The sequence below is a fragment of the Phocoena sinus genome, chromosome 4 (assembly GCF_008692025.1).
Source record: "Phocoena sinus isolate mPhoSin1 chromosome 4, mPhoSin1.pri, whole genome shotgun sequence".
Classification (NCBI taxonomy): Eukaryota; Metazoa; Chordata; class Mammalia; order Artiodactyla; family Phocoenidae; genus Phocoena; species Phocoena sinus.
This window is the reverse complement of record NC_045766.1, coordinates 75,270,675-75,678,998: the sequence shown is the minus strand read 5'-3', so window position 1 is coordinate 75,678,998 and position 408,324 is coordinate 75,270,675. Positions and strand designations below refer to the sequence as shown.

Genomic DNA, 408,324 nt, shown 5'->3' with positions numbered 1-408,324 from the left:
CAGTGACAGATTGTGAAATCCTGGGGCTGGGCTTTCTAGAATTACTTGAAAAGAGAAAATTGTAACAATACCTTGCGTTTGTGTAGTTCTTTTAAAAAGAAAGAAAACCGTTTTTTAAAGCTGTTCAAGGAGAAGGCAGCTTTGGAATTTTCTGGTAGAGAGCAAACCAGATGGGTAAGAAATGTATTGTCTTATTCTTACCGATGCAGTAACAATTTGAGAGTGTTAGGAGAAATCTCTCCTCTCCCCCCACCCCCTGCCCCCCACACACAGGTGGGGATACAGAGGAAGAGAGAAGTAGAGTGACTTGATCAATATTACACAGCATGAGGGGCAGAATTTGACCTAAACTTCTTGACTTTTATTGTCAACCCAAAGCAGACAGAGGATGAAGAAGCTGAATGACCTAACAGTTTGTTATGTCCACCTGAGATTCTGGCATGTAGACAGCTCTTCCTGAGTCAGACTTTGCACTTGGTTCTCTGGGGCATACAAGAATATGCTTCTCTGCTTGTAGGTCTGAAAGCAATGAAGAAATGTAGGGGTGGTACATGAGAAAAATTGCCGTCCTCTTGCAAGATACCTACCAAGGATCTTTAAGCAAGGCAGGAGCAGACTCAACAGGCAGGGATGGATGGGGCTGCTTGTGTTGCCTGGGGAGTTTCAGTGCTGTGTGAAGATTTAAAGAAGGTATCAGCAAACTCTGACCACTGGGCCAGACATGGCCACTGCCTGTTCTTAGACATAAAGTTTTGTTGAAACACAGCCACACTCATTTATTTTTGTCTCAGCCTGCTTTTGCACTACATGCAGAGTTGAGTACTTATGACAGATTGGATGGCCCGCAAAGCCGAGAATCCGTACTGTCTGATCCTTTAAGAAAAAGTTTGCCCACCCGTGCCTCACACATACACATAAAAATTAACTCAAAATTTATTATAGGGACTTCCCTGGTGGCGCAGTGGTTAAGAATCTGCCTGCTGATCGAACACGGGTTCGATCCCTGATCTGGGAAGATCCCACATGCCACGGAGCACCTAAGCCCTTGTGCCACAACTACTGAGCCTGTGCTCTAGAGCCCGCAAGCCACAACTACTGAGCCTGCGTGCCACAACTACTGAAGCCCGTGCACTCTACGGCCCGCATGCCACAACTACTGAGCCCGCGTGCTGAAAACTGCTGAAGCCTTTGCACCTAGAGCCCGTGCTTCACAACAAGAGAAGCCACCACAATGAGAAGCCCGTGCACAGCAGCAAAGACCCAACACAGCCCCCCACCCGCCAAAAGAAAAATTTATTACAGACCTAAACGTAAAACTTCAAACTGTAAGAAGAGTACACAGGAGAAAATCTTTGTGACCTTGGGTTACAAAGATTTCTTTACCACAACACCAAAAGTACAATTCATTATTTTTCAAATTATTCAAAAAATTTTTTGGTAAATTGGACTTAGGCAAAATTAAGAACTTTTCAAAAGACATTGTGAAATGAATGAAAAGACAAGCCACAGACTGGGAAAAATTATTTGCAGATAAACATATCTGATAAAGGATTTGTAGGCAGCATCTAAAAAGAACTCTAAGTGTGATAATGAGTAAAGATCCCAATAAAAATGAGCAAAAGATTTGAACAGACACTTCACCAAAAAAGGGTGAAAATATACAGATAACACATAAGGACATGAAAAGATGCTCAACATCATTAGCCATCAGGGAAAAGCAAATTAAAAATCACAGTGAGATACCACCACAAGCCATAAGAATGGCTAAAATTAAAGAGTGATCAGACCAAGTGTTGGACAGGATATGGAGCAACTGGAACTCTCATATGCTGCTGGTAGAAATGTAAAATGGTGCGACCCCTGTGAAATAGCGTGACAGTTTTTTTTAAAGTTAAGCATTCACGTACCACCTGTTCCATCAATTTCACTGCTAGGTATTTACCCAAGAAAAATGAAAGCATATAGGAATATGTTCACACAAAGACCTGTACACTAATATTCATAGCAACTTTATTCATAACTAAAAACAACGCAAATATCCATTAACAAGTGATTAGACAAACACGTTTGGTATATACCCATGTAATGGAATACTACTCAGCAATGAAAAGGGATGAACTATCGATACATTCAACAACATGTATAACCCTCAAAATGATTATAATAATTATCCTGACTGGAAGAAGCCCAACAAAAGAGAGTATATACTGTATGATTCCATTTATAAAAAATTCTAGAAAATGCAAACTAATCTATAGTGATAGAAAGCAGCTCAGGGGTTGCCTGGGAATGGCAGGGAGGCAAAGAAGGGCAGGAGAGATTGACTGAAAGGGAAACTTGGGCCAGGGGTGTGTGGGGGGGTGGAAATTGACGTTCATTGTCTTGATTGCGGTGATGGTTTCTCAGGTAGGAGTGTGTGTGTGTGTGTGTACATATATATGTCAAAACGTCAAATTGTACACTTTAAATACATGCAGACAGTAAAGCTACTTTTTAAATTGAGGTAAAATTGACATGTAACATTATATATAAAGCTAATTTTTAAAAGGAAGAAAAAACCCTGAGCTTGTTATTTCTTTCTTTAAACACTGTGCAGTTTGAAGCAGCTGGCCCCCTCCCCAGGTTTTATATTCCTTATTCTCACTATAATGATTTATCTCATCAGCAACCCTGTCCTCCAAAGCCTTACCTTCCTCCTAGGTGACCACAGGTGATAACTATACTGCCATGGCGTGCTATGGACTACCAGAATTCTATCTCCTCATGTTAATAGGATCATTGTTGCCTTTGGATCCAACTAGGTCAGATATCCAACCTCAGATTCTCATTTCTTTGAGAGTCTGTTGCTGGCCACCATCCTGGTATCAATCAGTCTATCCATGAAGGTTAATTACAGAGAACTGAATTCATAATTAACTGAAGCAGAAAGGAATGTGTTAAAAGTTGCTGGGGACAAGTTCAAGGAGGAAGGTCTCAGTCATTTCTGAATATGGGAATTACCTCAGTATGCGGGGAATGATTTGATTGTAGAATAATTAAATCTACATATAGAAGTACCTTTTTAATGGTGTTTCCTGCCCCCCACAACACATAATAATTTCCCAAACCCTCGTCTTGTGAAATTTCTAGAAAAACTCCAGGGATAGAGAACTGGGAATCAATGGCTTATTCCAGGGATAATTCCCTGGGGTAGGGAAAGAACAAGGTAAACCTGGAACACCTTGTTGGGCTAGAAAGCAAAGAAGCCCTCAAAGATTAATGAGGACATGTCAAAAGAACACAGGGCACTGCACATCTATAAGAATGGCTAAAACGAAACAACAACAAAAACTTGACAAGTTCACAAGAAGAGATTCCGGCCGACTGCAGGGTGGCTCAGGGACCCAGCCATCTGCCGTGCAGGGAGACACCTCACCAGATAGCACCTGGATATGGATAGAAGATACAGCATCAGCCTCCCTGGAAATCTTTGAAGAACCTGAGGAAAGTGTCCTGGTAGAAATCAGGAGCCCTGGGTTCTGCTGCTAACCTGCCTTGTACCTGCCCTTGGGCAGGTCTTTTCCTCTTCTGAGCCTCTGTGTCCTGTGTGTTCAATAAGGGGAGGGGGCACCCTAAGTGTTTTCAAATTGACTTTTCTGCAGCCCTAGGAGGCCTTGGATTGCCTTGGGACACTGCAAGGAGAGCCAGGGTTAGGCGTGAGCTCCACCTAGAACAGTCCTGCTTTCATCTGTTTTATGTTTGGCAGATATAGCTCTCAGTTGACAAACTCGGAAGGCACAGAAAATATCAATTCCTCTAGTTTCTGAATTTCTAAATTAATTTCTGACTCCCATGACCTATTCCCAGAAGCTGGATGAAATATTCACCCCAAATATTCTTGGATTTCTCCTCTCAGATTGTGCCTCACTTCCAGGACACGGCTGTCCACTAAAAAGCCGTGTCTCTGTCCAGTGGTCTCTGTGAGTCCAGCTGTCTCTGCTGATTCTGTGCCACTCCTGGGACATGGGTGCCTTTTGGAAGCTGACCAATGTCCCCTCTGCCTTACTCTTCCTCATCCCACAGACCCCTTTCTCTAGCCCACCCTTCACCCTGGGAAAACTCTCCCTAGCCTGGGGGGATTCCCTTTTGTGTTTCTTTAAGACATTCATTCAGTCAATGCCAGTGAGTCCCCGTCATGGGTTGAACTGTGTTCCCCCCAAAAAGATATGTTGGAGTCCTGACCTCCAATAACTCAGAATGTGACCGGATTTGGAGAAAAGGCCTTTAAAGAGGTGATTAAGTTATAATAAGTCTATAATCCAATATGACTGCTGTCCTTATAAGAAGAGGAAATCTGGACACAGGTAGGCACGGAGGGAAGATGATGTGATGAGACAGAGATGACGACCATCTACAAGCCAAGGAGAGAGGCCTGGAATGAAGAGTTCCCGCACAGGCCTCAGAAGGAACCAGTACTGCTGACAGCTTGATCTCAGACTTCCAGCCTCCAGCACGGTGACAATACGTTTCTGGTGTTTAAGCCACTCAGGGTTTTGTGGTATTTGTTTGCAGCCTCGGGCTTCAGGAAACTCGATTTGAAAACACTTAGGGTGCCCCCCCCTTACTGAATGCAGATTCCTTCTGCCTCTCTTACTTCCCTTGCAAACCCTTTAAGTCCTCCTGAGCACTGTTAGCTCTCCTAACATCTGGTTGAATGGGAGAAAGGGATAGGGGAAAACATAAGAAATATTTCATAGTTTCATTCAGCTACACATACACAGGCAAGCAGAGAATCAGAGGCTTAACTGCTTAAAAAATCACTAGGCTGATGAGTTGATGATTGCTGTCATTGGGTGATGGGTCCATGGGGGTCATTGGACTATACTCTCTACTTTTGTGAATATTTGAAATTTTCCATTATAAACCATTAGAGAGAAAAAAGGAGAGAAAGAGAAGGGAAGCGTCACCGCACATCACTGGGCCAAAAGATGATGCAGGCGCTTCCATCTCTAGAGCTCCTCACGGTAGCATCTGCCCCTCTCCTTGTCCCTACCAGCCAGACTCTGCTGACAGCATCAAGAATTACCCCTCGCCCCATCCCCAGCTGAGGCCACTGTCACCAGAGCCCGCGCCCAATTTTCAGCCTGGAGACTTCCTTCTCCAGCCAGGCTTCAGCACTGAGGCCTTTGCAGCCATGGAGCAGCTGTAGCTGCACAGAGCAAGGATGGCAGACAGACCCTCCTGGATCTCAAATACACAGCAAACCTCACCACCACCTGGGCTGCCTCGCTGGGTCCTCTTGGATGGCTCCTCGCTCCAGCTCCTCTCTCGCCTTTTAGGAGTTGTTTCCCCTGCATCCTCTTATTATCACTTATCATACCAAATAACTACCCCAATATTACTAATGATCACTCAAATTACATCCTGAGACACAGCTACAGTGCCTCATGCCCATGACTCCCCATCATCAAAAGCTCTCCCCTGACCCTCAACTCTGGGGCAGGGTGAAAGAACCCATAAAAACAGTATTACTAGGGCTTCCCTCGTGGCGCAGTGGTTAAGAATCCGCCTGCCAATGCAGGGGACACGGGTTTGATCCCTGGTCAGGGAAGATCCCACATGCTGCGGAGCAACTGAGCCCGTGTGCCACACCTACTGAACCTGTGCTCTAGAGCCAGCGAGCCACAACTACTGAAGACCGCGTGCCTAGAGCCCGTGCTCTGCAGCAAGAGAAGCCACCGCAATGAGAAGCCCGCGCACCGCAACGAAGAGTAGCCCCTGCCCGCCGCAACTAGAGAAAGCCCGCTCACAGCAACAAAGACCCAACACAGCCAAAAATAAAAAACAAATAAATAAATAAATTTAAAAAACAAACAAACAAAACAGTATTACTCGTGGCATTTTAAATGAGTTCAGGATACTGCTGGGACCAGGGTCACATTACCCCTGGCACTATGGTTAAGTAGTCAATAAGCAGCAGCCCAACAGTTCTCAGCTTCCTTGTGCCCCTTTCAGGGGCCACTCTTTATGTTTTCCCTTTTAATTCCTCTTCTAAACTCACTTCTTCCTTTAGAGCCCACCAGTGCTGAAATTTCCATTGGCAAAATGAGAAAAGGAAAATGAGCTTTTCATGGGATTGATTTAATGAAATTTAAGAAAACTGTCCTTTTATTTTAGGATTATGTTCTTCTTATTTGCTGGTCTTAAAATATCTTTTCTTCCATGAAGCAGTGATATCAGTGTACCGCAATATATAAGTTGGGGTTTAATTGCAGGTATAGCAGTCACTCTAGCTATTTTAAGAAGGAAATAATTTAATACAGGGATTTAGGACTTTACAAGATCGTTGGAAGGGCTGGTGGAGCTGAGGTAGGCTGGGCTTCTCGGAGAAACACCCAGAAGAATCGGCCTGCCAGGAGCTCTGCCATCTCTGCCATGATCAGGACTCTGGGGAATCAGGGAGCCGTCTGCCGGCTCCAGGACCACATCACCCCCGGCAGTGATCCACATGATCCACATCAGCAAAAGGGATGCCACATGTTGGCCCCGTGACACATCAAACTAGAGCCTGGGCCTGGAATCTCTGCTACCGCCACCCCCGGGAAAACCAGATGTTTTTGTCTCCCCGCTAGTCAGGAGAAACAGCAGCAGCGCAGAAGCACGCGGTTGGCCGCGCACTGCCTTCTCAATCTCAGGCCAGCGCATCTGCCTGGCAGAGGGTGGGTCACGTGTGCACCTGGAGCTGTAAGGCCTGCTGCACAAAGGATGGAGCTGCTTCAGGCAGTCTGCAATTCTGTTGCTCAACTCCCACATTTTACTCAGGTGTGAAATCCAAAATTTCCAGTGGGCACGGGGTGGGGGTGGGGGTGGGATCAGTGCTCTAGAGCGTCCCCATCAAGGACAGAAATTAAACTACTTAGATACGTTATCTAATAAACATAGGAAGAGGTGCTCCTTCTCAGGAGTCACCAAGAGGATATGAATTAAAATCACGATTAAAATCATTACTGTAGGGCTTCCCTGGTGGTGCAGTGGTTGAGAGTCCGCCTGCCGATGCAGGGGACACGGGTTCGTGCCCCGGTCCGGGAAGATCCCGCATGCCGTGGAGCGGCTGGGCCCGTGAGCCATGGCCGCTGAGCCTGCGCGTCCGGAGCCTGTGCTCCGCAACGGGAGAGGCCACAACAGTGAGAGGCCCACGTACCGCAAAAAAAAAAAAAAAAAATCCCTACCGCACACCCAGTAGCATGACTGAAAAGAAAAAGAGTGACAACACCAAGTGAGCGCAAGTATGCAGAGCAAGGAGAGCTCCCGTTCACTGCTGGTGGGAGCGCAAGCTGGTACAAACACTTTGGAAAATTGTGTGGCGGTACCTACTAAAGCTATAAGTACAGATGACTTCTGACCCACTAATTCCACCCTAATTCCATCAAATAAAAACAGGCATGAGAATGTTCATGGCACCACTATTCTTAAGAGCCCAAAACTGAAGACAGACCAAATGTCCATCGACAGGAGAATTAATAAATAAGCTGGAGTATATTCACATAATGAAACACGACAGAGCAATGAGAACCAACAAACCACAATTGCATGCAGCTGCATCAGTGGATATTAAGCCAAAAAAGACAGACACAAAAGAGTGCATTCCATGTGTTTCCAATTAAACAAAGTGCAGAAGCAGGGTCTTGGGAGTTAGCATAGTGGGTCTCCTTGCAGGTAGATAGGAACTGGTAGGGAACACGAAGCAGGTTTCTGGGGTGTTGGTCATGGTTTTTTTCTTGACCGGGATGCTGGTTACACACTGGGAATTTCTGTCTTGCTGCACACATGATACATGCACCTTTTAATGTATATATATATATACGTCAATTAAATTTACAAAATGAAACAGACAACTTAGCTTTCAATCTTTCCCTAAGCACCTTCCCACCCCCCACCCTGATAATAGTGATGGTTCCATTTACGGAACACCTATCGTGAGCCAGGCACTGCAGGTCACACTGCTGATTCTCACTATCTCTGGGCGAGGCGAAAGGTCATTTTGTGGATGAGGCACCAGAAATGAAGAGTAATTACGCAGCTTGTCCAAAGCCATCCAGTGGACAAGCGGTTGAGCCATGAGTCAAACCCACAACCCTACAGCTTGTGCCTTTCCCCTTCAGAAGCCCATTGCTTCTCCAGTATGCTTGGTCTCTTCTCCTGGTCTGCAGCCTGGCTGGGTAGGTGGTTCTTTGCCAAAGATTTGGCTGTCTCCCTGTCCCCTCCCCTCCGTCCCCTCCCCTCTGCCCCATTTCCCCTCTGCAGGAAATGCCAGCAGCTGCCACCATCGCCAAACACCCTAGAGGGCAACACGCTGTTCCTTGATGACAAGCCCCAGGGAGCCACCGGTGCTTACTGTCACCACAGGAGGGTGGTCTAGCATTCCAGAACTTGTCCTTGCCCTTGTGCCAGCCTCTCCTGGGAGCGTCTGGGCAGTGTTTGGGAGCTGTGTCAAGCCAGGGCCTACAGGAGCAGGACTGGCAGATTTGCACCCATGACTAGTCCCCTGTGACCAGGTCTGGGTAGAGTAGGCTGAGGCCAGCAGCAGCCAGAGGCCCTGGATCCTCTCAACCCTCACACCCTGACTGGCTCTTAGAGGAAGTTCCTGATGCCCTGGGGAGGCCCCTCCCACAGGCCTCGGGAGTGGCCTGGAGGGCGAGCTCCTCCTCCTTCCCCCCTCCCGCACTGGAGATGTCAGTGCCTGGCGTCTCTGCGGTGAAAGGAAGTGCTGGGTGCTGAGCTAGGCATGGAACTGTAGGGTCAGATGTGATAGAAAAAGATGGCGGTGTCCCTGCCCGCAAGTAGCTAACAGCCTTGGTGGTGACAGCACCTAACATTTGTCGAGCACTCACTGTTTGCTGGCACTGTTTCTATCTCTTTATAGGCATTATCTCATTGAGGACTTAAAAGAACTCTTTGAGACAGATACTCTGATTTCCGTTTTACAGATGAGGGAACCCAGGCTCAGAAGTTGAGTGACTTGCATGGCAGGCCCTCTAAGCTGGTCCAGTCTTCCCCTCCCCCTCACGTTCACTCTCCTTGTGTAAGCTCCCACAGTTTGAGCGCAGGCTGGACTTACCGCCTCACTTCTAATGACTAGAATAGGGTAGAAGTAATGAACGTTGCTTCTGAGACTGAGTTATTAGAAGGCCGTGGCTTCCATCTTGGGCACACTCTCATTTTCTGGGATCACTCGCCCTGGGGGAAGCCAGCTGCCTGGTGGTGAGGCAGCCTAGTGGAGGGGTCCCTGTGAGTACATTTGGAAGCTGCTCCTCCCCCAGGTGAGCCTGAAGATGACTGCAGCCTCAGATGACGTCTTGACTGCAGCCTCATAAGAGACCCCAAACCAGAACCATGCAGGAAGCTGCTCTCACGTCCCTGACCCACAGAACCATGAGATAGTAAATGTTTGTGGTTTTAAGCAGCCGAACTTAAACAGATCCCGGGGGGATCTGTTATGTAGCAATAGCTGGCTAACCCATTTGCCTGCACTCATGCAGAGAGAGCTGGAATTGGGACCCAGGTGTGTCTGACTCCAAAGTCCCCACTCTTAACCACTCCTGGTACTGTTTCCCCTGAGTCGTGGAAGGACCACATCAATGCCTGAAGTGAACTGAGACTGCCTAGAACTAATGATGAGTCTGGGAGCCGAGGAACTTAAGCATTCTGTGCCTCAGTTTTCTCATATATAAAATGAGGATGATAATAGTACCCAATTTCATAGGGTTGTCACAATGATTAAACAAGTTTATACATGTAAAGCTCTTAGAATGTAGTGAACATTCAAAAAGAGATAATATTAGTATTAGAGGAAATAATGTGTGCAAATATTGAATGAAATAAGATTCGGCTCAGTTCAAGCTCCTCTTAAAAATCAGTGTTCTTGGGGCTTCCCTGGTGGCACAGTGGTTGAGAGTCCGCCTGCCGATGCAGGGGACACGGGTTCGTGCCCCGGTGCGGGAAGATCCCACATGCCGTGGAGCGGCTGGGCCCGTGAGCCATGGCCGCTGAGCCTGCGCGTCCGGAGCCTGTGCTCCGCAACGGGAGAGGCCACAACAGTGAGAGGCCCGCGTACCGCAAAAAAAAAAAAAGTAAAAATCAGTGTTCTTGTTTGCAAAATGGAGATAACAATATTGTCAGTCCTTGTCGTCAGGATTAGGTGAATTAGCAGTGTCTGGAATGTACTAGAAGCTTCATAAATGGCACCTGAAGCGTGATGATCATGACTAATGTTCTAAGGGTGGCACGTGGAGGATAAATGACTAGTGAGTACTGTTGCAGTCCAGCCCCTGTTGACCCCACTCTCCTGAGACACCTCACATTCCCCTGCGCTGGGGTCTGGGAGCCGGCTGAAGGTGGAGGGCGGGATGAGGGTGTGGGCAGAGAGCCTGTGGTTCATGGGAAATCCATGAAGACGCCTAGACCTTTCTTCTGGTCCTTGGGAATGTGCTCCCTTAGAGCACTGGGCTGGCAGCTAATAGGTCCCTCAATCCTCCAATTATGGGATTATGTTAACAATCCCAAGAAGGAAATTGGTTCCATGAAAATCCCCAAGTCCCTGGGGCTGAAAGGCTTAATGAGTTCCCAGCACCAAGGATGCCACCATTTCTCATTCCAATTGATCTTTCTTGCGATCCCATGGTTTGTGTACAAAATATACTCCAAAAGAAATAAATAAGTAAATAATATAAAAAAAGATGGGCCTTGGGCTTTCCTGGTGGCGCAGTGGTTGAGAGTCTGCCTGCTGATGCAGGGGACGCGGGTTCGTGCCCCGGTCCGGGAGGATCCCACATGCCGCAGAGCGGCTGGGCCCGTGAGCCATGGCCGCTGAGCCTGCGCGTCCGGAGCCTGTGCTCCGCAACGGGAGAGGCCACGGCAGTGGGAGGCCCACGTACCACAAAAAAAAAAAAAAAAAAAAAAAAAATTTGGGCCTTACTCTGCAGCCCTATGTGGAAATGTTTGAGAAAATGTGATGACCATCTTTGTTCAAAGATTTGGAGATTTGGGAAACATGTTTGTATAACTTTCCCAATTTGTCATTGAGTTTTTTAGCATAGTGAAGAACCAGATACCATAAAGAAAACACAAAACACGTAGTCCCCAAAATGATACCAGAACATACTTTTTAAAAAGTACAGGAACTTCCCTGGTGGCGCAGTGGTTAAGAATACGCCTGCTAATGCAGGGGACACGGGTGTGAGCCCCTGTCCGGGAAGATCCCACATGCCATGGAGCAATTAAGCCTGTGAGCCACAACTACCGAGCCCATGTGCCACAGCTACTGAAGCCCGTGCGCCTAGAGTCCATACTCTGCAACAAGAGAAGCCACCACAATGAAAAGCCCGCGCACCGCAATGAACAGTAGCCCCCACTCACCACAACTAGAGAAAGCCCGCGTGGAGCAATGAAGACCCAACGCTGCCAAAAGCAAATAAATAAGATAAATAAATTTATTTTTTTAAAAAAAGTACAACTGCAGAGCAAGCCAAATGTTGCCTTTTTCACCAAGGTCCAACAACGCTGGCTATGAACTTCAAGCAGGAAAGACTTGGATTGTGATCCTGAGGCAGATCACTTCCCGTCTCTGGATTTTCTCATCCATAAAGTGTGAGGCTTAGATCTATCACTGGTTTTCAAGTTGGGTACCTTGGAGCTCCTGGGGGTTCCCTGGGAGGGGTTCCACCCCCTAAAAAACCAGAGCTTCTCCCCTTTTGTCGGCCTCATATTTTAGGACTCAGATTCTGATTTTTTTGGAAAAGAGCTTTTCCTGCTTAGGAAAAAAAAAAAAAAAGACTTGAAAGCTACTTTCTTTGGTCATCTCTAAGGTCCTATCTAGTTCTGGTAACGTTAGAGTCTGTGTTCAAGAGGAGGGAAAGGGTGGTACAAATGGCATAGGAAACACAGGAGTCAGACTCAAAGGAGAACTTCCCTAATAGCAAAGAGCATGGAAGGAATAACATGGAAGGAGAGCTGAGGAACTTTCATTTGCAGGGATCTTTGAGAAGAACAGCAGAAGGGCTTAGATGCAAGGAGGTAGGTGAGCTGATTCCATGGCAGGAGGATTCCACTGCCCTGTGAAATTCCTACATGGGCTCAGCAATTCCTGGATGGGGAAAGGCCCTGCAGACCAGAAGGCACAGTCCCTCTTCTACATTTCTTTCCTTCTACCTGAACTTACGTCTCCCAGCTTTGCAACCTGAGTCACACATTCAACAAACATCCAGGAGTGCCTACTACGTGCCAAACCCAGTGCGAGTTCTGGGGATGCAGCCGTGAACAAGGCAAAAATCCCTGCCCTCTCGGAGCCTACGTTCTAGAGGGCAGCACAGAACTTGACCTACAAACGGCAGTCATTTAGTGCCACCCATACTAGGGCTCCAAGAAAGAAATACAGAACAACAAGAACGACCGCAGGGAGCTGGGACCCAGGGGTTACTGGGGTGGGTCTTCCTTGAGGAGTGATATTTGAGAGAAAGGTGAGAATTAACCAGGTGGAGAGGGAAGAGGACCCCATCCCACAGAGGGAGCCACAGGGAGGGTCTTCCAGCCTTTCCCTATGATGCACAGACATGCTTCCAATTTCTACATTAACCAATTTGCGCCCTGGGTGGTCTCACTGTCTGCATTAGCTTCCCCACCTGTCCCCTGGTGCATGCTTCTCAAACCTGAGTGTGCATCAGAATCAGCCGGGCGCTTGTGAAAACCACGTCCCTGGGCCCCGCCCCCAAGTCCTGAATCAGTGTTGATGAGGTGGAAAGGGATGAGGCTGGGGGCACAGCACAGAGCACCCTGTGGCCCTGGGGCAACAGTAAAAGCGATATAATTAGTGTAGTCACGGAGCGTGCGGGTTCTGGAACACCCTCTGGCTTTATGTGCAGGCTCTGCCACTCACCTGCCAGGTCACCATGGCCCAGTTACTTAACCTTTCTGTGCCTCAGTTTCATCATCTGTAAAATGGGAGTCCCGCAGTATTGACTTCGTAGAACTGTTGGGAGAAATACACAAGTTAATATACATGAAAAAATATGAACAGTGCCTGGCACATTGTACGTGTTAAATATTAGCTACTGTTATTCTCCATGGGTCGCCCTTGCATTAGGGGCCAGCACATGGGTGAGTCACTCTGCATTTGGAGGAAGTGCCTCTGGGTTTTCATATTCCTGGGTCCCCTGGCAACATTGTCATCAAAGAAATACCAAAAGAAACCTACCCTGAGGTAATGCTGCCTGAGGGTAGGGGACATCCTGGGGAGACTTGGGGGTGCTGAGCGTGGACCAAACCCCTTCTGCTCCAGGCCTTTTTCTCTCACCCTAAAGCCTCAGATCAGCTGCCTTGATTTATATTTATTCCATATTGTCAGCTTTTACTCCTGCACCTGTGGATCTGATATCACCCGAGCACCTCTCCAACATATGGTCCCTCCCCTGTGCTTGACTAAATCACATGGTGTCAGGGGCTGCCTGAGAGTTCCCAGAACTCACCCCCTCATTGTTCAGAGGAGGACACTGGGACCCATGGCAGGGAGGGAGAGAGTGACACAGCAGGGACTCTGCGATGTGGTCCTTTACAGAGTCCAGTGTACTTTCACCAAGCTGGCGCCTCCCAGTAGGAGGAGAGGCGGTTACCTTCACCCCTGGCCTTGGTCACGCCTCCACTGATGGTTTCCTCCATGACTGGGCTCCAGCTGGAAGACCCCGGGCAGATACGGGGTCTGGGCAGGCATTGGAGCTTGTCATTCAGAGGAAGGAGGGGAACACATGGTCTGAGGCCCTGGCTTGTCCTACTGGCCTGGCTTCCTCGGATGGAGCCCAGCCTGGGCCTGAACAATGTCCTCCAACCAGATGAGACCTGTCATTTAAGGGAGTTCTTGCCCTCAAGGGCCAGAGGCACTGCCACCTCTGGGGCCCCTGGAGAGCAGCCTGTGCACTTGGACTACTTACTTCCTGGGACCACGAGGTGAGGAAGAGGCTGAGGTTCCTGCAGTGCCTGGCAAGGCGGCCACAGCCTCTGCTCTGCCCTCCACTGAAGCAAACTCAAGTCCCTTCAGCCATTTAACAAGCAGGGAAGGGGCCCCTTTAATCCTCCCAGAAACCCTGTAAACTAGGTATTATTTTGTCCCTATCTTATATGTCGAAGAGGCTCGGGGAAGTGGTGAGGGCAGAAAGTGGAGCAGGAATCAAACTCAGGCCTGACTCTGAAGCTCCGTGTTGCTCTGTCTCCAAGTAACCAGGCAGAGGTTGGGGAGGTTGGTTCTGGGCAAAAATAGAACCACACAAACCAATAATATAGGGCACTAGAGAGCGGTGGAGAGAAAAACTGAGATAAATTAGGGGGACTGAGGATCAAAAGAATGAGAAATTAAAGAGGAGAGGGAGAAATGACATCTTCTTTGTGTCCCCAACAGCAGGGGCTATACAGCTGCTTTACACCTGCTATATGCAGGTACATCCGGGTATAGTAGGAGAGAGACCCTAGATGCTTGAGCTACACATCCAAAACACAAATGAATGCACGGCCTGGTGGGGTAGCCTGGAGAACCTGCCCATCCAGAGGGAGAGCCTCCACCCTGACCCTGCCATGTGCCCTGTAGGACTGGGGCCCAGGGTTGCCAGAACTCCAGGGCATTTTTTCAAGAGAAGCAGGAAATTAATTTTTAAAAATGTGAACCCTCTTAATTTAAAAATGTTAGTAACCAAAACAGTTTAGCATATCATTTTAGAAAAGGAAAAAAAAAGCCATGTTCAGCTCACAGACTGCAGGGGTGCAACCTCAGCTTTACTGCACTTGTTTCCATGAGGATCTCACCACCAAACTGTGAGCCTTTCCAAGGCTTCAGACCGCAGGAGGAGCAGTGTGGGCTGGGGGGATCGAGAATTGAGGGCTATGAGACTGTGAGGAAGAAGCATCCAGATTTTCTAGAAGGGAATCAGACTAAATGAGACCAATGCATTGCCAAAAAGATGCAAAAGAGCCATTCTGCCTTTGACCCTGGAGGTGCCTTCCACCTGTTCTCCGCGGCCACAGCATTGCCGGAGCCCTCAGCTCCAGGCGGAGAACATGAAGCTATGGGCGCAGGAGGGCTGAGTGGGGCAGAGAGGGAGGGTTGTTTGGAGGCGGTGGGAAGCAGCTCAGCCTGGTTGCTGAGAAGTGAATCACATTTCCATGTGATGGGTGCAGTTCACACTTTGTAAGGGAACAGGGAGCAACCGGAGTCTGACTTTTCTAAATATACCAGGGAAGCCAACTTGCCTGGCTCTGAATCGAGATTCCTGACAGGAGGCTCGGTGAGCCCTGGGATCCCACATTTGCAGGCAGCATCCCAGGCTGTGCTTCTCCAATGAGGGGAGAGGGGCTGATGCCGGGAGCTGGGACTTCCGGAAGAAGCCCACAAACTCCATTCTTGGGTTAATACCTGTAGGAACTCTGGGAAACCCTCACAGGCCTGGGTTAAGCTGTACCACCTCGGGGCTTCTGCGGTCAGAGGGGCCACTGGAACCCTACAGCAGGCCTCCTCCTCCTGTCGCCCTCAGCCTTCCCAGGGCTGCCTGGCACAGACCCCCCGTTTGTGTCCTCCAAGCTTCCGGGTACAGGCAGTGTCCCTGACATCTTTTCCAGGGTCTGGGAGGGTCCATCTCCCCCGATTCTCCAATCTTCTTGTAAGTCTGCACCTGAAATCACAGTGTGGACAGCTGAGGCTCTGCCTCCCTTCACAGGAAGCTCAAGTCCCTGGAGGAGCATGAAATCCCCTCACCGTACACCCAGAAGTAGCCTGCAGGGCCGTGCTGTGGGCTGGGAATGCGGGGTCCAGCTCTGCCACGGACCACCTGTGTTCCTGTCTCTCCTTGGACTCAGTTTCTGGACAAGTGGAGGCTGCAGGTGACGCTGCTCTTCTGAGGCCCCTTCCAGTTCTGACATGTCATGGTTCCCTCGTGTACAACATGGGCTGGAGGTTTGGGAAGGTACGAGGTGGGTGGTGTTCAGTGACAGTTCTCCATGGAGCAGGTGGGGCTGCTCATCTTCTCCTGACTGAATATGAAATGAAGCAGCCTCAAGCCGCTGGCAGGCTATAAGCGCCTGGAGCTTTCAGTTTGATCAGCTGTCTTAATGCAGGGGAGAAGAGGCAGAGATAATCAAACAAATGTAGGCTTTAGCCTGTGGACGGAGATGCCCATGGCATGTGGGCACACATCTGGGCACCCCGGGCACTGGAGGCCGGGCCCAGCCCAGCTCTGGTCCTGAGCTGCTGTGGATAAGCAGCCACCAGGCTGTGAGAATTCCTTGTAACCAAACTCTCAGCTGTCTTCAGCTTGGCTAATGAGGAGCGCCTGAGGAAAAGGCCGAGTCTGGTGGGGAGGTAGGGTTTTAAGCTCAGACCCCCAGGGCTCCGACTGGAGGTGTCAAGCAGAGTGCTGTAGCCTGGAACCCAGGAGGTGGAGCCCTTCCTGGACCTCCACCTCCCATTGCATCCACTGGGCTTCTCAGGGAGCCTGGTTCAAAGGGTTGCCAGGGGACCCAAGGGCACCAAGAGGACTAAAAGTCTCCAAGGAGCCGGCAGCTGTATGCTTTGAGAGATTATCTGGGTGGGGTAGCCCCCGAAAGTCATCCTAAATGAACCCCCTGCCCCCTGCCAATGCCCCTGTGCTCCAGGGAGCAGGGAGACAGCATGGTGGAGGGAAACCACTGTGCGCTTTGGGATCTGTGGAATTTGGATCAAATCCTGCATCCATCCCTGTTCAGAGGCCAAGCCTGAGCACATGAGCCAAAGCTGCAGGCCCAGCCCCTTCTTAACACATTGACTTCCTAAGTTTCTTTAAAGAACTTACTGGTGTCTGAAACGACCCTATTTAATCATTTGTTTATGTTTCCTGCCAGCCCCCCAGACCCTAGTAGAAGCCTGGGGACTGAGAATACAGTGGTCCACAAGCCTGGAGGAGTTCCCACCCTTGTGGAGTCTGCAGTCTTGACAGGCAAACAGGTGAGAAAAGATGGCAGTGAGAAATGGGAAGGAAATATAAGCGCTGTCACAGTGGCCTCAGAAATTACAATATTGCATGAGACATACTTCACTGTTGCCTGAAATTCTCACTTAACGGCGCTCCTGGTTTTTTCTGGCTCCCTGGCACTGTGGGAACACCCAGGAAGTACACCAGCGCCGGTCCTAGGACCTCGGACAGGCACTTCCTGGAGGCCAGGCCACAGCCACTCCTGAAGGACAGGAAGGAATTCACCAGGTGGAGAGGGAGAACCTCCCAGCAGAGGGAATGTGCTGGACAAAGACCAGGAGGTGAGAGCCAGGCGCCCCAAGGGCCTGATAGGCCTTCATGAACATGGGGTGCAGAAGGGTGGAGACAAAGCAGACACAGGTTACAGAAAGTCACTGGGTCAGGTTCAGGGGTCTGGACGTTGCACCAAGAACAATAGAGTTACTGCAGGCTGAGACAGAGAACGACGTGGTAATACTTGCATTTTAAAAGGCTGTTTGGGCTGCTGTATGGAGAATGGATTTGGGGGGAGGGCAAGGGTGGGAGCTGACAGCCGGTTGGAAGGCCACTGCTGCCGTCCAGCTGAGATGGTGGTGGCCCAGATAAGAGAAGAGGCAGCGGAGGAGGGAAGTTGATAAATGCTTTTGATCCTCTGGACATAGAATCAATAGGATTTAGCGACTGATTAAAAACTAAGTGAGGGCCAGTGAGGGAGCAGAAGAGGGAAGATGACTCCCAGGTTCTTGGCTTGACCAGCTGGTGGATGGGATGCCATCCAGTGAGGTGGGAAAGACTAGGACGGGGGAGGAGGAAGGGATTGTGGCAGGGGGAGGCGGGGAATTTCATTTTGGATAGGCTGAGCTCTGGGCGCTTATGGGATGCCCAAGTGAAGGGGTCTAGTAGAGCTCTGAGATGGATGCAGGCTTGAGTCAGAGGCCTGCAGTCATCAGCACAGAGAGGAAACGTGAAGCCGTAGCAGCCCTGCTCCTCCTCTCCAGCTCCTGCGTCAGACTCCAGAGGGGCCTGGCTGGGCGGTGACAGGGGGCACCGTGGCCTGAGCCTGATCCCTTCCTGAGCACCCAGTCCCATGGGCAGCCCTCCTTGGTTCTCACTGATGCCCAACACATGGGAAAGTGACTTGCTGCCTTACCTTCTGAGTTCTCTTAGATGGTTACATAACATGTCTCAACTTTAAAGTGTTCTCAACCGATTCAATTAAAAAAAGTAATGTGGGGGCTTCCCTGGTGGCGCAGTGGTTGAGAGTCCGCCTGCCGATGCAGGGGACATGGGTTCGTGCCCCGGTCCGGGAGGATCCCGCATGCCGCGGAGCGGCTGGGCCCGTGAGCCATGGCCGCTGGGCCTGCGCGTCCAGAGCCTGTGCTCCGCAACGGGAGAGGCCACAACAGTGAGAGGCCCACGTACCGCAAAAAAAAAAAAAAAAGTAATGTGGGCCAAAGAGAACATGTTCAAGGGCCAAATCTGCTCCGGGGGCTGGTGATCAGGGGCCTCAGATTTGAAGTAAGGAGTTAGGATGGAACCTTCAGGGTCAGGAGCCCTGAAGGCAACGTTCTTCAGAGTAAGCCCCTGGACCAGAATCCCTCGGGGAGCTTGGGTGAAAATACAGCCCCAGTCTCTATCTCCAGTGATTCAGATTCAGTAGCTCTGAGGGAGCCAGGAATCTGATTTTGTCAAGTACCCTGGGCGATTCTTGATGCACTCAACCTGTGAGTCAGGGGGTTGGCAGAGACTTGAGCAAGTTTGGTCAAGGAGGCAGGAGGAAACCAGAGGAGCGGGCTGTCCAGAGAAAAGATCATTTCAAGAACCATGTTGGCTTCCTGGGAGGGATTCCAAGATCCCTCTTCATTCTCCCCAGCATGTCTTGGCTTCTTCCCAAGGAAGAGGAATGCTAATCTTTGTGCTCAGTTTCGAGATTCTGATGGAGCTCCATCTGCTAGTGAGAGGGAGTGGAGTCAATGGGCACCATTAGGAGGTTGGTGTACAGGGGTGTGGGTCTCTCTTCTGGCTCTTCTAGCCATTAGGTGGTGAGCAGAGCCAAATCTGCTCTTTCTCCCTGGATGCTTTCCTGTCCTTCCCAGCCTAGGCCAGCCTGGAGCCAAGCATGGTGGCACATGCACTCAATCTTTGAGTATTTCTTCCCTGGAGATGGTGGGTCAGCCTTTCTATCACAGTGGTAGGACCTATGAACAACAGGGTGAGAGGTAAGCTGAGCAGGTCTCACGATTGCCTTTAGTCTGAGCTACTTCCTCTTACTGGTTTAGGAAGCATGAGTGTTCTATGAGGAGCTTACCAGAATGCTCCCCTGGGGCTCAAGCCACAGTTAACCATTACACATTCTGTTGGCTGGTTCCCCCTTGTTTCTTTTGCATACACCTTCATTAGAGATGCATGGAGAAAAAATGAGAGTTCTGGGCCAGGACTGGGTATTGCTGGGGCCCCCAGTCTACTCCAAAACCATACCAGTATTTCTAACATCCAGCAGGTAGTACCCCAATTTCAACCGTACGACAAGGACCACAAAGCATACACTGGATTTCATAACAAGGAGGTCACTAGTGACCTGGAACAGAGCTGTGTCGGTGGCATGATAGGAAGAGCCAGGTTGGGTGCGACGGGAAGAGTGGGAGGTGAGAAGCAGAGGAGAGAACAGGAGGAGAGAAGGTGGAGGGCTGGGGTCAAAGCCAAGATGCGGAGGCACTCCATGGGAAGAGACGGCAAAGAGGAAGTACAGAGAGGATGGGATGGCTGGAGTGAGATCCCTAAGTGTGTGTGTGTGTGTGTGTGTGTGTGTGTGTGTGTGGTGGTGGAAACATCTAGAACACAAGGAGGGGATTAACTTTGGACAGAAGGTCACCCCTTCCATTCTAACAGGAGGAAAAGAAAAGGGTATGCTCAGTATAAGTAAGTCTATAGATGTGGTGATAGAAAGTTGAAGGAATTGCTACCTGATGGCACATTTCTCTGAAATTGGGGGTGTTATCCTGGGCTGGGAGTGAGTCAGAGGTTTAAGGAGGATGGAGTCTAAAGGGAATCATGGGCAGTGCCAGCCAGGCAGCTCCAAGGGTGAGGCACAGCGAAGGGTAGCAGCTGGATGATCCCAGCTCAGGGTTTTGCCAAGAGGGTGCAGTGGGAGGGCAGAGGGGCACGGGGGTTCTGATAACAGTGAGAAGAATGGTGGAGTCTGGCAGGAGAGTCTGATGGGAAGCCTGAGGGGTCATGGGCAAGAGAGATTGGGGAACAGGGAGAGTTGGGGAACAGTGAGAGAGCTGGAAGCTTCAGAAAGCCATGGATGGGTGTTAGCAGCAGAGGGCAGGGCATAGCCCCGGAGCTGCCCTGGCGGAGGGGGGGGGGGGCAGAGAACTGGTCCCAGCTGTCTCACTATGTGGCCCTGGAGAAGTCACGTGCCCTCTCAGAGCCTCAGTTTCCTCTGCACAGAGAGTGATGGCTTCTCTGGCTCCCAAGCATCTAGGTGGTGAGCTGATGTGGGGAGGATGCCACCCAGAGCGAAAGGAACTCTAAGTAAGGTCTTGTCAGATAACAGGGCACACCAGGACAAAGCAGCCATCACCTGGTGACGTTCAGGGATGAGGGTAAAGTCAGGGAGACGATTTCCTGACACCAGGAGCCTCAAAGAGGACATGAGCCCGAGTAACAGGCTGACAGCGGGCACTTAAACTGGGGTGTAGGCACAGGGGGAGTGGCAGTTGGCTGATCCAATTTGGGGCTGTTGGTCCCAGATGGGTCTTCTCAGACAGATAAGTTCACATCCACTGGTAGGCTCCCTTTAGACGCACCAGAAAGTAGCAAATGGTAGACTCCATCCAGGGTTGCTGACACCTGGGTTCTCAATCTCATGTGTAATTCATTACCTATTTGAGATGGTGGTTTATTAAATACAAAAGACAAGGAAAATCTTCCCAGATCCCAGGCTAAGCCCTCGTGCATCTCTTTTTCTGTTCCCCCCAGGACATGTTAACATCCTCTGATGGGGAAAGCTGCTAACAGATTAGTATTTTTCATGGTGTTCAAGGAGCTCTAGCCCTGAAGATGTTTCAAGGATAAAGACTGAAAATAGCTTCCGAAAAGCCTGCAGTAGCACCCCATCTCTTGGAGATTCACAAACTGCATTCAGGTGCAAAAAGGTCTGAATAGCACAGCAGGAGAGAAAACTTTGTTTCAACTTAAACTACAGAACCGCTCCTCCCACCCCCAGCATATCCGTACTCCCATGCCCTCATAACTAATATTCTGTGGCTTTCACTTTGACATAACATTGGCTAAATAAACCACCTGCTGTAAGACTATCACTGTCTGCCCTGGCACAGTCAACTAGTGTGGTTGTAGAGGCATTACGTATGCCCTTGGTTATCTATTTGGTATGTCCCAAATCGGTGTCATTTAAACAGCTCTTGAGGAAGACTTTAAGCCTGTTAAAGAGGCAATAATCCATGGCATGAATAGAAGTATTTTAAATCTATGAGAAAACTCACAGTCCAAGAGTCAAGTTAACTCACACCCACAGAGTGTACTGGACATGCTGCAGACAAGCATTCTCTGGGCCAGACACGGCCTTATAAGGTGGCCTGACATTTTTTCATGGCCCCGGCCACCCTCCAAAAATATCCAGAGCCAGAAGAGTGGGAACTGACTTTCCTGAACGTTTCAAAGATTAACAAGCAGGCTCTCCATTAAACAGGAGCACTAACACCTGCTTTACGACCAGCTCCAAAATCTCTCATTTCAAAGTCAGGCAGCCTGCAGGGTCCTAGCCGGGGAGGTCTCCCGAGGCGGAAGAGAATAGCTGGAGCCTCAAAGCACGCATCCAAGCTGGGTTTTTTTGCTCTAAAAAGTGTTATTTCCTGTACCCCTCCAGAATATGCTTTAAGACCGGGCTGCCATTAATTTATACGGACAAGAGAAATCTGTGACTAATTTGCTACAGTGCGCCTTCCTGCCCCTTCCGCGCCCTTGGACCGAAGCTGTGTTCCAAACGCCTTTGACTCCCAAGGCCCCGGATCGCTTGTGAGGTGCTGCCCCCCAGCGGGACAGCCCAGCTACGACAACACGGAGGCGGAAATCGCCTTTGGGTTTTAACCAAGTCCAGCATCTGGAAATGCATCTGGATTGCATCCACGAAAGTCAAAGATAGATGTGGAAGCACTGCCGTTGTAATAAGTCCATGTTCTGGAATTAGTGAACAGAAAACACAATTTCCAAACATAAGCAGATTTATGAAATGGGTACTAGGTGCTTAAGTACACCGCCTCTCACATTTTATTTTTGCTCAAGTGACTTTTAAGGTAAATTGCCTTTTTGTGGGAAAAAAAGATTATTTTTGGTAATGAGACCTACCCCTATAACAATAAGGGGTATCGGGGTATCTCTCTAAATTTGAAAAAAAAAAAGATTAGTTTCTCACGTTTAAAATAAGTGTTGGTCAACCCCCCCCCCCCCCCCCCCCCCCCGCCCCCACAGCTCTCCCTTCTAACTCTGGTTCCCAGCTGCCGGCAGGTTCAATGTTAATAGGTATGGCTATTTTTGCTAATAGCTGTTTAGAACAGTTTCTTCACCACTAAATAACAACGAACCAGTCTATTTGTAATGCTGGGATTAAAAAAAAAAATGAGGAATTGCAAAGCTAAGTCTTCATTCTTGTTAAAGGGAACAGAACAACACAGCAGTATTTTCGGAATGATGTGTGTAACAGGTCTCTTAATTATACCAATGGTAATTCCTCAGGCTGGGGTTTATGTTAACATAGTACACATAATTGCCATAAAATATGACAATGACAAATTACAAAGCCCTGGCTGGTTTCCCATTACCACCCTAAGATTGAAAGGTTGTGTTTTCTGTGTAGCCTCTACTATTAACTTTACCTCCGTTCTTCAATTTTAGTTGAAATAATTTTCTTTCTTTTCATAAATGAAAGCCTGTCTCCGAAGCAGATTAAACTCTATGTGAGGAGAGAGGCGGTCCTAACCACTGTGCTGGTAATGTCTGTGAACAGACAGCGTTCAGAAAGGAAATGTTCCTCTTTGGAACAAAGACCACGGTCCGGGACAACGGTGACAACTCTGAGAAAAACCTGGCAGACTCAGGAGGGGGCATGTCCCTGCTGGAGGCACCCTGAGATCATCCAGAGAAATAACTAGAAAGCGACCGGCACAGGGACGCATCAGCACTTTGATTTTGAGGTGAGGAAATCTAGGGTCTAGTACTAGCAGGTCAGAAGTGGCTGAGCTGAGTGCCCTTCTCAGTGTCTTTCTGCCCACTTGTTACTGTGGACGTCAGTGTGTAAAGTAGTGCCCAGGATTGCTCTGTATTTGGAGTTGTTTTTAGGAGGAGGTACTCAACCACTTGACCAAGTACTGGCTTTATTATAAGATGAACACTGCTGGGCAACAGTATTTCCCCTCTCAACTTACATTAGAAAAGTTAGATTAAAACACACACACGCTGTAAGAAAAGGGCCCTCAATCTTTTACTGATTAATTTTTTATTTTTCTTGGTCACCTATATGAGGAATCTGTCTTGTCCTTCTGCAGCCAGGTTGGAGACTGGCTTGGTAAGCTTGAAGACTGACTGGTAGGAAGAATGACTTTTTGGAAACCTCTTAATAGAATCTGTTTATTTTTCCTGTAAGTGTAGAACCATTAGTGAATAGCAGAAATAGATTTTAAAACTGTAAAGAAAGAGCTGGATTCCGTTAACAGAACTGAAACTCTTCCGTAATCCTACAACACCATTCTCAGGCCAGTTCAGTGTGAAAAATCACTGGACTCACTGGTCAGTATTTCAAATCCAGGCAGAGCACACACCAGTTTATTTTGAAATGCAACACAGATCAGTATTTTATGAATACAACTTATTATTACATTAACATTATCAGGTAAAAACAGCTTCCAAATACATGCATAGAAAGTTAAGCATAGTCTTTGAACTCCTTATTTCTAAATATACAAAAAATACATTTAAATTATATAATTTTAGTGAATCAAAGACTTATAAAATTACAGTTTTGGTTTTCCCAACATAGAAAAAATATAAAAATGACTATATATACGGTTGTATAATTTTTTACCCAAATTTCAAAGGAGCAGTATGTACTGATATTATCTTATAACGTTTTATCTGAAACTCAGAATTGAAAATAATTTGCAGGTTGTACCACATCAATGCCAACCTTTTATTATAAACGAATAACCAGAAACATGACTGGAAGTGAGGGCACAATCTCTTCACATGCCTTAACGCTACATTGTCTAAACCCTTCCTGTCGAAAGCTTGCTCCAGAGGAACGTTTTCATCAGGGAGGATGTGCTTTATTCCATGACTAACTCTCCACGGTGCCTTTGATAACAGTCAGTACGTGTTAAATGAATGAACCCAACCTTAGCAAATAGAACACAGCAAGATGCGGATTAGCAGCTTGTGTCTACAAAGTACTACTGCGTACCTCAAAGAATTTTCTGCCAGAAGGTGGTACCTGAAGTGGGGGATCTGAAACACCCAATCAGGTGGGGGGCTGGGCAGTTGATGCCTTTGACTGTGCCCTGAAATGAAAACGGTAAGTCTGACAAAATACCCACCAAAACACCACCTTCCTCATTCACACTTTATAGGAAGATGTGACATCTGGTGGGGTTAGATGTTCTCAATTCATAAGAGAACACCACCACTTCCAAAGAGAAATGAATTCATGTTAGAGGTAAAGAAACCAGTTACTGAGAGAGGTGACCGAAGGACACGGTGGCATGGCTTACTTATCTTCAACGAGCATTTCAAATGTTGATGGACAAAAATGCACACTGGGGTTGAGACCCTTTTTGAGAAGGGAGTTGTTCGCTGCGTTCTTGTTGCCGAAGTTCAATTTGATGCATAACCACTATTTGTGACAGGCTGTTTTTCATAGTGACAAATTATAATAGAGAGGCCCGAATAAAACCCCCAAGCCAGCAATCCTGGAAAACCTGCATTTCTCATCCCATCTTCTACAACTATTCCAAAAACAAGTGAAAAAAATCTTACTCAAATTAATAATAAGGCTAATATAACCCCAATTGATTCTATTTTATAGTAGAAATACATTTTTGGAAAAATAGAAAGAAAAAGCATGAAAAATAATCTTTCCCTCATATTTTGTTTACCAAATACAAGAATAGATTCTAATCTCAACACGCCCAAGTTAAGAGTGCTAACTTTAAGAAGCAGAATTTTAATGTTTAATTCAAAAATAATTTATTACACATCTACCTGCATTAAATTATAGGCTGCATATTGTCTTCTCATTTTCATCTTAATTTTCAAGCTTCTATGAAAATAAGCATTTAAAAATTAGTTTTCCATTACGACACTTCTAATATTAGCAATTATATTTTAATTGATAATCAGTCAGTAAGCTAGACTTTTACAGATCAACCAATTAAAAAAAACGGGGGTGAAGTCTGCACAAAGAACATTCTGTGTTTAAACTCTAATGCACATCTAAACTTGGGCTTTACATTTTTATCCAACCCTTTCTTGAAGAGCCTTAAATGCAGTTTAGCAATTAAAGTATGGCGACATGATGTTAATTAGACAATGTCCATATGTCCAAAGTATTTCTTGGCTGATCCAAAATGTGGGGACAATACTACTTTTAGCTCATGACTGCCCAACTGGAACATTTCACTGCCTCTGGACTTACAACTTGGTGGGAATTACACAGGACGATAATTAGGAAAAGTATCCAAACAGAAGAGATGAATGAAAATGTGAAGGTAAAATAATAAGGGCAGATGAACCCATTCCTGACTGTTCTTCCAGACTCCATTTTTAGAGTAACGCCTTCCATGTGCTTTCGTTAATGGATTCTTTACTCCTGTGCGACTAGACTGGTGTCAGGTCCCTAAGTAAGAATTGCTCTTGGCAAACACCTTGCTCAAGGGTGTTCTGAGAATGGTACTGTGAAAGGTACTTGTCGCTGACTAGTGACTGAGCTTTCCCTTTCTGAGAACTGTCATTTTGTTAAAATGTGATTGAGGCTGCGCCCCAGATAAAGTAGCTTCTCTACAATACACACATACTTATCAAATTCAGGCACACTTCGTAGGGGCAGGCAGTAACGACTCGACTGAAAACAAACAAAAGGGTTCTAGCTGTTTTCTGATTATAGGCACTACTCCAAAGTTTCACAGACATATATACATTGTATAAGTCATTCACTAGATAGGGGGGAAGGTCCCAGCCATAACTTCAGAGCATTCCAGAGGACAAATGGCTTCCAGCATGCAGTCAAGCACTTTGAGAGGGAATGCTAAACACACTGCAGACTGAAACATAGCTGCTGCAAGCTGGGCACTGAGCGGGCACAACTTCCTTACTCAGACTGTAACGCTCAAGTGTTAGTGTTACAGATCTTTATTTATCAGACACATGAGGGAAACAGGAGGATAAAAAACGCCAAATCCCTTTCCAGCGCCATCATAAATATTGGGAACTTCTGGCTGAAAGAACATGCTGAAATGGACCAGCAAGGATGTTTTATGTAACGGCTTTTGTTTTGTTTTTTTTATAAAATCCCAGGCCTATGTGACACTGGATTTGGGGTTTTGTTTTGTTTTGGGTTTTTTTTAGTATTTTAAAAAAAGTTCTTACTTATTTTCTATGAAACGTACTGGGAACAGAAAAAGTCTGCAGCATCTTTTGTCATTGGAAAGTTTGTTTCTGGGGGTGTGCAGGAAGCAGGAATTATTCAAATTTCTTGTGTTCTTCAGTATGAGAAAGGACCTTTCTTCTCTGGTGTATCATGTGGAAGTATAACTGGGGAAAAACTGGAAAGAAAAGAAAGAATTCATTAAGGAGATGACTTAAAATCACATGTTCTATGTAAAGCACATGGACTTGAGGTCCTCTCTGACTCTCTGGCCACTTTCTCTTTCAGCAACTAAGGAAGGTAACAAAGTGGGCTTGGAGAGAGAGGAAAAACACAGAGGGACTGACTTTCCCGCTTTAGCCGAGGGGGAAGGGTAGTGTGGACTGGAATGACAGACACTACTGACATTACCATTACCAATCAAGATGTCACAGAGCCGCCAAATAATACTCTTTACACTCTCTCATATTATCTTCACATTTATTCTCTGATTCCCCAACAACTAGGGGAAGAATTCTAGTGATGGAGTTATTATTCCTGTTCACAGAGGAGGAACTCAAGCCCCAGAGAGGGTGGGCGCGTGCCTGGGGTCTCACAGCAAATCACTGACAGAGTCAGGACCAGGCTCGGGGCTCCTGACTCTTAGTCTCGGCCTCTCTGTTACTGCACTGTCATCAGGGAGGATCTCCTGAAAGTACTTCCAGAGAAAGGCTGTTCTTTGAGTAGGAAGACTGAAGAGGGGGAGGAACGCTGTGACATTTGATCTGAACACCACTAAGCCAGGTTTGGATGAGGAAAAAGTCCATAAGAAAAGCAAGCCCTCAGGCACCAGAGATTCTATTCTGGGTCATTTAATAGATTACTTTAAAAAGGACTGGTTATCAAATGAAAAGGGTGGTCCTGCCTCCCTAGGGAGTCTTTAGAAATGCGGGTGGGGGGAGAGTATTGAAGGGGGTAGATTACTGGCATTCAGCACAAGGGGCCAGGAATGCCAAAATCCACAACGTATGACAGTCCCCCATGACTAAGAACTGTGTCATCCCAAATGCTTATAGTGTCCCTGCTGGGAAATGCCAGTTTAAACTACCTGACCTTCACAAGGTTACTGTAAACTGGGGGTTCAAAAACCATGTGAAAAACTCCAGTGAGATGGTCTTGGATGTACACTATCCCTCCTTCCCTTCCCAACCGCTCCAATCTCTATTTTTTAGACAGTAACCTGTGTTTTGGGGGAGGTAATTTCTACTACTGCCAACTCTCCTCTCACAGTTTCTTCCTTTTTAAATGGATTCCAAGTTGGCCAAATGTCAAATGATCCTCCCAAAGTACTCCAAGACATCAGTGGGTGTGTGCACACAGATCTGACAAACTGCAGAGGAGGCCCCAGTGCCGAACTGGGCTGCCATCCACTCCACTCACTATTTGCAGGCAGGAAGTTATTCACAGAAAAGACCCAGCTTGTGCATAAAATTCAGCAGTGAGAGAACTATTTTGGTATGAAAGCCAGAAAATTTGACAAGCTCCATAATCTAAAAACTGGAAGTAAAGATATAATTAAACCATAAGGAATGCTAATTGTAATCATTTGAAAATGTGTGGCCAGTCACATTTCTACAGACCTACTTTAGTAAAGGGAAACTTTGAGGCAAAGTACACCAAGGACTTTTCCACTGGCTGCATTTGTTATTACGCCACTCATAAGGTGGCTGTAGCCCCACAGGCTCTGAGGGAGGACAACGATCCAGAAGCCATTCGTTAGGCCCTTAGTGGCAGCAAGACGGCCAAGTACACCTTCTTCATTCCCCAGGCAAGGGCCTGCTGGCTACAGAGGGTCAGGGGTTAGAACTGGAGAGCGGACATGGCCCCTTCATTTTTTTACATCTTCCAGAGGTTTCTCAGCGCCCAAGAGAAAGGAATGGGGAGAATGGGGGTACTTGGGTTGGAAATTCTCTACTGCTCTGTGACTCCCTGGTGACCAGAACTTGGGTGACACCGTCTCCATCTCAATTACCCACAAGTTCACACTGAATCCAACTACAGTGGCTGAAACAATTCCAGATGCATGGCTACTGCTTTTAACTACACCGAATATCTCAACCTGCCAACGGGCCATTTAGAATTCTACCCTCTGCTCTTACAGCTCAGGACATGGAGGGTGGAGATGGCGGCTGTGCACGTTATGTGTGTCTGGCTTGGTGTGTCGGAGTCGGGGTAGGGAGCTGTGCGTGTCACTGGACCCACCTTCCTGTAAGGAAATGGGCTCTCTTAAGACTTGAAGGCTGAGAGCAACTGGAAATGCTCTGCTTGGGGCAAGTTTCTTCTGTTCCTCTAAAAATCAGAGGTGTGGTTATGGTTACTGACAACGTGGAGAGTGCCCTGCTTCTTGGTGCCCTCACCCTACTCATTGTTTCTCATTTCTCTCAGCCTTTTTTTTTAAGGCTGTAGCTAACTTTCTGCAGCCTTTTGAAGGCTATAGCTAACACCCCTATAGCTAACTTTCACCAGTTTGCACAAGGATGGGGGGAGGTGATGTCTACTGAGTCCTGTGGATACTGTACATCCTCACACTGCATCTGCAGCAGAGGAGGAAAAGAGCATCTTGCAAGGGACTCCAAAGCACCTCGATATGAGAAAACTCCCATGGCTGCGGCTCATGGGCCACACACAATATGGGCTATGTGTGCACCAATGCAACAGCAGGTCAGGACCATAACGAAGAGGTGCTGCTTTATGTAAGATCTGTGTATCATTAACTCCCCATTAAAGAGGGTTAAAAGGAACGTAAGTTGTAGAAAGGAAACCAAATTTGGTAAAGAAAGCTGCATTATCAAGAGCAACCTCTCCTAACTCTGCATTTTCTTCTCATAAACACCAAGTTTTGGAAAGCTGGAAATGTGCAGCTGGCTGGAATGAACTGTACAAACTGGTCTCAGTATTAACAACCTAAACAACTGAAAACATTCAGGGCCACTGGCTCAGGCCAGAAGCACAGTGAGTGCCAGCAGACACAAATACGGTCTGCATGACCATCCTGAGCTGGGGTGGGGAGTTAGGGATTTGGAGGGAACCTTTTAATCCCTGTCCTTGTTCTACAAGAGTTAAGCTGCCTTAGAAATGAAAGAATACAGCTTTGAACCAAGCCAAGTTCTCTTATCAAAAAGAGGCTGAGAATGGAAGAAGGGGGAAGGATTGAGGTAAAAGCAGACGTCTGTTGAGAGGAAAGCGCTGCCCTACTCCCTGTAAGACAGCTGGCTCTAAGGTCTGTGTTTTCTCTCTTTTCTCTTTTCAGGCCAAGAAGGACAATTCCAGAGAACTGGGCTTGTTCTCCTTCAGGAACCCTATCATCCTACCCTCCTGCTTGACCAGGCTCCTTCGCTACGCTGAGAGGTCAGCAGGCAGAAGCAAAAGGCCGGGCAGCACTGCTTGCCCACCAGAGCACAAAGACGACTCCGAGGTGCAGACAGACACGGGCTGCCCTGGAGAACTGCTCCTAGAACAGAGCCCCTCCTCCTCTTCCACAGACAGAAAACGTTGCAGCAACTCTGAGGTAGGGGCCCCAGATTTCTGACGATGACGCAGCACCTTGTTATTGGTTTGATTTCATGATATTCTCCTTGCCCCTCTCCCAGTTACCCAATACAGCATCTATCGCCATTCAAAGACTTATGCTGAATTTAAATAAATCCTGTGGTGCTCGTTGGGATATGTGTTAGCCTGGGTGTGACAAAACTGCAATTAGGAACTGTTGCTCTAGAGACTGGAAATGAAACTCTAGGGGAACAAAATGAGAAAGCTGAAAAGCTCTAAGTTAATTTTCATTACTTAAATTTTTACACTCTTCCATATTTATCTTTTGTTTGAAAATCAACTACCTTTTACATTGGAAGAGAGATGGCCTTTAGCCACCATGGTTCTAGCACCAGAGAGGAGGACTTGAGCATTAATAAAGAGTAGAAAATGAATCATGTAGCAGAACTGCATCCAAGAACTTCTCCAAGATAAATGTTCACATGAAATCGGGGTGGGCTTTTTCTCTCACAACGCGTGAAATGCAATTTTCCACAGGGGGACACAAACCTGTCACCTACAATTGTTAGGAGGATTCATTCGGTTAATGCTGCGGGCTGAAGAAAAAGCCAACCCTCTAGTCTGAATTTAACCTGAGGTTTAGGGGAGAACATAGCATCTCTCTCACAGACTAAAATAAGACTCAGAGTCACAATGCCTATGGAAGTAGGTAAATGAGAAGAAACATTAACTTTACGTGTCCTTGGGTAAAACAAGATCCTTTTGGATATGTGGAAATCAATCATAGGATTGCAACTGAACATCAGAATTTGAGAAAGGGAGTAAACAACTCTTCCTCAGCAAACGTGACTCATTTCAGAGAAGCCTCAAACATGGCTTTTTCTCTCTGTTCATGTGCTGATAGGCATGTTTGATTATCCATATATTTAAACCTTCAGAATTATTAAAATAATTGGAAACCATCCTGAAGATAACACTATGTCCTATTCAGATGGCTTTGTTTATTTCCAAACAAGAAAATAAATTAATCTATTTTTATTTTGTTTCTAGTTAACTATCAATTCCTTAAAAGTGAAGTAACTGTCTACTTTGATACAGTAAAAATCTCTTTACAGTGTTTTTCAAATACCACAGCAAGCAGTTCTCAAGAGACAGAAAACCTCAAGGTAAGGTCTTTAATGGCTTTTTTTTTTTTTTTTTTTTGCTTTCCACTCAGTATTCTCCTGCAATAGACAGTTAACCTATCCTGGAATTCACTGTTTAAAACACATACTGAGAAGGACTGCATTTTGGCAGCTGTATTGAGAAGGGTTCATCTTTATTCAATTACTCCCAGAGAAAATTCCCTCTGACAGTCGGCATTCGACAAAAACCAAAGCGTTCCCAATAAATTAGATTTACGGTGTAAAAACAACCAAAGGCATTTCACTCTAGTTATTCTTGAGCCAATTTCTGAAACATAAATAAATATATGCATAAACATCTACTTACTTGGAATGTAGGAGATCATTATCAGAATTAGGAACGCGTAATAGTCAAAAGAGAAATTGTATTTGTTAGGTAAACTGATGGAGTACAGGCCAGACTGTCTGACAAAGGGCAAAGCAGCATATATTGTGAGCAATTCTCCTGACACTCCCATTGGGTACAGCACAATGAAAAGCGTGTACCTAAAACAAAACAAAATATTCATTACTGAGGTTCGAAGCCAGCTTTAGTAGAAAGATGCATCCCCACCAATACTGATTACTTGGTAGAAAGCTATCGTTTATACATTTCCCTGTTTACCCACTGCTTAAGTTCAGGTTTTACAAGCCAGTTTTTGAAAAGGGCCAAAGCAAGTATGCTTCTGAATGTTCTAAAAGAAATGTGTTTGGTCAGCCTCAAAATTTGGCCTAAATAAACAACTCTTCAAAACAACTCCCTAAAATAATTGAGATGATGCCAAATATTGATGAAGTAGGGGCACTGAGTCATGGTTTATACTGAAGGGTCCTGCCTCGTGGGGTGGGGGTGAGTTTGGGGGGGAAGGTGTTGGAGCATGGTGTCCAGGAATCCCTACAATGTACACCAAAGTCTGGTCTGTGGACTGAAAAACCCAGCACATCCAACGTGTGTATACTGCTACAACTTTTCAAATGTCTGTACGTGCTACTGTGAAAAATAAAATATATCCTAATTTTAAAAGACATTAAAAATTTTTATGATAAGCCTTTAGTCATTACATAATTTTCTAGTCAAAAAAACTACAATTACTATCACATGGGTGACTCCACACAATTTTTTTCACTTTAAAAAAAGGAGTTCCTCAGGTTTCAAAAACAATTCAGAGAGGTTCATCCTATGGAACTAACTGGAAGCCATTCTGAGGTGTAAGTATTGCTAAAGAAGTCATCAGCTCAGATTCTAAAAAGCCTTTGGCTGTTTGCGGCTGACAATAAATACTGGGCTCTCAATGTCCAGGTACAGGAATCGTGCTGAGAAATCTGTGACAAAAGAAAGACATGTTCTCCATTGCTACCTTCAGCCACGCTGAGGAGGATGGTGGAAAAGGAAGACTCTTCCAAGGGCCACAGAAGACAATGGACAAAAGAATCTTTCTCTAATTGTAAAATCAGGGTTTGGTCAATGAACTTTCCCTATAACCAGGATAGACAGCTTTCACAAGTCTGCCCAGCTTGGTTAGAAACTGTTATTTTTCCCATTTTCCTAATACAAATGTTTTTTGAAAAAAAAGAAAAGAAAAAGGAGAAGTTCACATGCTTGAAATGTTGGAGACATTTGGTTTGTGTCTCTGTTTAATCACTAGACTCATAAATTGTCTAGGAACCGTCGTTGCGGAGCACAGGCTCCGGACGCGCAGGCTCAGCGGCCATGGCTCACGGGCCCAGCCGCTCTGTGGCATGTGGGATCTTCCCGGACCGGGGCACGAACCCGTGTCCCCTGCATCGGCAGGTGGACTCTCAGCCACTGCGCCACCAGGGAAGCCCCCCAAGGACAATTTTGATCCTTTGGCTTTGTCACTCCTTCCTGTAGTCATTTCTAACTCAGAAAACTGCTCACAACTGTGTCACACATTAGTTCAGATAATTAGATGAACTATCAGCCTTTTACACAATTCATAACAAATATTACAGCTAAAAATAATCAGAGCAAAGTAAACTGACAATATGCTAAAACTGCCATGTAACATTTGTTATTAATTAAAAAGTAATTTAAGAGTTCTCTTGTTGGCAAAATTGAGACAAGAATTGGACTTGGTCCAAAATCCATCAAAATGGCAGAAGCTCATCAGTAAAATTTTCTACGGACAAAAAATGGATGGTATCTCAAATCTCTTTTGAATAATTTAACTGAAAAGAATTGATCCCAAGGAAATAAGTAGAGATAAAAAATTTTAAAGTGTTTCTATTAAGCAAAGTTATGTACAGTCACTTATTCTGATGAAATCTACAGACCAGATTTCTACCTAACCCGTCTCACACAATTTCATAGTTATTTACTTATTTATTTATTGGCCACGCCGCACAGGTTGCAGGATCCTAGTTCCCCGACCAGGGATCAAACCCAGGCCCACAGCAGTGAAAGTACCAAGTCCTAACCACTGAACCACCAGGGAATTCTCACAATTTTATTTTTAGAAATAAAAAATAGTATTTAGGCAATAAAGGAAAAATACAGTGATAGATCACTTCAAAAGTTAGTCTTCATTCCCTGTACTTCTTTACCTGGCCCATTTGATGAGGTACGGCAGATGGTTTAATAGACTGAATGTATAAAAGGAGTAACGGATAATTTCTGTGATTGTCCAGGCAATAACAAACAGGAGGACACTGTCTTCACTCTGTACCTGTAGGAAAAGGAAGACAAAAGCAAAAGCAAACACATAAAACATCTTAACAAAGAAGCACTCACCATGTGGGGAGCCGAGTCCCTCACCCCCCTTACAGAGCTGGTGGGTTGAAGAAGTCGACACAGCCCCTGGTCTTTATTCTCAATGGCCATAGCACAGCACAGAAAGAGCTTACCACATAAAGGAACACATGCATGCCTATGACAACAATTGTGTAGAGCCAAGTGAGAAGGAATGCGGGCTTACTGATGAGTAAGAGAGACAGGGAGGGGAAATTATATGAGCTGTAGCCCACAGGGAGAAACAAACACGATGAGTGAGTTTCTGCATGTTCGTTTGCTGACCTGATGTGGAGAATGTGAACTGGCGTTAGTGGGAGCCAAGAATGGTTAGGTAAGATGGCAGAAGGGTGAATTGGTGGAAACCTTGGGTTCCATTAACAAGAATTCTAATTTGATTTACATGACAACTTGGAATCCAAGGAAGTTTCAAAGAAGGGCAATATAATGATTAAAACACAACTGAAGCTAATTCCCTGGGCAGGATGAATTCACATGAGGGAGGCTGGAGACCAGCTACGAGGCAGGGCCCATTTATTCTCTCCCACTGGTGACTTCTGCCCCCCCCCCCCACCATGAGGCCTGGTTTAACTCAAGGATTACAGAAGCTTCCATGCTGATCACAGGAGGTGGCTAAAGCCAGAAGAGCTTTGGAATACTTAGCCTCCTCTGAAGTTGTTTTCATGCTGAAAAAAATATATACTTTCTTTTTAATTTTAAAAAAATTAATTAATTAATCAATTAATTTATTTTGGCACGCTGGGTCTTCGCTGTGGCTTCTCTAGTTGTGGTGCACGGGCTGTAGAGTGCATGGGCTCAGTAGTTGCGGCATGTGGGCTCTCTAGTTGCGGCATGTGGCATCTTAGTTCCCCGACCAGGGATCGAGCCCGGGCCCCCTGCATTGGGAGTGTGGAGTCTTAACCACGGGACCACCAGGGAAGTCCCCAAAACGATATACTTTAAACAGAGCTCCTTATGTATGTTTTTTAGGGGATGTATTCACTAGATGCCATATACTGCAAATCTTGCATGAAAATTTATTACCGTGGTATTAACTTTCAGCTCCCCCTCTTCCCACCCCAGCTAGGTTATGATGATCCTTGGCACTTGGAAACCGATAATAAGAAACAACCGTGCACACCAATTCACTTATATTTTCTTACATCCGAAAAGAGCAGTTAGAGAGTTGAATGTGAATAAGAAATTCCACTGAGGAAATCAAACAAATTTCAGTTACAAGATGGATCGTCTCTGTCTTACTCCTAACATCTAGTACAACAAAGGTATGGCATTCCAACCTTAACTTTTGCTTCTCTGCATTTGCAATGTTAATTTAGCACTTACATTCTTCCTCAGAAAGTGTACATGGAGCGATCCACCTACACAATGAAATAAGTAGTCATTTACATACCTATTAACTAAATTGCTCTCACAAAGAATTTCATAAATCCATAGTTACTACCCTCTAAAAATAATAAGAATTTTATACTGTCAAGAGCAAGGGTACTTTTTGTTTTCCTGGCACTCTTATATTAGCCAAAGTAAAGCAAAAGCTAAACCCCTCTAAAGCTTACATGTTTCATTTTTCAGTCTGTCCCCAAATCTTTGCTTAAAACCCATCTATACTAAAATATAATTTCAGAGCACACTTTGCTTTTTGATAGACTTTGTAATCCTCCTCATCTTAAGGAGATATGTTTTTACAGCTATGGGCTGAAGCCTTCCTTAAAGACCTTTGGGTTAAACAAGAAGTTCTTCTAATATTTTGCATTGTAATCGTCTTGAAAGCAGGGAGCGTGTTTTATTCATTTTTGATTCCCAAAAGCACTTTGTGATTTTCATAAGTAGGAGCTCAACAGATATTGGTAAAGCAAAACAATTCAATCATAATCAGTGGCCTGCTTTTTGATACCTGATATTAGTTTCTACGTTGTCTTAGAGGCCTTCAAATAAGAGAAAAGCAAACAAAGAAGCCCCCCGGCCTCCCACTCTGATCCAGCCTGCAGGTTATTTGATTCACTGTCCCACCGCCCCATTAGACTATAAACAAAAGAACTGTAACAAACTCAGACTCGGGATGAACGTGAAAACAGTCTGTTCCCAGAATCCAGCTGTGAAGACCATGTCACAATTTTAAAAAGACTAAGGATGGGGAAAATGATCATTCTGTACAAATGATATCTTCAGATCAATAGGAAGTACAACGTGTTATTAGGGAGGGGCTCACATAAAGTCAGAGATCAAGCTTATCTAATTTGCAGATAACTATCCAATAACACAAAATAGGGGTAGAATGGAATGAGTTAAAACCAGTAAGATCTGGGGCTTCCCTGGTGGCGCAGTGGTTGAGAGTCTGCCTGCCGATGCAGGGGACGCGGGTTCGTGCCCCGGTCCGGGAAGATCCCACATGCTGTGGAGCGGCTGGGCCTGTGAGCCGTGGCCGCTGAGCCTGCGCGTCCGGAGCCTGTGCTCCACAACGGGAGAGGTCACGGCAGTGACAGGCCCGCGTATCGCAAAAAAAAAAAAAAAAAAAAAAAAAAAAACCAGTAAGATCAATGAGCAGGTTTGGGCTAGGTTGACCAAAAATGTCTTGAAGCCATGTTTCAAAGCTGCATGTTCACAATCATGGCACACACGGGGGAATAGGCCGGGGGCAACCTGGCTGGCCAGGACACCTTCCTTTGCCTGGTGCGGTGAGCTGCGTGTTGGACCCTCCACACCATAGACAGCAGGTTTCAGCCCCCTGCTCTACAAAGGGAGAGGAGGCGTGGGGAGTGGGTGGCTTGTGTAATTTAGCCAAGGGAGTTTACAAAGAAATTCAAGCTGGAGAAACAAATGTGTGCAAGAGAAAAACCTTTACAAACAAATAGCATCATCTGTTTGCTTTAAAAGGCTCAGGGAGCATCAGTATATGAAAAGCTGTCATTTTTATTACATTCAAAGAAAAACAAATGGTGCCACATAAGAAAATCGCTATCGTAGAAACCCTCTTCTTAGCATTCTGGAAACTACTGCTTACCACTCTGGTTATTTCAAAGAAATCCCCTGATCGTGCTTTCTCTGGTAGGTGTTCTTTCCTCTTCTTGATATACCCTTTTCATTTGTGAAGAGAAGAGATTCTGGTAAAATCTCGGAGGTGAGAACTAGAGTCTGTTCTTGGCAGAACTGTGAACAGTATGTTTATCTCAGTCTCCTCTGGTTGCCATAATAAAATACCATAGTCTAGGTAGCTCAAACAGCAGAAATGTATTTTCTCGCAGTTTTAGAAGTCCGAGCTCAGGGTGCCAGCATGTTTGCTTCCTTGTGAGGAACGTGAGAGAGAGAGGGAAGTTCTCCCTAAAAATATGTAAAAGGTATCATGTGCAAGGATATTAGTGCCTTAGAGGCATGAATCTCATCGCGAAGATCCCACCCTCACGACCTCATCTAAACCTAACCACCTACCAAACGCCCCCACTCCAAATACTTAGGGTTTCCACGTATGAATTTTGGGGGACACAATTCAGTCCAAAGCGTCGTTTCAGACCAGGTGTTGGCAAACTTTTCCTGAAAAGGGCTAAACAGCAAATATTTTAGGCTCTGTGCCATGTGCGGCCTTAGTCAGGTATTCTTTTTTGTTGTTCTTTCACACCCTTTTAAAAATGTAAAAACCATCACAAATTGCAGGCTACATGTAGCCCACAAGTCAACCCTGTTTTAGATTCATTTGACACCAACTTTCCCTGTCTGTTAACCTCTACAAATATCATTCTTCAGCCTTCCTTTGGCAGACTCTGTGTGTGTGTGTGTGTGTGTGTGTGTGTGTGTGTGTGTGTGTGTGTATGTGTTGTGTTTTGCTGGGGGGTGGGGGAGACAATGTATCTATAACCAAAGGACGCTATGGAAAAAGGAAGTAGTCTTAAAAGAATACATATAGGCAAGTTTTTCATGTTATGTCATCTTAAAATCTTAGTAATCTCCTTATGTTTGTGATAAAATATATATAACTTAAAATTTACCATTTTAATCATTTTTAAGTGTATATTTCAGTGGCATTAAGTACATTCACCATGCTGTGCAACTATCACCACCATCCATTTCCAAACTTTTTCATCATCCCAAACAGACTCTGTACCCATTAAATAATATCTCTCCATTTCTCCCTCCCTCTAGCCCTTGGTAACCACTACTCTACTTTTAGTCTTTAAGGACTTGCTCATTTCACAACACTGTAAATCAACTATACTTCAATTAAAAAAAAAAAAAAGAACTTGCTCATTCTAGGTATCTCAATTAAATGGAATCATGCAATGTGTCCTTCTCTGTGTGGCTTCTTTTATTTAGCATAATGTTTTCAAGGTTTAGCCGTGTTGTAGCATGTATCAGAATTTCCCTCCTGTTAAAGATTGAATATTATATTGTACGTAAATACCACGTTTTGTTTACTGATTCAACTATTGATGAACATTTGCATTGCTTCCACCTTCTGGCTATTGGAATAACGCTGCTGTGAACATGGATGTACAAATATCTATTTGAGTACCTGTTTTCAATTCTTTTGGGTATACCTAGGAGTGGAATTGTTAGATCATATGGTAATCCAATGTTTAGCTTTTTGAGGAACTACCAAACTGTTTTCCACATTGGCTGCACCATTTTACATTCCTACCAACTGTGCAAAAAGGTTCCAATTTCTTCACATCTTCACCAACACTTGTTATTTTCCTTTTTTCTTCCTGACAGTAGCATCCTAATGAGTATGAAGTGGCATCTCGTCGTGGTTTTGATATGCATTTCCCTAAAGACTAGAGATGTTGAGCATTTTTTCATGTGCTTGTTGGTCATATGTGTATCTTCTTTAGACTGATGGGTCTAAAGAGATCTGACAACTCACTGTATATATGGCAACAACCATGTTTCTCCTTTCCCTGTGTATCCTAGTGCTTAGCACAATACCTGGAGCATAGAAGATACTTAGTAAATATGTGCCATCCAGAAAGGGAAAAAAAAGGACACTTAGTTTAGACAGTTAGTGAAATCTGAATGAGGCCTGCGGATGGGACCATAGTATTGTATCAGTTTTGGCTTCCAGATTGGAGGGTTGTTATGCAGGTGATGTAGGAGAGTGTATGAAACATGTACTTGGGTGACAGGACGTCATGTACAGCTTGCTCTCAAGGTTCAGAAAAAAACGAATGATAACGGGTAGATAAATATAGAGGAACAGGTGACAGGAACAGGAACAAATGTAGTAAAATGTCAGTAGTCGGGGAATCTGAATGAAGGAAACATGAGAGTTCTCTGTACTGCTCTAGTTCAAATTTTCTGTAAATTTGAAATTACTTCTAAAGAAATTATTTTAAAATATCACCTGAGAACTAAGCAACCACTTTGGGGACATAATTAGAAGCAAACAATATCATCTGGTTTCTATAAATTGCTTTTGATATGAAGCCTCTAAATCTGCTGGAAGAGGCGGGCTACATAACCATAAAAGAAGATATAAGAACATTTATAACAAAAACTACCAATAAGAGCACACTTGAGAAGGAACAACAGGTTTAATGCTGATCCTAAATCTATATTGACATTACTATTGTCTTACACTGTAAGTACCCCAAGGGCAGGTCCAAAAACTTGCTTTGAAAAGGGGTTAGCTTACTTAAAAAGCAAAATCAGACTTTCAATAAATGCTTTAGATTAGGATAATAATGATGATTAAGATAATGATAACTCCCATTTAGCAGGGCTAATTATTCCTTAAGTATGGTAAAAGTAATTATGTCTAAATTTTCACCAGCTAACTGTGAAACCATTTTAATAAGTATAAAAGAATTCATTCCTATGTGAAGTCAATTATATCTCTTTTAAAAGTCAATTATATCTCTGCTTCAGGACATAGAATTCAACACGGTTGTGTAGAAATTTGTCACTAAAATTTTGGGAAAAGATTAGGTTACATTATAGCTAATATGTTACCTAACTTTTATTGAGCATTTACTAAGTGCCAGGCACTGTTCTAAATGCTTTATATGTATTAACATATTGCACCCCCAAGACCACCCCATCAGGAGGAACAACAGGGCCTGGGAGACTAGAACAGCTCCTCAGGAGCTAAAACAGCTGGGCAGCGGAAGCGTGACATGGTGCCAGCACCCTGTCTTTCCCGCCTTGTCAGTTATCCCACTCTACCGTACTGCTCAGTTCTGCTCCTGAGCAAGCCCTGTAAGGGCAGCACCTGTGATTTCTCCTTCCCATGCTTCCTAGTGCTTAGCACAATACTGGAGCAGAGAAGGTACTGAATGAGTATTCTGACCCATCTGCAGCCTGGCCTGCATGTTCTCTGCTTCTCTGCCTTGGTTGGAACAGCCTTGGGTGAGGAGGGCAGCTCCCCAGGGAGGGTGAGGCCACAGGGCTGCTGCCTGGATGGTGACGCCAGCAGAAGGTTTGGGCTGGGGCACTGGACAATTCTGACGACAATCCTGGTCCTTTCCATAACTTTCTGAAGCTTTTTTGAATAAAAATGAAACTCAATTATCTGCTTAAAAGGAATGTCATCCTTGACAAGAAGTTGAAATGTAATAAATATTGACATGTGGTGGTTTAAAAAAAAAAGATGTCTGGATTAGCATCTTTTCCCATGGCAGTTTCACGTGTAAAGTGTCCTTCATGATTTAGTGTTTATTAAAAATCCATGATAGGGTACATGGTAAACAAACCAGAAAATAATATTCCTTTTCTATGGAAAATGCAAGTTATATATTAATATTCTTCCCCTTTAAAGGAGAAAAAAATGTGCATCTACACAGATTTTTCTTAACCTACAATGACAAAGGGAACTGGTTAAAAAATTATTTCAATTACAACACAATAACTAAGGACTAATTTTTGACATGGATGATGGCCTAGTTAAACGTTTTGGTCTACGAAAACAAGTCTTGGTCATGAAATTAACTTTTCTGAACATGCAATGAGAAAAATGTATAAGCATGCGGTGAACAAGCAACGCATGACCAATTCTATATTTATGACAGACACGCAGGTCTGAATGCTAATATGTTCCCATTAGTCCAACTTTAATGCTATTATCTGCTCAGCCCATTTCCTGGGAAACATGAAGGAAGAGTGGCAGGTTCCTACCACTAGCCTCTTCTCCAATCACTGCAACTCTTGAATTAAACAGACCTCCAGGCTTCCAGGCTGCATATCCTTCTCTCTCCCAGCCTCAGCTTCCTCATATGGAAACTGAGGCAATATTTGCCTTTGCATGGTTGACGTGAGGTCAGAAAAACCTATCAAATGCTTAGTAAAATGCTAGCCATTTAATATACAGCAGTTATTACTATTATTCCATGAAAGAAAAATTCAATTCAACAAATCTGTATTAAGTTTCTACTATCTATGCTAGCCTCTGCTGGGACCCAGTACAGGTTGGTGGCTGCCTCTTAGGCTTAATTAATTACCAAGATGATATTTTGTTTGTTGTTGTTTTGCTTCCTGTTGGTAAGTGTTAAAGGCATTAGCCTGTACCAACTCTGGGATGTCTAAGGATCTCACCAGCTGCTAGCCTTTCCCAATGATCTTCCTGAGTTCTGTTTCATTTTCTCACCTCCAAAGAGCACATTATTAACTGAAAAGTTTTCATGCAACTATTTCCTTCAACCAAACTCAAACACGAGGACTGCATCAGAATGGGGTCATAATTAGTCCCACCTTGATCATATATACCCAATACAGTCTGAGTATTCTACGAAGCAACAGTCCTTAAACTACAGTAAGACAGCCCGAGAACAGTATTCCCAGCAGTAGGTTACTGTGGCCGCATAGGGAGAGCTGGGGCATACTCACCCCACTGTCCCCCCAGACCTCTAAATGTATCATCCTAGCGTGCCTACCCAACACTCTAGAGGGGACAGGATTGATCATTGTCAGAAATGTAACTGACATGGTCAAAAGAACAGGAAATTGGCAATATACACTGTGAAATGTCAAGGTTCTTTTGTTCTATGATGGTTTAAGAATTGCAAAAATGTCAGCAAGACAGAATATAAAAACAAAGGCCCCAATGAAAACAAACAAACAAAGAAAAAAAACCCCAAAGGCTATGAATACCATCTCCTGGAGCATAAATATTAAAACAATGTCCCATGATCCTGGTCCACAGATATTTTGAGTTTGTACAGTGCTTTAAAAAATAGTTGAGCCAGTTTTTTAAGTTAGAGATTTTACATTAAAAAAAAAAATCTGTATTTCTGCTTTTTCTTAAAAGAGCGACTGCATAACACTCGATCGATTTGCCAATCACTAGCTGAGGGGAGTATGGCCTTTCTTCTGAGATGATGTACACCCTCTAGTCATCATATTCTCCTTGAACTTTCCTTTAACACCCACCTGTGGGACAGACATCTAGTGCCAACTGATAAGCTCTGCTACAGATGGCAAAGTGCTACACAAATGTAACATGACTATTTGAAAAACTCTGAAGTTTTAAAAACTATTAAGTAGTATATAAAAACTTGGTTAATTTGATTAGTTTTTACACTTGAAGCTCTCAACATACACTTCTTTGAAGCAGTAACCTCAATAAAAGATTCCCTAAACTTGACCTAAAAAGACAGCACCAATGCAGAAGGCAAAAAAGATGCATGATTATCGACTTTTTGGTTATCCTGGTAATTTTTTTTGCCAGAGAAAAATATAGTAAAGGGGAGAAGATGCAATAGAAACGATTATGGCGGCAATTTAGAGAAAAGACAAGTTAAAAGCCTTTAATGCATCAAGCCTAATAATTAGCCTCCTCCCTCCCTTCCAAATGCAAGCACACCCTCAGCATGCTTCCACACACAACCACACATGTGTATCAAGTCACGTCTTACAAGTTCCCAAAGCGCACCAGGGTCACTTCAGACTGGAAAAGGGTCCTCTCTCTGGAAAATGCAGACGACTTAGTAATATGCTTTATTTTATCCATGATGCATCACAGCTTTTAAATGAGAGCTTCTTGACTATATAGGGCTTCTTGATATGGGTAGGTAAAAAAGGTTATTGAACCCTCTTCCCAGAAGCAATAGAAATACACTTCATATATATTTCACAGGAGCAGGGGGATAGGGATGATTTTTTCAGGTTCCCCTGTCATCTGCAAGATTCCCACTGAGACCAGTTACCTGCTGCATTCACTGTGCAGGTCAACTGTCAGGAGACTGAACGTACTGGTATTCTTGTCAAGTTATATATTTTTAATTAAGTTACCTGATTCTCCATATTTATGCTGAAAATACACTTATACTGAAAAAAGCTACAGCATATAAAGGACCGATTTGGCAAAGGAGCAGATAATTTAAGAGACAGTTCCTCCTCCTACATATTAAAAAAGTTTTCCAATGAATATTTATCAATGCTTTAAAAATGCCACTCATTGTACCGTGGAGCACAGCTGTTTAAAAGCAGTTTATAGCTAATAATTTTTAACTTTCCTTGACTTTGCTGACATATGTTAGCAATGCTCACGATGTATGCCACCAGCTCACTTTTACAGTGTGAAATGAGAATCTCTGAGCTCACTGGGATAATAATGTTGACTATATTTCTATGGTATCTTTGAACTCAAATGGGAGAGAAAAGGCCTGTGAAATGGTTTTCAACAAAGGCAAATGTGGGACATGTTATCATGGTGAACCCACTGCAAAGGCCAAACTGCAGGTCTCTCAAAGGTAGGATCTATATGGCCTCCTGCCTCACCAGTTAATCAACTGCTACCTCTGCAAAAGATAAGAATACCATCCACACTGTTTCCCACACCTGCAATCAGGATTTTTATGACAATTTAATCTAGAGTACCAAACAAAAAGTCCCCAGATTTAAAGAACACAGCATACCAAGTATACCACATAAATTTCCTTTGGCTACTTTTTTTTTTTTTTTTTTAATTCGGGCCTCTCACTGTCGTGGCCTCTCCCGTTGCGGAGCACAGGCTCCGGATGCGCAGGCTCAGCAGCCATGGCCCACGGGCCCAGCCGCTCCACGGCATGTGGGATCTTCCTGGACCGGGGCACGAACCCGTGTCCCCTGCATCGGCAGGCGGACTCCCAACCACTGTGCCACCAGGAAAGCCCTACTTTTTTTTTTTTTTAAATCACACAGTCATGCACATATGAGATAAAATATATGGACTGAAAATAAAGAGAATGGTAAATAATATTACACTGAACAACTACAGCTACACTGTCCGATACAGTAAACTCCAGTCACATGTGGCTATTTAAAATTAAATTACATTAAAATTCAGTTCCTCATTCACTCTAACTTCATTTCAAGGGTTCAGTATGTGTTCACATACAACTAGTAGTTACTATATCGAACAGCACAGACACAGTACATTTCTGCCATTACCAAAAGTTCCTTTGTACAGTCCTGGGATAGAGGAAATATCCAAAAGAAAAATGCTGGTAACCAACACGTTTCTATCACTACATGGGACCAGAAAGTTACCCTTTTTGGCTTGAAATAAACATCTGAATTCACTTCACTTTCAAACCACGGATGAAAACTGGTTTGAGTGTCAAATTCACTTATTGGTAACTCTCCACTGACAGTACAACTTGACAGCACACTTCTATGACACAGGCTTACTTCCCTGCATTATTTATTCTTCAACTCAAGCTGATGACATATAACCAAAGCTGAAACCACTTAGGTTCCCAGCCTGTAAATCTCATTTCAGGTGCTTCTTTGGGAAACTACTATTTTACATGCAAGGTAACCTTTTTTTTTCTTTCATCATTCTCATTCCTATTCCATGACAGTTTCCTAGTGCCAAAAGTCAAACATCTTTGTTAATCTCAGGACTCCAAGTATCCAGATTTGGCTCTAAACAGGCTTCCTACTATTTCTAAGTAGCAGCAATTACATATATTAAGATACTACCCAATAGTATGAAAATGTCTTATGCTTGAAGAGGATTCATTCCAACAATGAGCTTCTGTGTCAGAAATTCCATTATCAGAAATAGAAGTAAAAAAAATTAGGAGGAAAGTAGGAGACACCACTGATACATCCAGAACGTCAATTAAATGGGGGAGAAGCGTTTTAGCATAATATTTTAAAAGACTAACTGAACTGTAAATGCACTGGGAAACCCAAGATCTGGAAGTTCTGGGGCAGAGGGAAAGGAAGAAGCCAATAGTGCTCAGGCCTGAAAGGCCTGGCCACCTGCAGGGCAGTCTGGACTGGGCAGGCTGGGGGGCAGGTCTGGCTTTGAGTCCCGGAGGAACCTCATAGAGTGGGGCACTTTCCTTTGGAGCTGAGAGGTCAGGGTCTGGCCCTTCCTGCCCTGAATGACATTCCCCCAAATGAAGATAACCGTGCAATCTTCCAGGGAGTTTGTCTGGTTTAACTGCTCCCTCTCGTGCCAGAATTGAGGAATGGGAATGGATGATGTCAGATTTAGCCCTTGGGGTAAGAAAGCAAAAGAAAAGGTCCAGAGAAACTTCAAGTGTGAGGGTGTTTGTGGGGCAGGGTCACCGATGGAGGAGGGTGCAGTGGAGGAGAGCCGAGAGGAGAAAAAGATTAACATTAAACACAAATGAAACTGATTTCCTGATTTTGCTGGGCCTGGAACCTATTCAACTATTAACTGACAAAGGGAGGCTATGTTCTTGTAGGATGTAGTGGTAACACTCACTTGTATGGTTTAAGATGTTTTATTTTACTTTAAACACAACTGACTTAATTATCAAAGAACAGAGTATAATACATTTTGAACAAAGGAATGCCACTGAAGTTTTCCAAGGACTACAAAAGAACTAAGACAATGGGAGAAAGATGCAACATGGAACATCAGAAGTGAGCCTACACTGAACCCAAAAGGATCTAAATATTTTGCAATAAAATTTTTATACATGGTTCAAGAAAATGTTGAAAAGGGACAGAAAAACACTGAGAGAAAAACAGACAACCTGATTTTGCCAAAATCACCTACGCTAAATATATTCAATGTCAAAGTGAACCATCCAGCCTTGGGAAAAGTAACACTATCTTTAAGTGTCCATTATTAACAGATGGCGGAAGTGGCATTAAAGTACTGCTACAACTGTCTTGGAGTTCTCTAAAGTCTGACAGTGTCTGACTAGCAATCAAATAATGAGGTTTCCCACCTTTAGGAGAGGTGCTAATTTTAAAAGTGAAGGTGATGCAAATCCACCTACAGAAATATTTAAAATAGAAAGTAAGGGAACAGATGGAGTAGGGTGGAGAACTTTAGACATTTAGCACTCAAGGGGCCAAAAGATACTGAATGTCTCCCAATGTCCTTTGCTAACTGAGATGGAACGTCACTGTGGAAATGGCCTGGGCTAGAAGACAGTGGCGTGGCTTCTGGTCCAAGCACAGTACCCAAGGAGGGAACAACGTGCCCCAGATGCAGCCTCTCAGCTCCTCATCTGAATGATATGGATAAGAAGGTGCCCTTCTTGCCTAACCGAAAGCCCATGTTCACGGATGGCCGTTAGGGACAAGGAGCACGTGCAGCCACAGGAAACATGCTAACAAGAGAAGCAACCTCAAGAGGCAGCGAGAGCATGAGCGCACCACGAGCCCAGCTGGAGGACCGAGCGGAGAAGGAGAACCTATAATGCAGCACAACAGGAAAAGGATCACGGAGTATCCTCCAGGAAAACAATCGTGGAGTATCGGGGATACCACTGTACTCAGTCCTTTAGCTTCCACAAGAGTGAAAAAGCAGAGGAAAAGAGGAAGAAAAAAAAAACCTGTGTGGCATCTATGAAGGAAGTAGCAATCCTTCTGAAGTGAAACTGCTTTATAAGGAGTTTCAGAAGCTGCTCAGCAAAAAACTGCATGCTAGAGACCTTGATTTCTAAACACTGCTGCCTTGTTTTCATGTATTCCCCTCAGTTAATCTCCACAAAAACTCTGTGAAATGAGCAGGACAGATACCAGTATTACCATGTCACAGATGAGAAAAACAAGGCTCAGAAAGTTGAAGTGCTTTGTCCTAAGCCACAGGGTAAGTGTCGAAGTGCACACTCACCCACTCCTTATGAAAATTATGGCTGTTAAGCCTCCATGTTCTAGAATACTGAATTTGACTTACCTAGAAAATAACAAAAGTGTCCAAGGAAGATGACATTTCTTGAGAAAACCGAAGAAGAGAGATGTTTGTGCAGTATTTCCTTGGGTGGAAACGATAACAATCTACCTGGAATAATATATGATCTACTTGGTGGCGTTGGCCAGGCAACAAGAAGCACCTGCCCAGGATGGAGCCCTTCCCTCCAACTCGCCCCCCAAACAAATGATGCTTTAGCTTCTTTAATGCCATGGTTTCAAATCTGCCTCTGACTTCAAGGTGGGCCCCTCAAGCTTCCTCTTACATGCAAGTGAGCCTCAGCTCCACAGACACTAGATTTTGGAGAAGGCACCAGAAACTCCACAGTCCCTCCACTTAGCTAGGTAAGGGAACTCCAGGCTTTCATTCTCTAAGAATGAGACTATGGCTCTCAGATTTGGGACAGAGATGGTGAAATCTGGTTAGGTCTCGAGGAAACTAAGCAGAAGTGGGAAGTAAAATCAAGAAAAAAGAAGGGCAAATAAAATTACAGCACAACACTACAGTTTCTTAGAGCATTTCTCAAACCTTAGAATTCATCAAATTATCCAAGGAGCTTAATAACAGTGATGACTCTCTATCTCCACTCCCCAAAATTCTTTATCAAATGTGGGGCGGGACCTGGAAAGTGCATTTTTAAGAAGCTTTCTGGTAATTCTGTTCCAAACAGTCCATAAACCCCAGTATGAAAAATAGTCTTGGAACTTTCATGGAGAAAGGCCAATTAATTGGAGAGATTTAATCAGAGTGTCCTAAAATGAGCACTAAAAAACCAGAGAAGCACATGGGCAAAGCATTGCAGACAAGCACCCAGGGCCTACAATTGATTTGTACATTTCACATGTAACCGATCTGAGTGGAGAATCACATGCACGTGGTATGACAGAACCGCTGAAGAGGAAAAGTGCTTCTGGGTCTGAGATGGGGGTTTTCAACTCCACACGGGATAAAGAAAGTATGGTTAGCACACAAAAATAAGGATGTGTTTACATCACATTTCTAACCGGTGAGAGCAAGTTCTGATGCAGTGGGAAGACTGTGAATTCAGAAGTCTGCTTTTCAACTCTGCCATTTGACAGACAGTCATTTGCCTCTCTAGCTTCCAAACTTTAAATGGAGACTACAACCTACCTCAAGAGAGCTGTCAAGAGTGGATAATTATAACATATTTTAATAAAGCCCTCTGTAAACTGTAATGCATCAAACAACAACAAACAGCATAATGATATCTTTATCACAACTGGAGGTTACTAACTTTCTTAAACACTGATGGCAAGCTTTTTGTAGGCATCTTGCTGAGAAGTTAGCAGAGACGGCAGATTAAGTGTTACAGAGCCCAGTGGCATGCCAGAAAGAAGTGGGAAACAGCTGACTGGTGAAATCACGAGAATTTACGGAGCATTCCAAAGGAATGTGGGCAAACATCCTTTTCTCCAATGGTGGCAAAGGGTGAGGAAGAAAGGAGAGAAGGCTCAGCACTCCAGAGTATAGTCTATTTTACACAAATACCGCTGGTAAGGTGTTGAAGGTGTTTGTTGCACTTAGGCTAAAGTCACAGCGAGAGCCCAGCAACTTCTTACTCAACCGCTGCCCATGCCCTGGGACTTCTGCTCCAAGAACATGGCGATCTTACACTAAGAACTCCGGAGAGGATGTGTGTGGGCTTCTCCAAAGAGGGCTGGGCCAGGAAAAGGGACAGTGGCCTACCTGTGTATCCAGGAATCTGGGGCTTGGCTTAGCTACTTTTGGACAAGGAAGAATATGTGCCCTGTGGACTTGTCTGTTTCTGAAGGGGGGTCATAGTGAGGGAAGGAAGGTGGCATCTCCCACTGCAATTCACTCTGAAAAATGTCAATCTTTTTTCAGTTCAATGAGGAGACAAAGACACAGACCCAAACAGAGGGTGAGGGGAACAAATGCCCATAGAGGCCTGATGTGGCAGTAGCAGTGGGCAGCCTGGCTAAGGAATGGGAAAGAAGCCAGTTCAGTTCTGGAGGTCAGGTGGGAAAACTGGAAAGGAAACAGGTTAGCTTGAATTTCTGATTCCCTCCTGTATCCCTCAAACCCTATGTCCCACCCTGAGCTTGTCTGTTTTATCAGAAGTTTTACTTTGCTTATATAAAAAGTCCTTTTAAAAGGAAAGAAGTGGCAAGGTTATTTGCTCTGTTAGGTCAAGAAAAAGCTTTTGAGCATAGAGACATTTTTTCTTTAATATCCTGCTCATCAAGGTGTCCTGCTAGTGATGGTGGGTCCTTATACATCATAAAAGAAAACCATCTGATCACCTTTTAGTCCTATGATATACCTGGTGACATCTACGTGACTAGCATTCCATGCAGTAAAGAATTATAATGACAAGTAAGGATGCAGGTCCTAAAGGGCGTCTTAAAAGAAAATATACCTCAAATATGAAAAAAGTAATATCTAGTCTTAAAAGGTATACAGGCTATACCTTAGTACATCATGTACAATTACAGAAAACAGGGGAATGAGCATAGAAAATACAAGCAGGCCAGAGAGGGTGGAACAAGAGTCCAAATCCAAACGTAATGCTATGAAAATGAAGAACCTGTGTCCACTTTAGAGGGAAATATGATGTAAAAACAAACTGAGAATGAAAGTAGAGTACTGTGAAAAGAAGCTGAACATCACTATGAGAAAATGATATATATTTTATGAAGCAGTTATTTCTGAGGTCAATTTCCCTATGCATTGGTTATGTGATTCCCACCATTAAAATAAACAAAGCTGGATATAAAGAAAATACAGATATTTTAAAGATGTTTCGGTAAAACAGAAGAATGGAAGTTTAACAGGGAAGCCATATGTAATGTTGTATAGAACAAACTGAATTATAGCTAACACTAAACTCTACGGCAGGAAAAACAGCCTTTGGCCAAGACAAGGGGGTGAGGAACAGGTCACAGACAGCAGACTGGCCTCTGAAACGCCACAGCAACAGCTATTAGCTATTAGCAACTTGGGGTGGGCCAGGAGGGAATCTACTGCCATAAACAAAACGATGAATGGGTTCTTTTCAAAGAAAAGGGGAATGAGGAGAAAAGAAGTGTGATCTTGGAACAGCAAATACTATTTACGTGAGAAAGGAGTAAGTCAATTAATCAATAGGGTATATGTGAAAAGAAGAGGACCCAAGAGGTGACAGAAAGACAATAAAATTTACTACATTCCTAAGAAAATGATATGTTAACAATAGTAGAAATTGGGTAAGTTTGGTTGCAGAGAAACAATTATGAATATGCAAATCTAACAAGCATATAACTTAAATTACTGTAAGGCTCAAATATGACACTACCTGTGAAACCATCTGTTAAATGTCAAGTCTGCATCTGTCAGGCAGGAGGTTACTGAGGGCAATGGCCAGGTCAACAGAGCTGTAATCCACAGAGACATTTAATAGCTTTCTAATCCAAGCTGTCTTCCTGCTCTGCCCAGGAAATCCTGGCAAATGTCGGTAATAGCAATATGGTAACAACTGCTTAACTTGAACTGTAGTCATTTTTGATTTACCTGTCTACCACCCCGCTTGCCAGAAGTGCTAATAAGCAGAGGAGTGGTGTTTTTTTTTTTTTTTTTTTTTTTTTGCGGTAGGCGGGCCTCTCACTGTGGTGGCCTCTCCCATTGCAGAGCACAGGCTCCGGACGCGCAGGCTCAGTGGCCATGGCTCACGGGCCCAGCCGCTCTGCGGCATATGGGATCCTCCCGGACCAGGGCACGAACCCGCGTCCCCTGCATCGGCAGGCGGACTCCCAACCACTGCGTCACCAGGGAAGCCCGAAGAGTGGTTACTGAAGCAGAGGAGAGGAGAAGCAGAGGTCATGAACAACCCATCACCTGGAGCATTAGCTCCTGGACACCTAGGGTCTGACTCTACTGGCAAACTGATTAAACACTCCAGAGTTGAAAACACTCTATCTTCATTTAATTATCGAAAGTACATAATTACCTGTTTAAGAATATAAATGAGTTACTATTAGGAAGAAAGTTTAAGTCACTTAAGACTATTGGGAAATGAAAAATTCGGGTTGCTGGTTAAAATGGAAAGGACACAGTGTATACACAAAAGTAAAGGAGGAAGAAATACAGGTTAAAAATGATTTATAGAAAGAACTTTGAAACCAATGTAAACAATAACTTTTCCTTACTCCAGAAACAAGAATGAGGTCAAGGGGCAATATGCTACATTAGGATTTACTTGCCTGTTTTTGACTTTTTTTTTTTTGTTTTAAGAAATGTGATTACTCTAAAAAGTGATCATGTAAAAGTATGAGATTGTTTTACATTCTTCCTACACAGAAAGTGTAGACAGACATCTTCAAGGAGTGAAAGAGCTTAAAAGAAAAAGTCTGTGAATCTATAACAGAAACAATAACTTAGCTTAGTCAATTTTGCTTAAAAACTCATTATCTATGTGCATTTTTCTGTATGTATATCATACACCAATAACAAGTTAAAAAAAACATTAGTTAAAATACAAATGAAACTGTCTAAGTAAATTCCGAAAAACAAAATGTTTTGACAGGGATTTCAGAGTAATAGAAGACAAAGAAAAAACCAGAATAATGCTAACGGATTAGCACATTTCATGAGGCTAAAGAACCCAATAATGCTGGTGATAAGTTACTGAGACTGGAAAACTGAAAACTGAATCTTCCTGGTGGCTACAGGTACTCTTCCTCACAATGACATTAGCAAGTAATAATTGACTTTTAAAAAGCCAAAAACATACTAGAAAACAATTCTCTTCCCTGATACCAGAAAATGAAAGCTTAGTTGTGGATTTACACCCATGGTAAATCCCTCCAGTTCTTACAAGAAGCATCCCTGGGCCTGCCTGGGTATCCACACCCCCAGACCCCCAGCAGAGGGTATCCACCACCCCAGATCCCCAGCAGAGGGTATCCACCACCCCAGACCCCCAGCAGAGGGTATCCACAGATCCCTGGGCCTGCCCAGGTATCCACCGCCCCAGACCTCCCAGAACCACTAGACTCAGCACACTTGGGAATTCCATTAACCTTGGTGGGCTGGGTGGAAACAAGTTTGTTTCTCCTGGTCCTACAAAGATTGGACTGTTCTGGGAATGCATTAATGTCTCTCACTTCCACAACGGTCCCACTACAAGGATGACGATGTCCAGAGTTTATGGTGCTGGATCCAAACAAGAAAGCAGAAAGATATAACTGAGGTGCAGACCACATCCATACCAGCCAAATCTCCAAGGGAACTGAGATTTCAGGACTTTGTGTAATAAGCCTTCTCTTTACAACACTGCATATTTGGGGTATGTTTCCCACTAGTAACCCAATTCCTACAGTACAAGGGATTTTTATCTGGGCTATACTGATATGACCTGGAGTTCCATCTTTAGCCATAACACACATGTGAGAAAGAAAAGTTGACTAACGTTTGTTAAAGCTGATAGTATTTTATTTTTGTCAATTTAAACACTTACCTCTTTGACGCTATGTGTTACTGCCCATATTAAAAAAACTCTTGACATCACCTGGAAAGAAGTCAGGACAACAGAAGATGGAACAATTCCTGAAAGAAATTTTAGGATGGGTAAATAAATGTACTGTACTAGTTTCAAAATGTAATAGATTTTCTAAAACATCCAAATTTTAATGTTTAAAGCCAAAACTATCATGAGCAACTGAAACTTATCTACATTGCTATATAGACTATGTTTTTCTATGTAGTCAATATTAAAACTTTTTTCCTCCCTCAAAACAATAAAATTGTTAATGGCAATAGCAAACCACAGAATCTAGGTACCTTTCGTAGGTCTTTCAAAACCACTTATACAGGTAGAGAAAATAAAACCACTGCTTAACCTTTAAAATTAGACATTGAAAGTTCCTTTTACAATACGCGTTTCAAAAATGAACAGGCAACTATGGAAGGAAAATCAATGGTATTTGTGTCACTGGAATATTGGAAGCTCCTGGATATCAGACTTGATATGATATACTATCTAATGGTTAAATTGGCATCTTTTATAACCCACTTGAAGAGTCTGCCAACAAGTGGACAAAATCAAAGTTTATATACCATTTCTTCTTACCTTGTTCTTAACAGTAAGCATTGGTACAATTATCTTCACAATGTTCTCAAGTTATAACACTGGAATCATGTTTAGTTATTTCAGATAATCATCAAGTTCTGCTAAGTTTACGTTTCTTTGGCTTCTCCCTTCAGTTCCTACAACCACAATCTAGAGACCAGCCACCACCATTATATAAAATTCTTCCCTCCTTTAATTCATCTTAAACCCAGCAATAAGTCATTATCTGAAAACATTCTCCTATCTTTGTTAAATTTACACTGGCAAGGAACTGCTACAAAAATAAAATCTGGAAGCAGAATTATGGGTATGCAGTCCAGTAGCCTCTCCACCATTTCTCACTGGTCTTACTGCTACCAGCAACTAGACTTAACAACTTTCTGGACCTGTCAAGTTGCACGTGGGCAACTCCACACCTGCCAGGAACCCCTCATCACGGGTTGTAAATTCTTCTTCCGCTTTAAAACTAACCTCATCTACAATACATTCAGTGGACTATCCCTGATCAATTTTCATTCTTCTAAGCCCTCTAAAATACACTCAGACTTCTAGACATTTATATAGTTGGACAAACTACAACTTGCCAAAAGACCACGTGCAAATCATATAAAGTTCTATAGGTTTGGCTATGAAAGAAAATTATATCTTAGAATGAGTTTTAAAGAAGATCTGGGCTTTGAAGAGGTAGGATTTGGTTCTCAAAAGCAAGTAAAATGGACATGTCAAGCACAATGCTTGGCATATAAAGATGCTCAATAAACCTTTGTAGAATGAATAAAAGAAAAATATAAATGTATGGACATATAAATCAATGGAATAGAACTGAGAGTCCAGAAATAAACCCTCACATTTACAGTCACTTGATTTTCAACAAGGGTGCCAAGACAAGTCAATGGAAAAATATTTATTTTTCAACAAATGGTGCTGGGACAACTGGATATCTACATGCCAAAGAATGGAGCTGGGATACTTTCTTACACCATATATAAAAAGTTACTCAAGATGGATCAAAGACCTAAATGTAAGAGGTAAAATTATAAACTCTTGGAATAGAGTTATTTACATAGATGTAAATTTTGTGACCTTGGATTAGGCAATGGTTTATTAGATATGATACCGAAAGCACAAGGAAAAAAAAAGGGCTTTATCAAAATTAAAAACTTATGTGCTTCAAAGGACACCATCAAGAAAGTGAAAAGAAAACCCCCAGGTAGGAGAAAATATCTACAAATATATATAATAAGGAAATATATAAAGAACTCATAATTCAACAATAAAAAAAACTACCCCATCTAAAAATGGCAAAGAATTTGAATAGACATTTTTCCAAAGAAAATATGCAAATGGTCAATAAGCACATGAAAAGGTGCTCAGCATCATTAGGGAAATGCAAATTCAAATCATAATGAGATACACTTCACGCCCACTATCATTAAAAAGACAGATGATAACAAGTAGAGATGTGGAGAAGCTGGAATCCTCATGCATTGCTGATTGGATTAGAAAATGGTGCAGACACTCTAGAAAACAGTCTGCCTCAAAATGTTAAATACAGAATTACCCTATGACCCAGCAATTCCACTCCTAGGAATATATATACCCAAGAGAAATGAAAACATATGCCCACAGAAAAACTTGTACATGAATGTTTGTGGTGGTATTCATATTAGCCAAAAAGTGGAAATATTAAAAATTTCCATCAACAGATGAATGGATAAATAAAATGTGGCAAAGCCATATAATGGGACATTAGAAATAAAATAAATAAAAAGTAATAAATAATAAATAAAAGGAAATGAAGTAATGATACATGCTACAATATTAATGAACCTTAAAGCATTATGCTGAACGAGGAAGCCACTTACAAAAGATTACATGTTGTATGATTCAATTTACATGAAATGTCCAGAGTAGGCAAAATTATAGAGACAGAAAGTAGATTAGTGGTGACCTGGGGCTGGAAAGTTAGGAAGAAAATGGAGAGTGACTGCCAATAGGTACAGGGTTTCTTTTCGGGGTGATGAAAATGTTCTAAAATTGATTATTGTGATGGTTGCATAACTGTAAATACTGAACTGTACATTCTAAATGAATGAATTGAATGATATGTGAATAAACCTTTTATTTAAAAATATGTACGAATGAAGTACAGAGCCTGATGATATAATACGTAATACTGCCAAAGAGGCTAATTAGTGAGTCAAACATTAAGTGTATATACTTAGCCAGATCGCATTTCAAATAAGAAGAACTAAAAAAGATTGACAAACAAAAAGTTTCCCTAAATGAGTTATTAAGCACTTGCCACTCAAGGAAAGATCACCACTCTTTCTAGCTTTTTTTTTTTTAACTCAAAGGCCAGTTCATCACATAAAAACATGATTTTTTTTTCCTTTTATTTCTGCTCTTTCTTTTTTACCACTGAAACAATGGGCTAGACTGCTAATGGTCTGAGCAGTGCTCCAGGGTTGCTGCTATATTTGGGTAGGGATCAAAAAAGTCGAGGATCTGGACCTCAGATTTCCAAGTTCAAAAATCTAATTTTATGCCACTCACGAGCAAGAACTAGGCTTTTGGGAGACTGACTCATTAGTCAAATCCTAGTTATTAAACCAAAATGTCAATTTATTCACTTGTAATAAAGGCACAGCCTTTGTAATTACTAAATGTCTGGGATTTTAGAGACCCTCATCTAGGGGTGCTTTTTTCTGCTGTCAAAATCAGAATGCTTTGTAAGTGTGACTTTGAACAGAGGCATTTGGGAGATCTGAAGAAGAATATCACAATTCAGTTATATACAGCTTTATTAATTATCCCTTCTCTACTATAAAGCTCCCTTTTCTAGGAAACATGAATATTTATATACGTTTCCCTTTCAAAAGTGCTAAACAAAAATTACCTGATTGTTTTCCTTAAAAGTAAGTTTTGGTAACCAAAAACAAAGACTTGCTTTTCTGGTAAATTTCCCACCAGTCTTTTCTTCTAAGTATATTTTTAAATACAGTTCAACTTCTATTGTTTATACTCTTTGTGGTTTGCTTTTCTCATTTAACATTTTAAGAAATTTTCTATCTTACAACAAATATGTTCTTCAAAATTTTTAACTTGATTCATAATATTCCTTTGAGTTGAATATGTTTGCTTACCTATTCTCCTTCTGTGAGACATTTAAATTGCTCCAATTTCTTGACACTATAAATGAAGTAATGCAGTATTACAAATAACACTTAAAATTTTTTGAGGCTTAGACCCCTTTTTTTTTTTTTTTTTTCTTGTGGTACGCGGGCCTCTCACTGTTGTGGCCTCTCCCGTTGCGGAGCACAGGCTCCGGACGCGCAGGCTCAGCGGCCATGGCTCACGGGCCCAGCCGCTCCGCGGCATGTGGGATCTTCCCGGACCGGGGCACGAACCTGTGTCCCCTGCATCAGCAGGCGGCCTCTCAACCACTGCGCCACCAGGGAAGCCCCTTTAGACCCTTTTGTTAAAAAAGGATTATTTCCTTGGGACAGTTCCCAGAGGTATAACTGCTAGGTCAAATGGCATGAATGCCTTTAAAGCTCTTGAAATATACCGCCAAATTGCTTTCCAAAAAGTTCATATCAATATACACTCCCACCAGCAGCATAAAAGAGTGCCTGCTTTAGCACAGCCCCAGAAGTAAATTTAAATCTTAGAAAGTTAGGGAATAAAAAGCCGACCGATGCTTTCTAATTTGATGCAGATGCAGAGATGTTTCTGGCTTTGCCTGCAGGTGCTTCTGCATTCCCCATCCAGGGAATCTGCCTAGTTAGGCACCTGAATTTTTTCCAAGTGATGCCATCCATACCAACTCTCACTTAGCTTCTATAGCATATGAACCTACCTCAACCAGTCACCCAGCAAACAGCACTGCTGGCCCTCACCTGACAGCCCAATCTCAAAATGCCTCCTCTAAGGGATCAGTAAAAAGGTCAGTGGGAGGAACGAACCCTTTCATAGGGAAGACCATCTGAAGTCCAGGAGCTCCAAGTTTATCCTTGGATTCAAGCCAGACAAACAACAAAGGGCCACACAGATGAAACATATTATTTTAGCTCTGAAAAGAACTGACATCACTGAGTTGGGTTTATTGTTATCATCAGGTCGGTTTCATAAGAACTGGTTAAAAAATTATTACCTTATCTGCTGTAGGAATGGTATGCAGTGTAATATCCACCCTATCACTCAATGCCCCTTCTATAAAGCCTCAAGTGGGAAGTTTGTTTAAAAACTTAACGTTAAGAAGTGTTTGCTCCTCTCCTCTCCTCTCATCATTCCTCTCCAATGATAAGAATTATATAACTCAGTTGCCCTTTTCAACTTGGTAGTCAGAAAGTTTCAAGCCAAATATGAATCATACTACAGTACTATATTTTGTGTTTAAGGTACCACAGATCCTTGTGGAATGAGGAATATAGATAGATAAGACAGACCAGATCCTCTTTCTTTTCTAGACTTCTTACAGTCAATCCCACTGTGTTAACATTTGTTATACCATTACCCTTTATTTGAATACAATGTTCATTAACAGCATGTTTAAACTACCCAAACCGCACATTTTTTTTTTTATTGTTGACTGCTTCAATTGGTTGTTTCCAAATGACGGAGAGATTCTGCAATCCTATCAGTAAGCTATTACTAGATCAAAATTCATTCAAAATGATTACTAGATATCTATTATTTGTTAATTTAATTCAACAAACATTTTTGGAGTACCTGCTCTGTGCCAGGTACTGTTCTTCATGCTAGGGTTACAACAGTGAAGGAAATGCCCCTGCCCTTGTGAACTTACACTCTCAGGCTATAACTGATTTACTTTGGGATAGCTTTTATTTTTAGCACGTTTTCCCTGAAGTTGATGTGAGGCTACTAAACATTTATAAACTGGAAAATGGCATGAGTGCTTCTTGGTTTCAGAAAGATATCTCTGTCAGCAGTGTGAATCTTTGGCAAGGCAAGGTTATAAATTGAGAAACAATTATGAGAATTTATGTTGAAAAGGCAGTGAACTTTTGAAGCAAAACACTGGCAGATAAAAGAAGCACAGGCACTTGTGTGAGTGCACATAACAAGCAAAAGCTGTATAAAGGGGATTCGGCAATCAGGTTCTTGTTTCTCCAGAACCAGGGTGCTCTGAGGACTCTCCAAACAGTTGAGCCCTGCAAAGCTGAGTAGCGCTAGAAATCCTCCCTGCCTGGTGCAGCCCTCACATGGGCCAGGGTAGTGGGATTGGGAGACTGGCTACATATGACCAAGACCAGGTTGAAAGTTAAGTACAGGAAAGGCAACACAGGCTGGAAGCAGAGTAGCATAGTGTTCAGACGGAGCCCACTACCAAAGCAAGAAAGGAGACACAAAGTTGGTGCCAGCAATTCAACTAAATGATGGAAATTGAAATCAGAATCTCCCTACCGAAATCCCAAATCCACTGAACTAAAAGTAATAAACATTAAATAACAACAACAACAATCACTAGCAGCAACCAGAAAGGAATGGGGTACAACTTTATACCATGTATTTTAAAAAGTGCTAGCCAAGAAAGGATTATTGTACACCTCCTGCTTTGTTCCCAACTCCCAAAAAGTGATATTGGTGAATCAACAAAATCACAAGAATTTTCACTAACAGGTCTAGATTGGGAGAGAAACATAAATTTCTGACTGGAGTGTAACAGACGTGGAGGCTGAAAAGTGATGGAGAAGTAACTAACTGGGAGCCACCTCACAGATGCTAACTAAGCCTTTCAGACCCCACAGAGTTGGAAGACTGGTACAAAGTTCCCTATGAGGACAGGATATACTTTCTAAAGGGTTGAGGAATCCCATGATGAAGCGATTAAATCTCAGAAGAGAAGGAAGAGCTCACCTGTTTTTAAATAAGTAATTCGTTCACACTGTTCAAAGCTTTTAAAGTATAAAAAGATACACAGAGAAAAGTCTCCCTCCCAGTCCCATCCTACTACCACTCAGGTGCCTTTCCTACAGGCAACCAATTAATTTTTTGTCTATCATTCCAGAGATATATTTTAGGTATACAACAGCAAATATGTAAGTCAATGTATAAAGATACATTTATACACACCCTTTTTCCAATTTTTTCCATAATGACAGTCTTTTCTTCTTTTAAAAATATCCTGATGATCTTTTTATATCAATACATGCATACACTTTTAATTACTGAGGCTTTATGTTTCAATATCTGTGTACTCTCCTAAGCCCTACCACCATGCCCTCAGCATGTAGAAAAATACATAAACCAGGAAAACCTTCATCCTTAAACTGTAGCTTAGAGGGGAAGACAACTGAATCTTAAATACTGTGGAAATGCAGTCAGGGAGGATTCAGTAACACAGCAAATAAAATGGCTGGACAGGGCTGCTTGCCCTTTAGCAAGACAAAAAGACATGGCAACCATATGAACATAATGCAAGAAAAAAACAAAAATAAAGCATGCATTGACGGCAGGAGGAGAATTCAGATAGATTCGAAGCACAAGAAGGATCTGAGGCACCACTGCTGGCTTTTAAGCTGGAGAGGCCATGTGCAAAGACTGGAGAGCAGCATTCAATTGCTGAGAGCAACCTCAGGCCAATAATCAGCAAGGAAATGGGACCTCAGCACTATAACCACAAGGAACTGAAATCTGCCAACAGCTTAGAAGCAGATTTTTCCCTAGAGTCTCCAGATAAGAACCCAGCCCAGCTGATACCTTGATTTTGGCTTCGTGAAATCCTAAGCAGAAAACACAGCTGAGCCCACTCAGACTTCTGACCTACAGAACTATGAGCTAATAAAGAGGTGCTGTTTTAAGCCAAAAAGAAAAAAAAAAATTAAATCAAGAATAAATAAAATAAAGCTTGCACTGCATTTAAGGGAAAAGTCAAAGGTTAAAGCAACTGGAAGGAAGATAATCATTACAGAAGACAAAGACAATCCAACACAAGAATAATTGTTATCCCCAAAGTAGAAAACCCAATATATGGAACAGAAAATGTATTTAATGTATTTAAATACATTAATGTTTTAATGTATTTGGGTGTAATCCAAGAAATGAAAGAACTAAATTTGTACTGAAAGAATACACTGTATCTCAGAAAACAACTGACAGTGAATGAGTAAAACCAAGAACTTTCTTAGTTAAAAAAATAATACTTTGGGATCCAGGAAAAAAAGCAAGTTACCTTCAAAGTGGCAAGAAAATCATCCTGGCTTCAGACTTCTCCACAGCAACATTCAATGTCAAAAGACAATGAAGCAACACTACAAAGGTCTGAGGGAAAGAAAGTATGTTCAAGAATATTGCACCCAGACAAGATGTCATTCTAGTGTAATGGCAAAAGTTAGACATCACTAAATGTGAATGAACTTGTCACATAATGCCTATGTGACTGACCCCGAGAAACACATGCTGTCAGAAATTCAGCCAAACAAGATACAAATCAAAATAAAGAACTCAGGAATGGAGAAGTCATGACAAAAGGGCCCACAGTAGGCAATGAATCCATTCATATATAACACTAAGACAAAACAATTATGGTAATTATGGTTATAGAACAGAATGTAAATGCTTATAATTTATAATATTATTAAATTAGTAACAATTTAAAAATGGAGTCAGGGAAGAAGAGATGGAAGAATTAAGAGATATTGCCTAAAATATTGCTAAATGTAATTCTAATCTAAATTTTTCATAATCTTTTTGTTAAACTTTAAGGGGCCTTTTAGTAAATAATACATCTCTCATGGTTAAAGGTTTTACACCATATTCTTTTTTATAAACTCAATAATTTAAATGAAAACTAGCATGTATAGCATGAGCTATATAACTTGATTTTTCTATCCATCTACTTTTTCTTCCCTATATTAATATATATGTGAGAAGAATGCTCCCTGGGATGATGTTTATCTAATATAGATGACGACTAGCACTACTGGTACAGTTTTTTTAAAACTTTATGTACTTTTACACATTGTTTGAACTCATAAAAAACATGAGTTAAAAATTTAAATTAATAAAATCATCGTTCTTAACAAGAAATGAAACATTTGGCATCAGCAAAAGATAATTCTGGAACTGAACTAATTCCAATCTTAAATAGGAATTTTCTTAAATATTTTCTCTTAGAGTACAAGCTATTCTTAGGGAAACAAAATATTTCTGGCCAAAATGAAGAGAAGGGTGGGAGTATGAAATTCAAGGAAGAAGATTACTGGCTTCTTCTGTTTTTGTTTTTTAAAGGACTGACAGAAGATAATTTTTTCTTTTTTTCCAGAACATAGAAAGGCCATGCCTCTTGGGCTTGCAGCACCTGACCCCCCCAGAAAGCAATTTTCAATATATTTATCATAACCACACTTACTTTATTGAGCTCTGACAAAAGAAATTTGTGTCTTACACTGAAATCAACAGCAAAATTATGGTATTTATATGATAACCTCTGGATTTATTTGAGATTGGCATTTTGAAAAGATACACTAAACTGTAAGATGGCATTACATTTTGTGTTAAAAGGATAATGTTACTAAGTGCTTATTTTTTACCAAATTGAAATGGATATAAAGGAGAAGCACAAGAAATCAGGTACAATGATACTTCACGTGTCTAGCATTGGGAAAAACCGTGTAGTTAGAATGAAATCTTTTCCCTTTATGTGACAAAACTTTAAACACAGAGGTGCTTCTCACACTGGGGCATGTATACCCCAAATATGTGCTTTAGGGTCCAATCCAGTGACATGCTACTAGCAGTCAACTTACTCAAACTCAACAGTATGAACTCAACCAAAAGAAAATAAGATAGAAAAATACATTCATGCGGGCAACTTTACCCAGCATTTCACAGTGTGAATGTGTGCACCGGAGTGAGCAGCGGTCTCGGGTCTCCTGGCCATGTTGATTGTGATTTTACTGTCAAAGATAATAAAATATTCATCTAATGAGGCCCTAAATGCGAGCCAATTATTTTATCCGGCATTCAAATGAAGGAAAAGTAAACACTTTCAACACTGGAGGGAAAAGTGCCTGTGCTGGACTCACTGAGAGTCGATACTAAGTTGTACTGTTGTATGAACAATTTCAGGTGTTTTTCATTGGAATTTTACCTCTACATAAGCAATTCCACTTTAGAAGACAAAGCCACAGGATATATATAATGCATCTTCATGGTCCATTAATTTTCCCTGAAATTCCGGGGCGGGGGGAAATCCATTTTTACATTAAAACATAAAGAAGGGGACTTCAAGTGTTTCATATTTATGGCAAGTTATCTGGTCTTTACTCTCAAACCCCTGGAGAGGAAGTATACTCCTCACAGATATTAGGCAGACTTGAGAAAAGCTGGAAAAGCACTATGATACATAATAAAAATATAAGGTAGCGGGCTTCCCTGGTGGCGCAGTGGTTGAGAGTCCGCCTGCCGATGCAGGGGACGCGGGTTCGTGCCCCGGTCCGGGAGGATCCCACATGCCGCGGAGCGGCCGGGCCCGTGAGCCATGGCCGCTGAGCCTGCGCGTCCGGAGCCTGTGCTCCGCGGCGGGAGAGGCCACAACAGTGAGAGGCCCGCGTCCCGCAAAAAAAAAAAAAAAAAAAAAAAAAAAAAATATAAGGTAGGAAGTTGAGTGCATGGAAAAAGGGGTAGAAAAAATCTCTTGAAACCATGGGAGAAATCAATACCTAAATGGATGTGGTGAAGGCCTGTACACCTGCTTGGGGCAGAACACAAACTTGGCTTAGAGCTCCTTTATGACTAATGTAACGAGAGAAAACAATCCACGTGTAATTTCAGTGTACATGAAAAAAACAGAACCAAGGGGCTCATTTTTGTTTTGTGTTTTTTTTTTGGCCGCCTCACCGGGCCTGCGGATCTTAGTTTCCCGACCAGGGATCAAACCCACGCCCCCTGCGTTGGAAGCGTGCAGTCTTAACCCCTCGATTACCAGGGAAGTCCAGGGGCTCGGTTTGAGCATGTACTTATACGTAAAATGGCTTTGACTACAGTAGTAGTTTCAAGTTTACTGGATGTCCTCTATACACTTTTCTGTTTGTTTTCACTGTTTCCTGTTTCAGATAGTCGGCTCTCAGAGTGTCTGCCACTAGCTTGCTCTTCCACTTAACTGAGGTTCTTACATGTAAAAAGTAACAATAAACTGGCTTTAAGAGATCCAGAGGCCTCTGAAGGAAATGAGCTCTGGAGGGTTTTATCAAATATCCAGAGGCTTTTTTTCATTTGTTTGTTTACTTTTGGGGTCTCCATTTTTTAACAAAGTTACTGGAAGTCTAATCTCTGAATGAGAGCAAAATATAAACATTAAAAAAATGACACATTTCCAACCATTCTGAAGATAACATATTATAAAAGGGTGACACATTTTGAAAAAGATGAAAACATAAAAATATCAGAAGCCATTCTCAAAGAGGACACAACAAGTCAATTATAAGTCATGGAACCTCACTCAAACCTCTATATTATAGTTAGCATTCCAATAGCAAATTGTCACCTGATTAGTTTTACTGTTCATAGAGCTGTAGGTGTTTTAGATCAGACTGTTAAGTGCAGCCTTGAAATAGGGATAGTTCATATATATTTCACCAGCAAAACTACATCATAAGCTTTTCTTAAAAAAAGATTTATTAGTATCTCTATTTTTACACTTATCAAGTTTTGTCTTAATATACTTATGAAAATTCTATTATGTAAAGCTTTTTCAAAAGGCTGAACCCAATCTGATTGTCACTTACTGGAAATAACAGAAGATCTAATGTCAAGTTTGAGAGTATAATCATTTCCTTACTACTTGAAAAAAACAACAATCACAGGATTTCACTTAAGCAAACCAAGAAATACACTTCTGCTAAACCATGTTTTTTCTCAGTGAGTAGGGAAGGAAGATTGAAGATGAAGTTTAACTTTACTAGAAGGTTGTGAAAGAAGGCTTTCTTGGGAAAGATTCTTTATTTAAAAGAGCAAGTAACCACAAGGGTTATTTAAGTATGGTGATGTTTAGCTAAGAAAATCTTGGCTGTCAGAGTTGGACAGGGTCTAAGAGATCAATTCGACTCAGTTCTTGATAGATGAGGAAACTGAGGTGTGAAGAGGTAAAGTGACTTGCCAAGCTTACATGATAGTTGAATACAACAAATTAATATTAAACAAACTTATGTTTAAAATTTGGTGGTTATTCACAAAGAAGGTTAATTATTGGTCAATATATAGCTATAAGAGAATTAAAGTATTAGCAACCAATATGACAAAAGGTTAACATTCGAAGCATATAAAGACACAATTGTTTTTGTCTTTTAAAAAATCAAGACCCTAATGGACAAATAAGCAAAGGGCATAGTAGATAATTCACATAATAGAAAACATAATAAACAAACATGGAAGTATATACAATTTCATAATTAGCAAAAAAGTAAGAAACGAGTAACCTATGATTTTATATGATTAACTTAGTGAATATTAAAAATAATCCTTTGCAATTCAATTTGGCTTTTTTTTTTGGCCCTGCCCTGCAGCATGTGGGATCTTAGTTCCCAGACCAGGGATCAAACCAGCGCCCCCTGCAGTGGAAGCACAGTGTCCTAACCACTGGGCCACCAGTGAAGTCCCAATTTTGCAATATTTTTGTTAAAAGAATCTTCATACTCTTTGAATTAGTAACTACATGTGAAAATGTATGCAAAAGGCATAATCCAAAGACTAAAAAGTTCACATATCAACAGATATTGGTTGAAAAATTAATATTTAAAAATGGGGGCAATCTAAACATTTTCCACTGGGAGGCATGACAATACATCTAATTCAATGAGATATTTTGTAATTTAAAAATATCAGTGAATACAAGATAAGCGTGAAACACCCTGTCATATCAGAAAGTAAGGACACTAAAAAGGTGACTGAGGTTCTATCATAAAGGACTCGGAAGACAATCTGAAGATGTTCCCAACTGGCCAAAGATGGCCAATTTGAGCATTAAAAAGAAGAAATACAATGGACTGAATCACACCGGATATGTTAAAATTCATGAGTTCATGATGATAAAATAAGAAGCAAAGACCTTCACTGTCCCTTTGACATGCTCTGATTTGTGTTGTATGGAGGAAGGAGTGTGTGTGTGCGCGTGTATATGAACATGCATGCGCGCGTCCATTAGTATCAGTGCCTGCCTGAGTCAGGAAAATGACATCTCTGGTTCTGTATGAGGACAACGGTGTATATAAAGCAACATGAAATGCCAGCCCTCATTTTGTTTTAACTTACAGACTAATGTCAATTGTTCTCAGAACGGGATTTTTCCCTCAAAATTGAAACTGCTTTTCCTTTTGGGTTTAATGAAGTATTGCTAGTTGAAGCCAGTCTGACATGGTGACAGAGCTGTTAGACTGATGAGAAGTGTTGCTGCCTGATTTAAAGCCAAACCCTGAACCCTTTTAAAGAACAAAAAATATTGTATATGGGGAAAAAACCCACAAACTTTTACTGGTTTTCTTTAGAGGATTCTGGGAAACCAACACATTATTCTGAAAACTGGTAAAGGGAAAAAAATCAAGCTTGAAAAAAAAAGAATATATATATCTTGTTATGTCACAAGAAACTAAGGAAAGCAGTTTGGGAAAGGGGGAAGGGAACTGGATAAGTGGAGAGCCAGGGTGGGACAGGGGCTCACTTTTCACTGTATATACCCTTGAATGAATTACCTATTTGAAAAATAAACTCATTTAAGTATCACTATAGAGATTATTTTAAAAAATGGAAAAATGGTTACATTAAAGGAAAAAACTCAGCAATCAAACGGTAGCCACTCTGATTTTAATAATGTAAAAACCGTATATGCACGTAGACCAGGCCTGGAAGGAAACACAGAAAAACAAAATTGCTGACTAGACTTGCAGAATTTAGGGCATTTTTTCCTTTACATTAAAATGAAGTCCCTTGTTATATTTATAATGTTATTTGTCCAATAAATAATGTTAAGGTGGCATTTAAATGGGAAACATCGTGTTTTCACTCTGTTACCCATACTTGTAGGAAAGCCCAGATATTTGAACCTTGAGCCCATAATCAAGGCACTAAGAACCATTTGCAGGCAACTTGACTCTTACTGTAAGCAAGAGATCTAAGAAGGATAAAAGAAAGGGTATACTGAGGGTTGTTCATACAGTAGATGTTAAAAGGACAATGACTCTGCCCAGCTCTATTTCCCATTCCTGCACTAATGCGGGGGTGGAGGCGGTGGTGGCATTCACTGAGTAGGAGGCCAGCAGAACATGGAAAGAGCCTGTTGACAGCGCATAAAAGACACACACTGAAAACGCTACTTGCAGGAGGAGTGAAGCTTGTCAAAGTACTGCAGAGGCTGGGAAAGTGAAGAGAAGAGAAAGAGCAATTATAACCTGAACCTAACAATTCCTCAGCTAAATTTAACTAGAGAGGTGGAATATATCTGCAGCTTGAAAACGATAGGCAAATGAATGTTCAGGTACAAAAAGGCCCAACCTACACAGAACTTTAAAGGGTCATTGTAAAAAAAATTTCTATTTTCATATCAATCATCTGCTATTATTCTGAATATATTTCAATTGTGAACCCCTCAAATAAATAAATGGACTTAAGGAGGTATAAGGAAATCCTAGGCTCAGAGCAAAACCTTTTAGTTCTTGTTATAAGTCAAAATTAGTAAGGATTTATTAATGTCAAGCTTTTCCAGAAACATTACTTTAAAAACTTTTAGCTATGAATAATGAAAATTAAACAGTCACTTCCATTTACCTTTTCAAGTTTGAAATGAAATTATTTATTCGAAGCCTTCCAAATTTTTGTCATGAGATATCTCAGTTAATATACTTATTTACACTGAACTGTGTTCACAAATAATTCCTAAATATATTACTTAGACACCTAAAATACATTATCCTAAAAAACAAATACTTTATATGCATTAAAATGTATATCTAAAAGGTAATGATAACTACTTCTGGGTAGTTAAGATTAAATTGATTTCTACTTTCCTCTTTATGTCTTTCAGTATTAGCTGATTTTAAAAATAATGTGCATGTTTCACTTTTATATAGAAATAAGGTTATTTTAGAAATAAGGCCTTTTCACTTAAAAAAAAAATCACCACAACATGATTTAATAGCCACCACATTACAAATTCTGTTAAGAATAAAAATGGATAGACGTTCAATCAAAACAATGTATAATTGTTTTCACACACAACTGATTTACAATTATTTTAGCAAACAAAAAAATCACATGTAATCAAAAATCTAAGTTGCAAACAGCTTTTGGAAGAGTTTATTTATTCAGGTACCCCCTATTCTAATAAAGACTTTGCTGGGAGGAGTTGATCATATATAAAGTCCTTACTGAGATTTATGATCATGTGTATTACTTAGGGGTACTGAGATTTATGACCATACATATTGTCTAGAGGTAAACCAATCTATGTTTTTGCTTTTCAAATCCAACTTTAAAAATATAAGGCAGATTAATTATTCACATCAAGTACTCTAATATCACTATATTCTGTTGCCAAGTGGATGGACTCATGGATTGCTCTACTGGCTCAAGACTTGAGCAACCATTCAAATCCTTTGTGGCGACCACTACTGGTTGATTATTCAGTGTGCATTTTCCTCTCTTCCTTACTAACAGAGTACTGATCTTATATGGAATAGCAGTGTATCCTGCTAAAACACTAGCTTCTTTGGAATCCCCTGCAGTTGGAAGAAGCCATGTGGCACAGTTCTGACCAATGAAAAATAAACAGTTTCTGGAAAGCCTTGCTGTGCAGCCACTTTCTGCCTGTAATGTGACATGACACCACATAACTCATCACAGCCACATTATAACTACAGGACCACATGCACCAAGACAAAAGTGACACACTTCCGTGAATGGTAGAGCAGAAAGACAGATTACTTGTTATACGTGAAAAAGAAACTCCCATTTGGCTAACGCACAGTAGTCAGAATTCTGGCACGTATAGCCAAATGCAATCCTACTTATATACTCTTTCTTTTGCAGTTGAGAAAATGAACCAAAAATCTGAAGGGAATTTGAGTAGACTTAAGAAGTCAAAGTACATCAGAGTGCAGGACAAGGTAACACTTTTTTTTTTTTTTTTTTTTTTGCGGTACATGGGCCTCTCCCGTTGTGGAGCACAGGCTCCGGACGCGCAGGCTCAGCGGCGCCATGGCTCACGGGCCCAGCCGCTCCGCGGCATATGGGATCCTCCCGGACCGGGGCACGAACCCGCGTCCCCTGCATCGGCAGGCGGACTCTCAACCACTGCGCCACCAGGGAAGCCCAAGGTAACACTTTTAAAAAGAAGCTATTCCAATTACACTTTCCAGTCATGAAGACTAATGGCATCTGTAAGAAAGATGGTGAAAGTCTGGTGTAATATTTTCTTCTGGTTAACAATTTCCTAAATCATCTATAAACCAGATTTCATATCTCAAAACAAAATCACTAATATTTTATGTCCAGAAACAACAGCAAAAAATCTGCTCTCTTTTGCAATTATGACATGTGGTATTCATGAGCATCTTTTAAAAACATTTTCCTGGAGCCAAGAATGTGGCTTGCCAGGTCAAGATCTACCAGATATAACTGCAGTATTTACTGCACATTTAACTATCATAAATAGTTCGTTGCCCTTAAATGAATCATTTTTCTTTAACAGTGTTGGAAATGTGATTACCCTATTCCCCCTGCACAGATTATTTTATGGAAAAACTCTACCCATAAGCACCATACTCTATCTAAGCAAATCACCCACAGATCTAAGAGGAAAATGTTATATGAAAGGAGATAAACTCTAGAGAGCTAGAATATATGTATTTTACTTGATTCTTCACAGTAAACAAAGTACTATGAAGAATCACTTTGTTTTGAATTCCAAAGAAGTTTAATAAATAGTTATGGGCTGAATGTGTGAATGAACCCTAAGAATAATGAACACAGATCACATATCCCAGAGCAGGTTCCTGTAAAGTTTAGGAGAAACCCCTTTTGAGGTTAGAGTTTCAGAGTGGAGAGGGATACCATTTCCTCATGGTGTGCCATTATGAAGCTAAATCTCTCACAGGCTATTCTACTACAGGTGGAATCTACACCGAGTGTCACCAGCTTATTTTGCTCCTACCATGTATCCCTGAAGTACTTGCCAAGATGACCAGAAACTCTGTATTAGGTGCTATCTGTTAGACCATGATTTACTTTAAATTATATAGAAGTAAAGGGAGAAACAATTAGGCTATGTTGTTGCTCAACCTACAACAATAATACAAAAATCTACTATTAATTGAGAGTACTCTATGCATCAACCATGGTTCTACATCCTTTACTTATATTAACTAATTTACTTCTCACAACTCCTATGAGATAGGTGCTATTATTTTTCTTTTTCTTTTTTTTTTTGGCCGCCGTGTACAGCATGCAGGATCTTAGCTCCCCGATCAGGGATTGAACCAGGCCCTCAGCAGTGAAAGTGTGGAGTCTTAACCACTGGACCACCAGAAAAGTCCCTATTTTTCTCATTGTATAGATGAAGGGAACTGAGGTCCAGAGAAGGTAGGTAACTTGTGCTAAATCACACAATGAATAAGTGATAGAAGCAGAACCAAACCCAGGCAGTCTGGCTTCGGAGTCCATGCTCTTAACCACTATAGGAAGGAGAAAATCAAGCAAAACAAGCCCGTGGATGGTTTTAAAATATGCCCACAAATTCTTTGATACTCCTCCCTTTAAGAGGTAGCCTACTTTTCCTCCCCTTGAGTGTGGGATGGACTTAGTGCCTTGCTTTGAACAAAAAGAAAAAGGTAGGAGTAATAGTGTGTGATGTTAGGGACTAGATCATAAAAAGCACTGTGGTTTCCTCTTTGCCCTCTCTCTTAGATCATCCACTCTGGGGGACACTAGCTGCTGTTTCACAAGGGACTTTCCAGCAGCCCTATGTAGAGAGGACCAAGTGGTGAGGAACTGAGGTCCCCTGCCAATAACCATGAGAGTGAGTTATCTCAGAAGCACATCCTTCTGCTCCAGTCCAGTCTTCAGCTGACTGCCGTCCTGGCTGGCATCTGACTACAACCACGAGAGGCTGAGCCAGGACCTCCCGGCTAAGCTGCTTCTGAATTCCAGTTGCACAGAGACTATGAGAGAGGAAATGTTTGTGATTTTAAGTCACTCAGTTTGGGGGTAATTTTAATGTATCAATAAACACAGAACCTTTCATCAGAACCATATTTTCAATATAAAATTATATTTTAATACATTTTGTGTAAAATATATAAAAACTTGTGTAATTAATATGTGTAATTACACAAATTGTATAATTACATAACTATCTGTAATTATATATAACTATATGTATAAGCACATATAATGTACATGTTATATATAAAAAATATATACCCACATATATGTAACTACAGGTAATATGTAATTATATAATTATATAAGTATAAATTAAGTAAAAAATGATTTTGAGTGTCTGCTCATTCCGTGGAAGCAGTAACCATTTTAATCACTGCAGAAGGGTAGAACAATATATCCCCAATGTCCCTTCAAAAGCTACTCTATTTACTTAATAAAAAATTAAACAACATATATTAAACATATATACACGTAGAAAGATTATTCCTGCCTTATATCGTCACATACTCTTTACTCTTCCTCTTTTCTTATAAGTCAATAAAGAAATAATACATTCCAGCTCCAAAAATCTATCATAAGAACAAACTGTCTATTTGATTCCTAACAGTCTATTTAAGGTGCTAATTTGCCATTATTTATAGACTTGATTCCTTTCTGAGCAGCTGTCATTAACAGAATAACTTAGGAGTTCAAAACATTCTTTATTCAACTCAACTGCCTCCTGGAATTGTTAGTCATACATCTCAAGGTTACAACTATGATAAAAGCTAAAGATGAACTGAGTCTCAAGAAGGCTATGAAAAAGAGCCACCATTACATACAGCAAGATTAGTTGACGCTCACTGATTGATATTCCGTTAAAGCCCTCATTCCTAATCATTTAGGTCTCTTTTATCAGATTGGAGTCTTTCTGAAGGTGTTTCCTGCACCAATGTTTTAACTGTCTGTGGCTTTCAAAGCACTCCAGAGCTGTCATTTGGAAACCCATGTATGCCCAGAAGACAAACACTAGTGTACCTCTTGGTGTAGAAGGGAAAGAGAGAAAACAGTGAGCTGGCTTCTAGTCTAGAAGTATTTGATACTTTGTCCACACCATTCTCTCTGCTTCAGGCTTTAGAAATGGTACTCTGGCCTCAAGCTGTCTCATCCTAACTCAAATTCTCTCAAGGAAGAAGAGTAGAGGCATGACCATACCTGGGCAATGAGGGCTGAGGAGAGTCTGAGAACAGGAAATGCAGGGGGAACAGATGAGGATGAAAGTCAAAAAAGAAATGGAGAAAATGAGCAAAACTGAAGAGGCAGGAAAAATAGAGGGGAGGAAGAAAAGGCAAGGAGGAAAAGAAGGAGGAGTAGAGAGATTTCAGAGGAAGACATGAGAGCACAGAGAGAATAAAAACATGGAAAGGCAAAGAAACAATGTTCCTTCAAGGAAAAGAGAGCAAGTGTGAGAGAGAGAAGGGTGTGGGGGGGATAAATGGTGAAAAAGGCAAAGAAGCAGGGGAGTCATAGCTTACCTCTAGGTCTCTCATTAGGCAACTAGTAGAAACTGGGAATGCCACTAACAGATCCAGAGAATAAGAGAAAAAGCAGGTCTGAGATAAAATGATGACTTAAACTTTATGCATCTTGAGTTTGTTGTGTGCATAAAGGAGCCAAGTGGCAATGTTCATCTGGGCAGCTGAGCTGGAAACTCAGAAGGCTGGTGTGGCCCAGAAGAGAATATGTGGGAGCCAATGAAGCTATGGGGAAGGTGTGGTGAGGTCGAAGAGGGAAACTGCACAGGGAAGAAGAAGAAGGCTAAGGACCAAAGCCCAAGTACACCAGTATTTGAGGGACACAGAGAGAAAGAAGAGCTCATGAGAGAATCTAAGGACAGGTGCAGGTGACCTAAGCCACAGGAAGAGAGCTAGGAGAGGGAATGGGCAGGTGGAAGAGTGAACAGAAGCAGCAAGGGAAGTGCTGTCCTTACGGAGAATGAGGTTTCCACTAAGGTAAGAAAGTTGAGGAATTATTCTGTGAAAACAGAGGTGAATTTGCTTCCAGTGGAAAAGGGTTCCAAAAAGCACTGTCATCTCTCCTTCTGTGCTCCCATACCCCTTGGGCAGAACTTTTGTCACACTCGGCTTCATGTTTGTGTCCTTGGCTTGAGAACAGGGTGCGGTCTGCTGATATTTGTATTCTCGGTGCTTAGCACAGTGCTTGTCACCCGGCACAAACTCAGTAAATGCTTGGAGGTTTTCTGAAGGGCAATGGGAAGTATGCATTAGTAAAAGTCTTAAAATATGGTATGACCTTTGACATATTTCTATAAATTTATCTATAGAGACTAGTCACAACTGTGTATAGATTTAGATATAGATGCAGTTATTTGCAAACTTTATTCAACAAATACAGCATTGATTAAAAATCACAATGTCTACATAATGAATACTATACAAGCTCCAAAAATTTTTATTGACCATCAATAACAAATAAACCTATACAAAACCTAAACCCTCAGCACAACTAAAAGATACAGACAACTACAGACTCAAAAATCACATGTAAGTAGAACTATAAACACCAAATTCCAGCAGAGCCATGTCTTGAGCCTCTACTGCAAACCTTTATGGAAAGTGAGTCTGGAAAAATGGCATGTTAGCAAGAAGAGAGGAACAGAGGGCTGAAATTTGAGGTAAAAATTCCCCCAGGAAGAGGCAGTCCACCCTAGGTACAAAAGCACTGAGAAAAACACTTTGTTGATTAGACTAACAACAGAGAAGGGAATTACTTAAGCCTGTGGGACCCAAGTGGCAATCTCAAAAAGGCATCACTTCTAGAGAAGAAATGGGTGAAAGGGAACGGAGAGATGTCTTTTAGTGAATGGATGGTGAAGGAGGAAAGAGACAGGAGGAAATCTGCACTCCTGTAACACAAATGAGAGCTCAAAACAATTGACAGGCATACAAATCCTATTCCTACTGACCTCCTCAAACAAAAAGGCATCCTTTGAAGAGACTACACTTCACTATGTTTACAGATAAAAGTGTCCTCAAGCTAGTAATCTTATAAATCAAACCAAACTTCCAACACTAGCCACACAATGAATACATAAAAGCAACTTACAATTGTACAAAACTACTATCAGAAGAAAACAAAAAAAGAGGATCAAACATTTTAGCTAATGAAAATGCACTCAAAAAAAATCACAAAGGAAACTTTAACACAACACTCCAAACTGAATATTATTAAATAAGCATTTGAGTATATGAAAAATTATTTTTAATCAGAAGTTCAAAAACTAAGAACAGAAATGGACCAAACCAGGCAGAAATGAAACAAAAGCTGAACTCAGGACAGAAATGGAAGAGAAAGACAAAATGATATCTGACCTAAGGACTACTTAAATTTCAGGTGATCAAAAGAGAATACATTCAAATGAAAATTTAACAAAGGGCACTGAAGAAAGGAAGCAAAACAGCCAAGAGAATAAAAATGAAGTTAAAGTAAAAGGGATCAGAGAGAAAATGGCTGAAAAAGAAGGGAGGCAAACAAGGTCTAACATACAGATATTTGGAGCCCCTGAAAAAAAAAAGCGTAATGAAACAGAACTAAAATTTAAAGCTATAATCCAATAAAACTTTCCAGAAATAAAAGAAGGCCTGAATTACATATCAAAAGAGGCTACTAGGTACCTGGGAAATTGCCCTGCAACAGTCAACTCTAAGGCATATCCTAGTAAAACTATTAGACTTTAAATATAAAGAAAAAAATCCTCAGTGATATCAGCAGGTTGGCAGAATAGGATTTTTCAGCATGAAACATCAATTTGAAAAACTATCCACACATAAAAGTACTTTCACAATAGCTAAGGATTCCAGGAGAGAGATTACAGCACCTGGGTGAAGCACAGAAATAAGAAAAGACTCACTGAAGACCAGAATAGGAAGGATGACCTGCATCACCCTTCACCATCAAGCCTGGGTAGCATAGTACAGAGGGAAATACCCTCCGATGGGGGAAGGAGAGTGAAGTAAACACCCAATTTCACCACAAACTCCAGCACTAAACCTATCCCTGCAGCCCCTGGCTCCAGTCCAGCCCTCAGGGCCCCAGGCTCCAAGCTGGCCCTAGTGCCAGGCAAACCTCCATGGCCACCAGCTCCAGACTGGCTTGCATGGACCTAGGACCCAGGCCTATGATCACAGACCCAGGCTCACTCCAGTGCCAGACTGGCCCCTATGGACCCAGGATTCAGACACACCCCAGCGGACTCAGGCACCAGGCCCACTAATCTGCTGACCCAGGCACAAAGCCAGCTTGCCTGAGGACTCCAGCAGCAAGCTGACCCACAGACCTCATCAGATAGCCTGCCCAGAATTTCTGGCCAGGTGGACTGGTGAAAAGCTTTCCAAGCTGAAGCCAGTTTATAAAAACAGACGGCAATGCAAGGCTAAGGGCATGAATAAACAGGGAAACATGACACCATCAAAGGAACGAATAAAGTACTTGTAACTGATACTAGAGAAATGGAGATCTACAAACTGCCTGACAAAGAATTCAAAATAATCACAGAAGAAGTGCAGTGAGCTACAAGAAATGCAATTAGATAACAAAATGAAACAAGAAAAACAACACATGAACAAAATGAGAAGTTCAACAGAGAAACAGACATCATAAAAAAGAACTAAATAGAAATTCTGAAGCTGAAGAACACAATGACTGAACTGAAAAATTCCACAGAGAACTTCAAGATCAGACTTGATCAAGCAGAAGAAAGAATCACTGAGCTTGAAGACAGGTCATTTGAAATGTGTCAGTGGAACGAAAAGAGAAAAGAATGAAGAAGCGTGATGAAAGCCAATGGGAAACCATAAACTAACCAATACATACATTATGGGAGTCCCAGAGGAGAAATGGGCAGGAAGAGAAAGAAATTATGGCATTATTTATTTAAGGAAATGATGATAGAAAACTTCCCTAATCTGGAGAAGCAAACAACATCCAGATCCATGAAACCCAAAGAACCCCAAAGAAATTATATATACAGAGATCTTCACTGAGATACAATATAATCAAATTATCAAAAGTCAAAGACAAAGAGAATTCTGAAAGCAGCAAGAGAAAAGCAACTCATCACAGTCAAGGGAATCCCTATAAGACTAACAGCAGATTTCTGTTAGGCCAAGAGACGATGATATATTCAAAGTGCTGAAAGGAAAAAAACCCCTGCCAACCAAGAATACTATATCCAGAAAGAGTTTCCCCTTCAGAAATGAAGGAGAAATAAAGACTTTCCCAGACAAACGAAAGCTGTGGGAGTTCAATATACTAGACATGCCTTAGAAGAAATGCTAAAAAGAGTTCTTCAAGTTGAAATGAAAGAACACTAACAACACGAAAACATATGAAAGTAAAAATCTTACTGTAAAGGTAAGAATATTGTCAAATTCAGAATATTCTAATACTGGAATGGTGGTATGTAAATCACTTTTAACTCTGATATGTAACTTAAAAGACAAAAGTATTAAAAATAACTATGGCTACAATAATGTGTTAAAGGATACCCAACACATAAAAGATGTAAATTGTGATACCAATAACAAAAAAACATGGGTGAAGTAAAAGTTAGAGTGTAGTTTTTATATGTGGTCAATGTTAAGTGGTTATCAGCTTAAAAGAGACTATTTTACTACAAGATGTTTGATGTAAGTCTTATGGTAACAACGAAGAAAAAAACTATAGTAAATACACAAAAGATAAAGAAATCAAAGATACCACTATAAAAAAAAATCAAATCACAAAGAAAGACAGCGAGAGAGGAAGAAAGGAACAACAGAACTACAAAATGGTCAGAAGGCAATTAACAAAATGGCAATAGAGATAGCACCAATAATTACTTTAAATGTAAATGGATTAAATTCTCCAATCAAAAGACAGAGAGTGGGCTTCCCTGGTGGCGCAGTGGTTGAGAGTCTGCCTGCTGATGCAGGAGACATGGGTTCGTGCCCTGGTCCGGGAAGATCCCACATGCTGCGGAGCGGCTGGGCCCGTGAGCCATGGCCGCTGGGCCTGCGTGTCCAGAGCCTGTGCTCTGCAACGTTAGAGGCCACAGCAGTGAGAGGCCCACATACCGCAAAAAAAAAAAAAAAAAGACAGAGAGTTACTGAACAGCTTAAAAAACAAGATCCAACAATATGCTGCCTACGAGAGAAATACTTTAGCTTCAAGGACACATAGGCTGAAAGTGCAGTGATGGAAAAAGATAGTCCAAGCAAATGGTAACCAAAAGAGATCAGGGGTGGCTGAAGTACATCACACAAAATAGACCTTAAGTAAAAAACTGTCACAAGAGACAAAGAAGATCATTACATAATGATAAAGGAGTCAAATCAAAAAGGATATATTAATTTTGATTATATACACACCCAACATTGGAGCACCTAAACATATAAAGCTGATAACAAAACTGAGGAAAGAAATAGCCAGCGGTACAAAATCAGCAGGGCACTTCAATACCCCACTTCCAACAATGGACAGATCATCCAAGACAGATCATCAATATGGAAACAGCAGACTTGAACAACACTACAGATCCAAAGGACCTAACAGACACACAGAGAACTTTCCATCCAACAGCAGCAGAATACACATTCTTTTTCAAATGCATGTGGAACATTCTCTAGGATAGATCATGTTAGGCCACAAGACAAGTCTTAACAAATTTAAGAAGAATAAAATCATATCAAGTATCTTTTCCAACCACAACAGTATCAAGCTAAAAACCAATAACAGGAATAAAATTGGAAAATTAGATTCAAAAGGAAAATAAAAAAATATCTTGAGACAAATGAAAATGAAAACACAACATACCAAAACTTACAGGATGCAGCAAAAGTAGTTCTAAGAGGGAAGTTTCAGCAACAATGCTTACATTAAGAAAGATCTCAGCTTCCCTGGTGGCGCAGTGGTTAAGAATCTGCCTGCCAATGCAGGGGCACAGGTTCAAACCCTGGTCTGGGAAGATCCCACATGCCGCGAAGCAACAAAGCCTGAGTGCCACAACTACTGAGCCTGCACTCTACAGACTGCAAGCCACAACTACTGAAGCCCACGCTCCACAACAAGAGAAGCCACCGCAATAAGAAGTCTGCTCACTGCAACGAAGAGTAGCCCCCGCTCGCCGCAACTAGAGAAAGCCTGTGTGCAGCAACAAAGACCCAATGCAGCCCAAAATAAATAATAAGTAAATAAGTAAATCAAAAAAAAAAAAAGATCTAAAACAACCTAACTTTATACCTCAAGGAACTAGGAAAAGAAGAACAAACTAAGCCCAAAGTTAGCAGAAGGAAGGAAATAATAAAGATCAAAGCAGAAATAAACAGAGACTAGAAAAACAATAGAAAAGATGAATGAAACTAAGAGCTGGGTTTTTTTTAAAAGATAAAATTGACAAATATTTAGCTAGACTAAGAAAAAAAGAAAGAAGACTTAAATAAATAAAATTATAAATGAAAAAAGAGGCATTATAACTGATATCACAGAAATACAAAGGATCATAAGAGACTACTATAAACATTTATATGCCAACTAGATATCCTAGAAGAAATGGATAAATTCCTAGAAATACAACCTATCAAGACTTAATCAAGAAGAAAGAGAAAATCTGAGCAGACCAATAATGAGTAAAGAGAGTGAATCAATAATCAGAAACTTCCCAATGAGAAAAGCCCAAGACCTGATGGCTTTACCAGTGAATTCTACCAAACATTTAAGGAAGAATTAATATGAATCTTTCTCAAATTCCTCCAAAAAACAGAAGAGAATACTTCTAAACTCAGAAAATAAAATAACAGGCCAACACCTCTGATGAACACAGATGAAAAAAATCATCAATAAATACTAGTAAACCAAATTCAGCAGCACTTTAAAAGGGTCATACATCATGATCAAGTGGGATTCATCCCTGGAATGCAAGAATGGTTCAACATATGCAAATCAATAAATGCGATACACCACATTAACAAAATGAAAGATAAAAGTCATATGTCATCTCAATAGATGCAAAACAGCATTTGACAAAATCCTGAACCTTCTCAAAAACTCTCAACAAATTAGGTATAAAAGGAATGTATCTTAACATAATAAAGGTCATATATGACAAACTAACATCATAGTCCATGGTAAAAAGTTGAAAGCTTTTCCTCTAAGGAACAAGACAAAAATGCCAACTTTCACCACTTCTATTTAACATAGTACTGGAAATCCTAGCCAGACTAATTATGAAAGAAAAGAAATAAAAGGCATCCAAATCAGAAAGGAAGAAGGAAAATTGTTTTTGTTTGCCAATGACATGATCTTATATATAGAAAACTCTAAACTTCACCCCCCCCCAAAAAAACAACTATTCAGTAAAGTTGCAGGACAGGAAATCAACAGAGAAAAATCAGTTGTGTGTCTACACATTAACAATGAACTATCCAAAAAAGAAATTAAAGTCAATTCCATTTACAATATCATCAAAAAATATATAAATATTTCAGAATAAATTTAACCAAGGGGATAAAAGATCTGTACACTAAAAATTATAAAACACTGATAAAAGAAATTGAAGACACAAATAAATGGAAAGATATCCTGTGTTCATGGATTGGAAGAATTAATATTGTTAAAATGTCCATTATATACCCAAATATACCCAAAGTGAACTATAGATTCAATGCAATTCCTTTCAGTATTCCAATGGTGTTTTTTATAGAAATAGAAAAAAAAATCCTAAAATTCACAAACACAAAGGACCCTGAAAAGCCAAAGTAATCTTGAGCCAAAAAAACCCCCCAAACAAACAAAATACAATGCTAGAGGCAGTATACTACCTGATTTCAAAATATACCATAAAGCTTCAGTAATCAAAACAACATGGTACTGGCATAAAAACAAACATATAAACCGGTGGAACAGAATAGAGAACCCAGAAATAAATCCACACATTTATGGTCAAAAGATCTTTGAAAAAGTGGCCAACAACACATAATGGGGAAAGGATAGTCTCTGCAATGATGGTGCTGGGAAAACTGTATATTCACATGTTGAAGAATGAAACTGGACCCTTATTTCATGCCATGTAAAAAAAATCAACTCAAGGTGGATTAAAGACTTAAAATATAAAATCTGAAACTGCAAAGCTACTAGAAGAAAGCATAGGGAAAAAGCTTCTTGACATTGGTCTGGGCAAATTTTTTTGGATATAACCCTCAATGAACAGGCAACAAAATAAAAAACTGACAAATGGGATTGCATCAAACTAAAAAGTTTCTGTGCAGCAAAAGAAACAATCAACAGAATGAAAAGACAACCTACCTAGATATCTGCAAATAATATATTTGATAAGGAGTTAATATCCAAAATATTGATATATGAGGAACTCAACTCAATAGCAAGAAAACAAATACCAAAACAGAAAATGGACAAAGGACCTGAAAGGGCACTTCTCAAAGGAAGACATACAAAATGACCAATAGGTATATGAAGAAAGCTCATCACTAATCATCAGGGAAATGTGAATCAAAAACCACAATGAGATACCACCTCACACCCATCAGAATAACTATTACAAAAAGCCAAAAGATACCAAGCGCTGGCAAAGATGTGGAGAAAAGGGAACTCTTATACACTGTTGTTAGGAATATAAATTGGTATAGCCATTAGAGAAGACAGTATGGAGGTTCCTCAAAAAATTTAAAATAGAATTACCATATGTTCTAGTAATGCCACTTCTGGGTATACATCCAAAGGAAATGAAGTCAGTATCTTGAAGAAGTGTCTTTACTCCCTTGTTCATTGTAGTATCATTCACAACAGCTAAGATACTTAATCAACCTAAGTGTTTACTGATGGATAAATGGATAAAGAGAACATGATACACACACATATATTATCCAGCCTTAAAAAAGAAGGCTGTCATTGCAACAATGTGGGTATACCTGAAGGACATTATGCTAAGTGAAATAAGCTAGGCAAGAAAGAGAAATACTCCATGATCTCACTCATAGGTGGAATCTAAAAGAAGTCACACTCATAGAAGCAAAGAACAGAATGGTGGCTGCTTAGAGCTGTGGGATGGGGAAAAAGGGGAGATGTTGGTCAAAGAATACAAAGATTCAGTTGTGCAGGATGAATAAGCTCTGGAGGACTAATGTACAGTATGGTGACTGTAATTAATATTATATTGTATACATGAAATTTTCTAAGAGAATAATCTTAAATGTCCTCACTACAAAAAAAAATGATAACTGTGAGGTAATAGATATGTTAATTAGCTTGAGTGTGGCAATCATTTAACAATGTATATTTATATTGAAGCATCACACTGTGTACTGTAAATACATATAATTTTTATATCTCAATAAAGGTGGAAAAACAGAAAAATTTTTATGATTTTCAGGTAAAAAGAAAAAATATCTTTTTTTTCCTTTTGGCTGCGTTGCATCTTCATTGCTGTGCATGGGCTTTCTCTATTTGTGGCGAGCGGGGGCTACTCTTGGTTGCGGTGCATAGGTTTCTCATTGTGGTGGCTTCTCTTGTTGCAGCGCACGGGCTCTAGGCACACGGGCTACAGTAGTTGCAGCACACGGGCTCAGTAGTTGCAACACACAGGCTCTAGAGCACAGGCTCAGCAGTTGTGGCGCACGGGCTTAGCTGCCCTGCGGCATGTGGGATCTTCCCAGACCAGGGATCGAACCCATGTCCCCTGCATTGGCAGGCAGATTCTTAACCACTGCACCACCAGGAAAGTCCCCAAAAGACAAAATATCTTAAAAGGGCAAGATATTAGGTTGGTATCAGACCTCCCAGGAGAAACACACAAGCAAGGCCGAGTAAAGAACATAATGAATGTCAAACTGGAAGTTCTGGCTAGTGCAGTAAGACAAGAAAAAGAAATAAAGTATACAAATTGGAAAGGAAGAAACAGAACTATCTTTATTCATAGATGGCATGATTATCTATACAGATCTACCCAAAGAATCTACCAAAAAACCTCCTGGAACTAATAAGCAAGTAGAGCAAGGTTGCAGGATACAAGGCCACTACATACAAAGCCAATTGCTGTCTTATATGCCAGCAATGAACAACCAGAATTTGAAAAAAAAAAAAAAATTGTAATAACATCAAAAAAAGGAAATACTTAGGTACAAATCTAACAAAATAGGTACAGGATTTTTACATGGAAAACGTCAAAACAATGATGAAAGAAATCAAGTAAGATCTAAATATATGGAGAGCTAGTCCATGTCTGTGGACTAAAAGACTCAATATTGTTAAGAGGTCAATTCTTCCCAACATGATTTATAGATTCAACACAGTATCAGTCAAAAATCCTAGGAAGCTACTTTGTAGATATTAACAAACTGATCCTAAAGTTTATATGGAAAGTCAAAAGACCCATATAATACTGAAGAAAAAGAAGAAAGTTGGAGGCCTTATATCTATTATAACCAAGACAGTATGGTATTGGAAAAATAACTGACATTTAGATCAACAGAACAGAATAGAGAGCCCAGAAATAAACCCATGCAAATATCTGATCTTCAACAAAGGCACAAAGACAATTCAATGGAGAAAGGATAGTCTTTCTAATAAATGGTGCTGGGACAACCGATGTCCATATGTGAAAAAGTGAATCTAGAAACAGACTAGACATTTTTCACAAAAATTAACTTGAAACAGATCACAGACCTATTTGTAAAGTGTAAAGCTATAAAACTTCTGGAAGAAAACAGGAGAAAATCTATGTCACCTTGGGTTTGGTAATGAGTTTTTAGATACAACACCAAAAGCATAATCCATGAAAGAAAAAAATTCCTTCATAAAAGCACAATTTTTTGGTTTTAAGCTGGTTAAGTGTAAAGTTGGTTGGTTTTAAGTTAAACTTTGGTTAAGTTGGACTTCATTAAAATTAAAAACTTCTGCTTTGTGAAAGAGACTATTAAAAGAATGAAAAGACAAGTCACAGACTGGGAGAAGATACTTGCTAAACATACGTCTGATAAAGGATTTACATCCAAAATATAGTAAGAATTTTAAAATCTCAACAGGAAAACAACTCAATTAAAAAGTGGGCAAAAGATGTGAACAGAAATCTCATCAAAGAAGGTATACAAATGGCATATAAAAATATAAAAAAATGTGCACATCATTTGTCATTTGAGAAATGAAAATTAAAATAAAGGAAACTCGGACTTCTCTGGTGGTGCAGTGGTTAAGACTTCAAGCTCCCAATGCAGGGGGCCTAGGTTAGATCCCTGGCCAGGGAACTACATCCTACATGCATGCTGCAACTAACAGTTCACAAGCCACAACTAAGGAGCTCGCATGCCGCAACTAAAGGAACCCACGCGACGCAACTAAGGAGCAGACGAGCTGCAACTAAGGAGCCTGCCTGCCATGACCAGCACAATCAAATAAATGAATATTAAAAGAAAAAAAATAAAGGAAACCACTGCATATATACTATGATGGCTAAAACCCAAGGTAGCAACTGCTGGTGAGGATGCAGAGCAACAGGAACTCTCATTCATTGCTGACAGGAATGCAAAATGGTGCAGCTACTTGGAACAGTCTGGCAGTTTCTTACAAAAGTAAACAGTCTTGCTATATGATCCAATAATTGTGCTACTAGGTACATAATCAACTGATCTGAAAAGGCAAAAAAAATTTTTTTCCCACACAAAACCAGCACACAAATATTTACAGCACCTTTATCCATAACCATCCCAAACTGGAAGCAAACTAGATATCCTTCGATAGGTGAATGGATAAACAAACTGTACATCCATACAGTGGAATATTATTCAGAAATAAAAAAGAATGAACTTTCAAACCATGTGAAGATATGGATGAATCTCAAAAGCAGATTGCTAATTGAAAGAACGCTGTGAGGTAGGAACTGTTATTAAAATACTAGTGGAAAGATGTTCACTATGAATGAAGAGGAAAAAATTCCTTTCCTAGGAAAGCTGTACAAAACTGTAAAAGACATACTACGTCATACAGATATTCCAGATATTCCAAAGTGTTCTTGCTTCCTTCATTAATACACTATTTAGCATTCAACTCCTGCTGTGGAATCACACATCAAAGAATTCTTTTGCTAAACTTTCACTTTTTGGCTCAATGCAATTAACTCGGTCACTAGATGGTGTTTCCAGCGTTGCTGGACTAACCTTGCTTTTGAAGCTAAGAACATAAGTGGAAGGTTTACTGACTTCAGACTGTCACAAACCATCTGACCAGAGATCTTCTGAAATACTTTCTTTGTCTCTAGCTTTTTAATTAAGCAAATTAAGGTAATTTTTAATTTTAGAGATACCTTGTGCCTATAATTAAGAAATATTTATGAGATAATCTCCAGGGCAATGCAGGAAGTTTCAGCTTTTTGTTACCTAAAATATTAATGATCAAGGCATGAGAGAGAGATGGAAAAACATCCACTTCTCTTTCCTCTCTCTCTTTTCAGTTTCAGCTATTGATTCATTACTATTTTTATTAGACGTCCTCCAGAAGTCTTTACCTTCAGAGTGTCTCCTTACTAATACAAGGGTGCCATCTAGTGATGGTCATGGGTAAATGTATGCCATAGAAAGTGTGTGTGTCCATCTCCCACCCCAATTCAGTTTTCTGCTGGGGCTTTCAAGATGCATTGAGAAAGCAAAATAAACAAATGGGACCTAATTAAACTTAAAACCTTTTGCACAGCAAAGGAAACCATTGACAAAACGAAAAGAGAACCTACTGAATGGGAGAAAATATTTGCAAATGATATGACTGATAGGGGTTAATCAAAATTATAAACAGCTCATACAACTCAACATCAAAAAAACCAAACAACCTGATTAAAAAATGGGCAGAAGAACTCAAGAGACATTTTTCCATAGAGGACATGCAAATGGCCAACAGACACATGAAAAGATGCTCAACACTGCTAATCATCAGGAAAATGCAAATCAAAACCACAATGAGGTATCACCTCAAATCTGTCAGATGGCTATCATCAAAAAGAACACAAATAACAAATGTTGGCAAGGATGCGGAGAAAAGGGCACCCTTGCACACTGTTGGTGGGAATGTAAATTGGTGCAGCCACTGTGGAAAACAGAAGAGGTTTCTCAAAAAACTAATAGACCTACCATATGATCCAGCAATTCCACTTCTGGGTATATATCCAAAAAAACCCCAAAACACTAATTTGAAAAGATACGTGCACCCCAGTGTTCATAGCACCATTATATATAACTGCCAAGATATTGAAGCAACCTAAGTGTCCCTTGACAGATGAATGGGTAAAGATATGGTATACATATACAATGGAATACTACTCAGCCATAAAAAAGAATGAAATCTTGCCATTTGCAGCATCATGTATGGACCTGAAGGGCATTATGTTAAGTGAAATAAGTCAGACAGAGAAAGACAAATACTGTATGATATCACTTATATGTGGAATCCAAAAAATGCAGTAAACTAATGAATTTAACAAAAAAGAAACAGACTCACAGATATAGAGAACAAACTATCGGTTACCAGTGGGGAGAGAGAAACAGGGAGGGGCAGGATCAGGGTAGGGAATTAAGAGGTACAAACTATTGATACCATGTATAAAATAAATAAGCTATATGGATATATTGTATAGCACAGGGAATATAGCCAATATTTTATAATAACTATAAATGGAGATAACCTTTAAATTGTGAATCACTATATTGTACACCTGTAACATATAATATTGTACATCAACTATACTTCAATAAAAAATGCATTGAGAGGGAAAATGTACTAAATCTATCAATACTATACTTAAAACAAGTTTCCTAATACTCATACATAGGTATATTTAAACATCTAGCGCATCCTCCTTTTCTATTATTGCCCAGATAACTGACCACCTCTGAAGCTACTTCATAGTTAGTTTCATGGAATTTCAGATCATCCAGCTGAAAGGAATGTTAGAGATTATCTATTATCTAGTCAAACTCCTACTTCTTCAGATGTGAAAACTAATGCCCAGAGGGAGGATGCCTGACTTGCTACACAGCTAGTAGTGTTTCCAATGGGGTTGGTTTGCCTTAGCTTGGTTCCTGATGGACTGGAAAACAAGATAATATTACCTTACCGAGAAGATATTTTAAAATATCTCAGTAACAGGCTTCCATTCAAACCAAACCCCTAGCTGTTCCTGCAAGGATGGCAAAGGGTAAAATTCCCTGATCTAGGCTCTATTCATGGCTTTCACTTTTCCAACTGGGCTCAGAAACCCTCAGGGATTATGTTTTGCCCACTAATAATCAATGGAAGAGCTGCTACGGCTTACTGAGTGCTTGCCAGGTGCCAGGCAGTGTGCGTGAGCTCTGGGTAAGCCCCTCACCTTCCCTGCTCAGGCACGTTGGGCTCCTGATGAGCATACGCCCTATTTGTCCCTTCCCTTCATCTCAGTACATTCACTCACAGCCGGGAACAACTTACGGAGCTGGATGTTCCAGGCAAAGGGACATTTTATGTACAAAGTCATGGAGTGTGAAAATGCAAAGTTTATTCAGAGAAAGTGGCTGAAACTTTGGGTATGAGGAGCAGAAGACGCAGGTGCTAAAACTATCTTTCTTTCCTCTTCTCTCTCTGTCTAGAGGGGAGAAGGCAAAATGTGATCAGGAGGCAACAGAATAATCAAAGCTCCAAAGTAGAGGGAGACTAAGCTAGACTAGTCTGAAGGGCTTGGCTGATTTGGGAAAGATTATGAACATGGTCTTGGTAGAGTTCTGGTGTCGGGATGCTGGGAAATGACTGTACTTAATAAATGACAAAGACAGAAGAGCAAGCAGGCCTCTAACCTCTCCACTGCACCCAGACAGCCCACTGCACCCAGAGAGCCCTCTAGGCAGCAGACACAGGCCGGCCTGCTGGGAAAGGTTAAGTCCATTTCCCCACCTCAAAGGGCTTCTCCTTCCCCTGTCAGTACTACCACTAAACATGCCCCCAGGCAGAAAGCAACTTCTGAATCTAAATCTGCACCATTTTGTATTCTGTAAGCCAGGAAAACTGGCTTGGGGAAATGGGTCCCAGGGTTGAACACACTAAGAACAGAGTGGAAGAGAGCCAGCAAGGTCCATGTGACCCTGTGTCAGTTCCCACTAACAAAAGGGGACATAGATCTCAGGATCAGAAATTTGTACTTTGGGAATATGGCTATTTCTATACTGTTTGTATTTTTGATACTCATTCCCTTTTTGTTCTTCCTCACTTTTGGTAAAGTTCATTTAAAAAATGTCAACTAAGCTAAGAGGCACCAAAGAAGGTAGTTTTGTTTCTGTGCCCAGCCATACCCATGAGGGCTGGGTGCAGGGGTGAAAGCAGAATTCCAGGTGAGCAAATCTGGGGGAATAACCCCTTTCCTCCACAATGCTTTCCTTCCAGAGTTCTCTTCTGCTGCAACACGGAAGGTTCTGGATCTGGCTTTAGTAATACGTGAGGGCGTGTCCTTCACAATACTGCACTGTAAATGAGTAATAAAAGCTTGAACCTCTGGGGGGCCGGGCGGGGGGCGGATGGGAGGAGGCTTTGCAGTTTGGAGAGGATTTAGTTCATTCTCACTGGTGGGAGGGATAAGATTTCTGGTAGGAGACTGGGTCTTCTGGTGCTTGTCTCTCCGGCAGCTGCCCCTTTCCTCCCTGGCACCATTTGTTACTTAATAAAATCAGTCTGAAGCCATATGCTACCTATTAATATTAGGGTGATTACAAATTTCTTAAAATTAATTTTTAAGAAATAATTAAGTAAAAGGTATCATCAGTTTACGAGGGGAGTGCAAGCTGGAATGTACAGCAAATATTTGAAACCACAAATCTAGGATACCTACGCGAAAGGGCTTCTGTCCTTGTCTGTTGATGATATCAGAGTGCTAATACTCAACTTCAGACATAATACCCTCTGGGCTATGACTGAGCTCCTGTTCTACAGTTTTCAATCAAGAGAACTTCCAAAGTTATTTATATTGACAGTATAATTTCCAACACAAAGGTTCACCAAACACACAATGTTACATCTTATTAAGAGTATCATCAGGGGCTTCCCTGGTGGCGCAGTGGTTGAGAGTCCACCTGCCGATGCAGGGGACACGGGTTCGAGCCCCGGTCCAGGAAGATCCTACATGCCGCGGAGCGGCTGGGCCCATGAGCCATGGCCGCTGAGCCTGCGCATCCGGAGCCTGTGCTCTGCAACGGGAGAGGCCACAACAGTGAGAAGCTCGTGTACCGCAAAAAAAAAAAAAAAAAAAAAAAAAGATTATCATCAGTTCTAGTCTCTCTACCTCTAATTTCTATCCCAACAAAGCAGGGTAACCATACTCTGGAGTTAGCTGAGAACCACCCACATCCAATATGCCTCTTCCACAATCTAATCTTGAGCACAACACAGAAAAACAGGTAATACTTCTTTCAGTACAAACTGTACCATGTGGTTAAAGAAAACCACAACTCTTCTTTGCAGTCTTGTAAAAGACATGTCTCACCTGGGTTTTTAAATTCTCATTTCCAAAAAGAAAAACACTGCGTAAATAAAAGCATTATGAATTTTGGTCTGAGGGCTGCGACCACAGTATTTAAGAAATCTTATCCCAGAAAAAGACAAATACTGTTTGATTTCACTTGTATGTGAAATCTAGGAAACCAAAACAAAAACAAAAAACAAAACTCATAGATACAGAGAACAGACTGGTGGTTGCCAAAAGCAAGGGGTGGAGGTGCGGGGAAAGGGTGAGGGTTGTCAAAGGTACAAACTTCTAGTTATAACATAAACAAGTCCTGGGGATGTAATGCAGAGCATGGCGACTACAGTTAATAATACTGGATTGCATATTTAAAGTTGCTAAGAGAGTAGACCTTAAATGTCCTTATCACAAGAAAAAAAATTATAACTATATGAGGTGATGGACATTAAACTTATTTTGGTGATCATTTAACAATATATACATATACCAAAGCCTTATGTTGTACACCTGAAACTAATACAATGCTATATGTCAATTATACCTTAATTAAAAAAAATATGTCCCCAACATGTGCTCAAAAGGGCTATCACTTGTCCCCTTTCCCTCCCCGCAAAAGAAATCTTGTTCCTGCATTATCAGTGGAGAGCAAACAACCCACTTTAAAGAAGTTGGGGCATGGAAACCCATTTGGAAGGACAGAGGCCTGACTTTCTTACAGAAATGAATCCCTCACGTGGAATTTTAGTTTACTATTTCTGGAGGTTATTTTTGCCAAGTTGCATTGTCACAACCATGGACAAGAAGCAACTCCAACCCATACTAAGAACAGGTGGCCCTGAAGCACTCACTTACACAGAAATTACAATTTAGGAAAAATAAGAATATGGAAGAGTTACACTTATATAAATCTAAATATGGAACATTACATTAGGGACAGAATAAAACTTTTAACATTCTATGACATTATTATTGTTAATAATAAGAACTATCATTGTATTGGGCAATTTTCAACATTGCTATATCTTAGACATTAAGCTAAGTGTTTCTCATGTGTGTCCTCTCGTGTTTTCACAACAACCCTAGAGGTAGGTATTATTATCCTCCTTTCATTGAGGAAGAAATGAAGGCACACAAAAGTTGAGTTACATCCTGAAAGTAACAGCTAGTAACTAACCCAGGTCTGACTGAGGTCTAGACTTCTCATCAACAATATGTAAACTAAAGACATCTCAAGGCATTAAAACAAGTTTCTAAAAGACCAAGCTATCACAGTGAAAAGTTTCAGAAAGCCACAGGAAAATAAACCGTCATTCCAAAAGTAAACTTAAGTCGTACGAGTAAAAAAAATAAAGGGTTGCCTTTAGGCTAATGCTAGAAATAGCCTGTTTATTAGTATTCTTATTGATTTTTTTAAGAAACTGAAAACATTTTGAAACAAGTTTCAGAAAATTTCACCAGAATTTAGTAAGATTATGATCAAATGTTCACTGAGCTCCCACTAGGAGCCATGAACTGTTAGGTGCTGGGATACAGAAATCAATAGGAGAGAGTTCTCATTCTTGGAAAAATTCAGTGATCTTGGTGGGAGATATAGGTATAGTGACAGACCATAATACATTGTGGAAAGTGTGATAACAGAGTGAGTTGCAGGGTATTACAGAAAAGTGAGGAATGGTATGTAATCTAGCCAGAGGGTGGCAGGAGAGTTTACTGGGGGAAGCTGCCGGCTGCAGGGGATGGGCTACCACTCCGGCAGAGCACAAAGCCTGGGCACAGACCAGAGGCAGGAAGTAGTGCAGTAGTATGGGGGGCCGGGGGGATACAAGAAGGTTAGGGTTGCTGAAGCACAGAGTGGGAGGCAGGGAATGGACATAGGTAAGGCTAGGGAGGTGGGCAGGGTTCAAATCATGAAGATGTTTAAACCAGCGAAGGGTTTTAAGCACGGAAGTGACATGCTCAGAATCATCCTTTAACTAAATCCCTCGAGGACTGTAAGCATGGATTTGGAGCCACACAGCCACAGGTTCAACTTCTAGCTCTAGGGCTTATTAGCTAAGTGAACTCTGGCAAGATATAAAACCTTCTAAGCCTCAGTTCTGTCAACCGTACAATGAGAAGTAAGTAGATTATGAATGTAAAGCACTGAAACATAGTAAATACTCTTATTATAATGATCGCTCTTATTATTACTAATATTAATATTATAAACCTACAAGTTCAGGGAGTGTGATATGGGAGTCCAGATGAGACATACTCAGACTCTGAACAGGGCTGGAAAAAACAGGACAATCTGAGAACTATTTAGGAAACAGAATTGAGAAAACCTGATGACCACCTGGCTATGGGAGTATGGGGAAAGGAGAGGAGACATCATGGATGAGCACTAGGTCTAGAATGGGTGACTGAATGGATAGTGGTTGGAAGCTGGTGGAGCACCTGACAAGAAGAAGGAGGCTGCTGAGGAGAAGGAGGTGTACATCCAGGAGTGGACATCCAGGAGCTCATGGGGTGAGTCTGGAGTCTGGGGTGCAGGTGTGGCTTGGAGTTAAAGAACTGAGGGTCTTAAGTACCTCAACCCATGAGAAGGGAAGAGATCACCCAGAGGGCCTGTTCAGGCAGAAGAGCAGTGCGCTGGGCCAGATACTGGGAACACCCACAATTAAGGGGCAAGGGGAGAAAGAAAAGGCCCCAAAGAAAGAAAAGAACCACAGAGGACCAGAAAAGCCAGGAGGGCTCAGTATGATGTAAGATAAAAGAACAGGATGTCACAGAGGGGGTTATCAGTGGTACCCAACGTAGTTGAGAAGTTCAGTAAATTCCAAACATTAAATTCCTCAGAATTTAACAGAAACTCGTGCTGATTTTAGACCAGAGGGCAATTTTAGTAGGGCAAGGGGTACAGAAGCACAACTGCTGGGTTAAGGTATAAATGGGAGCGCGGAAGTGGAAAGAGTATACCAGAAATCTGGTAAAAGGGATGAAGAGGACTTATGTAGTAATAAGGGAGGAAGGCAGGGTCAAAGGTTAGGTTAAAAATTATTTTTAGGATGGAGCATTCTGAGCATTTTGTGAGCTGAGAAGGAAAAGGCAGATGACAAAGGGTGATGATGCAAGAGAGAGAATCACTGATGGAACAAGGTTCTTGAGAAAATAAGAAGGAATTTTAAAGTATCTCCTGTGTGTCAGGCACCAAACCAAGACCTAGGGACACCTGTCAACAAACCATCAGAGAGGAGTGTGACATAGATACTACTCCTCGGAGTGCATCCTGCCAGAGGCGCTCAGAGGGGCACCCATCTGAGTGTGGCTTTCCTGAGCCTAAGCCTGTGCCTGTTCACCTCTCTGCTCCCAGTACCCACCAGTGTCTGGCCCCACCTGGTAGGCATTCAATCATGTTCTTGGTATGAATGAATAAATATACTTGTCAGAAACTTTATTTCCAGGGGTAGAAATTTTATAGAGGCATGAGAATATATTCTAAGACAGATAAAAGGAATTTGTATATTAAAATACAAGGCAAGGGCTTCCCTGGTGGCGCAGTGGTTGAGAGTCTGCCTGCCAATGCAGGGGACACGGGTTCAAGCCCTGGTCTGGGAAGATCCCGCGTGCCACGGAGCAGCTGGGCCCGTGAGCTACAAATACTGAGCTCTGCGCGTCTGGAGCCTGTGCTCCGCAGCAGGAGAGGCCGCGACAGTGAGAGGCCCGCGCACCGCGATGAAGAGTGGCCCCCGCTTGCCACAACTAGAGAAAGCCCTCGCACAGAAACGAAGACCCAACACAGCCAAAAATAAATAAATGAATAAATAAATTAAAAAAAAAAAAAAAAAAAAAAAAAACCAGATAAGTTTCAAAAAAAAAAAAAAAAAAAAAAAATAAAATACAAGGCAATATTAATTAAAATAATAATATACATGCTTGGAAAACATGCATCTAAGAGCTTTGTACAGAGGCAGCTGAAGGTTAAGAGAGGGGGGCAGACTGGGGGCACAGGGTTCAGTCATATGGAGAAGGCCTGAACTGGTTCCAGAACGCTCTCTCTGGCTGAACATATCCCCCAATCTACAAATTTAAGCACTTAAGAAGGGACAACTTTTTCACCTCAAAACTCTAGATAAAGGACTAAAAAGGGAATGTATGTAAGATTATTCACTAGCTGAAACCCATTCACCGTAAAATAAAGTCAGTCAGGTGGGCTCTGGCTCAGACTGGCCAGGTCCCAAGTGAGGCTGTGCCATTTACTGGCTATGGGACCAGGTTCCTTAACCTTCTCTGGGAAAGCAGACCACATGACAAATGAGTCTCCAAGCTCCTTTCAGATCTCTTGCTTAAAGGTGCTAAAGCAGTTTCCTAACCTTCTGAATCATGTTCCTCTGAGAATCTATGAAAGCTATGAATTCTACCCACCTTCCCAAGCGAACACAGACAGATCCATACAAAATTTTGCAAATCATTTGAGAAATCTCTGATTGTACACCTCCTCCTAGTGAGAAAATAGCCGAGGTGCAATTCTTTATAAGGAAGATGTGTGTCTTCCTTAAAAGTAATAGAGCCCTGGTATCATAGCGATCCCTTTAAGGCCCATGGTGGAGAGTTTGCTGTGCGTCCACCTGAACCGTAAGTCTCCTCATCTCTGAATTCCCCAGTGCCCCGAATATAGTAAGTACCCACTTAATTTATCCATTATGTTGATCAGGGCCATAATGGTTTGAATGCATAGTTCTGGAGTTTTCAGACTTTTGGTGCTTCTCAGTGAGTAGCAACTTCAAATCCTCCCTTGGAGAGACAAGTCCACATGCACAGCAACCGCTATGGGTTTACTCCACAGGGTCTATCAACTTTCCAAAATTGATTTCTGCTTAGAGGAGTCTAGCCGTCCCAGACTAGAAGCTATGCCTTAGTTCCAGAGCAGAATTTGATGGCCCTCCGTATTCCCCAAAGAGGAATCACATTGTATCTGCTTTTAGCAGAAATCTCTCACATTGGTATAACGCTTTGTACTTGTACTTTCCAATCCCTCTCACATACATTAAATATTCATCTGAGAGGTAGGCAATATACGCAGTACTCCATTTTAAAAAATAAGGAAAGAGAGTATAACATTTAAGTAATCAGAGAGGGCTTTCAACAGAGCCCAGCACTCCAAGTCACATTTTTATAAATATGCTAGGTGTTTCTCTATTTACCCTTGTACTGAGAAGGTAGGAGAGGCCTCTTTAAATTGACAGAGAAAAATAGCCATGGCATTTAATAAAGTGTTCAGTGATAACATCTAAATAGTACCCATGATTTTAGAAACCAAAAGCCTAAGCAATTTTATATATAATGATAAAATAGGTTAGTTTTTTCAATGTTCAGTAAGAATCTAATCAACCTATCATTCATGACTTAAAAAAAGAAAGCAGAATCCACTCTACATAAGTTGGAGGGGAATTCCATACTCACCTACTGCACAATGTAAAATCTAGAGAGAAAAAGGGGGGAAAAGAGAATTAGTAAAGATCAATAATATTATAGTTTTATTTCATACAAACTAGCCTTTCAGAAGAATAGAGCAGTGTCTGCCAGCATACTGAATTTGAAAAATGAACATTCAATTTTTAAACTTGGCTACAGACTATTTAACAAAATGTAAATTCTTGTTCAGTTTTTTGTTTATTCATTTTTAGTTTGTGTATCTATGGAAGATTTCCTAAGGAATAAATCTTACCCAGTAGTTTAGCAAATGTCAAGGACCTCTTCTATAATACATAAAATGGTAAGAGCAGCCAGTGTACAACTCCCATGTCCCATTTGTACAGAACAGAACTATCACAGACTATGGAACACAAGATCAGAAGAGCCTTTTCCTACCCGGCAGGCCCTTCAATGCAGACATTTATTCTACAAAGCTCTACCCTTGGACCCCATCTTATCTCATTCTGTGATCTCATTACAGGGGTATTCCCAGTCTAATCTCTAACCCCAGATTTCTTTGAACTCCAGGCCCACATTCCTTTGGACATCTCCATCTAGGTGTACCAGCAGCAACTCAAAGATAGCATGCAGGCTTCCCTGGTGGCGCAGTGGTTGAGAGTCCGCCTGCCGATGCAGGGGACACGGGTTCGTGCCCCGGTCCGGGAAGATCCCACATGCCGCAGAGCAGCTGGGCCCGTGAGCCATGGCCGCTGAGCCTGCGCGTCCGGAGCCTGTGCTCCGCAACGGGAGAGGCCACAACAGTGAGAGGCCCGCGTACCACACACACACAAAAAAAAAACAAAAAAAAAAACAAAAAAAAAAAGATGGCATGCTTCAGCAGGAAGCTCACCCCTCCTTTCCTTCATACCTACCATGCCTCTTGATCACCAACCCCCCCTCAACTCTCAGATTCAACTGCTCTTTCCTTTCCTTCACTCCCAAGTCAAACAGGTTTCCAAGTCCTGCCAATGCTTTTGGCATGTATTCCCCAGTTTTTTATTTCCAGTGCATGGGTGAGACTGCTATCTCCTCTCCATCTCAATGGCCATCTAACCAGCCAATTAGGTTCTTCCAAATCCCCTTCCAATTCATCCTGTATCTGGCACTGCTTTAACCTGGGTGGTGGTAGTAAAGAAGTAATTTGAAGCCATCTACAAGGTTGATTTAATGACCAAAGCTTTTCTGGATGATAAGACCTAACAACCATTGCAGTGCATTTTGGAATACATTTCTCAAGCCGTCATTGTGTTGTTTGAAACTAACAATAACCCTGGCAGATGGGCAGGACAGATATCTCTACTTGCAGATGAGAAAACGAAGGCTTAGAAACACTGCTCAGCTTCACCAAGGTAGTAAGTGATGTAGCAGATCAAGAACCTAGATTTTATTCCTACTATACTGCTTTTTCTATCATTTCACTGTATATTAGTTATACCTGAAAAAGCTATAACTTGACAAGACTTAGCTCTATCTAAAACATGCCTAGCGACTTCCCTGGTGGCTCAGTGGTTAAGAATCTGCCTGCCGGGCTTCCCTGGTGGCACAGTGGTTGAGAGTCCACCTGCTGATGCAGGGGACACGGGTTCGTGACCTGATCCGGGAAGATCCCATGTGCCGCAGAGCGGCTAGGCCCGTGAGCCATGGCCACTGAGCCTGTGTGTCTGGAGTCTGTGCTCCACAACGGGAGAGGCCACAGCAGTGAGAGGCCCATGTACCGCAAAAAAAAAAAAAAAAAAAAGGAATTTGCCTGCCAACACAGGGGACATGAGTGTCAGTCCTGGTCTGGGAAGATCCCACATGTCGCGGAGCAACTAAGCCCGTGCGCCACAACTACTGAGCCTACACTCTAGAGCCCGTGTGCCACAACTACTGAGCCCATGTGCCACATCTACTGAAGCCTGTGCACCTAGAGCCTGTGCTCCACAACAAGAGAAGCCACCACAGTGAGAAGACCGCACACCGCAATGAAGAGAAAAGCCCACACGCAGCAATGAGGACCCAATGCAGCCAAAAATAAACTAAAAATTAAAAAAAATTTTAATTAAAAAAAAAAGAATCCACCTGCCAATGCAGGGGACACAGGTTTGATCCCTGATCCAGAAAGATCCCACATGCTGCAGAGCAACGAAGCCTGTGTGCCATAACTAATGAGCCTGTGCTCTAGAGCCTGCGAGCCACGACTACTGAGCCTGCGTGCCACAACTACTGAAGCCCGTGTGCCTAGAGCCTGTGCTCTGCAACAAGAGAAGCCACTGCAGTGAGAAGCCCGCGCAATGCAACTAGAGAAAGCCTGTGTGCAGCAACAAAGACCCAACGCAACCAAAAATAAACAAAAAACCAACAAAAAAAACCATGCCTAATAAGACTCTGTGCTCAAGTCTATGATTTCACTAAGTTTTTTCTGAAGGGAGGAGGATGGGGGTGGCTTGGATTAAAAAAAAAAATCAAGCTGCACAAATATGTCGATAACTGATAAAAGAATTACCAGACTGCAAATCTTATATTTTTCAAAAGAAAACACTGCTAAGAATCTCAAATGTGTGAATATTACAAGATAAGCCAAACCTCCTGCTGCAAAGTTGAGGAAAACTAAGATACGTGCTGATTGAAATGAAATGGAATGAAAGATGAGTGATGAGCATCCTTTGAGACAAGACAGATGATAGTGCCTAGACAGAAAACCTATTCTATTCATGTATGTGGCAAGACATCCAGGCTGCTGATTTACAATAGGACACTGCAGGAAAGGATGGATAACCTTAAGGCCTATCATGTCTTCTTTGTGTGACAGAACAATTCTTGGTCCTATGAGACCCAATCTCCCCTTTTTAATCACATATTTTATAATGCCTCCTTTACTAAATATAAAATTCATAGATGATATAACTTACCTGCAGAAAAATTAAAACAAATAAAGTGTCCTAACCAATATATAAAGAAGAAATAAAAAGATAGTAGTTTATTTAAAAAAATATATATTTCCACAGATAAATGCTTGGGGACACAATGACATAATGAAGCAGTCAGATATATATATCAACTTATGATGAATAAGTTTGGATTTAAAAGTAAGAATACCAGAAAGCACTTTGGATAAGAATAGGAAAATAAAAGAACAGAGGTACAGACCAACCCTAGAATAAAAACAGTATTAAGATAATAATGGACATAGGGGAGTAATCTTAACTGAAGTTAAAACAACACGGCAAGTAAATAACAAAGTAGAGAAAATGAGGAAGTACAACATTATCACAAATGAAGCTAGGTCTTATTTATTTGTAAGCGTGGTGTCAAAATAATCCCCTAGATTATGTCATGGGATAGGGTAGGAAGAAAGTATCACAGAAAACATCCTTCTGCTTTTGAAATCCCACTGGGACATACAATCTGTGCCTGGTCTGTAAAAAGAACTTGGAAACAATATTCTTTGAATGGTGTGACAAGGAAAAGAAGATGGGTTAGACAAAAAAACAGTAATGCAAGATGTGATAAAGTAGTTGTGTAACTGTGGATAGTTTTAGGATAAAACTGAACTGTAGTGATTCAAAAAAAGGCAGTATAAAATATTATTAAAATAGTTATATTAAAGAAATCGAGGGGGCTTCCCTGGTGGGGCAGTGGTTAAGAATCTGCCTGCCAGATTCTTGGGACACGGGTGCCAGCTCTGGTCCGGGAAGATCCCACATGTCGCGGAGCAATTAAGCCCGTGTGCCACAACTACTGAGCGTACGCTCTAGAGCCTGTGAACCACAACTACTGAAGCCTGTGCACCTAGAGCCTGTGCTCCACAACAAAAGAAGCCACCACAATGAGAAGCCCATGCACCGCAACAAAGAGAAAAGCCCACACGCAGCAATGAAGACCCAGTGCAGCCAAAAAATAAATAAAAATTTTTTTTAAATTTAATTAAAAAATAAATCTGCCTGCCAATGCAGGGGACACGGGTTCGATCCCTGGTCCAGGAAGATCCCACATGCTGCGGAGTGACTAAGCCCATAGGCCGCAACTAGTGAGCCTGTACTCTAGAGCCCATGGGCCCAACTACTGAGCCCACATGCCACGACTACTGAAGCTCATGCACCTAGAGCCCATGCTCCCCAACAAGAGAAGCCACTGCAATGAGAAGCTCACACACCACAACGAAGAGTAGCCCCCACTTGCCGCAACTAGAGAAAGCCCGCACGCAGCAACGAAGACCCAATGCAGCCAAAAATAAATAAATAAAATAAATGAATTCATTAAAAAAAAAAAGAAATTGAATGAGATCCCTGCATTTCACGAGTCTCCATTAACTTAAAGTCTGAACAGGAATCTCAATCTGTTCCATATTTTCAATCAAAAATTTCATTGCTTTTGCAGTTATAACACTGTTGCACTGAAATCCTTTTCAACTAAATATGCAAGCTGGAAATGCTATGTTTACAGAACAGAATGTGCAGAGTGAACAAATTACTCAATTATTTTGAGATGATACCTTTATTTCACTTAAGCTCCCTACTCATACCAACTGTGCTAGGTAGAATCCTAAAGATGATTCCCTAAGATTCTTGTACCTTGGTTATCCAATCAAACACTAAACAAGGTACCACAGGGCGGGAATTTTGCAAATGTAATTAAAGTCCAAGTCCGAAGTCAACTGATTTTAAGGCACAGAGATTATGTGGGTAGGCCTGATCCAACCAGGCCAGCCTTTTAAAAGCAGAGTTTTCTCCAGCTGGTGGCAGAAGAGGAACTCAAAGATATTCAAGGAACAAAAGATATTCAATATGCCATTTCTTACTTAGAAGATGGAGGAGGCCATGCATGTGCAGGGACTGGAAAGCAGCCTCTAGGAGCTAGGAGTGACCTCCAGCTGATAGCTAGTAAGGAAATGGGACCTCAGACCTACAACCACAGGTTAAGTGGATTCTGTCAACAAGCTGAATAAGCTTAGAAGCACTCTTTCCCAGAGCCCCCAGATAGAAGCCAACCCAACTGACACCTTGATTTCAGTCTTGTGAGACCCTGAGCAGAGAACCCAGCCAAGCCCAGTTTCTGACTTATAGAACTGTGAGCTAATAAATGAGTGTGGTTTTAAGCCACTAAGTTTGTGGTATTTTGTCATGCAGCAAGAGAAAACTAAGACAATGACCTTCTTCTAACTTAATAAGCTTTTTGTTTAATTTCTCGTGAAGATTTTTTAGTATGAATATGTACTACAAAACTATCAATTTATATTTGGAGAGGGATCAGCCCATGGTATATACAAAAGTCAGGGGGAATACAGACCTCCACTGAGTTGGACTGTCTCAGACAGCACAGGACATCTACTTATAGCACCCCCATTCATTGTGGCAATCAAAATACCCTCTCAGTTTTCTAAATCGCACTCTAGAGGGGTCACACTGCTCTTGCTGAGATCTAATGAGAATTACTGAACTAAAATAAGCATACCTCATTCAGAAGACTTGCCATAGTCAAAATCTCCCTTGAAAATATGTCATAGTGCTAATGATCCAATGTCAGCTGCTAGGAGTGTTCACGCGGTTGAATGCTCCCCAATGTGTCTGCCACCAGTGTCTGTGTTCCCTGGGTGAGCCCCCCTTCCCCAGCCTCTCCAGGAGACTCCCCAAAGCCAGCAGGAGACTGGGGCATGAATGGAACTGGTAGAATTTGTACACAGGCAGCCACGCTCCAGAGCTGGTGCTCTTAACCACTACATGTATTATTGATTTTGAGATCTGTGCCTTACAAACCATAAATATTCAGAACTTTGAGCAGTACATTTGCTTCTCTCCTGTGTCTGGAATGAGAGATAACCAGAAGTACAGATTTAGACTCATTCATGAGCAGTTTCTAATGGTCTAGCTGGATGGTCAGGGACTTGGAAGGAACAGGATTGGAAGATAGTGACAAGGAAAGTTGGGGAAGAAGTATGTGGATGGATCTCTTAGAATGGGCATAGACATTGAAAATATTTGTCTCACGTGAATGCTCACCAAATGGCATCTACTGTAAAGGAGACTCTTAATGATGGTGGACAAAATGATGGACACTATTAACGTCAGCTAGACTCCTCCCACCCATCCCAGTGCTTCCTCAATAGACCCATGAACAAATTGGCCACGTTAACAAGAATGGAGGCTACGCATGGGATCAACAACATGAACTTCTTCTTAGCAAGGCAGACCTGGTTAACCCTACCGCTGAGCGCCTAATCTGCCAATAGCCGAGATCAGAATTAAGTGCCCTATAAAGCATCATTTCCCAGGTGGACAGCACACAACCTGATGGTAGGTCGATTACATTGGATTTCTTCCACCAAGGAGGGAGCAGACATTTGCCCTCACTGGAATAAACACATACTCTAGATATGGATTTGCCTTCCTTGCCCACAAATGCCTCTGCCAGTGTCGCCATCTATGAACTCACAGGGTGCCTGATCTGCCATCATAGCATTCTACAAAGTATTGTGTCTGATCAAAGAACTCACTTCACAGCAAAAGAAATACATACATCAATGGGCTCAGGCCCACTGAATCATTTGCTCTTAACCACATATGCCATCACCCAGAAATGCCTGGCTTAGTTGAAAGGTAGAATGATTTACCGAAGACTCAGTTATGATGCCAACTGGGAGACAGCACCTTGAAAGAATAGGGTTCTGCCTTACAGGACGCAGTTTATACTTTGAATCACAGATGCTGTATTCCTCATCACCGGATTACAAAGGTCCAAGAATCAAGGGGAGGAAGTAGGAGTGGCTACTCTCACTATTATACCTATTAACCCACCTAAAGAATTTCTGCCTTCCATCCTGGCAACTTTGAGCTCTACTTGTTTGGAGAGCTTAGTCTCCACAAGGTTACTGGTTGCACCAGGTGACAACAATGGTTCTACTGAATTGGAAGATTAGACTGCCATCTGGCCATTTTGGGCTCCTTATTCATGCTACTGCACCAACAGGCAAAAAAAGGGGGTTTATCTATGGATGGAGTGGTCAATCCTGATTGCCAAGGGGATATCATGTTGCCATACACAATCGAGGCAAAGCGGACTATGTATGGAAGCCAGGGGGTTCTGAGGCACCTCTTAGCATTTCCAGTAGTAAACGTTAATGGAAAACTACAGCAACCAAAAAGAGGCAGAATGACTAAGGACTCAGACCCCTTGGGAATGAAGGTTTGGGTCACTGCTGTGGGTAAGGGAAATATGGAATAGGTAGTAGAAGAAGGAAGCCACAGGTATCAACTATAACCTCATGACCAATTACAGAAAGAAAAACTGAAAAAAAAAAAAAAAATAAGCAGTAAACATCTCTCTCCTCCTGAACCCTTTCCATTTCCACCCAGTGGCAATAAGCTCATTTTAGTTTCAAAATTCAACCTCAATGTTGAATGTCATCTTTCACAATAGGTTACTTTGAAACATCTTTTTTGTAAAAGTTTCTAAGATTTGCACTAAGGAAATTAATTTTGTAAGCTACCAACAAGTTTGTTCAGTTTCATTTTTTAAAAAGACTTCCATTTTTTAACGAGTAGTTTTAGGTTCACAGCAAAACTGAGAGGAAGGTACAGAGCTCTCCCATTTACCCCCTGCCCCCCACTCAAGCACAGCCTCCCCACTATCAAAATCCCCAACCAGCGTGGTATGTTTGTTACAACTGATGGACCTGAACTGACACATCACTGTCACTCAAAGTCTGTAGCTGAGGGTTCAATGTTGCTGTTATACCTTCTATGGGCTTGGACAAATGTATAATGACATGTACCCACCACTACAGTATCATACAGAGTAGTTTCACTGCCGTAAAAATCCTCTGTGCTGTGTCTATTCGCCCTTCAGTTTCATTTTTAATCCAAGGTAAAATAACAACAACAAAGTCCAAAAAAGAGTAACAAGTCTCAAGAGGAATACGAACCCAAGCAGCTTTAGTTCATGGATTTAACATCATTCAGCTATAGTAAGTCCCAATTTCTGTCTTTCAATTCAAAATTCCACATTCTTGGAGAAAAGTCTGACCAGCCCAGTTTGGGCCAGGTGTGCAACCCTGGATCAGCGAGCTATGGCCTGAGAGGCAGAGTCAGGGGTAGAGATGCAGCTGGTATGGGTCTAGTGGTAGAACTGCGAAAATTTCCAGAGAATAAAACCCCCTGAGCTGGGCAGCTCCACAAAGCATGTCTACTACACTCATGTTATGGAGAGGTCTAGAACTAATTTGGGTTATGTTTACCAGTATTTGGTTAGTTTTGAAAATTATATGTATTTATGATTTCATCTTTTTTTCTTAAAACTTACCTATATAATAACATGTAGTCTTGAAAGACATCGATATGTTATCAGCAGTTATCATTAGCTTATGACTGACATGTTTTTTCTTCTTTATGTATATCTGGGTTTTGCTACAATGAATATATAGCACTTATGTTATAGATGATTATGATTACAGGCAAACACCTTTCCCCTCTCCTCTGGCTTCATGAGAAGGCTTTTCTTCCAGATATTTCTGGTCTCTCTCCACCCATTAATCACTTTACTTGGGAAAGGAAGGATGACGCATCTGATCAGTAAACTGTCAAGAATGGGGCACGCGTACCTCAGCTCCACCCTAGGTTTCCCACAGAGAAGCCCGAGCTGTCTGGTTTTCTCCATGCTGCCCTGGCCCCTGCTGCCTGGGGGAGGCAGAGTCTACCTCTGGAGTTCAGCTAGCAAACCTGCTTGACTTGCACACTAACACGCAGCCTCCCGCTAGGCCTTTATCACGAATAAAGGTGATATTTAGGGTCCTTATACAATGAGTTATTTCCCAACGTTCAGAACATAAGCAAGAAAAAGAGGGTATTTAGTGCGCTCTCTCAAAGGTTTCAATCCAAACATGTTTTCAAAATCCTTTTATATCCGTTTTTGAAGGAGGAAATAGGTGAAATTTCCTTAATCACTGTTACTTTTTCTGTCACTTAATCTGACCTTTTTTGCTGTATTTGGCTCTATAATTTATTAATTCATTATCTGCTTTATTTTCGTATTCTGACTGAAATGTTGAAGCCCCACAGCACTTAGAACTGGAAAAAAAGTGTTAAGGTCATCTAATCCAGAATATTCATTACAGAGGTTGAGACCAAGTGGCACAACCAAGTCTTAGTACCCAAATTTCTTGTCTCCGGTGTTCTTTTACATATACGGTGACACTTCTCAAGTACAATTCTATTTTTACTTCTTTAGCCATTTCTGCCAGCTTTTCTATGATAATCATTCAGCCATTAATAAATTCCACCAACATGTGTCTACCATGTTCCTTCTGCGTGACAAATTGTAAATGCAGCAAGTTTCTCTTTGGCTTCTGCTCTGAAATCAACTTTATCTTAAGCAGGATGGTCCTGTTTTTCTTGTATGCTTGGTCGTGGAAGGCTGGTTTGTCCTTAAGTAAGCTTACATCAGTCTTTTACAGGCAACAGATTGTTGAATTTTGCTTTTTAAACGAGTAACCACCATCCTACTTTTTTACTTTGATAAAATTAATGAGTCTACTTGCAAAGACATCAGAAACAATGCATTTGTGTGTAGTCAATCATCCTATAATTTTATTGTTACTGCTACTGTCTTTTTAACAGATGTAAAATTCTGTACTTCATTTTAAATCAAAAGATAACTTATCTAAGCTGCCTATTTTCTTCTTTTTTCAAAGAACTTTTTTTAAAAATAAATTTATTTATTTATTGTATTTTTGGCTGCATTGGGTCTTTGCTGTGTGTGGGCTTTCTTTAGTTGCAGTGAGCGGGGGCTACTCTTCGTTGCGGTGTGTGGGCTTCTTATTGCCGTGGCTTCCCTTGTTGCGGAGCACCTGCTCCAGGTGTGTGGGCTTCAGTAATTGTGGCACGCGGGCTCAGCGGCTGTGACTTGTGGGCTCCAGAGTGCAGGCTCAGCAGTTGTGGCCCATGGGGCTCAGTTGCTCTGCAGCATGTGGGATCTTCCCAGACCAGGGCTTGAACCCGTGTCCCCTGCCTTAGCAGGTGGATTCTTTTTTTTTTTTTTTGTGGTACGTGGGCCTCTCACTGTTGTGGCCTCTCCCGTTGCGGAGCACAGGCTCCGGACGCACAGGCTCAGCGGCCATGGCTCACGGGCCCAGCCGCTCTGCAGCATGTGGGATCTTCCCGGACCAGGGCATGAACCCGTGTCCCCTGCATCGGCACGTGGACCTCCAACCACTGCGCCACCAGGGAAGCCCAGCAGATGGATTCTTAACCACTGTGCCTCAAGGGAAGCCCTCAAAGAACTTTTAAATCTTATTTTCCTAATTCATTTTTGTTTTCTATTATACTTTATTACATATTTATTACATATTATATCTTTCCTTTTTAATTTAAAGATTCACAAAGTGATATGTAAATGCACACTAAAGTATATAGAATAAAAAGCAGAAATTCCCTTGTATTCCCCCTAAATACCACATCCGTCCTCAGAGGTAAGCACTAGTAACAGTTTGATATGCACCCTTCGGTACCTTTTCCAGTATCTGCAATTTGCTTTTTCTTCTTTTGATTTTCCTAACCTGAAAACATCACCATATTTTAATAATTATTCTCATTACTTTTGTCTTATGAATTAAAAAGTTTATAAACTCTGTTGTGACCTAAAATTTACATCACAAGGTTTGTCTTCCTTTGCTTTCCCTCCTTCCCACTTCGTTCTACCCTGGGAGAATCTGATATATTTTATGAAATTACATGTGGATACCTTGCAATCTGTATGATGGTCTAAAGCTATGCTGTCAATGCAGTAGTCACTAGCTACATGTGCCTATTTAAATTTCAGTTAAAAGTAAATAAAACTAAAAACTGAAGATTTTCAGTCTCACCTGCCCCATGGGCTCAACAGCGGCTAGTATATCAGACAGCACAGATTTGGAATATTATCGTTGCAGAAAGTTCTTCTGCACAGTGCTAGTCTAAAGAATTGGTTAATTTTATTGGACTTCCCTGGCGGCACAGTGGTTAACAAAATCCGTCTGCCAAGGTCGGGGACACGGGTTTAAGCCCTGGTCCAGGAAGATCCCACATGCTGCAGAGCAACTAGGCCCGTGCGCCACAACTACTGAAGCCTGCACGCCTAGAGCCCATGCTCCACAAGAGAAGCCACTGCAATGAGAAGCCCGTGCATCGCAACGAAGAGTAGCCCCTGCTCGCCACAACTAGAGAAAGCCTGCATGCAGCAGTGAAGACCCAACGCAGCCAAAAATAAATAAATAAATAATAAATTTATTTAAAAAAAAGAATTGGTTAATTTTATTTACTTATATATCAGTTAAAAACCCTTTGATAAGGTTCTTTCAAAGTTCTATTATTTTGGTAGGTGTTTTCAAAATGTCTCCATCTGTAGGAAATTGCATGGTCTGTTATTCAGGAACCTAATGCTGTCTCCTAGCTTCATATGAATCTTTTTATTTTTCAAAGTCTAACGTCCCAAGTTGTTTTACTATTACACTTTAAGATCTCTTCTCTGCTAGAAATCACTTATCTTTCTTTTAAGTTTAAAAATTTAACAAATAGGTGCCCAGGAAGGGAAGGGATTTTTTTCCTTGAAAAACAGTGCCTATGTACAACTCCATATACTCTCAATAACCACACTGAGAGGGGCTTTCCATTCTGAATAGTTTTCTAGAATTTTTCCTGATTGTCTTTGAGTTATACTTTCCAATCTTTTCTACTTCTGGTAGCCGTACTTTTTGACAGGTTGTATACCCTCATTCTGTTTTCTAGATAGCTTGGTTCTACTATACTATTCATCTGTTAAGTTTCACTGCTTTCCTGTATATTTTGTTTTTCTGTTTTACTGATAATCATTCATGCATTAGCTAGTCCACCAACACATAATAACTCTGATATGCCTGGCACTATGTATTTTGTAATATTCTTTTTGACATTCAAATAGTACACTCTAAACAGTCCCAATGGTTTCTGCTCTGTAATCTGTTTTATCTGAGACTATAACTAGGAACTCCTGCCTTTCTTGAATCTTCAGTATCACTTATTTCTCTGCACTGTGGCCTGCTTCCTGCCCTGAACCACCACCATTGACATTTTTAGTTCTCTTTAAAAAAAAAATTTTAGCACACTCTTTTCTATAGCCAATACCTATCTTCTCTGAATACCGTATCAATTTGCTTCTATTTGCTTGAGTTGTTAAGCAGTGAGGCCTGTGTGGGTGGACTCCTGTTTCCCACAGTCTCCCTCTTCCCTTCTAATGTTGTGACACTTATTAATTATACCCAAGTTCTATTTCTCTCTGGTTTTCACACTGTTTCTGAAGCTGGTTTGTCTGGGTTTGCTGTCATTCCTGTTTGTGTCAGACAGCTCTACTATGACTTGCTCTGCTAGCTTTTCAGAAGTCTCTTTTAGAGGGCTGGTTTCTCAAAACAAGTCCTCAGAATAAAGTTAGTCTAAAATGTGCATATAGCTGTGTTTCAGAAGTTCCTTTTTAAAATTACTGAGAAATTAGCATGTTTCCAAAAGGAAGAAAAATATTACAGATGATGGTTATGTCCCCAGGTGAGTTCAGAAAAGCAAAGTTAATATATAATGTGCCTAAAGTATTAGTAATATCACAGAACCCAACCACCTAGTATCTCTGTGGGAAAAAATCATCCAGTAGTTGAGGCAAAAAGACAAAAACTGGCAGGGAGACAAGATGGAAGCCCTCTTCCTACAAATTCTTAAGATTTTGCTATATTTTAGAGAAATATCCAAAATCAGTTTCCTATTATTTCATTAAAGGATCTGAGGAGAGTTGTGACGTGAGGCATGAGAATTAGACCAGAATACAGAGATGGGGCTTAGAAAACAACAAAAGCTATCTTCTCTCGTTCACTGCTTCTCCAGAATCAGTTCTGCCATTTCAGACCCAGTCCTAAATCAACTCTAGGAAAAGATAACAAATGACACTATTTTTCTTTATTTTATTTTATTTTTCGGTAGATAAGAGGGTTCCAAGCATTAGAAGGAGATGGAAGAGAATAAGGAAAGGAGGTGCCTGTGGTCCATTAGATATTCCAAGATGGATGGTGGCAGGTAAATGATATTGAATATATGTACTGATGTACATGTGTTGAAGATGGTCTGTATTAGTCTCAACAATTAATGTCTCTGCAGAGCAGTCCTTAACCTACTGGAATCCTCACTGTCAATCACAGAGGCACACCCAATTACGAGTATTTGAAAATGTCTTTGCTGTAATTACATTCTTATGTTAACTAAATATATTTAGAAATCCAAATTCTCTTAGAAATAATTTTAAAGCGCCATAATGTAGGATCTTTAATTTCTAAACTTTAACTCAGTTCTTAACAAAGCTGGAAAGATAGTCTGTCCTTATCCATGAACATCATGGACCCGAAAAAAAGAAAAAAGTAAAAAGAAAATTTATCCGGCTCATTATAGATGAACGGCATTTTTTTTTTTTTTGTGGCATGTGGGCCTCTCACTGTTGTGGCCTCTCCCATCGCGGAGCACAGGCTCCGGACGCGCAGGCTCAGCGGCCATGGCTCATGGGCCCAGCCGCTCCGCGGCATGTGGGATCTTCCCGGACCGGGGCACGAACCTGCGTCCCCTGCATCAGCAGGCGGACTCTCAACCACTGCGCCACCAGTGAAGCCCCTGAACGGCATTTTTAAAAAATTGAGATATAATTCACATATCACAAAATTCACTTATTTAAAGTGTACATTCAGTGATTTTTAGTTATGTTCCCAAGGTTGTGCAACCATACCACCATCTAATTCAAGAATATTTTCATCACCTTAAAAGGAAATCCTGTACCCATTAGCAGTCCCTCCCCATTCTCTCCTCCCCACAGCCCCTGGCAACCATTAATATACTTTCTGTCTCTATGATTTGCCTATTCTGGACATTTTGTATAAATGGAATCAAACAACACATGGCTTTTTGTTTCTGGCTTCTTTCACGAAGCATGTTTTCAAGATTCATCCATGTTATAACAAGTACCAGTAATTCACTCATTTTACGGTATGAAGATATATTTTATTTATCTATGAATGGCATTTTAAAAATATACTTTTGCTACCTATGTTAATTAGCTCTCAGATTCAACTCAAGACACATTGTAGTTATTCACACACTGATCCCTTGGCCCACAAAGTTATCAGTATTTTACTTTCTACCAATTTATATATCACCTCATACCTTATCATCTTCACTGTATTGCGTCTCATTAACTTTGGTAAATACTTCTTGGACTTAATGCCTAGCACCACTTTTCTATAAATTGTCCCTTCCCTCCAACTTCTGTATGGTTAGTGTGACCCTACTCTCGTCTACAGGTGATTGGTCCAGGAACAAGCACCTGATTCAAGCTGGACATATTAGGCCCTTCGCTAGGAATACGGAAATGGAAATAATATTGTTTTTAATTAGCTGCTCTCGATTGCAGAAACTACAATCTCAGGAGTTTTCTGTTACCATTGTCTGCCACACAGACTAAGAAACCAAAAAAAACCCCAGTCTGCAAGAAGAGAAGAATCAGAGAAAAAGAGAGAGAGACAATAGTAGAGATAAGAGACAGAGCAAGACCTCCTGGGTTCCCTGTGGTGCTCCAGTCCCAGATTCCAGGCCATTCCTAAAGGCCAGCTGCATCCCCACCCTTGGATTCCATGGGACATACTATACACTTATAATAAATTCCCCTTACAGTTTAAGTCAGTTAAGGCGGTTTCTATAATCTCCAGCCACGGGTCCTAACATAGTCATCTACCCAGTAAGATTTTAATGTCTTTACTAGCAAGGGCTCAACCTCCATGGCACCCATTACAGTGACTCAAACACATACTTATTTAACTGTCACCTGTGGAATATTTTGAAAAACTATCTATAAAAATTACTCAAGACATTCTTGGATACGTATGTGGAAAAAAATTAGGATTTCTGTCTACTTTATTAAAAAGCTATATTATTGGGACTTCCCTGGTGGTCCAGTGGCTAAGCCTCCATGCTCCCAATGTAGGGGGCCCAGGATCAATCCCTGGTCAAGGAACTAGATCCCGCATGCTGCAACTAAAGGTCCCACATGCCGCAACTAAAGGTCCCGCATACCGCAACTAAAGGTCCTGAATGCTGCAACAACAACAGAAAGATTCTGCATGCCACAATGAAGATCCCGCACACGGCAATGGAGATCCTGTCTGCCGCCGCAACTAAGACCTGGTGCAGCCAAAGAAATAATTTTTTTTTTTTTTGCAGTATGCAGGCCTCTCACTGCTGTGGCCTCTCCCGTCGCGGAGCATAGGCTCTGGACGCACAAGCTCAGCGGCCATGGCTCACGGGCCCAGCCGCTCTGTGGCATGTGGGATCTTCCTGGACCGGGGCATGAACCCGCGTCTCCTGCATCGGCAGGCGGACTCTCAACCACTGCGCCACCAGGGAAGCCCCAGAAATAAATATTCTTTTAAAAAGCTATATTATTGTATCACAAACTCAATATATCTTTGTACCCATTTTGCAAAAAATCATTTAATTTTCTCAGAAAGTCTTTCTGTATTACACTACTACATGCCCATTTACACTTGCTTAGTAAATGTTTTATATATATATATATTTTTTTAACATGTTGGGGGTAGGAGTTTATTAATTAATTAATTTATTTATTTTGCTGTATTGGGTCTTCGTTTCTGTGCGAGGGCTTTCTCTAGTTGTGGCAAGTGGGGGCTACTCTTCATCGCATTGCGCGGGCCTCTCACTATCGCGGCCTCTCTTTTTGCGGGGCACAGGCTCCAGACGCACAGGCTCAGTAGTTGTGGCTCACGGGCCTAGTTGCTCCACGGCATGTGGGATCTTCCCAGACCAGGGCTCAAACCCGTGTCCCTGCATTAGCAGGCAGGCTCTCAACCACTGCGCCACCAGGGAAGCCCCAGAAATAAATATTCTTTTAAAAAGCTATATTATTGTATCACAAACTCAATATATCTTTGTACCCATTTTGCAAAAAATCATTTAATTTTCTCAGAAAGTCTTTCTGTATTACACTACTACATGCCCATTTACACTTGCTTAGTAAATGTTTTATATTTTTAAAAAGCAAAGTGTTATATTTTCCTAAGAAGATTTGAAGTTTCTTGAGAACAAGTAATCTCTATTTCCTCTTAAAGCAAATTCCCACAGAACCTACTAAAGAATAATCACACAGATTACTATTCAGAATATTCATGCAGAGATATAAGTGAGTAGCTGACCTCCCTGGGACTCATTTTTTCCTCCTATAAACACGGTTTATTGTCAAGCACTAATAATTCCCATAAGGACAACTTATCTGTAATTAAACAACACTAAGCACATTATTATACTATGTAGGTTAGGTAGGCAATAAAACATTCCTTAATGGACGGCTCAGGAGACGCAGCTCTAGCAAGACTGCTCTCTTGTCCCAGGTTGAGGGGTCTACTGCCATCACTGCCATCTACAAAGCTAATTCTCTGCACATCCCAGGGAGTCTTCATTCATTTTGCAGAGTTCTTTTCCCAAAATCAAATCCAGGGTTTGTCACCTAATTGGTTCTTAGTGGGGATAACAGAGATAAAACCAGAACTCCAAAATATTTTCTTAAATCCCTATTAAAAGTTTTATAGGGATAAATGCGCTAATCCCTCCAAGTCTAAGATTTGGTTCCTGAGTAGATTTTACATCACACTATTTAATGTCACAACCTTCCCTAAGATATCCTTAAATTTTAAAAATTATACCTCTAATATTACCAAGTCTTACAGAGACAGAACCCCCTTTAAATTAGTAAATTATTGAAGTATTCCAGTTGGATACAACTTCTTACTATATCAAGCACTCAGGCAGTTTCTGATGGTCTTGACTCCAAACTTGGTTCTCTGTAGCTTGAGAACTGTGCTGGCCAAAGCTCTGACAGACAAGTGATACTTATTTACTACTGCCCCTTTCCCCCCAAAATTTAAGCCTCTAAGTTTACAATATGGCCCACACAAGGATTTGCTACTCTCCTCAAACTCAAACTGTTAGGGCAGAAAGGAACTTTACAAATCTACTTCAAACTAATTATTTTACAAATGAGAAAACAAGGTGGACAAGAGATAAATGACTCGCCCAAATTCACAAAGTAAGTTGGTAAAACCAGCATGCTTAGAATAAGGGCACTCAGCCTCCAGCTGTACGTTCATTTCATCATACCATCTAACTTAAACATATAAGTATGGACAGTATTGAAATCTCTCTGCTTTCTGGGAGAAAAAACCCCAAAAACTACAACTTTCTGCTTTCAGAAATGAGGGTGAGGGCTTCCCTGGTGGCGCAGTGGTTAAGAATCTACCTGCCAATGCAGGGGACATGGGTTCGAGCCCTGGTCCTGGAAGATCCCACATGCCATGGAGCAACTAAGCTTGTGTGCCACAACTACAGAGCCCGCGCTCTAGAGTCTGTGAGCCACAACTACTGAGCCCGCATGCTGCAAATACTGAAGCCCACATGCTGCAACTACTGAAGCCCATGCATCCTAGAGCCCGTGCTCCTCAACAAGAGAAGCCACTGCAATGATAAGGCCACACATCACAACGAAGAGTAGCCCCCAGCCTGCGCGCAGCAACGAAGACCCAACGCAGCCAAGTATAAGTAAATAAACTAATTAAAAAAAAAAAAGAGGGTGAGAGGTTGAGGTAACATCTCATTTCATGGAGATAAATGGTCTAAGAGCCTTCCAAATGTCATGATGGGCTTGGCCTAAAGGCTAGGTAAAATGAAACTGAATATCAGATCTTCTCTGCAACCTGAAAATTTTTCACCATAATGAACTATGGCAGCTATGGTGTGTGCCCAAAGCTACCTCATTCTCCCTTTTCCATTAACGAAGTCTACAGTCCCTTGGCCAAAAGTATGGGCATGTGTCCTAGATCTGACTAATCAAGTATTTCACATCACTGGCAAGAGTGATTGGTCTAGGTAAGACCAACCAGAATCCTTCCCTAATGCTGAAAAAATAAGCTCTCTCCCACCAGGCAGAGAAGGCAATCTGCAGTAGGAGAGCCTAAGACTAATATTCAAAGAGAAATAGAGAGAAGCAGCGATGAGAGATGGAAAGAGAGTGCTGCAACATCAAATCCTTCGTTCTCATTCCCAAGCTGGTTCCTTTGATTTTTTAAGTTAACCCTATTATCTTTATCAACTACAGAAGCCAATAAATTTCCTTTTGCTTAAAATAATTTGAATTGCAAGTCAAAAATCCTATCATATACTTACCCCAGAAGACAGGACTGGATATACATATTACCCTTAATACAGGGAAATTAATAAACTATTGTTTAAAAAGGTTTTTGGAGGCTTTTAAACAGGCTCTACTATTTCTTATATCTATCACTCCTGACATCCTACACTCACCAACTTCACTGTTCCCATTATATGCCCGGTCCCTGTAAGTATCTGAGTTTGCTAACACTTCCCTAGGAAGTCCCTAGAATTTTTAAAAATCCTAATATAAGCTTGTTTCATTTGATTGCCAATAAAAGTTAAATGTAAAATATATTCCAGGTAATACAAGTTAAATGAGATCTTATTTATGTAGAATGTCAGAAAGATAAACCAGGTATCAACATTATACATGGCGTTCTACGAGGCAAGTTTTCAACATTTAAAGCAAATCCAGCAGAAATATGGCTACTTCAATATAATTTAGTAGCTTGTTTTTAATTTTAAAACAACAGAAATCAACAACAACAAATCTCAGGACCCACCTCCAATAAGGCTCCAGTTTGGAAGAATTTCAAAGGCTTTTCAATGGAATAATAAAGGCTATGATAGCTACCCTTAGCCAGGTATGCTCTGACCAGACCAACAGCTATAACGAGCCACCTAAGAAAAAGAGCAATCAGAAGAAAAAAAAAAAGTAAGTAGGATTATAATAGAAAGATGTGGCAATCATAGATATTACTAAAGGTGACCTCAAGATCTGTGTCCTAGGTTTATTGATTATCACTCTCAAACGCTAAGCTGTATGTAATGCACAGAAATGTTGCACCTCCAGCAGCACCCTACGAAGAGTGCTTTTTGCAAAAGCACAGTGGCACCTCACCCATCTGGAGCTCGGCTTTTTGGCAACCTTGCCCGTTGAGAACAAGACCAAAAGGAGGGAAATAAGCTAAATTGGTCCTTGAGCAGCTAAATTAGGTGCCAGGAAGTCCAAGACAAGAGAAAAAAGCTATTAAAGGAAAATTTTAAATGCCCTGTGCAGTTAAAGGGTCTGTAATAACAACAGGGTGGAGAGATGTTTTAAACTATTTATAGAAGTATCTCATTGAACATACCCCTCCCTTAAAATCTATTCTTTTAAAAGACTGCAAATGACATATGAATAAATGGTTTGTTTTTTAAAAAGAATAAAAGGTTTTTAACCTGAGATTCCCAAAATCAATTTAGTAAAGAAAGCCAGATCAATACAAAACAGGGACGCACTTAGGCATATGGCTCTGAACTCTATATTTCTGTTCTACTGTCCTCCAAAATAAATTTCTCAGGCCCTGTAGTTTTTTATTTGTTAAGTTCCATAATGAAATGAGGTATATCATTATTAAGGTGTGTCTCCTTGAAGGTGCTAACAGATTTATTTATGTGTAAAATCTTAACTAGGCAGTGGGGTATGTGGTCTATGTTATTTCTAGAAACTATCATACAAATACATCGAACAAGAGTTTGTAAAAAAAAAAAAAAAGAAATGAATTCCTTAATGGTGTAACTGGTTCAGCATTTTCAGTAGCCTAGAAAAAAAGCTTACTTTACTCTCATATCCCCAACTTTTCTTCTGGTTTAAGATACCACTCCTTACCCTCCACCCCATTCTCCATGTTCATGGTTCAGGAATAAAGGCTTCTTTTCGTCTTCCCCAATGTATCTTAAAATCCCTCTTCAGCACAATGCTCTCATCAAAGCCCTTGCTAAGATGACAAGAATTTTTATATATAAATACACACATATGCACTGATGAATATTCTTTTAAAATCATTCTGTGACCATTTATGTGATAAAGAAAACGTGCGTCTGTAATATGGCTTCTAAACCCAGAACTACTACTAACAAGTTCTGTGACCTCAAGTCAAGCAAGTCACAATTTCTCTGAGCCTAGGTTTCAATACTGGCTATTTCTAATACTAGCCATAAAGCCTATGATCTTCTCAAGATGTGTTTGTGTGTGTGTGTGTGTGTGTGTGTGTGTGTGTGTGTGTGTGAAAAAAGCAAGGTGCTGAAATGCTAATCATTAGCATTCATATTTTTAAAATACCCATGTACACATATTTGCTTGTATCAGTATCTGAAACATAAACAAAATTATCTGCCTTCCAGGGACGAAATCTGGGTGAAAGGGAAGGTAGAGGGAAGATCTTCACTGTATGCCCGTGCATACATTTTCAATTTTGCACCTGGCCAATGTATTATCTATTTTAAAAATAAATAAAACTGGATGTTCATTATACAGTGCTTTCATCTTTTCTATATGTTTGAAAATTTTCATAATAAAATGTTAAGAATTTTTTTTTTACAAATTTATAAAATTTAAAAATATATAACAGTCTGATCCTGTGATCCTTGTCATCAAAAATCATGGGGTCAGAGAATTAGAGGAATCTTGGAGATCACCTAGCTCAACACTTTAGTTTTTACAGATGAAAAAACGGAGGTCTAGAGAAATAAAATGATTTATCCAAGGTCACACAGTTAGTGTCATAACTAGAACTAAAAACTTGCTGCGACAAGGGATGGACTGAAATAAAGGAGAAACAAGAGGGGGTAAAATCTGTTTCCAGGGTCTATTCCGCTTCTCCCCAGTAACTCTGCCTTCCATCTCTCTAGTGTCTTCCCCACCTCAATCCATCCTACAAAGTCTAAACTCACCTAAAGCACAGGACTGCTCATGTCACTGGGCAAAAACTTTGAACGCTGCTCCACTACCTTTCCCATTAAAGCTCATCCTGGATTTTGAAAAGAGCCGCCGAAATAAATGGTCAACTCTGCAGACACAGCTCCCTCCACTCCCTTTGGGGAGAACAGCTCGCCATTCGTGCCTTGCCGCCTGGGCTCTCAGCGCTGCAGGATCGCCCGGCACAACGCCCCCCAGACATGGACGTGTGGCCAGCCCATACATCCTCCCAAGGCCCTCCGGACCAGCGCCTGGGCAGCCTCCCCCGAGCCCCTTGGAGCACTGGAACTCCAGCTCGGTACCTGGGAACTTGCTCGGCCCCCAGCAAGCACCCAGGCGGATTCAGCCTCGACTGCCCCCGGAGCCCAGGTGCCGGGGCCCGGACTCCCGCCACCGGGGCTGCGCTGCGCGCGGCGGGCCAGCCGGGCCGCTCCTCCTGCCGCAGAGCCCCCTCCCCGGCCAGACTCTCTCCCCGCCTTCCCGAGCCCCAGCCTCACCCCGCGGTCATCACCACATTGTAGATGACCAGGTACGCCGTGGCCAGAGGCCCCGGGCCCTTTTTCTTTCGTGAGCCGCTGGCTTCGCCGGCCCCGGCCCGGGCCCCGCCGCCCCCATTCCCTTTCGTCACTGCAGTCGCCGCGGCTGCCGCCATATCAAACGCCGGGAGCACGCTCTCCTCGCGCGAACACCTCCGCCCAGACTGGCCACTGCGAGCGGGGTGGAGGGAAGGACAAGGGAGAGGCGGGGCCGAGGCCGCGGGGCGGAGCCAGGGACAGCGCCCACGGCTGCCGCCATCTTGGAGGAGGGCAAAGACGCTCCCGGCCCTCCCGCCCCTCCACTCGCCTCAGTCGCCACCGCCATCGTGGAACAGGGTAATCACCGCCGCTTTTGCGCTCCCGGTAATAACCTCCGGCGCCATCTTGGATTAGGTCAATGTTGTGTTTGGCCTTATTCGACAGGCCACTTGTTTCTGCCGTCTGGATGTTTTGTCGTCCCTGGTTATTCTCTCTCCTATAATTTCCGCCTCTGTGTGGGATTAATAAAATGATGCTTTCATTTTCCCTTCTCATCTTGACTTCTCCCAGTGGTCGTATCTTCACCCCTATACACGCGGTTCGAGTAACCTGCCATTTTGGGTCAGGGCAATTGACGCTGATTTCGCTTCCCATCATCCCTAGAGGCCGGCGGGAACTGCCCTTTATCTTAACTGCTAGCCGGGTTGAAGATTCTGTCTCTGAAGGTTTATTCCCTGCCTTTTGATTTTAAGTTACTTGTACAGTGGAGAACGTCAACAAGAAGTATGTCCCTTTTCCTATCCGATTAAAGTTGCCCGTGTGGCCTAGGATCCAGTGTCATTCTTGAGGGCCAGGAGGATGCCCAAATGCGTCTTCCAGCCCGAAGCCGCGTGGGCTCGCCCGTCGCCGAAGCCCGTCGTCGAAGCAGGACGAGGATGAGACGATTAGGCTGCCGGCTAAGGGTGAGGTGTCGAGTGGAGCGAGAAGCTTTCCACCCACAGTATTCCAAGGTAGAGGGATGTTGGCTTATATGGAAAACATGTCTGCTTAAGGAAAGCAGGACAGCTTGTGGAACCTGCTTCAACCAGCTGACCTCACTTTCCAATCACTGCTTGTTCTAGCGGTTTTTGGTTTGTACTAGAAGTCTCCTAACCGTCAATTTTCTCATGCCCAAATCTCTTTTTAAATTAATTACTGTACATGTAGTGATATACAATACTTATTTATTCTTTCCAGTAAGTATTTATTTTATGGAGCATCTGCGAGATTGCACTGGGGTTCATGGCACTAAGTGAAAGACAAGTCCTCGGTCTCCCAGACGTTATAGAGGGAGCCAGGTGAAAATAACTGTGTTAGTTGGTGAAGAGTGTTATCAGTTAGGAAGTTGTTTCAGTAATCCAGGCCGCAGCGAGTAGTGGTTTGGGCCAGAGTGGTTGCAATTGAGGTGATGAAAACTGAATTGAATTCTGGACATATTTTAGAAGTAGCGCTGATAAGATTTGTTGATATGTTAGCTGTGGCGTGTGAGGTAAAAGACGTTATGAGTAGCTTGGAATAATTGAGTTGTAGAAGAAGCTATTTTGAAGGCAGAAATCTGAGATTTTATCTTTTACTTGCTGAGCTTGACGTCTATTAGACATTCAAGTGGAGAGGTTGAGTAGACAGATAAAGACACTGAGGTTCCAGGAAGAAGTGTGGACTAGAGGTATAAATTTAACAGCCATCAGGGCGGTGATGGTATTTAGAGCCATGAGACATCTAAAGATTGAGAGGTAACAACTAAACGGTTGTCAGTGTCCCATCCTTACAGCCCCACAGATTGTGTAGAGATCCTGTTGCCTGGTTTTCCTGACTTCTTTAAAGAGCAAGTTGGTGTACTCACATTGCAGACTGTGATCAGAGGGAAAAATTTTTGCAAAGGAAATAAAGAAGTGAGTCATTTTGCAGAGCAGATAATCACTATCTAAAAGCTTCTTTCATTCATTTAACTGACATCTTTCCCAATATAACCTGCTTAGTGGGAAAGTAGGAGGCAGGAATGCATAAAGCTCTGTCGGAAATCAATTTAAAAGTCAACGTATCTTCTTACAGTCACTTAGACTCCAGTTTGTTCTCTCCAGTATAGTCACAGTGATCTTTTCCAAATCCAAACTTGTTCATGTCTACTACCTTCCCCACCACTCTCTTATGACATTTAAATGGCTTTTAATGGCACTTATGATAAAGTATAAAATATTTAATGTGACCCACAATAATGTGCATGGTCTTAACTCCTACCTGCTTCTTCAGTCTCACGTCACACCATGCTCTCCCTAGACATACTACCTTTATCTTAGTTCTTCCAATGAGTGATGAGCCTTTCTGCCACAGGGGCTTTGAGCCTGTTGTTCTCTCTGCCTAGAATCTCCATCCCTACCTTCCTCCTTCTGATCTAAGTTTGCCATCACTTTCCCTAAAGTTCTGGAATGAGTCATTCACCTTGTCTCCACGTACTTCCTCTCATGACACAGGCCACAGTAATTTTATATTTACAGTAATTTTATATTTACTCGTGACTTCTCTCCCCAATAGACCACAAGTTTCATAAGAATAGTGGTATTTTCTTGTAGTAGTGGTTTGAGTTGTTTGTGTTTGTGTTTTTCCCCTTCATTGCCTGACACATTGCCAGCAACATGATTCTGTCTGGATCAAGCATGATTTCTCTAGCAAAAGTAATTATTTCAGGCCTTAGGACTATCCTGACACAAGCAGAGCTCATTAGAGTTCTTCTGTGAAATTGATGTGAGGATGCTGGGGTGTAGTGTTCATCTTTTTGTCAGGATTATTAAATATAGCAGGTTGCGCTCCTGGCTCCAGACATTCACCTTCCCTTCCATGTGGGGAGAGGAGAAACCAAGCAAACACGAGGGACTCTGTGTTTTGAGGGCTTTGGGTCTTGATTCTAGTCCCTGAGGTCTGGTACTTGATGCTTTTCCTTCAATTTTGTGGGTTTTCTCATTACTCTCCCCAGCAAGGGAGTCACTATATTTCTTTTGCTTAATCTAGCAGTCCCAGAACAACAACAACAAACCACAGCTCTATCCCATTTGTTCCAATAAAAGCCCTGGAAAGTAATCTCTTTAGTTTGAGTCACATGCCCGTCACTGAGCCAATCATTGCAGCCAAAGGGGATAGAATATGCTGACCAGCCAGGTCTTTGTCATATACACATTAGCAGGAGGAGGGAGGCTTCACCCAAACTATATAAATTGAGTTTATACATCCCCCGCATTTGGGGAATATAGTGCCCCCAGAAGTAATAAGGGAGTTGTTATCAGAAGAAGAGAATAGATGTTGGGCAGGTATGGTAGGCTGAAAAATGCCCCCCCTCATTGATGTCAAATATCTGTGAATGTTACCGTATTTGGAAAATACATTTAAATTAAAGATCTTAAGATGAGAAGATAACCTTGGATTATCCAGTGGGCCCTAAATGCAATCACTTATCCTTGTAGAATAGACACACAGAGAAAAAGAGTCACACAGGAAGAGGAGGAGGCAGTGTGACCACGGAGGCAGTGTGACCACAGAGGCAGTGTGACCACAGAGGCAGAGATTGGAGTGATGAACCACAAATCAAGGTATGTTGACAGCCACCAGAATCTGAAAGGTGCAAAGAATGGATTCTCCTTTAGAGCCTCCAGAGGCAGTACAGACTTGCCTTGCAATACCTTGATCTCAGACTTAGAGAATTGTGAGAGAACAAATTTGTCTTAAGCCACCCAATTTGTGGTAATTTGTTACTGCAGCAACAGAAAACTAACACAGCAGATAAAAACAACAGATACTGAATGCATATTATATGCCTCCAAGTATCTTACTCCAATCTGAGTATTGGGAGAATTGCTACATTCAAAGAATAATTGAGAATGTTAAGCAGGTTAGAGTTGTCTAAATAAACATTATTTCTGAGGACTACAAAGCAGTATTGTTGTGAGGAGAGAAGTCAGGAAAAGCTTCTCGAAGGCATGTCTCAAACATAATCATAGGGATGTGTTATGAAAAGGTTGAAAGTCATTAAAGTGAGAGAAGATAAAAGGTAAAAAATGTAAGAGGACACAGCCATGTGTCTACAGAAGGCTAACAAGGGTGAAGGGATAAAAATAAGTCTAAATAAATAGTTGGGACTTGATTGCTGGACTGAGGAATTTAAATTTGAACTAAGACGTGGTAATGAATCAGGTTCTTAAATAGTTACAGGTTGAAAGTATTATCCGAAAAGAAAAATCAACTCCCATTTATTAGTTTCCTATTGCTGCTGTAAAAAATTATCACGAGTTAGTGGCTTGAAACATTATGGAATTTATTCTCTTAAAGTTCCGTAGATCAGAAGTCCAAAATGATTCTTTCAGGGATAAAGTCAAGGTGTTGGCAGGGCTGGTTCCTTCTGGAAGCTCCAAGGGGGAATCCATTCTTTACCTCTTCCAGCTTCTAGAAGTTGCTGGCATTCCTTGGCTCACAGTCACATCTCTCCAGTCTCTCCAGTCTCTGATTCTGTTGTTGGAATACCTTCTCTGATTTTAATTCTCCTGCTTCTCTCTTATAACAACTTTTGCGATTACGTTGGGCCCAGCCTGATGGTCAGGGATACTCTCCCCATCTTAAAATCCTTGACTTAATCTCATCTGCCAGTCCCCTTTACCTTATAAGTAACAGTCTGGGGATTAGAGCATGGACATATTTGGGGGCTATTATTCAGCCTACCACATTCCATTACCAAAAGAAAGGGAGGGAGGGAGGGAAAACCCCAAAGACTTGAAAAATGATAAACATTCTTTTTAAACCATTGCTGACTTTGCAGGAAAGTAAAGGGTATCTCCAAAGTGGGGATCAGAAGTGGAGTGAGGGCTTGTGTTGGGGATGGTAAAGAATAGTAAATTGAAACCAGAACAGTGATCAGTTAGTAAAAGCAAAAGCTAGGATTTCTCTGAAGGTAAATGCTAATGCCAGTCCTAGGGCTGAGACTAATCAAGTGAGTTTTCTAGGGCTTTTTCTATTTGGGCACTACCCATTGATTTCAACATATGAATTTTGAGGGGGTCATAAACATTCAGACCATAGAAGTTGCCTTCCTTGACAAAAGGGATTTTGTAGGTGTGATTAAATCAGGGACCCTGAGGTGAAGAGATCATCTTGGATTATCTGGGTGGGTCCTCTGTAATCATAAAAAGGAGGTGGAGGAAGAATCAGTCAGCCAGAAGGCAGTGTGACTACAGAAGAAAGTCAGAGTGAGATGCAGTGTTTTTGGCTTTGAAGATGGAGGAAGGGGGCTTCCAGAATCAGGAAAACACAAGGAAATAGGTTCTTCCCTAGAGCCTTCAGAAAGGAATGCAGCCCTGCCAACATCTTGATTTTAGCCCAGTGAGTCCTGTACTGGACTGCTGATCTACAGAACTATAAGATAATAAATTTGTATTGCTTTTTAAGCCACTAAGTTTGTGGTAATTTGTTACATCAGTAATTGAAAACTAATACAGTAATACGTCTGTATCGATAGCAGCCAAAAAGCATTACTAGAGGTAAAATCTTTCATAATAATGAACTGTTCTGTTCACCAGGAAAACAACAATTTTAAACAGGTATGCATAAGTTAAGAGGTATGGCCTCTGTGCTACTGTTCAAATTCTATGTAAGTAATTATAAAACATTATTGGATGACGTTAAGGAAGACCTAAGTAAGTGGAGAGATACTGAGTTCATAGATTGGAAGACTCAATACAGTAGAGATGATAAAATTAATTTATAAATTGCATGCAATCTCAATCAGAATTTCACCAACTAGTTTTTGTTGTTTATTTTGATTTTTGTGGAATTTGAGAAGCAGATTGAGATTTTATATGGAAATTTTAATGGTCCAAAAATTACCAGGATATTGGGAGAACTTGCTCTACAAGATAACAACATTTATTGTAAACTATAGTTTTACAATTAAGACAGTATAGTATTAGCATAAGGATGGCAAATAGACTGATAGAACAGGATAGAGAGTTCAGGAACAGACCCACACATATATAGTCACTTTATGTATGACAGAGATACAGTAGGGAAAAGATGAACATTCCGGTAAATGATTCTGGGACAAGTGGATATTCGTATGGGAAAAAAAAATTTCCTACCTCACACTATATACAAAAATCATTTCTAGACTTAAAATGTGAAAGTCAACATTTAAAGCTTTTAGAATTAGTATAGGAGAATATCTTTATGACCTCAAAGGTAAGGAAAGAATTTTAAAACAAGATATAAAAAGTACCAACTATAAATGAAAAGGTTGCTACTTTGACTATATTAAAGTAAAGGATTTTTGTTCATAAAAGGATAGCATAAAACAAACAAAAAAAAGCAAGGTACAGAGTGGGAGAGGATATTTGCCACACGTAATTAATAAACGACTAGTCTCCACAACATATGAAAACTCCTTCAAATCTGTAAGAGATAATTACATTGAAAAAGTGGGCAAAAGACTTGAATAGGGACTTTACCAAAGAAAAAATATAAATGACCAGTAAACATATGCAAATATGTTCAACCTCTTATTAATCAGGGAAATGAAAATTATAGGCACAGTGTGATACCATTAGCCATTCTCCAGAGTGGGTAAAATGAAACTGTTTGATTAACACCAGTTGTTGGTGAGGGGACTGCAAGTGGTGGGTTGGCGCATTCACTTTGGAAAGCAGTTTGGCATTATCTAGGAAAGTCAAAGATACATATATCCCATGACTGTTTTTCTAATGCCAGGTTGATGGCCTTAAAGATTCCCTAGGGTACATATATCAGAATATTCAAAGCAGTATTTTTCGTTATATTCCCACACTGAATGCAACACATCTATCTACAGTAGAATAAATAAATAAATTGTAGATCTTACGATGGGATACTTTACAGCGATGCAAGTGAACAAATTGCAGCTCTATTCAGCTATAATAGAGGAATCTCAAACAATATTGAGTGAAAGAAGTAAGGCATAGAAGAATACATACAGTATGATTCATTTATCTAAAGTTAAAAATCAGGCTAAATGAAAAATTATATTGTTTAAGGGATTCATACACAGGTGGTAAAACTAAAGAAAAGTAAAGAAATTATCACAAACGTCAGGATAGTGGATACTTACCCAGGATAGGTAAGATAGGTGGATAGTGGGGAGGGAGGAATTTATGACCAAGTGGGGACAAGTAGCAAGGATTGGGAGAGTGGTGGGGAGAGGAGTTCTGGGAGTGATGGAAGTGCTTTATTTCTTGACCTGGGTGGTGGTAATCTAGGTTTTCCCTTAGTGATAATTCATTGAGATGTATATTTATGTCTTGGGTGCTTTTTGCTTATACTTTATATGTTAGATATACTTTATATGCTTGATATACATAAATGATATATAATAAAAATAAAGAGGAGTCCTGATAGTAGGAAATACTGCATCAGGATGATCATGTAAGAAGCTATTGTAGTTAATCTGGGTATAATGAAGATGTTAAGGGGGGACATCCCTGGTGGCGCAGTGGTTAAGAATCCGCCTGCCAATGCAGGGGACACGGGTTCGAGCCCTGGTCCGGGAAGATCCCACATGCCGTGGAGCAACTAAGCCCATGCACCACAACTTCTGAGCCTGCACTCTAGAGCCCGGGAGCCACAACTACTGAGCCCACACGCCTAGAGCCTGTGCTCCGCAACGAAAGAAGCCACTGCAATGAGAAGCCCGTGCACTGCAACGAAGAGTACCCACTGCTCGCCACAGCTAGAGAAAGCCCAGGCGCAGCAACGAGGACCCAACGCAGCCAAAAATAAATAAATAAATATATATTTTTTAAAAAAGATGTTAAGGGGACAGCATCGCTGGCACCTCTTTTTTAAAAATAATAATTAATTTTGGCTGCTCTGGGTCTTAGTTGCGGCATGCGGGATCTAGGTCCCCAACTAAGGATTGAACCCAGGCCCCCTGCATTGGGAGCACGGAGTCTTACCTGCTAGACCACCAGGGAAGTCCCTGGCACCTCTTTTTAAGAGAAGCTGCTGAGGCAAAACCCTGGTGACAGATAGTGGCCATGTTTTGTACCCTATTATCTTCATCCCTTTGACTACAGATAGGAATACATATACAGATGGTAAGACTATACAACAAAGCAGTGAAATGTTTATCACATATTCAGGATAATGGATACTTCTAGGCTTGAGCTGGGCACCTGATCCAGGAGTTATTGATAGGGAGGCACCCCTCTTCCTTGTCTTTTCATCTCCATAAAAAAGGCAACTTCTGTACAAAAGGGGTTATGTACTAATCAGATTTCCAGCTTCCTGAACAATGGAGACCAAAACTGGTTAGTTAGAGAGGAGTGTATTGAAAGGACATTGGATAGCTCACAAAATTGATGGAAAAGCTGAAGAATAAGGTTTGGAACATCGACAGGAGCCAAGGGAAATTAGACATCTAAAATTAGAGACCAAATCAATACACAGGAAGAATCTGGTTAGTATCTAACAACTTCTGTCATTGGCACAGCCACCATTGGGCATTGGATGCTGCCATTATTGTTTCCTCTGTCACCTCTGGAAAGATTCTAAACTGCCATTTACTTCTCTGTGTTATTCACTCCAGAGTCAAGGTTGTAGGTAGGAGCATATTGTTGGAAGTTGACATGCCCAAATTCTAGAGACAAGGCAGATGGGAAAGGGGCTATTTGCCCACACTTGAGCTTCTTTATTGGAATTACCTCCAAATAGGAAGTGTGTTTAGATACTGGGTGGCCAAAAATGAAAGACACCCATCACAGGAAATATCAGAAATAAACATATCTGGCCCCGCAGGGAGGAGGAAAGAGTAATATGATTAAGACCTGTGAAATTTATTGGGCCATGTTTTAACCGGGGGACGAGAGATTCTGCACAGTCAGGAAAGGCAGCCAGGCTGACTCTTACTTCTGCCCTGCAGTGTACCATTCTCTCTCTTTTCTAGTTTCTCTGCCTGTGATTGGGAATAGGGAGTAGGGTGTAATTCTGATCAGCCCTGTGCTACTGGCCAGGCTATCTTCAATTCAGGAAGCTGGAAGTCCAGATGTCAGCAATCTTCATGGTTGGTCACATACCCCAAAACATACCCTTATAGGGCTCTCTCTTTTTCTTTTATTATTTTTTTTGAAGTGTAGTTGATTTACAATGTTGTGCCAGTCTGCTGTACAGCAAAGTGACTCAGTTATACACATATAGACATTCCTTTTTCATATTCTTTTCCATTTTGGTTTATCACAGGATATTTAATATAGTTCCCTGTGCTATACCGTAGGCCCTTGTTGTTTATCCATCCTATATATAATAGTTTACATAAACTCCCAGTCCTTCCCCCACCCCCTTCCCCCCTGGCAACCACAAGTCTGTTCTCTGTGTCTGTGAGTCTGTTTCTGTTTTGTAGGTAGGTTCCTTTGTGCCATATTTTAGATTCCACATATAAGTGATACCATGTGGTATTTTTCTGACTTCACTTAGTATGATAATCTCTAGTTGCATCCACGTTGCTGCAAATGGCATTATTTCATTCTTTTTATGGCTGAGTAGTATTCCATTGTATATATGTACCACATCTTCTTTATCCATTCATATGTCCATAGACATTTAGGTTGTTTCCATGTTTTGGCTATTGTGAATAGTGCTGCTATGAACATAGGGGTACATGTATCTTTTTGAATTATAGTTTTGTCCAGGTATATGCCCAGGAGTGGAATTGCTGGATCCTATGGTAATTCTATTTTTAGTTTTTTGAGGAACCTCCATACTGTTCTCCATAGTGGCTGTATCAATCTACATTCCCACCAACAGTGCAAGAGGGTTCCCTTTTCTCCACACCCTCTCCAGCATTTGTTATTTGTAGACTTTTTGATGATGGCCATTTTGACCGGTGTGAAGTGGTATCTCACTGTAGTTTTGATTTGCATTTCTCTAATAGTTAATGATGTTGAGCATCTTTTCATGTGGAGGGCTCTCTGTTAATGGCCAGATGGGAGATGGTGCTGAGGTCATTCCCCACTTTCCTGAATTGTTATAGTTTCATTATCATACAAAACCCTGCAGAAAGGGAGGGGTGAGTGATAGGATTCAAACTCTAAATTCCACTCTAAACTTCCAGTTAGCCCATAGAATGGCCAGTGATATGACTAATATGAAAAGGTTATATCACATTATTCTTTTGAGAATTTGAGCTTGGGGAAACTGACACCTGAGCAGATGTGGAGAGAGGAGACCCTTTATGAGAGACTGTGAGATAGCTGCCTTAGTACTTGATGACTTTCTATGATCAGCTTCAGACCATAGGTCTCCTTATAAATGGTTAATAAACACACCAATGACGATAAATAACATTTATGAACAAATGATGATTAAAATGATGAGATAGACGCCCTCTACTTTTTTCTTCTTCAGAATGTCAAAGATAAAAATAATACTGTTAGCAGGGATATAAGGACATGGGTATTCTTAAACTTTGCTACTGAATGTACAGACTGATAGATACACTGTCTGGAAGGCAGCTTGACAATACATAGCAAAACCTTCAAACCATGAATGTCCTTTGACCCAATAAGTACACTTCTTGGAATTTATCTCAACTTTTTTTTTTAATTTTATTGAAGTATGGTTGATTTATAGTGTTGTGTTAATTTCTGCTGTACAGCAAAGTGATTCAGTTATATATATTCATTTCATATTCTTTTCCATTATGGTTTATCACAGAATATTGAATACAGTTCCCTGTACTATACAGTAGGACCTTGATTTTTTTTTTTTTTGCAGTATGCGGGCCTCTCACTGTTGTGGCCTCTCCCGTTGCGGAGCACAGGCTCCGGACGCGCAGGCTCAGCGGCCATGGCTCACGGGCCCAGCCGCTCCGCGGCATGTGGGATCTTCCCAGACCGGGGCACGAACCCGTGTCCCCTGCATCAGCAGACAGACTCTCAACCACTGCGCCACCAGGGAAGCCCCTAGGACCTTGATTTTTAAAAAAAAATTTTTATTGGAGTATAGTTGATTTACAACGTTGTGTTAGTTTCTGCCGTACAGCAAAGTAAATCTGTTATATATGTGTGTGTGTGTGTGTGTGTGTGTGTGTGTGTGTGTGTGTGTGTGTGTGTATGTGTATGTGTATATCTTCACTCTTTTTTAGATTCTATTCCCATGTAGAGGACCTTGTTGTTTATCCATCCTATATATAATAGTTTGCATTTGCTAATCCCAAACTCCCAGTCTTTCCCTCCCCCACTCCCCTTCCCCTTGGCAACGACAAGTCTGTTCTCTGTCTGTGAGTCTGTTTATCTTAAGAAATTTAGGGTGTGAAAAAAGATTTAGTTAGTTATAAATGCTCATCACAATACTATTTACAGTATCAAACTGTTGTAAATAATCTAAATGTCCAGCAGTACAGACTGGTTAAATTATGATAGAGGTTTAAAATAGTATAATATTCAGACATTAAAAATGATTTTGCAGAAACTTACTTTCAAATGATTCAGCAAAAATAAAGTGTGTGTGTGTGTGTAACAGAGCACAAGTGTGAGAGAAATTGTGAGCAAAGGGCAAATGTGGAAAATGATCTGATTAAGACAAAAACTATAGCAGGTCAGAAATGTCTACTCTGCCTGCAAGCTAACAAGGTGGCCGGGCCCCCACCCCACACACTCTCGTATTTTCATGTATATTTTTCTTTCAGGGCCCAGCCGCAGCAAGGGGCTCCAGATTTTTGTCCCTGGAGTCCATTACTGCCAATTCTTGGGGTCTTCCTCCCAAAGGACAGCCTCAAGGCATTGTTCTCTCTTTGTGACCCAGCCCAAGTTCCAGTACCCTGTGCTGAGGAAGCTGGCCTCTTCACCCAGGTCCCTCAATGAGGAAATGTTCTCTTCTTTTGAATACCATGGAGGACACACATGGTCTAGGGCCTGGTCCAGGTGGATGGAGTGTGGGGTTTCACAGGAAGAGGAGCAGGGCAGAGCTTGATCTCAGGGTGCACTTTGTGGCTTAAGGTATGTGTGTGGGGGTTAGTCTGGGTCCAGATAGAGGGGCAGGAAGAGGATGTATGTATATGTTTATATATTTAAAATAAAATCTACATGTTATTTTTATATATATATTATACCGTTACATACACACACACACACACACACACACACACACACACACACGCACACAAATAATGAGCCCTCTGAGCCACAAAACAAAAACAGTTTATCATTTATGGCAAAAGCAGCAGCCAGAGCAACATCTTATGTTGGTTACCAAGCCCCATCCACACAGGGCAACATAGTAAGGGCCAGATGGTACCTGCATATGCAGTGGGGTGCATTACAGGAGAGGAACCCTGTAATGGCATATTGGGGGTGGTACATTCTGATCCCCTTCAGCTCCTTATACAAATATTAGGAAACTCTGATCTTATATATGGCTGCTGGTGACCTGTCTCTCCTGCCCTCCAAAGAGAGAGAAACCTTGTCTTTATTCTAGAATGTAAGCCAGTCTTCTCCAAGACGGGAAGGAGAGGTCTTTATCTTTACTATTCTGAACATCTCTGGGAAGAGAAACATATCTAATCCTTACCCTACTGGAATGTCTCTGTAGGGGAGGAAAAAAAAAAACCCTTTATCCTCTACCCTCTTAGGTTCAGTGTCTGGGACCCTGCGAATTGAATGGATAAAACATTAACAGGAGAAAAAGGTTTACTTCATATACATGTGGGGGGCCTCACAGAAATGAAGTGAAAACCCCAAAGAGGTGGTCAGTCCCAGAGGGTTATATACCATTTTAACAAAGAGCAATAAATTTGTGGAGAAGTGACAAGACAAAGGAATGTGGGTTTAGGTTTTTATGGGCAGTAAATTGTGGGAAGGTAAACTTGTGGGGAAAATTAATGGAAGATAAGGGTTGTTTTTAGTAAAGTTTGTTATGTAGCTGCCATCTCTGGGCTGAGATGAGTTTAGAGTCAACTCGTGTCTGGTGATTAATTGTTATCCTGCTCTTCCTGATATATGAGAGAGGATGGGGACACATTCACAAAGGGAAATTTATGCCCTGCTTTTAGGCAAATAGGGGGAGGACAGAGAGCTTTTTCCGTATCTGCTGTTTCTCACTTGCCTTCAGCTCAAAATAGTCCTTATGCCAAAGTGGCATATTTGGGGGTGGTACATTTTGATCCCCTTCAGCTCCTTATGCAAATACTGGAATTGATTGTAAATGCTTTTGATCAGAAGACCTGAATTGTCCAGAAAAGTGAGATGTTCAGAGTGGATCATCTCCGAACAATATGGAGTGGATCATCTCCCAACAGTATTCTATTGAAAGGTTTAAGAGTGTTTATCAAACTATTCTATCAGTCTTTCTCCAAGTTTGAAAAAATTTTAAATAAAAAGTTGGGGAAATAATGCAGAGATGCATTTGATATGGAAATTGTTTAGAATATATTAAGTAGAAAAGTGGACTATACATGATGTGTACTAAGATCTTATTTTTAAAACAGTTAGGTATATCTGTCTATAGAGAGAAAAAATCTATAAGGGGATATACCAATATATTATTAGTGTTTATCTTTGGCTGAGTAAGGGCATTAGGTTTTTTGTTTTGTTTTTTCTTGCGGTACGCGGGCCTCTCACTGTTGTGGCCTCTCCCACTGCGGAGCACAGGCTCCGGACGCGCAGGCTCAGCGGCCATGGCTCACGGGCCCAACCACTCTGCGGCATGTGGGATCTTCCCGGACCTGGGCACGAACCCGTCTCCCCTGCATCGGCAGGCGGACTCTCAAGCACTGCGCCACCAGGGAAGCCCTAGGTTTTTTTTTTTTTAATGTTCTTTCTGTTTATATGTATTCTGCTTTTTTTTTTCCCCAATGAGTGGTTTTGTGAGTAAATTTTTTTCTTTTTTTTAAAATTTTTTTCTTTAAGTTTATCAAAAACGAATCCCTTTATGTCTTCTAATGAGGGTAGATAGCAGTGACATGTTGGTTTTTTCTCCCCCCATCTTGGATGTACTTAAATTGCCCTGCAAAGTGGGGAGGGAAGAGAGTGAAAGATAAAGAGAAGAGGAGAGAAACCTAGGAGAAGAGACAGGTCTGGGAGGATTTTTCAAATGAAATGCTGATCAATATGAATTCCCTTATTTACCTTACCTACCTTACAAAATCAGTAAATTATATTTTTGTGTGAGTTGAATTTTTTGGTGGCAAACTCAAAAGGAAGAGGAGACAACAGTAGTATGGGTTACATTTTGGGTGCTGCCTGGGATTTTCAGAGTAAAGTGCACTGCCTAGCTATATTTAGGTTAAATCATCGCCTAGAATAGTGGTTTTCAAACTGTTAAAGATTATTGAGGCCCCTAAAGAACTTTTATTTATGTGGTTTATAACTACTTTATATTATCCATATTAGAAATCAAAACTAAGAAAAATTTAAAGCACAAGAATATGTAAGCTGTCAGAGTGATGACATTATCACACATCATGACACCAAAAGTAAAAGCAACAAAAGCAAAAATAAACAAATGGGACTATATCATACTAAAAATCTTCTGTTACAGCAAAGGAAACCATCAACAAAATAAAAAGGCAACCTACTGAATGGGAGAAAATGTTTGCAAATCCTATATCTGATGAGGAATTAATATCCAAAATATATAAAGAACTCATACAACTCTATAGCAAAAAAACAATCCAATTAAAAAATGGGGGCTTCCCTGGTGGCACAGTGGTTGAGAGTCCGCCTGCCGATGCAGGGGACATGGGTTCGTGCCCCGGTCCGGGAAGATCCCACATGCCGCGGAGCAGCTAGGCCCATGAGCCATGGCCGCTGAGCCTGCGCGTCCAGAGCCTGTGCGTCCAGAGCCTGTGCTCTGCAACGGGAGAGGCCACAACAGTGAGAGGCACGCATACCGCAAAAAAAAAAATAAAATGAAAAATGGGCAGAAGATCTGAATAGACATTTTTTTTCCAAAGAAGACATACGGATGACCAACAGGTACCTGAAAAGATGCTCAGCATCGTTAATCATCAGGGAAATGAAAATCAAAACCACAATGAAGCATCACCTCCCGCCTGTTAGAATGACTTTATCAAAAAGACAAGAAAGAACAATTGTTGGCAAGGACGTGGAGAAAAGGGAACCCTCGTGCACTGTTGGTGGAAATGTAAATTGGTGCAGCCACTATGGAAAAACGTATTGAGTTTCCTCAAAAAGTTAAAAATATAACTATATGATCATATAACTATATGATCCAGCAATTCCATTTCTGTGCATTTATCTGAAGAAAATGAAAACACTAACTAGAAAAGATATATGCACCCCCAGGTTCATTGCAGCATAATTTACAATAGCCAGGATATGGAAACAACCTCAGTGTCCATCAACAGATAATGGATAAAGATGTGTTTATATATATATATAAAATCTCCATAAAAAAGAATGAAATCTTGCCATTTGTGACATGGATGGACTTCGAGGGCGTTATGCTAAGTGAAATAAGACAAAGATGGCCAAATACTGTGTGACATCTCTTGTATGTGGAATATAAAACAACAACAACAAGAACAACAAAAACCCAACCAACATCATAGATACAGAGAACACGTTGATGTTCTCTGTGTTGGGATTGTTGCCCGATCCCTGTGTTTTCTGAGTTGCTCCTTCTCACTCTCAGTTGTGCCTGTTGTCCACCAATCTACAGCTTCTCTAGTCTAACTTTATTTATTTATTTTTTTCCCTCTGGTCTAACTTTAAAAGACCCCTTTTCCTGCCAGCGTTCGAGGAGAGACTGTCAGAGGGCCTGTGGGCTAAAGGAGGAGATGGAGGGGGGACAGTCAGTCTAATTCCTCTGTTTTTTGCCTTGTTCTGTGGTAGGACTCAGCTTGCTTTTTGACGCTTTCTTGCCTGAAGATGCTTGCAGAGTGGAAAAAGTTGAAACGAAATTACTTACCAGTCTATCCCAAAATTTTGTCAACAACTCAAGTCTAATATATCACCTCTCTTATTCTTTGCCCTGTGGGTTTAATGCCTTTACTTTCATTTTAGTGAGGTTTTGGGAGGCAGGAGATAAATTCAGGTGTCTGATCCGCCACGTATGACCACTAGCCTCAATTTAGTTTCCATAGAAACAGCTTCTCTTCCCTTTAGCACCCCATTTTTATTGATTTATGTAATAATTAAATTATGTAATTACAGTTGTACAACTGGCATAAAGAAGTTTAAGAACAAATCCAATTGACTCTTGGTAAATACTACTACTCAGTGGCCATCAGTTAGTAGAACAGAAGTGTGTGGGCTCCAGTTCATTTATTTTACAGAAAGAATGAAAATTGTGGTTAAGTCGGGCAAGTTGGATTAAATGGAAATTAGTTAACTGAGCTTCTACATTAAATAAATGAATATAAGACATTCATTAACAGGGTGCATTTTATTTCTGTTTTATTTTTTTAACATCTTTATTGGAGTATAATTGCTTTACAATGGTGTGTTAGTTTCTGCTGTATAACAAAGTGAATCAGCTATACATATACATACACCCCCATATCTCCTCCCTGTTGTGTCTCCCTCCCACCCTCCCTATCCCACTCCTCTAGGTGGACACAAAGCACCGAGCTGATCTCCCTCATTAACTGGGTGCATTATTAAACGTCTAAATGATTTGGCTTCTTGGACAACCAATTTAACTTTAAATGACTTTATCTGTCTTTAAAAACTCCTTGAGCAAGCAGATGCCTTTCCAGGATCAGGCTCTTTTCTGTACTTTGAACATGGGTACTATTGATGTGTTCAGACTGACTTCCTGGACTCTGGACCCTTGTCTGTCCTAACTCCTATGTATCCCATCCTACTTCTGCATTGATTTCCTGGTTGGACTTTTGACCTGCATTGACCTCAATGCATCAGTGAGTTGATACCTTACATTCCTTTTGAGGCTCCCCTTCATAGGTACATGGTTCCCTCAGTCTCTAACCTTTTAGGCTTCTTCAGAGTAAAACTGACTTGCCTTCCTATTGGCCTTCTTCTCTGCAGGAAGTCAGGTTTCAGCTTCTGTGCTCTAAGTAAGTTACCCGCTCATCTGTTTGCTTTCCATCTTCCAAAATTCTGGTATTTTTCATCTTTCTTCTCCCATATTTGTCTTTGAGGGGTTTATAGCTTTAAAAAAAAGTATTCCTTCACTCTCGGTTTAATGGGGTTCTGAAGAGAATGGTTACTGCTTGTCTTCTGGAGTTCATGTTTGGTCTTCTCTCGACTATGGTAGCTTCCCATTTTCTAAACCTTTAATCTCTTGATTCTCCAGAAAATAGGAGCATTTTGAGCTTTCTAGACAACTTAAAAAAGGTGTCTACCTAGTCTTTTCCTGGAACTGCCTAGCAGAGCCCTATTTGTTCTGTGGTTAATATACTGCCAGAAACAAGTCAATGTGAATTAGCTTTTGTAAATATAAATTAAAAATTAGAGAACTTTTGGGGATTAAAGGTTAAGTGTGAGTTTAAAGTCAAGCCAACTTTGAGAAATTTCCTCTTGATTGGAAAATAAGGCTCATAAGGTCAGATGAGCTTTTCTCTTTTGACTATGAAGAAGAGAGTATTTAGAGACTGGAAGTTAAAACTTTTCCGGAGACCAAGAAGGCAGTTGTAGCATTTCCTAAACTCAGAGCAATTGTGTTTCATGCAGCTGTATGTGCACTTTCAGTTACAAAGATGTTTCTCCGGAGGTGGGTGGAATTTCAATAATTCTTCACTTTTCCACTTATTTGTTTTGTTTCTACAGAAGTATTATCAGTTCCTTGCGGGTAGAGGATGTTCCTGACACATCTTAGCATCTCCGAGTGCTAAAAGAATAGAGCTGACCGTAAGGATCAGGTACTGTGCATGAGCTCTTTTAATTTTTATAATGATCTGTGAAGGAGGAAATATAATTTCTCTAATTTTATAGGTGAGGAAACTGAAGCACAAGCTACACAACTCCAGTGAGAAGCAGAGCTGGAACTGATTCCACTTGGCTGATTTCCCAGGTCAGCTAGATCCTACCCCTTGTATCCTGCAGTGCTTGCTTTCAGTGAACAGGTGAGATGCTTTCTGGAGAGACAGATCTGGGACTTCATGGAGCTTACAGAATAGGCTGTATGACTGCTTGCTAATAAATGTCTGTTGAATCTGACCAGAGGCTATTGGTCATTGTAACATACCATCTGGAGCAAGACTGTGGAGAAGCCCTATAGCTTAACCTGTCTCTTAACTGTTGGAAGCTACTGATGTCTGCCCAAAAGAAGCTAATAATAATGAATTGACTTTTAGGTTAATTTGTAACCTTCTTCTTCCTTAGTTATCTCCAGCTGGAAGAAATCTAGTCCCAGAGAGTCAAATAATGATGTCTTGTGAAGATTTATCATGTACTTCTGTGTGGTCACTACTGGGGCTGTGGTCTCTGACATGAAGCCCTCCTTGCAATGTACAAGCATTTGGAACACCGGCAAGGCCTATGAGCTAAAATTTCAAACAACCAGCAGTTAGAAACTGTTGTCTCCAAGTGCTGTAGATCTCCTGGGTATTTCCAGTTCCAATGGGAAGGGAGTTATGATCAAAGCCACTAAGGTTAAAATGACTGTAGCTATCAGGATGGCCCCTCCCCCTTCCTTTTGGTTCACTGTTGGGGAAATCTTGCCCCAGGGATGCTGTCTCTTTCTCTGCTATCTCAGTTGTCCCTGTTGGATGCTCCCCTGTCTCAAGTAGCTACAAGTGCCAAAAACACCAGAGATTTTTTTTGCCTAACTGGTTGCTTCATATCACAAGTAATCTGGTAATTGCTTGTGAATTGCAGGTCTCTATTTCGATTTTGTGGTGAGAAGCACAGAACTGGTACTTTTAAAATATCTTAAAAAGTGAAAAAATATATGAATGTAAATAATCAAACACAATAACGTAAGTATTGAGTTTGTGTTATCCAATATGATTGATGAAACTATAGACCATACTTTCCAGACTGATTTCACGTAAACTTTTATGTTTTAATTTCACAATTTGAAAAGTGATATGCATAGTTAAGGTAAAATTTGGAGTTTCTCTTTTCCTCCTAGTCCATCTAAAACAGTGCTAATAGAACTTTATAGACCGTTTTAATCTGTGCTGTCCAATAAGATAGCCAGCCACTAGTCACATGTGATTATTGAGCACTTAATGTGGCTAGTGCAGCTGAGGAACTGAATTTTAAATTTTATTTATTTTCATTAATTTAAATCTAAAGTCACTGGTGAGTCATGGCTACCATATTGGTCAGAATAGATCTAGAATACAGTGATGACCGTATAACAGGATAGTCTAGGCTATGTTACAGCCACAAAGAATGCTAAAATCTTGGGGATTTATAAGAACAAAGATTTATTTCTTGCTTGTGTTATGTACTCATTTGGGATTGGCTTGGGACCTAGGTGGATAAAGTAGCCACCATCTGACATGTTGCCAGTCACTATGGAGAGTCTTGCACCAGTACTTAAATTCTCTGGACCAGAGGGGATGAACATCACTTCTGCTTCTACCTCGCTGACTGGAATTAGTCACACAGCCCCATCTCCCATCTCACACAGGGAGTCAGGAATGTGGTCCTAGTCATGTGCCAGGGGGCAAAGAGCCTCAGTAATGACTGTCACAGACATTAGCTTCCCTTTTGAAATACAGAGGCATTCCCAAGGGTTAAAGAAAGTAGTATTACCTGTGTTTTCTTGAAAAGTGGAGAGTTGAGTTTCTTTAGAATTCAGTTATTCTTTAGCTCATTGATACTCATTAGCACAGATGTATTAAAAGCACAGATTTTATTAAAATGTGTAGAACTCAAACATCTTGATAAAAAGAGACTTTAAGTTAGAGCTGACAACAGTCAGCATGTCTTTTTAGTTATACATAGAAATTCATTTAATATGAAGCTCTGCGATGTAAGGAATAATCAGTGGATTGTTTTTTATATGTTTGGGAAGAGAATGGAATAGAAGGAAATTATTTGTTTTCTTTCAGAATATAAGGTACATTTTTCACTAGCGAGGAATAAAAAGTCCTTTAAAAATAATAATTTCCTCACTAGGAACATTTGTGGATTGTGGTTGCCTTAAAAAAATGAAACAATTTACATATTATCTGGACAATGGATTCTTTCAATCAAAAGTGGAATCATAGAATCATCTAGTCTAACATTTAATAGTATGTCTTGATTCTTTCTAGAATATCTACAGTATTGTTTGAATACTCGAGACCTGGGGGGCCCCACCATCTGATATCTGAAAACAGACTTCCTGTGAAGCAGGAGTGATGGTTTCCTGAGAACAAATGCTTCACTATCAAGACATGGAAAGATAGCACTCGGCTGCTAGTAACAAATTGCACCAAAGTTACAAATGCAGACCAAGCCTTGGTAAATATTAATGATGATGATGATTTTGTTACCTACTAAAAATGTCAGATTTTAGCATTATGAGCGTACTGTAGCTACTAGAATGTAATTGAACCAAAATGATGCTCGAGAGAAATTTTGAAGTAAATGTGCAAATTAGGCTACCTAGTAGAAACTAGAAGTGCCTAAGTCATTCTGTTCCTTAGTAAAGCACAACCAAGTAAGCCTTTTTTTTTTTTTTTTTTTTTGGCTGCTCTGCGAGGCATGTGGAATCTTAGTTCCCTGACCAGGTATCGAACCCATGCCCCCTGCAGTGGAAGCCCATGCCCCCTGCAGTGGAAGCGTGGATTCTTAACCACTGGACCACCAGGGAAGTCTCTCCCAGCATGTAAGCCATTTATGCAGCAGAGCATTTGTTTTTAGTTTCTGACATCTGTTTGGGTCGTCTACAACTGGTGGCATGGAAGGGAAAAGAAGGCGGCAAAGACTGAACAAACAGCATGCACTGTGGTAGCCTTTATTTAAAAATTGTGAGCTAACTACAGTTGTAGTGTTCTCATTTACCATTCTGATGGCATAATAAACTGGGAGAACATAAACACAACTTCAAGAAGGCATCAAAAAACCTGTAAACAAACATACACACCACGCATGCGCGCACATATACAGCATACATGCACACAAAGATTATAGTCTAAACACAATCAAAAGTGATGAAGAAAAGCTTTGAATGCTCTAAATCAAATTTTAAAACACTTTAATTATAATAAACTGTGGCAATACTGTGGCTATATGAAAAATGTTGTAACTGCTTAAAAAGCAAAAAGAAAAATACTGGCAATTTGAAACTAGCAGCAAGAAGCAGATAAAAATAGAATGGAAGATAACATAAGACTAAGTAACATCAAAATTCTAATGTTGATACTGTGTAGGATTGCACTGAAGTAATTTAAAATTAGTTCTTAAGGAACTCGCAAAAAGTCCCTTGAAATATTAAACTGCTGCGCTTTACAAACAGTGGAAAAGATAAAAGTATTTGGAATGTTACACACAGAGGAAATGTATTAAGCATATCAGTTTATGGTCTTTGTTTATGCCCTTCAAAAAGTTTTATAAAGAAAAATTTAAGTGCCAATGTAGTGAAAGAAAGTTAAAAATTCCTAAAGATGCAAGTCTGAGTGCATTTATCAGGTTAAGAATATATTTCAAGCTCGGGGGGCAAGGCATGATTGATGCACATTCAAGAAGGAAAGTCTCGTGGAATCCATAAGGTAAGTAGAGTTCTCTGGAGCACTTTTAAAAATGAAGGTATATTAAACTCAGACTATCCTGAATGAGATTCCAAAGTATGTGGAGTTCTATAGCTGAAATCTATTTCATAGTGGCCAATAAATAATTAAGACTAACTTTTCAGCAAACTGTTTTTTCATACATTCAAACACAAAAATCTTTACCACACATGCAGAGCTGATATTCTAAAACAGCGCAGGTATGAATCCTGGTTTCAGAAAAACACATTAACAAGGATTTTTTTTCCATAGGTACCTGTAGAAATCTTCAAAGAGGGGATAAGTTTAGATTTCCTACTGATTTTGGAAGAAAGGAGATTCTGTTTTTCCTAAGGAAGCCAGTCATCCATGAGCAGGAGACGTGTCTTCAGAATCTAAGAAGTGTAATGTCCCTAATGCTTAAACTCATGGCAAGTCCAGATCCAGAAAAACTGGCAGGTAGAACAGGGGATGGAAATGAAAAGTTCAAATGTCTATAGTATACTTTGGAAATATTGTGCCTCGTAAGTTAAAATGGCTCAACTGCCTGCAGAATGAAGTGCTACAGGACTGGAGGAGACCTGGTTCTCTGGAGTAGGAGCTCGGAGAGACCCCCATCTCCAGGGACCCTCTGGGCAGGGCTGTGACCTTGTTTTTTCATGAGTACTTTCAGTTGGAGAATTTATATGACTTTGTCCAGATAAAGCTTCCTTATGTTACTTTTTCTCTAAAATTGGTTGGTCAGGCAGTTACTGGTGATTTCCCAAAATGAAATCTAGCTGTACTAGAATCTTAAGGTGCCAGCTAATTTAAATTAATGCCCCTCAGTAATGCTGCTGGGTATCAACCACTATTGCTGAAGAATCAACCCCCAAATGACCTAACTAAGTAATCTATCACACTAGGTGCTTTTACTGTCTTGGGTTTTTTGAGCTTTAGAGAGATAGTCTTTGTAATATGACTTAGAAACTGCTTCTCTCTGGCTTTGTTTCATTCTTCCTCCTCCTCTTCTTCCCCTTCTCCTTCTCCTTCTTCCATGGTTTCCACAATGAGCTCTGCTGTGCAGGTGGCTTCTCCAAGACTGTTGACAGCCTTGCAAGTGTACTTGGCATCATCATCCCCGCAAACATCACTGATGATTAAAGAGCAGTTCCCATCCTCATCATAGTCTATCTGGAAGTGGCGGGACTCCCTGATTGACTGGTCATCTTTGAACCAGACGACCTCAGGGTCTGGGTATCCTGTATCACAGGGAGGGAACACAAGTTGCAGAAACTATTATTTAAAACTTCTTATCAGTTCATGCAAACTCTTGAGCTACCTCTATTGATTAAGGGGGTAAAGGGGAAAAAAATTATGATGTTGGCTTTTACCATCTATTTTGATATTTACATTTGAATAGGGGCATGTATTGTAAACACTAATATCTGAAACGCCACATAAGGTATTGTACAGGCATCCCGTTCCCCACCCATGTAGGGCTTGTACCACCTCCCACCTTAACACAGATAATAGATAACTCCCCGGAACACTGTCCCAGTTCCAACCACATGCCTGGAGCTAAATATCTTCTTGGATTAAAAGAAAACTTTTTTTTATCTTGTATAAAAGAACTTAAATAAATTTAAATTAAAAAATAAGAGTTAGAAAAAATGGGCACAAGGGATCTTTTGAGGGTGATGGAAATGTTTAAAAATTGGATTGTGGTAATGACTGCACAACTCTGTGAATTTCTAAAAATAATTGAATTGTATACTTAAAATGGGTGAATTTTATGGTGTATAAATTATAATTCAAAGATGATAACAGACCTGTAAAACATAAATTAGAGGAACTGGCGATACTGCTAGGAAAAAGAAAGCAGTATTTGTCTTAGTTTGGTCCAAAGACAGACTCATTCGTCTCATTTATGCATTAGTCATGTTGCTGCAAAGTTCAGCATTAAAATATATATGTTTTATGCCTTTAAAAACATAATAATACTAACTGACTTGTTTTTAAACTTTGGAGAAGTAGTTTTACAGGACAAAATTGTAGCCCCAGCTAGAATACAAATTACACATAAGAATTCTAACATTCTTTTCAAGTAGAATTTTGTTTTTAACAAACAGCATCCATATGCTTTAATTTCTCCTCAGCACTCCAAAGTAATGCAAATACCAAGAAAAGAATCCCAAAGAGAAAAGTAAGCAAAAAGATAATTATTATGAAATAATATTTTCTAAAAAATAAAGGAAAAAGTAAAGAACTTAAGACCCAAAGACAGTGGTGATGGTGAGAGCTACAAGCAGTGGCCCAGAACTCTCAGCAGAACCCCCAGTCTGAGCACTTCCACACTAGCAAAGGCAGCACATCCACTTTTTTAAAAAAATTGAATGAAAAAAGAGAAAGATTATGGTAGGCGAGGCATTTGTAAGGCATCTTGGTAATATAGTGATGCAGGAGAAAAATTGTTTTTTCATTCCTTCCTTTGGGTTACTTTACCCAAAAGGCATTATCTAGCCATACTGCTGGAGAATCTTAAAAAGTGGGAGGCATGGTTCGTTATCACTGCTGTCCTGTGCTATGCTGCCTTGGGGAAGTTGGTCTGACCGAAATGGGAGATAGCCCTCCACTCTGGTTGGCACACAACAGTCACAGACCTGAAGCAAAGAGGCCTGTCTTGTCTTGCCACTTATCTTTCTAGAATGTTGCAGTCTGTTGAGACTGAAATGCTATGTGTCACCAACACTGCTAACTTCTAAGGTGCTATGCTAAGATCCCTTAGGGTCCCTTGAGCTCTAACAACTCACTCTGGCCACGTTATTTCTAGCAGGCAGAGAAACATGGGGAAGACAGCACAGGGGCCTGGATCCCAACTTCCCTCAGTTTAAAGTCACACCGCAGGCTGTCTCTGCACTTACCAGTTCCACAACTTTTCCCTTGACTCCATGACATCTTTAAAAGACTTGAAAGGTTTCCCCTTTCCACATGTTATCTCACAGTCTCCAGAGCCACTCAAGGCATTAGACACTGTCTTACAGATGAGGACTAGAGGCTCAGAAGAGCTAAATCACCGCCCAAGGTCACAAAGCCCAGTGATTAACAGCAGAGCTGCCTTCTCTGCATCCTATGCTCTGTGCCAGCCTTCCTTTGAGAGCCTTTGGTGGGCAGTTCACATGCTTCCCATAAGCTTGCAAAGCTCATTTCATTAAGCACGTTCCATAGCCAAATAGGTCCATGATAAACCACTTTTAACTTGGGTCTAGTGGCTGATGTAAGTAGGTGAAATATCCGATGTGCCCTCAGTGAGTCACTGAATGGCCCTAATCTTAAGCAGGTAGAGTGGGGCAGTGGGCCAACTCCTCCTGACCCATTTTCCCTCACAGCCTGGCTGCCCCAGAACTGACATTCTGCCAAGGGCACACAGTAGGGGCCCACCAGCCAACCATACCCCTTTTGTAGGTAAGGGAAGAACAGCTACAAACTTACCTTCGATCTTGCAGTCAAATCTAGCAGCACTTCCCTCCACAACTTCTAAATCACGAATGGTCTTAGAAAAGTAGGGTTTTACATGGGGCTTTTCCTCAGCGACAGCCTCAAGGAAAGCTTGGGAGACATCTTCTAGAAGACAGGGAAGAGGACGTGGTAATTTCTTTATTCCTTGTTCTCTCCTCTTCCCTGGTTTAAAAAAGCTGACTTTTTTTTTTCTTTTTTAAGTTGTTATAATTTAGCAAATAATGGCGCTTAGAGGACTGAATCATAAGCACACCTTTCTCCTGGGGACTGGCTGGCCTGCTGCCAAATGATTTTGGCAGAAGAGAGGACTGTGACCAAACTGGGGAAATGTTTGGACTCCCTCCCTTATGCTGACACACTGAAAAAGGAAATAATCTTTTAAAAAGTTATCTGGCTGCATTTCATGCTGCTTCAGGATTCAGTTGAGGGTATCGAAGAAGGACGGAAGCACGCCAGCCCACCTGATCTCTGTACCCCCTCTGCCCTCCTCTGGAAGCAGCAGGCCCTTTATCTGCTCCTTGGAAGGGAAGGGCCAGGTCCTAGAGGCATCTTCGATTTGCCAATAGCTCTATTCTCCACACAGATACTGCCTTCACAGTGTATGACTAGGGACCAGGGTTTGGGATTGGTCCAGGGAAAAGCTGTAACTTTGAGTGGCTCCTGATCCTCTCCTTCCCCTTCAGGCTATTTCTGGGTCACCTGGAGAGTGGCAGGGCTGGAGCAGGAGGGACCAGGCCCACGTGCAGCAGGCTCGGTCCCCGGCTGCATCAGAGCAGCTCAGCAAGCAGCCTCACCGATTACCCTGTCTTACGCACAAAGGGAGCTAGACTCAGCTTCTCACCTTTGGATACCAAAAGCATCAGGCAGTGGGAGGTGGAGGAGTGTCTCAGGCCAAATGTGGCACCTCAGGATAAGGGCCAGACCCTACATGCATCTGAAGCAGGAAGAGGCCAAGGCCTTCACTGAGGAGATGGATGGGGCAGCACCTCAAAGACGGTGGGCAAGTAACTAACCCTGTTGGTCTCTAGGAGGGGCCCTGCCAGTCACTGTCTACCCAGTTCAAACGACATATTTCAGCATCATGAAAAATAGCAAACAAATATGGACTATATGAGTCAATTTTTGTTTAAAAGGAAAACGCAAAGACACGTTAAAAATGGATATTTTTAAAAAGTACACTGCTATATGTGATTTTTATTTTATGTTTGCCTATTATACAAGCATCGCTTTTGTAATGAGAAAAACGAGACTTTTAATAAAGCCTTTGCTAATTCTTATGTAAAATATAGGGAAAAGATTAGCGGAGATCATCTAGTTCTATTAGACAAATAATAACTTTCCTTCTGAAAATAGTTAAACCTAAGGTGAAACAATTAAAGAATAATTACTACATTTAATAATTATTGTCAGGGCAGTGTAAAAGTAGTTTCAAATTTTTCCTTGTAGGTTGTATTATTTAAAAACCCAACCCCCCCACCTTAAGAAAAAAAAACCTCTAAATGCCTCTCCATCCCCCAACCCTTCCTTTGTCACCATCTGGCTGCAGAAAATCTTCCTGGAGCTCCTTACCTTCAGACTCTAGTTTTTCTGCATTGAGTGGGCTGGTTGGTGACCCTGTTGAAGATTTCCTGCCACTGAGCCCTGAGATCATTGCCATAGAGGAGAGTCTTCCAATGGCTCTCACAGCATTGCCCGTTTTCTGGAAAACAGACACTGGCGTTGGACTCAGGCGGTTGTCACTGGTTCCAGCTGAGCAGCGGGGCTCAGGGAGAAGAGCCCAGCGCAGGAGAAGCAGCTGTCCTTGAAACAAGGGCCTCCTGAGTGCCGAGGCTCTGCAGAGGAGTGAGCCCAGCCTTGCTCTGCTCAGCACTATCAGCGTGTCAGAAGATGTTCGGAGAATGGAATGGGGCCTGCAGCCGATGTGTGCGTTAATGTGACTAAACAAGGTCAACATGAGACAAAAACCCTTTTCATACTGTGCTTCAACTCCCATAAAAGGGATAGTTTATATAAAGCAACTGCAGGCTGAGACGGCTCCAAAGACTTAACTGCTGACAGGGCCCAGTGGAGGCTGTTTCTCATAAAACAATGCTAGTGATAGGATTTTAATTGGCCGAGAGAACAGTTACTACGGATCCCACAGGTCCCATTGGGAAAAGAAAAAAAAAAAAAAAGGCCTTCTCTTGACCATAGGCAAGTCACTTAACCTCCCTGGGCTTCAGTTTCCTTCTCTGTATAAGGAGGGGGTTGGACAGGATGATCTCCAAGGTCTCATTTAGTTCTGTTTATGATTCAGATACCTAAGAGATTTCGAGAAATACTCTGGCTGGCCCCAGCACAAGTCTACAGTGAAGTTCTGGAGGGGTGTTCTTCCCTGATGTACACCCAGCATCAAAAAGCAGCACCCAAAGAAATGAAAAGCACAGCACTTTGCTTTTCTTAGTCAAGGCACCTTGGGAGAGGACAGAATTTTTACTGAAAAAGATGCCAGGACTTGAAAATTTTCTTTGCATTGTGAAAATTCTACCAAGCATAGGATTTAGGTCAAGAAGTCCCCAATAATACACATGGTGTCTGTGTTTCTCACCTTTAAGTAAAGATTCTCCCCCCTTTCCTAAGGTCAATGGAATGACTAAGATAAGAAACAGGCATAACCACTGCTTTCCAGCCCTGCACCCAAAGCGTCTTTTGAGGCATCCAGATGCTGTGCATCCAGGGAGCAAACGTCACCACAGACTAGCTGCTGAGAGAGGAAGGAAACAGCCTGACAAGGGACAGGTTAGTTCTCTAACCACTCATTACTCTGTTAACGTGTGCAAATCACTTCCCCTCTCTGGGCCTCACTGTTGGACCTGAAGATTCAAATCTCCCTGCAGCTCTAGTCTTCTACAGAAAGACTGTGATTCAGACACGCAAATGTGTAGCAGGGAACGCTCCCCTTGAGCCCATGGGCTCCCTAATTCCAAACACCTGGATGCAGGGCTGTCTTCACTTGTATGGTGTGGAAGAATGAAGTCTTTCCTCTTCTGTTAACAAAATGACTAATAGGAAGCTATGAGAACAAGGCAAATCAAAGCGTTAACAATATTTCAGAGAAGGTGGCAAATAACAAATGAATAGACCACACATTGGGGGAAATTTTCCATTAGATGGAGCAATAGACCATATAATTTCTAAAACAGGAAGAAATGTAAGTGCTTAATAGGGAAAATCTTAATAACCCACACATTAGAGGTCAATCTTTGGAAGCTGCTTCATGGGAAAAACTAGTTGGTGGGGAAGTTATTTGTCAGAACTATATGTTCTAGCCTTCCAGTTTCATGCCTTTGAGCTGAAAATTAGTTGCTGGTTTACTAACTGAGACCTTTGGAAATTTTTAAAACATCAAAAAAGAAAGATTCAATTCTTGGGAAGTTCCATTCTTGTCTTGAGGAGGCCTTTTTCTTGTTGGAGGGCAATTTGCCAAGGCTGGGTTCCTGTGTTCCAGGCGGGCAGGGTCTGTAACGGCTTCCCTAACAGAGCACAGACTCCCTCCCCTGGGAGAGCCAGCGAGGGTGACTAAGCAGCCTGGTTTCCCAGGACTGAGGGATTGCCCAGGATGAGGGGCTTTCAGGGATAAAGCTGAGACAGGCCCTGGAAAACCTCGGCAAGGTGGTCACCCTAGAGCCAGCCAGCCATCATGGGCCCTACATAAACACCAACAGCCCCAAGACTACAATTTCCCCTGAGAATGCGTATTATCTAAATGTGATGGCCAAGAGTACTCCATGCTATACTGAGTCAAAAGCTTTCTTCCTCAAGGCCCTTTGGTCCATACTGCTTAAGTCTTTGTGGTTCTCAGAGAATAAAGATGGCTGCCCACAAGCCTCCAATTCCTAGTCCTTTGCTTCCATTTTGCATGCAGAGGCCCTGTTATCCTGCTCAACTTACCCACCCTCAGTGCTATTACTCACAACCACGTCTCTTCAACATTCTTTTGATATAAATAAAAAACCTACCCTCTTTCAGAATAACTTCATTCTAAGATCAATAATACAATGAGTCATCATCTATCTATTGCTTGCTTGTTGGGGCTTGTTCCCATGTTACTTCCTTCCCCTTTTATGAAAACCACACCAGGGGCTTCCCTAGTGGCACAGTGGTTAAGAATCTGCCTGCCAATGCAGGGGACATGGGTTCGAGCCCTGGTCCGGGAAGATCCCACGTGCCACACAGCAACTAAGCCCATGCACCACAACTACTGAGCCTGTGCTCTAGAGCCCGTGAGCCACAACTACTGAGGCCACGTGCCACAACTACTGAAGCCCCCGCGCCTAGAGCCCCCGTTCTGCAACAAGGGAAGCCACCGCAATGAGAAGCCCACGCACTGCAACAGAATAGCCCCTGCTCACTGCAACTAGAGAAAGCCCGCGTGCAGCAACAAAGACCCAACACAGCCAAAACTAAATTTTAAAAATCCTTAAGAATGTCATAAGCTTTAAAAAAAAAAACCACACCGGAATGATAGCAAGGAAGCTTTTCTTACACAGCTGTAGAGCACTGTGGGCCCCCTGTGCTTGCCCTGGCCCTCTCCCTCCACAGCACACCCCATTCTATCCCCCTCCACTCTGCCTCAGCACACAGAACCTCAGCTGCTCTCAGAGGGAACCCCCTATTCCAGGGGTGCTAAGGTCCTGGTATCCAGAGTTTAAAATGTGGAAAACATTTTCCTAGGGAGGAGATGTAACACAAGGTGGTCAGATGCAGCTGAACTATTACCAGTGACAGTATGCTTCAGGGACATTATGTGTTGAATGGGATTTTGCAGACTACTTTCTATGTAATTTTGTGAAACCTCACCCCTGTTTCTGTGGAAAAGCCATTTCCAAATGCTGCTACCTATATTAAAATAGGAAATTAATGGTCCTTCTCTGAATTCTGTCCTTTCCCTTCTCACTTTCAGAAAACCTTATGGCTAATAACACTGTAAACAACAAGAAAAAAATGTGATTCAGATATCACCACAAATTATGGTTTCCGGACCCGTCTGACTGAAAAATTCCATTTATTTCCTCTCCCATTTCCTTATCTCTTCTCTGCGCCTATCCCCTGGGTTTAGGCTCTTCCTGGCTTTGGTTCATCAGCAGATGTGTGGATGCCTCCAGAAGCCTGAAGTAATAAGGCTGCCCTTTAGCCCACGGCCTCATCCAACCAAAACCCAGTGCAATTCCCTCCTCTGAGAACTGCCCCACCCCCATACCAGTCACCGTATCTGCTCCAGGAATACCGCTATTTCTTTGAGATCTACTGGCCACAGGATCATTAATAAAGCCAACCTTTGATTTTGTGGCCCCCTTGTGGCTTTGTTTTTTTAAAAGAATGTTTGCTCCTCTGATTTCACTGGACCCTAATGGCACCAGAGGGTAAGGTAAGCGGCACAGGTGTTCCAACTCACCAGGTACTTGACAGAGGCCAGGAGATCCACCCAACCCTTCAGGCGGGGCTAACCAAGAACTGACTCCACTTCGGGGAGGCCGGTGAGATGTGCAGGGGGTGAAGTCTCTCAGACCCACACACCCGAAGCCCCCCTCTCACCTTTGCTCCTCTCAGCCTTTGTGTGAACTTGGACTTTTCAGTGGACTGCGGCTTAGTCATTCTGTGTGGCAAATCACCAGTGTCCCAGTTGCCCCCTAAAATGGTGGTTTCCTTTTTCTCTGCCACAAAGGCAAGGTCTAAATGCCCCAGTCCCCTGAATGCCCAGCTAAAAGACTGCTCCTGTCAGGCCAGCATGATCAGGGTGAGGTCCAGTTCCCACCTCTGCGCCTTTGCCTCCGTCTGTGCTGTTATCCCTTCCTCTCTGTGTTCTACTCATGTTCCATGGCCAACTTCAGACTCCTGCCCTTGGCAGCCTTTCTTCACAACCACATCCACCTCTGGTGTGACTGGTTCCATTCTCTGTCCGCACTCACATATATGGGAATGGAGAGCTATAGTGAACATTTATAATTCTTGGTGTGTGTTATGTCCTTTTATGTCTGTTTGCTTCAGGTCCCTGTTACACTGTACATTCCTTGAGTATAGAAACCATGCACCCTCCAGGAGCCCAGGAATTTTATAATACTAGTAGTGATAACAGAAATAAAATAGATCATGATAAGTTCTCTACGGTTTTGGATGATCATTTTCTCCATCTGCTAACAATCAGAGGCGATTTGTGTCATTAAACTGTGTGCTGTTAAGACTGTGTACGCTGGAGCCAGTCTCTGGGTTTGAATCCTGGCTTTCCCACTTATTAGCTGTGACCCTGGGTGACCTTCCTAACCTTTCTCTGCTTTGTTTGTCTAAGAACTGGAGATAACTATAGTACCTGCCTCCCAGGATTAAAAAACAATGCATAGAGAGTGCTTTGAATGTTCCCTGATACGTGGCCAGCCCTCCATACATATTGGCTACCCATCTCATTTGTGAACACTTACTATGTGCCAGGCAATGTGCTAAAGGCCAGATGAATATTATCTCATATAATTCTCACAACAGTGAGAATCTCACAAAGATTTGGTACCACTAATATCCCCATTTTATAGATGAGAAAACGAAGGCACAGCAAGGTTAAGTAACTTGGCTAAGGACATGTAGCTAGTAACATGCAACCTCTCTATGTCTCTCCCATGTCTCTCTTTGTGGAACATGTGTCCACCTCCTTCACTGTAAAGAAATGCAAGACCATCATGCTACCTATAAGGAGATCACATTCTCCAGGGCTGCCAAATAGTCCTAAAGGTGACATTGCTCGTCCCTAGTCACGAAGACATGGAATGTCAGTCTTGGTCCCAGACTATTTCAGAAACAAATGTAAACATTTTTGGAGTGAGGCCAGGGCAAGTTGGGAATGAGGGTAGCTTGAATAAAGCAATTATGAGGGGCGACATCCCAGTCCAAAGTGACCCCTCATTACCTGCCATTTTCTTCTTGCCATGTACTTCTTCATTCGGTCCTTGGAGAGTTTCTTGGCCTCCATGTTCTTGGTGTCTTTCATTAGCCATGTATGCTGAAGGCACTGGGTGCAGTCCAAGCGGTTTCTAATAGAGGCAGAGATCAGAGGGTTTCTGAGCAGAAGGGGACCACAGAGACTGCTGGTCAGGTCAGAAACGGGAGGTCACCTGTCCCTAGTTACACAGGGCAGAGCCCAGGGCTCTCTGCTCCCAGTCCATCCACCATGGTGAGAATCACTGTGCTCTTGGCCTTTTTCCTTTCTTGGTCTGGGTTACACTGACTAGACCCAGAATACATTAGTGTTGAGAAGCCCTAAACACCAGTAAGCAACTGGAGTCTCATGACCTGCCCTTGGGGTCTAGGGAGGCTAAGTGCTGGAGGGCAGACATGTCTGGGAATGACTGGCACCCTATTCCAGGGTGGGGTCATTCTGCTGGTCACGTGGGGGCTGGGAACTGTGGAGGCCCGATCCTTCTGCCTCCTTGTCTGATGGAGAGAAGAGTGAAACCTTAGGCCCAAACCTTCGAGAATCAGTGAACTCTCAAATCTTATGGTGTGGTTGAGTATCAGGTTTTTCCCATTAAAACTCAGAGGTATGTCCTTTGTACAACCTATGAATTATGACAACCTTAGAACTGTACTGAAACTCATTTAATCTTCTGAAAGCTCTGGGAATCTAGAAATATTTCAGGGCCATCACCTTAATTGTCATAGGACTAATGAAGTCCAAAGTACCAAGTGCTAACATATGTAGAAAAATGAGTAAAAGTAAATTTGCTAACTATAGCAAATGTAGTGGTCTTTAGATAAGGGGATATGGATTATTTTAATTTTCTTATATTCAAAGTTTGTACAACTTACATGTATTAATTTATAATAGAAAAACATTTTTTAAAGTGCTGATAGATGGAGATTTCTGGTTGAAGAGATGCTGAGTTTGAGTTTATGGGAATCTAGAGTCTATCTATATGAAATCAATTCTTTGGTGAGTCCATTTTACGAGCACAGAGAACCCAACACGTTTCTGAATAAACTCAAGGTCAGGTAAGAAAATAGGGTATATACACAATACCTCATTTACCACATCTTGGGTGAATGAAGCCTGGTTGACAGAAGCCATCCTTGGACCAGAGTTGTTAGGAAGGAGGTCCGCACCTCCCTGAGGCACCTGGGGAGCGGGGACCCATCACACGGGAGGGGCATCTCGGCCCCCCGCAACATCTAGATCCTCCTTGGGTCACGCCTGCGTCTGAGGTGGAGACTGGGGCAGCAAAGTGCTAAAAAGACCTCGCTGTCAAGGAGTGTGGAATGTCTCCTCTGGAGGAGTTTGGCCCTGAGCTGGCTAAAAAGGACTGAGAGGTGGGTGCGTAACCAGAAAACCAGACCGAACCACTTAAGAGACCCTCTAGCCTCGCTCCTTTAGCAACTGTGCTCTCATGTCCCAGACAGGATTTCCCCCAGAGGGAGCAAGACGACCGACAGCCTCACAGGGGTCTGCGGGCCAGGCAGACAGGGCAGAACGTAGGCCACAAAGTCCCCTTGGTGCACATGCAGAGCCTCTGGGCTGACTCCTCCCACCTTCCTCCAGCACACCACCCATTTCAACACCACCTTCTGGGGAAAAGCTTACAGCTGCTCATGTTGCCAAATACGACTCCCCGGGGCCCCTGGAGCCAGGCCTTGCCTCATCTGGCCACCTGTTCACAGAGTGGGTGAGGCGCCCGACAGCCCGTGGCCCCCCCGCCGACACCTCACCACTCCCTTGTCCTGGTGCAGGCCGGCCCTCCCGGCATGTGCACGGCCCCTCTCCACTTCCTACCGTAACGGTAGCTGCTTCCCCTCGCCAGTGAATTCTCTCCAGCCACACCAAGACCCCCTCAACCTCCCCTCCTCTGCTCTAGCCTCCTCTACTGCTCCCACCTCCATCCTCTTCCCCCTGAAATACTGACTGAGCACCTTGGGCGTCTGACCTTTCCTCACAGCCTTAGGCCGTCTATATGCCTGAACGCTCAGGCCTCCTGACGTTCACAGATGTTCTTTATAGTCATCTGCCGACCACCTGGGCAGCTCCAGGCAGCCCCAGAAGGTGGAGGAGAGAACCTCACAGTCTGCAGGGTTGCAGGGGACAGAGATGGAGCTGGGCCCAGTGGCCTGGGGTCACAGCCTAACTGGCCAGTGGTGGAAGGTACCTGGCCACACTCAGGCAGGCAGCTCCTACATGATTTAGATACAAAATAAGCATCCAGCCAGAATAGCTAGGAGTATGGTCAGGACCGGCAAATAGGGTATCTCCCCTGCAAGCCCCAGAAGGGGGGCTGAGGTTTCAGCAGGGCGGTTGCAGGCCACAGCTGTACACGGAAAATAAAAGGGGCTGTCGTTATTCACACGCAAGCTGCCTCATTCCATCAACACTCAGTCAAGCGTTGCTTTTCAGGTGAGGTTTCTGTGCTTCGAAAGACAGGAGAGTGTCGGGCACCAGGGAGCAGGACCCTCGCGCACGCAGTGCCCATCCTCCCCTCCTCGGGTGCGGAGGGGCCCACGACAGGGAAAGAGAGTCCCTGCCTCTGGACCCCAGTCCGGGGAGTGGGGAGGCCGAAAAGACTGAAATCTCGACTCATTACTTCATATCTTTCTTCAGCAAGCTGCTGATAAAATCCTTGGCGTCATCAGAGATCTCATCGAAGGCCTCGTCGTCAAAGTCCCAGGTGGCTGAGGTGACGTTGGCTAAGGTTTCGTTATCGTTGTCACCCATGAAGGGGGACAGTCCACTGACCCTGGGGGATGAGAGAGGAGAGCAGTGAGTGGGGGAGGCCAGCAGGGAGGGCGGTCCCACCAGGGGAGCGCTCCCTGAGGTCAGAGGTGAGAGCGCCCCAAACGCCCCCGCGCCTGCCTCTCCTCCCACCCAGGAGAGAAGGGGGCGTGGCTCTCAGCCTCTTCCCGCTGGCTCACTCACTGTACTTCTGGGGTGTCGCCCGCCTGTTGACACCACCTGCCTGTGAAGCTGAGGCGGAGGGACTTTTCTTCAGTTCACCACTTCCACACAGCACTGCAGGGCCTTCCTCCCTGCCTTCTGTTCTTCCCCAACACCCTGGCGAGAACTGCGCCCCGCAGAACCTTCTCCAAGGTCCTGGGGGGAGGAATGGCCTCCTTCGCAGGGCTCCAGGTGCGCGCGCGCGCACACACACACCCTCCCCCCCCCCCCCCCCCCCCCGTGGACTGGTCACGTGGTACAGCACTCATCACCGCGCCCTGTCCCGCCCTCCCACCTCTCACCATCAGCATCAAGAATAGGGCCAGCCCGAGTGGGGCTCGGCAAGGGTGTGTCCACGAAGGGTGGACCTGCAATGCGGGTCGGTGATCCATCTATACTTGACGACAATGCGCCTGGGGCATTTAGGCCAAACCAGAAAACTTCCCTCAGAGGACCCATGGCCTGTTCATTCGCTGGGTGACCTTGGACAATTCCCCTCATCTCTCTGTGTCAGCTTCCTCCTCTGTTAGATGGACAACCTGCTACTTGGAGTGGTCACCACTGCCACCTCTCCCTGTTCTCCTTCTCCTGCGTTCTCATTCTCATAACAGCAGACATCTATCAAATGTTCACTATGTGCCATGCACTGGGCAGAGAGCTAAAACAGATGGACTCATTCAGTCTTAACACCACCCTTTAAGGCAGGTAACTCATTACTTCGTTTAACAGATAAGGAAACTAAAGCACCAAGTGGGGGTAAGTAACTTGCCCAAGGATTTGCAGTCAATGAGCCTATTTCTTTCTTTTTCTTTTTCTTTTTTTTTTTTTTTGAGGTACGCGGGCCTCTCACTGTCGCGGTCTCCCCTTTGCGGAGCACAGGCTCCAGACGCGCAGGCTCAGTGGCCATGGCTCACGGGCCCAGCCGCTCTGCGGCATGTGGGATCCTCCCGGACCGGGGCACGAACCCGTGACCCCTGCATCGGCAGGCAGACTCTCAACCACTGCGCCACCAGGGAAGCCCAATGAGCCTGTTTCTTAACCGCTAATTTGTACAGTCATTTCTAGGAAGATGAAGTAAATCACAGCGTACAGCACTGGCAGGAGGCCTGGTCCGCAGTAAGGAGCTTGGTCTGTGACCATAGCTATTATGCAGTTCTTCTGTACACAGTTCACCCCCACTGCCCCATCAATCTGTGATCTCTGGAATGACTCACTTACCAATAGCTTAAGCCAAATAAAATTTGGAAGGTAAAGTATCTCAAAGCTGAATGGAGCAGACATCTGGCTTACTGGCCTCGCATCTCACCTCTGGCGGGCACTTCACCTTCCCCCCAGCCATGCAGCCCGCCACTCACCCGGACCTAGGGCCAGCTTCATGGGCCTTGGAAGAGCCCCACTCTTGGCTTAATGCTCTGCTGCCATCATTTTGAAATTCTTAATGTTTACACAAGTCACCCCCCCTTTTTATGCTGCACTGGGCCCCATGATTTATGTAGCTGGTCCTGCCCTGGCCCCACCTGAGCCCCATGAGATGGATCTAGGGCCCTCATGCCATCAACCTTCCAAGTTAAGGCTTCACTAACATCCCTTTCCCCAGATCCCTCATCATAAACAATAATGCAAAGCCCTCGGGAGCTGTTTTGGCATCCAAGAGGCATCAGCTTATGAAATACACTCGGCCCTGAAAACTAAGTTTTGTAAAACAAAATCTATTGAAATATTGCAAGGAAAGCTTGCATGGGCGGAACCCTCTGGTGAAAATCTTCATTAAAAAGAAGAAAAAGAGCTTTTTCAGTGTGAATTATCTCACCCGAATCAACATATTTGTGCTTTTGAATAAAAGAGTTTTATAGATGGCATTAAAATGTCTTAAAGCAAGACACCCATTTATGTTCCGAGAAGGCATGGAGATAATCATTCTCGATCATATCACAATGAGGGAAGGGTGGGATCTCACCAGGCCCGAGTCTGTGCTGTTATATGCTATTCCTTTCCCCTCTCTGGGCCTCAGCTTCCCCCCTTATACACCAAGGGTACTGGACTAGAATTCCTAGGGGCTCCCAGGAAGCCCATAGGCTTAACTAGTCCCGTCAAGAAGCAGCCTGACTCTTGCTTGCCAGCTACATGCTTCATTCTGTCTCTGCACTTTCCATTTGAAACAAAGAGGGGAAGTCCTACAGCACTCCAAGAGATTGCCGGGAGCGGGGTGGGGGGGGTGGGGGGTGGGGCAGGGAAGTAAACAGCCCTGCTGTGGAATGCTGAAAGGCCGCCTTCTGTAAACCTCCTTTCCTAATTAGGAACTGTCATCCTGCAAAGATAGGGCTTAATCTCTGTGATGTTCATAGTTGGGGAGAGTCTCCTCTGGCCTCTGGCACTCCTCCTTCCTGGCAGCCCATCCATCTGAAATCCCTCCCAAGCCTTGGCTGGCTCCTCACCTGCCCCAGCTCCCCCAGCATTCCCCCTGATAAACAGTACGTCTCTAAAATAAAAAATATGCAGAGCCTGATGATGAAGACAGTATTCGAATTTTAGTAATGCCTTTCCGTGGTGGTGGGATTTTGCAGAATTTTTAAACTTCCTTTCTTGTACTTTTTCTTTATTGCTAGAATTTGCATAGGATCATATATGGTTGGGTTGTTCAACCCAATCAACAAACATAGTAACCCTAGCATTAAAAACACAGCTACTCACCTCTTTTCCTAGTCTCACCTAGGTTTTAACTGAAGGGGATCAGAGTATACCACCCCAAAATATGAACTTGGGCATAAAAATTGCCTTGAGCTGAAGGCAATTAGCCCTTTGTCCTCCCTCTTTCTGTCTAAAAGCAGGACATAAATTTCTCTTCGTTAAGGTGACATAAATTTCCATTTGTTCTATTTGTCCATTTCTTCTCTTCCCAGAAAGAGAAAGACAGTCATCTGCATATTAGATATCGCTGAACAGTCCCTATACATTTCCTAGTCACCTTGTCACAATTTACTCCCTCCAGAAGCTCCAAACCCTTTTTCCTTCGTCTAGTTATTTCTGTATAATTTATCACTCTTTGTTAAAGTAGTATATAAGCCCCAAATTTTAAAGGTACCTTGAGTCACATTTCTTTATGAACACCTGTGCATATGTACATAATTAAATCTGTTTTCTTTTTGTTAATCTGTCCCTTTTAAAGAAAAAAAAATTATTTATTTATTAGGTTGTGCCGGGTCTTAGTTGCTGCATGTGGGCTCCTTAGTTGTGGCATGTGAAGTGTTAGTTGCAGCACGCATATGGGATCTAGTTCCCTGGCCAGGGATCGAACCCGGCCCCCCTGCATTGGGAGCATGGAGTCTTAGCCACTGTGCCATCAGGGAAGTCCCGTTAATCTGTCTTTTGTCAGTTTGACTTGCAGACCCCCAAGAACTGAACCAAAGAGGTAAAGTGTTTTTCTCCCCAACATAACCAGTGAATTTGTCTGGTTTTCACAAAATTGTCATCAGTGTGGGCAAGTTCTTGGACGCTCTACTTTTTCCTCACTTGACATTGTCTTTCACAAGTGTATACAGAGTCTTAATGTTCATTTTTAATGGTTAAATATTAGTCTTTGTGCTAATGAGTCAACTAAGGACATGGCTGCAGGGTGTTCTAACTTCTTAATTCTTCATCTCTTACTGCAGCCCAACGTCACCAGGGAATCTGACGCGGGGGCCTGCTCTGCTTGGAGGACAGAGCATGAGGAGGCAGAAGGCAGGAAGGCCTCTTGAATGACACTTTCTCTAGGGTGCGTTTTAAGCAGATGACCCCACTGCATGAATGGCCAGCAAAGGAGGCCATACATCTTCCAGTAGAACTACCGAGCGCTCAGGAAGGAGTTAGTATTTTATCCCATTTTACCCTTGGGATGCTCACTCCCTGGTGCGGTGGGAAGATTTGAGAGGGCTGCTCAGGCCCCACAGGAAGAGCTGGGCATCGTTTTGTGCAGTAGCCTAGGAAAGACAGACCCAGGGTTTAGTCATGTTAACCACAGCCCAAGTCCCTGGAGAGCAAAACCTGCAGGTGGTGTCTGGGCCTGGTGTGGATGTGGGGTGCCCGGAGGTCTCAGGACCTGCAACAGAGAGCATGTCTGGACTCAGCAGCTAAGAGGGAAGAAGCAGCCCTGGGTGGAGCTACTGGATCCCTCTGAAGAGCCCTGCCTCCGAATCTGAGTCTGAGTAGGTACCTGATGCTTGGGCACTGGGACTTCTCGCCAGCTCACTAGGCTGCCGTCCCCAGCAGTTAGATTCCAGGCGGGGATGGACCTGGCTCTCTGGACCACGGTGTGTGCTCACGGATGAGCTGAGACGGGAAGGTCTGCTGCTGAGCACGGCAGGAGGCTGGCAGGGAGGAGAAAGCTGGGCCGCAGTTTGGGGGAGGGGAGGAGGAGAAGGAATTCTGGGGTAGGGGTGAGGGCAGGGCACAGAGAAGGGTTTTGGTGTCTCCACAGGCAGTAAGGGAACAGCAAGTCCTAAGGAAATGGGGGGAGGGAGATAAGAGAGGGAAGGAGGTCTTAGAAAAGGAGGCGGGGCTTAGAATTTCTTCACCGTTGAAGTGTGGCCTAGAGAGCCTGGTCCTCTCTCTTCCTGCCAGAAACCAATGGGTGTTGGTAATAGCAGAAGTCTCCAGCAGATCCACGAAATCTGCTTCTCCCTTCAGAATCAGGGGTGAGAGGGTAAGGGGCCCCGAACCCCACCTGCTACATCTCTACCCTGCCTGGGGACCCTGGGCAGGCAGTGGAGCCAGGTCTCCTGTACCGTGACAGGATCTGCCCTGATCTCTCTGAGGGTGTGAGAAGGAGTTCCCTCAGCAAAGTCAAAACAACCTATGGGACACAGCTGCTCACTTAGGAGGTGCTCACCAAATCTGCACTGAGGGATACACCTGTTATCACCTGTCCCCCAGCTCCCCATATCTCACTGGCCCCAGAAAGGAGATGGTGGGGAGGGGGGCGGGGCATCCTCTGGCACAAACAAGGAAGGTGACCCTAACAAGGACTCCAAGCTCCAAAGAGAGGGATGGAAGGTGCACGAGGGCCGCCAGAGAACCTCTTCTGGGGGCTTCCGGCAGTGGCTCCAGAATCCTGCAGAGCGAGGGCTGAGAGGAAGCAGTCTGGCTGGCTCCACCTTCTGTTCTCACACCACGTGCCCTGCTGACAGCCCTAGCTGAGGAGAGAGACTCCCAGACCTCAATCCCCACTGTGAGAGCCAGCAGGAAAAGTCCCGCAGGGCAGAGCAGCCCACAGAGGTGCTGGCTCCCCAGCAGCCAGGATGCTGAGGAGGCTACAGGAGGCTGTGTAGGGCTGGCCTGTGTCCGTCACCCCCACTGCTCACTTGCCCCCCTTCCACAGGCACCTCTCCACCCTCCTCTCGCCTCCGTCCAGATGCCTTCAGGCTGGTGCCCCATTCATCAAAATTATTTTCCCCCCAGTTCAAAAAGCCCTTCCCTATTCCTAGGTCTCAGCTTTAAAAGTAATCTAGCAAACCATGTAACATGTTAACCAAATTACTTCTTCCACCTCAAAGAATTTTCATTTTAAAATAAAGTGCTCGGGCTTCCCTGGTGGCGCAGTGGTTGAGAGTCCGCCTGCCGATGCAGGGGACACGGGTTCGTGCCCTGGTCCGGGAAGATCCCATATGCTGCGGAGCGGCTGGGCCCGTGAGCCATGGCCGCTGAGCCTGCGCATCCGGAGCCCGTGCTCCGCAACGGGAGAGGCCACAACAGTGAGAGGCCCGTGTACCGCAAAAAAATAAATAAATAAAATAAAATAAAATAAAGTGCTCTTATGACCCAGTAATTCTAGTTCTAGATTATATATCCAACAGAAATGCATAAAGATATTCACTAAAGCACGTGTACTGGAATACTCACAATAACCCAAACTGGAATCTAGTCCATCAGCACAGAATGGATAAGTAAACTGGATGAAGTTCACAGAGTGAAACACTATACAGCACCAAGAATGAACAGCCTACAGCTACACACCATAACATGAATGGGGGTCACAAACAAGGTGGGGCAGAAGCCAGACACATCTTTCTGTATGATTTCGTTTATATAAAGTTCAAAAGCAGGTGAACATGGTGCGTGATGTTAGAATGGGGATCAGGTTACCCCTGAGGGAGTAACCAGAGCCTGGGCACTGGGAGGGCTGCGGGCCTGGTATTGTGTAGTTTCCGGGTCTGGGTATAGGTGTGTTTACTGTGCAAATTCACTGAGCGTCTAGTCACCGGTCTGGCCCCGACCCGTAGGGAGACCAATCGTCCTAGTTTGCCCAGGATGGTCCTCACTTCATCACTGAAAGTCCCGTATCCTGGGAAACCCATCAGTGCTGGGTGAACTGGGACAGCTGGCCATGCTCTAGGACTGTGGGAAGTGGGCAGCCATGTGGGCTTCCCTGGCTCCTGTGACCTCAATGCCAATTGAAGACCGAATCTCTGCCATGCCCCACTCCCAGGTTTATTCTGAGGACCAAACAGATGGTCCTGATTCTACAGCAGTGGGAAAACCAATGGAGAGAGTAAGGCAAGTCTCCTTGATGGCTGCAGGGGGACCCAGGACCAAGCCAAGCCACAGGGCAGCTGGGTCTGAACAGAGGGAGCTGACAAAAGACCGTTTCCCAAGAGCCTCTCCTGGGCAAAGATCCGGCGTGAGCCCCATCCAGCCTGGGGCAGTCCCCACTGCCCTGCTCTCCTTTATTTACCAAGGGGCCAGCACTACAGAATCTGACACAGTTTTCTTCACTCCTCAGCTCCCTTTCTCCTGGAGGGGACTGGGTAGGGAGAGGCAGGGAGATGCTCTCCTGGCCAGAGTTTCTTCTCTGCTGCTCTGGGGGAGGCTGTGTTGGTGGGGGTGACCCCAAGCAGGGAAGAAGATGACTCTAGGGTACAGAACCTGTGACACAGGTTCAACTGAGGTAGGCTGTCCTAATAGCCCACAGGGAGAGTAAGACTCCTGAGCACGTGAAAAAGCCACATTGGTGGACACACACACACACACACACACACACACACACACACACACAATCACTCTGCTTCTGCTAAAGCTTTTGTAACAGTTGTTCCTAAACCTGGCTGTGCAGTAGAATGACCTAAAGCCATTTCTCACACTGGGGTCTGAAGACCCCATGGATCTAAGAAAGTATTCTTAGAGGTCAATATTCAAGTTTTTTGTGAAAATGTTTAATTTGTCCTTTTGCTTTAACAACAAAAACTTTTTTACAAAATGACTACACGCATATCTGCATTTTCAGGGAGACCATCCCATAACTGTGTGATGTCACACAAACTCAGGGGCTGCCACTAAGGCTAGTGCCTGCTTGCGGCCTCAGGCTTCAGAGGCCAAATCAGCCAAATCCCAACAGGAGGGTGTGCTCTAGGGCCTGGTACTCAAAGTGCTGTCTTCAGACCAGCACCACCAGCAACCAGCGCCTGTTAGGAATGTGGATTCTCAGGTCCCCTGGAGCTTCTGAATCAGAACTTGTAATCTAGGCAGCCCAGGTGATCCCCTCATGTTACTGTCTGTGAAGCACTGGTCTAGATTACTGGCCTTCCCTCTTTTCTCCAGCATTTTTTAACGGAATGGCTTCCTATTTTCCACCTAATTTCCCAATTCTAATTACTACACAGTAGCTTTCTGTTGTCTATGGGTCCCACTAAAAGCTCTATCATCAAAAGTGCTTATTAATTAGTCCGTATACTGGATGCAGAGATGAGGCTGGAATCTGGGGTCCCTCTGCTGTGAGGATGGGGTGTGGTCCTCTGAAGATGACAATGACACCCACAGCTGATGTACACCTGGGTTCTCTCCCTGCTTCTCTATGGACCCATGTACACACATGAAGGTAAATTCCACGGCACCAGCCACGTTCCTGTCCTCCTGACCAAAGGCCCCTAGGTGGCTAGCATCAAGGATGGTGAGGTCCCCAGAACGGGGCTCTTGCTGTGTAGAGCTAGACGCTCCTGCAGAAGTGTGACGTGGGCTGTGGACATCACCAGGAGCACAGAAGCCAGGCAGGCCAGCGAGGAGGGGGTTGGGAGCCTACCGCCCTCCTGACTCTAGGCGGGCTCCCCATCAGGACCCGCCCTGGTCCCTTCAACATCAGGGCAGCCTGGGGACCCTCCCGCCGTGTGCCCCAGGACTCACAGGATGTAGCAGATGACCCCGATGCTCCACATGTCTGTGGCGTAGCCAATGGGCTCATAGTTGATCACTTCAGGTGCGACGAACTCTGGGGTGCCAAAGAGGACCTTCAGAGACCCCGCGTTCTCTGCAACCAGGATGGAGAGGGATCAATCGCCAGAACGTCCCTAAGCCAACCCGAGGTCAGCAGGTGCCTGGGAGGCTCTCCCCCTGCAGGACGGCACAGGGACAACAGCCTCCTCGTGGAAAGAGTGCATCGACACACCAGTGAAACCGCCCTGCCCCGGATGGAATGGCTTTCCATGTGTCTGTCTCTCCCATGAGTTCCCTGAGACAGGGGTGGTGACTTGTGCTTGAAAATAATCTCTACCATTCAGTCTGTCATTTGTACCCTGCTGCCTGCTTTATGAGGACTTTCCTATTTAATGCTCTGGCCAAGGAGGATGACCCCATCTCCCAAGGAGAAAAGGGAGGCCCAGGGAGTGACTCCCCACCCCGACCCTGCCTCCCAGTAAATGGTGGTCAGGACCTAACCCAGGGGGTCTGACTCCTGAGCCATGTTCCTCCCCTCCCCCACCCACCTCTCCACACGTAGTGTCACATCTCTCTTCCCAGGAGCTGCTGGGAGGTTAGTTGGGAAAAACTGTAACCCTGAGGTAGTGCCTCTGAGCCACAGAGGACCATCACCCACCAAAATGACTCTTGGGTTGGGTACTCAGGCCCTGAGCGCCTTCCCCTAACGCGCCCTGCCTCCTGAAAGGGCAGGAACAGCAGTGATGCTTCAGAGAGCCCTGGACTAGGCCCCAGGTCCTCATTCCACCCCAGCTCATCATGGGACTTGCTGGGCAAAGCTACTGTGAACCTCGGTTTCCTGGTCTACAAATTGAGGCTCATAAAATCTGCCCTGCCTGCCTCAAAGCGTTGCTGTGAGAATCAGATGAGAGAAAGTAGGTGAAAGTGCTCTGGAAACTGTACGGTAGGGTGCAAATGTGAGGGAGCGCCAGCAGCAGAATGTTCTGCCGCTGAAGGCACCAGAGTGAAAAAAATAATCATGATAAAATAAATGAAAACACCTACAAAGTGCTTACTGTGTGCGAGGCACTGCTCTTATCCCTCTACCTATCTTAACTCAGCGATCCCCTAACAACTCTATGAGGTGAGTCCTACTGTTACCCCAATTTACAGATAAGAAATTTGAGACATAGGCTCCCACAGCTAGTAAGTGGGAGGGGCGGTCTCCACGGTCTGTGATCTCAGCTCCGATCCGGGGCATCCCCTCTAATACTGCTGTGTCTAATACAGTGCCTGGAACACAAACAGCCACGGCCACTGCCGTGACGCGTTGGTGACAACGGGAGAGGTGGCTCGGCCTTACCCAACCTCCTGGCCAGACCGAAGTCGATGAGCTTGATCCTGGTGCCTGTCTTGTTGACACACATGATGTTCTCGGGCTTGAGGTCCAGGTGGACAATGCCCTGCTTGTGGATGTACTCCACCCCCTCCGAGATCTGCCTCATGTACTTGATGCACTCCCGCTCGGTCAGCTCAAAGTCCTCATCGATGATGCGCTCGAACAGCTCACCCCCGGACACGCTGTGGGGACAGAGGGGGTGCTCAGACCACAGGAGCGGGGAGCCTGGCTGGCAGGGAGCCCGGCCAGGGCAGCCTGGGGGAAGGGGTCACGGCCAGGAAAGCCCAGTGTATGGGGGTGCCAGGCATTTTCTGCAGCTTCCTGAGTCCCAGACCACTGCCCCGTTATGTCGGTCCCAGTCTTCCACTGTGTGAGGATGGCCCGGTCCTCCTGGTTTCCTGCTTGGGGGACCCTGCCTGTGCCCACTAAGCTTTGGAGGGGTTCAGGGAAGCATCTACTAGGCAGTCTCAGAGGTGGCCATGAACTGAGAGATCTAGAATGATCTCCTAAGCAAAAAGGGTAACTTCCAGACAAACTCTTTCCCCCAAACGACTATAGATGTAAGGGATTACCCTGTTCTCCAGCCATGTCTTTTAGTCATAAAGAACTGAAGTTGAAAAACTCACAGTACCCGTAAGCATTTGCTTTGCATAGCCAGAAACAGAAAAATATCTTCAATAATACGGAGCATCAGCACATTTTGTAAAAGGCATTGGCTGTAACCTATTATACTTACAGTTGTAATTGATTTGCTTCCTCTGGCTAGGCCTATAACAGCAGTTTACTCCTTCCAGCCATAACTAGCTTGCCTCCCCTGCTCCCTGGCCCAGGCTGGGAGTGTAGTACATCCTTCCTGCCCGGATAGACTTTGGATCCTGGCCATGGTGGCTCTGGGGCCTGCAGTGGGCGTCTTTTCTAAGGATTGGCCAGCCAGCATATTTCCCTTCAGTGCAAATGCTGAGTCACATGGGGCCTCTCTGTTACCCTCTCCCAGCCTTCCAAACCCACCTCCCTTGCTCGCTGCTCAGAAACCTTAAAGCATCCCCTTGGTAACTTATGCAGCATCTAGACATCAGTAAGTTCTTTTTTTACAATGGCCTGTGGATCTACCAGCTGAACAAGGTTGAGTGGGCTTCCTTCTGAGCCTGTCCTCTTCCAAGGGGCTTCCCTCTTCTAAGCGAGTCATCACAAAGATGGGAAAGAGCTGAGTTTGAATCCTGTCTCTGTGGCTTGGGCAAGTTACTTAACGTTTCTGAGCCCCAGTTTCCTCATCTGTCCCTACATCACAGTAGTTAGGAATGAAGGAACTTTTGTAAAGCATCATGCCTGACACACAGTGGGTGCTCAGCACATATTAATTATCATCTGACAACCTGCTGCGGGCCAAGTGGATCTTGTTACTGACCCCTGAGGGAGAGACAGACAAGGACACACCATGGGGCCCAGCACACGGAAGCCTCTGTGGGTCTCCATCACCACAGGACAAAGACTTCTGGGAGGGCTGAGCGGGTAAAGGTCAGTCTGTGCCAGTGGCCGCTGGGGGGGCGCTGGAACCAATGCTTTAGAACCAACCGAGAAGGACGTCCTTGTGTGGCCAGCAGGTGGCGCCTCTGTCCTCAAGCCCTTCATTTCTGTTGCCCTCCACCCAGGCTCTAGGTCAAACTCTAATCTCCGTTCTTAGGTTCCTAGGTTTCAGGCCATTCTTAACATCTCTGAGCCCCAATTTCCTCATCTGTAAGATGCAGATAAAAACAGCACTATCTCACAGGGTTGCTGTGAAGATTGAGTGAATTAATACAGGTAAAGTGCTTAGAAAAGTGCCTGGCACATAGTAAGTGCTCAATAAAGTTAATTATCTTTTTTTTTTTTTCCTTTTTAAAGAACCAGTGGGGGCTCTTGTTGAAAATACAGACTCCCAAGCTTCTCCCCTGAAGATTCTGATTTAGAAAATCTTGGAAGGGTTGTGATCCATATTTTTAATGAGTACCCCAGGTCATTGTTAAAATCAGACAAGTTTGAGAAATATTGGCTTACTCAGTTACCACCCCTGGGAAGCCAGCTGAAATTCATGTCCTCCGAGAAATCACTCCCAATTTCATCATATGATCTTTCCCTCCCTGGGTTCCCACACTCTCATCTCTGCACTTTCCCCATCAAGTCTGCCTTGTCTTAAAGTTGTTTGTGAACATGTCTGGAAAAGGTACGGCTCATCTCTAGACCCTTGTTTTTACCTGGCAATATCTGGCACAGACAAGGTACCCCAAAATGTTTGGTTTTAAATTTAAAATATTCTGAAAAAGCAAGAAACCATTTTTTGCAGTGTCCTTGGGAACGTCTGAGGCAATGAGTGGTAGAAATCTCAGCCGTGGAGATAATTACTGCTGCATTTCTAGAGGTAACCTATTCAGTAGAGGTGCAAATATAGGTTCAAACCTATTCAAATTTAGTTGATGTATTTTGAAAACTGTCCTTGTGGTCCATTTTCAAGGATGGAAGGGGTTACATAAACAGTTCTATATAGGTTTCTTTTCAAAACGCTCAAGACTGTGGGTGGAAAGAAGCTGCCACCCACAGAGATGGGATAAAGCCTTGGGCCAAGATTGGGCAGAGGAAATGTGTGCTTAATAAATTAACAGTGATGAGTGAGTGAATGAATGAAAGAAAACCTACCTTATTCCAAGGGATCAAATTTATCGCCCAACTGTAGACATTGGCCAGCGCTCACTGGCAGCCAGAAGGATGACACTTCATGGGGCTCCAAACCCAGACCCTCTCCTCCTTGTCTCATGGCAGCTAGCTGCTTATTCTTTGATCAGTTTTGCCAATGGCAGCATGAAGGTGAGATGGGCAATGGATGGATGACTCAGCCTAAGCTGCACATCTGCTTCAGTGCTCAGGGGCCCACCAGCCCTTGGAATGTCCCAAAAGGACCAGCCCTGACTCCAGGCCCGGAGCCTGAAGGAACTCCTGTATCAGAGCAACACTGCTACAACGATAGGGGCTTGTCTCATAATCGGAGGTCAGAAAGGCTGAAGACACATTAATTCTGGTCTCTCACTGTATCTGAGGCGGCTGATCTGAAGGCTGGGGCCCTGCAATACATTTTCATTTTTCTGTATCACCAGGGATCGTCCTTCTCTTAATCTCAGTTTCTCCACCGAACAAGGAGAAGAGCAAATCGTACTGCTGAAAGCCAACCTTTGCCTTCTCAGTGGCCCGGTCTGTTTAAGCTGGAAGGGAAGTACAGACTGAGTATGAATCTGCTCCTTCTTCTTTGGTCGAGTTCCTATCAAGGGGCAAGCTCCTTACCCCAAGTGCAGGAGAATCATCTGGCATCTGTGAATGTAAGACTCACTCCTGTCCACGGGGGAGGCGTGGGGTGGAGGGATGAAAGCCAGACCAGCTGAAGCCCTCGTACGTTTTCTCCCAACATTTTCCATCCAGCTTGCCAACTCCCAATTCCAAGCTAAGTATGGTATTCTGCCCACTGGTTCTGCTGCCCAGCCTCACCCAGGCTTGGCTGCCTCCTACCCGCTCCTGCACCTTCTCACGAGCTTGCTCAAGGTTTAACTTCCAAAGATAAGACATTTCTTCACATGTCCCCACACGCCCACGCTGCCTGGACCAAGCAACCTGTTCTACAATAAATGTGAAAGGCTGTAGCCCACAGGGCTATTGTGAGGGTGTAATGAGTGAGGCCATGGACATGGGCTAAATCTTTTCTAGAAGTGGGGAGGGAAGTTTGAATTCGGGGCTGAAAACTGATTCTAGGAGACGAAGGAAGATTTTCTTTGAATCTGTGTAAAAGTTCCACAGAACTGCAGAATTTTAGAACCAAAAGGGAGTCTAATCCAAATATCTCTCCTCGCTGAAAGGATTTAATAATTACAAAATCACAGCTCGACAGTAATAGAAGCTGACCCCAGGTTTCCTGAATAGTAGGACTTGTTCCACACAACCAGTTGGGTGTTAAAGTGCTCACAGAATAATTTTAAGTGGAAAAAAGACCAGGATACAGAAAAAGTCAATGCATCATACTCTAAGAATAACTCGCAATTATACAGTCTGTGCCTAACACATGGTATTCCATCTAATCCCCACATTGTACACGAGATGGTTTATAGCCTCCTTTTACAGATAATAAAACTAATGATCGGCACAGCTGGGCAACTTATTCAAGGTCGTCAGCAAGAGGCAGAGCAGGGACTGAAGTGAGGTTTCTCAGACTCAAGTCTGTCTCTTAACCACGACTGCCTTTCCTGAGGAACACAAACTGAAAGGAAACACAGCAAAGGTTCACGGAGTGAGGGGAGTCACTTCTCAAACTGGGGATGCCTCACTGGCTTCACCTTTCCCGGGAAAGAACACCGAGATGTTGACAGAGTCCTCTCCGAAGGACTGAGATCCCTGAAGCTCGGGATGAGCAGTTCAAGGATGCTGCAGGCACTTTCAGAGTATTGCTAAAGCTTTCAAATCCCCTTTGATCCAGCACTCCCACACTTCTGGGAGTTTACCCTACAGATGTACACAGGCATGAGTGTAAAGCTGTATGTACAAGGTTATAAACACTGCCTTTTTGCAAAAGCCAAAGCCTGGAAACCATCCAAAACCCTATCAAAAGAAGACGAATAGCCTGTGGTCTATGCGTGCACTGAGATCCCAGGGAGCAGGGAGAGTGAGGAAGCCCCCTGGCTACTGATGTGGGCCTCTCTCCAAGATACACTGTTGAATGGAAAGGAGCCAAGTATAGAATATTGAGTGAAACTTGTCTTTGGGTTAAAAGGTGGGAAGTATGTGTATATATACATACATACATACATTATATATATATATATTCATATATGAATATGAATAATATATAAAAATAATATATGCTTGCATTTTCATAAAGAAACTTTGGAAGGACACAGACAAAACCAACAAAATTGGTTACCAGTGGTGCTGAGGCAGGGTAGGAACAGGGTAGACGGGAGACAGGGGTAGGAATGGGACTTCTCATTGTGCATTCTCTTATATTTTTTGATATGATTATATCATATACTTTTAAAATTCAGATTAAAAAAGGAAAAGAGATGACTAAAAAATACATATTGGGCTTCCCTGGTGGGGCAGCGGTTGAGAGTCCGCCTGCCGATGGAGGGGACGCGGGTTTGTGCCCCGGTCCGGGAAGATCCCACATGCCGCGGAGCGGCTGGGCCCGTGAGCCATGGCCGCTGAGCCTGCGCGTCCGGCGCCTGTGCTCCGCAACGGGAGAGGCCACAACAGTGAGAGGCCCGTGTATCGTAAAACAAAAAAAAACAAAAAAAAACACACTACGGAGCATGTCTGGCTTACTGACTCCAGTATGTTTGTATGTGTGTGTGTGTGTGTGTTTGTGTGTGTATGTATGTGTGTATGTGTGTGTGTGTGTGTGTGTGTGTGTGTGTTTGTGCACATGCAGACCAGCACTCAGAGGGGAGAGAGGTGGAGGACTGGGACTCGAAGAAACAATGGAGTCCAGGAAAGCCTTGGCTGGACGTCATCTGGTCCTCCCCCCGCCTCTGTACAGCCCAGCTCAGAAAGCACTACTCTTTGGTGAGTGAGAGGTCAAGAGAGAACAAACCAGCGTGGACCAGGGGCACACAGAGCAGAGCAGGAGGACGGGAGCGAGGCTTACACTCCTGAATTCTGAGCTCCCAGCCCTGGGCCCCCTTCTCTCTCACAGGCCGGTTGGGAAGCTGCCCTGTCCCCCTTCTTCTGCTCTAAAGCCACCTCTAGGTCAGAATGCCCTGAATGAAACCAAGGAACCGAGGGATAGCCCTGAGCCTTTCACAGGGAGGTGAGGGTGAGAAGGGGGCAGGGGTCCTCAAAGACCTGCCGGTGTGTTCTGGAGATGAGCAGAGGGGGCTGGTGGGCAGTGGGTCAGGGCCAGCACCATGCACAGACGGACTGTCCCCAGTGGTCAGCACCCGGCCATACGGGCTGCCGAGTGCCGTGCACATCACACCCTGGCCCACAGTGCTCTCCATCTTGGGGCGGAGGGTGGTGGTGGGACACTCACATTTCCAGGACCATGACGATGTTGGCCTTCTCTTCGAAGGCGTCCACACACTGGACGAGCTTGGGGTGGTGGAGGCAGTTCATGATGCTGATCTCCTGCCGGATGTTCTCCTTCTCTTTTGCTGAATATGCCTTGAAGAATTTCCCTGCCCAGATTTTTCCAGTTTTCTTTTCTACAAGTCGAAACACCTGTCCAAATTTCCCACTGTGAATGAAAGGAGGAGAGAAAAAGCAATTTAGCCCAGCTTTCCACTGACCTGGGACTGGCAAGTGATGGACCGTGGGACCCATCTGGCCTCCCTCTTTTTCTAAATAAAGTTTTACTGGAAAACAGCCATGCCCATTTGTGCCCAGATTGTCTGTGGCTGCTTCTGGGTTTCAGTAGCAGAGCAGTCATTACAGCATAAGCCAAATGGCCCACAAACCCTAAATATCCATCATCTGGCCCTTTACAAAAAAAGTTTGCCAGTCCCTGCTCTAGGTCAGTGAAGCGCACTGCTGATGCTGACAAACCTACTCTCCATCACTTGTCGATGTCAGCCCGGGCCTGGCCCCCAACCCTGCCCTAACCCTGTCCAGTCTTGCTGTTCTTTTAGGACTGTCATCTCCTTGGGCTGAGGCCTCAATCTTGGCGACAGACTTCTTTCCCTTTCCCCTGCGAAAGGACCCGTGACGTCAGGTGGGGGAAGTCCTCCCCAGGTACCGAGAATTTCTGAGTGGCTGCCTTCCTTCCACGCCTTTCCAGTACCGGGGCCCTGGAGACAGCCTAGCAAGGCCCCTGCTTCCCACTGTAGGGATGGCAGTGGTGGCATTCCGCTGACACCACTCCCGCCCCGGAGCAGGGTCCTCGTTCTTCAGGACTGCGATGAGGTTGGTGTCACTCCTTTACTGGACAGAAACCCTCCGGAAATAAAGAGCTGAGCCCCATCCCTCTCTCTTCCACCTCTCCTCCTCCTCCAGGGATAGTCAGTGGGCGACAGGCAGCCCTGGGTGCCGCTGCTGGTGGGCACAGCCTGGCTGTGCGGAGGGCCCAGGGTTGTGGTCTGAGTCCACTGGTGTCTCCGCAGCCCAGGGCAGAGCCTGAGCAGAGACTGTGGCCTGAGTTCACAAAGCGAGGGGTGATGACAGGAGGTGCATGTCAAGGGGGCGCGTTCTCCTGAAGCACTAGAGCTAGAACTGCTGAACGGCGAGCGCGGATCAAAGGGAAGGGATCCTAAGGACGGGCCGGGCCAGACCCGCTGCCCTGGGTTATGTCCTATGTGAGGGGTGGACTGCAGAGGAGGACGGGCCTGCTCAAGCTTGCGGAGGGATCCCGGGGCACAGCAGCTCCTAAGAGAGCCCTGGCCGGGTGATGCTTTCACGGGTGCCAACAGGTCAAGCCCTCCCGGTTCTGCAGGAACCTCAGTCTGGGGAGTTGGCAGAACCCAGGGAAGGACAGGAAGAGGAAGCAGGGAACTTAACCTCGGGGCCTGCGCCACCCTCACCCTGGGCTCCGGAAGGGTGCTTCCCACTCCACTTACGATCCTAGTCTCTCTTCGATGTCGTAGAAGTCAGACACTTTCTGGTCAGTATTGACCACGACGGTCCGATAATCGACCTCGGGCTCCTTTTCATCTGCAGGGTGGGCGTCGGGGTGAGTGTGAGCCATCAGACCCCTCACCCACCCCCCTCCACCCCTCGAGTCTTCCCGAGGACGGAGGCCAGCACTCACCATCATCTGACACCTCCACTTCATCCTTCGGCTCTAGGGGGAGAGAGGGCGTGGGCGATTAGTAACGAAGGCCCACCGAGAGCAAAGCATGCCGGGGGCCCTGTCAGACTTCAGCCTTCTCAGGCACAAGACCACCAAGCCCAGAGCTCTGGGCACCACCACGGGGTCAGTGGGTCCATGCTGCAACAGGGCCACGTATACACCGGCAGGCGCTGGCCCCCACCCAGCCCCTCCTCTGCCAGCTCTCCCCTCCATCCACTCCCCACTAGCCTTGAGGTCCCCTAGACATGCCCTTCTTCATATCTTTTCTAGTCTCTCTGACTTTCAGAACCTACACACAACTACGACAGTCCCTTTCTGCTCTGGCTCAAAAGTCGGCAACTTATAATTGCTACTAGTGTCAAATCCATTTATCCATTTGCTGAGAACTTTTTCTGGAATTCCAGCTAGGTACCAGTTATTTTGCCAGTGATCATGGGTGTACAAAACAAAATACAGATGGCACGATCTCTCCTCCTTTCTTGGAGCTTATATATAATTTCGTTGGAGAGGCAAAAACACATATCCTTGAAATATCCATTACGAGTGTTATATAATCAAGCACGTGATATCGCAGTACAAACTGAGTAGACAATGGAGGAAGGTGACAAAAGTGGGGCAAGTATAAAGTCAGAGCAATTAGTCTAGGAAGAAGGAGCCCTTGAGTTGTGTCTTAACGGAAATGATGGAACACAGCGAGGAGGTGGGTGACGTCATGCAGGAAGCCAGCGGGTGTTTATGGGTATGGCAAGGAGGGACATGAGCACCCCACCCTGGCCGTTCACACAGATGTTTCAGTCGTGGATGGGGGGTCGTGAGGGGACAGGCTGGTGGCCAGAGGAATACACCCACTTCTGAAGTCCAGGCTTTCCTTTGCTTTGGTATAATTAGTCCCTAAAGAGCCACTGCGGCCTCTTGACCTTAGCCAAGTGCCCTTCCCTTCCTGGACCTCAGTTTCCTCATCTGTAAAAGGAAAGCACCGTATTTCTCGGTGGTTTCTTGGGTCCTTGGCTAGCCCTGGATGCCATGCTTTGTGATGTGCTAGGTGCTGCTTAGCCATGATGTGGGCTGTGTCCCGTCTGACAGCGGGAACCAAGGGAGGCTTCCTGAAGAGGTAGAAAGACCTGAGGAAGCCAGAGAGGGAGGCCAAGGATTTCTAAAGTGTGTGTGGGGGAAAGGGTGTGATTTGCTGAAGCTCCCAGCAGAGCAAGGCTGAGGACAGGAAAGGGACGGCAGATGGAAGGAAGGCCAGAGCAGACGGGGCCGAGGGGTTGGTCGGACACTGCCCAGAAAGGAGGGCTTGTGTGGGAGCGGGCCCAGCTCTGTGTGCTTCGCAAGTGGCATGCTGGAGGTGAAGGTGTGGGTCGGGGACCAGGTTCAGCTTGAAGCTGTGGACAGTGAGCCTCTCTGTTAGGCTGAGGGCAGAACAAATTACTGAAACCTAAGCAGGCAACCTGAGAGAAGTCACACAGTTCCCATGCAAGATAAGTACCCCTTGCTGGAAAAGAGTTTTGACAGAGTTTATAAGCATGTGACCGGGAACAAGAGAGGCTATGATTTGTTTAGAGTCCTTAAAATGCTGTTGATGAAGTTTAATTTTAAAAAACCAACACAAGTGGGATTGGGAGGAATATTTGTCACAGAAAGGAAAATGCCATGGAAAAATAAAAAAAGGATAAGGTGGATGGGGACTCTCAGATTAGTGGTGGGGTTCACAGATACTGTCGGGATGTGAGTATAACTGATCAAGCCTTCTAAACCACAGATTTGAGAGTTGACAGTGACCCTGTCAAATTCACACATGACCAAAATGTACTTGAGAGCAACACACCTGGAAGGTAGTAATGGAGTCATGTGTTCAGGGAGAACTGAATCATTCAGACTTCCAGCATGACAAGCCCTAGGGTATCTAGTTAGAACCAAAAGTGGGAGCCCCATTCCTCAACCAACTGCTGTGGCCAACAGAATGCTGTCATTGGGGACGTGTGCACCGGCTGCAAACAGGTATTATTACTCTGCCCTTGGTAGAGCCTGGGGTCATGTGATCCTAGAACCCTGGCTGTCGGCACTGAGAAAGTCTCAGTGGAGCTGGAGGAGGCGTGGGCCATTGAAAGGAAGAGCTGCCATGTGAAGACGATCAGAAAAGGTTAGGCCTCTCCGGCTGGGAAAGAAGCCTAAAGCAGACATGATAAAAAACAAAAAAATCACAATAGCCAAGGGTGAGATTAGGGTTACGAACTTTCACCAACTAATGAACACTATAACGTGGGAGAACAATTTAGCGTTATACCTCACATAGGAGGGAGGCTGCAGGCATCTGGAAGTCACATCTCAAGAGCCACCATAAGAACGATGAATAGGTTCAAGAGATGTTTAGGTTAGTTCAACAATGGTATTTCAGACGGGGATTTAAGGAAAGCAAGAGATTCAAGTCAATTCAACAATCACTAACTGAGCACTTGTGGATGCCAGTGACTGGATGGGGCCTTAGAGACAAAACATTAATGATAATACCCACATTTAGTGGCAGGGAGGCCCCATCGTCCTGATCCGTGGTGCCCTAGCTGAGACAGCGGTTTGACCTCTCCTGACCTTTTTGTCCCCATGCCACATATCCTGGTGTAGAATGAGCAACAGGATGAGAGAGTACAGAGAGACAGGCTCTCCTGGCCCGGAATCTCTAGGAGGAACCGTCTGTCCTCTCCTCGTGAAGGAACAGAAGCAGCGCTGTGAGCCCATGAGGGGCTTTCCAATGACCTGTTTCCCGGAGGCATCTTCTAGGTGGCCCTGAAAGGGCATGCAGTTCTAGAACTGGCCCCTCCCCATCTCTCTGACACCAGTTAGAGATGGAGCTAGGCTTCTTGCCCTCCTCTCAAATACCACACCTACCCTCAACTCCTGCCTCTCTCCTTAGCAGTCAAGATGCAGCGTGCTTTCCCGGTACCAAGGCTGTGGGGTCCAGCTCAATCTCAGGGAACCCAGGCCCCGGCCTCTGGCTCACTGTTACACAGCAACCCTTCCTCTGTGTGGAACTCGGACCAAGGCTCCAGGCTGAGACATTTCCCTTCCTCCTTTTCCTTCTCATCCTGTCTCCACTCTATTTGGAAGGGAAATGGCCATGAGAGGAGGAACCCCAGAGGCGTGGGGGAAAGACCACAATTCAATTAGCCAAGCTCTCTGAGCATAAAGGGGTAGTAATGAGAGAGGTGGCCACGTGATGTCCATCTTTCCGTTCAGGAAGGAGCTAAACTGCAGTAGAAGGGACTTCAACGAGATACTTTTTTAAAAATCCACTCAGAAAGAGCTGTGAGATCCAAGAGCTAAGTGGAAGAACTATTTGGAAGATGGCTCCAAGATATTTCTGCAGGCAGATGACACCATCCCCCTGGAGTGGTGTTTCGGGGAGGGCCGGCTGAGCGCTCTGGCCCTCACGTGGCACGTGTCTAGCCGGCTCCCTGGACAGAGCGGTCCCTTTGCACGGCGGAGGGCTGCTGGGCGCCCAGCGGGCACTAGAGGGCGCCCGCGCCCCAGGGAGGGCAGCCGCGGCAGCTCAGGGTGAGCGGTTGATTTCCGCTGCTTCTCTGGGGGCTCTGCATCTCTACCCTACTCTGCAAGCAGCCTCTATCACAGCTGTTTGCTAACAACTATACAGACTAGAACAAATTAGGATTAGGAGCAAGGACGGAGCGGATTTCAGATTTAGAGTTGAGTATGGTGGGAGTGGAGATCCAGACCTGGTTGGGATGGGAGAGAGCTGCTGCGTTGGGTGGGAGGGGGAAGGAGAGGTGCTCGTTTACTCAGGTTTGGGAAGACGAGGAGGGGAGCTGTCAGGTTACGGGTCCTAGTCTGAGGCGGGTGGGGGGCTCTGGCATAGGAGGCCACAGAGCTGGGTGGAGACCTACATGCTATGCTGTGTCTTCCACCGTATCCCTAGCGTCCCTGCAGCACCTGGAACACAGGAGGGCCACCGGACCCACTGAGTGAATGCAGAGTGAGGGCGGGGATGGAACTGAGAGGTCCGGATGAAGCCCAAAACTGAAGTCGCTGAGGCAGAGGCTGGAGGGGCCGTGGTAGCGGTGGGAAGGTGAGAGCCAACATTAGCTGTGCTTAGAGGGGGGAGGGTTAATTGGCACTGCCTTTTTATGACCACCAGACCCCACGGGCTCACAGAAATGATCTACTATAATCACATCCCTCTTCCACACATGTGCACACACACACACACCCTCCACTTCTCTGAGAGCCATTGCACTTTTAAAGAGGAGAGAGATGATCAACCCAGGCTATAACTGACAGGCTTCTGAGCCGTCCACAGAGAGCTTCACTTGGAAGCCACACCTGCTTACCCTCACCCTCCCATCCCCCCCTTCATCCTCTGCCCCTCAGAGCATGTTCTGTGCTGTTCTGCCCCTTCCCCCTCCCATCAGGGACAAGCCAGCTGGACCTGGGGGTGGGAGCATCTTCCAGCCTGGAAGCCCTGGGTGGCCTGGACCCCTCCTCTGGATTACAGGCAATTTCAACATTTCCCTTTGTCTGCTCCCAGTCAGGATGGGCCCCAGGAAGAGAATCTGAGGACCACAGAAGGGGGTTCAGCTGGCCTCAGGCAAGAAGGGAGAGGCCACCTGCCTGGACCCAAGTGGTCCCAGCCCCTCCTCCCCACAGACCGTCCTCACAGCCCTGGAAGCTGCTGTCCTGGCCTCCTAAGAGCCACACGCGCAGCTCCTGTGGCCTCTGGTCCTCTGTGTGGGGCTCAACAGGTATTCTACAGTCTCTCCTGGTACATGCCCTGAAAGACCTGCAAGTTTTCCCTTCCAGCTAATGCACATCTCACTGCCACGTTACCCCTTTTCTATCACTTTTCTAAGGAGCTGGGAGTCATCTTCCTGGACAAAGTAATATGCTAAAAACGTGCAGACTGGAACCTGGCTGCCTCTCCTGGCACGCCCACTCTAACCAGTCTGCTTCCCGTTCTGCTCATGTCAAAGGGGGATGTCAAAGGGCGGCCGATGGCAGTTTTGTTACTGTTTCTCCCAGAAGACATCTGTGAGCGGCTAGTGAGCAGGAGCCCCATGACACTGCAAAGAGGTCTGGCAGGGCTCTCTCGGGCCGGGCTCCACGATCCACGCCGCCACAGCACACTGTGGCTGTCAGAGCGACCTGCTCTCTGGGGATCTCTAGGGCTCACTGCGCAAAGGCCCCCAAGACAGGGCTGCACAGGCAAAATTAGAAATTTGGTGTGTTTTCCACTGGCAACCTCCAAACTTTCTTTCTGGAGCCCTCATTTAATTTGAAAGTAAAGTTTAGTATCTGTTTTATGCCTAAATTTTGAAACTAAAGAGGGGTATCAAACTGTAATGACAGTTTCCATACGTATGATGCCTCTGGCTATATGGTAATTTCAAGACCTGTGCCCTGTCCAGCTCCTGGTCCTTTAGTCTTCTCTTTACCTCACATCTTACAGCTCTCTCTTCTCCTAGAAGTCTTTCACTTGTTTTCCCTCCACCTTCCTTCCTGCCCCCAACTTTGCCTCCATCTTAAATTCACAGCACTCGTTTTCTTCTCTTCACATGAAACTTCTTGAAGTAACATTCTATACTCCTGGCCTCTCCTTCTTCCATTTATTCCTTAGCCCCAGGCCAACCATTTTCCACCCTGTGGAAACACTATGGACTTTGCTCTCAAAGATCACGGCTTATCAAAGGGCTGAATCCAAAGATCTTGCATCCTCATCTCTTTCCTCTTTGCCACTCGCTGCTTCCATGTTTCTGCAACACAGCTCCAGCCTCCCCTTGGTTCTCTCCCCTCTCAGTCCTTTCTCCCGGTCGTGCAGGCTCCTTCATTCCTGTATCAGTGTAGACTTTCTTTACCCCCCTCTCCGTGAACTTACTGATGCCCATGGCTTCAATTATCAATTAAATAGTGAAGACCCCACCCGCCCCAAACCTGTAGCTCGAGCTTAAACCTTTCTCCTGAGCTCTGGATTCAACCATCCAGCAGTCTGAAGACACCTCCCCATGGATATCCCTCAGACACCTCAACTCAACAGGACTGAAACCAGAACTTCCACCTTCTCTCAGAGCCTCAACCGGTATTTCACTGACTCAATCTCAACCCCCTAGTCCACTTCATTGCTTCTCGAACTTTCAAGTGTATATGAATCCATGGGGGGTGAGGGTGGATAATGTTAAAATGAAGGTTCAGAAGGGACTAGGGAAGTGGGGGCCAGACAGTCTGCATTTCTAACAGGCTCCCAGGATCCCAAGACTAGTGGTCCAGACCACCCCTTGAGTTCCAAAGGTCTATTCTTCCTCTAACTCTCTTTCTAAAAAAACAGATCTAATTGCGTCAAGCCCCTGCCTGAAAACCTTTGATGAACTCACAATTTTACCCACACTGTCCTTTTTGTGTTGCTTCCTCCTGTTCTATCTCACACAGCATATGCCCTGGCCACACACAAGAGTCTCAAAATGCCATGCATTTCTACCACTTTGTTGTACCTTTGCTCTCGCTGTTTCCTCTGCGAGGAATGCCTCTCCCAATCTGCCCTACCTCTTGGAATCCTATTCCTTTTCCCAAGACTCAGCATAAGTATTACGTCTAGGAAGTCTTTCCCAACCTTCATGGCAAAATTATTCATGCTTTCTGCTATGTCTCCGCAATTTGTTTATACTGGTCTAATAGGATGCAGCCCATCTCATTATAGTTAGCTGTCCTCCTTGTCAGATTTTATGCTCCCAATCTTATCGGTCTTCCCTGACACTGAGTTCACCCTCAAATATGAGTGCAAGAGAGGAGGGAGCTGGATGAGTGGGTAGGGCAAGACGTTGAAACTGTAGGTCTACCTGAGCTCCCGCTTCCCAGGACTGTACTTCTGATTAACACACCGTCACCCCTGCTGGGAATGTACCAAAACCGGTGGTTCAATATTTTTTGAAGGATCATAGGTACCTCTTTTAGAGTATGGAACAGCATCACAACATTGGAAATCAAGATCCCAAAAGACTCTGCCAGCCATCAGTGATGTCTTGTCAGTTCCCTTGTACCCATCTCAGTTCAGCCTTCTATGCACACAAGGTAAGTCATGCACATTTATCGCAAGCCCGTGATGAAAGGAAGGCAGCCTACCCTCAGGTTTCTCTCCCACCACTGTGAGCTCAGACTCCTGGCTCGGCTCGCTGGTTCCGTAGACGTTGATTGCGCGCACACGGAATTTATACTCTCGGTCAGGCAGTAAGTCGTGGATGTTAAAAGAGGTGCTGCGGCATGTGGCTAGTTCCTTCCACTTCTTGTCCGCCGAGTCCCAGATCTCGACGCTGTAGGACTGTACGGCGCTGCCCCCATCGTACGAGGAGCCGTACCAGGACAGGGTCAGCGAGGAGCTGCGAATGTCAGAGGCACAAGGCGTGCCGGCCGGGGGGTCCGGCTTGTCTGGGGAGAGAGAAGCACACATCACCCAACTCTGCAGGACTGCAGGGAGAGAAGTTCTTTAATTGGCTCTGTCATGAGGGAGAAGCCTGGAGAACAGGAGCTGCGATCCCTGGTCCTGGCTCTCCTTCCCTCATCCATACGGCCACACCTAGGTACACACCTGCCTATATGGAAAACCCTACAAATACCGACTTGCTCAGAAAAAACCTCTTTTTTGGCTAGTTTCCAGTCTACATGTCATGGTTTCCTGTGCTTTGCCCAAGTCAAAAACATATTACTCAGTGTAAACAGACCTAGGAAGCTGCCCAGGAGGCATGGACTGCTTCCCATCAAAAATATGCTTTGAGAGAGAGTTCAGTGTGTGTGTGTCTCCTTCAGGCCTGAGGTCAGTGACCTGTGACATAACCAGGGGTCAGTCTCCACTTTCTCTGGGACCTGGGAAACACCTGCCCCGCTGAGAGTCAGTACAGCACAGTGAGCTCTGAAGTCACACACTGGGTTTGAATACAGCTCTGTTTTCATTCATTACTTGTTAACCCCTCTGTGCCACAGTCTCCCCGTCTGTAAAATGTGCATAATAGCACTGCATCACAAGGTTGTTGTGAGATGTTCTTAGAAAGCGTCTTGTTTGAGTAGCCTTTGCTGTCATCATTATTGCAGGAGTTTATTTCTAACTTTATAATATATAAAAAATTACTCCTACTCGCTCTCTGTCATCCTCCTAGGACTGGTATAAAATGAGATAGAGAATTTCAAGGCGAACCACAGTAGCAAATCACAATCATCCCTGACTGAGGGCCAGAAAATGAGCTGAGGACACAAACTAGGAGCGGCCCTTTGTCTGGCCGCCTTCCCATTCAGACCAGTAATGCTAAGAACCAGTAACACTGCCAACTTCAAGGCAAATCACGGTAGTCAGTGTGTTCATTAATGAGGTTCTTTAGTTTTGCTGATTTTTGGCAGGTGTTCATCTGAACAGAATTCTATTCTTCAGATTTAGTCTCTGCAGGTGGTTGGTTTAGTTACAGATACCAGTGTTCACTAAGCCTTCATCTCCTCCAAGACAATCTGAGTCCTAGAGCTCCCCAAACTAGCAATTAAAAGCCATGTTTTATACGCTGTGAATTTATAAGCTATGTGAATTCCAGCTAATTCCTTAACTTCTGGGACAAGTTTGTCTTTTTCATTTGGAAAATGGGGTTAATATATATCTACCTCTTAGGGGTTTTGCAAGCATCAAATAAGCAAACCCAGGTAAAAGTACTTGATTTCTACTCTCCTCCCCCTCAGCAAGGTAGGAAGGCCAAAGAAAATCCCTGCAAATGACTTAAGCATATTGAAAAGAAAAAGAACATTCTGCCTGTGTATGTGTCTATGTATACATATACATAAACACATACACATGCATACACATACACCTATACATACATACACATACACACACACATACATATATACCTATACACACATCCACATCCACATATACATATACACATACATATTCATTTTCCCCTCTCCCCCAGCCCTGCTGCTTCTACATCCAGCCAAGAACGCACTGCCCGGAAGCCATCCATACCCAGCAACCCCAGCCTGGGTTGACTCGCCCTGGAATGACTCTGGGACTGTGACAGCCACTCCCCACTGGTGGCAGTCACTCTGGAGGCCTCCTATGATGGAACCACTTTCACTGGTTGTTCAATATGTTCTCTTAGAAAAACTGTTTGTTCTGAAAGATATATTGGTCTTTTTAGAAATACCTCTGGTGTTGGCTAAGATGTTTATTACTCTAAACTCTCTTACAGGCAAGTGGTTCAAGTCCTCTCAAGACCCAGCTAAGGAAGTAAAAAGGCCTAAAGAAAGATGAACGACAGACTCCCTGCCTCCCTCCCTCAAAGGAAATGCCTGGAAAACTTCTGACTGGACACGTTTAATGTCCTGTAGTTTGAGATGACGAATACAGATACACTGCACTGACTGATATTCTCCCCTCCTGCTTTGGTCAAGAAAAGGAAACTTGGAGAAATGGGTATTTTGGAAAAGGTACTATTAATCCCCTACCCTGTTCCGAATTTAGTCTCTTGGCTAAAAGAGAGAGAACTGACACAGGACATATGTCACTGCCTGCAGCATGAGAGAAGATGCAAAGTTTGGGGAGGGTGGCTTTAATTCAAAGTGAAACCTCAATGCTTTCAAGGAATTTGATGGCATATTAAGGAGTTCAGAACAGACGCAAGTCTGAAGTCAGAGGAGATTAGGAGGCCCCACCCGCATGCCTGCCCCGGGAGCCACGGGCTGAGCCCGATGCTTTCTGTTCTTTCCAACCTACAGAGCTCCACATGGAGGCCAGATGAGCTGGGGACGAAAACCCTCAGGACGGAATAGACGTCCTCAGAACAGCCTGCTCTCAGGGCCAAAGAAACAGACGCACTCAGTCTGGGAGGGAGGCCTGGGCATGGCCTGGCAAAGGCCAGGCGGGCTCAGTGTCCAGGGCCCCGAGCTCCATGCTTCTTTGGAATTCTTTCATGGCTCCCTGGAGACTTGACTAGCAGAATGGGAAATGCTGAGTCTAAAGGAAGGGGCTCCGATGGCACCAGTTCCAGGATTTTCTCTTCAGCAAATGTTCTCACTCCTGGGAAAACGGAGGATCTCATCCCTGCTGCTTCTCTGGAGTAACTGCGCTGGCAGTCCCTGCGTGCCCGTGTGTTTGAAGATGGTCTGTGACTGGGCCCAACCCCACCTGGGCCTCCCTCCACTGGCACCTCAGGAACCACCTGCAGCTTTTAGAGAATGGCAGGGCTGCAAGGGCCCCCAGGTTATCTATCTGGGTAATCCTGGCCCTTCGGGATTAGGCAAGGCACTTTGCTTACCGAGAATACCCAGCTGGCCAGTGACGGAGCCAAATGGAGATTCTAAAAGGTCTCTGAACCCTCACTCCAGGGGCCTGTTACTTTCCCAGCTATCAGGATGAATAAGATGAAGAATGCATCTTGCTTAAGCCCAAGCCAAGCATTATGCTGAGAAATCTCCTGCCCTTAAAAATCATGCAAGTTCCAAGCTCAGAGAGTACTGGGGGATTACTGGGTATCTGGGATCCTCTCTGCTTTGTTTTTCTCCTTTAAAGATACGCAGAGTGGCCTGTTTTCTTGTGTTGGACAAGTCGCATGAAGGGCTTCATCTGGGTCCAGCTGTTCTCTCCTGCCTGAGAGGCCCCTCCCTCACCCTTCCGAGGCTGAGGCTGGAGGCCCACTCGTGGGCAGAGGTCCTCTGCGCATCAAAAATCCCTGCACTATCTCTTAACATATAATAATAATTAGCTTTCAAAATAGCTAAACATCACTCATTTAAAGTAACTGAAGGAAAGGCTAATTTTTTGGAATGAATTTATGTATTTATTTTTTTATTTTTGGCTGTGTTGGGTCTTCGCTGCTGTGCGCGGGCTTTTCTCTAGCTGTGGCGAGGAGGGGCTACTCTTACTTGCGGTGCGCGGACTTCCCGTTGAGGTAGCTTCTCTTGTGGTGGAGCACGGGCTCTAGGCACGTGGGCTTCAGTAGTTGTGGCGTGCAGGCTCAGTAGTTGTGGCTCGCGGGCTCTAGAGCACAGGCTCAGTAGTTGTGGCACATGGGCTTAGTTGCTCCGCGGCATGTGGGATCTTCCCGGACCAGGGCTCGAACCTGTGTTCCCTGTGTTGGCAGGTGGGTTCTTAACCACTGCGCCACCAGGGAAGCCCAGGGAAAGGCTAATTTTTATCATCATTTAAAAAAATAGGAGTCAGAGACTATCTGAAAAGAAAGGGGTACTTTAAAAAACATACAAGAAGAGAAGTTTACCGCTAATTAGTAGAAGTTGTGCTAAACTGGCCTTATTTAGCTGGCTCACAAGTGGGTGCTTCCAAAGTGCTTGTAACTGTCTGGAGTAGGCCAAACAACTCCTGTTTCATCTCATTTACATTTTACATCTACTTAATCAACCCTGATCAGATAATACACAGATGTCGCTAGAGACATGCAGGTAAACCTGGGCTTCATCCAGATTTACTTTGGACTGATTCTAAATCCACAGGCTCTGAATGAATGTGGATTTGCTGTACCCATCAACGTGAGTCCTCATTTTATTGAGCAATTCTATTCTTAGCTCTCCAAGGGGGAAGCAGACAGAAAGCCCTTCCCCTCCATTCCATTCCCCTCCCAGGACGGCATTTAACATGCCGCTCCTGCCAGCTGGCGGACAGCCACGCCAATGGCCCTGTCAGCACCGGCCGAGGAGAATGAGAAACTCAACCATAAAAGGCCACAAATGCAGCCCGTATGGTGGTGATGGCGGAGGGGAGCGGGTGGCGCCGTGGGGAGCATGGGGGCAGGGGGCGCTGGTCACAGAAAAGCAGTTCCAGGGACTTGACCCTAACGTTCCCCCCGCAGGAGCGGGTGAGAGAGAACACCAAGGAAAACTGGATACTGCTGCGAGCTGACGGGTGGGGCGTGGCACCAAATCAATACTTCAGGTTCCGGTCTAAGTGGCGCCGATCCCCCGCCCCCAAAGGGTTCCTGACTCCAGGAGGAGACAATTAAAATAAGCATCCGGAGTCACCACAGAGAGAGCGAGGGCGTCCTGTCTTTTATAGATGAGAAGCCTATTCCCTGAGCCTCTGGTCCGCCGGCCTTCCCAGAGATAAAACTCCTGACCTAAGGAAACTAAAGAAAGGGGATCAGATCAAAGAACACCAGGTGAAATCCAAAACTGGGCAGAAGGCCTAAATAGACATTTCTCCAAAGAAGACATACAGATCGCCAACAAACACATGAAAGGATGCTCAACATCATTAATCATTAGAGAAACGCAAATCAAAACTACAATGAGATATCATCTCACACCAGTCAGAATGGCCATCATCAAAAATTCTAGAAACAATAAATGCTGGAGAGGGTGTGGAGAAAAGGGAACACTCTTGCACTGTTGGTGGGAATGTAAATTGATACAGCCACTATGGAGAACAGGATGGAGGTTCCTTAAAAAACTAAAAATAGAACTACCATACAACCCAGCAATCCCACTACTGGGCATATACCCTGAGAAAACCATAATTCAAAATGAGTCATGGGGCTTCCCTGGTGGCGCAGTGGTTGAGAGTTCGCCTGCCGATGCAGGGGACGTGGGTTCGTGCCCCGGTCCGGGAAGATCCCACATGCCGCGGAGCGGCTGGGCCCGTGAGCCATGGCCACTGAGCCTGTGTGTCCGGAGCCTGTGCTCCGCGGCGGGAGAGGTCACAACAGTGAGAGGCCCGCGTACCGCAAAATGAGTCATGTACCACAATGTTCACTGCAGCTCTATTTACAATAGCCAGGACATGGAAGCAACCTAAGTGTCCATAGACAGATGAATGGATAAAGAAGATGAGGCACATATATACAATGGAATATTCCTCAGCCATAAAAAGAAATGAAATTGAGTTATTTGTAGTGAGGTGGATGGACCTAGAGTCTGTCATACAGAGTGAAGTAAGTCAGAAAGAGAAAAACAAATACCGTATGCTAACACGTATATATGGAATCTAAAAAAAAAAAAATGGTCATGAAGAACCTAGGGGCAGGACAGGAATAAAGACACAGATCTACTAGAGAATGGACTTGAGGACACGGGGAGGGGGAAGGGTAAGCTGGGACAAAGTGAGAGAGTGGCATAGACATATATACACTCCCAAACGTAAAGTAGATAGCTAGTGGGAAGCAGCCGCATAGCACAGGGAGATCAGCTCGGTGGTTTGTGACCACCTAGAGGGGTGGGATAGGGAGGGTGGGAGGGAGGGAGACGCAAGAGGGAAGAGATATGGGGATATATGTATATGTATAGCTGATTCACTTTGTTATACAGCAGAAACTAACACACCATTGTAAAGCAATTATACTCCAATAAAGATGTTAAAAAAAAAAAAAAAGAACACCAGGTGAAAGGCTTTCGTGTGCACCACGTATGAAGGCCCGAAAGTGCTCTAGGACCAGCCTGTTATGCATCTGCTGCTCCTTCGCTGTCCTGAACGCCTGCCACGTGTCTGTGGGGGGCAGTGGGCTGAGCATGACGGACAGTGGGAGGCCAGTTAGGAAGCTAGTTTGATATTTCAAGAGAGAGTTGAGCAGGGCATGAAAAACACAGTGACTGAGATGGAGAGGAAAAAGTGACCTTGACAATCAGTCTGAAGACAGACTCTGAACCCAATCCTGGGATATAGGAGATAAGAAAAAGGGAGTGGATTGGGGATTAGGAGGGCAAGGTGACCTCAGAAGAGCAGTCCCTGAAGACTAATGGGGCCTGGGGGTGAGGCTACAGGGAGTTGAAGATTGTTGCCAGGGAGGTGAAGAAGGAGACTCAGAGGAGAGACTGGCTCTTTCAGAGGGTTTGGCCGTGAAGAGAGAGCAGGAGAAAGATGCTAGGGTGGCCAGAGTGAGACGAGATACTACAGGAGTTATGCGTGCCTGTGCGCATGGCGACGATGGGAGAGTCCTGGCAACATTTATGGGAGAAACTGGGGAGAAGTTGAAGAGAATGGGGGTGGCGGGGGTTGGAGCCCTCAAGAGCCTGGGGTCCGGAGCACAGGAGAAAGGTGGGCAACACCCAGAGCCTGGAGGGTGGAGTCAGCACGGGCACAGATAGAGAGACGCCTGCAGGTGTGGGACCACCAAGCTAAGCAGGTTCATGCCTGATGCCTCCTATTTCTCAGAGAGGCCAGTGGCCAAGGCCTGCAGGGTAGGGGGGTCTTGAGGAATGGCTGTCTCGGGGTGTGGGAGAGGGCACTGACCAGCGCTGTCACCTTGGCTGAGCCTGGACACTGACAGAGCCCAGCACTGAGTCTGCAGATCGATGTGGTCTCTCTGCCATGCCCCAGACTCAGGCAGAGCGGCAGTGAAGTTGAAAGGCAGCACTGATTCAAGGTGAGGGTTTGTGAGGGGACTGGGGTTGGGGGCAGGGAGTGGACCAGGGGGAGAAGGGGTCACAGGGGCTAGCTGGAGAGAGCTGGAATGGTAGAGCTCAGAGTCTGGCTAGAAAGGGAAACCGGGAGGGGATTCATAGGAAGAGGAAAACGCTGTGTGTGCAAGGTCTGGGATTCTCAATAAGCACGAAGGGCAGCAACAGTGTGAGAGCAGGGAGTGAGAGAGCAGGGAGAAAGGGAGCCTGTGGGCAGAGGGAACGCGTGCTGAAGCAGTGGCCCCGGGAGATGAGGCCTGGAAGTCCATCATCCCGCCTTCCCTACGCCCCGTCCCCAGACTCACCCACAACGGTGAGGTTGACCTGGGCCTGCCTGCTGCCCAGCCTGTTCTCCACCAGCAGAGTGTAGCAGCCACAGTGCTCCTGGCGTGCAGCCCGGATGGTGAGCTTGCTGACATTCTCACTGTTCTCCACCTTGATGTGCTCACTCTCCTGGATCTGGGACAGAGAGTGGGGCAGGCACTAGAGACTTTGAGCCAGAAAGGAAGGGGGCTCCGACCCACACTCCTCACCCCTGGGGATGTGGATGCAGCTGCCCGAGCTGTGTGGGGCTGGTCTTGTCTGGGCTCTGAGCTTCCCCCTAAGCGGGGAAGACCCCCTAAGGTCTATACTCTGAGCTTCCCCCTCTCCTGCATCTAGAGCCAAGCTGCCCTGACAGGGTCGAGATCTGGGACAAGCAGGGAGGGTGCTGCAGGGTCTGGTGGCCGGGAGTGAGCTGTCACTCTCTGCTCCAGACCGGAAACGGGGCACATTCCAGCCCCCTCCGCTGCTCTGGGATGGGATGGTGGGAGAACAGATTTGATCAAAGTCACTTACAAAGCCCACCCAGTGGGTTCTGACCTCTTCTGTGCCGTCAAATACCACAGTCACCAGCCAGATGTGGCTATTCAAATTTTAGTTGAGTGGCAAATCATCCAGATGTCCATCAACAGATGGACAGGTAAACAAAATGTGGAACATCCAGAAAACGGAATATTATTTGGCCATAAAAAAGGAATAAAATATTGGTTCATGTTACATCATGGATGTGCCCTGAAAACGTAACGCTAAGTGAAAAAACCCAGACACAAAAGAACACATATTGTATGATTCCATTTATATGAAATGCCCAGAATAGGCAAATCCAAAGAGACAGAAAGCAGGTGAGAGATTGCCAGGGTCTGGGGGAAGGGGAGAAATGACTACAAATGGGTCTGGGGTTTCTTTTCGAGGTGATAAAAACGTTCTGGAATTAGAAAATGGTTGTGGTTGCCCAACCTTGTGAATATATGTACACTTTAAAAGGATGAATTTTATGGTGTGTGAATTATATCTCAACAAAGCTGTTATAACAATTTTTAATTAACTGAAGTATAAAATCCAGTTGCTCCGTTGCACTAGTCACACTTCACGTGTCCAATAGCCACATATGGTTAGTGGCTACTCTACTGGATAACAGACATAGTACGATTACATCACTACAGAAAGTTCTGTTGGATGGAGCTGGGACTTGGCTCAATGTCTCTGAAGAGGGTTGAGATTTCATCTTACTTCAGACACCACTAGCCCAGACAAAACCCAAGCAAACATGCTTTGGGATAAGGCCAGCTTCTCTTCTTCATCTTTTGAGTCCAACTCTTCTTTCTTCCCCAGTACTAGCCTCCCACCTCCGGGCCTCAGGACAATTTGAATGGGTTGGAAATAGAGCAACAGAGGGCTCAGAAGAAGTCGTCACACCTCCTGTAGAGGTCCTGATCCAGGGCCAGCCTGCCGGTCTGGGGCCCCTGTTGAACAGGTACATGGGCACACACTACCAACGTGGGATCAGAAAAATGGCCAGGCTCCCCAAGTTTCTCTAAAAGGAACTGGTTGTTTGGAAATTCAAACATTTTCCTGTAGGACTGTTGTTATAAATGGAAGTTCGATTTCTGGGTCAGTAAGCCAAAATTCTGTTTAACGTACAATTGATCTACTCAGATACTCAGGTGCACTTTTCTCTCTCCAGCATGTGGTAAGTTTAAGTGGTTGCCACAGATAGGGTTCAGTGAGCTGGCACAGAATCACAGAAAGCTCTAGAGTCTGAGAGGTCATTTAGGTCACTGGTTCGATTTTCCTGACTCCAAGTAGAATTCTAGACAGAGATACCCAAATCAGGTGGGGGCCATAGGTGGTTTCTGTTTTTTCCTTCATATTCTTCTCTATCACACAAATTGTCTATAAAACAGGCATCCTTGCTAGATGTAGAAGAAAAGGTTATTAAGAGCTCAGATTTGGTGGGTGGGTGACAGGGGTGTGAGGGGCTCTCCCATTTCTCAGGCCCCTGTGATGAGCAGCGATGCTGCCCTTCATCACAGCATTTCTCATCCCTTTCGGTCCAGGACGGCTCTGGAACTTGTGTGGGTTGTTCTCGGGCCACTGCCCTCTGTTACTGACCTGCTTTCGGAACTTCATCCAGGTGCAGGTGATGGGCTGGGTGCCGGCCACTTTACCAAACAGCTCCACGGGCTCTCCTGCACGCACCTTTTGGTCCTCAGGAAACTGGATGATCTGAGGGGGCACGGCTGGGGGAGCACAAGGGAGAGAGTGAGCTCCGAGGAGGAGGGAGCCTCAGACATTCTAATCTCATTCGACGCTGCCAGCCACATTGGTCTGTTGCTTCTCTCTCACTTTCCGGAACCTTCAGGGTAAGACTGAGCAATGACCACTGCTTCAGACACCTGGGCTGACGGATCTGCTAGGTTTGTTGGTCTCTTGATCCTGATTCCCTCAGAAGTGACCCACACAATTTTACAAGGCATGATTCTCCGTTCGTTGGTTGTTGTGGAATTTGTGCCTTACCCTAATTTTTTGAGTCTGTGACCTTACTCCTTTATTAGTTACAAAGCATCTTGCCTTCTAACCTCCAGGTCACCCTGGCTGACAGGCTCAATATGGTTCACATCCTCAAATGTCTTTCCATGGAAAACAGACAGGGCTTCCTATCACAGGGACATACAGAGCAGAGCATGAAAACAGCACAAAGTGGATTATCTCGGTAAGGGGCAGACTGGAGGACAGAGAGGTAAGCAGGATTTCACAGCAGGGATGGGAAAGTCACCAGTATCGTGTGATGCTGTCCATACCAGAGAAGCAGGAGAAAAGGCAAGTAGTGGAAGAGGGTGGGGGACCAAGGTGTACAGAGACTCTTGGGGAAATTTCAGCCTGAATAATGCAGAGCTTGAATCGGGGAGCGGGGTGGGACCACATCCCCAGTGGGCAGTCTAGCAGAGCAAAGGGTAAACCCCTCACGGCAGATGACTCCCTCGCCCGCATATGTTGCTGTGACCAATTACCTGCCTTCGGAGGTGTCTTGGGGGCAGGTTTCTTTTTCACAGTTGCATCACCTGAAACAAAGAAGTTCACAAGTTATTTTCTGTTATTTATTTATTTTTTTACAAGGCTCCTGAATCCTAGGAGGGCACAGTCTGATCCACTGGCCCCTCATCCAGATGGAGCCCTCCCTTGAATATGTGTTTCTGGAGACCTTGCAGTCGCACATGGACAACCTCATGAGCGACTGAATACCACTTCTCAACAGGGCCTCTGGAGGGGTCCCCGGAGCCTCCAGGGAGATAAAAACTCTGAAAAATGCTTGAGCTTCCATTGTCCATTTCAATGATGATAACCCCAAACTCACTAACTCTTCTCTTACCCTTTCAGGAAACTCATAAGGGAAATTATGTCAGATAAACTGACCAAATTTAGTCCTTGGTGTGGATCCGAGGGTCTCAGGCTTCCTTTGGGTCACAGACTGTGGACTGTGGCTTTTATGTTTTAAATGTTTGTTGAATGGATCAATGAATGAACAAACAAATGAATGAACAAACCAATGGTCTCCTTCATTCTTACCCCCCCCCCCCATTCTCCAAATAACTCACATGGGAAAACTGACCCAGACAGACCAGTTTTGCCACACAAACCTATTCATTTGTCTAAATAGCAATATGGTGAATACGTAAAAATATCCTCAGCTACCTTCATAGCTTATCTTCATATTTCTTTCAGGTCTTTGTTCAAAAGTCATCTAACATACTTATCCAAGTGAAATGAAAACCTACATGCACGCAGACACCTGTATATGAATGTTTGTAGTGGGTTTATCTGTGATTGCCAAAAACTAGAAGTTATCCAAATGTCCTTCAACTGGAGAATGAATGGACTGTGGTACATTCATACAAGGAAATACCACTCATCAATAAAAAGGAACAAACTTCTGATATACACAACATGAATGAATCTCAATGATTCATTTTTCTCTTCTGCTAAAAGAAGTCAGACTCAAAGGCTGTGTACTGTATAATTCTATTTGTAGGACATTTTAGAAAAGGCACAACTGTAGGGACAGAGAAAAGGTGGGTGGGGAGGGGTTGACTACTAAGGGGCATAGGACATATTTTAAGGTGTAGAAACCATATCTTGGTCGTGGTGGTAGTTACAGGACTATACGCATTTGTCAAGAACTGTGCAACAGAATGGGTGAATTTTACTGTATGTAAATTATAATATGAAAAATGGGAAAGAGTTGCTTAACCAGTGAGATCCTCCCTAACCACACTATATCAAATAGCTGTGGTTTTATAATAGATTGTCCTTGTTTTTAGGAAATATATACTGAAGTACTGAGGTATAGAGGACACCACATGTGCAACTTACTTTCAAACCGTTCATAAACAATGTGTACGTATGTATGTATACGTGTATATGTGTTTGTGAAGAGGTAGAAGGAAAGAGAGGTTGAAAAAGAGAGGAAGAGAAGGAGAGAGAACATATAATAAAGCAAAAATGATAAAACAATATTTGAAGAATGTGAATGAAGGGTATACAAGAAATATTTGTACTATTTTTGCAACTTTTCCATAGTTCTGAAATTATTTCAAACTAAAAGTTAAACAGAAAGCTAAACAATGTTTTATCCAGCCAAGATGATGTAGTTGTTCAAATGAGGGAGAAAGAGAAAGCAGTGTCTGTTGAGGAGATGGCTGGGAGGTGCGACACAGGGTGGACCTGAGGACTCGAGATGATCTGACCTGGAGAGAAGAGCCCCATTGATCAGGAACAGAGTGACTCAGAGTAGAGAGTCAGGGTGATGTTTGGTGGAGGGTGGCTGGAGCACAGGGCTGGTTTCAGAGAGCAGTGGCACGAAGATGGCGTGACAATTTAAAGAAGATAAAAAATTCAGTTCCTCGGTCACACTAGTCACATTTCAAGTGCTCATAGCCATGCATGCTTAGTGGCTTCCATATTGTGTAGACAGAGAGCACTGCTATCATCACAGAAAGTTCTATTGGACAGTGCTGGTCTAGAATGTCAAGTTTGAGAGTTAGGTCTCTGTCCTGAGTAACAGGAAGTCCTGACACAAACGGCAGTCCAACTGGGCTAGAGGACCCCTGGAGGTCTTTCTAGTTCCAGGGCACAAGAATATCCAACTAGGAGGCTATTGCCATACTCTTAGGAGAAACACATCAAGGTCCAGCCTTGGCAAAGGCAGCAGAAAAGAAAATACAAATGAGAGATGGAAGAAAAGTTAAAAGAATTCCGGGGCTAAACAAGAGGGAGGAACAAAGATTTCTCAGGGACATCTTCCTTGAATAAATGGGAAAAATTTTATCGATGGAACGTGGAATCTAGGAGTGAAAGATGAGGAGTTTGGCTTGGCTCAAGAGAATGTGGTCGATGAAAGAGTTTAATCTGTGTATTGGCTAGAAGCCCAGGATCAGAATTCTAGAGATAGCTGGTGGAAGCTGAACGAGAAAGATTTTAGGATCCAACATGCAATCATTAATGGAAACTGTGAGGATGGGTCAGTTCTTTGGGGAAAAGAGTACAGTGAAAGATGAGAAAGGGCCAGGGTCTGATCTGAGCTGATACTCTCAGGGAGGAGCTGGGCTGAAGGAGAGAGGCTGTGGAAGGACTGTCCCTGAAACCCAGGGTGGAGGAGGATGGGTACTGGGAGGATACGACCAGCATCAGGTGATGGGTGGTATTTGAGAGGGCAGGTTCTGTGGGATGGCGGGGTCAGAAGTTGCTCTAGAGTAGATTCTCAAGGACACAGCTAGGGAGTCAACTAATCCATCAAGAATTCTGGAGGTGAAAGGGACAAAGAGAAGCAGGGTGAAGAAGAGGAAATGTCAAGCTAACGTTTCTTCCAAGGTGAGAGAGAAGAGAACAGGTGTGAAAGCAGAAGGCTAGGACTAGGTGGAGAGGGAGAGGCCAGAGACGCTGGCAGGGAAGAGCCTGGGAAAGCCAGGTCCCTCGGGAGCGGGTACTGGATAGGATACGGAACCCTCAGAATTGGCCGAGCCGCAAAGCCCCTGCTCCCCTGCATCCAGGGCAGCTGGAAGGGAGACAGCACAGCTGGAAGAGAGCAGCCCTCAAGGGAAGGAAAGAGGGGCTCCTACCAGAGCCGGGATCTGACCTCCTGGGAGAGGGAAAGCCATCTCTTCAGAGGAACTGTGTGGAGGGCTGTTGTTATGGGCTGAGTGGTGTCCCCCGCAGTCCATATGTTGAAGCCCTAGCCCCCAATACCTCAGAATATGACTATATTTGGAGACAGGAACTTTAAAGAGGTGATCAAATTAAAAGGAGGCTGTTAGGGTGGACCCTCATCCAAACCGACTGGTGTCCTTATAAGAACAGGAAATTTGGGCACACGGAGAGACACCAGGGATGCACACCCAGAAAAAGGGCCGTGTGAGGCAAGAAGCCCGCCACCTGCAGGCCAAGGAGAGAGGCCTCAGGAGAAAACAAACCTGCCGACACCTGATCTCGGACTTCCAGCTTCCAGAACCGTGAGACAATACACTTCTGATGTTTAGGTCATCCAGTCTGCGGTACTTTGTTATGGCAGCCCTAGCACACTGTAGCTGCAGATGAGCTCTGGGGGCAGGGAAGGAGGGTGCCAGCCCCTGGAGTGGTGGGCTAGGAGTTAATCAGAAGGCAAGGAAGGGCACAAAATGAAAGCAGATGACTCCAAAGTGCCCCCCTATACTATTCTTGGGGGCTCTGGGTAAACCTACCTGGCCAGAAGTAGAGCCTGAACTAATAGCAATATTTCTATGTTACGGTTAAATAAGATTGAAGGCCAAAGTTTTATGGTAGTTCTACAAATTTCGAGTACCTCCTGTTTGAATTGGTTAGCATTTGAAACTGGTTTGGTTCCTATCAGTAACAACTATTTGAAACATTAACAATGTTCTGTATCCTCTTCTATACATATTTTATAGGACCATCTGCTGAAATCCATTAATTGCGTTCTGGGCTTAGAAAAACATATTTAATGGATTAGGAAGCAGAGTCACTGGATTATAATCCTGGTTTCTCGTAGAGAGCTAGACTCAGCAAGTTGAGTTTCTAACCCATGATGTCATCATCCTTTTTCTCATTGGGTTCTTACCCCAACCAAACACAAGCAGGGCACTTCACGCTGTTTCCATTTCATGAAAAAGGAGATGGATTTGAATAAAAGTTAGATGACTTGCTGGCTTTATAAAACGACATGTGGCCAAGTTAGAAATAGGACTTAACCCTCTTGCTGCCCAGTGTATGGCTGCTTTCCTCCTGTTTCCTCTCGACTCCAGCTGACACTCTGCCCCGTCCTCAAACCAGGTCATTGAAACCTTTCTCTGTCCCTGTGCAGAAATGCAGTGGGTGTAGGCTCTGGCACTGGACTTGGGTTTGAATACTGCCCTGTTACTTCCTAAGCTGTGTGACTTATAGCCTGTTATTTAACCTCTTGGAGCTTTAGTTTCCTCATTCAAAGAATGTGGGAAGAATAAATAAAATTTGTGGTAAAGAATTAAGCTACATTGTAAAGAAGGTATAGCAATAAAGTGCAAGCTCTTAACACCAGCCCTACCACCCATTCACCTTTCTTCCCCAAACACTTCCCCAGAGGACTGCTCTGTACTTTCCTTCACCTGTTTAGTCTCCACACTGTTGGTCAGGTCAGCTTTATACCTACACGAGGTCGCTCATGCTGCACCTGAAGCTCCTTCCCCAGTTCAGGTCCTCAGTAGAGGGAAAATTCTTGCTGGTCCAGATGCCCAAACTCTCAGTACTTCTTGGGTCACTAACTAGTTTCTTTTCCTCTGGATGCACCCTTCTTATTATCTTATTATTGCTGTCAGCCCTTTGTCCCTCATTCCCTTCTCCAGCACCCCAAACTTTCTGTGCTAGCCATTGCCAGAGAGGAGTATCAAAGAAGGAAAATAAAAATAAAATCCAACCATCTTTGCTAACCTCAGACACAGGGTGAGGCAAGGAGGGCAGAGTGTCCTTTTTTTTTTTTTTGGCGGTACACGGGCCTCTCACTGTCGTGGCCTCTCCCGTTGCGGAGCACAGGCTCCGGACGCGCAGGCTCAGCGGCCATGGCTCACGGGCCCAGCCGCTCTGCGGCACGTGGGATCTTCCTGGACCAGGGCACGAACCCGTGTCTCTTGCATCGGCAGGCAGACTCTCAACCACTGCGCCACCAGGGAAGCCCTCTGAGTTCCTTTTTTTTTATCCCTCTTTCTGCTGCCCTCATTTTCCCTGGAGCCCAGACCTCTCTCCTGGGCCCACCCATACATCCCACTACCTGACACCATTTCCCTAGGCACATACCGCAAACCCAACACATCCAAAACCAAATCCAGGTTCTTCTCCCCATACTGCTTCTCATCCCCATTTCTCCCAAGGCCCCCTCCCTGCCCATATCCGGTCACGAGCTGACATCTTTCAATTCCATCAACGAGATAACCTCCTTGGTCCCACTTCCACATCCCCGCTGTCACCATTCTAGTCCTAACTGTACCACCTCCTAGACCTCTGGTCCCCTGTCCCCACACTAATACATCCATCACTCGGTGGCCAAAATGGTCTTTCTCAAACGCAAGTCTGATGTCACTCCACTGTTGAAACCTCTCCAGTGGCTGCCCACTGCCTCCTAGGATCAAGTCCAACTCACCAGACAAGGGCCTTCAAGATTTGTCCCCGACTTTCAGACCCAGCCTTCTTTCTAACTCTTGGGGAACACCTTCACCCATGCCCTGTATGCTCAATGTCAGTGGTTCTCAAAATCTAGCGTGCACGATGATCACCCGGGAGACTTGCTGAAAACACAGATTCCTGACCTTCCTGGGGTGTGGATGTTGCCGGTTCCTGTGCCAGCTTCTGGGGGGCACTGCTCTGTACTCTACACTGAAGGCCTTTCAGTTTCTGCAATGCCAGGATTTTGTTGTCAACTCTTCGCTGACTCTTGCACATTCTGGGACAGGTCTCAGCTCACGCATCACTGCTGCCAGGCTGGGTTCCATGCCCCTCCAAGGCAGTTCAATCAGTAGTCATCACAAGGCACTGCAACTGCAGAAACCTGCCCCCAACACGCATACACCCCAGCAAGCTCCCTGGGGACAGGAACGGGGCCCATCCTGTTCATTTTCTGTATCCCCAGTGCGTAGCTCAGTACCTGGCACAGGCTTGAAAACAGGTCTTAAAGGAATAAATGGAACCCCCGAGGATCTCTGTTAACATGGGAATTCCCGAGAACACTCCAACGCACCCCTGGGCTCTGGGCTCTGATGCTCAGAGATAAAGCCCATTGGCTTGAATCCTTGTGCAACTTTCCACAAAAAGGAGAAGGTCCCTTGCTCTGTTACCAGTTAGATCAAAGCTGCCAGGTGCTGGGCCTTCTACCCCAGACAGGGGACTGAGGCTGGAAGAAGTGAAGCAACCCAATAAGAACATCACAAATCAAAGCACTGAATTTAGAAGGTTCCTGGGAAACATGGGGCTGGGCTGGGAAGGCTGGCCTCCAATTATCTGGGTAATCCATCTTCTGCTTTTGCCCCAGCCTGCCCCCACCCACCTAGTCCTGGCCTCATGAACCTTCCTCTGCCCTGGGAGGGCAGAGGTCAGCACCCCACAGAAGTTTCCAGACTGCTCAATCTGAAGACACATGAGTCCCTCTCTCCAGTGATCTCCAGAAAGATCAGAGCCAGCAATTGGGAGATATTTACAGAGCCTGAAGGCGGGTCTTACAGCTTCAAGAGGGTCTGAGATAATGGAAAGCCAAAGGGAATTGGGGAGGTGGCATGAACAGCTTAGGGTACAGGGAGGTCCCTGGATCTCTGCCTCTCCGGGGACATTTCCTTTTTTAGGTAGCTAGCTAAAAATAGACATCAAACCCTTCACAATTCCCAAAATCAGCATTAACTTTCTGCCACGAGCTCCTGAAGGGGACTCGGGTTGGGTGACGTGTGGAGGGACAGCACCCACCCTGCAGGGCTGTGTCAGAACAGGACGGTGGAGGTGAGGACCTGGGGATGGAAGGCTGAATCTCACTGTCCTGCACTGGCGGGGAGGCTCAGGGCCCCAGGGGACTTGAAAACCCCCCCCAGCAATGTCCCTCTCCCCCCCCACACACACATTAGGCCCTTTCCAACCCGTCCTTACAAACCTGTGGAAAAATATTAGTCATTTTCCCAGAATGAACATCTCTGGGCAAATTTCCTATACACATCCCCTCATAGCAAAGGCTGTCACGTAAGAAGATTCCAGAGGAACACTGCTCCTCTTGTTACCGCAAACACCCAGCCCTGAGCCCCCAGGGCACGGAACGTCAGGACAGTTGTGAAAGAGGCAGCCCAGCATGGCCAGGACAGCAGTGTCAGTGTTGTTTGATGGGCATCCTCCAGGCCCTTCCCTGGGAGGACCCTCCTGCCATTAAACTGGCTTGTGGGAGACAATGGAAGAGCTGGGAAGGATCTGGAGGTGGCAGCCCGGGAGTGGAAGCACAGGTCCACATGCATGGTGTGGTGGAGGGTGGCATGACCACCATCACTCCTCAGAGACCAGTATTTTGGTTGGGAGTAACCGGGAGTTGGTGCCAGCTTTCAAAGACATTCATGGAAATAGCCCCACTTCTCTCCCAGGGTCCCATATCTTTCCCTGTCAAGCAAGTCTTGATGCCAAGTCTTAACCCCTCCAGCATTTCCTTCCAGCCCCCTGAATCCTGGAGAGAGTTTGATCAAAAGAAAGATTTGATCCTGGAGAAAATCTTCTGGATAACTGGACACTGTTTTTGATATCCACAGATGCTTTCAAAGATGACTTTTGGGTTCAGAGAGAGACACACACAGGAGACCAAGGCAAAGATATCTAAGAGCATCGTAATCTGGGATAGTAGTCAGTGAGGTCAAAGTGACCGGTATGAGAGGTGAAGCTCAAGGTCAAGGCCAGGCATGGAACATAAAGTGGTGCTCCACCTGCATCCTCCCCAGATCCCAGAAGCAGGGGAACTCATAAATACATTGGAAAAGTGAAATACCTATTATATCCCTACTTCACACCAGGCACTGAAATTTCAGAGATGGACAGGCACTGGTTCCCATCCCCTAGTTGTAAAAGCATCTTGTGGATGTTCCTCTATCTCTTTCCTCAAAGACCGTCAGCTTTACGGACTGATAGGAGGAACCCCTGAGCCTGTTATCGCACTGGCAGTGCCTCTCTGTATTTTCTCAAACCATCCTTCAGCCCCATCAATGCCTCTCTCACACAAAATTCCAGTCAGATCCCCTCCAGCTGGACACACTAAGCCTGGACTCTATGCATATGGCCTCCTTCCCATCAGGATATCTCTGCTGCTGTGTGTTCATGCTTGCCGGAGCTTCCACCCTTCATGTACCAGATGATACAAAGGGTGTTGGCCAACCCCACCTGCGCTGTATCACTCCAAAGAAAAGCATTCTATTGAATGTCTTGATGTCACAGCTGGAAAAGGCCTGGGGGGTTAGTTGGAGAAAGTCTGCATTTGACAGGTGCAGAGGGAGGAAGGGCTTTGACTAAGGCCACATGTTCAATTACAGGCAGAACCAAGACGTTCATTTCCTGCTCTCCAGTCCAGGGGCTTGTTTGGCTGTGCCCTGTGCCTGAGCACTGCCCCACCGGGCACAGTAAATGGGCATCTGGAGGTCCAACAAGGAAGGGTATTGCTGTCTACCCATGCCCCCCATCCCCGTCACAGGTGGGGATACTTCTCCCCCAGGCCCACGCACGTCTCTCTTGTTCTCTCTCCAAAGGTGGGAGATGACCCACTCTGGGCTGGAGGAGTGCATAAAGTTTTCCAGGAGTGCTGAGACTGAATTCCCATCAAGATGGGGGAAAGCAGCCATAAAGGATAGTGGGACAATCGACAAAAACTGAATATGGGACCGTGGGTTAAACAGTATCGGTTCAATGTTAAATGTCCTGATTTTAATAATTGCATTGTGGTTATGTTCTTAGGAGATACACAGTAGATATTTAGAGGTCAAGGGCATGATGTCTCTATTTGTAAATGGTATATATATATGTCTATATGATGAATGGTGAATATATATGAACAGATATAGTGTATATATAGTATACAGTGTATATAGATACATAGATATGAATATTTGATGAATGATATATATATATATATATGAGTTTATATACAGAGAATGACAAAACAATGGAACAAAATGCAAATAATTGATGAATCTAAGTAAAGGGTATACAAGAGTTTCTTGTACTATTCTTGCACCTTTTCTGTAAATTTGAAATTATATCAAAATAAAGTTAGAAAAAAATTCCCATTGAGAGGTATGCAGCAAAGACCCTGACAGGTCTCAAGATGCAGGGAAGCAGGGAAGCATGCCGGCTGTCACACTCTTTTCCCCCAGCTCTGATGGCAGTCAGACCTCTGTCCCCGCTGGTGGACAGTGTCCACTGTGTGGACAGCACAAGGGATGGCCCTGAGACTATGGCAGGCACAGGGTGGCGTGGGAGGAACGGAGATCAGGGTTGCCCTCACGGTGCCCACATGTAACTAGCTGTGAGCTGTGAGACCCTGGGCAAGACAGTTTAGTTCTCTAAGACTCAGATTTGCTCATCTGTAAAATGGGAACAACTGTTTGTAGCTCAGTTGAATAAGACTTGCCTGAAGTGACGTAGATTGAGTGGCTAAGATGATGCCTGTTGCGTGGGTGCTCAAAAAACTCTTGTTTTGTGTGACAGGCAGGTGACTGAATCGGAGGCCCTCACGATAGTACTGGTGCATTCCTCCCTCCAGCTCACAAGAGGAGTGCTACAGCTCCTCCTCAACCAAACCACATTCCTCTCCTCTTTCATAACCTTGCCTAGCGTTTCCCTCATCCCAAAACCTTCCCAGATGACCCCCTCCTCACTTCTGTACCTGTGAGTTGGTGTCTGTCAGGTTAACTTGTACTCTCGTCAGTTTTCTCTCATCCGGCCCCTTGGGTTTGGGCAAACCAGCTTGGCTTTTCCCTCATGCTCCCCAGAGCTAGGCAGCAGCGGTGCCCCCAGGGGCTCTCAGGCCAGTGTAGACAAGCACCATCTACTTTCACACCTGACAGCTCCCTCACAGGACCAAACATCCGAGCTGGGGAGGGGAGGGCATGCAGACAGGCATCTGGCCACCATCTATTTGACTAGGAAACCACTCAGCCTTCCCTCGGTCACTGGAGGAAAGATGGATTTCCTGGTTAGATTAGGTACTTCCCAGCCCTCGATGAAAATGAACACACATACACAGCCAGACCACTCAGCAACGTGAGAATCTGGGCTTTCTCATGCAAACAGAGATGGCTGGGACTGGGGACGGCAACGCTAAGAGAAAAAGGCAAGTTGCAGAGGTGTACAGGCTGCATAATTCCATTTCTGTGAGAAAAAAATCCAACTGAAATATTTGCATGTGTATATGTGAATATTCAGAAAACAGTAATTGTGAATTAATTTGAGGAGGTGAGTGAAATTAGGGGTAGGATGAAAGAGGGCTTTCACACTGTACTTGGTAAACTTCTGTACTAGTTAAAATGTTGAAACAAGAAGGCATGCATATTTAACTTACGTAATTGATAAATCATATAAATTATCCCCCAAAGTGAGAAAAGAACTGGGGGTGCAGGCCTAAAAGACACTCCCTTCATTCCCTATCTCTGGGCAGCTGCCTTCTCAGGAGCCTCCTGGGAAGGAAGCCCCACAGTGGTACACAGGCACCCAGGAAACTCTGCAGGTTTCGAAGGAAAAATGCTGCTAAAGCTCTCAGTGCCCCAGGGAGTGACAGGCTGGGATGATGGGGGCCAGGAGGCGTGGGCCGGCAGAGGGATTCAACACGGCCATTACTATACATAGAGACACATACTTCCATTCTTTTGGGAGTAAGACATCTGTCTGTAACTCCACCGTGAAGGCTTTCTACACAGAGTGAAATTCCCCTTCAGCAGACAAGCAGTGTCAGCTGGAGCTGATGCAGTCACGAATGTGTTTGTTTGCCACGGAGATGAAGCACTTGCAGTTGCCCCTTCCTCTGAACAGCACTGCCCACTGAGCCCCCTTCTCTGCACCCTTCGGAGGGGAAAGACCCATGGCGCACAGACTCCACCAGAGCATCCTGCTCTCTCCCTAAAGGCAGGTGATGGAAATGCCCTGAGGACCTGGGCCGGGGGCCCGCGGTGGTTCCACATTTAATGGAGTTAGAAGAGTTAGACCCAGTTCTGCTTCTCAAGACCGGCGGTGCCAGGGCACCGGGCTGCCCTCTGGACAGCTTGTTTCCAGCTTGGCTGACAGCACCTTGGAATGGCCCAGGAGCATAAACATACACTGAAGCCGGGATCCCACTGCCAGAGATTCTGATCTAATTAGTCTGGGGTGCAGCAGGGAGCAGTGGTTTTAAATGCTCCCCAGGTGAATCTAACATGCAGCCAGGGTCGAGAGCCCCTGCCCTGGAACTGCACGATGACAGCTTGGCTGGGGTTTTCCACAGCCTTCTCTTCTCCAGGGTAAAGAGCCCAGGTCCCGGGTCTGCTCACTGTCTCCAGTTTGTTTTTCTCTTTCACGGCTCTCCTCTGACCCCACCTCACTTCCCTCGGGATCTCACCGGAATAGATGTGCCAGAGCTAAGGACAGGAGGCTGCTGACCTTCCCGCTCGAACTCCAGGCACTCCTGCTTCTGCCCCCAGGAGAGGAGAACAATCACATCAGACCCAGTTCACCATTACTTGGCGCTCTCATGAGAACCCATGTCTCTCCCGAGGACTCTTTCCCATAACTAAATAGAACACAGGCCCAAGAAATCCTTTCGGAAGATAAAATCATTAACCCATTCTCACTAGGTTTTTCTTAGAATTGTTTATGCATTGTCAACAACTTATTATTAAACGTCCACTTTTGATAATCGGAGGCTCCCAGTGGTTAAATATCCATGAGAGGGCTTCCCTGGTGGCGCAGTGGTTGGGAATCTGCCTGCCAATGCAAGGGATACAGGTTCGAGCCCTGGTCTGGGAAGATCCCACATGCCGCGGAGCAACTAGGCCCGTGAGCCACAACTACTGAGCCTGCGCGTCTGGAGCCTGTGCTCCGCAACGGGAGAGGCCACAACAGTGAGAGGCCCGCGCGCCGCGATGAGGAGTGGCCCCTGCTCACCGCAACTAGAGAAAGCCCTTGCACAGAAACGAAGACCCAACGCAGACAAAAATAAATAAATATCCATGAGAAATTATCATTCCAATTTGGCTGCCCTGGCATACTGAAGGCTGAGCGTGCTCCCCGCCCCCCAAAAGCTTGGCTGGTATGTGCATGAGGAACCCAAGCTCCTCACTGGGAAGGTAAATAGGTTGCTTTGAAGAGATGAGAACAAAACTAAGTTACAGAACACTGCCTTGTAACGGAAAAAGAGAGGCAGCCTTTGAATTAATCTAGCTCACTTCCCTTTATTAGTATCGGTAATTAAGAGTTTGTCTTGTCTTTTGCTCTTTTAAAACACAGAGTGTGTTGGGGATGCCCAAGCAACTCCATATCTTTTGTTAAAATTGGAGGTTTCGAAGCATACTTCTAGCAAAATTAGACCGATAATTAATCAGTAGTGGAAGCCAGGGCTGCATTATGACCTTTGTGGAGTCTAAGCACTTTTGCCTCTGAAGGCTCCTTCCCTTCACTAAAGAAAAAAAAAATGTATATACTTACATACATACATACATAAATTATATTTTACAGCTGCACTGGTATAAAGATGAATATATTCATGTTATGAATTAAAACATTTTCTTTGACCTGAAAGTTAAATTTTTCCCGAATTTTATAAGATATTGAAATATTTTTGTGGGCCTGTAAAAGCACCGTGGACCCTAGGCACAGTGCCTAAAAGCTTATAATGGGTTCTGGGGGAAGCCAAGATGCAAAATGAGGGAGAGAGCCAGGCAGAGTCATAGGAGAAGCCCCTTCCCTGCTTGGCTATTTAGACCACAGCTGCAAGCTTGTTCTAAGAGATGGTGGTAAGGCCTTTCTGTGAGCAGGTCACGGCACCGGCATCCTGAAAGGTGCACCCCTAAGTTGGCCCAGCTGGAGGCCCACGGAACTTAAAAAGGAGAAAGGAGGATGAGACACAGACACGTCACCGTGACCCTGGGAAGAGGACAGCCAATGGCAGAAGGGGGATGCTGAGTGCTATGGGGGCTCACGGGAGGGAAGAGTTCCTTTCAGCTGGAGCAAAGACAAGCTCAGGGATGAGATGACTTTTCAGTGGGAGCCTGTCCCACAAGAGAGGTGCCAGAGCAAAGGCACAAAGGGAGGAACACAGGGATGTCCGGTGCACACAGAGGAGCTCAGTTTGGCTTGAAGATGAAACAGGAGTAAGGAGCTGGGGGGCAGCGCTTGGAAAGAAAGGCTGAGGCTGGATGTCAGAATGTGTGCTTACACGTGGCAGGTGTGCCAGGATGGCAACGTGTGAGGGGTTCACTTCCACGGGACTGGTGGGCTCTGGGGACCGCTGGGCACTCCAACCAGGAGTGATCTGATCAGAGCCACTGTGTAAGAAGGTCTATGTGGCAGGAAAGACTCAACTGGGAGAGATTAGGGGAAGGTCTCCCAGGGTTCTTGGTGGGAAGCAGAAGAGGCCTGAGTGACGCTGCCAGAGGATGTGGATGTGCAACACCACTCAGGCCTTGGAGAGGTGGGAGGGGTGAGAAAAGGCCAGTGGTTCGGTCACCGGGAGCTCACAGGGCACCAGGGTGGTGGCAGGGTCCAGGCTCCGAGGAGCACAGGCAGGGAAGCGGCCGGCCCTCAGTCCCGGGTTTGCCTGGAAGAGCTGAACGAGTACTTACTCTCTGTTCCTAGCACGGAAGGAAGAGAGCTCTTTGGCCTCCGGGCTTTCATCTCCAGGGCCTTGGCGTTCTCACTGGTGGGGGCATCTGGAACAAAACAGGTTAACGACAAACATGAGTAGGCAGCTGCCCAGGGGAAGAAGCAGAAGAGGCATCGCAATAAACATCCTACCTCAACCCCAACAGGTCCTCCCCGTCCCGCTCCACTCTGAGGGCCCTCAGCGCCTGCTGGGCTGGCCAGGCACCTTCCTCTCAAGAGAACCAAAGAAGGAGTGTCCTCGCCACCCGGCCTTATAAATCAGGTGCAGAGCACAGCTGCCCTGAAGATGGATTGACAGGCTACCCTGGGAGCTGGGTAGCGCTTTCGCCTCTGCTGCAGGCACGGGCCGCCAGAATCGCATCACTGGCAGGGCTGGGGGACAGTCAGAGCCCCTCTGCTCACCAGTGCCTATCTTCTCCCTTCACTGGGTCTTAACGCACTTGGGCTAAACATTCTGGATTTCCAAAAGCCCGCTCTGTGTAGAGAGGTCTCTTGAACAGGGGAAGCATGGGTTGCTGCCCTGGCCTCGTGGTCTGGAGGGGGCTTGCAGCCTGTTGTCTCTGACTCTTGTACCGAGGGACACTGACAGACCTCCAGACCAGATGAAGGCCTCTGAGCAGGCAGCCGGCATGCCTCATGGGCTCTGGACTGAGCCCTGGAGCCCTTGTGGGGGCTTCTGCACCCTCCCCAAAGCAGAGCCACTGGAACCCTGCAGCAGCAGCCTCTGGGCAGAGCTGAAATGCTGCCCGGGTGAGCGCACAACTCCACGGGGCTGTCCTCCGCTCCCCCTCTTCCCATTCATGCCCAGTGTGGAAGATGCCGGGGGAAACCCTCCTTTGTCAGGGCAGCAGGGTGACATAGCACTGGGCTGGGTGGAAAAGGCCCTCACTGGGCCGAGAAGAGCCTGGACTCTAGCAAGCTGCTGGGACCGGGATAAGAAGGGGCTGGCTGTACCGCTATCACTGGGCTCCAGCATTTTCCCCACAAGGAACGCTCTTCAGGGACTAAGCTGGGAGGGAGCCTTCCCCTCCCAGCCCCTTCCTGTGCATCTTTTTCCTGCTCCTGAAGAGGAAGCGCAGAGGGAGAAAGGAGGGGGTGGGACTTTCCAGCTGCCGCTTGGCCACATTCCTGTGGCCTGTCTGGGGAGGAAGGGCCATCTCTCTGTCCCCGCCTCCACGGTGGGGCAATTCCAGACTCTAACACGTGCTCTCACCTAGACTGGGCTTCTGGGGCTTTGCGGGGTGGGCTCGGAAGCACAGAACTAGGGGCTGGGCGGGTACGCTTCGCTTGACATTTGCAGATCAGGCTGCCATAAACCAAGGTCATGGGGTGAGTCTATGGTTCCCTGTCTGGGGCCCTCCCTTCTTCCCTTCCTTCAAGACCAGCACTTCTGACAGCACCAATGACAATTTAAAGAAAGGCGCGCCCACAAATGTCTTTGTTTTCCCCCCTTTTAAGGAAAAGGAGGCGAGGCCAGAGTGTGCACAGACAGTCCTCTCTTCCTTGGCATGAGTACTCGCTTTGCCGTCTTTTTCCCGGTGAGTTCCGGGGCATCAGAGGAGGGAGACAAGGAAGGAGCAAGATTTTTTTTTTAATTGATGGGGAAACTGAGGCATAAGCAAGCAAAGGAGGAGAGGCCCAGTCTTCCTGGGCTCCTGAGAGAAAGGAGATGGGGACTGAGATTCCTTCTCTCCTCATGGGGTCATGATGGGCTTTGCTTCCAAGCGTCATTAGAGTAGGGATGGAGAGAAGAGGGCTCTGGTTGCAGCTCTGTCATCAGCAATCCTGGGATCGTGGGCAAATCATTTCAGCTGCCCCGGGTCTCTGTTTCCACATTTGTACAAGGGAAACTACACTTATTTTCTCTGCCTCACGCACTACAAGGCTCTAGGGAGAGAATGCGTGCGACGGTTCATTCATTTCTCCTGTTCGCCACATTTCCTCGCCTCCTTTCCCAAATCCGCTTTAGAATCCTCCACCTTCACAAAGCCCTCCTGGATGGGCCCCTGCTGTATGTTTCCTGCCTCCTCATCTGTCCTCAGCTCTTGGGTGCCTGCTTTACACTGACTTGTGCGTACACCACCCCGTCATGTGCTTTGAGCCTTGTTTGTAAATGTTCCTTATCTTTCCGTCTGGCCGTGAGGAAAGGGGCTCATGTTTCCCTGGCTGACCAGGCACACCCCCAGACTTGGAGCCCCACAGGGGTGCAACAAGCCCCCTCTTCCCTCTGCAGCACCCCCGCCCCCTGTGGGCTGTGCCTGCACCACGAGCCACTAGCCATCAGTCTGTCCGTGAGAACCACAGCAAGGAGTGCGCTGAGAGGACCACGTGCTTAATCAGAACCAGCTTTGTGCTCACACGGCTGCCCAGGGGATAAAAATAATAGTAATAAAAGTTTAAGAGCAGCATGTATTTTCTGTCTATTTTAATCGGTTTGTGATGAAACTGAACTCCATTTCTAGATCTGGGCCCCAGGGCTGGAGTCCTTTGCTGGTCTGCTGGTGCCCCCAAAGAAGCAGTGGGGAGGAAGGTGGTGGTGTGAGGACGGGGGGTGGCCTCAACATAGAGAGGAAAACGTGTCCTTATATGGACAATGCCTCACCCCTTCCACTCCTGGGCTAGCTCTGGGCTCAGCCTTCCAACGCAGCATTTCTTCTTCTGTCTCCCCCGAGAGAGGCCATTCCCAGAGCTGCAACCCTAGGTAGGGGGAGTGAGGTCTTGGGAGGCTTCTGGTGGGTGGTCTGAGCTTCCAGGAGCCCCAGGAGGGGGCAGGGCAGAGGGGCTGGCCTCTCTCTCTCTCTCTCTCTCTCTCTCTCTCTCTCTCTCTCGCTCTCGCTCTCGCTCTCGCGCTCTCTCTCTCTCTCTCTCTCTCTCTCTCTCTCTCGCTCTCGCTCTCGCTCTCGCTCTCGCTCGCTCTGCCCAGGAGCGAGCAGCATGCTGGCAAAATCAGGAGGGAGAGAGCTGTGGTCAGGATGAGTGCCTTCCTGGCTCTGCAGGCTGGTGACTGTGAGTCCTTGGGCAAGTTCCTGACCTCCTTCACCAGGAAACAGGGAATAACAACACCCCAGCAGAGGAGCGAATGAGATGCCGCGCCTGGCACCATGCTAAGTGCTTTACACCCCTGTTTCGGGTTGAACCACACCATTCACCAATATTCAAGTGTTTTTGACCTACTAAAATAGCAATTTTATTTAGTTCAACCTAATACATTTTAGCTGCCTGAGACAATATGAAGAACAAATGGGAGTGGGAGGAGACTGAGGCCAACAAAAGAAGTGGGGGTTGGCTCAGCCACAGTCACAAGGGCTCCCTGGCCATGGAGGCAGTGGACCACAGTGGCTAGGAGCCAAGGTGTGGGTTTAAATCCCTACCCAGCTAGTTATTAGCTACATACACCTCAAATTAGGCTTTAAACTCCCTTCTTACAGTTGCAAATCACCCCGAGTTGCCAAATCCAATGGCTAATGCTCAGGCTTAACTTATTTTACTTGGCAGAGCCTTTTGACACAATGATCTCCATCATTCCTTTCTTATTGAAATGATCACCCTTTGGCCTCTGGGACACCCCTCTCTGCTTGATTTCTTCCTGTCTCACCATGGCCAGTCCTTCTCCGTCTCCTTCGCAGACCTCTGTCCTGCCTTACTTGTCAGTGTTGGACTCTCTCCTTCCCTCCTCCATCCACATCCACCCCTGGGGACCTCATCTACTCCCAGGGCATTCAGTGGCCTCATGAAGATGGCTCCTCAAGTCCTGCCTCTAACCCCGACCTCCCTCCTCAACTCCAGATTCATCTAAAGGTCAACCTACGTGACAGGCCCACTTGGATGTCTAATGGACACCTGAAACTTCACATACACGGAAGTCTTGACTGTCCCCCACCCCTACCCATCCTGATCTTAGTAGGTGGGACCACCATTGACCTGTGCTCCCTCATGAAAACTAAGGGTCATCTTTGACTTCCCTTTCTCTCTATTTCCAATTCATCAGCAAATCTTATCAGCGGTACTGTCAAAACATTATAAATCTGGTCATTTCCCACCTCTTCCGCAGAGTCTAAGCTGCCATCATCTCATGCCTGGGCTATTGTGGTAACCTCGACTCTGCTCTCCCTCTTACCCCTCCTGGGTCTGGTCACAGCCTGAGTGATCCTTTACAACGGCCAGGGCTGTCCCACCGCACTTATAATAGAATCCAGCGTCCTGGTCACAGCCTACATGGCCTTGCAGATCTGGTCCTCCTCAGTCTCATTTCCCACCACTCTGCCCCTGGCCCCGGGGCTCGGCCACCCTGGCCTCCTTACCTCTCCTTCTGGGAGCGTCTCCCGTACAGTCTCAGCTCAGGGTTTTGCTCCTGTTCCTTAACCTGTGCCGTGCTACTGCTGGGACGCCTTCCCAGATGCCTTCAGGCCTCTGTTCAAATGCCTCTTCCTCAGAGAGGCCTCACTCTCTCCGACAACAGCACGCTCCCCCATCACCCTGCTTTGCTTTCTTCACAGCATGTGTTGTTGCCTGAGATCGTATGACATATCTGTTCATCCTTATTTTTGTCTCTCCCTCACTCGAATGTAAAGGCTCTGAGAACAGGAACTTGTTTCATTCACTGTTTTTAACCCCAGCCCCAGGAGCAGAGCGGGCACTGACATACGGGTTGAGAGAAGGCCCATGGGGACGCCACCCCCTACCAAATTCACACACCAGCCTCCATGGTTACAAGGCCCCTGATCTCACTGGTAGCTGAGGCCCGATGCCCTTGGCAAGGTGGTTGGGAAGGGCGGCCTGATCTGCCCGGTCTTGGGATTTGGGCCTACAAAGGGCTTTGCTTCCTTACCTCTCACCTGGGTCTGAATGAGAGGGAGTGGGCCACTCTGGCCAGAGGTGCAGAAGGACTTCCCAGCAAGAAGGGCTGTTAGTAAGGAAGACGTGGATCTCTCGGAAAGTGGACACTGCCATGTTACTCACTAGACAGGGAGGCCATGCAGGTGGTGGAAAGGTGCAGACTTTGGAACCAGACACACCTGGGTTGGAGTCCTGCCAGGGTAACTCATGCCAGGGAGTCATGTGACTCCCTGTGCAGGGTGGCTCGAAGGGCCTGGGCTTTTGGATCAGAGACACCCAGGGAAACAGCATCTCCTGCTTACTGTCTGAGTGACTGGGGAAGGCTGCTGACCCTCGCTGAGCCTGGGTTTTCCCACTGAGAAAGATACCCTGCCCAACCGCTGCATAAACTAAAAATGCACAAGAGTTTCTGGCCACGGCAGGCCATGGCAGGTCTTGAAGGTCAGCTTTTTCTCCTCCTGGGTGAGTTTTCTGACAAGTCCTTACCCACCCCAGGCTTCAGCTGCCTTCTGTGGTACAAGTTGACATGTCTGCTGCTAACCTGGAAGGAACGGCGGTATGACCATAATCAAGTGCACAGGGCTTCCCTGGTAGCGCAGTGGTTGAGAGTCCACCTGCCGATGCAGGGGACAATGGGTTCGTGCCCGGGTTCGGGAAGATCCCACATGCTGCAGAGCGGCTCGGCCCGTGAGCCATGGCCGCTGAGCCTGTGCGTCTGGAGCCTGTGCTCCGCAACGGGAGAGGCCACAACAGTAAGAGGCCCACGTACCACAAAAAAAAAAAAAAAAAAAAAAAAAAAAAAAAAAAATGCACAGAGCACGCTTTTTCTTATGGAAACAACCCAAATGGCAGGATTAAAAGAGCCAGGTGTGCTGCATTATGAAGGCTACCTCCCTCTGTCTTTCCTATAAGAGGGAAGTAGTAGTGTGGCTAATATGGAACAGCCAGTGAGCCAAAGTCATCTTCATGAGGTCTTGAAATATATCATTCTATTAGCCACAGATATATAGTCTAAATGGTGTCCAGCACAGGCTACGTGAGTGATAGTGAGTGACTGTCGGGGGCAGGGCCAGCCTGACATCAGCATTAGCTGTGGTCCTCACCCCGAGATGAGAAGGACCTTGCAGCCCCTTAGGAGGGAAGCAAGACTGGTCTTATCCAGAGGTTTAGCAGGGCAGCTGCAGGTGGAGAGCAATGGAAGACCCTGCCCAACAGCTAGGCTTCAAAGTTCAGGCAAGGTTACTTCTTAGGGCAAGTGGTTCTTCACTGTCTTTTAATTCATGACTTCTTTTAAGAATTTGTTTGAAACCTGTGGACCCTTTCTTCAGAAAAATGCTCTAACCCACAAACACATAAAAGTTTGCCTATAATATCAAAGGGTGCATGGGCCCACTGGGACCTCTAAGCCAGGTATTCTCGCCTAAGGGTGCGGGGAGAGCTGAGAGGATCGGGGACATTATGATGGCTAAGATTAGAAGGAGACTAACTTAGGGGCAAAGAAAGCCCTTTAAGTTGCAGAATGAATTCCCAAACCTTAAAAAAAAAAAAAAAAAGAATCCCCAAATGTATTCTCTGGGGAAAAAGGAAATTTTTAAAAATGAGCCATTTGCTCTTTCTGGAAAAGGTGCTGACACTTTGCAGATAAGGAGAATGAACTGCAGTCCTGCCTTCAGCTAGCCATGTAAATAGGACCCAAAGAGGCTAGGGATTCCCAAAGCAGATAACCTCATTAACAGGCAGGGCTTCCTTCTGGAACCAGCATGGGTCCCAAGTGTGGCGCTGCTAGAAATAGGTTTCTGGGGTCAAGTTCCCAGAAACACTGTTTTATCAATTGCAGTACCTGTCTAGAAAGAAGCAGAACTCTGACCTGGGTGGGTGACAGGAGTAATCAGAAGCAGCGGCCCCTAGCCTCAAAACATGTGTTTCAAGCCCCCTTCTGAACTGACCATACACTTTGACCCATGGAATCTGCTCCCTTAGACTCCAGAGCCCCTGTGACAAACACATTCACAGAACTCCAGGGAGACACCCACAATATTCTACAGTTTCAGGTTTACTGTTGGCTACTGACAATTTAATTTGTGTTACCATTGTATGTTTTTTTAAAGAAGACTTTGGTTTTTAAGACTCTCTTTTCTTTTCTCCCACTCATTAGGTGTCACGGATCTCGGCTTTTATGATCAGGAAATCATATTACAAAATCCAGAATGGAGACAAGGATTCCACATCTTGTGGAACGGGGGTGAAACAGATTAGGGGTTTAGAAGCCAAGTGATTATATTCAAGGTCAGAGGAACAACAAAACTGGTCTTCAAGATGCCTTATTTGGACACTAGCTTTTAACGTGTCACTGATAGTTACTAACCAGGCGTTTCAAGGGCAAGAAATTGTTTCCCCCAAACTACCTTTTTAGACAGTTCCAGGCAAGTAACAAAATACCAAGAAAGGGCACTGGATTGCAAGTCCCAAGATGGGACTCTGGCCCTGGCTTGGCCCTCAATAGAGCAGGGAACCTCATGAGGGAAGCTTTCCCTCTCTGAACAGCCCGGGTGTCCCGTCCCAAGTGAGGGTGGTGGCCTAAACCATCTACTTCCAAGCCTCTTATTCTAACCCTACACAGAGGAGAAAAGGAAAGTCACAAACACACTACCTGCATTTCTTTAGGACAAATCCCCATTCCTTACAGCTTGGATTCGCCCCTTCCTCACAAGAAACTCCACTCAGACCTGGTAAGCCTCTCCGTCCTCATGCGTCTCTTCCTCTCCCTCTGCTGTATTATGAGTACTTTTCTCTAACTGCAGAGGCAGGCCTGTCCCCGTTACCCGAAGCCTCAGCCCCTACTCACCTCCTGGAGGAAGTGTCCCCACTTGGACCTCACTCTGCTCCCTCTTCCTCACGGGTCTGTCCTGCTGGCACTGACACTTGTTCTCTGCGGCTTGTAAAATACTATGTAGTCATTTTCCTGTGGGTGTGTCTTTTCTCCTCCTGCCCTGTCTCACCCTTTCCTGCCTGGCCATGTGGGGGTCAGGACTGGGGAAGGGGGACCAGCAAGGTGAGCAGCCCTCTTCCCAGCCGGGGGCAGGGCTGTGAGGTCACAGGGGACCACCAAGTAGAGCTCGCACTTTCCTTCCTGTCTCATTGTTTTGCAAAAGATGGTTTGTCACCCACAAAGTGAATGCCTCAGGTTGGGATGGCAGCCTCGGCTGCAGCCCTGTTCAGGTACGGTGGGAAGGGGGCGCTGAGAAGCGGGATTCTACGTGTGGCAGGGGTGGGTGGGCACGACCTACCGTCCACAGTGACTTGGCAGGAACACTCAGCCTGGCCGGCGCTGTTCTTGGCTACGCACTTGTATAAGCCTCTGTCCTCGGGCAGTGCCTTCTCAATGGAGACGGAGCACAGTGAGCCTGGGTGGGAAGAGGAACATTTGTTGAGTGGACCGGGTCTGAACCCAACACCTGCCGGGCACTTGGAGCATTAGAGCAAGAGTTATTCACACGCCCAGAAATCAGAGGCCCTGTGGGAACCAACCTGCTCGCCCCACCAGAGCCAAGGCACTTTTTGCTGATAACCCAGATTCACAATAACTGATCCCTAAGTATACCCAACCGCCCCCGACCCAGGCAAGTTCTCTCATGGGGATATGATAGAAAGGTAAGAAGAGAGAGAAAGAGCCTCTGCCTTTGGAGAGCATCAGCACAATAGAAGGGGCAGATGGACCCAGGCCCTCACACTGGATGTCACCGAGAGAGACAAGCAGTAGTCAGGCTCAGGTCTACAGACTGTGGTAGGGACACTGGCAGGTGAGGACACTCTGCCCTGCTTACAGCAATGCTTCTGGGAATGCATCCTAGAAAAGGGCATTTTGAACAAAGAGGTGAGCGGGGGAGGGCAGGAGCCCCTGTCCAGCAGGGACACTGGCCTGTGGGCTGATCTGTTGGGAGGAGACAGTGACCAGCCTGGGACCCTGGAGCTGGCTTTTCAGGAATGGTATCTGAGCTGAGAATCATGGCCGATGAGGGGCGCTGGGCTGGGAGAGGGCCTCTGTGGGGCTGCCTCTCTCAGTGCAGGGTCCTTTGGTCCCCTCAGAGAGGGATGGCCTTCTTTTCCACAGGGCTACCCTTGCCCCAGCACACCTCTTCTGACCTGATTGAAGGAGGGGTCAGGCTGGGCATGAACAGAAGTCTGGTCCTCACCCATCCTAGCTCTCTCATCCCAGGGCTGGCTACTTCCCTGGGGGACACGTTTGGGGAGTTTCCCTTAGGGTGTGGGGATACACCAGGCTGAGGACTGGGCTCGCTGGGCCAGGCAGGAGGGCAGCAGTACCCTCGTCCCTGCCATCAGACAAACACACAAGCCAGCAGCACGGCGTCCTGCCCAAAGCTGCCCTGTCGTCAGGGCAGCCGTCATCATACGAGGAGAAGGATACAGCCAGAGCCACGTGCATCCTGCCGCCTGGAGCCACTGGCTCCGGCCACCTCCCTTTCCGCCACACTGCCCGGCACAAGTCACTGGCTCTGAGCGGGCAAGGCTGTGTGCATCCCAGGTGCGTATGCGAATCAGCATGGCCTTTGATCTCAAAAGTCCCTGCAACCCCATGAGATGCACAGACTTGACCCCATGAGATGCACAGACTTGACCAACAAATACCAGGATATTCAGAGGGAGGAAGGGTGATGTCAGTTCTGCCCAGAGAACCTCACTAAGGCTGGAGGAGACCTGGGTAAGGTCTTCAACAGGGAAACCTCAGTCCTGCCGACCCCTTGGGGCAGGATGGCTGATCTGCGCCCCTCCCTCCTACACTCTCACTGAGACCCCACCTCTCAGAAGGACCTCACTATGCTCTCCCACCAGGGTTGGCAATGCCTCAGGATCTCTTCTCATTGTGGCTAGGAGACAGAATTTGCAGACGCTGCAAGAGAAAGGATTTAGGTTGGATTTTTAGGAACTCTGTGGTGAGAGCGAGAACTATATGGGGCACAGGAATCAGGGAACGAGGGTTACTGTCTTCTAGAGAGAGACACTTCCATTCATCTGGGAGGGCAGGGGCGTGCGCAGATGACCTCCGGCCCCCAAACGTGCGGCTTAGAAGAAACGGACCCCATCTTGCCATTTTCCCTCAGTCTGAGGCTAAGGCTCGGGGAGCAGATATCCTCCTGCCAACAGACATCCTGGTCGAATCCTTGACTGTCTCTCAGCTTCAGTCCCCCAGCTGCCTTCAGTCTTAAACCCAAATGGGACAAAAGAGTAGTGAGACCTCCAGGAGAGGTGGAGCATGTAGACCACGGCCCTCGCCCTTCACGGGGCGGGGGGAGCATCAGAAAGGCAGTTTTTCCAAGCCGCTCAGAGCCTGGACCCCTGGCCATGTGCGCGGGCTGGGGGAGGGCCCCCGGCAGGCCTGGAGGCTGGGCTGGCCCAGATTGAAGCATCTGGTATTTCCTGTGGGACAGCTTATTCCTGACCTCCAGAAGAAAAACTGTTTCCCAGAGTTTTTTTTGAGAAGCCTCAGTCTGGTGGGGAATTTTAGAGGAAGGGGAGGGGGATGGGAACCAGGGATCCAATGAAGGGCTCAGCTAGACTGGTCCCTGGGAGAGCCCCTCAAGGCCACAGAGTCTGAAGACCACCCCCACCGTCTTGTGCTTTCTCTGAGTGTGTGGAGAGAGGAGGTGCGGGGTGTACGAGGTAGAGGGAGTGGTCCCAAGCCCTAGAGGCTCTGCTCCGAGGCTGCCCTCAGTCAGCAGTGTCTCCTGACCTGGTCCCCCCGGCATGCCAGGACAGTACAGCTCAGCTCCATGTCACCTCCTCAGGGATGGTGCCTTCCTTGCCATCTCTAAGCACCCCTGGCCGTCGGTGGACCTCTTCTGTGCCCTGAGTTCACCTTTATCAGAGCTGGCCTCCCAAGGCTGTTACTGAAACACACGCCTCTCTCCCACGCTAGATCATGGAGGGCAGTGACTATTATGAATGTTTTTCCTGAGCCTGGAATGCAGTCAGTTTAAAAACAAAAATTTGCCATCCTGAGAATGTCCAAGGCATATTTCTGGAGCAGGTGATCTGGTAGGATCTATGCAACAGAAAGTCACGAACACTTAATCAAACAACCTACCACTGAAAAAGATAGTATAGTTTCTAAAAGGAAAAAAAAAATGCCTGACACACAATTCTTCAAGTGGATTATGCATACAGTGAAAAGGGCTAGAAAACTGCCTCACACATAGTAGGTGCTGTATAAATCCTTGTGTTCTGTAGGATGGATTTATACAGGTTTTGAAAAAGCCTTTGCAAGATCCCACACTGAAGGCAATTAAAAATGAATCATCGGTTGACAGCAGCAACAAAAATGAACCCTCATTCATAGATGGGGAGAAATGTTTGCCAGGGACAGAAGCCTGGCCTGGGGACAGGAAACGAGGCATAAAGATGAAAGCACTTCTCAGGAGCAGCGCAGAGCCCACTGGCCAGCCATGGGCCTCCCAGTCCTGGGCCAAGGCCTGAGCAGCACTGCTGCGGGTCCAGAAAGGGCCTGGTGAGGCCACCCTGCAGGCCTGGAGGGCAGGCCCAGCTGCTGTAAGTGAGCACCCTCCACCCTGCTGCTCTGGGGGATGCAAGCAGAGCAAGGACTCCTCCACAGGTCCCTCCAAGAAGGAACAGTCAACTCAACTGCCTGCCATCACACCTCTTCTGCTCTCCTTGGTGCTAGACAGAGTGGACATAATCATGTTTTGGGGGGCCTGTGGGCTATGAGCCCTATCCAAGTACAGGGTTCAGAGAAGCACCCCTGAAACCTATCCACAGTGCCCACCAGCAGTAGGTCACAGACACACACATTGATGGGGGAAGGGCACAAGAGTCTGTCATGGCCAAAGGCCCCAGGGACAACAGTCTGGGAAGGAGTCCTGGGGGAAGTGAACCTTGATCTTAGATGAGGTAACAGAAGGGGGTTCAGTGCAGTGGAGCAAGTATGGTTCCGAGCCAGGGAGGCGGGGGTGGAGAGGATGCTCAGGAGGGTGTGAAGGATAGGGAAACCCACTTAGCAACCCCCTTCTCCCTACAAACCCCTCAAAACACCAGCTTCCTTCCTTGTTGCCACTGGTGCCGTCACTGTGACCCAGTCATGCCTTTGCTTCTTGCACTGCTTATCTCCTGTCTGTGCCCATGGCTACCTTGTTGGTCCAGGCCTCACCACCTTTCTCCCCACCCTCTTCGGTAAGCTCCTTCCTTGTCTTTGGGCACAGAATCAATCAAAAGCCGTAACCCCCAGCTTTGTGTCTATTGCTCTCCATTCCCAACTCTTACATGGCTCCCTGCTGCCTTTAGAATTGGGTTCCTTCTTAGCATGATGGAGGATGCAATGAGGCCGTGCCTCCCTCTCGAGCCCAGATGATGCTGGGAGCGGGCCTGCCTTGGCTGCCGCCTGTGCTCCTGCCCGGGGAAGCCCACACCCTCCCTCTCCTGCTGCGGGCCCTGCCTGCCTTCACACTTCAGATCAAGGCCCTGCTCTTTCACCACCAGCCTCTCCCTGCAGCCCAGCCCTCAGCTCCCTCTCCTCTCACTCCCAGCAGCCATCATCGGCACTTGGCTGGAAGAGGTTTATCACTGTGCGTGTGTGTCCTCTCTTTCCAGATCTATCAGGAGCAGATTTACTCATACCTCTCAGGGGTCCCACTCCCTGCAGAGGAGCCTCCTGAAGGGGTCACTGACCAGGCTTTACCGCAGCTTTTCTCCTGGGTCTGTGTTTGACCCGGGCTCTTGTAGACTTGGACAGGGAAGCACTAGAGAAGGGACAGTGGACACAGTGTGGCTGCTGCTTTGAGACCAGGCCTTCTCCCTACCAGGCCTGTTTCAAGGTCAGCTTCCTCTACTGCAGTGAAAATACCAGAAACTCACAAGCCCAGAGGGCACCGCCAGTCTTCCAGCCTCCTGACGACTGTTGGCCGTGTTGCGGAATAAACAGCCATTAGCCTTTTCCCTTGATAGACAACGCTCTCAGGGAGCTGACCAGGGAAGGACCAGGATGCTGACACGCTAACAAGAATTAACTAAGAGGTGATACAGCACAGCGGTCTAGGCGTTGGAACTCAAATGCCTGCCTTCCAATCCCAGCTCTGTTACTAACCAGCTGTGCAGCCTTGGGCAAAGCGCTTAACTTCTCTGTTAGATGGGCAGTACAGCGGTTGTGAGGATTAAATGAGTGAAAAGCATAGTAAGATGCCTGGGTCAGTGTCTGGCACGTGGTGTTCAATTAGTGCAGGCTATTCTTATTTTTCAAAGGAGAATTACAAATATTTAGAACCTTTTTAACAGTCGGTTTGGGGGCTATCTCCATAATTCCCCCCCTGCCCCCCTGCCCCAGTCTCTCTCTATCCTCTCACTGTGCTGGCCTTCATTTAATCATGTCTCCTTCCCCAGCTTTAGACCTAAAGGGTCTGTCTGAGGTGCTTTCTGTGGGAGGTGACACTGGAGTAGCCAGTGTAAAAGGGTCTCGGCGCCCAGCAGCTGTGCTACATCAAGGCACCCTGGGTATGAAGAGCCCATTCTAAGGGCTCAGGTGCGTTTCTGAGACCAGAGCTGAGGCGTGCTTACACTGCTTTGTCCAGCTGATTGTTTATAAGCAGCTCTTGGTGGCTCTGCAGGTTCCACGCAGGTCCCACAACAGCTGCACAGCCATGGGCATTGCCCTCAGCCGTCCAAACATCAGCTTCCCCGAGGGTGGTACAGCCACGGACCTCACAGCGTGTAGGACTATGGGACCACACATGTCCCCACGACGGCAGCTGCCCACCTTCCGTCCCGCCCTGAGAGGTCACCACAGGGTAACCTGGGAGATTCTCCTGGTCGAGGTTTCGGGTCAGTTTTACCTGAAACTTTCCAACAGGGAGGGGCCCACAGAGGTGGCAGGGAAGGCTTGGCATCCACTCCCCTGGACATCTCATCCCACCGCGGTGATCCCCCATACCTTCCTGTGTGTGGAAAGGCCGAACTAGCAGAGGCAGGGGGATGGATGAGATGACTTCTGGAGGCCCCTACCAAGCTGAGGATTTTCATGTGGAAATGCTATCGTGTCAACACATTAGCAGAAAAGACACCCTTTTTTTCTCTCCTGGCTAATTTCCCCTTTACTCCTTCAGCAGTTAGATTCAAAACGCTCAGCTGTTCCAGATTTGCTGTCTGAGCTGCAGAGTGAAGACAGAAACTCCATCGTGAGGGGAGAGGGATGCTATTTTCAAACGCTTCATTAGGGTTTTTAAGAGGAAGAAAGAAAGCCAGATGAGGGGTGAGGGAGGGGTGGAGAGGGGTGCCGTCAGAGGACGGGAAGGAAGGCAGCACAGCGGGGGGAGTGCTTCTGTCTCAGCTGATCTGGATTTGACAGGACCTGTCTGCTAGGGCCTCTGCCCTGACTGCCCTCTACCCCTCAAGGTTAAAATGCCACGACCCCGGGAGCTTGTGCCCTGCCCTGTCCAGAGCTACCAGCATCAGCCTCGAGTCAGGCCAGACTCTATCCTAGGGCCGGCCACCAGAGTGGGGCGTGGGAAGCCTGCTGTCCTCGGAGCTCCCATCCAGGACTGGGATTTACGGAAACATTTCAAACCAAATGAGGGGTCAGAGAAAATACCCGTCTCGTCCCCATCTCTTCTCTAGGTTAAACTGGCCCATCTGAGAACTCCAAACCCTGAAAGGCCCCAGATGGCAGGATTTAGGGCCCCCCCCGCTTCTCTCCACAACCCAAGAATGTGAAATACCAGCAAACAAAAGTCTCATCCAAATTAGGAAGCGAGTGGCTCTGTCTGCCTGTGAGTATGTGCCGTAGGGGCTGCTTGGGGTTTTGGCTTTGCCCCTCGGGTCCCTTCAAACACACAACGTTATCAAGACTTAAGTTGTTGACCCCAAATCACATCCCGTCACTGCACACCCTGACCTGAACCTAAAATACTGCTTCAAAGGCAGTTCTCAGCCCCAAGCCCCTGGTCAGCCCTAACCCCAGTGCCCCCATTTCCAAGCCTATGATCGGAGCCTTCTCTGGGCCAAAGCTGGGCATTAGCCCAGGCCTGCTCTGAGGAGCCACGCCTAGGGGTGCCATGAGGGGGCTCTGCCAGGCAGATGCCGAGATCTGGGAATGTGCCTGGGGGACCAGGCACCCACCCCTGTCCCCCAGCCATGGAGTGTGGCGGGCACCAATCCCGTGAGTGAGGGGCACAGAGAGTGGCCTTTCCCACCCAGGCTCTGGGCTACCAACACCATCAACAAGCCAGGGCTCCAGGAGCTGACGGTGGCTGGGACAGAGCTACCCTTCCTCCTGGCCCCAACCGTGTTACCTTCTTGGGAGAGGACAATGAACTTGGTAGTCTTGAGCGTCTTTCCATTCAGGGTCCAGGTGATGGTGGCCGGGGGGTCAGAGGACACCTGGCACTGGAGCAGCAGTTTCTCACCCTCCACCACACGGAGATCTCGTAGCTTCTCCTTGAAGGCTGGGGCTGTCCCTTGGCTCTCGGGTCTTTTTTCATTATCTGTGGCCCCTGCATGGCCCCTCTTGCAGTTCACATCATTCTTAACCTCCTTCTTAAGTTCTTCATTCCCAGCTGGTTTGGGGGCCTCGGACAACTTGGCATTGCCCAAGGGTTTGGGGGTCTCGGCCGGCTTGGCATTGCCCATGGGTTTGGGGGTCTCAGCTGACTTGACATTACCCAAGGGTTTGGGGGTCTCAGTCAGCTTGGCATTACCCAAGGGTTTGGGGGTCTCGGCCGGCTTGGCATTGCCCATGGGTTTGGGGGTCTCGGCTGGCTTGGCATTGCCCATGGGTTTGGGGGTCTCGGCCGGCTTGGCATTGCCCATGGGTTTGGGGGTCTCGGCAGGCTTGGCATTGCCCATGGGTTTGGGGGTCTCGGCCGGCTTGGCATTGCCCATGGGTTTGGGGGTCTCGGCCGGCTTTGCATGGCCCATGGGTTTGGGGGTCTCGGCCGGCTTGGCATGGCCCACGGTTTTCAGAAACCCTGAAGGCTGGGCATTGCCTACAGGCTTGGGACCTTCTGCTGCCTTGGCATTCAAGGCTTCAGAGTTGTTACTGCCATTCTCTGCAGGTAATTTTTTCTTACTGCCCAACACCGAGCGAAAATCTGGGGTGGCAGGTTTTGGAGGTGGCACCTTCTCAGGCACAGGGGTCTTGGGGGTCCCCTTCTTGGCCAGGACAGAGCGGAAGTCCACCTGCTGGGGGCTATGCACCTTCCGCTCTTCCTCCGACACAGTCTTTGGCTTCACCTGCCGCTGCAGGTTGGCGCGGAAATCCATCTGCTCGGCTGGGATCTCCTTCAGGTCCTCTTCAGACAAGGTCTTGGTACTCACCTTCTTGCCCAGGAGGTCGCGGAAGTCCAGCTGCCCCACCTCCTGCTGGCGGATGGCCTCCTCGGTGTGCTGCCGCGTCTCCACACGCCGCGTGAGCACCCCACGCACGCCCTCGCCGTCTCCCTCGTCGGGCCCGCCCTGCCCTCCTGCTGGCCAGCCGGGCCTCAGGCTCCCGTAGCCGCCACCGCCACCACCATCAGCGCCAGCTCCTCGGCTGCAGAGGCCCTCACCGCTGGCAGGCTCCCTTCCCCTGCGACCAGTGAAGGGAAAAAGGAAAGTAGCAGGAGGAAAAGGGGCTGGGTAAGAAAGAGACGTCGGGGAGAGCAAATCCCCAGGGAGGGAAGGAGGGCGGAGGGGAGGGGGGCTGGCCAGGCCGTGTTTATAGAAGGGAACTTTGGTGAGAGGCGCTTGCTTTCTTAGTTGGTTTGTTACATCGGTAATGACTTCAGTAGCCTTATAAGGGTGTATGCCAAAAAAAAATAAATAAATAAAAAAGTTCACCCCCCTCTCCTCCCCTGCTCTCCCTCCCTCATTCCCCTTCCAATCTCTCCCTCTTGGCTCGGGCAGCCTCTACTGGAGGATACAAACAATCTGGGGCTGCTGGGCTGGGCCTGCTGGGACCAGGAGGAAGGTGGGCGGGTGGTGGCACTGGGCCTGGCTGGGCAGCCCCTGGGTGGTACTCACCGCAGGACAGCTCTGGCAGGGCTGCTCTGTAGCATCAGTGATACCTGGCAACTGCATTCACCAACCCGGTTCCTGAAGAATTCAAGGGATCAGTACAGATCAAGAGGCTTTCTGGGCCAAGGGCCTGCCCAGCCTAGGGCTGTGAGGAGGGCGGGGCAGGCAGGAACTTGGCCATGGGCGGGCTGGCTGGCTGACCCCAGGGAAGACAGGACCCTGGGCTAAGCTGTGACCCTAACACACCCACACCAGACCTAGATTTAGGGCAGGGCCCTCCCCCACTTTGGTCACGCTTTATTTTTCCAGCTCTTGTTTAAAAAGGAAAAAAAAAAAAAAAAACAAACAATCTTCTGGGCAATAGCTACGGTAGGCAACCAGAAGAAGTAGGACTACTTTTCTGTAAGTATATTACAAAAATTATACGATCAATCCATCACTCAGTCAAGGAAGAGTGAAGACTAACACAGCTAAGGGCTGTGATGGAGCCCCTTGGTCTAGACCGTGTGGCCCCGGTCAGCCTGCCCAGTGACCCTGAGTCTGACTCCATGCTCCCTTAATACAGAGGTGGTTATTCCTTCTCCTCACAAGGTGCCCCTACCCGTAGATTTGTACTGATCAGCAATCAGTAGGGTGGGATGGGAAAGTTACAGGTCTTGGATTCAAGTAGACCCAGGTCCCAACCCCTTCCCCTGCTAGCCAGCTCTGTGAGTTTAGGCAAAATTACTTAACCTTGATGAACTTCATTTTTCTTACCTATAAAAACAATGCTGGGCTTCCCTGATGGTGCAGTGGGTAAGAATCCCCCTGCCAATGCAGGGGACACGGGTTTGAGCCCCAGTCCGGGAAGATCCCACATGCCGCGGAGCAGCTAAGGTCCCCTTCACCTGCTCATGAGATGAAAATACCCTCCAATCCCTACCCATTGGCGAATGCCCTCAGATCAGAACTTTTCGTATTAAAAACCTAACAGGTATCTCCCTACAAGGGTGACCCATTTTCTTCTTCCATTGGATGGAGAGGGCTCTGGATTCTTCAGCCCATTGTTAAAGCTGTTCATGACCAGCTGAGGCCCCTCTCCTCAGGAAAGGGGCTGCAACCAGGCTTGCTGTGCTGGGCTTACAGCAGATCAGCCCTCTGACCCCACAAGGCTGCCACCTGCTGGCATTTCTGGGCTCTGACCAGCCAAGAAGGTTCTGCTCGGACAAGGGGAAGTGGAGGGGCAGATCTGAGAGCCAAAGGTGACTCTGCCTGATAATAGCCACCTTCCAGCCTTCATGACTTGCAGCCACCATCTTTCTTGTCCCCACACAGCCCAGTGAGGCTCAGAGCACTGCTCTGCTCATTCATTGCAAAGGGAAGAAAGGGAGGCCCAGGAGTTTCCGGGATGCAGTGTTGGGCTCTTGGGGTCTCGCACTCATTCCCTGCACTTGGCCATCTTACTTGCACTTCAGGGGCTGACACATGCCCCAGACCCTACCGTAGACACAATCCATCTCACTTACTCATGGCAGCTCTGAAAGGTTGGGGTCAGCATTGTGTTTTGTTTTGTTTTTATTTATTTATTTTTGGCTGTGTTGGGTCTTCGTTGCTGTGTGTGGGCTTTCTCTAGCTGTAGTGCACAGGGGCTACTCTTTGTTGCGGTGTGCAGGCTTCTCTTGTTGTGGAGCACGGGCTCTAGGTGCGCGGGCTTCAGTAGCTGTGGCACGTGGGCTCAGTGGTTGTGGCTTGTGGGCTCTAGAGCACAGGCTCAGGAGTTGTGGCGCACGGGCTTAGCTGCTCCGCGGCACGTGGGATCTTTCTGGACCGGGGCTCAAACCCGTGTCCCCTGCATTGGCAGGGGGATTCTTACCCACTGCACCATCAGGGAAGCCCAGCATTGTTTTTATAGGTAAGAAAAATGAAGTTCATCAAGGTTAAGTAATTTTGCCTAAACTCACAGAGCTGGCTAGCAGGGGAAGGGGTTGGGACCTGGGTCTACTTGAATCCAAGACCTGTAACTTTCCCATCCCACCCTACCGGTTGCTGATCAGTACAAATCTACTCTGGGACATGTGTGTGTTTGTGTGTGTCTCTGTGTGTATGTGTATATCAACTGCAGGTATGTGGGCTCCACCTGATGGGCACCTGTGCCTGCAGGCCCATGTTTGGGAACGTGTGTTATGTCACCCCCACGTGGACAGAGAGCTGAGCATGTGTCCCGTAGCTCTGCCGATGCACGTGGGTATCTACCTTGCTTTGCCTGGCCTCCCTCCCAATGGAGGACCAGCTCCGGGTCAGGCCCCAGCAGCCCACTGTGTGACAGACGATTCTTGAGGGTCCCGGGGGGTCACTGTTCACTCCTAGACACTGGGACCCACATGACAGAAGGAGAGGTTGATCTTTCGTGCTCCCTAACCCTCCTCTCATCTTCTGGGGTCCCCTCCTGGTCACCTTCCTCAATGCTCAAGCTCCTGGGGGTGCAGATTCAAGGTTTGGGGAGTTTGAGGGCCCAGGGTGCTCCACAAACAGCAGTTAGGTGCCTCCTCAGTGCCAGGCCCTGGGAAAGCTGGGAGGCCCCCAGAGCATCCTGAGAACTCAGCACAGAAGGCTAACAGGGCTTGGGTCAACCATGGGAGGTCCCTTGGGGGTGAGGCCCAGCCCCCTGGCACCCCCCTTCTGCCAGGCTGCTGGCCAGTAGAGCCCACTCTGTTCCCACTTTTCTTTCAAGCACAGGGTACGGGGCCTGGGGTTGGCGTGGGGCAGGACAACAAGATGCCCAAGGGCCATGTTTTCTGGGGAGCCCTTTTTGACACCCCCTCAGCTGAGTTTCCTCCTCTCACAAGTAGCACACAGCCCAGGTGCAAAACTCAGGAGCAGACACTGACCAGATGGCCCTGCTGTGCCCTCGCCAAGCCCCTCAGAGGCTCTAAATGGTGGGGTGCCCTGAGCCCCAAGCTGGAGTAAGCTCTATCTCCCCATGGGGGAAGCAGGTAAGCACTTCTGTTGTTTCCTATTACCTGCCTTGAAGGAGGCAGGTACAGGTGGCCTTCCCCAGGCCTCACCCTGAGGTACCCAGGCAGTCTGAGGGGGCAGATGGGAGGTAGAGAACTTGGGATACCATGGCTGGCCCACTATGTATATCATTCCTTGGCATGGGGGTCACTATGCCTGCAGCCACAAACTTAAGTCTCTGCTAGACTTTGAAGGCTAATCCTGGGTTCTTCTGGAGCCTGCAAAGGTCAGAGAGGCCTGTTGCCTGGAAGCCACGCCCCAGATAATCTAACCAGCTGATCAGCCTCTTCGGCCCTCTTTTTTTTTTTCTTTTTAATTTATTTATTTGTTTATTTTTGGCTGCATTGGGTCTTCATTGCTGCGCGGGCTTTTCTCTAGTTGTGGTGAGCTGGGGCCACCCCTTTTTGCAGTGCGCGGGCTTCTCATTGTGGTGGCTTCTCTTGTTGCGGAGCACGGGCTCCAGGCACACAGGCCTCAGTAGTTGCAGCACGCAGGCCCAGCAGTTGTGGCGCACGGGCCTAGCTGCTCCGTGGCATGTGGGATCTTCCCAGACCATGGCTTGAACCCTTGTCCCCTGCGTTAGCAGGCAGACTCTTAACCACTGCGCCACCAGGGAAGTCCCTCTGGCCCTCTTTGGTGCCTGCACATACTGTATTCAGTTACAAAGTCAGGCCTGAGACTGAGGCGCGACCCCCCATGCACAGCCCAGGTGCTGCCACAGAGGACATGCGGCTGTCGCCCTGTAAGCTGTACCTTTTGCAACTAACAGAATCCTTTGTGTTCCCTGCCTCCTAAACCCTGAATAAGAAGCCCCAGTCTTTGGCTACAAAGCCTTGGACGCTGTCCCACTCTGAATCACCCACCCCTGGAATGGATTTTATATGCAAAATTAGCTTAAAGAACTAATTTCCTGGCAAGTATCAATTTTTGAAATATTTCAGCTGGAATTTGGAGCTGACTTTTTGACATTTCCCCTTTTAGTTCAGAAGACAAGGGCTAGGGGAGGGAAGGGGAGGTAGAAACCAACCACCCGTATGTACCCCAAACTTCAGCAGGACAGAGAGTACCTGTCCCACCCCCACCCTCAGCCTGGCTTCCTCCCAGCCTCCTAGTCTCCCTCCTTGAAAGGCATTCTGTCCTGGGTCTAGGTCTGGTTTCTCTCTAGGTCTGGGTCTGAGAAAAGCCACAGGGCAGCGGGCCCCCTGGCAGGCCTGGCACACACTCCCCAGGGCAACTTTCCACGGACTGGCTCCTTCTCACTGGGGACAAAGCCAAGGCCAGGGCAGCAGCCTCCCAAAGGAATGAAGAGGCTGGACTCTGCGGAGGGAAAAGGGGCAAGGGCTGCACGTGTGGGGACCCTAGTGCGATGTCCCAGGCTTCCCAAGTTCCCAGTGCACTGAAACAAAGAATGGAGGAGCATCTGATTTAAAGACAGAGCTAGGGTTCCAGTCTAGGCTCTGCTACTCACCTTTGGGTGGCCGTGACCCTGAGGCCTCAGCTTCCCCCATTATTAAACAAGGAGGTGGCTAGATAACTTCTGAAGTCCCTTGCAACTAGGACAGTCTAAGTTTTATGACTGTCCCCAGCTGGGCCCAGACAGTCTGCCTGCTGACCTCCCAGTGCAACCCTCCACTCTGGCCTGGCAGACTTCCCACAGCCTTGCTTTGTTCTTTCCTACCCTCTCGTGCTCAGCCTATCCAACGAGACTTTACTCATTTGCCTCAGAATCCCACAAAAACCTCATCTCTTCTAGGATGTCTAGCTTGATTACATGAGTATTATCTCCAAGCACCACTCCTTTCATACAGACAAGCTCTATTCTAACATACCATCAGTTTCCACTGTTTGTACTGGCCTAGAGGAAGAAGGAACTATCTTCTCTCCATTTTGGAGGCAGATTGGTCTTCCTGATAATAAATGGTTCAGACACAAGGCAAAGGCCGTTGATGTGTTCTGAGCATACTGCTGATGGTGGTAGGATGACCAGTCAGCCCATGAACATCTCATCAGCTGACCACAGACATGTTATTAGCTCAGTTGAGGTTTGCTGAGCCTTGCCCAGCTAAGTAGAATTTCCTAGCAGATCCAAAGATGCCCAATGAATAATAAATGGGTATTCTCTTAAAAGTCACTAAGTCTTGGGATGATCTGTTATACAGCAAAAGCTAATGATGCAAATATAAAGCACATGCCCAGAAAGGACCCAAGCCGATGGAGCACACGCTGGGTTTTGTCATTACTGTAGGAACAATGCTCCATCACGGCAGTAGCTTTGCCATATTGCTACGGAGCTCAGAGACTTGAACATGATGGACTCAGTACAGGGAAATGATTGATCCAGGAGAGCAAGCCCCTTGCAAAGTGGCCAGGCACCCGAGCTAGAGCAGTCCAGCCACCTTCAGGACGTGGCACAACCTGTTTGCAGAGTCCAGGTGCAGACAAGTGCTCTTCTTCAATGCTCATACCAACCCTAGGGGCTGGCGTTCTGTCTCTGTCAACCCAGGGTTGGCATGGAATTTTAAGAGTTAGAACATTTTAAAGGTAGAAGAACATTTCTGGATCACATTCATATAACAAATAGTTACCAAATGCTGACTACGGGCAGATACTGTTCTAGGCACTGGGAACACGGCAGTGTGACTTCATGGAGCTTACCTTCCCATGTTCCCTAGAAAGACCTTGAAAGGGAGGAAGAGGGAATGGGGAGAGTTAACGTCCCTGCAGTGGTTTTAAATGTCTACAAATTCTTTGACACTCCTTTCTCCAAGAGGTGGAACTTAATTCCCCTCCGCTGGAGTATGGGTTGTACTTAGCGACTCACTTCTTGCAGAGTGTAGCAGGAGTAATGGTGTGTGACTTCCAAGGATAGGTCATACGAGACACTGCAAGTTCCAACTAGTTCTCTCTCTTGGACCACCAACTCTGGGAAAGCCAGCTGCCATGTCATGAAGACACTCAAGCAGCCCTAGGGAGAGGTCCACACAGCCAGGAGCTGAGGCCTCCTGCCAACAGCCCTGTGAGTGAGCCATCATAGATGTGGACCCTGCAGCCTCAGTCGAGCCTTCAGAGACAGCAGCCCCTGCCGACATCTTCACTGAAACCTCGCGTAAAACCCTGAGCCCAAACTCATCCAGCTAAGCAGCTTCAAATTCCTGACCCATACAGACTATGAGAGTGTAATTGTTTGTTGTCTGAGGCTGCTATGTATGGGGGTAATTTGTTACTCTGCAGTAGATAATGAACACATTCCTTCTATCCTGCTGCTTTTCCAATTTGAATCTATCTTCCCTCCTTCATAGTCTTCATATACCAAATAATGGGGGAACAAAAGCCAGGATGTAATAAGACAGAGGACTCTGGGGAACTGAGCTCAGAGGAGAAGGCTCTCAGTGAACCTCTGTTGTACTGAAGTGGAAGAAACAAAAGCAGCAGTACCAAGCCTGCACCTTCTTTACCTTGAACCAACCCCACGTTACTCTGTGATTCCTCTGGCTTCCCAGTCCCAGGCAGGGACTTTGCCGGGAGGTAGGAATTTGGGGGGTAGGGGTTAAAGGAGGTTGGCAGGTCATGCAGACTCACTTGAGCAGGATCTCATACTGGCCGGCATGCCAGGGCTGCACGTTCTTTAGAACCAGGGTGAACACGTCCTCATTCTGTAGCACCTCGAAGTGGCCAGTGTCTCTGGAGAGGGCTTTGCCGTCCCGGAGCCAGTGCACAGTGGGGAAGGGGTCCCCAGCTATGGCACAGGAGATGAGGACGCTCTGGCCCAGGCAGGCTGTCACGGAGCGGGGCTTGCTGATGAACCAGGGCTGGGTGCCATCCTGAGGCTCTGAAGTTAGCAAAGGATCGAGTTAGAGAGGGAGGCCTTTCAGCAGAGAGCACTCACTCAACTCTCCACGGCAGTGAAGGTCGGAAGACAGAGTGTTACCCACAGAACAGCTTGTCCAGAAATCACTTTCATTGAACATACAGGTAGAGCACATCCTTCTCATGGCAAATCTGTCTTAGTTACTTCTCACAGGATAATATTAACAAATGAATTTGTATATCCAAAGCATGGGGAGGTTGTCCAGAAGGTACAGGGGCACCGGCATATGTGCCAATGATCTGCGTGACGTGTGTATGATTAAGGGCTGTCACTTGCTTCATGCGTGCTTAATTTGTCTCTCCTCTTAAATATGGGTTCTCTAAAGGCTAGGACCATCATAGGCCCGTAACTCATCTGTCACTGCCAAAGTGTTAGTGTGTTAGGAGATATCTCTCCCAGCACTCTCCACAGCTTGACACCAGTACCCCAGAGAGGGCAGGAGCTTCAGAAGGTAGGGAAGGGTGGCCCCACTCAGCCACAGCCTCAGATGTAGGATGGGGAGCTGCCACCGGGGCTGGGATGGGACCAAGGGAGCGTGGGGTCCGTGGTGGGGACAAAGTAGACTCACATGCTTTTCTCGCCTCCAAATCACCTTTGGAGAGACCATGGCAGCAAAGCCTCCCTGCCCCTGCCCCTGACCGCCGCTGGTCAGCGGGTCAGCCTCACCTTGCACTGTGAGCATGGCCTGGGTGCGGACCTCTCCTGCGCTGTTCCAGGCTTCACAGGTGTAAGTGCCCGTGTCCTCCGGGAACACTTCCTGGATACAAAGGCTGTGCTGAGTGCCTCTCTGTTCAAAGTGGAAGTCCTCTGACTCCTGGATCTCATTCCCGTTGTGAAGCCAGATGACCTCAGGGGGTGGGTTCCCTGAACGGGGAGGAGAGGCAGGGGAGCTCGTCAGGGAGGTGCTTCCCTGGGCTGTGCAGCAACTCTACTTAATACTATGACGTTGTATTGCATAAGTTTTCCCATCCATAACATATTCTAACCCTATCTATCTCAAAGGTTCACCGGGAGGATTAAATAAATTAATACCTTAGCAGCCCACTAGAAACGCTGATTGGAATAACATCTGGCACAAAGAAAGTACTCAATGCATGTTCATTGTAATTACTTAACAACAGATTTGGGGAAACCAGAAAGAATCCAGAAGTGAAAAATATGACTTCAGAGATAAAAGAGGAAACCTAGAAGAATGGTTTTTAAAATTAGAATTCAAACTGCTTGATAATGCTGAGTGGTAGCTGGATCAGTGGGTTCCACACTGTTTCCCGCTGTGCACACCTCACACCTTGTGTACATGCCCAGGCAATGCCATGGGGACTTCACAGAAACTCCCTTGTCAGTTTTCACCAAGGGAAAGCTCCCTTAGCGCTTCATTTTGCTACCATACAAATGTTGTCCAACGGTGAAGATGGGTACCAGGCTTTCCCGATGGGTACCAGGCTTTCTAAACCCAGCTCATGGTGGAGAGCATTTTCACTTTTACTAGTCTACTTCCCCAGGTAGCTTCTAGCCATTGGTTTGGGCATAAAACAATGGCCACCTGTGAGGGTTTCCTCTGCAGAAAGAGCTGAGCCATTGCACTCTGCTTCCAGGGGAGCAAGTCCCCGGGAACGGCTGCTGAGGGAGGCTGCGTGGTATCAAGCCCTTTCAAGGACAGAGGAGACCACCATCTGTCTCTGATGGGGTAGCCAGCATGTGTCTGGAGGCCAGGTGCAGGGTACCTCTGATTTCTATCAACTCGAGGAGTATGTGCAGGGGAGGGGACCCAGCCTCTGCCTGCACTGTCCCGGGACTGCCTTCAGCAGGGAGCAGGGAGTTCATCCTAGGATCCCTAAAAGGGTGAGCCCATGGATTCTCTCCCAACTCATCTTTATCGCTTCTGCAACTCAAAAGGAACTGAAAAGCCAGAAAGGACCTCCAGGCTGTCGCGGGACTGATCAGAGGCCAGCATGAGCCCGCGTCAGTAAGTCTGTCCCAGGATATTCCACAGGCTTCGCTTGCCGGCTTCTAGCAAAAACAGTAAAATCCCACACTCGTGTCACCCCATCCATTTGAGAAGGACCCCTGTTCTATCTTCTCACCCTAACATTTGAGTAGAGCAACTGAGACTTACCTTCCAAGGGTTAGAAAGTTCTCACATCATCTGGTTTTGGACCTGTGTTCACAATCTTCCAGCTACATTGGCCATACTATGTTCTCAGTTAATCTCTCACCTCTCTAGCATGGCCATCTTTTTCCCTGGACCACTTAACCTCGAATCCAGAAAATCCAGCCCAGAGATAGCAGAAGAGAGGGACCAAGAGGCTCCACTTCTTTGGGCCCACTGACTGACAGTCCCAGGCTGCCTTTCTGGTAGACAGTGATCTGAGCGGGATGTCGGGAAGCAAAGCCCATGTTGCAACCATGCCCGTTTTCACGTATACCCCGGGGACAGAGATGCAGGGACAGACCTGACACCTGGACTGTCATGGTGACCTGGCTCCCATCCATGACTCTGAGATCAGAGAGGCCTTGCAGGAATAGGGGCGCGACGGGCTTGCTGGAGGCCGTGGGCAGGAGGTACTCATTCTTCTCGTCACTCTTCTTTTCTGCGTGGCAAAAGAATGTGGGGTGAACAGTCACTCATTCATTCTGCAGACACAGACGAATGAGCACTCAGCACATGAATGTGTTGGGGCTCAAGTTCCCGCCAGAAACTGACCGCTGCCAGATAAGGAGCTCGGGAGGCCCTGGAGACGCCTAGGAACAAGGCGTGCCCATTTCCCTGTGTGGCACGACAGTGCTCTTGCCTCACAGCAGGAAAGGATGAGGCCTCTGTAGGGCCATGTCCAACCTAGGCTCTGGCTCCCCAGGAGCACTTCCAGGGGATGGAGGCTGGGAGTGGGGGAGCCAAAACTTGGCATCTTATGAGACTTTTTTCCCCCTTAAATTGTATTTACTCTTTTGAATAAGTGATACATTCATATAACATAAAATTCAAAAGGTACAAAGGGTATGTGTACAGTCTCCCTTCTACCCCTGTCCTCTGGCCAAATGTCTCTCCCCAGAGGCAACCGATTTTCAGTTCCTTGTTCACCTTGCCAAAGACGGTCCATGTGTATAACACACAATAGCATATCGGTATACTCTTTAATTTTTCTTCTCTTAAAAAAAATGATAGCACACTATACACAGTGATTGGCATCTTGCTTTTTCATCTAACAATACAGCTATCCTTCAGTATCTGCAGGGTACTGGTACCAGGACCCCTTGCAGATACCAACATCTGCAGATGCTCCAGTCCCTTATATAAAATGCATAAAACCTAAAATCCTCCTGTACACTTTAAATCATCTCTAGATTACTTATAATACCTGATACAATGTCAATGCTATGTAAAGAGTTGCCAGTGCGGCAAATTCAAGTTTCCCTTTTTGAAACTTTCTGGAATTTTTTTTCTCGAATATTTTTGATATGCGGTTAGTTGAATCCGCAGATGCAGAGCCCATGAGGGCTGACTCTGTATGTTGATGTTTCTCATAAAACAGAACTGGAGAGCTTCCTCATTGTTTTCTATGACTGCATGATGCTCCTTTACCATCTCCTGAGATTTTAAGCACCTCAGGAAAGTCAAAGATGCTACATAATTAGAATAACTAAAATTAAAGACTGATCAACCTAAGTACTGGGGTCTGGCAAGGATGTGGGGCAACTAGAACTCTCCTACACTGCTGGTGCGAGTGTAAAATAGTACAGAGCCTTTTAAAAGCAGTTTGGCGGGCTTCCCTGGTGGCGCAGTGGTTGAGAGTCCGCCTGCCGATACAGGGGACACGGGTTCGTGCCCTGGTCTGGGAAGATCCCACATGCCGCGGAGCGGCTGGGCCCGTGAGCCATGGCCGCTGAGCCTGCGCGTCTGGAGCCTGTGCTCCGCAACGGGAGAGGCCACAGCAGTGAGAGGGCCCCGTACCGCAAAAAAAAAAAAAAAAAAAAACAGTTTGGCAGTTTCTTAAAAAGTTAAACATACATTTAGCATATGAGCCATTCATTCTACTCCTGGGTGTTTACACAAGAGAAATGAAAGCACATATCCATACAAAGAGTTGCACACAAACATTCATAGCGGTTTTATTCCTAACGGCCCCAAACTGGAAACAACTCAAATATTCCATCAACAAGTAAATGAATAAACAAATTATGATATATCCGTACAATGGAATACTACTCAGCGCTAATGAGAGACACTACGACAGGGACAAATCTCACAAAAATTACACTGCATGAAAGAAGCCAGGCGAAGAAAGAGTACCTAATGGATGATTCCATTTACATAAAATTCTAGAAAATGCAAAATATAGTGACAGAAAGGTTGCTTGGGGCGGGCGTTGTGGGGAGGGATTGTAAGGGGAAACAAGGAAGCATTTTTGGGTGATGGAGATGTTCATTTTTAAAAATTGTGGTGAAGGTTTCATGGGTGAAGCCTTCAAATTAAACACCATAAATAGATGCAGTTTGTTGTACAACCAAAACGGGTGGGGGGGTGGTGGCGGAATCTCTCTCTGGGAGGGGGAAGGAGTGCACCGGCTAGACAAAGACAAAAACTAGAACAGCTCTCTGGGTTCAGGGCTGGCCTACTCACTCCCACTCCATTCGCTGGGGAGATGGGTTAACAAATAGGCTTTCCATTATTCTTAGAATCCTCCCTGCGCCGGGCTCTGACCTGCCTCGTGTGAGCCGCACAGGGGAAGGAGCCGTAAGGTTAGGTTGGGCTGGTGTCTCTTTCCCACACAGGATGGCCCTCGTGCAGGGCAAGCTCCCAGCTGCCCCGTCTCTGATCCTGCCCTTCGTCCTGTGAGCCAGGTGGCTTTGACCTTCAATAACTCTTTGTTAGCCTTCTTATTTTTGTCTTTGGGGGAGGGGGGCAGGGGTAGGGACCAAGAAGGCTATGGTATCTCTAAGTTAAACTCTAAGTTTGGGGGAAGAGGGACTGTGGTATTTTGAGTTCTTTTTAGCACAGGGCCACACATACCAGACCTTCTCCTGGAAGCCTGCAGCCATAAGGACACATTTCCAGGGTGCTTTCCATACCTGGGAAAGGCCTAACTCCAAACTGGCCACTAGATTTTTATCTGCTGGCACTGAAAACAAAATATGGTGCACTGCAGAGCACACCCATCACGGCTTCTGTGAATGAGGGTGAGAGAGGCTGGGGAGACCAGGTAGGTAGGAGGACAATTTCCCCGTGCCGTGTGAAGGGAGTGGAGCCAGAGTGCAAGGGAAGACAGGGCCTATGACCAGAGGATGGGCTCTCAGAGTCATCCTGTCTCAGCCCCTGGCATCACTGCCTTTGACAGGGGGCAGCCTGGCAGGCTTGGCCTTGTTAGAAGGCCCCAGGAGTGGGCTCCGGGGGCCCAATATTGGAAATGCAGAGATCTCCTTTCTCTGACTGAGTGGCAGTAGCCAGGGAAGCAGGCTGCCTCAGGAGAGTTGAGGAATTTCCTGTCTTGCACAGACTGAGAAGGCTCGAGGACAAAATGTTTTTGCCTGTCCAGGGCCCTCCCTGTTCCTGCCTCTCCGCTGTCTCAGCCAGAGTCCCCAGCTTCGCAGAGCTCCCTGCAGATGGGCTCTTATTCCTAGGTGCTGTGGAAACATCAAAAACTCCAGCTCCCTTTCCTTCAAGCCAGTGCAGCTCCTCTTTGACCCCCACCATCTCCTGGGTCTTTCTACTGCCCAGTTTTCTGGCCTGGGGCTTTGGCAAAACCAGGCCACCCTACTGGTCTCGGCCAGTGGGGACTAAATGCCTATCTATAGCTCCCTGTCCTGAGAGAGTGGCCTGGGCACTGACTCCCAGGTGGCAGCTCACTGGTTCTCTGAAAGTCACTGAAATGTAGGATCTGAAGCTGGGTCCTGGTCTTGGGCAAGTCACTGCCTCTCTCAGAAGCTCGACTTCTTCGTCTGTATTTAGGGTAATAATAGTATCATCACAGGACCTGGGGGTTTGAAAGAGATAATCTGTGAAAATACTTTGTCCGGCCATCCATCATCAATAGTCGCAGGTGTGTGAGGCTGGCACGAGAGCTGACTCACACCTACCCGCTTGGGCGCAATTAGCTGGTGGGTTTATCAGCGAAAGAAGAACAAACAGAGCCTGGACCCTCACCCCAGGATTACAGACTCATTTTGATGTAACCTAAGGGAAATACTGTTAGGAATACAAATGTGTTGCTTAAAAATATCATGGATATATCTAAAGTAAATCTAAAGCAATTTGAGAACAAAATTTCACTGCATTCCCTCAGAGAGAGATGAGAGAGAGTGCCTGAATCTGTGGGAACTGCCCCTGGTAGGCATTTAGTTCCAATGTCACCGATCGCCTCTGACCCTGTTCTTGCCTCCCCGAAGCCCCGCTGTAAGGAGAGAAGAGGGAAGCGACTGGGAGGAAATGAGCAGAATGAACCTATTCTCAGACCTGCCGTTCAGGGTCACATGGGACTAGAGCTACGGTGAATCGGGCTGGTGGGTGGCTGAGTCATCCCCAGCATTCAACCTCCCCAGAATCTTCACAGAGTGAGAAAACCAACCCCCTACAACTATACTCTGCGCTGGGGTTCAGGAGCCAACAAGGATGTCAGTTTTGAGACAAGCAGCTTCCTCTAGGTGACCTGAGAGAAGCATCCCTAACTTGAATCCTGAAACCCCAGTCCTAACCCCACCGCCCCACTTTACTGGTAGTGAGGCCAGGACGTGCTCAGGTGAAGGGAGTTGCCCAAGGTCCCAGAGCCTGTGACAGGCAGACCTAGAGCTCACCCCAGGTCTCCTGACTGCAAGGCCAAGGTGTTCTGGAGGTTGTCTCTTCCAAGGGAGCCAGCCACCTCCCGTGATGCCCATGCTGAACTCCCCACGAGGGCAAATGTCCTATGCTGACCCCCATTCTTGATCCTTGACAAGGCAGAAAGCTAACGCAGAGCAGGGAAAGCCGGGGAAAAGGGCAAGGCGTGTGTATGTCATTTAATTCCAAAGCCACACACAACTTCTTCTCGCTCATCTGTGGCTGACTGACCACGTATCAGTTTATGCTCACTCTTGTGTGGACTTAGATAAAACAAGAAGAGACAGATGGAGACAGGTGCTGTGAACTCACAGCCTGAGCTGCGTGATCTGAAGCAAGTTCCCCATCCTAAGCCTCAGTGTTCTCTCCTCTAAACTGATAAGAATACGACAGTTCTCATCAGTTACTGACAGTCATGCAACAGTGATAAGGGTAAAGCACACATCATCAGTATAACGCATGACAAATACTGCAGGGTTTTCAGATGATTCAAAGAAGTAACTCCCATAAAACAGCTACAAGAATATCTGACACATAATAAGTACAGGAATAAATGTTTTGTGCTTCTCCTAACCCAACTGACTGTTTTTGGTTGAGCAAACTCAACCTGACAATAACTACGATGAGAAAAGTCTCCCAAATCTGGACATTCACATTTAATCAGGCAGAGATCTGAAAGGTCTCAGCTTCCATTGAGATAACATTATAATAATTCCTTACAAAGTTTAGCACCTCACCATTCTAAAGGATTCTAAAGGATGTCTGCAGCTCTCAGTTTATCCTCAACACCCCCTGAAGTAGGGAAGATTATGCCCTCATTTTACAGCAGAAAGAGCTGAGGCTCAAATTGGAGAAGGAACTGTTAAAGCAAATAAAGTTGAATCCATCCCCTCAAACCATATATCAGTGGATTAAACATAACATCTCTCCCAAACTTCATGTAGAGAAAGGATTTGTGCACATCTTAATGACTAGCTTCTTATAGTACATTTCTAGTGAAGTAAACCCACCCAGTGATGAAACAGATTCTTCTCCTGCTCCTTCCGAAAAACAACTGCTTCTTTCCTTCAAGCCAGTAATGCAGAAATTCCTTCATGATCACGTTGATCTACAAGTTAGTGCCCTCTCTGCTCTTCAGGTGCACTGCTACGATAGCAACTTCCCGAAAGGCATGTTACTCCTCTTTTTTGTTCACTTCTATGACATGGAGATGATCGAAGAAGAAGCTTTCTTGGCTTGGAAAGAAGATAGAACCCAAGAGTTTCCAGGGAAAGGCAAGGCTTTGTTCCAGGTGAATCAGTGGCTAACCTGGCTAGAAACTGCTGATGAAGAAGAATCAGAAGAAGCTGACTATAAAAGAACCAGCCAAAGCCTTAAATTGTGGGAAACATACTGTGGCTATGATATAACTGCATTTGACCTAACCACTGTGAAAATTCATTCTGCTGTAAAGTTTTCACAGTATTTAAAGCAGAAGCATGTCAGTTAGGATTTCCTTCTGCATAAGGTTTTTTTGTAGTGTAATGTCTTAATCATAGTCTACCAACAAATATTTTAGGAGTATCTTTAATGTTTAGATAGTATATTAAATGCAGCATGCAATATTACATCATAAGTTCTCAAGCAGAGGCAGTCTATTGCAAAGACCTTCTTTGCTGCCAGTTATCATAGGCTGTTTTAAGTTAGAAAACTGAAGAGCAACACTGAATGCGGTAGAAATGCACTTTGCTCAGTAATACTTGAGTTGTTGCAATATTTGATTATCCATTTGGTTGTTACAGAAAAATTCTTACCTGTAGTTGACGGTTGCTGCCGTAAGAGCATATTGCCTGTATTTCTACCTCTAGTAACGGGCTTTATGTGCTAGGTTTTAATATCCTCGAGCCTGGGCAAGTGCACGAGTCTTTTTAAAAGAAACATGGTTTACTTGCACAAAACGGATCAGTTTTGAGAGATCGTAAATGCCCTTGAAGTGGTCTTCGTGGGTATGAAACAAACTGTGAGAATTTGAATTGGTCCCTCTTATTATAGTACTGAAATTAAGTCTACTTAATTTGTCAAGTCATGTTCATGCCCTGATTTTATATACTTCCTTTAGAGAAGGAAGCTGGTCTGTCCTAAGAGCTGACATGGCCAACAGAGTCCTGGTCTGGATGCTTCCCTTCCTGTCCTGAGAACAAAGGCCAGTTGCCTAGATTCCACTGGGAGCTTTCTGTCACTGTGCTCACGCCCAGAGTCGCCGATTCTCCTAGAGATGTCTCTTCTAGGGTTGTGCTTTAGCTGTCACCTGGCACAGTCCTGGTTTGAGGCGGGGAAGGCGGGCCAGGGTCTGAGGTGAGAGGGCCCCAGTGGCCATGGAGCCTCAGGGAACCTGAGCCTCCTTCATTTGGGGGAGGCAGGCACTGGCCATGGCACACCAATAGCAAGGGAGGGGTCCCTGGGACCCTATGACAGACTTGCTACCCAGCTCAAATGGGGCCAGACTAGATAGACCCCAGGGCTTCCCCACACTTGTGCTTCCTCTGCTTTGCTGAGACCAACCCCAGAGGGGCCCTTCTTTCTGGAATAAAGGATGGGCCAAGCCTCCTAGATTTACTGATCTGAAGTGGACTTATCTGTTGCTCTGGTACTTGGTCAATTGGCCAGTGGCTCTCTACTCCCTCACTGACTTACTCTGCTGTTAAACTTAGCAGCCAGGTACTGGGGGCTCTGTTCCATTTTGAGAGAAAGGAAAAGGACCCGGCCTGTCCTCCAGTGGGAAAGACAAGAACTAAGATTAAGAATGCTGGGACTTCCCTCGTGGTGCAGTGGTTAAGAATTGTCTGCCAATGCAGGGGACACGGGTTCGAGCCCCGGTCGGGGAAGATCCCACATGCTGCGGAGCAACTAAGCCCATGTGCCACAACTACTGAGCCTGCGCTCTAGAGCCCACATGCCACAGCTACTGAAGCCCGCGCGCCTAGAGCCCGTGCTCCGCAACAAGAGAAGCCACCGCAAGAAGCCCCCGCACTGCAACGAAGAGTAGCCTCTGCTCGCCGCAACTAGAGAAAGCCCGTGCACAGCAATGAAGACCCAACGTAGCCAAAAATAAGTAGATAAACTAAAAAAAAAAAAAGAACGCTTATAAGCAGTTTATTGACAAGTAAAAATGATGCCACATAGACTAAGCTGTAGCAAGACTTAAGGAAGGGAAAGAGGAGCGAGAGGAGAGAAGAGAGGGCGGGAGAAAGAAGGAACATGGAAGAGGGACTGAGGGAAAAGGAAGGAGAGAGATGGCGGGGGAGCACTGCTTTCTGACCCTACAGACCCTCCGAATTTTCCCTCCTTGGCCATGATTGCCCTGTTTTGACTCATCAGAAACTGTTTTTGAAGACAGTTCCTAGTCATGAACTTAAACATAAAATTCTTGCTCTGGGGAAGCAAAAGTATCAAACAAATGATTTCTCAGGGTCCCAGAGCAGCAAAGTAGAAAGCGGATGGGCTGAGGCAGCTGGAGGCCTAGAGCTGCTGCCTATTAGCTGGGTTATTGTGACTTGACCTCTGAGCATCGATTTTCTTCATCTGTAAAGCAGAGTTAATTCAAAAGTGGAAAGTGGAGTTGTTATGGGAATTAAATAAGACCCACCAGCTTTTCTAACTGATTAGATTTTGTCTGTCAAAACAATGTTCCTCATTAGAAAAGCTGATTGATAGTGGTCTTGTTTCAACACTTATAGGAACTGGTATTAACCCAATACTAGATTTTGAAAAGTTCTTATCTAGGGGAAGTTAAGTACCCACACAACAGGTGCTATTTGTTACCTTTCTCATGAATTCGCATACAATAACCGGTATAACCCTGCTCCTCAAACCTGGAGACACGAGTGAGGGCTTTGGCTTCTCTTGGGCTTGAAATTAAGAAGCCCCTACAGCCTTTGTCCCAGTGCTGGTGTGACGGCAGTGTCTCCCTCTATACTGCAGTCATTCTCCTGTTCTTCCCGTCTGGGTCCTTCCTCTCTTTCTATGGGTTTAGCAAGAAAAACAATTCTGAATTTCTCCTTAGAAATTTTCTCTTGGAAGTTTTCTCCACCTGTCAACTTTTACTAGCCCACACGCTGCTCTCTAAAGCGCCCCCATGGTTATGGATCTGAATTTGCATACACATTGAGTAGTTTGCCTTGAAAAGGGCCCTTAGCAGGCTCCCAGCTCACTCAAAACTCGTGTCAGATTAAAACAAAAAATTATAGAATGTTACCTTTCAAGTGTTTAAACAGATGACACAAATATGGAACAGAGACAGAATACCCTACCGTCTTAAGAGCTCCTGAAACCGTGTACAAGTCCCTGGGTCCTTGCCGTGTTGTAACAAAAACAGAAATGAAGTTTTTCCTCTCTTAATAACAAGGAAAATAAAGGGAACAGTGAACAGGTGAGAGAAGAAACATAAACTGACCTGAAAGAATTTATCGATCCTAGTTTTACTTTAACTGTTACTAATCTGTAGTGTCTGTAACTAGATTTGTCCTTCAAAAGCTAACCTCTAAGGCTCTCTGACATTATGTGAATTACATCCTGCCCCTAACACTCTCTGATCCTGTGTGAATTACATCCTGCACCTGGTGTTTATACTCCCTGAACTCTCTTGTAGCAAATCACCCCTTGTAGCATTCTGCATTTCAGAAAGGTGTGGGCCAGTAACTCAGACACAACAGACTGAGCTGCTGCAGGCAATTACCAGGCTGCCTGACACCAGCTGTGACTGTTTTGAAATAATGCAAGAAGAAAAATGCAAGACCTTCATTACTTTGATCCTTATCACCTACCCCAGACTGTGAGCTCCACCTATAAGACCTCTTCTGATTCCTGGGGGTGGGGCGCACAGTTCTTGAGGTGCTAGCCTACTCTTTGCCTGGCAACAAATAAAGCTTCTCTATTTCTTTTCCTCCGAAACTGTCTCCGTATTTCCGTTTGGCATTGATGCACAGAGAGCCAAGATTTTTGGCATCACTCCCCAGGGCTTCCCACCTGGGGAGGGACCACTGCCTGTCACAGCTTTTACTAAGTCCTGCTGTCAGAGCCGCAGGCCCGGTCTCTCAGCATCTTCCCTGCTCTGACACCAGCGTCTCTGGACCCACAGGTTGTCACCAAATAAAGGTGGACATGGAAGGGCCCTCCCCTACTTCCTAGCATCCCCCACTCCTCTCAGGTATGCAGCCACACGGACCTTTTGAAGATGCATAGTTAGGGGGAGGGAAAATGATTGCGTTTATCTCCGATCTGCTGAAGATTTTCCTTAAGCTTTGAACCTGAGCTATTTTGCTTAGTCATAAAAATGCAAAATACCATTCCAACAGCAAATCCGATTCACTCCAAACCCTGTTATACTGTGGAAATTAAGTAAATTACCAACAAAAGGCTGTTCTGGAAGCACAATCCTCCCTTCTTCTTTATTTGGTGCTCAAAATCCAGCAAGGTCCAGGGATCATGGTCTAGCTTCCTCCTTTCCCTAAGTTCCAGGACTGCTGACTCTAGAGGGCTCATCAAGGAAGCTTACCTTCACCCAGCCACTCCCCATCTGCAGAGCATTTATGCACGGTGCAAATCCCTCCCCGGGGATGGATGCGAGCTCTCTTCCAACAAAAGTCTGTCTCTTAACCAAATAAACCTACTTGGAGCGTCAGCAAAAGGTCTACTTCGTTGGGCATAAAAAGAGACCCTTCCCCCCATAGCCTTGCTCTCTCTTTTGGCTTTTCTTCTCCCCATTGATTTCTCCAGAACCTAAAAAGCAAATGGGAAGAAGCGGCAAGAAAAAGAATGCAAGGAAACAATGACGAATGACATCCCCAAAAGGATCTCTGACCAGTAATGATAGGGTTGCCAGATGGGAGGCAGGAATCATTGCAACCATAGCCGTCTTACTGCCTTAGAAGTTATAATCAAACTCTAAATGTAAAGGTAAACCATCCAAGCCAGCTGACGTTCCCTCCCGAGGCATGTCTGGGAACCATACTCTCCACCACACTGTCAAAGCACACATCACATTTTGCCATTAGGAACAGAAAACTGTAATTTCGGATGGCATTCCCGACCAAGAGCTCTGGGCAAATAAATGCTAGAGATGACCTGCAATGGCTGTAGAAGTAGACCACGATGTAGCTCTAATTGTCCAATTAGTAAAATAAGGCTCCAGATCCGTGACACGGAAACAAACAAATACTTGGAAGTCCTTCTGTGACAAGAAGGGCCCACATGGCACACAACACCAGTTCTGTTGTATTAACTTGTTTAAACTAAAATATTGGTTATAAAATAATTTAACATTGATTTGCTGGCCTTCACAGAATTTAGAAGACTTTGGACACATATTGTAGGCGGACTCAAGTTCTTAAAAAACAAACAAAAATGACAAGGTAAAACTGATGTATATCCTTTCCCCTCAATAAGTTTCTCTTTAGCTGACATAAGTATTAAAAATGTTTTCAATCTATGTGGAATCTTAAAAAAAATGGTACAAATGAACCTATTTACAAAACAGAAACAGAGTCACAGATGTAGAAAACAAACTTATGGTTACCAAGGGGGAAAGGAGGGGGAGGAGGGATAAATTGGGAGATTGGGATTGACATGTACACACTACTATATATAAACTAAATAACTAATAAGGACCTACTGTATAGCACAGGGAACTCTACTTAATACTCTACAATGACCTATATGGGAATAGAATCTAAAAAAGAGTAGATATATGTACATGTATAACCGATTCACTTTGCTATACAGCAGAAGCTAACATAATATTGTAAATCAACTATACAGTACTCCAATAAAAATTAACAAAAAAGGGTTATCTCAAAAAAATTTTTTAATGTTTTCAGTGTTTTTAAACTCACAGAGGGAAAGATTATACAACGTCCAAAGTGCCTGCCAGTATCCTCCAATTAATGGCAGGAGGCTGTCAGTACTCAAAGCTGCCCCACAGTGAGCCTGTCACTGATCTGAAAACCAGCTGGGCTTCTACGGATGCTCTCACTGCCTAGTGAATGGCTGACTTCCCTGGTGCCTGTTGCTTTCCTTAGAGGCTCTTTATCGAAACAAATACTCTAATAAATATGCTTTATTAAGTTTCATTTTTTAGTTTAGAAATCAGGTTTTTTATTTTTAATTTTTTTTAACTTACCCACATTTTATGTCCTTAGGTGCCTTTAAGAGCCCAGCAGGTCTTCACTTAAATAAACAAACCATTAGGCTGAGACACTGTCTAAATGGGCACTATTAGCAGGTTAACAAATCTAGTCACTTAAGAATTTTAGCCCTGACAAAGATACTCCAGGGGGAGATAAATTAAAATATTCTAGCCTAAGGAAGCCTCCACACCAGTGACTCAGTGCAAATACACTGAAGTATTCACTCCCCTTCAGATCTTCCTGGCTTCTGCAGGAACTTAGATTAATCATCCTTTAGGCTCCATCTGGGTCGGGAGGGAAGACTTTCACGGCCTGGTTAACTACTAGGGACATTTTTCCTAGTGTGGGAGGAGGAAAGCAGGAATATTTGTTGGGGGGCTTTTGAGAGCTAGAGTGTGGGTTTGCTGAGCACTCCCATGAACCCTGAGACCCCGGACATGTGAGGAGGTGGAGGGAACACCCCCTGCACTACCGGGCAGGCTCACCCACCGCCGTTGCTCTTTCATTCATTCACTGAACACATGCCCTGCCTCTCTCTGAACCCAGTCTCTACCACTGGGCCCCCCACTCCCTTTGCTCCAGACTCACTGTCTCTTAAATAGGCTGACTTGATTCCCAACTCAGGGCCTTTGCACTTGCTGTGCCGCCTGCCTGGAGCACTCTTTATCCAGTTCATGAAGTCTCTGCTCAAAAGTCACCTTCCCCAAGGGGTTTCCTCCAGCACCTAACTAAGAAAGGATCCCTTCCACCCCCCTCTCTATTCTCGTTTTCATAATAGCACTTGTCGGTATTGGATTAAGCCAGGTGTGGATGATTGCCCATCTCTCCATCAGAATTGTAACCGGCAGGAAGACAGAACCTGTCTCTTGTTCATGGCCGCTTCCCCAGACGATGCCTGGCACCAGGGAGGTGCTCAGTAGAGATTTGCTGATAAGTAAGCACAACCATAAGGGAGGTAGAGCTGGTAAGAGAACTCACCCCAGAGGAAGTGACATTTGTGGGAGGGAGTTAGATTTGGGGAGGAAGAGGTTACAGAGGAGAGAAGGCAGAGAAAGCAGGGAAAAGAGGCTGCAGAAATCACGTCAGAGTGATTGCCAGAAACTGCTGAGCCAGCAGTCTCTGGATGATTGCAAAACCTTGGCGAAAGGTTAAAGAGGTGAGAAAGAGCACCCATGTCTGGCCTTCAACAAAGTATCTGCTGAGCTCTCCTCCAGCAAAAGTTGCCCGGGAACCTGCTCCTCCCTGGAAACCAGACCAGGGGAGGGAGAGCCATTGCCGAATGGCGCCCTCTCGTGGCCAGAGCCCCCAGAACGGATGCTCAGGCTATGGCTTTAGTGTGTGGCCCTACACTTCCCTTCTCTGATTCTGATTCTCTCTTCCCTTTACCAAAACCAAACGACCAGACAGACAGACAGACAAACAACCACCCAGTGTGGCAAAGTTGATCCTTTGGTAAGACTGCTCCTCAGACTTGCATTTTGAAGGGAGTTCATCTGTTTAAAGGTCGGGACTCCGTTGGACAGTCATAAAGGCACCCACTTACTGAGCACGTCCCATGTTTGGAGATCATTAGTGTGTTTGTTAATGTAATCCTCGCAGTACTTGGGGTGACTCTCAGTGTCCCCATCACACAGAAGAGGAAGGTGACGCCCGGAGAGGAAACAGCAGCCCAGCGGCAGGGCTAGCAAGCCGTGCTCAGGACTCACACCTGGGCAGGTGCTCCAAATCCACGCCCCAGCCGTGGTCTGGGGCCACACGGATGGGAGAAAAAGGCCAGGAGGCCTGGGCAGCTGAGGGAGAGGCCAGGACAGTGGTCGGCATAGTAGGGGACTAATGCCTCCACCACAGTCGTCTCCCTCCCCCTGAGCTGGCCCAGAGACGGCAGCCAAAGAAGCTGCCAATAAAGAAAGAAAAACTCCACGGCTGAGGCTGGTGCGGGACGTGGACCGGAGCCTCCTGGGGACCCTGGGAGCAGAGCCAGGGCTGTCACGGTGCCAGGCTCGGCCTGCCCCGACCCTGTGCAGGCAGCCCAGCACAGCAGCCTGAGCTCGGCCACGTCTCAGCCTCCTTCACCATTTATGGTAGCTGAGCCTCTGTTTGGCCTTCACAGGCCAGTCCATCCCCACACTGGGAGGGGGCCCTCGCTCACACAGGGCTGCTCTCAGAGCAGATCCACGTGGCTCTGGCAGAGTTCTTGCCGGGGACCTCTCTGTTTCTGCTTTGAAACATGCTCAGATGGGCAACCAGCCAGGACCTGCCCCTCCCACAGACCTGGGGGTAAGGAGGACAGCCCCCAGGCCGAGTGGGAGGGCCTCCTCGGAAGAAGCAGGGCCAGTCCCCGGCTGGCTGGCCAGTGCACACGGGCACTTCACAGGAATCGCAGAGAACTCAGAGAGGCTGGAGAGAGCCTCTGCAGCCAGGCCGCAGCCAAGTCAGGGCACCAGTGCCATTCCTCTATTCCTAGGGGCGACAATGGCCAGCCCCGGGGGCGAGGGTCAGCCCCACTCTGGGGCCAGGGGACTTGCACTCTGCAAAAGGGCAGGAAGTTTCAGTGGCTTTGGGGACCCGGGTTCAAAAGGCCAGTGTGGCTCACGACCTTGGGGTGCTTAGGCAAGTGACATTGATTTCTTGAGACGCTCAGACCCTTCTATGTAAGATACGAAGAGCACTGCCCCCCACCCCTGGGCTGCTGCTGCCCACATACGGGGAGACTCTCCCCAGGAGGCCGAGCCCTGCGGGAACAGAGCGGGAAGGCATGTCTCCTGCTAGGCTGCTGGAAAAACAGGGCACAGTGCATCTGTTCCAAGCACCCGGGCCCCAGTCACCGGGGGAGCTGGGGGCCCGGGCTCAGCTGGGGCTGGGGAGTCAGGCTTACCTGAACACCTGGGGCCCAAGAAGTCCTTCCCTGGCACTGTCACCATGCCTGCCGATACCACAGCCCAGACAGCTCTGTCTTGAGTCTGTGGCTCTCCAGGGACTTCCTGGGACTAAGCGATTGGTGCTGATCAATGGGGGACAACCATAATAATCAGATTACTGGATACCAGGCTGGTGAGGTATAAGAGCAAGCCTGGGGCGCTGGGGAGGAGCAAGGGCAGAAGGAAAAGGGGGACAAACGGTGGCCCTCTGGAAGCCTCAAAACTGGTACTCGTTATCCGGTGTCTCCCAGTGTCCCCCAGGGCGTGAGGGGTCATTTGTGAGAGCCTAAGTCCTCCAGGGATACTTTGTCTTTCAGTGCGTGCGGTTTTCTGCCTACCAGACTGGAAGCTTCTTGAGTCAAGGGAGTCTTTGCCTCTTTCCCCTGCATCTTCCCTCAGCCTTGGTGGGGTGAGGGGGTGGGGACTGGCCTTGCATGTCCATCTCCCATGGCAGACCCTGGTCACTGTGAGCTCCTGGAGGCCATCGCCTCCACCTGCCTTTAGGTGAGGTGCCCTTTCTCCAAAGCAGATGTGTTGGCAGGAAAGGTGCTTCCAGAGAGGTGCCCAGGGGCTCCTACCATGGACAGTGACCCGGGCGCTGCAGGACACCTGCCCCAAGGTGTTCTCGGCCAGACAGGTGTAGGTGCCATCGTCCTCTGGGAGGGCATCCTGGATGTGGAGCTCAGCCACGCCAGCCTCGCAGGTGGAGTGAGCATACTGGATGGGCTGCCCTGTGGAGGGAAGCACAGGAAGGCTCAGGCAGGGAGCACCCAGTGGCAGGGTGTGAGCCCTGTCCTCAGCAGGGCAGCTGCTGTCATGACAGCCATGTTCCCCATACCTGCTCAGCCCCACTGAGGGCTAATGATGTGTCGGGACCACCCCCAGCCAACTGGACAGAGGTTCGAGGAGGGGAAAAAGAGGCAGGTGCTAGGGAGGTAAAGGAGAGGGAGTGATTGTGTGTGTGCAGGAGCAAGGCTGGGGCTGGTAGGACTTGGGGGGCAGATTCTGGAGGCACTTAGAATGCAAGCAGGAAAGGGACAGAGTCCTGTGCATTCTGTTTAAATAAACAGTCCCCAAATCCACATCCTAGACTTCACAGAGTCCTGAGCCTGGAAAGAATCTGACAGGGTCATCTGGCCCATAGCCCAGCCTCAGGCAGAACAGACCTCACCCAGACTGCACATGAGGCTCCCGGCTCCTTTTAGATGTCTCCAGAATCAATGATTCCATTTCCCATTGCAGATATTTACCAGAAGCAATTCTGCACCCTCAACCTAACACTGCAATGACATGCATTTTAGGATTCACAGAAAAGATAAATACAGGGAACTAAAAAACGACTCTGGCCCTTTCTTCCAAGAGTCCCTTGCATGGAGGGCCCTTTATTCAGGTCACATAAAGTCCTGCATGGAGACAGAAGTGTGTGGCGTGAAATTCAGTGGTTTCTTTAATGCTATAAGTTCCCGGGATTTTATCATTCCAGGATGTGAGCTTTCATTTCCAGGAGAAAAAAAAAGAATCTCATTACTGAAGATCCTGGCCTTAGAGCAGGAATGTTTCCATTCACCATATAGGAAGCAACTGTCAGTTCCTTCCCTTGTCAGCCCAGGCTCCTGGTTTGCACATCATAAAACTGGGGGTGGGCAGTGGCAGAGGGAGAAAGTGCAGAAAAAGGTCCTCTCCCTGCAATCCAATGTTTTCTTCTGCACATAGCAACACTTCACATCTCCATGACAGGCACTGCCAAGTCAGCCACAGGGCCAGAGGAAAGAGATTCCGCTGGCCCGACTGCACTTCATAGAGGTGGGGCTGGGGGCTGGGAGAGCCAGGGGCCAGGATCGTGCTACTGAGAGGACTGAACACCCGTGTGTGTGTGTGTGTGTGTGTGTGTGTGTGTGTGTGTGTGTACCTAAAACTTCTCTTCCTTGGGAATACCAGTACATCCCATGACTGCCATCTAAGTGCCTCTGCTATTGAAACCTGTGCCAACAAGCTGTTTGAGAGCTCTCCTTTTACTGGAGCACAGCTCATTTTGGCTCCACAAGCATGGGGTGAAATGGTGGCTCCAGAAAGGAGTTGTTGGCTCAGGGCACTCAGAATTAGGCAACACAGAACTCCCAGCTCCAAGACTGGTGAAATCAGAGTCGGCGGCCAAGGGTCCCCGACTTGTGCATGATCGCCCTCTAGTGGGAAGAGTGTGAAAATGCCAAGATTCGCCAAAGAGCAAGGTGGGGCTGCTTTTCAGTTTGGAGAGGTGTAGACCAGGGGTCAGCAAACTCCTGCTCGTGGGCCAAATCCCACTTGACGCCTGTTTTTGTATAGCCCAAAAGCTAAGGACAGTTTCTCATATTTTAAATGGTGGGAAAAAATCAAAGGAAGAATATTTCATGACGTGTGACAATTGTGTGAAATTCACGTGTCCATAAATAAAGTTTTATTGCAGTTTTATTGCACCCATTCATTGACATGTTGTCTCTGGCTGAGCTCTGTGCCATGACAGCAGAGGTGAGTAGCTGTGACAGAGACTGCATGGTCTGCAAATTTGGAAATACTTACCAACTGGTCCTTTATTGACAATGTTTCTTGATGTCTGGCCTGGAGTGTGAGCCAGGCGGAAGGGAAACTCTCTTGCTCAGGGCCCTTCCTTTAGTCCTTAACATCCACGCTCTGTTCCAGCTGCAAGGAGGCTGCCTCCTCGCTCAGTCACGGAATCCGATAGGAGCTCTGTCCGTAGAGAGGGGTGGAGACCCCAATTCTCACCTCTCTGCCCAAGAAGACCACACATAGGGAGACCCCAAGGCAACTTCTCTCACTGACTAAAGATCATTTCTAGCAAAGCCTAAGCAAACTATACCAATGAGGCAGGTTCACAGGCAACATGGCAATGGTGCAGAAATGACTGGGGCTATTTGGTGCACAGGTGACGGGCCGCTGCTCCCTTAAGGAGCCTATTCCATCAGCGTGAGAGCTGGCAGAGACCCGAACCTTCTGCTCCAGCCCAACTCCTCACCAATAAAGAAGACGATGCCCAAAGAGGTAAAGGGGGGTGTCCAAGGTCACCCAACCACTCGATACGGAGAAGGACAAGTGCAGATCCTTCATTCTCCCTGCAGATCCCCAAAGCAGACCCCACTCAATTTCACCAATTTTATGGACTGTTCTCAATTCTAATAATAGAGTACTCCCATACTTTGGGAATTTAAAGCCTTTTTTTTTTTAAAAAAAAAAGAGAAGTGTGATAATATACAATAATTTTTTTTCCCCAAAGGACCTTACTTGCCAAAAAAAAAAATAAATAAATAAAAGTTGGGATGTCTCTATAGGACTATAATGTTAAAAAGAATTACTGGTCTATAAACCCCCAAACCACTTGCTGCTAAATAAAAGGCAAGATCCCATGAGCAGCTGCTAGCGTGGTTCATTAATCTGTTGGTATATGTGTTCATTTATTGACTCAACAAATATTTATTGAGGCCCGCTCTGAGCCTGGCCATATGAAACGGAACGAAACTGCTTGTGCACCTAGGTGCCAGGCATCTCATTAACTGTTTTATATAAAGCATCTAATTTAATTTTCACAACTGCCACCCTGGAAGGTAGGTGGCATTATTCTCGTCTTGCAGACGAGGAGCTCAAGGTTCAGACTGGAGTAAAACTTGCCGAGTGTCCCCAGCCAGGCATTAGTAGACTCCCAGGTCCCGTGCTCTCTCTGTACCCCGTGCTTCCTTCTCATGCATAAACGGTTCAGAGTGATATGTGGGGAAGCCAAGTGAGAATGCAGCCAGGGTCAAGGGTCCAGGCAGCTGGAGCAGGGGGGACTCACCATTGAGCAGCCAAGTGATTCGGGGCACCGGGGTCCCCTGCACCGAGCACTGCAGCACAAAGTCCTGGCCCTCAACGACAGTGCAGTCCTTTAGGACACTGGAGAATGAGGGGGCCGCCTCCATCACGGCCAGCCCTGTGAAGGCAAAGAACAGACAGGCCATCTCAGATCACAGCTGACCCGTGCTGTTGACTGACCGGAGGCTGACACCTCACTGCCCTGGGCGCCCAGGGCTTGCTTCTTTGGTCGCCTGGCTTTGCCTGACCCACCATCACACAGGGAGGCAGTCAGCGCCACTGAGGCAGAGACCTGGAGCCTGAGGCAGAGTCACTGGCAGGGGCTTTTGCACTGTCACAAGACACCCCAGGTCTGGGAGTGCTGAGGACGAGGCTGGCCTCCTCTCCTCCGGGACACAAGTCCCCCCCCCCCCCCCACTCCCCATCTTGTCTTGACTTTCATTATTCTGGAGCATCCGCAGAGCTCCTCCTTCCCCCTTTCTTGGCCCTATTCTACTTTCTGGTGTCTTTTATCGTCTTTGACGTGTCCCTTCAGACGATGCACACATTTTTTTTCTTTATTTTAAAAATCCTTGGCCGAAATGTTTCATTAGATTGAAAATGTGGATAAAATAGATTTTTTAGGAAAACATAAATTGCCTAAGCTGACTCAAAGAACAATTTATAAATTAAAAAAACAGACTGGCAACCTCTATGATCTAATCATAGAAATATCCCCTTATGGTTTACTCAAGAGATATATGCACAAGGATGAACACCGAAACACTGTATGTAGTAGCTAAAGACCCTGCATCCTCTGGTGAATAACTTTTCCACTTGTAGAGACCACATGCCCATTGGTGAGGACATTTCAATTTTAAATTATTATAATTAATGTTTCCAATTCCAGGACAGAATCAAATGACAAGGACTTACATGGGTTCTAGTTTTCCAACCTAGGCCAGTGATTCAGAAGCACTGGGGGCCTGGGACAATGCATTACTCAGTCCCCCCCCATGATTCTAATGCACAATCTCACTGAGAACCACTGAGCTGAACTTTCCAGAAGCCTTCTAAATAGGTGAGTTGGGGAGTGTTTTGTAGTTTGGCGGCCATAATTAAGAGCAATAGGGATAGAAAATCTCTTCTACAACACCCAGAACATGCTGCAGAAGAGTCAAGGTGGCTGATAGCTGAGAAAAGGCAGCTGGATTTGGTGATGAGAAGATACCTCACTGGCACTTTTCAAGAGAGGCTATTCAACACAGTGATGAGGGGAAAATCATATTATACAGCAAAGGCTTAAGGGCAAAGGCTAATATTCGAGGGCTTACCGGGTACTTTTCCAGAGGTGACAATGCCACGAGACTGCTACCTTTAGCTCGTTGTATAGATGAAGTTCATAATTTCCCATAGTCAAGCCCAATGGTGAAGCAAGGCTTTACACCCAGTTCTCTGACTTTATATCCACACTTCTTCCTCTAGCCCCGAGCTCCCCTAAAGGGAGAGTAGGCAGTGGGAGCACAGCTACAAGTCAGGATGTGGTGCATCTGAATGGGACTGGTACTGAGGGAAGGGATGCCAGCCTATCTGGACAGGTGGGGGGAGGCACCACCTCCACCCCTTTGGACGGCATCGAATTCCCCCATTAGAGAAATGCCTTTGGGAGTCACTGAAAACAATATGGGCTTTTGTGTCAGACCAACACGGGTTAGGAATATGCTATTTTTTACAAGGCATGGGACCTTGAACAAGTCACTTAACCTCACTACAGCTCAGTATTCTCATCTGGAAAACGGGTGTAACTCTATCTCGTAAGATTGTTGGGATAACTGAATGGGGCCATGCAAGTAAAGCTTTCAGCACGAAGTCTGGCACATTGAACAGGCTTTCCGTGGGGGATTAGCTGTTATTATCAGACGGAAGCTGGGCATGGAGACTGGAGTAGCACCAAGTTTTGGGGTAAAAGAGTGAGAGAGAGAACATGGGAGCTTAAGGGTCACTGAAGCAGAAGGAAGTTTTTTTTTCTTGTTAGTTGAGGGGAGAGCAGAACATACCCGTAGGGAGGAGAAAGAGGCCTCTAGATAGGGGGACAGGGAGAGACTGAAGAAATGGCGGGAGAGTCAATCATTATTAGACCCGATCTTTGTGGGGATGGGAGGGATGGAAAGAGAAGTCTTGGTAAGGGGAACAGGCAGCTTTTCTGCAGTGATAGGAAGAAAGAGAGGAAGAGGCGCTAGACGACCTACATCTTGGTGAAGCCTTCTAGAGAACAGCTAAGGAGAAAAGCAGTCAAGCAGGGCTTCTGGAACGGCAGACTAAGGACTTCCATAAGTCTGCCCCTCCAGACAAGGAACAGGAACGCTGACAAAAGGACTCAACACCAACTTTCTCAGAGCTCTGGAAATTACCCGAAGGCTTGCAGTATCCTGAGCAGCCTTCATTCTAAAACAAACACACACACAGCTGAATCCTGGTAAGCACAGCTAGCTTTGTGGCATGCCCAGTTTCCACCCCCTTGTCCAGCTCTGAGGTGGCTTTAAAACCCACAGCGTCTTTCACTCCCAACTTGCTGCAGGTACGGTCTCCACACACAGCTTCCATTTAATAATAGTAGCTAACACTCCAACCAAAGCTTCTTGGTTTTTAACCTTTGGTGGACCCAATGTTAGGTGAGTTCCCCGCCCTGATACAGAGCCCTGGATGATGAAGCTCAGGTTCCCCGACCTGGGACCTCTGCCTACAGGCGCTCCCACCTCCAAATGAATGGATACTATTCCTTGCGGAGGAATTCACAAATGTAGTAAAATTCCCAATTAAGAAGTGAGTCAATGGTATACAAGTGAAAAGCGAGACTACCTCTCACCCCTTCCTGGACCCCCAGTTTCTCTTCCTAGAGGTAACTTGTGGACCCTTCCAGAAATGTTTATGCACACGCAAGCATCAGTTTGCTTTGTGTACACAGATTTTTTTTTCCTTTAACGCAAACAGCATATGATACACATGGCTCTCTCTGCACTTGGCTCGTCCCCCGTACTAACATATCTTGGACGGGTTTCACTAGCAGGGTCTACGGGTCAGACACATTCGTTCCCCTGGCTTCATGGCATCTTACTGTGTGAATGAACTAGTAAGCTCTTGTTTTTGAAACATTTATTATGGCACATTTCAAACATACACAAAAGTAGAGAAAGCTGTAGAGTGAATCATCACATCCCTGTTTCTCGACCTTCATAATGGCCAATCTCACTTCATTCGCACCCGCCACTGAGTCCCACAGCACATGGATTATATCTGAAGTAAATATCACAAATCGTATCATTTCACCAGTAAATGACTCAGCTTATATCTCTAAAATATATGGACTTTGAAAAAAATCACCACGAGATCCACCATCACATCTTAAAAATAGCACTAACTCCTTTATACTGGATATCCTGTCAGTGCTCAAATTTTCCTGATGTTCTTACAAACAAAATTTTTTTAAGGTGTCTCCATCAGGATCCATGCAAAGTCCATGTATTGCAGCTACTGCTGTCTCTTATGTGTCTTTTCATCTAAGTTTCCTACAGTTTGTTCCTTCTTTCCTTTTGGCTCGCAATTTACGTGTTGAAAAAGTAGGTGAAGGTTATTTGTCTCACAGAGTTTCCATCAGCCTGCAATGTGCTGTGGTTTAATAAGTTCCTCAATGGTATGACATGAGTCTAGGGTCCCTAAACACAGTTCTGTTACAGTAGTGAAAAAATGGAAACAATAGAAACAATCTAAATGGAAACAATAAGACCATGCCTAAACATCGTTCTATGAAATATTATAAGGCCATTACAAAGCATGCTTTTTTTTTTTTTTTGCAGTATGCGGGCCTCTCACTGTTGTGGCCTCTCCCGGAGCCAGGCTCCGGACGCGCAGGCTCAGCGGCCATGGCTCACGGGCCCAGCCGGTCTGCGGCATGTGGGATCTTCCCGGACCGGGGCACAAACCCGTGTCCCGTGCATCGGCAGGCGGACTCTCAACCACTGTGCCACCAGGGAAGCCCCAAAGCATGCTTTTAAATGATATTAAAAAATATAGAACGATGCTTATGTAATGTGAGCAAATTAGAATAGTAAGCAGTATACAAACAGCACAAAGCTAAACGTGTTTTAAAAATATTAAACTATCATTTACTTCTGAGTCATAAGATTATATAGAGTGTTTAAATTCCTCTCAATGAACATGCACTACTTTTATAAACAGACACTATAATGAGCACAAAAGATGTGGCACTCACATCACCTCACATCACTCTCAGTGTGTCGATCTGGTTCTCTGTGAGACTCGGCAGCTCACAGCTGGGCTGGGCCTGGGGCCTGGGCATGTTTATTCTGAGGTGATTCGGATGTGAACTCCTGATCAGCAATCACTCTCCTGGAGCAGTGACTCTGGCCTTGGCCGGTGGGTGGGGGCGATGTTTCTGTCGGGTGGTACACCCTGGGCAGGGGGCTGCAGGGGGTGACGCTTGTGCGCTGTATGAAGCACCCCACAGAGGTCCTCCCTCAGGGAACCCGGGGTGACCTGGAGGAATGTACTCACTTTTCACCAGGAGGGTCCAGCCACAGGACACCCGGCCTCGGACATTGGTGGCTGTGCAGCTGTAGTTCCCGTTGTCCCTGGCCCGGGCTCTCAGGAGACAGAGGTAATGGGCTCCCCCAGCTTCATAAACCTCGATGGTGCCTTCTCTTCTCCTCAAGGGGGCACCGTCCAGGAACCAGGTCACTTCAGGCTTCGGGATTCCTGAAACTACAGGGCCAGGTGAAGGACGGGAGGCCCCCGAGAGCACGCTATACTTGTGGGGCGCAGGTAGGGGTGGAGAGGCTGAGCCGGAGGGCAGAGCCCAGTCCCGTGTGCAGCCGCCCTCCCGCTTCAACCTGCTTTCTTACCCCTCCACCCCACATCCCAAGACGGAGGCAGGGTCCCTGGGGAGGAGGGCTACAAGGTGATAAGCTAGGTCTCCAGATCAGCCAGAGGGAGGAAAGAGGAGGGGACCCTGTGGCTTGTGTGCGGTGGAGATGGTGGTGATGGGCTTCCCGCGGAGGGTGGTGAGAATTAGGGCTCAGGGTCAGTGCTGTCTCCAACCATGAACAACGGGTCACTGCTAGGAGTTTCTCCAGAACAAGAGACATGACGAGATTGAGTCCTTCCAGAGGGGAGACCCCTGTAAGGTGCTTCCTGGGGTCGGTGATGGGGCTCTAGTCCAAGGGGCCGGGGGATAGAGGAGACTCTGACCACTGAGCAGAAGGACGGGAGTGGCCACCTGGGGGCTAAAGTGTGGGCACCAGCGGCCTCAAGCAGCTCTACTCACCCTCGCATCTGAACTTGACCGGCTGGTCCTCACTGACTTCCTGGCTTTGGGGCTTGCTCTCAAATTTGGGGAATGTTGTGTCCCCCTGGCCCTCCGTGGGGACCTTCCTGGTAGCAACCTGGCCCACAGTGTCTTGGCTTCCCAGGCCACACTGCCTGGCATGGAGGGCGGCTGGAGGGCGAGCAGCTGGCTCCTCCCTCTCTTCTCTGGGAGGAGACGGGGCACCCGAGACTGGCACTCTCGGTGCCAGCTGCACTTTTGCGGCCTGCAGGGTGATGGTGCTGGAAGTCTTCTGCAGGACGGGGGTCCTCAGGGCTTTTCCGGGCGAGTCCCCCGCTGGCTCCGGCTCAGATTCCCGCAGGGGCTGAGGCTGGCTCCCCGTGGCCCAGGTCGGGGAGCCACCTCTCTGGATGCTGGAGCAGTTCTTACTCTCAGCTGCAGCCTCCAAGCCGTCCAGTTTCAGCCCCCGAGCGATTCCATTGGTCACTTCCTTCCTGATGTCTGAATTGGCCACCTTTGTTCCTCTCACCAGCGACCTGTTTGGTGGGTGTGTGGCGGGGGACAGTGGGGCAGAAGAAGAAGTAGAACGATCATCTGGTTATGCATTACAGGCCCAGACTCCAGGGATTACAACAGCCCACAGAGCAAGACAGAGAAAGAGCCGAGGTCTTTCTATGCAGTTTGCTCAGTTTCCAGGCAGAAAACAAGCAGCCATTCTTCAAACCCATCCCTAGCCCAGTGTTCTATCCACACTTATTACATCTGCCCTTTTTCTCTTCTCCACGAGCCCCGACCTGGTTCGAACACGTGGTGTCCCCTGTCCACACTGGCCCTAACCCAAGTTCCACGTAGCGCGCACAGTCCATCTTTTAAAAACATAAGTTGAATGATGCCATTTTAAGCTTAAGAATTTCCAACAGCTTTTCCACTCGATTAAGAATACAACTGAGCTGTTCAAGACAGCCTGCAGGGATGCCATGTGGGAAGTGGCTCTGCGTGGACACACACCCCCCCCCCCCAAAACCCTGTCTCCAGTGCCTACCAGGCTGCAGCCCCTCGGGGTTCTTTGGGCCCCAGGCTCCCTCTCAACTCACCACTTTCACACCTGCAACACCTCTGTCTGGAACACTTTCTCCCTGAGCTTTTCTTCTCTTAGCTCATACTGCTCCTCACAGGCTTGAGCTCAAACATCAAGCTTTCGAAAAGGGGTCCTCTGACACTCTACTCCAAATGAGCGCTTCTCGCAGACTTATGCTTCGCGCTCATGTTCTGTGTGGCTCTGTTTAAGGCCCTTCTCTACAACAGACAGCTCGCCGTGCATACCCAGCATCTAGCACAGAGCCTCACGCTCAGCAAAGGAAGCTCTCCCAATGAAGACGTGCTGGGTGAGCAAGTAGATTCTGGCCTTGAACGTGGAGGGCATCCTTGCAGAGCAGTGCCCTTCCTAATGACAGCTAACTAGTAAAGATACTGAGCAGGGTCTTCAAGAGTCTCAATGCTGATGGCAAGCCTGACACGGGATCTGGACAGCAAATTACAATAGAATAAAACTAAACACCCCAAATAAAACAGTGCCTCCCAAACAGTCAGTTCTCCCCCCTACACGGTGACTCAGAAATTCAGGGCGTTCCTTGATGACGAGCCCTCTTTTCTCTCAGGGCGTTTCAAGATGGAAACATGATAACCACAAAGCCTACACATACCTACTGGCAATGTCCAAGCCTGGAAAAAGGGAGAAGGTAGAAAGACGGTTAGTGGAATGTTTTATACACCAAGAACAGCAAGTGATACGACAACCATCTCTTGTTTATGACAGAGTTTGGCTTCCCAAACTCTCACTTTCCCCATCACCTATGGTCCTCCCTCCCTCTCTCCTTTCAGCTTCCCTGGTCCTGAACTTCTTGGGTTAATCTGATAAACTCCTCTGAGCCCTGGAGACACTGTTAAGCTTCCAGCACTGCCCTGGGACCTTTATGGCAGCCTCTGTTGCCCCGCCCTGGGCACTGGAGCTTCCTGTTCTCCAGCCCACAGAAGGAAACAAACACCGCTCTACTGAAAATTTCGAACCCAGAACGTTTAACTTGCATGTGGCCCTCAAAAAGAAACCCCCAGTGATCATTTTTGACAAATACCTGCTTCATTTTCAAGTGTACAGAGAAAGTGTAATTTTATTCAGTTCTTCAAAGAAAAAACATACAATTACTAGATACGTTTTTCTTGCCACATGATTTTAAAACACTTTTATCACGGAAAATTACAAAATATACAATAGTACAGAGAAGGATATAACAAACACTGCAAGCCTACACCCAGATTAGGGAAATATCAACCTTTTGCCAATCTTATCTATCCCTTTTTGTTTTGGTTATTTGAGGGGCTTTTTCTGGGAATGTTTTCAAACAAAATGTCATTAAGTGCTTCAGAAGGAGACAGTTCTTTAATTCAGGGCCAGGGCAAGTAAAGGGAGAGGGACTAAAACACTTCTCCAGATGACTAATAGCAGGTCCTGAGCCTGTAGTGAGTTGTGAAGTCAAATGCTATGGTCAGGACCAGGGTTTTTTCTTTTTCTTTTTTTTAAAATTGCCAACGTTTTCTTATGTGGTAGTCCTACACTTTATTTATTTTTAAATATTCATTTATTTATGTATTTATTTTGGCTGCACCAGGTCTTAGTTGCGGCACGGGGGATCTTTTTTTTTTTTTAGTTTCAGCACGTGGGATCTAGTTCCCCAACCAGGGATTGAACCCGGGTCCCCTGCATTGGGAGCATGGAGTCTTACCCACTGGGCCACCAGGAAAGTCCCCAGGGTTTTTTCTTTTAATGGTGTAGAATGGAAGAGAAAATGCCAGCGTGTACTGTACATAATACTACTCAGGATTGTTTCATAAAACTTGTTTTAGTTAAATCTCTCTCTCTCTCTCTCTCTCTCTCCATCTATCTATCTGTCTATTTATCTATCTATCTATCTATCTCCTGGGTTGCAACGTAGAATAAATTTGTTTCTGTGGGTAGTGAACACACTTGGGCCAAAAATGTACAGAAAGCAAGAAGGGGGGCTTCCCTGGTGGCGCAGCGGTTGGGAGTCCGCCTGCCGATGCAGGGGACACGGGTTCGTGCCCCGGTCTGGGAAGATCCCACATGCCGCGGAGCGGCTGGGCCCGTGAGCCATGGCCACTGAGCCTGTGCGTCAGGAGCCTGTGCTCCGCAATGGGAGAGGCCACAACAGTGAGAGGCCCGCATACAGCAAAAAAAAAAAAAAAAAAAGAAAGAAAGCAAGAAGGGGTATTTTCTGAGAAAGGAAAGAGACGGGGAAGAGGAAAATCAAAGAAATGAGGGTAAGAAAGGAGGAGGAGAGGGTAAGGTCGTTTCCCTCCCAGATCCCCAAATCCCACCCTGCTCAAGGTTTCCGCTAGAATGAAGTGACGTCAACCCCCTTCCCCCTCCACACACTCTGGCTTCCCCAGGCTGGACTTGGCAGAACCAAGGGGAATGTAAGGGAGAGGCGTATTCAAAGAGATTTCAAGAGAAGAGTTTACTGGGGCTGATGATTACAGCAAGAAGAGACAGGAGTCATAGGCGATGCTGAAATGCCCAGTCTGGTGGGAAGCAAAGAGTTACGTTGAGGGAGCACCTGATCTGAACGACAGGATGGATGACAAGATCAATTTCAGGCAGGTTAAATCTGAGGTGATGGCAAGACATTAGCAATACCCACTCTTCCAAAAGGCAATTAGAGATGTAAATAAAAAAGGAGTCTGGGGCTTCTCTGGTGGCGCAGCGGTTGAGAGTCCGCCTGCCGATGCAGGGGACATGGGTTCGTGCCCCGGTCCGGGAGGATCCCACATGCCGCGGAGCGGCTGGGCCCGTGAGCCATGGCCGCTGAGCCTGCGCGTCCGGAGCCTGGCTCCGGGAGAGGCCACAACAGTGAGAGGCCCGCGTACCGCAAAAAAAAAAAAAAAAAAAAAAAAAAAAAGTAAAAAAAAAGGAGTCTGAGCAAGAAGGAAAAACTGAACACAGGTGTGCAGACACACGTGAAGCATCTTCCTCCATGGCCGTGTCTGTGCTACCTGCCTACCCTTTCTTCTGATTCAAGACCCTGCCCCTGGGGAGGGACACATGAGTAGGTAAGTGTGACACGTGTCACACACAGACACGTAATGAGCAAGCAGCTCCTTCTAGGAGGGTAGGGACGGTCCGGCACTAGCCCTCCCACCACCTGATACCTTGGATGGAGAGCTCAGCAGACATGGAGGCCTTCCCTGACCCGTTCACCACCAGGCACGTGTACACTCCCACGTCATCTTGGTTGACCTCGTGGATTTCCAGGACTTGCACCCCATTCTTCTCAGACATAGACACACGGGAACTGGGCTGCAGGGGAACATCTCCCTGGAGACGGCATAGGCAGCTTGGTCAGAGAAACTGCTCACCTTTTGACTCTGTCCTACCTGCTGTCAATCCAGGTGGGACAGACACCAGGCATGCACAGCAGGGCCCTCTGCTCTGGGCTCTGTCAACATGCTTGGAGAGCAGCCTGAGGGCAACCCAAGGGTCCTGACTCGAGGAGCATGGATGCGCTGTGGTGTTTGGTCCAGCTGAGGGCAGGTGTATGGAACCTGTTTCAAAGGAGCCCTAGTTTGAGGTGGGAAATCCTATATTCCTCACTTTAGTTCTCCTCTGTCTTCCTCTTCCTTTTATTGATGTTTCAGGGTCAGTACAGGAGAATCAGGAATCAGGGAAAAGGCATCCGGTCACTCATTTTTATACAGGAGTTCCGTCTGTGAAAAAGCTCCTCGCCCTGGCCTTGACCCCCAGAACTCCTCACTGCCCTGTTAACACGGGCTGCCCCCAGCCACTGCTGCCTCCTCTTCCCCCTCCCCCACCCCTCCCCCACCTCTGTCTTCACATTGTTCAGCCCTAAATGATTTATAAAGCACTCCCACGTGGAGCCTCCCAACAGTATTTGGAGGTAGGTGGGATTATCTCTGCCTCATAGATAAGGAAACTGGGGTTCTAAGAGATCAAATGCTTTGCCCAGCATCTCATGCTTTGTCAATCAGGGAGCTGTGGCTTGAAATCAGCCCCAGACTTCAGACTCCACTCTCTTGACATGGTCAGGTCTGTTTCGACTCGGAAGTTTTATACTGTTTTGTGAGTGTGTGGATTATAGGACATCGTGGGCTGAGTAACACAGGGAGAGTGTGCAAACAGGGACAAGAACGGGCACGGCTACCAAACACATGAGAACCTCAAGGACGCTCTACAGTTGAATTGGAAGGGACTGATTGGGAAGACCGACTCCCCGTAGTCCAGGGACCTAACCCAGAGTCAGGGCAGACAAAACCTCACCTTGAGCCAGGAGACCTGTGGCTGGGGCCGGCCAGTGATCTTGCAGGAGAATCGCCCCATCTGTCCTTCTTTGACCACCGCTCGGCCCAGCTTTGTAGCAAACTTTGGTGGGCATTCTCTCCAGATGCTGGGACGGGTCTCCACCGCAGGGGCTGCAAATCTGTCCCTGGAAAGAAAGCCGCAGAGAATCTACAGCAATGCAGATGCTTTTCTCTCTGTCCCCTCCCAAGTTACTTAAGTTGAGCTCAGAAGCCAGCAAAGGGCAACCTTCCCAATTCTGTGCCTCAAACACATTTCTGGAAAAATCTGTGGCACCAAAACCTATTTCCTCCACCTCCTGAGCATGTAGCTAGCCTTCAGTTACTAGCCTCCCTTGAAGTTAGGTATGCTTGAATTCTACTGAGGTCTGGCCAAAGCCCAGCTTTGGCCAACAGACTGTGATCAGAAAGCAGAAACACCATGTGCCATTTCTAGGCTGGACCCATCAAAACCTCCTGTGCTATTCTCCACAGTCTCTCTTGCCCACTTTTCTGGCTAGATGCAGAGAGTCCTGCTGAGGCTCCAAGGCCTAGGAGATGATGGAGCCACAAAACAGAAGGTGCCTGGGTCCCTGAAAGATAATAGGAAGGTTTTCCACCTGTCCAAGAATATGTGAACTGACTTTGCTTGAGTAAGCAATCACCTTTCCCTGTGTCAAGCCATTGCAATTTGGGGGCTTGTCTGTTACAGCAGCCACTGTTACTTACCCTTACCAATTTAGGCTTACTTGCCATAAGAAATTCACATACTGACTGCCCCTTATAAGTCTGCTTGTTTAAGTCTTCTGACTATTTGCCTTGGTTGTTAGGGACTCCTGCAGACTATGGCCACATAGCCCACTTCCATTTAGCAACTGGACTCGTCAAAGGGGTATCCATAGAGGCCTCCAGGTCTGACACATCACACCACAATAGGCTCCCGCTTTAGTTATCACAACCCAAGATGTTTGAGAAGACTTGCTCCCCAGGCTGTTCTGCCAAGGCCTCAGGAAACGCCAGTTACCTTATGCTGGGTTGGACATCCTGGAACTTACCCCAAGGCTTTGGAAACAAGAGGCTGACCATGCTTCTTCACAAAGCCCCCTGCAAGTAGGAAACAAAGAGAAAGAGGCTTGAAAAGTCCGGTCTGAGCCACACACTGGGAGCAACAAAAGCCAGAAAGAGTCAGCGGGGGCGGGGCGCAGATAATGACGGAACAGTTCACCCTGACTGAGCCCATACTGGGTCAGGCTCTATGGTGGGCGCTTTACATGCATCGTCACACGGATTTCCCACAATACTTTAAGGAGGCTGGTATTACAACATCCTTCTATTTTTTTAAACAGGTGAGAAAAAATGAGATTCGGAGACATAAAGTCGCCCAGTTGAGTCACAGAGCCAGTAACGGTACAGGAAAGCATCCCGGTTTACCTATTCTAGAACACTCCACCATTCTGCTGAGTGGTTATATGACCCTGGACCTTCCACTCGGGGATGATCTGTGGCGATCAGGACCTCTCCAGAAAAGGAGCCAGTTGAACGGACAGGGGAGATGCACATGCATCTCTCTTACTACATCTACTCCTTTTTGACCCAATCACCACTCCACCCTTCCACTTAACGCCCAGCAAACAGCAGGGTCTGTCCCGCTGGAATGGAGCAGATCACAGGAGACAAGCTCCAGAGCAGCCAGCACCTCCCAGAACCGGCACCAGCGGGACGCTGGGCACTGCCAGTCCTGGGTGAGGGGCTGCTGTGCTGGGCGGGAAGCAGTTAAACAGCAGACTGTGCAAGGCGGCTGGTCTCAGCTCCTTCACCCAACTGCTGATGCTGGGAGGAGCAACTCATAACATGAGCAGGAAGTGACTATACAGCAGTGGGGTGTTTTTGAGGAATGGGGAGGGGGAGAGGAGGGCATTTTTGAGATGACAATCAGCCTGGAAGTTGTTCTCTTTCTGCGACACACTGGGAATGTTTTTGGTTTTTTTTGGCGGTACGCGGGCCTCTCACTGTTGTGGCCTCTCCCGTTGCGGAGCACGGGCCCTGGACGCGCAGGCTCAGCGGCCATGGCTCACGGGCCCAGCCGGTCCGCGGCATGTGGGATCTTCCTGGACCGGGGCACGAACCCGCGTCCCCTGCATCGGCAGGCGGACTCTCAACCACTGCGCCCCCAGGGAAGCCGGGGAATGTTTATTAAACTCCACCCAAGGCACGCGTGGAAAGGGTAGAAGTCATTCCCTGATATCGGCAGGCAGCTGTAATGGAAGATCTGCAGGGTGTCTCCCGGAAAAGGGTAAACTTCCTTAAATTCCAGCACTGATCACATCTATGTGAATGCATAGGAACATAGGAATGGAAGGTGAAGATCATGGCTGAGTACCTCCCTCAGCCATACCTGGTTTAAGGTTATACCAGGACCTTAGTGAAAAAGGGTTAATAACAATGCCTGCCTCCCATGTAAGTTGTGATGCCATATGGGGTGACACTTGTTGTGCATGTATTCTGCTTAACATAACTATTTAGTGAGCCGTGTATAGTTTTCATCCCATAATGTGGGTTTAGTTCTTGTCATTCAATTCTCTGTTCAAGGTTAAAAGAATTTATAAGCTGATAAAAGGAGAGACCTGCTCTGGGAAGGCCCAACTGACAACTGCAGTCAAGATGCTGGGGTCCCTCGGACACCGCTGGAGGAAGTTCTTTTAGAAGGTATTTGAGCAAATGAGAATCATCAGCTTTAAAGACGCTCTGCTCTTAGATCAGCATCTTCCTTTCTGTCTCTCCAGTTAAAGGAAACGATGCTAAAAGTAGGAAAGAAAGTTTACAAAGCTACTCACTTTGGTCTTGTTTGTAGTAGTAAATATTGGAAACAACATAAATGTCACACGGTAGGGAGACAATAAGTGGCTAGGTACAATGTACAATTAGACATCGTATTCTGCCACCAAATTATGTTTAAGAATATATGAAACATGCAGAAATATGTTAAAAATATTATATCATTTGCTCTTCAGCACACTCCAGCTGGGCTGTGATCCTCTCCACTCCACTGAGCTCCATTCCGACCACCATCTTGCCAAACCCAGTGGTTAATCCTCTTCACAATCCCGCTCACTAGCACCTGACAGCAGGGGCCACTCCTCTCCAAAGCACTTTCTCCTCCAGACTCTCCCGCTTTTACCAGGTTGCCTATTCTTTCCTCAACCTCCTTCTCTTCTGGAACTTTATCTCTGAGAGCACCCTAGGGCTGAGTCTTGGGTCCTCTCCTCAGCGCTATGGACTCTTCCCCGGGGGGTGCTTAGTCCCATAGCTTTAAATAATACCCATAATAACTCCCAAACCACACTCCCACCGGAGCTTTTTATTCCTCAGAAGTATCCAGGCCAGTGCCCAGCACATAGTAGGTATTCAAATATTTGTTAAACGAATGAATTTTATGAAAAAAAGAGCAGCATGCAAAATTGTCTATTCAATGTGATCATAATCAGGTAAAAATAAGATAAAATACCCACAGTGAAACAACCAGAAGAAAATATATCAAAACGTAATCGCCTCTTATACATGCTCTATTCCACAGCATTAGGCACACACCAATCACTAAGACTCTCATCTGAAATATCCAGGTACCACTCACTGCACTTATCATGCTACTGTACCACTCATTTCACATTGGGGTAAAGATCTGATAAAAATTAGACCGGTCAATAGATCACCAACAAGGACCTACTGTAGAGCACAAGGAACTACACTCAGTATTCTGTAATAACCTATAAGGGAAAAGAACCTGAAAAGGAATATGTGTACATAGAACTGAATCACTGTGCTGTACACCTGAAACCAACACGATATTGTAAATCAACTATACTTTAATAAAAATAAATTAATTAATTTAAAAAATTAGACTGATCAACAGACAAATGGATAAACAATATAAGGTCTATCTATACAATGAAATATTATTCAGCCATGCAGAGAAATAAAGTAATGATACATGCTACAACAAAGATTAACCCTGAAAATTTTTGCTAAGTGAAAAAAGCCAGACACACAGAAAATGTATGATTCCATTTATATGAAATGTTCTGAAGCGGCAAATCCACAGAGACAGAAGGCAGATTGAGTGGTTGCCAGGGGCTGGGGGAGGGGGGAGTGGAGTGACTGCTCAATGGGTGTGGGGTTTCTGTTTGGGGCGATGAAAAGTTCTGGGGCTAGACAGTGGTGATGGCTGCTCACCATTGTGGATGCACTTAATGCCACTGAGTTGCATGGTTTAAAAGGGTTAAAACGGCAAATTTTATGTAATATGTGTTTTATCACAATAAAAAAATTATACTAAGAACCTTTAAAACTCTTGGGAGCTAAATGTCTTAATCCAAAGGTTAAAATTCCTCTACTCCTTAAAAGATAGAGCAAAAATATGGCATTTCCTCAAAGAATACCAAAAGTGTGCTGTTTGGAGGTCCTTCTGTATCAGAGTAAGAGCAGTTTATGGTACAATCCAAAGGTAACATATAAAGCAGTCAGCTAAAAATGGAATTGAGGAATGCTCATCTAAATGTGTGTCAACACCAGAGACATACATCAAAGCAAACAGAGAACTGGGGCTAAAATAGCTAACAGGGTCTATGTATAGGCAAAAATCTGAAGTTGCAAATTGTCAGATAAGGCAAAATTAATTTTGTGAAAGTATGAAAATCTGGCAGAACAGCAAGGCTATGTAGAAAAATAAGTGGAAAGGGGATTAAGGTAGAAATGCCCAAAATAGAAGAGTAGGTTAAGAGAATTAGTGAGAGGGAAAAAAAGGCCAAGGCACCAAAGGTATTTAAACAGTCATCTCAGATTTTTCAAGAATGAGTAAAAGAGGATGCTAGCAGGTTTTAGGAATGAAAAGTTCAATAGTGGAGGTACTAAGCACATTTTTTCAAAGACTGAGTAGACACAGAGAACGCTGCTGAAAGGGGAATAGTGTGATCATGATGGTAAGAAGAAGAAATACTTCTAAAAAGGTGCGATGATATAATTTATCATCCAAACAGAGACTCTGGACACTGAAAGGGGCATAATTAATAATTCTGCCCGGACAACAGGAGTAAAATCAGGACTGTTCCAGGCAAACCAGGGAGCAGTCACCCCACTTGCAGGCAACTTCAAAGGAGATTTTGAGGACTGCTTAAAATAGTGGCTCTTCACTCAATCAGAACAAATACCCACTTTTTATAACATGTACTTAGCAATGTCCCCTGTGCCGTGTTGAATCAATATTTGCCGCTAACCATCCATATATATAATTTCAAAAAGAAAACAAATGTAAAGCCCTGACTAAAATGTTAAGGAGAAACAAAAGGAAAGGGAAGTATAATAATGTTTATTTCCATATGGAATTTCAATATTTCGATATTGTACATCAATAGATGTTCAAGCATGTCTATTTCAATGTAAATGCCCAGGCACTTTAGAAGACATAACGGAATAGATGCCTACACTGACTCATCTGCATGTTTGGATTTGAAGGTGAATGATCCATCAAAAAACACACTGTACAAGTAGTCACGGAAATGAAGGAACACAGGTATACAGGTGGACGCTAGAATAAAAAGTAGTGTTAGCCATGTAATATGTCAATTATATCTCAATAAAGAGAAAAAAGAAAAAATTAGTATAGCAAAAAGAAAGAGTAGTGTTAGGATAAATAACAGAGAAGACGTTATATGACAAAGAAAGAATGAAACCTCAAAAGAAGGTAACACGGCAAGACAAGTTACAGACCACTGAAGTAGAGAAAATGGGGGAAAAAATGACTGTAAGTGTGGTGTCAAAACAATTTTCTGCTGTATGACATGGGATCCTTGAGACCTCATCTGTACTAAAACACTGATTCAGTCCCTATTACGCATAAGGCATTAGTTAGAGCTTCAGCAAGTAGACTGATGTGTGTAATAAAAGCTAGAAGAAAACTTGAGCCTTAAGAGAAAGGCAAAGTGCTTCAAAGATGGGGGAGGGGACACCCCAGAGCAGGGCCTATTGAAGATCTTGAGTTTCAGTTTAAAGGTGGATCATTGGAGGATTCGAAGGGAGGGAATGATAAAATCCCGTCTGAATTCTTTGAAAGATATTTTCAGCAGCAATGTGGAGATTAGAGTGGGGTATGGGTAGAACTGGGGAGACCATTTGGAAATCTGTGCAACAGGACGGAGTGGACAGGACCACGATGAGACAAATGAGAACTGGCACAGCAGGGTCTGGTGACTGACCAGGGAAGGGCAGGGAGGGAGCACTTGAGGATGACGAGGTGGCTGGGCTGCCCTGCTTCCAAAGGAGGTTTGGGTTATCACCCGTCAAGGTTTCAGCTGTGTCTTCCAGAGGGCACTGAAGTCCTAACCATAAATGTTACTGCACCTCTGCCAGGGGCTGCCTGTCACTGTATAAATGGGGGCCTCACCCTATATAAACAGTTCACTCTACAGCCTCCACTCAGGCAGGGAGCTCTGGAGGTCACTGCCACAGTCCACGTTCACTGGAATGTGCACATGTACCTTATTCCTACACTATGACACTCAATAACAAGCACAGTTGACCCTTGAAGAACACGGTGGTTAGGGACGCCAACCCCGTGCAGTGGAAAATCCACGTACTCTATGTCTGCCTCAAAAATGAAGGAACTGATACATGACTCACCCAAGGGCAGGAAGCTGAAGCTGTTCTGCAGAACCAGGACTCAAACCCTAGTTCTCTTGATTCTGCATATTGCGATCTCTAATTGAACACAAACTTCCTCCCACACTAAGTTAATTTAAATATCTGTAAAATAAAAATACAGGTACTCTATTTATTGAAAAAAAATCCATATATAAGTGGACTCATGCAGTTCAAAACTGTTATTCAGGGGTCAACCATACATCCTTGCATAGAGGCTAAGGAGGTTATCCCAGGGCGCCTAGTAGACATTTCAGGAGTTCTATTTGGGTTCCCAGGAAACTGATGCACTAAAGAACCAGTTCTTCCTCAAGGGATTGAAATAAAATATCCACCACTTAGAAGACAAATTAATTCCTGGTCATTGATGGATAAGGTAGTCATATATCCTACCCAATGAGTTCAAAGGAGTAGGGACGCGAAGTTTTGTTTTGGAGGGGGGAATAGTTCAATAAACTGCGGCCAGTGATCTCTCAACTGTCTTACATAAGTACTCTAAAGAGGAATTTAGATCCTCTGCAGAGACAAAATAGCTGTTTTCTTTAGAGTCTTCTTTCTGAGGCCAAGGACCACAGACATGCCAGCTCACTTCTCAAGAGTCACTTTCCACTGTGATTCCCTCCCAAAACACCAAGCCAAGTAGCAGGTATTCCCTTCAGTACTTAAGTCATAAAGACTGATCTTGTATCAATTTATCAGGAAGGAAACAAAGAGAAGTTTACCTCTGGTTTGAGCCGCTCCCCACTTGTGGGTCTGATGGGGTAGGAGTCATCTGGCTGTGGCTACTGTACAGGTGCTGATCAGAAGCCACCCAGTGAGCAAGTGCAGCATATGGGAAGGTTATTTTAAGCATGGTTCTGGAGAAAGTCATTGTACTAATAAGCAACCCATTTTTGTTGGGGATCATGCAAAGTGATGATGTATCAAAGACTAATGGAACGCATGAAAAATCTGTGATCGTAATACTTGTAATAAACCCGTGTGTTCAGAAAAATAAAGGTAAAGTTAAAAAGATTCATGAAGCAAAGCAAGCACATAGTAGGTCTGTCCCTCAAGCTGTGGCTAAGGGCAGCAGTTCATCTGGAGAGCTACATGCCGTAGGAAAATGGAAAAGCAACAATTAAGGGCAGAATCGTCCACTCATACTCTGGAACGGATATGACTCTAAAAACCGCATTGCCTCGTGCTCCAGACCTCCCACAGTCTCCTCCCAATCTGTCCTTCAGCTTTATTTCCCACTACTCTCTGCTCCTGCCCGTCTACTCACCCCACCCTCCACCCCAGGCCCTAACTCTTAACCACTTTCCTCCTATCCCCAGCATCAGAATCATAATCTGCCATCCAAATCTCACTCGCTCTGTCCGGGCTAGCCAAGCCCCTCCTCCTCCCAAGAAGATATCGCAGACCATTTCAGCCTCCAGATGTCTCGTCCTCCTCTAAGTTTACAGAGTGGAAGTGCCAATCATTTGGCAAGTAAACCTGTGCTGTCTTGGGGTTGTGCTTTTACTTAGCTTTTAATGTGTCTACGTCTTAGCTGACCAACCAGGTTCTTGCAGAGAGGATCTGACAAAGCATTTCATCTCCCACATGGCACCGCACAAAGCCAGCACTCCCTAAATGCATCCTCATGTTGTTACTTAATTGCAACGTAACAATGAAATATGAGGTCAAGAAGGTCTCTTGAGAGCAATAACCAAGTCTTGCGGCTCTTAGATCCCAGCACAAAGTTAGCACGTGCAAGGAGGTCTGATGAATGAAGAAGAGGCTAGAACTACAAGCAAATGGGAAAGGTCTGGGGGTGGAGATGGGAGAAATGGGTAGAGGAGTTAGAGATGGGAAGAAAAGATGGCAGCTGGGCCAGCCAGGGGTACTGGCGTGTATTTTGGAGGGAAAAAGAAGCAAAGTGAAACTGGAAGGTGAAAACAACAGAGGGAAGGGAGAAGGAGATTTGGAAGGCGTGCTTCCAGAACAGAATGGGACCAAGTCATTTGTCATCTAACACTTCCGTGTAGCAAATAAGTGAGGCAGTCTTGACACACAACTGTTTCACAGCAAAGAGACTGGAGGGGCAAAAAGAATAATCTTTATCTCTACCATATTTATATTTCTCCCATTGATGAGACAGAAAAGGACAAGAACTCAGAACATTTTAATATTCTGACTGGGTAAGAAAAAAAATAGGGCATATGCCCCTCCAGAAAGAAGAGTCATCAGTGAGTATAACAGACTGAAAAGAGTTTATAAAGAGTACAAATGGGAAATATAATTACAGGTCTTTAAGAAGGTAGAAAATTTAGGTAAAAGAAGACAGTACAAAAGAAGAGAACAACAAAACAAAAGGAGAATCACGAAAGACGTTCTTGAGGAATACAACAATTTAAAACTCAGCCATTGTAAATAGACATGGGTTCAAATATATAATGTCATCAATTCAATCCAATGTGAAAATAAAGGCATCTGAGAAGTCTGACCCTGGAAAAGGGTAGTAGCAAAAGACATGGCGCAGAAGCATTTCCTACAAATTCAAAATCCCCAGAGAATGCTGGTGCCAGCAGCACCAGAATAGCTTGGCTAGCGGTCACTAAGGCCAGTCTTCTCCCTTAAATCCCATGACATGGGGTCACTCTCCTTTCTGCCGCCACATTCTAGGTGGCCTGCCACCTGGCTCTCTTTCGCTCGCATGGTCAGGGAGCACTTAATTCTATTGCAAAAGTGATATTTGTTACCTATTTATAGTCTCTCTTTCCCCATTGGAAGTAAACTCCAAGGGGGCAGAAAGCCTGTCTGAATTGGGCCTGACACAGAGAGAAACAGAGTGGTGAACAAGGCAATGGATAGAGGGATGCACTCTTTGCTTGTGTGAGACATTCCAAGATGAGGGGACATGTCTTTGCTTTTCGACAGAGACAAAAGTGGCAGCCTCAGAACCTATCACCTACAGGGGAGGGAGCTGGGGGAAGAATCACCCAGGAATGGAGGTGAAGGAGGAGGAATTTGCATGAAGGATAGTGTACTTAATAGAGAAGAAAGAGTGATGGTCAAGGCTGGATCTAGAAAGGAGGGAGGAAACAGGTCTTTGCCTACCCTCCACCTTCATTTACTCATTTCAAAGAAAACTCCCAAGAGGAAGGAGCCCCTGGCCGAATCTATTCCCCAGCGAATACATATTCGCTATTTTTAAAGTTATTTTTTCAGTTGTTCATTGCACTCTTAGGCGGAGTCGTTAATGGCTTGGAATTTAGTTTTCAGAGATGAAAATAAACTTTATCCACTTCCTCTGCAACTATCGCTCTCCACTCTCTTGCTACTCCTCTTCCCCTGGAATAAGCCCTTATTTCTCAACATCATCTTTAAAGCTTTACTCACTGCCCAGTGCACCAGACATGTTGATCATGACTAGGGTAACCATGCAATTTATTATCCAGACTGGGACTCTTTTGAAAGTCAAAGGAGGCTCTATTTATAATTACATTGGTAGAGCAGGCATGCTGGGATGAATGGTCACCCTAAGGACACTTGCTGTGACCATGGGTCTGCAAAAGGGCAACCACTTGCCCAAATGCTCACATTTGAGAATCATTTGTACTAGGAAAAATATATCACATCTGTAACTGAATCCTTCCTTGCTACTCAAAGTGTGACCTGTGGACCAGCAGCACGGGCATCACCCAGGGGCTGGTTAGAAGTGCAGACACTTGGGCCCTACTCTAGGCCTACAGAACCAGGATCTGCATTTTAACAAGATTCCCCCAGGTGATTTGGGTGCCCTTGCATTTGCATTAAACAAGCCTATAAGGTGAGTATGAGCCCTCCTGAGGCCTGGATCACCTCTGGGCCTCCAGTTTGGCTTTCCCTGGGTTCCTGAACTCATGGCCTTAAAATTAACCCTCTATTACTTGAAATGACTTAAGTGACTCTCTGGTCCCTGAAACACAAAGGACCTTCTCAAAGTCAGACCACCACGTCTCAGGTAAATCTCTCATTTCAGCCCCGCCCCTCACTCCACCCCACGCCCTAGGTTCACTCTGTGGATGTGATTGCCCAGACAACCTGACACCTTGTTCCTACACGTGGGCTTCTCTTTTTTCTCCGTGTAAGCCTTGTTTATCCCTATTCAAGCTTCTAGAGCTGTGCTGTCCAGTACAGTAGGCATTAGTCACCTGTAGTTATTGAGCTCTTGAAATACGGCTGGTCTGAATTGAGATGTGTTACCATGTAAAATACGCTGCAAATGTTGAAGAATGTAAAATATCTCAGAAATAATTTTTATATGTTGAAATGATAGTATCTTGGATATACTGGGTTAAGTTAAAGTATTTTATTAAATTCGATTTCCACTTAAAAAAAAAATGTGGCTACTAGAAAACTTGAGATGACACATGTGGCTCACATTATACAGTCGACCCTTTAACAATGAGGGGGTCAGGGGTGCCCACCCTCCCCGCCGTTGAAAATCCATGTACAACTTAGAGTCAGCCCTCTGCATGTCCGTCGTTCCTCTGTGTGCGGTTCCACATTGCAGATTCAACCAACCTCAGACTGTGTAATACTGTGGTATTTACTATTTAAAAAAATCCCCATATAGGTGAACCTGCGAGGTTCAAACTCATATAGTTCAAGGGTCAATTGTATTTCTCTGGACAGCGTGGGGCTGGAGAACAGGCTGTGGCCCCTACATTATACAGAAAGCTCCCAGAAAGCAGGCACCACGTCTCTTCCCTGCTCTGCACCAAGCCTTTGTCAGGGCTGGCTACACAAAGCCTTTCCAGGGCTCAGACTAGGGCTGCACAGGTCATGAATGGTCCTGTCGTGAAGATGCTTGCCCTCAAGGAGGAGAGTGCATGCTTCTTGGCCCTGGTTACCAAAGGAAATCAGGGGAGAAAGCTTTCTCCTCTATTCTCCACACAAGGATTTCCCTCTGCAAGTAGTTCTCAGGATATTAATGCCACGTTTGAACATCACAAGGTTACCATTTGTTGAGTGCCTACTATTTGTCAGTGCTGCGCTGACCTTTCCACAACCCATGGGGCAGCCATTAGCATCAGTTTACGGAAAAGGAAATAAGGTTCGGAAAGGTTAATTTCCCCATAGTTAGAAATTAGTGGAGCTAAAATCCAAGACCGTTGGATAGCACTGCCTTCTAAACTTGACCATTAGGGGGTCAAAAGGCTCCATATATGAGTCATACTCTTAATTCCTGAAGCTCTGCTCTTTCTGAATAAGAAGCATAACTAAGAAGCAAAGCACAGAGAGCTGGCGAGAAGCAGGAGGGCTGCTGGATTCCCTTTGTAAGGGTTTGGGCTAGCCTGGCTCCGTCAACAACTTATCCACAGCATAAGAGACCAGAGTGGATCCTTCCAGGGCTATGGTCTATGGGGTAGTCCCAAACCACAGAGGCTGAAACTGGCCTCTGATGCAGAAGCAGAGAGTATACAAGGCCATTCACATTTAAAGGTACTGCAGCCTTTAGGTCATTCTCTACCTCCTAGGGTTAGAAGGCATAAAGCATCTTCAATCATTCTCAAATTGAAACCAAAGGGGAGGGCGCAGGGCTGAGAGCCTTAGCCTTCTCTCATTTGCTATAGTTCTCCTGCCTTCTTTCTTTTCCTGGGCCCGGAGTACCATGACCTAATAAAAATTTTCCTGCTTAGTTGAGACATCAGATCTAATGTCCTCACTGATGGGAATTAAAAAAAAAAAAAAAAAAGGTTTCATACGACCTGGGTTTTATACAGCTCTCCTGTACTCCTAACCCACTCCATTCCTTTACAATGGATCACAAAGAACAAGGGCTAGCCCACGTTGTAGAGACCACTGAATTCAAACCCTTTATTCTACAGAAACAGAGATCCAGAGTTTAAAGTCGCACATTGACCGGCAAAAGTTGGGACCAGAACCTTGAACCTCTGATTCCCCGTTTCCCCAGCTCCAAATAGAAAATCAGAAAAGGGGTGTTATAGACTACATTTTTGTGTCCCCACCCAAATTCATATGTTGAAGCCCTCACCCCACACAGTGTCACTGTATTTGAAGACAGGGCCTGTGAGGAGTTGACAAAGGTTCAGTGAGGTCCTAAGGGTGGGGCCCTTAGAAGAAGAAGAAGCGACACGAGAGTTCCCTCTCTCCGCCATGTGAGGACACAGCAAGAAGGCGGCTCTCTGCAAGCCAGGAAAAGAGCCTTCACCAGAAACCAAATCCTGCTGGGCTGATCTTGAACTTCCAGCTTCCAGAACTGTGAGAAAATTCATTTCTGTTATTTAAGCCACGCAGTCTGTGGTATTTGGTATTGGCAGCCTGGGCTGACTAATACAGGGGGATAAAGTAATTTTTATTTGTGGGCCTCAACTCAAAGTTTGGGCATTGAAAAGTGTATACTGTAGGGGAAAGCACAGCATCAGAACTGGCCGAGATGAGGGTCATTCAGAGAGTGACCAGGGGCCACCTTCCATGTGCAATGCCCCAGCCCACAGGTACTTGAAGGCCATTAAAAGGAATGAGTCACTCAGTTAAAGAATTTGGGGAAAGTACCCAAACTATGCATATTCTATTCTGTGAAACAGCCTGTCTGTCCTTTCATGATGCAAGCAAACAAGAAAAACACTGGCCGAGGTACACCTCGCCCCCTTCTGGAACCTTCTCTGGCACACAGTGTCCCCTGAAAACCAGGTTGGGAGGATTGTTTTCTGAGAGAGGAGAAATGAGTCTGACCCTCTGGTTTATAAGCCCTTAGAAAGGCCTGGAAGGGTGGAGGGAACCTTGCCATATTTCTGAGGATGTGACGAACCCACATGTCCTTTTAGACATCAGGGCTTTAAGCAGCAGCCAGAGGCCTGAACTGGAAATGTTCTCGCCAGTGGAGTGCCTTCAGCATGTGGGAGATACACCGGCAGCAAAAGGAACAGTTTTACTTATGGTCAAATGTTTTCCTGGAATTTTTAAAGTTAATAAACTTAACAGAATTTTATTTAAGTACAAAGGGAAAAGAAGGCAAAATAACTAATCAGTGTTATCACACTTGTATGTTTATCTCCTACATATTTTTCTGAGTTTTACAAAGTTTTTTATGATGAGCATGTACTACTTTATAATGATGATAATAAACATTGCTCATTCTCTAAATAGTTTAGTATCTAGCATGTGCCAGGAAGTTTTCTAGATGCTGGAGATAGCAGCAGTAAACAAGATAAAGTCCTTCTCCTAGAGCTTCCAGTTAGAGGTGGGGCTTGGGGGAGATAATCAAATGGGATGCAGTGACAGTCCTAGGAGAAAAATTTTGGGTGGAGTGAGAGGATGGAGAGTCCAGGGGATGAGGTGGTCAGAGAGGGTTCTCTAAGGAGGGGACGTCTGAGCAGAGACCTGAAGGAAAGGAGGGGCCGAGTCAGGGGCCGGGCTGCGGAAAGAGCTCTTCTTTACACAGGGAACAGCCGGGTGAAGGCCCTGAGGCTTTGCTCAAGGACAAGCAGAGGGCCAGTGTGACCACAGTGAAGCGAGCAGGGTGAGGAGTGGTAGGAGAAGGGTCTGGAGAGCCAGGCAGGAGCGGGATGCACTTTGTAAGGCCATGATGAGGAGGCTGGTACCAGTCTCAGTGTGAGAGGAAGCGAGGGGAAGGCTGGAGCAGAAAGGGAGGTGATGTGTAGTCTGACATTGTCTCCTGGGATGCCTCCCTTGTTCCAGGGACCACATTGCCCCCATCAGACTAACAGGTCCTGAGTTCCGGAATGGGGATGCTTTCTCTTGTGCGTCCCTCTCCCAAGAGAGGGCTGAGGCAGGAGCTGCAGGCCTTGGGGAAACTGATGGCTCATTTCTCCCCAGGGCTTTCACCTCTTGGGACTCACCTTCTACCGTCAACTCCACTGTCACCTGGCGGGCACCACTACCATTGGTGGCTTCACAGGTATACTTTCCCTTGTCCTCCTCATGGACAGCATGAATCACAAGGCTGAAAGTCCCCCGGGTACCACAGTCCAGCAGGAAGCGGCCCCCACCGGCAATGGGTTGCCCGTTTCTGTGCCATGTCACGTGGGGCTCTGGGTAACCCCGGACCTTCAAGGAAAAGAAGAAAGGGTGAGAGCTTGTACATAAGGAGTACTTCCTATGTGGCAGGTATTGTTCTGGGTGCTTTACATGTATTAACTCTTTTAATCCTCATAACATGCCCTGCAACAAATACTATTTTCATCTCCATTTTGGAGAGGAGGAGATTGAGATGCAGGGTTTTGGTAGATTTCTCGAGGTCTTGAAGGTAGCAAGTAGCCGAGTCAGGCATCTTGGCTCCACAGCCCACCACACAAGTGTCTCTCAAGTCTGGATGCATGATTAGAATCACCAGGGGGAGATTTAAAGCAATACTAGTGCCCAGGTCCAACCCTGGACCAATTAAATCAGAACCCCAGTGCGTGGGGACTGAGCATGGGGATTCTAGAGCAGGGCTTCCTACTCTAACATGAATCACTTGTTAAAAACGCAGATGCTGCTTCTATAGGTTTGGGGTGGGCCTGAGATTCTGCAGTTCAGACAAGCTCCCGGATGATGCTGAGGCTGCTGGTCCTTAGAACTCACCTTGGGTAGCAAGGTTCTAGATCTGAGCTGCCCAGTAACGGCAGCCACTAGCCACACAGGGCAACTGAGCGCTTGAAACGTGGCTGATCCTGAGTTGCACTGTGACTGCACTGTACACGTAAGTTATACGTGGGGTTTTGAAGAGGCAGTACGAAACGAGAATGTGAACCACCTCGATAATTTAAAAATACTGATTACGTATTGAAAAGGTAGTCACTTTGATATACTGGGTTAAATAAAATATATTGTTAAAACGAATTTCACTTGTTTCTCTTTACTTTTTTAATGTGGCTACTAGGAAAGGTACAGCTACATACATGCCTTGCTTGATGTTTCTGTCAGGTGGTGCTGCCCTAGACCACTCTTTCTCTACAAATAGTTAGCAGCGGACATCTGTTGAGTGCTAAGTGTGAAGCGCTTTTCTAAATACTCAGCGTATCTGAGCCTCACAGCAACTTGTTCAGAGAGAAGATATCTCCCCAAAGAGGAAAAAATGCAGAGAGAGACAAATTCCAAGAAATCACCTTGAGTTTCAGAGAAAGTTCCCCAAGGGCGCTGAAACCCCTGAAACTCAACAGGCCCTTTGGAATGGACTCATCTTCGGAGGAGCAGGGCTCAGACTGGCCCGTCAATGCACAGCCTGGGACCTGAACTGGGGGATTCTAGCACTGGAAATGCACAGAAGACATCACAGAAACCTCCTGAGAAAGAAATTGTTGGCGTTACAAATAGGTTGTAACAGTAGCTTTTATCCACGGATCCACTCCAAGACAAGAGAGCATAGATACAGATGAAGCCAAACCAAAATTCCCTGGATGACCCCAAATTACATTTAGAAAGAAAGCCCTCAGTGACCGACAGCAATAATCCTCCTATACGCCCCAGCAAGGTCAGAGAGGATGCTTTATTAGCACGTGGGAGAAAGGGGAGGGGAGGTGGCTGTGCCGTCACGCCTGGCCATTGCAGCCTCACCAAGCACGTATCCTATCTCAGGGTGATGCTGTTGAAGGGGACTACGTGCATATTATAATGCCTATTATAATATGAAACAAAGTGTTAACAGCGATTGCCTCTAGGTCTCTCTTTTCCTTTTACTTAACTATCATTTTCTGATGTTCCTGCAAATAACACCCCTGACCTTTGTCAAACAGAAAAAAAATTAAATGAAAATATGTGCTCCTTTTATATTCGTGTGCCTGTATAATGAATGTATAGCACAACCATTCATTAATCTGTGGAGCCCCTCAGGGCACTTAAATCTAGAAATGGAAATAAAAGTGGTACACAAAAAAACATTATGCATGTGTTTGAAGGTAGCAATTGCCACATATCTGTACAAAACACATCACCTTGTGGCACTATCTTGGCACAAAGGTTCATGCCAAGGAATATCAGAAAGTCACTGTGTTAAAGCATTCTTTTTCTCTGTGAAAGCATATTTTCAGGAAACAACTAAGGAAAGAAACTCTTTCCTACAGAAGGAAGCCCCTTGGGAGTCTGGTCATATAGTGAATCTGCGAATCATCATCTTCTCCTCCATCCTGTCGGGCAGAGCCAGCCTCACCTCCAGATGATCAGGTGGCCTTCTGTCAGCGTCAGAGAAAGGCAGTGCAGAACTCTGGGACTGGGAGGAGATGAATCATTAACTTCACCAAAGGCGTCCTTAGCATTCTACGAGCAAGTACTCTGGCCCCCTGCAGCGGTGCCAACTCTGTGGCCACCAGGGCCTGAGGCGTCAATGTTTAACTGGGGACATTACAAGTGCGCCAGACCTCAGGGACACAGATCCCTCTTGCCCTTTCCATTTTCCTCTCATTTTCAATTTTTATTTATTTAATTTATCCCGGTTGCACCAGGTCTTAGTTGCAGCATGCATGTGAGATCTAGTTCCCTGCCCAGGGATCGAACCCAAGTCCCCTGTGTTGGAGAGTGGGTTCTTAACCACTGCACCACCAGGGAAGTCCCTCTCATTTTCTACGTACATATACATTCCCCTCCACCCCACACCAACAGATCCACCTTTGCAACACGCTTATATATTAAAATATCCAGGGATTTTTAAACATGCTGAAATTGGTACCAATTAGAAAGCTGTGGTTTGCAATGGACTTTTGTGCACCCTGCATCTGAAGCAAAGGCAGGAATTTCTATGACCTTTTTCCGCTCCAAGGTCTGAATGATTTTCAGCTCCAATTCTTATCCTCTCAATATGGAAAAACTTGTTCAACCACTACCTAACGTTACCTAAAAATTACTCAACTTCAAGTAAACTCATTTCTATTGCCGGCCCACTATCCTGGGCTCCTGGGTGGGGAAAGAAGAGAAGCCTGGGTGGGGAAAGAAGAGAAGCCTGGACTCACACCCGTGGTTGTGTGACAGCAGCCCTGCCCTCCCTGGACGCCTTACCTGCCTTCACCACGGGCCTTCCACCAAGAATCCACAGATGGAGGATTTCTTACAGCCCAGTCTAAGACCACAGTAAAAACCCAGCGATACTTTAGTTTTCAGAGGTCTTCCACATATAGAATCTTATTTGATTCTTGCAACAGTACAAGGGAGGTGTCTTGGGTTGGGTTCCCAGGAAGCAGAACCTGAGATAGGGATTCAGGAACCCAGGTCTTAGTCAACAATCAGAGAAGCTGGGAAAGGGTGTAGCAGCCTGGTGCAGGGGATCTGAGTGGGGTACCAAAAGTGTCTGTGACAGCATGCAAGGCCAATCATATTATTAAGCCCAGAGAGCAAAGGAAAGAGGCCTGGAGAAGTGGATGATTTGCCAGCAGTAAAGTGGCAGATCTGGGACCACAATTTTGGTCTCCAAGTTGAGTGGCTGTCTCTCTGTGCTTCACTGTAAATTCATATTTTTGGTGACATAAATATTATAGAATCCAAAGCATTAATAAGGGTCTATCTCTAATAGACCCTAAGCCTCCTCTAGGTTACAGCAATATCTGCTCCCCACTTTGGGAGAAAGCCAAAGAACTCACAAAAGTCCTGGCCATCCCATAAGCAAGTCTTGGGCTGTTTCCCTGGAGTAACAGGAGGACAGTGCTATAGACTGAATGTGTCTCTCCAAAGTTCATGTCGAAATCCTAACCCTTAATGTGATTATATCGGGAGATGGGGACTTCAGGGTGATTAGGTCAGAAGGGTGGAACCCTCATGAATGGGATTAGTGCCCTTACAAAAGAGATGCCAGAGAGTTCCCTCACCCCTTCTACTGTGTGAGGACAGAGTGAGAAGCTGGCCAGCTATGAACCAGGAACTGGACCTCTCCAGACACTGAATCTGCTGGTGCTTTGATTTTGGACTTCCCAGCCTCCAAACATGTGAGAAATAAATTTCTGTTGTTGAAACCACCCCACCTGTGGTATTTCTGTTATAGCAGAAATACCCCAGTGGTCTAAGATAGACAGGGATGGGTGCCATGCACATGCCTAAGACACGCCTAGGAAAGTCACTGTGGAACAGAGAAGACAGTGTAAGAGCCAGGCCTGAGTCCTAGGTCTGACTTGTCCTCCTAGCCTCTTCAGGTTGTAATTCCTTCCTTTCATTGAAGAGAAAACAGCTCTTGATAGCTCAGGCTCCTTCCGTTCCTGAAATAGTCTGGATCTAAATAGTGACCCACTTAGCTTCTGGGGGAAGATTCTTTCCTCTCCCTCCAGTCTACCCTGGGCCCCAGCCCACAGCCTTAATACTCTCTAATCCTCCATAAGGGAAAATCAAGTGACCACAAGGAAAAAGGCTTGTGAACATGAGTGGGCAGCCCTGACTTGTCACCATAATGAGTTTTTGGAAATGGCCCCAAAGAGGGTCATTCTAAGGAGAATCATATTTTTGCCACAGTAAACCACATTTAATTGGAGGTTGTGTTCTTGAACGAAAGCCTGGGATCAAATAAATCAAGGGCATAGCTGACAATCTGTCATACAAATAAAGATATAGTAACCATAACCCCTATAATAATTTAAAATAGTAAAATTGTGCTCCAGTGCCATAAAATGCCCCCAGAGACTTTACGGCCTCAAAAGGCCTTTAAAAGGAATGGGGGCTCATTCTGTGTGTGTTGGATGGTGAGGCGAAAGCTGGGCTGCAGGCGGGCAGCTGCTCACTGCCATGTCACACCAGCTGGCCGTGCTGGAGAGTTTTTCAGAACCTGGTGCTGTCTCAAGATCTACTTAATGATTGAAAGTGAAACATTCTTAAGGGCACTGTCTCTTCATTTTTCTCCGATGTGTGTGAAGGGCTTGCAGTTAATTCCAGTTTGCCCAGGACAGGCTACCAGAGCATAAGCCCAGAACAAGGCCAGGTCCTCTGGCCTTCACAACCCCTACAAGACTCAGAGCAACACATCTGCCTTCTCAGCTCGGTGAGTGGTAGAAAGGGGGTGATTTTGCTGTTTTTGATGATCTCCTGCACGTCTTTTGTTCCTGGGTGGGCCTGTCCCTGTTTGCACAATGTAAGCCCACACAGCTGCAGTGCAGAGCTGGGCAGGACATGAAACTGAGACTCTGCCCACATTGGGGACGGAGGGAGACCAAAACGAGTGAAACCAGGATTACCCTAAGGCCAGGGTGAAAGGAGACAGCCCGGCAGGACACTGGGGAATTGGGAGGATACACAAAGAAGACGTGAGCAGTGAGCTGAGAAGTCCTTGGGGCTGGGAACAATAGATGGAGGGGTTGTCAATAAGTATTTCTTTGAAACCTGTTCAGTAACTGAATCGACGATGGGAACGGCTGAGCCTGAAGAATGGGAAAGTAAGGAAACCTGCTGGACAGATGCCCCACCTCACCCCACCGCAAGCTGGACAAGCTGATTCTGCAACACAACTGTCTCCATGCTTCCTATGATTGCCGGCCTGTCTGTAGCACATCACTCTGAACCTCTTCCCCTGTTTCAAGGCAGCTTCTTCTATAATAAAGAAATTCTCCTATGATGAATGACTAGAACAGGGCTGGTGATTTAAAAAGTGAAAAATAATGGGAAGTTAATCAGTGATGCTGAGGAATGCGTTGAAGAATTCTCTGTCCCATCTCCAAGTATAAGCTCACCCAGATAATAAATGGACATGGATGCACAGAAAGGAGAATTAAAACATTAACACCCCCAGCAAATCAGACCACAGAAAATGCCTATGAAACTTACATCATGGGTGTATTATGAGAGTGGAGAGTGAAGGGTGAGCCATGGGTATGGCATGACCGAGCTTAGTGGCCTGGGTCTGTGTCAGCAACTGGCACACGGCCCATTGGACAGGCGGAACTTAATTAAGGCTTTGAATAATCCTGTTAACCAACAGTCAAAAGCCTTAAATGAACCCACAGAACCCATCAGGAAGAGATCATACCAGCTAAAAACAGCAACTAGTGAGAGGCTTAAACTGCTGGATGCTCCCTGCCCTTAAGTTCAAGTTGTGAAACAGCAAGGACCAAAGCAGTTCCATGAAAAACAAAAGCAGAATGCAGAGAATCATTCCTCAAACTGGCCCAGAGAATGCCACCTGGGTCATCAGGGAAAGATGCTCAAAGTCTCTATCTGTGATCAGCCACTCTCACTTTCTTTTCTTTTTTTTTTTTTTAACATTCTTTATCATATTCTTTTCCATTATGGTTTATTATAGGATATTGAATATAGTTCCCTGTGCTATACAGTAGGACCTTGTTGTTTATCCATTCTATATATAACAGTTTTTATCTGCTAATCCCAAACTCCCAATCCATCCCTCCCCCACCCCTCCTTCCACTTGGCAGCTACAAGTCTGTTCTCTAATGTCTGTGAGTCTGTTTCTGTTTCACAGATAAGTTTGTTTGTGTCATATTTTAGATTCCACATATAAGCGATAGCATATGGTATTTGTCTTTCTCTTTCTGACTTACTTCTCTTAGTATGATAACTTCTAGGTCCACCCATGTAGATGCAAATGGCATTATTTCATTCTTTTTATGGCTGAGTAATATTCCGTTGTGTATATATACCACATCTTCTTTATTCATCTATCTGTCCATGGACATTTAGGTTGTTTCCATGTCTTGGGTATTTTAAATAATGCTGCTATGAACATTGTGGTGCATGTATCTTTTCAAATTTGTGTTTTGTCCAGATGTATGCCTAGGAATGGGATTGCTGGATTATACGGCAACTTGATTTTTAGTTTTTTGCACTCTCACTTTCTATGGCGTTTTCTTTTCCTCTGGCCCAAGACACAGACAACCCCATAACCCTACATCTGCCAGACTGAGAACATCCTGTTTCTCCCACAGAGAGTACGAGACAGGCTATAGCTTGGCAGTCTTGGGTTATACCTCGGGCCCTTCTGAATGTTTCAAACAAAAAGCTTGATTTCCTTTTATCTAGCTCACCTTATCAATGCATGTACCTTTTTGATTCCCTTTCTTTTTTTTTTAAAATTTATTTATTTATTTTATTTTTGGATGTGTTGTATCCTTGTTGCTGCGCGGGCTTTCTCTAGTTGCGGTGAGCTGGGGCTACTCTGTTGCAGTGCGTGGGCTTCTCATTGCAGTGGCTTCTCTTGTTGTGGAGCACGGGCTCTAGGCGTGCAGGCTTCAGTAGTTGTGGCAAGTGGTCTCATTAGTTGTGGCTCACGGGCTCAGTAGCTGTGGCTCACGGGCTCTAGAGTGCAGGCTCAGTAGTTGTGGCACACGGGCTTACTTACTCCACAGCATGTGGGATCTTCCCGGACCAGGACTTGAACCCATTGTCCCCTGCATTGGCAGGCAGATTCTTAGCCACTGTGCCACCAGGAAAGCCCCTGATTCCTTTTCAATGACACAAGCACCTAAAATTCTGAAGCTGTCCAACAAAGAAATAGAATTCTAAGTGTAATAGGGAAACTCTCACATTGATGTTTTCCTAGTTTTTCCAAATTCAGAGTTTTCCTATAAAAACAAGTGTTCTTCTGTTTGAACTCTAGTCCTTGTGGGATGGCTGTGGGATTCCAGCCTTATTGCAAACCTCTCTACTCAAAGTCCTGAGTTCTGGCTTTACCCCCATCACGATGGTGTCCAAGGACACGGCATCTCCAGCTGGTGAAGCTGGCCTGGGAGCTCACTCTCCAGTTTCTACTGCCAAGTTGAGATATACTCTCAGATATATTAAAATATTAATAAGAGGCGTGTGGTATCATAGAAGTTTAACTAATTATTGCTGTGGCTTGGTTTTGTTTGATTTGCTCAGGATCTCCTGCCTACCTTTCCCAGTGTAAGCTACTCCTTTGAGGTAGCAGACTCACTCCTCTACCCACCACAGGTGAGTCAGGTGGAGATGCATTAGGCAGCCGCCTCCTGGCCAAAACGCTCAGACTTCCAAAATGAGCATGATCCACGTCAGCCAATCAGAGCTCTCCCCTGCAATTTCAACTAGAATAAAGGGAGACCAAACTGTCTCTTCACAGGGACCCCAAGCTGGGAAGATGTAGGCCTGAAGCTATCTGTCCACAGCCATATTTTCCCATCCCTGCCCCCTGTTTTCTTGCCTCCACCTAAGGGAAGGAAGCCATGTGCAAAATAAGACATCACATACACAGTGAAGAGGAAAAGAGAGGGAGGCACAGCCTGGCAGAGCTATGGCAGAGCCGGGATCCACTCAGTCATATGAGACAGTACATGTCTTTCACTTAACCCATGGAGTTGGTTTGTCACTTGCAAACAAGAGTCCTGACTAATTCAGGAAGGTATATGGCATCTGGAATCAGACAGACCTGTGTTGGATGCTGGCTGCACCAAGCAACAGTTGCCTGACTTTGGGCAAGTTACTTATCTGACCCTCAGTTTATACAACTGTAAGATGGGATGATATCAGTATCCACTTCCATGGACAAGTTTCTGACCAAATGACATAGCATATGTACAACCGTATATTAACAAATTCGAAAGGTTAGATCCTCTGTCTCTCCTTTTCTTCAAAGTCAGGAATTCCTTATAATAAGTTACCTTAGAATCCATTCAGCTCCCAGCTTTAACAGCACGAAGCTGTATTTCTGCCCTAAGAAATACTACTTTGTGAACTTCTGGGCTTGTTGAACCTCATCTTACACAACTCGAATTCTTATAGACAACTTCGAGGCGTCACACCCTTAATTAGATAAAAACCTAACCCTTTAAACTGAAAACACCTTCTGCCTTAGCTGAACTGGCTTATTATTTTTATTTAAAGAGCAAACCCCTTTTGAAAAGTGATCGATTTTATGTAACATCACAAAGCACATTTTGAAACAAATATCCACTCTATAGTTTTGTCTGCACCATCATTCCACTCCTGTAATACCACGTGCAACTCTGAGACAGAGGCCATCCCCTTGATTTCTGCCTCGCTGACTTATGCAGCCCTGGAATTTCAAGGGCATGGGCAAGTTTCGGGAAGGAAATAAATCTGGGGTAATAAATCTGAAGTTTCTGGCCAGTCATGGTTGGATCTGGGGAGACAGAGACATACTTCACTGGCAGAAGAGATGGAGCACAGGGCTCCTCCCCAAATATTGCATAGCCCACTTGGCAACGGCTCACGACCCCTCAAACAGCACAGCCCAGATGCCACAAGACTCAAAAACTGGCCACAGATTGTACTGGCCTATGAGGACTCTCAAAGAATATGAGGTGATTCTGTTTAAAAGCAAAGGTGGGCCAAAGTGACCAGGGGTTCCCAACAACCTAAGAATATCTCGGCTTGGCCCCCTTGGCTTAAATGGGCTCCCCTGGCAGCCGCTGACCACCCGCTCCGCAGGCACGTCATCGCACAAAGCCTGCATTCTGCTTGGACTCGCCCAGGTGGCAGCCTGCGAGGGAGGTGGGGGAGCAGGTGGGGCTTTGGCAGCAGGACCTTGCGGGCTGCCTGCATCCGTATGGCCAGGAGGGGGTCTCTGTGATGCTGTCAGAAAATACCTGGCACAAAGGGTAGAACGCAGCTGTGTGAGTTTGCTACTCTGTGGCACAACGTCCTCCCCAGGCCCTGCTGTTCAAAGGTACCCTGATCTGCATAGAGAATCATGCCAGGTAAGGAATTGAAAGCTGCTCCCTGGGCAACGTCAGTGTCTGACTGCCCACTGGGCTGAGAAACACAATCAAACATGCTGTCTTAAACTGTTTTCACTCTCACCAAGACAGGTACATGGTTAAAATGTACATTAAGTCATTAAAAAAAAAAAAAGCAGGCCTCTGCTCTACCCCTCCCACCCCCAATTTCCACTTCCTTCAGGAAATCACCTTCAAGTCTTTTAGCCATTTCTTTTGTTTTTTTCCCCTGTATTTCTAAATAACAGCCTCACAAACTACTTATTTTATTATTTTACACTTTCTTAACATCTCTATATGGAATATGAGTTTTCAGCTCTCAAATCTTCCCCCACATAAACCCTTCCCCCCACCCCACCCCCCAATAACCACATCCGAATTTTTATTAAGCCAGTGTGTTAGTGTTTGCTTCATTTTAACTTTGCTCATTGCCAAGCTACATCGTATATTACGATTACATTTTTCCCGGAGTTAATACCTGCCATACTTCTGGTTTGATTCGTTTTTTAAGAACCCAACTTCTCAAGAGAACTATAAAATTCTTCTCAGCAATGGTCAAATGCATCAGATAATGAATTCATCAGTGGCTTTTATTTTTTTCTTCTTTGGAGAGAGCCCTTCTGGAATCTTCTGTCATTGTCCTCCAATCTAAACTCTATGCTGTCTAGGTCTGACACACAGTGGTCCAGGGACTTCCAGTCACCCATCCACTTTAACCATCCACTTTGGTTAAACATGTCCCCTTCCAGTGGTTTCCTAAGGACAATTTAACCTTCCTTAAGGTTAAATTTTTAAACCTGGCATTTCCAAAAGTATCAATATTCTACTTTATACTCAACTTACAGCTTATCTAGGAAAGGAATTAGAGCAGAAAATCTTAGCAGAAAATCTTTTTCTCTTCAGAATTTTGAAGGTATTCCTTCACGGCATTTGCAGGCAATGATTCTGGCATCCAGTGTTGCTGTGAGAGGTATAACGCCAAGGCGGTCCTTCCTCTATGACCCGGTGTGTGGTGTGTGGTGTGTGGCGTGCGTGTGCATGTGTGTGTGTTTTCATTCCAAACTTTTAGAATCTTCTCTTTATCCCTGACAGTCTAGAGTTCCGTGACGATTTGCTTTGGTGTGGGTCTTAGTTCACTCATTGTATTGGACCCTTGGTAATAGGTCTTTTCATTATTGGCAATGCATATCTTCCAATTGTGAGGAATTTTTGTGTTTTGACAATTCTCTCTCTACTGTTTTTTACTATGTTCTCTTTACAGAATTCCCGAGTTGGATATTAGCCCTACTAGACTGACCCTTTACATTTCTCTTCTTTTCTCATTTATTTTCCCCTTATTTTTGTTCTCTCTGGGAGACTTCCTTGACTTTCATCTTCCAGCCAGTCTATTGAAGTTAATATTTTAGCTATCATTAATTTTTTCAAAAAATCTTCTTTCTCAGTTTTTCAAAACTGCTTTGAATAAACTCCTCTTGTTTAATGGAAGCAACATCTTATCTCTGCGGTGAGATGAAATGTCTTCAAAGTCTTCTGTAGTCTTCTGTTCCTACTTGGTTCCTTTTCTGGTTCTTTTTGTCTCTTTCATAACAGAGGCTTCCCTTGAACAGCTGATGGTCCTTCACTGACTCTTCACGCACGTGAGTGAAGAAATTAAAAGCTCTGTGCACACAAGTGGGGCCTTATCAATTTGCTGGATCTCCCAGTAGTGTGAATGGGTAAAAACTCTCAACTATCCATATCTGTGGATCTTGTTTCTTGAGATGATCAGTTTTCACAAAGAGAAAATCTTCTGATTCCCTGCTTAGGTGGTGGTGGTGGTTTGGACACAGTAATTAAGTCTGTCTACCAGCATTTGGGACCCTGACTGAGGGAAGGCCTTGAGGGGTCTCATCTCATATGGTGACTTTCACTTAGCCCCTTGCCCTTTCGAGTACAACACCTCACCCTGCCTGCAGCTGTGCCTTGTGCCCAGGGGTTGAGAGTTGGTCAAGTTCAGTCTGTCCTCAGAGAAACTTCGATCTTTCAGGTGGAGGGGAGGAGCAGTGGCCCAGCACATGGAGTATGGAAGGGGACTGGGGACCCTAACTCCTCCTTATTACATTTTTTTTTTTTTTTTTGCGGTACGCGGGCCTCTCACTGTTGTGGCCTCTCCCGTTGCCGAGCACAGGCTCCGGACGCGCAGGCTCAGCGGCCATGGCTCACGGACCCAGCTGCTCCGCAGCATGTGGGATCTTCCCGGACAGTGGCATGAACCCATGTCCCTTGCATCAGCAGGCGGACTCTCAACCACTGCGCCACCAGGGAAGCCCACCTCCTTATTACATTTTTAACCAATCCTCCAGTTTTCAGCTTCACTCCACAACCCGGGCTTTCAAAATACATGGTGCCTCCCACTTCTCAGCCTCTTTAGGAATTGTTTTGGCACAGGCAGGCTTACTTTTTCTTATTTCCCACTCCCTAGCCACAGGCACAGCACAACACAGAAACCTAAAACCCGTCAGCCGATCATCTATTCATTTCCATCAACCATCAATTCGTTGACATGGCTCATCAGCTGTTGTCTCTCTCTCATTCTATTTGTCCCCACAGATTAATAAGTTTTCATTTTCTTTTAATAAAAACTCATTTTAAGGATGGTTATCATAAAAACAACAACAACAAAACAGAAAATAAGCAAGGATGTGGAGAAACTGGAATCCCTGTGTACTGCTGGTGAGAATGTAGAATGGTATATACCTGCTATGGAAAACAGTACGGTGGTTCCCCCCAAAATTAAAAATAGAATTACCATACAATCCAGCAATTCCACTTCTGGGTATAAACCCAAAAGAACTGAAAGGAGGGACATGAACAGATACTTGTACACCCATGTTCACCGCGGCACTATTCACATAGCCAAGAGGCGGAAGCAATCCAAGTGTCCATCAATGGATGCCTGGATAAACCAAATGTGATACATACATACAATGAAATGTGATACATACATACAATGAAATACTATTTAGCCTTAAAAAGGAAGGAGGTCGTGACACATGCTACAACATGGATGAACCTGGAGGACATTAAGCTGAGTGAAATAAGTCAGTCACAAAAGGACAGACACTTAGATGATTCCACTTAGAGGAGGACCTAGTGTGATGACATTCATGGAGACAAAATAGAATGGTAGTTGCCAGGGCTGGGAGGAGGCGTGAAATGGGGAGTTAGTGTTTAATAGGTACAGAATTTCCGTTTTGTAAGATGGAAAAAGTTTAAGAAATGGGTGGTGGTGTTAGTTGCACACCATTTGAATGTATTTAATACCACTGAACTGTACGTACACTTAAACACGGTTAAAATGGTCAATTTTCTGCTATGTATATTTTACACAATAAAAAAAATCAGTGAGTCATACACATGTGGATCTATTTTTGAACTCTGTTTCAATTACCTGTATGTTTACCCCTTTGCCAAATACTACACTGTCTTTGGTACAATAGCTTTATGTTAGGTACTAAAATCAAGAAATAAAAGTTTGAAAACATGTAAATCAGACCAAAGTCACTCTTCTATTTAAAAAACTTCCACTGGTTTCTCACTGTACTAAGAATAAAACCCAATTACCATGGCTTGCAAGGCCCTGTGTGCCCTGGCTCCTGCCTATTTCTCTCCCCGCTCCATCCTTGCCCACTGTACCCCTGCCACACAGGTCTTCTCTCCACCAGGAAATAAGATGAAGACAACCGGTACTCAACCCTGGAGTGGGTCCCCACCTGCGGGATGACAGGGGCACGCGATCGACCAGAGCACGCACGGTCAGTGCCGCAGAAGAGGCGTGGACGGAGCACTGAAGGAGCCCGTGGAGGACGGGGGGAGCCCCGTGGTGGCACTGCTGCTGTGAGCTGAGCAGGACTCCGGGGGCCACCTCCCAATACAGCGGCAGCCCCCAGGGAGCTGGGGTGGGGTGACGGATAGAGCTGGGTAGGTGAGAACCAGCCACTCAAGTTTGACTAGGCAGGAGATGGTTCCCAGTAGCTCTGCCAGCCTTGCAGCAGCCCCTCGGGATCCCCACCCTGGGATGGGCTCAAGGAGAGGTGAGCGGAGATGGATCCCAGGCCAGGGCAGTGGGAGCACAGCCTGGGAGGAGCCCTGGGGCTCCAGTCCCCCTCCACAAACATCCCAGTGTCACCCGGGCGGTGACCCACAGCCACTCCGGCCTGATTCACTGCTCCTGCCAACTGGGCTGCATGCAGTGCAGCTCCTGCACAAGCTGTTGTTCGGGAATTTTAGGGCAGGGCCCCAGGGGACACAGGAAAGAGAGCAGAAACAAATGCCAGGAGCCTCACAGAAGGTCCCATTGTGAACAAGCCTGTGCGTTGTGGTGGCATGGGTGTCTGCTGGTGGCATGTTGGGGGCAGGGAACGCCAAAGGGGTTTGAGTCCTAGTTCGAAACACACATTTAAAGCAGATTTAGACTTCCCAGTCCGAACCACTGATATTTCTTTTCTGAAGAAGCATCTGGAAAAATGGAGGGAAAAGCTGCCCAGTTATTTAGTAAAAACAAAACCCAAACTTTCCTTTCCCCCCTCCTGCCAATGTCCCTTTAAAGTATGTGATCCTCAGGGATCCACGGGGGCTGGGGCCCAGCTCTAATCACTGGCTAGAAGGCTAAGATACCTCCCCAGCCCCCAAAGCTGTGTGCTCAGGGTCAATGGAGCCTGCTTCCGCCTGACCAACACACGGCTGGTCGACAGGAATCAAAACCAGCCCATTTCCCAGACTGCTACAAGAGAAGCTTGAGGGTTTCCTGTGTTGGGAGCTTTGTAAGCCCAAATAGCCCTTCTCCCCACGTCCTAGAATATCCCTAGTAAAAGGAGGAGGGTAAACAGTCTGCAAAAAGCCTGGGCATGCGTTTTCCTTTCTAATCACAGAGTAGTACTGTAAGAAATGCGATAGGCGCCACTGTTAGAGCATCAGTGTCCAGGAGCCTGTAGGCTGGGCTTGGCCACGGCCTCAGTGTGGGTAGCTGCTCAGAGGATTCCAGGTGCAGTCCATGAAGCTGCTGAGCATGAGTGGAGGTGCTGGCAGGCACCGGGGTCACCCTTATACGTTAGGCCTCTACTGACTCAGAGCAAGTCGGCTACAGACAGCTCCAGGCCTGAGGAACAGGGAAGAGGTAAGAATGGGTTTGCCAGTCCCTGGGGGAGTGTCAGGAAGCGGCAGGGAGAAGCAATTTACAGGGAAGAATGGTGCCTCTGGGGTGCCTTCAGGGAAGAGGACTGCTGAAAAGATGGCCTGGTTCATACTTTGTGTTGCAAAAAGGGTCAGCTTCAGGTTGGCTACTAAAGGGTCTGTAAACTTCTTGTGCCCCTAAGAATCTACTTTAGCCTAGAAAAGCTTAACTCTTTCTACTGCCACCACTCTCACCTTCTCAGAGAGACCCCAGCCTCTGGGAATTCTGGTAACGCTTTCTGCCTCTCACCCGACACTTTCCCATGGTAGCTGCTTCACCCACACTGGGGCCCACTGTAGCCTGAGCAGGACAGGGAATTCCTGGTCCAGATCCCAAGGGGAGGCAGGCCAGTCTGCAGCCCAGAAGGAAGGGGCATGCCTGGGGTCCAGAGCCCATCACTCTCAGTGGCAGGAGGGAAGCGTGAGAGCAGTGTTTATTCCAAAGCCGTTTTCTGTCAAGAGCCTCTCAGCCGGGTCCAAGGCCGGGGCCCCATTTCCAAGGTTGGTGTTTTTCCCTTCCGTCTACTGGACAGGGAGAAGTGGAAAAAACCAGCACTGCCTTGGCCCTCAGCTTCTTTGGAGCTGATTTTGCTCCCCCTGGCAGGGTCTGACATGCAAACCACAAATGCGGGCCACAGCAGCGTCAGAGTCCTCAGCTCTGCTCCCCAGCTGGGTCACCAGACCCGCGTGACTCACCCAGGCAAAGATCCCTGACACCACTCAGGGCTCAGGCCACTGCTGCTCCTGTCTTCACTCCACACCTAGGCCAAAGAGGGCCTACTTCTCTAAATATACGGGTAGTCTGCGTACTGGGGACAATGCTTCCGCTCTAAAGAGATAGTACTTATTTTTAAAGCTGAAAAGAAATATCCTGCAGCCAGGGCTAAATGCCAGTACAACCAATTCTCAGTTATTTCCCTGATGCAAAGCTCTATTTCTATTTGTGTACAGGATGTGTCCTACATCAGATTTATCCTCCTAATTTTGTCCTTTTAAAAAACGCTCACCATACACCATTAGGTGAACGTGATAGATACCTTAGAGACCTGCGGCTAGCGGGACCAAGAGAGGAGCAGTTCCAAGACACCACACCCTCCCCCTCTCTGCCCCCTCCTCCAGAACCACTCACTCCCCCCTAGAGACTCTCCCCAATTATCCAGCGCCCTCCGATCTCTCTCACCGCCCAGTTTTCAGAACTTACACTATTCTCTAAAGTGACCGCATTTTAAAAACAAGCAGACATTTATCTGTTTAAAATCAGGCCTGTTCCAGGAAATCTGGGCCAAACTAATCACCATTACATCACCTTTCATATTTCTTTCTGCCCTACAGCAAGCACAGTGACCATACTTTCCATATAAAATCAGGACACATTATCTGACAAGAGATTCATGGGCAACCTCCAGGTGCAAGGAGGAGTTGGTGTTATAAAGTCTCAACATCAAAACACTGGAACTCCAAGAATATTTGGATGACTTTACTGGAAAAAATGAGAATATTTTGAATCAGAATGGCTGACAACAATCTGAGATGTCAGCAGCTATGACAGTAACACAGGTTATGCTTTTTTTTTTTTTGTACATGAATGCCTACATCTGCTTTATTCATAATAGCCCAAGTTGGAAACAACCAACTATCCATCATGCAGCTTATACTTTTGTTTATTCCAGGCACATTCAGCATAGCTCCCTACAAGACTGTGAGTTACCTAAGAGGGGGAACTAGACATGTTACCTATTTTGAAGATCTCTCCATGTCCAGCAGGACTACTAATTCCACTACTGAGTGGACGGTTGACTGATGTCTCTCCTCTCCCATCTTTAAGTCCCAGCTCAACTATCATTTCAGAAACACCTTTCTTGATGTCCCAAACTCGGTCATGCTTTCAGGGCACCCCATGTTCTTTCTTCAGTGGGTTTCATCAGAGTTCATAATTCATCTATATTTAGTTATTCTTGCCTGTCTCATAGCACGAGACCACAGCTGCTTGTGGAAAGAACTACAGAGGTTTGGCTCATCAGTGAATCACCAACTCCTTGGCACGTAGTGGGTGATCAACAAGCATTTTTACATTAATGACCTGGTCTCTCTGCTAAGTCCCAGGACTTCATATTTCTCCTTTGCACCAACATTGTTATTAATTACTTGAACGAAGACTGCAAAGCTGCTCGTTGAGAACTAGAGTTAGCATCAATACTGGGGGCACATAGCCTAACAGAATCAACATGCTAAAAGAACAAATGTCCAAATAGACAGAAAGTTAGCAGAGAACAAGTACTGTGAAGGATCTAAATCATCAGCTAGACAAAATCAGAGTGGCAGGGGCAGCTCATGTGTCAAAGGAGCTGGCAAGAGTCTCCTAAACTTCATCCAGTCTTAAGCTATACTACAGAGCATGGTGTGTGAACAAGGAGAGGCCAGCCACACGCTGCCTGACCACCACTGCCAGGTGCCACAGGTTAACTGGACATGGATGAAGGGGCTCATGATCTGTGAGGTGATGACCATGCCTACTGCCCCGCTGGCACCTTGCTGGTGCTCAACAGATGTGTACTGAAGGAACATAAAGGCTAGTTGATGGAAATAGGTATATTTAGCCTGGAATAAAACACACCACAAGGAGGACATAACTGTCTTCAAATATATAAAGAGCTCTTGTATAAAACAATCTATGTGCTGCGTAGCTCCAGAACAGGGATGAACAGGTCCAAAATCTAGGCAGATTTAAGCTGATACAAGGAAGGGTAACAATACCTGAACAATGAAAGGGACCAAGTGTAACATGATAGATCTCCATCCCCAGAAGTCTTCACAAGGAGGCTGGAGAACCATCTGGCTGGGATGTTGTCCAGGGAAACTTCATCCCCTCTAAGATGACTTCCACCCCAAATCCTAGTCTTCTAAGAAATTAACAGAGCTGAATGCATAAAGGTGAGAGAGAACTTGAAAGAAACATTACATTTATGCTATAAATAACCTTTGTGCTATGAATACAGAGCTTGGAACGATCTGTTCCTTGAAGAGTTTAATGAACTCACCCACAAAACTATGTGGATCCAGCATGTTTTCAGGAGATGTTTCCTCAATCTTCTAATTTCTTCCACTGAACTTTTCAGGTTTCCAATTTCTTTTTTTAGTCAATTTTGGTAGCTCCTATTTTCTTAGAAAAAATACATTTCTTTCAAGATTTCCAAATGTATTATCAGAGCTGAACACGGAAATCTCATTTTGTCAACTCCAGATCTGTGGTTAGAGTCTCATTTCTAAATTTTATTTATATTTCCTGTTTTTCTCTGGTTGGTCTGGTTGGCCTTGCCTATTTCCTATTTCCAAGACTAGTCCTTAAACATATTCATTAATATCATTTTTCTACTTTTAATGAACTCATGTCTTTTATATAAATAAAAGAAATGGTCTCCTTTGGTTTGTTCTATTATTTGATTTTGTGAGTTGAATAATTGGTTCATTATATTTTAGTATTTTTTGTTCTATAATAAAAACATTAAAGACTATGAATATACCTCTGATACTGGCTTTAGCCAGTTATAAACCAGCTACTCAAAAAGCAAGATTGTTTTCAAATCTAGTAGCTATTACCAGTTAGAAAAGGTACACACACACACACACACACACACACACACTTCATCTAGGAATAAACTTAAGATGTGCAAGGATCTATGTAATGAAAGTTTCAAAACTTTCTAAACAACATATGAGAAGTCTTGAATAAATAAAGAAAAATACTTTGTCCTTGGGCTAAAAGTAATCAGTGGGATTATACTATTAAATATGGAAATGTTAAAAAGCTATAATATTAAAATGTTAACTGTCTTTGTTCGGATACAAAAATACATACATTGATTAATAAAACAGTCCAGAAAATCCAAAAACAATCTCTATACATATGACTTTAGTACATGATAAAAGTGCCTTCAAATGAATGAGAAAAGAATAAATTATTAAGTAAATATGGATCATTTTTTTTAAAATCACATTTAAGATCCCTACCTCACACTACACAGAGAAACATCCTTTTTTTTTTTGCGGTACGTGGGCCTCTCACTGTTGTGGCCTCTCCGGTTGCGGAGCACAGGCTCCGGACGTGCAGGCTCAGTGGCCATGGCTCACAGGCCTAGCCGCTCCACGGCATGTGGGATCTTCCCGGACCGGGGCACGAACCTGTGTCCCTGCATCGGCAGGCGGACTCTCAACGACTGCGCCACCAGGGAAGCCCAGAAACATCCATTTTGATTAAAATGTTAAAAGTTAAAAAAAAAGCTAGAAAAAATGCATATATAATCTTAGGGATTCCAACTATGATAACAGTGGCAGAAACTATAAAGATATTTAGCCACTTAAATTTAAAACTTTTGTACAAAAGTAAAGTTATGACCAAAATTAAAAGGTAAATGAACGAAAACTATTTGAATTACATATAGAAAACAAAGGTGGAAGTTCTTAATACGTAAGTTTATATAATTAAGGAAAACGAGTACATAAAGAAAAAAGTAAAGGGTATGGACAAGAAGTTCATAAGACAGCCAAACATATACAAAAATGTTTAATTTAAAAGTGATCAAGCAATGCAGATGTAAAGAATGGACTTGAGGACACGGGGAGGGGGAAGGGTAAGCTGGGACGAAGTGAGAGAGTGGCATGGACATATATACACTACCAAATGTAAGGTAGATAGCTAGTGTGAAGCAGCCACATAGCACAGGGAGATCAGCTCGGTGCTTTGTGACCACCTAGAGGGGCGGGATAGGGAGGGTGGGAGGGAGACGCAAGAGGGAGGAGATATGGGGATATATGTATATGTATAGATGATTCACTTTGTTATACAGCAGAAACTAACACACCATTGTAAAGCAATTATGCTCCAATAAAGATGTTAAAAAAAAAAGTGATCAAGCAAATGTGAAATAAAATGTGATATTGTTCATTATTAAAGTTTGTTAACTTAATAGGTAAAGTGATAACCAGTGCTTATAAGAGTATGGGAAAATTAAATTCTTAAACACTGCTGATGTGAGAGTTACAATTTGAACTTCATTTTTCTTACCTATGAAATTAACATAGTAATGGTGATCTTACAAGGCTGTCTTAACAACTTGGAAATAGCTATCAAAAGACTTTAAAAGATTCAATAAGTCTAATATCTGCCTTAGGAATTATCGAAGTTGTCCATGATGATGGATGTAAGTTTAAGTTATTTAAAAGAGCAAATATTATAAATCCAAATGTCCAAAACTTAGTCTATTTAAAATAACTATCCAGCCAGATGGTAGCTACTGGGGATGGAAGCTGGTCGTGGCTACAGTTGGCGGGCACACCATCATGTCCCAGAAGGAAAATTCCGTCAGCACTGTTTAAAGGAAGGAAACTGCAAAGCTTTGAAATATTCCTTTTTGAAGGATGTGGAAACCAAGACGAAAACAGCAAAAGGATTTACTCTACTCATTAAAACAGAGAAGCCAAAATAGGAAGCATACCTTTTGTCACATCTGTTCCATTGGACCAGCTTTTCCTTCCATGGAACACTGGAGAATATGGATGAGTTCTGTTTTTGAATATGTATGAATGGTTCTCTTGCTCTAAGTTATTTTTAGAAGAAAAATTTAATTGAACAGTTATGGGCTGAGAGTGAATAAATCTGTTTCAAGAATTGTTCTAAGGCATATAAATTAATTAAATTTAAATAATTATGGTACAAAGATGGGATGAAATACTATACAGCTATTAAAAATTATAATTTTGCAGCACACAAGAAAACATTAAATATTAATTTACATAAAAAGGCAACTTATAAAACTACAGTTATTTAATATGTATAATATGGTGTTTAATAACCATATATGTTCCTCCTGGTATAAAAGGAGAAAAATTGAAAGGAAATATACAAGCATAGATACAGCTTCTTTCTCTGGTGGTGGGATTGTTTTCTTTTCTATACTTTTCTGTATTTCCAACTTTTTTTTTTACAGTGAATATATTTTACCTTCTTGAACAACACCAAAAACCTAACTTACTGAAGTTCAAATTATGCAAATTTTCTAGGAGCCCATTTTTTGGAAAGTAACTAAAAAAGAGAACGGCTGTGACTAAAAGTCCCCTCAGAAAGGAAGACTGAGGGAAGGGCACGCCATACTTGTCTGTAAGAAAATCCAGCTGAAATCGGCACGGCTGGTGACCAGCTGGAATAAGACCAAATGGGCTGCGGCTGTAGCAGAGCTGGCAGCATTCTCCATGGAAGGCCCTTTGCAGCAAAGGGTGGGAGGCTTCTGAATGGGAGCTTAGAACAGTGTCCTCACTCCCTAGCTGGTGTCCAGCAGGACCGCTGAAAGGACTTCAAAGGACAAAGAAGTCCATCCGTCGCTCGCCCAGGAGACAGCCCACACCCCACACCCCTGCCCAGAGAACCTCGCATTGGTTAACTCATCCTGCAAGGATGCAAGTCAGTGGTTAACTCCAAGCCTTGAGTGAAATAGCGACTGTGGTCCTGGCCAAATCCTCTCTCAGGTTTAACTGGTTTCAACCTCTGAGCTGGAGTCTGATCTTGAGTAGAGCCACTGCCCGTCCCCAGCTGAGGCTGCCAGGGCCTTGGCAGAGTCCTGGGGCTGAGCTCCATCCATGGAGCGAGACAGTTCTGGGCATGGAAAAGCAAGGGGAGGCTGGGCGCCCGCCTCCTCCCCAGCTGTTTTCAATAAGGCTCCACTTCTGAGGTTGCTGGCAGACCTCTGGAAAGATCTGAACCAACCTCACAAAATGTTTTCCATCAAACCCACAATTAAGTAATATTCTCTTAACTCATGAACTGCACATGAAACCTTTTTCCTGTCACTTCTTAGCTCCTCTCCTAAGCAACCTACCAGCAGGTCAGGCTGGGGTTACAGAGCTTCTGTGGGGTCAGCGGAGACCACAGCACAGGCTTCCTGAGGCCATTACTGTGCCTCCTCCTGCTACACAAGGATGGAGGGGTTGAACATTTGGCCTCACGATGTACAAGCCACATTATACACATCACTTCATTTAATCCTCCCAATGGCCCTGGAAGGTCAGCATTACTATGCTAATTTTACAGGTAATAAAAATGAAGTTCAAAAAAGATAAGTCATTTTCACAAGATCCCCAATTCATGCTTTTTCCACTACAGCCTTCCAAGGAGGTCAAATAGGATTGTGGGCAAAAAAATTCCACGTATCAAAAAGCTATTCTAAGACCATCTGGTCTTTTGGCAAGATTTAAGCACCACAGCCTTATTTTGTAATTGAATAAATTAGTGACTCCTAGAATGACCTAAGATGGATCCCACCTTCTCCATGAGGTCTGCTGAGTGCTTCTTGCCAATAGCTTTTATCACATATTTTATAGTATTTTATACTCTGACCAAAGGGCATTAGGTCTTATTTATTGAGGAGGGTTTGTTTATTCACTCACTTGACAAAAGCTTGCAAAGCACCCTTCCCCGGTACTGCGCTAGTCATTTGTAAGAGATACACAGATGATTATGAACTAGTCTCGACTCAGGGCGTACCAACTCTCGGAGAGGAGATGGAGAAGACAGATTCAACAAAGGAAATCTTATAAGACAAGTGCGCGCGCGCACACACACACACACACACACACACACACACACACACTTTACCTCCTTAATCAGGCTGCATCAATGCTTAGTGAACAAGAACCGAGTCTTCAGTGTTTTCCTGCTCATAGGACCTAGCCCTGTATCTGCTGCACACCTATGTTAGAGTCAGTACAGTTGGCCTGGCCCCTATCTCAGGAAGCCCCTTTCTACTGGGGGAGACAGTATCCACCTCTAAGGGTCCCTCCTCTGGGATCCAATGAAGACCAAGTGACAAATATACTCTGAATAAGGATATGATTCAAAGGGGAAGATTAAAATTAGTAAATATTTGGGCCAGGACCTGATGTGTGGAGAAGAAAAGGGAAAAGGAAAAACAAGGAGTAGTTCAGGACTTGACCCTGTGTGGTTGGTGGAATCTCCGAGCCTGAAACTAGGAGATCTAACCCATCCCTTTGTCAGTCAGTGTCAAGGAAGCTGGCACTAGGTGGTTAAGGCACAGGCAGAGGCAGACTGGGGCCTAGAGAAGGATTCTGGCTCAGACAGCAGTTTGGCAGATACAGAAAAGAACCAGGCTGTGAGCTGAGGCAGGAAGAAGCTGGGGACAAACTGACACACTAAGTTTGTATCTCACAGATGAAGGAGCGATGTCAAGCCAAAGACCAGCCTTTGGGAAAGCACTGGAATTTTAAAGGGTCCAAAGCCTTTGTCCCTGTAGTCCCTCTACTGCAAACTAATCAACCCCAAGGAAATAATATTAATTACTGAATTGAAAGCTTCATGTATAAGATGTTCACCAAAATTTAATTTGTAAAAGGAAATACTGGAAACCATCTAGATAACTACCAATGGAGGAATGATTCAGTAAATTGTAGCATATCAAATTTAATGGAATATTAACCATTAAAACTGTATTGACAGAGTGACTTGAAAAATGATATGTTGGGTGAGAAAAGGCAGGATACAAAACAGTATAAACAATTTTTAGGTGGTTTTAGGACAGTATAAACGATCTTAAGAGTGGTGCTATGGGCAGATTAGTGATCGTGTTACTAGTTTAATGCCTACCATTTTATTAGGGAAGTACTGTGTGTTGACATCAACTCTCCAACCAATAATAATTGCTGTGAGGCAATTATTATTATTATTATTATTCCCTGCTCACTACAGAGCTTAGAGAACAGATCTTAAAGCCCGTGCTCTTTCTACCCCTCCCACTGCCCTATGGCACGGAGGTTCTTGGTTCCCTACACTACATTTTATGACCATTTAAGCCCTGGCAAGGCCATGTTTACAAGCACAGGGTTGACCACTGCTCCCTGAAGAAGGTAAGATGAACTAGGCCTCCCAGAGGCATTCACCCACATTCTGCCACAGCTGGAGTCCTGTCTCCCTACCCATCCCTCTAACCCCCGAAACCTTGGAGAGATCATGTCTCTCACCTGACTAGGGGGAACTGAAAGGTCCGGGGAGCATCACCAAATGTAGAACAGAGAGCTCAGGGCCACAGGGAAATGAGGTGTGGAGCAACTGGGGGGTGGCCTGAGCTGGTTTAGGAACAAAGAAGAGCAGATGGCTGGGCCATCTGAGTTCTGGGGAGGACGGGATCGCAGAGCAGAGAACGACGACAGAGCCAGGGTCCTCCACTCTTCTGCCCAATAGCATCTCTCACTGCCTTTAAAATCGAGATAGTTCCCCTTATGTACACACAGGAAATGTGCACATATCCCCAGGTACATACCACAGGAGAGCTCCTACTAGTTATGTCCTGTGATTACATCTCCTGAGTAAATGAGCTTACTTTTGAAGGGCAAAATGGGTCTTGTACCTGATCGTGATTCTTAGGAAGCTTATCGTCACATCTGAAACCCATCTCCATCAGCTCTACAAGACGGTACAACACTCATTTCTGTGTGCTCGTCTTATCCCAGGTCTATTATTCCCTCCCCATATCTTCCCTTTGCTCTTTTCTGATCTCTCACCTCTATGCCAGTAAAGGATTCAAAGCATTATAAAATTTAATTTATACAAGGGCAATACCATCCCTAAGGGGGTGAAAATTGGTTTGGGGAGAAGGGGGCAAAAAACTTTACTCTTTTTTATGTATAAAGCACTATATACATACAGTTCATAAAGAGAGAGTACATCCTTGAGAACCGCTGATCTCTGAGTCAACCCCATGCTCGAGCAATAAGGAGAACACCTTCCCTCGACCCCAGATCGTCAGACACATCATTCCCGGAAGTAAAGTACGTGGCGCACGCAAGTCCAGTCCCCTCCTGCCCCACAGCCTCAGCCCCACCCATGTGCAGCTGAGACCTGTAGCCGTGACCTGTGCTTCTACCTCCTGAGACCAGTGATTTCACATCAGTGGTGTGGAGAAGAGCCTGTGTAGAGCCGGTATGCTCAGATGCAGACCCCGTGGTCTCACCTCAGTGGGGCTGGGATGGGAAACTCCAAGCACCCCAGTGGCTTCTGATGGACCCCACTTTGAGACACACTCTCTACACAGGGTCTCTACCAATGACTTAGGCACCTAGGTATCCAGATTTTTACCCCAAACTCCAAAAACCTCATGCCCTGACTGTCAAAAAGGAAGGGGTGGGGATGGGGGAGGTGACGGATTTGACTTTATTATAAGAGCTTTGCCCCAGGTAAGTCATTAATCAAGCACCAGCATTCCTTACATGTGTGTGGTACCCACCAGTTCTAGGTCATTATGTTCGTCACTTCCAGAAACCAGTGTCTCCCCTCTCCTCTCTGGACTTAACTGTGGCAAGTCTCCCCGTCCTCTGGCCCCACAGGGGATGGCATTGACTGGGGTGGTGCCTGGCCCCGAGTGGCCTGGCTGTGAGGGCTGCAGCCCGGGGGACCGGCCTCCACGGCCTCGGCTTCCCCACACTGCTCACGGATGAGGTGAGGCCAGCATGACAGGCTGTGGAAAGTATGTCCAGGTGCCTGGATCCCTCGGCCTCATGCCTTTAAAATCAGGATCCAGATTTGATTTGCTTTTCCTTGCCTTCCTGGCTCCAGCTCTTCCAGGCTCATTTTTTACTCCCCTGTCAGGCTTTCCAGGGCTGGGGGGCCGGGCGAGCCAAGACCTTCACACTCCACAGACAAGCCTCCCCCGCCGGCCTCCACACAGGCTCCCACCCTGCTCCCACCGCCTCAGCCTGCCCTGAATCCCGCAGGAGTTTTCTGAGGGGGACGGACCTGCATCTCTTAGAGGAGCCGCTCAGGGACCCAGTGTGTCACCCAGTGAGAGAAAAAGACTGGGCCTATTTCTCATTCTCACACCACTCAGCCAGCCCTGTCGGGACACAGCATCTATTCACTGTCACAGTGCCCCACCCGCTCTCATTTCAGAGTGTCCTTGAACAGAGGCTGAGGTCCAGGAGCGCCCCTGAAGGAGCCATCGGGTCTGACATCCCACCTTCCCAGATGGCGTCCCAGCCGTCTGGGACGTGTGTGTGGAACGAGTGTGGAAGGGCCGAGTCACAGCCTCAGCTGACTGAGAGTGTGAATCTCTTTGAATGGAGAGACGGGATGGTCTCCTGGTCCTGTCATCTTTTTACCCCAGGTGCACCTAACACCCTGCAGAGAGCTACTGTTTGCTGAACTGAGTTCACCTGTAAACCACCCACTCAGGCCAGCCTTCCTGAGCGTCGCAACTTCATGTAGCACTGGGGGTCAGCTGGTGGGCACACGAATAAAACCACTAGGTCTCTACTCCAAAATCTTATTTAAATTTTATGTTTATGGAATCATAGAATGTTAGAGCAGGAAAAGGCATCAGAGTCAGCTGGTCCAACCTCTTTATTTATAAATGAGGAAACTAAAGTCCAGAGGTCAGAGCAAGTTAGAGACAAAGACCCAGGTATAGGACCACCAGCCCAACCCTCCTGCTAGCGTCACACCCTTGGTCCTGAGACAATCCAGCTCCCTATGATGGCCAGCAGATTGCCAAGCAAAGAAGTTTGCGAAGGATGGGATTTTAGTATCACTAGGCTGACTGCAGTTGTATTTAAATTTAAATCCTTGTTAGCTATGATCTAACTACGCCTTACTGAATACCTGCCATGGCAGGGTACCATCCTTGATGCTATGAAGAATACAAAAATGAGTAAGAAATGGCCCTTAAAGGGCTCTCATTCTAGTGGCAAGCACATTAATAACCAGAACATAAAGCCAAAGACAGACAATATTAAGAAAGCTCCAGGTGATTCAGAAGGAAGGGGAACGTAACTGGCAGGGAGAAGCACGATGGGCTCCCTGGTAGAAGTGACTGTTGAAAGAGCCTGGGTATTACTTATATATCTGGGGTCTAGGTTCCAGTTAGAAATATGACAGAAGTCAGGGAGACAAAGCCCAGGACCTGCTCAGGGATGGTGGGCTCAGGTCGTAGGGTGGTTGGGAAAAGCACTGGCCCAGGGGACTGACCCACACTGTGGACAACACCGAATGCCAGGCAGGGAGCCTGGACCCCAAACCATGGAAGTCTCTGGGCCAAGAAGAAGAGCTCAGAGAAGAACTCTGCAGAAGGTGAAGTCTGGATGGGGCTGAGTGAGGAGCACCCGGGAGCCCTGGCAGGTTAACCCCACCTGATGGGTGGGCTCTCACCCCTCAAGGGGTGCCAGCCATTCTTCAGCTCTGCTGTCCACTAGTGGATGGGCAGATTCGACTCACAGAAGGTGATTAGAGACCCGGCATCATTCTTCAGTCTAGTTCTCCCTGAGAGCACTGTGCTCTGGGAGTCATTGGGCCTCCATTCACACATTTCATTCCATTTAATCCTGCCTATTCTTTCCCAAGAGCTTAGAAATGGGACACAGGGTGATCAGCACTTTCTACCTCCTAACAAACCTAGAAGGGCTTTGTACACTATAACGTGCTATCCAAATGAATGGTGTATTATTAAAAATCCACCCACTGATAGATGAATGGATAAAGAAAATGTGGTGTATATATATATAGTGGAATATTACTCAGCTATAAAAAAAAAAAGGAAATCCTGTCATTTGTGACATGAATGGACCTGGAGGGTATTAAGCTAAGTGAAATAAGTCAGACAGAGAAAGACAAATACTGTATGATCTCACTTACATGTGGAACAGAGGACTGGTTGCCGGGGTGTGCGTGGGGGGATGATTTGAGATAGGTGAAGGGAGTCAAAAGGTATAAACTCCCAGTTGTAAAATTAAGAAGTCCTGGAGATGTAATGTACAACATGGTGGCTATAGTTAATAGCCCTGTATTGCACATTTGAAAAGTGATGAGAGTAGATCTCAAAAATTCTCATCACAAGAAAAAAAATTTATAACTGTGTGGTGATGGATGTTAACTAGACTTATTGTGGCGATCACTTTGCAATTTCTACAAACATTGAATGATTATGTTGTACTCCTGAGACTAATATAATGCTATATGTCAATTATATCTCAATTTAAAAATAAGACATGATCAGAACAAAATATAAAGAGAACTCCAGGGACTTCCCTGGCGGTCCAGTGGTTAAGACTTCGCCTTCCAAAGCAGGGGGTGAGGGTTCGATTCCTGGTTGGGGAGCTAAGATCCCACATGCCTTGTGGCCAAAAAAACAAAACATAAAACAGAAGCAATACTGTAACAAATTCAATAAAGACTTTAAAAAGGGTCCACATCAAAAAATCCTTAAAGAGATCTCCAACCCCAAGACGTTGGAACTGAATAAAATAATAATATGTTAAATATGGGAACAACTGTCAAGATTGGTTGGTGCAACTCCCAACCTGACTTGTGGATCCCAAATACTACAGCCCTCAGAAGCCGATACAGCCCTCCTTAAACACGTCTGGTCCTGACCAGCTAAAACAGTACCTGGCTCATGGTAAAGTGCTCAATAAACACAAGGTAAATGAATCAAGTCCAAACACTCAAAATCTACCCTATGTAAAAGCAGAACATTAATGATGCAAGAGATTAAAATTTAGAAATTCCACAGACTGAACAAATAATCTCTTATTACTGGGCACCTACCAGGAGCTGGGACTGAGACACATTTTTTTTAAATCAGACATGTGAAATAGGGAACAAACAGTACAATATATGAATCATAGAACTTCAGATTGCAAAGGGCCTTAAGGGTCATCTAAATTTATTATAAGGAGGAATCAGAGACTCAGGGAGGCTTGGTGATTGGTTGAAAGCTTTAAGGCAGCTTCATAGGAACCAGAACCCCAGTCCAGTGTTCTTTCCACAATATATTATGTTATCCATCCAATCAAATCCTAACTTGTAGAATATAACCCTCCTAGAATGTGGCAATGGAAAAGAATACAATGGACTGGAGGATCTGGAAAAGGCTTCAGAGAGGAGGAAAAGTTTAATTCTCCATTACCAAAATTGATAATCCATTAACTGCAAGATCACTAATGATGGTGATCACGTTTTCTTTTTCTTTGTAGTCCCAGGATCCAGAGCACAGAGGAGACTCAACTCATGTTGGCCAACTTTAAAGAAAGTTGTATCTTAATTAACTTCATTTAAAGTTGGAAGGAAGTTGTATATTACAAGGAATGTGAACATCTCAGGTTCCATAGAAATTGTATCTATGTAAAAAAAAAACCAGGCCTGCACAAGCTCTCCCATGCCCATGTAGATTCCCACTGATGAATGCCGAACTGGAGCTGCACACCTGTCCCTCGGGCCACCATGAGCAAACACAGAGAATAAGAAAAGCCGAATCCGGTGTCTCCATCTCTCAGTGCTCATTTTGCCACACAATTTTGTTTCCATTTCAAAGCAGACATTCAAGTAATTGGAAACATGTTAAAATAATAGAGGCCCAAAGGCCTTATTAGTAGAGACAGATGTATCCACAAAGCACAGTCTTCTCTTCCCTGAGAGGTAAACTGTCACCGCAAAATTAAAAAACACAGACACACAGAGAACTTACAACAACAAAAAATTCTATTTACATGGTTCCGATTCCTCTTCTAATTTTAGGTAGTGAACGCGTAGATGCTTTTAGATGGCAGTGCTCACACTGCATAGAGTCCATACTCCACTTCTCTTTCCTCTTTGTGTTACGCACACACGTTTCCATTTAGGGGTACAGCTCCCCAAATGAGGTGTTTCTTTAAGTACCTCCTTTGGAGCACAAACTAATTCCTTTTTGTCATTTTAAATAGTGCTCTGAACATCCTAGTACCATCTACTTTTCTCCTTCTCCTTTAAGAGTTAACTTATAGCGCCAAAAGCAGAATTCTTGGCAAAGCACATGAACAGTTTTACCATGCCTGTAACATTCTGCCAGTCTGGGCCCAAAGAGGCTGAACCAACGATCGGAGCTCCCGGCATGGTTTCCTGTTTCACCTGTTTCCTCACAGCACCAACAGTGGGCTTTTGGCATCTTTTGCGTTGCTAGTTTTTCAGGTACATAAATACCTTAAAGGTATCTTAATTTCCATTTGTCTAGTTGCTGGCAGTGTTGGATAATGTATTTTGATGCAGTGCTATAGATTTTTCCACACTTAAACTTCATGCTCCTTTCAATGTAAACAGTGTATTCATCTTTGACCATTTATCAAATAGAATCTGGACATTGAACTCAGACAGATATACCAACTCTTTTTACTGGCAATTTTATTGTGTTTTTTAGAAATTACAGAAGTAATTCCTTTCTACTGTTAAAAAATTTCAAGCTGTAAGAATGTGTACAAGGTAAAAGGTGAAAGTTGAAGGCATAAAATGACAAAAGGTTTCCTCCCCTCTCACTCTTTCCTCTTCCTGGAACAGTATCATTTTCCAGATATAACCACTGAAATCATCTTTCCATTCTTCTTATCATTAAACTCTGTAATTCTAGGTAATATACTCAGGGTCTCTTTCTTGATTTAAGAATTTAGAGAACACTTAGTGGATTCCCACTATGAATGATGAGAAATTTCACTGGCTTACACTGCCCCTCTCTCACCAGTCCTTTTTTGATTTTTAGATCTTCTATTGGACATTAATGACAAGATCACAAACTCAAACGCCTATAGATACCCAAGTATACAAAGTGGGCGGGGACAAGAAATGTCATGAGGCTCTTCCTGCCCATCTATAGCTTTCCCACTGTTAACATGAACGTGGCTAGGGAAAAACCAAAGTCATAACTGGCAACAGAGCAGAAGCAAAAAAAACTATAATCCTGCAGCCTGTGGAACAAAAACCACATTCACAGAAAGATAGACAAGATGAAAAGGCAGAGGGCTATGTACCAGATGAAGGAACAAGATAAAACCCCAGAAAAACAACTAAATAAAGTGGAGATAGGCAACTTCCAGAAAAAGAATTCAGAATAATGATAGTGAAGATGATCCAGGACCACGGAAAAAGAGTGGAGGCAAAGATCAAGAAGATGCCAGAAATGTTTAACAAAGACCTAGAAGAATTAAAGAACAAACAAACACAGATGAACAATACAATAACTAAAATGAAAACTACACTAGAAGGAATCAATAGCAGAATAACTGAGGTAGAAGAACGGATAAGTGACCCGGAAGACAGAATGGTGGAATTCACTGCCATGGAACAGAATAAAGAAAAAAAAATGAAAAGAAATGAATACGGCCTAAGAGACCTCTGGGAGAACATTAAATGCAACAACATTTGCATTATAGGGGTCCCAGAAGGAGAAGAGAGAAAGGACCTGAGAAAATATTTGAATACATTATAGTCAAGAACGTCCCTAACATGGGAAAGGAAATAGCCACCCAAGTCCAGGAAGCACAGAGAGCCCCATACAGGATAAACACAAGGAGAAACACACCAAGACACATAGTAATCAAATTGGCAAATATTAAAGACAAAGAAAAATTATTGAAAGCAGCAAGGGAAAAACAACAAATAACATACAAGGGAACTCCCATAAGGTTAACAGCTGATTTCTCAGCAGAAACTCTACAAGCCAGAAGGGAGTGGCATGACATATTTAAAGTGATGAAAGGAAAGGACCTACAACCAAGATTACTCTACCCAGCAAGGCTCTCATTCAGATTAGACGGAGAAATCAAAAGCTTTACAGGCAAGCAAAAGCTAAGAGAATTCAGCACCACCAAACCAGCTCTACAACAAATGCTAAAGGAAATTCTCTAAGTGGGAAACGCAAGAGAAGAAAAGGACCTACAAAAACAAACCCAAAACAATTAAGAAAATGGTAAAAGGAACATACATATCGATAATTACCTTAAAGGTGAATAGATTAAATGCTCCAACCAAAAGACACAGGTTCGTTGAATGGATACAAAAACAAGAACCATCTATATGCTGTCTACAAGAGACCCACTTCAGACCTAGGGACACGTACAGACTGAAAGTGAGGGGATGGAAAAAGATATTCCATGCCAATGGAAATCAAAAGAAAGCTGGAGTAGCAATACTCATATCAGATAAAATAGACCTTAAAATAAAGAATGTTACAAGAGACAAGGAAGGATACTACATAATGATCAAGGGATCAATCAAAGAAGAAGATATAACCATCGTAAATATTTATGCACCCAACATACGAGCACCTCAATACATAAGGCAACTGCTAACAGCTATAAAAGAGGAAATCGACAGTAACACAATAATAGTGGGGGACTTTAACACCTCACATACACCAATGGACAGATCATCCAGACAAAATTAATACGGAAACACAAGCTTTAAATGACACAACAGACCAGATAGATTTAATTGATATGTTTATAGGACATTCCATCCAAAAACAGCAGATTACACTTTCTCCTCAAGAGCACATGGAACATTCTCCAGGAGAGATCACATCCTGGGTCACAAGTAAAGCCTCAGTAGATTTAAGAAATTGAAATCACATCAAGCATCTTTTCTGACCACAATGCTATGAGATTAGAAATCAATTACAGGGAAAAAAAACGTAAAAAACACATGGAGGCTAAACAATACATTACTAAATAACCAAGCGATCACTGAAGAAATCAAAGAGAAAATCAAAAAATACCTAGAGACAAATGACAATGAAAACATGACGATCCAAAACCAATGGGATGCAGCAAAAGCAGTTCTAAGAGGGAAGTTTATAGCAATACAAGCCTACCTCAAGGAACAAGAAACAAGAAGCATCTCAAATAAACAATCTAAACATACACCTAAAGGAGCTAGAGAAAGAAGAACAAACAAAACCCAAAGTTAGCAGAAGGAAAGAAATCATAAAGATCAGAGCAGAAATAAATGAAATACAAACAAAGAAAACAAGAGCAAAGATCAATAAAACTGAAAGCTGGTTCTTTGAACAGATAAACTAAATTGATAAACCATTAGCCAGACTCATCAAGAAAAAGAGAGGACTGAAATCAATAAAATTAGAAATGAAAAAGGGAAAGTTACAACAGACACTGCAGAAATACAAAGCATCCTAAGAGACTACTACAAACAACTCTATGCCAATAAAATGGACAACCTGGAAGAAATGGACAAATTCTTAGAACAGTATAACCTTCCAAGACTGAACCAGGAAGAAGCAGAAAATATGAACAGACCAATCACAAGTTATGAAATTGAAACTGTGATTAAAAATCTTCCAACAAACAAAAGCCCAGGACCAGATGACTTCACAGGTGAATTCTATCAAACATTTAGAGAAGAGCTAACTCCCATCCTTCTCAAACTCTTCCAAAAAATTGCAGAGGAAGGAACACTCCCAAACTCATTCTATGAGGTCACCATCACCCTGATACCAAAACCAGATACAGATACTACAAAAAAAGAAAATTACAGACCAATATCACTGATGAAGATAGATGCAAAAATCCTCAACAAAATACTAGCAAACAGAATCCAACAACACATTAAAAGGATCATACACCATGATCAAGTGGGATTTATACCAGGGATGCAAGGATTCTTCAATATACGTAAATCAAGCAATGTGATACACCATATTAACAAATTGAAGAATAAAAACCATATGATCATCTCAACAGATGCAGAAAAATCTTTTGACAAAATTCAACACCAATTTATGATAAAAACTCTCCAGAAAGTGGGCATAGAGGGAATCTACCTCAACATAATAAAGGCCATATACAACAAACCCCCAGCAAACATCATTCTCAATGGTGAAAAACTGAAAGCATTTCCTCTAAGATCAGGAACAAGACAAGGATGTCCACTCTCACCACTATTATTCAACATAGTTTTGCAAGTCCTAGCCACGGCAATCAGAGAAGAAAATGGAATCCAAATTGGAAAAGAAGAAGTCAAACTGTCACTGTTTGCAGATGACATGATACTATACACAGAGAATCCTAAAGATGCCACCAGAAAACTACTAGAGCTGATCAATGAATTTGGTAAAGTTGCAGGATACAAAATTAATGCACAGAAATCTCTTGCATTCGTATACACTAATGATGAAAAATCTGAAAGAGAGGAAACACTCCCATTTACCACTGGAACAAAAAGAAACACTCCCATTTACCACTGGAACAAAAAGAATAAAATAACTAGAAATAAACCTACCTAAGGAAGTAAAAGACCTATACTCAGAAAACTATAAGACACTGATGAAAGAAATCAAAGATGACACAGATGAAGAGATACACCATTTTCTTGGATTGGAAGGACCAATATTGTGAAAATGACTGTACTACCCGAAGCAATCTACAGATTCAATGAAATCCCTATCAAATTACCAATGGCATTTTTTAAAACTGAACTAGAACAAAAAAATCTTAAAATTTATATGGAGACACAAAAGACCCCAAATAGCCAAAGCAGTCTTGAGGGAAAAAAATGGAGCTGGAGGAATCAGACTCCCTGACTTCAGACTATACTACAAAGCTACAGTAATCAAGACAATATGGTACTGGTACAAAAACAGAAATATAGATCAATGGAACAGGATAGAAAGCCCAGAGATAAACCCATGCACCTATGGTCAACTAATCTATGAGAAAGGAGGCAAGGATATACAATGCAGAAAAGACAGCCCCTTCAATAAGTGGTGCTGGGAAAACTGGACAGCTACACGTAAAACAATGAAATTAGAACACTCCCTAACACCATACACTAAAATAAACTTAAAATGGACTAGAGACTTAAATGTAAGACCGGACACTATAAAACTCTTAGGGGAAAACATAGAAAGAACACTCTTTGACATAAATCACAGCAAGATCTTTTTTGATCCACCTCCTAGAGTAATGGAAATAAAAACAAAAATAAACAAATGGGACCTAGTGAAACTTAAAAGCTTTTAAAAAGCAAAGGAAACTACAAGCAAGATGAAGAGACAACCCTCAGATTGAGAGAAAATATTTTCAAATGAAGCAATGGACAAAGGATTAATCTGCAAAATATATAAACAGCTCATGCAGCTCAATATTAAAAAAAAACAAACAACCCAATCCAAAAATGGGCAGAAGACCTAAATAGACATTTTCCAAAGAAGACATACAGATAGCCAAGAAGCACATGAAAAGCTGCTCAACATCACTAATTATTAGAGAAATGCAAATCAAAACTACAATGAGGTATCACCTCACACCAGTTAGAATGGGCATCATCAGAAAATCTACAAACAACAAATGTTGGAGAGGGTGTGGAGAAAAGGGAACCCTCTTGCACTCTTGGTGGGAATGTAAATTGATACAGCCACTATGGAAAATGGTATGGAGGTTCCTTAAGAAACTAAAAATAGACTTATCATATGACCCAGCAATCCCACTACTGGGCATATACCCAGAGAAAACCATAATTCAAAAAGACACATGCACCCCAATGTTCATTGCAGCACTATTTACAGTAGCCAGGTCACGGAAGCAACCTAAATGCTCACTGACAGATGAATGTATAAAGAAGATGTGGTACATATATACAATGGAATATTACTCAGCCATAAAAAGGAACGAAATTGGGTCATTTGTACAGATGTGGATGGATCTAGAGACTGTCATACAGAGTGAAGTAAGTCAGAAAGAGATAAACAAATACCGTATATTAACACATATATGTGGAACCTAGAAAAATGGTTCAGATGAACCAGTTTGCAGGACAGAAATTGAAACACAGATGTAGAGAACAAACATATGGACACCAAAGGGGGGAAAGCGGCGGGGGGTGGTGGTGGTGGTGGGATGAATTGGGAGATTGGGATTGACATACATACACTAATATGTATAAAATGGATAACTAATGAGAACCTGCTGTATAAAAACAAACTAACAAAAAAAAACTGGCAAGAGACGCTTGCCCATGTGTTGGGAGATGACTGGGAATCGGAGTAGGTTGGGACTATAGCAACCTGGCAAAGACATGCTTAGATGTAGGGGTAGTACCCACTGACCAAGTGTTGCCAGATCTTATTTTTTGAGAAAAGTCATTCAGAAATGAATTGTATGTGTAAGTTTTCCATTTGTAAATCTTAGCTCAAATGTTTTGAGAACACTGCTGACCAAACATAAAATGTCTGTGTACCAAATATGGCTGATGAGCTGACCATTTTTTACCTCTTTCATTATGGTTTTAAGTCATATACTCAAGCCTCTATTATTTGATCCATCTGTTTTAGATGGTATCTCCTCACTTCCCACCATGTAAGATGAGGACAATAGTGCCCTTGTAGTTTTCTCTTCCTCTCTTTCCCTCCTCTACCTTACTATTCATCATTCCTTTACTTTTGGCTTGTCAAAGCTTACAGAGTTTACCTTCTGTTCTGTAACTCTAACTAACACTTTAGAGCTTTGTCTATAGATTGACTTTTAAAAAAAGAACAGGGACTTCCCTGGTGGTGCAGTGTTTAAGAATCTGCCTGCCAATGCAGGGGACACGGGTTCAATCCTTGGTCCAGGAAGATCCCACATGCCGTGGAGCAACTAAGCCCATGGGCCACAACTACTGAGCCTGCGTGCCACAACCACTGAGCCCATGTGCCACAACTATTGAAGCCTGTGAGCCTAGAGCCCGTGCTCCGCAACGAGAAGCCACTGTGATGAGAAACCTGCACACCTCAATGAAGAGTAGTCCCCTCTCGCTGCAACTAGAGAAAGCCCGTGCACAGCAACAGAGACACAATGCAGCCAAAAATAAATTAATTAATTAATACAACTTTTAAAAAATGTATAAAAAAGAACAATTTTCTTGATAGCAATATTATATTGTATAAATATTTTCTTCAAACATCTGGTGGCCATGAGTTAACTATTCACAATCTATGATTGAAGAACTAGTTCCTAAATGGAGGTTTTCCATCACTGTGTGCAGTCCTGTCACCCTGAATGAGGGGCTTGACTGCAAGCTTCGTGTCCCTGAGTGGGGCACGTCTACTGGTGGGCTTCACTTAGAGTGTCTGGGCATGGAGCAGCTGGACAGAAACTGGACAGTCAACACATTTCACCTGGTGGCAAAGTAAAAAAGACTTTCTTTGGAGATACTGATTAATATCCACACCAAGAGCTTCAGTTTTCTCCATAGAGATATTAAGTAAACATCCTTTAATCACCCCAATTTCTGCCCTACAGCCCACTGCTAGTCTCCAAATCCTTTCATCTCAAATATGTGGCTCTCACTTATATGTTATGGTGGGTAGCGCTGATGTATCCGTCCATGCAAACCCACGGAAATCCCTCATCCACTAATTCCCCTCTCCTGTTCTCAGAGCAACTCTGAATTAATTCTTTTTAACCCTTTACGTTCATTTCAATGGCACATTTGGAGGGAGGAGGAGTTAATAAATCTGTTCAGTCTGGCATTTTGAATCAGAGTGGCCACCAACTTCTGACAACTGTACTTTCAGCATGACTTGACCTGTCATTTCCCATTCTGCTGCTTTTCCTTTAAATACTTCAGGAACCAGCCTCCTTGTCATGAGAATTTCTGAGCCACCTGGAACAGACAGCTATTGAAATTTTGAGGAGCACATTCAAGCTTTCTGGGATACCAAGATTACTACTCTTCAACAAAAATGGAAAACAAAGATTTGTTCATCAAGGGTTTACATTTTTCTTTGAATGATTTTATGCCCTAAGGAAATTATCAAGAATTTAATGTCTTATTTCTATTGTGAATGGAACAGCCATTGTCAATATATCTTCTAGCTGTGGATCTCTAGTACGTGGGGACTGAATTAAATGCAAGAGTGGCCTTGATCAGCCCTCTCTGACAGCACTTTCTGTGATGATAGACATGTTCAATAATCTGCGCTGCCCAACATGGTAGCTATCAGCCACACGTGGATACTGAGCGCTGAAAATGTGGCTAGCATGGCTGAAGAACTGAATTTTTAATTTTATTTAATTTTAATTCATTTAACCTAAATTTAAGCAGCCGTATGTGGCTAATCGCTATCCTACTGGACAACGCAGCTCTAGACCTCAAACAACTCGTTCGCATTGAGGAAGCAAAAGACAATAAACAGTAACTGATAAAGCTGCACATTAATAAAAGAAAAAATGAGTCAGATAAGTAAGTATTCTAGGAATTCAGAGGAGGGAGCAATTGAGGGTTGGAAAGTTCAGGATTAGCTCAGATCTACCTATAAGGTAGATCTATGTGCTATTGTTAAAAAAAAAAGAAAAAAGGTCAAAAGATGTTAAGCGAGAAGAGCAAGGTGCAGATCAGTATATGTACATGGGTCCATTTGTATATGTAAAAGCATATACAGATTTACGCCTATATTTGCATAGAATATTTCCGGACGGATACCCAAATTGTTAATGGTGGCTACCTCTGGAGAGTAGAAGTACAGGTCAAGGGCAAGCAACATTTTTACTTTGCTGGAATTTTTGTTTTAAAAAAAGTTTAACATTTAAATCATTTTTTTCTTTATAATAAAATTATAGGCACAGAGATAATTAATGAATAATACGTTTTTAAAAGGCCAAAGTAGTCAACTCTTTCCTGCGGTTATTACTCATGAATGATTTTATGTGATTATTGGGAATCTTCCACATCCTATTACCATGGCTCCTCTGTCCTCTACTAAAATGCTTTAAAGAGAAGACATACTTAAGGAAAGTAGCCTGAAGGAGGTAGGGTTTAAATAGGACCTTGATGCTGGCTAAGATGCAGTGGGAGAAGGAAGGGCATTCTTGTTAAAGGCATGGCCTCAGGTAAAGAAGGGAGCAGAGAGTAGGATGGGGGAAGGGGAGACAAGACCCTAAGAAGCATGGGACCAAAGCCCTATGGGCTTGACTGCCAGGAGGTCTCGAGTCAGACCCTACCAACCTGGTTCTCAAGGGAACCAAACACTTACAGAGCACCCATCATGTGGCAGGCATTGTGCTACTCCTGGGACACAAAGATGAATAAGAAACAGTTACTGAGTTCAAGGAACCAGATGAGACCTGTAAAAGGGACGGCATCAATAGTGTGAGGAACACAAGATGTGGACGCTAAAGTACTGCCTCCTTCACTTTCTGACATAATCTTGGCAAGGTTTGTAATTACTCTGAGCCCCTGGGTTCTTCCTCTATAAAAAATGGGGATATGAGGGCATTATGCTAAGTGAAATAAGTCAGACAGAGAAAGACAAATACGGCATGATATCCCTTATATGTAGAATCTAAAAAATACAACAAACTAGTGAATATAAAACAAGAAGCAGACTCACAGACACAGGGAACAAACTAGTGGCTACCAGCGGGGAGGGCGGGGAGGGGCACTGCAGGGGTGGGGCGTGGGAGGTACAAACTACTGGCTGTAAGATAGGTTTAAGGATGTATTGAACAACATGGGGACTACAGCCAATATTTTGCAATAACTGTAAATGGAGTATAACCTTTAAAAATTGTATTAAAATTTTTTTTAACTTTTAAAAATGGGTATAAAGCTACTTTACCATGAGGACAAAATGACGAAGACCATATGCCTGGCGCCAGTAGGCCTCTCACACTCTGCCCCCACTCCCAATCGATAGGGAAGATAAAATGCTTTCCTTGTTTACCCTTTCTCCGCAAAGGTGATACCAGAACAAAGTACCGTTGTGTGGGTGAGCGGGGCTGGAGTGAGCCATAGGGATCAAGGGAGGAAGAGGGGTCAGGGCTGGAGAGCTTGGAGCTGATTGGAAGGGCCTTGTGGGCAGCGCTGAGGAACCTCATCCCAGGTTCGAGGACTGAGGTAGGCAGGTGACATAGTCAGACCTGCATTGTCGGAAGGACCAACTGGAAGGACAGAAGTCAGGAAGCAAGAAACCAGTTTTCAAGCCACTGCAAACCTCATCTTAATCTCCTCTAAATTCCTATAGTACAAACTATTTAATTGAACTATTTCAAGCATCTAATTATACTGTCATATCCTACTGTTTTATACTGTTTTATAGGTACACGTTTATTCTCAAGAACCACATCATTAAGACTTCTGAGGACAGAGAATTCCCTGATGGTCCAGTGGCTGGGACTCGGCACTTTCACTGCCGGGGCCCGGGTTCGATCCCTCGTTGGGGGCAGTGGGGACTAAGATCCCACAAGTCATGGCCAAAAACAAGACTTCTGAGGGCAGAAAGCAGACCAGACGCTTCCTTCAAACTTCTCCAAGTGGTTGAGCGCTTCTGAGATAGAAGCGAACTGGGCAGTTAGTGGGGGAAGGATACCAATGTTGGTTAAAGTGGAAATTGAGTTATTCTCGCTTTCATGGGTCAGGCCTTCCCTGTTCCGTTCCTCCACCTTCCACGCCTTAAACATAAACATGTCTTAATGAGGCCAGGCTAGCCCGTTGTGAAGCCCCCTTCAGTGAACGCTGAGCCCCTCAGTCTGGACTGAAACCTCATTTGGGTTGTACTTCAAGAGGCACTGAAGTATCAGCTCGTTTCATTCACAGCACAGCCAGGGCCTATCACTATGCTTGCTTTTTCTGATAAGAATGAATTCCAGGGCAGAAGGGAGGAAATCTCCAGTAATTTTAGTATTTTTCCTACCATCTCGCTCCTTTCACACTTGACTCCACGTTGGGGGAAGCAGCCCGTCAGCCGCCCTCGGGGGCAACAGAGCAGCTGGAGGCATTTCAGTCAGCCCTTGACATGTGCGGGCCTCTGCTATCTGTCCGTGGAGGCCCCCAGCACCCTGGGCCCGGCAACACTCACACTCATAGTCCATCCTATGCTGTCAGGGTCCTGCTATACCCGTGGGCGGACAACAGATCCCCACATCTGAGTTCCATCTACCTTCTTATCCCCCCAAGCAAACAGCTGCCCCTTGACCATCTCACTCAGGCCTAGGTAAGTCTTCTCATGGGAGTAGGCCCACCCAGGCCTTAGAAGTGGGCTCAGGGCCCCTTGGTAGAGAATTCCAGGGTCCTGGGTGCTCAGAACATGGCAGATGGTGTGGCTCCACTGGGTATATCCCTTGAGCAGAGAGATCCCCTGCTCTTGGGCAAGGGTGCAGCCAGATGAAGGAACAGGGGTTTCTAGAATGTGGGCTCAGGTTGCCTGGGTCTAAAGGTGGTACTGATGAGACATAGATCCAGAGTTGTATGAGTTCTGGTAACTATAATCTCCTTAAGCTGGCAGAGGAAAAAAAAAAAAAGGTGGGGCAGGGTAGGTAGCTTTGCCCTAATCAGTAGACCCTGATCAAATAGTAGTTTTCTGTAATGACATTAAATCACCACTTAGCGCCATATGGTTGACTCTCTCTCATAGACCCTAGACCCTGTTGGTTCAAGCCAGATGGCCACAGCCAGGGAGGAACAAATTCCTCTAGAATGCTTTAACTGCATGGCCACATTCAACTCAAGCACTCCCCTCACTGTTGGTAGATTTGGTAAAGGTCTGAAAGGGTTTTTTAGTCCTTCTCTGTGTTATGTCTTTTCCCCTGTTATTCCCATCATTTAAAGAGATGATATCTCCACATGCATCTCATTAGGTGTTGTTTATCAGTTAGGAACACTTTCTATAAAACTTCCTGTGTGAATAACCACAGCCAAAGATCCTATCTAGGAAACTCTCTAAGCCTTAGGACTTCTGTCTCTTAGCTGCTGGTCTTTATGCTCCCTCCACAGCTGTACCCGCCCCCAACCCCCTATGCCCACCCCAACCAATCCTTTGTATTCTGGCTTGTTCCCTCATGGTTTTAACATGGCTGCCTGAGCACCAGCCATCAAATCTGCATTCAAGGCAGGAAGCAGGGGAGGGGTGGAATATGAGAGAACCAGTGACTTTTGGTTTGTTTCTTTTTTTGCGGTACGCGGGCCTCTCACTGTTGTGGCCTCTCCCGTTGCGGAGCACAGGCTCCGGACGCGCAGGCTCAGCGGCCATGGCTCACGGACCCAGCCGCTCAGAGGCATGTGAGATCTTCCCAGACCGGGGCACGAACCCGTGTCCCCTGCATCAGCAGGCGGACTCTCAACCACTGTGCCACCAGGGAAGCCCTTGTTTTGTTTTAATCAGAAAAGCAAATGCTTTCCTAGGAATACACTAGCTGACTTCGGCCAAATGTGTCACTGAGCAACTCTTAGCTGCAAAGGAAAACTTCGCAATGACCTCTAGAATGGAAAAGGGAAGGGCAAAGAGGGTTTGTCGTGGGTTACACGTTGGTCCAAAGTATCTGCCACAAAGTGGAAAAACCCTAAAGGATGTGACGGACTGAGACCCACAATGCTGAACATCTCAGTTTGGAGCTTCTCAGAAAAAGACAAGAACCACAAGGGGCACCTGTGGTCCTGTCTTAGGGTCACCAAGTCTTTTCGCTAGAAAAGAGGAAGGCGGGGAGGAAGGGGTTCATTAAGTCTTTGGCCTAAAAATAGGATAAAGAGAGGGGGGGTGGGCAACAGTTTTTACCTCTTTCAGGAATAAAACCAGAAAACACAATGTTGAACCAATTTCTGATTACCAGCTTCAGAAGGCAGTAGGAAAAAACCTTTATAACTTCCTCACATCTGTGCGGTTCATTGTGTTTCTACAGTTATGGGAGGATCCCGTGCCCTCTGAAGAAGAAGCTGGGACATCCTAGTACCCTCCACACCCAGGCTTTAGGGCTTGAGCTGGTAGTGGCAACTTTTTAGAGGGGTGTAGGGGGAGAGGAAAGCAGACAGAGGCCCTGAGGGCTGCTGCAAGGAAGAGAAGGGTTCCTGCTGGCTGCGATGGGTGCCAGCCTGGGCCTAAGAAGTAGCTTGAAGGCTTATTTTAAAAGTCGCTCAGTTGTAAGAGATTCTGCAAGAGCCCAGTGACTGGAGAGCTGAGGTTCTGAGGTCGCTGTGAAACTGACACCAGGACTGGCTGGTGCAGAATGAGCCTCTAGAACAGGGTGTGTCCCAGGGCCTGGACAGAGGGGTCAGCTGCAGGACAGGTCAAGTGGCCACAGCAGAGCAGGTTAACATGCCCTAGAGGCAGAGAACCCCTGGCTGTGATCAGGGGATGACCGTTTGGCGCTCGGTCTTTTAAAACTAGAAACTCCTGCTCTAAGCTCGTGTCACGCAGGTCACCACCACCCTACCCTTCCCTTCTCTGAGGGGGCCAGGCCAGGAACACCCGCTACTCATCTGCATCTCTGTATCCAAACAAAAATTCCTCATTCTGGAGTCGCTTGGCATGGCCCTTCCCCGATGCAAGGTGTTCCTTTGCTTCAGTGATAATACACACTCACAGCATGCTGGCTTACAGAGCGCTTTCTAAGACAGCCCCCTCCCTCTGTGTTTCTCTCTGCAAGTTCTGAGATGGAGCCAGACATTCCACCTAACACCTCTCTGGAATTGTCTTCCTTCTGTGTCCACTATACACCAGCATGCTCTCAAGGTGCTGTTCTGGGTTAATTCCAGGAAGCTGGTGAGTGGTAACAGAGCTCCGAAGGCTGACCTCTAAGGAACACATCCCCTTTGACCTATAGCCCACATGTAATATACAAAGTCAACTATTTCCTCAATATAAGTAAAATAAAATGTTCACATACAGAATGCTCTACTTTAAGAATACTGCAGTCAGCATTGTGAATGCATGAAGTGCCATTGAATTGTTTAAGACAGTTAAATTTAGGTATATGAATGTCACCTCCTTAAAAAAAATACTGTTATTACTATACTTCTTGACTTTATGAACTGCTTTGACCATTTTCTTCTTCAACTCGCTTTCTTTTTACATCCCTGCAGGCCAGAAAATATAGAAACAATTAGTTATTTCTTCTCAGATAAGGAAACTGAGGTCCAGAGAAGGTCTGACCTGCCAACTAGAGGATAACTGAGCAACAGAGATCTCCAGTGTGTGGACTCCTGGGCCAGTGTTCATTCTACAAAGGTTCCAGGGCAAACAGCCCAAAGGTTCCGCTCCTTCATGACCTCCAAAGTCAGCAAAGGAAGCAAGGCCTCTTCATCTGTAGAAGCTAAGTCACCTCTTACTCTCTGAATTTGAGGGAGGAGTTCATCTCTGACAAGCAATAGGGCAGGAGGGTGAGTGTGGATCAGTTTTGCTAAGCCATTTTTCACAAGTTCACTTTGAATTTTTTAAGTGTAAGTCCAGTGTTTTATAACATATTCACGAAGTTGTGCAACCACCACCACTACCTAATTTCAGAACAGTCATCATCCCCAAAATGAATGCTGCACCGCTCAGCGGTCACTCCCCACTCCTCCCCGCTAGCCCTCAACCACACTCATCTACTGTTAGTCGCTATACTTTTGCCTGTTCTGGACATTTCAGATACGTGCAGTCATTCAATATAGGTGGCCTGCTGTGTCTGGCTTCTTTCATTTAGCATGTTTTCAGTGTTCATCCATGTTGTCGTGTACATCAGTACTTCACTCCCATTTCTAAATCCCCAGGGACTCTTCCCGTTGCTTCTTTCCTGCCAGCGGTGGGGATGTGGGGATGGAGGGACCACAGTCAGGGCAACAGAAAAAAGCCCTCATCCTGGTAGAGCCCAGAGAGAAGAAACAGACCCCTCAGCAGCATCACCAACATTCCCCTTCTTCAAGTAAAACATATGACGAGGTACGTCAGATCCACCAGCAAAGAGTTAACTACACAGGCCTGTGCAGAGCACATAGCCCCTGAATACACTCCAGAGGACCACGCAGCCAAACGTGCCACTTAAACAGAGGCAAGGCCCAGTGTCATCCAGGAAGAGTGATGCTCTTGACTCCTTCATTCCACAAGCTTTCAGGTCCCTGCTCTTAACTTGTAGACTCATAGCACAACCTCATCACCTCATCACCTCAGCTGTCTTCTGCTCGGATCAAAGCCTTCTAGCTGCTAAAGCATTTCCTGGGGGAGATCGTCCGTGTTTAATCCAGGACAAATATTACTTGCAAACCCCTGACTTCCATGTGCATCTCTGCATCAAGCTGATGATCTGACTCCCTGGCGGCCTGAGCCAGCAGCTTACTAAAAGTCTCTCCAGTGGGGCATAACCTCGATATTCTTACAGCTATTTTTCCCATCTTCCTCTTCTCCTTTCTAGTACAAGGTGGACGAGGAATTATCATTGCCTGCTTGCAGAGGAAGAAATGGAGGCCCAGTAAGGGCAAGAGACCAGTACCCATTAGCAAAAGGTGACAGAACTGAGATAAGGGGTCCTAGCTCCCACCCCACTGCTCTGGATGTACCATGTGGATACACGAGAGGGTGAGTTAACCAAACACTCCTTCTAGGTAGGAAGTGAGAGAAAAGTGAGAGTTCTCAATTGTCAGATTTGAGACTTCCTGCCACCAGCCCCCCTCTTCTTCTCCTAGAATCAGGTGCACGAACCCAAAACACAACTTGCATTAATAGCAAAACATCGGCGTCCCTCCCCACCCCCAAATTCTCCAGCACGGCCCAAAGTTAACCATAAACAAAAGAAATAGGGCCAGTGGGCGTATATCCACTTTACTTGTGAGTCCAAAAGGAAAGCAGGCTTTCTGGCAGGTCAGCCTGCCGAGGAGAAGGCTGAAGCAGAAGCAACCACCCTGCTCCACATCCCCTGCAAGCCGCCCACCCAGCCTCACTCCTTACCCTCCCTTCAAACTTGGCGGTGGCCCCTTCTTTGATGCAGAGGTTCCGAGGGGGCAAAATGAAAGCAGGGGCCTCGGTCAGGGGCATGGAGACGACTCTCGAGGGATCCACAGTGAGGGAGGTTTTGGAAACGTGTGTCGAGGCAGCCAGCTTCACATCCCCCATGGCCTGCAAACAGGAAGATAGATCAGGTCAGACGAGACAAAGTACAGCCCGTCCTCCCTGCAGGCGGCCGACGTGCCCAGGGTGCTGGTTGGGGCCGCAGCGTCGTGGGCTTTACAGGGAGCCCCACTGGGTCAGGGGCTGCCTGGAGCTCCTCCCTGGGAATGAGAGTCCCTGTGTTCCCTACACGCAAAGCTGCAGGGGTGAAGCCCAGTCTGCCCCAGACACCAGCTCCCAGGGCCACGTCCTGGTCTCCCCAAAACCCCGTGGAGAACTTCCAGGAAGGGGGCAGCTAGAGCAGGAACAGAGAAATCAGATGTTTCTCGGCGATTTTACAATGGATATCTGAAGTCACACTTAAGTCACTCAACCTTCAGAATCTATATCCGTGTTAGGCACTCAAGGTGAAAGTAAAAGCTGCTTTTGCCTGAACTGTGAGGGCTCTTGGGCTAAAGAAAAATGGGATCCACTGTCCAAGAAAGAAAAGAGTTTAGGGTTAATACGGCAAGGATCCCAGGTGAGGTGAGGTGAGGTGAGAGTGCGGGGTTGAAAGCAGGGAAGGAAGCAAGGCTAGGGAGGACCCTAGCCACTTCTGGGGACCAGAGTGTGAAAAAGCTTCAAAAGCCACAGAACGTCAGAGAAGGGAGCATTTTAAGGTTATCCAGGCTCACTCCTCCATTTATAACTGAGGCCCAGAGAAGGTAAGTCACTCACTCAAAGAGACAAAGCAAAATGATGGCATCACTGGCAAGTAAACCTCAGGCTCCTGACTCCTGGTCCAGGGCCCCGTTGGGACTAGACAAGATGTCTATGGGGGCTGGCAGGTTGATTGGAACGAAGGGATTTCCTTAGGATTAATTCTAGAAGTGGAATTAGTAACAGGTATGAATCAGTTCCTGGTTGCAAATTACAGAAATGGACTCTGGCTCTCATAAATGGAGAAGGGATCTGTTGGAAAGACAGGGAGTAGGGAAGCTATCAAAGTCCACAGGGAAGGCTGGAGAACCAGGCTGGGAAAACAGGCAGCAATCGAGAGAAGCCAGGTTGTCAGAACCTAGCCAAGGTCACTGGACACCCGTTGCCACCCCCTGGAATATGTCCCAAGTATCCCTGCTCCAGATTTCAAGTCCAGGTAGGAGCCTCACCAGGCTGGGACGGTTCCAGCTTGGGGACCACATCCTACTCAGCATGGAATCCACGGTACCTGGCCTATCACAGCCCTGCAACAAACGTCTGCTAAACTGAAGAGGAAGAGTATTTCCAGTTTTTATTTTTCTGTTCATTTTCTTGGGACCGTCAGTCACAAGCCTATGTTCCATGCCAAGTGGGGTGAGCTGACAGAAATGAACAGTGATAATCTGGGCATGTAATTAGTTTGTTTAAATTTAATAACATCTAACAAAACTAAAATGGAGGTTACAAGTTAAAGTAACAAAGACCTAGGTTTGTTTGTAACAGGGCACATCCCCTGCTTGACAAAGCCAGCTTTCTCTTTCACTGATGAGGTATTAGCTTTGCAAACAAAATCCTTTCCAAATGATAAGACTCACAGGTTCACTGTAGTAAGTAACAATAAAAACCAAATTTATGTAGCACTTACTATATACCAGGAACTATTCTAAACACTTTACAAATAACAGCTCAATTGCTCCTCACATCAACACTGTGAGACAGATGATCTCATCATCCCCATTTTATGGATTAGAAACCGAGGCTCACTGAGATTCAGTCATTTGCCCAGGGTCAGAGTATTTAGTAGGGGGCAGAACTGGCATTTGATCCCAGGTGTCTGGCATCAAAGCTCCTATTCTTAACCACTGGACCCTCTTTTTTTTTTTTAATTAATTAATTTATTTATTTTTGGCTGCGCTGGGTCTTTGTTGCTGCATGCGGGCTTTCTCTAGTTGCAGCAAGCAGGGGCTACTCTTCGTTGCAGTGTGCGGGCTTCTCACTGCAGCTCTTGTTGCAGAGCACAGGCTCTAGGTACATGGGCTTCAGTAGTTGTGGCACGTGGGCTCAGTAGTTGTGGTGCACAGGCTTAGTTGCTCCTCGGCATGTGGGATCTTCCCGGACCAGGGCTCGAACCCATGTCCCCTGCATTGGCAGGCGGATTCTTAATCACTACGCCACCAGGGGAGTCCCCCACTGGACCCTCTTGCTTCCTATTAGCAGTCAGAGTTGGCTGGTGGGAAGGGGGCCTGAGGTTGGGGTCATAAGCAAGAAAACTGACAGCTGCTACCACACACACATAACACTGAGATCTTCCGTATGACACAGCATACCAACGACAACATTAAAAGGCATTTGATGATCTGGGATAAAATGTCTGCAACAAGAATGAAGGACTAGGATATTTTAAATATAAGAAAACAGCCTGACAGGTAATGGGTAGAGCTATCACTTGGACGGTTCACAGAAGATAGACAAATGACCACAACACAAACGGAAGCTGCCTAGCCTCAATCAGAATCCAAGAGTGCAAATTAACGACAAGTTATTTAAAAAAACTAACCAAATGACATTTAAAAAGAAAGATAACATACAATACCAGTGAGACTCTGGGTACTCATACCCTTCTGAGGAGTATAAACTGAAGCAATAATTCTAGAAAGCAATTTGTCAAAAGGATTCTGAAAAAAATGTCCATCACTTTCCCCAGTAATCCTACATTTAGAAATGTATTATTGGGAAAGAATCAGAGATAGAGCCCCAAATTTATCTATGAGAATGCTAATCACATTACTTACAGGAAAATAAACAGAAAAATAATCCAGTTAAATAGAAAAAAAAAAAAACCAGTTAAATATCCAACAGTGAGAATTGGTTAAATACAGTAGAATATCAGGCAGTTATATGAATGTATATTTACAAGGAAAATAATAATAGGAATTTAATGATATAGAAATTTTAAACTAAAAATAAGTTTCATTATGGAAAATTTCAAACAGAAAAGTAGAAAGAATGATAAAATGAGCACCTCAAATACCTATCACCTAGATTCAACAGTTAACATTTTGCCATATTTATATCATTGTTTGTGTATGTGTTTGCAGAACCATTTCAAGGTAATCAGGATATAATTTTAATGGCAAGAATCAGGATATAGTCATTCACTCAATTAAAATATATTTATTGGGGCTTCCCTGGTGGCGCAGTGGTTGAGAGTCCGCCTGCCGATGCAGGGGACACGGGTTTGTGCCCCGGTCCGGGAAGATCCCACATGCCGCGGAGCGGCTGTGCCCGTAAGCCATGGTTGCTGAACCTGCGCGTCCAGAGCCTGTGCTCCGCAACAGGGGAGGCCACAACAGTGAGAGGCCCGGGTACCGCCAAAAAAATAAATAAATAAAATAAATAAATTTATTGAACATCCACCATGTTGCAAGCTAGGGGCTAGGGATACAGCAGTGAACAATTACATGTGTGTGTGTGGTGAGTGTGATAACATGGGGTTCTTATATCCTGCAGAGCCTCCCAGGACCATACCCCAGAGGGGACACTGTTCCCTCTGCCCTCCTCCACTGCCACTGAAGTGAGGTGACAAATGCAGTCTGGGCTGCCAGTGCCAGGGCTGGGGTGGAGTGAGGGCAGGTGTCACGAGGGTCGTCACCAGCCACAAGTCCAGGGCACTGCTACTTTCCAGCTATTAGGTGGGCAACGTACTGCAACTCTCCTGGCCTCGGTTTCCTTTTCTATAAAATGAGAATGATAATATCAATCTCACAAAGATGAGGGGAGGATCTGAATGACAGTATATATAAAACACTTAGTACAGCATAAAAGGCACTCAATAATTGGTAGCTGTCAACATGGTCATCAACCAGCTCCCAAAGGGAAAGCAAGTTCCCCAACCCTGCAGGACAGACCCTTTTCACCAAGGACGGCAAGCCCAGGCCAGCCTGATTATCCTCAGGGCAAGGGTATCTGAGTGGGATTATTGTATAACAGCAGTGGGAAGCATATGGCAGACCATGAGAAGGTGGGTAGGAGGGCCTGGGGCCCCTTGACAGCCTCCGCAGCACTGTCCTGTGTGTCCTAGCATGGAACGGGAGAGTGCATGCACCCGACATCGTGCTCAGCCCTAATCTCACTCAATCTCCTGGTCCTGCAAAGCAGTTCTGATTATGTTCCTTTCACAAACGAGGACACCAGGGCTCAGAAAACCAACTACATTTGTCCAAGGTCACATAGCTAAGAAGTGGAAACCAAACTGAATTCTGATCATAGCCATATTCTGTGGGCTTCCTGGAGGGCCCTCGGACCCAGACTAGGCATTTCCTGCCTTCCCCAGTAATGGGAGATGTGATAGGCAGAGGCTTGGGAGTTGCATAAAGGAAGGGGGGCGGGGGAATGTAACACCCCCTTCTGCTCTCACTTCTGGCTTTCAAAGACACAAGACGCTTCCACTCTGCTTTCGGGGGAGCTGGAAACTAAGAGTGGTGACATCGGGCTCAGAATCCTCTCTATAAATCCTGATCTTGACCTTCTGAGGTCTCCCGAAGGCCCTGGATGCTATCATCAAAAGGAACATGCTCGGCCCCATACACACAGAAGACAGAAGTCTTCCATCCCTGGGCAGGAGGGAAGGTCTGGCTTCAGGTCAGAAACAGAACAGGCAAGTCAATACAGCAAGTGCCCTGTGAGGGGTGGGGGAGGGTGGGTAGGGCAGTTATTAACCACCACACAGGCAGAACCAGAGCCCAATCCCAGGCTGGCCAGGCACACCAAACAGCTCTGCTCGGCCCATCACCCGGCCCACTGCCATCAGCCACATAAACATATTCTGTCCACACTGCCAATTAATGGTAACTGGCATATCAGGAATGCTCTACCAATAATAATTATTATAATAATTATAAATCAAACCAAACCATCCTTGTTCCCTTCTAACCCCTCATCCAGCCTGTTGACCACATTCCAGTCCAGAGCACCAGAGGGCCTGGGTGGCTTCTGCAATAATTTCTCTATCGGCAGAGCAGTACTCAGTGGCTGGAGTCAAATACACCTACCCAGGGGGTTTTGTTCAGCACCAGTTAAATGCAGATCAATAAGAGACAGAAGGTAAATGGGAGTGTTTTCTTAATTTCACTTTCAGATTTTTCATCATTAGTGTATAGGAATGCCAGAGATTTCTGTGCATTAATTTTGTATCCTGCTTTACCACTGCAACAAAAAGAATGAAATATCTAGGAATAAACCTACCTAAGGAGACAAAAGACCTGTATGCAGAAGATTATAAGACACTGATGAAAGAAATTAAAGATGATACAAATAGATGCAGAGATATACCATGTTGTTGGATTGGAAGAATCAACATTGTGAAAATGACTCTACTACCCAAAGCAATCTACAGATTCAATGCAATCCCTATCAAACTACCACTGGCATTTTTCACAGAACTAGAACAAAAAATTTCACAATTTGTATGGAAACACAAAAGACCCCGAATAGCCAAAGCAATCTTGAGAATGAAAAACAGAGCTGGAGAAATCGGGCTCCCTGACTTCAGACTATACTACAAAGCTACAGTAATCAAGACAGTATGGTACTGGCACAAAAATAGAAATATAGCTCAATGGAACAGGATAGAAAGCCCAGAGATAAACCCACACACATATGGTCACGTTATCTTTGATAAAGGAGGCAAGAATGTACAGTGGAGAAAGGACAGCCTCTTCAATAAGTGGTGCTGGGAAAACTGGACTGGTACATGTAAAAGTATGAGATTAGAACACTCCCTAACACCATATACAAAAATAAGCTCAAAATGGATTAAAGACCTAAATGTAAGGCCAGAAACTATCAAACTCTTAGAGGAAAACATAGGCAGAACACTCTATGACATAAATCACAGCAATATCCTTTTTGACCCACCTCCTACAGAAATGGAAATAAAAGCAAAAATAAACAAATGGGACCTAATGAAACTTCAAAGCTTTTGCACAGCAAAGGAAATCATAAACAAGACCAAAAGACAACCCTCAGAATGGGAGAAAATATTTGCAAATGAAGCAACTGACAAAGGATTAATCTCCAAAATTTACAAGCAGCTCATGCAGCTCAATAACAAAAAAACAAATAGCCCAATCCAAAAATGGGCAGAAGACCTAAATAGACATTTCTCCAAAAAAGGCATACAGACTGCCAACAAACACATGAAAGAATGCTCAACATCATTAATCATTAGAGAAATGCACATCAAAACTACAATGAGATATCATCTCTCACCGGTCAGAATGGCCATCATCAAAAAATCTAGAAACAATAAATGCTGGAGAGGGTGTGGAGAAAAGGGAACACTCTTGCACTGCTGGTGGGAATGTGAATTAGTACAGCCACTATGGAGAACAGTATGGAGGTTCCTTAAAAAACTACAAATAGAACTACCATATGACCCAGCAATCCCACTACTGGGCATATACCCTGAGAAAACCATAATTCAAAAAGAGTCATGTACCAAAATGTTCATTGCAGCTCTATTTACAATAGCCAGGAGATGGAAGCAACCTAAGTGTCCATCATCGGATGAATGGATAAAGAAGATGTGGCACATATATACAATGGAATATTACTCAGCCATAAAAAGAAACGAAATTGAGTTATTTATAGTGAGGTGGATGGACCTAGAGTCTGTCATACAGAGTGAAGTAAGTCAGAAAGAGAAAGACAAATACTGTATGCTAACACATATATATGGAATCTAAGGGAAAAAAATGTCATGAAGAACCTAGGGGTAAGACGGGAATAAAGACACAGACCTACTAGAGAATGGACTTGAGGATATGGGGAGGCGGAAGGGTGAGCTGTGACAAAGCGAGAGAGAGGCATGGACATATATACACTACCAAACGTAAGGTAGATAGCTAGTGGGAAGCAGCCACATAGCACAGGGAGATCAGCTCGGTGCTTTGTGACCACCTGGAGGGGTGGGATAGGGAGGGTGGGAGGGAGGGAGATGCAAGAGGGAAGAGATATGGGAACATATGTATATGTATAACTGATTCACTTTGTTATAAAGCAGAAACTAACACACCACTGTAAAGCAATTATACTCCAATAAAGATGTAAAAAGAAAAAAAGAAGAAGAGACAGAAGTAAGAAGAGAAAAAAAGACGGAGGAGGGGATCAGAAGAGCAGTGGTCTGAGGGCTGGAAGCCACACACCGCCATATCCACACAGTGCTTGGGCCAAAGCTCACCTCCAAATAAGGTTTTCACAAGTAGCAGAATTTATTAATCCTTCAAAGCAGCACTAAATTCATTTGACTTTAATTCGATCAAAAGCACTTTCAATTGTCTCCTGAACCCAGAAAGGGACACTTTCAACTATGGCCAAGAGAGAGGGCAAAAAGACTGAGGCAAAAAGCCTCAGAGAAAAGTGTAAAATCAAGAATCAAGTTACACAGCAGAACAAGTTTAGAGCAACCAGCTGCCCCCTTCCCTACTCAAAGTGCATACATTTTAAATGATCGTAGTCCTTAAGCACCTGATCTGGCAGCAAGGTATCCTGGAGATACCATACCTTCCCTACAGGGAAGGGCTCCCAGTGGGCTCTGCACTGGAAGCCTGGCCGACAGCCATGAACCCCCGGAGCCACAGGCAAACAGCAAACACAGCAAACACAGCAAACCACGGAGGTGCAAATGCCCCAGGCAATGACAGCTTCCTCTCCCCACCTTAATCCTCTCTCTTCAGAGCATTCAAATCCTGACAAATTCCCTAATCTCTCCTAATCCTGGAACGAGCTGCTCCTTGGCTGTGGGCTGTGCCTGCTGACTTGCTGTGACCCACCGGAGCAGGCAGTGTGGCAGGGTCACACACCAGAGAACGGACACGCCTTACCGTGACCTCTTCCCCGGGCAGCTCTCCCATGAGTTGGGACGCGTGGACGGCCACGCTTTACCACTGTACTGCAGAGACGCCTGTCCAAGGTCTGTCCGAGAAGGAAGACAGTGAAGGAGAGCGAGAGATGTAGCAGAGCCCAGTGCCAGACTGAAAAGTTAAGGGGCGTTTGTCTGACTGCTCACAGATGTTGCAACTTGCCTTGCACGGAGCAGCCAACTTCACCCGGTCAGAGGGATGTGTGGTTCCAATCCTCCCGGCTGGGGTGACCTTTGAAACCCCTGGCTGCCAGCTGCAGAGGCTCTGAGTGGAGTCCCGGGGAAACCAGGGATGGAAGCTCACAGGTTTTTACTTGTTCAGAGCTGCAGTTTCCAATCTGAGTGTGGAGCAAAGGGAAGACACTGTCGAGCTGAGAGCTGAGTCCTTGGAGGGGCTGGGCACATCCCCAACTCCACATCTGGCCTGGAACACTACCCATCCGTAGGCACGTGTGGCCTGGGATTACCACCCAGGGCTCGTGGGACCCTTGCCTCCTGAGACCCAGCTCCCTCCTCCTTGAGCTGAAGAAGCCCTGTTTATGATCCCCGGAGTGGGAGCAAGCTCAGAGAGCAGATGGATGGGGGACTCCTGTGCTCCTGTCTTAAGGAATCTGGGCTGAGATTTGAACCATGCTCCGCAGACTGTGTTCACAGTGTTGAGAACAGGACCTAGCAGCGTGGGTCCTGACCCCTGGAGAGCTTCAGGAGTGGTCCCTGGCACATACTTCTAAAACATGGTAGCAAGGTGATGCCCAGTCCAGTCCTTCTCCTCCAGGGGACAGAAGGTATTTCCATAGTTCCAAAGGAATCTCTCATCCTATGCAACTCACACCTTGGGACAGACTGCAGATGTCCAAATCAGAAATGATGTGGATTTAAGCTTTTCTACTGGCTCATGTCTGATTCTTGAGTAACTGGCCTTCTCCTAACACCTAGCTGACCCCTTAGCCACTAGCTCAGCAGTTCTCAAACATTTTGGTCTCAGGGTCCCTTCATGCTCCTAAAATTATTGAAGATCCCAAAGAGCTTTTGTGTGTGAATTGCTGCTATCAATATTTTACTGTATTAAATTAAATTTTTACTGTATTAAAACTAAGAAATAGTAGCTCATTTAAAACATCAATAATAAGCCCATTAGGTTAACATAAGTAACACTTTTAAAAGAAAAATACATTTTCTGAAACAAAACCAAAAACAAAGTTTAGTAAGAAGAGTTGTTTGTTTTTGCAAATTTCTTTAATGTCTGGCTTAATAGAAGACAGCTAGATTTTCATATGTGTTTCTGCATCCGGTTGGTTGTGGCATCACGGTGTTCGTACCTGCTGGAAAACTCCGTCTGAGAGAAAAGGAGAGTGAAAAAAGCAATGACATCTTATTACAAAAATTCTTTAGACCTCCTGGGCCCATGAAAGAGTCCCAGGGTCCCCAGGGCCCACTTTGAGAACCACTGCTCTCCCCTATCTCCTGCTCTCCCCACCACCATCTGTTCTTCTGTCCTCTGTAAAGCACACAAGTGGAAGGGGAATAGTGGTTTTATAGGAGTAGTGGTGTGAGGCTTTGAGGGGCAGGTGGGAGAGAGGGTGAATCAATACCTAATTTGATTCCATCTGTTTTTCCAAGGGGAATGGTTGAACATATGTGGACCGGAGAGATGTGAAGACAGATACTGATGAAGAGTACACCTTTAAGGCAACTGAGTTCTTGGTCAAGACTGGATATGCACCACAGACTCTGGAAGACCTTGCACATGGTAGATATTTGAATATTTTATGGATAATAAAGGAAGAAATGAATCCAAAAAAACAATGCTACTCACCCTGAGTAACAGAGGTGACTCCAGATCTAGGTCTCCTAGACAGAGGTCTCTGGGGAGCCACCAGAGACTGGAAAGTCATTTTGAATTGGACAGAACTAAGGACAGTAATTCGGACAAAATCATGGAAGGTGTGTCTATCACATACATCGTAGTTGGCCACCATGCAGTCATGTGGTTATTTGATTAACATCTGTCTCCCCCACTGGAACATAAGCCACTCCACTAGGTCACAGGTCCTGGGTGGTTCGCTCACTACTGTATCCCTAATGCCTAGAATACGGATGAGCACACAGTAAGTTCTCGACAAATACTTGTGGAATATATGAATAAATTGAAAGTTGGGCTAAAAAAGCATAAAGAATCACTTCCAAACTATGGTATCACTTAATTTTGTTGTGGAGCAAACATGTGAACATTAGAGAGAGGATGTAGGGAAAGGAGTGGACGAACAGGTCACAACAATAAACAGTCTACCTCTCTGGGGCCTGTAGGCATTTGGTTCCAGACACATGGGTACCAGTCCTGGCTCTAAAGCTGGCACGTAACTTGTGAATCCTTTCCCCTCTTTGCTTCTCTGGCTGCCTGGGTGTGAAGTGAGCGCAATCATACCCGGCCCTGGGTACACTCTCTGGGTTTCCTGCTGGCATCCTTGAGAGACTTGGGCCCAGGTTTCCGGGTTCCTAAGGGATATCAGATAAAGCCAGCCCACTCCTTCCTACCCCACCCACCCCCAGCTGAGTTCTTCCCTGAGCCCACAGGCAGCCCTTCATTCCCCATGGCGTCCTGGGCCTTTCCTCTTGAAAGACACATTAAAGGAAGGTTGGGCGGACTTCCCTGGTGGTGCAGTGGTTACGAATTCGCCTGCCATTGCAGGGGACATGGGGTTGAGCAGCCGCGTGTCACAACTACTGAACCCCGTGCGCCTAGAGCCCGTGCTCTGCAACAAGAGAAGCCACTGCCATGAGAAGCCCATGCACTGCAACGAAGAGTAGCCCCTGCTCACCGCAACTAGAGAAAGCCCGTGCGCAGCAACAAAGACCCAACGCAGCCATAAATACATACATACATACATACATACATACATACATACATACACACATTCATTTTTTAAAGAAAGGAAGGCTGGGCTTCTACAGGCAGGTGACCTACCCGCTTCAGCCCGGCCACGTCATCAGAGGAGCAGACCACGGGCAGGAGGAGGGTGTCCACTCAGCAGCTCTACCCTGAGTGCCCACATCTTTGGCAGAAAGTTATTTTAAAATTTCCTTAAAAGGGGATCAAACCCAAAAAAACACAGCCAAATGAACACACAGTGTGAACGAGTGAGGCCTGCTCTCCTGGAGCTGCTCTCGTACTGTTGGGATTCTTGCTTAATTTGAGATTTAATGAGACCAGATGAGAGAAGCTTTCTGCAGTAAAAGTCACATGCAAAAAGAAATCAGAGCCAGAAACCCTGATTATAATTAATAACAGCATGCACATTCCTATCACAGTCTTAGCAACATCCTAAAGTTCACTCAGCTTATTAGCAGCATCATCCCTGCAGAAGTAAGTTTGGGGTCACAGGCGTGCTTACTCAACCATCCCCTTCTCAAATACCTTGCCTCCCCCTCCATCCTGCTAAGCCACGCCGATGTGCCCGTGAGATGAGCACAGTGAGGACTCAGGCAGGAGCAGCCCCACCTCGTTCCGTGGGAGCCCAGGAAATCCACTCGGGGAGCAGGAACGGTGCTTGTGGCTTCCATCAACAGGATGCCCCTCAGCAGGGAACAGACTGCTGTGCAGTCAGATGTGCGTTCTCCACTGTGAAACTGTGGCCTGAAAAAGTGACAACCTCTGAAAGTCTTCGTTTACTCATCTGTAAAATGGAGCTGCTATTAATACTCTCCTACCTGCAGGGTTGCTATGAGGGTCAGCAATGTGTATAAAAAACAGCCCAGCCCAGTCTCTGCCAATGCAGGGGACCTGGGGTCAAGCAGCCTGCGTGTCTGGCACAGAATAAGAGCTCAATCCATGGTGGCTGCTATGGTTAATGTTGTTGCTGTCATTGCTGTTTTAAGATTTCTGTCAGAAGCTCAGAGCATAGAAGCAGCCTTGGCCAACAAGGGGGCCAGCTCAGGAAAATGGGCAGGCAGCACCTGACGGTTAAGTAGCTCAGGAGAGTCAGAGGCTCCAGTGCCCACTGTGGCTGCACCCTAGCCACTGTGTGACCTTGAGAAAGCCACTTCCCATTTCCGGTTCTCTCTCTGACCTGAAGGGCCTCTCTGGACCTTTCTGCCCTAGTTCACCTGTGTCTCTAGGACTGTTGCCAGCTCTCCATAGGATACCTGGGCAGGTAGGAAAGGTTCCAGCAGGGGGAGCCAAGCCCACAGCAGAGACAAGATGCTTTGGGACACCAGGAGAGGAGAAAGAAGAGACTTCTGTTCCAGGCCCTCCACGGAGGGCTTCACAGGCTGACAGGCGCATCTGGTCCTCGGCGCACACTTGTGAGACACAGGCACAAGCCATGAAGACTGAAGCCTGGGCCAGCGCTAGGATGGGCGTGAATGCAGTCATTCCGGCTTCGCAGCCTCTGGCCTTTCCCAGGTTGAGCTGCTGATTCTGTGAGGTCTGTCCAGAGAGGGGCTGGGGCTGAAAGAGCTGAGGGGAAACCCCAGGAAAAAGAGGAGAAAAAGGAACCAATAATAGTTCCTGTTTAGTGAGCACTTATTAAGTGTCAGGAGTGGACTAAGTACTTAAGGTGATTCCCTTAGCAAAGCGGCAAATATTAACAGCAAAATTAATGGGGCAGGGTGCTGGGGAGAGTCATTTGCTCATAAAGTAAGTGGAATATATTCCTTTTCTTTCTACCACTTCATTCTTCCTCTCCTCCCTCCCATTTAGCCAACATTTAGTCATTTATTTTGAAACCGGAGTCTTGGGCAGGGGGAGCACATGGAAGGGGTGGCAGGTGGGCAGGGGTGGTGGGTACACTATTAGGGATGTAGTGTCCGAGGGGTGAGAGTGGAGGAGAGGGAGAAAAGGGAAGGGTCCCCACTCTGTGCCCTGAGTCTGCCCGGCCATTCCTCTCCTGGTCTTTAGTGAAGCCTAGGAAAGCTCCGGAAAAGAAGGCCCAGGAAGGGAGTCCATGATTCTGCTCATCACACCCTCCCTGGAGGGACCCCGAGCAGCTTCTCCAGCTCCAGACAGGCATGTCCCATCCCGTCTTTCTGAGCCACTGGAAGCACATGCTGCCCCTCAGCTTTCTGCCGGGAGCTGGCCCTGTGGTGATGATCTGAGGGGACCGGCCCAGAGGATCCTGTGCTGGGAGGGCCCTTGGATTCTAAGGACACGGCTGCAAGTGAACTGTGAGTGGAGCTCGCCCAGGCCCAGCTACTGAACACGGACCCAGCTTCTCTCCCCACAGTTTAGGGGAGTTGCCAGCACCCCATGGCCTGTGTCTCCTGGGAAAACACTAGCCCTGTGGCTGGACCAATGCCTGGCTGATGCGAGGAGAGAGAATGAGAAAGACCCTTCCATGGGAGGCCTGCCTTTCCCCGTGACAGGCTCAGGCACTGGCTGAGTCGACAGGAGGGTCTGCAGAGATGTGGATGCTGATAAGTACTAGGGCTGAGTTTGAAGACTCTCTCCAGCCATAGGTGTCCACAGCTCCTGCTGGACCTGCTGGACCTCCTGGGGCCCAAGCTGCCTCCACCACATCCTTGCTTCCCCGAGCTTCCCTTACTGAGAGGGATCCTTCTTTGGCAAACCCTGACACAGCATGAGAATATGAGGAAAGCCAGCCTGCTTCACCAACTCCCACAGGCTCCGGGATTTGAAATGCGAATTTGTAATTGTTTTCTACTTACTCCCACAGACAAAACCTGCCTCTTCCAGCTGAAGCCAAAGGCCTGGCCAACAATGTTTCTAGTTTCTCTCCCACTCTTGGTTGGCACTGAGACAAGGGGGCAGGTGCACAGAGAAGAGGAATGAGGAGGGAGCCAAGACCGGGTGTCGCCAACGTGCCAGAGGAGGGAGGGTGCTAAATCCTGGTGAGTTTTTCCCCTGGAATGTTTAGGTTGGCTGCCCCAACCAGAGAGAAATGATCAATTCCTACTCTAGGGTCAAGCCCAGAACTGAATCAAGAACACTGCTGGGGTAACCGCCACTCCTGGGACACTAGGAACAAGAAATTGACAGTCTACGAGTAAGCCTGGTGGTGATGCCAGCCAGTGGACTTGGGCAAGCCATCCCATCACAGGCTGTGGAGTCAGACATGCTGCACTTGAACCTGCTTCTGCCACTTAGTAGCCAGATGACCATGGGTGATTTACTTAATCTCGCTAAACCTCAATTTTCCCATCCGTAAATCTGTTCTGTAGGGCTCTGTGGAGATTAGAGAGAAGGTCAAGTATCTAACACAAAGTAGATACTCAGAATACCCAACACACTGGAACTGCAATGCAATTTCTAGCCATGCCTGGCACATAGCAAGCACTTAGCAAATGATGACTCTCTGGTAACAGTCAACTAGGAGGACCAATCAGAGATATCACATTTCACTTATATGCTCTCGTTCATTGAAATATTGCCTCAGGGGCTTCCCTGGTGGTCCAGTGGTAAAGAATCTGCCTTCTAATGCAGGGGACATGGGTTCAGTCCCTGGTCAGGGAACTAAGATCCCACATGCCGCAGGACAACTAAGCCCGAACGCCACAACTGCTGAGCTCACGTGCCTCAATGAGAGAGCCCATGTGTCACAAACTATAGCGCCCACGTGCTCTGGAGCCCTCGCGCCACAACTAGAGAGAGAAAACCTGCACACCACAACTAGAGAGAAGCCCATGCCTCAATGAAAGATCCTGCACACCTCAATGAAGACCCCGCGTGCAACTAAGACCCGATGCAGACAAAAAAAAAGAAAGAAATTAAAAAAAAAAAAGAAATACTGCCTCAAACATAGCCTCATCTATCACAGAGAGTAGATTACTAATTCATACTCTTACATTGACTTCTTTTACTCAGTTACTTGTCATTGGCTAGACAATATGCATTGCTCTCATCCCAAATTCTAGCTTCCTGGTTAGAACAGTGGCATACGGCTGGATCGCAGAATGTGAGGGTTGGTAGGGGACCTAAATCATCTAGCCCAACCCCCTCACTTTACAGATGAGGAAGTGGGCCCAGAGTGGACTTATGTATCCTCAAAGACCAGAGGAGGGCAGGGATCTCTGAAGTTTCCAAGGCACGAGAATTCATGAGAATGAACCATGATCATCTAAGCAAGTGAGCCCTGCAGTAGAGAGCTGAGCTGGGCAGGGGAAGATGGTGGTACATGTCTCAGTGCAAGGAAACTCACCTGGGAAAGGGATGGGTCAAGGGAGGTTTTGAGAGATATAGTCATTAAATTGATTGAAACTAGGTTGCAGAGGGCCTAGAGGGTAGCATATTCTTAGATAATGCTACCAAAAGCTTTTGCTTTATAATAAACTTCGAGCTACTGACAATTTATGCAATGCTTTCCCAATCAAGATCTCATTTCAACTTGACAACATATTGAGATACGTTACAACCCCATTTTATTGATAGGAAATCTGAGGCTCAAAGACCAAGTGACTTGCCTAAAGTCAATGGCTAATAAAGCAGAACTAGAATCCAGTCCTTCTTACTCCAAATCCTGGCTCAATTTGGTAACATGCTTGGGAAGGATTCAGCAAGATGTGTTGAATCTTATCATAATAAACACCATGCCCAAGAGGAAATTTCCAGTATAACAACTGTGTTGATATTCCCTCAGATTTTATTGGAATGATATCTGATGGGTACAGATTTGACTAATGTAGTCAATCCCTTGCCCAGAGAAAGCCCCTTTTATTTGTCCCAAAGAAATGGGTGACTTCATTTCAATCCCTCATGCCTGAGGGAGAGACCATGCTTACTGGCTAATCTCTAGCAAGTCTATGTAGGACTCACGCCACCATCAGTAGATATGCCTCACCCCACGCACAGAGATGCTCTCTCTTCCCATTCACAGGCCAGACATCTCTCTGTTCTCCCCCAAAGTGTGCTGCTCTTCTCCAGACTCCCCTCGGTTCTCCTCCCTCTGGCTGGGCACAACACCAGACCCTGGCCTTGGGTGCTGCATTAGAATGGCCAGGAGGATGCTTTGGCAGTGTGACAAGCCCTGTGTTTCCACAGGCAGTTCACCCCTTGCCCTTACCTGCCCTCCCATGACATGAGGACCTGTCCCCAGTACAGCCTCCAGCTCTAGATGAGAAACAATGGCTTAGTGTTTCCTGGAATTTACCTGGGGTGGTGGAGGGATGCCAACCCAACCCAACCCAACCAGGTTTATCAGCCCGAGGGAGGAAAGTCAGGCTCAGACACAGCCCCGCTCCTCCTTCAGGCTTCTTCAGTCTTCACTTTGAGGGGCTGCATCATCTTCCCTCCTCTGCTGGTGGCACCCACCTAGCACTGTGCAACCCCACTAGGGTGAGGGGCACAGGGGAGCCTGTCTCTCGAGGTTCCTTTAGGATTCTTGGGTACCAACCTCAGGCCCTTTGTAGAGGAGACTTGCTCACCCTGGGAACCTGAAATGTCAGGGCTGGAAGGGACCTTAGAAATGATGCCATCGGGGGGACCTTCAAGATGGTGGCGGAGTAAGACATGGAGATCACAGTACTTCCCACAAATACATCAAAAATACATCTGCATGGGCTTCCCTGGTGGCGCAGTGGTTGAGAGTCCGCCTGCCAACGCAGGGGACACGGGTTCGTGCCCCGGTCCGGGAAGATCCCACATGCTGTGGAGCAGCGGGGCCCGTGAGCCATGGCCGCTGAGCCTGTGCGTCCGGAGCCTGTGCTCCGCAACGGGAGAGGCCACAACAGTGAGAGACCCTCGTACCACAAAACAAAACAAAATAAAACAAACAAACCAAAAATACATCTACATGTGGAACAACCCCTACAGAACACCTACCGAATGCTGGCAGAAGACCTCAGACTTCCCAAAAGGCAAGAAAATCCCCACGTACCTGGGTGGGGATTTTTCTGGCAAAAAATTGTACCTGGCAAAAGAAAAAAGAAAAAACAAGAGACAAAAAGTAGGGGCAGGACCTGCACTTCGGGGATGGAGCTGTGAAGGAGGAAAAGTTTCCATACACTAGAAAGCCCCTTCACTGGCGGAGACGGGGCGGGGGGGGGGGGGGGTGGGCCGGAGGGAAGCCTCGGAGTCACAGAGGAGAGCACAGCAACAGGGATGCGGAGGGCAGAGCGGAGAGATTCCTGCACAGAGGATCAGTACTGACCAGCACTCACCAGCCTGAGAGGCTTGTCTGCTCACCCACCAGCTGGGATGGGTGGAGGCTGGGAGCTGAGGCTCAGGCTTCAGAGGTCAGACCCCAGGGAAAGGACTGGGGTTGGCCGTGTGAACACAGCCTGAGGGGGCTAGTGTGCCACAGCTAGCCGGGAGGGAGTCGGCGAAAAAGTCTGGACCTGCCTAAGAGGCAAGAGACCATTGTTTCGGGGTGTGCGAGGAGAGGGGATTCCTTCCCTGTGTGCCCACAGAAGGCAGAGCACCGCCTAAATGAGCTCCAGAGACGGGCACAAGCCACGACTATCAGCTCAGACCCCCGAGACAGGCATAAAACACTAACGATGTTGCTGCAGCCACCAAGAAGCCTGTGTGCAAGCACAGATCACTATCCACACCCCGCCCCCACACACACCCCACTGGGAACCTGTGAAGCCCTGCACTGTCAGGGTCCTGTGATCCAGGGACAACTTTCCCGGGAGAACACACAGGGCACCTCAGGCTGTTGTAACATCACACCGGCCCCTACCGCTGCGGGCTCACCCCTCATTCCAATTACGACTAGCGTTCCCCTCCCTCCCCCAAGTCTGAGTGAACAAGAGAGCCCTAATCAGCCGTGGCTTTAACCCCCTCCTGTCCGGGCCGGGAACAGGTGCCTGAGGGCAACCTAAATGCAAAGGTGGGGCCAAAACCAAAGCTGAATCCCAGGAGCTATGGGAACAAAGAAGAGAAAGGGAAATCTCTCCGTGCAGCCTCAGGAGCAGTGGATTAAATCCCCACAGTCAACTTGAGGTACCCTACATCTGTGGAATGCCTGAATAGGCAATGAACGAATCACCCCCAAATTGAGGTGGTGGACTTTGGGAGCAACTGTAGATTTGGGGTTTGCTGTCTATGACTGATTTGTTTCTGATTTTTATGTTTATCTTAGTTTAGTTTTTAGTGCTTGTTATCATTGGTGGATTTGTTTATTGGTTTGGTTGCTCTCTTTTTTATTATTATTATTTTAATAATATAAAAAATTTTGTTTTTAATATATTTTTTTCTTTCTTTATTTCTGAGCCGTGGGACAGACAGGGTCTTGGTGTTCCAGCTTGGTGTCAGGCCTTAGGCTCTGAGGTGGGAGAGCCGAGTTCAGCACACGGGACCACTGGAGACCTCCCGGCCCCACATAATATCAATTGGCAAGAGCTCTCCCAGAGATCTTTGTCTCAATGCTAAGAAAAAGCTCCACCCAACGGCCAGCAAGCTCCAGTGCTAGATGCCTCATGCCAAACAACAAGACAGGAACACAACCCCAACCATTAGCAGAGAGCCTGCCTAAAATCATAATAAGTCCACAGACACCCCCAAACACACCACCAGACGTGGACCTGCCCACCAGAAAGACAAGATCCAGCCTCATCCACCAGAACACAGGCACTAGTCCCCTCCATCAGGAAGCCTACACAACCACTGAACCAACTTTAGCCACTGGGAACAGACACCAAAAACAATGGGAACTACGAACCTGCAGCCTGCAAAACGGAGACCCCAAACACAGTAAGATAAGCAAAATGAGAAGACAGAAAAACACAGCAGATGAAGGAGCAAGATAAAAACCCACCAGACCTAACAAATGAAGAGGAAATAGGCAGTCAACCTGAAAAAGAATTCACAGTAATGACAGTAAAGATGATCCAAAATCTTGGAAATAGAATGGAGAAAATACAAGAAACATTTCACAAGGATCTAGAAGAACTAAAGAGTGAACAAACAATGATGAACAACACAATAAATGAAATTAAAAATTATCTAGAAGGAATCAATAGCAGAATAACTGAGGAAGAACAGATAAATGACATGAAGATAAAATAGTGGAAATAACTACTGCAGAGCAGATTAAAGAAAAAAGGATGAAAAAAATTGAGGACAGTCTCAGAGACCTCTGGGACAACATTAAATGCACCAACATTCGAATTATAGGGGTCCCAGAAGAGAAAAAGAAAAGGTCTGAGAAAATATTTGAAGAGATTATAGTTGAAAACACCCCTAACATGGGAAAGGAAGTAGTCAATCAAGTCCAGGAAGCAAAGAGAGCCCCATACAGGATAAATCCAAGGAGAAACATGCCAAGATGCATATTAATCAAACCATCAAAAATTAAATACAAAGAAAAAATATTAAAAGCAGCAAGGGAAAATAACATACAAGGGAATCCCCATAAGGTTAACAGCTGATTTTTCAGCAGAAACTCTGCAAGCCAGAAGTGAGTGGCAGGACAAATTTAAAGTGATGATAAGGAAAAACCTACAACCAAGATTACTCTACCCAGCAAGGATCTCATTCAGATTTGACGGAGAAATTAAAACCTTTACAGACAAGCAAAAGTTAAGAGAATTGAGCACCACCAAACCAGCTTTACAACAAATGCTAAAGGAACTTCTCTAGGCAGGAAACACAAGAGAAGGAAAAGACCTACAATAACAAACCCAAAACAATTAAGCAAATGGTAATGGGAACATACTATCGATAATTACCTTAAATGTAAATGCATTAAATGCTCCAACCAAAAGACACAGACTGGCTGAACGGAAACAAAAACAAGACCTGTATATATGCTGTCTACAAGAGACCCACTTCAGACCTAGGGACACATACAGACTGAAAGTGAGGGGATGGGAAAAGATATTCCAGGCAAATGGAAATCAAAAGAAAGCTGGAGTAGCAATTCTCATATCAGACAAAACAGACTTTAAAATAAAGACTATTACAAGAGACAAAGAAGGACACTACATAATGATCAAGGGATCGATCCAAGAAGATATAACCAACGTAAATATTTATGCACCCAACATAGGAGCACTTCAATACATAAGGCAAATGCTAATAGCCATAAAACGGGAAATCGACAGTAACATAATAATAGTAGGGGACTTTAACACCCCACTTTCACCAATGGACAGACCATCCAAAATGAAAATAGGGAAACACAAGCTTGAAATGATACATTAGAAAAGATGGGCTTAATTGATATTTATAGGACATTCCATCCAAAAACAACAGAATACACTTTCTTCTAAAGTGCTCATGGAACATTCTCCAGGATAGATCATATCTTGGGTCACAAATCAAGCCTCAGTAAATTTAAGAAAACTGAAGTTGTATCAAGTATCTTTTCCGACAACAATGCTATGAGACTAGATACCAATTACAGGAAAAAAACTGTAAAAAATACAAACACATGGCGGCTAAATGATAGGCTACTAAATAACCAAGAGATCACTGAAGAAATCAAACAGGAAGTCAAAAAATACATAGAAACAAATGACAATGAAAACATGACAACCCAAAACCTATGGGATGCAGCAAAAGCATTTCTAAGAGGGAAGCATATAGCAATACAATCCTACCTCAAGAAACAAGAAAAATCTCAAATAAACAACCTAACCTTACACCTAAAGCAATTAGAGAAAGAAGAACAAAAAACCCCCAAAAGTTAGCAGAAGGAAAGAAATCATAAAGATGAGATCAGAAATAAATGAAAAAGAAATGAAGGAAACAATAGCAAAGATCAATAAAACGAAAAGCTGCTTCGAGAAGATAAAATTGATAAACCATTAGCCAGGCTCATCAAGAAAAAAAGGGAGAAGATTCAAATCAACAGAATTAGAAATGAAAAAGGAGAAGTAACAACTGACACTGCAGAAATACAAAGGATCATGAGAGATTACTATAAGCAACTATATGCCAATAAAATGGACAACCTGGAAGAAATGGCAAATTCTTAGAAAAGCACAACCTTCCGAGACTGAACCAGGAAGAAACAGAAAATATAAACAGACCAATCACAAGCACTGAAATTGAAACTGTGATTAAAAATCTTCCAACAAACAAAAGCCCAGGACCAGATGGCTTCACAGGCGAATTCTATCAAACATTTAGAGAAGAGTTATCACCTATGCTTCTCAAACTCTTGCAAAATAAAGCAGAGGGAGGAACACTCCCAAACTCATTGTACGAGGCCACCATCACCCTGATACCAAAACCAGACAAAGATGTCACAAAGAAAGAAAACTACAGGCCAATATCACTGATGAATATAACTGCAAAAATCCTCAACAAAATATTAGCAAACAGAATCCAACAGCACGTTAAAAGGGTCATACACCTTGATTAAGTGGGGTTTATCCCAGGAATGCAAGGATTCTTCAATATACACAAATCAATCAATGTGATACACCATATTAACAAATTGAAGGATAAAAAGCATACGATGATCTCAATCGATGCAGAAAAAGCTTTTGACAAAATTCAACACCCATTCATGAAAAAAACTCTCCAGAAAGTAGGCATAGAGGGAACCTACCTCAACAAAATAAAGGTCATATGTGATAAACCCACAGCCAACATTGTTCTCAATGGTGAAAAACTGAAACCATTTCCCCTAAGATCAGGAACAAGACAAGGTTGCCCACCCTCACCACTATTATTCAACATAGTTTTGGAAGTTTTAGCCAGAGAAGAAAAAGAAATAAAAGGAATCCAAATCGGAAAAGAAGAAGTAAAGCTGTCACTGTTTGCAGATGACATGATACTATACATAGAATCCTAAAGATGCTACCAGAAAACTACTAGAGCTAATCAATGAATCTGGTAAAGTAGCAGGATACAAAATTAATGCACAGAAATCTCTTGCATTCCTATACACTAATGACAAAAAAGTCTGAAAAAGAAATTAAGGAAACACTCCCATTTACCACTGCAAGAATAAAATACCTAGGAATAAACCTAGCTAAGGAGACAAAAGACCTGTATGCAGAAAACTATAAGACACTGATGAAAGAAATTAAAGATGATACAAATAGATGGAGAGATATACCATGTTCTTGGATTGGAAGAATCAACATTGTGAAAAAGACTATACTACCCAAAGCAATCTACAGATTCAATGTAATCCCTATCAAACTACCACTGGCATTTTTCACAGAACTAGAACAAAAAATTTCACAAATTGTATGGAAACACAAAAACCCCCAAATAGCCAAAGTAATCTTGAGAGAGAAAACTGGAGCTGGAGGAATCAGGCTCCTGGACTTCAGACTATACTACAAAGCTACAGTAATCAATACAGTATGGTACTAGCACAAAAACAGAAATATAGCTCAATGGAACAGGATAGAAAGCCCAGAGATAAACCCACGCACTTATGGTCACCTCATCTTTGATAAAGGAGGCAAGAATATACAATGGAGAAAAGACAGCCTCTTTGGTGTACAACAGAAACTAACACAGTATTGTGAAGCAATTATACTCCAATAAAGATCTATTGAAAAAAAAAAAAAAAGAATGAAATTAGAACACTTCCTAACACCATCCACAAAAATAAACTCAGAATGGATTAAAGACTTAAATGTAAGGCCAGACAGTATAAAACTCTTAGAGAACAACATAGGCAGAACACTCTATGACATAAATCACAGAAAGATCCTTTTTGACCCACCTCCTAGAGAAATAGAAATAAAAACAAAAATAAACAAATGGGACCTAATGAAACTTAAAAGCTTTGGCCCAGGAAAGGAAACCATAAACAAGACAAAAAGACAACCCTCAGAATGAGAGAAAATATTTGCAAATGAAGCAACTGACAAAGGATTAATCTCCAAAATATACAAGCAGCTCATGCAGCTGAATATCAAAAAACAAACAACCCAATCCAAAAATGGGCAGAAGACCTAAATAGACATTTCTCCAAAGAAGATATACAGACTGCTAACAAATACATGAAAGGATGCTCAACATCACGAATCATTAGAGAGATGTAAATCAAAACTACAATGAGGTATCACCTCACACAGGTCAGAATGGCCATTATCAAAAAATCTACAAACAATAAATGCTGGAGAGGGTGTGGAGAAAATGGAACCTTCTTGCACTGTTGGTGGGAATGTAAATTGATACAGCCACTATGGAGAACAGTATGGAGGTTCCTTAAAAAACTAAAAATAGAACTACCATATGACCCAGCAATCCCACTACTGGGCATATACCCTGAGAATACCATAATTCAAAAAGAGACATGAAAAAAAAAAAAAAAAAAAAGAGACATGTACCACAATGTTCACTGCAGCACTATTTACAATAGCCAGGACATGGAAGCAAACTAAGTGTCTATTGACAGATGAATGGATAAAGATGGGGCACATATATACAATGGAATATTATTCCACCATTAAAAAGAAACGAAACTGAGTTATTTGTAGGGAGGTGGATGGACTAGAGTCTGTCATACAGAGTGAAGTAAATCAGAAAGAGAAAAACAAATACCGTATGCTAACACATATATATGGAATCAAAAAAAAAAAAAGTTCTCATGAACCTAGAGGCAGGACAGGAATAAAGACCCAGATGTAGGGAATGGACTTGAGGACACAGGGAAGGGGAAGGGTAAGTTGGGACTAAGTGAGAGAGTAGCATTGACATATATATACTACCAAATGTAAAATAGATAGCTAGTGGGAAGCAGCCGCATAGCACAGGGAGATCAGCTCGGTGCTTTGTGACCACCTAGAGGGGTGGGATAGGGAGGGTGGGAGGGAGGGAGATTCAAGAGAGAGGAGACATGGGGATATATGTGTACGTATAGCTGATTCACTTTGTTATACAGCAGAAATGAACACAACATTATAAAGCAATTATACTCCAATAAATGTGTTTAAAAAAAAAAGGCAAAGTCCACAGGAAAAAAAAAAAAAAAAAAGAAATGATGCCATCACACCCCCAACCCCGGAGTGGAGCAACTCATTCCTGGAACGTCAACTATACTCAAAGATCTCATTTCTATATGAGAACCAATGTGTTCACATTGTTGTACCAAATGACAACTATAAGTTGATTTTACAAAGTACCCTAAGACTTCAAAGAAATGTGATGCTTTCTGCAAGCTGCTTCAGGCTACACTCCAAGCCCCCACCCTCAGAATACTAGTTCTTCCTCCAATTCCCTGGGGATGGCAGAGTCAGAGAAGCACTGCTCCCACCCAAACCCTGTATCACAGAAAGGAAACCTCAGGTCCAGCCAAGTGAAGTGACCGTGAACCACAATATCTACTATTACTAATAAAAATAATCCATTTACTGAACGCTTACCACGAGCCAGGTACTCTACTGAGAGTTTTACTTAAGTTAACTTTCATTTTCAAAGCAACTCTGTAAGAGGTATGATTTTCACTTTAAAGATGAAAAGAAGACTCAGAAGTTGAGCAATATATCCAAAATCGCAAAGCTAACAATGACAGCTACTTCTTATCAGCTGGATTTGAACCCAGGCCTCTGAGTCCAAGGTTCAGAGCCTTGGTGACAATGTCATACCGTTAGTGATGCAAGAGGGAGGAGCTGGGAGTGGGTCGGAGTCCAGGGTGCTGGTGCCTTGTCCTAGATTATTATGCCTAGCCCCAGAACACAAGGGTGCCTTAGCTTACCCTCGGCCTATCAATAAGAAAACTGAGGCTCAGAGAGAAGAGCCCAACTTAAGGCCAGAGCCACCAAACTTCAGAGACAGCATCTGCTAACAGTGGGCTCTGTGGGAGTACCCTAACCTCTCTGGGGTTAGAAGACCTCTAACATCCCTCCTGAATGTACCAGTTATAACCTGACTTGCACATCCTGTCAGCCTTTGTGAGCCTGAGCACCTGCGGGGGCCTCATTCACTTTGGTCTGCAGACAGCAGCTCTGACAAGTTACCCTTAACCTCCTGCCAGGGGGCTGGACTGGGGTGGGGGGTGGGGGGGTGCGTGCTAAGGGAACTTGTTTGACAATTGCAAGTCACTCCTGGTTCTGATCAACCAGCCTGCTAGTCATTAGCTAAGGCCTGTATGCCAGGAAGCAGAATGTATGCACAGTAGCCAAAAGCCACAGCCACAAGCACGCACACCCCTCTCAGCAAGGAAATTCCAGAAGTTCATTCATTCCTGTGGTTCGCATCTATAAGAATCTTCTTCCAGATCCCAACTTCTTAGGTCCCTGATGTCGTCTAAAAAGCCTACTCCACATCTGGACAAAAGCATGCTGAAAAGATGCGACTCTGTTGTGACTGCTTAGAATATTTACATTATCTGCGGTACCCATGTTGATCGCCTGAGCCAATCAAGCCAGGTTTATCAACACTGTGCTCCCAGCAGGGCTGGAAGAATCCTGGCTGAAGGGTCAGAACACACAGTCTGTCCACACACCCATCACTGTGTGTTTACCCAGCTCTGTCCCGGACCCCATGCGGCTCTGTGTGTTGGGAGGAAAAGGGAGCAGAACATCAGGGGGTGAAGAGACAGGAGTTCGAGAAAGTTGAGACTCAGGGAGCAGCTTTGGAAGGGCCAGCACTCCTCACTTTGGCCTTGAGGAGGCCTCTGGACAGCAGGAACCATCAGCCTGCTGGGGGAGAGCCCCCCCCCACCCCGAGAGTAGTTAAAGGCAGCTCACAGCCTGCTTGCTTCTCCCCAGCCCAGCCCAGCCCCTCAGCTCCCACCCGCTCTGTTGCAGCTCCTCCTGAGCATGTTGCAGGTTCTAGAGTCTCGCCTCCAGCTGTGGCTCTTTAAAGCTGAGCCACTCGAGGTTCACACAGGCCCCACCTGATGTTCTAAGCCTGTCCCGGCTCGCCCCGGAGCTGCTGACTGGGGAGCCCCTCACACCTCTTCTAGACAGGCTCCGGGACCCAGGACATTGGCTGGGGGCGGGCAGGCCACCCCCTCTCACCTTCCCTTTCGTGCTCCTTGAATAGGCGGGAGAAGCCACTCAAGCACTAGGTGTGCAGGCCCTCGGCTGTCCTGCTGTCCCCTCACGCTGGGCTGCGGCTCAAGGCCCTTCCGCACCACGCCTGCCTGACTCCCTTCCTCCCTCCCAAAGGACGCCCTCTGCTTCTCTGTCTCGGCAGGCGATTAGGGATGTTGCTGAGAACATCCAGTTCTTACCATCTGCAACAATGGACGATAACGGAGAGTGACGCATTTTCTCCTGTAAGGACTTTTCCCACCAATCATGTCTCCCTCCCTTCCTCCTCAGGCGTCACTGAAGATACTGACAAGGCTAACATGTGTCTCTTCTCCTCTCCCACACCAAACCTGCTCCGGATGGGCGCTGTTGAGAAAGAAAATGGTGACCCCTGGGAACCCGGAGGAAAGGGCATGGAGAAAACTGATGGGCAATGGAGAGCACGGTGCATCAGCAGGAACACAGCCAAGTGTGACTGACCCTCTGGAGAGAGGACCGAGCTCACAGGTGTCAGCTCAACTGGCCCCAGTGGGGAGGAGAGGGCCCCTGTTCCTCCAATCTTCTCTTGGAAACAGGGGCCCAGCAGGAAGATCGAGGGCTACCCCATGTGTCAGCGGGGCTCACACCTGGCCAGGGGAGCACAGACCTTGAAGACAGGGGACTTGGAATCCTATTGGGGAGGCCAGATCAACAAAGGAGAACAATATAACCACAGGGCCAGGAAAGTGGGATTGGAAGTAAAACAGCTGGTGGGTCCTGGCCTGTTCACTGGGACTTGGTAAACCCTTCCCGTTTTCCACTCCTGAACCCCACAGTTCTGCACCCTCCTCGGGACACTCAGCCAACACAAATCAGCAGTTCGTTTCTTAGCATTTGCCTAGAGGGGAGCATGGGCCCAGCATTTATTGGGTGTTAAGTGTTCTCTCTCCCCCGCGGTAATAAGATGGGTACAGGACTCTGAAACGAAGTACGTTGTTTACCATCACTGCAAAGCTTTGAAATGGCCATCCTAGCTGTTAGAACATTTTCTCCAGGGCAATTTGGGTAAGCTTCCACCCCCTGTACATAGCAGCCAACCAGCTAGGTCTCTCCAGGTGTGGTAGATTAGGCCAAAATAGGACTACTAAATGTGCTTATCCATACCAAATAGACCTGTTAAATTAATAATGTACTTCTAATTATTCTAATGAAATCATTTATCATTCACGCTTGAAGTAAGACTCAGTTTTACTCTCACTCTGGTTTTTTATGATTACTCAATTCGGGATTTTTCTGAGAGAAAGCAGTCCCCTGGGACTTCCTAGAGTCCAGTGTTTGATGGGGGGAAATTATTTATACTGAAGAACTCTGCTCCCCCTCACACCTGTTAGCTGGGGCTTGGTTCCATCTCCCCGATGGCTTTGTTCCTCTTGGTTTCTAGGCCAAAGTGAGCTTCTGGGAAGCTGCAATTTGGCACAAGTGCGTACTTGCTTGGGTGTCCTCTCTCTCAGCTGATCTTTGCAGGTTCCTGGCAAGTCTCTCTCTTAGTTGAGACAATGCTCCCCCCCACCCTCTTCCCACACCTCTTAACTAGAAAAATAAAATAACATCCAGGTTCCAGAAGGTAATTTCTTGCTTAAGCCCAGGAAAAGCCAAAGAGAGCTAGCTTATCCCCACATTTGCCACCTGCAATGCTCAACCAAACAACAGGACAAACCATCTATGAAAGAGCTAGCTATCTCTTCACTTCTGCAATCCCTGAAGCATTTCTTTGCCTGTTCGTGTGCACAGTGAGCTGCATCTGTATGGCTTCCCCATTGACCAGAAGCCCCTCTGAGCTGACACTGTGACGAGATGCTGCCTAAAGGACGTCCCTTGAGTCCACTCCCCGAGCCCCACGAGGTCCAGCTGGGCATCTCTGGGCACTCGGGGTCAGACCCGTCCTCCTGTGGGCACAGGGGAGGGGCCTCCTCCACAATCGCACTTTTCTTGCAAGCTGAACCTAAGGCTAGGCTCCCAGGCTGCATCACAGATGGTCAGCTTGGTGCTCTGCTCTGAAAGGGGGTTCCCAGTAAGGCAGCCTTGACAGAGGCAACGGAACACGGGGTAGACACCAAGAAAGAAACAGAGCTCTCCCAGGCTGAGTTCTTGTTTGCTTCAAGTTATTTTCTACCATTTCCATGTATTTCTGCACTAGCCACATATAGGCTTTTCTATTAAAATTCAAGAACTTTTCTAGGGAGAACTGCTCCCAGGTACACAAATAGGAGGACGGCTCAGCTGACAAATTATCTATTCTCACTGTAGATACTCTTCTGCTCAATGAAAACTGTAACGGTCATGCACTCAATTTGTGAGATAGGTAAGGAAGGATGGAAGTGAAAGAGGAGCTCCTGGGTCAGAGTGAAATATGAATTCTAGCTACATGCTACAGCAGCTTAGGAATAACCACGGTGATTATCCTACAACTAATCAGGAAGCAGAGCTATATTCAAATGGGCCACTTCTCCATCAGGCCTGGGCCTGCCTCAGCATCAGGGAATCTTAACTCACCAGCTCTTATGCACTAGAGGAAACCGGCAGAGCAATTACCATCAACCTAGATTGTCCTCCTCCTTCCTTTTCAATAACTAGGGTGACCACATGACATATTACCCAAACCAGGACTCTTCTGAGAGTGAAGAGAGGAACTACTAACACTTATGCCGGGACTGTCCAGGGGAAATAGGATGTGTGTGACCACCCTAATCACTCCCACCATCTCCCTAAGTCTGGATGTGACACATGACTTCAAGGATGTTTTCCCTGGCCACGTTCACTCTGTTCTGGCCAAGCTTGTACTTCACATGCCCTCAGTCCAGGAAACTGTTATGTTATTTCACGCACTGGGTTATATTTGGACATGTTCTCATATCTGTCCTCGCTCCTTTTCTAGACCATCAGTGTCTTAGTTTCTGACTTGTTTTTTTGAACTATAGTTGATTTACAATACTGTGTTAGTTTAAGGGATACAGCAAAGTGATTCAGTTATATATATTTTTTTCAGATTATTTTCCATTATAGGTTATTATAAGATATTGAATATAGTTCCCTGTGCTATACAGTAATCCTTGCTGCTTATCTATTTTAGGTACAGTAGTTTGTATGTGTTAACCCCACCCTCCTAATTTATCCCTCCTCCCCTTTGGTAACCATAAGTTTGTTTTCTATATCTGTGAGTCTGTTTTTGTCTTGTATACTGTCTTATATATAGATTCATTTGTATTATTTTTTAGATTCCACATATAAGTGATATCGCATAATATTTGTCTTTCTCTGTCTGACTTACTTCATTTAGTATGATATTCTCTAGGTCCATCCATGTTGCTGCAAATGGCAATATTTCATTCCTTTTTATGGTTGACTAATGTTCCATTATATATATACCACATTTTCTTTAACCAATCACCTGTTGATGGCCACTTGGGTTGTTTCCGTGTCTTGGCTATTATAAACTGTGCTGCTATGAACACTGGGGTGCTTGTATCTTTTCGAATTAGAGTTTTTGTCTTTTCTGGATATATGCCCAAGAGTGGGATTGCTGGATCATATGGCAGCTCTGTGTTTAGGTTTTTAAGGAACCTCGATGCTGTTCTCTATAGTGGCTGCACCAATTTACATTCTCACCAACAGTGTAGGAGGGTTCCCTTTTCTGCACTGTTTGCTGACTTTTTGCATGAACTTTAAACTCACTCTAGTTCCTTTGTTCCATCCACTTTTGTCACTGTTCATGAGTAAATAATATTTGCTGAAAGTCTGGTTGTAAGTATGATTGCAAATGATTGCAAACTTTTTTCGTAACATAAATGCTGTCGTTTTTAATATATTTTTCCAGTATTTTTCTATATATGTACTTTTTAAAACAAAATTATACATATACACTATCATTGCCTTCATCTTCATACTTTTGTTCATGCTAAACCACAATATTTTTCCTGGTTACGGAACATTCTTCCTAAGTCTCATTTTTAATAACTTTGTAACATTCCATCAAGTGGATGAACCATCATTTACTCAATCACGTCCCTGTTATTTACCATTTAGGTTGTTTCCAATTTCACTAAAACAAAAAACATCACAAGTCACAATTTCATGAACATAACTTCTCCTTCACTCTAGATTATATCTACTCAAGATATATTTCAAGAATTTCGATTACTAAGTCAAAGTGCTAGAAATTTTTATGGCTCTCAAATCTAGGTCCTCTTAATTTCTGTCAATGTACTACGTGGGGTGACTCCTGGCTCCCCAAATATTTTGCTCTCCTTCCTCAGCCCCAGTTTGATCTTGAGCTCCTTGATCTGGTGCCAGGGCCCAGGTATGAGCCAGGTCCAGGGATTCCTGCACAGTTTGAAGGGATGTGCACTTAGATATCTGACCAAGTTAGGCAAGGCTTGGGAAATGAGGCAAGTATTGAGCAAGACAGGGAAGGATCCCACCCCAAGGAGTCATGAAGTTCAAAACAACTATTGTTATCAAGCAAAACATGGGGCCTCTGCTCTCTCTCCTCTGTAATCCTGCCAGTGGGGGCAGCCCCGGATGCCTCTGAGCCTTTTCTGCCCAGCTGAGTCCTACCTTAACCTCAGGGTATCCTCTTCTCTAAGGCCTTGCCAGCAGGATTTATGACACAGGTTCTTAAGCACAGACTCCGACAAACTTTCCAATCTGTGATAAAATACAGAAAACGAGGACAATACGTGGAATTTTTCATACAGCTCATTGCACATAGTTTAAAAGGCCATCCTTTAATCTCAGTTTATGTCCTTCACACTTTCCTGGAATTAATGTATTCTTTCATTTATTTGTAAAATCGTCCGTGGCTTTGTTTTAATTAGTAGTTCGTTTACTTACCGCATATGTTTTGACAGCTCACTACCTGCCAGGTGCTATTCTAGACCCTAGAGACAGAGCAGCAAACACAAGAGACAAAGGTGCCTGACAACTAGCTTTTCTGATTGTGATATAAGTGCCTGACATGTAGCTTTTGATTGCTGAGGCCTCCACTTCAAAGACAGCCATTTGGAATAAACACAATGCCAGCTACAGGACTTGATAAACAGCCAGGCCACCCCACCCATGAGGTTCCCTTTTTTTTAGAGAGAGCTCTGGTGAGCTAGATAACTGACCGTTCGACGGTTTTTCCCTTCCTGTGCTTTAATTCCTGCTTTTATGCTTTACATTCACCAATAAAGAGTGAACACTTGAAACCCTAGGTCCTCCAACCCTCGACCCCAATAAAGGCAGAACCCCAGGTCTGCTCGATCTCGTGCTCTCTCTACCTCTCTCCCCCCACCCCTTGCTGTGTGGTCCCGGGGAGGCCTTGCATCCTCAGGGACCTGCGAGCAATAAGCCTTGTCTATTCTAAGTTCCCTGATGGTTGTTACTGAGCTGCGTCTTGCAGTCTTAGTAAGAACCACAAGGGTCGGTCCAGCCACAACACTGGCTCCAGGTGGAAAAAATGTCTGTGGGGGGCCACCACAAGTAGCATGGCCCAGGGGAGTGCCCCCAGGCGTCTCTAGCTTACAGGATCACTATCACCAGGCCGAGAAGGCCCTGAAACAGCGCCCTAGCTCTGACTGTGGAGGCTCTGTCTCCGCAGCGCCCTGGAGGGTGGGGGGGAAGGGCTCAGGTTTGGACATCGCTGTATCTCCATGGTGGTGTCCTGCACAGTCACTTCTTATTAAACACTTGCTGGGGATGGGGTTTCATAAAGACACTGACACTCCCTGGAGCATTAGTGGGGACACTTGTATGCACAGCAGAGGGCCTGTGGGTGGTTTGAAAAAGGGCGTGAAATTAACCAACTCTGGGGCCACGGTGCCTGGCTTCCAATCCCAGCTCTGCTGTAGGACCTTCAGCAAATGTTTTCCCCTCTCAGCCTGTGTCCTCACTTGTAAAATGGGCAGGATTGTAACAGTTACTTGCTTGAAGAGGCTTGAAGATGGAAGCCCTCCGCACAGTCCTTGGCACACCAGAAGCCCTCAGTAAATGTGACCTAGTTGTAGCAATAACAATAGCATCAATTGGGTGCTAAATAAACCAGCTCATAGGTGACTGTGTCAACATTAAACCAGGTGAAAGGTCACAGCCCAGAGAACCAAACTGCAATTGAAGGTACATTTGACAGGCCAGAAATGTTAAAGATATAACAGGGAAAATTAAATTTGTATATGAAGGAAGAAAAAAACAAACCGGCCAGACTTTCTCTTCCTTCTCCACATGTCAATGATAGAAACTGATAGAATTTCATTTATGTCAGTGATAGAAACAGGGCAAAATGCTCCTACCACATCCAGGTTTGTTCAATGATGGGCACATGCCAGAACTCAACCACAAATGGCCACGATGAGTTGAGGGGGACGGAACTAGGGAATAAACACACAAGTTCAGGGACTTTCCTAAAGTATGGACATTCCACAGACAGATAATTTCCAGTGCCACCCAGAACTCCGGAATTTAAGAAATCTGAGGGAGGGTGGGATGGGGTAGAAAACAGAATACTGGCCACAACGAGCAGCAGGACAAAGGCCCAAGTGTGCAGAGGTTGCTCTTAGCTCTGGGATTGAAATGCAACGCTGTGCAAATTTAATATCGGCGGCTCAGATAAAATAATGTCAGCAGACTAGATAATTAAAGCTTTTTGGCTCACTTCTTTGTTCTCTTGCTTTCCGGAGGGAGGTCGATAGAAAAAGGAGATGGGTCCAGTAAACCAAGAATTCCTCAGAGTTTTAAGTATATTTTTAGTTACTCCCGACATCTGGGATAGCAGAGACATTATTTCGGGATCAGAGATCAGATCCTGATCATGCCCTTTACATGGGGCTAAACATCACTCTCTAAAATCCTTTGATGAGAATACACTTATTGCAAAGATACGCACAGGCTAATTGAGACCACATTTAGGGTGTCTGTCGCTTCTGACAGATGTTTCTGGCTGAGTGGAACAGATGCCATTAAACCAGCTGCCACCATTCCTATTTTTCACCATCTCCCCAAATTCCTTCCTGGACCTGCATCTGGACCAGACCTGTTCCACTCAGGACTGGAGCTGCCCAAGACCAGGGGAGTGACCACGGGTCCACAGCCAGGTCCTTACAGAGCAGCAATGGACCCAACCGCCTGGTCCCACTTGCTTTTTAAAGCATGGGCTACTCGACAAGGAAAGAGTAAATCACAAAACCACAGACACAGTTAAGAGTGCAGGGAGATCTTCGAACTCAACCTCCCATCCAGTAGAGGAATGCTGTTCTGCCCCAAACTGGGCAAGGGTGGGACTGATATGTTTGTGGACAATTGCCAGGACCTGGCTGAGCCATGAGGCTGCTGATTACAGGGATGGAACCAAACCCATCAGGGATGGAGGGAGGACTTAGCCAAGATCCTGGTGGGTCCCTCCGTAAGAATGCCGGGAACTGCAGGACTAGGGATGCCTCTGAGACTAACCCCTCCAGCCCCCTTAGGGCAGGCTGGGGTTCCCTAGAGTTAGAACTCCACCCCCCCCCCCCCAACTCATGCAGGAACTCTCTCTGAGCATGTCTGACAGGGGAAAATGCTCAGAGAGGAGACAGGAAGGGGTGGCAGGGGAAGGAGTTCCAGTCACTGTGTACAGCAGGGTCTGCTGAGCCGTGATATGGCTTCGCCTAACTGGACCCAATTCTGTCCCCTGGAGCCACATGAACTCTACCTTTCTACAAGACATGGCTACAAATATCTGAAGACAATCATCATTTATCCTTTATCCTTCTGCAGATGAAACACACTCGACCCTTTCGACTGTTCCTACTTGCCATTGTTTCCAAACCGTTTCACATCCTCTGGGTTCATGCTAGTTTCACCAGGACCCCCTGGGTGTGACCCTGAGGACTGAAGAAAGCACACAGGAGCACAGTGGATAAACCACAGGTTTGAATCTCAGCGCCATCATCCCCCATGCCTCAATTTCCTCTGCAGTTTCCTCTGCAGCAGCTGATAACCTTAGGCATGAGAAATGTGTGTCAGTTCATAGAGAACTCTTCGAACTGTGCCTGGCGAGGCAGCTGATAAGCAGCTAATTAAGTCTCAGCTATTTCTTGGCACAATGCTTAGCATAAGAAGTATGCGATGCATATGCAAATCCTGCAGCTGATACTCCGTTACTCACCAGCTTTCTTACTCAGAAGACAACAGTACCACCTCTGAGCTTTGATGAGGTAAGTTGTGAGAAGTCTCCTGGTCAGTGCGTGGTGCAGAACAAGCAGGCCATATACACTAGCTTCCTTCCCCTTTGTACGGATGCAGCAGCTAGGAGCCATTCTCTATGGGTCTCTCATGTGCTGTATATCCGGCAAGCACAGGCACTGACTGCCTTTGCTCCAGATTATCTTTTCAAGAATATTTGTATCATAAACAACCTTGGAAGAAAGAGTGTCTTTCTTTGGAGCAAAGAACAGGCACGCTTATTGTCCATTATAAAAGGTCTGAGTTCCCTAATCTCAGGATTTCTCTCCGCTGTGTGGGCAGGTGTCACCCTATTGAAATTGGAGCTCAAAGAACCAGTGAGAGAAAATGCTGGTTCTCTGGTCACTGTCATTGTTATGAATCATAAAGTCCTGTCCCTAACCCATGGAGCTCATCTTCTGCCAGCATTCATGAAACCTTGGCAGCAAACTCACTAGCTTGCCAATTGGTGAAATCTCAGACCCTCCATAGTGATTAAAGACAACCTAGAGAAGAGACAGTGACAAAATAACCACCCCCTGACCCCTACAGTAAAGATAATAATTATCATCAACCTTATCATAGTCTATCTACACTTAGCTGATTTTCTAAAAATTCTAAGTGAAGAATTTTTATTTATTTCCTTATTTATTCATTTCGATTTTCATCGTCTTGATTTTAATTGAAAGTTCCATTCATTTGAGGTGTCTTCTAAAGGTTTTTTGAGGGGAGACATCTTCTGAACTTGAAGGTCCCCCTTTCCAGTGCCTCTGTCAGAGGTGCACAGACCACAGTCTCTCCTCCCGTTCCACTCACTTCTCCCACCAGACCAGGCAGACCCTCCTTCTAAATCTAGGTTCTCATCCATAGCATGAGACACCAGTTTGAATTGTATAAAGCTCTTGACAGGTTTCTACCTTCATTCAATTTGTGGCTAAGAGCACGGTGAGTTCTACAATCATCCTAGGATGCTCTTTGTTCTCCCCTTACCCTTTACTGAGAGCACTGGGTGAGCCTCTGTATTAACACCTCTACTTCCAAAAGGTAGAGATGTGTGACCTACGGGATGTGACACAGCTGAAGATCAGCAGGACACCAGCTGGTGTAGTTAGGAAGAAGAGGTAAGAACACCCATGTCCTGCTGGGAAATCTGTCCTAAAACCACTAAGGTTGTAACCCAGAGCAAGTCGAGATCTGAGAAGGCAGCTGTGTGAACGGGGTAGGGAAGTGCACATACTGCCATGTATGTGCTTCAGACTCATCTCTGGCACTAAGAAAGACAGGGGCACAGTTAGGGACAATGTTATGAAATGCAATTTCAACTCACCCCAGGTAGCTTAGTAGGAGGCCGGTAGATATGAAGCTGTCAGTGGTTCCAAATCTTCTTCAGACACCGTAAATTAGTGGGACAAGATCTTTACTCCCATCCTCTACCACTGCCACTACCACTGTCCCTCATTTTCAGATCAAGGATTCATGCACGTGACAAACTCTAGCTCACAGGTACCCACTGACTATTCAGATAAGCAACCAGTGATTGTCATCGTTTTGTCCCTTGGGTACTTTCTTGCATTTTATATGTACCCTCCCTCTCCACCACAAAACTGGGTATATCTGGGTCTCAGCATCTGGCATTAAATTATAACATGATTCTTTTCAAAAATAAATAAAAATAAGTGAGCCAATAAATCTCTTGAACTACAAGGCTTTTTCTCTTATTCATCTTTTTAAATTGAGGGGGTTTTATTTTTAGATTTTACTGTCTGAAGATTTCTTACAATATTTTTAAGCATGACTGGGTATACCAAGATCTCAACATCTGGTCATAAGTTACTTGCAGAACTGTGGTATAGTTTTCTTTCTTTTGAAACATAATTAATCTGTGATGGCTTTAATGGATATCAAATGAATAATAACATAGTTTCAGCAGTAAGCTTGGACTTTATCAGGCCCCATGGTCAAGGATTACCCAGGAGAGTTTAGTAATTAGGTTCCCAGGATAACTCCAGGGGATGGATCCTTGGCTTGCAGGCTTATTACCAGCTTCAACTCTCATCCCACACCCCAAGTCTCCCTTGTGTTATAGAGGGCTCTCAACTTCTGGTCCTGCCTCCTCGAGGTGGCCTCCCATCTCTTCAAAGCTCTCACAGTGTCACATCCAGAAACTGCTTCTATGCTTTCCTATGATCCAACGGTCCTCTGGTTTCATTATGTCTGTGTAAGAGACAGGACAGGATCCAAATCTCATCCCAGACTCCCGATTGTCAGAAAACTCATCTCTCTACCTACGCAGATTAACTCCTAATGTACTCAACTCTTAGGGGGGTTTGAGGCTGTTCCACAACAGACTGTCCCCAGTCAGAGGTGGCCAGACCTTCACACCTGGTTACCCCCACAGGTACAGATCAATAAAACCCAATCAGTGGAATACTACTCAGCCATAAGAAAGAATGAAATAATGCCATTTGCAGCAACATGGATGGACCTAGAGATTATCACATTAAGTGAAGTAAGACAGACAAAGACAAAGTTCATACGGTATCACTTATATGTGGAATCTAAAAAATGATACAAATGACTTATTTACAAAACACAAACAGACTCACAAAACAAACTTACAGTTAGAAAAGGGGAAGGGGAGATAAATTAGGAGCTTGTGATTAACAGATACACACTATATATAAAATAAACAACAAGATCCTACTGTATAGCACAGGGAACAGTAGTCAATTTCTTGCGATAATCTATAATGGAAAAGAATCTGAAAAAGAATACACACATGCGGGACCTCCCTGGTGGCGCAGTGGTTAAGAATCTGCCTGCCAATGCAGGGGACATGGGTTTGAGCCCCGGTCCGGAAAGATCCCACATGCCACGGAGCAACGAATCCCGTGCGACACGACTACTGAGCCTGCGCTCTAGATCCCATGCGCCACAACTACTGAGCCCGCGTGCCACAACTACTGAAGCCAGCGTGCCTAGAGCCCGTGTTCCACAATGAGAAGCCCGTGCTCTGCAACAAAGAGTAGCCCCCGCTCGCCGCAACTAGAGAAAGCCCGTGCGCAGCAACAAAGACCCAACACAGACAAAAAATAAAAATAAATAAATAAATTTTTTTAAAAAGAAAGAAATATTTGCTAAAGGTCCCTGCATCATCTATGAGGGGTCCACTGGCTCAGACTTTAAGGGACCCTGGAGAAGGGCACCGAGTTCTGGGTAGCCTGTACACCGACCAGGTTAACGGCTATACTCATGAGGCCCTGTTTCCTCACTAAGGAGGAAAAAGAGTACTGGATGATTTCTGCAGCCCCATCTGCTCTAGGTTTTACAACAGAAGTTTGCCTGTCCTCTTTTCCTCATTGCAAACTTCCCTGTCCTGAGCATAAAGTTGGTAACTACACAGAAAGGGCTTCATGCACAGCCCTCTCAGCACCAGTGGCTCTACCTTCAGCCCCATTTTAGCCGAGGCAAGCCTGCCTTTAAAATAAAGCAACTTGGGCTTCCCTGGTGGCACAGTGGTTGAGAGTCCACCTGCCGATGCAGGGGACATGGGTTCGTGCCCCGGTCCGGGAAGATCCCACATGCCGCGGAGCGGCTGGGCCCGTGAGCCATGGCCGCTGAGCCTGCGCGTCCGGAGCCTATGCTCCACAACAGGAGAGGCCACAACAGTGAGAAGCCCGTGTACCGCAAATAAATAAATAAATAAAAATAAAGCAACTTGCGTTAATTTCTCCATCCTTTGATCTTCTGCCTCTGCTGCTTCACAAAGTCATGGCTTTAAGGCTTCGCCTTCCAAGGGAGCCATGCTCAGACATACAGAGTGTTCACTTTGATCCAGCCTCCCCTGAATACTAAAATAATGCCTCCCATCTCAGATGCAGGTTCTGTATTTTCTTTCAGGCAGCAGTAGGACACCACTACTTTTTTTCTTTATCAGCCACTTCAGAGTCCAACCTCACTGTCATTTTTTTTTAATTCCTTTAAAGTTACAGGATTTATTTTCTTAATGAAAGTGCAGCCCCTACATACTTTTTTTTGCCTTTCCAAGTAGTCTAAGAGGCTACTCTCTCACTTCAGTGATGGCGCCATAGCTCAAAGCACCTTTAGAACCATGGGGAAAACAATCAGCGCTATGAAATCACAGGCCACGCTTCCTTTCACTAATTCCTCTTTCCCTTCCTCTTCCTTCTCACACTCTTTGCTTCACTAGAATTGGTTGTGGCCCCATCAGCCTCCTTTGCACTGAGAGTGAACAGATGGCCCCCTGGCTGACATTGGCTGAGGACCCCTGACACGCTATAAGCCTGAGGGTCAGCATGGTGGCAACAGAAAACCCATCTCCCTCACTGGCTAAACCTGCAAAAAGCAATGAATCCCGACCCCCCTCAAATAACACATAGGAAATCCCAAAAGATCACTGACATGTTTGAAATACTATTGAGAAATATATTTCAGAATATTATTTGCAATATTATTCACCATTGAATAGCTGCCCAAAGAAGTCCCCATCTAAACACTCACTCTATGTTACCCTAACACAGGACTTCTCACTAAACAGAGTGGAGGTGACCATGTCTGTGCAGCTCTTGGTCAGCACCCGGAATAGCTGGGCCCACATTAACACGGAATTCTACCTGTGTGCCAACCCCAATGAGGTCTGCTTGACAAGGAAACACAGGGTCAAAGGGGAAATCAAAACCGAATGGAGGGACTTCCCTGGTGGCACAGTGGCTAAGAATCCGCCTGCCAATGCAGGGGACACGGGTTTGATATCTGGTCCGGGAAGATCCAAAATGCCTCGGAGCAACTAAGCCCATGCACCACAACTACTGAGCCCGTGCGTCTAGAGCCCGTGCTCTGCAACAAGAGGAGCCACCACAATAAGAAGCCTGCGCACCGCAACGAAGAGTAGCCCCGGTTCGCTGCAATTAGAGAAAGCCCATGTACAGCAACGAAGGCCCAATGCAGCCAAAAATAAATATTAATTAATTAATTAATTTCAAACAAAAAAACAAGTGGCGTTCATCACAGCAGCCTCCTGGAGCGGTGGAGGAAGAAGCTTGGGGCAGTCGGGAAGCTGGAGCACCACAGTTTGGCAGTACGAATAGCTTCTAGCAGAGGCCAGGGCACCCAGCAGACACTTAAGCAATCTTGATTCCTGGCTGGCTCCACTGATGGCTCCCACTGACTTGACCACTTCTAGAATTCTGACCGGCTAAGCCAAGGCCAACAGATAATGCTAAAGCATGTTGACTTCACCCCCACCTGCCTGGGCACCCGGCCAGGTGTCATCTCACCTTGGGCGCTGTGGTCCCCTCCGGCAGCTCCTCAGGGCGGACTGAGCGGGCGGGGTCAACAGCACAATTTAAACTCTGCCCACTCACCAATGTCTCCTCTGCTGCTTGTGGTAACTGGGCTGCGAGGACAAGGAAAGAAGTCCTGGAGGTCTGCCTCACCGTGGGGAGCCCTCAGCCGGGACACTCCTGAAGTGCTCTGGACTGCAGCAGGGGCAGCCGATCTGGCAGCCACCTGGCCGGTGCCCGGCAGAAAGGACAGGAAAGCCGAGGCGGGGACAGACATGCAACAGGGAGTGGAAGCGGCAGCCGGAGGACCTCATCACCGGAGAGGCTGTTGGAAATGTCCCAAGGTCAACAATTGTTGCTTTTATGACCACGTGTGGGCGGCTATGGGTTTAGAGTTCAGGAACAATGGTTACGAGGAGAACCAGAACAAGGTGCTTCCTTCCCCCACAGAGGACAGATGCAGGAGTGCCAGGGAGGAGGGCGCTGGGGTGAGGGTGCAGTGTCTGGGGAGAGGCCCTAGCAGGGATGAGGGAGGAAGGACACCCGGCAGGCCTCTCAGGAGGCCATTGGGGTCTCTGGAGGGGCCCGGCTTTGGTGACACAGCCAGGGGAAGGGGATGCCCACAGGACGGGGAGAAAGTACCCAAATCTGGGAGAAGACTGTCCTCAGGAGTGAGTGAGCCCCCGGCCCCCACTGTCCCAGGACCCAGCCCACGTCCCATGCACCGCAGAACCCACATGCAGGCAGCCCACGGCGCCCACCCCTCAGCCTGGTCCAGGCTCCCGAAGTTCACCCCTTCTCCCCTCTTCACAAACCTGTTTCCCTCCAGCGGCAAATCTCAGATATTCCCTAAGAGGGAAACAAATACTTATATCAAGCGTATGCAGTAAACCCATTCTCTCAAAGGAACAAATGACTTATCTCTGAGCCCATTATGTGTTGCCCTTCCAGAAGGTGTATTAGTAAAAGATTCTTTGTAAACCCAAGGAAATCAAATGCTCATGATGGAATTTCAGCAGAGGAACTTCCAGGCGGAAAGGTCCTTACACATCCCTTCCATCACACAGGAGATCTAGAGGGTGGATGCTCAGTCTAGGATGGTGGTCCCCCCCACTTTGAGGTGTACATTGAAGAAGAAATGGGAGTGACTGGACCCTCTGAAGAGGGGTGGGATGGGGTGCAATCCTCACCCTGTTACAGTGCCGCCGCTAGACGTTCTTTCCCACCTGGACAGGGAGCTTCAGCAGAGAGCTAATCCCAAGGGTGCCAGCCCCACCTGAACCCACTTGCTGCTGGTAACCCGTGTGGCCACAGGACCAGGTGGGAGCTGAAGCAGGATGGGTGCTCCTATAAGTAATGGTTTCTGTGTCTCTCATGGCCTAAGCCAGTCGGTCCCAGCGGAACTGCTCTCCACCCAGCAAGCTCAGTCCATCTGCTGCCCCTCTACTCAAGGATTCTCCACCCTTGGTAAAGGGCTCAGGCACCTGTGGCTTGACCCTGACTCCACCTCCAGCTGGAGCACACCTGGCACCTCATCCTCGCCAGCCACTCTTCCGCTGGCTGCCAGCAGGAGGCACCTCTTCACCTGTTCTCCTGTGCCTCAGGCCCACATCCCACCCGGTGCCCATGGGAGCCGGGGATGCTCCTCCGAGCCCATTCTTTTGTCCAGCGGATTAGGCCACTTCCGGCTATAATCCTGTCACAGCTCAACCTGCATCAAGGATGGTTTCCAAAAGGACCTGAAGTCACTCACAAGAAAATACAAAATTAAACTGATTATTTAAAAACTAAAACTGTATAAAAGCTGACAATATACGGAAAATGGTTTTCTAAACTAATTTTACAAACGTATCAAGCATTACATCTGTCCCCTAAGTTTCATGACACTCATAGTAAAAAAAAAAAGGAAACAGAATGGGTCACATAATTCTCCTTGCTGTGAGGATGCAAAGGCACTTCATCAAGAAACAGTGCTAATCTCTGCAGAGAGGGAACTGAACATCGCATGAACGATTCTACCCATAGGGTTTTCAGAAAGAAATGCTCACTGTTTGGCCCCTTTTTAACATCAACACTTATGAAAGTAAGAAAAATATTAAAACATGACTTGAGATTTTTGCAGGGAACTAAAGCAATGTCATTTGGGCAGGGGTCTGGAAGCTTAAGTACAAGGCACAGTGATTCTCAGGGCACCGCACCACGCATTCTACAGCAAAGAGGGGAAGAGGAAGTTTCGAGGGGGAGGGGCACTGGGAAATGTGGTGGGATTATTAATTCCCATATGACTTGGGGGTGGGAGGACAAGAATGCTAAAATCCTACATTAAACAGAATACTCATTATAAAGAATTATCTCATCTAAAATGCTAATAGTACCCCTGCTGAGAAACAGTGGAAGGGGAATCAGTAATTAGCATGACTCTTTTAATGCCTTAAATACCAATTAAATCTTCACAGAGAGTTGACAGCAAAGACTACAAGAATGTCTGCTCTGGGAGTACAGATGAAGGGGGATGCAGGCTTCTGATGTGTCAGTCCTGCTGGTGGTGACATGCCGATCATTTTATAAAGGGATTGGAGCCTGATGAGTACTGTTGGTTAGAGAGAGAGCTGGATGATGGTGAGCTATAAGCATGCCTGTGGAAAGGGACAAATCTCTCCCGTTTTTTATTTCTTTATATGTCTAAATGAGGACACAGTTGGGACATCAAAACTGCACATCAACACATCACAGGAGAAACTAGTCTAGAGCTCTGGTTTTCAAAGTGTGGTTCCCAACTAACATCACCTGGGAACTTGTTGGAACTACCCCACACAGGCTGAATAGAAGAAACTGAGTGGGTCCAGCCAGGTGTGTTTTAACAAGCCCTCCAGGTGAGACTGATTCAGGCTCAAGTTTGAGAATAACCAGTCTAGAAGGTTTAGGGCTGAACATGGCAATTGGTCACCAGAGATATTTTAGAAATGCTGGCTCACCCCTGTGCAGAGTCTCTATTAGACTCTGACAGGGAGGGGGATATTGCAACATGTCTGCTGCAGGCAAATGATCAGAGGCAGAGGGTCTGAGAGGGAAGACCTAAGTGATGAGAAATGGGAGCAAAGAGTGAATTATCAGGGGCCAATTTAAGTCTCACGTCAGATTAACCACCCTAGAAGGATTTTGTTTTATTGAAACATAGTTGATTTACAATATTATATTAGTTTCAGGTACAGATAGTGATTTACAGCATTTACAGTGATTTACAGCATAGTGATTTAGTATTTTTATATATTCCATTTAAAGGTATTACAAAATAATGGTTATAATTCCCTGTGCTATACAGTATATCCTTGTTGCTTATCTGTTTTATACACAGTAGTTTGTATCTCTTAATCCCATACCCCTATCTTGCCCGTCTCCTCTTCCCTCTCCACATTGGTATCCACTAGGTTGTTTTCTACATTGGTGAGTCTGTTTTACTAGATATATTTAATTTTTTATATTCCACATATAAGTGATAACACAGTATTTGTCTTTTTCTGTCTGACTTACTTCACTAGCATAATACACTCTAGGTCCATACACATCGTCGTAAATGGCAGAATTTCATTCTTTTTTATGGCAGAGTAATATTCCATTGTATACAGCACCTTCTTTATCCATCCATCTGTTGATGGACATTTGGGTGGCTTCCATATTAGCTATTGTAAATAGTGCTGCTATGAACATTGGGGTGCATGTACCTTTTCAAATTAGTGTTTTCATGTTTTCCAGATATATACCCAGGAATGGAATTGCTGGATCATATCGTAGTTTTATTTTTAGTTTTTTGAGGAACCTCCATACTGTTTTCCATAGCGGCTGCACCAATGTACATTTCCACCAACAGGGTACAAGGATTGCCTTTTCTCCACATCCTCACCAACGTTTGTTATTTGTAGACTTTTTTTTTTTTTAATTTTTTTTGTTTATTTATTTATGGCTGTGTTGGGTCTTAGTTGCTGTGTGCGGGCTTTCTCTAGTTGCGGCGAGCGGGGGCTGCTCTTCGTTGCGGTGTGCGGGCTTCTCATTGCGGTGGCTTCTCTTGTTGAGGAGCACAGGCTCTAGGCACGCGGGCTTCAGTAGTTGTGGCTCGTGGGCTCAGTAGTTGTGGCTCGTGGGCTTAGTTGCTCCGCGGCATGTGGGATCTTCCCAGACCAGGGCTCGAACCCGTGTGCCCTGCCTTGGCAGGCGGATTCTTAACCACTGTGCCATCAGAGAAGTCCCTATTTGTAGACTTTTTGATGATAGCCATCCTGACACGTGTGAGGTGATAACTTGTTGTTTTGACTTGTATTTCTCTAATAGCGATGTTGAGCATCTTTTCACGTGCCTGTTAGCCATCACTATGTCTTCTTTGGAAAAAAGTCTATTCAAGTCTTCTGCTCATTTCTTATTTGGATTGTTTTTTTTTTATATTGAGTTGTATGATCCATTTGTATATTTTAGATATTAATCCCTTGTTAGTTGCATCATTTGCAAATATTTTCTCCCATTCAGTAGATTGTCTTTTTGTTTTGTTGATGGTTTCCTTTGCTGTGCAAAAGTTTTAAGTTTAATTAGTCCCATTTGTTTATTTTTGCTTTTATTTCTTTTGCATGAGGAGCTAGATCCCCCAAAATATTGCCACAATTTATGTCAAAGAGTTTTCTGCCTATGTTCTCCTCTAGGAGTTTTATGGTTTCATGTCTTATATTGAGGTCTTTAACCCTTTTTGAGTTTATTTTTGTATATGGTGTGAGGAAATGTTCTAATCTCATTCTTTTACATGTAGTCGTCCAGTTTTCCCAGCACCACTTATTGAAGAGACTATCTTTTCTCCACTGTATATTCTTGCCTCCTTTGCTGTCGATAAAGTGACCACAGGTGTGCTGGTTTATTTCTTGGTAGAAGGATTTTGTTTTTAATCAAACTTGTACTTCTCTTTCAATAGCCAATACATTTATATGATTCAAAAGATTCAAAGGGTATGCAGTAAAAGGTCTTTCACCCTCCCCTGCTCCTAGGTATTCAGCTCCAACTTCCCTTCCTCAGAATCAGCCATGTCATCAGTGTCTTCTAGGAATATGTTATAAAAATACATATATGTTTTTCTCCCCACTTTCTTTCTTAAAAACAAATGATAGCATATGACACACTCTGTTTTGTACCTTGCTTTTTTCACTTAATATATTTTGGGGATTATTCCATTTTAGACATATCAAGAACCACCTAGAAGACTTCCAAGTATCTGGAAACATACAGCACCCCAGAGACATGTGTGCCTTCCCTAAAGAGAAGGAGCATCTGCTAGGCATTACATGATTCCTGTGGATTTCTTAGTGAACCCTCTATAGAGAAATTGTCCTGAAATTCTCGGTTTGGAGAACTCTCCTCAGGCCCTACTTGTATGCTGTATTATAACAGAAGGAGGTAATATGGAAACTCTGAGGTCATTAAAGTCCAAGAATAACACTACCAGATAACATTAGCAATTAGTGGGTCAGACACCCTATGATACCCTTGAACCCTGGAGAGAACTCAAAGCAATGAGATGACTTGAACTTTTTGTCTGTAAGACTAATAACCATAAAACACATTTTATCTATAGGAATTCACAAAACACATGCAAGGATAAAGACATGAACTAGTGAAGAATACTTAGGTCAGTTTTCAACACTTAGAATCAGATATATAACAGAATAAAATTATATATATATATATATATAAAATCCCTATCCTTCTACAAGCTTCAGTTACAGTAACAGTTCCTTCAGAATTACTTTTTGTTCTGTCTGTCCTTCAGCACTATCAGTAAGATTAGTGATGTTGAGCACATTTTCATATACCTATTGGCCACTTGGATATCATTTTTGGAAAAATGTCTATTCAGGTCCCTTGCTCATTTTTTAATCGGGTTATGATATCTTTGTGGTGGGTTTTTGTTTGTTTTGTTTCTGCTATTGAGCTATATGAGTTCTTTATATATTTTAGATATTAATCCCCTTTTAGATATATGGTTTTCAGATATTTTCTCCCATTCTGTATGTTGCCTTTTCATTCTGTTGCTGGTTACCTTTGCTGAGCAAAAGCTTTTTAGTTTGATATAGTCCCACTTGTTTATATTTGCTCTTGTTGCCTGAGTTTTTGGTGTCATATCTAAAAAAATCACTGCCAAGACCAATGTCAAGGAGCTTTTTTCTTATGTTTTCTTCTGAGAGTTTTAATGTTTCAGGTCTTCTGTTTAAGTCTTTAATCCATTCTTCTTTGACTTTTGTGTATAGTATAAGGGTCTAATTTCATTCTTTTGCATATGGATATGCAAATTTTTCCCAACACCATCTGTTGAAGAGACTCTTCTTTCTCCATTGTGTATTCTTGGACCCCTTGTCAAAGATTAGTTGACTGTATATGTATGGGTTTATTTCTGGGCTCTCTATTCTGTTCCACTGACATGTCTGTTTTAATGCCAGTACCATACTGTTTTGATAAGTATAGCTTTGTAATATAGTTTGAAATCAGGAATTGTAATGCCTCCAGCTTTGTTCTTCTTTCTCAAGAGTGCTTTCGCTACTCAGAGTCTTCTGTGGTTCCATACTAATTTTAGGATTGTTTGTTCTATTTCTGTGAAAAAAGTCATTGGAATTTTGATAGGGATTGCATTGCATCTGTAGATCTCTTTGGGTAGTACAGATGATTTAACAATATTAGTTCTTCCAATCCATGAACATGAGCTATCTTTCCATTTACTTGTGTCTTATTCAATTTCTTTCATCAATGTCTTATAGTGTTCAGTGTATAGGTCTTTCACCTCCTTAGTTAAATTTATTCATATGTATTTAATTCTTTTTAATGCTGTTGTAAACAGGATTGTTTTCTTAATTTCTTTTTAGGATAGTTTATTGTTGGTGCCTCCAGCTTCTGACACAGGTTTTAATGAAGACGAGTTCCTTCTTCAGGGAGGCACCCCTTTCCAAAGGCCACATCAATTCAGAGAGAAAGACCAAAACAAAAGCCCCACAGCAAGAGACAGGAAGGAAGGGAAGCTATTCAAACTCCCTGTCCCTCTCTTCCACAGCACACAATAGCTGAGTCCTCTACTGGAGAATCATGGCTCCAAAAGAATCCCTCTGACCTGGTGTTTTCTGGTTTTAAAGCCTCCGTTTGAGCACTGTCACTATGGCGACAAGTCTGGGATGCTCTACTCTAAGTGAGGAAGCTTATCCTTCAAATATGCTTCTTGAGTTAGCAACAAAGGAATTCACTGAACCTCAACTAATCTCATATTCTCCTGGGAGACCTCTCTCAAGAGGCACTTTTCTCCCCTTGCCCTCACAAACCTCCCAGGTTTACACTGTTCAGCCAACAACCATACTTACATAGAGATTTACAGTTTACTTTCAACCACATCACCTCAATCAAGACCTGAGGAGTCCTCTTCAGTCACATGAGCCTCTTCTACAACTAAACAAAACGAGGCCCTTGGTTTTAGGGAGCCCTTCCCCAGAAGGCTAGCAGACACAGGCCCTGCAGCTGAGATGGGACAGAGGAAGGAGGAGTGGGAGCGTAGGGAGCTTACCCACATGACTATTTCTTTTCCAGAGGGAAGAATCTGCAGTGGCTTCTAACCCTGGCAGGCCTGATGCCCACTCCCCTGAAGCTCTTCTCAGTCTGTTCCGGGCTGTGGTTCTGCCTTGGCTCATGTTCTACATCATTCCCAGCCCCAGCTGTTCCAAGAGTGGCTGTTGGCTCTGGGGAATTTATCCTCCCTGACTTCAGAGGGGTCTTCCTTAAATATGAGTTCTCAGAGTCTGCCCTGGCTTCCTATAACATAGATGTAAAAGGAAAACTCTCCTTTACTTTTCTCTACTCTGTGATGACATTCTGCTTCACTTCTGGTCACCAAATGTGTAGAGGTTTGCCCCTTACCAAGCAATTCTCTGCAACACCAGCTGAGTGTCCTACAATTGAATTCAATTCTGACACTATCTACCTGGAGAGAGCATCAGACCCCACAGACTGCCCCCACTTCAGGTACCAACTGCAAGTCCAGGTTGTTACCTGGACTTCTGACTGACTGGCTATAAATCAGAGGCTCCCACGACTCCCCTCCTTGAGTTTGATCACTTGCTACGACAGCTCACAGAATTCAAGAAAACAGTTTACTTATTAGATTAATGGTTTATTACAATGGATAGTAAAGAACATGAATGAACAGTCAGATGAAGAGATACATAGGGTGAGGTCCGGAAAAGTCCCAAGCACAGGGGCTTCTGTCTCATGGAGTCTGGGGTATACCACCCTCCTGGCACATAGATGAAACAACCCAAAAGCTCTCCAAACACCATTATTTTGGGTTTTTATGGCGGCTTCCTGTCATAGGTATGTATGAATACATCATTGGCCACTGGTGATTAAGTCAATCTCTAGCCCTTCTCCCCTCTCCAGAGGTCAGGAAGTGGAACTGAAAGTTCCAACTCTCTAATCACCTGGCTGGCTCTGCTGGCAACTATCCCCCTTCCTATGGATTTCTAGGGGCTTTCCAAAAATCACCTCATTAATATAAACTCAGTGGTTGAAACAGGCTTCTTATGAATAATAAAAAACACCCATTTCATCTTTATGCTCTAGTGCTACTTAAGGAGTTAGGAACAAAAGATGTCCATATAGCTCTTATCACTTAAGAAATTACAAAGGTTTTAAGAGCTATTTCCAGGAAACATGACAAATTTATTACATCAGCGTATCACAATAGGCCTACCTCTTATTAGTTTTATAACCTTGGGAAAGTGATTTTTAACCTTTCTAAGCCTGTTACCTCTTCGGTAAGATGGGGGCAATTACATCTATGGTTCTGAGAAGGACTGAGGACACAGATACATTCTACAATTCTTAGTTTCCTCCCATCCCAGCCCACTCTGCCCTCAGGGGGTAGGCAGTCTCAAATCCTAAGGAGGTTCATAACAAAGAGACAAAATGATGTACCAACCTCGCATTGACCTCTCTACCTTGTGACTTTGGTCATTTCTGGGTGATATGTAATTCTTTTCCTCCCGTTTTCAAAACAAACAAATAAGGGAGGCTGTTCAACCTCATTCGTCTTTATTATGAGAGGCAATGAAGTAGGAACAAAGATCATCCTAGGAGATAAAACTTGGTTCCAGTCCTCCCTGCTCACTGAGTTCCTCAGCCTCTCTGGTCTCCAGGAGTTTCTTTTTAAATACCTTACCTGTCTTACCTCCCAGAGGAAAGGGGCTGGATAGGGTGCTCTGTTAGAGCCCCTTCCTGCTCTAAGATCTCTGAACTTTAAGGGAGTACCAAACATGAAACGGGAATAAATCAGACTTACCAGAGAGACTGGTCTTGCCCTCTAGGAGTGTTCTAAAGTGTTCTAAACTCTGCCCTCACTTCTTAAAATAAACATTTCATTTTGGAATAATTTTAGATTTTTAGAAAAGTTGCTAAGATGATGCAGAGAGTTCCTTTAACCAATTTCCCCTAATTTTAACATCTTACATTACCATGGTACATTTGTCAGAACTACAAAACCAACATTGGTACATTATTTACTAAATTCCAGATTTTATTTGGATTTCACCAATTTTTCTACTAATGTCTTTTTTTCTGCTCCTGGACCCAATCCAGGATACCTCATTGCATTTAGGATAAAACAACTTTTAAATGGTGAAAGATTTCCAACATGGCGACAAACAGATCTTCAATAAAAAGAACATCAGATACACCTGAGGCTATTTTTGAGCCCTCTCTTCCCATTTTCAAGCCCTTTCCTTTCTCCCTAGAGAAGCATCATCACAAACTCACTGTTTATCATTCCCTGGCATGTTTGCATGGATTCCTAAAAAGAAAATATAAGCACAAACGCTATTTATTATTGCTTTTCAGACTTTAAAACTGATATAAATATTATTCTTTTCATATCCTTCCATACCCTGCTTCTTTCATTCAACTATGTTTTTTTTTTTTTTTTTGCGGTATGCAGGCCTCTCACTGTTGTGGCCTCTCCCATTGCCGAGCACAGGCTCCGGACGCGCAGGCTCAGCGGCCATGGCTCACGGGCCCAGCCGCTCCGCGGCACGTGGGATCCTCCCGGACCGGGGCACGAACCCGCGTCCCCTGCATCGGCAGGCGGACTCCCAACCACTGCGCCACCAGGGAAGCCCTCAACTATGTTTTTGAGATCCATCTGTTAAGAAATATAGCGATAGTTCTTTTTGCTCCTGTGCGTAAGATGTACAGCATTTCATTCTATGAGCACACCACTATTATCATTCTCCTACTGATGGACATTTAAACCGTTTCTTTCTTTTCTTTTCTTTGCTGCAATAGACATTTTAATGCATTTGCTGAAACATAAGAAACATTCTCCATCTAGGACTAGAATTTCTGCATTAAAAGGTGTAACCAGCTTTCTGGTGGAGATGACCTCCCCATGATAACATGACTCTTGCAAAGGATCTCATTCATCCCTCTCCAGAAGAGGAGAAGAAGAAACACAAGAAGAAGTGCCTGGTACAGAGCCCCAATTCCTATTTCATGGATGTGAAATGCCCAGGTTGCTATAAAATCACCACCGTCTTTAGCCATGCACAAACAGTAGTTTTGTGTCCTGGCTGCCCTATTGTCCTCTGCCAGCCTACAGGAGGAAAAGCAAGGCTTACAGAAGGATGCTCCTTCAGATGGAAGCAGCACTAAAAGCACCCAGAATCAAGATGAATGGGAAACCATCCCAATAAATGCATTTTGGATACATCCTGTTTATTGTCTTGTTTTACTGCTAGGAAGTTCCTACCTCACGTATTCAGGAGCAACTCTAGAGTCAGTTGGGGCAATGTGTGAAATCAAACGAAGGCAGTTTCCAAGTCAAAAGTCCACAGGGCTGAATATAAGGACTCCTTACCAAGAAAGAGGAAAGCTGTTGATGCCAACACCGCAAAGAGGGTAAAGAGGAAAATCTGGTAAGAACCCATGAACTTCTGGAGGACACCTGAATCTCCACACTGATCTACGCATTGGCAGAATAAAAGAAGATAATAGTTATTTAATACATCCAGGACAGACGCCGCATTTAAAATCTTGTGTGGTCCTAACAGTATCTAGCTGAAGCACTCAAAACCTAGCCCTCTAAGAAATTCTTTTGCTTCTTACCAGAGAAAAAGGGGTGAACTGTACTTGGCTCCTCTACCTCTTTTTGGCTTTTTACCTCTCTAATGTAATAAACTACAATTATTGAGCCTCTCATTTCTTTTCAGCTTACAAAAGAATATTTCAATTCTCTGTCACTTTAAAATGCCTGTTACCTTTCCTGTGCACTTTAACTCCAGGTAACATGCTTCCCTTCACCAAGTTTGTGACAATGTACGGTGATTCAACTTCTACTTTTAATCCCTCTAACCTAAAACATTTCCTTGGATCACCAATGATCTCTTATATCCAGGGGCCACTTGTCCTTTTTTATTCAGGTGTCATTTCTAGGGAACATTCTGATTTGTATATAACCTTGTCCTCAATAAATCTTCAGACTTGTGTCTTTGAAGCGTTAAAAAAAAAAAGGTGTAACTAAATTGTTTCTTAAAGCTGTTGTACTGATCTACACTCCTTTCAGAAGTGAATGAGTCTGTTATTCCACGTCCTTATCCATACTTGGAAGGGCATTCATTTTATAAATTAATTTGGCGACAACTGGCATCTTTATAATGAGTCTTCCAGTTCATGAACACTGCCTTTTTTCCCATTTATTAAGACTTTTTTCTTTTCAGTAATTGTAATTCCTCCAAAAATTTCTTGTACATATTTTGGTTAGGCATACCACTAGGTATCTTGAAGCTTTTATTACTATTGAAAATGGGACCCTTTATTAATTTTTCTAATTGGTTATTACCGGTGAATAAGATTTCTATATGTTGATTTTGTGTCTAGGGAAACTGGTAAGCTCTTCCTATATGTTTTCTACTTAAAAAAACTCAAGAAAATCATATTGTATGCAAATAAGGACATATCTTTCCAACATTCACAACATTTTTCTTATCTTGTTGCATTGGCTAGAATCTCCTGTACAATGCTGAATATGAATGGTGAGAAAAGGCATCTTTATCTTTTTCATGTCTTTACTGAAAAGAAGCCTAGAGTCTTATTGTTAAGGATAGTTTTTGCTGGACTATTTTGATAGATGCTCTTTATCAAGTTAAGGAAATTCCCTTCTAAGTTTCCTGAGAAGTCTATTCAATCATGAACAAGCACTAAATTCTGACAACTAACTTTTCTGTTTCTTACAGATTGTAGGTATTATTGATCTGTTAACATGATTTATTACATTAACGTATTTTCTGATGTTGGATCATTCTTAATTTCATGCATAAACTCTACTTAGAATGTAAATATTTTTTTTTTTTTTTTTTTTTTTTGCGGTGCACGGGCCTCTCAGTGTTGTGGCCTCTCCCATTGCGGAGCACAGGCTCCGGACGTGCAGGCCCAGCGGCCATGGCTCACAGGCCCAGCCACTCCACAGCATGTGGGATCTTCCCGGACCGGGGCACGAACCCGTGTCCCCTGCATTGGCAGACAGACTCTCAACAACTGCGCCACCAGGGAAGCCCAGAATGTAAATATTTGAAATAGATTTGCAACTATTCCATAAGCATCTGTGTTTATAAATTGGACTGTTTTATAATTTTCCTTTCTTGTATTCTTCTTGTCTGGTTTGGGTATTTAGGTTATATTATCATTGTAAAAGTAGACAGCTTTTCCTAATTTTCTATTCTCTTAAACAGTTTATTAATATTAGGATTATCTACTTCTTAGAAGTTGAATAAAGTACAGATGTAAACCACCTAAGCCTGATATTTTGGAGAGATGAGGTCTTGGTTATCAGCTTAAGTTCTTTAATGATTTTTGCTTTTTGGTATTTTCTATATTTTTTCAAGTAGTTTTGGCAAATTATATTTACCTAGAAAACTATGTCTTTTCCCAATCCAAATTTTATCATAAAATTCTTCAGAGTATAATCTTATGATTTTTATTATCTATTACACATCTGTAGTTATAGTTCCCTTTCTTTCAAAATATTATTTGTAGCTCTTTTTTGAAAAAAAAGAAACTTAACTAGGGATTTATCTTTTTTATAACTCTTTTTGATCCTCTAAATTGCTTTCTATTTCATTTTGTTTGTCCTCTTAGTTTCCTTACTTTTACTTTTCTAAAGGCTTATTTTCTTCCTTGTCTATCTTCTTGAGATGGACATGCATAGACAGTAATAGTCGTCTACACAATATGTATTCTCCCTTTGTTCTTTATTAGCATAACCCCTATCTAGTTTGGGAAATCAATATGCCAAGCTAAAAGACAAACAAATTATGTTTTTCAGACTCCCCTGCAGCTAGGAAATGCCATATGACACACTTGTTACCAATGACATATAAGTGGAACTTACTGGGTAGGGCTTCCAGAAAAACTCTTTAATTACAGATAGCAGACTCAGCTGGTACATGCCTCTTTCATAACCTGTCCTTTTCTTCCTCATCATGTTTGGAATGTGCATACAAAACTGGAAGTAAAGCAGCCACCTTACAACCATGAGGCAGCTAGCATGAGTATGAAAACTAAGTTTAGATGAGTCAAAAGTTAGAAGAGCCTGGGCTATCATGGCATCATGGAACCTCCACATCTGATTTGAACTGTCTACCTCCAAATGAAATCAAGTCCCCCATAAAACTGTGTTCCTCTGAGACAGGAGGGAAGAGGGCAGGGCACAACCATTAAAAGAATGATACAACCATTAAGAACAGAATATGACATAAACTGGTTAGAAACTACTAGGCCCTAGATGGTGGAAGATTTGACTTCCAGTGGACCTTGATCCTCATTACACACTCACTGTAATAATTAGCATGCTAAATGACATACCCACAGGCACCATGACACTTCCAAGGCCAACCATAAAAGGCCAAAAAGTGGGCAGTGGCCCAATTCCTGGAAATCCCCGCCCCTTCCCCAACATAATTGGAATACTTCCAAGTTATTAGCCTATGAAATTACCCAGCCCACAAAAACTAACGATCCCATATTTTGGGGCTGCTCTTGCCTTTTGAGATAAGACTGTATTCTGTCTATGGTATGTGTATCTCTCTAAATAAATCCATTTCTTACCTATCACTTTGTCTCTCACTGAATTCTTTCTGCTATGAGACATAAAGAACCTAAGCTTCATTAAATCCTGAGACCAGGTGTGCGATTTCAATGAAAAGACAGTGGGTTCAAGTCCAAGTCTGAATTTTGGCTGGGTTTGAGTCCCATCTGAGGTGTGATTGGGTTCAAGTCCCAATCTGAGGTGTGCGGTTTCACCTCTGCAAAATTTATGATTAACCTCTCCAACCAAAACTTTATTTCCTTTTTTATCCTGCACCAGTTTCCCTCAGGATTGAGGAGCATCAAAGAAAAGGGGAGACTGAAACTGAGCAGGACCCTGCAGCACCCTCCCAGGTACAAAAGCCTTTCTGTGTCCCCTGTTTCCTGTTTGTAGAAAAAGGCTTTAGTGTCCTAGGCCTTCCCTGATTTCCAAAGAGCAGAGCCAGTTATGATTTAGGGAAGTGAGGGAAGGCAGAAACAAAGGAAAGGCAGTCAAGAAACAATAGTTCAGCAATCAGAGTCCTAGTTCCTCTTCAAGGGATATAAGTAACCATCTGATGCATATCTTTGAGTTGTTCTGCAGGAACTAAGACTCCCACCCAGGTGGAGGATGGTGACTACATGCTGACCACAAGCACAGAGACCCCAGGCTGGCTGGAACCAGAAGGTTGGTGATTAAGATTCCTGAAACACAACACTGTTTCCTCACCACCAACCAATCAGAAGAAGATCACGCCCTCCACAACCTTCAGCCCAAATGTTGCCTTTAAAAACCTTATAGTCCAGCCAGCCAGGAAGATGGATCTGAGAAAAACCTATGTCTCATATCTTTTTGGTTGGCACCCTCTTATCAATAAACTGCTCCAAACTCTGATGTTTCAGTTTGTTTGGCCTCACTGTGCATCAGTACAGGAACTTGAGTTTGACAAAACAAACTTCTTGCTACATGACAAGATTAAACCTCTAGGTCATTTAACCCATGATCGTTTACACACAGCCAAATGCCATTTTAAATAATACAATATTCATCTTTCATTTTATTTATTTTATTTTTATTTTTTTTGCGGTACGCGGGCCTCTCACTGTTGTGGCCTCTCCCGTTGCGGAGCACAGGCTCTGGACACGCAGGCTCAGCGGCCACGGCTCATGGGCCTAGCCGCTCCGCGGCATATGGGAACTTCCCGGACCGGGGCACGAACCCGTGTCCCCTGCATCGGCAGGCGGACTCTCAACCACTGTGCCACCAGGGAAGCCCATTTTTAAAATTTTTAATAAATGTATTTAAGGTCATAAATTTTCCTGAAAGAAAAGCTTTCTTGACTAAACTGAGAGATCAACTGTGCTGGTCCGGACCAGAAAGACCACCTAGCCAACCCAAAAAGTAGTGATATAAATGAAAATGGCCATGGTTTAAGTCCCTAAATTTGGGGGTGGTCTGTTATACAGTAAAAGCTAACTAATACAGAAATTGGTTTCAAGAGTCGGGTGCTGCCATAGCAAAATCCTAAAACATGTGGTGTTGGCTTTGGAATAGGGCAGTGACCAGAAAATCAGTAAGGAAACAGACTGCAAAGGTTGCAAAAATGAAAAAACAAATCCAAAAACCCACCTGCTATAGCAGGTCTGGAAAATGACGACTCATACTATGTAGAGACAGAACAGTTGGTAAAAGTGAAGTTGACACTACCTTGAGAGGAAAAAAAATGAACCTAATGAACTTTCGGTTACAGCTAAGTAGATCTCCAGAGAGAATTTGGAAAGTGCCACTTGGGTACTCTTAACTGCATATGATAAAATATGGCAAGACAGAAGAATGGGCAAAAGAAGGAAATGTTCAGTTTGCAACCAGAATTTAGATGGAATACAGAGGGCCCAGGGCCTGCTGTGTTGGAAAATAAAACTCTCATCTCCAGTCTCCCCATGTCTGAATAGTCTTCAAGCACAAGATTCTTAAAGTAAAAGGAGACCTTAGGACAAAGAGAAAAGCAAGGGTATGGCCACTTGTTAAGACCTCTGAAAGATTTAAGAAAGTGCCTTAGTATACTTTCTCAACTAGACGAAAAGGCATGACAGAAGCCTAATCCCAAATCACAGCAAATAAATCTAGAGAAAAAATAATTGTGGGTATAGCTTTTGTTGAATAAAGGAGACTATAATCTGTTACACCGAAAGCCCAAAATGTTAAAAAAAACAAAAACAAAACAAAACTATACCAGCAAAAGCACCATCAGCTTGGACTAGAGGGAACTAAGATTGATTAAACTGCAAAGAAGTCTCTAGGCTCTCAACTACCTATGGGCAGGAAGCCAGATGAGAAAGCTGCTGAACTGTTAACATGGCCATTTCTTATGGAAAGGAAAAATTTCTCAAGATGAGGAACCAAGGGACTAGAGAATGGAGTCTAGGGCCTTGGAGAACAATGGAATGGGAAGCGACTCCCATAAAGCAGAACTGAGCCCTAATCAGGGCCTAGGGGGAATTTTAGACCAGTGATTTTATGTATCCTCTGATCTTCCCCCTTTTGAAGGGATGCGTCTGTTCAGTTAACCTGTCTCTGTCTCACCACTGTATGTCAGGTGTGCAGGGAGAAGGTGACTTGTCATTTTAATTCACAGATCTCTGAATCAAGAGGTGCCTTACCCAAGGAGCCACATCTAAGGATCCTCATTCATCCTGATGTGATAAGATCATGAGATCGCATCCTTCCAGCCTGATGCTATATGTAGGATGAGACATGTAAAGCGGGAGAAATGTGAATAATTTGTGGCAAAGGAGCAAACTGTGGTAGATTCTCAAACCAGCCACACACGTATATACAATGGAATATCACTCAGCCATAAAAAGAAACAAAATTGAGTTATTTGTAGGGAGGTGGATGGATCTAGAGTCTGTCATAGAGAGTGAAGTAAGTCAGAAAGAGAAAAACAAATACCGTATGCTAACACATATATATGGAATCTTAAAAAAAAAAATGGTTCTGAAGAACCTAGGGGCAGGACAGGAATAAAGCAGCAGACGTAGAGAATGGACATGAGGACACGGGGAGTGGGAAGGGTAAGCTGGGACGAAGTAAGAGAGTGGCATGGACATATATACACTACCAAATGTAAAACAGATAGCTTGTGGGAAGCAGCCACATAGCATAGGGGGATCAGCTCAGTGCTTTGTGACCACCTAGAGGGGTGGGATAGGGAGGGTGGGAGGGAGGGAGATGCAAGAGAGAGGAGACATGGGGATATATGTATACGTATAGCTGATTCACTTTGTTATAAAGCAGAAACTAACACACCATTGTAAAGCAATTATATTCCAATAAAGATGTTAAAAAAATTTTTTTAATTAAACAAAATAAAAGCAGCCACAAATTCTTTTCCTCCTACCAAGGGGTGGAGTCTGTTTCTCCACCCCTTGAATCTGGGCTTGGCCTCGTGACTTGTTTTTGCTAACAGGACATTAGTAAATGTAATACAAACAGAAGATTAAAAAGTGCTTGCAAAAGGAGGCTTGCTCTCTGGCTGCATTTGGAAGCCTGGACTATCATGTGAACAGCCTCAGTAGACAATTTGGAAGATGAGAGGCAATTTGGAAGAGAACTAAGGCATCCCAGCATGCAGGCCGTCAGCTTCCAGACACTGAAGCTATCCTAGATCATCTAGCCAGCCACCAGCCCATCACAGACGTGTGTGATGGTCAAGATGGTCAAGATCAGCTGAGCTGGCCCAGATTTTTAAAACTACACAGCTACCCCAAAGACTCTAGAGTGTTTCTTTTAAGCCGTTAAGTTTTGTAGTGGTTTGTTATGCAGCAAACCTCAACTGTTACAATTATAATTTTTTTTTACATAGTCCATAATTATCATCTTCCTAACTCTGAATATGGCTTTAACATCCCTCCCCCTCCAGAACAGCCTGCCCCATATTGCTATTGTCGCCTAATTTTCATTTTAATCATATTTTAAAATCACACACACACACACACACACACTCAGGAATTTTTTATAGGTTAACAGCTAAATGAATATAAATATATTTCATCAATTTCTGTGTTCACTGTTGTTTCTTATATTGTGCATCCTTTCTCATTGTTTGATTTTTTTCCTTCTAAAGTATATCTTCTAATAGTTCTTTTAATGAGAGTCTTGAGTTTATACCTTTGGTCTTTATTTTTCTCTCACTGCTGTAGGATAGTTTGTCTAGGCATAGTATTCTAGGTCCAACACTTAGAAGTTGTAAGTCTGTTTTCTTCTCCTGCTGCTAAAACATCTATTAGTCATTTATTTATACATGATTTTTTTTTTTTTTTTTGGGTACATGGGTCTCTCACTGTTGTGGCCTCTCCTGTTGCGGAGCACAGGCTCCGGACGTGCAGGCTCAGCGGCCATGGCTCACGGGCCCAGCCGCTCCGCGGCATGTGGGATCTTCTCGGATCGGGGCACAAACTTGTGTCCCCTGCATCGGCAGGCGGACTCTCAACCACTGCGCCACCAGGGAAGCCCCATGACATATTTTTAACTCTGATTTTTAATTGGTTGCTATGGACTGAATATTTGTGTCCCCCCTAAATTCATATGATGAAGCCTCAACTCCCAATGTGACTGTATTTGGAGACCGGACCTTTATGGAGGTAATTAGGGTTAAATGAAGTCATAACAGTGGGGCCCTGATCAGATAGGATCAGTGTCCTTAGAAGAATAGACAGGAGAGAGCTCGCATTCTCTCTCTCCCTGCTACGTCAGGACACAGTGAGAAGGCGGCCATCTACAAGCCAGGAAGACAGTTCTCACCAGAAACTAAATCAGTTTTGATCTTGGACTTCCCAGCCTCCAAAACTGTGAGAAATAAATGTCTGTTGTTTAAACCACCCAGTCTATGGCACGTTGTTATGGCAGCCCAAGCAGCTTCATATACTGGTCTCCCTCCTGCCCTTGATAGTATGCAGTTTCACTGCACTATGTGTAATTGTGGGTTAACTTTTATTTAACCTCCATAGTATTCGGAGATACTTTTGATCCAAGAATTCATAGTCAGTCAACTCTGGAAAATTATTAGCCACGTATTTAAATATTGCTTCTCTTTCATTCCCTCTGTTCTCTCTTTAACTTTTATTATAGAATGTTGAAGCCAGTCAATTTATCTTTCATATCTCTAAACTTACAGGGTAAGTTTCTCTGTACTGCTTTCCAATCTGTTAACTTACTTCAGTGGTATCTAGGAATCAGTGTACCCTATCTATTGTATCTTTATTTCAATAACTACAGTTCTCATTTCACATTTTAATTTTTTATATATATCTGATCTTATTTATGCTTTTTTTCATAATTTCTTGTTTTTTCATGAAAGTTATGCCTTTTTTCTTAGGGCAGGGCATATCCTCTACCTACTTATTATAAAGTTATTTTCAGACTAGTCTATAAAATTAATTTCATTTGGGATAATTTCTTATTCTTACAGTTGATTCTGTTACCTGATTTATTTGCAATTTTGGAGTTGCAAGTTCCTTTTGAGTCTGTTCTTCTCACTTTTGTTACTTTGTTCCCCTCTCTCTGACCCCACTTCTCCTTGACCCTCCGAGCCCCCAGTGCAGAAGCAGGTTGGGTGTTACAGTCCCACAAGAACATGGCAGCCGCGGTCACAGAACCAGCAGGCAGCTGGGCTCAGTTCCTGGTAGCAAGGCTATGTACTTGTTCTTGCCTTCCTTAGCCCACAACTGCTGTCCCAGTCTCCTCCCTCCCTCTCACACGCCCAGCCTTCCTTCCTGACTTGGTGAACTCTTCTTCAGCCCTGGCTTCAAGCCTTACTCTGGTTTCTCAATATGCCTGCAGAGCACTCTTATGTTTCTGGTCCCTTTATTTCATAGGAGCCAAACTCTTCATAGCCACTGCCTCCAACCAACCTACAGCACAAGAAACTTCAGTCTCTGATCACCTTTTTGCAATTCTCTTCTTTTATGATCCACAGAGATGGTTACTTCACATCTGAGGCTGGTGATGTTCATTTTTTGTTTCTCTTTCCTTTTGTCCCTCAGAGACATGAGTTTGGGGAATCAGTTTTCAAAATGTAAACAAAATGTACATTAGGAATCCGGTCCTCCTTCCCAAAGTTGCACGTGCCCCCAAAATGAAACTTTAAAAAAGGACAAGGGGATCATACGTGAATGCCAATCCTTTCTCTCTTGAGCCAGAGAAGCATCTCCACCTCACTAAAGCCTCTCTGTCCAAAAGGCAAGCACGGTGAGGACGGCAAAGAGAACCACTGCTCTTGGCTACCATATACCCTGGAGATCTGGGAACTTCTCCTTTTAGATCTAAGCTATTTATTGATCAAACGAACCAGAACAGAGGACTTTGGCAAAAACTTGAAAGACTAATATAATCTTTCCCATTCATTCAGAAACTTCAGTTAGAAAGAATGGGATGGAAAGAGGACACAGGAAATATTGTGATGTGGCATATTCAAAACTACAAGTCCATTCTTTTCGGAACAGAATTTGCTACACTGGGGCATGGGCACCTGAGTCTTCAGTGTCTGTGACGTTGTCCTTACAGTTACTGGACAAATAAAGGAATATAACTTAGTCTGGAATCAATAAGCGGAGAAGGCACAACACAAGTAGCTTTCCTTCCCCCTGACCTGGAAAGAGACGTCTTCCTTGCCTATAAGCATATAGGGAGAAATTTCACTTTCAGTTGGAACAACTCAATTTGGCATTCCCCTACAACATACCACCACAACTCTCATCTGTTTATCCACTGGGAACTTCCCCGAATTGGTCTCATCAAGGTACCAGGTGGGATGAGATGGGGCATATCAATTTCAGCACTAACTTCCAGGGGTTTACTTTTGTACGTGTGCTTATCTGGGGGTTTGCTTTTTGCCAAGTCTGCCGTAACACGGCCAGTTTTCCATTTAGCTACACGACTCATTCAAATATTTATTGAGCATTTACTGATAATAACAGCTCCTATTTAATGGGGACCTCTGTTTGCATGACAGTGAATTTTACAAACTCATTTAATCTTCACGACCGCTAGTCATTCAAAGTAGGCACTCTTATCTTCATTTTTCAATAGAGAAAGCAGGCTTAGAGAAGTTTAGTAGTTTCTCAAAGTCACACAGGCTGGAGCTTGAATTTGGATATGACTCCAAAACCAAAAATGTTTTTGTTATTGCAATCTGAGGACACCCGTTCTTTCCTATAGAGAAACTCTGTGTTCCAGGCTATGGCCCTAAGTTTTCTACACTGAGGCAAGGCCAGCCTAAAACAGCCTACTCCGGAGCTGTCCCCTGGCCTGTATATATTCATTTTCCCCTCCCACCTCCATTCTGCCATTTGTGCCTCTGCGGCCTATGACCTAACAACTCTCAGCTACAGGCAGAATCAGACAGAGGCAACAAGAACTTCTGGGTCGCTATTGGTATTGGATTCTGGGCCCTTCTCATTCAGGGCCCCGAGGTTTGGTAGTTTTCCTGCTGCCTAAGCTCTGGGGATTTGTCTCCTTGTCAAGCTTATTTTTATCACTTGCAGTGGTGCCCAGATCCCGTGGTATTGGCCTTGGCCCTGAAGATGGTATATAATAGGCAGAAAAATGCAGTGGGACTTGGAAGAACTGATAGGTCTCCAGAAAGGGAGAGGCCTCGAAGTACTAAGGAAAGGAAAACTGGAGCTGGTTTCCCAGAAATGTGGATGGGCTCTAACCTTCCACTCACTCCTTTGGCCTCTTTAGTAATTCCCTGGACAGCCTGGGAGAGTCATGGGCCTCAGCTCACCAAACTCACCAAAATGCTTCTCCCCACTCCATCCTGACACCTAATGTGCTAAGTGCTTTGTGGGCATTACTTCATTTCATCCTTATGACATCCTATGAGGTATAGGTGCTATTATCTCCATATCATAGATGAGAAAACCAAGGGCAAGAGAAGTTTTATAACTTACACAAAATCGCACAGCTAGTAAATGACAGAGCTAGGATTTGAAACCAAGCAGTCTGATGCAGAGGCTGTATGCTAAACTACTACAGAAATAGCCTCATAGAAAAAACCGAAAAGATGGATGTAAAATATGTGTCTATAATTAGTTACAGGGATTTGGGGGGATTGGGCAATGCTTGGTCAACACCATATTTTGACTGGTGAAGGGCTAGGCTCTGTGACCTTCCCACACACTGTCTTCTAAAGGATGCCCGTTCAATTGGAGTGGACAGAAGGGTTCTTGGCCCACAGCACATTTGACTCACAGCACTACTCAATAAATGTTAGCTAGAGTAGAAGCCCTTTTAAATAACCTCCTAACCTACCAGAATACCCTTTTAGGCAACATTCTCCATTCCCTCTGTACCAGATACTGCCTGATGCCACCATGCTGAATGCTCAGGGCTACTAGGTATTCTCTAGTATACCTGAACCTTCTGCTCCTTCCAGGTAAGCTGTTTGCAAGAGTCAGCTGGCTTGTCCCCAAAACCACTTTTTCCAATTGTATTTACTACTTAGATTATATAAGTGAATTCACATATAATTCAGCCTGATTCAATCATACCAAATGCCAGCCATTTCCAAAAATCTAACCCATGTTCAAAAGATGAAGTGTCATAATACAAGATCTCCTGTCATAACACAAGATGTTAAAAAGACTGTCCAAATATCACTATCATATAAAGAGGCTCTATAACTCAAGAAGAAAAAGACAAATAATTTAATAGAAAAGTGAGCCAAGGACAAGAACAATTTACAAGTAGCCAGAAAACATGGCAACATGCCCAATCTTACCAGAGGTAAGTAAAAATTAAACTAACAGTGAGATAGCATTTACTATCCATTAGACTAACAAAAATTTAAATGACTGATGTCATCTGGTTTTGGTAAGGTATGGGCAATCAAACTGTTACCAGTAATTTCTTGTAGGTAGTAGAAACAATAAGTTCATACACATAAATACATTTTTAAGGGGATTTTCAGTGTTTTCAGATGCAGCTAAATAAAAAGCAAAACTCACCCTCAGAAGGAAGAAGGAACTGTTCTAAACCTTAAACACTATCCCAAAACTGAAATTCGAAAAACGTTTACAGCAATGTGGCATCACCAAATGAAGAGGTGATAATACACACCCTCCTAAGAGGACTACTGAGATTTAGACGAGGACTTCCTAGTGTGGTGACACCCATCTCCCAACTCTGCTGGCCTATCTTGGCGGGTGTGGCAGCGCCCATCCCCAGCAGGCCCAGCACAGGACGCCATGCTGTCCGGCAACACCCCTCTCTCTCTTCCCCACTCTCTCACGTACAAGGCTCGGGTTGCACTGGGGTGGACAGTTTGCCTCTCACATTCTTTGATCAGAACATTGCTGGGTCTCCAACCTCTCATGCTTGAAACAGACTTGCTGGTATTTGAGCCCTTAGGACACCCAGCGCCTGCAATAAAATAAAGACTCAGCTTCTCTTGGAGACCCACTGAGCCAAGGACATAGTGTTCTATCTATACAATGAAATGCAGATTTCCCAATAAAAGGCAAAATTCTTGACTTCGGGAGGTTGAATCGGATGGAAAAGAATTCCAGCTGGTTAAAGTTACGGCACTGAAAAAAGCCCTGTCTGAGAATAATTCTTGTGTCTGAGGCCAAGATGCTGTCATCTTGCCACAGCCTGTTAAAATATTCACCCACGGCGTGCTCCAATGCTCAAAGCTGTGCCCTGAGACAGTCTAAATTGGTCAATAAACACAGTGGTTCAGTCTTGCTGCCTTCTCTTCTGAAATTAAGAATATTTTAGCTGAATTAGTGCCAGGGCAAAATGTACAGGAGGCTGTATTTAGTTAAAAACTAGTTGGACACAATGATTACATGTTAAGATCATGAAAGAAATGTCAAGAATCCTCCTTCCTGCTGTAGAGCTGAAAGAAGAAAGCCATAAAACAGAGTCAGCTGTGTCCTGTGGGCCTAATAAGGTGGGCTCGGGGTGAGACTGCTGGGTTTCCTCCACGGCACCATCACTTCCAGCTCGGTGACCCTGACTAAGTCTCCTGGCGTCTCTGTCCCCCCATTTCCTCGCCTGAAATATGGGGATGCTAAAAGAGCTCACCACATAGGGTCATCAGAAAGGGCAACGAGTTAATCCATTTAAAGCGCTGCTCTCCAAGGAAGCACTCAAATGTTAGTTATCACCCCTGGAAGGGAGAAGTGGTGGGCTGGAGAGAATGCTGGAGGACTTGAATGTCTATCACTGGTTTGACAACCCCTGTAGAAGGCATTTATTCATGTGCTCTGCCCAAGCTGTCCTCTGGTCATTTCATGTGTTCAGCCATTTACCTCTGACACTTACCTCGTAGCCCTTTGGGTGTGTGTCATCTCCCTAACTAGATGGTGAGCTCCTGGAGGGCAGAAGTGGTGCCTTCACCTAGCACAGAGTCTGGTCCCCAGTAAGCACTCAACAAATATCTGGCTGACCCTGCTAGCTGTTCATATGCAGAGTGAACTGGACTCAAAATTAATCACACAAACTCCATTTAAATGGGCTTTTCTAGAAGTGCAGCTAAACTTTGCGGATACATTCATCAAAACCAGAGATAGAGATGGGTCTCTGTGATCCACTGGACAACAGCACTAGAAGGTGCCATCGCTGCCACAGGCAGGGCGCTCTCTTACTCGCTGTCTGGGAGCTCTCGTCGCTCTCAGCAGGAGAATCCTCCCTGCCCGCAGCAGAGCTCCAGGCCTGCAGAGACCCCGTGCAGAATCCGGGCAGCAGTCTGCATCTTTCCCCAGGAAGTCTTTAAGGCCCTGTTGGCTAAGCCCCGGCCAGCTGGACCGGCTCCTGTGCCACCTGGAATATTTAGAGACCAGCTCCAGTTCACAATCCTAGCTTCGTACTCTGACCTCCTGGGCCACGTGTTCTCAAACTGCCAAGTTGTGTAATTTAAGTTGGAGAATCCTGTGTCTCTGGAGGTCATTTGTTCATTCAGCAAGCTTCCTAGAGGGTCTTCTATATTCCAGGTACTAACCACGTTCTTAAAATACCAAATCGTAATAAAAATGACTAACATGCCATTTACTGAATATTGAGTATGTGTCAGATACTGTGTTAAGTGCCCTCAGTCCATTGTCTAATTGAATTCAGGGAGGTTGGTACTATTCTCATTTTACAGGTGAGGAAAATGAGACACAGAAATGAAGTAGCTTGCTTGCACTCCCATGGTCAGTGAGCTGCAGGGCTGGATTAAGGCCCGAAGCCAAGTCGGTCTGAGAGTAAAAGCGCTCTGATCACGAGGCTTGCTGACTCTCCCTGCCTCACTTAAGCTATTTCTCTTCTCTAGCTTTATGACTCTTGCTCACGTCACCCTTACCACCTATATTCAAAAGATCTAAACAAACTGGATCTTGCCTATTTCACGGGCTCTTCTGGACCAGGTTTGATGTGACAGGTTATCAAACCCCTGACACTAAACAAAAAAGGTGAAGTTCAGGTTGGGCCGAATAATATCGCCTTTCGGCACCTCTTGCATCCCTCCTCCCTTGTCCACCTCCCCCTTCCCTACTTGTCTTTCTCTCCTTTTTCTATCTGCTTCCCAATACACCCATTCAGGTATCCCACGGGCTCCCCAGCTCAACCCCAAATGAAACTCACCCTGCTTCCTGAGTTCTCTGCCAACGCTTTACACCTAGCTGCCTGGTATTCACGTTGAAACCTCAGAGCCATCAGCGTGAGAAGCAAATAGAGCATACTGAATAAAAATACAGGCTCTGGGTTCAAATTCTGGATCTGACCCTACCAGCTGCAGGACCTAGGAACGAGTTACTTAATCTAGCTCTGTCTCAGTTTTCTGATCTGCAAAATGAGGATAAAAACAGCACCTACCAAAAAAGAAAGTGTTTTGCCACAAATGCGGCAGGAACAACTGGATATTCATTAGGGGAAAAAAAGAATTTTGACTCCCCCATTTCATATGCTACACAAAAATTAATTTGAGATGGATGATAGATCTAAACATAGAAATTAAAGCTATAAAGCTTCTAGAAGGAAATATAAGAGATGATCTTTGTAACATGGGAGTCAGCAAAAGTTTCTTAGGATATGGAGAAAAGAACAGCCTTACAAAGAAAATGATAAATTAGACCTTGTCAAAATTTAAAACTTCTATTCATCGGAAGACACTGTTAAGAAAATGAATAGGCAAGCCACAATTGGGAAAAAGATTTGCAAATCACATATCTGACAAATAAGGAGTATTCAGAATAAATAAAGAATCCCTAAAATTCAATAAGAAAAAGACAAAACCCACAATTTTTAAATGGGCAAAATATTTGAAAAACACTCAGAAAGAAAGATATAGAAACGATCAGTAAGTGCATGAAAAAGTTCTTAGTATCATTAATCATTAGGGAAATGTAAATTACAACCATTTGGGGATAGCTACATATCCACCAGAATGGCTAAAATTTAAAAGTCTAACAATGCCAAATGTTGATGAGGATGCAGAGTAACCGACCAGACTCTGATACATTGTGGAAGCATAAAAATGGTACAACCACTTTGGCAGTTCCTTATAAAGCTAAACATAGACCTATCCTATGACCCACTCCCAGATGTTTACCCAAGAGAAATGAAAAAATATGTCCACCAAAAAAAAAGACCTGTGCAAGATGTTCATGGCAGCTTTATACAGAAAAGCCAAAAACTGGAAACAGCCCAATGTCCATCAACCGAAGAATGGAGACACAAAACTGTGGTACAGCCATACAATGGAATACTATTCAGAAATAAAGAGGAAGCAACTACTGATACACGCAACAACATGGATGGATCTCAGAAACATTATACCACGTGACAGAAACTTCAAACCAGAGAGTACATACTGTACAATTCCATTTATATGAAGTTCTAGCAAAGGCACAGAAATCTATGATTTAAAAATCAGAACAGTGGCTGCCTCTGAAGAGTGGGGACAGGGACTGATTGAGAAGGAACATGAAGGAATTTTCTGGGATGCTGGTAACGTCCAAATCTTGAAAGGGGCTTGGGTTGCACAGTTGCATGCTTTTGTCAAAAGTCAGACAATGGTACAGTTAAGATCTGTGTATTTCACATAGGTAAATTTTTCTCAGAAGGAAAGTAATGTAAACAACTATTGAGCTCTAATTAATGGTACGTGTGCTTAAGTATTTAGGGGAAAATGTACTAATGTCTGCAACCTAATTTGAAATGCATCACAAAAACAAGGTGGTCGGATGGATAACAGCAGGATGGATAGATTCGTGGCAAAGCAAACACAGCAACATGTTAATTTTAGAATCTAGGTGGAGAGTATATAGGTATTCACTGTACATTTGTTTCAACTTTGCTGCATATTTGAAGCTTTTCATAACGAAATAACAGAAAATAGTACCTACAATATAAGATTGCTTTACCGTCTTTTACCCTCTTTCCTATCACCACTCACATGGTCTCCAACACCTGCGACCTTGACATCATTCACATTCCTCCCTTCGCTGGCTCTTCTGCAATCTGCAGCCAGGTCCAAGCCATGGACTCATACCTGGATTGCAGACCTACTGTCCTCCCTACTGCTGGTGTTCCCTCACTCCAATCCATCCACTCACAGCTCTTATTATGTGAACGCGGCTGCTCAGCAACTTTTGATGACTCTCCATTAACAATCTCAAAACTCTCAGCCTGCAACAAGGCCTTTGCATTCCGGCCTCGTTCTATCAATACGATTGCCCTATGGAAACACAGAAATCCTTGGCTACCGTCAAACGAGATAACTACTTATCCCCTAACACAACACACACTTCCTATCCCAACACCCTTGCCTCCTCTACAGGAATCTATTCCTGGGTGTCCAGGGGCCCAGCTACAGGTCTCAGCAGTTCAGCATATGAACAGAAGGTGGTCAGAAAACTTTGGCCTTGACAGGTATGAGTTTCAAGGCCTCCTACAGAGACTCAGCAGTGTTACGCCAGCACAGAAAGCACCTACTCCCTTTATTCACTTGTTCGTTCCTTCATTTACTCTCTAACTCACTTGCTAAGTACTTACTATGGCCAGATAATCTGCCAGAGGCTGCAAAGGAGGTAAAGTGACAGGACCCCAGCCTGAAGAAACCCAGTTAGTGAGAGTAAGATTGAAGAATAGTCATAATGCATAGTAAGTCCTATCCTGAAGGTGGCAGTACCAGAAATCTCACTCAAGGTTCACTTCAGATTGAGTCTGGTGAAAGTGTAGTGGGATCCCTGTGGCAGTTTCAAAGCATGGCCTCCAAATCTTGGACACTCCTCCCACTGAGGTAGGGGAGAATCTGTGTTCCCTCCCCCTTGAATCTGAGCAGGCTTGTGACTGTCTTGACCAATAGAGTACAGGAAACGTGATACTGTGTGACTTCTGAGGTCAGGTAATAGAAGACCAGGCAGCTTCCACCTGGCTCTCATGGAATGCTAATTCTCCAAAGGCTCCTGGGGACACTCCCTCTTGGAACCCAGCCACCATGTTGTGAAGAAGCCCAGGCCACATGCAGAGGCCCCATGTAGGTACTCTGGCTACACGGGCCCCAGCTGACCCCAGCCTTCAAGTCATCTCAGCCTAGGCACCAGACTGTAAGTAAAGAAGCCTCCAGTGATTCTAGCTCTTAAGCATTTGAGTCATCTGAGCCATCCAGGTCTTCAGAAAACATCCCCACCCTGTCCTGTTCAAATTCCTGACCTGCAGAACTCCTGAGCATAATAAAGAATAATAGTTATTAGTAGTACTATGCTGAACATAATAATGTTGTTTTATGCTGCTATGTCTGGGGGTGTTTTGTTACCAGCAATGGATAACTGGAACGATCCCTTCAAAAACAAGCGCTACTCATGGCAGGGCCCTGGGCAGCCTAAGCTGGGGCCCTGAATCCAACAAAGAGTGACACCCCCAAAGATTATAACTGGAACACCCCTTTAAAATGTTTACCCCATTTGTCAAGTTTATAATACCTTCAATTATTCAACATTCAACAAATAACGTATTAATTGCCTAGATGTGACAGTTACTGTTTAGTATTAGATAAAAATCCCTGCCCTCCGGGAGCTTACTACCTAGTGGAGAAACAGACAGTAAGTGAGACAAGTAAGGAAAATATAAACCATGCTGGATAGGGGTTAAATATAAGGAGAGAAAATAAAGCCGGGAGACGGGCTATGAAATATCAGGTGTGGGATCAATATTTTAGAGAGGGTGGCCAGGAAAGGCCTCATGGAGAAGGTGACTTGAACAAAGCCCTGTTGGAAAGTCCTGGGATGGGAGTACCAGCCCCCCACGGCTGTCTCCTTCTAAGCACCCTTCCCATGTCACTTGCTAATACCCCATCAGCTGGACAGACCTCACAAAAATCCACAGGGGCAAGGAGCTTCTCCAGCACAACAACTCTCAAATAAGAACTATGTGACGCCAAAGCAGGAAGGGCCCTCAGAAGCCATCCATTCTCACCCCCTCACCTTTCAGGGGAGAAACTGAAGCCGTGGTGTTCCAGCTGGCCTAAGACTTAACCTGAGACGTGCACGTCTGCCCAGCCCTGTGCTCTTGCTCCTACTCTCCACTGACTGGAAAACCATTCTCCCTTGGGAACTAAGCTCTTCCTCCCTTGGTTGCATCACCCCAGCCAGATGCACCTGATCCTCCCCATCTGTCACTGACATAGTCTGAGACCAGTCCCCAGAGTGGGTGGGTAAGGGAGTCCAAGATCAGAACCAGCACTGGCCCAAGACAACAGCCAGCATTCCCACCAATAGTGCTACCAATGCCTATAACACCTCCATCAACAGCCCCTCCACAACGCAGTCAGTGACACAGAAAATGGACATCTTCCACTTTCTCTTCTTAGCTGCTCTGTTGTGGGTTGAACTGGGTCCTCCAAAAACTCACGTTGAGAGACTGGTTCAAGATGGCAGAGTAGAAGGACGTGCGCTCATTCCCTCTTGCGAGAGCACCAGAATCACAACTAACTGCTGAACAATCATCGAAAGGAAGACACTGGAATTCACCAAAAAAGATGCCCCAGATCCAAACACAAAGGAGAAGCTGCAATGAGATGGTAGGAGGGGCGCAATCACAATAAAATCAACTCCCGTAACTGCTGGGTGGGTGACTCACAAACTGGAGAACACTTACACCACAGAAGTCCACCCACTGGAGTGAAGGTTCTGAGCCCCACATCAGGCTTCCCAACCTGGGGGTCCGGTAATGGGAGGAGGAATTCCTAGAGAATCAGACTTTGAAGGCTAGTGGGATTTGATTGCAGGACTTTGACAAGACTGGGGGAAAGAGAGACTCCACTTGTGGAGGGCACACACAAAGTAGTGAATGCATCAGGACCCAGAGGAAGGAGCAGTGACCCAATAGGAGATGGAACCAGACTTACCTTCTAGTGTTGGAGGGTATCCTGCAGAGGCAGGGGGTGGCTCTGGCTCACCGTGGGGACAAGGACACTGGCAGCAGAAGTTCTGGGAAGTACTCCTTGGCGTGAGCCCTCCCAGAGTCCGCCATTAGCCCCACCAAAGAGCCTGGTAGCCCCCAGTACTGGGTCACCTCAGGCCAAACAAACAACATGAAAGGAACCCAGTGCCACCCAACAGCAGACAAGCAGATTACACTTTTACTGAGCTGTGCCCACCACAACAACACCCAATGCTACTCACCACCAGTCCCTCCCATCAGGAAGCTTGCACAAGCCTCTTAGATAGCCTCATCCACCAGACGGCAGACAGCAGAAGCAAGAAGAAATGTAATTCTGCAGCCTGTGCAAGGAAAACCACATTCACAGAAACATAAACAAAATGAAAAGACAGAAGAATTTGTCCCACATGAAGGAACAAGATAAACCCCAGAAAAACAACCAAATGAAGTGGAGATAGGCAACCTTCCAGATAAAGAATTCAGAATAATGATAGTGAAGATGATCCAGGACCTCGGAAAAAGAATGGAGGCAAAGATCGAGAAGATGCAAGAAATGTTTAACAAAGACCTAGAAGAATTAAAGAACAAGCACCAAGAAGAATTAAAGAACAAACAGAGATGAACGATACAATAACTGAACTGAAAAATACACTAGAAGGAATCAATAGCAGAATAACTGAGGCAGAAGAATGGATAAGTGACCTGGAAAACAGAATGGTGGAATTTACTGCAACAAAACAGAATAAAGAAAAAAGAATGAAAAGAAATAAAGACAGCCTAAGAGATCTCTGGGACAAGATTAAACACAACATTCGCATTATGGGGGTCTCAGAAGCAGAAGAGAGAGAGAAAGGACCCAAGAAAATATTTGAAGAGATTATAGTCAAAAACTTCCCTAACATGGGACAAGAAATAGCCACCCAAGTCCAGGAAGCTCAGAGAGTCACAGGCAGGATAAACCCAAGGAGGAACATGCTGAGACACATAGTAATCAAACTCACAAAAATTAAGGACAAAGAAAAATTATTGAAAGCAGCAGGGGAAAAACAACAAACAACATACAAGGGAACTCCCATAAGGTTAACAGCTGACTTCTCAGCAGAAACTCTACAAGCCAGAAGAGATTGGCACGATATATTTAAAGTGATGAAAGGGAAGACCCTACAACCAAGATTACTCTACCCAGCAAAGATCTCATTCAGATTCGATGGAGAAATCAAAAGCTTTACAGACAAGCAACAGCTAAGAGAATTTAGCACCACCAAACGAGCTCTACAACAAATGCTAAAGGAACTTCTCTAAGTGGGAAACATAAAAGAAGAAAAGGACCTACAAAAACAAACCCATAACAATTGAGAAAATGGTAAAAGGAGCATACATATTGATAATTACCATAAAAGTGAATGGATTAAATGCTCCAACCAAAAGACACAGGTTCGCTGAAAGGATACAAAAACAAGACCATATATATGCTGCCTACAAGACACCCACTTCAGACCTAGGGACACATACAGACTGAAAGTGAGGGGACGGAAAAAGATATTCCATGCCAATGGAAATCAAAAGAAAGCTGGAGTAGCAATACTCATATCAGATAAAATAGACTTTAAAATAAAGAATGTTACAAGAGACAAGGAAGGACACTACATAATGATCAAGGGATCAATCCCAGAAGAAGATATAACAATTATAAATATATATGCACCCAACACAGGAGCACCTCAATACATAAGGCAACTGCTAACAGCTATAGAAGAGGAAATCGACAGTAACACAATATTAGTGGGGGACTTTAACACCTCACACCAATGGACAGATCATCCAAACAGAAAATTAATAAGGAAGCACAAGCTTTAAAGGACACAGTAGACCAGATAGATTTAATTGACATTTATAGGACATTCCATCCAGAAACAGCAGATTACACTTTCTTCTCAAGTGTACACGGAACATTCTCCAGGAGAGATCACATCCTGGGTCACCAGTCAAGCCTCAGTAGATTTAAGAAAACTGAAATCATATCAAGCATCTTTTCTGACCACAACGCTATGAAATTAGAAATCAATTACAGGGAAAAAAATGTAAAAAACACAAACACATGGAGGCTAAACAGTATGTTACTAAATAACCAAGAGATCACTGAAGAAATCAAAGAGAAAATCAAAAAATACTTAGAGACAAATTACAACGAAAACACAATGATCCAAAACCTATGGGATGCAGCAAAAGCAGTTCTAAGAGGAAATTTTATAGCAATACAAGCCTACCTCAAGAAACAAGAAGCATCTCAAATAAACAATCTAACCTTACACCTAAAGGAACTAGAGAAAGAAGAACAAGCAAAACCCGAAGCTAGTAGAAGGAAAGAAATCATAAATAGCAGAGCAGAAATAAATGAAATAGAAACAAAGAAACAATAGCAAATATCAATAAAACTAAAAGCTGGTTCTTTGCGAAGATGAACAAAATTGATAATCCTTTATCCAGAATCAACAAGAAAAAAAGGGAGAGGACTGAAATTAATAAAATTAAAAATGAAAAAGGAGAAGTTACAATGGACACTGCAGAAATACATAGCATCATAAGAGAGTACTACAAGCAACTCTATGCCAATAAAATGGACAACCTGGAAGAAATGGACAAATTCTTAGAACAGTATAACCTTCCAAGACTGAACCAGGAAGAAACAGAAAATATGAACAGACTAATCACAAGTAATGAAATTGAAACTGTGACTAAAAATCTTCAAACAAACAAAAGTCCAGGACCAGATGGCTTCACAGGCGAATTCTATCAAACGTTTAGACAAGAGCTAACATCCACCCTTCTCAAACTCTTCCAAAAAACTGCAGAGGAAGGAACACTCCCAAACTCATTCTATGAGGTCACCATCACCCTGATAGCAAAAGCAGACAAAGATACTACAAAAAAAGAAAATTACAGACCAATATCACTGATAAATATAGATGCAAAAATCCTCCACAAAATACTAGCAAACAGAATCCAACAACACATTAAAAGGATCATACACCATGATCAAGTGGGATTTATCCCAGGGATGCAAGGATTCTTCAATATACGCAAATCAATCAATGTGATAAACCATATTAACAAATTGAAGAATAAAAACCATATGATCATCTCAATAGATGCAGAAAAAGCTTTTGACAAAATTCAGCACCAATTTATGATAAAAACTTTCCAGAGTGTGGGCATAGAGGGCACTTACCTCAACATAATAAAGGTCACACATGACAAACCCACAGCAAACATCATTCTCAATGTTGAAAAACTGAAACCATTTCCTCTAAGATCAGGAACAAGACAAGGATGTCCACTCTCATCACTATTATTCAACATAGCTTTGGAAGTCCTAGCCATGGTAATTAGAGAAGAAAAAGAAATAAAAGGAATTCGAATTGTAAAAGAAGAAGTCAAACTGTCACTGTTTGCAGATGACATGATACTATACATAGAGAATCCTAAAGATGCCACCAGAAAATTACTATAGCTGATCAATGAATTTGGTAAAGTTGCGGGATACAAAATTAATGCACAGAAATCTCTTGCATTCCTATACACTACCAATGAAAGATCAGAAACAGAAATTAAGGAAACAATCCCATTCACCATTGTAACAAAAAAAATAAAATACCTAGGAATAAACCTACCTAAGGTGGTAAAAGACCTATACTCAGGAAACTATAAGACACTGCTGAAAGAAATCAAAAATGACACAGATGAAGAGATATACCATGTTCTTGGATTGGAAGAATCAATATTGTGAAAATGACTATACTACCCAAAGCAATCTACAGATTCAATACAATCCTTATCAAATTACCAATGGCATTTTTTACAGAACTAGAACAAAAAATCTTAAAATTTTTATGGAGATACGAAAGACCCTGAGTAGCCAAAGCAGTCTTCAGGGGAAAAAACAGAGCTGCAAGATCAGACTCCCTGACTTCAGGCTGTACTACAAAGCTACAGTAATCAAGACAACGTGGTACTGGCACAAAACAGAAATACAGATCAATGGAATTGGATAGAAAGCCCAGAGATAAACCTAAGCACCTATGGTCAACTGATCTATGAGAAAGGAGGCAAGGATATACAATGGAGAAAAGACAGTCTCTTCAATAAGTGGTGCTGGGAAAACTGACAGCTACACATAAAAGAGTGAAATTAGAACACTCACTAACATCATACACAAAAATAAACTCATAATGGATTAGAGACCTAAATGTAAGACTAGACACTATAAAACTCTTAGAGGAAAACATAGGAAGAACACTCTTTGACATAAATCACAGCAAGATGTTTTTTGATCCACCTCCTAGAGTAATGGAAATAAAAACAAAAATAAACAAATGGGACCTAATAAAACTTAAGAGCTTTTAAAAGCAAAGGAAACTACAAAGAAGACAAAAAGACAACCCTCAGAATGGGAGAAAATATTTGCAAATGAATCAACGGACAAAGGATTAATCTCCCAAATATATAAACAGCTCATGCAGCTCAAAATTAAAAAAACAAACAACCCAATGCACAAATGCACAGAAGACCTAAATATACATTTCTCCAAGGACATACAGATGGCCAAGAAGCACATGAAAAGCTGCTCAACATCACTAAATATTAGAGAAATGCAAATCAAAACTACAATGAGGTATCACCTCACACCAGTTAGAATGGGCATCATCAGAAAATCTACAAACAACAAATGCTGGAGAGGGTGTGGAGAAAAGGGAACCCTCTTGCACTGTTGGTGGGAATGTAAATTGATACAGCCACTATGGAGAAAAGTATGGAGGTTCCTTATAAAACTAAAAATAGAATTACCGCATGACCCAGCAATCCCACTACTGGGTATATACCCAGAGAAAACCATTATTCAAAAAGACACATGCACCCCGATGTTCATTGCAGCACTATTTACAGTAGCCAGGTCATGGAAGTAACCTAAGTGCCCATCGACAGATGAATGGATAAAGAAGATGTGGTACATATATACAATGGAATATTACTCAGCCATAAAATGGAATGAAATTGGGTCATTTGTACAGACGTGGATGAATCTAGAAACTGTCATACAGAGTGAAGTAAGTCAGAAAGAGAAAAACAAATATCGTATATTAACGCATATATGTGGAACCTAGAAAAATGGTACAGATGAACTGGTTTGCAAGGCAGAAATTGAGACAGAGATGTAGAGAACAAATGTATGGACACTAAGGGGGGAAAGCGGTGGGGGTGGTGGTGGTCGTGGTGTGATGAATTGGGAGATTGGGATTGACAGGTATACACTAATATGTATAAAATGGATAACTAATAAGAACCAGCTGTATAAAAAAATAAAATTCAAAAAAACATACGTAAAAATAAAAGCAAAAAAAAAAAAAAAGTCACGTTGAAATCCTAACCGCCCCCCCCCCGCCCCGCCTCCCATCCAACCTGTGAATATAACCTTATTTGGAAATAGAGTCTTTGCAAGTTAAGATGAGTTCACACGGGAGCAGGATGCTCCCTAATGAAATGACTGGTGTCCTTACAAGAAGAGGGAAATGTGGACACATACACAATACACAGAGACGCAGAAGAGAGACAGCCACGTGCAGATGGAGGCAGAGATTAGAGTGACACACGTGCAAGCCAAGGAATGCCAGCCGTTTGTCAGCAACCCACCAGATGCTAAAAGAGACAAGGAAGCAGTCTTTCCTAGAGCCTTCAAAGGGAGTGTGGCTCTGCTGACACCGTAATTTCAGACTTCTAGCCTCTAGGACTGTGAAAGAGTAAATTTCTGCTGTTCTAAGCCAGTGTGTGGTAGTTTTGTCACAGCAGCCCTAAGAAACTAGCACCCTTGCGTATATAAAAAGTCTGGAGGTACCCGTGGTCCCCATACACAGGCTTTCTCCCAGGACAGGTGATTCCAGGACAGGTGCTCAGAAGCAGCTCCCACCTCCCCCTTCACCACTCCTCATCCTTCATATCTACCAACAGTGCATGTACCAAGTCCACCCAGGGAGCCTGCAGGAAGCAGGTGAGAAGGCAGTCATGCCTAGGGTTTGGGGTACAATTTGCTGACCACTTTGGTCTATGTCTTACTATGGGCACAATCTGTTTTATACGGTTTGGCTCCAACCAGTCTAGGATCTGTTGGCCTTTTTACCCTACTTAAGAACGACTGATGGTCCCTGTGACAGGCTGAGAGGTCACAGGGAAGTACCATCCACGGAAGACCGATCACTCTCATGGGTCCAATAGCGACCTATTAAACAAAAATCATCCCAGTAATAGGCTCTTTGGCAATATGGAACAAAAGCAAAAAAAAAAAAAAGAGGATCGTAATGTACCTTTCAACCTGCTAATGCTATTCTTGGAATACCAAGGAAATGACACAACAGAAAAAAAACAAACAATTTGGACAAAGATAATTATAGCAGTGTTACTCATAATTGTGGAATAAAAACTGGAAACATTAATTGCAGAACAGTTAAAAGAGAGTGTCATAATAATACCTAACATTTCCTGAGCCCTTACTATATGGCAGACAATACACCAAATGTTTTGCTTGGATTATCTTATTTCACCCTCATAAAAATCTTATGACAAAGCTGTGTTATCCCTTTTTTTAGAGATAAACCTGTTCAAGGTCACACAGCTAGCAAGTGGCAAGTGACCACTACTTTATGCCCTCTGCTTAGAGTCGTGACTTTACCATGGCCATGTGAAATAGGACAAGTTCTTTTTAACTTCCCTGAGCCTTAGGCCCTCAACTATAAAACAGGAACAAGAATAACATCGTAAGACTGAAAAAATTAAATGCAAAATGTGTGAAGCATTAAGTAAACTATAAAATCATTATCCAAATGAAAAGTACTTACAGACTCAATGACAACTGAATATCTCATGTGGTGGGAGTCCAATTGTAGCCTATCTTGCATGCCGAGTAGAACAGTTAGAATTTTATCTTTCATGTAGTAGAAGATTAACACTGTTTTTAAACCAGGGATGTTACACGTTAATGTTGTTTTGAGGTACGATAATATAAAATCATCTCAGGATGACCAAACTGGAACTTTATTTAATTTCCAATCCTCTAACAAGTTTTATGAGCTCTCTAGTAAAAGCCCTGGTCTGATTCCTCCAGAGGGTGGGCAGGGTGGGCCTGGAAGCAACAGTTTCCTTGATTCACTGATTTCCGGCAGGAGACACAGGGGTCTCATCCCCTAACAACTGTACTCAGGGGTCTAGAATGCCAGCAAAGGAAAGCAGAGACCCCAGAGCACACAAAGAGGTGGGGGCATCCTGATGGCATTTGGGGAGAACTCTCCTCACCCCTCCCGCACGTCACTGGGCAGTAAGGATGGTACAAATGTGTTCTGTCCACAGTGAGGGCCTACACATGGATAAAGGAGGGTTATTACTGTCACCAGGTCCTAGGGGTCTGACACTGTCAAACACCAGGCAATTATGCAATCGGTTCCACTCATCACCAGAGTCTGGCGCAGTCCCAGGACTCTGTTCCCATCCCAGTGAACCTGGCTGAATAAGGCAAAAGCACCAAAACAATCCAAGGCCCCACCCAGACCTGGCAGTCGGCCCCTCCCTACTCCAGAGCAAAATCAGACACTCAGCCCCTGAGTCACCCCTCCCCAGCCTTCAGTCAAAAAATACCTGAGAAGGGAGAAAGTAGCTAACACCCCTCTCCATACCCTAGATGTCTAGTGGATTTTCCCATCATGTCTGTAACTTGTTTTGCATTTCTTTTGCCCACCACTCCCTGCTTAATACCCTTCAGAGTCCCCCCTCATCTCTCAGGAGAGGGGGTGGGGTGTTTAATGTAACCCTCGCAACAATGCTGGGAGGTTGTGAGCATCTTCATTTTAGAAATGAGTGAAGGGAAGTTCAGAGTAGTTAAATAATTTCCCAGGCTCACCCATCTAATAAGTTGCTGAGCTGGGATTCAAACCCAGGTGTGTGAGCTGCAAAGCCTGGACCTCCCCATCAACCACACACCTGCTCTCCCAGTCAATGAGAAGAAGTAGCCGAGATGGATTCTGCAACCTGCCTATACAAAATCTGTCTGGTGCACCAAGTTGCCATGGCACTATGTGGTCAACACATAGCTGCCAGAGACACAAAGGTCAGGCGTGTTCACATTCAGGAGCCAGACGGGACCCCCTCCTGCTCCGGCTCTCCCACACACAGGCACACCCTCTGTAAAAGGAGACCAGGGCCCTGGTAGGGGTCAGTCAAGCCCTTTCAGAACACCAGCACTAGGCTGGCATCTGGATGCCTGACTTCCTGTGTCAACCACAATTCTTAGGAAAAGGAGAGAGTAATTAGAAAGCAGCGCCCCACAGACCAAACTTAAGCCATGTTTCCAAAATAGACTCCGAAATGAAAGATCAGCCCGTGCCTGCAGTGACAGCACTTGGGCCCAACTCCTCCACACAGCCCCCATTCCCTCTGAGCCCCGAGGGGACCATAAAGGGAGGTCAGCAGGAGCACCATGGACATGCACAGTTCTTTCCATGGGCCGCAAATATTTACTAACCATCCACTATACGCTTGATGGGAGATAAGAGGTGGTACTATACTATGACCCTGCTCCTGAGAAGCTCCCAGCTTGGTGACAAGCTAAGAAACAAAGACACGGATAGGTGCAGACCAGATGCTCTAAACTAAGTGAAGCTTATCTCAGGAATGCAAGGCTGGTTCAACATTTGAAAATCAATCAATGTAATTCACCATATTAAAAGACTACAGCAAGGGTGGGCAAACTATGCCCCATAGGCCAAACTGTCTGGTTTTGTAAATAAAGTTTTATTGAAACCAACCATGATCATTCATTCACATATTATCTATGGCTGTTTTCATTCTACAAAAAAAAGTGGCAGAGTTGAATACTTGTGACAGGCATTATATAGCCTGCTAAGTTGAAAATTTTTACTACTGGCTCTTTTCAGAAAAAGTTTGTTGACCCTTGATCTAAATTATTGGGAAAGAGCCCTTTCACCCATAAAACTACAGCAACTCCAACTCCCTCTACTCTCTGTTCTACAGACCAGGTTGGGAAGCAGATGCAAGCATTAGGGTCCCAGACTCTCAGGGCTGGAAGACCAGGCCATTGCCTTCCACAAGGAAAACAGTCCAAGGTACGACTTCCACTCCTCCCTCCCACTGGTCCCACTTGCAGGTAAAAACCTCAGGGCTCTCTGGAAGAATCTGGCACAGGCTTTTACTAAAGCTTTCATAATAAATGCTTGTAGATGCAGAAAAACTCCTTCTATACCTCCGTGTTCACCTTCCCAACCCAACTACCCCCTAAAAGGAGAATTCTGGAGGTCTCAAATCAATGATCTAAGCTTCCACTTTAACAAACTAGTAAAGGAAGAGAAACTAAACCAAAGCAAGCAGAAGAAAACAAATAATAAAGAGAAGAAATCAATGAACTTGAAAACAGAAAATTAACAGAGAATGATCAAAGAAACCAAAAGCTGGTTCTTTGAAAATATCAATAAAGTTGACAAACCTCTGGTCAGACTGGCAGAGAGCAAAAAAGATACAAACTACAAATATTAGTAATGAAAGAAGAGACATCACTATAATCCCTAAAGACATTAAAAGGACAATAAGCAAATATTATCCACAATATTTGCCCATAAATTCTACACTTTGGATGAAACAAATTACCCCCAAAGCACAAACTACCAAAAACCACTCAAGTTGACACGGACTTATATATACCACCAAATGTAAAATAGATAGCTAGTGGGAAGCAGCCACATAGCACAGGGAGATCAGCTCAGTGCTTTGTGACCACCTAGAGGGGTGGGGTAGGGAGGGTGGGAGGGAGAAGCAAGAGAGAAGAGATATGGGGATATATGTATATGTATAGCTGATTCACTTTGTTATAAAGCAGAAACTAACACACAATTGTAAAGCAATTATACTCCAATAAAGATGTTTAAAAAAATCACTCAAGGAAAAAATGATGACCTAGATAGCCCTACACTTATTAAATAATTTAGTTTGCAGTTAAAACCATCCCAGAAAACACACCAGGTTCAAATGGCTCCACAGGAAAATTCTACCAAAAATTTAAGAAATAAACAATAGCTACCCTGTACAGCTCTTCCAGGAAATAGAAGTGGAGGAAACACTTCCCAACTCCTTTTATGAGGTAACCAATACCCTGACACCAAAATCAGACAAAGACATTATAAGAAGAGAACTAGCCCAATATCCTTCATAAGTATAAATGCACACACACAAAAAACCTTGATAAAATGTTAGTAAATTCAACCCAGCAATATACAAAGAGAAAAATAATATATCATGACCAAGTGGAGTTTATTCCTGGAATGTAAGGCTGGTTAATCATACAGAAATTAATTAATGTAATTCAGCATATCAACAGACTAAAGCAGAGATCAGCAAACTATGCAGCCTGTCTTTGTAAATAAGAACTACTGAAACACAGACATGCGCATTCATTTATGTATTGTTTATGGTTGGTTTCATGCTGCAATGGCAGAGCTGAGTCATTGATTAGAGACCTTGTAAGAGTCGAGCAGAGACCTTATGGCCCGCAAAGGCTATAATATTTACTCTCTGGCTGCTATGAATGCTATGAATGCTTGTGTCCTTCCAAAATTTATATGTTGAAATCCTAACCCCCAAAGATGATGATATTAAAAGGTGGGACCTTTGGGAGGCGCTTAAGTCATAAGGATGGAGCTCTCATGAATAGGATTAGTGCCCTTATAAAAGAGACTCCAAAGAGATCCCTAACCCATTCTACCATGTAGAGGACACAGGAAGAAAGTGCTGGCTATGAACCAGGAAGAGGACACTCTAAAACTTGACCATGCTGGAACTCTGATCTTGAACTTACCAGCCTCCCAAACTGTGAGCAATAAATTTCTGTTGTTTATAAGTTACCCATTCAGTGGTATTTTGTTATAGCATTCTAAACAAAGACACTTGCCCTTTAAGAAAACATCTGCCAACTCTTGGACAAAAAAAAGATATACATGGTCATTTCAACAGATCTACAAAGAGCACTTGAAAAAAAAATCATTATCCATTCAAATTAAAAAATCTCAACAAGCTAGGAGTAGAGGGAACTTCCTCAACATAATAAGGAATATCTACAAAAATCACACAGCTAGCATCAAACATAATGGTATGAGACTGAATGCTTGCCACCTAAGATTGGAAATAAGACAAAGATGTTTATTTTCACCACTCCTTTTTAACATTATACTGAAGATCCTAACCAGCACAACAAGGCAAGAAAAATAAATACAAGTCAAATAAATTAGATTGAAAATAAAACTGTCTTTATTCACAGATAACATATTATCTGCATAGAAAATCCCAAAGAATCTTAAAAAAAGCTACTAGAACTAGTGAGTTTAGAAAGGTCACAAGATACAGGGACTTCCGTGGTGGCGCAGTGGTTAAGAATCTACCTGCCAATGCAGGGTACATGGGTTCAAGCCCTGGTCTGGGAGATCCCACATGCCGTGGAGCAACTAAGCCCGTGCACCATGACTACTGAGCCTGCGCTCTAGAGCCCACGAGCCACAACTACTGAGCTCACATGCCTAGAGCCTGTGCTCCACAACAAGAGAAGCCACCACAATGAGAAGCTCACTCACCGCAACCGAGAGCAGACCCCGCTTGCCACAACTAGAGAAAGCCCACGCACAGCAAAGAAGACCCAATGAAGCCAAAAATAATAAATAAATAAATTTATAAGAAAGGTCACAAGATACAAAGATCAATATACAAAAATCAATTGTTAGAAAGAGAAAAGCTCAGGGAAATAGTTAAGAGGCAGAGGAGGGTTGAAAATTGGTTCTATAACTCAGCCTCCTAAATTACATATTTTTTTTTAAGAAGATGTTGGGGGTAGGAGTTTATTAATTAATCAATTTATTTTTGCTGTGTTGGGTCTTCATTTCTGTGCAAGGGCTTTCTCTAGTTGCGGCAAGGGGGGGCCACTCTTCATCGCGGTGCGCAGGCCTCTCACTATCGCGGCCTCTCTTGTTGCGGAGCACAGGCTCCAGACGCGCAGGCTCAGTAGCTGTGGCTCACGGGCCCAGTTGCTCTGCGGCATGTGGGATCCTCCCGGACCAGGGCTCGAACCCATGTCCCCAGCACTGGCAGGCAGATTCTCAACCACTGCGCCACCAGGGAAGCCCCTAAATTACATATTTTTATGGTGTTGGTTAGCTTCAAACAATTATATACCAATTATGTTAATTTCCAAATTCTATAGGTACATATTTTGGTACACTTTATCCTCTAATTTAAATCTTTTTAAAATCCACTGAAATAACATTGTATTTACAGTTGACCCTTGAACAGCATGGGTTTAAACTAAGTGGGTCCACTTATACATGAATTTTATCAATAGTAAATACTACAGTACTACATGATCCTCGGTTGGTTGAATCTGCAGATGCAGAACCTCAGATAAGTAGGAATCACAGATACAGAGGACTGGCTCTAAGTTATACATGAATTTTCAACTGCAAGGAAGGTCAGTACTCCTAACCCCCAAGTTGTTCAAGGGTCAACTGTACTAGCAATGAACAACTGGAAAACAGAATTTTACTGAAAGTGCCATTTACAATTACACCAAAAATATGAAATACATAGCTATTAGCCTAGCAAAATATGTCCAATATTTACTATGCTAAAACTACAAAACACTGATGAAGAAACAAAGACCTCAATAAGTGCAGAGATGGAGTTTATTTATGTATTAGAAGACCCAAAATTGTTAACATGTCAATTCTCCCTAAACTGATCTATAGATTCAATACAATACTAATGAAACTTCCAGCAGAATTTTATGCAGAAACCAATAAAATGATTTTAAAATATATATGAAAGGCAAAGATATAGAATAGTCAAAACAATTTGGAAAAGGAAGAACTAAGTTGAAGGATTCACACTACCTGATTTCAAAACTTAAAACAAACCTACAATAATCAAGACAGCGTGGTATTGCTGAAAGGATATACACATAAACCAATGGAACAGAATAGTCAGAAACAGACACACACATATATTCTCAACTGATTTCCAACAAAGATACAAAGGCAATTCAATCCTTCAAGGGGAAGGATAGTCATTTCACTATGGTGCTAGAGAAACTGGACATCTGTATGCAAAAAGAACCTCTAACTATACCTTGCTCCATGTACAAAAACTAACTCAAAATGGATTAGACCTAAATGTAAAACCTAAAACTATAAGACATCTTAAAGAAAGTACTGGAGAAAATCTTAATGACTTCATATTAGGTAATTCTTAGATACAACACCAAAAGAATATATTTTTTCAATCGATAAATTGGACCTCGGCAAAATTAAAAACTTCTGCTCTGCAAAAATAGACCTTGTTAAGAGAATAAAAAGACAAGCTATAGACAATGAAAAAATATTTGCTAAACATGTCTGGACTCATGTCCAGAAAATGAAAAATTATATCTCAAAACTCAATGAAAATGAAACAAAGATGCTAAACATTATTATTCATTAAGGAATTGCAAATTAAAACCACAATGATAAAAGTATACCTATTAGAATATCTAAAAATTTTTTAAAGTCTGGCAATACTAAGTGCTGACAAGGATATGGAAACTATAACCCTTGTACATTGCTAGTGGGAATGCAAAATGGTAGAGCCACTTTGGAAAACAGTTTGCCATTTTATTATAATACACCATATCACCCAGCAATCCCATTCCTATTTACCCAAGTGAAGTGAAAATCTATGTTCACATAAAAACCTGTACACAAATACTCAGAGTGAATTATTCATTATTACCCCAAACTGGAAACAGCCCTAATGTCCTTCAACTGGCTAATAGAGAAATACATACAATGAAATAACACTCAGTAGCATACAGGAATGACCTACGGTATACCCAACAACACAGATAACTCTCCAACACACTGATAAAAGTATACCTACTAGAATATAGGTATGAATATTAGAATATAGGCTAAATGAAAGAAGGTAAACTTAAAAGGCTACGTACTATATGACATTCTGAGAGAGGCAAAATCATAGGTACAGAAATCAGACCAGTGATTCCCACTTAGGGTCTTCAGGTGGTAGAAGAGTTGACTATAAAAGTGCCCAAGGTGGGCTTCCCTGGTAGCGCAGTGGTTAAGAATCTGCCTGCCAGGGCTTCCCTGGTGGTGCAGTGGTTAAGAATCCGCCTGCCAATGCAGGGGACACGGGTTTGAGCCCTGGTCTGGGAAGAACCCACATGCCGTGGAGCAACTAAGCCTGTGAGCCACAACTACTGAGCCTGTGCTCTAGAGCCCGTGTGCCACAACTACTGAAGCCTGCATGCCTAGAGCCGGTGTTCCGCAACAAGAGAAGCCACCACAATGAGAAGTCCGTGCACCACAACGAAGACCCAATGCAGCTAAAAATAAATAAATTAATAAATAAAAATTAAAAAAAAAAAGAATCCATCTGCCAAATCAGGGGACACGGGTTCAAACTCTGGTCCAGGAAGATCCCACGTGCCACGGAGCGACTAAGCCGTGCACCACAACTACTAAGCCTGCACTCTACAGCCCGCAAGCCACAACTACTGAAGCCTGTGCACCTAGAGCCCATGCTCTGTGACAAGAGAAGGCATGCAATGACAAGCACATGCACTGCAAGGAAGAGTAGCCGCTGCTTGCCACAACTAGAGAATGCCTGCGCGCAGCAACGAAGACCCAATGCAGCACCCCCAAAACTAATTAATTAAAAAAAAAATTTTTTTTAAGTGTCCAAGGCAATTTTTGGAAGTGAGGGAAATATTCTGTATCTTGATTGTGGTAATGCTTATATGACTATCTATGTTTGTCAAAATGCAAAGTTGTACACTAAAATAAGTTAATTTTATTATACATAAATTATTCCTCAATTTTTTTAATGAGAAAAAAATGTCTTAAAAAAGATTCTGGGGACTTCCCTGGTGGCACAGTGGTTAAGAATCCGCCTGCCAATGCAGGAGACACGGGTCTGATCCCTGGTCCGGGAAGATCCCACATGCCGCGGAGCAACAAAGCCGATGCGCCACAAATACTGAGGCTGCGCTCTAGAGCCCATGAGCCACAACTACTGAAGCCCACGCACCTGGAGCCTGGGCTCCGCAACAAGAGAAGCCACCGCAATGAGAAGCCTGTGCACCACAATGAGGAGTAGCCCCCACCCGCCGCAACTAGAGAAAGCCCATGCACAGCAATGAAGACCCAATGCAGCCAAAATTTTAAAAATTAAAAAAAAAGAAGATTCCGCCATGATGCAGCATGGAAAAGAAAAGTTATTGTGTAACTAAAACAACGCCTGCCACTTGTCAAGCAATGGAATCAAAGGCAATAGAAACTGCCACATGTATCAGAATAAAGCATAGACTTTTCAAAGATAGGAAAAGTTGGTGTCACTAATTCATGTGCAACACATGATCAGCTGGGTACTGAACAATAGTTTTTTCAAAGCTTCCAGTTAACTTTCAGAAGAAGACTTTTAGCAACTTTATTTTCTTATAGGACTTAAACCAGAGCTAAAAGTTTAACCTAAATGAAACGTAGATAAAACCCTGGTATACTTTAGTACTCCTCAGAATTATTCTGTCGATCCTAAAGGGGCTGAAGATGTAAAAATCGTGGGCACACACAAAATCAGCCAAGGATAGCAAAGACAGTTAATAGTTCTATCTCACTTATGACCATAAACGCAAAAAAAAAAAATTCCAGTAAAGTATTAGAAAATCAAAGCCAACAAGGTGTTTACCAAAACTATACATGACCAAGTATTTATTCAAGAATTTATCTTAGGAATTCAAGGATGGCTCAACATTCAAATATCATGAGCACAGATTACCAAATACAGCATTTTATCTTAAAGTCTTGTGTAATTCTGATAGACAAACACAATTCAGAAGGATCTGAATACTTTGATTGTGATAATGATGAAGAAAGTGAATATGAATAAAAGCATATTGAAATTTAGAAATTCTTCTAAAATTGTGTATATTAAAGGAAGTGTTTTTTTCCCCTAAGAATCTAGAAAGTGATATGAATCTTACAGCCTATGGTAACTTGAAATCAAGAAAATATGGGAATGTTATCTCCTTTCACTATACAACTATTACCTTTTTTTTTTTCTCTTCAACTAGACTGAGTTGGTTTCTGTTAATTTTGAAGAATCTTTCCTAATACACAAATCAAAGAAATAATTACGGGCTTCCCTGGTGGCGCAGTGGTTGAGAGTCCGCCTGCCGATGCAGGGGACGCGGGTCCGTGCCCCGGTCCGGGAAGATCCCACATGCCGCGGAGCGGCTGGGCCCGTGAGCCATGGCCGCTGAGTCTGCGCGTCTGGAGCCTGTGCTCCGCAACGGGAGAGGCCACAACAGTGAGAGGCCCGCGTACCGCAAAAAAAAAGAAATAATTACATAGTGAAAAAGCAACCAAGATTGATTCTCAAATCTGGCTGACATTGGAAACACCTGGGGAGCTTTGTAAAAACAGATTCCCTGACCACACCCAGGTCTAGGCTGGGGACTAGGAGGCATGGATTATTTTGCCAACAAGGCTCCCAAAGGAATTTTTGTTATTAGTGGGATCTGGAAGACTGCTATTAGGAGATAAAGGCTTTAGGCATGTCTTTCCCTTGAAGTTTTTTCTGTGTGGTTGTAGATATAAAAATTTTAGCGTGAATAAAACTAAACAAGTAAACTTTCCATAATAATATATGACTTGTCACCATCAAACAAATTTTACAGGGACCAATTCAAGGTTCCTACGGAAGTTCAAATGAGGAGGGGAACTTGAAGCTCAGGAGGTCAAAGGCAGTCTCCATTTTGGGGCAGGTGCCTGACACGTATTAGGAACTTAATTCATTCCCTGAACAAATATTTAAGGATAGAAGAACTTGTCAGACAAAGAGGCAAGCAAAGAATATTCCTGGAGAGGATAAACTCATAAAGGCAAAGAGATAGGAAACTGGGTTCAAGGACAATAAGTTAATGAGTCTTGTTGCCTTGGAGGTCAGATTACAGAGGCCCTTGCGCTTCAGGTTAAGGCTTTTCTGTGAAAAGCAGGGAGCCACTGAAGGTTTCTGAAGGTGGAGTGACACAGCCAGACTGGGCTTTAAGATTAACAAAGCAATCAAGTGTAAAATGTATTTGTGCCACAGAGAAGCCCGTCTGTAGTCCAAGTGTGAGCTAGCAAAGGTCTGGTCGTGAGCAACAGCAATATGAAAGTAAAACCCAGGGATTCTCTCTGCCTGGGATAACCAGAGCAGGGGGTAACCACAAGAGGAGGGGCTGCGTGGCCGTGGTCATCTGCAACCAGCTGGCGCCCTAGGTGACTGCCCAATCCCAACAAAAGCCTGAGAACTCCCTAAAACACTTCAGTTGAAACGCCATGGGGTAAAGTCAGTAGCAGCTGCGTTAACTGTCTCATGCCCAGCATGAGGCCCTACGATGAAGACAGACGCTTCGGTAGTAATAAGAGGAAGGTTACGGGCACTGAAACAGCCGACTGCCTCTTCTTGAACATATCCATTTCCACAGGGTTACCAACCAAGCGACCATGCTCTGTTGACACTAAAACAAAAATATGGACTGAGAACTGAACCTGGATAATGAGGAAGGGTAGAAACGGGTCCCTTCTGGCACATTCTCTGAATAGGCTTAGTACGCCGCAGGAAAAGTGCATAGTGTTTAGGAGAAAAATAGAACAGTTCTGCCTAACCATGAGGTAGATGAGTGGAAAGTACCTTCTCTGGGAGCAGATGGGAGATGCCTTACGATCTTTCTTGAACACTCCCACTCACTCACTAGCCAGGCCTTCAACCCAGCACCTGTGGCGTGTCAGGTACTAAGACTACTTACTGGTCTAAGAGTAAGGACACAGAGATGAACCATGGCCTTTGCCCTCAGGAACTCGAGGCCTAGTGGGCCACCACACCTTATAACTGCATCACAATAAAAGTTACCAAGCATTTGTTTATCTGCCCACGGCCTCCTCAGGCAAGCAGAGAAGGGGTCCCCGTGTTCATGGGATCTCTGCACCCCTAACTCCAGGCTGGGCTGCATTTATATATGCCCTTGCAGAGACCTGGACAGCGCTGGAGCTGACTCCAAACCACGGCCTCTTCCTGGTTTGTCACACAGCCTCAGGAGACATTCTACCTAGTCCAGCCCTAAAAAAGGAGAAAAGCATTCCTGCCAGGGTCAGTGCTGATGGCCAGAGCCTCCAACTGTTCATAGGGTGAAAATTCCTGTGGAAGATGGTACATTCCAGAGTCAAGGCAGACCCAGAAGACAGTGTCAGCCACAGGTGTCGAGTCTAGCTATCAGGTGGGATGCGGGCTAGGACTTCAGGGACGGGGGGAAGCTGTGTGGGCAGATATAAGGTACGCAGGGGCCCTGGCAGCAGACAGATGGCAGTGATCATAGAGTCAGGCCAGATAAGGAACACTCACCTCTGCTCCCCAGGTCACCCTCAGACTGAAGAGGCCAGCCTTCAATGACTTCGGAGAACCTGGTGGGACAGATGATAGAACCAACATGCATCCATTTCTCTGGCCGGGGTCAGGCCTTCCCACCCCATCACCATCCCCCACCAGGGTGGAGTGACAATAACTCTGGCTGTTCCCGGTTCTGCCACCAACGCCTTGGCCTCTTAGACAAGGCCATCCACCTCACTATAATGCAGGTGTCAGGTGGACTGACAGAAATGAAGCATGAGGAAAGAACACAGAGCTGCGGGAACCCAAGTCTTCATGGGATGGGCTTTCACTCTGGCTATAGATTTGCCTCACATAATTTTTGATCCAGTATAAAGCGAAAACAAAATTGTTCCAGGAATATTCTGGGCAGCAGAGGGAAAACACCCCCAAAATAAATCTCAGGACAAGCTGTCCTGCATGGTTGAGAGCTCACCACAGGGTCAAAGGTTCTTCACCAGGTTCTAACAAAGGAGGAGCTGAGAGCGTCTGGACACTGGAACCAAGTGTTCCCACCTTCTTCTCTTCGGGCCTGTACCCACCCTCCCTCTTCCTCATCTTCGAGGCCTTTCCTTATCATGCCAGCCTCTGAAATTCCCCCAAATGAGTCTGTGCCACAGAACTTATCCCTGTTTTCTAATTATATACTTCATACATGTTAGCTGTCTCCCCACAAAAACCCAAAGTCTCTTGGGCATACTACCTTCCTTTTATAATCCTCCACAGGGCTAGGTGGAGAGGAGGTCTGTAATTCATGTTTGTTGGCCGATGTACAGGTCATTCCACAGACCTAGCAAACACTACTCAATATGTAGAATAACGGGTATTCCTTCTTTTGTGCCTCCTTATATCCACATATTCATTTCATTTTTATGACCACCTTCATTGTCAGAAGGAGAAACTGCAGTCAGCCCACAGAGGTTGAATACCATACCCAGGAACATCCAGCCAGTAAGTGAACAGGATGGCTCTGAACCCAAGTTTAACTCCAAAGATCACATTCTACTCTCGCGCTGCCTGTCCTGCCAGAAATCTGAAGGAGAGCTACTCTGTACCAGAAATATCAATCTCTGAAAACAAAAACCATAAACAGCATCCTCAACGACGGAAGCTCAACAGTGTAGCTATTTGGTTCCTGAAAGATTATGAGAACTAACTCATAAGGTCCTGCGTTAACAAATCAGCATCCATCTGATCTGGGGGCCCAGGGTCCGGGGTGGGGGGAGGAAGGCGGAATCAAGCAGCAGATCCGAAAGAAAAGTAAATCCTCTCCTCATCCCGTTTCTTTTGTCTCCAGACGGCCCAAGAGAAGAGGGGAGGGGAGAAAGGGAGACAGAAGTACCAACAATGGGGGGAGGGGACAACAGTGGGATATTCAAGAAGCCAGATCTATACATAAATTGCCACAGCTCCCTTGTAGGGTGTCCATTGTGCGCATTCACCCTCAGATAAAAGGGACAGTGAACAGCAGGACAATGTGAGCATCTGGAAATCCAGCCTTATCCCCACAAGCTACAAACAGGGAGCAATTCTTACTGGCTCGCCTCCATTTCACAAGGGCTGCAGCCCTGACAACAGGTGCATCCAACAGGGCAGGAGGGATGCATCTGCTGACCTGTAGTGACAAATACTGAGGTCCACCCACCTTGAGAGTGTAAGAACGGCATTTGCTCAACCTGTTGGCTTAAAACAAACGGAAAAGTATGAAGCCAAAACTCAATAAAGAGACAAGGGCATTCATCTGCGGAACTGCGCAGGTGGGAGAGGCTCACACGGCAGACCCTGGCCCAGCACACTCACCTTTCAATGCTTGTGGAGCAGGGGGCTAAGGGAGCAGAAGGGAGGGGGCAGACGTCACATGGCACAGGGTCCTGTCCTAGTGACTCTTCGGCGCTGCTCTCACTCTGGACTCCCAGCCCCATGCCACCCAAATGTCCACATGCAAACAGTCCTGCCTCGTGTCCTCTGGGTGCACCCTCTGCAGGTCAGAGGAGAATGACAAATAGTCAAGTTGGGAGAGGACAACGTCTTCTGTTGGGAAAGGTTACTTTCTAAGGGTTGTACTCTAAATTTCCCTACATTTACAGAAAGGATAGGACAGGAAGCTTTTAAGAATGAACAATTTCCCAATCAGAGTGTGTTGGTTTGAACTGGGGGAAGGGCAGTTAGGCTTCCAAGCGGCCCTGGTGTATATTTCCAGAATACGAAGAAGTGTTGTTCTCAGAAAGATACTAAAAGTCCACGTGTTCGTGGGATCTCTGCACCCCTACCTCCAGGCTGGGCTGCATTCTCAAACTGTCACCTCTTGAACCTCTTAAAAAGCAAAGAGCCAATAAATCAACTGTTTCACAGACTCAGACTCATATCTTGGGGAGGAAGCAAGGGGTCATTCTTGTAGACACTGAGTACATGGTGACCCCAGAGCATTCACAGTGTATTTCTCTGAGGCTGGGGCAGAACTCCCCAGCTACGATCAAAACCCCTCCTCCACTTGTGGCACTGCAAGGGCCTCTCAACCCCAGCACCATCTGGAGCCAGCCTCCTTTTCTGACAAGCCTTCCCAGCAGACTCCCCTGCAGCTATCAGCCAGAGGCCCCTGCCCTATGGTGACTACACCTGTCTGTCTAAGGTCCAGGCTACAGGTGAGTCCACCTAAGCTTACCAGTTAGACCAGGAACTTCCCCAGGGCCTAGTCTGCTCTGTACATGTCCCCCAAGATCTAACCCCTGAGGGAAGTCTCCTGATAAGAGGATCAGCAAACCTCATATAAAGAAAATACTCCAAGGCCCCAGCTACCCCCTCCTCAGTTATTTAGTTACTGCACAAAAGAAACCAAACACACAGATCCTTTGCCACTGTGGGGTAGTTTTCTGAGCTCATGCCTAGTAGTGCACGAGGACCAGCAGTTTTTTGTATCATGAGTGAAGGGACAGAGAGGCACATCTTGGTGAAAAGGCTCTTGTCCCCAGAGTACCCACTACCCCATCCAGTAGCCAGCATCCAGCCACTCCCCACCCAGGGCCAAGTGCCCAGGCTCCTCCCTGCTCTGGATGAAGGCTACTGGCCCACCTAGGATGGGAGACAAAGGGCCAACCTCACTCTGGGCATGAAGAAAGAACATTCCATACCAGCCTAGGGCACTATGGTGCCAGCAGCATCACCTTTTACATCCCTGCAGTACGCAGGGCAGGGAAAGAGACTACGACAGAGGATCACCGAAGAGAGAAGGGAAGGGGGTCAGGAATTTAAAAGTAAAGAGATGGAGGGGAAGAGGGAAATAAAGTGAAAAAAACAAAAAATATTTTACTAGAACCTGAAATGCCTTTTAGGCACCCAGAAGCACCTACACTTCCCCCAGAGACTTGCATTGTGGATCCCTGATGCTTTGAAGTGTGAGGGGTTCCCTAAACGGTTCTCTCAAGCCCCTCATTTGCAAATAACTCATTGACAAGTTGTGCATTTTCACAAAAGATTGCACTAAAGCAGGGAAGAACCTACAGCCCCAGCTGGAAGGGGGATGCAACACTAGGCAGGATCCCGAGGTCTTGGGCGGTGCGGGGGCGGATTGCACATACTCTGCTCTTTGCACTTGGAGAGAGGAGGGATGGTAAAACCAGCGGCCTGAGGCCTGGCACTATTCCCACTGCCCGGGTGTTCCCCCACCAGCGCCCAGCTCCTTCAGTTGCAAGGGCTATTTTTACCCCTTCTAGGACTCAAAGAAGCTGGGTCTTTCTCCTTCAGGTTACTATATAGAGGATGTGCCCTCCCAACAACAACGAGATGCTCTCCCCATCAGCCCGTCTTCACATCTGCAATACCACTCCTAGAAATTCAGCCCTTTGGGTCTTGAAGAGTGTAAGTAGCCACAAGTCCCAGGGAGGAGCTCTGCCTTAACCATAGACAGCTAACACCTGGGAATTAGTTTAGCCTAAACTTTCCAACCGCAATGATCTGCGAACAAGGGTCCTTCAACCATGAAACTCCGGTCGAAGACAAGGAGGCAGAGCAGGCGAGGGGCTTCAGTGAGGAGCAGGGAGGGAGAGCAAGACTGTGACGCCCGACGCCCCAGTTTTGCCTAGGACGCCGGGGCTGCCGCCACTGCCCTATCTTCCCTGACTCGCGTTTAGGCTAGAAGGACTTTTACGTGGCACCTTCGCCCCCGCAGCTGGGAGAAGAGCCCACCTCTCTTCCTTGAAGGCTAGCGGCGACTTGCAGCCCTCAAATCAAAAGCGCCCCCTTCGGATGACGCCTATAGAGACAACGGCATAACTGTCCCCAAGCACCTCATCTTTCAAAAGAAAACCGTGCTGCCTGGAAACGCTGGGGTCGCCGCCTTACGCGCCACACCCCGCCCCAACTCCTCGCCGCACGTAGGAACCCCTCTCGAACAGTGGAGCCGGGGGCAGGCTCCCGAGGGAGGGTCCCGACCCCGGGACCCCCGCCCTCGGGGAATGACTCCCAGGGACCGCGCCGGGACAAAAGCGTGGGGCGGGCTCACTCACCCGCGCGGCGAAAGCGGCCCGGGAGCCGAGGCACGGCGCTCGGCGGGGGCGTCCCGACCACCGGCGCGCAGCGCAGGCTCAGCGCTCAACCCGCCGCCGGCTGCCGACCGGGCGGCGCTGGGAGCCCGCGAGGCGAGTCCCGCACGGGACGGGGCGGGGCGAGGGTGAATAGCCGAAGAGAAAGCGAGCAAGTGGGAGAGCAAACGCGACTGTGCTAGCGACTGAGAGCAGGGCGCTCCGAGTCCAGACCCAAAAGGCCGCCTCTGGCTCACACGCGCTGATTTGCATGTCATTTGCATAGCGCTCTGGGAATGGACCTGCGGTCCTTCCGCCACGCCTACCCGCCCTCCTCCCACTGGTCGGGAGAGGAGAATCCGGAGCGGAACCGAGCGCTGGACGTCGGTCCACCTCGCCCTTCCCCCGCACTGCCCCAATTCCTCCTTGCACACCGGACTGGTGGCCTTCAGGGTGTTTTCTCATGTTTTCCCGTGGAAGACCACTCGATACACAAAAGAAGAACACACTGGAAAAACTCTGTAGACTTTAAAATTAATTTTTTCTTTGATGTGGCTATCAAAAACAACAACGAATCGAGTAGATTCCCCCAAATGAATGCGATTTTGGTTTTTGGACAAAGTATCGCGAAAAACTTGCTCATTTTCAAAATTGGACACAAGGTGCAATTTTGTTCTGCCTAGATAACATAGTCCTTAAAAAGGGGGGTTCTGGGGCTTCCCTGGTGACGCAGTGGCTGAGAGTCCGCCTGCCGATGGAGGGGAGACGGGTTCGTGCCCCGGTCCGGAAAGATCCCACATGCCGCGGAGCGGCTAGGCCCGTGAGCGATGGCAGCTGAGCCTGCACGTCTGGAGCCTGTGCTCCGCAACGGGAGAGGCCACAGCCGTGAGAGGCCCGCGTACCGCAAAAAGAAAAAGGCGGGTTCTGGAGTTGAGAACCCTACCCCTTACTTTACAGCTGCAAAATTTTGGGCAAGTTACTAATCTGTTACTCTGTCTTCTTATCTCTAAAATGGGACAATCTGCCTCATAGGAATGTAAAGGCTTCACTGAGATAAGCCAGGTAAAGTGCTTAGGATAGCGCCTAACAGTTACTTTTAAACATGCGAGTATGATCTATATCTACTTAATGGAGAGGCAATCAGACCACAGCGAGGCAAGAAAGAGGAAGGGAGAGGTAGGGGAGGAGGCTATAGACGGCAAAGAAAGAACGGCCTAAGATTAGAGACAGTCTCTCAAAGGTTCAGGCCAGGGTTCCCCCACCCAATTCTGCTGTTAGGCTAACCAGACCCAGCTCTGAGAAAGCATTTCTATATCTTATTTCC

General features: G+C 45.0%; 3 protein-coding genes and 1 long non-coding RNA gene across 18 annotated transcripts; 2 read left to right on the top strand and 2 right to left on the bottom strand.

The window, feature by feature from the left end:
* Nucleotides 1-23,808: 23,808 nt before the first annotated feature.
* Nucleotides 23,809-115,065, bottom strand: HACD2 (3-hydroxyacyl-CoA dehydratase 2). 3 transcript variants are annotated; one of them, XM_032630480.1, is made up of 7 exons: nt 114,840-115,065; nt 112,166-112,283; nt 93,424-93,442; nt 52,677-52,765; nt 33,912-34,033; nt 31,675-31,853; nt 23,809-26,833 (listed from the first exon to the last, which is right to left on the bottom strand). In XM_032630480.1, exons 1-7 carry the CDS (start codon nt 114,992-114,994, stop codon nt 26,751-26,753), a joined length of 765 nt encoding a protein of 254 aa, XP_032486371.1. In that variant the 5' UTR covers nt 114,995-115,065; the 3' UTR covers nt 23,809-26,750. The 3 variants fall into 3 exon arrangements, with proteins under 3 accessions (XP_032486371.1, XP_032486372.1, XP_032486370.1); XM_032630481.1 differs by lacking the exons at nt 23,809-26,833; nt 31,675-31,853; nt 33,912-34,033; nt 52,677-52,765 and adding exons at nt 70,250-70,462; nt 72,561-72,705 and having other exon boundaries at nt 114,840-115,034; XM_032630479.1 differs by lacking the exons at nt 23,809-26,833; nt 31,675-31,853; nt 33,912-34,033; nt 52,677-52,765 and adding an exon at nt 70,807-72,705 and having other exon boundaries at nt 114,840-115,034.
* A 108-nt stretch (nt 115,066-115,173) lies between these two features.
* Nucleotides 115,174-136,082, top strand: LOC116752866. Of its 4 annotated transcripts, XR_004349614.1 has the most exons (4): nt 118,426-118,477; nt 132,647-132,738; nt 132,812-132,942; nt 135,088-136,082. It is a non-coding gene; the product is annotated as an uncharacterized LOC116752866 (long non-coding RNA). The 4 variants fall into 4 exon arrangements; XR_004349616.1 differs by lacking the exon at nt 118,426-118,477 and adding an exon at nt 115,174-115,241 and having other exon boundaries at nt 132,812-136,082; XR_004349615.1 differs by lacking the exon at nt 118,426-118,477 and adding an exon at nt 115,184-115,214 and having other exon boundaries at nt 132,812-136,082.
* MYLK (myosin light chain kinase) lies at nt 135,760-407,175 on the bottom strand. 9 transcript variants are annotated; one of them, XM_032629951.1, is made up of 35 exons: nt 406,986-407,175; nt 402,460-402,518; nt 344,464-344,553; nt 322,187-322,361; nt 313,986-314,153; nt 268,543-268,750; nt 255,073-255,121; nt 254,001-254,166; nt 252,875-253,040; nt 250,354-250,372; nt 248,651-249,186; nt 247,882-248,088; nt 243,314-243,448; nt 240,069-240,221; nt 225,055-225,192; nt 223,268-223,465; nt 222,313-222,562; nt 215,746-215,817; nt 214,038-215,311; nt 207,015-207,131; nt 198,852-198,938; nt 185,028-185,078; nt 184,129-184,256; nt 182,001-182,154; nt 174,439-174,741; nt 167,275-167,307; nt 167,084-167,177; nt 165,565-165,768; nt 159,489-159,706; nt 158,117-158,240; nt 149,616-149,768; nt 146,957-147,080; nt 141,592-141,721; nt 139,996-140,124; nt 135,760-137,765 (listed from the first exon to the last, which is right to left on the bottom strand). In XM_032629951.1, the coding sequence occupies exons 5-35, from the start codon at nt 314,148-314,150 to the stop codon at nt 137,515-137,517; spliced, it is 6,036 nt and encodes a 2,011-aa protein (XP_032485842.1). In that variant the 5' UTR covers nt 314,151-314,153; nt 322,187-322,361; nt 344,464-344,553; nt 402,460-402,518; nt 406,986-407,175; the 3' UTR covers nt 135,760-137,514. The 9 variants fall into 9 exon arrangements, with proteins under 9 accessions (XP_032485842.1, XP_032485835.1, XP_032485838.1 ...); XM_032629944.1 differs by having other exon boundaries at nt 139,996-140,127; nt 406,986-407,174; XM_032629947.1 differs by lacking the exons at nt 344,464-344,553; nt 402,460-402,518; nt 406,986-407,175 and adding exons at nt 323,343-323,359; nt 323,616-323,763; nt 323,840-324,729 and having other exon boundaries at nt 139,996-140,127.
* LOC116752865 (40S ribosomal protein S27-like) lies at nt 359,305-364,159 on the top strand. Of its 2 annotated transcripts, XM_032629954.1 has the most exons (2): nt 359,305-359,328; nt 363,846-364,159. In XM_032629954.1, exons 1-2 carry the CDS (start codon nt 359,305-359,307, stop codon nt 364,095-364,097), a joined length of 276 nt encoding a protein of 91 aa, XP_032485845.1. In that variant the 3' UTR covers nt 364,098-364,159. The 2 variants fall into 2 exon arrangements, with proteins under 2 accessions (XP_032485845.1, XP_032485846.1); XM_032629955.1 differs by lacking the exon at nt 359,305-359,328 and having other exon boundaries at nt 363,843-364,159.
* Nucleotides 407,176-408,324: the final 1,149 nt, after the last annotated feature.

What these genes read in the sequence shown, in the direction of transcription:
- HACD2 (XM_032630479.1), bottom strand. Translation starts at nt 114,994, where the DNA reads ATGGCGGCAGCCGCGGCGACTGCAGTGACGAAAGGGAATGGGGGCGGC. An exon ending in AATGTGGTGATGACCGCGGG is followed by an intron (nt 112,284 to 114,839) that starts GTGAGGCTGGGG and finishes TCTTTTTCTTAG; the next exon opens with GTGGCTCGTTATAGCTGTTG.
- MYLK (XM_032629944.1), bottom strand. Translation starts at nt 314,150, where the DNA reads ATGGGGGATGTGAAGCTGGCTGCCTCGACACACGTTTCCAAAACCTCC. An exon ending in AATCACTTGGCTGCTCAATG is followed by an intron (nt 240,222 to 243,313) that starts GTGAGTCCCCCC and finishes TTCCCTCCACAG; the next exon opens with GGCAGCCCATCCAGTATGCT. An exon ending in CAGTATGAGATCCTGCTCAA is followed by an intron (nt 215,818 to 222,312) that starts GTGAGTCTGCAT and finishes TGAATTCTTCAG; the next exon opens with GAACCGGGTTGGTGAATGCA.
- LOC116752865 (XM_032629954.1), top strand. Translation starts at nt 359,305, where the DNA reads ATGATATCTTTGTGGTGGGTTTTT. An exon ending in TATCTTTGTGGTGGGTTTTT is followed by an intron (nt 359,329 to 363,845) that starts GTTTGTTTTGTT and finishes CATGATAACATG; the next exon opens with ACTCTTGCAAAGGATCTCAT.